This window comes from Mirounga angustirostris, unplaced genomic scaffold (assembly GCF_029215605.1).
Source record: "Mirounga angustirostris isolate CCGP_5_RB_7025 unplaced genomic scaffold, mMirAng1.0.hap1 SCAF_2, whole genome shotgun sequence".
Lineage (NCBI taxonomy): Eukaryota > Metazoa > Chordata > Mammalia > Carnivora > Phocidae > Mirounga > Mirounga angustirostris.
This window is the reverse complement of record NW_026991710.1, coordinates 79,338,929-79,894,428: the sequence shown is the minus strand read 5'-3', so window position 1 is coordinate 79,894,428 and position 555,500 is coordinate 79,338,929. Positions and strand designations below refer to the sequence as shown.

Sequence of the window (555,500 nt, the reverse complement as noted above, 5' to 3'; positions counted from 1 at the left end):
TAGCTCGTGGGCCTAAAAATAAGGAGCCCTTTATATTAACCAAAATGTGCCAATAATTAGAAAATTAATGTCACTTTAATTCTATATTTCCTTGCTAGTAAAATACGACATATTAGTTTTTATTACTGCTCTAACAAATTACCACAAACATACTGCTTAAAACAATATGAATTTATTATCTTGCAGTTCTGGAGGTCTAAGTCCAAAATGGGTCTCATTGGACTAAAATCTAGCATTGCTGTATTCCTTCTGGAGGCTCTGGAGGACATTTCCTTGCCTTTTCCATCCTCTAGAAGCTGCCTGCATTATTTGTGTAGTATAGGAGCATAGTATCTTCAAATCTCTCTCTGACTCTCCCTCTTCTACTTATAAGCATCCTCATGATTACACTGGGTCCACCTAGATAATGCAGGATAATTTCCACATCACAGGTTCATCTGATTAGCAGCCTTAATTCCATCTGCAACCTTAATTCCTCTTTACCATGTAACCTAATTTATTCACAGGTTCTGGGGATTAGGATGTGGCCATCTTTGGGGAATCATTTTGCCTACCACAGAAGGTATTATCATTTCAAGTCAGAAGGAAAAATTAGAGGGTATTGAAGTAAGTGGGCTTCTTGGAAAATCAGAAATAGGGCTATTGACTTTACTCTTAATGTAATCAGAATAGCTAAATCAAAGGCTTAAGTTTTATTAAACAAAATCACAAATGTATAAGAAAAAAATGAGTGACTGAGGTAGACATTTTAAAGAATATCATGAAAATTAGAAGTCACTAAATGAACAAATCTAAAGTTAATGTATAAGCATGTATTTGGAAAAATTATCTTAAATATAGTAAACAGTAGTAGAAAATAACTAGAAAAAATTTTGTGACACATTTGCTAAACAATGGTTCAGTCTCTAATATAAAAAGAGCCCTTAAATCAATGGGAAAAGGGCAACTGGCCCAAGAGAAAAATAGAAGTGGCAAATACATAGGAGAATCAAAGGAAATCTGAATGGATAGATACCAAACATATAATTTTTTTCTTATACTTTGAATATGTTTGATTTTATAATTCAGAAACAAATATTTTTAAAGATTTTATTTATTTATTTGAGAGAGAGAGAGAGAGAATGAGTGTAGGGTAGGGCAGAGGGAGAAAGAGAGAGAGAGAAACAGACTCCCTGCTGAGCAGGAAGCCTTAGGCATGGGGCTTGATCCCAGGACCTAGGGATCATGACCTGAGCCAAAGGTAGACGCTTGACCGGCTGAGCCACCCAAGCCCCCAGAAACAAATTTTTAATGTAGGTTTTACACTAGGTAACTTGTAAGAGTCCTTCCTGTTCTATCAAGGATTCTAAATTTTGTAAGTGTTCTGTGATATTGCTACTTGTATCAGAGCAAAACGATAGTATATAAGTACTAAATAATGCATAAGAAGCTTAACTACAAAAATGATCAGAAGTTTTTATATCTTGCCAAACTTACAGAACTTTTTTTTTCCATTGGATACATTAAAATATAAAAACAAATATCCCAGTGATTACTTTCCACTAGTAATTCAGAAGGTAGCCTCATTATCATATATTAACATTTTAAACTGTAAACCAAGATTACAGTGAGGATTTTTTTATACTTTTAGAAAATTACTTAAAATTAAAAAATAAGTTTTTTTCCCCCTGTTAGCTAGTCACTGAGAACATTACCACAATGGTTTGTTGGGTAGGTATTCAATAATTAAAATTTGGTGAAATATTTTTTAATTAAGTTCTCTCTACCTTATTTGCAATTTGCTTTGTTTTTTATGCAGTGGCAAAATGCAAATGTTTCCATGGGAACTTTCACATTCATAGTCATAAAAATATTCTCAAATCCTACGGGATTTATTAGTAACATCAAACTTGTCTTAATTTTACCAAGTTTGTGTGGCCAGTGGGAGCTATTTAAATAATTCCATGCTTTTGGGGGGGAGTTTATCATTTTATTACTTTTACCAAGTCAAATGCTCTCATAAAAGTAATGTCTTTTTTTTTTTTCAAGCCAAGATAGACAAAATAATTATAGCTTTCAGGTTTCAGATAAGGGATATATTCTTGAAGGTAATTACTACAGTTTCAAAACAGAGACTGATCTAAAATGGTAATGCAAGATAATTTTACTTTCATGATCCTGTATTGCTCTTTTAGCATTAACATTTTGGTTTAAATTCTTGAACATAATTCATTTGATATGCTTGTTTTGTAGATGTTTTTTTCCTTGGAGGATTTTTCAGAATATTGCATCAGCCTGTGTTTCCCAGTTCTCACGTCTGAATTTGAAAAGAGGCTCCCAAAGAGATTATAGCTAAGTGAAACCTCATTATTTATACATACTTAGTTTGAATATATGCCCTAGGATTTGAATCTATTTATCATCTTTTCTGACCCCAATTATCAAGATAGTTCAATATTTTCCACAGTCGTCATTTTTAGTAACTGAAAGAGAAATAATATATTTTTAAAGGCACACCTATCACTATCAGAAATGCAACTGATTCTATCTTCATTGAAACTGTAATTAGAAAAATAGTGACTTGTGCTTCTCTGTGTAATCACATATACACTGTGTTACATTTCTTGAAAATAGTTGGAGTATTTTAGTACACAATTTTTCACAATTTTCTAATTAGACATCAGCACAAGTGAATTACTCTTCTGTAGATGTTGCGTAGATCCTGTCTGCTTTACAAACAGATGTCTGTGTCTATTGTCTTCAAATTGTCAATGATAATAGTAAAATAGCATATTACAGATGCAAAACTGTCCTCTTTGCCTTTTGAAACACCCCTATTTAACTAATTAAGATTCCATAAACTTTCTAATCACCTAGGTTTTCTCAATGGATCTAACGTGTCGGGAGGATGGTCAGGGCTTTATGAATTCATGATCTTTTAGATCTGAGATATTTTAAAAATACAGATAGATGTTAAAATTTTTATTTTCACTGTAGCCTGGCTTATCATATTTTAGACTTGTTCTATTAAAAAAAGTGTGTGTGTGTGTGTGTGTGTGTTAGCTATGGTTTAGGTCTAGAGGCAAAATTCAGAAGTTCATACAAACACTGATTTTCCAAACTGTGAGTTACATGGTGGTAGTGACTTATTTATTAAAATTACATTTAAAGCAGCATTGCAGTCAGAACTACAAAATGGAAAATCTTTCACATTTACTCTGGCCAGTTCAATATCGAATGATTTGAAGATAGATGTTTAAATGTCAATTGGTCAGATTTTAAGGATAAGAAACTTATTTCATCTACAGTTTTATAGCTTACCAAACTCCACTTTATGTAACACCTGCCCCTTTTATTCTGATAATAACTAAAACTTTCTCTCACTTGAGAAATTGCTGCACCAGTTTTTCTTCACAAGGCGGTAGTGAGGAGGAATTCTCTTGGGACCAAGTCTCCTTTAGGGCATGGGGAATGTCAGGTAATCTTACTGTTCCCATGGGCTGCCACAGACACAAGAAACCTGGCTGAGGACCTGCTGATTTTGCTGGAACTGCTCTGCACTTTTGTTAGATTGGCTTTTTCCTTACTAGTCTCCTAAAGATTGTTGGTCTGAGACAATTTTTGAAAGAACCAGCTTTCTTGTAGGCTGCCATATGAATGAGGAAAGTAGAGGTGGAATTTTACGGAGGGAGTGGGAGAAGTGACACTGAAAGGCAGGTAGACATTTAGGTTTACCTGACAATTCTCTGGCATAGCGTCACAGGTATGAAGGTCCAGCTCCATGGATGTATATGACACTTCAAAAACATCAGTTGCTGTCACAACTGCACCAAGAGTTAGAGGCATTTGGTAAGAAAAAGTCTGTATAGGGAAAAATGATTTATTTTTTTCCCAATGAGTTCACTTTGCATCAGTGAAAGATGTAACAGCCCTGTTCTCACTTGGAAGCCATGATAGATAATAAGGTTGCAGGCCTGTCTCAGACACCACAAAAAGACAATGGCTGGGGAAATTGAACAATAGGTCATCTCAATGATTCTCAACCAGTGTCATATCCTAGCAATGCAGAGCAACGTAGGGAAGTATGGCTGAGAAACTGGTGGGCATAAGAGTTCCTGAAGTCTCTCAAGCAGTGGCCATCTTCTTACTGCCCAGACCAATTAGGTCAACTTTTCATTGGATGCCAAAGTCTTTATTGCATTTATCCTAACTGCACTAAAATTATAATTAGATAAAATATGTGTATAATCATTGGTTGAAATGTCTTTCTCTCTCATTAAATGGTAAATTCCTTGAGGGTAGAGAGTATGATTGTCTTACTGCTACAAACCCAGTGACAGGCAAATAGTTGATAGTCAATACATTCTTGTGGAACAAATTAATGGTAAAATGGGTAGAAGGAAAACTACCCTGCAGCTTCTCAAGTCTTTTTCATAAGATGGAATATAACTTATCTTCTACCCCCTTGTTCTTCAAATCTGCTCTTCTTATATTCATTAATACAGTGAATGACATTATCACTTCTCCCAAATTAGAAAGCTTAGAGCCATCCCTTATTCCTCTTTCTTCCCCAATCTATGTATAATTGACCTTCAAGTTTTTTCATTTTGTTTACATTGTGTCTAGATTCTGATTCTCCTCCCTTCATAATGCCATGATCTTGATCTAGGCTTTTATTATCTAGTATCTGAAATATTGCAATGGCCACTTAATGGAACTCTAAGCCACTGAATTCCACTCATTTCAATCTATACTATGCCATTGGTGGTATCTTCCAAAACACTGGTGTGTGAATACCTTTCTGCTTATAATTTTTCATTGGCTCTCTATTAATTAAAAAATAATCTTGTGTCACTTAAAGAGAGGTCCACAATGGGAGTGGACCTCCCTAAGAATATTTGCAAATTCATGGGTGCATTTTTGGTTGTCATGTGATTGGGAGTACTATTGACCTTTATTAGGCAGGGGTCAGGGAAGCTAAATGTCCTGCAATGCATGGACAGTCTTACTTAATGAAAAATTATTTCATATCTTGCACAATTTTTAAATGTCTCCAGAGAAATTCATGTAAGTGGAAAGCCTGTTTAAGCATCTAAACACCAGTTTTATAGGAATGCAAGTATTGTGTAAATCAAGGGAAGTATGTACTTAGTTTTGTTCAGAACTTTACAAAAGTTGTTTGTCATTTTGGAGAACCGTGTTATTGATGGCGGATGCTGTTTGGGTATTTGAGTTGCCAAAAACGCATCCACATTTCTGGCTGTCACATTTATGGTGAGTCTATAGATAGATGCAAGCTGCTGACTACTTCATGTTTTCTAGTGTAGTTGTGCCTGAGCCTTGACATACTGAAATACATATTATTTTATTCTAAATTCCTTTTCTTTCTCTTATATATATGACATTAAAATATTATATTGATTTTTTTGGAACCATGTATAGATCAATTTTATTATCCATGAGTTTCATTCAGGAGAGTGACAAGAAGAAATATTTGTTTATAGTAAGAATAATTTGGTTTAAAATCATATGTGAAGCAAGATCTCAGATTTATTCACACTATGCTCAGGTGATCAAAGAAAATGGTATTTCTTTATTTTCTTTAGGGCTGATTTGATAAGCCTTCACTTACTGTGTAGTGGGTAAAAGAAAATCTAAATTTAATCTTAACCTGTAAATGTAATCCAGCAAAATAATTTTAAACATCCCTTTGGATAAAATGTGTAGTGTTTTATAGGATGCTTAGTCTCTCAGATTTCTTCTCCCTCCACCATTACTCTCTGAGAGGATCTGGGCTGGGAAGAAAGGGTGGTGCAGCTCACAGGAACTTGTAGTGGTAAGAGGAGTTCCTTGCTCCCTATCTGGATGATCTCATCCTGTCCATTGGCTTTTAATACTATCTATATGCTACAGATAATCTGTAGACTGACCCTTCGTCTCCAACTCCATATTGTCCTGCTCTGAAAGTTCAGATGTATAGCCATCTCCCAACTTCATATCTCCACTTGCATGTCTACCTGGCATCTCAAATTTAACATTGCCAAGACAAGACTCTTGATTCTACCTCTCCCCAAATTCACTCATCTCCCACCAAATCCTCCCATGTCAGTAATGGTCGTGGTACCCCAGTTGCTCAAACCAATAGCCTCCATTCCTCTCTTTGCCTCACATCCTAGTCAGATTCATCAGCAAGGCTTATTGGCTCTACTTCCAAAATATATACCAAATCCAACACTGTTTACTATCTCTGCTGTTATAACTAAGCTTTTGTCATTTCTCACTTGAAATACTAAAACTGGTTCCTGACCAGTTGCCCTGTTTTCACTTTTGTCCCTTATAGTCCACACTTCATACAACACCCAGAATGATCTTTCTAATAGGTAAATCAGACCATGTCACTCCCCTTCATGCAACTCTTCAATGATTCCCCATTGTAATCAGAATAAAATCCAAACTCTGTACCATGGCCTGCAAGGTTCTGTATCTTCTCCCTCTGCCTCCCCTCTGACTTCATCTTCTGTCACTGTCCTCATTCACAGTGCTCTAGCTTACTTCAGATCCTCCCCAGATCTGTATGTGCTGTCTCCTTCTCACCATTTAGGGTTCAAGTCAAATATCTCTTCTTCAGAAAGTTCTGCCTGTCTTGTTTATCTCTGTATTCCCACATCAAACCATCTAGCTACTCAAAAAATATATGTCACTTGACTGCTGGGCTAACCTCTATGGTGAAAAGGCTGAATGAGTATTCTCCTTGGACTGGTGAGCACTGAGGTGCAACTTTTGGGAGGATGGGATTGCATCCACTACTGAAGCCTGGTCATTTGCTCTGGGCCTTTAAGTTTTCTCACAGAGTGTCCTTTCTGTGGTCCCAGGTTGGCTGGTTTACTGGTACTCTCAGCACGTTCAGGTTCCCTCTCAAAAGCATTCAGGATATTTTGAGGTTGCTGTAGGACATGCATAAGCCATGAGCAGCCAGGAGATATGCCTCAGTTTATTTATGTGGCCATCATCTATCCCCTATGCTGTGTTGTTGGACATTGCATTGAGTAAAGGGTGGGGTTCATCTAGGCCTGTGGCCTCCCCAACACTGCTCCTCAGGAGTGAGTCCCTAGATCTAATGCCCTTGGTCTTTATAATTTCTGTTTCAATGTTTCTAAATGATTTTCCTTCTCATGTTCTACCCTCCACCTGCAATCCCTCTGCTGTCTCAAAGCAGGAACTGGGAGGAACGAGGAAACACGCTCTGGTTTCACTCTTCCTGTCTCGTCTTTCTGTATAATGCACAAGACTCTTCCCACTTAACCTTCCTGTCTGGATTGCCTTTCCCTGACACAAACTGTATAGGCTAGCTTTTGAAATTTTGGGGAGAGAGATCAAGGAATTTAGTAAGTCCTTTTTTCTCTCTTATAAAACCTGACTCTTTCAATTACTACCTTCCTAAAGAAGTCAAAAAAGTCTGCTTTGAGGCTTAAACCTAATCAAAGGCCACTTTATCTTATGTTGTCTCCCAAATTATGGTATGATAAGCCTCAAGGCTTGACTTTGGAGGTGCAAGCATGCAAAGGAATATGCTTTAATGGAGACATTAAAATACATTGATTTAGTATTTGTAAAATATTATCCCTATTGAGGTTTCTAGAGGGGAAGAGAGTGGGGAGATGGGTTAGCCTGGTGATGGTTATTAAAGAGGGCACATACTGAATGGAGCACTGGGTGTTATACGCAAACAATGAATCATGGAACACTACATCAAAAACTAATGGTGTAATGTATGGTGATTAACATAACATAATAACATTTTAAAAAATGTTAAAAAAAAACAGGTAAATTCTCAATGACAAATTAAAAAAAAATATTATCCCTACTACATGGACAAAGCACATCATAACCTGATCTCAATCTGCTTTATGATCTTATCCTTGTTTCCTGCTATGTTCCATCTGTTACACAAACCCTATTCTTTAGACACAATAATTGTCTTTACATTTTCTGAACACAATACAACTCATGAATTGGCATAGCCATTTATTTTGTCTAGAGCATCCTTCTCCAACTTATTCTCTGCCTGGCAAAGTCTTTCTTATCCTTCCAGAATTAGCTCAAATGCCATCTCCCAGGGAAGCCTTTCCTGACCAACTTATCTCCTATAATGTCATAGCAATATGTAAATATCACCACTGTGGCATGCATCACATTATAATTATTTCTTTATCACTAGTTTGTTTAGCACTTCAATAGCAGGGGCAGAGTTTTACTCATCTTTTTATCATCAGCCCCTATAATTCTGACTAAACATATTTCTTCTCTTCTTATTTAATTCAGACAGGAGGACAAATTTAGTCTTACATAGGAAAAGTTTACTGAATTCCTACAATGATGTAATTCTTCCTTTAATTTGCTACATAAGAATGTGAAAGCAACAATGAATAAGTAAGAAGATAGTTTTATAAATCTAATATCTTTTCTCACATTACCTCTTTCCTATTTTTATGCAAATGATAAAGATTTCATGTTCAGAAAAAAACTGTGATGAATTTTTAAAAACCCACAATTTTATACAAACTTCAAAAAGAATTGCAAACTGATAGTTTAAAAAGTCCCACATATTCTATTCAATGTTAATAAACAATTAGAATGTTTTGGAAAAAATAAAGTATTCCAGTTGGGCTTCATTAGATGAATATGCTGAACTAGAGAAAGAAAGATCAAGATAGCAACGAATTGTACAATTTAAACATCAATTGACAAAATAAAAGGTTTTTATTACAGGAAAAGAAAGTCAGATAAGAAGCCTGTTGAATTATGTCCTATCTTCTTTCCTTCATTTCCTTCTTTCATAGTGAACAAAAGCAGAACGTGTCTGTCACAAGTAGGGAAAGGTATGCGTGTAAAAGTCAGCACTCAAGGGAAGGCTGTGCTCTCAAGGATTTAAAGCTGGAGCTTGGAGATGGTGCCTTTTCTTTAATGCCTTGTGTTGTTGTATTCAATCAAAACATTTTTGCTTTAACCCACTCCCAATGTAGCCTTGTGGCTTTTTCTCTTCTTACTTGAATTTAGAATCAGAACAGATTGCTTTTGTACCTTTGTGTAACTCAGCAACTGTAAAAATGCAACATTTTCTTTAAAAGATGTTAGAACAGGGGCGCCTGGGTGGCTCAGACGGTTAAGCGTCTGCCTTCAGCTCAGGTCATGATCCCGGGGTCCTGGGATCGAGCCCCGCATCAGGCTCCCTGCTCAGTGGGAAGCCTGCTTCTCCCTCTGACCCTCTCCCCTCTCATGCTGTTTCTCTCTCGCTCGCTCTCTAAAAAATAAATAAAATCTTTAAAAAAAAAAAAAATAAACAAAAAATAAAAGATGTTAGAACATGCCTGGGACATGTTTAGGTTTTTACCTAGGTGTCTGTAGTGGGTTAAACAGTGTTTCCCCCAAATTCATGTCCACCCAGAACCTCAGAATGTAACCTTATTCAGAGATAGGATCTTTGCAGGTGTAATTAATTAAGGTTCTTGAGATCAGGTCATATTAAAGTAGAGTAGGCCCTAAATCCAATGAGAGGTGTCCTAATAAGAAGAGATCAAAACACACAGATATATGGACAAAGCCAAGTGAAGACGGAAGCAGAGATTGGGAAGAAGCAGGACTACAAACCGAGGAACAGCAAGGATTGCCGGGGGTCACCAGAAGATGGTACAGGAAAACAAGGATCCTTCCCTAGAGCCTTCAGAGGGAGCACTACCCTATCCACTCCTTGATTTCAGTCTTCTGACCTCCAAAATAGTGAAAGAAAAAGTTACTGTTGTTTTAAGCCAGCAAGTTTGTGGTGATTTTTTTTTTTTTAACAGCAGCTCTAGAAAACTAATTGTATAGTAGACAATTCTTAGTCCCCACATTATCTAAAAAGCAGGGAGACCAGGGATTTGGAGGGGAGAAGAGTCCTTCCTCTGTGAACTTTCCTATTATGATTGGCAACAATGTAGTCCTCTTCTTTCTCATCATCCAATTGGTAGCCAATCTGTGGATGACTGTTGCCTTGTTGCCTCAGGAATTAAGGAATTGCAAAGCATCTCTGAAACCATTCTGAACTAGATAGTATCTGAGAACTGAGTAAACAGGTTTCCTCAAGTTTTGCTCAACTGCTTCCAAAGATTGTAGATGCTATAGTCACAGCCTCTGGCAGGTTGGCTTGTGCACTGCACACACCACCCTCCCCCGCCGGGTAGTATTCATCTCAACGTCAGTGTGCAGAAGAATCCAACAGTGCACAATGTGAACACACATATATGGCTATTGTGATTCATAAAATACAATTTCATCTAAAAACATTATGTGACTTAATGGCACTTGTTTGTTCTTATGTTTCTCTCTGTCATTGGATTTATTTATTTTTAAAGATTTTATTTATTTATTTGACAGAGAGACACAGCGAGAGAGGGAACACAAGCAGGGGGAGTGGGAGAGGGAGAAGCAGGCTTCCTGCTGAGCAGGGAGCCTAATGTGGGGCTCGATCCCAGGATCCTGGGATCATGACCTGAGTCGAAGGCTTGACGCTTAACCAACTGAGCCGCCCAGGCGCCCCTGTCATTGGATTTATTTAGCTATCTATTTATTTATTTTAAAGGTTTTATTTTTAAGTAATCTCTTTACCCAACATGGGGCTCTCAAAATCCTGAGATCGAGAGTTGCATGCTCTACCGACTGAGCCTGCCAGGCACCTCTGTCATTGGATTTTTAAATTAGAACTAGTACCCTGTAAGCGGCTATGATTTTCTTCAGATGTCCTTACATAAAAAATATTTAACTTTGCTGCATTAATAAGCCTGAGAGTCGCTTTTATCCTTCCCTCTCATTTGTTCCCTATACCAATTAGTCCCAAAGCTCTACCCATTTCTTCTTCACAATATTTCTTAAATACTATCTGCCTCTGCAGAAGAACTACTTCACTCTAGGTGGTCAGGACCTCTGACCAGAACAGATTCCTATATCATGCTGTTCCCTATCTCTTTTGACTCCTGTTAATTTGTTGCAGATTAATCTTTGCAAAGATAATTTTTATTATGTCAAAACCCTGATCAGGAAATTTCAGACTTCCTTTTACTTGTAGAATGAAATCCAAGTTTCCCAGCCTTTCATCCAAACCTCTGTTTACTTATTCTATCTGATCTCTTTTCTCACCACTTCCTATCTTTCTTCTTTTCAAGTTGGTACACTGACTTTAACAATACGATTAAATAGCTGCAGTGAAATTTCGATTTCTCTTTATTGCTTCCCTCTTCCATATTTTGGCCTGTCACCACTTCAAAGGAAGTTCTAGAAGGAGAATAAACATGAGGCATATAGAGGAAAAAGATCTGGGTCAAGATTATGTTTTTGCTTTTGTTTTGAGCTTTAGAGACCCCGTTTTATAAAGGTACCTGAAAAGAAAAAACTAAATGTAATATCATAATTGTAAGTAATTGTTCTTTGTCAGAGCTGAGAATACAGTATAACTATTCAATAAGTAAAAATTGATGAGTTACCTGTTTATTAGTCATCATCAGTTGTTATTATATATGATCATAAAATATACATGTTACAAAGCATGTAATTAAAATTAGTTTTCAAGAAACTTTCCATCCATATTGCAAATGCATGTATCTTAAAGTAAAGAACCTATATTTAAAACATTAAAAAATTCTGATTTCTCATATAATCCTATTTTTGAAAGACTTATACAACATTATTGTCAGTTCCCAATAATTATTATGATGGCAGGCAAAATTTCAGTTCTTTCTTTTTACATCTCAGGTAAAATAGATATTCACATAGCAGTCCTTTTGAGGCTGATTGAATATAAAGTTCTGTTGATTATATCTCATACTTTATATATACATACTCATACATATACTCATACATACTCATATTTTATACATTAGTAGTGAGGTTTATTATATATGAAATATTATTCAAACCAGATATCATTCATTACTCAATATGTTAAACTTAAAACATACAAAGTTGCTAAAATAGGGAACTAACACATTATTTGAAGTTAAAAAATTTTCCCAAGGAATATACCTTGTGGTAGTTGCCCATCTGTGTAGGTCCATAAGCACATTTTAAAAGCATCGGAGATGGGAGAATTTTATGTAGAATGTGGACGTACTCTGACAAAATAGAAATTCCTAAAGTTCTGTAATGGAAGGAAATAAAGAAAGGGTGGATCACCAAGGAGGGCAGGCACTGCTAAGATCTGTCCAGATGTCCAAAACCTGAACGCAAAAAGAACCGATCACTAGGTGCGATGATAATCCGGAGTGCTATGATCTGATGGTGGCCCCAAACCACAATAATGATCACCACAGCAATCTTTTCTTTCCCAAAAGCTTTTCACTCAGGCAATTGGAGAATGTGTTTTCCATGGTAATATCCCCATACTGTAATTAAAATATCAAATAGGATTTCATCAAATTAGCTTTTCAGACAGTTTAAAGAATCTCAGCTGTCCTTAAAGAGTGAGGTACTGGAATAATCATTTTAATACTGTCTCAATATAATTACTGGAGAAACAATCACTGTTTTTGGCTTCAATAAGCCACAGTATTAATCAGGACTGCAATAGCACTATTGGGATTGGCAGAGTAGAAAAAGAAGCATATGCTATTTACACTGGTTCTTAATATCTGCGCTTTTCCCCCTTCAGTGTTTATCCACTTGGAGCTGAAGAAAGTATAAAGGCCAGATGGGAATCTGACAGTTATTTCTCCGGAAGAAGTCAACAAATCAGGAAGTTTTTATCTAGAAAACTGTTCAGAAATAGATGTTAGAGACAAGGCAAAAATAAATAAATAAATAAATAAATAAATAAATAAATAAATAAATAAAGGTTAGAAAAAGCACGAAATAGGTTTGGACATAAAAAAAATGGACAGGTACACCTATGTACATTGTTTTATTCCCGGTGAAAATGTCAGGAATGCCATCGTTGATTATTGGCTACATGTTAACAACTCAGGGTAACCTGTCATAGTAGCAGAGATGAAAATAATTCAACCTGCATATGAGAGGTGGGAGTAATGGCCAGAAAGTGCTGCTTAAGAATGATGATGAGAGGAAACCAACCATGGGGTGAGGTGGGTAACAGACAGATAAGAAGTTCTCCCTTGCAAAGTACATAATGCCCCAAGGCAATCTGCAACAATATTCCTATGTATTCTCTGGCCTGTGTGGCACCAAAAAATGGGCCCGTTGAAGGCCAGTAAGAAAACAATCACCCAATTTTCTCTACTATTTTGTAATGGGTATGTTTGTATATGGTTTGAGTATATCTGAGCAAGGTATGCATCTCCTCACATAGCCCTAAACCATATACAATTCATTATAACCTATGATTTTATAATAAAAGCATGACAACAGCAACCAGTTTTTATCTTTACCTTGGATACAATATAGTTATTGAAGTCCATTTCTATTAAATATCACTATTTTTTTGCAATCACTTTTCCTAAGTGATAACATTGCTTGGACTCGGAAGTTTATGAAACTTTGGTCTGATCCACTTCCGTGGAAGACCAGTTGGTGCCAGTTAAGCAAGCAGTTACAGGTTAAATCACATGAGGTGGAGTGGTAAGAGGAATGGAAGCCAGACCAGATGCAAATGGAGGCAAAGAATTGAGCATAAAACCCAGGAAAACCAAATTTGTTATTATTTCCAAGAGGCAATCCTAGACCAGGAATGGGAGACAGGCCCAGAAGACAAGAGTTCAAAGGCACTGGTATAGAGACTGCTCATGGAATGGCACTAGTATTCTAGAAGATTTTATTCTTTTATTTAAATTTAAATTATTATTGATATTATTGAAAATACGAACTAGATAAAAACTTAAATGAGTACTTGGAGGTATAAAGTGAAATATAAAATTTCCTATTCCACCCGCTTCTGGTTCTACTCTCCAGAGATAATCATTGTTAACATTTCCTATGTATCTCTCCAAGAATATTTTCTATCCATATACTAGTTCATTAGATTTCTACTTTTAAAAGTATTATTATGTTTACTATGAAATTATATTAAAATATAAATGTAAGGAATGTAATACCTTATAAAAGCAGAGTTCCCCAATATAAATTTACAAAATAAAGTTCTAAAAATCAAGCATGCAAGCAGAAGGAACCATTCATTTGTTATCATCTTGTATTATGTTTAATCAAAAGTATAGGGAGCAAATCAGTTAATCAGAACCAGATATAAAGAAAATGAACATCTGTAAAGCAAAACACATATGCTTTTTTAATTCTTTTAAATAACAATGGAATTATGCTATAAGCTGCTTTTGTATTTAGCTTTATTTTTTAACAATATTTTGAAGATCTTTCCATATCAGCCTATATAGATTTACTTTAAACTTTTTGACTGCTGCACAGCTTCTATTATATGGATTTGCTGTAATTTATATAACCAGTCCAATGCTAGTGAACACTGAGCAAAATGCTGAATTCTTAGTATTTCAAACAATGCTGCACGAAATAATTTTATGTTTTTGCACATCTGTGAAGTACATCTATAAGTTAAATTTCTTTTTAATGCAGTTACTGCATCAATTTTAAAATTTAATAGGTATTGACATATTGTCCTCCAAAGAAGTTGTACCAATTTACATCCATTAAAAGCAGAGGAATTTGCCTGTTTCTGTAAAGATTCAGCATCACTGGATGTTTCAACTTTTTAATCTACGCTAATATCCTAGGTGAAAAAAAATGGTATATTAATTTTTTGAAGTCCTTTGAATTAATTACAACTGAAGTTGATTATTTTTTCATAAGATTCTAGCTATTTTTGCTCCTCTTTTTCTGTTAACATAAGATAGATCGTATCAGTCTTCTCTCAAAACTCTCCTGTGGTTTTCCATTTTATCCGAAGTAAAATTTGAAGTTCTTTCCAGGCTCTGCACTACCCTAAAAGATCTGGCTCTTGGCTTCCTCTGACATCATCTATCAATCCCTCTCTCTTTCACTCTGCTCCAGCTACTATGGCTTTCTCACTATTCCTCACCCATGCCAGGCATGCTCATGTTTCAGAGTTTTGGCTCTTGCTGTTCCCTCTGCTTGGAATCCTCCTTCCTCTGTAGCAGGATGGCTCACTCACTTTAAGTTGCTGCTCAAGTGTCATCTTTTCAGTGTTTACCTTACCACCCTACTGAAAGCAACACATACCTCCCTCCATTCTGTTTCTGCCCACCCATCTTTATTTTCCTTTATAACACTCTATGTGGCATATTATATGTCTTAGTGGCTGTCAACAGGGGGAGGGGCATTTGACAATGTCTAGAAACAGTTTTGATTTGCCTGAGGAGGAGGAGCTGCTACTACTGGCGTCTGGTGGGTAGAGGCCAGAGATGTTAAACCATCCTACAATGTACAGAACGGCCCCCAATATAAAGAACTATTCAGTTCAAAATACCAATAGTGCAGAGGCTAAGAAACTCTGGTATGCATTTTTATTGGTTTATTGTCTGTTAATCCTCTACTAGCAGGATGATATTTAAAATATTTAACAACTGGAAAGGGTATGGGCACTAACCAATCAGATTGGGCAAAAGTCATAATAGCAACTAGTATGGTTATACAGAAGTTTACCGTTTGATTATTAGGCCTGCCTACCAGTATTAAGAGTCATGAAGGAGACTCTGTTTTGTGCCTGCATCATTTATTTGTTAAAGAAAGTATTTTAAATTTATTTGCAAGTCTATATCCTATGTCAATTTTTGTCTATTTGGTTGCTTTTTTCTTATTGATTAGCAACTGTTATTTGTATGTTAAGGAAATTAGAACTTTATTGTCATTTGTTGCAAATAGTTTTTTCTCCAGTTGGTTGGTTATGTTTTATCTTCACTTGCATTATTTATTTTTGTCTTGTAGGAGCTCTTAGCTTTTGTCTAGTCATATGTATGAACCTACTATCTTAATGGCTTCTGGATTTTCAATCTTCCTATAAAAAGTCTCTTACTCTAAGATCGTAAAAAAAAGTCTCACCTTTTCTTTTAGTTCTTTTATGTTTTTGTTTTCACAATTAAATATTTACATATCTGGAATTTATTGTGAGATCTTTATTAAACAACTGCCAGCCCAGTTGTTCCAACATCATTTATTGAATAATCCCTTTCCCCCTCAGTGATTCAAAAAGATATATATATATATATATATATATATATATTTTTAAGATTTTATTTATTTATTGGAGAGAGAGAGTGAGAGAGAGCATGAGAGGGGAAAGGGTCAGAGGGAGAAGCAGACTCCCTGCCAAGCAGGAAGCCCGATGCGGGACTTGATCCAGGGACTCCAGGATCATGACCTGAGCCGAAGGCAGTCGCTTAACCGACTGAGCCACCCAGGCGCCCTCAAAAAGATATATTTACTATGCAGTAAATTCCTATATATTTGGGGATTTCTTTCTTTTTTAAAAAATATTTTATTTATTTATTTGACAGAGAGAGACAGTGAGAGAGGGAACACAAGCAGGGAGAGTGTGAAAGGGAGAAGCAGACTTCACCCCACCTCCCAAGCAGGGAGTCAGATGTGGGGCTCCATCCCAGGACCCTGGGATCATGACCTGAGCCGAAGGCAGATGCTTAACAACTGAGCCACCCAGGCACCCCTGGGAGTTTATTTCTGAATTCTCTTTTGTTTCACAAATTTGTCTGTTTTTTGGCTAGTAATAACATTCTTTAATATTGAAGATTTACATATATTGACATCTGGTAGGTATATTTCCTTCCTTCATATTAATCTCCTTTTTCAGAAATATTCTGGCTCTACACTCATACATTTATTTTTATAGGTGAATTCTAGTATTATTTTTGCAAGTCCAAAAAGAAAAAAGAAACCTTTTTGGAATTTCATTTGGGATGACATTGATTTAACCAATTAAACTTTGGAAGAATTTTCATATTTATATTATTGAGTCTTTCTATAAAAGTATATCTCTATTTCCCCAATTTTTTCCCAAGTAGATCTTATATTTTTCTGTTTAAGCCTATTACTAAGTATTTTATTTTTAAAATCTGATTTTATTTCTTTCATTGTTTTCTAACATATTTTTATCCAAAGGTTTATTTCTTTATTGGGTGTTAGCTATATAAGGAATGGAAGTGTGAATCAGGTTTAAAAGTACAGAGTTAAGACAAACAACTTCAATTTCTTGGCTTTATTTGCTCTTGTTTTTGTCTAGGTCTCCTACTTGCCACTTATCCCTTCTAAAACAGAATGGTCTTCTCTTATTATTCAATCAATCCTGTATCTCAGCATCTTTCTCAGTCAGCTCCCTACTGTTCACTTAAACACTTTGAGACTTGTAAAACAGGCTATTATAAGTCTATATATTGTTTCCTTGTTTTTTTAAAAATTTCTTAACATTTTAAGTCATGTTGATATTTAAAAAGTAAATTTATCAACTATGTTTTCTTGCTCAGTTATTATGCTCCCATAGAAAAAATAGAACTGTGATTTAAGTTTCACAATATTTGTAGCTTATACCGAAACACACAGAAATAGAGGGAAGCTTCAAAACTCTGAAAGTAAATAAAGCTGGAAACCACAACTGTTTATCAGATTGACATTTTCATTCTCATATTTGCAGAAATACCAATGTCTGCCTCCTTGTGATCTTCCCACAATAAACCATCCACAATGGTCAGTTCAGCTTTGAGAAAGAAGTGAGAAGAGAGAACCAAAAAGTCTATCAAGTCCTTTAATAGCAGAGGTGTTTTGCTTTTGTAGTTGGTATCTCTACTGATTACTTGTTCTGCACGGTCTCAGGAACACCTATCTGCTGCTATAATGATATCCTTCCTTAGCCAGATCTCTTGGTCTTGTACAGTCATTACCTAGTTAATTTTTGAAATTATATTTGCACCCATTCAGTCATTGATCCATGAAGCTGATAACAATTGCTAGGCCATTACCAGAAGCTACTAGAGTATTTTCATGCACCCCATATGTGCTTGTTTTAGATAGCTAGGTCTTGAATTGGCTGGGTCTTAAGCACAAATCACAGGGGGAGAGTTATACTTCAAAGTCTTTGGTGTTATTTTCCAATGAAAAATCTTGGACTGAACCACTGCAATGTCAGAAAATTTCTAACAATGTTAAACCTCAAAAAGGAAGTTGTTCAGATCTGGATTCATTTTTTTCCCAAATGGCTTCTTCATTAGTATGCAAATTTCCCTATACCTTACACTAAAAGCAAGCTCTGTATACCAAGAAGTCTTGAGGAAAAACATGAGGTTATGAGACTTGTCCCCAAGAGAATAGGTCCCTGGGGGCGCCTGGGTGGCTCAGTCGTTAAGAATCTGCCTTCTGCTCAGGTCATGATCCCAGGGTCCTGGGATCGAGCCCCACATCAGGCTCTCTGCTCCGCAGGAAGCTTGCTTCTCCCTCTCCCACTCCCCCTGCTTGTGTTCCCTCTCTCGCTGTGTCTCTCTCTGTCAAATAAATAAAATCTTAAAAAAAAAAAAAAAAAAAGAGAATAGGTCCCTGACCATCTTATGTAACTAAGAGCAGAACAGAGATCTTCAAGGGGACTGGCTACAGGTACCTAAACCAAGAAATGCTGCCAGTTTGTCAATGTTCTGAATTCAGCCCCAACTGGAACCCTGTTACACATGCAGGCTATCAAAAGCCAAAGCAGGCCAGAAGGAGGTATATGTTTTGGGAGAGAGAAATGTGAAAGTGTGGATGTAATTGCCTAAAAGTTTAGGTACTTTCAGTTTGTCTTTATGGCGTGTGGGTGGATCAGCCAGGTGTAAAAGACTAGAGACAGAAGGGACACTATATAAATGTAATGAGCCTAGTATGCAGTTGTTAAAACAGTCCACATAAGCTCTGTTATGATTAGAATACAAATGTTACATCTTTTCAACATTAACAGAATTCTATTCTATCCCCACACATTGCTTTAGGCATCTCATTTGCCAACACATTTGGACATCAGATAGGTATAAATTAAAGTATATAATTTATAGTGCATAAAAATCACAGAAATGCTTATTGATTCCTAAATTAGGATAATATATTTTAGCTGGTACAGTCTTTTATCAATAAATCTTAATTGAATTCTCAAGTTAGAGCCTGCAGGGGAAATGTGCTCTAGTTTTCTTTTTATGTTTCCAGAAACACTGAGCCCAAACACTGTGAATGTTCCCTGACTAAATGCAACTGGATCGCTTTGCAACAAAGATGAATCAATTCTCTTAATTTGTTCAAATGAAAATCACTCACATATTCTAGGCCTAAGGTTTTCAACTACTCTGTAAAAGTAATTAGATTTCTTGTAAAATACATTCCAACCAGTAGAATATTACTGAATATTAATCTTCTTTTTTTCTTCTTTTAAGTACATTCTCAAATTTCAGCACTATTTTCGGTGCAAATGTATATTAAGCCTTTTATTTGTGAGATAAACACAAAGATGACTCGATATATTAAAAAGACTATTCCCTTTCGGGAATTTTGCCAACATTTCTGTGGAAAATAATCTATACCAGATACATTAATGGCATAGAAAGTCATGGGAATCATCCCAAAATTTAAAAAATAAAATTCCATGTTTTAGCACTTTGACTTGAAGAAAACAATGGTTAAGGCACTCACTTTGGAATTTTAGTTTAAAGTGTCTCTTTTTATCTGAAATATTCAAATGTGCATTGTTTTCTTGGGATTGGGCTTCCATTAATGTTGTCTGTCTTCCTTGGGTTCCCTCAAAAGCTGACCCTGAAACAAGAGCTTGGGTGCAGATAGTATATTTGGGAGATAACCCTAAGTGGCAGGCAAATTAAGGAAGCCAAATTACGTGACAATGTATTTTTTTGTTTAATTATAACACCAACCTCTGAAGTAGATATATCAGCCATCACACTTAATTTCAAGCAACTGAAGCTAATTCCCTTTAGCTAATTAAGCAGAGGAGGGAGTTTATTAAAAGGATATTTGTTGGTTTACAGAATTGTTGGAAGGCCTAGAGAACTGGACTTGAACTTAACCTCCTAGAAACAGTTACAAAAACCGTATGGTACAGTTGGCCCAAAGAAGAAACCATTGCTTCTCTTGCTGTTATGCAGGGTGTTAGGGTAGGTGCTGCCAATTCCCAACTCCTCCCGCAACCCCCATGCCACTTCTGTGCCAGGAAGTTGATCATCAAATCACTGAGAAACTGCATATGCACTGTTGCTGATACCATCGAAAGAAGCAGCAAAAATGGATTCAGACTGGAAATGGCGTGTTGTTCACTTACTGGTCAAATTCTGGTGTGTGTGAGTCTGATTGGGGCAGCTGAGCCACTGTCATAGACCCAGGCCTAGCTGTAAGAGAGGCAGGGAATTTTGTTTTCTGCATTCTACTTTTTGGAAGAAGGGCTTTTAAGACTGGGGATATTCCACTTTGATAAGGATATTTTCAAATATGGTGGGTTGGAAACATGACGGATATCCATGCCCAATATAGTAAGCAGCTTTATTTTACCTGTGAGGAAACTGAAAATCAAGAAATTTCAGTAACTTGTCAAATGTTATATGGCCAAAAAGGGTAGAGTCAAACTATAAATTCAGGTTTGTCAAAATCTAAATCCCATGCCTTTATTCACTACTTTTTTTTGTTTGCTTGTTTAAATCCAAAACGTATAGACAAGTATACCATCTTACACATAGAATTTTTAAATAAGAACAGTTCTCCTGTTGTTACCAAAGAGTGAAATATGTAGTAGACATCTGTTGTGCTTTGTTTTTTCATTTTTGCCTACCTACCATCCCTCCTCCCATCTTCTGGTAATAGCAACACTTCTTTTGGGGAGCCATCCCTCTCCAAATTCCTATGAACCTAATGGGACCATGGTTACAACATTTTCATTCAATCCCTCAGGAGGAGTGGGCATGAAAATTAGGCTGGCCAATCCTTGACATCCCTTTGGCCATGATGATTAACTTAGGGATGGACATGTTGCCTAAGCTGGGCCAATAAGAGTTCTTCCTAGGACTTTTCTGCTAGAATTGGTGAACAAGATACCCTCTGTGGTTGGCTGAATAATGACCCTCCAAAGATGTTGACATTTAAAAACCTCCAGAACCTGTGAATATGTTATATAGTAAAAGAGATTTTGAATATATGATTAAGTTAATATTTTGAGATGAGCAGATTATTCTGGATTATCTGAATATTTCATTTTGGGTGGGCCTGATGTAATCACAGGAATCCTAATAAGAGGGAGGCAGGAGAACAGAGTGAGTATAAAGCAAAATGACCATGGAGGCAGAGAGTAGAGTGTTGTGGCCACAAACAAGGAATGTTGGCAGCTTCTAAAAGCTGGAGGAGGCAAGCGCATTTGTGGGTTCTCCAGAGAAACAGAAAAAAAGTATAAAGAGATTTATTATAAGGAATTGGTTCATGTGGTTACGGAGGCTGAGAAGCCTCAAGATCTTTAGTTAGCAAGCTAGGGAGACCTAGGAGAGCAGATGGTAAAGTTCTAGTTTGAATCTGAGTCTGAAGGCAGATGACTGATGTCTCATCTCCAAGATAAGCAGAGAGAGCAAGTTCTTCCTTACTTTGTATTTTTTGTTCTATCCAGATCTTCAAGGATTGGATGAGGCCCACCCATAATCTACTTTACTCAGCCTACAGATTCAAATGTTTGTCTCACCCCAGAACACCCTCATAGACATACCCAGAATAATATTTAAACCTAATATCTGGATACCATTTGGTCCAGCCAAGTTGACACATAAAATTAACCATCACAGCAGGGAAGAGATTCTTTCCTGGAACTTCTGGAGAGAATGATTCCTGCCCACACCTTGATTTTAGTCCTGCAAGACTTATTTTGGACTTCTGACTTTCAGAACTTTAAGAGAATAAATTTATTGGGGCACCTGGGTGGCTCAGTCGGTTAAGTGGCTGCCTTCGGCTCAGGTCATGATCCCAGGGTCCTGGGATCGAGCCCCGCATTGGGCTCCCAGCTCTGCGGGAAGCCTGCTTCTCCCTCTCCCACTCCCCCTGCTTGTGTTCCCTCTCTCGCTGTCTCTCTCTCTGTCAAATAAATAAATAAAATCTTTTAAAAAAAAAAAGAATAAATTTATCTTGTTTTATGCCATAAAGGTTGTGGAAATTTGTTAAAGCAGCAAAACAAGAAAACCAATACAAGTATTTTTCCAGAGAGATGAGAGAAGTAGAGGAAGAGACACACAGAGATCAATGAAGATGATAGTGAAGAACGTTGTGATGATGCAGTTGAAACCCTTGATTTGGGGTGCCTGGGTGGCTCAGTTGATTAAGCAACTGCCTTTGACTCAGGTCATGATCCTGGAGTCCCAAGATCGAGTCCCCAAACCGGGCTCCCTGCTCAGCAGGGAGCTCTCAACTCTGACCTTCCCCGATCTTATGTGCTCTTTCTCTCATTCTCTCTCTCTCAAATAAATAAATAAAATCTTAAAAAAAAAAAAGAAACCCTTGATTTGTTTCTGTCTAATCCAGCACCATCCCTGTGCATTGCAGTTACTTGGCCTACACATTTGTTTTGAATACCAGGTAATTTGTATTGTGTTTCTGCTACCTAAAACTGAAAGAGTCTTAAGAATACAATGTAGTTACCTCACTTTTTAAAATTTCTAATTTGTAAAATATAAGGAAAATGAGAGTATAGAGTAAACAAGTGTTTTCTCTGCCATGCACCCAGGTAAAGTGGATTTCATTAAGAAAGAAGAATGTTTTCTGAACACATTAGAACACACTAAGCACATTCAGGTGGAGACAGTATTGGAGGCAAAAAAAAAAAAAATGTTCACAAACACCTCTGAAGGCAAAAGAAAGTAAACTCAATGCTTCAGTAAATGCTGAATATAAATTTGCTTATTATCTTTGAATAAATAGCAAGCATTAACTTTTCAATCATTAAAATTTGTTGATTTCAAGAGTGAAGCTGTCATCTTGGCCAGATACAAATTTTGTTCTTGGTTTAGGAGAATTAATTCCACAGAAGTATTCTGGTCATGTGAAATTTTAACAGAAGCAGTATCTAGATCTTTTGACAGAATGATTGATTGAGTCCTAACATCTGATAAATATAGCATATACTTTTACATGAGTCAGTAACACTTTCCTCTAGTTTGGAAGGCATATATTATTATTACCTCCATTACATGTTTAAAGGCAGCTAAAACAAGGAATGTGACCATTCATATGCTTCAACAAAAAGATGGTCATTCCATGAGAATGAACTTCTATGGGAAGTTCATCTTTATTTTCATTTTAGGGAGTGACATAGGGACATAGGGAAAAAGGAAATATTCAAAGTTGAATTAGTTTCGGTAATCAAAGAGGTGAGAAACATTGCAATGAGAGTCCCCTGGCATTTAGATATGGGTAAAAGATGTTTTAAGATTGAATCCAACCGTGGTTTCAATGTTCATACCAATTTTACCTCTGTGTAATTTAGTTGGTCTGAAGTTATACATCTTTTCATATTCATGTGTAGTTTATTATATACCTGACACTGTGCTAAGCACTTTACACACATTATTTCATTTCATTGTCATAGCAACCCAATGGAATAGGTACTGCTATTATTTTCACTTTATCAACAAGAAAACCGAGGCTTTGAGAAACTGAGCATCTTTCCTAATGTCACACAACTAGTAAGTGGAAAAGTCAGGATACAGATTTGGCCATCAGATTTTACAACCTGTGATCTTCAGAGCCTATTCTCTAAACCAGTAATGCCAGATCAACTCCAGCTTGAATTTACACATGCTACCTTTATTTCATTTATATCCTTCTGATGTTTGTACCTTTTTCCAGATTCATAAATTTTTATGGAAATATGTAACAGTTTTCCTATGGACCTACTAAAATGTTAGTCCTGTTAATTTAGAACTGTACAAGGGAAGATTATAGAGGAAATAACATTGGGAAGATAAGATTTTTCACAGAAAAATTGAAAAAAAAAAAAGGATTGATGCTTCTTTGCTTGGATGACTGAACTGTTTTTGTATCTAATTAACTGATATTGATTCTAAATGGTTATTTATTTACCTCCTTTATCTTAAATATCTGGGTTTTCCAGGGTTATGTCTTTTCTTAAAAAAGGATTTTATTTATTTATTTGAAAGAGAGAGAGGTTGTGTGTGAGTACAGCGGGGGAAGGGAGTGGGGCAGAAGGAGAGGGACAAGCAGACTCCCCATTGAGCAGGGAGCCTGACATGGGACTTGATCCCAGGACCCTGAGGTCATGACCTGAGCCAAAGGCAAATGCTTAACCGACTGAGCCACCCAGGCACCACTCCACGGTTATGTCTTAAGCCTTGTTCACTTCTTCTGCATGTAGAACTCTATCTGCATAATTGCATCTGACCTCATAGTTTTAACCATCACTTATATTCAGATAATTTACACATTTATATCAATAGCCCAAACCTCTTTTCCCATATCCAGTTGCTTAGTGGTTATCTCTGTTTAACAGTTCCAAAAACACCTTAAACATAATCAAAGCAAAATTTATTATCTCTTCCTCTTTACCACATCCTTTTCCAGTGTGACCCCCTTAATCCAGTCTTATTTTGTGTGGCCTGCTCAGTTAGTGGCACTACTATCCATCATCTAAGCATCCTTAATTCTCTTCTTGTCTCTTTATCTTTTTTACACATCTGATCACTAAACTCTAGTAATTTTACCTTTTCAATATACCTTTTGTTTGTCTCTTTGTCTTTATTTCAAAGAAAAGAAAGTTCAGTACTTCAGATTTTTATTATCTTCCTGCTAATCTTTCTTCTCTGTTTTTTTTCTTCTCCCACAGACATACTCAACAAAGACAGATCTAGAGGATTTTTAATTCTGTCTAGATTACCCTCCTGCCAACAACAGTGTTAACAGAACTGAATAAAATTTTAAAAATGGGTTTGAAGCAACTAGGAAATAGAAACCTTGAGCCAAGATTTTGGAGAAAAGGTATATAAATTGAGATGATCCCAACAGTCTGTGCTCTTTGTCCCTTCTAGGTATGTTCTAATTGTGATTGGTGTAGAATGAGGGGATTAGAAATCAAATAGGAAGCAGTGGCCAAGGAGTTGATTAACTGCCCAGGGATTTCATCAGTCTCATGATGCTGGGGAGATAAAATTTTGAGTTCAGAGACCATTAAAGGAAAAAGGACCTGGTAAACACTCGAGACTTTCAGTTGAGACCCATAATAGATACATCCTAGAAATAGTACAAATAAAAAGGTATAAAGCTATCATAAAGACGGAAGGTCAGCCCCAGAGTGAGTTCAGGTGATTTATCCCTATTCTATCTACTAAAAAAAAAAAAAAAAAAAAAAAAGGGGAATCTCTGGAGAAAGAAAGCATCATCCAGAGCTTCAAGTTATCACTATAAATTTTCATACACAATGTCCAGCATGTCCAATATTTTGTGGAAGATTATAGATATTCTAGGACATGACCACAACATGAGTGAAAAAAAAAAAAGAGATGAAAGAAAGAAACCCATAGAGATCCATATATTGTATTTACTGCACATGAAATTTAAAATAACTGTCAATATAGTCAAGATAAAAGATGAAAAGATAAAAAATTTCAACAGAAATTTTGACCAATATTTTGAAAATCATAGAACTGAAAATTATGGTAACTCAAATAAAAACTTAATGAGCTTAAGAGCAGATTAGACATGACTGATAAACTAGAAAAAAAGATTAGAAAATATTATCCAGATTGATTGAAAAAAAGAGACAGGAAATGCAAAAAAAGAGCAGAAGAGAATTTGGGGGCATGATGACATATTCTAATGTACATGTAATTTCAGCTCTGGAAGGAGAGGAGACAGAATGAGCGAAGTAATATTTGAAGAGATGATGACCCAATTTTCTAAAACTTATGAAATATATCAAGTCACACACTGAAAAGTTTATGAACTCCAAGCAGGATAATTAAAAGAGAACCATATGTAGGCAAATTATTAGTCAAACTGCTAAAAGTGATTACAAAGAGAATATCTTATAAGCAGTCGGAAGGAAAAAAAACCTTCTCTTTAAAGAAGTTAACAGGGACGCCTGGGTGGCTCAGATGGTTAAGCGTCTGCCTTCAGCTCAGGTCATGATTCCAGGGTCCTGGGATCGAACCCCACATCAGGATCCTGGCTCAGCGGGGAGTCTGCTTCTCCCTCTCCCTCTGCCTCTCCCCCTACTCATGCTCTCTCTCTGTGTATATCTGTGTCTCAAATGAATAAAATCTTTAAAAAAAATTAAAGAAGTAACAATGAGGGACATCTGGGTGGCTCAGTCCATTAAGCAACTGACTTCAGCTCAGCTCATGATCCCAGGGTCCTGGGATTGAGTCCCACATCTGGCTCCTTGCTTAGCGGGGAGACTGCTTCTCCCTCTGCCGGTCGCTCCCCCTGCTTGTGTGCTGTCTCTCTCTTTCTGGCAAATAAATAAATAATATGGTTGATCTTTTTTAAAAAAATAAAAAAGTAACAATGAGACTTTTCAACAGAAATGATGGAAATAACAAACAATAGAATAGTTTCTGTAATCATATGAAAGCAAATGCCTTATAATTACAAAAAAAAAATTCCTTCAAAAGTTATAATACTTTAAGATGGATTGTAGAACTAAGTGTGAAAGTGAAATGATAAAACTTCTAGACTAAATAATAAGAAACTGTTTTGGAGGAGTCCAAGATGGCAGAGGAGTAGGAGACCTTAGTTTTGTCTGGTCTCAGGAATTCAGCTAGATAGCTATCAAATCATTCTGAATACCTGCAAACTCAACCAGAGATCTAAGAAAAGAATAGCTGCAACTCTACAAATAAAAAAGTGACCATTCTCTGCAATGTAGGAGGTGCAGAGAAGTGAATCTGAGGTGATATATGGGAAGATAAGCCACAGGAAGAGAGAGCCTCTGAAAGCCAGCACTGGAAATTGATATAGCAGCGGAGCACAAAATCAGAATGTTTAGAAGTCTGCTCTGGTGAGAAACATCTCTGCCTAAAATGTCCTCAGGTGGCTAAGTGGGGACAGAACCCTAGCAGGGACAGTGTGGTCTCAGGATCCTTGGGGTCATAGGAAGACCAGGGGTGCCTGACTGTGGCAGAGCTCCCAGGTATAAGAGCGGGGAAGCCAGCTGTAATCAGAGAGCCCAGGAGTGGGCTCTCAGCTCGGTGTTGCCATAAACCATGAACCCTACACAGTCAGGGGACTGCTCTCTGAGCAAGGGCTCAGCAAGCAGCCAAACTGAAGAGAGACCCCCCTTCTAGTTGTGGGTGTGGGTGGTGTGGTTGTGCACTGTAGGAGTCTGTAGAGTTTGGAGACTTGAAGTGGGGCTGTGTGCCTGAGATGGAAATGCTTGGTCACAGGCTGGGTGAGCATGGAGTGCCGCCAGAGACCAGAGTCTGGGAGACAGGAGTGATTGACTGCTTTTACCTGAGGGCGCATTGAGCTCTGGGGCTGGAGATTGGGAGGCTGCCATTTTCATTCTCATCCTCTAAGGCTGCATGGGAGACCTTCAGGGAACAAAAACCACATAGAGCAATCCTGAGCAGATTACTTAGCCTGGCCCCCGGGCAGGGTTGGTGCAATTCTGCCCAGGGGAAAGACACTTGAGAATCAACACAAAAGGCCCCTCCCCCAGAAGATCAGCAAGACGTCCAGCCAAGACCAAGTTTACCGATCACTGAGAACTGCAAAACTCCAGCAGTAGGGTAATATAGCATTTATAATTCATGTTTTTTTTTCCCCCCATGATTCTTTAGTCTTTCAATTTTAATTTTTTTCTCTTTTCTTTTTCAACCAATTTCTTATTTTATCAACTCTTTTTTTAAAAATCTTTTTTAATTTTTGTTTTTACACTTATATTCTATCCTTCTGTTGTATTTAATTTTATTTTTGTATATATATGTTTTTCTTTCTTAACAATTTTGGGATATAGTTTCTTCTAACAAACAGACCAAAATACACCAAGCATATAGTGTATTTCTGTGTTCTGTCCACCTATCTGATTATATTTCTTCTTTTTTTTGTCTTTTAATTTCATTTTTACAGTTACATTCTTTCCTTTCATTGTATTTAATTTTATTTTTGTACATATGTAAGTTTTTCTTTCCTTACAATTTTGGGATCTAGTTTTCTAACAAACAGACCAAAATACACACAGGATCCAGTGTATTGCTCTGTTCTGTTCACCCGTCAGATTACATTCTTTTTTTTTCCTTTTATTTAAAAAATTTTTTTTCAGTTTCAGTCTCTTCTGATTTGTTTAGTGTATATTTTTCTGGGGTCATTGTTACCATTTTAGCATTTTGTTCTCTCATTCATCTATTCTCTGGACAGACTGACAAGACTGAAAAACTTACCTCAAAAAAAGAGAAGAAGAGGCAGTACTGACTGTCAGGAACCTAATCAGTATGGACATAAGTAAGATGTCAGAACAAGAGTTCAAAATAATGATTATAAAGATACTAGGTGGGCTTAAAAAAAGCATAGAAGACACCAAAGAATCCCTTTCTGGAGAAATAAAAGAACTAATATCTAATCAAGTCAAAATCAAAAAGGTTATTAATGAGATGTAATAAAAAGTGGAGGCTGTAACTGCTAGGATAAATGAAGCAGAAGAGAGAATTAGTGATATAGAAGACAAAATGATGGAGAATAGAGAAAATGAGAAAAAGATAAACAACTACTGGATCACAAGGGGAGAATTCAAGAGATGAGTGATGCCATTAAGCTAAACAATGTTAAAATAATTGGGATCCCAGAAGAAGAGGAAAGAGGGGGAAGAAGGTATATTGGAGTAAATTATAGCAGAGAACTGCCCTAATTTGGGGAGGGAAACAGGCACTCAAGTCCAGGAGGCACAGAGAACCCCCCTCAAAATCAATAAAATAGGTCAACACCTCAACACATAATAGTGAAACTTGCAAATCTCAGAGACAAAGAGAAAATCCTGAAAGCAGTTTGGGACAAGAGGTATAACCTAAAAGGATAGAAACATTAGACTGACAGGAGGCCTATCCACAGAGACCTGGCAGGCCAGAAAGGACTGGCTAGGAATATTTTATCCAGCAAGCCTGTCATTCAAAATAGAAGGAGAGATAAAAATCCCTCAGGACAAACAGAAACGAAAAGAATTTGTGATCACTAAACCAACCCTGCAAGAAATATTAAAGGGGATCCTGTAAGTGAAGGGAGAGTCCAAAAGTAACATAGACCAGAAAGGAACAGAGACAGTCTACAAATACAGTGACTTTACAGGTAATACACTGGCACTAAATTCATATCTTTCAATAGTTACTCTGAATGTAAATGGGATAAATGCCCCAAACAAAAGATATGGGGTATAAGACTGCATAAAAAAGCAAGACCCATTGATATGCTGTCTGCAAGAGACTCATTTTAGACCCAAAGACACCTCCAGATTTAAAGTGAGGGGGTGGAAAACAATTTATCATCCCAATGGACATCAAAAGAAAGCTGGAGTAGCAATCTTTATATTAGACAAATTAGATCTTAAAACAAAGATTGTAATAAGTGTTGAGGAAGCACACCATATCACACTTCAAGTGTCTATCCAACAAGAAGATCTAACAGTTGTAAATATTTATGCCCCTAACACGGGAGCAGCCAATTATATAAGCCAATCAATAACAAAATTAAAGAAACACATTGATAATACAATAATAGGAGGGGACTTTAAAACCACACTCACTGTAATGGACAGATCATCTAAGCAGAAGATCAACAAGGAAACAAGGGCTTTGAATGACACAGTGGACCAGGTGGACTTCACAGATAAATTCAGAACATTCCATCCTAAAGCAACAGAATACACATTCTTCTTGAGTGCCCATGGAACATTCTCCAGAATAGATCACATACTGGGTCACAAATCAGGTCTCAACCGATACCAAAAGATGGGGATCATTCCCTGCATATTTTTGGACCACAGTGCTTTGAAACTAGAACTCAATCACAGAAGGAAATTTGGAAATAACTCAAATACATGGAGGCTAAAGAGCATCCTACTAAAGAATGAATGGGTCACCAGGAAATCGAAGAATTTTAAAAATTCATGGAAACAAAGGAAAATGAAAACACAACTGTGCAAAAACTTTGGGATGCAGCAAAAGTGGTCCTAGGAGGGAAGTATATACAATACAAGCCTCTCTCAAGAAACAGGAAATGTCTCAAATACACAACCTACACTTACACCTAAATGAGCTGGAGAAAGGACAGCAAATAAAACCTAAAACCAGCAGGAGAAGAGAAATAATAAAGATTAGAGCAGAAATCAGTGAAATAGAAACCAAAAGAACAGTAGAGCAGTTCAACAAAACTAGAAGCTGGTTCTTTGAATTAGTAAGATTGATAAACCCAGGGTCAGACATATCAAAAAGAAAAGAGAAAGGACCCAAATAAATAAAATCATGAATGAAAGAGGAGAGATCAAATCAACACTGAAGAAATAAAAACAATTATAAGAACATATTATGAGCAACTACATGCCAACAATTAGGCAATCTGGTAGAAATGGATGCATTCCTGGAAACTTATAAACTACTGAAACTGAAATAGGAAGAAATAGAAAACCTGAACAGACCCATAACCATCAAGGAAATTGAAGCAGTAATAAAAAATCTCCTAATGAACAAGAGTCCAGGGCCAGATGGCTTCCCAGGGGAATTCTACCAAACCTTTAAAGAAGAATTAATACCTATTCTTCTGAAGCTGTTTCAAGAAATAGAAAGGGAAGGAAATCTTCCAAACTCGTTCTATGAGGCCTTCATTACCTTGATCCCAAAACCAGACAAAGACCCCACCACAAAGAAGAATTACAGGCCAATATCCCTGATAAAAATGGATACAAAAATTCTCACCAAGATACTAGCCAATAGGATCCAACAGTACATTAAAAGGATTATTCACCAAGTGGGACTTATTCCTGGGCTGCAAGGGTGGTTCAACATCTGCATATCAATCAAAGTGATACACTACATTAATAAAAGAAAGAACAAGAACCATATGATCCTCTCAATAGATGCAGAAAAAGCATTTGACAAAGTACAGCATTCTTTCTTAATTAAAACTCTTCACAATGTAGGGATAGAGGGAACATACCTCAATATCATAAAAACCATATACAAAAAGTCCACAGAAAATATCATTCTCAATGAGGAAAAACTGAGAGCTTTTCCCCTAAGGTCAGGAAAACAACAGAGATGTTCACTATCACCACTGTTGTTCAACATAGTACTAGAAGTCCTACCTTCACCAATCAGACAAAAATAAATAAATAAAAATAAAAGGCATCTGAATCGGCAAAGAAGTCAAACTCTCACTCTTCGAAGATGACATGAAACAATATGTGGAAAACCCAAAAGACTCCACCCCAAAATTACTAGAACTCATACAGGAATTCAGCAAAGTGGCAGGATATAAAATCAATGCACAGAAATCACTTGCATTTCTATACACAAAGAGTGAGACTGAAGAGAGAGAGATTAAGGAGTAGATCCCATTTACAATTGTGCCAAAAATCATAAGATACCTACGAATAAACCTAACCAAAGAGGCAAAGGATCTGTACTCAGAAAACTATAGAACACTCATGAAAGAAATTGAGGAAGACACAAAGAAATGGAAAAATGTTCCATGCTCATGGATTGGAAGAACAAATATTGTTAAAATAGCTACCTAGAGCAATCTACACATTCAATGCAATCCCTATTAAAATACCATCAACTTTTTTCACAGAGCTGGAACAAATAATCCTAAAATTTGAATGGAACCAGAAACGACACTGAATAGCTAAAGGAATGTTGGAAAAGAAAACCAAAGCTGGTGGCATCGAAATCCTGGACTTCAAGCTCTATTAAAAACCTGTAATCATCAAGACAGTATGGTACCGGCCCCAAAACAGACACATGGATCAATGGAATAGAATAGAGAACTCAGAAATGGACCCTCAACTCTATGGTCAACTAATCTTCTGCAAAGCAGGAAAGAATATCCAAAGAAAAAAGACAGTCTTGGGACACCTGGGTGGCTCAGTCAGTTAAGCGTCTGCCTTCAGCTCTGGTCATGATCCCAGGGTCCTGGGATCGAGTCCCGCATCGGGCTCCCTGCTCCACGGGGAGCCTGCTTCTCCCTCTGCCTCTGCCTCTCTCTCTCTCTCTCTATCTCTCATGAATAAATAAATAAAATCCAGTCGCTGACATAAACCTTGAATGGTGTATATGTTTATTATGTTATGAATTCCCTTTTGCCAGTAATTTGTGTAGAAATGACAGTGTGAAGTAATTCTGGCCAATGAGACCTCAGAAGAAGTCTATTGTAGACATCTGGGAAAGATTTACCATCCTGAAAAGACACAAGTGAGAAGAAGATTTTTTTTTTCTTCTGTTACAATTTCTTCTGTTGAGATTCTTTTGTATGAAGACATAATGTTTACAGCTACAGCAACCATCTTGCTAAAATAAGGGGAGATATCCTTGGCACTTTGATGATGATAATGCAGAGAATCTCTGACGCTGACCAGGTTTTCCTATAACATAAACAATAAACGTCTTTATGCTATTGTTTTATTGTAAGCAAAAGCATTCTTAAATGTCACATTTATTCAACAAATATTTATTGTGCATATGTCAGCCACTACTTTTGCACTGAGAACAAAACAGATTTTTTTGCCTTCATAGAGCTGAGTTTCAAAGGGCCATATTAAATAAATAAATAAATAATATGGCAAGTTATATTGTATATTAAAAAGTAATAAGCATTATGGGGAACTTTATATGTCTTTTTGTTTAGTTGTGCTCATACATTTATAACAACAATATATGTGTAATTTTGTTTTAAATAAAACTCATTTTATTTCTCTTCTGTATTATAGAGAGGGCACTATATAGCCTTTTTGGGTCAAAATTATTTGTTGGTTGGTTATGCCACCAAATAATTACATTTGAGATGGTATAGTGGTTGTTTCAAAGTATTTGTTCTTAAGAGTGTTGAGTCTGATAGGCATAAAAACTACTGGTTTGAAGGAATGTTTTTCTTGTCTCCATCAAGAGTTCTTAACAGTATTCATAGTGTCAATTTTCAAGCTAGGATTACCGTATCACAGATGTAAGACTTCTTAAGAAATTTCCAATCTATTTGGGGAAGTAAAAGGAATACATGGAACATTAGAGAACAGTCAGGCACTCGTGATGAGATACTGACCAATACTTTCTTTGGTTTTGTTTTAAATACGTGGGCAGATGACCATGCAATATGAACAACAAATGTTGACTACCAAGATTTCAGAACTAAGCATCACAAGCACATAGAATTTGCAAAAGGTTTCCAAGACAGTGACACTTCATCTCCAGACACACTGAATCTACTGCTCCACACATAGCAATTCCCTCTGGAAGAAATCCATAAATTGGCTGAGTGACTCCTACACATTGGGTGAAGAAGAAAATACCCATATGGAAATGGATAGGAAAGGCTGAGACATACCCTTGCTATTAACCTCACCTGTAATAGCAGCATACAATCAGGAGGGAACTCACAACTCCCAGCTTCTCCCTGGGGAGTGAAGGGTTTTGACCCAACATCTAGTGCCCCAACTTTTAAAACTTCCATCTGGGTTACCATCCCCCAAAATACCTCACTCTGAAAGCTAGTGGGGCTGGTATCCATGCTACCTATGGGACTATAGCAAACAAAGAAACAGTTCTTGGCTTCCTCACAAGGACTCTCTCTGGCTATCTACCTAGGGTTCAGTGCAGAGGAACAGACAGAAATACCTATCTCCCCGATGGACTCTGAAAAACAAACAGGGTTCTAGAGGGGAGGGGGGTGGGAGAATGGGTTAGCCTGGTGGTGGGTATTGAGGAGGGCACATTCTGCATAGAGCACTGCGTGTTATGCACAAACAATGAATCATGGAACACTTCATCTAAAACTAATGATGTAATGTATGGGGATTAACATAAGAATAAAAAAAAAAAAATACCTATCTCCCAGTCTTTCCCTGTCCCTGAAAGAGGCTTTTTTTGTATACTTTAAAAGCTGTTGTCTGAGGGCCAGGCTTCTAATTTTGCATATATCTAGGGGTGACTGTGATTCTCTCCTGAGACCAGGGAGGCCTAAGGGTACTATCACAACATTCTCCCTCTGTCCTGTTCTATGTGATTGGTGTCTACCTGGAAGAAGTTTGTGCACACATGTGGTACCCTGGCTTTTGAGGATGCCACCCAGGGGACACATCCCTTGATCACCTGGCTCTGGTGGCTGGTGGGACTTATATTAGTGGATCCCTATAGGACTGTAGCAATCAAAGAAAAAGTTCTTAACTGGCTATCCTCCCAGGGCTGCACAGAGAGAGTAGACAAAAATATCCATCTCCCAGTTTTTCCCAAAAAGAGGCCTATTTGGATACTTTAAAGGATGCTACCTGAGGGTTTGGCTTCCAAACAGCCAGTGTCTAGGACTGAGGTCCTCCACTGTGGGACAACAACAGATCTTGGCACAAACCTTAGCTACTGGGAGTCATTAAGAACAAAGATGACTTGTATAATCAAAACAGTTTGAGAGACAACCAAGAGTTCAGGCTGAGCTGAACAAATATGTTCATCATTTATGTGAGAATACTCCATGAACACTGGGAGAGGTGGCTGTTTTATGTAATCCACAGAAGCCAATGCAGAGTCAAAGAAAAAAAAAAAAGGAATATGTTCCAAACAAAAAAACAAGATAAAACTCCAGAAACAGTTCTTAATGAAATGGACATGAGACTACTATCAACAATTGTATCTCAACAAATTGGATAACCTAGAAGGAATGGATAAATTCCTAGGAACATGCAACCTACAAGGACCAAATCATGAAGAAATAGAAAATCTGAATGGACCAATTACCAGTAAAGAGACTGAATCAGTAATCAAACACCTTCCAAAAAAGAAAAGCCCAGGACCAGATGGCTTCACTGATGAGTTCTACAAACACTGAAAGAAGAATTAATATCAGTCTTTCTCAAACTCTTCCAAAAAAACATAAGAGGAGGAAACACTTCCTAGCTCATTTTATGAGGCCAGCATTACCCTGATACAAAAACCAGACAAGGATAGCACAAGAAAGGAAAATTACAGGCCAATATCCCCCTTGAGGGGTGGGGAAAGTAGATGAAGGTGGTCAAAAGGTACAAACTTCCAGTTATAAGATGAATATAACATAAATACTGGGGAAGTAATATACAGCATGGTGACTATAGTTAGCAATATTGTAATGTGTATTTGAAAGTTGAAAAAATGATTTATAACCATGTGTGGTGATGGATGGTAACTAAACTATTTTTGTGATCATTTTACAATAATGTTGAGCCTTGAACAATGTGATCTCCCAAACCTTGCATAGTCAAAAATCTGCAGATAAATTTTGACTCCCCCCAAACTTAACTACTAATAGCTTACTTTTGACCAGAAGCCTTACTGATAACATAAACAGTTGATTAACACATATTTTATATAAGCATTATATACTGTATTCTTATAATAAAGTAAGCTAGAAAAAAGAAAATGTCATTAAGAAAATAAGAAAGAGAAAATACATTTACAGTGCTGTACTGTCATTTGTTGAAAAAATATCTGTGTATAAGTGGACTCCTGTAGTTCAAATTCATGTTGTTCAAGGGTCAACTATATATACATATATTGAATCACTATATTGTATACCTTAAACTTATACAATATTATGTGTTAGTTATATCTCAATAAAACTGGAAAAAAATTTTCAAAGTAAATTTGAATCATAATTAATGATAATGTATAATTGTTATTGTCCTGATTGATAATTAGGAATCTGCCTCAAACAATTCTTTTAATGAATATGGTTATATTACTGTTACAGAGCCAAACTATTTTCCCTTTTTAAAAATTAATTTTCTGAATTTTTGTAATAAAAATGATAAATGTTAAAATCTATTCTGATCCTATAGCAGTTTAAATTTTATCACACTCACGTTGACTGACTTGCACATATAAAACCCCAAGATCCTGGATTCCTACTTCACAGATTTACGGGATTAAATGGTTCAAGTTCATGTTGTTGAAGATGAATTGTATCCTTCAAACTTCTTTCCCTAATATCCAGTCAAGACTCAGGGCAGACAAGACCTCTTACCTATTTCCCCTGACCTGATTACAAGAAGAAAAGAAGCAGGGTGAACAAAGTGGATGATAGGACAGTTCTGAGAAATAATGCATTCAGGATTTTCATTCATTCCCTCGTTCACAAATATTTGGGTCCCATTCTTCGCACTAGTGTTCCAGCTTTTGGATAGCATGTCTGTTCTCTCTTTCCTTAAGGGCTTGCTTGAGAATACAAGATAGCACAGATGGGGCTCTGAAGCAGTGGATATATGCCCAGAGTTGGGAAATAAATCTTACTCAGCTTTTCACATAATGCAAGAGCTAGCTACTGTTTTTAGCTGCCAAGTACACCAGTCAGATTACTGGCCAAGTTCCATCATACCTTCTTCTAGTGGCAAAGCTTCTATCTCTAGGCATGTGGCTAAAACCAGGTCAGTCAGAATACTTCTCCCTCTGGTGAGATAAGTCATATGATCTGAGTCACAATTTTACATCAGGATTGTTCTAGATGGAGATAGCACAGAAAGCCTTGCTTTAGAGTTAAAAGTTTGTGAAAACATATGCCAGTGGCCCTGATTCTTGTCTTGGGGAGAATGCCTGTTTGCTGTAGGAGATAATGAAACCACTGGCGAGATAGCAGAGTTAGAGATGCAGAGAGAGGAGAGAGACAGAAAGAGACAGAGAAAGAGACAGAAAGAGAGAGAGAGACAGAGCGAGACCAAGAAGCACTGAATGTTGTTTCCAGGTCTGAGGTTCTAAAAGCTGACATTCCTCGTGGTGTTAGCTGATGAAAGATTCTGGGCAAAGGAGGCTGTCTCAACTCTGTATCACATTTCACCATCTGGAGCTGAGAGCAGCACTGTTCCTGCCCAGGGCTCAGAATATGTCTTATATAAACAGTTCCTTCAACCTCTGGCCCCCAGGTCCTTATCTTCTACCAATAGTGTCCTCAACTCACATATCTCAAGAAAAGCAACTCTTTTCAGGTATAAAGGAGTCTTAATCTCAGGGGAGACAGTCACTCAAGGGAATCAAATCTGGAAATTCAACTCTTGTCCACCAAGTGAATAAACAAAACCCTTCTTCTTCTTTTTTTAACTGTAGTCTTTGCTGTATATTTAAATAACAAAAAAATTCAAGAGGTTTAATCAGAACAAAGGGGTTGCTTATCCCAAATATGTTATCATGTTTTTGTGAACCAAAAAACTATTGGCAGCTTTGAAATGACAGTTTTTTTCAGTTCCTAGTCTTCTAAACCAAGGTGTCAAGATTCAGTCAGAGTTCTAGCTCAAGTTGCCCTGTGCCTTTCTTCTTCCTGGCAATCTGTCCAAGAAACTTTTCACAGCTTATGCCCTACAAATTAGAATTTAATCCAGAGGGATGGATTGTAGTGCAGGTGACTTTATTTTCTATTTTACTTCAGATATCACTGTAATGTTCTTGGGCACATTATGCCCATCTGAGTAGGGTTGTTCTGTGAATAGTTAGAAATGTAGAACTGAAATAAAGTGAAATGCCAAGGAAGGAAATATAAATTTTGGAGAAACTACAGTGGAGGTTCTTATTTGAATTACTCTGCAGGTGGTGGGTTCAGAGTACTGTGGCATATTCTTGGGGGCTGGAACAGAAGCTTTCAAAAGAGACCAGATTAAAGTATAATGTAGTTTAGAACATAATGTAGTCCTACCTACTACCTATTTGGGTGTAGTGCCTCTACCTTGTTGCCAAATAGCTGCAATCTTGATCAGTTCCTTTCAGCTTAAATTTTCACACTAACCCTCTCCTCAGTCTTGAAGTTTTTGTCATTTGAGTAGGTTCCTGACTGGGCCCGACTCCTCTTTCTGCTTTTGCTATTCATATTAATAGCATCTTCCCCCACCTCCTTTTTTAAAAAATTTAAATTCAATTAATTAACATACAGTGTATTATTAGTTTCAGAGGTAGAGTTTAGTGATTCATCAGTTGCATATAACACCCAGTGCTCATTACATCACATGCCCTCCTTAATTCCCATCACACAGTTACCCCAACCCCCCACCCACCTCCCTTCCTGCAACCCTCAGTTTGTTTCCTATAGTTAAGAGTCTCTTATCATTTTTCACCCTCTCTGATTTTTTCTTATTTTATTTTTCCCTCCCTTCCCTAGCTATGATGCTCTGATTTGTTTTTTAAGTTCCACATATGGGTGAAATTATATGATAATTGTCTTTCTCTGATTGACTTATTTCACTTAGCATAATACCTCTAGTTCCAACCACATCATTACAAATGGTAAGATTTCATTTTTTGATCACTGAGTAATATTCCATTGTGTGTGTGTGTGTGTATCTCACATCTTCTCTATCCATTATTAATAGCATCAAAGGAATTTTGACCTATATATGACATGAGTTATGACACAAGACAGATTTGGTATGATTTTCATTCTTATGAAAAAAAGGGATGGGCATTTAAAAGAAAGACCCACAATAACCACAAGTGGGATTGTGTTAGAAAATCTGAGCTGCAACAAGGGTCAGATTTCAACTGGCCTCATTCTTCCTTCAGCATCACCCTGATGTTCAACAAGAGGCTAGAAGCAGACACTGGGAAAGATTCAGACAGAGATTAGGAAAATCTAGGGTGTTGAGCTTCTGATAGGGATGGCTATATTAAATATTGTCATCTTAGAAACTTGGTGTGTCAGATATTATAGAATGATTGGCTCACGTAACACCCATTCCACCCACCTCCCTGTCTTTTTCTCATCTGACTCTATTACAGCAGCTGTAAAACCTAAAAACTCAAAATTCCACAGCCTCTATTGACACTAAAGTGGCCACATGACTTTGTTCTGGCCAGTGAAGTATAAGCATATGTGATCTGGTATCACTACTTCTCCTTTCTTTTTTTGGTCTGCTTTGTGGTTTTGAGGCCTGGAGGCACTGATACCATTTGGTACCATGAGGCAATAAGTAAGATGATAACATGGTAAGGATGGTAGACCAAGAAGGTAGAAAGAGCCTTGGGGTCCAATGGCTTTGTTGAACCACAGCACCAGCCTGGAACTGCCTCTCTCAGCACCTGTGTCAGGTGAGACAGTAAACCTCCATTCCTTTAAGCCAGAGCTTCCCATCCTTTTCCATGTCTTGGCACACAAGGAAATGATAACATCCATATGTTACATGAAGGTAGAGAGACAAAGCTACTTAGAACAGGAAACAATCTTTCACATCTTAAGTGCCCACTCCAAAGATTAAATGATCACTATTTCAGCTTACTTTTAAATATTTACAGCTCTCAAAGAATTCTGATTCAAGCCACTTTTAGTTGCACTTTCTGTTCCCTAAAGATGAACATGTCCCAGACACACTGGAGTTTGAAGAGAGTCTTGGGAGAAAAGGAGGTTCTTTTTGACAAAGAGAATGGTTAGGTAACTGAAAGTCATGATGAAGGTAAAAAGCAAGTTAACCTCTATAACGTGAAAATGGAAATGTGACATGCAAAAAATAAATTCTGTTACAAGAGAGGCATTTCTGATTTGAAGAATCTGAGGGTTCTCAGATTTTTGTGATGAGAAGATCAAAATAAAGTTTCTTTAACTGCCTGGCTGATGGGATGGAGATGGGAGGTCTACGGAGTCAAGAAAAAAAAAAGAAATATGGACTAAAGGAACTGAGTTGTTAAATTACCTTAGGATGTAGAGGAGATTGGTGTAGAGAGAAGGATGGATTGTTCTAGGCTGAAGGTGTTGAAGAAGGAAGAGGTCTCTGCTGGATGAGAGCTGTGATGCTGTAAGGTAGGGAAAGGGGATTTAGTCTGAGGATATACATTTCAAGTGATGAGATTGGAAGGGAATTGCTTATTCTATTGTCTAGAAGTAGGATTGGGAATCTAGGAGAATACCAGTTCTCTCAGCCTTGCTGATTCCCCCACACCTCCCCTCTTGACATTTTCCTGCACTTCTTCTAGGCACTTTAGGTCAGACTGCAGCAATACAATAAAATTTATAGATGAGATTTTTTTCCCAGACTCCTTTCCTGATGACAAAGATTGTTTTCCTTGACCAAACTCTACTCAGTCTTTGGAATTCTTTTTCAACTAGGCCTGACTTTTGGACTTCAGTGACTCTCTCAGCATCATCCAGTTTTAGGGAGAACCTTGATAAGTCAGTTTTACTAGAATCACCTATCTTCCATATCTGATCACCCTCAATATCTAATAGGGTTCCTCATCTGCCACCATCCCCCCAGGTGATGTCTGATCATCCTGGCCTGCCTTCAGCAAGAATCCTATAAGGTCAGTTTAGCCAGAATCCCATCCTACTCCTACTCTTACCCCTAATGTTTCCTCTTAGTAATGAGCCCCACCCTCCCCCTTGGCTATAAATTCTCAGTTGCCCATGCTATATTGGGAGTTGAGTCCAATCTCTCTCCCCTACTGCAAGACCCATTGCATTGTCCCTATACCACTGCAATGGTCCGCTTTGAATGAGGTGTGCCTTACTACCTTAAACAAGTGTCATGAATAATTTTTTTAACAATTTGAATAATATTTTTTCTCTAACATTGATTAGTAGTTAACAACAATTAAATACTAATAATAGTAATAGATAATATAGGTTTTACAGATAATACATTGTTGAACACATATGAGATTTCTTCCACAATTTAAAATGTTATACAGATTTTAAATCAAATGTAATTCTCATAAAAACCCAGTGAGCTTTCTGTTAAGGCAGCACGGAGCATTAAGATTTGGTGTGTAAAAGACAAAGTGCATCAACAGATGATTGCATATGGATAATTCTATTAGAGATAAAATTTATTAATGAGGAATGTCTCAAAGAAAAAGGAGGGACCTGGGGTTTTATAGCTGCAGGTAAACAAGTAAGTCATCTGCAATATGGGAGATATGAGGAAGAATGAAGACATCTTGGATGATGTGAGGCCAGGGTATGTTTTGAAGGACAGTTATTTTCAGGAACAAAAATGGCTACAAGGATTTCTTACCCATTGCTGCTCAAAACACAGCCTCAGGTAAAAGTTCAACACTGTCAGGTGAGGGAAGAATGAGAGAAGCATGTGAATGTAACAAATAATTTAATGACAACTTTCAAACTCTATGCCCCTAATTCAAACACTTTAACATGAATTAAAGGCAAAGCCTGTTATTCTAAATGTTATCTAAAATTATCTACTGTTAATTTAAGGGGAATGGAAAACTTAGGATCATCCTCAGTGCTATATTTTAAGAGAAGCCAATATATGATAGATAATTGGGAGGTGGTCATTTATGATACAAAACGATTATTTAAAGTTTTAATAAACTTCCCAGTGATCTATTTTTGGGAATAGTGAGAACAGTGAGAGGCCACCCAAGAACTTAACAATAAGAAAAGTAAGACTGCCCCCTGGGAAAACTACTATGGCATTTTTCAAAAAAATAGGAATAGTGTCTGTCTAGGTCATAGGTTATTCCCAGAACATCAGAAAGTGCTTGGCATAGAATAGGTATTCAAATATTTGCTTAAATTAGTGACTTTGTAGTAATAAACCTGGAGACTGTATAGAACTATAGAATGAAAGAGTTTGGGAATGCCTCCAATTCTAATAAAAATAACCTAGGTGTGGGGCACCTGGGTGGCTCAGTCGGTTAAGCTTCTGTCTTTGGCTCAGGTCTTGGGATGACCCCATGTCTGGCTCCCTGCTCAGTAGGGAGTCTGCTTCTCCCTCTCCCTCTGCTCCTCCCCCTGTTGCTCGTGCTCTCTCTCTCTCTCTCTCAAATAATAAAAATCTTAAAAATAACCTAGGTGCAATCTCGAGAAGCAAGTCTGGAATGTGATTAAAGTTTAATAAGTAAAACCCTAAGTAGTGGTATTATATCTTTTTTTTTTTTATCTTATTTAGAGAGATGATGTAAATGAAGGGGCTCAGAACATGCCTTCCCAAAATATGCTGACTTGGCATATTAACTATTTTGAGGTAAAGATACTTGAAAAACAATAGGTGCAAGTGGCACTATGACCTCCACTTTTCTTTCTGAAAACAGGAGAGAAAAATCCCATGTGAAAGATGCCCTTTCCTGCACCTGGAGGAAAATAATTCTTACCACCAGAGACAGGGTGGGAAAGGCTGAGAAGAATCTGTACAAACAAATCTTGTTAAAATAACCCTCATTTTCCCTTAGTTTCCCTATATATTTTAGATACTTTTCCACATCACTACACTTTGTTTAACCTAGTATGTAAGCACTTAGGCCTAACAGCTTTTAGGGTTTTAATTTTCCAGTGAAGACTAACTACCATGTACATATGAAAATAAAATCTTATGCTTTTCTTCTGTTAACTTGTCTTCTCTCAGTTTATGTCAGGTCCCGTTGGAGACCCTAAGAGGGTGGAGAAAAGGTTTTGCCTCCCCTTCATAAATAGAGAAGTAAGTTCTTTTTGGAGTACAGAATATGGAATCCCGAAATGAAAAGGCGCTAATATCCATATGAAGCACTGTCCAGGCAGAGAATGCTCCTACTGATGAAAATGGCTGGGGAGGTAAGAGCTCCAAGTTTTGTTTTGTTTTTTTAAAGATTTTATTTATTTATTTGACAGAGAGAGAGACAGCGAGAGAGGGAACACAAGCAGTAGGAGTGGGAGAGGGAGAAGCAGGCTTCCCCGTGGAGCAGTGAGCCCGATGCAGGGCTCGATCCCAGGACCCTGGGATCATGACCTGAGCTGAAGGCAGACGCTTAACGACTGAGCCACCCAGGCGCCCCAAGAGCTCCAAGTTTTTAAACCTGATTCCTTTAACTATTTGAATTGTACAACTCAGGTCCCTATTCTAATTCCATGCTTACGAGGCAAACCTAGTAATTCTAATTTGGCTTCCTGTGGCTGTCAGAGGAACAAATCTTAGACTTAAGTAAGTTTTTTATTATGTGTACTAACCATGGCAAAATTGAACTGCAACTGCACATTTAGCAATTTCTTTACAGATACTGTACATCATTAAATTCCACCTTGGAAACTGAGAAGCTGAGAAACACAGGCAATAATATGTTTAGAATTATATTTTAAATAGATTTCTCAGGCTGCCGTGTGGAGACTGGACTTAAGAAATGCAAGACTAGGATCAGGCAGGCAAGTTAAAAGGGAGCTATTGAGCTATTGTCCCGGTAGGAAATAATGAAGACCTGAATTAGGAGGTTGTAGAGATGTGGAACCAAAGTAGGAAATATTTCTTTGCAAAGTTGCTGGTACTGGGTATTATTTTCTAAATCTGCTCATTTAATAGGTGAGCAAAATTATTTCATTGTTGATTGGATTTCAATGACTTTCATTACTAATGAAGATGAAAATTTATCACTGGATTAATTTTTTGTTTAACTATTGTTTAATTTTTAAAATTTAATTTTTCTTTCATAAAAAGTTTTAGACCTAAAATGTACAAGAGATTCAAACTACCTAGAATTAAACAACAGTGGTAATAGGGACATTTAAACATACAAAACCAAATAGTACCAATTGAAATGCAAAGCAATCCTATTTTACTTTAATGTAATGCATTAATTTTGGTCTGACCTTCAGTTTTAATGTACACAAAGTTGCCTAGGAGACAGAATTTACTGACTCAACATAGACCAAAAGATTTGCATTGTAAAAAGAGTCCAAAAATTAATTCTAAGAAATGGAGTAAGTATACCCAGAATTCAATCCATTCCAAGGCTTAGGAAAATATTTTTTTTTAATGAGGCTAGAACAATTCATAAGCAAATTCCATTGAAGTATTTTTTTCTCTCCCTGATGTTTATTTATTGTAAAATAAACACGATAACAACAAATGACTTTTGTTAAAAGAAAGTGAAATCATACACAATCCCATCACCATAGCACATGTTTAATTTTAGTTTTTTTATTCTTTAGTTTTTATATCTATGTCGTTACTATGAGTTCGATGCCTCTGCAGTGTTTGGGAATTCCCTCAAATGAATTTCTCTGTTAAATGCCTTTATTCTAGAGAAGCTACTGGGTTTTATACAGCAATAACTAGACATAACTATTATTAGTATCTAATAGCTATTAGTACTATTGCAGTGGTGTATAGAACAATTTCTTTTCATGAACCATAAATTCTTACAACCATAACTCAAATTTGAAAGATGTGCAAAAAGTATTTAAAAATCACTTAATACATTATTTTGACTTTAGTCATTTCTTTTCTTCTGTTGTTCTCAAATGAATACTTGCTAATATAGAAGTAATACATAAGTACTGTAGCACTGTGAAAAGGATTCTAGATTCAGAACTGGGCTTTTATCTTGGCCTTGTAACTTATAAGTCACATATTTAATATCAATCTTTTTGCACTTTACTTTTCTCTTCTGTAAATAAAAACCTTACCTGATTCTTCTAAAGATTATATGGTGCCAAGTCATAGATTATACACTCTGTGACTGTTAATTCTCATCCTACAAGTTATTTTGAAATATAATGCTCCCTCATTCTGGATTATGAGTTGACTTTATGGGTGTGGTCAAAAAGATCAATGCAGAAAACCTGCTTATTTGAGCTTTCCTGAGCACATGTGAGGGTGTCCTTTGATTGATGGTTATAAACAATATCTGAAACACCTTTACCTTTTTAACCCCCAGCACTGCCTCCAGCTCTTAAGATTGCTTTATTAACTACAAGTTCTGAAAAACAAAACAAAACAAAAAACTTAAGCCTTATAACAAGCAATGAAAAATTTATGAAGTTACAAAACTTCTTTAAAACTATGAGTAATTGTAGGGGCACCTACACTGTAGGTGGCTCAGTTGTTAAGCATCTGCCTTCGGCTCAGGTCATGATCCCAGGGTCCTGGGAGTGAGCCCTGCGTGGGCTCCTTGCTCCGCGGGAAACCTGCTTCTCTCTCCCCCCCACCCCCCGCTTGTGTTCCCTCTCTCACTGTGTCTCTCTCTGTCAAATAAATAAATAAAATCTTAAAAAAAAAACCAAAAAACCCCCCCAAAAACAAAACTATGAGTAATTGTATCAAAAGTTTTAACCAGAGAAATTAGGCAAGAAAAAGTAATAAAAGGAATCCAAATTTAAAAAGAAGAAATAAAATTATCTCTGTTTGTGGATGATATGATCTTACATGTAGAAAACTAAAGATTCCATGAAAAAAACTGTTAGAACAAATAAATTCAACAAGGTATCAGGATATAATATCAACACACAAAAATAAGCTGCATTTCTATACATTGACAATGAATAATCTGAAAAGGAAATTATGAAAAACAATTCCATTTATTTTTATTTATTTTTATTTTTTAAAATATTTTATTAATTTATTTGACAGAGAGACACAGTGAGAGAGGGAACACAAGCAGGGGGAGTGGGAGAGGGAGAAGCAGGCTTCCCACGGAGCAGGGAGCTCAATGCAGGGCTCGATCTCAGGATCCTGGAATCATGACCTGAGCTGAAGGCAGATGCTTAACAACTGAGCATTCCAAATGCCCCAAAACAATTCCATTTATAAGAACATCAAAAAGAATAAAATATTTAGGAATTAACCGAGAATATGAAAGATTTGTACAATAACAACTATAAAACATTGCTGAAAGAAATTAAAGAAACATAAATAAATGGAAACACATCCCATGTTCATATATTGGAGAACTTATATTGTTAAGATGTCAATACCACCCGAAGAAATCTATAGATTCAATGCAATCCCTATCAAAACCCCAGCAATATTTTTTGCAGAAATAGAAAAGCCAATCCTAAAATTCATATGGAATCTCAAGGGACCCCAAGTAGCCAAAACAATCTTGAAAAAGGAGAACAAAGGGGCACCTGGTTGGTTCAGTGGGTTAAGCATCTGACTCTTGGTATCAGCTCAGGTTGTGATCTCAGGGTCATGAGACCAAGCCCCATGTCAGGCTCCATGCTCAGCACAGTCTGTTTGAGATTCTCTCTCCCTTTCTCTCTGCCCCTCCTGCTCATGCTCTCTCTCTCTCAAATAACAAATATTTAAAAAAAAAAAAAAAAGAAAAAGGAGAACGAAGCTAGAGGACCCACATTTCTTGATTTCAAAACTTATTATAAAGCAACAGTAATCCAAGCAGTGTAGTACTGGCATAAAGACAGACATAAATATCAATGAAATAGAATAGAAAGCCCAGAAATAAAACCTGTAAAATTGAAAACTAAAAATCTCTTAGAAGAAAACATAGGGCAAAAGCTTTACAGTATTGGATTTGGCAGTGATAAAATCACATGAAACAAAAGAAAAAATAGACAAATTGAACTTCATAAAATGTTTAAAAATTGTGCATCAAAAGGCAATATTAATAGAATAAAAAGGAAACCCACAGAATAGGAGAAAATATTTAGAAATTGGTATATCTGATAAGGGATTAATACCCAGACCACACAGAGAACTCCTGGAACTCAGTAATAACAAACCAAACAACCTAATTAAAAAATGAGCAAAGAATTGAATAGACATCTCTCCAAGAAAGATTACAAATGGACAATAAGCATATGAAAAGGTGCTCAACATCTCCAATCATTAGGGAAATGCAAATCAAAACTGCAATGAGATTGCATCTCAAATCCACTATTATGGCTGTTAAGATTTGAAGAAACTGGGACGTTCCTGGTTGGCTCAGTTGTTTAAGCATCTGGCTCTTAATTTTAGCTCAGGTCTTGAGCTAAGAGTTGTGAGTTCAAGCCCCACATTGGACTCCACACTGGGCATGGAGCCTACTTTAAACAAACAAAAAAAGATTTGAAGAAATTGGAACCCTGGTGCATTATTGGCAGAAGTGTAAAATGGGATAACTGCTGTGGAAACAGTATGATGGTCCTCAAAGAGTTAAAAATAGAATTCCTGTATGATCTAGCAATTTTGCTTCTTGGAATATACCCAAAAGAATTAGGAGCAGAATCTCGAAGACATAGTTGTATACCCATGTTCAGGGCAGCATTATTCACAATAGCTACAATGTGGAAGCAATCCATGTGTCCATCAACTGATGAATGGATAAGCAAAATGTGATATAATATACAATTAAATATTATTCAACCTTAAAAAGGAAGGAAATTCTGACACATGCTACAACATGGATTAACCTTGAGGACATTATGCTCAATAAAATAAGCCAGTCACAAGAAGGCAATAATATATGATTTTACTCACATGAGGTACTTATAGTAGCCAAAACCATAGATTCAGAAAGTAAAATGGTGATCTCTGGGAGCTAATGGAAGGAGCAAATGGAGAGTTGTTTTTCAATGGTCAGATTGACAAGATGAAAAGAGTTCTAGAGATAGATAGTGGTGATGGTTGGGCAACATTATGAATGTATCTAATAGCACTGAACTGTACACTTAAAAATGATTAATATGATAAATTTTATGTTATATGTATTTTACCACAATAAAAACAAATTGAAAAAATGTTGAGTAATAATTATCCATAAATTTTCTCCAAGTCTTTTCATTTGTGTCAATCCTTTATAGTTTTCTAGTACCATGCTTTGCCTAATGTACTGGGTATGACCTGAAGAACCCTGTAGGTGTGTTCTTTGCTGCCCATCTCATGGAGGGAAAGAGTAAAGAACATCCAACTCTATTTGCAAAACTAGGTTCTGGCAGCTTGAGATGGATTCTGGTTCCCACCACTGCAAGAACCAGTAGAATTCCTGGTCCCTTATAGATATTGAGGCGTACCCAAATATGCCACCATAAAATATACCTCTTTGGCATATGGATTATTTTGAAGTAAAGGCCATTGAAAACTAGCAGATGCAGATAAAGCCCTAAAAATAGGACACACGTTTTCTTGTTTTAAAGGAAATTACCTTTATAAAGGAAATTTTTTTTTCTTTTTTTTTTTTAAGTTTTTGTTCATTTTTTTGACAGAGAGAGATTGAGAGCCCAAGCAGCGGGGAGCAGCAGGCAGAGGGAGAAGGAGAAGCAGGCTCCCTGCTGAGCAAGGAGCCCGACACAGGACTTGATCCCAAGACCCTGGGATCATGACCTGAGCTGAAGGCAGACGCTTAACCTGTTGAGCCACCCAGGGCCCCCCTTTTTAAAGTTTTTATTTTAATTCTAGTTGGTTAACATACAGTGTTATATAAAGGAAATTTTCATTTCTAGAGATATCAAGTTGCTCCTACCATTAGAGGAAGACCTTTAACAATTGATCAATCCAGAAGGCACCAACTTAAATCTGCATAACAAATCTCACCAAACAATCCTTATTTACCATACTTTTCTTAGTCACTTTCACATAACTTGACTCCCCTTCTCAAAAACCCCAAACCCCTTTTTCTTTGTTGGTATTTAAACTCAGTTCCAACCAATCATTTGGGTTATTCATCACCGGGTACTCCCATGTGTATATGCACAGTGCACAGGTTAATAACCTCCTGTTTGTTTTTCTCTTATTAATCTGTCTTTGGCCAGTCTAATTTATAGGACCCCAGCTGGAGAAACTAAGATGGGTAGAAGAAAAGATTTTCCCTCACCTACAACATCTTCCTTTTCTTTCTGCGCACAAACCATGGATGAGACTCTTCTCAATTTGTGTTGAATTCATGCTGGCCCTATACCTGTGTCACTTTATTTTTTTTCTTTTTGATAAAGCTTAAGTCTAAGAGCATCTTTTTTTTAATTTTTATTTTTTTATTTATTTGAGAGAGAGAATGAGAGATAGCACGAGAGGGAAGAGGGTTAGAGGGAGAAGCAGACCCCCCGCGGAGCAGGGAGCCTGATGCGGGACTCGATCCCGGGACTCCAGGACCATGACCCGAGCCGAAGGCAGTCGCTTAACCAACTGAGCCACCCAGGCGCCCAAGTCTAAGAGCATCTTAAGTGGAATGTCTGGTCCTAACATTCCTTTCTGTTTTCTTTGATTTGCCTGAGAAATATCCACTAGCCAGGGATGTATATGTAAGTTTTTCTTTCAGGTAGAATTTAACTATTTAATGACTTATTCTAAACTAGTATGTGGGTCTTTTCTCATTAATGGCCATATAGCTATAATAGCAGCAGTTCTAACACATTTGAAATGTTTACTTCTTTTAAAGTCTCCAACTTAATTTTCATTTTTGGTCTGAAATGTACCTGAAGTTCTTAGCTCAACTGTCTGTCCGAGGCAGGTAATAGTATAAGTTTAAGGAGTCTCTGCCCATTGCCTTTTTGACTTATTCCTTTCCAATGGAAAGGCAAAAATCTATTATTAGGTGACAATTGATTCAGGTATGAATCACCAATGGTTACTAAAACTATCCCATTGATAAAGAATAGAATATCTACATGGTCTCAAAGTATCTAATAACAAATTACTAATTAATTACAAAAGGAAAACTAATGATTTTATAGTGGAGAAACTTGGCAAATATCACCTTAACTGAGCAATCAAAGTTAACATCACCAATAGTGGGAAAAGTCAACATCATATGCCTTGTGATGTGAAATGCTGATAAAAACACAGTATCACATTTATAGTATTCCTGTCAAAAATACATAACCTAAATCTAATCATCAGATGAATCTAAAGTGGGGACATATAACTGGCCTGTACTCTTCAAAAAATATCAATATAATGAAGACTAATGAATCATTTTAGATTAAAGGAGATAAAAGGAACATAAACACTAAATATAAAGTGTGACCCAGACTGGATCCTGCATCAGATTTTTTTTTTTTTTTGGCAATAAATGAAATAAGAACAACTGGTAAAATTTAAATTTAAATAATAATATTGTTCAATGTTAAATTTCCTGATTTTAAAAAACATTTGTTTATTTATTTGAGAGAGAGAGAGAGAGACCATGGAGGGGAGGGGCAGAGGAAGAGGGAGTCAGAGTTAAGCTCTGACTCTGCCCTGAGCATGGAGCCCGATGCAGGGCTCAATCTCATGACCCTGAGATCATGACCTGAGCCAAAACTAAGAGTCTGACCCTTAACTGATTGCACCACCCAGGCGCCCCTAAATTTCCTGATTTTGATCATTTTATTATGGTTATGTGAGCGAATTACCTTGTTCGGAAATATATACTGAAGCATTTAGGGGTAAAGGGGCATGATGTCTGCAACTTTTTTCAAATAGTTCAGAAAAATTGTAATATATATATATTCTTTTGAAGACTATATGGTTTCTTTTGCAACTATCCAACTCTGCTGTTGTAGCTGGAAAGCATTCATCAATAATATGAAAATGAATGAGAGTCGCTGTTACAATAAAACTTTATTTATAAAAACAGGCAGTGGACTGGGTATGGCCTGGGGGCTGTAGTTCATCTATCTGCCCTAGACTGGCATGTTCTTGACACTAAGGATTGTGTTCTTATGTCTCTGCTTCTCTAGTGCCCAAAACAAGACCTAGCATTCAGGAGGTCCTCAACAAATATTTGGTAAATGAAGATTGTCCTGTTCTACCTTTTTGCTGCGTCTTGATTTCACAGGTCATATAACTTTGACCTAATCATTTGCTACTTCTTTCCATGGCCTCGAGATCTCAGCTTTAGCAATAATGACATGCGCTGTGCCTACTTTGTAAGCCTGCTGTGGAAATCAGAAGTAAGAGCCATCCCTATTTCCCTTTTTGGTTGTTGCTTTTTAAAGTAATCTCTACATCCAATGTGGGTCTCAAGCTCAGGAACCTGAGATCAAGAGTTGCATGCTCTACTCACTGAGCCAGCCAGGTACCCCCAGAAGTAAGAGCTTTGATACTATTCCATATGAAGGCCAAGTTGACAGAAATTCCCATGGAGATCTTGGGAAAAGAGTATATTCTTCCTATTTGCTGGTAAACCTGTTGGGAGTTTAATTGTAATCCTGTTCTAGAGCAAGTGATGTTGAGAGTTTTTTGTTTGTTTGTTTTAATTATGATCTTACTATGAGTCCCTGACCAGAAAGAACTTGGTAACTTGGTTGAGAAAACAAAACACCTGGAAATGAAAAAATTATGGAACAGAAGCAAATTCTTCCATATACCTGACAACATTTATTTCATTCCTACCTGCCTCAGTGCTTAGATGTCATTGATCAATTAGAAGTAATCTCCTTTTCCTCTTAATTCCCATGGTACTCCATCAACAGGTTGAATTATAATAATTATTGTGCATATATTTTCTCTATTTGTTTTCCCACCAGGAATAGCCCTGCCAGCAGGACAAACATATTCATCCCTGTATTTGGGTGACTTTGCCTGGATAATGCCCTTTTTCTTTACTTCTATACCCAATCAGTATATTCCTTTCCTTTTTTATGGATACATTCTTTCATTAGCCATGCTAATATATTCATTAAGTACATCAGATCTTGCAGACTTGACAAGAGTTCTGTCTTTCAGGTGACTTTGCCTATAAATGGAATATATGTAAGTACAGAGTTTCATTCTTTGAGGACAATCTTATTTACCCAATATCCAAATTCTTTAGAGACCACCCCCAGTAGCACTCTGTACTGACATTTGCAGAAAGTAAATTAATGTTTTACTTATAGCTGCATTGAGGTTGGTATCATATTCTGGACATCAATATTCTGATTGTGTAAAATGGTGTTTAGGAAATCTCTTGAGCATTGTTCCTCCTTGTAATTATTTCACTTGAGTTTAGGTACCCTGCTGTTGTATTATTTCCATGTGTCTTCATTTGCATATTTCCATTGTGATAAACATCTGCATTCATCCTTATTTCTTTCCCTCCTGTCTCAGGAAATGGAGTGTCCCCCCCAACTGTTCAACTCACAGCAATCTGGCTTCTGCTATCCCCTACCTTCTTCTCCCCATGCCTGAGATTATCTTTACTGAAATAAATAATGCATTAAAAATGTCAAATTCAGCGGATCCATTTCATTCTTTATCTTACTGAATCTCTCTTACTTGCTTCTGATTGTTGGACAAACAGTTCTCAAAGCTCTATCCTCTATGCTCTTGGCTTTCCTGACATTATTTCTTCTGATTTTAATCACATATGCCTAAACAATTTTATTATTTTCCTTCACAGGATCCTCTTTTGCCTACAGGTCTTTAATCTTGGTTGTTTCTGAGGGTTCTTCCTATCTTCAGGCATTGTTTTTCTCTTTTTGTCTTCTTATGTTGGGTGGCCATTAACATGGTTTTAATTATCTCTCATATGCTGACTTTCAAATCTCTATCTCAATCCTGATCTTTCCTTTCATATTTAGATAACTAACTAGTATTAATTCCTGAGTATTGGCTATGTTTTGGTATTTCACAACATGATAATAAAGCATCACTTTTGTTGACCAAACTTTAAATTACTCAACAATATGTATAGATATTAGGTATAAATTTTTCATGTCATTACAGAAATATCTTCCATATAATCTTTATTTTTTTTTAAAGATTTTTTTGATTTATTTGAGAGAGAGAGAGAGCAAGCACAAGCAGGGGGAGAGGCAGAGGAGAGAGAAAGGGAGAAGCAGACTCTCTGCTAAGCAGGGAGCCCGATGCGGGACTTGATCCCAGGACCCCAGGATCATGACCTGAGCTGAAGGCAGATGATTAACCGACTGAGCCACCCACGTGCCCCATATAATCTTCTTTTGAATGTTTTTTATTTCATTAGATAGATGGATTAAAAAGGGGAGAAAGTTAAATACTTTCTTAAATGTATGAGAAATTAAGTAAGTATGCAACTACAGCTGGATATATGTTAAGTTTCTCATTTCAATGTCCTAACACTGGGTCTCTAGATGTAACTGGATGAGTTTTATATTAATAAGTCTATGAGAATATTTTATCTGTAACAAACACCCTCCCTCAAACTGGCTTAAACAACAAAGAAATTATCTCGCATATCAGTTATTCTAGAGCTAGGGTGGGCTCCAAGTTTAGTCTCTTCAGTAGCTTGAGGACCTAGGTTTACTCCATTTTCTAATATGCTTATGTCCTATACATTATTACCAGGTAAGTTTATCCTGTGACAGTAAGGGTGATTTAGTTTTAGGAATTTCAACAAAATAATTCTATATATCCACAAGTCAGTTCTAGCCATTAGGTCCAGACATAGGAACATTCAAAAAAAGAAGAGACACCATTTTGTCCTATGGCTCTTTCATAGAAGTACTACTTCCTCAGAATCATTAGCAGACTATATTTTGCAACCCTTTGGCCACTGGATTAGTTTTCTATTGCTGTCATAACAAATTACCACAAACTTAGTAGCTTATAAGCAACACTCATTTATTATCTCTGTAGGACAGTTCTGTAGGACAGAAGTCTGGGTAGGCTCTATGGGGCTCTCTGTTTAGAACCTCACAAGGCTGACGTCCAGTTGTAGGCTGGGCTGGGCTTCTTTCTGGAGGATTTGAGGAAAAAATTCACTGTCAAGCTCATTCAGATTGTTCACAAAATCCAGTTCCCTGTGGTTATAAGATTGAGGTCCTCATGTCCTTGCTCACTATTAGCTAGGGGTTGATCTGAGCAATTTGGGGCTGTCTGCATTCCTTATCAAGTGGTTCCCTTCAATCCTTCTCGTGCTTTGAATCTCTCTCTCTTTTTTGCCATCAGCTGAAGAAACCTTTCTGCTTTTTAGGGCTTGTATGATTAGATTTTAGGCCTACCTGGAATAATTTATCTTGAGACCAACTGTGCCAAATAACAGAACATAAGCATGAGAGTGACATCTCTTTGTATTCATAGGCTTCAGGGATTAGGGTAAGGCATCTTTAAGGGCCCATTTTAGAATTATGCCTATAGTAGTCACAGTTGGGTCACATGCCCTTTTCTGAACTAATCATCACCAAGGGGAATGAATTACCATAATTTGCTCAGATAGTTTTCTGGGGTGGAATGGATACGTTGGGGAATAAACCACAATGTACTCCACTATGTACTCACATTATAATGCTACTCTTGAGAACTACCAAATGGGCTTATATATTCTCTCTACAATATACATATTTTTCTTACAAAGAACAGTATATCCTGTTAGTACTCTATTTTTCTCCTTATTTATCCTAATGCATAGTACACATTGGTTAGGATATCAGTTAAACTATGATATTTATCCTAATATCATAGTACACATTGGTTAGGATATCAGGGGAGGAGAAAAAAAGAGTTTTTGAAGTGAAGCCTAGCATTTAAGAACAAAAAGAACAGAGTCTGTCTTTCCTATCCTATCATAGTAAACTATTTTTAAAAAAGATAGTTCATTAACCTGTTGGGCTGATGGATAGCAACAGTGTTATGGGTACAGATTTGGAATTTCTTTCAGGTCTTTATGTAAAACATGTAGTAGAATTTGGCAGATATAGTGCTGATATTTGTTAGGCCTTTATAAATAAATAACCTTTGATGTCTGGGAAAAACTTTCTGTAAGAAATCACTGTCCACTTAGCATTACTGTTGATGAGCTATTTATGGAATCATTAACTTTCAAGGATCTCCAGTATTGCTTTGAGAGCTCCTCTCTAGTAATTATCCAACTTCTTGTTTTCTCATTCCCTCAGCCCATCCACCACACTGCTCTGCCTAGTTTGTTGAAATGTAAGGACAAACTGGCTATATTTACTCTGTTAATGCACAGTATAGCCTAGGAGAATCTAGCTAACAATGTAGATGTCATTTTCCCTACCTCCCTTTTCATATGTGATCCTCCAGAGGCTGTTTCCTTTGCCCATGATGATGACTTTCCTCTAAAGAGGAAAACTTCTCATTAGGCAAGAGTAAGTAGAGACAGTTCCCTATTAGAGTGCTTATGTAAGGATTTACCACAGTTGATTGTACCATTTGGCAGAGGTATTCACTATGTAATTAGGCAAGACTTCTCCAAGACCCTGAGCCAGGGTTGGGAGATGGTCCAGGTGAGGTATACACTCTGCTTATTTGACTGATGTGCTGTCTTGTATGTCAAGATACAGCTCAAGAGCTGATAAACTTTGTGAAATATAAATAATTTTAGGAAATGAAGTGATAGTGAAAACATAGTTAGACCTGGGACTTTTGTTATAAATATGGTACTTTTAGCAAATAAAAGGTCAACTGGCTGCTAAATTAGGTAAGCCTTAGTCATTTTCTACTGTTTCTGGATGAATTTGTTCATTTTTAAGTATGAGGAAGCAAGGGTCCTAACTGGATATAATTAGCTTAAGGCAAGCAGTGAAGTAAGAAAAATTCACTAGCACCCGATTTTAAGTATTCAATGTCAGTGAAATCATTAGTCTACTTTATTATAGTGTTTTATTATATATTAGTAATACTATAAAAATGTACATTTGATAGACATTAATGTTTAACATACATAGTTTTTGATGTATTTTACTATAGAGAGATGAATATTTTCTCTGGGTTACTTAAATTATTCATCCAATGCTGGAATTCTGGTTACTGTGTTCATAAATAAGGCCATAAAACATGGTATATTGGAAACATTATATTGTCAGGAACTTTTCTCTTTATTGTTATATAGGTTTCCTGTTAAATTATTTAGATGTAACTATTTATAAAGCTAAATTATTTTATTTGTGAATTAATTAGAGGATGAATGACTATTAGCATAAATTGGTGAAATTGTGCCATCTAGTGCCTTTATTGAAAAAACCTTGTTCTTTTTTAAATTTATTTTTCAGTTTCCAGAATCTTAAATATACAGACTAAAAATGAGTCCAGAAATCTATTCTTCCAACCCCTAAATATTAGAGATAAAAAGTATGAGCATAAAAATTAAAATAAAGTCAGGACACATGTTACTGGAACAGTGCATTCCACGCACAGGAAGGAATTCTAGCGAATCCCTAGGAAGTAGTGTGGTCATTCCAAGCATTTCCTCAGATTTGTTTACTGCATCTAGTATAACATTCTCTGTGGACTGTATGTATTAGTGGAGAGTAGGAATAAGAAAAGACAGCACAAATAAAGAGATTCTTGGTGGTTGGTGGTGAAAGAAACAATCTTGAAGATTGGGGCTTAAAGATTCTTCTCCCCTTCCTTACCTTTCCCTTGTCTGATTTATTGCCACCTCAGGCCCTATCCTGAGAACTGGGGGAAGGCAGAGTTGTGTGTTTGTGCACTGGTGTGTGTTTTGATAAGAGGAGAAAAGAGGTGTCATCAGTTGTATTAGAATAAACAGGGGGAAAGGTGAGGGAGAAGGGAGAAAAAATGAAAGATTATATTTTAGTGTCCTGGTAGCTGAAATTAATTGACAGAAAGCTTTGGAGTCACATTTATTTGGGTTTGGGTTTGTGTGAGTTTGGAATTACCTGATTACTTTCAGAGACTTAATTTTCACATGTTAAAAAAAGGTAGGGGTAGAAGCAAAGAAAGGTAAATTCAGGAACCTTATAAAATAGCTGTAGAGAAACAATGACATAATGACTATCAATTCCTTTCAACTACAAATATGTTAGGAGAAATTTCTTGAACTACCCACCTGTACATGTGGGACATATGCAGAACACTTGTGTTGGTTACTATGCCTGTTCAATTAGGCTAAAGATTTCTTTTATCTAGTAACCTTCACTTAACTATTGATCATGTACCATCTCATGACTTCTATTATTTTCTTGACATTTTTTGGTATCTTGAATTGCCACTTTATTAATGTTTTTAGGACTTGCACCAACAACTGTGTCTATATCTATATCTATGTATCTACAAAAATATGTTGCATACCTCTCAATATCTTGTTCATAATTGGGAATTAATAAATACTTGTTTCCTTATTTACTGGGCTTGAATAGAATTTTCCTTCACCCGGGTAAAGACATGTTGTCAACAAATCTTTTATATTACAACCATGAGAAGAAAGTATATTTCATCAAACACATTTGAGATTTCACAAGCGCTCACGTAATTTAAGATCATTACCTTACTTTTTATTTGTCGTTGTGGTGAAAAAAAAACACATAAAATTTACCATCTTAACCATTTTTTTAAGTGTACAGCTCAGTAGTGTTAAGTATATTCATGTTGTTGTGCAAAGGATCTCCAGAACATTTTCATCTTTCCAAACAGATCTCTATATCCATAAACAACTCCCCATCTCCTCCTCCACCAGCCCCTGGCAGCCACCATTCTTCTTTGTTTCTATAAATTTGACTACTTCAGATACCTCATAAAAATGGCATCATATAGTGTTTGTTTTTTTGTGATTGGCTTATTTCACTTAGCATAATGTCTTCCAGTATCATCCATGTTATAGCACGTGACAGGACTTCCTTCCTTTTTAAGGCTGAGTAATATTCAGCCTTAAAAGGTAATTATTTTTAAAGTAGTGAGATTTTAGTCAGAAGATTTACTTAATGAATGAGAGCGGCAAATCAATTTAACATGGTCTGCATATATAAAGAAGAATATAGCTACATAAGTAAAACACTACACAGTGCTAAGATAGAATTCTAACAATGGAGAATCTTCTAAAACTATAAAAAGCTCCTTTGGGACCATTATGCAAGACAGCAGGTTTTTTAAAATGCCATGTAAATATATTCTTAAATTTTTTATTAACAATTTATAAGTTGAGCCATGTGAGATTTTGACCTCAATACCATGTAGTTTCCATTTTTAATGTACTGATTTTAAATGATGAGATGTGTCAAAATTTACTGATTTCTAATCTTTAAAATGCACACACCATAGTTTAAAAAGACTTCATTTAGTCTTTTTTTAGTCTTTTACTTTCTTAGAAGAAAAAGTTAAATACTTTACTTACAAGTTAAATACTTTAGAAGAAAAAGTTAAATACCTTACCATTTCATTCACACTATTTAAAACAAAAGTACTGCATTTGGTATTATTTGCCTTATTTTCACACCATAAAAGATATTATCAGTAAACTGTTCACTGGAACTATCCATTCTAGGAGGACTCAGGGTAACCCACCATAAGGACAGGGAGAGCAACCTAAGGATCAGGGGACAGCATCCGCCTCTATCTCAAACCCAATTTTCAGAGTATCAGAAGAATGAATAGTTGCCACCACTTTCCGGCAGATGATTTATTTTGCAGATTGATTTTGGTCAAGGTTAGTAATAGAAACATGTTATCTGTCCCTTCCTGAAAAACTCCTCCGGGTGGAAACTTCATTTAACTCATTTTTACATAATTTCCTCCATGACTCTACATTTTTGCAGGAAAACCTCTCCACCTGCCTCTCCACGTCTTCTCCCATGATGGACCTCACTAAACCACATACGGTTCTGCCTCCAGTCACCGTTTACCTCATCTGGCATTGGATTTTTCTCATCACTGTCATGTGAATCAGGTGGGATGATACATATTTCCCCAAGGAACCCAAGTATGCATGTGTGTTGCAACCTTTACTGCAAACACTACCTGATTTACCTCTTAATATGCTCTTGCTTTACCTCATTCATGGCATTAGAATACAAACATTTCACGGCTCTGCCTGCTTTCTTTCCCTGTTTTGTCTCTCTCAACCGAAGTTTCATACATTAAATTTTATCAAATAATCCTAAAGCATTTCCCTCATTTTATAAACAATAAATGTGATCATTATCTATTCCTTCCTCACTCTTCTCCTTCACCCACATTTTCTCCCCATTGTAGGTAATCTATTAATGCCCAAACACGCATCCTTTCATATTTTCTCCATGCTTATATAATCATATACATAAATATATATGCACATGTACATTTAATATGCAAAGAGGGGTTTTTGGGCGGGGGGTAATTCTTGGTTTTAGAAAAATGGTGTCTCGTATATTTTCTTAAATATTGTTCTTCTCAACAATACCTCATGGAAATCATGCCAAGTAACTGGGATGACTTTAATTCAATCTTTAAAATGTCTGCACAATATTTCATGGTGACATGATTTAGTTATTCCCCTTATTAATAGGCATTTTATTTATTTTTTGTTTTTGACATTTTATACAGTACAAAAATAAATTTGTTTAAATATATGGATATTTAAATATATTTATTTATATATATATAAATATAAATATTTATATTTAAATATATGGATATAAGTATGCATGTATGTATCATTTTATGATAGAGTATTTATTTATTAAAAGATTTTATTTATTTATTTGACAGAGAGAAAGTACAAGCAGGGGGAGCTGCAGGGAGCGGGAGAAGCAGGCTCCCGCTGAGCAGAGAGCCCGACGTGGGGCTCCATCCTAGAACCCTGGGATCATGACCTGAGCTGAAGGCAGACGCTTAACCACCTGAGCCACCCAGGTGCCCTATGATAGAATATTTAATTTTTATGGGATATCTATGGCATATTCACAGATAGCTTTACAAAAAGTGCTAATTCACATTTCCACCATCCATTATGAAATTATATTTTCTTGCATCCTCTCAGAAGATAGGTTTTATTGGTCTTTTACATTTTTGCCATTCTTGTGACTAAAAAGTGGTATTTCACTTCACTCTGATATACCTTTCCTCACATTTCCTTTGAAATTTTGATATTTTCATATAATGACTATCTTTTCTCTTAGTTTCTGTCTCTAGGGGTTAAGCTGTCCCTTGCCTACAAATATGATTTTTTTAGATTTCTACGCAGGAATTTGTTTCATTTTTTTACATTTATATCTTAAAACATCTGGAAATTATTTTTTTAAATGTGCATTATAGGGATAAATTTTATTTTCTTATAAAATGGGTAGTCCGGGGCACCTGGGTGGCTCAGTCATTAAGTGTCTGCCTTCGGCTCAGGTCATGATCCCAGGATCCTGGGATTGAGCCCTGCATCAGGCTCCCTACTCCGCGGGAAGCCTGCTTCTCCCTCTGCCACTCGCCCTGCTTGTGTCCCCTCTCTTGCTGTGTCTCTCTCTGTCAAATAAATAAATAAAATCTTTAAAAAAAAAATGGGTAGTCAGTTGTGTTAGCAGAATTTATTAGAGTTCATTTCTCACTTAAAATATATTTGTCTTATATTAAATGTCTACATATACTGGGAGAATTTTCTGGAAGTTTTCTTTAGTTCTCTTGATCTATTTGTCTGTTTCTAGGCCAATCGTACACTAATTATAGTAGTTTATAGCTACTATATCTTCTAATATTTGGTAATGGGAGTTATTCCTCACCATTCTCCTTCTATTATTCTCCATTCAGCCACATTTATTATATAAAAAAATCAACTCAGATTCTAATTAAAATTGTGTAAGATTACATAATAATTTTGGGAGAATTGATATTTTTATGATTTTTTTCCCATTTAACTTCGGTGTCTTTCCGTTTGTTTATATCTTCTTTATTTAGGTTTTATGCTTTTTCTATTGCATAATTCTATGTATATTTTTGTCATTATTGTAAATGAAATTGCTTTCAATTTCTGTTTTAGTTACTTGTTGGGATAGATAAAAAATTATTGGTTTTTATATATTTCACTTGAACCTGGCCACTTCACTTATTTCTCTTATTAATTCTAGGGTAAATTTAATACATTTTCCCATGCTATCTTGCTATCTGATCACATCAGAGGCAAAAAAAGGTATTTTTCTGTCTTGTTTTCCAATTTAATACCAGTTATTTTTTTTTATTGTATTCATTATTAAATAATAATTATGATAGAAGCATTTATTTTTTAATTTTAATTGAAATAGCTCTAGTGTTTTGCTGTTGAGGATAGTATTTTCTGTTTCTAATTTCTAAGAATACTGTTAATTATTCTTTATTATATTCAAATAGTATCCTTCAATTTCCATTACATGTACAATTTTTTTTAGGAACTGCTCTTTGATTTTGTCAAGTGCCTTTTCTGCATCTATTAATATGAACATATATTAATTTTGCTGATAATTTGTTAATGTGAAGAATTATGTTTCTGAAATTGAATCATCCATGCAGTCATAGAATTTACCTATTTGGTCTTAGTGTATTATCTTTTAAAAACATTGCTAGATTCTATTTGCTATCATTTCATTAAAATTTTTGCATATAGATTTATTATAGAGCTTAACTATTTGGTAGAATTTGGTAGAATCTTGAGCAACTTTTGGTATTAAAGTTATGCTGGTTTCATGAAGGAAAGTGAGAGGATTCTATCTTTATAATATGGAATATTTGAAATAATATTGTAATTGTCTTTTTTTAGGTTATATAAGACTTAGCTATGATTTTCAACTGGTATTCATGCCTGTTTTTATTTTCTTTTTAAGATTTATTTTAGAGAAAGAAAGAGCATGCACTCACACGCATGAGTAGGCGGAGGGGCAGAGGGAGAGGGTGAGGAGAGATTGGGGGTAGGGCAGAGGGAGAGGGAGAGATGAGAGAGAATCTCAAGCCAACTCCCCACTGAGCAAGGAGCCCTATGTGGGGTTGGATCCCACGATCATGAGATCGTGACCTGAGCCAAAATCAAGAGCAGGGCGCTCAACCAACTGATCCACCCAGGCACACCTCATGCCTGTTTTTAAATAAACTTCTATTTATTATTTATTTATTTATTTATTTATTTATTTATTTATTTATTTATTTATTTATTATTTAGTTTTTGTTTTTAAAGATTTTATTTATTTGACAGAGAGAGACACAGCGAGAGAGGGAACATAAGCAGGGGGAGTGGGAGAGGGAGAAGTAGGCTTCCCACTGAGCAGGGAGCCCGATGTGGGGCTCAATCCCAGGACCCTGGGATCATGACCTGAGCCGAAGGCAGACACCCAATGACTGAGCCACCCAAGCGCCCCTAAACTTTTTATTTTTTTATTTTTTTTTAAATTTTTTATTTTTTTAAAGATTTTATTTATTTATTTGAGAGAGAGAGAATGAGAGACAGATAGCAAGAGAGGGAAGAGGGTCAGAGGGAGAAGCAGACCCCCTGCTGAGCAGGGAGCCCGATGTGGGACTCGATCCCGGGACTCCAGGATCACGACCTGAGCCGAAGGCAGTCGCTTAACCAACTGAGCCACCCAGGCGCCCTAAACTTTTTATTTTTGAACAGTTTTAGATTTCCAGAAAAAGTGTGAAGTACAGAGATACCCTCTCTATATCCCACACCCAATTTCTCTTATTGACATCTTTCATTTGCATGATATATTTGCTATAATAATGAGCCAATATTGAAACATTGGTATGTACCAATCCACACTTTATTTGGATTACTTTTTTACATTTTTTAAAAAAAATTTATTATGTTATGTTAATCACCATACATTACATCATTAGTTTTTGATGTAGTGTTCCATGATTCATTGTTTGCATATAACACCCAATGCTCCATTCAGTATGTGCCCCCTTTAATACCCATCACCAGGCTAACCCAACCCCCCACCCCCTCCCCTCTTTAATTTTTACCTAGTATCCCTTATCTATTCCAGGATCTAATCTAGGATACTACATTGCACTTAGTTGTTGTGTCTCCTTAGGCTCCTTTTAGCTGTGACAGTTTCTTAGACTTTCCTTTTTTTGATGACAATGACAGTTTCGAGGAGTACTGGTCAGGGAATTTTGTAGAATTTCCCTCAATTGGCATTTGTCTGTTTTCCTCATAATGAGACCGTAGTTATGAGTTTTGGGGGAAGATCATAAGTGTACAGTGCTATTTTCAGCATGTCATATCAAAGGTACATACTGTCAACACAACTTATCACTGTTGATGTTAATTTTGATCTCCTGGCTGTGGTGGCATTCGTTGGTTTTTTCCACTGTAGTTATTCTATTTTCTTTGTTTCAAGACTTTCCGGGGCACCTGGGTGGCTCAGTTGGTTAAGCGACTGTCTTCGGCTCAGGTCATGATCCTGGAGTCCCAGGATGGAGTCCCACATCGGGCTCCCTGTTCGGTGGGGGGCCTGCTTCTCCTTCTGACCCTCCCCCCTCTCATGGTCTCTCTCTTTCTCTCTTTCAAATAAAATTATAAAAAAAAGACTTACCTTGTTATCCTTGTTTCTTTTTCCTTTGTTCTTCTTTAAGAGAAGTTGGTGTGTTAAGTTCAACATTTAAGGAATATTCCCTCTCCTTTAGGGAGGGAATATCTACATAAAATACTTGGCATTTCATGATAGCTTTGTATTTTAAAATTTGTTAAGGTTTCTTTGTGGTCAGATAGAAGATTTTGTATATCAAGTCTAATGATTTTTTTTTTAAGATTTTATTTATTTGACAGAGAGAGACAGTGAGAGAGGGAACACAATCAGGGGGAGTGGGAGAGGGAGAAGCAGGCTTCCTGCTGAGCAGGGAGCCTGATGCGGGGCTCGATCCCAGGACTCTGAGATCATGACCCGTACCCTGAAGGCAGATGCCCAATGACTGAGCCACCCAGGCGCCCCTCAAGTCTAATGATTTTATTTTTCACAACTTATTTTTCATCTATCCAATTCTGAAAGAGGTGCGTTGACATGTCCACTATTATTGTATTTTGATCAAGTTCTCCTTGTATTTCTAAGAGTTTTTGCTTTATGTAACAGCTGTAATATCTGATGCATATGGTTTTGCTACTGTTGTATTATCTTCATAAACTACCCCCCCCCAGTTTTATTGAGATAAAATTGACATGCAGCACTGTGTAAGTTTAAAGTGTACAGTATACATAAACTTGGTTTTTATCACTAGTTGGTATCTTAGTCTTGTTTGGTACTTTTAACCTTAAATCTCCCATAGTTGGTTATCTTACTTCAATACAGTCTGAATTTCCCTGGTATCTTCTCCTATTCCTTTATTGTCAGTGTGTTTTAGTGATTCTTGTAAATAGTAGCATCTATTTGAGATTTTTATTTATTTTTAATTAATTAATTTTTAAAAAAGATTTTATTTGTTTATTTGACAGAGACACAGCAAGAGAGGGAACACAAGCAGGGGGAGTGGGAGAGGGAGAAGCAGGTTTCCTGCTGAGCAGGGAGCCCGATGTGGGGCTCGATCCCAGGACCCTGGGATCATGACCTGAGCCGAAGGCAGACGCTTAACTGACTGAGCCACCCAGGCGCCCCTATCCCAGAGCTTTTAATTTTACTTCTGGATCAGCCCATTGGGAGTTGCTTCAGTGAGGCTGGGCTGTTTAGATAATCATGTGTATGTAGCCATGGCATCTTCTGCACAGGATAATAAAGCCTCCTATGTTGCCTGGGAACATAACACTCGCAACTTCTTGGTGGAGGCTAGGGGGGGCCCTTGCCAAAGCTGGCACCGAAGAAACAATCGTGTGTTTAGATACAGACCTGAAGAAGTTGGCTGAAATATGCCAGCAAATCCCCATTTTTAGCCAGAAATGATCAGACCTATATGCAGTGGAGGCAAGAATGCTCTAAGGTTTAGGTTTCTAACATGTCATCACTCCCTGCTGAATTCTTTAAAAGCGTTTTTAAATTTTTAAAAAATTTCAGCCTTTTCCCTTCCTGGGAACTCTCTACTGAGATGATGGAGCATCAGCACATCCTATCTTTCACATCACATTAAATAGTTAAAAAGGACCGCCTGTCACCGCCCCCCCACCCCCAAAAAAGAATAAAGCTGCTATAAACCTCAGTGTGTAGGTTTTTACGTGGACATTAATTTTCAACTCCTTTGGGGAAGTACCAAGGAGCATGATCGATGGATTGTATGATAAGGAGTATGTTTAATTTTGTAAGAAACTGCCAAACTGTCTTTCAAGGTGCTGTACCATTTTGCATTCTCACAAGCAACGGTCCTATTGCTCTTCATCCTTGTCAGCATTTGGTATTGTCAGTACTCTGGATTTTGGCCATTCTAATAGATGTGTAGTGATATATAATGGTTAATTTTTGTGCCAACTTGACAGGCCCAGAGAATGTTCAGAAAACTGGTAAAACATTATTTCTGGGTTTGTCTGTGGTGTGTTTCTAGAAGACATTAGCATTTGATTCAGTAGACTGAGTAAAGAAGATCTGTCCTCATCAATGTGGGCAGGCATCATCCAATCCATAGGGGGAATGAATGGAACAAAAGAGCAAAGGAAGGGTAAATTTTCTCTCTTCTTGAGCTGGGATAGCCATTTTCTCCTGCCCTTGGACATCTGAACCCCTTATTCATAGGCCTTCAGACTCTGGGACTTAACAGCAGTGGCCCCCAATTCTCAGAACTTTAACCTTGGACTGAGAGTTATACCATTGACTTCCCTGGTTCTCAGGCCTTTGGACTTGGACTGAATTATATCATCAGATTTCTTGGTTCTCCAACTTGCAGATGGCAGACTGTAGGACTTCTCAGCCTCCATAACGGCATGAGCCAATTCCTATAATAATTCTCATATATATATCTCATTGGCTTTGTTTCTCTGGAGAACCCAACATAAGTAGTATCTTATTGTTTTAATTTGCATTTCCCTGATGACATGTGATGTCAAACACCTTGCCATATGCTTATTTGCCATCTGCATATCTTCTTTGATGAGGTATTCAGGTCTCTTATCCATTTTTAAATTGGGTTGCTTGTTTTCTTACTGTTGAAAGAGTCTTTGCAAATTTTGAATAATAGTGCTTTATCAGATGTGTCTTTCACAAATATTTTCTCCTAGTCTGTGGCTTATCTTCTACTTCTCTTGATCTAGTATGTTTTCAGTTAGACATATGATCTTATATGTCTTCATATTAATAATCGGTACTTTAGTATAGATGTGCTTACTAGTATGGATATGCTTAATATACTCTAACAAGTAGAAAGCTCTGTGATTCTTGGTACTACCTCTGGAAAGCTGGCTCCTTTAATTACCAAACTTTTCCTCTTGGTCTCCTTCTATCTGATAGAACAATACTTTTAAGATTTTTATTTATTCACTTGAGAGCGAGAGAGCACAAGCAGGGGGAGTGGCAGAGGGAGAGGGAGAAGCAGGCTCCCCACTGAGCAAGGAGCCCGATGTGGGGCTTGATCCCAGGACCCTGGGATCATGACCTGACCTGAAGGCAGATGCTTAACTGACTGAGCCACCCAGGAGATCCTAGGAACAATACTTTTTTTTTTTTTTTTTAATTTTTAATTATTTATTTTTGTCAGAGAGAGAGAGAGCACAAGCAGGGGGAGCAACAGGCAGAGGGAGGGAGAGAAGCAGGCCCCCCTGCTGCGCAGAGAGCCCGATGTGGGGCTCATTCCCAGGACCCCAGGATCATGACCTGAGCAGAAGGCAGACACTTAACTGACTGAGCCACCCAGGTATGCCAGAACAATACTTTTTTAAAAAAAGATTTTATTTTTAAGTAATCTCTACACCCATCATGGGGCTCAAACCCATAACCATGAGATCAAGAACTGCATGCTCCAACGACAGCCAGCCAGGTGCCTCTAGAACAATACTTTTTAAAAAAGCAACAAAAACTATCAGCAAATGCGGATGTTTGTGAAAACCTTTAGGAGATGAATAATTACTATAAGCATGGTTCATTTTTTTTTTCTGAAGGAGAAGCCAGTACTCCTTTGTTATTTCATAAATTTACAAATTTTTAAAATTAAATTTACAAAATTCTCATTAAATTTAAAGTACTAACCTGGTATCAAAAGTAATATTGCTTTGCTGGTGTTTCATTTTATATTTTACTATCCTTTTAAAAAATTCAAAAAACATTAAAAATGTACTCTTTAAAATGTGCTATCTAAATGCTGTTATTAAAAAATGATGTTCCCTAGAGTTTAACATTCATAGATAATAAGTGAAGGAAGGGCATTTCCAGGCAGAGATAAAGTCTTGAACAAAAGCACAGAAATGAAAAGGGCAAGGTTTGTGTCAACATTATGTAACGTGTGTGGTTGGGGAGTGCTGGAAGATACAGAAATGGAAAGGTAGATTGGCTTGCTTGAAACACCCAGTGCCAAACTTACACAGTAGCAATAGGAGAATTTTTAGCATGGAGAGTGACATTTTCAAAACTGTACTTAGGAAGATTAACCTAACTGTAGTGTGTGGGATAACTTGTAACAGACAAGTTATTAAGGGATTCCAGTTGAGATGTTAGAATGCACCAAATCAGTAGGGTTGAGGGCATCAAAATGACAGCGAGAATGCGGTGAGGGGTGGATTTCAGAAAGATCACAGGTGGAAACAGTGGAACTGGCCGCTGTTTGGATGTGGGAGCACAAAGAGTGGAAGTAGTCTAAGAGGTTTTAAGCCTTATGTATGGAAAGATATTGCTCTTCTGAACAGAAATAGATTAGGAGTACGATCAGGCCTTCCAGAGAAAAAATGAATTAAAGTTTGAGAATATTTAATTTGAAGTGATGGTGGATCACTTATATTTAAATGTTGAGCAGACACTTGGAAATGCCTGAATCTCAAAGAGGATACATGGTTTGAGAATGAATGATTACCAAGGGAGAAAGAGCGAAGATGGGACAGAAAGAAAAATGAGAGAAAAAAACCCAAAAATTAGAGGAGAAAGTAGATGCTGTTAAGGGACAGTATAATGAGAACCTGGAAAGTACAGTACCTTGGACACCAAGGGAGGGAAAGGTTTCCCAAAAAGGCTATTGTGGAAAAAACTGAGAAGTGTTTCTCTTTACATGGACTCCCTTCTCCTTAGTGATAGAACCTGATACCCAGAGATAGGCTATGTTTCCCAGCCTCTTTTTCCTTTTTTTCCCCCAGCCTCTTTTATAGCTATATGTGCCTGTTGACATAGTTTGGGCCAATGAAATGTAAGCACATATTTTCTATGTGTTACTTCTGCGAAGTCTCCTTGAAAGGGAGGAGGGCATACTTTTATTTTACCTTCCTGCTGCTTATAACGGTTGGAACTCTAGCAGATAATTTTTAGACCATGAGCTCAGCTCAGACTGGGAGGCATATATCAGGATATGGAGCAGCATAATAGAGCATCCTGGTTCCCTGCCATCAAGGAGTCACCATATCACCCCTGAAAGACTACCTCCAGTCTTCCTTTTTTAGATGAATTAACTAACATATAGCCAATCTCAAAGAAGAACTGAGGAAAAAATTATTGGGTGTGAAAGTAGGGCACAGTTGGGAATATGTCCCTTATAATGTCCCTTATAATATGAGAACAGGTCTAGAGGGGTCCTGGTGACTCAGTCGATTAAGTGTTCGACTCTTGATATCAGCTCAGGTCTCAAGCTCGGGGTCATGAGTTCAAGCCCCACATTGGAGCATACTTAAAAAAAAAAAAAGAAGAAGAAGAAAACAGGTCTAGAGTCAAATTGACTAGCTTGAAATCCAGCTCTGTTATTCATTAACTATGTGATATTGGGTGAGAAATTTAATGGCTTTCAGCATACTAATAAAGATATTAATAGAACCTACCTCATGAGTTATATGAGAAATGATTTAGATTATTCATATAAGGTGCTTCACACAGTGCTAGCATATAATAGGCGCTCAAGGAATGTAAGTGAAAAAAATCAGGTGGTCACTGATAACATCGTATAATTTTTAAAATACATTTCATGAAATTCTGATATTTCAGAATCATATTAAGTCTGCAGTTTAGAGAAACAAATTTATGTTAAACAAAATACTGAACATAAAATATATTTTGTAAGCTTTGAATGATTATATAAGTATTTTTACCATTTTAACTTGAATGCATATCACTTTACAATGTGACCACTAATAACACTGACAAAGTACATTCTGTTGTATAATACATACCAAGTGATGTATTACTATTATTTGATTTTTATTTTTACAAAAAGCAAAACAATGGAAACCAAATCATAATGGGCTGAAGAAATTAGTTTTCAAAACCAATTGTTTTATAATATTTATAAGGTATTTAAAGCTATTGAAGGCAGAATTCCCACACCTCATGCAATACTGCAGATATCACCTGCTATCTACTTAATCCTCAGAATGTTATAAGGAAAAATTGGTGACTATGGAGTTCTTCACTGTAGCTAACATATTTGATAAAGAATCAATCTGATTTATTCAAACTTCATTTTAAAGTTTATTCTAGTGGTAGCCAACATGGAGGAATGGAAAGAACCCAAATTTTGTAGTCAAATAAATCTTAGCTCAAACATAGGTTCCATTTTTTACTAATACCATGGAAATAGTTGTATAAGGTGGTTAATTAGCATTAAGACTATTTTGCAGGAACTGAGAAATGCTGAACCAAATTCTTTATTTTGTCTTTATATGTAATTATAATTCTGTGTTAATGTATTTTTTTCTGCAGCACATTCATTCTAAACTATTCAGGAAATACTATAATGAGAGATAATGAAAAAGATTTACAGCTCTCATTTAAAAAGATTTTCCAATTCTGAAATATGGTGTATCATTCTTGTTATTGAATCATAAGAAGGAAATAATAGCTGGGAAAGGTGGAAAGAACAGCCACAGTGACCAAGGAAATAAAGGAAGGATTTTCACACTAAAAACTTTTTAAAGAAAGACTCTGTGTTAAGAATGGAGATTGTTAGAGACTCCAAGTATTAAAAAATTATAAAGATTGTAGAGGTTGTACCTTTGTTTAGATACAGAGGTGTGTTATTTAGATAGGATCTGGTCACAAGACCCAGCAACATTAGAGTTCTGCCATTCATCAGCTACCCTTCTGTGAGGTCCTTGAGAAAAGAACATGCACTGAGGAGGCAGGCAAGATAGAAAAACACTGTATTTGTAGCTGGTACAAAGGTATTAAGGTCACAAAGTCCTGCTTAGAGATCTGCAAATAAGCTAGGATAGACTCTATGAAGAACTCTTTCCGTCTAAATTAGGGTAGGCTCACTGGCCAAAAATAAAATCAAGACAAAAAGCAGATAAACTCTGCTTTATCACTTCCATTACCAATCTCAAACCCAAATCTACCCAAGGAAAGAGAAATCAAGGCCACAAGAGACATGAACAGCCAGAAGGAGGTTGTCAGTCCACACCAGTGTCTACTACAAAGATGGCCTAGACCTGAATTTGCTTTCTGGGTTTCTATTTTTGTTTGGGTCAAGGGAAAATGAAGTCCTTAAGGAATGTCCACCAATAGAAAGCTAATTTACAGCACCACTGGATCATCCTCCAAGGCATACAGATATTTCTCTTTTTGCCTCTGTGACTCTTTTCATACTGTATCATAAAATCTAGTTTTTAATCTGGTTTAGTTTAATCTAGTTTAAATCTGGTTCTAGATCTCAATGGGTATCTGTTGAAGCTTGGGAAACTAAAGTTTAAATAACTTTGAGAAAACTATGAGGCTTTCTGCAAGCATGCAAGGAGAAATGAAGTCAACGAGAAAGGATTACGGATCAGCATCTAGTTTCTTAGTAGGAAGAGGTGGGTTCCAAAGTCCTGCAGTAGTTTTTTTATTTTATACATCTCTCTTGTCACCTCATATTATGGCTAATACACATCTCTTTCCCCATTCCATAAAGAATGCCCGAGGCTGAACTTTGTTGTATCTTTGTATCCCCATAGCCTAGCAGCAGTCTATAATATATGCCCATATATATATATATATATAATTTGCCAATATGTGTTTTTTAAGTAAATAATTATTCAGCTAGCTACTGAGTAGGAAAAAGAAAAAGGCACTACAGATATATCCTTTAGAAGCAGATAGCTTTGTATGGAGAGCATTCTAACCTATATGGAACAATTGTCACAATAAATGACCCACAGAATTGGGTATCAAGTCATATTCTATAGAATATAAATACTATAAAAATTTGTAGTAGATACAAGTTAAAGTACTGTAGCTCATTTGGGGGTGAGGTATGGTCAAGGCAGTATTTATTTAAGCCTTTAAGGGTGATTAGACTGTGGAAGGGATTCTTGCTGAAAAAAACTGCCAGAGACCACTTTAAGGTGGATTCTGACATAGACTCCTTAAGACCTTTGCACAAGCCAGGTTCCTTCGGCCTAAGGTTAAGAGACCCATTGGTTCTGGGGGGTGGACTGGGCTTTCTCAAGCCCTTGCTTACAAACAGAGTGAGTCAGTGTTGCCGTTGCCTGGCATGAGACAACAAACACAGCTTTCTGTTACCTGCCCTTTGCGTTGCTTCGGTTGGTGAGCTTTTCCTCTCCTTCCTCGGGTTCTCTGTTTCTTGTCACCACCACTTCCTGAGATTCTCTTCGTAGTTTGGATTATCTGTACGATAGAGTCAGAGGCGTTTTCCTTTGAGGGTGCGAACGTGGTTGTAGTAGGAGTGGGTGCTGAGCTTGCAGAACCCAGGCTCTGCTTGGAGAGAATGGTTTTTTCTTTCACAGTTTTTGCTAGTGTCTTCCCTGCCGCTCTAACTGGTTTATAGCGGAAAGGGATCACGGTCAAGTGAGCTCTAACTCCTTCTAGCGTGTTTTCTAGAGCTTTTCCGACGAGCACAAGACTTAAAGCTGTGGGGGCCGCAAGAGGAACTCCCAGGTTCCCCGGCTCCTCTGTTCGGTACGCGGTGAGCGTAGGGCGGAAGGAGGCGGGACGTCCGCAGCCCCGCGCGCAAGTTCGGAGAGCTTGGCCACCAGGGAGGAGCACTTCGACCCCTCGCTCCTAGAGACTTCCGGGGCGGAGAGAAATGGGCGGAGGGAAGACCGGAAGTACAGGGACGGGCGCCTACTTTATAATCTCCTTTCGCGGCGGAGCACTTCACTCTCACCTGGGGAACAGATAGATGGTTGTGCGGGATATCTTATCCTGGTCGCGCTCCCTTTCACTTCACCACCGGGCTATAAATTGACCTAGGGAAAATCTGACCCCAATGAGCAGGTGGGAGATAGCCTCTATGGTAGTTGGTCCATTTATTCAAATTCTCCTCGACCTTCTTCAGACTGTCGTCAGCTTCCTTTTGCTCCACACCTCTCGTCACCTTGTTTTTACCCTTTTACAGCTGCGGTTCCTCCCGCCCTGTCCCACCCTCCCACAATTATGTATGATCGAGCTCCCCGCTTGCTCAGATTGGTTGAAGGTGGCAGCACTGAGGAGCATGTGGGTCCTGGAACTTACCAGGTACCTTTCCTGAAGGAGCAGGCAACAGGTAAGAGGTAGGGAAAGGCAAGCCTTCTGTGACAGGCACCTCACTTTCAGCCAGGCCCGCTTCTGTGTACTTGTTAAACATAATGCTACCACTTCATAAGTGTAACAAAACATAAAATAGGCAGGGAAAATACTCTCCTAATTTTACAGGTGATAAATGGTAAAATCATTTGTCGCATTTCACAAGGTCAGTAAGCGTATGGCTAGGACTTTTGATGCTACAATGGTTATCTCCATCCTACTTTCACTTGTACAGGTTAAATCTCGGATTTTGATTTCCTGGCTCTGATGACTATATGAGTCCCAAATCCTGTGTTATTTCTTACCGTCTGCTGTTTCTTTGTAGTCCTGTCTGCTTCACTCACACACCTTTGCTACCATTAACTAGAGACACGTCATTTACTAAAGTGTAACTTTTATATTTCTAGTTTGCAGTATGATTTAAAGATAGTCCCGTGTATTTTTTGATAGATGCTTCCTAACTGGCCATATCCATCTTCTTTTTGAACATACTAATGAGAGCCCACATTTGGGGGGGGGGGGGAGCTATACTTGAAGAGATGGAGTGGGAATGGATAATTTAAATAATTACTTGAAATAATTATTTTCTCTCATTTGCAGTTAGTGACTTAGGGGAAGCATTTAACAAATACTTATAATTTGCTTTCTGCTTTTTCTAATTTGATGATTTTGTGGAGCTTACTACCATCCAAATTATAGTTTTTCCCTTGTTAATCTGCATTTCCCCTATTGTTACACTCTATTTTTAAACAAATGCCATTACTGTGTTTACATGACTGATGACATTAGGATATTAGGTTGATTTAAGTTTCTTTGGGTGGAGTGCAGATTTGTCATTGTTTTAATTTTTGAATTTTACTGCTTTTCAGCATCTGATATCAATATCAGTGTTCTTGGAGCCTATGTCTGTATTTAATACAATTGAATTGTTAGAGACATTAACCTCCCTAACAATGTATTAACCACCGACCACCACCCAAAATACTTATACCTGTGATGCTTTTCAATCCTTATTTTATTTTGACACAGCTGACCACTGTCTTTAGAAATATTTCTTCCCCTGGTATTTATAACATCATCATTTTTTCCTGGTTCTTTTTCCTGTTATCGTCTTGCAACAGTGCCTGATGCATGGTTAGGACCTAATCATTAACATTTGTTAAACGTTGAATAAGGCAATCATTTTTCTCCTCGACAATCAATCCTTCATTGTCTTCATTGTCAGGTGATTATTTTTCTAAAGGTCTTTTAAATGTTTATATAGTGTGTTTTCTGTCCTTTGCTGGTTTCTTTTCTAGTGCACTTTCTTGTTCAAATCCATGACTTTGACTACTGTCCCTATTCTGATTCTGATTCATCCCAGAAGAAAGTCTTTAGAGATATAGGTGATTTATATCTCTAAGATGAACTTTCTCCTAATCTTAGGGCCTTCTTATTGCCATTACTTTTTTGAACATCTTTATTTGGGTAGTCTCTGACATCTGAAACTCCCAAGTGTCTGAGTTCATCATTTCCCCCATCATTACTAGCCCCTTTGAAAAATTCCCTATCAGTCAATTATAAATTTTAAACTTTGGAATTATTCTAGACTTCTCTGACTGACCACGCTCATTGATCATTAAGATCTATTGATTCTATCTTCTCATTGTCTCTTAAATTAGTTCCTTTTCTTCGTGTAACTTCCCTTGACTGTTCAGGGCTCATTATTTCTATTCTGAATTAAACCAATAAAATATTGCTGTTTTCCTCTATTTCAGTTTTCAACTTCTCTCTTATAGCTAAAGTGATCTTCCTAGGATATAATTATGTTATTTGTTTAAAAAAAATCCTTTTAACATTAAGGTTAAAATCTGAACTACTTAGCATAGTGAATAAGATTCTTCATGGTCTGATCCCTTACCTGGCCTCCCACATTCTCTCTCACCTATACCCAACACAGCCCCACATACATATCAGCAGTTTCAACTTTGCATTTTCTAGAAGTTCATGCTCACTCCCCTTCACGCTTTTGTAGCTGCTGATACTTTGCCTAGTGTGCTCTTCCTTCCTCATCTGGCTGAGTCCTACTTACTCTTTTAGACTCAGGAAAAGTGAAATTGTTCTTTGACTCTACTATTTCTCAAGTCTTTCTTTGACTTCTTAATGACACTTTTGTAGCACTTTGATACTATATCTTAATTATCTGTTAACTATCTGGCTGCCACACTAAATGTGATTCTCTTAGAGGCAATAGCCATGATCATTACTGCTGTTCTCAGTTTTTAGCTCAATACCATAACCCTTAGATGCTTAATTAAAAAAAAAAAAAAAACCAATGGTAATTCTTGGAATAAAATTTTTAAAAAGTCTAATGAGCTACACATAGAATTAAAAACTCACTTCATGACTTATGTGAACTCTGCTTAGAGAGCAGTAAGTGGGGTGTTGCAAGGCCCTTCTTTTACTGTTTTATAGAATTTTGCCTTGCTGAACTATGAAAGAAACTAGGAAATTCTATGCTTGGCCACTCAAAGCAGCTGTATCCTGTTGAGCCCTGTTTTAGCAATACTCAGTGACAACAGGCTGATAATTAATAGAAGGTACAAGTATCATTTCTTTACTGGATAATTTAAAAGTAGCTATTATCTCTTTCCTAGGTTCATTCTATTTTACCCCTCTTTAAGATCAGCAAACACTGGTTTGTGCAGAAATATACACAGTTATTTCAATTAAGGGTCAGGTAGATTTTATAGAGTATGATGTAGGAAGAATAGGTGTTGGGACTTTATATAACTTGTTACCTTGAACCACAGAAGAGCAGAGGACCTTAGAATCTTAGATCTTCAAGAGAAAGATGCAAATACTCGTTATTCCCAACTTTTCTCTTTCCTAATTACCACTCTCGTACTACTGTAGCCTGCTTGGTCAATCCTCCAGTGTATTATTTTCACATTTTCCTCAGGAAATTCTTTTCACCCCAGTCTGCAAACTTCATTGCCTCAGCCTTCAGCCATTTAATCAGAGAGACTCTTTTAACCCAGGATTTGCAGCCTAAAAAGAACAGGACTGAGCTGCTCTGATTTCATGAGTAGGAGAGAGAATGGATATTCCAATTCCAGATTATTGAGAACTATTCCTGACTTTCTCACATTTATCTAAGAAGGAAGGGTATTTTTTCTCATCAAAGCAAATTTTCTCCAGAGACAACCAGCCTAGTAAAATATAAAAACAGTCTGTTTAGTAATGTGACTTTTCCTGGCATATTGTGCTAAGGAGAATTTAATTGCTTTTTGAACTTGATTTACATAATAAATGGCACCCTACATCAGCTGTATATTGGTTATCTATATTGGTTCTGTATCAGTTATCTAAGCTGGGTAACACCAGCTCCTAAATATACTCTCTCCCAGATTTCTTCTTTGATGGAGGAGTGGTTAGCTTTACCTGCCACAGAAACATGAGCAGTCCATGGTCTTGCACTTGTGCCTATGAGCTTATGCCACCAATAATGATTTATCTTATTAGCCAGTCAGAATTTAGGGAGACAATCTCAGGAAATGGAATCTGTCTTTAAGTTTAAATAAACTATACATATGTGATTGCTGTATATGTTGATGTCCCTGAAGATGAGTATGTTTCAAAGGTCTAGTTATTGCTTTTATCTGAAGAATGACCTTTTTGTTTTGTGGCAGTAGCTGTGGCTATAGAACTTGCCCTTTAATCACATGCTGCCCACCTTCTTTCTCAGAATGGACTATCTTTTATTGCTTCATGCCAGTTCGATTTATCTTCTGCTGTTGGTGCCTCAAACTCAATATTTCCCAAACTGAACTTCTTTCTTTCTTTTCAAATATTTCCTTCTCCTGTATTCTTAATTTCTTCTTTCTACCTGACAGTTTGATTTATCATTCATAGTTGGCACTTTATATGCCAATATATCCATATGTCCCAAACCAAACCTTTTATCTCATACTCCACTAACCCTAATTCCCCAGAACCTTCTTCTTCTATATTTTATACCTTAATTATTGGCAGCACTGTTTGTAGTATAATTATTTATTTTTCTGGCTTTCCCACTATTGGAGGCCAGAGTTTTAACTTATTCGTTATTATACCCTCACTGCCTCTCTCCACACACAATAAAGCATTCACTATTGTTGAATGAATGACTAAAGGTGTAGTTTAGAATATCACCTATGAATTCTATATTTATTTACTAATATGCAGGGCACTATGATAGGGTGGCCAAACATCTTTTTTTTTTTTTTTTTAAAGATTTTATTTATTTGAGAGAGAGAGAATGAGAGACAGAGAGCATGAGAGGAAGGAGGGTCAGAGGGAGAAGCAGACTCCCTGCCAAGCAGGGAGCCCGATGTGGGACTCGATCCTGGGACTCCAGGATCATGACCTGAGCCGAAGGCAGTCACTTAACCAACTGAGCCACCCAGGCGCCCTAAACATCTTGATTTATATGGGAATGTCCTGGTTTTAGCACTAAAAGTTCTATGTCCTGAGCATGCTAGGACAGTTTGCCACTCTAAATGTAAACATTATGTATACAGTTATGAATAAAACAGACCAGTCCTTCTTTCATGGAGCTAATCAGTATAAACACTTTAATTTTCTTGTGGTTTTACTTGAGGTCAGTATTTCATATAAACTTTTAGCCTATTGGGGGGCCTGGGTGGCTCAGTTGTTAAGCGTCTGCCTTCGGCTCAGGTCATGATCCCAGGGTCCTGGGATTGAGCCCCGTATCAGGCTCCCTGCTCAGTGGGAAAGCCTGCTTCTCCCTCTCTCACTCCCCCTGCTTGTGTTCCCTTTCTTGCTGTGTCTCTCTCTGTTAAATAAATAAATAAAATCTTTAAAAAACCCCCCAAACTTTTAGCTTATTGATGAAAGATTCTATATAATTAATTTTGGAAAGCTTCAATGAAGATTTTATGAGTACTGGCTTTCTTGAATACATGGGGCTATTGTGTGTTTTTTTGTTTTTTCTTTTCCATTTTTCTATGAATTTCAGTATTTTGCAATTAATTTCACACTTGTTTAGGTAGATTCAGTTAGAATCTCTGCCATGGTGTTAGGACATCTGCCTAAGAACTAGTCTGAACTTAACTTTCTTAGTTTTCATATTTATCTCACATTACCTCATATTGTATGAACCTAAATTAAAAAACTCAAAAAACTTTTACTTGTAAGATTAAACACTTCATGTAGAAAATTGTATAAAAATTATGGCATCAAAAGTAAATACTCAAGAAATATAATATTGCCCAATTTCCCTTTCAATTATACCTTCTTTCCTCTCCCCTACAGGTAAGCACTGTAATGATTTTTATGGCAATTATTTCCTTGCTGATCTTTATTGATTATTAAATCCTGTTGATGAAATGACCCCTTTATCATAATGCAATGTCTCTCATCTCTAGTATTCGTTGTTCAAGATCTGCTTTGTCTGATTTTAATGTAGTCAGTTCAGCTTCCTTTGATTCATGGATGCACGGTATATCTTTTCCATCCTTTTATTTTTAACTTCTAGGTCTTTAGGGGCGCCTGGGTGGCTCAGTCGTTAAGTGTCTGCCTTCGGCTCAGGTCATGATCCCAGAGTCCTGGGATTGAGCCCTGCATCGGGCTCCCTGCTTGGTGGGAAGCCTGCTTCTCCCTCTCCCACTCCCCCTGCTTGTGTTCCCTCTCTTGCTGTCTCTCTCTCTCTCAAATAAATAAATAAAATCTTTAAAAAAAACCACACACAAAAAGAACACTTCTATGTCTTTATGTGTGATGAGGGTTTTCTGTCTATAGCATAAAGTTAGGTCTTACTTTTTTATCCAAATTGACATCCTCTGCCTTTTATATTGGGGTGTTTAGAACTTTTCTATTTAATTTAATTATCAATATTGTTGTGTTTAAATTTACTCTCTTGATATTTGTTTTCTATTTATCTCATCTCTTCTTTGTTTCTCTTTTCTCTTATCCCTACCTTTGTTGAATGAGTTTAGTTGTTTTTTTTTAATTTTTTTAAATGATTTTGTTTTTACCTCTGCTATTGCTTTACTAGCTATACTTCTTTATTTTTTAGTGGTTGTTCTGGGGTTTACAATATACATCTCTAACCTATCACAGTCTACCTTCAAATAATATTGTACCACTACTTCACATATAGTATATGAAGCTTACAAGAGTGTGCTTCCATTTCTCCCATCTCATCTTTTGTGCTATTGTGGTCAGATACTCTACTTCTATATATGCTATAATCTCACAATAATTTGAAATTATTTTTGCTTTAAATAGTTATTTTTCAAGAGATTAAGAATTGAAAAAAATATCTGTTATTAACTCACATAAAATTTGTCATTAACACTATCAGTGTATTTTTTTTAAAGTTTTTATTTAAGTAATTTTGATACCCACTGTGGGGCTTGAACTCATGACCCCCGATCAAAAGTCGCATGCCCTTCTGACTGAGCCAGCCAGGTGCCCCATACCAGTGTACTTTTCATTTCAGAAGTTTGATTCGGTATTTTTATATCTTCCCTTTATCTCCTCATCATGTTCATTTTTCTTCTACCTTGTTGAACATATGGAGAATATTTATAATAGATATTTTAGTGTTCTTTTTAAAAAAAATATTTATTTTTATTTAAATTTAATTAACATATAATGTATTATTGGTTTCAGAGGTAGAGGTCAGTGATTCATCAGTCTTATATAATACCCAGGGCTCATTACATAACATGCCCTCCTTAATGTCCATCACCCAGTTATCTCATCCCCCCACCTTTCTCTCCTCCAGCAACCCTATTTGTTTCCTATGCTTAAGAGTCTCTTATGGTTTGTCTCCCTCTCTGATTTCATCTTATTTTATTTTTCCCTCTCTTCCCCTATGATCCTCTTTTTGTTTCTTAAATTCCACATATCAGTGAGATCATATGATAATTGTCTTTCTCTGATTGACTTATTTCCCTTAGCATAATGCCTTCTAGTTCCATCCATGTTGTTGCACATGGCAAGATTTCTTTTTTTTTTTTTTTTTGATGGCTGGGTAGTATTCCATTGTATATAGATACCACATCTTCTTTATCCATTCATCTGTCGATGAACATCTGGGCTCTTTCCAGTTTAGCTATAGTGGACATTGCTGCTATAAACATTGGAATGTAGGAGCCCCTTCCATTCACTATATTTGTATCTTTGGGGTAAATACCCAGTAGTGGAATTGCTGGGGACCCTCCATACTGTTTTCCAGAGTGGCTGCACCAGCTTGCATTCCCACCAACAGTGCGGGAGGGTTCCCCTTTCTCCGCTCCCTCGCCAATATCTGTCATTTCCTGACTTGTTAATTTTAGCCATTCTGACTGGTGTGAGGTGGTCTCATTGTGGTTTTGATTTGTAGTTCCCTGATGCCGAGTGATGTTGAGCACTTTTTCATGTGTCTGTTGGCCATTTTGGATGTCCCTTTGGAAAAGTGTCTGTTCATGTCGTCTGCCCATTTCTTGATTGGATTATTGTTCTTTGGGTGTTGAGTTTGATAAGTTCTTTATAGATTTTAGATAGTAGCCCTTTATCTGTTATGTCATTTGCAGATATTTTCTCCTATTCTGTTGGTTGTCTTTTGGTTTTGTCGAATGTTTCCTTTGCTGTGCAAAAGCTTTTTATCTTGATGAAGTCCCAATAGTTCATTTTTGCCTGTTTCCCCAGCCTTTGGAGATGTGCCTAGCAAGAAGTTGCTGTGGCCAAGGTCGAAGAGGTTGCTGCCTGTGTTCTCCTCAAAGATTTTGATGGATTCCTGTCTCACATTGAGGTCTTTCATACATTTTGAGTCTATTTTTGTGTCTGGTGTAAGGAAATGGTCCAGTTTCATTCTTCTGCATGTGGCTGTCCAATTTTCCCAACAACATTTGTTGAAGAGACTGTCTTTTTTCTATTTGATATTCTTTCCTGCTTTGTGGAAGATTAGTTGACTATAGAGTTGAGGGTCCATTTCTGGGCTCTCTATTCTGTTCCATTGATCTATGTGTCTGTTTTTATGCCACTACCATACTGTCTTGATAATTATAGCTTTGTAATAGAGCTTGAAGTCCGGGGTTTTGATGCCACCAGCTTTGGTTTTCTTTTTCAACATTCCTTTGGCTATTCAGGGTCTTTTCTGGTTCCATACAAATTTTAGGATGATTTGTTCCAGCTCTGTGAAAAAAGTTGATGATATTTTGATAGGGATTGCATTGAATGTGTAGATTGCTCTAGGTAGCATAGACATTTTAACAATATTTGTTTTTCCAACCCATGAGCATGGAATGTCTTTCCATTTCTTTGTTTCATTTTCAATTTTCTTCGTCAATGTTTTATAGTCTTTGAAGTACAGGTCTTTCATTGCTTTCATTAAGTTTATTCCTAGGTATCTTATTATTTTTGATGTAGTTGCAAGCAGGATTGTTTTCTTGATTTCTCTGTCTGCTGCTTCATTATTGGTGTATAGAAATGCAATAGATTTCTATAGATTGATTTTGTATCCTGCAACTTGACTGAATATCATTTATCAGTTCTAGCAGTTTTTTGGTGGAGTTTTTAGGATTTTCTATACGTTGTATCAAATCGTCTGCAAATAGTGAAAGTTTTACTTCTTCCTTACCAATTTGGATGCCTTTTATTTCTTTGAATTGTCTGATTGCTGTGGCTAAGATTACAGTATATGTTGAATAAAAGTGGTGAGAGTGCACATCCTGTTTTGTTCCTGACATTAGAGGGAAAGATCTCAGTTTGTCCCCATTAAGGATGATTTTAGCTGTGAGTTTTTCATATATGGCCTCTACTATACTGAAGTATGTTCCCTCTAAATCTACTTTGTTGAGGGCTTTTATTACGAATGCGTATTGTACTTTGTCAAATACTTTTTTCTGCGTCTGTTGAAATGATCATATGGTTCTTATCCTTTCTCTTATTGGTATGATGTATCACGTTGATTAGTTTGTGAATACTGAACCATCCTTGTAACCTAGGAATAAATCCCACTTGTTCATGGTGAATGATTTTTTAAAATATATTGTTGGGGGCACCTGGGTGGCTCAGATGGTTAAGCGTCTGCCTTCGGCTCAGGTCATGATCCCAGGGTCCTGGGATTGAGTCCCACATCGGGCTCCCTGCTCCTTGGGAGCCTGCTTCTCCCTCTACCTCTCTCTCTCTGTTTCTGATGAATAAATAAATAAAATCTTAAAAAATATATATATATATTGTTGGATTCAGTTTGCTAGTGTTTTAAGGATTTTTACATCTATTTTCATCAGCGATATTGGCCTGTAGTTCTCTTTTTTTGTGGTGTCTTTATCTGATTTTGATATCAGGGTAATGCTGGCTTTATAGAATGAATTTGGAAGTTTTCTTATTGGAATAGTTTGAGAACAATAGGTATTAATTCTTCTTAAATGTTTGGTAGAATTCCCCTGTGAAGCCATCTGGTCTTGGACTTTTGTTTGTTTCGAGTTTTTGAATACTGACTCAATTTCTTTACTGGTTATCGGTCTGCTCAAATTTTCTATTTCTTTCTGTTTCAGTTTTTGTATTTATACGTTTCTAGGAATTTATCCATTTCTTCTAGGTTGTCTAATTTGTTGGCATATAGGTTTTCATAATATTCTCTTATAATTTTTTTTTAATTCTATGATGTTGGTTGTTATTTCTCCTAATTTGTGACTTTTTCTTGAGTCCTTTCTCTTTTTTTTCTTGATAAGTCTGGCTAGAAGTTTATCAATTTTATTGATTTTTTTTTTTCTCAAAGAACCAGCTCCTGGTTTTCATTGACCTGTTCTATTGTTTTATTCATTCTATATCATTTATTTCTGCTCTAATCTTTATTATTTCCTTCCTTTTGTTGGGTTTGGCTTTGTTTGTTCTTTTTCTAGCTCCTTTTGGTGTAAGGTTAGGTTATTTATTTGAGATTTTTCTTGCTTCTTGAGGTAGGCCTGTGTTGCTGTAAATTTCCTTCTTAAAACCACTTTTGCTGCATCCCAAAGACTTTGGACTATTTTGTTTTCATTTTCATGTAATTTTTGATTTCTTCTTTCATTTCTTGGTGGATCCATTCATTGTTTAATAGCACGTTATTTAACCTCCCTGTATTTGTGCTATTTCTAGATTTCTTATGGGTAATTTCTAATTTCATAGCATTGTGGTCAGAAAAAATGCATAGTATGACTTCAGTTTTTTTTTTTAAATACACTGAGATTTGTTTTGTGGCCTCATATGTGATCTATTCTGGAAAATGTTCCATGTGCATTTAAAAGAAATGTGTATTCTGCTGTTTTAGGATGGAATGTTCTGAATATATCTGTTAAATCCATCTGGTCCAGTGTGTCATTCAAGTCACTGTTTCCTTGTTGATTTTCTTTTTGGATGATTTGCCCATCAATGTAAGTGTGGTGTTAAAGTCCCCTACTATTATTGTGTTACTATCCATTATTTCCTTTATGCTTGTTATGAACTGTTTTATGTATTTGGGTGCTCCCATGTTGGGTGCATACAAATTTACAATTGTTATATTTTCTTGTTGGATTGTCCCTTTTATTATTATATAGTGTCGTTCTTGACACTGTATATATATTATCTGACACTATATATATATATATTATATATGACACTATATTATTTATAATCAAGAGATAATTCTTGATTTCAGTTGCATTTTAATAAATGTGGGCTTCAAAAGAAACACATTATTTTCTGTTTTAAAAATACTATCTTTTATTATTAGCCCAGATTAGCAAGATTTTAAACTATACTAATTATTGCCATATATTCTCACAGTAGTGTACATTTTCCTTTAGTGTATAAGATTCTCACAAATTTTGCATCCTCACTTTCATTCTTTTATTACCTGTTGAAGATAGTGGCTCTGTTCTCTCCCATATCTTCTGTGATATCTGTGTTGCTTAAAGTATATTCATTTTCTTGATACAGTTCTTGATATTTTTTATCAGTCTTTCAGAAGACTAAGTCTGTCTACTAATTTTTTTTTTAAGTTTTTATTTATTTAATCATGAGAGACAGAGAGAGAGAGGCCGAGGCAGAGGGAAAAGCAGGCTCCTCGCTGAGTAGTGAGCCCAATGCGGGACTCAATCCCAGGACCCCGGGATCATGACCTGAGTTGAAGGCAGACGCTTAGCCATCTGAGCCACCCAGGCACCCTATCTACTAAGTTTATTAACTTTGTCTAATTTTATGATAATTTGTTCCAAAGAAATTTGTATCTTAGATTTGTAAACCTTTGTTTGGGGTCAGGCAATTAAGAAATATTTACTGAGTACCAACTAGTACCAAAGCAAAGAGACATTATTAATTACTTGCTGTAAGCTCACTTTAAATTATTTCAGTCTAAGTTGTCTCTACAACTTTATATGTGCTATTCTCTATAAATAATAGATGTTGTTCCAAAATGTAAAACGCTGGGCTTCTGAGGATGAAAATATTTTATTAGCTAAACTTAATTGTTGTTTTCATTTCAACCAAATATTCTTAGAAGAAAAAAAAGGCTTTTGTTTTTTATTTCTTTAAGTATTTTTTCTGTTGTTCTGTAAGTTCTTTTACTTAATATATATTAATAAATGTTCTGCTGTTACATCAGAATTTTTAAAAAAGGAACAACTTCTGTGGCTAGCCATTAGTTCTGATAATATAGTCTCCACAGTTGAGGTTACTACATGATTTTATATATTTTGAATGCTTTTTCTCTGAAATCACTGGGACCCTATCTTATCTATCTTATATGATTTTCCTTTTATAGGTGGCTATGCACCATTCCTTTCTTTGGCTGCCAGAGAAAGTACTTTTACTGTTGCCTCTAACACTGAGAAAGCTGTTCCAGGGCCAGGACACTATAATGTTTCAGAAGCACAGGTAAATTTATAATAGTTTTTATAATTGTTGGAGTTAATAAGAATCATACTTTCTTACTCTCCTAGACTAATATGTCATTTGTCATATTTCATTTTCCCTTCATATCCTCTTTTTTCTCCTTTTAATCTATATTTTGTTATTAGAATATGAGAAAATAAAAGTGTTTATTGTTGATTGCCTGGTTGGATTTTCTCCGTTATTCTATCTATTCTATAAGACATAAAACATTGTTACATGCTTCATGGTTCTTGAGATTCTTGAATGGGAGAATAGGACTATTGAATGAATTACGGTGCATGAAAGTTGTGCAAATGATCAAGATATGTAGATGGAGGATGGCAATAGAGTGAAAATTAGTTTTTGTGCCATATTCTTAAGGTATGGCTACTCTCATTGTCTCATCTGGCTCCTATACAGTCTTGAGCGTCTATGACCAGAATATCTTTGATGATCCATTCATGTTCGGAAACAGTGGATGTAACTCCAATATCTTCATAATCATGAATATCATCTTTTACCCTTTTCTCATTAATTTTGCATTCATACATAATGACTCCTAATTGAACCTAGCAAATTTTTATTTCCTCTGTTGGAGATCCAGGGGTATTCATTGATGCCTTAATTGTTGCATTAGACTTTCTGAGTTGGTAATAGCAACCATTCTATCAGTTAGGAGTTTTTGCTTGGAAGCAATAAAATAGATTTTTAAGACAGATACTAGATTTACAATAATATTTATAGGAAAGGTATTTGGCTGGCTTATGGACTTGAAGCATTAATTGTATATTTAAGTCTTAAGGGCAGGACTAAGACAATTCCAGATATTTCAGTAGTAAGAACTGCAATCAGAACTGCCATTAGATAACTTAATTCTATAACTCCCTTACATTTTTTTTATGTGTGACTCCATTTAGGATTAAAATTCCTAGTAGGAAGAATCTGATTGGTCCATTCATTCCTGGGATAGGGAATCCTGTGTTTGGAAACTTCTGTAAAACCACAAAGTATAGGGGAGGTTTGATTGCCCCAATGGTGGTGAATATGCATGCTATTATGGGCAGATAATAGACAGGATGCTGGACAGATAAAAAACAATAGATTTCCATTACATTTTAACCCTTGACTGCCCAGTTCTATTCTCTCTCATGTGCACTACATTTACACATAATTCTTCTTCCCACATATACAATTTAAAAAATGCAATTATTTTATGTATAATTTTCAAGTATAACTTCCCTGAAGGAACCAAACTACTGCATTCAGAGATGATATTACAGTGTCACTACCAAATGGATCTTTAGATTAAGGCTGTTTCTGCTTTTGTTTTTTCACATCCCTGTTCCATTATTCTGCAGCCTGTAGATTAAATGGTAAGTAAATATAACACGAGATATTATAAAGAAGTGGTTAGTAGTATGGGCTCCTGAAGTAGACTACCTACATTTGAAATCTGTCTCTGCCACTTAACTAATTCAGACAGATTTCAAATGCAGGTTGACTTAATCTTTACTTAATCTCTTTGGGCTTTAGTTTCCTCATTTGTTAAATAGGCATACTAAGTTTGTAGGCTTTTTCTAAGAGTGAAATACATTAGTAAGCATTTTAGAATAGTGCTTGATTATAGGTAGCATCCAATAACTTTTATGCATTATTAGTGTTGCCATTTTACAATAGAAGAGGGAAAGAAAGAGAGGGGAAATGAAAGCAAGTGATGTAAGAAGCAAGGAAATGCAGAGGAGGCCCTGTTAGTTTTTGTAACTGCTCTGAAGCTATAGATAGTTTAAGACTTTTTCATTACTCATTCTGTGTTCCTTGTCTCTCTCTTTTATCTATCTATCTATCTATTTATTTATTTATTTATTTATAACTAGGGTTTTTTATTTCAAATAGAAGAGCACATTACAATTGAGAATATAAATGAAAATAAGAGAAAATAAATCTGTTAATCATTCTTCATTACTGCTGATACTGGATTATTCAGATTCAATAGGAATTTATAGATCTACCATATCCCTATCTCTTTAAAGGGACTTTATCTGGTGGAGTTTTCAACCTGATGTGGTGACCGGAATCTTTAGTTCTAAGGAGTCTGAGCTCTTCATTCGCAGGCTTCCTTCTCAAACCTTTAAATAAACTTGCCCTTACCATTTTCACTGGGCATTATAGTTCAAGGAAGCTCTGCAGGGTGTCTCGGTGTTCCATCCCACCGTGATGCTTGTGGCTATCCTTAGTCCTGTTTTTCAGTCCTGGTCAGGGTTAATCACCTCAGCCAATACACTCCTTATTTTACTTTCTAGCATACAGAGCCTGGGATGGCCAGTTGATGGTCTCAGCTTCCAACTCAGTGGAACGTTTATGGCTCTTCCCTGGGTTCTTAAAACTTCCAGCATACTAGTGCCTAGAGGGCAAAAAGCAAAAAATAGCAATGGGTCATTAGATGTCATCATTGGAAGTGTCACTCCTGCTTCCATGCCATGGCCAGTATATTATGGGCATATGGGCTTGCTAGCTCCACCAGTAGTTTTTTACTCAATTGCTGTTGACTTTTTTGGGTTGTTTTAGGCTAAATTCTTTTTTTTTTTTTAAGATTTTATTTATTTATTTGACAGAGGGAGACACAGCAAGAGAGGGAACACAAGCAGGGGGAGTGGATGAGAGAGAAGCAGGCTTCCCGCTGAGCAGGGAGCCCGATGTGGGGCTCCATCCTAGGACCCTGGGATCATGACCTGAGCCGAAGGCAGATGCCTAACGACTGAGCCACCCAGGCGCCCCTAGGCTAAATTCTTGTAGAACTTTTAGAATTTCAAGAAGTTTGAATTTATCACACTTTAAAAAATAAAGTCCATTATTATTTTATTTTTATTAATTTTTTTGTTTTTTTAATATAATTTAATTTTATTATGTTATGTAGTCACTGTACAAACATATTTCCTAATCCAGCCATTTAAAATAATAATGGATATATTTATAATGTGACATAGTTAGCATACTAATTCTGTAAATAATTAATATGCTGGATAATTAAAGGGATAATCTTATTGGAAATTAATGGAAGTATTTAACAATTTATTTATTTATTTATTTATTTATTTAAAATTTTTTTTTTTAAAGATTTTTATTTATTTATTTGAGAGAGAGAGAATGAGAGACAGAGAGCATGAGAGGGAGGAGAGTCAGAGGGAGAAGCAGACTCCCCGCCGAGCAGGGAGCCCGATGCGGGACTCGATCCCGGGACTCCAGGATCATGACCTGAGCCGAAGGCAGTCGCTTAACCAACTGAGCCACCCAGGTGCCCTAACAATTTATTTTTATACCTTTTTTTTGGAAGCATAGATTGAAATGTTCCTTTCTATTAGCAATTGCTTAGTAAATATTACCTGGAGACTTCAAATGAAATTTGAAAAGACTGAAAATGTGGTTGTAGTTGTGAGGGCCTGCCTCCACTGTATGTAATACTTGAAGCTCTTATAAAAGCAAAACATTTGGGAGTTGAAACTGTGTGCCCCAATTTAGTCTTCTCTATTTCTCTGTTTCTGTTATGGTTATCTAACTTTGTTTATGGTTGTCACCACTACTGCAATGTTGGGAGTGAGGATGGGAGTATTCTTTTTGCCTTTCCAGCTCTTGCCCAGTTATGGGCAAATTCACTTTTTCCTTTGTCTCCTCTAGCATATATGAAGCATGCTAATTTTTTTCAAAAGGAAGTTTTCTTAGAAAACAACATAAGGGAAATTAAGAAAATAGAAGACAGAAGAATGAAGTTTACAAAATGCAAGTTTATAATTCTCTGATAATTAGCTTATTTTTAAAAATTTTATTTATTTGAGATAGAGATAGTAAGAGAGAGAGCACGAGCAGGGAGGATAGGGAGAAGCAGACTCCCTGCAGAGCAGGGAGCCTGATGCGGGGCTCGGTCCCAGGACTCCAGGATCACGACTTGAGCCAAAGGCAGATGCCCAACCGACTGAGCCACTCAGGCACCCTAGATAATTAGCTTATTAAGTCACATACCTTATTTTGTTCATATCCTTTTTCCTAGAATGAATCCCCCTCTAAAGGGCCAGTTCAAATTTAATTTATGTTTTCTGGTTCTAATTCTCTTCTAGTTTGTGACCTGTCTCTGCTTGGGTGATACCATCTTGTTCCTTGCTATATAAGATTTAGATGTGGAGAGCTCCTCCCTGGTTCCAGCTAGACAGTTTTTTTCATATTTCTCACTAATGTCCAAATTAGGTTTTATTTTTGATCTGAGTGATACATTTCACTAGAGCTGTATGATGGGATATCATACCTGTTGCAGTGCATGGCCTCACCCTTCAGATGAGACTCTGCATTCTGTATTGTTGGGAGGTTGCTGGCAATATTCATCAAATAACCACAGCATATAGACAAAAGCACAGGACTCAAGAAGTAGGAAGGTTGTTTTCTCACAGGTTTTATATAAAATGTATAGTTACCTCATAATATAATTTTTGGGTCCTTTATCTGACACATTGTATTGTAGTTCTTTTTATAACCTCTTGTAAAATCAGTAGAATTGGTAATTATGAAATATGAATAATTGGAAAAGTCCTGGTTAATTTCTAATTTTACTTGGTTAAAAAATCAGATTAATTTTACTATCTTCTGTTGAAGTTCAATATAAATTCAAATTGCAGTGTGAAATGTAAGATCTTAGAGACTATAGGAATAGCTTTCAAAGAATCAGGATTTGAGGAGATATTCTCTTTTCACATGATTTTACTTTTTATCTAAATTGTAATGTTAATATTTTTGCAAAATCATTAAATTTTGTTATTGATCCAAACTCTTTAAACAGGAATTATGGTCTTATTTAAACAGTTATCAAGTAGTGGATTGGCTACCTAAGAATATAATTTTGACTCATTTTTTGAAAGATCTCTTTTGTGTATTTCTTAAAAGCTGAAAGCAGCTGAATAAGATGCAAAGTAGAGATAGACTCGGTTCATAGTGATCATGAACATCTGACATGTATATACCATGGGAAAAGTTCTGTTGGTAAATCAGTAACTTAAAAAATAATCTTATCTGGGGACACCTGGGTTAAGCATCTGCCTTCAGCTCAGGTCATGATCCTGGAGACCAGAGTCCTGGGACTGAGCCCTAGGTTGGGCTCCCTGCTCAGTGGGGAGTCTGCTTCTCCCTCTCCCTCCCCCTGCTCCTTTTTTCTCTCTCTCTCTCAAATAAAAAAAAAATGTTAAAAAAAAAAAACTTATCTGATCTATCAAATGCCAACCATTATTACTATGAATCATCTTTGAAATGATTACACTATGACTGTTAATTGAAACTAATAAGATGGAATTTTATCTGAATTTACTGGCTATTACCCTGTTGATAATTTTCTGATTCCAGAGAATCCAGATATGTGGCATGGAGAGCTATGGGAGATTCCTCCCAGTCCCTTCTCTGCATTAAACAATGTTTAAAATTAATCTGAGCATAAAACCAAGCTGTTAAAAAAAAATGAAGAATAAGCCAACCAACCAAATAAAAACCCATGCTGTTGCCAGTAAGCCTACATAAGCGTCCCTGGAAATGGCCAAAAAATAGTTCATGGGAATAATTAATCCTAAGCAAGCTTGGAAGGTTTGCTTTTTCCTTGCAGTGTGAGTACCAATATTTCTAGCTCATTTCAGAGGTACATATTCTCTTGAGGCCTGTAAGTGTATACTCTTTATTCTTGCTCTACAACTGGGGATTCCATTGTTTTGATTCCTGTTTTAAAACTGAGTTTTGCATTCTCTTAGAGTGTCCTAAGTACAGTAAGTTTTAGTTTGAGTTCAGAGTTAAAACTGATGACTATAATTGTCGTCCTCTCTTATTATCCCTTTATTAGAATGATGTCTTCAGTTAAGAGCCTTAACTTTCTCAGGTTGGGTTTTAAAACTTTCTTCATATTAATATATAATACTTACCAAATATGTATTAATTATAAAGTGCTTCTTTTAATTATTTCATATTTTTTCTCTCCAATTTAGTATAATATAAAAGGAGGTCATAGTCTACAAAACCGGGAGAAGCGTTTTAAGAAGTTTGTTTCAGATAGTCCAGGACCAGCAAGCTATGATCACTTTTATCCTGGAACATTAGATATCATGAATAGAAAAGCACTACAGGTTAAAGAGCATCTCCAATCAGTACGTTGGTATTTTAATTATGCTTCTGACATTTCTTTTAGTTAAAATAGAAAAGGTTTAATGTTTTATGTGGTGAGTACATTAAAAAAAACTTTACTATAAAAATTAGGTGTATTAGTATCCATATTGTAGTTTATAATTAAATGAATATTTGATGTTTATGAACTAGTTTTTTATTGTATTAACAACTGACTTCACTTTTGCTTTTAATAAATCTCCAATCACTTCCAATTTCTATGGTGAACAGAAAGGAAAGGAGATTTTAAAAACCACCTGAGTGGTCTACCTATATATATAGAGAAAACTCTGATACGTACTGTTAATAATACAGTGAAATTTAGGGGCGCCTGGGTGGCTCAGTCGTTAAGCGTCTGCCTTCAGCTCAGGTCATGATCCCAGGGTCATGGGATTGAGCCCTGCATCGGGCTCCCTGCTTGGCGGGAAGCCTGCTTCTCCCTCTCCCACTCTCCCTGCTTGTGTTCCCTCTCTCGCTGTGTCTCTCTCTGTCAAATAAATAAATAAAATCTTAAAAAAAAAAAATACAGTGAAATTTAAAACATGATTACTGAAATAAAAATTTTAAAATTTAGATGAGCGAGAGATATATAGATTGCTACTAATGCAAGATGAAATATGATAGGTGCCAAATGAATAACGATGTAATTAAATGCCATAGGAATTTTTAAATTAAATTAAATTAAATTTTTTTTAGAGAGAGCGAGGGGGGGACAAGGGAGAGGGAGAATCTCAAACAGGCTCCATGCCCAGCACAGAGCCCGAGGCAGGGCTCCATCCCATGACCCCAAGATCATGACTTGAGCCAAAATCAAGAGTTGGATGCTAAAGAGACTGAGCCACCCAAGCGCCCCAATGCCATAAGAATTTAAAGGAAGACTACTGTATCATGGCAAAGTATACTTTGTAGAGGATTTATAGAGGAGGTTGGCCTTGAAGAATAGGGTTGGAATATGCATTCCAGGCATGGAGAATTACATGAGTGAAGATAGCGAAGGAGGGTCCATGGAAGACAATGAGAAGATTATATTGACCCCAGTAAAAAATTTGTGTAGGAGACTAGCAGATGACATGTTTGGAAAGGAACATTTATGTTATATAATGAATGATTTTTATACCAAGGGCCTAGCCCTTTGAAATAAATAATCTGGAAGATTTTGGTCACAGTTTATTTAGAGTGGTTCTCTTTTCTTTTTCCATAACTCCTTCACATAGCTCATATTAATTACATTTTAATCAGCTTTGTTTAGGGGACATATTTTAGAGCTAAGTACTCAGTTGAATAATGTCAGTACAATGACAATGAAGTTAAGGTTTATAAGCGCATTTAAATATCAGCTATTTTGTGCGTGGGGATAAAGTAAATGTTCATTTATTTATGCAAGGATTTATCAGACTTTTTTTTAGAAGGAAACACTTGTTTTATTAGACATTAATCTTTTGCATTTTCTTAATGACACTGTGTGATATTTTCTTCTGAAAAGTAGTAAGTTATTGTTTTTTTTAAGACCTGTGAATGTTTTTTAATGGACACGTTAGGAATTTCTTCCTCCCCTTCTTCCCCTCCCCTCCCCTCATCCTTCCCTCATCCTTCCTTCCTTCCTTCCTTCCTTCCTTCCTTCCTTCCTTCCTTCCTTCCTTCCTTCCTTCCAGTTATAAAGTAAGTCATGGAGAGGAAAAGTACAGCATAGGGAATATAGTCAGTAACTTTGTATGGTGACAGATGGTAACTGCACTTGTTGTGGTGAGCATTGTGTAATGTATAGAATTGTCCATTTACTATGTTGTGCATTGGAAACTAATATCAGACATTTTTTCAGAGACACTTTATACTAGACATAATTCTAGGCACTGACAATACATAGAAAACAAATCACTGCTTCCCAGGATCTATAATTTTAATAGGGAAATTATGTAATTCAGTACAAAATAGTTGATGCAATGCTATTTTAATAAACATATATCATAATAAAATGTCTACTAGTAGCCCAAAGTAGAGAGTTTTTGGAGGGAATAGTGATATCACAATCAAACTGGATCTTAAAGAAGGATTCACTAAATAGTTAAAAAGAATGGGGAAAAACACTCCAGGCAGAGAAAACCATGTGAATAAAGACATTGAGGTATTTAATGTTATTGTATGTTTGGGGAAGAACAGAGTTCTTTAGAATATTTGGAGTATAGGATCTAAGGGAGGGTAGTAGGAATAGAGGGTGGAGAAGGAGGTAGGGACATATTTTGGAAAGTCTTGACATCATACAAATAATTTTTGAAAGTAGTGGGAGAAGCTATTCAGTACTTCTGCTTTAATTTGGTAATCACTATAATAAGTATCACTGAAACTACTTAATAGTGGTCTCTAATGATAAAAAAATAAAATTCTGCCAGTGATAGTATGTTTATAACATAATTGTCTATTGGGCATGCGTGCACTAAACTATAGCATTTATTTATTTATTCAGAAACAATAGAGGATCAATATATTCTTAAGTAATTTTCCAGATAACTAAATCATTTAAATGCCAGTATTTCATTTGCTAAATTTTGTACTAGTATTTCTACTATATGTTACTTCTTCTTGTTTTTATTTAAATTATAAAATATTTTATGCTAAAGGAAATTTTGAAAAAATGATAATCTCCCTAAAACTTCTGACTATAACTTGGATAATTCTGTTAATTTTTGCATAGCTTTTAAAAGTTCATTATTAAATCGTATATATATTACTATATATACTTATGTATAATTTCATATATCTTACTTATAGTCATAAATTCTATTTTATATTTCCATTTAGTATTATGTCATAGACATTTTTCTTGCTATCTAGTCAGCAATATTAGGATATTTATGTAGGGCACCAGTAATACGGAGATAAATCAGGAGCTGATTTAGCTGAAGGAATGAAGCCAGGAAATGTTACAGAAAAATATAAAGTTCATTTTTGCCTGGGAAATATTATGATAGCATAGCACAAGTAACCACTTTGAACTGGTGATTGATGATGTGACTATAGGAGTGAATGCCTGCTTTTAGCATCAGTAATACTTATTTACTAAGCAAAATAAATAACTGAGCCAATTGAGAGAGACTCTTTTCCTCTTAAGGTGGTTTTAACAGTAATACTGTATGTTATCTTAATTTATATGATTAGGTGAGACTTGAATTTACTCCTTTAGGGCGCCTGGGTGGCTCAGTTGGTTAAGCGAATTTACTCCTTTAAATTACTTTTATAGAATAAACATTTTTGGTTTATATTATGAAAGTCATTAAGTCAATATTTATAATTGCCTTTTAGTAAATTTTAACATTTCGTTCTTTATTCCTTTTCTTGTCTCCAAGTAAATGATATAAAATGTTTTCTTATAGAAAATTTCAAGGGCGCCACCTACAGTTTACAGAAGTGTTGATGTTCCTTCAATTCCTTCTTGTGGATGGTCATGTGGTTATGATATTAATGAGGATGGCAGTATTATAAAACATTCTCCACCTGCTAGTGACAGTACACTAGGTCCGGCATACTATAAACCTCAGTTTGTAAGTATATTGTATTTTCTGTTGACAGTTGGAAGATTATTTTGATTATGGGTGTTTTAATTAATGTAATACCAACTGTAGTGATAAATAGACCCCCAAATCTCAGTGGCTTAATACAACAGAAGTTCTTTTTTTCCTCATTCATATGGGTATTCCTTGTTGATAAGAGACTTTCCTCTGTGTAGAGATCCAGGGACACAGGCGTAGTCCATTCATGTTACTATCATCATCGAAGGGCTTCAGTTCATCTGTATCCAGCTGGCAAAGGGGAAAGAGGATGGAGGACTGCTAGGGGGAGGATTTTGTGGCCAAATCTGGGTGTTAAGCTTAATCACCTAGACACACGTAAGGGCCGAGGACGCTGGGAAATATAGTCTAACTACATCTAAGATGAAGAGGAAAAAGGTTTCACTTACTAGAAGTCTCTGCTACGATGTATAATCCTAATTAATACACAGATATTCTTTCCCTGAATTTGGAAGGGAAAAGAACATTTTTAATAAAGGAATTTGAATCTGATAATGTAAGCATTATTTATTTCACAAATGTTTATTAAAAAAGATAAGGAACTTCTCTTTAGTTAAAATATCAAACATATTATAGCAGATCCATCTCATGCAGCTTTTGGGGTTCAAACCTGACCAAAACTGAGCCAAAATTTCATCCAGCCAATTGAAATATATGAATTATCCATGAATATGGATGATTTGTCTGGTTTTACTTAATTACAAGACTGAAGTACATAGTGCTTTGAACTTATATATATATATATATATTTAAAGATTTTATTTATTTATTTGAGACAGAGAGAATGAGAGACAGAGAGCATGAGAGGGAGGAGGGTCAGAGGGAGAAGCAGACTCCCCGCCGAGCAGGGAGCCCGATGCGGGACTCGATCCTGGGACTCCAGGATCATGACCTGAGCCGAAGGCAGTCGCTCAACCAACTGAGCCACCCAGGCGCCCTGAACTTATATTTTTATACTTTTATGAGATCTGGAAGAGGTAATCTGCATGAGGAAAATGGCCAAAATTAAGCATGGACTTAAGGAGAGGCTGAAGAGAGACGAACTTTGGGCAGAGAATAGGTATTCTCAGATTTGGCTTGACCTTCACTCTCAGTACCCTATAAATTTTTGTTTGTACATGTCTCCATCTTTGGGCTTAGGCCCAAATATCTTTAGAAACCATTTGGTTTGTGGCTATACTAGGGCATTTTGAGGTCTTAGATCCTTTGGATTGTTAAAAGTTTTAAAAAATATATATCTACTGTAATTTATATAATTATACATAGAATAGTACAAACATCATAACAGATACCCATGAATGTAAACTGGTGCAGCCACTGTGGGGGTGCCTGGGTGGCTCAGTCAGTTAAGCGTCTGCCTTTGGCTCAGGTCATGATCCCAGGGTCCTGGGATCGAGTCCCACATTGGACTCCCTGCTCAGTGGGGAGTCTGCTTCTCCCTCTGCCTCTCCCCCGGCTTGTGCTCTCTCTCTTGCTTGCTTGCTCACTCTCTCTCTCAAATAAATAAATAAAATATTAATAACAACACAACAAAAAACTGGTGCAGGCACTGTGGAAAAGAGTATGGAGTCTCCCCATAAAGTTAAAAATAGAACCACCCTGTGATCCAGTAATTGCAGTACTGGGTATTTGCCCAAAAGTTACAAAACACTAATTCAAAGGACTACATGTACCCTTATGTTTATGGCAGCATTATTTACAGTAGCCAAATTATGGAAGCAGCCCAAGTGTCCTTTGATAGATGAATGGATAAAGAAGATGTGATATATATATGCACATATATATGCATATATAAATGTGCAATAGAATATTACTCAGCTATAAAAAAGAATGAAATCTTGCCATTTATGACCATATGGATGGATCTAGAGAGTATAATGCTAAGCAAAATAAGTCAGAGAAAGACAAATACCATATGATTTCACTCATATGTAGGAATTTAAGAAACAAAAAATGAGCAAAGGAAAAAATAAGAGAAAGGAAGATAAACCAAGAAACAGACTCTTAACTGTAGAGAACAAACTGGTGGTTACCAGAGGGGAGGACAATGGGGGGATGGGTGAAATAGGCAATAGAAATTAAGGAGCGAACTTGTCATGATGAGCACTGGGTGATGTATGGAATTGTTGAATCACTGTATTGTACACCTGAAACTCTTAACACAGTATGTTACCTATACTGGAATTAAAATAAAAAAAACAAACAAACAGATATCCATGGACCTACCATCACATATAGCACAGTAAAAATTTGTCACACTTGAATTAGCTGTGTTTTAAAATATATTATTAAAATTGTTACCTTCCCAAGTTTCCCTCCTTCCGTTCTTTTCCCTTTGCCAAAGTAAACACTAAATCTTTATTACATACATGAATAACAATATATATTGTGGTATGATTTTAAAAATTTTAAGTAAATGGTATCATCTGGTATTTAGGTTGCTTGCTATTTCACTTAATGTTATATTTTCTAGATTTAGCCATATAGTTATATTAGATCTAATTCATTCATTGTTCCCGGTTAGTACTTTTCTTTTTTTAAAATAATTTTAAATTTTAAAATAATTTCAGACTGGTAGAAAAGTTACAAGAATAATACAAAGACTTCCCATATAACTCGGTCAGAATCTGCAGTTAGCATTTTATCACATTTACTTTATCATTTTTTCTTCCTATGTATTTTTATATCATTTTTATAAAGGAATTCGAGAGTGTATTTCAGACATGATGACCCTTTACCCTTAAATATTTAAATATAAATTTCCTAGAGAATAACACATTCTCTTTTACCATAGTGCAATTATCAAAATCAGGAAATTTTTACTGACATAATACTAATATCTAATCTACAGATATTTAAAAAATGCTAATGATCTCAATGATATCTTAAAAAAAATTTTTGTTCTGGAGTGAATCTGGTATTACATTTTACAATTACTTGTCCCTTCAGATTCCTTTAATTTGGGACACCTGGGTGGCTCAGTCAGTTAAGTGTCTGCCTTTGGCTCAGGTCATGATCCCAGGGTCCTGGAATCGAGCCCCACAATGGGCTCCCTGCTCAAGAGGGAGCCTGCTTCTCCCTCTGCCACTTCCCCTGCTTGTGCTCACTCTCTTTCTCTCTGTCAAATAAATAAAATCTTAAAAAAAAAAAAAAGATTCCCTTAATTTGGAACGGTTCTTTAGTCTTTCTTTTTCTTTTGTAACCTTGACTTTTTGAAGAGTATAGCCTAGTTACTTTGTAGAGTATTTCTTAATTTTGGGTTTGTGTATATTTTATCATGATTAGAGTAAGTTTATATTTTTTGGCAGGAATACTCCAGAAATGATATGTCCTTCTCAGTGCATCACATAAAGAGGCACAGGATTATCTGCTTATCTAATGATTGGTGATGTTAACTTGAGGTGGTATCTTCCAGTTTTATCTACTGTAAAATTACTGTTTTTAAAAAATTTATAAATATTTTGTGGGAGTTACTTTAAGAATAAGTAGATATCTTTTTCTTCATCAAACTTACTAGTTTAATATCCTTTCATGATGCCTGATTCAATTTTACTGTGATCTTTATCAAGTGGTGGTTTTATGACGCCATCTTTCCTTTAACATTTATTTGTTGGCACTTTAAAGAAGAGCTTTCCTTATCTTTCTTCCCATTTATATCAGCATGGATTCATGAATTCCTCTTTTACTCAAAAAGTTACCATTTATTACTCATTATGTATTCTGAAGTTTAAATTACCTCAGATTTGATCCTTGGGAGTCCTTTTAAGCTGTGTCTAGTGTCTTTTTGACATGTCCTCATCAATCTTTGAGCATTTCTTTACCTTCTGGCACAGTAAGATGTTCCAGGTTCACCAAATTTTTTTTCACTGTCCCAGCCTTGGAAGCAGACATTTCTTTTTTTTTTTTTTTTAAAGATTTTATTTATTTGACAGAGAGAGACACAGCGAGAGAGGGAACACAAGTAGGGGGAGTGGGAGAGGGAGAAGCAGGCTTCCCGCAGAGCAGGGAGCCCGATGCGGGGCTTGATCCCAGGACCCCGGGATCATGACCTGAGCCGAAGGCAGACGCTTAACGGCTGAGCCACCCAGGTGCCCCAGAAGCAGACATTTCTTTAAGGAGCCCTACTTCCATTTAATGGAGAATGGTATTTCAAAACGAGATCAGTATACTACGTACATCCGTTGCTACTGGGGTGTCATTGCTTCAGGCTATCAATGGGCAGAATTAGAAATCCATACTTATTTCTTATCTATCTATTAAAAACTTTGAGTTTATGCTGATACCTGATTTTGACAATTATGTTGTGGTTATAAAAGAGAGTATCTTGTTCTTAAGAAATTCCAATCCAGTACCACAGGTTTGTTCTAGTCTTTCCTTTTCCATGAGAAACTTATTATTCCATTATTCTCAATATATTTACTTAACTTGCTTAGTCCTGTAAAACACAGAAAGGAATTTCATTGCTAATCCAGCCCTACAAAAACCAGACTTGACAAAGTACAAAGCTCTTACCTATAGGTGGTCTTGAGGTTCTACATTGGAAGTGTAGGCTAAGGTAGACTTATAAACTGCCTACTTGAACATTGAAGGTGTGCCCTAATAAATGCACAGAGCACCTCTGCAAAGGCTGGAGACTTATTAGTTCAAGGCATTTAAGGAAATGCCTTGTCCAACGTTTGTACAACCATTACCTGACCACTTAGCAAACCAGGCTATGACTTCAGTAGACACATATGACAAAGAATACAGAATCTAGAGATAGTCCAGGAAAATCACTAACAAAACAAGCACCAACAAACCCTTAGGTGGTGGGGGGAGATTCTGATTTTCAGATTTGCCACATTATATTATCTAAAATGTGTAATTTTCAACAAAAAAAATTATGAGAAATGTAAAGAACAAAAAAATGTGGCCCATATATAGGAAAAGCAACCAATAGAAACTGTTCTTGAAGAAGCCAGTATGTTGGACTTATTAGACAAAGTTGTTAAATCAGCTATTTTAAATATATTCAAAGAAGTAAAGGAAGCTATGTCTAAAGAACTAAAGAAAAATATAAGAACAGTGTCTCACCAAATAGAATGTATCAATAAAAATGTTAGAAATTATAGAAAGAAATCAAATAGAAATTCTGGAATTGAAAAGTAGTTATGGTCTTGAAAATTTACTAGAGGGATTCAGTAATGGATTTGAACTGGCAGAAGAAAGAATAAGGAAATTTGACAAAACAATTGATACTATGTAGTCTGACAAAAGAAAAAAGAATGAAGAAAAATAAACATAGCTTCAGAGACTTGTGGAACACCATCAAGCATACCAGCGTATGCATAATGGAAGTCCCAGAAGGAGAGAAGAAAAAGGGTCAGAGAGAATGTCTGAAGAAATAATGGCTAAAACACCCCATATTTGTTGAAAAACATTGATCTATGCATACAAGGAGCTCAATGAATTCCAAGCAGGATAAATGTTAAGGGATGCATACCTAGATACATTACAGTCAAACTGTTGAAAGACAAAGGCAAAGAGAGGTGTTAAAAGAGCAGGAGAAGTGACAAGGAATTCCCCAATAAGATTAACAGTTGACTTACCAGAAACCATGGAGGCCAGAAGGAATATTTTCAAAGTGCTGGAAAAGAAAAAAAAAAGACTGCCAATCAAGAATTCTGTTCTTTGAAAATGAAGGTGAAATTAAGACATTCCCCAGTAAACAGAAACTGATAGAATTTATCTCTAGTATTTCCTCTAAAAGAAATACTAGAGGCAGTCCTTCAGGCTGAAATGAAAGGTCATTAGATAGTAACTCAAATCTATACAAAGAAAGAACAATGATAATGGCAAATACATAAGCCAGTATTATTTTATTTTTAGCTTGTAACTCCTCTTTTTGATTTCTGTTGATTGTGGAACACAATAGAAATGATACCTTTTATGTTCAAGTACAGTTATTTTCATTATGTTCATTTAGCCAACATATAGTACATCGTTTTTGTTGTAGTGTTCAATAATTCATTAGTTGCATATAACACCCAGTGCTCATCCCAACATGTGCCCTCCTTAATACCCATCACCCGGTCACCCTATCCCTCCACCCCCCTCCCTTCTGTAACCCTCAGTTTGTTTCCCGGAGTCTAGAGTCTCTCATGGTTTGGATTGTTTTATGCTATAAAACTTAAGAACCAGGTTATCTCTGGAAATATGGAGAGGAAGGACATTGTAAGTTATAGATGTGTCTCCTATTCTCAGAGAATTCCCATTTCTTCTGACTATGGGGTCTTTTGTCCCATGAGTATTTTGCCCTCTCTTTCTATGCCATACCTGGTTTTCAGGCCTTGACTATCCCATTATCCTGTTAATAATCTCAAAATAATTAGTCGTCTTCAACAGACAGTGCCCATATCTTAGATATTTGAGGAAGATGCTTAGAAGAACAGTAGAGATAAATTATATAAAAAATTGCAGTGAAATTAATGGAAGTCCTATGGTCTAATATCAGTATATTCTGTTGAAGGTAAAGAAGAGTTAGGAGATGTAGTTGAATGGAGTATACCACCTGGGTTTGTTTCTTGGCTTCACCACTTAGTAGTTATTTGTCCTTGGCCAGGTTACTTAAGCTCTTTTTTCATGATAGTCCTAGATCTTTGGCCTTAGCTTGAACAATTCTCTGATTACTCTTACCTTAAATCTCAAAATGGTTATTCTTTCTTTAAAATTATACTTTTCATATATACTATGTCTTTGTTTTGGAATATTCTATCATCTATTCAAGGGCTTAGAACCATGCCAAGCTTACCTAGATGTACAAAACCTTTTTCACATATGAATAAACATTACTTTGACATATAAAATTTATTTTATTTTTCCTTCAGAAAAAAATACAGATTCCTATAGACTACTATGAAATTGATACTGTAGTAATGTTCATTTAGATCTTACCCAATTTCTGATAATTCAATGTATCTCTTTAGTTGCTTTTTGAGGTAATCTTATATGTGGGCTCAGTTTCTAGATGTGAGTATTAATAGAAGATTAAGAAAATAATCCAAGAGATGTGTAATACTTGTGCTTCTTCCCTGAACTGGTGAATAACATATGCTGGAGTTATTTTACATAGTTTGAAATAGAAAAGAAGCTCTGAAATTAAGAGTTGTGTAAGACTCTAGCCAACAAATGATAAGTTTTAGCTGTACTTAATCTATAAGGAAAAATTCTCTATATAAGTTACTTTGTATAACATTTGAATTATAAAATTTAGTGTCTCTCTCTCTCTCTCTCTCTTTTTCTTAAGAGCCCAGGTAACCATTAGAAGCCTACTTTTCAGAGATGGATTTCACAAGCAAATTTTGTGGTGGAATTATGACACTGACATTTGCTAATGATAACATGCTGGGAACTACCCATGTGCTGCCACACTGGAGAACAGTCCATTAGTGTTTGAATTGATAAACTTTGGGACTTCTAATTCTTCACAAATTCTATTTCCATACTTAATTATGGAAAAGACATGGTGGAAAAGTTGCAGAGCCCCTTCTTCATACATTTTATTGTCAATGGGAGTAGCAGTTAGTAATTCTTCTTCAAGTTATATTACAACATTCACTTAAAATAATGCAGCTCCATGCTGAGTTTGCTTCAATTAAGTCATATTTTATTTGCTAATGATTTTCCAAGTTGACAGTGACCTTGAAGTTGATATTGTCAACACTTCTTGACATAAAGAGAGTATGATTTAGGGCGCCTGGGTGGCTCAGTTGGTTAAGAGAGTATGATTTAGAGTTAAGAGTGCATCAATTTATTTCTCATTTTCTGTCTTACATTTTTAAGAGGCTTTTAAATTAAATTTCAGATTGAACATTTACCTGAGTAACCTCTGCAATCAGAGGTTAGTGAAATAAGTAGTTGTCAATTCATATGGTTTAGGTGCAATTAATTTTAGTGTATATATAGGAAAATGATTTTGCTAATGTCTTGAATGGTGTGTATGTATATTTATGCATGATCTTTCCTTCTACTGGATTATCTTAAGAATTGTTAAACAGTTGAACCACAAAATCACAACAGTGTAAATTAACCTGAAGAATGTTTCCTAGACCTAATTCTGCTCAAGGTCTTAAAATGCTGTGTTAAAAGAATTAATATAGAACTTTAACATGTATGTTTTAGGCTATAAAAATGTGATGTAAGAGATGATTTATCAAAATACTATCTTAAAATACTGCTTTTGTAAAAAAAAATCTATAGGCTATAGTAAATAAACATAGTAGATATGCTCCTGCCTGAAACATATAAAATATCTAACATATCTAACATGGTTATATTATATTAAAACAGAGTTCTACATTTGTGTGCTTCACTTCTTATTATGCCTAAAATCTGCACAATTATGAAATTTCACTTAATTTCTAGTAAAAGTAAAGTATAACACAAATTAAGAAATTTTGCTCTTTCTGTCCACAAAACTATATATGTGCTTTGAAATTTATGGCTATATTAGGTAATACCATTTAAAAGATGATCTAGAACACTTACTTTAGCAAAAGGAAGTGTTGTGTGGCTTGGCATTCTTTCTTTTCCTAAAGCTCTGTAGGGTGCAGCAATCTTTGGAGTTGCCACTGACCCAAAGGAACAGGCTGCTTTTCAGCTACTCTAGTGGATGCCACATTTCTTCCAGTATTCATCTACTACCACGTGTAGCTCTGTTGGACATGTCAGGCTGTCCCTTTTTTCTATACTGTTCTGCTAGGTGTTACATTTGTCTCTGTACCCCAGATTCAAAGCCTTTGGGTGATCTGACTCTTTTATTTCCTTTTGTGTTATACACTGGAGTGCCAAAGCAGTGTATACTCTATGTGCTATAGAGATTGGTGAGACAGCTCTTTCAATTTTTATTCATAGCTCTGTTCCTTCTAGTACTGACAAAGATCTGGGCTTGAGAATCATGTATCAACTAGACAACCTACTTATGATATTAATAGTAATAATATCATCTTTGATATAGTGATTTATAGTGTTATAGCTTCATAGTGTGTTAAAGCTGAACGTCTATAGTGAAGATAGGAAAATACCTCTCTGCTCTTTGCATTATAATTCATTAGAAGGGATCTGCATATTAATAATCTAAGTACATTGAGACCACTTATAGTGCTGGAAATATTCCTAGTGGAAATAAGGATTAATCCTTTTTATTTATATAACAAGTTTTCCCAGGCTTCATTGGATTATGGGTATTAAAGAGAGTCACAATTTTGTTAATAACTCAAATGTAACTTGTCTCCTCCTATTGATGTAGAGGTCTTCTAGCCTTCTGCAAACTTCTTCCCAGGTGTTTCTGGAAGTCCTCAGGGGTTGTCTTGACCATGCTCCTGAACAAGTCTATTTCCACTGAGACAGCTGCTGTTCTACCAGGCACTTCAGTCTCTTACCAGATGGTGCTCTCTGCTGGGCATTTCTGCCAATGTACTTGATCACAGCTAAAGCTGCATAATGAACTGGGGTGAAGTTGGGGGAATAATGTCTTTCTCTCTTTGTGTTATGTTGTATTATATGGGTCTAAAAGTAGCACTGAGTTTTAGTAGTGTTTAATGAAAGAGGTCTTTTAGATTTTTATCATAGCCTCTTTGTACCCTGTAGGTCACAGGCATAAATCCAGTGGGGAATGTTAGGGGGTGAATTCAGTCCACAGAAAATATTCAATATTTAGCATTGCTAAATGCTTTTTGGACAGTAAGATTTTCTTATGTCATTATGGATTATGGGTCATTATGATTAGCTGCTTTCCATAGAATTAGTTTTCACATTCACCTTCTGGTTGATTTGCCCTATTAGTTCACTAGACATTTCAAAACATGTCTGAATCTTACTTAGACATAATTAATAACTCCCTGTTTCTCTACCCTCAGCTCCAACCTCCTCTACCACCTCAAGCAGGGAGTAAATAAGGGAAATCAAACCAGGGGAAACCTGTAGAGAAACTGCAGTTCAATTTCTCTGTGAGATTGCATCTATAAAAAGAATCAACAAAGGTCCTATTTCACTTCATGGAAACATCAAAGTTCTGTCAGAGATTTTGTTGGCCCCTATTTAATTCTTTAAGATCAGGTGGGTGTAGAAGGGAAAGTTTAGTTTTACTATGTTGTATTCTATAACATCTGAGGGCTAGTTAATGGTAAGTTCTGGGAGTAAAAGACATTTTCACATATTAGGGAATTTTAGTGCTGTACCAGATTCTTTTTGGATTTTGTTGTGGCATCCCAAAGCTTTCTGGAGTGGTACCTCTCTAAATAGAGTTTGTCCTCATTAGGGGCCAATGGCAGAGCTTCCAATTTATTTCCAACTGTGCATGCCAAGAATAGAGTGGGTGTAATATTGTTTTTCATCAATTCATGTAATGGCTCTGGCACAAATCTCCAAGGGTATTAGTAGTTTTGAGAATTGCTCCCTACTTACCACCCAAGAGTCCATCCTTATCTCTAGTTTCTGTCTCATTGGGGTGATCAATAAGCTTCAGAGGAGGTTCTTTTCACATGCGGTGAGTTCTCTTTCTGGTTGTAGTCTCTGCTGTGCTATATTTTCCAGAAATTCTTTGAAGTTTTGGAACATGAATGATACCTTCTCTTAGTTTCTAGTAGTGATAATTTGTGTCTATTTTATAGAATTTTTTTGAAATTTTGGTAGGAGTCGGGCAGATATGGGTTTGATTCACTGTTTTGAATTGGAATTATACTTTATATTACTAATATTGCTATTTATTTCATTAATAATATAATGATAATTGAGAGAGGTTGGTTCCACTGTTCTAGAAGAGTAATACTCATCTGGGACAAGTGACACTGTTTTATGCAGTTAAGCTACAAGTTTGTTATGGGGATTTTATTTTTTATATATATATAAATTGGATTATTAATCCAAGCTTATTTTAAAACCATATTTTTATAAATGTGAATTAAAAAATAAGGTAAGTAGACCAGAGTTTACCTTTTACCATCAGTTAAAAAATGATTTTTAAAGAAATTTTTAAATGATTGCTCAATTTAGAATCTATTAGGTCTACAAAAGAGAATTTCTGTAAGAGAAGTTACTGTAAGAGTTACATTGTATTATTTTATTAATTTCTGATAAAACCACGTCCTTTAACTTCCCTAAAGTTAATTTTCAGGGTCATGCTTAAATTTTGACATTTATTATGGTGGATGCAAAGGAAACATGCTTGTTGATTTCTCATGTCACAAATAATTTAAAGGACGAATCTGGACCTCAAGCATTAATAGAACGAACTGGGGGTAGTGTTTAATTTGTCATAAATTTGTTGCTATTTGAAAACTTTATATGAATTTGTTATAGTTTTAAATACTAGGTAATTAGAAATTATCTAATATCTGTTGGTGATATTTGAATTTGAATTTGATTTCTGGAAATCAATTTAATTTCTATTTAATTAAGATCATTTTTAACAGACTTTCAATTCCCTAAATCATAAAGTTCTGCCCTGTCCTCCCTTGTTTAAATGAGGAGCTCATCTTAATTATACTTAAGGTCTTAGGTTGCTGAGTGTCCTGCCAAGGGAAGAGCTGTTCATATTGGTTGAGGATATGCTAAAAGTAGAGATAGGAATCCTGGCTGACTCAGGAGTAGGATAGGGCAAAGCAGTGTTAATTTAGATTGAGAGAAGACTTGAGCAATTGTTGGGGGAACCCCCTTGACTAACGCTGTCCTTACTTTAGATTTAGACTTAAATGAAGTTGTTTCATGATTTATTTAAACTATGTCTAATCTTCACTTTTTTTTTTTTTTAAAGGATTTTTCCAATGCAACTTTGAAATACAAGGGGATACATTTTGGCAACTCTTTAGGAAGACTTGAGTTACCTATAAAGTCAGGGCCTGGTCCTGGACAGTATGATATAGTCCAGTAAGTAAACAATAAAATAAATAAATAAATAAATAAATAAATAAATAAATAAATAAATATAGTATAGTATAGTATACCTTTAATGTAGTTCTTTACTAGAAAGTATTCTTTTTTTTTTTTTTTTTTTTTTAAAAGATTTTATTTATTCCTTTGAGACAGAGAGATACAGAGAGAGCATGAGTAGGGGGAGAGGCAGAGGGAGAGGAAGAAGCAGACCCCCTGCTGAGCCAGGAGCCCGATGTGGGTCTTGATCCCAGGACCCCAGGATCATGACCTGAGCCGAAGGCAGATGCTTAACCATCTGAGCCACCCAGGTACCCTAGAAAGTATTCTAATATATTCATTTGTGTCTGGCTCTGGTGTCCGTTCTTCTGACTAAATGATAGATTTAGAAGCCATTCTCAGTGTGGGGTTAGAGCCATAGCATCAATTTGGAGGTTATATTTATGAAGTTTAACTAGGAAATACATTTCTGGTAGAATAACTTGTTCTGTATTTTCTCCTACTCCTACAGTAAGGCCTTAGACATGGATCCATGGAAGACAAAATTGCATAACAAATACCATGTTGTTCTCAGAATCTATCACCTGTTTTCCTCATTAAAATTTTTAAACAAGATCCAGCTTATCTGCCTGATTCTTCTTCTCTCATAGAATGAGTTTTCTTATAAGAAGTCCCACGGTGATTACCTATCTAATTAGTTTCCTAGACAGATTCAAATACATCTATATACCAGTGGTGGCTGTAGCTGAGACTCTTTCTTAGACTCCCTTGCTAATATTCATTTACTGAACAAACATTGTTTGAATTCTTTCTGTGTGCTAGTACTACACATAGTAACTAGGAATAAAAAGAATAAAACATGATTCTTATTTTTGGGAATTTATACCCTATTCTCTTTTCTTTTTCATTTTTTTAACTCTCCTAATATGGGAGGTACTCCTTGTATTTTTATTCTTTTAGCAGAACACTAGAACTTTAATATATATATTTAGCTTAGTGGGGTCTAACTTAATATCTTTGTCATTCTTCCAAACAAAACAAAGTCTATGAAATATTCTAATTAACTCTGTTCATCCCCTTGACATATGTTTTTGTTATTCAGTATTCTAATTTTATCCTTTTTTCTTTCAGTTTGGCTGGTTTGCTTGTCTCTCTGTCTTTCTGTCTGCCTGCTTGCCTGCCTACCTGCTCATCAATTTTATTGAGGTTTAATTATAATAAGGCAAAAGTAACCTTTTTAAAAAAATTTTTAAAAAATTTTATTATGTTAATCACCATACATTACATCATTAGTTTTTGATGTAGTGTTCCATGATTCATTGTTTGCATATAACACCCAGTGCTCCATTCAATACGTGCCCTCTTTAATACCCATCACCGGGCTAACCCATCCCCCCACACCCTCCCCTCTAGAACCCTCAGTTTGTTTCTCAGAGTCCATAGTCTCTCATGGTTCGTCTCCTGCTCCAATTTCCCCCTCTTCATTTTTCCCTTCCTACTTTTTTTTTTTTTTTTAAACATATAATGTATTATTTGTTTCAGAGGTACAGGTCTTTGATTCATCAGTCTTACACAATTCACAGAGCTCACCATAGCACATACCCTCCCCAATGTCCATCACCCAGCTACCCCAACCCTCCCCCCGCTACTCCAGCAACCCTCAGTTTGTTTCCTGAGATTAAGAATTCCTCATATCAATGAGATCATATGATAAATGTCTTTCTGTGACTGACTTATTTCGCTCAGCATAATACCCTCTAGTTCCATTCATGTTGTTGCAAATGGCAAGATTTTGTTTTTGTTTTGTTTTGTTTTGATGGCTGCATAATATTCCATATATATATATTCCATAATATTATATATATAATATATATATATACACCACATCTTTATCCATTCATCTGTTGATGGACATCTTGGCTCTTTCCATAGTTTGGCTATTGTGGACATTGCTGCTGTAAACTCTGGGGTGCACGTACGCCTTTGGATCACTACATTTGTATCTTTGGGGTAAATACCCAGTAGTGCAATTGCTGGGTCATAGGGTAACTCTATTTTCAACTTTTTGAGGAACCTCCATACTGTTTTCCAGAGTGGCTGCACCAGCTTGCATTCCCACCAACAGTGCAGGAGGTTTCCCCTTTCTCTGCCTCCTCACCAACATCTGTCGTTTCCTGACTTGTTAATTTTAGCCATTCTGACTGGTGTGAGGGGGTATCTCATTGAGGTTTTGATTTGGATTTCCCTGATGCCGAGTGTTGAGCACTTTTTCATCTGTCTGTTGGCCATTTGGATGTCTTCTTTGAAAAAGTGTCTGCTCATGTCTTCTGCCCATTTCTTGATTGGATTAGTTGTTCTTTGGGTGTTGAGTTTCATAAGTTCTTTATAGATTTTGGATACTAGCCCTTTATTGGATATGTCATTTGCAAATGTCTTCTCCCATTCTGTCAGTTGTCTTTTGGTTTTGTTGACTGTTTCCTTTGCTGTGCAAAAGCTTTTTATCTTGATGAAGTCCCAATAGTTCATTTTTGTCCTTGCTTCCCTTGCCTTTGGCAATGTTTCTAGGAAGAAGTTGCTGTGGCTGAGGTTGAAGAGGTAGCTGCCTGTGTTCTCCTCTAGGATTTTGATGGATTCCTGTCTCACATTGAGGTCTTTCATCCATTTTGAGTCTATTTTTATGTGTGGTGTAAGGAAATGGTCCAGTTTCGTTCTTCTGCATGTGGCTGTCCAATTTTCCCAACACCATTTGTTGAAGAGACTGTCTTTTTTCTATTGGATATTCTTTCCTGCTCTGTGGAAGATTAATTAACCATAGAGTTGAGGGTCCATTTCTGGGCTCTCTATTCTGTTTCATTGATCTTTGTGTCTGTTTTTGTGCCAGTACCATACTGTCTTGATGGTTACAGCTTTGTAATAGAGCTTGAAGTCCGAAATTGTGCTGCCATCAGCTGTGGTTTTCTTTATCAACATTCCTCTGGCTATTTGGGGTCTTTTCTGGTTCCATACAAATTTTAGGATTATTTGTTCCATTTCTTTTTTTTTTTTTTAAAGATTTTATTTATTTATTTGACAGAGACAGAGAGAGCGAGAGCAGGAACACAAGCAGGGGGAGTGGGAGAGGGAGAAGCAGGCTTCCTGCTGAGCAGGGAGCCTGATGTGGGACTCAATCCCAGGACTCTGGGATCATGACCTGAGCCAAAGGCAGCTGCTTAACGACCGAGCCACCCAGGCGCCGTTCCATTTCTTTGAAAAAAGTTGATGGTATTTTGATAGGGACTGCATTAGATGTGTAGATTGCTCTAGGTAGAATTGACATCTTCATAATATTTATTCTTCCAATCCATGAGCATGGACTATTTTTCCATTTCTTTGTCTTTGTCGTCCTCAATTTCTTTCATGAGTATTCTATAGTTTTCTGAGTATAGATTCTTTGCATCTTTGGTTAGATTTATTCCTAGGTATCTTATGGTTTTGGATGCAATTGTAAATGGGATCGACTCCTTAATTTCTCTTTCTTCTGTCTTGTTGTTGGTGTATGGGAATGCCACTGATTTCTGTGCATTGATTTTATATCCTGCCACTTTACTGAATTCCTGTATGAGTTCTAGCAGTTTTGGGGTGGAGTCTTTTGGGTTTTCCACATAAAGTATCATATCATCTGCAAAGAGTGAGAGTTTGGCTTCTTCTTTGCTGATTCAGATGCCTTTTATTTCTTTTTGTCTGATTGTTGAAGCTAGGACTTCTAGTACTATGTTGAATAACAGTGGTGATAGTGGACATCCCTGCCATGTTCCTGAACTTAAGGGAAAAGCTCTCAGTTTTTCCCCATTGAGAATGATATTCACTGTGGGTTTTTCATAGATGGCTTTCACAATATTGATGTATGTACCCTCTATCCCTACACTCTGAAGAGTTTTAATCAAGAAAGGATGCTGTACTTTGTCAAATGCTTTTTCTGCATCTATTGAGAGGATCATATGGTTCTTGTTCTTTCTTTTACTAATGTATTGTATCACCTTGATTGATTTGTGGATGTTGAACCAACCTTGTAGCCCAGGAATAAATCTCACCTGGTCATGGTGAATAATCCTCTTAATGTACTGTTGGATCCTACTGGGTAGTACTTTGGTGAGAATTTTAGCATCCATGTTCATCAGGTATATTGGTCTGTAGTTCTCCTTTTTGATGCGGTCTTTGGTTTTGGAATCAAGGTAATGCTGGCCTCATAAAATGAGTTTGGAAGTTTTCCTTCCATTTCTATTTTTTGGAATAGTTTCAGAAGAATAGGTATTAATTCTTCTTTAAATGTTTGGTAGAATTCCCATGGGAAGCCATCTGGCCCTGGTCTCTTGTTTGTTGGGAGATTTTTGATTACTGCTTCAACCTTTTTTTAAGGTATGTAGTTCCTGATGATTGCTTTCCTTCCATTCCATTACACTTCTGACTAAATACCGCAGGCATAACCGCAACTCTTGTCTAACCTTGTTGCTCTGATTTTGCTTGGCAGTTTTTTGCTAACAGTCTCTTTTGTTTCTCCAACCCTATCCCACTCCCATTCTAATTCCTGGTTTTTAATGTTACTTTTTCTTTGAGCTTTTTTATTTCTTGTGTTTCTTCTATTTGCATTTTCACTTTTGCTTAGGAATGTATCTATATAGATTGCATTCCAGACTGCTTCATATATGTCACCATTTCCATAATTTGTCTGCTTTTTGATTTTGCTGCCTTCACCATATCTTTTATTTGGAGTTGTCTTGGTTCCATCTGGTACTTGACATTTTGTACCTTTTTATTTATTTGTTTATTTATTTATTTATTTACCTTTTGCTTTACTGATTGAGTCAGAATTATTCTGGGATATTTGATATAGTATAAAAGTGGAGATACTTGGTCATTGTAAATGGAAAGATAAGCTTCTAGGTCTCTTTTTGAGAAAGACATAGACCTAAATGATATGTGACCCTTCTGATCTCCCAAATATAAATTTGTTATCCACCATACTATTTGAAGTTTTGAAAACAAGTTCATTTGTTGAATTTTGTGTGAAAAAAATCAGCAAAGTCAGCATTCACCAGTGAACTGAGATGTTAAATGTGTATTTAAATCATAACAATATCAAAGAAAATATTTGCAATTATATAACTTAAGCATTTGTTTTTATGTTTTTCTATTACCTGTTTTTAAAAATGCTTATGTTCAATATAGTTCATTGGAAATGTTTAATATGAGGTTTTTTTTTTTTTTTTTTTGAAATGCTGTTTAAGAAATGGAAAAAATAGTATAGTCATATAGCCTATTTAAAAATAATTCTTGTAGGGGCACTTGGGTGGCACAGTTGGTTAAGTGTCCGACTCTTGATTTCGGAGCAGGTCATGATCTCAGGGTCATGAGACTGAGCCCCATATCAGGCTCTGTGCTCTGTGCAGAGTTTGCTTGAGAGTCTCTGTCCCTCTCCCTCTTCCCATCCTGCTCGTGCTCTTTCTCTAAAATAAATTAGTAAATCTTAAGAAAAAATTCTTGTAATAATATCTTTTGTTGTGTTCTTATGGACAATGTATGGCATTAAATGCTTCACCTATATTATCTACTGTAATCATTACAATCTTAAGAATTGGTTGTTACTATTTCCAGTCAGGCGAAGAATCTACTCTGAAGTTTAGAGAAGTAAGGTGATTTGTGTAAGGTCACACAGCTAGTAGGTAACAGTGCTAGGATTCATATCAGGCTGTCTGACTCTAATGCTTGGGCTGTTAATCACTTTAGTTTCTTATTCTTTCTTGAGGTTGTGTGAATTTCAGTGAAAATAAGCTTCTCTTTTATTTTTAAAGAACTTTCTGCCCCTTTTTTTGTTTTGTGATATAAATAGTTGAAATATCAAGGGATTTGAAATTTTAAAGATGTTTTATGTTAAATATAATGCACAGGAAACTTTTTTGGGTGGTTATTTATTTATTTATTTTAAAGATTTTATTTATTTATTTGACAGAGAGAGACACAGCGAGAGAGGGAACCCAAGCAGGGGGAGTGGAAGAGGAAGAAGCAGGCTTCCCATGGAGCAGGGAGCCCGACGCAGGGCTTGATCTCAGGACCCTGGAGTCATGACCTGAGCCTTAGGCAGACACTTAACGACTGAACCACCCAGGCACCCTGGTGGCTTTTTATTTAAACTAATATAAATCCCACATCCTATATTTTTTGGAGTCATTATTAGTATAGGTTTATTATAATGCTCTGAATTGGAAAATGCACAACTAACATAGATGAATACATTTTACAAAATTTAGAATATATTGGCTTAACATATCCAGATGGTCTTATTGCATACCTTTTAAGTAGACAGTGTTGGTGTAAAATATTCTCTTTGCTCATATAAACAATTATGTATTTGAAACTGAGAGCTCCTCAATTTTTCTGACTTTTCTAAAGGAAAAAGACACCTCATTATGAAAATATTAACATCAAGAAAGATAAACAACAAAATTATTGCTTAAATCTCCCACGATTTTATGAAGTAATAATATTGCAGGAGGAAAAAAAGGTAAGTTGAAATGTAGCTATTTCATCTACTTTCTATATTTTAAGATCACTGACTCTTATAATTACAAGGTTAGAGTACTCTTAGATCTACTCTGCCTGGTAGCTAGTTGTTATTCAGTGAATGTTATTGAAGGAACTATACTTAAAATCTCTATCAAGTGATCACCATCTCTGCTTGAACACCTCTTGTGATAAAGGACTCACTAGCCCTAAGGTTTATTGTTTCAGTAGTGGACAACTCTGTTTCTTATAATTTCCTTCTTAAACTGATCTAAATTTGCCTGCCTCCTGCCTACTTTTTCTCCCTTTTCCTGTGACTTCTTTTCAATCCCCTTTTCAGTCTTTTTCTAGTAAGGATAAATGCTCCAAATATTTTTGACATTGTTCTCATTATTTAAATTCATGATAACTTATTTTTCTTTGAAGTTATCTGCGGATCTTCTTTAATTTTTGAGTCTCCCTCTTTCTCTCTCTCTCTTTTTAATATGATACTAGAACTAAGCAATATTCTTGGTGTAGTCTGATTTGTACATAGTAGGATTTTCATTTTCCTTCTTCTGGATAGAATATATTCATTAATATAAAACCCAAGATTTCATTACATTTTTTAAAAAAATTTTATTATGTTAGTCACCATACAATCAATACAACATTAGTTTTTGATGTGGTGATCCATGATCCATTGTTTTCATATAAAACCCAGTGCTCCATGCAGTACATGCCCTCCTTAATACCCATCACTGGGCTAACCAATCCCCCCTCCCCCTTCCCCTCTAAAACCCTGTTTGTTTCTCAGAGTCCATAGTCTCTCATGGTTCATCTCTCCCTCCAATTCCACCCCCCCCATTTTTTCCCTTCCTTCTCCTAATATCCTCCATGCTATTCCTTATGTTCCACAAATAAGTGAAACCATATGATAATTGACTTTCTCTGCTTGACTTATTTCACTTAGCATAATCTCCTCCAGTCCCATCCATGTTGATGTAAAAGTTGGGTATTCATCCTTTCTGATGGCTGAGTAATATTCCATTGTATATATGGACCACATCTTCTTTATCCATTCATCTGCTGAAGGGCATCTCGGCTCTTTCCACAGTTTGGCTATTGTGGACATTGCTGTTATGAACATTGGGGTGAATATGGCCCTTCTTTTCACTATATCTGTGTCTTTGGGGTAAATACCCAGGAGTGCAATTGCTGGGTCATAGGGTAGCTCTATTTTTAAATTTTTGAGGCACCTCCACACTGTTTTCCAAAGTGGCTGTACCAACTTGCATTCCCACTAACAGTGTAAGAGGGTTCCCCTTTCTCCACAACCTCTCCAACATTTGTTGTTTCTTCCCCTGTCCATTTTTGCCATTCTAACTGGTGTAAGGTGGTATCTCAATGTGGTTTTGATTTGGATTTCCCTGATGGCTAATGATGATGAACATTTTTTCATGTGTCTGTTAGCCATTTGTATGTCTTCTTCAGAGAATTGTCTTTTCATATCTTCTGCCCACTTTTTGACTTATTTGTTTTTTGGGTGTTGAGTTTGAGAAGTTCTTTATAGATCTTGGATACCAGTCCTTTATCTGCAGTGTCATTTGCAAGTATCTTCTCTCATTCTGTGGGTTGCCTCTTTGTTTTGTTGACTGTTTCCTTTGCTGTGCAGAAGCTTTTTATCTTGACGAAGTCCCAAAAGTTCATTTTTGCTTTTGTTTCACTAGCTTTTGGAGATGTATCTTGAAAGAAGTTGCTGTGGCCGATGTCAAAGAGGTTACTGCCTATGTTCTCTTCTAGGATTTTGATGGATTCCTGTCTCACATTGAGGTCTTTCATCCACTTTGAGTTTATCTTTATGTATGGTGTTAGAGAATGATCGAGTTTCATCCTTCTGCATGTGGCTGTCCAATTTTCCCAGTACCATTTATTGAAGAGACTGTCTTTTTTCCATTGCATGTTTTTTCCTGCTTTGTCAAAGATTATTTGACCATAGAGTTGAGGGTCCATATCTGGGTTCTCTATTCTGTTCCATGGGTCTATATGTCTGTTTTTGTGCCAGTACCATGCTGTCTTGGTGATCACAGCTTTGTAATATAGCTTGAAATCGGGGAACGTGATGCCCCCAGCTTTGTTTTTCTTTTTCAACATTTCCTTGGTGATTCGGGATCTTTTCTGATTCCATACAAATTTTAGGATTGTTTGTTCCAGCACTTTGAAAAATGTCATTGGAATTTTGATCAGGATGGCATTGAAGGTATAGATTGCTCTGGGTGGCAGAGACATTTTAACAATGTTTATTCTTCCAATCCATGAGCATGGAATATTTTTCCATCTTTTTGTGTCTTCTTCAATTTCTTTTATGAGTGTTTTGTAGTTCCTAGAGTATAGATCCTTTACCTCTTTGGTTAGGCTTATTCCGAGGTATCTTATGGTTTTTGGTGCTATTGTAAATGGAATCGTTTCTCTAATTTCTCTTTCTACAGTTGCGTTGTTAGTGTATAAGAAAGCAACTGATTTCTGTGCATTGATTTTGTATCCTGCCACATTACTGAATTGCTGGATGAGTTCTAGTAATTTGGGGGTGGAGTCTTTTGGGTTTTCCACATAAGGTATCATGTCATCTGCGAAAAGAGAGAGTTTTAGTTCTTCTTTGCCAATTTGAATGCCTTTTATTTCTTTTTGTAGTCTGAATACTGTTGCTAGGATTCTAGTACTATGTTGAACAATAGTGGAAAGAGTGGGCATCCTTGTCGTATTCCTGATCTTAAGGGAAAGGCTCTTAGCTTTTCCCCATTGAGGATGATATTCCCTGTGGGTTTTTCATAGGTGGATTTTTGAACTTGAGGAATGTTCCCTCTATCCCTATACTCTGAAGAGTTTTAATCAGGAAAGGATGTTGTATTTTGTCAAATGCTTTTTCTGCATCAATTGAGAGGACCATACGGTTCTTCTCCCTCCTCTTATTATTGTGTTCTATCACATTGATTGATTTACGAACGTTGAACCACCCTTGCATCCTGGGGATAAATCCCACTTGGTCGTGGTGGATGATCCTTTTAATGTATTGTTGGATCCTACTAGCTAGGATTTTGTTGAGGATTTTGGAATCCATATTCATCAGGGATATCGGTCTGAAATTCTCCTTTTTGATGGGGTCTTTGCTTTGTTTGGGGATTAAGGTAATGCTGGCCTCATAGAATGAGTTTGGAAGTTTTCCTTCTGTTTCTATTTTTTGAAACAGCTTCAGTAGAATAGGTATTATTTCTTCTTTGACTTTTTGGTATAATTCCCCAGGGAATCCATCAGGCCCTGGACTCTTGTTTTTGGGGAGGTTTTTGCTCACTGCTTCAATCTCGTTACTGGTTATTGGCCTATTCAGGTTGTCAATTTCTTCCTGTTTCAGTCTTGGCAGCTTATAGGTTTCCAGGAAGGCCTCCATTTCATCCAGATTGCTCAGTTTATTGGCATATCGTTGTTGATAATAATTTCTAATAATTGTTTCTATTTCCTTGATGTTAGTTGTGATCTCTCCCCTTTCATTCATAATTTTATTAATTTGGGTCCTTTCTCTTTTCCTTTGGATAAGTCTGGCCAGTGGTTTATCGATCTTATTAATTCTTTCAAAGAACCAACTTCTAGTTTCGTTGATCTGATCTACTGTGTTTCTGGTTTCTAATGCATTGATTTCTGCTCTTATTTTAATTATTTCTCTTCTAATGCGTGGCTTAGGCATCGTTTGTTGCTTTTTCTCTACTTCTTTAAGGTGTAGAGTTAGTTGGTGAATTCGGGATTTTTTCTATTTTTTTGAGTGAGGCTTGGATGGCTACGTATCTCCCCCTTAGGACTGCCTTTGCCGTATCCCATATGTTTTGGACCGATGTGTTTTTGTTCTCATTGATTTCTATGAATTGTTTGAGTTCTTCTTTGATTTCCTGGTTGACCCAAACATTCTTGAGCAGAGTGGTCTTTAGCTTCCAAGTGTTTGAATTTCTGCCAAATTTTTTCTTTTGATGGAATTCCAGTTTTAAAGCATTGTGGTCTGAGAATATGCAGGGAATAATCTCAATCTTTTGGTATCGTTGAGACCTGATTTGTGACCCAGTATGTGGTCTATTCTGGAGAAAGTTCCATGTGCGCTTGAGAAGAATGAGTATTCTGTTGTTTTAGGGTGGAATGTTCTGTAAATAGCTATGAGGTCCGTCTGGTACAATGTATATTCAAAGCCCTTGTTTCCATGTTGATTTTCTGCTTAGATGATCTGTCCCTTGCTGAGAGTAGAGTATTGAGGTCTCCTACAGTTAATGTATTGTTATCAATATGAGTCTTTATTTTGGTTAACAGTTGGCTTATGTAGATGGCTGCTCCCATGTTGGGGGCATAGATATTTACAATTGTTAGATCTTCTTGTTGGATAGACCCTTTAAGAATGATACAGTGTCCTTCTGTGTCTCTAGTTACAGACTTTAGTTTAAAATCTAATTTGTCTGATATAAGAATTGCTACCCCAGCTTTCTTTTGAGGTCCGCTGGCATGGAAGATGGATCTCCATCCCTTCACTTTCAGTTTGGATGTATATTTGGGTTCAAAATGAGTCTCTTGTAGACAGCATATGGATGGATCCTGTCTTTTTATCCAATCTGCAACCCTGTGCCATTTTATGGGAGCATTTAGGCCATTCACGTTGAGAGTGATTATTGAAAGATATGAATTAATTGTCATCATGTTGCCTGTGAAGATGTTGTTTTTATAGATTGTCCCTGTAAATTTCTGTTGTATATCACTCTTGGGATCCTTCTCCTTTTATAGATCCCCCCTTAATATTTCTTGCAGGGCCGGCTTAGTGGTCACATATTCTTTCAATTTCTGCTGGTCTTGGAAGCTCTGCATCTCTCCATCCATTCTAAATGACAGCCTTGCCGGATACAGTATTCTTGGCTGCTTGTTCTTCTCATTTAGTACCCTGAATATGTCTTGCCAGGCCTTTCTGGCTTGCCAGGTCTCTGTGGAGAGGTCTGACATTATTCTGATGTTCCTCCCTCTGTGTGGAAGGAATCTCTTCCCCCTAACTGCCCTTAAGATGGTTTCCTTGGTTCTAAGATTTACAAGTTTTACTATTACATGCCAGGGTGTTGGCCTGTTTTCCTTCATCTTGGGAGGGGTCCTCTCTGCCTATAGGACATGAATGTTTGTTTCATTCCCCAGATTAGGGAAGTTCTCAGCTACGATTTGCTCAAATACATCTTCTAGTCCCCTCTCTCTCTCCACTCCCTCCGGGATTCCAATTATTCTGACATTGGAATGCTTCATGGTGTCACTTATTTCTCTGATTCTATTTTCATGGATTCTGAGTTGTTTTTCCCTGGCCTCCTCTTTTCCCTTTTTATCTATTATATTGTCTTCCAGGTCGCTTAATTGTTCTTCTCCCTCAGTTACCCTAGCTGTTAGATTATCTAGATTGGATTGGATCTCATTGATAGCCTTTTTAAGTTTTGCCAGTTCAGCTTTCATTTCTGCCGTTAGAGACTCTATGTTGCCATTAATTGATTTCTCCATTCTAGCCATTATCTTCACAATAGCTAGCCTGAATTCCATCTCTCACATCTTGGTTATATCTGCATCCATTTGTAAATCTGCAGCATAAGTCATAATCTCTGAGTCTTTTCTATTTTGGGGGCTCTTCCTCCTAGTCATTCTGTTGATGGGTGTTTGAGGGAATGTATAGAGTCCAAATTATTGACCGGAATCCAAACAAGATGCACCTGTTTTCTTGGAACCTTAGGGTTGCTGGCCTCTTGTTTTCCCAGCCTGTCTTCTGTGGGAGGGGCCTGTCGCACTGTTATTCAGGCAACCCTGTTTGGGCAGAGTTGCCCTGCCCCCCCGTGGCAGGGGATGGGCTCAGCAGGAATCAGTTTTTGAGGCTTTTGTTCTCTGGTGGCTTTCCGTGGTGGCTTTCTGCGTCTCTTCCACGAGTCAGAGCAGAAGATACCGTTTCCAACCCTCTGCCTCAGAGCAGAGAGACCGCAGTCTGTTCTTCAGTGAGCCCTCCAGGCCACACTGTCTCTGTTTCTGTCCGTGCTGCTATAAACTGCAGCGTCCTGGGTTGCGCACCCCTCCGCAGCACTCCCAGTCCTGCCTCCAGGTCGGAGCCCGTCTCTGCCCTTTGTGCTTCTAAAACCGCCAGCCGCCCCCAGTTTGCAGGTGCGACCCCGCCGCTCCGGGATTCCGCCCCGGGGGCTGCCCTAAAATCCTTTCCCCGCTGCTATCATTTTGCGAGTCTGTGCCCCGTCCGCAGCGCGTGAGGTTGTCACTCACTGGTGGTGCAGGATCCCCATGGCCAGGTACCCTTCCGCTGCTATTTATCCTCCGATATCTTCCTGAGGAATCACAGCTCCCTGCTTCGTACCTCGAAACCAACCACCTGCGATATTCTGTTTGTAGAGATCCAGATCTTCTTACATCTCAGGCTGGTTTTGTGGGTGTTCAGCGTGGTCTGGTAGATATCCAGCTCAATTCCAGAGACCAGTTGAAATAGGGTCCCCTACTCCTCTGCCATCTTTCCTTCCCTCCCTTCATTACATTTTTTTATAGGTGTGTTTCAGTTTAATCTTTTGGAACTTGTAGGCAAATAAAACCATAGACTTTTTTTCCCCTTCAATATATTATTATATTTAAACATGAGAACCTGAACAATGGAATATTAGACAACTATAAAAAAGGATGAAATTTTGCCTTTTGTAATAACATGGATGGACTCGGTATTATGCTAAGTGAATTAAATCAGAGAAAGATAAATACCATATGATTTTACTCATTTGTGAAATCTAAAAAATAGAACTTATGAATAGGTAAACAACCAAAAAGCAGAATCAGACCTAAAAATACATAGAACAAACTGATGATTACCAGAGGAAAGGAGTATAGGAGGTTGGGAAAAATGGGTGAAGAAGAATGGGAGATAAAGGCTTACAGTTATGGAATGAATAAATTAGAATAAAAGGGACAGCATGGGGAGTATAGTTAATGATATTGTCATGTTGTATGGTGACAGATGATAGCTACTCTATTAATGTATAGAGAAACTGAATCACTAGATGTACATCTGAAACTAATATAACATTGTGTTTTCACTATATTCAAGTAAATAAAAAACCTTTAAGATTATAGAATAAACATTTTAAAATGGATCACTTAGAAAAGGATAAATAATTCTCAGCTGAAAAATCAGTGACTATTCACTAAGAATTTTCTCTGCATTTGATTTCCTTGGTCTTCCCCTGAATATCAATCAGCAATGAGAAATATTGTTTCTAGAAATGAAGAGACGCAGTAACAGAATAATACAATAGAATTGATTTTATAGAATTACAATTACAAATCTCAGACAGTATAAAAAGTGTTAATTTAGAACCATGAGAGATATAGTCTGTAGTTTTCTCTTCTTGTAATGTTTTTATTTTGGTATTAGGCTTATGCTGGCTTCATTGAATGAGTTGGGGGTATTCCCTCTGCTTCTATCCTTTGAAAGAGTTTATAGAAATTGATATAATGTGTTCCTTAAATGTTTGATGAAATATACTGGTGAACCCACCTGGGCTTGGTACTTTCCTTTTTTAGAAGGTTATTAATTACTGATTCAATTTTTAAAATAGATATAGCCTATTTGGATCATTTGCTTTTTTCTTGTGTGAGTTTGGGAAGATTGAGTCGTTCAAGCAATTGGTCCAATTTATCTGACTTATCAAATGTATGGGCATAGAGTTCATAGTATTCCTTTATTATTCTTTTAATGTTTATGGGATCTGTAGTGATGTCCCCTCCTTCATTTCTGATATTAGTAATTGTGTCCTCTCTTTTTTTCTTAGTTTACCTGGCTAGAGACTTATAGATTTGCTTGATCTTTTCAAAGACCCAGTTTGGTTTCATTGATTTTCTCTATTCATTTTTATGAATTTTATTGATATCTGTATCAATTTTATTGATTTCTTCTCTAATTCTACTTTTTTTTTTTTTTTGCCTACTTTCAATTTAATTTGGTCTTCTTTTTTATTTTCCTAAGTTGGAAACTTAGATTTTCATATGTGCTTTTATTGCTATAAATAATATCAATTATATCTATTTGATTGATGGTGTTATTGATTCCAACTATGTCTTTACTGATTATATTGTATTATATTATTATTATATTTATTATTATATGCCTGCTAATCTGTCCATTTCTGAGAAAGGGGTGTTGAAGTCTTCAACTGTGATAGTGGATTCATTTATTTCTACTTGCAGTCCTATCAGTTTTCCTCATATAGTTTGCTGCTTTGTTGTTAAGCACATACACATTGAGAATTGTTATGTCTTCTTGGAGAACTGACCTCTTTATCATTATGTAATGATCTTCTTTAGCCCTGATAATCTTCTTTGCTTTGAAGTCTGTACTGTTTAAAATTAATATATCTACTCTTGCTTTGTTTTGATTAGTGTTAGCATGGTATGTTTTTCTCCACTTGCTTTCAATTTATATTTGTCTTTATATTTAAAGTGGTATTCTTATAGATAGCAAGACTACTATACAAATCTTTTATAGTGGGTCTTATTTGTTGATCCACTTTGACAATCTCTCTGTTTTATTGGTGAATTTAGACCATTGACATTCAAGGATTATTGATATAGTTGGATTAATATCTACCACATTTGTTACTGTTTTCTATCTGATGCCCTTGTTTTTTGCTCCTATTTTTATCATGCATTCTTTTTCTGCCTTTTGTGTGGTTCTCATCTGTTTTTGCCTTCTATTTTCTTTATTCATTGGAGCACTTAGTATATTAATCCTACTTGTTTTAAGTTCCCCATCTGATGATGGCACTCTCCCTGCCATGTTTGGCTCTGGTGCTTGCCCTGTTTCTTCTAATTTTTTGCTTTTTAATATTTGTTGTAATTTTCTCTTAATAACTGGATGTCTTAATTTGTTTAGGTTACTAGAACAGAATAGCATAGATTGGATGGCTTATAAATAAGAGAAATTTATTCCTTATAGCTCTGGAAGTGTGGGAAGTCCAAGATGAGGTGCCAGCAGATTCAGTTCTATTGAGGACTCACTTCCTGGTTCAGAGGTCATCTTTTTGCTGTGTCTTTACATGGTGGAAAGGGTAGGGAGCTATCTTGGATGCCTTTTTTTTTTTTTTTTTTAAATAAGGACACTAATCCCATTCATCAGAGCTCTGCACTCATGAGTTAATCACTTCCCAAAGGTGAAACCTCCAAAAACCATCATATTGGGAGAAAAGGTTTAACATGAATTTCAGGGGATATAAACATTCAGTCTATTAGGTAAAGGAACTGTTGTAAATACGCCTTTTATAATATGGTGGTAAGGTATGGGGAAGGGGAAGAGTTCTATAGTTCTATGATTAGCTCTCAGTGTCTTAGGGAGCCTGTGCCTCTGAACTGGACTCTGAACTTCAGAAGTGTTTCTCAGTTTTTCCTCTCTTAGCTGGGTTAGAATGGCCAGTGTGGGCTGGAGTTAGGTATTTCCTTTGTCTTATATATGGAAGGCTAGAGGTGCCTGGAACTGGGCATTTCACTTCCCTAGGTCTATTATGTACTGACAATTCTCTAGTAGGTTGGGCTCTGGTTAGTTTGATTTTCATGAGAGCTTGCTCTGGTATATTTCAAAAACGTTTCCTTTCCCTCTTCCCCTGCCAGATGCGTGAAAGGGTTTTTCTCCAGTATTTACTGTGAGAACCTAGTTGAGCTCCTGGAAGTAAATTAGAATTATGGAGTCCTCCCCTATGATGGGGCCCATGGAGTTTTTAACTCTTAGACTTGTCTGCACTGAGACTCCAGCAGTTCTTCAGTTATAGTTTTGGTATTCCTATACTGGCACTGGTTTCCACAGTGTTTTCTACTTTTAAATCTCTGCTATGGTAAGCTGTGATGACCTGTATTCACTTGTCTGTCTCTCCAATCTTGTGGGCTGTGGTTTGTCCTGTGTTTTTTGATCTCTCATGGATCTAAAAAGAGTTTGATTTTACATTCTATTCAGGTTTCTACTTGTTAGGGAGGAGTAGCAATATCCAAGTTCCTTATGTGTGGAACTGGAAACTGGAATTTAGGAAATTAGGTATTTTGTTTTTGTTTTTGTTTTAAACCAGAACATTTATTGTATGACTAATTGTTGAAATCCTTAAGATGAACTAGATGGTGCAACAGCTGCCTTCTTGGGTGTAGGTGTTGTTTCTTCACAAAATCCATGCCTGAATCTGTGGTATACAACTTTTGGGGACCTCGTTTGACCAGTCCTAGTGGTATTTCATCTTTTAGCCTTGGCACTCCAGTTATTCTCTCTCTTCTGCTTGGCAGGGTAGCAACATTTGCAACAGGTCTACTTCTGAAGATGTGGTAGGGCTGAGGGCCATAGTAGTGGAATAATGTGTACTTCTTATTGTGATGCTTTCCAAATGATGAGTCCCCTTTGTTATCTTGTTTCTATGGTTGAGACCAAAGAGTGGAAATGAATCTTTTAAACATAAAGTATTTTCTGGAAGTCACATCAATAAGATGGTGAAATAGGAGTCCCAACACTTATTTCCCTCCATAAAAAAATAGTAACAAACAATAAACAACTACATACTGATGAAAATAGCTCTGGGAGAGCTTAGAGTACAATAAAGAAGCTACAGAAACCCTTAGGAGCTCAAAACTCAGGATGGCCACATAGAAAAGTTTAAGAGGCATTTTACCTGCTTCACACCATCCCTCAGTCCATCATAGTTTGATGCCAAGAAGGATCCCAATGTGTAATTTCCCACCATGCATGAATGGAGAGGAGGAGGACACTAGCAGCCCTTGTCACCACTCTGGACATCTGAAACTTATGCTACTGAGGATACCTGTAGTCTTCACTGATGCTTAAGCCAGCCAATGGAGCTGCCTGGAGTCCATGCCATTGTGCCTCCCCCTGGAGAAGGAGGCATCACAGTTCCTCCATTCTTCCAGGGCTGGAGCTGCCACTCATGTCCCATAACTATGTACACACCCAAGACCCTGGCTCTGTGGCAGCTGTATGTGTACCCATCTTGGACACCAGCACCAACACTGCAGCAAGTATACTCCTGTACTGGACCCAGCTCCAAGAGTTGAATAAAATGTGAAGTTTAACAGAGATAGAAATCACAAAAAAAGAACTAAACAGAAATTCTGGAGCCGAAGAATACAATGAATGAAAAGAAAAATGCAATAGAGAGCTTCAATAGTAGACTCATTCAAGTAGAAGAAGGAATCTGTCAACTCAGAGAAAGTTCGTTTGCAATTATCCAATCAGAGGATAAAAAAGATGAGAGAATGAAAAAGAGTGAGGAAATCTTACACCATTTATAGGACATCATGAAAGAATCAACATATGCACTTTGGGAGTCTCAGAAGGAGAAGAGAGAGAAAGGAACAGAAAGAAATAATGTCTGAAAACTTCCCAAATCTTTGGAGGGAAGTGGTCATCAATATTCATGAAGCTCAAAGGTCCTGAAATAGGATCAACCCAAAGATTGCACTGACACATTATATTTAAATTGTGAAAAGTCAATGACAAAGAGAATTTTTAATGCAGTAAGAGAAAAGTGATTCATCACATCTAAGACTCTCCCCTCCCCAAACTGTTTCCCAAGAATATAAGTTGATTTCTCAGTAGAAAGCTTGCGTCCAGTAGAGGGTAGGAAGACGTATTCAAAATACTGAAAGAAACCACTTCCATATAAGAATACTATACTCAGAAATATTGTTCCTTAAAAATGGAGAGAAAATGTCTTTCCCAGACAAAGAATAACTGAGAATTTGTTACTCTTAGACCTGCCTTACAAGATATGCTTAATGGATTTCTTCAAATTAAAATGAAAACATGCTAAATATGAGCATGAAATCTCATAGGTAAAAGTAAATCTATAGGGGCACCTGGGTGGCTCAGTCATTAAGGTTCTGCCTTTGGCTCAGGTCATGATCCCAGGGTCATGGGATCGAGCCCTGCATTGGGCTCCCTGCTCCATGGGAAGCCTGCTTCTCCCTCTCCCCCTGCTTGTGTTCCCTCTCTCACTGTGTCTCTCTCTGTCAAATAAATAAAATCTTTAAAAAAAAGTAAATATATAAACATACATAGGTGAATGTAATAGTAAAGATGACTTGTAAATTGCTTTAACTTAATGTGAAAGTCAATAGGTAAAAATATTTTTTAATGGTACACAGTATAAAAAGAAACTGTCTACAAGAGTACAAACTGTATGTGTATATGGAAGTAATAAAAGATTAGTGTTTTTATATGTGGTTGAAGTTATCAAAATAAAATGGAAGGTCATAATTACAAGATATTTTAGGCAACTCTTGAGCTAATCATGAAAAAAAAATTGTAATAGGTACATAAAAGAGAAAGGGAAAAAAAACCAAAACAAATCAAATCAAGTAACAAAGTAACACAAGAGAAGAAAAGAAAGACTAAACAATTATAAGACACAAAACAATTTTTAACAATGGCAATAGTAAATTTCTCACTTATCAATAATTACCTTAAATGTAAATGCATTAAATTTGCCAATCAAAAGGCCTATAGTGCCTGAATGTATAAAAAAAAAAACAAAACAAGATCCAGTGATATTCTGTCTATAAGAGACACACTTTAGAATTAAAGACACACATAGGCCAAAAGTGAAGGGATGAGAAAAGGTGTTTCATGCAAACGATGATCAAAAGAAAGCTGGGTTGGCTATATGTATGTCAGAAATAATAGAATTTAAATTTAAAATGTCTCTTTTGGCAAAGGTCAATATATAATGATCAAAGGGTCACTTCAACAGAAAGATATAACAATTGTAAATGCATTCAGTATCAGTATACTTAAATATATAAAACAAATATTGACAGATCTTAAGGCAGAAATTGACAGCAATACAAAATAGTAAGGGTCTACAATATTCCACTTTTAATAATGGATAGAACATCCAGACAGAAAATCCATACAAAAATAGCTGACTTAAACAATATTATAGACCAAATGGATCTAACTGACCTATGCAGAAATTTCTACCCAAGAGCAGAATACACAGTCTACTCAAAGGTACACTGAATATTCTCCAGGATAGATCTCATGAAAGGTCATGAAACAAGTCTTAACAGATTTAAGAACATCAAAATCACTCCAAGTATCTTTTCTGATCACAGTGGAATAAAAATAGAAATCAGGAATGGCAAGAAAATGGGAAAATTTACAAATATGTAGAAACTAAACAATTCTCTTAAGAATCATTGGGTCAAACAAGTATCTATCAATAGATGAAAAAGAAATACAATACGTGCACGTGCATGCACATGCACACACACACACACACACTGGAATATTACTCAGCCATAAAAAGAATGAAATCTTGCCATTTGCAACAACATAGATGGACCTAGAGAGTTAAATGCTAAGTGAAATTAAGTCAGAGAAAGACAAATACCATATGATTTCATTCATATGTGGAATTTAAGAAACAAATTAAAAAAAGAAACAAAAACATAGACTCTTATAGACAGAGAACAAACTGGTGGTTGCCTGAGAGGAGGTGGGTGGGGGGATGGGTGAAATAGGTAAAAAGGGATTAAGAATATACTTGATGAGTGCTGAGAAATATATAGAATTGTTGAATTACATCATACACCTGAAAGTAATATAACACTGTATGTTAATTACACTTGAATGAAAAAAGTCCTTTAAAAATGAAAAAGAAAGTAAAAGGAAAAATCATTGAGTCAAAGAGGAAATCAAAAGGAAGTTTAAAAGGTATTTTGAAACAAACAAAAACAACATACCAAATCTATGGACTGCAGCAAAAGCTAAGAGGGAACTTTTAGTGAATAATGCTTATATTAAAGCAGAAGAAAGATATCAAACAAATTAACTTTACACCACAAGGAACTAAAAAACAAGAACAAACCAAGCCCAAATTAACCAAAGGGAGGAAATGATAAAGATTAGAGCAGAAGTGAGTCAAATGGAGAACAACAAAAAAGAATGAAACATTTGAATTGGTGTTTTAAAAGATAAAATTGACAAACTATAGACTAAGAAAAAGAGAGAAAAGACTCATAAATAAAATCAGATGAAAGAGTAAACATTTCACTGGATACCTCAGGAGGAAAAAAAGAGGATTGTAAGGGACTATTATGAACAACTATACCAACAAACTGGACAGCCTACAAGAAATGAATAAATTCCTGGAAACATACAACCTAGCAAAACAATTAGGAAGAAATAGAAAGCCTGAACAGACCAGTAACAAGGAGCCTGAATCAGTAATAAATCTCTTAACAAAGAAAAGCCCAGGACCTAATATCTTCATGGGTAAATTTTACCAAACATTCAAAGAAGTTTTAATACCAATCCTTAAATTCTTCTAGAAAGTAGAAGAGGGAATGCTTCCAAACTCATTTTATGTGGCTAGCATCACCCTGATACCATAACCAGGCAGACACTCCAAGAAAAGAAAACTGTAAGCCAATATTCCTGAAGAACATTGTTGTAAAAATCCTTAATAAAATGTTAACTGTTGAATAAAAAATCTAACAGTGCATTTAAAGGATCATACACCATGGCCAAGTGTGATTTATCCCAGGGATGCAAGGGTGGTTCTAACTTTATGTAGTTTGCCTCCTTTTCCTTTAAAAATCAACTCTGTGAAAACAGTTTTGATAAAGTAAGAATATATGAGGTATCAAAGAACATTTATAATGAAAGGAGATAATATGAACATGATATTTTCTTCATAGTATAATATAAAACTAATAAATGTTTTGTTCAAAGTGATTTTTTCCCACAACTTTTTCCATGAGACTATCCTGACCTACATAGTAATAATAAAATAATTTTTCATTTCTTTACCCTATAAATAGTATGAGGAATAAGGTCTTAAGATGAATGAACTAGTTGAATAGGATCTTAATTGTACATGGCATTTCTCAATGCTTTTTTGTCTCTTCAAATATCTGCTTCTAATATGGAGAAATTTTTAACTTACATTTTGAGGTAACAAGGGAAGATGGAGTTTTTTTCCATTTTTTAAAATCTAATTTTTTTGGCTTATATAATGCTAAATGGTAATTTCTCAATGATTGTTAGACTGGATTTGGAACATAACATTTTGTAGTCCCTCTCCCACAACTTAAGAGCAGTTGCAAGAAGTATGATTTGGGAAAGTTGATAAATTTGGTGTGGGATAGGCTGACTAGCTTCATTCCATTTTTTTGTTTCTTTAAATTCAGCTGATGCACTGACTCCTACAATAGATGGTACATAAAGATTAGTTATAGGTAGTGCTTCCTTAAAACTCTCTAGATTGCTCTTTACTTATATGGAGCCCATTGCTCTTTCTCTTGTTTCCCTCGATCTCACTCAGATTTCTGGCTTATATTTACACATTCATACTCCTCTTTTTGGCATATTAGGCTTTGGCTTCCCTCTATGGTTTTTATGTTTTCACATCTTTACAAAGTTCTTTCTCTGAACTCTCTAGGTCTGGCTAATCCAGGGCATTCCCTTCCCTTTACTTCTGTAGAAGGGGAAATTAACACATACCAGAAGAGAGGGTGTAGTCTTGTCAGATTTGTTTCTCAACATATACTTTTTTTCCTTGTCATTTAGAGTTTATTTCAAAATGCACTTATTTTTGATTTTGACTTGGTTAGATTTTAGTTCTTTTATTTCTCCAGAAAGGGTTTCTCTAATATCTTCCATGCTTTTTTCAAGCCCAGCTACTATCTTTAAAATCATCATTCTGAACTCTAGTTGCAACATCTTACTAATGTCCGTATTGATTAGGACCCTGGCAGTCGGTACTGCCTCTTGTCCTTTTTTTTGAGGTGATTTTTTCCATCTTGTCATTTTGTCCAGAGGAGAATAGAAGAATGAGAGAACAAAATGCTAACAGGGTAACAACGTCCCCAGAGAAATACACACTAAACAAATCAGAAGAGACCTGAAAACGGGGGAAAAGAAAGGGAAAGAAAAAAAAAAAAAGAAAAAAAAAGAAAAAGATAAAAACAAAAACAAACAAACAAACAAAAAACCCAGAATATGATCAAATATGATCAGGCTGGTGCACAGATCAGTGCCACACACTAGATTTTGGGCGTATTTTGGGAGGCACTTTCTTCTAACAGAAGAATTTTTTAAAACAGAAAACAGAATTTTTAAAAAAATTTTAAAGAAAGAAAAATTTACATATGTACAAAAATAAGGGTTAATACGATGAAGGGATGGAATATGACTGTAAAGATGAAAACTATAAAAGATTTTATAAAAGGAATTGATAAGTTGGTTGAAAAAAGAAAGAAGAGGATAAAAAAAAAAAAAGGAGAGAATGTGATCAGGCAGGAGACCAGAACAAAGCCATACGCTAGAGATTTAGGGTATATTTTGGTCTGTTAGAAGAAACTGTATCCCCAAATTTTAAAGAGAGAACAACTTATATATATATATATATATATATACCAAAAATAAGGTTAACTACTATGAAGGGATAGAATATGATTCTAAAAATGAAAAATAAAAAAGATTTTTTAAAAAAGGATTGATAAGATGTTGGTTGAAAAAGGAAAAAGAAAAATTCAAAAAAAAAAAAGTTAAAAAAAAAATTAACTTTGAAAGACTAAAGAATCATGGGAAAAAAGCCATGAATTCTACGTGCAGTATTCCCCTAGTGCTGGAGTTCTGCCATTCTCATTGATCAGTAAACTTGGTCTTGGCTGTTCTTGCTGATCTATTGGGGGAGGGGCCTGTTGCCATGGTTCCCAAATGTCTTTGCTGGAGGTGGAATTGCCCCGCCCTTGCGGTCTGAGCTAAGTAATATGCTCGGGTTTGTTCCCGGGAGCTTTTGTTCCTTGAAAGCTTTCCGTACAGCTTTGGAGGAGAGTGAAAATGGCGGCCTCCCAATCTCCGACCCGGAAGAGCCAAGAACTTGGGCCGCACTCCTCAGTGCGCCTCCAGAGAAAAGCAGTCAATCACTCCCATCTACCCGGTCTCTGGCTGCATTCCATGCTCACCCAGCCAGTTTGAATTTAGAAGTTTGCTTTGTTTTTTATATTTTTATTGTTATATTAATCACCATACATTACATCATAAGCTTTTGATGTAGTGTTCCATGATTCATTGTTTGCATATAACACCCAGTGCTCCATTCAGTACGTGCCCTCTTTAATACCCATCACCAGGCTAGCCCATCCCCCCACCCCCTCCCCTCTAGAACCCTCCATTTGTTTCGCAGAGTCCACAGTCTCCCATGGTTCCTCTCCCCCTCTGATTTCCCCCCCTTCATTTTTCCCTTCCTGCTATCTTCTTTTTTTTTTTTTTTTAACATATAATGTATTATTTGTTTCAGAGGTACAGGTCTGTAATTCAACAGTCTTACACAATTCACAGCACTCACCATGGCACTTCAGGGATCATTTCTATAGTTTGCTTTGTTTTTTAAAAACAGCTCTCTTGAGATACAGTTCTCATATCATAATTCATCCATTTAAAGTACATAATTGAATGGTTTAGAGTATTCACAGAGTTGTGCAACCATCACCACAATCAATTTTAGAGCAGTTAACTCACCCCGACTAGCAGTCACTCCTTTTTTATTCCAGTCCTGCCAATTGTAGGCAATCATTAATCTATTTCTGGCTCTGTAGACTTGCTTATCTGGACATTTGATATAAATGGAATCATGCAATATTTGTCCTTTTGTGACTGACTTCTTTTACTTGGCATCATTTTTTCCATGTTGTAGCATGTATAATATTTCATTTTTTTATAGCTCAATATTCCATTACATGGATATACCATATTTTGTTTATCCATTTTATCAGTTGATGGACATTTGGGTCGATTATACTTTTTGGTTAAGAATAAAAATAAGTATAATACTATGCTAAACGAAAGCATAAGAATGAGCATAAAAATAATTGTGCTATGAACATTCATATATAAGTCATTGCGTGGGTATATGTTTTCATTTCTCAGGGGTGTATACCTGAGAGTGGAATTGTTGGATAATACCATAAATCTTATGTTTTAACTTTTTGTGGAACTATTTTACAAGCAGCTGCACTATTTTACATTAGTGTAAAATGAAGGTTTCAATTTCTCCACATCTTTGCAATGCTTGCTATTGTTTATCTTTCTGATTATAGCCATCCTAGTTGCTGTGAAGTGGTATATCATTGTGGTTTTGATTTGCATTTCTCTAAAAACTATTGATATTGACTATTTTTTCATATACTTGTTGGCCCTTTGTATATTTTCTTCAGAGAAATGTCTAGTTAGACTCTTTGCCCTTTTTAAAATAGATTATCTTTTTTATTGTTGACTTGTAAAAGTTCTGCAAATTTGCTTTGCTTTTTTTTGATTTATGATTAATTTGAATAACATTATTTCTTATATATGGAATCTTTAAAAAAATGCTTATCTTATGTACGCAATTGAACCATTGTTTCTAAAGGATAGGAATCTTTCATTCTGCTTGTTTTTTGATATATCTATAGTTAGTGGAGTGAGGATAATGTTTATTAATGCTTTTTGAATAAATTGATTACAGATCTGAAAAATGGGCAGTTTTATTTTAAAAATTTGAATTTAGAGAAAGAATTCTTAGGTTTTTTTCTAAACTGCCTTAGAAGAATGTTTTAAAGCAGTAAAATAATTAAATAAGTAGTCTAGTGTCTTTGGATTTAAGCATTTTCTGATGATACAACAAAATATAATATGAATATAATATTTTAATGAACAATTGCAAGTTTTAAAAAATTTATCATATTCTTGAGATCTATCTAATTCTGTTGTATATGCAGTGTTGTTTCAGTACATCTTTTGAATATATTATGGTGCTCTACTGAGAACTTCTGTTAAAAAACACAAAATTAACTTTTATTCAACCTGAATATTTTCCACAGGAATTTTTCTTGCTTTTGACAATGGAAATTCTTTTTAGTATCTTCCTTAACACTAATGAAGTCCTTAATATACAAAGACATTTAACAATAGTTTCTGTTGAAGTTCTTTGATTTGGAAATACAAAATTTATGGAATTCCTATAATAGCTTCTTATCAGTTAAAAAACTGAGTAAAATTTCAGTAGGTGGCGCCAATATTTTGGATTTTTATGGACGTAAACTACTAATTCATTTCCCATATTCATTAAAACAAATGTTTAAAAATTATGTGGCAAGATTTGAAAATTTGCCTTGTAGTTCTTCTGAGTAAACCTAAAGTGGAAATTTTAATTTTTGTAAGTTCTGCTAAATGGAAATAACTTAGCAGTAGGTATATTAAAGTGTTATTTGAATTTGGGTTACAAAATAAGTTATAGAGCTGTCATTTCTCTTCATTTATTGATATAAATTTATGAAAGCTGTTAGAATTTTAAAAGTTACAATTGAAAGGTGTAACTTATAAACTAGGTTTTTCTCTGGATTAGTAGATTACCTAAAAATAATTTATTTATTGTAAGTAGATCATAAGTAGATCTAGCACTCGAGTAGAAAGGTGTAGTTTCAAGTAAGTAAAAATATGCTTATAAACATTAATAAGGACATAAGAGACAGAAACAATATATAGATTTGGTGATTATTTTTTGAAGCTTGTCAATATATCATTACTAATGGTTTTCTTTTATGGATGGATTGTTTCCTTATTTATGATGCAAAAATTTTACCTTTTCACTTATCATTGCTAGTCTTTAATATTTCTTAAATTACCTGATTGGTTGCCAGTATAACAAGTACTTGGCAATTTACTGCAGTTAGTAATATGTAGTGGTGGCCTCAAAGAACTTGAATTTGAGGATAAACAAAGATTTAGAAAGACTTACACACAAATGTGTTTTTCTCCCCCAAACACAAATTAGTTGTTTGCATAATGGCTACTGTACCTAAAAGTTGGAATGCTCACTTTTTTTATTTTCTAAGATAACTTTTCCGATTTTTAAATTATGGGTTTCAAAGAGGAAAGAAAATGTGTCAAAATGGGAGGAAAGGATTGAATTATTAAAAGACTAATGGACAAAATTACGTGTGGGAAAAGGAGTGAGTAACAGGTTTGGAAACATTTATTTATTGCTCAGTGATTATCTTTGGAAGAGCGTCTGATATTTTCAAGTCTAATTGTAAAATGGTTTGTACTATTATTAATGACTCTTATGTACTGAAGTCACTCATTTGTGGTAAATTTTTAAGAATTATATAAATAAATAAAGCATTCTTAGATTTATTACTGATTTAGTGGTGAAGAGTTCAGGCTTTAGAATCACACGGCAGTTTTTTGCTCCATCATATAGTAGTTGTGTGACCTTGGGCAAGTTATTTTGCCACTTTAAGCTTAAATATTTTTCCTTCTGGATTTCTAAAATATGAATAATATCTACAAAATGTTATTGTGAAAATCCAATGAGGTGTAATCATATATACACACATATAGCTTAACACTATCTGACATTTGTTAACACTCATTAAGTTATACATATTACTATTACTCTTTTAATGGATATTTATTGAATACTTACTCCATGTTGTGGGTAGAAAGATGATGAATACTACAGAGGTTTTTAAGGAGTTCACACTTTGATGGAAGATACAAAAATGTAAAAAATTTACAATATTCAAATCAGGTACAGTGGACTTCAGGAGAGAAACTCATTGTTTCTTCTTAGAGGATGGCAGAAGTCAGGAAAGGGTTTCAAAGTATGTTTGGGTTATGTTTTGAAGGATGGGTAGTTATTTGTCTGGATGGAATAGAACCTTGCAGGCAAAGAGAATGTGCAAAGCCATGAAAATTTGAGGAAAGCAGTTTTTATTTTTATCTGTAGGTGATGATGAACCAGTAAATATTTTAAGCAGGAAACAGCTTTGTGATTTTAGAAAAATAGGACAGTTAAGTATGAGTCAAATGTATGGGATGTGGGGAAAGGGAGAGAAGGAGTCATAAGGTGATGCGTAGTGATTCACATTGTGAATGCCTGTATTAAGATAGTGAAATGAGCCTAGAAATGAGGGGAAAATGACATATATTTGTATGTTAACATTGGTTTTATCTAGTGATTAATTTTATGTGGGAGGATGAGTGGGAAGGAAGTATTAAGGATGACTGCTGAATTTCTTACTTAGAGTACTATATGAATAGTAGAGTTGGAGAGAAGAGAGAGAATATAGAAAACATTCCTCTGTGTGTGTGTGTGTGTGTGTACGTGTACGTGCACACATGTGTGTGATGTGTAGTACTGGGAAATCAGATTATTTTAAGCATCTATTTGTTGTATAGGTGGAAATGTCTTGAAGGTAGTCAGAAAACAGAAAAATCTGAACTGAAGATTTAGCAATTAGTTAGGTTATGTAATCCATAAGGAGCAAGGATTGAACCTGAAGATAGACCATGTGTGATGAATAAGTGGAGGAAGGGGAATCTAAGAAACAAAGAAGGAGGATTAAAAACAGTATGAGTAGGTCATCAGGGAGAAAAACCATGAGAGACTCTTAACTATAGGAAACAAACTGAGGGTTGCTGGAGGCAAGGAGGGTGGCGGGGGGATGGGGTAATTGAGTGATGGGCATTAAGGAGGGCACGTGATGGGATGAGAACTGGGTGTTATATGCAACTGATGAATTATTGAACTCTGCATCTGAAACTAACGATATACTGTATGTTGGCTAATTGAATTTAAATAAAAACAAGGAAAAATCAATAATAAAAAAACCCCAGTATGAGTAAAATGGGGAAGGAGTGATCTCAAAGGAGTCAGAGGAAGATAGTTCCCACCTGTGTTACATACTTTGGATAGGTAAATAAAGATAAGAACTGAAAATGATCCACTGAACCTTGCAGAATTTTGAAATCAGTGGTTATTTTAGCAAAGCACTCTGATGGCCCAAGTTGCAGACAGCAGATGACAGTGGATTTAAGAATGGTTGGATGGTAAAGAAGAGGATCTCTGAATATAGGCTGCTGGGTCTTTCAGGAAGCTTACCTAAAATGGAATGCAGAGAGATAAGCTCTTATTGAATAGCTAGAGTTTTTGTTTTGTTTTTTCCTAAAGGAGAGACTTTATAGTTCTTGCCACTATAATTCTTTGCATGTGTTATTTATCTTTTGCTAATTTAGGATTATTGCCAAAATAAAAGCTAGGTTAATGATTTTAAATAACCTGATAATTATTTAATATTTCAATTCAAGAAACATTTCTTGAAGTGAGTAATGTATGATTAGCATTACACTAGTTGCCTTAGGACTTCAGATATTTAAAAAAAAACTTACTTGCCTTCTAATTGGAGACACAAATCACATATATGAAACAATTAGAGAAAATACATCATGTTTTCCCTAACATTTGCTGAATGAATGAATGAATGACATAAATCTGTGAGGGTTAAAAAATAGAGTATATGTGAAATAGAGGGATATACTGAATGAAATGGGCTTTAATACTTCTTATGACATACAAAGCTGTTATAATCTGACCCTAAACTTCTCCAAATGCACATTTCACAATTCTTCTCTATGTATCCTCTATTTTAGTCATATTGAACTATCTTCAGTTTTTTTTAGCTTACCATTCTTCCCACTCATTCCCTGCCTTTCTCCCTCTGCATAAGCTAGTCTTTCCCCTGGAATGCCCCGTTTTTCTTCATGTGGCTGATTTCCAGTCATTCTTTGAGATTCAACTCCTGGTACTTTACACATACCTCAATCATGGCATTTATCATTGCTGTATTATCATTATCTGTTTCTGCCACCAGACCATGCCATTCTTGAGGTCAGGGATTATGTCTTATTGATTTTAAATCCCTAACATATGGTAGATTAAAAGAATTATTGAATAAAAGAATAAAATTACATTGAGATAGCTCTTAAAGGAAATATTGGGCAACAGATTGATGGAGGGTAGCAAATGACATTTTGGGTTGAAGTAGAAAGCATAACATTTAAGTAGCTGGCAGAGTAACCTAGCTGGCCAGTGAGATTGTTTTAGTGAGTACTGAGAGAACCCTGAAGATGGAAATAATGGAGAGCTTTTAATGCAAGCTGGAAATGTCCAGATTCCGTATAAATTGTAGTAGTCATTTTTAAGCAGAAATATATGGAAAACATTTTCAAGTTGTTTATTTTGATAGTTGTTCATTTTATAGAACTCCTTCGTTTAAATCAATCCATTCCTAAATGTCCATCAACAGATGAATGGATAGAGAAGAGGTGGTATGTATATACAATGGAACACTACTCAGCCATAAAAAGGAATGAAATCTTGCCATTTGCAACAATGTGGATAGAGCTAGAGTGTATTATGCTAAGCGAAATAAGTCAGTCAGAGAAAGACAAATACCATATGATTTCACTCATATGTGGAATTTAAGAAACAAAACATGAACATAGGGGGAGGGGGAAAAAAGAAAAGGAGGCAAACCATAAAAGAATCTTAATAGAGAACAAACAGGGCGCCTGGGTGGCTCAGTTGGTTAGGCGACTGCCTTCGGCTCAGGTCATGATCCTGGAGTCCGAGGATCGAGTCCCGCATCGGGGTCCCTGCTCGGCGGGGGGTCTGCTTCTCCCTCTGACCCTCTTCCCTCTCATGCTCTCTGTCTTTCATTCTCTCTCTCAAATAAATAAATAAAATCTTAAAAAAAAAAGAAGAACAAACAGGGTTGCTGGAGGGGAGATGGGTGGGGGATGGGCTAAATGGGTGATGGGTATTAAGAAAGGCACTTGTGATGAGAAGTGGGTATTATATGTGAGTGATGAACCTAGTTATGTTAACTAACTAGAATTTAAATAAAAACTTAAACAAATCACAACCCCCACAAACCCAAAAACCAAAAAACACCTGAAATTATAAAATCACTCAATCACTCAATCAATCGAATCCATTCCTGAAAACATATTGGATAGCAAATTTTAGGTAGCAGCAACCTCTATTCTGTTAAGGACAAAAGATAATACATCCGGTTCATGCAAAATTCTACATCAGTTTCCCAAATAAAACACACTTAAACGTCTATGTACCAATCACACAAGGATTTCTGTAAGGCATTTAAAACAGCAGTTACTTAATTAAAAACAATATTTATTGAGCTCATTAATATGTTTGTGTGTAGTCAATAATAGTTCTGCTCTATATCACATATAACTTTTTATTTTACAAAAAATACGTTCTGTAATGTCAGTAAGCAGTGAAATAGTGTGTTATAGATACCAAAAATATCTAAATTGTCTGGGTTGATTATATCCTTAGCCATGGGGCAGAAGCAAAATCTGGGACCAGTGAAGTACTAAGGCTGGAGAGCATGGGAGGAGGTGGGAAGATAAAGTCATTGTACTTTAAACAAAACAGGAGTGATCTCATCAGCACAACAGCTAAGACTGTGGCCCATGCTAAATGCTGTGCCCAGATTTGTGCAGGGCATATTTTTGCCATATGCACCTGCATATTGATTATAGCAAGTTGCTATTTAAGTACTGAATTTTGGGTGAGGTGTTTGGCAAGTCATTATTTAAATATTTGGATTCAAAAAATGAGAGCTTGGATAGTGGTGCAGGTCTATATTTATATGTTCTTTTAAAAATGAAATATATTACCTTTTTTTTGCATTTTTTAAAAAAAGAATTATTATGTTAATCACCATACATTACATCATTAGTTTTTGATGTAGTGTTCCGTGATTCATTGTTTGCATATAACACCCAGTGCTCCGTTCAGGACGTGCCCTCTTTAATACGCATCACCAGGCTAACCCATCCCCCCACCCCCCTCCCCTCTAGAACCCTCAGTTTGTTTCTCAGAGTCCATAGTCTCTCAAGGTTCATCTCCCCCTCTGATTCTCCCCCTTCATTTTTCCCTTCCTACTATATTCTTTTTTTTTTTTTTTTAACATATAATGTATTATTTGTTTCAGAGGTACAGGTCTGTGATTCGTCAGTCTTACACAATTCACAGTGCTACTTTTATTGTGGACTTACAGGTTTTTTGATTTGTTAAATTCATCTTAATATTATATAAAAAAGCAGAGTTTTTCCTCGATACTGTATATTTTTAAAACATGCCTTTTCTGCCTCTACACTGAAAAACTATAGCATGGACTTTATGGAAGTCAGACTTAGGTTTGAGTCCTGCTCCAACATTGCTAGTTGTAGGCCCGTAAACAAATTATTTATTTCAAGGCTCTTCTTTAAAATGAGGAGTATCTTGTAGTTTGTTGTGAGAATTTCAACAGTACAGGAGATGTGCTTACTATAGTGTTTCTTATAATGATAAATACATGCTATTCAATAAATAATGTATTATTTTCTTTTATAAAAATATAACAAGTTTAAAGTCACAGTATGTGTAAAATTTTTCTTTTGGATTGTATCTGACTAATATACATTCATTTAAGTTAACTCAGTCAAATTGACATACTTCTAACAGTTTTTGAGTTTATTTCTATGTTCATTTAAGCCATTGCTTACCCTTGCCCCAAAATGATTTTGCCATTTTTTCAAATTATTTCATTTTTATACTGAAACAAAATATATTTAAAAGGAACATGAGAATTTTGATAACCGTTGATTATGATTGATCATGTGTTGATTTGGTAAGTTTAACACCCATGATGAACCCAAGGACAGAATCATTCTCTTATTTTCCCTTTTTCCTTTAATCTAATGAAATAAAATATTATGAGTGCCTACAACAAAGCTACTAGAACTAGTGAGTGTATCAAGATCACACAATACAGGGTCAATATACAAAAATAAATTGCATTTCAATATCCTAGCACATAAAAAATGAAAAATTTAGCAACTCCATGTCTAGATATTTGCATAATATAATTGAACACACACATTCAGATACTTATACACTTATTTTCATAGCAGATTTATTCATTATTATGAATATTCCCCAAACTGGAAACAACTCAGATGTTTACCAATAAATGAGTTGAATATAGGTGGATATTCATGTAATGTAATGCTATTCAGTGAAAGAAAGAACTACCCATAGAATGACTCATTCACAAAACCTCATGGTAAATCTCAAAAACATTCTTCTGAGCACAAGAAACCAGATATTTAAAAAAATACTATATGCTTCCATATATATAAAACTATAGAAAAGACAAATCCAATCTATAATAATAGAAAACAAGTTAGCTGTTGTCTATGGCCTGGATGGAAAGATGTTTGGAAAGTGGTACAAGGATATTTTGGGGGGTGATAGAAATACTTTCTGTCTTGATTATGGCTTTCTGGTTTAATGGTTATAGAATTAATGGATCTGTCAAAACTCATTGGAATGTACATTTAAAATGGGCATATTGTTTGTAAATTACACTATAGTATATATAAACTGGATGATTTATACCTTCCCGGAATGTAAGCTGTGAGAGGGCAAAGATTTTTGTTTTTATTGCTCACTGTGGTATCTCCACTTCTTGGAACACTGTATGTTTGATGAATGATTGAAAAATCTGATAGATATTTGAATTAAATATACTACAAACATTTGCTTTTCAGTATTATTTTCCCACCATCTTTTTCTACTTGTCAATGTTGGATATTTTCTTATTATAATAGAGTATTAGTTCATATTTTCTAAGAATTTCTATGAATAAAAGGATTAAACTCCACTAAAGATCTGCTTGGCCTGTTTACAGTAAAGGGAAATTTTTATCAATGTATATTTATATCAATGATTTGGAAAGGAACAATTCTGACATCCTTAAATGTTCTGTAATAGTTAATTCTAAAGTTATCTTTCCACTAGGATTTAAATTTTACAGATTTACTATTTTTCAATATTCAGTGTTCAAGAATCATTATTGCATGTGTGAGTTTTTTGAGATGGGAATGAGAAGGAGTTGAAAGAAGGCCACTGGGGCTGGAGTTCAGTGAGAAAGGAGAATGAATGGTATGACATGATATTTGAGAGGTAGGGAGAGGCCAGATCAGGTAGGGCTTTATAGGCCTTAGTAGGAAGTTCAGATTTTGTTCTTAGGGCAATAAAGCATTTTACATAGGGGAGTAATGTGATATTTCTGCTGAATGGATATTTCTCCATTTCTAGAATGGAGAGGGCAAGAATAGAAGATTATGGTAATTGTGGCAATAGAGATGGAATAGATTTATTCAGGGTACAGTTTGGATTGAGATAGAAGAATGACTTCGTAATGCCAGTCTACAAACTGTGCACTTTATTGTACAGGCAAAAAGAAGTCAATGAAGAGTTTATCAGGGAGTTATCTGATTAGATCAGTTATTTAGGAAATGTTTGTCAGTGGTAAGGGTGGACTTGCATAGGGGAGAGAGGGGCAGAAGGGAGACCAGGACAAGTTTCTTTAATATTCCAGATTAGAAATGCTGGAGCGCTGGGTCTGTAGTAGCAGTTTTCTGACCTTCCCTCTAAGGTAAATCAGATCTGGAGGCACTCCATCTGTATAGGAGTTATAAGATGGGGCAGGACTAAGTTGAGACTGAATCTGGCTTGATTGCTTATGATGGGGTGGGTGTACCTTTATATAGAAAGTCAATTCAAATTGGAGGGTAGGAAGTAGAAGCTGGAGAAATTCCCTGAGGCACTAGAGTACAAGGTAGTTGTAGGGATTTTACCTTAAGCTCAGTGGCCTCTTTGGTGGGTGGGAATATGCTGTTAAGGATAGCTGAATTGTCCTTATAATTTTCTCATAATCTTGTCTCCTCCTATTTGACAGTACCTCTCAATTCTTAATGCTTGACTTTCTTCCTGGGTAATGGCTTTTAGTACCTATGCTACTTAAACTCTTACCATGACCCCTGTTGAACTAAGCTATTTGCTGTGACCCCACTTGTCAGATCTTGAACTGAATTAATGAATAACTTCTTTTTGCTTCCTGTCCTAAGTCAATAAAGCACAAGGCATATATTTTTTTTTGTAAAATTTGAGTGTAGTTGACATACAATGTTACATTAGTTTCAGGTGTGTTGATTCTAGTTGAATACATGACCCTTGGTAAATGATGTGTTACTGTAATGATTTTTTTTTAAAGATTTTATTTATTTATTAGAGAGAGAATGAGAGATAGAGAGCATGAGAGGGAGGAGGGTCAGATGCGGGACTCGATCCGGGGACTCCAGGATCATGACCTGAGCCAAAGGCAGTCGCCTAACCAACTGAGCCACCAGGCGCCCAATGATGTGTTACTGTAAAACAAGATACATGTTATAGTGTAAATCAAATAGACCTTGCTTTCAGCTTTGAAGTATGGGAAAAAAAGACCATGGGGATTATGAATCAGAAAATATGAATTCTACAAGTTTATACATTATACTATACTCACCTCAAGTGTAGCTACCATCTGTCCCCATACAACGCTAAGGTAGTATCATTGACTATATTCCTTATGCTGTGCCTTTTATTCCCATGACTTATTTATTCCATAGCTGGAAGCCTGTATCTCCCTCTCCCCTTCACCCATTTTGCCCATCCCCCCACCCCATCCCCTCTGACAATGAATCAGATTCTCTGATTCTGTATAAACCCTAAGTTTTGATTCCTAGTCAGCCTCCCTTATTTTAATGTTACACATTAGAGGAGCTTGCAGCTTTCTAGCCATCCTCAAGATTGAAATATTTTCAAGGATTGAAAACATTGACTTCCAGACAAAGAATCTGGTTCTGCTAGAAAAGATGTAAGGAACTCAAGTCATGTCCCATGAACACACATCATACCCCTAGACAAGATTAAGTGTTTAGCCACATCTTTAGCTTTAGCTTTTAATAAAATGTGATACCTTGTCAGAATAATAGATCCTATGAAACTAAGTCAAGACTTTCCAGAAATTCTCATGGTTATTTCCAGTGCTTTATTCTGGGATTTTCATAAATGATAGTCTTCCTTTAGAGCTTTTATTTATTTATTTATGTATGTATGTATGTATGTATGTATGTATGTATGTATGTATGTATGTTATGTTACTCACCATACATTACATCATTAGTTTTTGGTGTAGTGTCCCATGATTCATTGTTTGCGTATAACACGCAGTGCTCCATTCAATACGTGCCCTCTTTAATACCCATCACCGGGCTAACCCATTCCCCCACTTTGTTTTTGAAGAAAGATTGATCAAGTTTTTTTTTTTTTTTTAAAGATTTTATTTATTTATTTGACAGAGAGAGAGATAGCGAGAGCAGGAACACAAGCAGGGGGAGTGGGAGAGGGAGAAGCAGGCTTCCCGCTGAGCAGGGAGCCCGATATGGGGCTTGATCCCAGGACCCTGGGATCATGACCTGAGCCGAAGGCAGATGCTTAACGACTGAGCCACCCAGGCGCCCCTCAAGTTTTTATAAGAGAACTTACTACCTTATATCTCTAATTTTCCTTTGCCTCATGCATATCTCAAGGAAGGGAAACTCAGTGAATGATAACGATCTCCTACTTCAAAGAAGGCTATATCTCTGGCTTTGAAGACGTTGTAATCCTGGGATCACTATTACAGAAAGGTTCAGCATATACTGATATTCAAAACTGACCCCACAGATAAATGTATCACTGTGAAACTTAGAATTTGATCAGTATGGTAATTCTTTTTGTTTTTAATTTAGTGCCTTTAGTTCTTAATTTGGAACCCCTGATTCCATATCAGCATCTTATCTCAGCAGCCAGAATACTGAGCTGAACACGGTTCACTTCCATACAGTCCCTGCTCTGAGGACTTTGCAACCACTTATATGGTCCTGCTCTCAGAGCTGAGCTGCTGCCTTGACAACCAGGGTAAAGGCATAAAAGTGGCCAAGGCAGCATCTGAAATGTAGATAAGGAGGGCAGGAAGGTTCAAAGCTAGCTGATTATCAGGTCTGAAGAGTGGGGTTAGATTTTAAGTAGGAAAGATAGGAAACAGTTCAGAATCTAGTAAGATCAATATTAGGTTGGTGAAGATAATAAGAGGCAGTTGAGGCAGAGTCAGAACAGAAATCATGAATAGTATGAACATGTTGAGGCCCATTTTTATACACTGCTGGCTGCATGTTTTGAAGAGGGCTGGACTAGGTAGCATTGTCTTTCAAGTTAAACTATGTATCATTCCACTGAACTTGCACTTCACCTCCTTCTTTTTGAAAAGCACAAACACTAGTGTATTTTGCAATGTTTCCAACTCCTGTTTATCATTTGGAAAGGACCTCCAGCATTGATAGCCTGCCATACATGCACTGTTATCTGTGTACACTCTTGTGCATAAAACCTCTGAGTCATGATACATCCCACCCTCTTCAGTGAGTAATTGGAAGATATTTAAGATACCCTGGGTCTTTTGAGATTGTAGATAGTCCTATATTTACAGAGTCACTGATTTATCTAGAAGTAATGTAGTTTATAATGACTTGGGATTTCTGTGCATCATTAGAAGGTTATCCTAGGAAAACAAAAGGTTTCAATTTTGTTCTGACATTATAGAAGCGAAATGAAAATTTCTGCAACTCTTCTCTGTCATTAAATGGCTTTCTATTGTCAGGTCCAAGAAAGTATACTTCCCTGGTCTGTAAATCCATCAAATAGTCTATTACCCTAAGTCTATTATAGCAGAAATAAACCAGAATATCTAATTGCAATTAAACAGGAATACCACATACATCAGGATGGACCTTCATTCCTGGTGTACTCTTGACATTGTGGGCCACATTCCATCACTAACCCTCATGTCTTACCCTAGTTAGAGAAGAGGGCAGAGGTTGGTGGTACAGAGGGCTGTGGTATCTTGTATTAGTAGGCACCTTGCAGGTATTACAGAGCAACAGCCAAGGCAAGTCTAAGTGGGCCATGCAAAGCCATTTTAGACCAGAGAGAGACTTTTGGCAAGATTAGATTGTTCTTAGATCTATTCCCTTTGTTCTGGTCTTCAAATGCCTTGAATGTTTCTGATACCATGCCCTCTCTATAGTTTCCACCCCTACAACACTCTCAACCCCACCAATTAGATCACACACTAAACCTGCCATTAAATGTGTGATTTTTAGGAGAGAGCCTGCAGTTTCCTGTTTTTTTTTTTTTTGGAAGGATTATATGTAGTTTAGACCACTAAAACATTGTTGGGTTAGGAAATAAAATATAAGAAAACAGAAGATGAATGAAGATTTCAAGTACTTGACTGTGAAGAAACCCCACAATCTTAATTTTTTGCCTATGGGATATTTCTTATACTTACCCATAGGTATCTTTTGCTTTTGTCTGATGTTTAGACTTTATTTCATGTATCCATTCTAGTTGACTACATGACCCTTGGTAAGTGATGTGTTACTGTAAAACAAGATACATGTTATAGTGTAAATCAAGTAGACCTTGCTTTCAGCTTTGAAGTATGGGGAAAAAAAGACCATGGGGATTATGAATCAGAAAATATGAATGTGAAATTATGCTCCATCTGTTATTATTAGGTGTGGATGTTAAAAAGTAACTTAATTTCTCTGAGCCTTTTTATTTATAAAATGGGAGTTATGATAATTCCTACTTTACAGTATTATATAAGAAATGAGATAATGCATGTGAAAACATTATCTTGCTGCATTTAAGATGTTACATGTATTAATGGTTGCTTTTTAAAGAAATCCATATTTACTTTTCTATGTAATACTCTAAGATTCTTTGAGTGAAGGAAGCAGCCGTGTATAATTCATCTTTGTATACTGTTTTTGAGGATAGAAATTGTGATAGCTATATTACTACCTTTATATGAATAAAACTGTTGTATTTTGTAATGTGATTATGCTGTTGCTGTATTTAGAATTATACTTTGACTTTGCCTAATTTTAAATAATTTGAATGGCCCTATTCTTTTTATTAAAAGAAATTCACATCGAATTTTTTACTGAATATTTTCAATTTGTCAGCCTAAAAGGAACACCTTTTCACTCTAAAAGGTTCTGACTCTAGTGAACTCATTTGCTGTAAGAGTAAGTAGTCCATTTGGGACTTAAGCAACAATAGATTGCTTTAAACATCTATATAGAAAATAAAACTTATAGTAATGTTTACAAACTGTAGAAACTCCTTCAAACTTAAATTTAAGCAATTACTTTACATTAAACAATATTTCTCATAGTTTTATTTATATAAAAATGTACATTTAAAAAATTGTATGCTTTCACTTTTCGATTGTATATCTTTACTTTTTATATGTAAATTTTTCTAAGAACCAAGTTATGCGAGTATTAGATTTTTAAAACATTAATTTTTTATTTTAGAATAGAATTAGATTTAGAAAAGAGTTGCAAGGATAGTATGGTTCCCCTCACCTAGTTCTCCTCACATTCCTATGTTGTTTTCAGAACATGTACTTTTGATCCTTTCTGTAAGTCTGTTTTCAGAATTTGTATCAGAGGATCATCTTTAACAGTTATTTTCTTTTAGTCTTTTTTTTAAAATTAAATGTTTTATTTTAATTCCAGTATAATTAACATACAGAGTTATGTTAGTTTCAGGTGTACAACATAGGTATTCAGTAATTCTATACATTACTCAGTGCTCATCAAAATAAGTGTACTCTTAATCCCCTTTACCTATTTCACCCATCCCTCTATCCACCTCCCCTCTGGTGACCATCAGTTTGTTCTCTATAGTTAAGAGTCTGTTTCTTGGCTTGTCTCTCTCTCTTTTTTTTCCTTTGCTCATGTGTTTCATTTCTTAAATTCCACATAGGAGTGAAATCATATGGTGTTTGTCTTGCTCTGACTGATTTCACTTAGCATTATACTCTGTAGCTCCATCCATGTCATTGCAAATGGCAAGATTTCATTCTTTTTTATGGCTGAGTAATATTCCATTATATATATACACACACATACTACATCTTCTTTATCCATTCATCTGTTGATGGACATTTGAGCTGTTTTCATAATTTAGCTATTGTAAATAATGCTGCAATAAACACAGAGGTGCATGCATCCCTTTAAGTTAGTGTTTTTGTATTTTTTGGGTAAATACCCAGTAGTGCAATTCCTGGATCACAGGGTGGTTCTATTTTTAACTTTTTGAGGAACCTCCATATTATTTTCTAGACTGACTGCACCAGTTTGTATTCCCACCAACGGTACATGAGGTTTCCTTTTTCTCCACATCCTCACCAACACCTGTGGTTTCTTGTGCTGTTGTTTTTGCCATTCTGACAGGTGGGAGGTGGTATCTCATTGCAGTTTTGATTTGCATTTCCCTGCTGATATGATGTTGAGCATCTTTTCATGTGTCTTTTGGCCATCTATATTTCTTCTTTGCTGAAATGTCTGTTCATGTCTTCTGCCCATTTTTAAATTGGATTATTTGTTTTTTGGGTGTTAAATATTAATTCTTTATATATTTTGGATATGAACCCCTTATCAGCTATGCCATTTGCAAATATCTTCTCCCATTCCATGGGTTGCATTTCAGTTTTGTTGATTGTTTCCTTCACTGTGCAGAAGATTTTTATTTTGATCTAGTCCCAATAGTTTATTTTTGCTTTTCTCCCCCTTGCCTCAGGAGACATATCTAGAAAAAGGTTGCTATGGCCAACGTCAGAGACATTACTGCCTGTGTTCTCTTCCAGGATTTTTATGGTTTCAGGTTCATATTTAGGTCTTTCATCCATTTTGAAATTGTTTTTGTATATGGTGTAAGAAAGTGATCCATTTCATTCTTTTGCAGATAGCTGTCCAGTTTTTCCAACACCATTTGTTGAAGAGACTTTTTCCCATTGCATATTCTATTCTGCTTTGTCAAAGATTAATTGACCATATAATTTTGGGTTTATTTCTGGGTTTTCTGTTCTGTTTTATTGATCTTTGTGTCTGTTTTTGTGCCAGTATTATACTGTTTTGATTACTACAGCTTTTTACAACTTGAAGTCTGGAATTGTGATACCTCCAGTTTTGTTTTTGTTTTTGTCTTTTTTTCAACATTGCTTTGGCTATCTGGGGTCTTTGTGGTCTTTTCCATACGAATTTAGGGTTGTTCATTCTAGTTCTGTGAAAAATGCTGCTTGTATTTTGATTGGGATTGCATTAAATATGTAGGTTGCTTTGGGTAGTATAGACATTTTAACAATATTTGTTCTTCCTATCCATGAGCATGGAATGTCTTTCCATTTCTTTGTGTCATCTTCAATTGCTTTCATCAGTATAGTTTTCAGAGTACAGGTCTTTTACCTCTTTGATTAAATTTATTCCTAGGTATCTTATTTTCTGGTATAATTGTAAATGGGACTGTTTCTTAATTTCCCTGTCTGCTGCTTCATCATTAGTGTATAGAAATGCAACAAATTTCTTTACATTGATTTTATATTCTGCGACTTTACTGAATTCATTGATCAGTTCTAGTAATTTTTTAGGTGGAGTTTTTAGGGTTTTCTATATAGAGTATTGTGTTATCTGCAAATTGTGAAAGTTTTACTTCTCTACTGATTTGGATGCCTTTTATTTCATTTGTAGTCTGATTGCTGTGGTTAGGATTTCCAGTACTATGTTGAATAAAAGTGGTGAGAGTGGACATTTTTGTCTTACTCCTGACTGTAGAGGAAAAGCTCTCAGTTTTTCCCCATTGAGTATGATGTTGTGGATTTTTCCTATAAGGCCTTTTTTATTATGTTGAGGCGTGTTCCCTCTAGACCTACTTTGTTGAGGGTTTTTTATCATGAATAGATGTTGTACTTTGTCAAATGGTTTTTCTGGATCTATTGAATTGATCATATATGGTTTTAATTCTTTCTCTTATTGATGTGAGGTATCATGTTGATTGATTTCTGAATATTGAACAACTCTTGCATCCTGGGAATGAATCCCACTTGATTGTGATGAATGATTTTTTTAAATATATTGTTGAATTCAGTTGGCTAATATTTTGTTGAGGATTTTTGCATTTGTGTTCATCAGAGATGTTAGCCTGTAGTTCTCTTTTTTTTGTGGTGTCTTTATCTGGTCTTGGTATCAGGGTAATACTGGCCTCGTAGAATGGCAGTGTTAAGTTTTATTTAAGAATTTAGGTATAATATAATACAAATTTTATTCTGAAAAACAATTGAATAATTATGATTTTTGAATTTCACACACAGCATCTTTAAGAAAATGAAATGCCATCTCTATATTTTTTACGGGTATATAAATATTTCAGGATTGGTCTCTATAAGTGAATATTCTTTTTGGAATCTGGAGTGAAATAATAATTCTGTTTCAGAGCAGATAATGACAGTAATATTTTTCAAAGTAACATTTTAGAGGGATTGACATTAATGATTAAGTTATATATAAATTTACTTAAAGAGTTTTATGGCATAGGAAAATACTTTTTGTTTCACATATATAGAATTGCTGTATCACAGTATGAAATTGATACCTTTTGATTTAGTTAGTAGAGAAATTTAGGAGGAATTAATTTCTCAAAAGTGCTAGCAAGGTTATTTTTAAAAAGTGGAGTCTAATAAATAGTAATAATATTTTCTAAGAATTGATGAAGGAAAGTAGTAAAGAGTGAGTATGTAAGACGAAGTGAAAGCCATGTCCTGATAAGACTAATGAGTATGTGAAATACTCATCTTTGCTTTTCAAACTAAACCTTCTGGGTCATCAATCAGTGAAGAGTGGCAGGTAGTGACCATTAGGTGGATTCATTAACACCCTGCAGCCTGCTTGTACAGGGTGACCCACATCTGTCTTCATTAGAAGTTTTCTAGTTGCCAGTAGTGAACAGATGGGTCATTATTGCAAACATTGCCCTCTGGGCCTACCTGGAGGACATGCAAAGTCATCCTATACAGGATACATATCTATATTTACGTAATAGGGTGTGAGCAAAATATTTTGACTAATGGTGATATATTAAGATATTTTTAACCAAAAAGCTGCTCATATTGATTCATATTTGTAAACAGTTTATGCAAAAATATTATTTTGGAGGAGAGGGAAATTATTTAAATGTATTTTTAAATGTAACTATTGTGAATATCTGTAAAAGCTAGGATATGATTGAATTGTAAAGTAGGCATAACTCGATATATTTTCATTCAGATTATTTGAATCTAATTGTATATGAAAGACTTTAGTAGAAACATAATATGTAATAGATATGGTTATTATTGATTGATGCTTTTATATTGAAGATTTCCTTCCATTTATCTGATAGAGTTCAAATAAAATTATACTTGATAACATATGATACTAAATTCCAATTTAAGATATTAAAAGCTTAGGAATTTATATATTTAATCCATCTACCTGATTTAAGTAACAGGAAAATAATGTCATAGTCTTAAAATGTGCAATTTTAGCGTTTAACGGAGAGTGTTTTCTTCAGTGGAAGCAAGCACTTTTGTAAGGGCAGATTAATTACATCTGTTGTAATATCCTGGGTGTAAATGATGGGAAGATATTGACTGTGCACATTTGTTTCTGCACTCCTGCTTCTCTTTTTATCTACTGAGATGCCTTTGTTCAGGGTCACTGCAAATGCAGGCTACCTGTATATACTTAGAACACTGAGTCAGGAAAACTATTTTATGAAATGGTTACTCTTAGAATCCTATGAAGCAGTATTTTAAATCTGGTGTTCTTTATTTAGAAATCTGGAAGCTAGGGATTTGGAATACTTAGCTATTCTAGGGATTAATTTTTCCCCTAAATCTGAACAGCTAGCTAGTGATGAATTGGGTTTCTTTTATGTAAGTTTCTAAGAGAAATATATTATGAGGGCTTCTAAATGATAGTAATAATAATAATAATTGTGGGCTAGTTCTCCCTTTAGAAGGAAATACTTAGATGATATTCTTGGCTTAGTGAGTCAAATGAGGATATACTTAGAAACACAGTGCTCCACTTTTTGTTAAGAATTATATGTTTTCGGGCGCCTGGGTGGCTCAGTTGGTTAAGCGACTGCCTTCGGCTCAGATCATGATCCTGGAGTCCCTGGATCGAGTCCCACATCGGGCTCCCTGCTCGCCAGGGAGTCTGCTTCTCCCTCTGACCCTCCCCCCTCTCCTGCTCTCTCTCTCTCATTCTCTCTCTCAAATAAATAAATAAAAAAAATCTTAAAAAAAAAAAAATTATATGTTTTCTTCATGACTTTTTTTTTTTTCCCCTCACAGTGATTAACTTGCTTTACAATTGGGGAGAGAAACAAAGATTTTTAAGGGTCATATTTGAGACCTTTAAGCTCTGCATCTGAGATGAAATTTATTTCAGGGAAACTGTCATATTAAGTTTCAAGTTTTGAAGGGAACAAAGAGAATAAAAGAATTAGGAATCTGTTGTGGTGTACTTAGACAATGTCTTTCTTCTGCCATTGTGATTCTTATTCTTCTGTCATTGTGATTCTTATTGAAATAGCTAAAGGTTTCAAAAGGTCACTAGAATAACATGAAAAGTTTTAGTCCTGTGTATTAGTTTGCTAGAGCTTCCAAAACAAAAAAGTAGAATGGATGGCTTAAACAGCAGAAATTTATTTTCTCACAGTTTTATAGGCTAGAAGTCCAAAATCAAGGATTAGCAGGCTTGGTGTCTTCTGAGAGCTCTATGCTTGGCTTACAGATGTTCACCTTCTTGCTGTGTCCTCACAGAATCTTTTTTTTGTGTATGTGCATCCCTGGTATCTCTTCCTCTTATAATAAGGACACCAGTCCTCTTGGATCAGGGCCCTATTCTTATGACCTTAATTACTTCTTTAAAGGCCCTATCTCTGAATATACTCACACTGGGTGTTAGGCTTTCAACAAATGAGATTTGGCAGGATATAGTTCATTCCATAGCATCCTGTGAGAGTAGGAATATTTGATATTGGTGAATTTTGCTTTTTGGATTTAGGTTTTATTGTATTTTATTGGTACTCTTCGACATTGAGGATTTATCAATACAACATACAAAATTATCTTTTTTACTATTTTTGTGTGATGTTTTAAAAAATAATTCTGTAGATAAAGCAACATTTTTTTGTTTGATTATTTTCTCTCTTAATTTATCATTTAGATTGTGGGGCACTGGTTCTCAAACCTATTGGCCTTAGGACCTCTACTGATGGATACTTGGATTGCTTCCATATCTTGGCTATTGTAAATAATGCTGCAATAAACATAGGGGCACATATATCTTTTTGAATTGGTATTTTCATTTTTTTTGGGGGGGTGCCAAATACCCAGCAGTAGAATTACTATATTGTATGGTATTTCTGTTTTCAAGGAACCTCTACATACTGTTTTTTACAGGGATTGCCCCAATATTCATGCTCAGCAATAGTACATGAAGGTTCCCTTTCTTTCACATCCTTAGCATCAGTTGTTATTTCTTGTCTTTTTGATAGCCATGCTGACTGGTATGAGGTGATACCTCATTGTGGTTTTGATTTGCATTTCCCTGATGATTAGTAATGTGGAGTATCTTTTCATGTGTCTGTTGGCCATCTGCATGTCTTCTTTGGAAAAATGTCTCTTTAGGTCCTCTGCCCATTTTTAAATTAGGTTGTTTGGGGGTTTTTTTTGGTCTGAGTTGTAGGAGTTCTTTATATATTTTGGATATTAAGTTACCTTATTTGATATATCATTTACAGATATTTTCTATCATTCACTAGGTTGCCTTTTCACTTTGTTGATGGTTTCCTTCTCTGTCTAAAAGCTTTCTAGTTTGGTGTAGTCCCAGTAGTTTATTTTTGCTTTTGTTTCCTTTGCCTTCTACGTTCAGAAGAAAGTTGCTATGGGTGATGTCCAAGAAATTACTGCCTATGTTTCCTTTTAGGGAGCCTTCCGCTTTCAGGTCTTACATATAGGTCTTTAATCCATTTTGAGTGTGTGTATTGTGCAAAAAGTGGTCCAGTTTCATTCTTTTGCATATGACTGTCCAGTTTTCCCAGCACCATTTGTTGAGCGGACTCTCTTTTCCCTGTTGATATTTTTGCCTTTTTTATTGTAGATTAATTGACTCTATAAGTGTGGTTTTATTTCTGGACTCTCTATTCTATGCTGTTGATCTATGCATCTATTTTTATGTTAGTACCATACTCTTTTGATTACTATAGCTTTGTAGTATATCTTGAAATCTGGAATTGTGCTACCTCCTGCTTTGTTCTACTTTCTCAGGATTGTTTTGAGTCTTTGTGGTTCCATACAAATTTTAGAGTTATTTGCTAAAGACCTTTTATTTAGATGGGCTATATTGATTGATACTTATTATATTAGAAATTAAACCTGAGGATTATTTAAAATACAAGCGTAGACAAGTGTTCACGAGAAAGTGAAAGTCAAGTAGGCAAATAACATCTTAGTATTTCTAGAGTGACTGTGTCTCCCCAAAAGTCAAGTTGATACCTAAATCCCCAATATGATAGTATTGAGATGTGAGGCCTTTGGAAGGTGATGAGGATATGAGGGTAGAGCCTTCATGAATGGGCTTAGAGCTCACAGACAGCTCCTTTATCCCATCCACCAAGTGTAAACACAGTGAAGTCGTCTATGAACTAGGAAGTGGACCTTTGCCATACCCCAAAAGGTGGACCTCACAGCCTCCATAACTGTGAGAAGTGCATTTCTGTGGTTTAAGCTTTCCTCCGTTTATGGTAATTTCTTATACTAGCCCAAAAGACTAAGACAGTATTACTATGAAAATAATTTTGATCTTGAGGATTCCCTGAAAGGATATCAGACTTCCCAGGGGCCACAGGAACAAACTGAGAACCTTAACTGTAGGGTCTTTGTTATATATAGCATTATTTTGTTTGTTGGTTAAATACCTAGGTTAGAGAGTTTTTAACATGTGAGTAAATGGTTAGTAGCAAAAATTCTATGACCATATATATTACAAAGTTGTATGTTTTAATGTATATGTAAATTTTAATAGAAAAAATTTTAGTTAATAAAGTACAGTTGTGTCCTTTCTTTAAACACACAGTGACATTGTAATTGGGAATGAGAATAGGTTTGTTAACAATACCTGTTAAAATTATAGTGACCTTTTGAGATAATACTGGCATTTGCAACTCTTATATCAAATGTCTTTCAACATTATACTGTCAGCAGTGAACATGAGGATTGACTAGTTTGAAATGGCAGGCTTAGGCAAAGCCATAAACTTTGAAATGCCCATAACTGCCTTTAATGTCAAAATCACACATAGTCAATGTCAACATTTGTCAGTGGATCTGAAATCTCTACAAATTTTTAAAATTACATTTAAGAAGCATCTTCTCACTTGAATTTGCCTCAGATGTTCATATGGAAACAAACATATTGACATTTTCAATTGTGATTAAAGATATGAGCCAGAAAACAGTAACTATGAGATTAAGGTTGTATAAGTTTTAAGAAAAATTTAAAAGACTTCTGTCTTACAGATTAAATTCTCTTTTGAGTTTTTTTGTTCTTTCAGTTTTTCATGATGTATTATTTGGATACTTTATAGTTCATTGGTTTCTTTAATATCTTTTAAAATCGTATGGTCTTTCTTCCTTGAAGATTTTAGTTGCTCTCAAGGGTTTCAAACTTTATAGTTAAACTCTCAAGAAAAATATAAAACTTTATGTGATGCTCTGAAGGATAGAGGGCCTTCTTTTCATAATCTACAGACTATATTCCTATTATTGAGCTTGGGTTTTATTATTACATGACTTATTTTTTCCTTCTCATTTAATATTATTCAGTTACATACTTCAGTATCTTAAAAAACACAGTGAAGATTTCTGTTTCTGGCTATACGGAGTAGCTTGTTATCAGCCCAAATACCCTGCTGAGAACACTTACAGACTAGATGAATTATATGATTGCCAAATAGCTGAAAGCAGCAGAGAACAACCAAAGGAGATGGGACTTAGGAGAGAGAAAGAGAAATGCATTGAGGTTAATCTGACGTTTTCTGGAACTTTTTCTATCAAGGCATCTTTTGATTTGTAAGTGGCATAGGAAGAAAGGCTGAGATATTAAGCAGAGATGGCTGGTACAAATCTTTCATCAGTCTCAAAGGTTGGGGAAATGAAAAATTGAAATTTAGGAATACCAAGGTAGTCAAGGCTTGAGAAGCCTAGAATACTGAGTAAAGGGAACTGCAGATAAGCAATCCTGGCATTCTGTGCTGCTTTTCTTTCTGAGGCATTTGTTGGTTTCTAAGATGTGTAGGCAGGAAGCCAAGAATCCACATAGGAAGCTAAAAATATAGCCTAGATTTTGGCATTTTCATGTGCTAGGGAGACAGAAAATAGCGATGAGGTATACTAAGAAGGAGTAGTAAGAGGGCCCTGGTAAATACTCCAGATTTTCAAGAATAAGGGCAAATAGGAAATCAGCTTCCCCTAAGATTTAAACTCAGCATCAAAAATCTCTCAATCCCTGATGGGCCCAAGATGATCTGCCTCTATTTAACTGCAAGACCCAAGAATAGTAAATCCTCTCTAGTGGAAGATAACATTATTCAATTTATACATTTTCCTGTAAATAATGATTAGCATTCAGTTACAATCCAAGAGGATATCAGACCCTTTAGTTGACCAAGATATTTGACTTTTCAGCCTTCAAAATAATTATGATTATTATGCTCAAGAATAAGGAATGAGCTGGAGATTTAACAGAGAACCAGGTTTATTAAAAAAATCAAATGGAGATTTTAGTACTAAACATAAAATGCATGAAATTCAGAACTCAATCAGTAGGTTTGACATTAGAACTAAGAGACCCTTTTGTTGTTTTACTAATCCTGAGCAGAAGAGAGGATTAGTAAACTTGGGGGCTAGTTCAGTAGAAAATATTCATACTGAAAAACAGAATGAAAGGATGGACTGAAAAACAGAATAAAAGGATGGAAGGTACAGAAAAGCGTACAAGAGACATATGAAACATATGTGTAATTGGTGTCCCAGGAGTGAAAAAGGAGAATGGGCAGACATTTTATATGAAAAGGTATTGGATGAGAATTTTCCAAAAGTGACAAGACATCAACCTATAAAGAATCTCTACAAACTTCAGGGAGAATAAACACAAAGTAACCACATCAAGACACTGTATTAAAATTGCTGAAAACTAAATACAGAAGAGGAGTTCTTAAAAGTGGTCAGAGAAAAAGACACAGTACTTTCAAAGGAGCAAACATAATCTGCAGATGATTAGTACAGAAATGATGGGAAGTTAGAGATAATGGAATGATATTTTTAAAATTACAAAGGAAAATAGCTGCCAACTTAGCATTTTATAACTACAGGAAATATCCTTCAAAAAATGAAGGTGAAGTAAAGATATTTTCATCATCAGTTACTTTTTTTTTTTTTTTTTACAGAGAAAGAGGGAGAGAGAAAGAGTGAGAGAATGTGTGTGAGGGTAGTGGCAGAGGGAGAGAAAGAATCTTTTTTTTAAAGATCTTATTATTGGGCGCCTGGGTGGCTCAGTTGGTTAAGCGACTGCCTTTGGCTCAGGTCATGATCCTGGAGTCCCGGGATTGAGTCCCGCATCGGGCTCCCTGCTCAGCAGGGAGTCTGCTTCTCCCTCTGACCCTCCTGCCTCTCATGCTCTCTGTCTCTCATTCTCTCTCTCTCAAATAAAAAAAAAATCTTAAAGATCTTATTATTTATTTATTTGACACAGAGAGAGAGAGAGACAGCGAGAGGGGGAATACAAGCAGGGGGAGTGTGAGAGGGAGAAGCAGGCTTCCTGCTGAGTAGGGAGCCTGATGCGGGGCTCAATCTCAGGATCCTAGGATCATGACCCGAGCTGAAGGCAGACGCCCAATGACTGAGCCACTCAGGTGCCTCGGGAGAAAAGAATCTTTAGCAGGCTCCACACCCAGCATGGAGCCCAATGCAGGGCTTGATTTCACAACCCTGAGATCATGACCTGAGCTGAAATCAAGAGCTGGTTGCTTAACTGACTGTGCGGACCAGGCACCCCTATCATCAATTACATTTTAATGCAATAATCTAAAAAGCTATAATAGGCAAAGCAATGTCAGTGAATAGGTTACCTTTTAGGTCAGTGGTTTTCAGTGGGAGATAGGATAAAAGAGCATATCAGAATACACATATAACTCCCAGCACCTGGAAAATAAAAATCAGAATTGTGTAGAGGAGTGTATACCTTAGGAGAGGGGATTTATATTGTTTGAAGGAGCTTTGTCATTGATTCTGATAGTCCTCTCCTTTGCCTCTCTTCTAGAAGTTGACATTCTCTGTTTTAGGCAGTGATTTATGTGGTCTGCCTCCAAATTTTATTTGAAATATATTTACAATATGCCTATAACAAAGGAAGAATGCTTTAAGCTATACATTGTCAAGACTGTTTTGTATTTTATTCTTAATTTCATTGTTATTTTTGTATCATCCAAGTTATTTTTTGGGTTATCAGTGTTAGGAACATTGCTAGAGTATTTTGAATGAATACTAAATATGCATTGATAGTATAAGAAAATTCTAGCATAATGACTGTCATGTATGTATATCCAATATATATAAGTTGAGTTAGAATCTGCATATTAGATACTATGAGTGCACTACAAAGAGGTATGAGAAATGATTTTTAAATATGTGTTCTATTTTTAATGTATAAGAAAACGCAAGTGGAAAAAATTCTAATACTCCTTGTACCCAATTGTATTAACTGTGGAACATAGTAAGAAATCTGGAAATAAGTATAAAATGTTTTTTACACAATATAAATAAGTGAATGAATGAATATGTAAATGTTAGTAATAATATCAATAGTAACCATCATATTTTTTTCAGGCATAGTAACTACCTGCTTTTCATATAGCATTCACTTCACAACAGTCTTTTGTAGTAATTATTATTATGTACATTTTACGATTGAGAGCACATGAGATAAAGAGAGATTAAGTAACTTGTCCAACATCACCATACTAGTAAGTAGTGGAACTAATGTCAAGTGATCAAGCAGTTTGTAAGCAGTGGTGTGGTGGCAGCTGCTAGGTTGCCTTGCTCCTCCTCCATAGACTCGGCCTCTAAGGAGACAACAGGTGAGTTTAATACTTACAGCAATGGTGACATCCTGGCTCTGGTCCCTCATCTCCTATCCCCATAGAGTAAAGCTAATAGGGCTAAGTACTGTCTGCACACACAGTGGGGATGCATTACCCTCCAAACGTCTGGAGAGAAACCCTGACATTAGTAGACTCTGATATTATATGAGAGCTGTTGGCAAAATTGCCCCATCCTTACTTTCAGAGAGAGATTATCTTCATTAACCTGCATTGTAGCAATTCTACCCCAGAAAGGGGAGGTAGGCATTTTTTTGTCTTTATTACCTTGACTGTCTTTAGAGAGGGGGGATGTTGTAAATAAATTTGCTCCAGAAGTCCCTGTCTTCATCTTTCCAGGGCTATCTGCTTATGCAAATCTTGAAAAGATAATCCTGGAGCAACTGATTGTTAATACCTAGTTGTATGAAAATGTGAGAGATTTATGGAGATTCTCCCAATAGCTAAAACTCAGACTCTGTTCTGATAAGCACCAAGTTTGTAGCCACTAAATTCATTGTGTTTGTTTGTTTGTTTGTTTGTTTGTTTTTGGCTAAGAGAGACCCTTAGAACTTACTGTTCTTACTTTAGGTATCTGTCCACAAACCTTTTGTTGTTTTACCCCAGCCCACAGCAAATTAAAAGAACTGGTTAGGGCAAACTAACCGAAGCAAGTCATGATGACAGATAAGAAGGCAAAACTTTATAAATAACATACACAAGAATTATAACTTCATAGAGCTATTTGTTGTGACAGAAACATTGAAATATCAGTTTCTGAGAGAATTACTAAATAACTAAAAAATACTTAAATTTAAAAAGAATATTATTTAATTATTTAAAGAATACTTTTCAGTTATTTAGAAAATTTATGTATGTAAAACACTAAATTCTATTAAGTATTATAACATAAGTATTTAAAAAATGGTGATTGATACACTTATATAGATGACCAATTACGGTAGAATGAACAAATGTTCATATCTTTATAGATATATTTTTAATATTTAAAAAAAGTTTTTAAATTTAAAAATGTTTGCTCCCTGCTCATATTCTGAAATGTAGTAGCCTGTAAAGGTTGTCTCTGTACTTAAACACTCCCACACACAACTTTTGGAACTCATTGTTGGAGTCTGGATCCGAAAAACACATACACATTTTTAAGGGAAAAATGGGTACTTTTCCTCACTTGACTTTGGTTCACCTTAATATTACCATGAAACTTAGGAGCCATTCAGATCACTGGCCATTTCCAAATCTTGTGCTTCATTTAATAATTTATTCAACATATGTTTAATAAGCTTCCATCGTATGCTGTCTATTTTGCTAACCTCTGGAGATAACAGTGGTAAACAAAAAAGTCCCTCTCCTTAGGGATTTTAGAGTCAATGTAGCAAAAACATCACAGAAACAAATGCTAGGGAGGAGCAGTATTCAGGATTTTCAGAGTTTAAATAAAGGAATTTGACCTAGTCATGGAGATCAGGAAGAAAAAGCTTTCTTTTAGAAATGAAGTTTGAGGTGAGATCTGCAGGAGAACATAAATTAGAGGGAGTGGGGAGAGAAGTACATTCTAGGCAAAAGGAGTATCAAAGGCCCTGTGGTGGCAAGGGCAGACAGAGGTTAGTCAAAGGAGCACAGCCTAGATATTTCTTGACATACATACATGCAAGGAAATGTACAAAAAATTATGAATTACTTTGTAAAATTAGCACCTTATTGTGGAATTAAGATAAGTTTAGACAACCCAAGTCTCTTTTAGAGAGAAGTGAAAATTGTAAAAACTGCTTTTGCTTTCTTATAACATCAATAATAAATGGCAGATGGGATTTTGGATGTTGATAGAAAAATATATATTATGGGCTTAGGAACAGGATTCTGTTTCTGTATTACCCAATAAAGCATAATATTAGTGAGGCTTCAACCTGGAAAACTAAGTACTAAGTACTTTAGTACTAAGTTGAGAGATACTAAACCTCTTTTGCTTCAGTGCTCATTGTTGAAAATCTTTAAAAAATGTATTCACCTTATCCCTCATCTCTTCTAGCTTTGTGCCTAAATGATGTAGTACAAATAATACAATATCTGGATATGGGTGCTTTCAAGATATAAAATAAGTTGTTGAATGTATTTTATTTTATATATTGATATTGTCCTCCTTTTTTGAAATGTCTTCCTTTCTTGCTCCAAAATCTTCATGAAGCAGCTGAACCTTCTTGATATTATTGGCTGAAAGACAATTTAAGACATTAACTTATTTTAATATCCAAAGTATAGGCTTTCTGGTTTTAGATGTGTAGTAATAAACAACACTATTCAAAGTTTAATAGCTAAATTACTGTGTTTAATCCAGTTACTCATTGGATTAAAAATTTCTTTAAAATTGAATATATAGGAACTACACCAGTAATTCTGCTATAAGTTTACTACAGGTCAAAGTAATTTCTTTAGTGTTTTCATTGTGGAATTCAGGCTTTATGAAGCACTTGTCTGAGCTATAGTTCCAAATTGCCTTCTGAAAAAAAAAAAAACAACTCATCCCTTTTTGTATGATAACCAAATAAACAATTTATTGTATAGCTGTTTTTATATGAGGAGAATGTTTGACTCCCTGAACTAGACCGATTGTTTAGATGCCTAAAATGGGAAGAGGTGAGAAGGAAACATTTCCGCAATGTGTTGCTATAATTGATGAGGGCATGTTTGAATCTTGAGCCTTCTGACATCTCGTGAATGCTAAACTGTTAAAAGAAGAATGTAATTTCTTCATGTTTCTGAATATATATTATACATTTAATAAAAAGAACCATAACTGATATTGATTGTCAGAAATAATAAACTTCTGAATAAATAAAGCAGTCACTTGTACAGTTATAGGTAGAAGAGAATGAATTAGGCAATTTGAGTACGTGTTATTCACTTAATAGTGAAGGTGATTTATGGATATTACATCTTCCTGACTCATGAATGGTAACATTAATAGTTGGTCTAGTAGAAAGGGGATATATTTCTTGCCATTTGTATTGTATTTTATCAATGTTCCTACAGATGAAGATATATTTCCTTTTTTAGAAATGAGTAAAGGAATGTGACATAAGCTCTTTTTCAAATAGGGTAAATATTAAAGTGTGGCTTTCTCTTTAAATTTTGACAAATAACTTCCCTATTAAGACATACTATATATCCATACTCAATTTGCCTTTTGTGAGAATCAGGTTGGATTACATTTTCCACCAAATTGTGTAATTTTGAAAAATAGTTAGCTGCTAAAGTCATTTAAATATTTACACAGGTGATGTTTGATTATATTATAAACACTATTTTTTATATATAAAACAAACTTTCTTTGGCTTTGATAGATATATTCAAATGCATACAGTCTTACTTCTAAGTAGCTGAAGACTCTGAGGCATCAAATTGTTGAGTTATGTTTTAGTCATAGCATAATCCAGTAGAAACATGAAATAAAATGAAAGATGTATCAACTTCTCTTTACTCATAAAACATACTATAGTACAATACTTTATAAACTGCAGATAGATATCCAAATTAAAACACTGTTACATGTATTTGTAAATTCACTCATACTGATAAAGTTGCAGCTATAAAAATGTACAACTTAAACATACTGTATAAGTCAATGTCATAACAGTGGTTTTCTGAGTGCATCTGTATTTATTTAGTTATTTATTTATGTTTTTGAGTGCGTCTGTATTTAAATTCTGTTGCCTTGTTGTGATTCAGTAGCAGAAATAGCCTAGATATTGGGGCAGTTATTTAGGCAAAGTAGCTCAGTGTTGTCAAAATGAAAGGTTGGTGATGAGGGAGTCTTGGCCTTATCTATATTGTTGGATGGAATTAGTCAAATATATATTTGTTTACTTTGCATACTCCTTATAGGTATATACTTTTCTTGGTAGGTGTATCAGTTGACAGTGAACTGAACTCAGTCTGTCTTAATTTAAATAGGAAGGGAATTGATTGGTACATTTTAGAATAGGTCTGTCTCAGGTACTATTTTAGGCTCCAGTAATGTCACCAGGACCTGGTTTTTCTCTCACTTCTGAGAACTTCTTCTGTACTTGTTTTGTTCACAGATAAAACTTTTACCAATAGTGGCAAGATGGCTATTGCACTAAATAGCTTCACAGTCTCTTGTTTAAGTATAGCGAGAAAAGAGTATCTCTGCTCCTGGATAATTCAAACAAAAGTCCATTTTGAATAATCTATTGGTTTGTGATGCTTATTTAACATGTATTAAATTCTTATATACATTTATGATCAGTTTCCAGGCTATTTAGATTGTTCACACAGGTAGTATAGGGCAGGAATATTGTGGAAAAATATTTTTTCTCTTATTATTAGAATTTCTAACTTTGAGAAGAGAGTTATTTCAGAGAATGGATATGATAGCTCTTTTGTAATATTATTAGAGAAATGTTTATAAGAACATGTAATAATGATGTTTATAAGTTATACCTTCTTGGTATGTAATAAATATATAATATATAATAAAGCAGTTTTGATTCAATTTTTTTTTAAGAACTGACTATAACTGGTATAAACAAAAGATTTTATTTAAAATAGTGATCTAGGGGTACCTGGGTGGGCTTGGTTATTTAAGTGTCTGACTCTTGATCTCAGCTCAGGTCTTGATCTCAGAGTCATGAGTTCAAGCCCTGCATTGGGCTCCACACTGGGCATGGGGTCTACTTAAAAAAAAAAAAATAAAAAAAAAATAAAAAAAATAAATAAAATAAAATAAAATAAAATGTGATCCAGTGACTAGACTCCTTACCAAACTTTTTTCCCCTTAATTCTAAGAGATTTTTAAATAATTCTCTTAGCTTTTCTATATGCATGATCTTGTCATCAAAATGGCAATTTGAGGGGCGCCTGAGTGGCTCAGTCATTAAGCGTCTGCCTTCGGCTCAGGTCATGATCCCAGGGTCCTGGGATCGAGCCCCGCATTGGGCTCCCTGCTCAATGGGAAGCCTGCTTCTCCCTCTCCCACTCCCTCTGCTTGTGTTCCCTCTCTAGCTGTCTCTCTCTCTGTCAAATAAATAAATAAAATCTTAAAAAAAAAATGGCAGTTTGGCTCACACCTTTGTCATCCTTATTTTTGATTTGCTATTTTGCTGCTTTGGAAAGAAATTACAGGGCAATATTAAATGGTAAGGATGGTATCTGGCATCCTATTCTGTTTTTAATGGGAATGCCTTTAGTTTTCTCCTTTTGCATGACACTGGCTTCTAGTTTAAAATGAATATTCTTTACCATTTAAAAAATCTTTATTCCTGGTTTTGTAATATTTTTCAATGTGGAAACTGTGTTTAGTGCTGTTTTTGTGATCTAGTGAGGTCATCATATGGTGAATCTCACTAAACCTACTGACATGATCAGTTGAGAGATTTTCTTATATAAAGCCACTCTTGAATTTTGAGTAGACAATTCCCTTAATATGCAGTTGAATCAATTTTGCAAGTATACAACCATCTCACAGAATATCTCCCTGGTTAATGTTTTCCCAGTAGAGACTATCTCTTGTTTATGCATATAGTAATGTTATAGAATACACATCCTTTAAACCCAATACAAAATTTATAACTAAGTGATGTTTAGGAAAAGTCTCTAGGCACATTAGAAATACAATTTTGGAAGAATATGAAATTTATCTGTCGATGTTTTGTGAAGTGCACTGAATTATCAGTGAAGGCATATTCATCTCCAATGTTGCTGGGCTGAGAGAGGCATCATGGTATTCAAATGTGCAAGGCAACTGTTTGTTAATAGCAATTCAATTTGTGAATTGTTTATCAGGAAATACGTTTTAACATTTTACATCTTAAACATCATTTGTTATGTATATAACCATTTTATAGGGTTTTAGTTACTACATAAAAATTGTTAGAGGTTTTAGGTTGATGTATAATGCATTGTAATTTATTCTAGCACAGAAAATTTTATTTTTAGGAAGAAGTGATGTTATACAGTTGATGCCCATGTTTTATTTGGGTTTTTGCACCTGTGAGGTTAGTCTGTAGTTGTGATCACAAATATGTCAGATTGTGATATTAGAATGATTTCTTTCATAAAACAAATTGGATGATTTAATCTTGACATTTTAAAGATCTTGTAGCAGAATTTCCTAGTCTGGATCATTTTTGAATTGTTAGTTTTTATAATTAAACTTTTATAATTTTTTTGTTTAATCAGATTTTTCTACTTATTTTGTATCCATTGGCTTGGGGTTTCTATTGTGGTTAGTGGGTGGGACTGGTTGCCACATGCAGATACGGTTTGAAACTTCTGATGGTATAAAGGAGAGAACACTCAGGCTTTCTTATCAGCTTGCCAGATGTGGGCAGAAGGGAAGACAGAAGGGTGAGGCTTTAAAAGCTGTCAGCTGTCAAATGTCAAAAAATGGAGTCAGACTCTTTATTTCATGGATATCACAAGAAAGGGTACAATAACAAATGATCAAATACTCTTTGCAATAGTTTTGCAGTTGAGGAATGAAGCAGATGATTTTGGGTGGTTTCCCTACAGAAGCCATAGTGATCCTCTGGCTCTTTATGATGTTGTGTCTGATTTGGAACATAGCGAGAGCCACAGCTACATTTCTACATGCTGGATAGATTATGATTCTTTGTTCCTGACAGGATGATTCCAACATATTGGGAATTTAATTTTTATAATTTCTCCAGAGAATGAAAATTTAAAGCCTATCATTGGATGGAAACTTCAACCACATTCCAAGTGAGGAAAAGGCCATTTTTTGCTATGGTACAAATTTGAATTGATTACAAATGGGAAATAGGTAACAATAAATTTATTCTATTATGGATACATTTATATGGTTTAAACCCTTCTATGAAAGGCAAAGACTTTGCATTATAATGAAAAAATAAAATTCTATTTATAAGAGGCACACATATATACAAATATATATAATGATTACAAGTGAAAGGATGAAGAAGGATGTGTCAGGCAAATGGAAGTAGAAAATACAATGTGAATTACAAAATTCATTTCCTACAAAGTAAAATTCAAGACAAAAATATTCAAGGTGGTATTGAAGCAGACGCCTTTCTCACTGGCTGAGTCAACAGTAGGGACACCAATTATAGAGATTTGAGATTATATTTGCAGGAGAAAATAGAACTACGTCTCTGTGGATAGCAGGATTTTTTCCCCCATATTGAAACATACCTCCTTTTGGTGTTTGGCTTATAATCAGTTAACTTGGTGGAAGGTTAGAAGGATTCAATTAGGTATATCCTGTAGATGAAGATAAAGAATGAGCTTTTTTTTTTTCAGATAAATATATACATTTGTTTGTTTTTTAAAAAATTGGAATCATTTCTCTGATTATCAAATTTAAGTTGTAAAATGGCATCTTTTTATTCTACCCATGAGTGAAGAAGAGAGTTTTATTGACAATATAAATGTATGGAGTTCATGTCAAATGGCAATTTCTAACACCTATATTTGAGAGGGATTTTAAAACATCTTTACTTGAAGGGACCTTTACATCTCAATATATAACATTCTGTATCCCTATAATTTACATTTTTTGATATTTGTCTCTCAATGGACAGGGAAAGAGATGTGTAATTGAGTGAAGAGAGATGAGATGGAGTATTGCTCTAGGTACCTCAAAAATTAGGAGAAGGAAGGGAAAAATGAAGGGGGGAAATTGGAGGGGGAGATGAACCATGAGAGACTATGGACTCTGAGAAACAAACTGAGGGTTCTAGAGGGGAGGGGGGTGGGGGGATGGGTTAGCCCGGTTACGGGTGTTTAGGAGGGCATGTACTGCATGGAGCACTGGGTTTTATACGAAAACAATGAATCATGGAACACTACATCAAAAACTAATGATGTACTGTATGGTGACTAACGTAACATAGTAAAATGAAATTAAATTAAAAAAAAAGTAGCAGACTCAGTAGGATTGATACCCACATTTTTGGCTCATGATTTTTTTTGCAAGGGAGGTATAATAAGGAAGTATTGAAGTCATCCTCTTATTTCTTTCAGGTTTGTTCCATATCTGTGCCTTGCAGCATGTGGAAATTCCTTATAGATTCTAATTATATAGTTTCTCTGAATTCTACTTTTAAAAAATTTATTTATTTATTTATTTATTTCCCAAGATTTTATTTGACAGAGAGAGAGTGAGCGGCACAAGCAGGGGGAGTGGGAGAGGGAGAAGCAGGCTCCCCACTGAGCAGGGAGCCCGATACGGGGCTGGATCCCAGGACTCTGGGATCATGACCCGAGCTGAAGGCCGGTGCTTAACTGAGCCACCCAGGCATCCCCCGCTTTCTTGTTTTTAAAGATTTTATTTAAATTCCAGATAGTTAATGTACAGTGTAATATTAGTTTCAGCTGTTCAATTTAGTGATTCATCACTTCCATACAACACCTGGTGCTCATCACAAGTGCACTCCTTAATCCCCATCACCTATTTAACCCGTCCTCCCACCCATGTCCCCTCATCAGTTCTCTATAGTTAAGAGTCTGTTTCTTGGTTTACTTCTCTTTTTTTCCCTTGTGATCATTTGTTTTGTTTCTTAAATTTCACATAAGAGTGAAATCATATGGTATTTGTCTTTGACTGACTTATTTCACTTAGTATAATACTCTCTAGCTCCATCCACACTGTTGCAAATTTCAAGATTTCATTCTTTTTATATGTATATATGTATATACCACATCTTCTTTACCCATTCATCAGTTGATGGACATTTGGGCTGTTTCCATAATTTGGCTACTGTAGATAATAATGCTATAAATATTGGGGTGTATGTATCCCTCCAAATTAGTACCTTTGTATTTTTTTTGGTAAATACCTAGTAGTGCAATTGCTGGATCATAGAGTGGTTCTATTTTTAGCTTTTTGAGGAACCTCCATTCTATTTTCCACAGGTGGCTGCACCAGTTTGCATTCCCACCAACAGTGTAAGATGGCTCCCCTTTCTCCACATCTTCGCCAACACCTGGTGTTTCCTATGTTGTTAATTTTAGCCATTCTGACATGTGTGAGGTGATCATCTCATTGTAGTTTTGATTTGTATTTCCCTAATGATGAGTGATGTTGAGCATCTTTTCATGTGTCTGGTTGACCATCTGTATCTCTTTGGAAAAATGTCTGTTCATGTCTTCTGCCCATTTTTTAATTGGGTTATTTGTTTTTTGGGTGTTGAGTTTGGTAAGTTCTTTATATATTTAGGATACTAACCTTTTATCAGATATGTCATTTGCGAATATCCTCTCCTTCCATAGGTTGCCTTTTAGTTTTGTTGATTGTTTCCTTTGCTGTGCAGAAGCTTTTTATTTTGACGAAGTCCCAATAGTTTATTTTTGCTTTTGTATTCCTAGCCTCAGGAGACATATCTAGTAAGAAGTTGCTATGACTGATGTCAAAGAGGTTACTGCCTATGTTCTTCTCTAAGATTTTAATGGTTTCCTGTTTCATATGAATCCTACTTCTTTTTTTTAAAGATTTTATTTATTTATTTGACAGAGAGAGAGAGACAGCGAGAAAGGGAACACCAGTAGGGGGAGGGGAGAGGGAGAAGCAGGCTTCCCACTGAGCAGGCATCCTGATCCTGGGTTCGATTCCAGGACCCTGGGATCATGACGTAAGCTGAAGGAAGATGCTTAATGACTGAGCCAACCAGGCACCCATGAATCCTACTTCTTGATGATTTTGTTTTTCCTTTTTTTTTTAAATGTGCCTTCAGAAGTATATTATTGTGATATTATTGGTAACTTTGTTAGGCAGACATCTTTTTTACCCTATGAAGTCTCTGCTTAAATTATGAAAATTATATGCCCATGGATACTTTTATAATGACTAATCAGTTTTTAAAGAAGGAGCAAGGTCATACCTTAATTCTGGTTACTCAAGACATGAAAAAAGACCCTTTTACCTCTGCTCGTTAGTTTTATTTCATTCATTCAAAAGAGAAGCAGATATATTTAACCTTTTTTATTAGGGGAGAGTTTTTCATAGAGGATTGACAGTAATAATTTCCCACATATGAAATTCTCACATGAACTGTTCCCTATTAAATAGAATATTCCATATGAGATTTAGGCTATTTGTTGTGAAAGTATTGCTTGAAGTCTGGAGGTGACTCTGAAGAATATACCTTGGAGCAGTTGTGATAGAAAGTAAGCCTGTGTTATATAAAATGGTTTGTTTTTTCCATCATTTGAATATTGTATACATTTTAGTCATTCCACATCTGGTGAGTTAAGGATCTTTATTGTATATCCTCCAAAGCCATTTCCATTTGGGATTTATTCTTTATGGAGAACTTTGTGGCCCCACAGTCTATCATATTTCTTAAGCAAGTAAAGGGGTGAAGCTAAGGTGATGCTGGTGATGATGGCATATACTGTTTAACCTAGCCTCTTGTGGTCTTTAGTGGGTGAAATCGGAGCCAGTGTCTATTCACCTCTACCATGGCACTGCCATAGTAGCTCATCTGAATCCCTTGAAATACTGTGATAAGCTGAGACATTTGGTAACTCTTGTATCTCTGCCATGTCTTGAAATATACGGAAATATATGAGATGTGTTAGCAATAAAACAGACTTAGAAGTTACAACATTAGAATTTTCTTAGATTTCTTTCCCATCAGAATTATGATTTTATTTTTGTTCTTTAGTATATGACCTAATAAAGATTATTTATTTACTTCTCTACCTTAGCCGATCTAGCCTTAGCCACTACTGCCCTATTATTTCCTTCCATAGCCTCTCCAAACAAAGGCCCTTATGTTGTATCCTAGTTTTGGAACATTCTCTTTTGGGCCCTTCTGATAGAAATCTGTTATTTGTATACCTCTTGAAGATTGATGGCCAGTCAGGGTAGTATCTTGGGCTTTGATTCAACTTCTTTAGTTCAACTATACATTTGGACTCCTAAAACTATATAAGCCATATTTGGAAAAGTCTTTTTAGAGGGATATAGGATAGGAGCCACAGCTTCCCTACCAAAAGTGTCAGGAATTCTTCTATAGGAGTCCTTTTAGTAATTAAACAGAACTATAGCTTACATGCAAGAAGATTTGATACATGTCAGGAGAGTATGGTATTTTCCTAGGATTAAAAGTCTTATACCCTACAGGAACCAGTATCTCTGGTAACTATTTCATAGACACAGCTTCCAGGATCCTCACAAGGGACATGCCAGCTACAAATGATAAAGCTATGGTGTCCCATCAGGTATTTATAGTTTTCCAGGTACAGATGTATCTTACCAATCAGAGGGCATTTTACTTTAAGTAATGTTGCCTAGCAACCCCGTAGACATATTCTCTTTTCAGGTTGTCAGGGGAACACAGCTAGTAAAGGCAAAATACTTTTATTAATCCTTTGCCCATGTCTGCTCCCTGTCCTTTGGTTAACAACATTCACATAGAAAAAGACAATCAGCACGTTTTATGACCACCAGTATTTGCATTATTCAATGAATGGGGCATTAACGTTTACTTTCTACTAGTTGATTGGAATAGAATTTTGGCCAATTAGTTTTATAGGACCCACCATATTTTTTAATGCTGTAAATCACAGGTAAATTTACAATAGGGAAAAAAAATGACAGTGTTTAGTAAACTGAACAGTACAGTGTTTTTAAAAATATCCTTTTTATCAAATATGTCTCTTTCATTTTTGATGGTGTGTTTAAAAAAATATCATTGGTAAATCAGGGGATCAGTGCAGTCTGAAATCATAGTCAAGTCAAGATTTTACTTTAGTCTCTGGTCTTGGGCTTTTAAAACACTCAGTTATTGTAGAAGTTTCTTTATTTTTATTGGTAATCATAACAAGGCAGCAGATGTTGGTCAAGTATTGACACCCTGTAGTCCTGCTTGTTTTTGCTGACTAACCCACACACAGACATTTCTTGAGTGTGACCACACCCCTTCATCAGAGTGGCAGGCTTGTGTGCCCACCTTTACTCCCTAGCCAGAGTTTAATTTGGCCAGTAGCCATCATGACTTCCTGCCCATTGGTGGCTGGGTTTCTGACTAGGTCCATTTCATGGACCACTGTGGGACGCTATGGGAGTGAGCAGTTTTTCCTCTTAGCACAAACCTGGATTTACTCTTACCTTTATTTGCTCCCACAAACAGAAGACATCTTCTATTATATGTCTTAGAACTTTGCTGTAGGACAAAATGTAAATAAGATCCCCTATCCAGGCATCAGTATCTTATTAGCATCTCCCTCTTCTTCTTCCCCCTTTTTTTAAAAAATCTCTTCTACCTCCCAATCCTTTATCTCTCATAGTTCCTTGGACACTTGGGTCAAAGGTCTGAAAGTCTAGCCTGTACTGTCATGCTTTAAATCAGTCTACTCAGAAAAATATAGGACAGAAACCTTAGCTTAGCAGCAGGGCAACATCAAACATTTGCCTTCTGAAGGAGTTGTGGCAGTTTCATAACAGTATAGTTCAGGTGCAGGAGAAGATTCACATTGTGTAGGTGTAGGATCCTCCCTGGCTTAAAATTTTGTCTCATGCCTCCCCTTTGGAGCTAATATCTCTTATAACAACTTCATAGCCATGGCTTCCAGAGTCTTTGCAAGAAATATACCAGTTACAAGAGTCATTTTATTCTGGGGAAGCTGGAAGCAATGGTATGACCATTAGGTATTTATAGTTCTCTCATTCCCGATACAGTGTACAATAAGGTGTCTTCTTTAACACAAAGAATGTAGCTTGCAACAGAGTTGGTCTACCCTCATCATGTTACCAGAGCAGTAGAGCCTGGCTTCTGCCATATTTGCACCCACCAACAACCCTATGGTATAGTTCACTTATTCTTATATTCCAGAACCTGTTACACTACCAGTCATAAAGTAAGTACCTTTTTCTTTGGTATAGAATTAAAATAAATTTTACTTATTTAAAACAATTTTTATTGAAGTATAGTTGACATAAAATATTAATTAATTTCAGGTGTACAGCATAGTGATTTGACATTTATATGCATTATGAAATGATCACCATTGTGTCTAGTTACCATTTGCCACCATTCAAAATCATTATAATATTATTGACTTTATTCCCTGTGTTGTACTTTACATCCTTGTGACTTAAAAATAAACTTTAAATTTAAAGAGGATTTCCTGGCTCATTCTGAATCACTGTAATCATTGTGTATCAAGTCACCATTTCTTTCCGCTCTTTTATCCATTCATACCTACTCTTCCCTTTCTATGCTCAGCTTACTTAGCTTTCCTCTGTACCTTTCCTCTGTACCTCTACATTTCTTAGCAAAGGTCTCATTTGGTTTCATGGCTTTAGACACCATTTGTGTGCTGATTATTTGCAAATTTCTATGTCAAGCCCTTCACCCATACTGTAGATGTTTTTATTTAACTGCATGTTCAATATCTCTACTTGGATAGTTGATAGGCATCTCAAATCACCCATGTGCAAAACAAGACTTTTGATTTGCCCCACTTGTCTTTCCCATTCAGTCCAGCTAGCCAGTCACTAAATAGTACCAATTTCTTTTACCAAAAAACTTAATTAAGAGTTTTAATCTCTCTTCATTATCTATAGTGCTCGCTTCGGCAGCACATATACATAATCTATCTATAATCTATTCCATATCAGTTAGAGATGTCTTTCTAAAATAAAGTCAGATTAGGTACTTCCCTTGCTCAAAACCCTCCATTGATTTCCACTACTTTAAGAATAAAATTCATACATTTAATCATAGTGTATAAGGTCTTTAATGCTAGAGACCCATCCTGCTGCTTCAATTTTATTTTCTGCCACTTTTCTCCTTACTTACTCTTATATATTCTACTATTCTTTTTCAGTTTCTTAGAACGTGCCAAACTGGTTCCTGTTTTCAACTATTTTGCATTCATTATTCCTTTTACCTAGAATGCCTTTGCTGTTGACAGGCTTTCCCCTCATTTCATTCACATTTCTGCTTCAATATCACCTCTTCAATGAGGTCTTCTCTCTCTTTTTTTAAGATTATATTTATTTATTTGAGAGAGAGAATAAGATATAGAGAGAGAGCATGAGAGGGGGGAGGGTCAGAAGGAGAAGCAGACTCCCTGCTGAGCAGGGAGCCCAATGCGGGACTCCAACCCGGGACTCCAGGATCATGACCTGAGCCAAAGGCAGTCGCTTACCAACTGAGTCACCCAGGAACCCCCAATGAGGTCTTCTCTTGACTACTCAGTCTAATCACCCACCCCCATGTAGAAATTTTCATTTTTCAACATTATATATGATATTATGCATTATATATGTATATATTTGGTTAAATTTTAAACTCCATGAGGGAAGACATTTTATTTTATTAAGTTTATCTGCAGCACTTAGGAAGTTGCCTGGAATATAGTAGATACTGAGTAAGCATTTGTTAAAAGAATCAAAGAATGATCAAGGATAGGGCGTTGAGATATACCACAAGATGCCCTGGAATCTTTATGCTATAGAAACTAATTTTACTGAATAATCTGGTGAGAGGAGTATGGTGGTAAGGGCATTCATGTAAATTTACATCCCAGAGGAATATGATTGGATTCTATTGGATATTCTAAAGGTAGAGCCATAGCAGATGACCCTTTGCTGCATTAACTGTTACCACATGAAAGCAGGCCTGCAGCTCTCACTTGTCCTTCTCAGTACTCTTGTCCTTCATAGACTTAGTCCTGTACTACTTAACCTAACTTGTTGCATGTAATGAACTCAGAGCTGGTCACTGCTTTTAGATCCTGATCTTGGCTCCAGGGTTCTCCCATTGGCTGTTTCAGGTTTCCATGATCCAGTTTTCTCCCAGATCCTTTGTGACCCAGACCAGTCCCAGCTTCCTCTACCCCAATATAGCTCCCAGGAACAACACTCTAGTTAGTCTTGTCCTAGCCCTAGATGCCAGGATTTTTTTACTGTAAGAAATTTTGTGCATAGTTATTATAGAAAATATTTATTAAACTTACGACTAAATTTATAGCATTATTGAAACATTGGGAAAATGCCACCAAAGGAAAATTGCAATAGAATCACCTAATGGTGTGCACAAAAGTGTCATTAATTATTTTCAGAGTTAATTATTTTGGTAATATTTTCAATAATTAATAGCTTATGGATAGACTCCAAAATGGATCTTAGTTTTAAGAATTTCATCTTATAGTAAATGTAAGATTTATTAAGATTAGTGAAAAGTTTTAGTAAAATTATTGAGTTAAAACTTTTCTTTTACCAGATAAAATAAAGATGATATACCGAAGAATTTTGGGCGCTACTCATCTAGTGAGATCACATTTAACGATATTTAATAAAATAAACCCTTATGCTGGTTAATTTTGCTTACCATTGTAATCCAAATTGTAATAATGCAAAAGTTTTTTTTTTCATATTCATGGTTGTTTAGGGTGTTCCTTTTGAAGAACAACTTTTCTCGTTTACATTTTGGTTCTTTAGAGTAAATTGTATAAAAATATGAAGTGCAAAGTTAAATATTATGTGGGTAATACCTGTGCTTTAAAAAAAAAAGATTATTTGAGAGAGAGAGAGTGTGAGTTAGCGGGGGAGGGGCAGAGGAAAAGGGAGAGAGAGAATCTCAAGCAGACTCTGCCCTCTGCCTGATATGGAGCTGGATCTCATGACCCTGAGATCATGACCTGAGCCGAAATCAAGAGTGCCTTGCTTAACCAACTGAGCCCCCAAGTGCCCATGCCTGTGCTTTTTATACCCCATCAAATGGGAGTATACATTTTGATTTGATTTCCTGCTGAATATCAACTGTTTTACATGAAATTTATGAAAACATAATGATCATGAAGGAATGATCATGAAGGAACGGTGAGAAGTAAAAATAGGAGCATTTTCATCTTAAAAAAATTATGTTCTGGGGGCAGCTGGGTGGTTCAGTCAGTTAAGCGTCTGCCTTCGGCTCAGGACACGATCCCAGAGTCCTGGGATCATACCCCAAGTCGGGCTCTCTTCTCAGGGGGAGCCTGCTTTTCCCTCTCCTCGCACACCACCCTCCCTGCTCTTGCTCTCTCTCTCTCTCGCAAATAAATAGAATCTTCAAAAAAGTTTATGTTATGGAACTGTGATCTTTAGTTTTTTAATAAGGAATACATTTATTTATAAGGAATATATCTCAAAGAGATTAGAGAAAGTATTTAGCTACAAGTTAGAGGCTTCAGGATAAACTAACCAAGTGGATAATACATTTTATCTGAAATTAACTATCTAAATTATTAGTGAGATTGTAAATCACAAAAATGAATGTGCACAATCATGATAAATGTTCAAAATTGAACTACGAAATTTAGGACTGATTAAAAAGTCTTCAGTAGTTTATGTATTGAAAGCATATCATTCAATAAATGAATTTTCAGATTAAAGAATATGAAAAACCAGATATATAACTATCCTGCTCACTTTGTAAAATAAGACATATACCTAGGATTTATATATCTTTACATTCAGAGAAATGAACAGTGTATTTATCATAAAATGTTGCCAAAAGAAACCAATCACTGCTTCCATGATTATGTCTTGACACAATCCATAAAATTCATGTGAAGGACAAAGATAAAATTATTGGTTGTTTCAACTGATGTGTAGAAGGAAATGAGAGGAGAAAGTACATTATGAAACAGGTATCCAATAAAAGTCAAAAGTCACTGAGGACTTGTTTTAATTTTACTCCAATTTAGATTTTGTAGTATTTGCTTTTGTAAATATGTTAAGGATTGATTCTTAGAGGTTTTATATAGCTCTAGTTAATGGTTCATGTAGAGTCAGGTCCCTGCTTAGAAGTGTCTATGGAAAACAGAATATATATATATTTTTCAATTTTATTTATTTGACAGAGAGATACAGTGAGAGAGGGAACACAAGCAGGGGGAGTGGGAGAGGGAGAAGCAGGCCTCCTGTGGAGCAGGGAGCCTGACACGGGGCTCGATCCCAGGAATCTGGGATCATGACCTGAGCTGAAGGCAGACGCTTAATGACTGAGCCACCCAGGTGCCCCTGGAAACCAGAATATTAATGGATATGGGATGTTGTGTATCTGTACTCTAAGGAGGGGATACTTGAAGTGTGATTATGCAGATGGATTCTCATGAAGGGTTAAGAGCTGATCTCCAATAGCATGTTCTCATTTGTTTCTCGTCAAAATCAATGCCATTTTTCGCAGCTATTCTGATGATATATATCAGATTAACAGAGAATAAGTCTTTTAATTCTACTAATATACCTGGATTTTAATACTACATTAATTATTTTTTTCCCAATTCTTTTTTATCAGTTTGTTACAAGAAATTGGGAATTTTTGGTGTAAGTGGGCCTCGTCTTTTCTCAGGAAAACTCACCAACTAACTAACTTTTGAGAACTGCTGTTTCATTAGTCCTTGTGTATATCTGAAACTTTGAAAGGTTGGGTATATGTTGGAATAATCTTTTTCTGAGAATAAGACTATGTTCCCTTCCTCAGTGAGGTTAGGGAGGGAAAAGATTGGATATAGTCACTAAATTTACTAGCTGTCTCTTAATAGGTGATGCTTATTTATGAGTGTATCAACATAATATGAAGATTCTTCTCCGTAACGTGTCCATCAGTTCATTGTCTGCTAAGTGAGAATCACTGTGTTAGATATTTTAAATATGTGATCTTATTTAGTTTTTTCTAGTTACCAAATATTTGTCTCTATTAATTCTCTTAGTAACCATGTAAGTATATATTGTTGGCCTTTCTTATTTTATTGCACTATATATATAGATCTGTATATATTAAAATGGAATGCTTGATGTCAAGAACATGTTATTGATTTTTAAAATGCATTACCAAAACAGCAAAACCCATTTAATTTAAAATTGTATTATGAATAGTATATGCTTGAGGTCCTAAAGAATGTTTACCAGAATGTTAACAGTGGTTAGTTATTACTGGGGCTAAAAAGAAGGAGGTGTGAGAATTCATGGGTACACAATATTTAAAAAAAAAAAAAAAAGCACAAAAGACTAAGGCCAGTGGACCTATCTTTGACTTGACAAGTTCAAGTATGTTTAAATTGCTTTCCCATCAAGAAATAAAGAAATAGGAACAATAAGAAGGTTCTTTTAAAAAAATATATCAAGCAATAAATTACATGCCTATCCAAAAAGAACGCCTCGGGGATGGAGGATCTCAGCCTCTATCGGATCCTCCTCTCCTACCTACAGAATTTCTGGGAAAGAATAATTTTATAGACCATTTTGCTGGTTAAATGTGAATGTGTTTCCCACTTCTATATGATAGCTTGAATTTCTGTACCTCTCTGATACTATCAAGCCTCCTATCCTTTCTTCTTTTCCTTGACAATCTGAATAACTTACAAGATCTTTTATCTAGAGGTGGTTTTCTACTGTGCCAGAAAAAATTTTTTTTCCGAAGAATGATAAGGTAGCACCAACAGGTGCTCTGGTTTTGACAGAATCAACTTTAACTTTGGCAGTTTAGGAAACTTCCTCCACATGACTAGCCAGGTGTCTTTGGTGGGGTGTTTTGTTGATTAGACAGAGACCCAAAAATGGTTCATCAGTTATTTCAATCTTCTAAGTAACTGCATACCTTTATTGTCCTTCTCTTTGAATTGATAAAGACCTACATTGGGCTTTGCAAAAAAGAGGACAATGGGCCAATGCTTTACACAGACCAAGAAATTCTTGGTCAGTAATGATTCTTAACATGATTTTAAAAAGATTTTTTTATTTTATTTATTTTAGAGAGAGAGAGTGCAGTTGGGGGAAGAGGGAGAGGGGAAGCAGACTCTCCACTGAGCACAGAGCCCAATGTGGGGCTTGATTTCACAACCCTGAGATCATGACCAGAGCTGAAACCAAGAGTCGGATGCTTAACCGACTGAGCCACCCAGGCGCCCCTACATTCTTTACATGAAGCAGTACAACTTATTGTACACTTGGCACTCACAGGGAAGTTTTGGTCCAGCCACTGGTGAGGCATGGCTAGCCTATCTTCCTCCTTAATGCACTTTTTCCCCATCAGTGCCTGTGTGGTCCGTTTGCTGTTATTGGTTGCTTGAACTGTGGGCTTTAAACTTAAATACTTCACAAGACAATCCTTAGGGGTTGGTGAATTATGGTCTTTGGACCTAACCATGGCCTATGGGACTGTTCTTTTTGTATGGGCTCTTGGGCTAACAGGGGGCTTTATATTTTTTATAGGGTTGTAAAATAAAACAAAAAAGAAGATGCAAAAGAGACCGTATATGGTCTACAAAACCTAAAATAATCCCTCTGGCCCTTTACAGAAAAATTTTGTCAACTACTGATCTGTGTGATGTGACCCTGGATTAAACCTTTGACACAAATTACAATATATTGACCTAGTATGTGAACAAGAATACCAATTATATATCACTGAGAAATTGTACATGTGGTACTGTGTAGGCTCAAAATAGTCTCCATTTTGAATGTTTTCTGATCTTTCAGTCTAGTCTCCCATTTCTTCTTTTCTGTTATTAGTACATGAGATGAGCTTTCTACATGGTGTTGGATTCAACCACGTGAGCATCTGTCGGATTCATCTCATCAGAAACTGTTGCCCTTGCAGTTTTTGCATATTACAGTACTAGTCTCTAAGGCTTAAAGTATGTCCCCCCCATTGAAAAAATGTTAGTATGGATTTTTCTGTTTCATTAGCATCACTTTTTGATGATTATCCTTTAGCAGATTTGGCCCAATATGGAAAGCTTGTAGATGAGCTTCTTCAGGAACCCAGGCTCTGCTTTGGACTCACTGTCCTTTAACTCCTCCGAGGGTGCTGGAGGCTGCAGTGAGCTCAGCAGAGGAGTACTTCCCTATTGGCAAGCAGCCTGGCTAGTGTGAGCAAGGCTTGCCAAGGAGGGAGGGGGAATAAATCTATGTTTTAATCTAAAAAGACTTAATATGAACAATTTAAAACGTACTCAAAAGTGGAGAGACTATGATAATGAGTTACCGTGTACTCACCACCCAGCTTCAATAATTTGCAGGTCACAGTCAATCATGTTTATCTCTTTATTCTCCCTCTCAAACTATTTTGTTGTAAATCCTAGATATTTTATATTTTAATCTGTAAACATTTTAGTATGTTTATCTAAAGCATAAGCATTATATTTACAAAATGAAAATAGTTTAATATCCTCAACCTGCCACTTTATGTTCAATTTTCCCAATTGTCTCATGTTTTAAAAAAAAATGTGTTTCAATAATAATCCAAATAAGATTCATACATTTGTATCAACCAACTGGTTGATATGGCTCTTAGCTTTCTTCTAATACATTAGGCTTTCTCTCCATCTCTTTATATATTATATTTATTGAAATGAACAGATTATTTTTCTCTTAAATTTCCCACAGTCTGGCTTTGCTGAGTATTTTCCAGTGGTGTCCTTTAATATGTTCCTTTGTCTTTTTTACTTTCTGCAAATTAGTATTTAGATCTAGAGGCTTATACTAGTAATTCATGGCATAAAGTGCCATTACAGTAAATTGAGCTATTACTTGTGGAGGGTTATGATGCAGTGCCAACTGAAGGAGGGGCCTTCAGAACTCCTTTTGAGGACACAGCAATATTGCCACATGTGTATCCTATAAATCCTTCTTTAAGCCTTGTACAGTGGGATCTGGGTCCAGTTACTTGAGTGCTCTAGGGAAAAGGAAATTGTGGGGAAGACTAGTTGCTAGCTTTGAGTTGATGCTATTTCTTGGGGGCTTAAAATGCTGTGTGGTCCAACAGTCAAACTGAGGGTTTTGGTGGTCAGTTGATAGATGAAGTCTTAACTGAAGTTAGACTCATAGAGGGCAGTTTGTTCATAGATTTATTTTGTGTTTATAACTCCAGTTTCTAAAAGTATAATTGGAATAGATATACTTAGAAACTGGCAGTATCCCCATAGTGGCCCTCTGACATACAGAATGTGGGCCATTACAGTAGAAAGAACTAAGTGGAAGCCCTTGAAAATTCTATTCCCTGCTGAGGTATTAAGCCTGATGCAATATTGAATTCCTAGGGAATTACAGACATTAGGGCCACTATCAAAGGATTTGAAAGATTGAGTAGTGGTGATATCTATTACGTTTCTATTTTTTTCTTTTTAAATTTTATTATGTTATGTTAATCACCATACATTACATCATTAGTTTTTGATGTAGTGTTCCATGATTCGTTGTTTTCGTATAAATACCCAGTGCTCCATTCAGTACATGCCCTCTTTAATTTCTATTAACTATCCGATTTGATTTGTGGAGAAGTCAGATTAATTTTAGGGAATAATCATGTATCATTATAAACTTAATCAGGTTGTGATGCAGATTGCAGCTGCTGTCCCAGATATAGTTTCTGTATTGGAGTAAAACAACATGGCCCACCATATTGATAGAATTAGCTTGATTAGATTTGATGAGCAGGAATTAGCAAGAACTTGACATGCCTTAGGAAGACATATACAAATCAGACAGGAGATAAACCCCATAAAATTTCAGGGGCCTTCTTTCTCAGTGAAGTTTCTGGGAGGTCTAGTGGTTTGGATTATGTCAAGATATCCCCTCCAAGGTGAAAGGCAAGTTGCTATTTCTTCCATATCCCTACCGTGAAAAAGAAGCAGAACTCTTGGCACATCTTTATGGTTTTTAGGGGGAAATGTATATCACATTTGAGTGTGTTACTTTGGCCCATCTACTGAGATATGGATAAGTCTGCCAGTTTTAACCAGAGCAAGAGAGGATTCTACAGCAAGTCAAGGCTGCATTTCAAGCTACTCTTTCACTTGGGCCTTATGATTCAGAATATTTAATCATACTTGAAGTATCTGTTGCAAATTGGAATGCTGTAGAAAACTTCTGGCAAGTACTAATATGAAAATAAGAGTATATACACCTCTAGGATTTTGGAGCACTTCTATGTCCTCTTCTGCAGATAACTATTTTCTTTAAGAAAAACAGCTCTGGCTTGCTACTGGACCTTGATAGAAACTCAGTACCTAATCGTGGCACATCAGATGACCCTATGGCCTAAGCTTGCCATCATGAACTGGGTGTTTTCTAACCAACTGGCCCATAAGGTTTGGAGTGTACAGCAATTATGTATAATGAAGTGGAAATGGCATAGAAGAGACCAGACTCAGGCAAGTCCAGAAGATACAAGTAATACAAGTGCCCAAACTCCTTTGACATTGACTCCTACTGTGCCAGAAATATAAAAACGTAAATCAATATGAATGATGTTTTAAAATTTTTATCTCTTTAAAAGATAATTGGTTGTCTAAAGCATAACTAATAATAATGTTTGGGGGTTTATGACAGATAGAAGCAAAATGTAAGATAACAATAACTCAAAGTAAGGAATGAAGAAAATTGAAGAATACTGTTGGAAAATTCTTACATTATACATGTGGTAGCATACTATTATTTGAAGCTAGACTGTGATGTTAAAGATGTCTAGAAGAGCCACTAAAAAGAAATTAAAGGGAAATTGCTAATAGTATAGCAGTGGAGATAAAACAGAACCATTAAAAAATATTCAACTAATCCAAAAGAAGGCAAGAAATGAGAAAAAAATACCAAAGGACAGATGGCACAAGTAGAGAGTATAGAAAAACTATGCATCTATCAATAAAATGCCAACATATCAATAATTATTTTAAATCCAAATTGTCTCATCACTTCAGTTAGAATGCAGAGATTGTCATATGGGTTTTAAAAGCAAGAGACAACTATGCTATCTCTAAGAAATACACTTGGAATATATAGATAAATATAGGTTAAAAGTAAAAGAATGGAAAATGACATACCATGCAAACACCAATAGAAAATGGTTATATCAGACAAAGTAGATTTGAGGACAAAGAATATTACCAGAGATAAAGAGGGACATTTCATAATAAAAATGAAAGAGGTCATCAAGGAGATACAGTAATCCTAAATGTATATGTATGTATAAATAGAGATTCAGAATACACGAAGCAAAAACTGGCAGAATAGACTGGAGAAATAGATTAACTCATAATTAAAGCTAGATATTCCACCACTCTGTTCTCAATAATTGATAGAATAAGGGAACAAAATACCATGCTTTTAAGCATTGAGGATATTTTCTCCCAATTTTTAAAGCCAGTGAAACTGCAATACAAATAGCTTGAGTCTGACATTTGGACTTTTTCCCAGCTCAATGTCTTTTTTAGTTTTTGGAGAAAGAAACTGATGACATATTATTTAACTAATATATAAAGCACATCCAAATGCTGCAACAGAGCATGAAGAAATAATTTACAGAACTGAAAACAAGAGTGGATTAGAAATACATTTACTGTTGTCTTCCAAGTTGAAACATCCAACCTTCCAGCTTTTGGCTGTAAAATGTTAGAATTTATCATCTATTAGAGTGCTGAAAGTAGTCTGCAGTGAGCCGTCTCTCCATAATTTCTGGGCCATTTGTGTTTAATATGAATATCCAGACTTATCTGGCAGCCACTAAACATTTGGTGACATTTACAGTGATCTATGATTGTGAATTTAAAATTTCTAATTTAGTAGAAGCTTGCATGAGAAATCAACTGCAAGTGTAACCTAAATTATAAATTAAGCTATCCACCATTGAGTTGTATGATGTTCCTTGGTAAAAGACTGTGAACAATATTATCCTTTCCATTGAAATAAAACATTTTATTGTTAATTTAAAAATATGGTTAATTATTTTATTATCAAGAGAAGTAAGAAACATATTTTTTAAAAATTACCCCAAATTGATGATCTTCATGTACACTGATTGCCCATTAAAGGGTATGTGGGTGCCAAACTATATAAACACTGCAATTGAAGATATAGTCAAAGAATCTCCTTCACCTTGGGTATTAAATGCCTTGTTTCAGTGCTCTTAGGTAATCACAAATATTCTCAATTTAGGGAATTGGAATTTCCCCATCGTCTTCTTGACCTTCCGATTCCTATGAAATCCATATTGACATTCCACCACACAGAGTCAGGGAAAGTTCTTATCCTGGTACTTTCATTACTTGATGACTTGATCTATAACCATATCTGTTCAGGGGGTCTATAAATCTGTCCAGCCAAGCCTACTTTCACACTTTATTTTTTGGTTGCCACCAACATCTCCCCATACACTTCTTAGAGGATTATGGAAACTTCTAGTTTATTGTGTTCACTAACATGGGAATGTAACAGGAAGTTAGATCATCTCTCTCATAACAATGAGAATTGTGAAGACAAAAGTCTCTTCATGGTGTCAGGCAGTGCCTTTGAGGGGCACAGTAATCTATTGAAAGTAAGTGTGAGTAATTGGGCCCTTTCCTACACAGCATTTCAGAGATAATACATCAGATGTAGGCAATCTTAGTTTCATAACTATCAGTGTGTGTAAAGATCGAGTCTCTACTAATCACTTGTAATTATGAACATTATAATTTTATCCTGATACTGCCAACAAGGCATGGGAAACTCTAACTCATTTATGAAACCTTTGATTTTGTGAGATTTCAAGGTATATGCAGTAATTTATATAAGGAGATATATTCTTTTTCTTTTTTTTTATTATGTTATGTTAATCACCATACATTACATCATTAGTTTTTGATGTAGTGTTCTATGATTCATTGCTTGCATAGAACACCCTGTGCTCCATTCAGTACGTGCCCTCTTTAATACCCATCACCAGGCTAGCCCATCCCCCCCTCCCCCCTCCCCTCTAGAACCCTCAGTTTGTTTCTCAGAGTCCATAGTCTCTCATGGTTCATCTCCCCCTCTGATATTCCCCCCCTTCATTTTTCCCTTCCTACTATCTTCTTTTTTTTAAACATATAATGTATTATTTGTTTCAGAGGTACGGGTCTGTGATTCAACAGTCTTATACAATTCATAGCACTCACCGTAGCACATACCCTCTCGCATGTCTATCACCCAGCCACCCCATCCCTCCCACTACTCCAAGCAACGCTCAGTTTGTTTCCTCAGATTAAGAATTCCTCATATCAGTGAGATCATATGATACATGTCTTTCTCTGATTGACTTATTTCGCTCAGCATAATACTCTCCAGTTCCATCCACATTGTTGCAAATGGCAAGATTTCATTCCTTTTGATGGCTGCATAATATTCCATTGTGTGTGTGTATATATATATATATATATATACACACACCACATCTTCTTTATCCATTCATCTGTTGATGGACATCTTGGCTCTTTCCGTAGTTTGGCTATTGTGGACATTGCTGCTATAAACATCGGGTGCACGTACCCTTTCGGATCACTACATTTGTATCTTTGGGGTAAATACCCAGTAGTGCAATTGCTGGGTCATATGGTGGCTCTGTTTTCAACGTTTTGAGGAATCTCCATACTGTTTTCCAGCTTGCATTCCCACCAACAGTGTAGGAGGGTTCCCCTTTCTCCGCATCCCCGCCAACATCTGTCCTTTCCTGACTTGTTAATTTAGCCATTCTGACTGGTGTGAGGTGTATCTCATTGAGGTTTTGATTTAGATTTCCCTGATGCCGAGTGATGTTGAGCACTTTTTCATGTGTCTGTTGGCCATTTGGATGTCTTCTTTGAAAAATGTCAGTTCATGTCTTCTGCCCATTTCTTGAATGGGTCATTTGTTCTTTGGGTGTTGAGTTTGATAAGTTCTTTATAGATTTTGGATACTAGCCCCTTATCTGATATGTCATTTGCAAATATCTTCTCCCATTCTGTCGGTTGTCTTTTGGTTGTGTTGACTGTTTCTTTTGCTGTGCAAAAGCTTTTATATTCTTAATATGTTTAGATTAAGATAGAATAAGCAGAGTGTGGAATCTAGCAGTCAGTGGGTTGAATTTAATCCACAAGTGGATTATGACCAATTTTTAGTTATAAAAAATGGAATTGCCAGCATTCATAACTTGTAGCATTTCATATAGAAATCAAAATTTTCAGCTTTTCTCAAAAACAAACCAAAAAAACCCACAAAAAACCAAAAAAAACCCAGCAACCAAAAATGAAAAACCAACCACCCATCCTAACAACAATCAATTGGAGCTGATTAAATTCTACTCCGGGAGTGAGGGTGAATGATCTCCAGTGTACCATTTTCCATGGAACTCTGGCTCCAGTAGACATTTGAATTCTTCATCCCTGTCAATGTAATATCAGTTAATCTTATGTGGGTCCTTTAGCTTCATTTAAGATTTATAACTTTTAACATTATTTCATTTGGATGTGTTCAATTGTCTGTATTATTCATTAAGTGTTATTGTTTCTTTTTCCTTTAAAAAGAGAATTTGGGTTTGCAAAGAGCAGGAAGAATACACTCATATTAAGTAACTATTCAGAAGTTCATGCTGCATTGCAGAGTAATAAATGTTAATGACTCTGAACATTTACTTGGCACTAATTTACCAAAACAGGCATTATAAATCTTGGCTGCTACAAGATAATCCACCATATAAGATACAGTAATTATGGGGAAACTATATAAACTATTTGTATATATTTTCTCTTGGTGAAAAATATTTAAGCACAAAACTCTTAAACAATTCTTGATCATTATGGTAAGATTTTTCAGGAGAATCACATTTACTCCTGTTTACTCTAGTTCAGAACTTGGCAGGGTAACTTCAGATTTACTGTATTTTGACTGAACTGAATTGCTAACACCAGTGTTGATATGCACTGTTATTTCAGCAGATATATTAAGGAATCTAAGTAGCTTTTCATCAGCCTTACTCAATTTCATGTCGGGTTGGTTGGGACTGCATAAAAGAACCCTCTACTCCAAAGCAACAATATACAGTCAAACCTAGCAGCTTGCATTTGAATTCTGCCTCTCTTGATATACTTGTTTAGATTTATGTGGGAAAACTACTTTTATTTTCTATTTCTGTTACTGAACATATGGTAAGCTAACTAGTTTATGATTTATCTACAAAGCATTTCCTGTCACTTACTTGATTTTCTAATTTCAGTGATGTATAACAGAATTGTTGTATCTGAGACCCAGTGACACTTGTAGTTCTCTTATTAATACAGAGTCACTTTTCATTTTTTTATTTTTTTAAAATTTTAAAAAAATTTTTATTTTATTATGTTATGTTAATCACCATACATTACATCATTAGTTTTTGATGTAGTGTTCCATGATTCATTGTTGCATATAACACCCAGTGCTCCATTCAATACATGCCCTCTTTAATACCCATCACCAGGCTAACCCATCCCCTCACCCCCCCTCCCCTCTAGAACCCTCAGTTTGTTTCTCAGAGTCCATAGTCTCTCATGGTTTGTTTCCCCCTCTGATTTCCCCCCCTTCATTTTTCCCTTCCTACTATATTATATATATATATTTTTTTAACATATAATGTATTATTTGTTTCAGAGGTACAGGTCTGTGATTCAACAGTCTTACACAATTCACAGCACTCACCATAGCACATACCCTCCCGCATGTCTATCACCCAGCCACCCCATCCCTCCCACCCCCTACCCCTCCCTACCACTCCAGCAACCTTACTTTACAAATCTATTTTGTTCACTTAGAGTTTTCCATGACATCTTAATTTGATTTGGTTCTGTTTAAATTTAATTAGTTCTTAAAAAAAATCATATACAGGGTGTTTGTTTCCTGAGATCAGAAAGAATGAATTACACTTTCTAAATGAACCAAAATTTATCTTGCAGTTATGAAAATGAACATAAGAAACACATGTTCTTTTCTACACTCTCAAGTAAAAGTTATATATTTCTCTGGCCAATCAGTCATTATGATGAGTCACTTAAAAAGTTAACTAAATCCAGGACATACTTATTTAATATATTTAATTTTAAATGAAAAGGCAATTTTCTTTTATTAAGAATATAGTGCCAAGGGGACGCCTTGGTGGCTCAGTGAGTTAAGCGTCTGCCTACGGCTCAGGTCATGATCCCAGAGTCCTGGGATCGAGTCCCACATCGGGCTCCTTGCTCAGCAAGGGGCCTGCTTCTCCCTCTGCCTGCCTCTGTCTCTCTGATAAATAAATAAAATCTAAAAAAAAAAAAATTAAAAAAAAGAATATAGTGCCAAGTATAATCAAATAGCAAAAATTATGTTGATATAAGCATGCTGAAAATTTTTAAGTTGCAAACTTTCCTTTTAAGTTGCTTATAAATTTGTTTCTCCTTATTGTATTATGTCCTTATTATATTATGTCCTTTTAAGTTGCTTTTAAATTTGTTTCTCCTTATTGTATTATATTTATATTACATAAATTTGTTTTTCCTATTAGAAAAAGGATGCTGAATATCATCTTGTTTTTAGGAATTAGAATACATATGTTAATTCAGCTCTGGAAAATGGAATAATCATCAGTGTTGCCAAAATATTCGGTCTAGATATTAGCTGAAGAGTATGGTAAATGATTGAAAAATTGTTAGAATAAGGTCTAGGATTAGAATGATTCATTAATTCATATGGGCCATTAAAAAATTAATGATATTAAGACGGATAAAATTAAAATAATAAAATATATAATATAATCTAAAAGAATCACATAAATCTTGCATAATATTCTAAGCCCTTTCTTTATATAATTTTCCCAGAAACCACATTTAGTTTCATGGCTTTAGGTACCACCTATTTGTACTGATCATTTCCAAATTTGCAGATTGCTTCCAGTATGTATTGACACCCTGAACTCTCCACTGAGCTCCAGTCTTCTATGAATTACTGTCCATATGACATCTCTACCTTGATGTTTTATAACAACTACAAAACCAGCATTTCAAAATTGAACTTTTCTTTCTGTCAGTCCTGCTCTAACTTCTATTTTCTCTATCAGACAAGCGCTTATATTCATTAGCCAGAACTATGTCACATGGCCACCCCTCTCTGGCAGAAGGTAGTGGAAAGGGAGGGTGGAAATTGCGATTGTGGTAGCAACCAGTAGTATCTATCTCATCTGCTCACAAGCTCTGTTGCTTTTGGAAGTAATTTCTTTGTGGCCCAGTTTTCTTGTCTTGAACTGAAGTAATGCCTGACAAATAGTAGGTGCTTAGTAAATATCAGTTGTTGTTTCTGTCATCTTTTGCTGCATAACCAGTCACCCTAAAATGTAATGTCTAAAACAACAACAATATAACAACAAAAGAACAATTTGTTATTTTTCATGATTGCACTAATAGTGGCACATAGGGCTGGATTGCCAAAGGAGACTCGGCCCAAAAGGACAATCCTTAAATGTAAGTTTATTGCAGAAAAAAAACCCCAAAACACAAATAGCAACATCTTTAAAGTAAGAATATTCTTTGTTTTTAAAGGCTACAAGGGTTCCAGAGAGATTAGAGTGAGCTCTAATTGTCTTCCTTCTCTAAGACCACGCCAAGGCATGCATTATGCATTATGCATTATGTCTTGATAATAGACACGTGCATGAACAGCTCAGAATCTGGGAGCGCAAATGGAGTCTTTCCACAGTTTCTTGTACTCTGCTGGCCACATAGGATATTTTGCTGCATAACCAGTACCAACAGTAAAGCCCTCCAGGAGTCTCACCGAGGCCAGGTGTAAATCATCAATGTCCTTGTTATCAATGAAAAAAGCTAACAAGCTGATACAAACCACTCTGAAACTCATGGGAGCCATAATTGCAAAGCAAGACTATTAGTCAGTTTCATACCTTGACCAGGGATCAGTGCCTTATAGATACTTTAGTAAAACAATTTATACTAATTCCAGGCCTACTGGAATTAACCTTCACAAGTACAATGATTCTCTGGTTTTGCTGGGCTCAGTTGCCTAGTTTTTCTAATCCATATGATATTAGCTGGAGTCACTATTCTGGCTGCATTCCAGAATATATAAAGTAGGGCATGTTCCTATAATAGGTTAATACATATTTTTTCTATCATTTTTGTCATGATGTCTGCAATACTGATCTTTTGTAATACTCCTCGGGAAAAAAAAAAAAAAAGAGGGCCTTTGTAGTTACTCGGAACTTCGTTTAGTTTTTGCCCCTACTAGTTGTGTTTAAAGCTAAGTTATTAAATCTCTGTGGATCTTATTTTCCCTATGGGGCAAACTTGAGTAATGTTGTCCATCTTGCAGGATTTTTAAGGATTAAAGATAACCTAAGAATATATCAAGTATAGTGCCTGCCACACAGTGGTGCTCAGTAAATATAGGGAATTAATGTTTCTTCATTTTGTTTGGAAGAAGGATCAAAGATAGGAGAACAAAAAGCACTACCTAAGAAAGTATTGATTGCAGAAGTGAGAGTTTTATAGACTAAGAAATGCCTCTAAACTACAATAAAACCTTTCTGTGATACCTAGATGTATGCTAGTAAAAAGACCTTAAGTACCTCCCCATCCCCTCATACACCCTTTGTGCAATGTCCTAGCATTATAGCATGGATATATGTGGATAAACTTTAGAACAAGGCCACTTCCAAAATTATACTGGCAGAACAGGTAACAATTAAATTAGATGTGAAACTAAAGTATAGAAACAAATGAAAACCTTAAAATCTTAACATTAGACTTCTCTGTGGATCTTATTACACCAAACCTTATTTGATAACCATTATAATTTTGTCATTTTTAGTATTTTTTGAGTTCTATATTGGAATAATCAGTTTTAATTCCATGGCATAGTTTCAGGTACTATATGCATACTATTATGTTCTGTGCAAATATGAGAGAGCTTGCAAACTATCTTCAGTATTTCAAAGAGAGATGCAGAAATATCAAGAGTTACGGGTGGTATTCATCAGTCTATCTTTATAATCCCATCTATTCAGTTAGTGTTATTGAACTGTTATTTGTCAGAGGTGTAAAGTTGATTTTTTCCTTCTCAAAATTACCATCAGCACAACTCTTATTAGACTTGGTGGGTACCATTGTTATATTTTCTGCTACATTTCTATCTTCATAAAATATATTTTTTAGTTTTGTAGAATGGGATAGACAGACTTCTGTTTGAACAAGGTAGATTGAATCTGTGCTTATATCTTAGGTTCCTCCCTCCATTAGTTTGCTAGGAATGTTATAACTGAGTACCACAGACTGGGAGGCATAAACAGAAGAAATTTATTTTCTCATAGTTCTGGAGGCTAGAAGTCTGAGATCATGGTGTTGGCAGTGATTTCTTCTGAGACCTCTGTCCTTGGCTTGTAAATGGCTATCTTCTTTTTGTGTCTTCACATGGCCTTTCCTCTGTGGACACTCATGTCTATGTTCAAAATTCCTTTTCTTATGAAGACACCAGTCATACAGAATTAGGGCCCACCCTAAAAACTTTATTTTAACTTAATTATATCTTTAAAGACTTTATCTCCAAATACAATTATATTCTGAAGTACTGGGGGTTAAGACTTCAAAATATGAATCTTGGAGAGATACAGTTTGGCCCATAACACTCCCAAAGCCCCACTAAATTAATAAGTAAAAGAATAAGGAAGGTGCAATACTACAAACACAAAAAGAATGGGAGAAGAGATGATAATAGATAAAAGATGTCTTCAGTTTTCAAATATGGAAAGCTGACGGGTAAATGTGAAATAGTAGAATAGAGAAAGCTGTTAAGTAAATATCTTCAGAGAGGAATGCCGACAAGAAATCTAGTTCATCTTACAGTACCTTCAAAAAGCCCAGGAATATCAATTACTTTGGAGGTGGCAGGTGGGACTGAAAACAGCAGGACTGGTGATAATCTGGATAGGAAGCACAATCTCTTATAGCTAGGTGACTTCCTCATCCCCACTCCAGGAGAAGATGTGAGGTCTGTTGGTGGAGAAATCCAATGAGATAGTCTCTGGACTTACGAACACTGAGAGAAGAGAGGAAAGGGATGAGATGATGTAACAAAAATGGAGGGTATTCCTAGATTCCAGATAAAAAGAATTACAGCTCCTTGGAGAAATGCCTAATTCTAGGTCTGGAGCAGGAATTATATCTGAAGAACCTGAAGAATCTTGTCATACCAGAAAGTAGGGAGCTATGAAAGGCTACTGGGGGTCATGTCAAAAGGACATAGGGGCTCATTTAAATAAGTTCCCACCAGCTGAAGATGGGATAATTTCAGTATCAAAGAATAATACAAATATATTTAATCCATGAGTTTAAAATTAGAATTTTAAAAACTCATTGATTGGTATTGGAAGATGCAAGAATCTGCTTGGTATTTTGAAACTGGTAAAAAAAAAGAGGAAAAAAACCCTAAGTATTTATCTTGCTTTTCCTATGTGAACACCTTGGGTAACTAAACAATTGTTGAGAGAAGTCTCTCTTTATAGAAGCATTTCAGTTACAGAAGTATTTCAGGCAACAAATAAAAAGGAACTGTGGAATTATATTATCATTTTGGAACCCCTACTAAATTACTGCATCTAGTCAGTAATCATTAATGACTGCTAATGTTGCAGAATGGAAAGAACCAGCTATTATATATGCCTCCTGGTGGAAGTATACAGCACCACCTATGAAGTAATCTTGACAAAAAATTGAATTAGAATCTACCCCTTATATCAAACTGCTGGTTTACAGAAGTATGAGGGACAGGAGACATAGATATTTAGTCACGAAAATACAAACTGTGGGAAATGCTCAAAAATTGGACAAAAACTTAGCTTTTTCATCAAATAAAATGAAAGAAAAAAATAAAGTGATAGAGAAGAAAACTATAGATTATAAGAGACTTAAAAACATTGACCCCTGCTAAGTATGGGCTTTAATTGGGTTCTGATTCAGATAAACATATAGAAAAATATATATGTATATTTATCACATAAATTTATGAGGCAGTCACAAAAATTAGAACAGAGTAAATAAGGAACCAAATCATTGTTGATTTTTTTTAAGATAGAAAAATGGTTTTGTGTTTATGTTAAAGAGTCCCTTATTTTTTGGAAATACATGCAGAATGAAGTATGTATTGATAAAATTATGATATTTTGGATTTGCCTCTACATCATTGGAGTGAGAATTGGGGAAGTTGGGAGGATTAGGAAACAAATTTGGACATGAGTTGAGAATTATTTATTTATTTATTTTTTCCCCAAGATTTTATTTACTTATTAGAGAGCGAGCGAGAGAGAAACAGCAGGAGAGGGGGGAGGGTCAGAGGGAGAAGCAGGCTCCCTGCTGAGCCGGGAGCCCGATGTGGGACTCGATCCCAGGACCCGGGATCATGACCTGAACCGAAGGCAGTCGCTTAACCAACTGAGCCACCCAGGCACCCATGAGTTGAGAATTATTATCCCTGGGTGATGGGTATAGGGGAATTTCTTACACTATTCTCTATGTTTTTTTGCATGTTTTTAATTTTTCATAATTAAAAATAAGTCAAGAAGAAAATGGAGGGTGTAAGTGAAAGTTTATACATAGAATGGAGGAGAGTTCCAGGTACCTTTCCCCACTCACCTAACTTGTCAGCCAGACTTGAGAAAAAGACTGACATTTTGGGGCCTACTAATGCAAAGGCTGAATTATGATTCCATCACAGCATAATGAAGTCCAATAGGTTTCAAGTCAAATCTATCCATATATGGATTTTTCAACCAACTCTTTTAGTGGCTTACTCTTAAATCTGAATGGGGAGAAAGAAATCACCAGACATTTGAGGAAATCTTCCAATGAGAAACACAGAGAAAGACAAACAAAAAACCCCTAATCAATAAAACTCCAAGAAAAAAAGACAATAAAGAGAACAGAATTATAAATAAAATTATAATTAATATCCTTGGAAAGATGGAGGATAATGCAAGTGTGAATAAAGATTTAGAGAATTAGAAAATTAAAAATATGGTTGCAGAAGTTAAAATTATAGAATGTGAGCTGAAAGATATACCTGGTAACCTGGTCTCACTGTAGTCCTTATTTACATGAAGGGGACTCTCAAACCCTAGGAAACAATGGTGGTTACAAAACTTTTGGAAAGTGATTGCACTTGGATGAGGCCTAGCAATGTGAGTTTTAAACCAATTTAGGTCTCCATCCTGACTGCACGTTAGAATCAATTTTTTTTTTAAATTAAAAAAAAAGGGGGGCGCCTGGGTGGCTCAGTCGTTAAGCGTCTGCCTTCGGCTCAGTCATGATCCCAGGGTCCTGGGATCGAGTCCCACATCGGGCTCTCTGCTCAGCGGGAAGCCTGCTTCTCCCTCTCCCACTCCCCCTGCTTATGTTCCCTCTCTCGCTGTGTCTCTCTCTGTCAAATAAATAAATAAAATCTTTAAAAAAAAAAAAAAGCACCTGGGTCTCATTTCCATGGCTTTAATTTGGATATGGTGGAATGAGTCATTGTTATTTTTATAAGTTCCTCAGAGGATTGTCATGTACAGCTTGGGTTTAGAACCACTAATCTAGTGTCAACTTCTCAAAAGCAGACCCCATGCTTTATTTATTACTATATACCAGTGCTTTGCACATAGTAAACTTTTAGTATTTTTAATGAAAAAAATAATCATCATTGATGGTGACTCCAAGGTAGAGGAGTGAAGGTAAAATCGTGTGGCTTCCCCTAGTCCTCCTAATGCTTGTATGCCATCTGATCATCAAATGGATAATTATACCCCAGTTTTTATTTGAAGCAAGAAGCCCATTTTATTAGGTTACACATGAAAAGATGCCATAAACAACCTGCTCCAGTAATCTTTAACCTCTGTTCCCAGTGCAGAATACTCCTAAGGTCTAGGCCTTCTTCCTTGGGATGTATGTGTTTAGCAGAAGATGCTGTAATAGTGACCTCTTTTGGACTGAGCTGTGGTTCTTTATTATGCATGAGAATCATCTGTGAGGCCTGTTAAAAGTGTAGATTCCTCTACCCAACAAAATTCTGATCCACTAGATCTCAAATGAGACACTCTGGGGGAGGGGGCTATGTATTTAATAGGTGGATACTAATGCAGGTGGTCTGTTGATAACAATTTGAAAAAGCAGAATAAACATTGTAGCATTTTCAGCCTGTGCCTAGGGTTTGGTCTTCTCAAAGTCTTTCCACCTTTATATTGTCATAAATGGAGGCTTGTCTTGAGTGGTCATTGTCTTCTATTTTAAAAAATTTTTAATTGGCTTACTATATCCTAAGCTTAACTTTTTAGAAGCCTAATTGTACTGTTATATCTTATTTTAGTGAAAAAAAAGTTCAGTAACATTAGGAACTTTTTGAAAAAACAGTAAAAAAGGAAAAAGAAGTACTCATTAAAGAGGTCAAGATTTCATTTCTCCTTTAATGCAAAATAGTTCCCAAGACTAGATTCACTTATCTAATTATTCACAGTCTTTTCCCTGTGATCCATAGTAATGGCCACTTATACTACTGTTTATAACAGTAGGAAGGTTATCTCAGTGTGTCAGTAGCTGAGTATTTTTTATCAAGCCTGCCTATATGGAGAAGATGGATATAGCATACCTGTAAAGTTCAAGAAAATAGATTAATATTGTGTATCTGAAGCTATGCTCTCTATATTTCTATATTTGATTTGTATCTCATAGGTTTTTATAAACACAGAATTCTGTAGAAGTTTCTTTAATTCTAAACCTAACTTATTTCAAGTTCATAGATTTAAAAACAATCTTACATGCCACAGCCAAAGTGCATCTATTCTACCAACCACCAAATAATGGCATAGATTTGTTCATTTGAGACAAGATAACATGGACCTTTGCATAAAATTTTAGAATCAAACCTATTAATACGAAAAGGTTCTTATGTATAAGAATTGCTCCTAAATAAAAATTTCCTAAGTATTATTATTATTATTGTAATTAAATATAAATTAAATATGTGGGCTTTAAGATATTTTACTATTATTAGAAGTGGCTAATGTTCTTATCTGAAGCCACATTATTTCCCAGAGGAACATATCTCCAAATCCATTAGATGATCAGTGAAAATGTAGGATTCAGTGCATGCATTCATGCATTCATGCATCCATCCATATTTTTTTGGCAAATATTTACTGAGCATCTGCTATGCTCCCTATACTCCTCTGTACTCTAAAGATACAGCAGCAAATAAAACAATAACTGCCCTGTTGGAGCTTACAAATTAGCAGAAAATTATATTTTGGATAGTAAAAAATGATAAGGTTAAAAAATAGGTAGGAAAGCAGGTGGGAATTATTTGGAGGAGGCAGTTAAATTTTAGATTGGGTGGCTTGGAAGTAGTCATGACTAATTAATAAGGTAACACTGAATAGTGACATGACTGAAATGAAGGAGTGAGCTGTGGAGCTATTTAGGAGAACATCCCAGACAGAGTGCAAAGGTCCTCAGGTTGATATATGCCTGATCTTTGCGATAAATGGAGTGAATGGAAATGTGAGAGTAATAGGAGATTAGGTTAGAGTGGTGATAATGTGTCTGGGGGTGAAATTCATATCATATTAAGGACTTTGATTTTTGTTCACAGTGAGATTGCAAGGTATTGGATGGATTTGAGAAGGCAAGTGGTGCAGTCTAGCTGGATCCATCACTAGCTGCTATGTTGAAAATAGACTGAAGGAGGACAAGGGTGGAAGCAGGGGGGCGGTCAGGAAGATTTCACAGTGATCCTGGTGAAAGATGGAGGCTTGGATCAGAGTGGTGTATGTGAAGGTGGAGAGAAATGGTTGGTTTTGGACATATAATAATGATAGGGATGACAGAATTTGCTGAGGGAATTTTACTATACACCCAAGTATGTAATTCATAAATTAAGGAATAATTCTTTTAACTATAGAACTAGAGGAGGTATAGATGAAACAGAAGATTTGAAACTTTTTTATACTATAAAAGATACTCTATCAAGGTAATTAAAGTATTTGGTGATTAATATATAGCACTTCTTGGTATATTTTTAAATAGCACTTCTTGTATATATTTGATAAATATATATAATACATGTGTTTAAATTCTTGATATATATTTATACATATAAAGTTATGTATGTTTAACTAAGATAATAAAAGTCAATCCCAGTATTTACTGAATTAATTTTTATCTATTGTAAAGTATCTGGTTAAAACTTAATGTCACATTTTTTAACATTTTATTTGAAATAAAATATATCCTGAAGCTTATTTGTTGGAAACAAAGTAGCCTATTGACTAACAGAAATTTGAAAAGACAGTGAAATATTTTCTTAGAGAAGATTTGGTTGTATACATTTAAATAGAAGAAATACAGAAGCCACCTTTATTCGTTGTAATGTTTAATTATGGGAAGTAGATAATTTTTTCTGTGCTCTATCAGTAGAGGGCAGCAAAGTTTCAGGTAGTGTGTTTTCAGGTTCCTAGGAAGCTTTGCTAAGGGAAATTTTTTTGTTGTTTCTCTTAAGAAGTTTGTTCTGGCTTGCCTTTTACTGAAGTGCTTTGGTAATATCATATAGGAATTTGCTTAAAAATCCTGTAGTTTTGGTTCATATATTTAGCCAACTGTTCCCTTAGGTACTATAGATGCTTTCTTAATGAGCACATGTATTTTTCCTTTCTGTAATTTAGGGAGTCCCAGGGCCTGGAAAATATGACATTAAAAGTCAATTTCAGAAGGCTGAAAGTATGATACCAAGTGTAAATGATGCATCACCTGCTTTTCTTTCTCAATCCCAGGTAATAATGTTCTACAGTCATTTTCATGCATAAAGCATAAGAGATACAATGTGAAGCCAGCAACAAATCTGATGGTGTTTAGGGAGATCATAAAAAAAAAGGGATATGTAAGCAAATTGGAAATAGACATGGATGGGGCCAATCATATTGCCAAAAAATTGGCTAAAATGAAATGAAATAAGATTATAATATTAACAAGCAAAGGTGAATATTTGAATTGAAACCATCTATTAAACATTTTAAATTTGTATATGTGAATGTTCAGTTTACCTTATAAGAGATTTAGTCTGAGTTTTAAAATATACTCTGCCAATGAATAGGTAGAGTATTAACATGTAATCTTTACGGGCATGCATATTTTTCAGAGAAGGTTCTGAAGACTCTCTGTGGAGGGTGGGGATAGATCATATCTACAACTGCAACTAGGCTCTTTATTTGTGATGCAAGAGTCTATTTCACAGTAATTGTATCACATTCTCCAGGGTATACACCAAGGCAACTTGAAGGTATCTAAGATATTTCCATGGCAGTTTAATACCAGCAAACTTTTATAATGTGGCAGCTTCTAGATCAAAGTAGTTGCAGTATTTATCCAACTGTAGTACATACAGCTCTGATTAATTTATCTTAACTCAGGAAGGTTATTAACTTTCAGATGACTACAGGTTACTACTTTGGTTTCATTGTACTTAAGAGGCACCACCTTGGAGACAAGGAGATGGATTGCAGGTATATTTTTGGAGACATAATTAACATGACTTTTTAATGGGTTAGATGCTGGGCTGAGGGACCGGGAAGAATCAAGAATGAATACCAGGTGTCTGCCTTGAGCGACTTGATAGTACTTAAGGTACTACACAAAACAGATGTGTGAGAACAGGATGTTGTGTGTGTGTCCTTGATTTTTTAAAAAATATCATTTTTTATAACCAGAACCCTCACTTCTTATGCTGTTTCTATTCCTCTAACACGTAGTCCTTATTTGATATCACTTGGCACCAATTACAAAATTTTAAATATATTTTCAGAAATGGAAAAGAATATGATATCAATTTTGTTTAAAGGGATGATGAAGAAAACAATAATGAGCCTGGGGTGAAAGATATGGAAGAATTAAAACCAACAGGACCACCTGCTAGGGGTAGTGTTAGTGGTTGGTTGAATATGAATGTATATATTTAATGACTGATAGAAAAAGCAATAATGCAATTAACAAGGTAGATTTAGAACACATAATTTTTGGTTTATAGAAACAGATATTTTTCTGGGATACTTATTTTAGTTATTGATTTAAGGAGTTACTTGGTATTTTATCTAAATGCATTGAATTTCCTTAGATCTTCAACTGTTATTTTTTATTTTTTATTTTATTTTTTTATTTTATTTTTTGCTTCTTTTCTTTTTTTATTGTTATGTTAATCACCATACATTACATCATTAGTTTTTGATGTAGTGTTCCATGATTCATTGTTTGCATATAACACCCAGTGCTCCATTCAGTACGTGCCCTCTTTAATACCCATCACCAGGCTAACCCGTCCCCCCACCCCCCTCCCCTCTAGAACCCTCAGTTTGTTTCTCAGAGTCCATAGTCTCTCATGGTTCATCTCCCCCTCCGATTTCCCCCTCATTAGTTTTTAAAACATAAGACTTCTTTTACAACAATGGTACTCAATCTTGCTGTGTATTAGAAACACCTGGGGAATTTTACCACATTTTGATACTCAGGTGCCTTCTTTTCTCTTTTCCAGAGACTGATTCAATTCATCCAGAACAGGGCCCAGGAATCAGTATTCCTTTTGTATAAGAAAGAAAGGAAAGTGAGAAACATGCATATAATGCTGCAATAAGTAGAAGGGTGCATATATCTTTTCAAGTTAGTGTCTTTATTTTCCCTGGGTAAATACCCAGTAGTGGAATTGCTGGATCATATGGCTAATTTTATTTTTAATTTTTTGAGGAACCTCCACACTGTTTTCTACAGTGGCTGCACCAATTTACATTCCCACCAATAGTGCACAAGGATTCCTTTTTTCTCCACATCCTCACCAACACATTATTTCTTGTCTTTTTTATTCTAGCCATTCTGGTGGGTGTAAGTTTGTGATTTTTGATTTGCATTTCCCTGATGATTAGTGATGTTGAACATCTTTACTTGTGTCTGTTTGGCATTTGTCTTTGGAAAAATGTCTATTTGGGAATTTTTATTGCAGCATTATTTGCAATAGCCAAGATATGGAGGCAACCCAAGTGTCCATCAATAGATGAATGAATAAAGAAGTGGTATGTGTGTGTATACACACACACAGACACACATAAGCATACAGACACACACACCACACTGGACTATTACTCAGCCATAAAAAAGAATGAGATCTTGCCATTTGCAATGACATGAATGGACATAGAGGGTGTAATGCTAAGAGAAATAAGTCAGACAAAGACAATACCATATGATTTCATTCATATGTGGAATTTAAGAAACAAAACAAATGAACTAACAATGAAAAAAAGAGACAAACAACAACCTCCCCTGCCCCCAGACTCTTAAATATGGAGAATAAGCTTGTGGTTGCTAGAGGGGAGGTGGGTGGGAGGATGGATGAAATAAAGGAGATTAAGAATATACTTATCATGATGAGCACTGAGTAATATATAGAATTATACAACCCTTATATTGTATGCCTGAAACTAATATAACACTGTATGTTAATTAAACTTCAATAACAAAATGGAAAAGAAAAAAATAAAACATACACATAACTACTTATTTTTATTTAAACACATAAAAGATAAACCAGAAAACAATGAAGTTGATTACCTACAAGGGATAGTAAAGAGATGGAATGGAAGTGCTGGTATGCTGCATTTCTATTGGCTTGCAGGAACCAACTGTTAATTTTTCCAGTTTTGTATGTTGGTTGATGTTATAATGGTAGCATGAGATTAGCCACATGATAGTGTGACTAATAATTTCTATACCATGAAAATAAGCAAATGTTTCAAATTTGGACTATTTTCCTCTGGTGGTACAGCATCCATGAAGTGGAAGGGAAATGAAGGGAGTAGCATGTCTTTGAGTATACTTTTTTTAAAAAAAAATTTTATTTTATTAAGATATGTCAGTCACCATACAATACATCATTAGTTTTTGATGTGGTGACCATGATTCATTATTTTCATCTAACACCCAGTACTCCATGCAGTACGTGCCCTCCTTAATACCCATCACTGGGCTAACCCATCCCCCACTCCCCTCCCCTCTAAAACCTTCAGTTTCTTTCTCAGAGTCCATAGTCTCTCATGGTTCATCTCTCCCTCCGATCTCCCTCCCTTCATTTCCCCCTTCCTTTTCCTAATGTCCTCCATGCTATTCCTTATGTTCCACAAATAAGTGAAACCATATGATAATTGACTTTCTCTGCTTGACTTATTTCACTTAGCATAATCTCCTCCAGTCCCATCCATGTTGATGTAAAAGTTGGGTATTCATCCTTTCTGATGGCTGAGTAATATTCCATTGTATATATGGACCACATCTTCTTTATCCATTCATCTGTTGAAGGGCATCTTGGCTCTTTCCACAGTTTGGCTATTGAGGACATTGCTACTATGAACATCGGGGTGCACATGGCCCTTCTTTTCACTGTATCTATGTCTTTGTGGTAAATACCTAAGAGTGCAATTGCTGGGTCATAGGGTAGCTCCATTTTTAATTTTTTGAGGAAACTCCACACTGTTTTCCAAGGTAGCTGTACCAACTGCATTCCCACCAACAAGGTAAGAAGCTTCCCCTTTCTCCACAACCTCTCCAACATTTGTTGTTTCTTCCCCTGTCCATTTTTGCCATTCTAACTGGTATAAGGTGGTATCTCAATGTGGTTTTGATTTGGATTTCCCTGATGGCTAATGATGATGAACATTTTTCCATGTCTCTGTTAGCCATTTGTATGTCTTCTTCAGAGAACTGTCTGTTCATGTCTTCTGCCCATTTTTGACTTGATTGTTTTTTGGGTTTTGAGTTTGAAAATTTCTTTATAGATCTTGGATACCAGCCCTTTATCTGTAGTGTCATTTGCAAATATCTTCTCCCATTCTGTGGGTTGCCGCTTTGTTTTGTTGACTGTTTCCTTTGCTGTGCAGAAGCTTTTTATCTTGATGAAGTCCCAAAAGTTCATTTTTGCTTTTGTTTCACTAGTTTTTGGAGATGTATCTTGAAAGAAGTTGCTGTGGCCGATGTCAAAGAGGTTACTGCCTATATTCTCTTCTAGGATTTTGATGGATTCCTGTCTCACATTGAGGTCTTTCATCCACTTTGAGTTTATCTTTGTGTATGGTTTCTGCCGGTCTTGGAAGCTCTGCATCTCTCCATCCATTCTAAATGAAAGCCTTGCTGGATAAAGTATTCTTGGCTGCATGTTCTTCTCGTTTAGTACCCTGAATATGTCTTGCCAGGCCTTTCTGGCTTGCCAGTCTCTGGAGAGGTCTGACGTTATTCTGATGTTCCTCCCTCTGTGTGGAAGGAATCTCTTCCCCCTAACTGCCCTTAAGATTGTTTCCTTGGTTCTAAGATTTGCGAGTTTTACTATTACATGCCAGGGTGTTGGCCTGTTTTCCTTGATCTTGGGAGGGGTCCTCTCTGCCTCTAGGACACGAATGTTTGTTTCATTCTCCAGGTGAGGGAAGCTCTCAGCTACGATTTGCTCAAATATATCTTCTAGTCCTCTCTCTCTCTCCACCCTCTGTGGGATCCCAATAATTCTGACATTGGAACGCTTCATGGTGTCACTTATTTCTCTGATTCTTTTTTCATGGATTCTGAGTTGTTTTTCCCTGGCCTCCTCTTTTCCCTTTTTATCTATTAAATGGTCTCCTAGGTCACTAATTCATTCTTCTGCCTCACTTACCCTAGCTGTTAGATTATCTAGATTGGATTGGATCTCACTGATGGCATTTTTAAGTTCTGCCAATTCAGCTTTCATTTCTGCCCTTAGAGACTCTATGTTGCCATTAATTGATTTCTCCATTCTAGCTATTATCTTCACAATTGCTAGCCTGAACTCCATCTCCAACATCTTGGTTATATCTGAATCTATTTGTAAATCTGTGGCATAAGTCATAACCTCTGAGTCTTTCCTATTTTGGGGGTTCCTCCTCCTAGTCATTCTATTGATGGGTAGTTGAGGGAATGTACAGAGTCCAAATTATTGACCACAACCCAAGCAAGATGCACCTGTTTTCTAGGGACCTTAGGGTTGCTGGCCTCTTGTTTTCCCAGCCTGTCTTCTGGGGGAGGGGCCTGCCATGCTGTCACTCAGGCAACCCTGTTGGGGCAGAGTTGCGCTGCCCCCTGTGGTGGGGGATGGGCTCAGTGGAAACCAGTTTTTTGGGGCTTTTGTTCTCTGGTGGCTTTCCCTGGCGGCTTTCCGTGTCTTTCCGCAGAAGAGACCATTTCCAACCGTCTGCCTCAGAGCAGAGAGATCGCAGTCTGTTCTTCAATGAGCTCTCTAGGCCACACTCTCTCCTTTTTTGTCTGTGCTGCTATAAACTGCAGCATCCTGGGTTGTGCACCCCTCAGCAGTGCTCCCAGTCCTCGCCTCCAGGTCGGGGCTTGTCTCTGCCCTTTGTGCTTCTAAAACCTCCAGCCACTCCCAGTTCACACGCGTGGCCCCACTGCTCTGGTTTCCATGGGGGAGGGGCTGCCCTAAAGTCCTTTCCCCGCCGCTACTGATCTGTGAGTCTGTGCCCCATTCCCAGCAGGGGAGGCTATCACTTACCAGCGGTGTAGGATGCCCACGGCCAGGGTCCCTCCTGCTGCTGTTTGTCCTCTGATATCTGCCTGCAGAATCACAGCTCCCTGCTTCGTACTTTGAAACCAACCACCTGTGAAATTCTGTTTGTAGAGATCCAGATCTTTGTACATCTCAGGCTGATTTCATGGGTGTTCAGAGTGGTCTGGTAGATATCCAGCTCAATTCTGGGGACCAGTTGGAATAGGGTCCCCTACTCCTCTGCCATCTTTTCCTCGAAAGCCTTTGAGTGTACTTTTTAAAATACATATTTGTCTTTTAGAAACATGTCAATGTTCCATATATTCAAAAATAAAAATAAATAGAAAAGAATGGAAAGGCTTAAAAGAAACCCCTAAAACTGAAAGTGAATAGAAACAAATGTACCACTGTATTTTAAGTGAATACGTTTAGCCATGTTGAAGGGGGGAAAAAGAATAATCCATGTGACCACAGTATTTGACTACATCAGTCTTGGATAGGAAGGAGTTGGAGGGGATAGTGAGTGCAAGAATTACAAACAAATTTTGAATTCTTTTTAAGAGGTTGGTTTAGTATAATGGTATGGGTGAAGCAATAATGAGACTATTTTAGATGTATTACACTGAGCAAAAAAGCCAATGTTGTAAACTAGGGTTTTCACTTGGAAGAGGGTACATACAAATATGGATTAGAGGAGTTGAAAAAGGACCTTGTATGATAGATTTGAATTGAAAGTTTGATGTGAATTCATGATTCCTAAAATATGTATGTGTATTTGTCTTTATTAATATGTGTGTGTATAGATATAGGTGTAGGTATAGGTGTAGATAGTATAGATATATATCCCAGCTTGCTAAATAAGCCAAGAGGTGGGGACTGGGCAAAGTAGGTGGAAGATGAACCTGTAACATATTGTTATGTCACAAAATAAGAAAAGTCTCAAAAAAAAAAAAAGATGATGGCATATCATAGGGACATATGAATCAACTTAAAGGGCTTCCTACTGGTAAAACAACAATAACAACAACAAAAAAACCCCACAGTAATTAATTAAAAATAGTTAAAAATGGTATTTGTATTTCCATATGGTTTGGATATACATAAATATGTAGATAAATAATGAAATGAATAATTGGGGGAGAAAAGAGGGCTCTTGCTTACAGTAGAATGTTGAGTGCTTACTAATAAATGTAGAGGGAATATTCAATTTTATAAAATTAAAATGACCACTGAGGTTCAAAGACATCATGTACCTCTACATATGATACTCTGAGAAAGCTACATCACCTATTTAGTATGCTGTCCAGGAATGCATAACCTGAATATAATCATGAGGAAGCATCAGAGAAGTCCCAACTAACAATGGTTTTATTATACAAAAATGGGGTGCCATATTCTTCCAAAGTCACAGAACACAAAGGAAGGTTGTAGAAATGTTCCCATATTAAAGGAGGCTAAAAGCAATATCTGAACCTAGACTAAATTATATGCTTGAAGGGGAAAAATGCAATAGAGGCATTAGTAGATCAACTGACAGATTTGGAAGATGAATAGTTGATTAGATAAAAATATTATATCATTGATACATTTACTGAAGTTGATAACTGTGCTTCAGATATGTAAAAAAAAAATCCATATTTTTAGTAAATACACACCAAAATATTAAGTGATAAAGGGCCATGACATATACAACTTTCCATTAAATGGTTCTATATATATGCTGCATGCTTGTGTGTGTATGTGTGTGTGTGTGTGTGTGTGTGTGAATCTGGGTAAACATTATATAATGCATGTATTTTCTTAATTATTTTTATTCATGCAAATTTTTTCTGTAAATTTAAAATTAATTCCAAATAAAAAGTTAAAAAAATATACAGTGCTATACTTCATGAGTTCAGTTACATATATATGTATATATATATTTAATATTAAGTTAAATATTTATAAATTTATAATAAACATAAATGTATAAGTTTAATATTATAAGCTAAACCAGATTTATATATCTCTTGAATCTAAGATTTTTTCTTAAGATATTTAACGATATTGTTGAGTTAATTGAATATATATATCAAGGAACTTTGTCAATTTGTATTAATTTTATTACATAAAAGAAGCCATGTTACATCATATAGTTTTTTATTATCTTAACTTGCAGAATAATTTAAATGTGAAGATTGTCCATACATTATCATCTAGAATCTCATCTTGAGATAATTTCCTTCAAAATGTCTATTTGGCTTAGTAAAGTACATAATGCATTACTGTATTAATATATATATGTTTTTACTAAAAACTATATATTTTATGTTTTGATAGGTATAAGATCTTAATTCGTCTGTATTTTTTCACTCCATTAAGAAATAAATTAAACTCCAGATGTTATATTAAGTAAGAAGGCAGCTTTTAACTCATGAAATATCAAAATGTACTATGTAGTACATTTCTCATTGGCATATTTTCTTGTTCTTTACCAGAGATTTGTACCTATGAAATCAATCACTCCAGCTCCTGGCACATATAATGAATCTCGAACTGCTTTCAATTCCTTGAAGAAAACACCGATACTGAAAAGTACTCCTTTTGGTCAAAGTGCTGCTCGATTCACACAGGACTTCAGGACAGAGGAAATGCCAGGTTAGTAATTAATTCATGTAGTTATATAACTTAATATTCTTGACAAGATGGATGTACCAAAAAGTACAATTCTTTTTGTTCTGTGGTTTGTGTTGTCATTTTAAGTCACATTTTAAAAGTATTGACTATACACTAAACACAGATTAATAATAATGTATAATTTTAGTAAGATTTCAATTTAACAGGTCATATATCTTAATGGTAATTTTCTATTGTTTTCCTTTATTCAGTAAATTTCCTAATTTCTCTTTATGGGTGAACATATATATCAACTATGTGGTCACTGCCAGTATTTTAACTTATAAAATGCACTCTTGTTAAAATTTTATTTTGGAGATATCCTAAAACATATTCTAGTATTCTCACTGGATATTTTAGTATACAGAACTAAGAATTGAGCACAAAAATAACTTATATGAATGTTAACGTATTGTTATGTGTTGCTGCATAACAAACTTGGTGGCTTAAAAACACAGAGTTTTCTTTTGTATCTTACTATTTTGTGGGATGGCTGGAAGGCAGAGCTCAGATAAGACTGTCATTCAGAGTGCATGCATAGCTTCAGCATTGCTGTTCCAGGGTAGTTGGTCTTTTAATTTGGTAGCTCAGGACTCTATAGGACCTGGCAGGATGGTACAAGGCTTATTTCCTAATGTCAGAAATCCCACATTCTGTTTGTTAATCAGGTTACTCAGGGCAGCACATGTTAGAAGAGCATGACACTTCATCTCTCAATGACACGGATAGCAAAGAATTTTTGGCCATCTTTAATTTACTATAGACTACCCTCTGCCCACAAAACATTTACAGTTGTCCTACATGCCTTCTCCAGGCCTCCAAAGTCTCATGTAATTATGGTGTAATCTTGAAGTCCAGTATTTTCTTATCTAAGACCTATATTGCTATAGGTGAGAATTCTTGGGTGTGATACTTTAGATTAGCTTCTTGAGTATGACTTCTCTCTGTCAGAAGAGCTATGAACTAAAGACACACATTATCTGCCTCACATATCCCAAAACACAGCAATGGGAGAAAGATAGGATAATCATACTAGATGCTCCTATTCAGAAAAGAGAAAACTAGAGACCCATAACAGTCATAGGCCTATAAGAACTATGAAATCCAACCAGGCACATTTTGTAATTTCCTTGATTAGTGCCCAGTTGGGTTCCCTTGGAATGATTTTCCAAGGTCCTTTGTTCTGCCTTTGAGCTCTTGGTTCCATCTTTTGAATCATCCTTCCTTTTCTATAAGAAATAGGCTGTGTTTCTGGCTGCCTAACTTGTTTACACCAAGCTCCACCCTATGTGCTTCAGCAGGACTGCCCTTCTCTGTCAAGCTTATTTCAGTCCCAGCACAACAGGCCCCTCCCCCAGAAGGTCAGGCTCCTCCCCCCAGAAGCCCCTGTTCACACAATATTTCCTGACTAGAGAGTTCTGCAGGGCTTCATTTCTGGCAGAGTTGGTGTCAGGTCTCATTTCACAAGCAGACTAGAGTGTACCTAGTTAAAACTCACCACATTCAGTCCAGGGACCAAACACTGCCCACAGCAGGAAGGGAGAGCCTCTACAGACAACTGGCCTAAAGATAGAGCAGCCAAAACACAATAGCAGGGTGCACACAGCATGACTGGAGACATTCCATGAAGCACTATACCCTGGGCACTACATGACCTCTTCTTCATAAGGCTACTACTTTCAGGAGCAGGAGACATAACTGGCTTTTCTAATGGAGAAGAAGGCAGAGACTTAGACAAAATGCTAAGACAGAGGAATTTATTCCAAATGAAAGAACGAGATAAGGACACAGCTAGAAATCTAAGCAAAACAGATACAAGTAACATGCCTGATGGAGAATTTAAAGCAACAATCATAATGATACTCACTGGGCTTGAGAAAAGAATAGAAGATATTAGTGAGACCCTTACCACAGAGATAAAAGAGTTAAGAAAGAATCAATCAGAGATGAAGAATACAATAAACGAGATTAGAAATGGGTTTGATGCAATTAACAGTAGGCCAGAAGAAGCAGAGGAATGAATTAGTGACCTAGAAGACAAAATAATGGAAAATAATGAAGTTGAAGAAAAAGAGAGAAACAATAATTATGGGACATAAGAGTAGACTTAGGGAACTCATGACTCCAACAGATGTAATAATATTCATATTATAGAAATCCCAGAAGAAGGAGAGAGAAAAGGGAGCAGAAAATTTATTTCAGGAAATAATAGAAGACTTCCCCAATCTGAGAAAGGAAACAGATATCCAGATCCAGGAGGCACAGAGAATTCCAATCAAAATCAACAAAAGCGGGTCCACACCAAGACATATTGTAATTAAATTTGCAAAATATAGTGATAAAGACACAATCTTAAGAGCAGCAAGACAAAGGAAGTTCTTAATTTACAAGGGAAGACGTTTAAGGCTAGCTGGAGATTTCTCAACAAAACCTTGTGGAGAAACATTTATCATGCAAATGGATGTCAAAAGGAAGCCAGAGTGGCAATACTTATATTGGATAAACTATATTTTATTTACTTATTTTAAAGATTTATTTATTCATTTGAGAGAGAGAGAACGAGAGCATGGGGAGGAGGAGCAGAGGGAAAGGAAGAGAGAAACTCAAGCAGATTCCATGCTGATTGTGGAGCCCAACATGGGACTCAATCTCACGACCCTGAGATCACGACCTAAGCCAAAGCCTGGAGTTGGACGCTTAACCAACTGTGCAACCCAGGTGCCCCCAACCTAGACTTTAAAATAAATACTTTAAAAAGAGAAAGAAAGGCATTATATAACCACAATGGGTTGATACAACAAGATATAACAATTGTAAATATTTATGTACCCAACATGGGAGCACCCAAATATATAAAATAATAACAAACATAAAGGAACTAATTGATAATATAATAATAGTAGGGGACTTTAACACCCCACTGACATCAATAGACAAATCATCTAAATAGAAAGTAACAAGGACACAATGGCTTTGAATGACACACTGGACCAGATGCACTTAACAAATATATTCAGAACATTCCATCCTGAAACAGCAGAATACATATTCTTTTCAAGTGTACATGGAAGATTCTCCAGAATAGATCACATATTAGGTCATAAAAGAGGCCTCAACAAATACAAAAAGATTGAATTCATACCATGTACCTTTTATGACCACAACAGTATGAAACTAGAAGTCAACCATAAGAAAAAATTTGGAAAGACCAAAAATACAAGGAGGTTAAACAACATGCTACTAAACATTGAATGGGTCAACCAGGAAATCAAAGAAGAAATCAAAAAAGACATGGAAACAAATGAAAATGAAAGCACAATGGTCCAAAACCTTTGGAATACAGCAAAAGTGGTCCTAAGAGGGAAGTATATAGCAATGCAGGATTACCTCAAGAAGCAAGAAAAAAATCTCAAAGTAGGCTGTGTTTGCAGTTGGAGTTTTCTCCTATAGAAGATGAGGGGCCTACAGCCTATAGAAGATGAGGGATCTATAGCCACTTTTCATTTTGCACTGTTGTCTCTTTCTTTCCAGGTTTGTATAATTCCCTCTCAAAACTACTTTGTAAGTATCTTATTGTAATGACTTAGAATCAAATACACTGCACAAAACCCACACTAAAATGTACTTCTTAGGAAAATCTTTGTCTACTTTGGGTCACCTTTGGCGCCACTGTGTTTTGATACTCTTAGATTCTTAGGAGCATTATTATTATTATATCCAAGAGGGTCTATGACATATGGCCTTAAAATTCTTAGAAGCCTTTTCTTTAACTGAAAGATTCTATGGTGTACCATCTTAAATCTTTCTGAGGTCTTAACAAAGGGTCTTACAGTCATACCCTGGATTTGGTCTTTGATCTCAGGCCATTTCTTGCTTTGAGAGCTTTTTGCTATATGTAGAGATGGAATGAAGAAAAGTTTTACTTTCAATCCCAGAAAATTTTGATTTCTTTCATTTCTTATAAATTCTTGAAAACAACTGTTTGAACTCATCTCTTTCTTTCCATACCTTCACACTCGGCTAAAAACAACTAATTGGTACTTTTGATATTCAGCCTGGAAACTTTCTTAGCTAGAAACTACTTATTTATTATTTTCTTCATTATCTCAAGCATTAGTTTTGTTAAAATCTCTGCCATTACATTATATCTCCAGCCTCCAATAACATTTTCCTCCTGTCCTTTAAGCTATCACCAACTGTCCTCTCGTGTCCCTTTCTCTAAGTCTTGAGTTGTTCCAGCTTCTGACCCATTGCCTGATCTCAAACAATTGCTATAAGTTTTGTTATGGTAATTTGTTATGGTAAGTCTATACTGGTACAAAATTATTTACTACTCATGCCATTGAGAAGTTGAGTCTTTTTCTTCTCCATTCCAATCTTGGTTAGTCTGGTATCTTTTCTGACCAATAGCATGCAGTGGAAGTGATATTTTAGCACTTCTTAGGCAAAGTCATGAGCTTTATAGTATATACCTGGGCCTGTTGAAACAGTTGGTCTTGGAGTCCTGAGCCTCTGTGAAGTCTAAGTATTCTAAGACTGCAATTCTGGAGAGGTCATGTGTAGGTGCTTGCCACTACCCCAGCTGAGCCTAGCTGAGTACTGTTTCTCATGAATCTGAAGTCCAAAGTATTTAGGTCTTAGGATTAGGTTTTATTTTCAATTTTGTGGTCTATTGTATTATGAATAAGGTATTATAAATTCCCCAAAGGTTTATTTGTGAAGGATACAGTTAAATTATGATGACACCTCCAATCTAATCCTGAATCTTACATATTTTAAGAGTTAGTGAGAATGGCCTCATGGAACTTCAATTTTTTTTCTGTGTAGATATTAGTATGCAGTAATAAATTGGACCCATCAATCAGTTCTAGAACATACTTACAGGTTGCTTTTAGAAGGTCACCCTAAACTGTCTAGTTCTGGGGTTCCTGGGCATTTCTATACTTACTGATTAGAAAAATTAATGTGAAAAACCTCTAATGTGAGTGAATTACATAATCAGGATGGCTTTTCGAATCAGATGCTTAACAAAGTACTACATGTGATGTATATACTTTTGAGTGAGGTCCCTATATTTAAGCACTTAAGCTGTAATGTGTTCTGTTGTCTTCTCCTACCTGAAGAGAGACAGATCTCAAATGCTTGTCTTTTAAGTACCTTAAATGGTGGTCAAAATAGTTTTTATTACACTTTCTACTTACCTTTTTTTCTAAACTTTACCAGTGGAGGAATGTTTGAAGATTGCTGAAATAAGACATTAGCATTTAGGTTTCTAAGAGTTGGCACAAGAGAATTTTTGATAGAGATTTTTGAGAAATAGATATTAGAACTGGAATATTTGAAGAATTGGAAAGAGTTATGGGTAGCTTCTTTGGGAAAAACCTTCTACTTGACTGTGTATGATGATTTGATCACTTTTAATCCAGAAAGCACCTAAAATATCTCTAGCCTCATACTACTCAAAATGCCCATTTGTCAACTGTTTGTTTCCTGCCTACAACGAGAAAGAAGATTGTACCAAAATGTAAATCAACACAATCCTTCCTTTATGGAGAAAGACTAGTTACAAAATGCTTAGTGAGGGGGGAGGAGCAAGATGGGGGAGGAGTAGGAGGCCTAAATTTCATCTGGTCCCAGGAATTCAGCTAGATAGTTATCAAACCATTCTGAACACCTACAAACTCAACAGGAGATCGAAGAAAAGAATAGGAGCAATCCTATGAACAGAGAAGCGACCACTTTCTGGAAGGTAGGACATGTGGAGAAGTGCATCTGAGGTGATATTTAGGAAGACAGACCGCAGGCGGAGGGAACCTCTGTCAGCCAGCTACCGGCAAGTGATAGAGCAGCAGAGCACAAAATCAGAACTTTTAGAAGTCTGCTCTGCTGAGGGACGTTGCTCCAGTGGCTAAGCGGGGGGTGGAACCCTCGCTGGGACAGTGTGGTCTCAGGACCCTGGGGTCACAGGAAGATCAAGGGTGCCTGAGTGTGGCAGAACTCCCAGGTATCAGAGTGGGGAACCTGGCAGCAAAGATGGAGCCAAGGAATGGGCTCTCAGCTCAGGGTTGCCATAAACTGTGATCTGCGGCACAGTCGGGCCACTGCTCTTCAAGCAGGGACCCAACAAGTGGCAGATCCAGGGAAACTCCCCTTCCTCCCCCAGGAGGAGCGGCATGGGAGCTCACCACAGGAATCTGCTGGGTTTGGAATCTAAAAACGGGGTTGTGTGCCAGAGATAGAAATGCTCGGTCACAGGCCACTGAGCATGGAGTCTGCCAGAGACAAGGGAGACAAGAGTGATTGACTGCTTTTCTCTGAGGTCACACTGAGGTGTGGGGCCCTGAGTTTTTGGCTCCTCTGGGGCCGGAGATTGGGAGGCCGCCATTTTCATTCTCATCCTCTATGGCTGTACAGAAAGTTTTCAGGGAACAAAAGCTCCCAAGAACAAACCCAAGCAGATTACTTAGCGTGGCTCCTGGCAAGGGTGGTGCAATTCTGCCTCAGGAAAAGACATTTGAGGATCACTGCAACAGGCCCCTCTCCCAGAAGATCAGCAAGAACAGCCAGCCAAGACCAAGTTTACCAATCAATGAGAACGGTGAAACCCAGTGCTAGGGGAATACAGAACATAGAATTCATGGCTTTTCCCCCATGATTCTTTAGTCTTTCAAAGTTAATTTTTTAAATTTTCTTTATTTTTCTTTTTCCATTTTTTAGTTGAGTTTTTCTTTACTTTTTCAACCAACATCTTATCAATTCCTTTTTTAAAATCTTTTTTAATTTTTCATTTTTACATTCATATTCTATCTCTTCATTGTATTTAACCTTATTTTTTGTATATATATAAGTTTTTCTTTCTTTAAAAGTTTGGGATAGAGTTTCTACTAACAGACCAAAATATACCCTAAATCTAGTGTATGACATTGTCCTAGTCTCCCCCCGATCACATTCTCTCTCTTTTTAAAATTTTTTTCATTCTTTTTTCAGTCAACTTATCAATTCCTTTTTATAAGTCCTTTTTAATTTTCATCTGTACAGTCTTATTCCATTTTCTTTCTTTAAAATTTTGGAAGGTGATTTCTTCTAACAGACCAAAATACACCCAAAATCTAGTGTGTGGCTCTGCTCTATTCACCAGGCTGATTATATTCTACTTTTTTTCCCCTTTTCTCCCCCCCCCCCCCTTTTGGGTCTCTTCTTATTTGTTTAGTGTATATTTTTCTGGGGTCATTGTTACCCTTTAGGATTTTTTTTAGCATTTTGTTCTCTCATTCATCTATTCTCCTCTGGACAAAATGACAAGATGGAAAAACTCACCTCAAAAAAAAAGAACAAGAGGCAGTACTGACTGCCAGGGACCTAATCAATACAGACATTAGTAAGATGACAGGACTACAGTTTAGAATGATGATTATGAAGATACTAGCGGGGCTTGAAAAAGTATAGAAGATACTAAAGAATCCCTTTCTGGAGAAATAAAAGAACTAAAATCTAACCAAGTTGAAATAAAAAAGCCTATTAATGAGGTGCAATAAAAAATGGAGGCTCTAAATGAGGCAGAAGAGAAAATTAGTGATATAGAAGACCAAATGATGGAGAATAAAGAAGCTGAAAAAAAGAGATAAAATACTGGATCATGAGAGGAGAATTCGAGATATAAGTGATCCCATAAGATGAAACAATATTAGAATAATTGGGATCCCAGAAGAAGAAGAAAGAGAGAGAGGGGCAGAAGGTATATTGGAACAAATTATAGCAGTGATCTTCCCTAATTTGGGGAAGGAAACAGGCATCAAAATCCAGGAGGCACAGAGAACACCCCTCAAAATCAATAAAAATAGGTCAACACGACAACATCTAATAATAAAACTTACAAATCTCGAGACAAAGAGAAAATTCTGAAAGCAGCTCGGGTCAAGAGGTCTGTAACCTACAATGGTAGAAACGTGAGAATGGCAGCAGACCTATCCACAGAGACCTGGCAGGCCAGAAATGACTGGCATGATATATTCAGGGCACTAAACAAGAAATATATGCAGCCAAGAATACTATATCCAGCTAGGCTGTTATTGAAAATAGAAGGAGAGAGAAAAAACTTCCAGAACAAACAAAAACTAAAAGAATTTGTGAATACCAAACCAGCCCTTCAAGAAATATTGAAAGGGGTCCTCTAAGCAAAGAAAGAGCCTAAAAGTAACATCGACCAGAAAGGAACAGAGACAATATATAGTAACAGTCACCTTGCAGGCAATACAATAGCAGTAAATTCATATCTTTCAATAGTTACCCTGAATGTAAATGGGCTAAATGCCCCAATCAAAAGACACAGGGTATTAGATTGGATAAAAAAAAAAAAAAGACCCATCAATATGCTGTTTGCAAGAGACTCATTTTAGACCAAAAGTCACCTCCAGATTGAAAGTGAGGGGGTGGAAAACCATTTACCATGCTAATGGACATCAAAAGAAAGCTGGGGTGGCAATCCTTATGTCAGACAAATTAGATTTTAAACCAAAGACTGTAATAAGAGATGAGGAAGGACATTATATCCTACTTAAAGGGTCTATCCAACAAGAAATCTAACATTTGTAAATATCTATGCCCCTAACATGGGAGCAGCCAATTATATAAGCCAGTTAATAACAAAATCAAAGAAACACATCAACAACAATACAATAATAGTAGGGGACTTTAACACCCCCCTTATGGAAATGGACAGATCATTTAAGCAAAAGATCAACAAGGTAATAAAGGCTTTAAATGACAGTGGACCAGATGGACTTCACAGATATATTCAGAACATTCCATCCCAAAGCAACAGAATACACATTCTTCTCTAGAGCCCATGGAACATTCTCCAGAATAGATCACATACTGGGTCACAAATCAGCTCTTAACTGGTACCAAAAGATGGGGATCATCCCCTGCATATTGTTGGACCACAATGCTTTGAAACTAGAACTCAATCACAAGAGGAAAGTTGGAAAGAACTCAAATACATGGAGGCTAAAGAGCATCCTACTAAAGAATGAATGGGTCAACCAGGAAATTAAAGAAGAATTTAAAAAATTGATGGAAACAAATGAAATTGAAAACACAACTGTTCAAAATCTTTGGGATGCAGCAAAGGTGGTCCTAAGAGGGAAGCATATAGCAATACAAGCCTTTCTCAAGAAACAAGAAATGTCTCAAATACACAACCTAATGCTACACCTAAATGAGCTGGAGAAAGAAAAGCAAATAAAGCCTAAGCCCAGCAGGAGAAGAGAAATAATAAAGATCAGAGCAGAAATCAATGAAATAGAAACCAAAAGAACAGTAGAACAGATCAACGAAACTAGGAGCTGGTTCTTTGAAAGAATTAATAAGATTGATACCCCCCTGGCCAGACTTATGAAAAAGAAAAGGGAAAGGACCCAAATAAATAAAATCATGAATGAAGGAGGAGAGATCACAACCAACACCAAAGAAATACAAACAATCATAAGAGCATATTGTGCACAACTATATGCCAGCAAATTAGACAATCTGGAAGAAATGGATGCATCCCTAGAGATGTATAACTTACCAAAACTGAACCAGGAAGAAGTAGAACACCTGAACAGACCCATAACCACTAAGGAAATTAAAGCAGTAATCAAAAATCTCCCAACAAACAAGAGCCCAGGGCCAGATGGCTTCCCATGGGAATTCTACCAAACATTTAAAGAAAATTAATACCTATTCCTCTGAAACTGTTCTAAAAAATAGAAATGGAAGGAAAACTTCCAAACTCATTTTATGAGGCCAGCATTACCTTGATCCCAAAACCAAAGACCTCATCCAAAAGGAGAACTACAGACCAATATCCCTGATGAATATGGATGCAAAAATTCTCACCAAAATACTACCCAGTAGGATCCAACAGTACATTAAGAGGATTATTCACCCCAACCAAGTGGGAATTATTCCTGGACTGCAAGGTCGGTTCAACATCCACAAATCAATCAATGTGATACAATACATTAATAAAAGAAAGAACAAGAACCATATGATCCTCTCAATAGATACAGAAAAAGCATTTGACAAAGTAAAGCATTCTTTCTTGATTAAAACTCTTCAGAGTGTAGGGATAGAGGGTACATACCTCAATATCATAAAAGCCATCTATGAAAAACCCACGGGGAATATCATTTTCAATGGGTAAAAACAGAGCTTTTCCACTAAGGTCAGGAACATGGCAGGGAGGTCCACTATCACCACTGCTGTTCAACATAGTACTAGAAGTCCTAGCCTTAGCAGTCAGACAAAAAAAGAAATAAAAGGCAGCTGAATTGGCAAAGAAGAAGTCAAACATTCACTCTTTGCAGATGATATGGTACTTTATGTGGAAAACCCAAAAGACTCCACCCCCAAACTGCTAGAACTCATACAGGAATTCAGTAAAGTGGCAGGATATAAAATCAATGCCCAGAAATACACCAACAATGGGACAGAAGAAAGAGAAATTAAGGAGTTGATCCCATTTACAATTGCACCCAAAACCGTAAGATACCCAGGAATAAATCTAACCAAAGAGGCAAAGCATCTGTACTCAGAAAACTATAGAATACTCATGAAAGAAATTGAGGAAGACAGAAAGAAATGTAAAAATGTTCCATGCTCATTGATTGGAAGAACAAATATTGTGAAAATGTCTATGCTACCTAGAGCAATCCACACATTTAATGCAATCCCTATCAAAATACCACCAACTTTTTTCAAAGAAATGGAATAAATAAGACTAAAATTTGTATGGAACCAGAAAAGACCACAAATAGCCAGAGAAATGTTGAAAAAGAAAACCAAAGCTGGTGGCATCAGAATTCTAGCCTTCAAGTCATATCACAAAGCTGTAATCATCAAGACAGTATGGTCCTGGCACAAAAACAGACACATAGATCAATGGAACAGAATAGAGAGCCCAGAAATGGACCCTCAACTCTATGGTCAACTAATCTTCAACAAAGCAAGAAAGAATGTCCAATGGAAAAAAGACAATCTCTTCAATAAATGGTGTTGGGAAAATTGGACAACCACATGCAGAAGAATGAAACTGGACCATTTCCTTTCACTACACACAAAAATAGACTCAAAATGGATGAATGACCTAAATGTGAGACTGGAATCCATCAAAATTCTTCAGGAGAACACAGGCAGCAACCTCTTTGACCTTAGCCACAGCAACTTCTTCCTAGAAACATCGCCAAAGGCAAGGGAAGCAAGGGCAAAAATGAACTATTGGGACTTCATCAAGATAAAAGGCTAAAATTAACAAGTCAGGAAATGACAGATGTTGGCGGGGCTGCAGAGAAAGGGAAACCCTCCTACACTGTTGGTGGGAATGGAAGCTGGTGCAGCCAGTCTGGAAAACAGTATGGGGGGATGGGTTAGCCTCGTGATGGGTATTAAAGAAGGCACATACTGAATGGAGCACTGGGTGTTATGCAACAATGAATCATGGAACACTACATCAAAAACTAATGATGTAATATATGGTGATAAGCATAACATAATTTAAAAAAAAGAAAAAAAAAAGAAAAAAGCTTTTGCCCAGCAAAGCATACAGGCATACAGTCAACAAAACCAAAACACAACCGACAGCATGGGAGAAGATATTTGCAGATGACATATCAGATAAAGGGCTAGTATCCAAAATCTATAAAGAACTTATCAAACTCAACACCTGAAGAACAAAGAATCCAATCAAGAAATTGGTAGAAGACATGAACAGACATTTCTACAAAGAAGACATCCAAATGGCACAGACATATGAAAAAGTGCTCAACATCACTCGGCATCAGGGAAATCCAAATCACAACCTCAATGAGATATCACCTCACGCCAGTCAGAATGGCTAAAATTAACAAGTCAGGAAACGACAGATGTTGGTGAGGATGTGGAGAAAGGGGAACCCTCTTACACTGTTGGTGGGAATGCAAGCTGGTGCAGCCACTCTGGAAACAGTTTGGAGGTTCCTCAGAAAGTTGAAAATGGAGCTAATGCATGACCCAGCAATTGCACTACTGGGTATATACCCCAAAGATACAAATGTAGTGATCCGAAGGGGCACATGCACCACAATGTTTATAGCAGAATGTCCACAATAGCCAAACTATGGAAAGAGCTGAGATTCCCTTCCATAAATGAATAAAAAAAGGAAATAAAGCCTTTAAATGACACACTGGACCATAAAAAATATGTAGTATATATATACAATGGAATACTATGCAGCCATCACAAAATACAAAATCTTGCCATTTGCAATGATGTGGTTGGAACTAGAAGGTGTTATGCTAAGCGAAATAAGTCAATCAGAGAAGGACAATTATCATATGGTCTCACTCATATGAAGAATTTGAGAAACAAGTCAGGATCAAGGAGAAGGGAGGGAAAAATGAAACAAGATGAAACTGGAGAGGGAGACAAACCATAAGAGACTCTTAACCTCAGGAAACAAACTGAGGGTTGCTGGAGTGGAGGGGAGTGATGGGGTGGCTGGGTTATGGACATTGGGGAGCGTATGTGCTGTGGTGAGCGCTGTGAATTGTGTAAGGCTGATGAATCACAGACCTGTACCCCTGAAACAAATATTACATTATATGTTAATAAAAAAAGTGCTTAGTGAAATAGTCAATTTACATTTAATTGTAAACTTCTTTTCTTGTGGATTGTTCTTGGACAAGCAACAGCTCACAGACCACATTTTGAGTAGCCTGATCTTAGTCAATTTCTGTATCTTCAGACATGGAACTTGCAGCCCAGAAAAACAAATGAGATTGAACTTATGTTTTATAACTATTTAGTTGTAGAGCTAATTTAGTACAGTTAGTAGATAACTTGAGTATAACCAAGTTAAGTGTTCTCTCAAATATATATTACATTTTATGGATGGATATTGCTGCTCACCAGAACTGATTTTTTAATATTACTGATTTATAAAACATATGTACAAATATAAAAATATACAAAATATAAAATTTGTTTCAAATATTCACTCAGATTGCCACTGTAGAAAATATTCTGGGTTATAAATATGTCCTGAAAGGTAAAAGGCAAAAATAAAGTAACTGCTGTGATAGGAATATTGGATGATAGGTGATTTTTTTCCCAAATTGATTTTTTTAAACTCAGTACTCTTATTTACTATATTTCTCTTAGAATATGCTATCTATGATATTTATAAACTTCAATAAATGTGCTTAGAGAGCTATATAAATAAGATTTTAATAATTTCTAAAAGTTAATTTGGTTCAGTTTTCTATATAAGTTTTAGTTCAATTCTTATAATTGTAAGCAAAAACTTTCCACATTTTTCAAAATCTTTTTTTTTTTTTTTTTTTTAGTTTAGGATTCATTCCATTGCCAAATTAATTTTTAATGTTGCTACATCAACTCTTTAATACTTTTTGGCATCAAGAATTTCTTCCTTCCTTTCTTTTCCTTTCTTTCTCTTTCTTTCTTTCTTTCTTTCTTTCTTTCTTTCTTTCTTTCTTTCTTTCTTTCTTTCTTTCTTTCTTTCTTTCTTTCTTTCTTTCTGCTTTATTGAGGTATAATTTACAGAATAAAATAATTCATTTAAGTGTACAGTTTAATGAGTTTTGGTAAATGGATGTTGTCAGGTAACCACCACTAAAATTAAATTTTGGCAATTTCCATCATTTTAGAAATGCTCTCTCATTCCACTCTGCAGTTAGTCTCCACCCATTCCAGGCTACTGTCTCTGTCACTATGATATTGCATTTTCTGGAATTTCATATAAATAGAATCATATGTTTTTCAGGATTTTTTCTATCTTCTTTCACTTGGTATCATGTTTTTGAGGTTGATTCATATTATTGCATTTAAATTTCCTTTTTATTGCTGAGTAGTATTCTACTGTTTGGGTATAGCATTTTTTTTTTTTTTAATTCACCAGCTTATGGACATTTAGTTTTTTTTTTTCATTTTTCTTGGGAAAATACCTAGGAGTAGAATTTCTGGGTCATATAATAAGTATGTTTAACTTTATAAGAATTTGACAAATTGTTTCTCTAAATGTCATACCATTTTACATTCCTGCCAGCAATATATGAGAGTTCTTTCTAAAAAAAATTACTTAAAGTTACTCAATTTAAAAAAATTAAAAACATGTTTATTCTTACCTATGGCATTCCTCATGACTTCAGGTCCTGGGTTTTATAATATCCTAAACAATACTATAATCGACAACTTTAGCAATACCTGCTTGATGAAACAAAAGAAAAGTGCATTTGGTTCTTCTGTTCCTCGGACTATCTTCCTGGTTCAGAAAGAAGGTTTTACTGCTCCTGGTCCTGCTGATTATCAGGTAATTTGTGAATACTAAAATAATATTCTTTATATCTAATACCAAGGCATAGGGCTTAAAAATTACATGTAGCATATATGCCTCATTATTTTAAGCCATACTATTATTATTATTTTTTTAAGATTTTACTTATTTATTTGAGAGAGAGAGAGAGATAGACCGAGAGAGAGCATGGGAAGGAGCACAGGCAGAGGGACAAGCAGACTCTGTCCTGAGTGCAGAGCCCAACATGAGGCTCAGTCTCATGACCCTGAGGTCAGGACCTGAGCTAAAACTAAGAGTCAGATGCTTAACCAAGTGAGCCACCCAGGCATTCCAAGCCATACTACTATTATAGAAATAATTTTATGTGGTAATTTATGGCATAAGAACAAACATTAATTTGGTTCTCAACTATGTTTGTAATTTCTTTTCGAAAGATGGATCTTATTTATTTCTTTGAGGATCTCATATTATTTCTTTAAATACATATCTTCATTTTGAAATTGCTCCACTAAAAAAAATAAAATAAAATTGCTCCACTATTTTCTGAGAGTAATTTAGGTCTCCTTTAAATGCTTTTTGTGGTTTTATAATTTTTGTGTAGAGGTCTTATACATCTTTATTAGATTTATTCCTTGGTATTTAGTATTTCATGTTTTTTAGTTCTAATGGTACCTTTTAAATATTTTCATTGTTTAGCTTTCTGCTATTGGAATAAAAAAATATAATAGTCTTTATTAAAGATTTGCTTTACCAATGATCCGTACTTCTTGCTAAATTAAATGATTAATTCTATTAATTTATTATTAGTTTTAAAAAAATTTCCTCAAGCACAATTATGCCACCTGTGAATGACAGTTTATATTTTTTTCTCCAGGTGTTTCATCTTTTATATATTTTTTTGCTTTACTAGACTTCTGTGTCTCAGAACAAATCTCAATAATATTCATAGGAATTAAAAAATATCCAGTATTCAAGAAGATAAAATTCACAGTGTGATATCCATTAAAAAAAAAATTAGTAGGTATGCAAGGAAGCAGGAAAATATAACCTAGAATCAGGAAAATAAAAACAATCAATAGAAAAAGCCCAGAAATTACAGAGATGATAGAATTAGTAGATAAAGACATTAAGCAGTTATTATAACTATATTCCACATGTTTAAGAAGTTAGGGGAAAGATTGAACATATTGAGTAGAGAAATGGCACAAATAAAAAGACACAAATTGAAGTTCTAGAGATAGCAAATATAATATTTTTAAAAAAGTACACTGTCATTAACAACAGATTAGAAAGTTCAGAAGAAAAGATTAGCGAACCCTAAGACACTGGTAGAAACTATCTGAAATGAAACAGTGAGAAAAAGGACAAAAATAGTGAATAAAGTATCAATGAACTCTAAGTCAATTTGAAGTGGCCTAATATGTGTGTTGTTAGCATCCTTGAAGGAAGAGAAAAAGTGCAGGGGCATAAAAAATATTTTAAGAAATAATGAAAATTTCCAAACTTTGATAAGAACTAAATACCCATTTATCCATGAAGCTCAACAAGACTGCAACACAAAAGATGTTAAAGAAACTATGCCAAGGCATATTATAAACAAATTGACTAGAATGGTTAAAAAAAATTCTTAAAAGCACAGAGGAAAAGGATACATAGCATTGAGGAACAAAGTTAAAAATGACAATATATTTCTTGTTGGAAATGATGTAAGTCAGAAGACAGCAGTGCAACATTTTTAAGTATTAAAAGAAAACAGTTGTCAACCTGTAATTCTATGATAGGCTAAAATATCTTTCAAAATGGAGAATAAAATGAAGACCTTTATATATATATAAAAGCTGAAATATTCATCCCTTAAAGACCTGCATTAAGAGAAATGTTAAAGGAAGTCTTCCAGGCAGAGGAAAATGTTACCAGATGGAATCTGGATCTATTTAAAGTAATACAGAGTATCAAAGATGATAACTATGTGGGTAGATAATAAAAGCTTTTGTTGGATTTCTCATTTTATTGAAAGCAGAATGTCGTACATGTTTTTGATTTACTGATAATTTACTTTCACAAAAGGTAGAGGAAGCTATGGGAGGAACTCATGTCTTAGCTTAATTTTGACTAAATAAAGGAGAACTAATGAAATAGAAGGGAAGAATCGTTTGCAAATAGTGATAATGTTATTTTACAGTTTAGAATTGTCAAAGAAGAGATTCTGGACATGGTTAGATATGTATAAGGAACTTAGATAATTCCTATTTCAAAATGATCAGCAGATAACAAGAAATGTCCTTAAGATCAGAGACTCTAACAGTGAAACTAACCTAAAAGTGTTGACAAGAAAATAACTCATGAGTAAAATTTTGAAAATGCAGTTTTGCTACACATTAAACTTTTTAGAAGATATTTTTAAAAGGACATTGTAATATATGTGTATGTATTTATTATTCTTTCTCCTACAGAATTTGAGAAAGTTTAAAAGAATGTACATATGGAAAAGTAAAAGTAGCTAACAATAACAATAAAAAAATATAGATGGAACAGATAGATATTTTATAGGTAGAATATAAATAGAAGTTAAACATTGGGGAAGCTTGAACATAGTTGTCAAATCATAAAAGAACATGTACAAAACAGTGGAAACATGGTATCTGTCCTATAGTAGACACTAAGGAAATTATAACTGAATAAATGAGTATGAGAGAGAAGCATAGAACTGTACTCCAGGAAGCTTAAAGAGAAGGAAAATTTATTGTAAAAAATACTACAGAAAATTAAAATTAGTTTGTGTAAGTTTGGTTTGACAAAAAAAAAGTAGCTAAAAAGAACTCTGTAGGGGTGGGGTAGATGAAATGGGGATAGTAGAGCCACTGAAATGCTGAATTGGATTTGTCTTTCCTATCAGAGAAAATTATTTTCAACCCAGAAAGTGGAACACACATGGTTTATAGGAAGTTGAATCCTAAGATGTTTATGGTGGTAATGTAAGAATACCCTAGTGCAATGAAGTTAAATTTACAAGTCATTTTTTCGCAGGGTGCTAATCTTCTCTGTGTTGTTCCAGTTTTAGTATATGTGCTGCCAAAGTTATCACTCTAGTGCTTTAAATTAGTTAAAAACTTCAGATATAGCTGAAATAGATCTCATTGTAATGAAAGAACAGCTGTAAATCATTATCTGTAATCTCTGGGAGTTGCTTAAGGTTTGTAGGCATAAAAGAAAAATGGAGTAAATAAAGGCTTTCCTTATTTAAACAAAAATTAAAATTTCACTGTGAGATTTTTATGAAACTCTTACAAAATATTTTATTTATATATATTCTAATGTAAAAACTATACCATTAAATTTACCATCTTAATCATGTTTAAGTGCTGATATAAGTATATTTGAAATGCATCACTCTCGCCACTATTGTTCAACAGTACTAGAAGTCCTAGCAACAGCAATCAGACAACAAAAGGAAAGAAAATATATTCAAATTGGCAAAGAAGTCAAACTCTCTTTTCGCAGATGACATGATACTTTATGTGGAAAACCCAAAAGACTCCACCCCCAAATTACTAGAACTCATACAGCAATTCAATAATGTGGCAGGATACAAAATCAATGCACAGAAATCAGTTGTTTTCTTATACACTATCAATGTAACTGTAGAAAGAGAAATTAGAAAATAGATTCCATTTACAATAGCACCAAAAACCATAAGATACCTCAGAATAAACCTAACTAAAGAGGTAAAGGATCTATACTCTAGGAACTACAGAACACTCATGAAAGAAATTGAAGAAGACACAAAAAGATGGAAAAACATTCCATGCTCATGCATTGGAAAAATAAACATTGTTAAAATGTCTGTGCTGCCCAGAGCAATCTATACTTTCAACACCATCCCAATGAAAATTCCAATGATATTTTTCAAAGTGCTGGAACAAACAATCCTAAAATTTGTATGGAATCAGAAAAGATCCCAAATCGCCAAGGAAATGTTGAAAAAGAAAAACAAAGCTGGGGGCATCACGTTGCCTGATTACAAGCTATATTACAAAGCAGTGATCACCAAGACAGCATGATATTGGAACAAAAACAGACACATAGACCAATGGAACAGAATAGAGAGCCCAGATAGAGACCCTCAACTCTGTGGTCAAATAATCTTTGACAAAGCAGGAAAAAATATACAATGAAAAAAAGACAGTCTCTTCAATAAATGGTGCTGGGAAAATTAGACAGCTATATACAGAAGAATTAAACTTGACCATTCTCTAACACCATACACAAAGATAAACTCAAAATGGATGATAGACCTCAATGTGAAACAGGAATCCATCAAAATCCTGGAAGAGAACATAGGCAGTAACCTCTTTGACATCGGCCACAGCAACTTCTTTCATGATACATCTCCAAAAGCTAGTGAAACAAAAGCAAAAATGAACTTTTGGGACTTCATCAAGATAAGAAGCTTCTGCACAGCAAAGGAAACAGTCAACAAAACAAAGAGGCAACCCACAGAATGAGAGAAGATATTTGCAAATGACACTACAGATAAAGGGCTGGTATCCACGATCTATAAAGAACTTCTTAAACTCAACACCCAAAAAACAAATAATCAAGTCAAAAAATGGGCAGAAGACATGAACAGACAGTTCTCTGAAGAAGATATACAAATGACTAACAGAGACATGGAAAAATGTTCATCATCATTAGCCATCAGGGAAATCCAAATCAAAACCACATTGAGATAACACCTTATACCTGTTGGAATGGCAAAAATGACAAGGCAAGAAACATTAAATGTTGGAGAGGTTGTGGAGAAAGGGGAACCCTCTTACACTGTTGGTGGGAATGCAAATTGGTACAGCCACTTTGGAAAACAGTGTGAAGGTGCCTCAAAAAATTAAATATAGAACTACCCTATGACCCAGCAATTGCACTACTGGGTATTTACCCCAAAGACACAGATATAGTGAAAAGAAGGGCCATATGCACCCCAATGTTCATAGCAGCAATGTCCACAATAGCCAAATTGTGGAAAGAGCTGAGATGCTCTTCAGTAGACAAATGGATAAAGAAGGTGTGATCCATATATACAATGGAATATTACTCAGCCATCAGAAAGGATGAATCCCCAACTTTTGCATCAACATGGATAGGACTGGAGGAGATTATGCTAAGTGAAATAAGTCAAACAGAGAAAGTCATTTATCAGGGTGCCTGGGTGGCTTAGTTGTTAAGCGTCTGCCTTCAGCTCAGGTCATGATCCCAGGGTCCTGGGATTGAGCCCCGCATCAGGCTCCCTGCTCAGCAGGAAGCCTGCTTCTCCCTCTCCCACTACCTCTGCTTGTGTTCCTGCTTTTGCTATCTCTCTCTCTGTCAAATAAATACATAAAATTAAAAAAAATGTCAATTATCATATGGTTTCACTTATTTGTGGAACATAAGGAATAGCATGGAGGACATTAGGAGAAGGAAGGGAAAAATTAAGGGGGGAAGATCAGAGGGGGAGACATGAACCATGAAAGAGTCTGAAAAACTAAGGGTTTTAGAGGGGAGGGTGGTGGCGGGATGTGTTAGCGTGGTGATGGGTATTAAAGAGGGCACGTACTGCATGGAGCACTGGGTGTTATATGCAAACAATGAATCATGGAACACTACATCAAAAACTAATGATGTACTGTATGGTGAGTAATGTAACATAATAGAAAAAAATAAAAAAAAACAAAAATAAATAAATTTAAATTTAAATTAATCTAATAAATTTTAAAATCTAATAAAATTTAAATATAATTAAAAGAAATGCATCATGAACGTTAGTCGTTTTTAGAATATTTTTGTTGTATTTTGCTTAAAATGTACTAGAAGTTAATTATTCTAAGTAACCCGACATTTAAATTTAGAAGAATTATTAGAATTATAACTTGCAAGAATTCTTTATAAAACCCTCATTATAATCTTTATTCTCCTTTGCAGATAATGAGACAGTATAGCATAGTGATTATTAGCATGATCTCTGATGTCAGAGTACTTGAGCATATTTTCTTGCTCTGTCACTGACCTTGTGTAAGTTATTTAACCTCTTTATGCCTTAGTAAGATAGAGATCATTATAGTACATACTACGAAGCATTATTGTGAATACTAAATGAATCAATACATGTAAAATACTTAAGCTTCTGGCACATAGCAAAAACTTAATAACTTTTGTTACTATTATTAGTATTATTTTTTAAGATTTTATTTATTTGACAGAGAGAGACACAACGAGAGGGAACACAAACAGGGGGAGTGGGAGAGGGAGAAGCAGGTTCCCGCAGAGCAGGGAGCCCGACGTGGGGCTTGATCCCAGCACCCTGGGATCATGACCTGAGCCGAAGGCAGACACTTAATGACTGAGCCACCCAGGCGCCCCTTTTGTTACTATTATTAATAATTAAAAATTACCCATAGGATTAACACAGACTCTTTTTGTTTATGTAAAATTTGACAAACTACAATCAAGAGTGAAAGATATACACTAAACATGTCTAAGTTTTAAAAATGCAGTCTGATAAACTGTTGAACTGCAGTATTAATCCATTTATATTTAATGTGATTACTGATACATTTGTGTGTATAGAAGCCATATTGTTGCATATATTCTATTGGCTTGCTTGTTTTAGCATTTTTTCTTACCTCACCTTTTTTTTGACTTAGTAAAATATTTTATATTTTTCTATTTCATCTATTTTTATAACATTTTTAGTTATGTATTATTTTATAGTCTTTTAGTGCTGGCCACCAAAATTATAATATGTATCCTTTACTTTTGCAGTTTAATAAAAAGAATTACTTTTACCACTTCTCAATATGCTAACTTAAAACATTTTAGCTCCATTTTCTACCTCCTATTTTGTTAATTTTTGTCATACAGCATAAGTTTATGTATATTTTGAGCCCTTTGAATATTACTGTTTTATACAATCAATATTTATTCATATTTACCAAAATATTTACCTTCTCTTTTGTGTTTTGTTTCTTTCTGCATTTCTGGTTTCTGTATCAAATCATTTTTCTTCTGCCTGAAAAACTCCTTTTAGTGCTTCTTTTGTTTAAGGTCTGTTGATGATGAATTATTGTAATTTTGTCTGAAAATGTCTTTGTCATTTTTATTTTGGGGGGATTGGATTTGTAGGGTGGGAGTTATTCTATTGTTTTAGGCCTTTTGTCATTTCCATTGAGAAGTACATTGTTAAGTTTATTGTTACTCCTTTGAAAGCAACTTTTTTTTTTTGGTATGTTTCTTCAATGTGTCAAAACTGTGGTTCTCTTTATATTTATTTGCCTGAGGTTTGTAGAGCCTCTGGGTTGATGTCTTTCATCAGTTTTAAGTAACTTTTACTATTATTGTGTATTTGAGACCTTTCTTGTTTCTTGAGAAAGGCTTGTATTGCTATATGCTTCCCTCTTAGGACCACCTTTGCTGCATCCCAAAGATTTTGAACAGTTGTGTTTTCAATTTCATTTGTTTCCACAAATTTTTTAAATTCTTTAATTTCCTGGTTGACCCATTCACTCTTTAGTAGGGTGCTGTTTAGCCTCCATGTATTTGAGTTCTTTCCGACTTTCCTCTTGTGATTCATTTCTCATTTTGAAACATTGTGGCCTGAAAATATGCCGGGAATGATCCTTATCTTTTGGTATCAGTTGAGACCTGATTTGTGACCCAATATGTGATCTATTTGGAGAATGTTCCATGTGCACTTGAGGAGAATGTGTATTCTGTTACTTTAGGATGGAATGTTCTGAATAAATCTGTGATGTCCATCTGGTCCAATGTGTCATTCAAAGCCCTTGTTTCCTTTTTGATCTGCTTAGATGATCTGTCCATTGTAGTGAGTGGGGAGTTAAAGTCCTCTGCTATTATTATATTATTATCACTGTGTTTCTTTGATTTTGTTATTAATTGGCTGCTCCCATGTTAGGGGCATAGATAATTACAATTGTTAGATCTTCTTGTTCAGTAGACCCTTTAATAGTGATATAGTGTCCTTCCTCATCTCTTATTACAGTCTTTGGTTTAAAATCTAATTTGTCTGATATAAGGATTGCCACCCCAGCTTTCTTTTGATGTCCATTATGGTGATAAATGGTTTTCCACTCCCTTACTTTAAATCTGGAAGTGTCTTTGGGTATAAAATGAATCTCCTGCAGGCAGCATATCTATGGGGCTTGCTTTTTCATCCAATCTGATACCCTGTGTCTTTTGATTGGGGCATTTAGTATATTTACAGAGTAAATACTGAAATATATGAATTTAATGCCATTGTATTTCCTGTAAAGTCCCTGTTACTTTTGTTGTCTCTGTTCCTTTCTGGTCTATGTTACTCTTGGGCTCTCTCTTTCCTTAAAGGATCCTTTTCAATATTTCTTGTAGGGCTGGTTTGGTGATCCAAATTCTTTTAGTTTCTGTTTGTCCTGGAAGCTTTTTCTCTCCTATTTTAATGATATCCTAGCATGATAAAGTATTCTTGGCTGCATATTTTTCTCATTTAGCATCCTGAATATATCGTGCTCATCCTCTCTGGTCTGTCAGGTCTCTGTGTATAGGTCTCCTGACAGTCTAATGTTTCTACCCTTATAGGTTAGGTACCTCTTGTCTCAAGCTGCTTTCAGGGTTTTCTGTTTGTCTCTGAGATTTGCAAGTTTCACTATTATATGCTGAGGTGTTGACCTATTTTTATTGATTTTGAGGGCAGTTTTCTGTTCCTCCTGGACTTGAATGCCTGTTTCCCTCTCCAGATTAGGAGTTCTCTGCTCTCATTTGCTCCAATATACCTTCTGCCCCTCTCTGTCTCCTTCTTCTTCTGGGATCCCAATTATTCTAATATTGTTTTGTCTTATGGTATCACTTATCTCTCAAATTCTCCCCCTGTGATCCAGTAGTTGTTTATCTCTCTTTTTCTCAGCTTCTTTATTTTCCATCATTGGTCTTCTATATCACTAATTCTCTCTTCTGTCTCATTTATCCTAGCAGTTAGAGCCTCCATTTTTGATTGCACCTCATTAATAGCCTTTTTGATTTTGACTTGGTTAGATTTTAGTTTCTCCAGAAAGGGATTCTCTAGTATCTTCTATGCTTTTTCAAGCCCAGCTTCTATCTTTATAATCATTATTCTGAACTTTAGTTCCAACATCTTACTTATTTACATACTGATTATGTCCTTGGCAGTCAGTACTGCCTTTTGTTCTCTTTTCTGAGGTGAGCTTTTCCATCTTGTCATTATGTCCAGAGAAGAATAGATGAATGAGAGAACAAAATACTAAAATGGCAACCACAACCCTAGAGAAATACACACTAAACAAATCAGAAGAGACCAAAACAGAAAAAAAAAAAAATTAAAAGAAAGAAAAAGAGAGAATATAATCAGAGAGGTGAACAGAACAGTGCAGTACACTGGATCCTGTGTGTTTTTTGATCTGTTTGTTAGAAAACTAGATCCCAAAGTTGTAAAGAAAGAAAAACTTATATATGTACAAGAATAAATTTAAATACTATGAAAAGATAGAATGTAAGTGTAAAAATGAAAATTATAAGACAAAAAAAAAAAAAAAAAGGAGGAATATAAACAGACAGGTGGACAGAACAGAGCAATACACTATATCCTGAGTGTATTTTGGTTGGTTTGTTAAAAGAAACTACATCTCAAAATTGTAAGGAAAGAAAAACTTGTATTTATGCAAAAGTAAAATGAAATACGTTGAAACATTAGATTGTAACTGTAAAGGTGAAAATTTAAAAAGACTGTAACAAAACAAAACAGAAGAAGAGAAAAAGAGAGAATATGATGAGAGAGGTGAAATGAACAGAGACATACACTAGATTCTGGGTGTATTTTGGTCTGTTAGAAGAAATTGTGTCCCAAAATCATAAAGAAAGAAAAACTTATATATATACAAAAATAAGATTAAATATAATGAAAGGATAGAATGTAACTGTAAAAATGAAAATTAGATTAATAAAAAAAGTGGATAAAATAAGAAAATGGTTGAAAAAGGAAAGAGGGAAAAAATTAAAAGTGAAGACTATAGAATTATAGCAAATAAACCATGAATTCTTTATGCTATATTTCTGTGGTGCTAGAGTTTTGCAATTCTCAATGATTGGCAAACTTGTTCTTTGCTGGATGTTCATGCTAATATGCTGGGGAGGGGCCTGTTGCATTGATTCACAAGTCTCTTTTCTCTAGTCGGAATTACACCACTCTTGCTAGGGGCCAGGCTAAGTAATTGGCTCTAGATTGCTCTGTGTGGCTTTTGTTCCCTGAAGGCTTTCTGTGCTGCTTTAGAGGATGAGAATGAAAATGGCACCCTCCCAGTCTCCAGCCCCAGAGCCAAAAGCTCTGGGTCCCACCTCAGTGCACCCTCCAGGGAAAGCAGTTATAACATCACTCCTGTCTCCCTGGTCTCCATCTGCTCTCTGTGCTCATCCAGCCTGTGACTGAATGTTTGTATCTCAGGCACGAGACCCTGCTTTGAGTCTCCAAGCTCTGTAGACTCCTGTGGCATGCATCTGAGCTGCTCTTCCTGGGGGAGGAAGGGGCATCTTGCTGGTTCTATGGCTTGTTGGGCCCCTGCTCGGAGAGCAGTTGCCCAACTGTGCCACAGTTCTTATTGCAACCCCAAGTCAGAGCCCACTCCTGGGCTTGCTGATTACCGCTGGCTTCCCTCCTCTGATGCCTGGGAACTCTGCCACACTCAGGCCTCCCTGGTTTTCCAGTGACGCCAAGCATCCTGAGACCACAATATCCCACCTAGGATTCCACCTCTCTTTGCCACTTGACCATCTGTTAGGCAGGGATGTCCCTCATTGGAGCAGACTTCTAAAAGTTCTGATTTTATGCTCCACTGCTATATCACTTTCCGGTAGGTGGCTCCCATAGGCTCCCTCCCCCTGAAGTTTATCTTCCCATATATAGCCTTGGATTCACTTCTCCACACCTCCCACCTTGCAGAAAGTGGTCGCTTTTCTATTTGTAGAGTCACAGCTGTTTTTTCCTAGATCTCTGGTTGAGTTCACAGGTGTTTGGAATGATTTGATGGCTATCTAGCTGAATTCCTGGGACCAGGCAGAACTAAGTTCCCCTACTCCTCTGCCATCTTGGACTCTCTCTTTGCTTTTGTTTAGATATTTTCTTCAAACATATCTTTCAATTAACTAATATTTTTTTTAAAAACTGTGTTTCAATTGCTATTACACTGACCTAAGTTTTTAATTTCAGATTATTCTATTTTTCAGTTGTAGAATGAATTCTATTTAAGTCTTTCCAAAGATTTCACTTCTTAGGAGAAATTCTCCATGTTTTTAACTCTCTTTTTTCATTTTTTTCTTGAACACATTAATTATACTTATTTTAAAGTTCTGTGTACTAACTGCAATATCTGGATCACCTATTAGCCTGTTGTTATTTTCTGTTATTTTTTTTCTTGAGTTTTGATCATGCATGTCTATCTTTCAGCATGCCCCCTAATTTTTAATAAAATGCCAGATATTGCATGCAATATAGAGACTTTAAATGGTGTTACCTTCTACTAGAGAGATTTTATACTTTCCTTTGCAAGGTGGATAGAAGTCAGAGATCACCTTAATCCAATCATGAATTACAGTGATTATATTTTTTCTAGGGCTTAATTTACCTCTGGCTTGTTCATTTTCTTAAGTGTAGTCCTCTAGGGATTTCAGCTCCAAGCCTGATGTGTTCAAGACCCCTTTCTGTCAGCTTCTGAACTTCAATCTTTAATGCATCTGTGTTTTGGTTTAGATTTTTAGCATCACCCCATCTCTCATCCTCTGGCAAATGGGGAAACAGATCATGTGTTTTGAGGCTCCTCAAACCTGCAATTTTGCCATTTTTAATGGCAAAGCTTAATAAGACCACAATAAGCTTTTTCTCAGTTCTTTAACAGCAACTTCTGCCAGGTCTAAACCCAAATTCTTTCTCTGTTGCCTGTATGAGCAAATGCCACTAGGGAAAAAGCACCTACAGAGTGATAGCTTACCTTTCAGAAGTTCTACCCTCTTTAGAATCTTAGCCCCTCTTGTCTATGCTGACAACTCAACGTTAGAAGCATCCATAACTGTATGAGGCCTTTAAAAATAAGATTTTCTTATATTTTATCTGGATTTCAATTATTTTTGGTAAAAATGTGATCTTCTGCAAACGTATCCCCTCTAAAGCCAAAGTCATCCAATGACTGGTACATTTTCTGAACTTCTACCCATAAACAGTAAAAATTGCAAAATGTGGGTGCCTACATGGCTCAGTTGGTTTAGTGTCTGCCTTCGGCTCAAGTCATGATCTCAGGGTCCTGGGATTGTGCCCTGCATCCAGCTCCCTGCTTGGTGGAGAGTTTCTTTCTCCCTCTGCCCCTCCCCACTACTTGAGTGTGCGCTCTCTCTCTCAAATAAATAAATAAAATCTTTTTAAAAGTTGCAAAGTGCTTTTGAATTTCTCTTTTCTATAATTTCTAGTACCACGTACATGATAATAATAAAATTTATTATAAAAGTAAATTATTTTTTCAGCATCAGTAAATATAAAACCACACAAAATAATACTGCTGGCTCAGATGTTCTATATTTGAAGGCTTTCATAAGATGTGACTGATTTTTCTGTTTTTGAAAGTGATAAAATCTGTTTTTCTTTTGAATGACTAGGTAGGAATAATATTAGGAGAAGAGTCGAGAAGCACCAACTTCAGCATTTAGGTTAGAGAGGCATATAGTTTTAAAGATATAGTATGTGAGGGATGGATTTTTTAGTAGATTAATTTTCCTCATAAAGTGAACAAAGAAAGAGATATCTAATTATTTTACTAGGTATTGCATTCTGAATTATTAAATATGAATGTCAAATTCTGAAATAAAAACAGTGAAGTATATAAAAATGGAAAAATAAATTCTTATCCTTTCTGTATACACAGAGAATGTTACTACTGGTTATAGAGTTTGAAATATTAAATGAATGCAAATGAGTAAATTGTATGATGAATCAGAGTATAATATCACAAGGATTAATTAATTGCTAATTAAAATTTTACATTACCAGCTTGATGTAGCCTATTAATTTGCATCCTCAATACATATAAGGAATTACAATATTCAGGAGAGTGTGGATCATTCTGCTTAGAAAATTTATTAATCAAGGATTTCCACATAATCAATTTAAATAGTTACTGTTAATATATATTTATTTTATGTATTAGTAATTAAATACTAACAAGTAATACTATATGGCTAAATATCTCATATGTTATGAAACAACAAAAATTGATGTCTGAATTTGACATCACAGTATAGGTAATAACTCACTCTTAATGTGTTTAAATAATGTATGTAGATCCTACTTTTCTAGAGTTCCATATAACTAACTCTTTTTTCATTTTTATATCACATTGACTTAAAGTCTTTTACTCCTATATCCCATTTAAAATTTTTAATGAATATGTCTATCTCTATTTAATGATAAAGCAACATTGATGTACTTTCTTGCACATTTATTACTTATTGTGCCACTTGAATTGATAAATAGAAAGGATATACTCTTTTTATCGCTTCTTTCAATATGCTTTTTGGAACTCACAGGTTGGTGGAATTTCTGATGAACTACCTAACTTGACTAACCGCTATGCTGCTTTCTTGTCAAGAACACAAAGATCTACTAAACTGTCAGATATGGTAAGAAGACTCCTCTATAGCCAAACTTATTTGTAATCTAGAAATCATGGAGGAGACTGTATAACATGAACAGTGTATTAGGATCTGAGAGACGTACCTGGTAGGCTGTTGTAACATCTTTGGTGAGCATGATACTTCCATATTTTTTAAAGTTCAGCCAAAATTCTTGAAGCTAAGTAGAAGTTCAGCATTGCTCTGTGAGAGACTATTATATGGAATATCTCCTGTAGGGTTAGAGAACATTTATTTTTAGGACATATAGGAAATCATAATCATTTTGGATATGAAGTGAAAGATTTACTTTAGGTTCACCTCAGTTTATTCATAAGTGTAAATTTTTTCTTTTCAATTTGAATCTGTCTTGCAACCTAAGACTCTTCATTCAGGGCTTTTCTTTAATCCATGTTAATCTGTATTTTAAACTGTTGCTATGAATTTTTCTAACTAAATTTCCATTTTTTATAAATACCTAATATTGAATAAGTTGAAATAAGTAAAGCAGATGAAATTTAAAAATGAATATTTATTCATTCAGAATAAATTTACTAAAAGATCGATTTGAAATTTACAGTTAAAAAGTTAGACTTCCATGTACAGGAATTGTTAAAATGAATTTTTATAGACATTGGGCTGAAATTAATAAGAGATTAATAATAAGATATTATTAATAACCTATTATCAAAACAAGCTCATCAATCAGGTTTTAAAGTGTAGCCATCAACTTGAGAAGTAGCACTGCTTACTGAAATAAAATTCTAGTAGGTGCACAATGCCAAGAGTTCATTTATAATGTTTTCAGTGGTGAAGTAACTGGTACAAAATTAGGAAGAACTAGTTTAAAGAAAGGACAAATGCAAAGCTAGTTAAATTAATATAGCTGTGAATGTCTAAGAAATCATAGGGATTAATTTGGTGAGAGTCATCAGAAATGGGCTTATTTTTTTCTGAGATATCAGTTTATTGAATCTTATTTTTTTTTGAAGACATTGGTTGAGGGGGTCAGAATTAGCATCAGGTTTTATGATTTTTTTTGTAGCTATAAGTTCAAAGACAGTTAAAATCATCCAGCAGTGTTCTTGACATGTAAGAGATTCTCATAATTGTAAAATAAATGTTTTTTTAAAATGCCTTATTTTAATAGATATTTATCTTGAGGAGTTTTATGGTTGTGTTGTGTTTCTCAAGTGAGTCATTATATACATTAGGATCCACTGTGAAGTATGTCAGAGGTAATTTATTACTAGTATAAAGCCTTTAAGCCTAAGAATATTTAGTGGATTCATAGTTATTTCTATCATGATATTATAGCTACTAGAAAAAATGCAAATCTCTGAAGGTACCCATAGGAATGCATATGTATGTGCTAAATGTTTGTAGAGAAACAAGATGGTGATGTGCTCTAAAGAAAGATGAGTTACTATACCAATTGCTTTTACTTAATTTACATTTTTCTCTTTTAACTTGGTCTTTCACTGGATCTGGAAACTCCTGTTTTAGTATTGTTGTTTTTTGACATGAAACACTTGGAATTTAAAGTATTGGGTGGGACTTTGCTTATCCAAGAAGCAAAATAGTTTAATTACATAGAATACTTTGGTTTTAGAAACTCTTCTGCATATAAAATACCCTTCAAATATGTAGGTGTATAATATATATCTCATGAAAAATCCAAACTATTGATCCCAGATCAAAATTGATCTCAAACTTATAAAGTAATGGAATTAATTTTGTAATTTTCACTTACAGTAAAAATATTAGAAAATTTGCTGCCTACATTTTAAAGGGTATAAATTTGATTTTCAACATTTTATATGTTTCACATAAAAATATTTAAAAACTCAAGCTTCTGGTTTCATATGAAAGACATATACGTACATCTCTCTTCCTTTTACATGGTCCCAATGAAATAGATTTTTTTTTAAACTATAACATAGCATTAGTTTAATATAAAAAGACAAAGAGATTGAAAATATGATAAATGGAGGCTAGAAACAAGCCAAACATCTGTTTATTAGGCATAGTAGTTAGGAGCATTTGATATAAAAAACAGTAAATTATCCTGAAATGAATAAAGACAGAAGTCTTCAATTAGAAGAACTCAACATAATACCAAGGAGGATGAATTTTAAAAGACATACATCCCTTTCACATTGCTTTGCATTTTCAGAAGACTAGCATTAAAATACCCTTGAAGCTTCCACAGAGAAAAGTAACTGGGTCACCTACAGAGGAATGAGAAACATACTGATATCCAACACTTTCCCAGCAGCATTGGCAACATTTCAGAGTTAGGAGATGATGGAATAACACTTTCTTGAATTTCCAAGAGGAAATAAATTTGGATATAGAATTCTGCCTTTATACAATATAAATCCAATTAAATGAGTCAAGAGAATAATTTTCTGGTATGCAAGAGCTCGGAAAGTTTAGTACTTCTACATTTCCATGTATAAAGATGCTCCAGCAAAATATAAAAAGGGAAATGAGAGACAGATGATATACCCCTAGAGAACAGAAACTGAGCATTTCCTGGATGAAGTAAAATGAAAACAAATTAATAAAGAAGGCATTTTTAGCTCACTCATGGGCCATTCTTGAGGAGTCATGGATTTGGTGGCAGAATTTCATTTACTTCTCTATGTGTTTGGCCACACGAGTTGGTTTGATAAGGAATAACCATGATATTCAAATTTCTATTTTAATACTGAGTGGTTTTAGATCAATCTATACAAATTGCAGAGGACTTAGTTATAATATAAAAATATAAATATTAGAAAACTTAGTATCAATAAAACAAAAGCAAGAAGTGAAAGGTTGGGATGGAGTAAAACGTGCCAAATTTCTTATAGTACACAGAGTCAAGAGATGTCAAAAATTGACAAATCACAGTGTAAGTTCTTATATTGTTTGTAATGGTAAATAAAAAAAAAAAACCCTCTAAGAAACCCAATTACTGTTCAAATAAATTATTTCTGGAAATGGAACTAGAGAGAGGTCAAAGAAGACAATTTTACTGTTCATTTTAGACTCATATATGATTTGATTTTTGTTTATACTGTGAACATATTATTTTAAAATAAAAATAAAAATAGTACTCATGAGTTAATGATGAGTATGTATTTGGAATGGCATGATCTCCTGGTACCTGGACTGACCCATTCTCTGCAAACAACCAAAATTCTAGATAAAATAGAAACAAATATATTCATGAGTGCTTCCAAGAATCAGGAAGAAATTAAGAGTACACAGGCTAAAGACTAAATTAAGGAGGGGCCCCAGAGTGGCAGAGCACTGAAGTTCACTTCTACCCTAAGGACATTTGCCAAACCATATGACATTGAATTTTAATTTTTATAGCCTCCAAGCCCTCCAGGGAATGAAACAAAGCCTTAGACCTCTCATAGTGGGTAGTCTCAAAGAAGATTCATTAATACAGTTAAAACTCCAAAGGGCAAGCTGTACAGGTTAAAAGTGAAATGCAAATAAATCTACCTTTCACACCTACCAGAGGATTTGAGAGAAGTTACTGGTGTTGGGCACTTTGGTTTTGAATGTATATTAGAGGAATTACCCCTGAGAATCTGTTACATTTTGTATTCATTTAATGATGTGAATTGTTAAAAAACACAAAACATCTGTCACAGATATTAACAAAATTAATTTAATTTAATTATTATTATGTTTTAAAGATTTTATTTATTTGACACAGAGAGAGAGACAGCTAGAGAGGGAACACAAGCAGGGGGAGCGGGAGACGGAGAAGCAGGCTTCCCACTGAGCAGGGAGCCCGATGTGGGGCTTGATCCTAGGACCCTGGAATCATGACCTGAGCCGAAGGCAGATGCTTCACAACTGAGTCACAACAAAATTAACTTTATTAATAAAAATAAGAGCTAATGCTTATATAGTGCTTGTTTTAAACCAGGCACCATTCCAAATGTATAGTAACTCATTTGAATACTACAATTATGATCATTTTTAAAAATGAGGAAACTGGGGAGCACCTCAGTTGGTTAAGTGGTTAACTCTTTCTTTCGCCTTTGGCTCAGGTCATGGTCTTGGGGTCCTGGGTTGGAGTCCTATGTCAGTGGGGAGTCCCTGCTCAGTGGGGAGTCTGCCTTTCCCTCTCTCTGATCCTCTCCCACCCCCATGCTCTTTCTCTCTCTCAAATAAATAAAATCTTAAAAAAAAAGAGAAAGTTATAGTGGTATATTTAGGCAGAGAGGGCCTATATCAGTCAGGGTCTAGTCAGGACATAGAACTGCACTAGTTATTTTGAGACAGATAATATAAGGGATCATGTATATTGGAGAACTGAAAAGGCAAAGAGGAAACACTAAAGTATCTTGGAAATAGTAACACAGGCAATCAGTGCCACCATTTTTAGGCCTTGGGGAATAAAGGGACTCAGTGGAATTATTAAAACTTGAAAGATTGGAGAGATGTTTTGTTGCTGGGATTCAACCCTCTGAAGAGGAGGCACAGCTCAGCTGGTGCTAGTGTCTCAGAAGCTCAAAAGTAAGATCAGACCCTTGGGACCCTGAAGATAGTAAAAATATATTGGAAATGGGTTTCAGCTGAACTATTTCACAAGAATCAAAGTTATTCTGACTAAACTATATTGCCCTCAATATTTTTTATAATTTCTCACTGGAACATATATAGAAAGTGCTTTGATTTTTGCATAGTTTTTGGAGTTTATTTTGTTGGTTGGTTAGTTTGCTTGTTGGCATCATATCATTCACCAACCATTGGTGAGGGAGAGCACATTAAAATGAATTTTCTGAATATAGGCCCATTAATGCAAGTGAAGGATTTAGGCCAATGATTTCTGACACACTGGAGAGTGATTTGGTCACAGTGCACTTAGATACTTTGTGTATTTCCATTACATTTTGAAGTCTATATACATTTTCATATAATTGACTTCATTAGTTCAGAAAATGGGTTTGATATGCAAGCAGCAAGAATAGGTGCTGTTGGATACCATCTTCATCAGAGCAGAGAAAGAATAGTGAAGGCAACTTCTGAGCCAGATACATTGGAATAAGCCAGATTCTAAGAGCTTGCATTCTGATTGGGTGCTGTCAGTACTTACACAGATGGTGAGAAGAATGCTATTCTACAGTTTTAGCTATTTTTGATTGCCCCACATAGGTCTCAGAAGTAAATAATAACTTCATGATGAAATGATTTTATCTTTACTCTTCAGTTGCTAAAAAAATTTTGCACTCTCCATGTGTTTTGAGAATGAAATCTGTCCTGACTTTGAAGGTGTCATGATTATTTAAAACGAACAACAGCAAAATGACTCATATTCTAGATAATCTCTGAGGTTTAAATTTTGCTATATTTGTGGCATCATCCGAAACCGATTCCTACATTCTATCAACCAGTCATTATGTTGTAGCTTATGGGGTGATAAAAAAAGAGAAAATATGTTACAAGTGACATGGAAATGACTAGACTATAACTCCATCATTTAAATCCTTGAAGCCAACATGACTACATGTGCAACCCTACATATGGTATAAAAATGATATCATTAATGCCATTAAAACCTCTTTATAATAAATTCATGACTAAGGAAACATGACATTTAGAAATCGACTTAAAATGTCTAATTATCTTACTTAGGATGCATATATTCATGAGGAGTAAACCTTGTGTCACTGCATTTAAATGTTTGAGAATTCATATCTCTTTTCAAAATTGCCTCCACTGATGAAGAGGAGGTAGACTGGATTCATTTATAGAAATCTCACTGACACAGTTAACACAGACATCTTTTGACCAATTCACAACATTAAACTTTTGAGGACCTGGTCATCATTATATACAAAAGTATGTACTAATGGTCCTTATGTTGGCATTTTTACAGACAAACAATAGTCCCATTGTATTATTACAAATGTCTAAGGGAAAAGGTGTTTTTCCATCACATAAATTTAAAATGTAGTTACTAAGTAACATTATATTAGTATCATCCTCACAAGTACATAGGGAGCAAATATGGAAAACTATCAGCTTCATGTCAGTTAAAATGACATTGATAGAAAAATATAAAAAAAGGGGAAGGGAAAAGGTCAGAGATATGAGGAGTATAAAGAAGAGAGATAATGGGAAGAAGTATTTATGTTGTAATATTTGAGGGGGTACAGAGTGACATAAGGAAAACTAAAGCAGAATCATGTTGGAAAAATTGTTTTCCAAATTCGTTTGCTACTATGGGAAAGAATTGCTGCTTTTCAGTTAAGAAGCAAATACATAGGTCATATGATACATGTCTTTCTCTGTTTGACTTATTTCGCTCAGCATAATACCCTCCAGTTCCATCCACGTCGTTGCAAATGGCAAGATCTCATTCCTTTTGATGGCTGCATAATATTCCATTGTATATATATACCACATCTTCTTTATCCATTCATCTGTCGATGGACATCTTGGCTCTATAGACACTGGGGAGGGTATGTGCTTTGGTAAGCGCTGTGAATTGTGCAAGACTGTTGAATCTCAGATCTGTACCTCTGAAACAATGCAATATATGTTAAGAAAAAAAAAAGAAGGTAGCAGGAGGGGAAGAATGAAGGGGGGGAAATCGGAGGGGTAGACGAACCATGAGAGAGGATGGACTCTGAAAAACAAACTGAGGGTTCTAGAGGGGAGGGGGGTGGGAGGATGGGTTAGCCTGGTGATGGGTATTGAGGAGGGCACATTCTGCATGGAGCACTGGGTGTTATGCACAAACAATGAATCATGGAACACTACATCTAAAACTAATGATGTAATGTATGGGGATTAACATAACAATAAAAAAATTAAAAAAAAAAAAGAAGCAAATACATAGGAAGAAATCCCTTTATTCACCAGCCTTTCCAGTACCCTCTAGTATCTCCTGTTGGCTGAACCCAACAGAGAGCCATCTGACAAATACAGTTTGAAGATTCCCAGGTTTGGAGCTGGGACCATAAATAGCTGAAAATCTGGTACATTTCACTCCCTTGACCACTTGGTATTCATATGCATCTTTTTACTCACATTTGAATTTCCACATAATATTCCAAACAACTCTATGTTTCTGCCTAATATGATACAACTATCTTTTATATAACAAAAGTTTTTTCATTCTCCTAAATGAGGAGATACAAGTTTCCAACAGTGATTGTCTTCATCTCTGGCCACATTTAGTCATAGCCTATCTAAATATTTTGTTATCTAAATACTGTCATAAATTGTTAATGTATGGTTTTTAATTGTTACCTAAATACTGAATCATACTTTGTTAACTTCTTTTTTTCTTTTTAAAAAATATTTATTTATTTATTTGAGAGAGAGAGAGAGCATGCTCATGAGTTGGGGGGAGGGGGAGGTGTCAGGGTTGGGAGAGAGGGAGATGGAGAGACTCTCCAGCAGGCTCTCTGCTGAGTGTGGAGTCCAATGTGGGCTCACTCTCACAACCCTGACATGACTTGAGCTGAAATCAAGAGTCGGTAGCTTAACTGACTGAGCCACCCAGGTGGCTTCTTTGCTTTTTTTTTTTTTTAATTTTTATTTATTTATTTGACAGAGAGAGACACAGCAAAAGAGGGAACACAAGCAGGGGGAGAGGGAGAGGGAGAAGCAGACTCCCAGCTGAGCAGGGAGCCCGATGTGGGGCTTGATCCCAGGATCCTGGGATCATGACCTGAGCTGAAGGCAGACGCTTAACGACTGAGCCACCCAGGCGCCCCACACCCAGGTGCCTTCTTATAAAACTTTTAGAAAATAAGAAGGAGAGGGAGAAGAAGGAAGATGAAAATAGTTAACACACACACACACACACACACGGAGAGAGAAGGAAATTTATATGAATAGCTGCCACGGCTGTAGACGATATTTCTGACTTCTTTCTTCTGCCACCCTCTCCATGTTTCCTTTGCCCTCAATCAGTGTGTCAGTTGTTGAGGGTTCTTTACCTAATGGAAGACCAAATCTTCATTTTTGAAGGATATGAACACTTAATGATTCTTCCTTTTTTTGGTTGATGTGATTTTCTAAAAATCTTCTGTTGGGGATAGAAAGATTAAGAGGAATTTCGAAGAATGCCCTGATAAAGTTTTTCCTGCCTTCACTGTGTATCAGCAATTCAGATTTCACCTGTTAATTGTGACAAATCACCGCAGTCAGTAGAGTAACCTCGACTTTGTTTCAGTAGCATCAGTAGCCCAAAATGCTAGTTGACACTGAACTTTCAAATCTGTAGAATCAGAGTTGTGTCTCTAAGTAGAAGCATTCCTCTGTTGGTAATCAAGACTTATAAATAAGTAGAGCTCAAAGTTATGGAGACAGCAGGCAAACATTGTGTGTGTTACTGGTGAAATAATGGCAAGGGGTACTTGATATATATTGCATATGGAGCACCATGTATGCTTAAACCCTGTCCTCCCAAGGCCTTGTCTCGCAACTGGCACCTTAATTGAGTTTTCAGCAAGCCCTTCTGTTGTTCTTTTAGATCGGCTGCTTTTAACTGATGATGGTATGTTAGACCTAGTGAATTCTGTGAGCACAAGCCCGATGCTACATTTCTTTTACTGTGAAATAAGTTCTTTGATCAGGTGTAATGTCTAGAATACTGTAACAGTAAATAAGCCATTCTCTAAGTCCAAGGAGGGCAGTACTGGTGATAGAATTATTGGCAGGGAAGACAGATGAGGTCCTTTCTTGTAATGACCTTTTTAAGGTTTTGAAGTCAGGGTTATACTCTGTCCTTAAAAGAGAGTAAAGTGTTCTTTTTCCTCCTATTCACTCAGTTTATTTATTTTTTGCAAGATTGATTTATTCTTCCTTAAATGTTTGTAAGGATTCACTGTTAAAGTCTAGAGCTGAGATTTTACTTGTGGGAGGGTTTTAAAGAAAGGATTCAATACCCTTATCTATGAAATGTGTGTTTCTGATGATTTGGCATCTGGGGTCTTGTTGACCTTGGAGAGACTGCCCCTTCCAGGATCAGCCAATTACTGGAGATAGCAAATGTCTCTCCTGCAAGTGTTCCTTTCTTATGCAAACTACCAATCCAGAGCTCACCATCAACCACCTACTCTATGGGGTTCTTACACTAGGAGCCTTTATTCGCTGACTTTAATCATCCCAAGGACAGGTAACCAGACAAGGAACAGCCCACTATGCTGAAGAGCCTGCTGAAAGTACTCAAATTAGCCAATCCTAAACCTGCATACCCTGCCTCACTGTTCTTCCTGTGGAAACCACAGTAAAGGCTCTCATCCATATTTTCCCCTTTCTGCCTCCCCACCAATCTTGGTGCTTTTCTGTGTGACCCCCTATGACACTGGGATCTGTGAGTGTAACAGACTTTTAACAAACTTTGTTTTCAAAGAGTCATCTCTCAATCTGTTCACCTTGACATACCTAAATAATAATAAAACCTGTTTTTATACACCTTAATAGATATTGGACTATTTATATTTTGTATTTTTTCTTTTGTCTGCTTTTATTACTTCAACTTTTAGAGAAATATATCCACTTCTTCCAAATTGGCAAATATATTTGTTTAATCATAATATTCCTGTCTTTTTTGTCTGTAAGATTTATAGTGATGCCCCTCTTTTCCCCGATATTGGTAATTTGTGTTTTCTCCTCCCTCCCTTCCTTCCTTTTTTCTGTAATCAATCTTACTAGAAGTTTATCAGTATTTATAATCTTTTTTTAAAGAAAACTTTTAACTTTGTTGGTTTTCTATGTTCTATATTTTCTATTTTATTGATTTTCTTTATAATTTTTCTTTGTGCTTTTCCTAGGTTTGATTTGTTTTTCTTTTGTTTTCTTTTTCTAGTGTCTTGAAATCAAAGCTCAATCAATGATTTTTGACTTCTTTTTGATTATATGTATTTTTAAAGCAATAAATTTCCTTCATATACTGCTTAGCTGTATTCCTCACATTTTATGTTGTTTTTAATTTTCACTTAGCTTAAAGTATTAATTCACATTTTTATTTGACCAATTTAGAAGAGTACTATTTAAATTTTATTATTAAATTTGGCTATTATTATTAAAGTTGGCTTTTTTTTTGAATTGTCATTCTTTCAAGCTTGCTTCCATTATGAAAAATAGAATTCAATTATTTTAATGTATTAAAAATTTAGTCTTTCTTTATGGATCAGCATGTGATCAACTTTTTGTGTGTGTATGTGGAAGGAGTGCCCCATCGTCACTTTGTGATATCTGTAGAGTTTTCCTTAATGCATTAAAATATTCTTAATAATACACACCATTTTATCTGCAGGCTCTTTCAATATCAGGAGATAGAATTTATCAGATGTTGCAGATTCAGTTTTATTTGGAACATCCTCATTATTTGCAACAATTACTTCCAAGTGTTTTGAAATGTATTTTTATGAACCAATATATGAATTTTTAGTGTCAGTAGGAAAGTTACTTTTTGAAAGAAAAGATGGCATTAAATGGGAGGTTAGTAATTTTTTTCTCAATCTTCTAATGAGCCTTTTATGAATATCATCATTCAAGAATGTCCTTTTAAAATCTTAATTTTACCTTGGACCACTGTCACACATTTAAGACCATTGCTTTGAAGTTGATTTTAATTTGTCTTAACTTTACACAGATTATTTATTTCTTAAAGGTAGATATTCTGTTTTCATTGTTGTTCTTTCTGGTTTGTATCATACTAGGTACATACTAGGTTCTCAGCATATAGTTCGACATTTAAGGAAGAATATAAATCAGAAGATTCTCTTTTTTCTTATAAGCAGTATTTACCTTAAAGGAAGAATAATGTAATTATGAAATATTTAATGAGCCTAGAAAGGAGATGAAATCCTTGTCAAATTGATATATAGTCTAAAAGGAACACTTGCTATTATCTACATAAGAGTTGAAAAAAAGCTGAGAAAATAGATTTATCTTTTATAACTTGCATGTAGTCTAGTTGTGGTGTTTTTGTGCCTATATTTTCTGAAATCGAAGGCTGTTTGAGGGTATTTTTATCCTCTGTATCAATATAACTTGTTGGATGTATCTTTACATGAATATGAATATACCTTTTACTTTATTTTTTTTAAGTTTTATTAAAAAATTTTTTTTTTAAAGTAGGCTTCATGACCAATGTGGGACTTGAACTCACAACCCTTAGACCAAGAGTCTCATGCCTTAACAATTGAGCCAGCCAGTTGTCCCTGAATATACTTTTTAAATATTAAAATTATTTTACTTATTTTCAAATGCTACCATGTATCTAAACTTTTTTCATTATGTTTTGAATTTTTCTTAGCTGGGTAAGATTGATGTGGAAAACAAAGGCAAAAAAAAAAAAAAATGTCCTTACAACTTACAGCCTGTTGATAAGCTCTTGAGATAGGCAGAGTGACCTTCCTGGAGAAACTCAACTGTCTTAATGTTAATACTTTGCTAAGGGCAAAAGGCAATTTTAGCTTAATATTAGCCCACCTCCAGGATCCTGTAAATTTCCTTTAACATACAAAAATTCCTTTGGGATCTTTCTTTATTTCTATCTTCTCCCTCTCCCCAAGATACATGTCGGCAATCATCCCCCAAGCATATGGCCCACTGATATACATCTGAAGGGTCCCATGACTAAGGTTTTATTAGACAGTAATAAATGACCTTTTCCCAACAATAGCTAGCTCCCTCAAGGTCTGGAAACCTTGCTTCCAAATTCCTTAGAGACTTAAACTATCCCTAACCCCTTCCCAACTTGAAAGTATATAATCAGTCAACCCTCACAACCCCAGTGCAACTCTTTCTGCCCACGGGTCCTATCCCCATGCTTTAATAAAACCACCTTTTTGCATCGAAGACATCTCAAGAATTATTTCTTGACCATTCGCTCTGAACCCCAACATTTTCACATGAAGATAAGTCAAGCCTACATAAAAATAGAAAAATATGAAAGTCATTTATTGTTTGCCAGTGTTCATTGTGTGTTCAGATTTTCTCAATTTGTTCTATTTCCAAAATTCTTTACTGACCTAGCACTTTATTTTCTTGGTAACCTATTCCATTTATTTTTTAAGTTAGTTCAGTATGCTAATTCTTTTTCATAGTGGTGGTGAGCCACCATTACAGTGGTTCTAACTGGGCTTCATAGAATTATCAGTTTAGTTGTGTTTGCCCTAAACATAATTTCCAGGACTATATGATAAGCATCAATTTAACTTGAGATAAGAGTTTGCTCTCAGATAGAGATTACTGTGAAAATAACTGTAGAGGTTTTTTTGCTTGTTGGTATCAGGTATTGTATATATCCAATTTAGATAAATCATTTCAAAGAATTGATTATCTTTCATGTGTTGATCTGATCTTATACTGTTACAAATTTTGGAGAATTTATTTTTAGTACCTGTTCTAAAGTATAGCTGATTTGAGCTTCAATATTCTCAGGATTTTCAATGATAATTTTGTTATTTTTGATTAAAATAAACACTGCAAAACAGGAAACAAACCTAAAAATTACATTATTGTAAATGTTAAAATTTGTGTTCAACTTGTTCATTTAAATTGCTTATTAAATTTAAAATAGTCACAGTTAAATTTCAAATTTAGCATGAGATTGTGTAGAAAATTTGGGTTTTATGTATGCATTAGAAGTTTTAAAATTTGAAACCCATTGATTCTGTGTGATATTTATTACATTTAAAAACTATACCCCTATATTGAATGAGGATTTTTTATTATTTAATCCATCATGTGTAGGTATATGGTGCAATATTAATGATGTTTGGGAACAGTAAACACTTGGAATTACCTATTATCATCCACTGTAATCTTAATTGAGAGTTTAAAACTATACTCCCATCATTACACCATCAAGTAGTAGAAGCTGTTCTATAATTCAAGGACACAGTGGGTCACTTATATCTATAGCCCATCCTCTCTCTTGATCTCATATAAATGTACAGTTGCCTCTCTGACATTTCCACTTGGATTTCTAATTGCTATTTTTCATTTTAATGCAGCCAAATCCAATTAATTCTTGTAACTTCTTTATTTGCTCTAATTCCAGACAAATAGCATATAAGTATTGTAAAACACAACTCAAGTGATAAAGTTAGGCAGATAAAGTTTTGAAGGAAGTAAACTTTCAGCTGGCTCTTAAAGTTAATTTAGTGGATTGAGAAAGATGAAAAAAAAAAAAAAAAAGACATATTTTTAACTTCCCGGGGCAGCTATTTATTCTCTTTCATTTCTTGTTTCTGTTTTTGTCATGAGTATCTGGATTTTCTTTTTTTCTTTTCTTTCTTTCTTTGAAAGAGAGAGAGAGAGAGAGAGAGAGAAAGAGAGCATGCACGTGTGAGCTTGTGAGCGGGAGCAGGGGGAGGGGCAATGGAGAGAGAGAGAGAATCTTAAGCAGGCTCCAGGATCAGCGTGAACCTGACTCGGGGCTACATCTCAAGACCCTGAGATCATGACCTGAGCTGAAATCAAGACTCGGATGCTTAACTGACTGAGCCACCCAGGTGCCCCTATCTTGATTTTCTTTGAAGCTTAAATTGCTCAAATTCCCTTTGGGATGGAGGTTATTTTTAACATCATTGTAAAATATCTGTTGTGTCGTCAATATTCTTAGAAGGTACATATAGTGTGAGTTTATTTTGCTAAAAGATTTTGCTTCAAGCTTCATCATAAAGGTATCCCTTTCCTCTTTAGAACGGTATTATTGGATCATTATTATAACTAGATTTTGCCATTTGCTAGTAGATCCAGAATTATATAAGTAAAATCAGTGTTTCTCAGTCCTGGCTTGGAAAGCTTCTTAGAATCAGCTAGAGAACTTGAAAAAATGCCAGTGTCAAGTCCCCACCCCTAGATATTATGAATTAATTATTGTGGAGTGGGGCCCAAGTATCTATATTTTTTGAAGCTCTCAGACTATATTAAGACAAGTGCATGTTGGAAACTGAGTTAGAATATACTATAATTGGGGCACCTGGGTGGCTCAGTCAGTTAAATGTCTGCCTTTAGCTCAGGTCATGGTCCCAGGGTCCTGGGATCGAGCCCTGAATTAGATTCCCTGCTCAGCAGGGAGCCTGCTTCTCCTTCTCCCTCTGCCACTCCCCCTGCTTGTGCTCTCTCTCACTTACTCTCTCTTTCTCAAATAAATAATTAAAATTTTAAAAAAAGAATATACTGTAATTTATACTAAGTTTCACACAATGTTATGTCTCCCTTACTTTCTAATTAGTTTAATTTTAAGCCCTTATCCAATTATTCATTCATGCATTCATTCAGCATATATTTATTGAGGGTTTAGCATGAGCAACTCTAGGTATTTAGGAACATAGACGTGGACAAGACATATAAGATCTTTGCCTTCATGGAAAAAATATTTTAGTGCAGAGAGGGAAAGGAGGGCATAAGTAAAAATATTAAATAAACGTGACTTTTTTCTGTTGGGTGTAATGAGTCAGGAAGAAAATATACAGGATTCTGTGAAAGAGAGGAATGACAGAAATATGGGACAGGTTGATACTCCCAGAAGTTTTCTCTGATAAAATAGCATTGAGTTAAGATCTAAATGAGAAGAAGCCAATGGTGAAAAGAGGCTAAGGAAGATTGTTCCAGACAGAAGGAGCTTATAGCACCAGAGCCCCAGGGAGAAAAAAACTTGACATATTTGAGGAACAGAAGGAAAATTAGATGGGTGGCTTTCAGATGAGAAAAATCAGTTATTTGAATTGATGTTCCCCCAAAGGTAATTTATCATTTCTCTCTGATTGATTTCAAGATTTTTTTTTTTTGTCTTTAGTTTTCAGCAATTTGATTATGATGCCTGTGGGTATAGATTTACTTAGGTTTATCTTGTTTGAGGTTCTTGAATCTGTGGGTTTATATCTTTTGTCAAATTTGGGAATTTTTATCCATTATTCCTTCAAATATATATACATATTTGATATATATATATAAAATAATATATAAATAATATGTATTATATAAATAAAAATATAAATATATTTATATATATTTATCCCTGCACTCTTTCTTCTCTCCTTTTGAGTCTCTGACACAAATGTTAGACCTTTTGATATTTTCCCACAGATCCATAAGGCTCTGTTAATTCTTTAAAATCTACTTAAAAATCTACTTTCTCTTTGTTGTTCTGATTTGGGTAATTTCTACTGATCTATCTTTAAGTTGAATGACTCTTTCCTTTATATCTCCATTTGGCCACTTAGCTCATCCAGTGAGATTTTAAAAATTTGTTAATTGTATTTCCCATTCTAAAATTGTCATTTAGTTTTTCTTTGTATACTCTAGATTCTTACTAAGAGTTTTTAATTTTCCATTTATTTCAAGGATGTTATAATTGCTCCTTGGTACTTTTGTATGATATTTGCTTTAAGCTCCTTGTCAGATAATTCCAGCATCTGTTTCATTTTGTTGGTGTCATCTCTTGATTATTTTTTCTCATTTGAGTTGAGTTTTTCCATTTCCTTCATATGATGAGTAATGTTGGATTGTGTCCCAGACATTTTCAGTACTATGTTAAGAAATTCTGGTTCCTACTTAAATCAGTTTTAGCAGATAGTCAATTTATTTGGGTTTAGGGCACACATCCTGGACCATTTTTGTGAGCTGTAGTTTAGATGTCAATTTAGTATTTAAAATCTTTGCATTGCTATTTTGTTCTAACTTGTTTGTGTGATACCCAGGGGCCAATTTGAGATTTGGACAGTATTTTACATGACATTTCAGTTCTCAGAGCTTTTACTTTGTTGATTTGATTCTGTTTTCACCCATCAGCCACTTGGGGGTATACCAAGGACTTCATATACAGATTTAATTAATTCCTTTCTCCAGCTTTCTCTTTTCTATAATCCACTCCTCTCCTGCCACTCTCTAGCTTGAAGGAGGTAAGGTGCTGTCTTTTTGTTGTCATACTTAGTACAGAGTGGAGTTGGGTGACAAGGCTCTGCCCTGTAATTTCTGCAACATCAGGTGGGGAGCAGGAGAGTGCACTTCATTAGCGCAGCACATAAATGGTTATTAGGGTTCTGCTCCTCAGGCTCCACAGCACCTGGTGGAGGGGCAGGGTGCAGACTTTTTGGCAGTATTTCTGTGGAGAAAGAGTGAGTGTAGTCAAAAGTGCTACAGGGATTTCTTCTAACTGGTTCTTTGGCTAGACAGAACAGGACAGGCTTTTCTTGAGGCTGTTTCTTTCTTTTTTTTTTTTTCCCCCTGTGTCAGTTGATATTTCCAGGTTGTGGGCTACTCGTGTGTCTAACCTAGGATGTATAGGAGGGAAAAGGAAAACCAATTTAGGGAATTAATTGAATTAACTGTCAGCTCTTCCCTTGAGTCCTGAGGGTTTTAGTCTACTTTATATTCTCTGCTCCTCAGGGACTTCTGATAACTATATTTGATCCAGGATTTTAGTTGTAATTTACAGGATTAGGGTGGGATGTGCTTATTCCATTTTGTCTGGAACTGAAAGCCCCCTATTTAATTTTCAAGCTTTTAGTTAGTTGCTCTCTGTATTCCATCTAGGGAATTTAGATGGATTCAGTGGGAGAGGCAAGATGGATTATGTTTATTCCATTTTAACTGGAACTAAAATTTCCTGTATTTGATTTTTTAGTGCTCAAATATAACTATCTTTTTAAAAAATTATTTTCCAATTATTTGTTATAGTATTTAGAAATACATACTGCATACTGACCTTATATCCACTGATCTTGAGAAATTCACTTATTTTTTCTAATAGTTTATATGTAGTATACTTTAGATTATTTGCATACAAAGCCATATAATCTATGGAAAATGACTTTGCCATCCCTATGCCTTTTATAATGGTGATGATGAAGATGATTATCATGTTTTAGTGTACTGGCACTGGCACCAGCACAATGTTGAATAAAACTCATGAGAATGAACATCTTTATTTAGTTTCTGGGAGAACATTTCAATATTTCACTATATTGCATAATATGAACAGTAATTAAAAATAATCTTTATCATTAAAAGAAGTCCTCTTCTATTTCTGTTTTGCTAAGAGTTTATTTTGGGAATATGTATTACACATTAATTTTTTTTACATTATTGGGGATAGTTATGATTTTTCTTCTTCATTCTCTTATTTAGTAAATTACACTGATTGCTTTTTTGAATATGAATTCATTTTTTGCATATATTGAATAGTCCCATCTGTTCATGATGTAATATCCTTTTTATATGTTATAACAATTTACTTGCTAATATTTTATTTAGGACTTATGCTTCTGTATCCATGGGATAGATTGTTCTTTAATTTTTCTTTTTAGTAATTTCATTGTCAGGCTTTGATATCATGGTTATGGTTACCTCCTAAATTAAGTTGGTAACTGTTGCCTCTTTTCTTCTTTTCTGGAGGAATTTGTGTGGGATTGGTGTTTTTCCTTAAATGCTTCTTAGAACTCACTGGTGAAACCATCTGAGACTAAAATTTTTTGAGGTAGTTTTAATAACATTAAATTCCTGTAGTAGATTTAGGGACTATTTTTTAACTTTTTTCTTGTGCCAGTTTTCTTTCTATTATATTTGTTGGTCAGTCTTGCTAGATTTTTAAAATCAATTTTATAGATCTTTTCAAATAACCATTTTGTGGCTTTGTTGATTGTCTATTTTCTATTTATTGCTCTTGCTGTCTTTAAAAAAAACTTTCCACTTTATTTAGGTTTAATTAACTGTTTTTCTAGATTTTTAATTGGATGCTTAGATATTTGATTTTGATTATTCCTCTCCATAAATTTCCCTCTAAGCCCCATGTTAGCTGCATTCCACACATTTTGATACATCATATTTTCATTATCATTAACTTTAAAATATTTTATTACTTCCATTATAATTTGTTCTTTGGCCTGTCAACTTGAAAATAATGAGCCACAAAGAAAGGCAAAGGAATGTTTATTTGGGATTAAAGAATTAGAATTTGGGGAGCACTGATTCAGTAAGAAACCCAAATAGTATTTCAACTTGTAGGGTGAAAGCAAGAGGTTTTTATGAGAAAAAGGAAGGGGGCAATTACATAATTTGAAAATATGGAAAAAAAGTTTTTCTGTGGGTGTTAAGAAGCTAAACGACTCTGGATTATACCTTCATTGACTACTGGTTCTATCTTCACATAGTCCACAACTATTAGGACTATAATCAGGATGTCCATTCTCCTGCTGACTTGTCAGGCAATTGCTTATAACAGCTGATGTTTTGCCCAGTCATTTTGGCCCAGTTCAAACAGAGATGGGTAAGGCAGTTTCTCTGCAGTAGGTGCTCTGGCTCCATTTTAAAATGGCTCCAGTCATGTCAATTTTTCACATATCCAGTGTAGTATTAGTATTGTACTGTTTAATTTCCAAACACTTGTGAGTTTACTATGTATTATCTTTTTCTGGATTCCTGGCTTATTTCACTGTAGTCAGAAATACAATCTATATGATTTAAATCCTGCAAAAATTTATTGAGACTTGTTTTATAGATTATCATATGGCATCTATACTTGAAAAAAAAAAAACATATTCTGCAGTTATTTGGTGCAGTGACCTAAATATGTCAATCATCTCAAATTTGTAATTGTGCTATTTGGCTCTTCCATATTCTTAAGTTTTATCTGCTTGTTCTGTATCTGCTTGTTTAAAACAAAGACAGTTGTTTTAAAATCTTGAACTTGCAATGTGAATTTATTTAGTTTTCCTTTTAATATTACCTGTTTTTGCAGAATCAAAATAAAATGAGGAAGTTTGATTATTAACTCTTATCTTTTAAAAAATAGTTCTCTTCTTTCCTCTTATTTCCCATTAGACAAATAATGTGTAAAAATGTAATTCAGTTATAAAGATGCCAGCTTTTGCTCACTATTTCTCTCTTGCCCCATAACTTTCCTGAACTTTAAAATTTCCATTTATCTGCATTTTGATAAGTAAATGATGCTATCATTGCATTCAAGTTGTTTGCAACTAAATAATTGAAGAATTTAAATAACAAAGTAGGTAATCTCATGAAAAACTAAATGCCTTGCCATGGAAATTCTTTTCTTTTCTTTTCTTTTCTTTTTTTTTTAAGATTTATTTATTTATTTGAGAGAGAGAGAATGAGAGACAGAGAGCATGAGAGGGAGGAGGGTCAGAGGGAGAAGCAGACTCCCCGCCGAGCAGGGAGCCCGATGCGGGACTCAATCCCGGGACTCCAGGATCATGACCTGAGCCGAAGGCAGTCGCCCAACCAACTGAGCCACCCAGGCGCCCCCCATGGAAATTATTTTCAACAAGGGATAAATGATGGCTTTTTCTCCCTACCTAGTTAGGTAATTCTTTTTGCAAATCAAACATATGTGGTAGTTAACTTATCTGAAAGCATATCAGTTACTGGCATTTTATATGTTTTGTAAACTTTAGAATACCATACCATTGACATTTACCCACAGAACATTCACAATGATTTAGTGATTAAACATTCAATTTTTGAAAAGAAAAACCTAGAAGTTTAATTTTAGAATGAAGTGAAGGATTTTTAAAAAGTTTTTATTTCTCAGTATTTCTACTAATTCTGTAATTGAGACAACTTACTGGTCTATTAAAATTTTTATTTCTTTTTTTTTAAAGATTTTATTTATTTATTTGAGAGAGAGAATGAGAGAGAGAGAGAGAGAGAGCACGAGAGGGGGGAGGGTCAGAGGGAGAAGCAGACTCCCCGCCGAGCAGGGAGCCCGATGCGGGACTCGATCCCGGGACTCCAAGATCATGACCTGAGCTGAAGGCAGTCGCTCAACCAACTGAGCCACCCAGGCACCCTTTTATTTCTTATTTATAAAAGTAATACATAATTGAAAATTTTCTAGACAAAGGAGAAAGAACAAAAGAAGTTTATACAGTCTACCATCTAAAATTAAATAGCAGCTGTTAATGGTTTGGTGAATTTTTCTTTCATTTTTATAATAGTAAAAATGCTTTTTTGTAGTTTTATTCAAGACTGTATTATAGGAGGAGCAAGATGGCGGAGGAGTAGGAGACCTACATTTCATCTGGTCCCAAGAATTCAGCTAGATAGTTAATCAAATCATTCATAACACCTACAAACTCAACAGGAGATCAAAGAAAAGAATAGCAGCAATCCTGTGAACAGAAAAGTGACCACTTTTTGGAAAGTAGGATGTGTGGAGAAGTGGATCCAAGGCGATATTTGGGAAGATAGACCGTGGGGGAGGGAGCCTCCTCAGCTGGCTACCGTCAAGTGATAGAGCAACGGAGCACAAAATTGGAACTTTTAGAAGTTGTCTCCGCTGAGGGACATCCCACCAGTGGCTAAGCGGGGGGTGGAACCCTCGTGTGACAGTGTGGTCTCAGGACCTTCGGGGTCACAGAAAGACTGGGGGTGCCTGAGGGTGGCAGAGCTCCCGGGTACCGGAGCAGGGAAACCAGCTACAAAGACGGAGCTGAGGAGTGGGCTCTCAGCTGGGGGTTGCCATAAAACATGATCCGTGGCACAGTTGGGCCACTGCTCTTCGATCAGGGACCCAACAAGTGGCAGATCTGGGGAGACATCCCTTCTTCCCCCAGGAGGAGTGGCGCGGGAGCCCACAGTAGGAATCTGCTGGGTTTGGAGCCTCCAAATGGGGTCATGTGCCAGAGATAGAAACACTTGGTCACAGACCAGGTGAGCATGGAGTGTGGCCAGAGAATGGGGAGACAGGAATGATTGACTGCTTTTCTTTGGGGGCTGACTGAGGATTGGGGCCCCGAGCTCTCAGCTCTTCTAGGGCAGAGATTGGGAGGCTGCCATGTTCATTCTTGTCCTCCAAAGCTGTACGGAAAGCCTTCAGGGAACAAAAGCTACTGAGAGCCAACCTGAATAGATTACTTAGCCTGGCCTCTGACAAGGGTAGTGCAATTCCGCCTGGGGCAAAGACATTTGAGAATCACTGAAACAGGCACCTCCCCCAGAAGATCAGCAAGAACATCCAGCCAAGACCAAGTTTACCAATCAATGAGAACAGCAAAACCCTACCACTACGGGAATATATCACATAGAATTCATGGCTTTTTTTCCCATGATTCTTTAGTCTTTCAAAGTTAATTTTTTAAATTTTCTTTATTTTTCTTTTTCCATTTTTTTTAGTTGAGTTTTTCTTCTTTACTTTATCAACCAACATCTTATCAATTCCTTTTTTAAAATCTTATTTAATTTTTCATTTTTACATTCATATTCTATCTCTTCATTGTATTTAACCTTATTTTTTGTATATATATATAAGTTTTTCTTTCTTTTAAGTTTGGGATAGAGTTTCTTCTAACAGACCAAAATATACCCTAAATCTAGTGTATGACATTGTCCTAGTCTCCCCCCGATCACATTCTCTCTCTTTTTAAAATTTTTTTCACTCTTTTTTCAGCCAACTTATCAATTCCTTTTTATAAATCCTTTTTAATTTGCATCTTTACAGTCATATTCTGTCCCTTCATCGTATTCACCCTTATTTTTGTATATATATGTTTTTCTTTCTTTAAAATTTTGGGAGGTGATTTCTTCTAACAGACCAAAATACACCCAAAATCTAGTGTGTGGCTCTATTCTATTCACCAGACTGATTATATTCTTTTTTTTCCCCCTTTCTCTCCCCCCCCCCCCCGTTTTGGGGCTCTTCTTATTTGTTTAGTGTATATTTTTCTGGGGTCATTGTTACCCTTTTAGCATTTTGCTCTCTCATTCATCTATTCTCCTCTGGACAAAATTACAAGATGGAAAAACTCACCTCAAAAAAAAAAAAAGAACAAGAGGCAGTACCGACTGCCAGGGACCTAATCAATACAGACATTAGTAAGATGTCAGAACTAGAGTTTAGAATGACAATTATGAAGATACTAGCGGGGCTTGAAAAAGTATAGAAGATACTAGAGAATCCCTTTCTGGAGAAATAAAAGAACTAAAATCTAACCAAGTTGAAATCAAAAAGGCTATTAATGAGGTGCAATCAAAAATGCAGGCTCTAACTGCTAGGATAAATGAGGCAGAAGAGAGAATTCATGATATAGAAGACCAAATGATGGAGAATAAAGAAGCTGAGAAAAAGAAATAAACAACTACTGGATCACAAGGGGAGAATTCCAGAGGTAGGTCATACCATAAAGTGAAGCAACATTAGAATAATTGGGATCCCAGAAGAAGAAGAGAGAGAGGGGCAGAAGGTATATTGGAGCAAATTATAGCAGTGATCTTACCTAATTTGGGGAAGGAAACAGGCATCAAAATCCAGGAAGCACAGAGAACCCCCCTCAAAATCAATAAATAAGTCAACACCCCGACATCTAATAGTAAAACTCACAAGTCTCAGAGACAAAGAGAAAATCCTGAAAGCAGCTTGGGACAAGAGGTCTGTAACCTACAATGGTAGAAACATTAGATTGGCAGCAGACCTATGCACAGAGACCTGGCAGGCCAGAAAGGACTGCCATGATAAGTTCAGGGCACTAAACAAGAAAAATATGCAGCCAAGAATACTATATCCAGCTAGGCTGTTATTGAAAATAGAAGGAGAGAGAAAAAACTTCCAGAACAAATGAAAACTAAAAGAATTTGTGAACACCAAACCAGCCCTACAAGAAATATTGAAAGGGGTCCTCTAAGCAAAAAGAGAGCCTCAGAGTAACATAGACCAGGAGGGAACAGAGACAATATATAGTAACAGTCACCTTGCAGATAATACAATAGCAGTAAATTCATATCTTTCAATAGTTACCCTGAATGTAAATGGCCAAAATGCCCCAATCAAAAAACACAGGGTATCAGATTGGATTAAAAAAAAAAAAAGGCCCATCGATATGCTGTCTGCAAGAGACTCATTTTAGGCCAAAAGTCACCTCCAGATTGAAAGTGAGGGGGTGGAAAACCATGCTAATGGACATCAAAAGAAAGCTGGGGTGGCAATCCTTATGTCAGACAAATTAGATTTTAAACCAAAGACTATAATAAGAGATGAAGAAGGACATTACATCATACTTAAAGGGTCTATCCAACAAGAAGATCTAACAATTGTAAATATCTATGCCCCTAACATGGGAGCAGCCAATTATATAAGCCAGTTAATAACAAAATCAAAGAAACACATCAACAACAAACAATAATAGTAGGGGACTTTAACACCCCCCTTATGGAAATGGACAGATTATCTAAGCAAAAGATCAACAAGGTAATAAAGGCTTTAAATGACAGTGGACCAGATGGACTTCACAGATATATTCAGAACATTCCATCCCAAAGCAACAGAATACACATTCTTCTCTAGAGCCCATGAAACATTCTCCAGAATAGATCACATACTGGGTCACAAATCAGCTCTCAACTGGTACCAAAAGATGGGGATCATCCCCTGCATATTGTTGGACCACAATGCTTTGAAACTAGAACTCAATCACAAGAGGAAAGTTGGAAAGAACTCAAATACATGGAGGCTAAAGAGCATCCTACTAAAGAATGAATGGGTCAACCAGGAAATTAAAGAAGAATTTAAAAAATTGATGGAAACAAATGAAATTGAAAACACAACTGTTCAAAATCTTTGGGATGCAGCAAAGGTGGTCCTAAGAGGGAAGCATATAGCAATACAAGCCTTTCTCAAGAAACAAGAAATGTCTCAAATACACAACCTAATGCTACACCTAAATGAGCTGGAGAAAGAAAAGCAAATAAAGCCTAAGCCCAGCAGGAGAAGAGAAATAATAAAGATCAGAGCAGAAATCAATGAAATAGAAACCAAAAGAACAGTAGAACAGATCAACGAAACTAGGAGCTGGTTCTTTGAAAGAATTAATAAGATTGATAACCCCCTGGCCAGACTTATGAAAAAGAAAAGGGAAAGGACCCAAATAAATAAAATCATGAATGAAGGAGGAGAGATCACAACCAACACCAAAGAAATACAAACAATCATAAGAACATATTATGAACAACTATATGCCAGCAAATTAGACAATCTGGAAAAAATGGATGCGTTCCTAGAGATGTATAAACTACCAAAACTGAACCAGGAAGAAATAGAACACCTGAACAGACCCATAACCACTAAGGAAATTAAAGCAGTAATCAAAAATCTCCCAACAAACAAGAGCCCAGGGCCAGATGGCTTCCCAGGGGCATTCTACCAAACATTTAAAGAAGAATTAATACCTATTCCTCTGAAACTGTTCCAAAAAATAGAAATTGAAGGAAAACTTCCAAACTCATTTTATGAGGCCAGCATTACCTTGATTCCAAAACCAAAGACCGCATCAAAAAGGAGAACTACAGACCAATATACCTGATGAACATGGATGCTAAAATTCTCACCAAAGTACTACCCAGTAGGATCCAACAGTACATTAAGAGGATTATTCACCATGACCAGGTGAGATTTATTCCTGGGCTACAAGGTTGGTTCAACATCCACAAATCAATCAATGTGATACAATAGATTAATAAAAGAAAGAACGAGAACCGTATGATCCTCTCAATAGATGCAGAAAAAGCATTTGACAAAGTACAGCATCCTTTCTTGATTAAAACTCTTCAGAGTGTAAGGATAGAGGGTACATACCTCAATATCATAAAAGCCATCTATGAAAACCCCACAGTGAATATCATACTCAATGGGGAAAAACTGAGAGCTTTTCCACTAAGTTCAGGAACATGGCAGGGAGGTCCACTATCACCACTGCTATTCAACATAGTACTCAAAGTCCTAGCCTCAGCAGTCAGACAACAAAAAGAAATAAAAAGCATCCAAATAGGCAAAGAAGTGAAACTCTCACTCTTTGCAGATGATATGATACTTTATGTGGAAAACTGATAAGACTCCATCCTCAAAACTGCTAGAACTCATACCGGAATTCAGTAAAGTGGTAGGATATAAAATCAATGCACAGAAATCAGTTGCGTTTCTATACACCAGCAACAAGACAGAAGAAAGAGAAATTAAGGAGTTGGTCCCATCTATAATTGCACCCAAAACCATAAGATACCTAGGAATAAATCTAACCAAAGAGGCAAAGGATTTGTACTTAGAAAACTATAGAATACTCATGAAAGAAATTGAGGAAGACACAAAGAAATGGAAAGATGTTCCATGCTCATGGATTGGAAGAACAAATATTGTGAAAATGTCTATGCTACCTAGAGCAATCTACACATTTAATTCAATTCCTATCAAAATACCATCAACTTTTTTAAAGAAATGGAACAAATAATCCTAAAATTTGTATGGAACCAGAAAAGACCCTGAATAGCCAAATGAATGTTGAAAAAGAAAACCACAGCTGGTGGCATCACAATTCTAGACTTCAAGCTCTATTACATAGCTGTAATCAAGACAGTATGGTACTGGCACAGAAACATAGATCAGTGGAACAGAATAGAGAGCCCAGAAATAGACCCTCAACTCTATGGTCAACTAATCTTCAACAAAGCAGGAAAGAATGTCCAAAGGAAAAAAGACAATCTTTTAACAAATGGTGTTGGGAAAATTGGACAGTCACGTGCAGAAGAATGAAACTGGACCGTTTCCTTACACCACACATAAAAATAGATTCAAAATGGATGAAAGACCTCAATGTGAGATGGGAATCCATCAAAATCCTTGAGGAAAACACAGGGAGCAACCTCTTTGACCTCAGCCGCAGCAACTTCCTCCTGGAAACATTGCCAAAGGCAGGGATGCAAGGGCAAAAATGAACTATTAGGACTTCATGAAGATAAAAAGCTTTTGCACAGCATAGGAAACAGTCAACAAAACCAAAAGACAACCGACAGAATGGGAGAAGATATTTGCAAATGACATATCAGATAAAGAGCTAGTATCCAAAATATATAAAGAACTTATCAAACTCAACACCCAAAGAACAAAGTAACCAATCAAGAAATGAGCAGAAGACATGAACAGACATTTCTACAAAGAAGGTATCCAAATGGTACAGGCACATGAAAAAGTGCTCAACAACAGTCGGCATCAGGGAAATTCAAATCACAACCTCAATGCGAGATACCACCTCACACCAGTCAGAATGGCTAAAATTAACAAGTCAGGAAACGACAGATGTTGGTGAGGATGTGGAGAAAGGGGAACCCTCCTACACTGTTGGTGGGAATGCAAGCTGGTGCAGCCACTCTGGAAAACAGTTTGGAGGTTCCTCAAAAAGTTGAAAATAGAACTACCATATGACCCAGCAATTGCACTACTGGGTATTTACCCCAAAGATATAAATGTAGTGATCTGAAGGGGCACATGCACCGCAATGTTTATAGCAGCAATGTCCACAATAGCCAAAGTATGGAAAGAGCCTAGATGTCCATCAACAGATGAATGGATAAAGAAGATATAGTATATATATATAATGGAATATTATGCAGCCATCAAAAAAATGAAATCTTGCTATTTGCAATGACGTGGATCAAACTAGAGGGTATTATGTTAAGCAAAATAAGTCAATCAGAGAAAAGCAAGTATCATATCATCTCACTGATATGAGGAATTTGAGAAACGACACATAGGATCATAGGGGAAGGTTGGAAAAAATGATACCAGATGAAACTGGAGAGGGAGACAAACCATAAGAGACTCTTAATCTCAGGAAACAAACTGAGGGTTGCTGATGTGGAGGGGGGTGGGAGGGAGGGGTGGTTGGGTGGTGGACATTGGGGAGGGTATGTGCGATGGTGAGTGCTGTGAATTGTGTAAGGCTGATGAATCACAGACCTGTACCCTGGAAAGAAATAATACATTATATGTTAATAAAAAATTTTAAAAAGACTATTATAAATATTTTATGATTTAAAGCATTTTGACCATCATTATTTCATGAATATAAAATACAGAATCTTTCACTTGTTGTGAGGAATGCATTACTAAAGATGTCCTATAATTCAAGTCTCAAATTAATGAGTTTCTCATAGGAATAAATATAAAGTTAAGGGTACATATTCAGTGACCATCCATTGTAACTTAAGAACAGATTAAGGGTCCTGATTTCGTAGCCATATCACACACAGGTGGGTTTTTTTTGTTTTTTGTTTTTTTAATTTTCCGTTATCCTTACCTAGTTTTGTAATTCTTTTTGCAAATCAAACATTTGCAGCATTTGTCCTTGTTTGTTTTTGACAGTATTTACTTGTGATTTTTTTTCATTTTCCATGTGTGTTCTGAGTTATATAGACATTTGTGGGGGGATATCAACACTTTTTCTTCAGTTAGAATGTTATAGCTTTCATTAATTTTATGTTGCTTGATTTAAGTTAATTATGATAATTTGTGTAATTCTCTCTTTTACCACAGTGATTGTTTCAGGTGGGAATAGGTACTAAGATGGAAAAGAGAATAGCCTAGAATTATGTTCTTGGTTGAAGCAAAAAGCTTTCTCTCCTTCTGGGTTGTATAACAGATGGATATAAGGCTGCAGCCATTATTCTATCATGAAGAGAGCCTGCCTACAGAAGGAATTGACACATGGTGAAGAATACAGCTTAGAGAATCAAAGAGAAGTAGAATTGAAATCCTATTTAAGTGACATCTGAAACCCACCTTTCTTCTAAAACAGTGATAGTTAACCCTGTGCATACATTGGAAGTTATCTGAGAACCTGTTAAAATATGTATGTGTACTTATGAAGGTCCCAAGACCATTCAAAGCATTATCTCTGGAGAGAGGGAGCATTGGGATCTGGGCAAGAATATTTCTTTAAAAACCTCACTAGGTGGTTCTAAAGTACAGACATGGTTGAGAAACATTGCTCTAGACTTTTCAGTAATGTGAGCCCATAATTTGCTATATTATTTAAGCTCATTTGTGTTTCTTTTTCTATTATATGCAACTAAAAACAACCTCACTGATAAACAAGGAAAGATTTCATTAGAAAAATTTAGGAAGGAAACTTAGCATCATTTTCATTAGAAAAATTTAGGAAGGAAACTTAGCATGATAAACATCAGTATAGAACTTCTATACCAGCATCCCAGAGTCTAGGCCTAACACTTACTAAAACAATTTAACAACTATTAATTCCAGTTTGTTAGGATAACTGGGAAAAAAGGGAATTGTGCAAACCATTGCAGTGAGATAAGAATATGTTAAGCCATACTAAGAAGATATATAATTATGGCCTTATAAAAACACTCTATTTCATATTGGATAGTTAATAGAGTATAATACAGAGCCAGACATACATGTTCCAAGATCTTTTCACTTGGGTAGGAAGGGATACTCTGTCATAAACTTGACTATACCTTTTGAAAGATTATGTAATCTTAGGCTCTTGATTTTTGTGTTTTCTTTCTACATTATAAACATTGCTCTTTTATTTCCTTTCGAGCATTTTAAGTGTAAATTAGGCACTTTCCAGGAGATATTTTAGTAACAAATCCTCATTCATCTTTTACTGGCAGAATAGTACAGTATCTTACTTGTTCCTGAGTCATCATCATCAAGCTTATTTCATTTGCTTGACCGTGTATTAAAACTGCATTTTCTTTTGGGGTTATACCTTGAGCCCAATATTAATCTGATTTTGAAATAAATAATATATTCTTATTTTCTGTTTGAGTTGTAGGATTTCCTTATTTAGCATTTGGTTGCATATATTTAAAAAATTTCACAAGATGGCTGAAAAATGTAAAATTGAGAATCAAGATTAGGAGTGCAAATGACATCAAATATTCTTAATCACTTTTTGGAATTTTTTCTTGGCAACTGAACTGCAATAATTTTTTAAAATTATTATTTTTTTCTTTTTGACAATTTGGAGATCTATTTCTTACTCTTTCTCTGAGCTACTTTTGTTCACCAGCCCCAGGCTGATGGTTACTGTTGAGATGCAGGCCTCTGAACAGGAATAACAATATTGGAAAATCTATGCAAGTTTCCTGAACTGGTTTCCTGATCAAGGAAGACTTCAATTCAGAAATGTAAACTAGTAGGCATAGAGATGACTGAGGATCACACTGAGCATTACTTAATGTGGGCTGGCAGCTGAAGAGTAAGGTTAAGACTTTGGGTAGAGCAGTTAACTGGGAATCCTGTGGTAAATGATCTCAGGAAGGAAATGCTGAACCCTTTGGAGATGATCATAAGAAAAGAGGTTCTGGAAGGCAAAGTTATAGCCAAAGTAGGCAGGAGGTAATTCTTCCCTTAGGAAGTAAATTATTTTAGAAAACAAATTTTATTCTATTTTTGAAACTAGGAACCAGAAGCAGTTTCTTTGGTTTGAATGGCCTGTTTTCTAAGTAGTACAATGAGCAATTGTACTACATTTTATTAACTCTATATGGATGAGCGTTCTGAGAGAAAATGATAACATTTTTATGAAGGAATTTACCACTTTAAATTCCTTTTTGAGACAAGGTGACATAAATACTATAGCACGTAATTTGTGAATCATATATATTACAGTAAAAATATATGGAAAGGAAATTTAAAAATCAAATAATATTTAGAACTGGATTTATTTATAAAATAAACCTAATATGTGCTTCATCTTTTATAATTACATTGGCAGAACTTTTAGGAATTCTCAGTTGTCTGCACTGATCTATTTTCCTCATATTTATTTAGATTACCCACACTTTATCCAATTATATAAATCATTTCTACTTTATCTTATTTCCACTCTAGCCATAGTCTTGCTGCTATGGCCTTACACTGGGATCTTGTTTGCTTATGTCTTCAGACACTTCTGTTTTGTTGGAGATAAACTTATAATCCTTGCCTTCTCATAACTTTCCCTCTTTAGCTCTTCAGAGATGACATATTTCCCAATAAAAATTTCATTGGCTATCTCATATCCTGATCTTCCCTTTCATGGTCCTAATATTCCTGGTCCTTTGGGATTACTTTCATTTCTAGATCTTTGCTTCTTCACTCTCCTTTTACTTTAGGAAAGAAACTCTTGTCCTCTTGAAATCATTGTTAACCCTATCTTTAACTTTTTCTTCTAACCCTCCAAGAAAATGCTTTTTATATCTAAGACGTATTGTATAGACTTCAGTTGCTGACAGTAAGAAACTACTTTAACTATTTTAAGCAAAAATGGCTTTATTATCAGGTAGAGTAAGTGTCTGAAAAACTACTGGAGGGACTGGAGAAATCACAGTGAGATGCAACTACCCACCTATTAAGTTGGCTAAAATGAAAAATATTGACTATGCCAAGTCGTGGGGATGTGGAGGAACTGGAAATTGATATGCTGCTGGTCAGAATGCAAAACTGTACAACCACTTTGGAAAACAGTTTTGGAGTTTATTAAAAAATTTTAACATATAGCTACCATATGATCCAACGGCCTACTATCTGAATATTTACCCAAGAGAAAAGAAAGCATCTATCCATACAAAGACTTGTACATGAATGTTTATATCAATGTTACTTAAAATAGTCAAAACTTGTAAGCAAACTGAATGTGTATCAATTGGTAAATGGATAAAAACGTTGTGGTATATTTATATGATGGAAACAGAAATACAGATGTAATTTTCCTCAGCAGTAGGAAGGAATGAATTGATACATAAATCAAAATGGATGAATACAATATTTATGCTGAGTGAAATAATATGCTGAGTGAAAGAATCCAGACCAAAAAATAGTATGTATTGTACTCTTTATACTGTTTGATTCCATTATATAAAATTCTAGAAAATGCAAATTAATCTATAATGACAGAAAGCAGATCAGTGGTTGCCCATAGATGAAGACAGTGAGGAAGGATAGGAGGCAGGGATTACAAAGGACACAACACAACTTGTGCAAGTGGTGGTTATATTTGTTATCTTGATTATTATGATGGTTTCATGAGTGTATACATATGTCAGAATTATCAAGTTGTATTTTTTAAATATGTGCAATTACTGTATGTCAATTATATACCTCAGTACAATTGTGAAAGCAGAAAAGAATAATGCCTGTAAATGAGGTTTCTTTACTTATTCTAAAACTATCCCTGAAGTCATGTCTGTTTTATCACCTTGTTTTACTCTATCTGATTACCTAAGAGAGACCTGTTTTTTCTCAAAATGTTTGTTATTTTCTTCCATGGGGACTCAATCCTTTTCTAAAAAGAAAAAGAGATTATGTGATCTAAGTCAGTAAGCCTAGCTCCAGGTTTTATATGTGGTTAAGGTTAATATTTTTTATTTACCTTAATCTTATTTTATCCCCCTTAAATTTTTTTTTTTGTTGATTCTCAGTTTTTCCTTAATTGTGTAAAGTATCAAAGTTGTACTATATAGAGGCAAACTATTAAAAAAATTACTGGTGTCTAACAGTTATATATATATTTTTTTTTATTATGCTATTCTTTTTAAAATCAGGTTACTCTAAAAACTACTCTGTTTAAAATGAGAAATTTATGGGGCGCCTGAGTGGCTCAGTTGTTAAGCGTCTACCTTTGGCTCAGGTCATGATCCCAGGGTCCTGGGGTGGAGCCCTGCATGGGGCTCCCTGCTCGGTGGGAAGCCTGCTTCTCCCTCTCCAACTCCCCCTGCTTGTGTTCCCTCTCTAGCTGTGTCTCTCTCTGTCAAATAAATAAAATCTTTAAAAAAATAAAATAAAATAAAATGAGAAATTTATATTCCTTTAATATTGACTAATTTTACAGGAGAAAATACATATTATTGACCCTCCACTGTCTTTTGAATATAGTTGAGTTGCGTGAGAGAATTTAAAAGAAATTGGGAAGACACAAAATTATCTTATTTTAGCTTTTTACTTTTTATTTTATTTTTTGAGAGAGAGAGATAGAGAGCACGAGTGGGGGGGAGGGGCAGAGGGAGAGGGAGAGAGAATTATTTTAGTTTTTTAAAACAACTTAAGTTTTAAATAATTTTAAAATGTTCTTTAGAAGTAAGAATTAGTTTTGCCTGTTAATCTTATAGTAGGCCCTTAGTTTAGGGTAGAGTTGAGATATAAACTAGTCACAGGCTTTCTAATTTCTTTTCTCAGGATTAGAAAGGGGAAATGTTGGGGTTACCATCCTTCCCCCAAATTGCTGCTATAACTCTCTCAATGCTTCATAAAATATCCTAAAGTTTGCATGCACTGGTCTTTTTAAAAATACATGAACTGTTGCTATCAGTGCTACCCCACCTGTTTCAGGGTGTTGCTACTCCAATCACATATTTCCTATACCCCAGCTGAGGAGCTGAAACAGCCTGTTTACTGTCCAAACACTCATGTTGCAACTACCAAGGTCAAGCCATTGTTTGCTCATTTTGGTGATGACTTTTCCAGTGTACCCCATTGTTATTTTTGAACAAAGAAGTCTGTATTTGGTCAAGGAGTAGTTATTGGGATGTCTTGGTACCTGAATACCAGTTCTGCTTTTGTGACTCCATTCTTTTTATTCACATGAGGAAATACATTCCCAGTGAATTTATTCAATACCTGGACCCAAGATTCTGCTTCCTCCTACCACTCACTTCTGTTGAGTAACTTTTTTCTAAGTTCCTCCAGCAGGATCCATCTCTTATTTTATGCCTCTATTCTGTGCTTTTTCTATAATATGCTTGGTAAAAGGATATTTTGAGCTTAAAAGTGCTCATCAAATTATTAAATTAATTTAAGCAGCTAAAGCTTTTAATCAGAATTTTTATAGATTTGATCCAGTTTCCTTAAAATACAAGTTATTAACATGCCCATTCCTTCATTCATTCATTCATTCATTTTAGGAAAACTAGTGATGGTAGTAGTTCTATTACATTAAATCAATTTCCCAGACAGAAACTATTTGTATAATAGTGAGTATGAAGTTTTAATTTGTTACAATTCACAATATTTAGGTATTTCTTTCATATTGGAAAGAACGATAATGTACAAAAAGCTGCAATTTTATAGCTGAAAGAAGTTGCAGTAAAGAGTTGTATGAAATGTAAATCAACTGAAATAAAAGATATGTGAAAAAAATTTGTAGTTTGGAATCTAATTGTACTGCACAATTTTCTGTACAGTGTAAAACTACTTTTTATGGATTGTTCCATCATTTTATATACTTATAAAAATATATAACAATATACATACTGTGATTCTAGGTGGTAGGGTACATTCATGAGATTGAGTGTTAACTTAGTTTTTTTTTTTTGCTCTTACTGATGCTGTTTTCATTTGAAGTGTGAAAGCATTCTGAACTGAGCTCTTGTTATCATGATTAGTTTACTTTCTCTCTTTTAGGCTGGCAATATAAAATGTAGCGAAATTTACTGCTTCCAAAGGATTATCTTTTCACATAGAATGTAAGACAATTACCCTTTTAACAGCTTTAGTTACTTTGTATTAGGATCCAGAGGAGACTTGAGGACTCACAAAGTTTATCAGTCCACAGAAGCAGACAAGAAAATAGTATAACACAATGACAAATCTTGGGAATCTTGGATTTGTAAATTTGTGATCATGCTTAACTTATTTAGCCTCCTATATTCTAATCTTGTAATGTTCAAATTGTGATCAGCAAAGTATGTGTTTTTGCTAGTCGAGTTTTGTTACTAACGCAAAAATTCAGGTATGCCACAAGAAGAGGGACAGAGTATATACAATCTGAGTTTTTGAAATGAGAAATTTGGAAACCTGATTTTTACTTTTATCTGATATTCTGTCATGTTATTTAAATATGATACCATGCCAATAACAATAACAATAATAATCATAATAAATGTGAAATCCAGAACATTTATACTATGTGAAAAGTAATGTAGTGAGGATTGGGTGAGGGGAAACATGGTGGAGGAGTAGGGGACCCTATTTCAACTGGTCCCGGAATTGAGCTGGATATCTACCAGACCACTCTGAGCACCCACGAAACCAGCCTGAGATGGAAGAAGATCTGGATCTCCACAAACAGAATATCGCAGGCAGTTGGTTTTGAGGTATGAAGTGGAGAGCTGTGATTCTGCGGGCAGATATCGGAGGATAAATGGCAGCGGGAGGGTGCCTGACCATGGGGATCCTACACCGCTGGTGAGTGACAGCCTCACGCGCTGCGGACGGGCACAGACTCGCAGACCGGTAGCGCCGGGGAAAGGACTTTAGGGCAGCCCCCCCGGGTGGAAACCCAGAGCGGCAGGGTCGCGCGCACGTGAACTGCAGCCCCCGGGGACATAAAGCCGGAGGGGCGGAGTCGCACGTTCACGAAATGGGAGCTGTTGGCGATTTTAGAAGCACAAAGGGCAGAGCCGTGCCCCAACCTGGAGGCAGGACTGGGAGCGCTGCGGAGGGGCGCACAACCCAGGATGCTACAGTTTATAGCAGCATGGACAGAAATGGAGACAGTGTGGCGTGGAGGGCTCACTGAAGAACAGACTGCGATCTCTCTGCTCTGAGGCAGAGGATTGGAAACGGTCTCTTCTGCTCTGACTAGTGGAAGAGATGCGGAAAGCCGCCAGGGAAAGCCGCCAGAGAACAAAAGCCCCCAAAACTGATTCCCGCTGAGCCCATCCCCCGCCACAGGGGGGCAGGGCAACTCTGCCCAAACAGGGTTGTCTGAGTAACAGCGCTGCAGGCCCGTCCCACAGAAGACAGGCTGGGAAAACAAGAGGCCAGCAAACCTAAGTCCCTAGAAAACAGGTGCATCTTGCTTGGGTTGTGGTCAATAATTTGGACTCTATACATTCCCTCAAACACCCATCAACAGAATGACTAGGAGGAGGAGCCGCCAAAACAGAAAAGACTCAGAGATTATGACTTATGCTGCAGATTTACAAATGGATGCAGGTATAACCAAGATGTCGGAGATGGAATTCAGGCTAGCAATTGTGAAGACAATGGCTAGAATGGAGAAATCAATTAATGGCAACATAGAGTCTCTAAGGGCAGAAATAAAAGGGGAATTGGCAGAACTTAAAAATGCTATCAATGAGATCCAATTCAATCTAGATAATCTAACAGCTAGGGTAACTCAGGCAGAAGAGAGAATAAGCGACCTGGAAGACAATATAATAGATAAGAAGGGAAAAGAGGAGGCCAGGGAAAAACAACTCAGAATCCATGAAAATAGAATCAGAGAAATAAGTGACACCATGAAGCATTCCAATGTCAGAATAATTGGAATCCCAGAGGGAGTGGAGAGAGAGAGAGGACTAGAAGATGTATTTGAACAAGTCATAGCTGATAACTTCCCTAATTTGGGGAATGAAACAAACATTCAAGTCTTAGAGGCAGAGAGGACCCCTCCTAAGATCAAGGAAAGCAGGCCAACACCCCAGCATGTAATAGTAAAACTTGCAAATCTTAGAACCAAGGAAACCATCTTAAGGGCAGTTCGGGGGAAGAGATTCCTTACGTACAGAGGGAGGAACATCAGAATAATGTCAGACCTATCCACAGAGACTTGGCAAGCCAGAGAGGCCTGGCAGGACATATTCAGGGTACTAAATGAGAAGAACAAGCAGCCGAGAATACTTTATCCATCAAGGCTTTCATTTAGAATGGATGGAGAGATGCAGAGCTTCCACAACCAGCAGAAGCTGAAAGAATATGTGACCACTAAGCCGGCCCTGCAAGAAATATTAAGGGGGGTTCTATAAAAGGAGAAGGACCCCAAGAGTGATATACAACAGAAATTTACAGGGACAATCTATAAAAACAATGTCTTCACAGGCAACATGATGACAATTAATTCATATCTTTCAATAATCACTCTCAACGTGAATGGCCTAAATGCTCCCATAAAATGGCACAAGGTTGCAGATTAGATAAAAAGACAGGACCCATCCATATGCTGTCTACAAAAGACTCATTTTGAACCCAAAGATACATCCAGACTGAAAGTGAAGGGATGGAGATCCATCTTCCATGCCAGCGGACCTCAAAAGAAAGCTGGGGTAGCAATTCTTATATCAGACAAATTAGATTTTAAACTAAAGTCTGTAACTAGAGACACAGAAGGACACTGTATCATTCTTAAAGGGTCTATCCAACAAGAAGATCTAACAATTGTAAATATCTATGCCCCCAACATGGGAGCAGCCATCTACATAAGCCAACTGTTAACCAAAATAAAGACTCATATTGATAACAATACGTTAATTGTAGGAGACTTCAATACTCCACTCTCAGCAATGGACAGATCATCTAAGCAGAAAATCAACATGGAAACAAGGGCTTTGAATGATACATTGGACCAGACGGACCTCATAGCTATTTACAGAACATTCCACCCTAAAACAACAGAATACTCATTCTTCTCAAGCGCACATGGAACTTTCTCCAGAATAGACCACATACTGGGTCACAAATCAGGTCTCAAACGATACCAAAAGATTGAGATTATTCCCTGCATATTCTCAGACCACAATGCTTTAAAACTGGAACTCAATCACAATAAAAAATTTGGCAGAAATTCAAACACTTGGAAGCTAAAGACCACTCTGCTCAAGAATGTTTGGGTCAACCAGGAAATCAAAGAAGAACTCAAACAATTCATAGAAATCAATGAGAACAAAAACACATTGGTCCAAAACCTATGGGATACTGCAAAGGCAGTCCTAAGGGGGAGATACGTAGCCATCCAAGCCTCACTCAAAAAAATAGAAAAATCCTGAATTCACCAACTAACTCTACACCTTAAAGAAGTAGAGAAAAAGCAACAAACGATGCCTAAGCCACGCATTAGAAGAGAAATAATTAAAATAAGAGCAGAAATCAATGCATTAGAAACCAGAAACACAGTAGATCAGATCAACGAAACTAGAAGTTGGTTCTTTGAAAGAATTAATAAGATCGATAAACCACTGGCCAGACTTATCCAAAGGAAAAGAGAAAGGACCCAAATTAATAAAATTATGAATGAAAGGGGAGAGATCACAACTAACATCAAGGAAATAGAAACAATTATTAGAAATTATTATCAACAATGATATGCCAATAAACTGAGCAATCTGGATGAAATGGAGGCCTTCCTGGAAACCTATAAGCTGCCAAGACTGAAACAGGAAGAAATTGACAACCTGAATAGGCCAATAACCAGTAACGAGATTGAAGCAGTGAGCAAAAACCTCCCCAAAAACAAGAGTCCAGGGCCTGATGGATTCCCTGGGGAATTCTACCAAACAGTCAAAGAAGAAATAATACCTATTCTACTGAAGCTGTTTCAAAAAATAGAAACAGAAGGAAAACTTCCAAACTAATTCTATGAGGCCAGCATTACCTTAATCCCCAAACCAGGCAAAGACCCCATCAAAAAGGAGAATTTCAGACTGATATCCCTGATGAATATGGATTCTGAAATCCTCAACAAAATCCTAGCTAGTAGGATCCAACAATACATTAAAAGGATCATCCACTGCGACCAAGTGGGATTTATCCCTGGGATGAAAGGGTGGTTCAACATTTGCACATCAATCAATTTGATAGAACACATTAATAAGAGGAGGGAGAAGAACCATATAGTCCTCTCAATTGATACAGAAAAAGCATTTGACAAAATACAACATCCTTTCCTGATTAAAACTCTTCAGAGTATAAAGATAGAGGGAACATTCCTCAAGTTCATAAAATCCATCTATGAAAAACCCACAGTGAATATCATCCTCAGTTGGGAAAAGCTGAGAACTTTTCCCTTAAGATCAGTAACACGTCAAGGGTGCCCACTTTCACCACTGTTGTTCAACATAGTACTAGAATCCTAGCAACAGCAATCAGACAACAAAAAGATATAAAAGGTATTCAAATTGGAAAAGAAGAAGTCAAACTCTCTCTTTTCCCAGACGACATGATACTTTATGTGGAAAACCCAAAAGACTCCACCCCCAAATTACTAGAACTTATCAAGCAATTCAGTAATGTGGCAGGATACAAAATCAATGCACAGAAATCAGTTGCTTTCTTATACACTAACAACGCAACTGTAGAAAGAGAAATTAGAGAAACGATTCCATTTACAATAGCACCAAAAACCATAAGATACCTCAGAATAAGCCTAACCAAAGAGGTAAAGGATCTATACTCTAGGAACTACAAAACACTTATGAAAGAAATTGAAGAAGACACAAAAAGATGGAAAAATATTCCATGCTCATGGATCGGAAGAATAAACATTGTTAAAATGTCTCTGCCACCCAGAGCAATCTATACCTTCAATGCCATCCTGATCAAAATTCCAATGACATTTTTCAAAGTGCTGGAACAAACAATCCTAAAATTTGTATGGAATCAGAAAAGACCCTGAATCACCAAGGAAATGTTGAAAAAGAAAAACAAAGCTGGGGGCATCACGTTGCCCGATTTCAAGCTATATTACAAAGCTGTGATCACCAAGACAGCACGGTACTGGCACAAAAACAGACACATAGACCCATGGAACAGAATAGAGAACCCAGATATGGACCTTCAACTCTATGGTCAAATAATCTTTGACAAAGCAGGAAAAAACATGCAATGGAAAAAAGACAGTCTCTTCAATAAATGGTGCTGGCAAAATTGGATAGCCACCTGCAGAAGAATGAAACTCGACCATTCACTAACACCATTCACAAAGATAAATTCAAAGTGGATGAAAGACTTCAATGTGAGACAGGAATCCATCAAAATCCTAGAGGAGAACATAGGCAGTAACCTCTTTGACATTGGCCACAGCAACTTCTTTCAAGATACCTCTCCAAAAGCTAGTGAAACAAAAGCAAAAATGAACTTTTGGGACTTCGTCAAGATAAGAAGCTTCTGCACAGCAAAGGAAACAGTCAACAAAACAAAGAGGCAACCCACAGAATGAGAGAAGATATTTGCAAATGACACTACAGATAAAGGGCTGGTATCCAAGATCTATAAAAAGTTTCTCAAACTCAACACCCAAAAAACAAATAATCAAGTCAAAAAATGGGCAGAAGATATGAAAAGACACTTCTCTGAAGAAGACATACAAATGGCTAACAGAGACATGGAAAAATGTTCATCGTCATTAGCCATCAGGGAAATCCAAATCAAAACCACATTGAGATACCACCTTACACCAGTTAGAATGACAAAAGTGGACAGGGAAAGGAACAACAAATGTTGGAGAGGTTGTGGAGAAAGGGGGACCCTCTTACACTGTTGGTGGGAATGCAAGTTGGTACAGCCACTTTGGAAAACAGTGTGGAGGTTCCTCAAAAATTTAAAAATAGAGCTACCCTATGACCCAGGCATTGCACTACTGGGTATTTACCACAAAGACACAGATATAGTGAAAAGAAGGGCCATATGCACCCCAATGTTCATAGCAGCAATGTCCGCAATAGCCAAACTGTGGAAAGAGCCGAGATGCCCTTCAACAGATGAATGGATAAAGAAGATGTGGTCCATATATACAATGGAATATTACTCAGCCATCAGAAAGGATGAATACCCAACTTTTACATCAACATGGATGGGACTGGAGGAGATTATGCTAAGTGAAATAAGTCAAGCAGAGAAAGTCAATTATCATATGGTTTCACTTATTTGTGGAACATAAGGTATAGCATGGAGGACATTAGGAGAAGGAAGGGAAAAATGGGGGGTGGGGAATTGGAGGGAGAGATGAACCATGAGAGACTATGGACCTGAGAAACAAACAGAGTTTTAGAGGGGGGGGGGATTGGTTAGCCCAGTGATGGGTATTAAGGAGGGCACGTACTGCATGGAGCACTGGGTGTTATACGAAAACAATGGATTGTGGATCACTACATCAAAAACTAATGATGTAGTGTATGGTGACTAACATAACATAATAAAATTAAAAAAAAAAAAGAAAAGTAATGTAGCATGCAAAAAAAGGTATTGTGTTGTTATTGTTATTATTATTACTGTTATTTGCAGCAACTTGTATAGAACTTTTTTGAGTTAATGTATTGCTTTCAATAACACCTGGTTATAGTTGTTACCACTCCTTTCATAGGCTGCCTCCAATGGCCTTAGGTCTTTTGAAGTGTTGTTGTGTTGTTGATTATATTAGTTAGATGTGTGCAGTATTAAATAAGTGAAAAACTCTCAGTTCTAAATATTTCCCCAGAATGACTACCACTATTACCACCTGCTTTACAGCTTTATTTGCCTTTGTTCATACTAAGCTTTTGAGTCTGTCTCATATATTACAGGGTACTGAGTAGGTGCCAACCTCTCTCCAAGTAATGTCACAAAGGTTGCAAGGAATCCTCCATGTCATATAATTATGATTTCCACGTGGAGCATTTGATCTCTGGCTATAGTTCCAGAAGTACGATATTTGCAGAGGTCAAAAGAGCTGGCATTGTATGGGGAAGGATGTCTTTCTCCATAAAGCTAGGGATTGGTTTTGACAATATTATAGGGCCAATCTATGTTAAAGTAGGCAACAATTAGCCAAACCAATTGAAATAACTTTGAAATTCATTGTTTGACCCAGGAGACCTTTCACCTACAAACCATAACATCTTGTCTAGCATCTAGGCTCCCTTGTTCAGAGAAAATATAGCCCAAGAATTCCAAACAAACTCAAAATATATTTGCCATCATTGCCTTGGACCCAGAGCCAGTGCTGCAACTGGAAATTGAGGACTACCTGGAGTTGGGATTGTGTAAAGTCAGGTTGGGGCAGTAGATTATTAATTTACCCATGAAACCACAACCTCTCAGGCTAGAAGGTCAGAAAAAATGCTGTCATGTGCACTTGATGGAAATTAAAATGTTTCTCAGGCTAAATGGCATCAGCATGTACTTAAATTGGTCCTTATTTAGATGACTGTCTTCTATTCATTACCTTCTTGGTAGAGGCTAAGTTTGCAAATCCTACAGGTATAATTTTGTAAAGTGCCAACTAAATAATTTAGTTTATAAAATATTGTTTTTTCTTTTTCAACTTGTGTTCAAACCAGTGTTTATCTTTTATTAGAACCAGTGTGGATATCAGGTAACCAATCTCCACATTAATTTAGAAAGTCTTTTAGGGCTACTCATAAGAAATTGAAATGTCTCACAATTTGAAAGATGGATAATAGTTTTAACAGATATCAACTCGTATCTGAATTACGTTTAGCAGCATTAATAGAAACTTTGTCCAAGTAGTTTTTAAGTTTTGCTGCCTTATTTTAGTCTCCTGAGTCCTCTCAACCAGTTTAATATCTGTAAACTTAGTAAAGATGAAACAATATTCTTCATAAATTAGAAAATTATGGGAATTTGGGAGTTTAGAAGATGTTGGGATCCATTGTATAATACAGATTAAGAAATTTGACTTCTATAGACTTATTTTTGAGTTATCAATACAATCTTTTGTTTATGTGATTAATGCACTTTAAAAATATCTTTTATTTGTAATATTTGTTAAACTATAATTTTCTATTTTATGTAATACCTTGAAGTTCAAGTATATTTAATGAAAGTATCTGTTTATCGTTTAGGCATGAACATTTGAAAAGCACTATTTTGTACTGGAATCACTGGCTGACTTTAATTATCTAGACTTTGGTTAGTGCCAGTATTAAAAAATAAAAATTAAACATAATGTCTATAAATAGAAAAATCTTTTCAGTCATATGGTTTGAAAGTAGTTTAATATGTCCATGCTGGGCACCCTTTTGCCAAATTTAATGAAATCAGCATGATAATTAGCAGTTAATGTTTGAATTCTGCTATTAGCTTCATGAGTACTGAAATGACAGATTCAAATAGCAACTAACAAGCTAGTCTTATCTAGATTACATTCCTCATGTGAATCAGAAACTGGCATGGGCCTTTAGTAAAAGTTCTCTCTCCTTTGAAGGTGACTTTGTTTTCTGTTTCTGTGAGAGTGTATTGGATTAGAATTGCTAACTAACAGTTTAGTAGCCTTCTTCCCAATTCAGTGAATATTCAATTCAGTGAATATTAGCATATGGTATTGTTCTGAGAGATTCAAGGCAGAACTCTGTGATTTGACTGCAGCTTTCTGTGATGAATCCATGAAGGAGATATGCCTATATCAATTTTTTTTTTAAAGATCTTATTTATTTATTTGACAGAGAGAGAGAGAGAGCAAGAGCAGGAACACAAGCAGGGGGAGTGGGAGAGGGAGAAGCAGGCTTCCTGCCGAGCAGGGAGCCCGACGCGGGGCTGGATCCCAGGACCCTGGGATCATGACCTGAGCTGAAGGCAGACGCTTAATGACTGAGCCACCCAGGCACTCCTATATCAATGTTTTTATTCATTGATTTCCATGAACACAATGAAGGCAGAGCAATATTATTTAGTTTTCTTATATTTGTATATCATTTGTCTTTTAAGCTAATTTTTATCATTCCTGTTTTGGATTTCTTTATGATATTTAGAGTCAAATATTTTTACTAGCACGGTGTTTCACAAGTTTTGGCTTCCAAGAGAATCATAAGAACTTTATCTTTTGCTAACATACTTTTTACTTTTTTAAAAAATAATATATTTTGGGGGGCACCTGGGTGGCTCAGTCATTAAGCGTCTGCCTTCAGCTCTGGTCATGATCCTAGGGTCCTGGGATCGAGCCCCGCATCGGGCTCCCTGCTCCGCGGGAAGCCTGCTTCTCCCTCTCCCACTCCCCCTGCTTGTGTTCCTTCTCTTCGCTGTGTCTCTGTCAAATAAATAAATAAACTCTTTTAAAAAATAAATAAAGATAAAAAAATAATATATTTTTAAAATTTAGTGTGACTAATCTTGTGAATGGTAACACTCTATATTGTTCTCTCAATTTCAAATATGATAGCATTTTTACAGTCCCTTTTGCAATGCCTTCACCCGTTAATCACTCTCTGCAGTCTTGTCATAGCAGTCATGATGGACCTTATCTTTGTCATGGTGGGAAACATTTGGAGTTACCATGGTGACTCACTGGGAGCACTGTGACAGGTTCTTGGGTTGAAAGGCTTTAGAAAAAAAGTTAGCTAGAAACAGACTACTCTTTTGAGGAAACTGAAGTGAGATCACAAATTTGGTATTTTTGTACTTAGAAAATAATGCCTAACCAAAAAATGATACATATTTTCTCAGAGATACTCCTAAGGGAAAGCATTTTGAAGTAAATTCAAAATAATTTCAAATGACTAAAAATATGCTATTCTTAAATTTTATAAAGGCAGAAGAAATTATACCACCAATCTAGAAAAATTAAGATTCCATTAATAGTTGCTAATTTATTACTTTAACTTTCCTCTTTTAATCTATTTCAAATCAGTAGATTCTTTAAAATTCTACCTTCCATTTTTTTTTCATGACAAGCATTACTTGAATTACTTTGAAGAATAAAACACCAAATCTCCTATTCCATATCTTGAAGGTTGGTGGGGGAAACTGAAAAATATAAGCAATTTTGTGATAAATAATGATGGAACTCTGACAGGGGTAAATATAGGCAGACTACTTAACTGAGTCGGAGGGGTTGGATATTACTGAGGAGGTTTAGTGATATTAATCTGAGTTCTGCAGGCTAAGAGAGCTGAATGAAAAGAGGGTCTTCTATGTAGTGTTCAGCATGTACAAAGGCTCTTTGCTTTGCAATTTTTAGGAACAAAAATAACAGAATATTTAAAGCATAGTGTGAGGAGATTATGATGAGTGAATAAGCTGGAGGAGTAAACAGATACTATATCAAACAAGGTTTTTGTATGGTCATGCACAGGAGTTAGAACTTTATTTAGAAGGCAATGAGGTTTAAGTGGTGGTTTTAAGCAGATGCATGGTAAAAATAGATTTAATTTTAGAAAGATTACACTGGCAGTCACTAGAGAATGAATTGGAATGGGATACACAGGAATCAACACAACCAGTAAAGAAATGTATTCGCTTTCTATAACCGCTATAACAAACTGCCTCAAATTTTGCAGTGTAGAACAACATCCATTTATGATCTCACAGTTTCTGTGGGTGAGAAGTCCAGCAGCAGTTTATCTCAACTGGTTCTTTGCTTAGGGTCTCATAAGGCCCAAATCAGGATGTTGGCAGAGTCATGTTCCTTTAGGAGGTTCTGGGGAAGAATCTGTTTCATATTCATTCAGGTTGTTGACAGAATTCAGTTCCTTGAAGGTGTAGGGTGAAGTCCCTGTTTCCTTGCTGACTAGCAGCCGGGAGAGCCTCTCACAGCTACTTAAGATCAGCTACATTCCTTCTCATGTACCCTACTCCATCTTTAAATCTGCTATAGCATGTTGAATCCTTCTCACGTTTCAAATCTCTTTGACTTCTGACACCACCCAGAGAAGGTTCTCTGCTTCTAACGGTTCATGTTATTAAATGAGCCCACTCAATAATTCAGGATAATCTCCCTATTTTAAGGTACATAACCTTGATTAAATCTGCAGAGTCTTTTTGCTATGTAACGTGACATATTCACAAATTCCAGGATATCTTTTAAACACAAATTAGGGCCTGGATATTTTGGGAAACAATTCTGCTTACACTAAGAGGTCATTTCTCTAATCCAAGAAAATGATGATTGTGACCTAAACCAAATTGTTGGCAGTGAAGGAGGAGAAAAGTAATTAGACCCAAGAATCATATCAATAAGATTTATTAAGTAGTTAGATGTGGAGAATAAAGAAGGAAGTATAATCTCTCCACTAAAATTATCTTTTAGTCTTCCTTCTTCCAAGAGTATACATTTACAAGTCTCCACCTGTCCATATGTCAATGTCTCTCCAATCATTTTGGCTTTTTGAAGCTCATTTTTCAATAGATTCATCAGGAAGTGCTCATGGGAACATTACACCCTCAGTTTTTGCATGTTGATAACAAATCTTATGTTACCTTTATACTTGACAATTGCTTTGGCTGCATTTAAAATCTTTGACTCACAGGTTGTTTGCTTGACTGTCTTAAATATGTTACTGTTTTCTGTTGGCATAAAACACTACTGTTGAAAAGTCTGATAAAAGTCTTATTTTCATTCCCCTTAAAGGGCTGTGGTTTTTTGCCTGAGTGCCTAAGATATAAGTGTGTGTGTGTGTGTGTGTGTGTGTGTGTGTGTGAGATAGATATTGGGGAGGGTATGTGTTGTGAGCATGGTGTTTTGTATAAGACTGATGAATCACAGAACTGTACCCCTGAAACAAATAATACAAAAAAATTAAAATGACATTAAGCCTTAAAAAATAAATAAAATTTAGTAATTTTACTTGAATACACTTTGATTTTGTCCACTCTGGAAAATGTTTTCCCAGGTAAGTACTGTGCTTTTCATATATGTAGTTTTAATTTTTTTTTCCTAAGAAGGTTTTCTTGAATTATAGGCACTGGTGTGTATTCTCTTCCACTTCCTTGATTGTTTTCTTCATATAAGCACATTGATCTTTGACTATTCTAAATTTTTGTCATTTTGCCTTGGATACTTTTCTTCATTTCTTTTTAATTTTTAAAAATAAACCTTATTTTCATCTTAAGACATTATATATGGTATTTATTCTCCTGTTCATTCAAATTTATTCTTCAATTCTGAAATAGCTTTTGATTCATTTCTATGCTTTCCTGAGTTCTATCATTTTATTTATATAATTCATATCCTTATTTAACATCATAACATTTCCTTAATTTTTAGCTTGAAATACTGGTTGTTCTGGATTGCATGTGGTCAACTGAGTACCACCAATACTTTCTATTCTCTGTATAGCTCCAGGTTAGAGTTTGACAGTAGGGAATCTCACATGATATTTGGAATGTAGAATACAATAGAAGTCATTATTTTGGGGATGTCATGATGCCCATTTGTAGTAGTTTTAGAGATCTTTCCACAAATTCCTATTTTATAGTTGTGGTCACTGGATCCTCAGACTTTTCTGTGAGTGCTGACTTCTTTGCCAACTCCAGTGTTCTAGGCTACCATTGTGATTCTATCTTCAATTCTCTGACTAGAGCCTTCCAGCTCTCTGACTAGACCACCCACATTGATATAAGCCTTAATTTTCTCATTAAACTTTGTATTTCTGTAATAGTTTTCATAGCTCTGTTTTCTTGACCAACCCAGATAGATATATACTAGGTTACAGTTTTTAATTATTTTGTACACATGTCTTTCTGAGAGTGCCATCTTGCCTGTAGGGATAGTTTTCTGCATCTTGTTTTCTTTTATAATATCTTTGTGTAGGTTTCTCTGTGTGTGTGTGTATGTGTGTGTGTTTGCATGTAAGTATCACAGACTTTTTCTTGGTCATTTATTAATATCAATATCAAATTATTTTCTTGAACTTTTAAAAGGGAGAGATGGATCTGGAGAGCTTTGATTTTGGGGCTTCCCTAATGTTCCAGTTCAGACCCTGAACTAGAAATCAGGAATCCTGATTCTTTTCTCAAGGCTTTATTTCCTATACTGTGCTGCTCACAGATGAAATAAATCTTGCCAGTTTTGCTGATATATCAAGAGAATCTTCTTTCATCTGTGTTATTTCCTATTTGGGCATACTTTCTCTGTCTTACTAGTTTCTCATTTGCCATCTTTTCTTTCTTTCCTTCTCTTTTTAACTATAGCTACAGAAATAGAAACTTTCAATGAATCTGATGCCATTGCTACAAAATGTAGAAGATCTTTTATGGAAACATTTCATTCAAATGCTGCTGTGTTCTACTCCACAGTTTTTCTGTTCTCTCTTGCTTATTTCCAGACTAAGAGAGCATAGGAATCTCTTTGCAGGAAGCAAATACATTTGTAATTCTCATCTATATAAAATGCAAACTTTTATGAAATATTATTTAATTAGTAATAATTGAAAGGAAAAATGAGATTTTATGCATTTTATTGTTTTATCTTTTCTTAAAAAATCTTTCAAAACTTAAAAAAAATTACATGTAAGTTAAAAATAACTTTCATACAGTAAGGTATCATTAATTTTTAAATATATGTAATGTTTAGTATGGAAAAGATGTTCAAAGAAAAGTAAAACAGTTCCCTACACAGTAGAAAACAAAGGAAGCAGCATGTAATTTAATGATAAATATCTCTGAGGACTTTCTAATTACTTTCTAATATGGCATTTATATTTAGAAAATTAATTTACCTATTTTTATGGTCCCACATCCAATTCTAGAAATATGCTTTTAAGACATTATTGCTTAATTATAAAAGAAGCATTAACAGAGTAGATTTTTAAAACCAGAATTTGCACATTTGAGTATTTCACTAGGGTTTAAGACCTTTCCTAGACCTTTGATTTGCTGTATATAAAGAAAAAAATTACATATTAAACATTTGCCAACAATTTCCTAATGTACATTGTAAATACATGATTACATCTGTTTCTTCATATGAGTCTCATAGTGCACACTTAGGGGGCTTTTCTTCTGCTGGAATTCAGTTGATTTAATTAAGCAAGTCCCACTAGTGTGCTAATTGGAAGACAGACTTTTTAGCATTCGCCTGAGATTAGATTGCATTCACGGAATCATAATTATTTTGATGGCTTGCCACAGTGAAATAGATGAACTGTGTACCAGCTAAATTTTTAATGAAGTTAACTTTTACTTTTATTCTTATGTAATTTCTCTCTTTATCTTGTATACAAGGTAATTTCTCTAAGTGTCTTTTGTTTTATTTATTTTTTTCAGTTGTTACTATCTTTCTAATATGCCACATCTCGAATATTTTAATAACTTTTTTGTATATTTACAAGACTGAAATGAAAGAGGCAAAACAATGTTGATTTGAAAACCTAATGCAAGAGAATAACAGTATGAAAAATTATATATTAGAGCCCATTTGTGGCATGAAATATTTTACTTTAAGTTTTTAATATTTCACATACTATTATAATTTCTGTTCATTTTTCTCCTATATTAGATCATCTAAGTTCATGGTTCTGATTCTAATAAACCACTATTATGACCTTGCTATTTTCCAACCACTGTGATAGCATTTGGGATACAAAGAGAACTGTGACTTCCCTCTGGAAGAATTTCATCCAAAAGTAGAATTAATGAATTTACAGAAAAGTTCTGAGGCACAAAAGTTTTAATATACTGTTTGGGATGGTTCCTTTTTCCATTTATATGTACATTCGACCTGTAATTTAATGTCATGATGAATTCCCAATATTTTTTCTTTTCTTTTTTCCTTAGAAGTCATTAGGTTCTGATCTTTTTTTCTTAATCAGGTATTTTAGAGATTTTTGACCATTTAGAGAAAAGTATATAAAAAGATTGATATAGGGGTGGAGTTAAGATGGAGGAATAGTAGGGGTCCCCGAACTTGCCTCCTCCTTCAAACACAGCTAGATCAACATCCAACTATTTTGAACAACTAGGAATATGATCTGAGGATTAAGAAAACCATCTGCACAGTTGGAGGGAGAGAACATGGGAGATGCGAGGTTCAGTAGCTATGAATTGTGGGGGAGGAAAGCCAGGTGGCTGCAAATGTGAGGGAAACCTTTCACTGAGTAAAGTCAGGGAGAGGAAGAGAGTGGGAGAGGGAGAGAGCATAGTGGGTAGGGATCACACAGTAAGCCCCAGTGAGGAGCTCCCCTGCATTGCTCAGGGAGAGATGGCTCCCCTTCCCAGAGTGCATTTGGAAGAGCATGTTTTGCCTCTCCAAGGACAAAAGGCCAGCCGGGAGCCAGTGAGTGGTGCTCAACAACAGGGACAGAGGTGTGCACAGAGGGCAGAAAACCTGATAGGAGCTTTTTACTGTGAGCCACAATAGGCTTAAACCACCGTGTGCACACCGAGCAGCTGCTTTTCTGGGACAGAACTGAGCAGAGAGCAGAGAGCAGAGACACGGGCGGACTGTGGATAACCAGGCTGCTGCCTTTCGCTGTCTGCCGCAATAGGCTCAAGCTTTTCTGGGACAGAACAGGGTAGGGGACTGAGTCACCCACAGATGGCAGATAACCTGGTTCCAGCTTTCCACTGAGCCTCACAATAAACTCTAGCCTCTGCCCGCACACTGTGTGACTGCTTTTCAGGGACAGGACAGTGGTGGGCTCGCTCTGAGCCTCTTCTGAGGACAGCAGTGGGCCCGTACCTTACCAGGCCCTTTAACACTTGGAGTTTTGAATCCCAGACACTGGCCAGAGATAAAATACAGGAGATCTGTGGCTCCGGGTGAGCCGATGGCCCAGGCACAGACAGGTTAGTGCACGGAACTAACAAAAGCCAGGGACACAGGAGATTGTTCGATTTTCTAAGAGGGCCTCCTGAACAGCAGTGGCCAGGAGTTCCCCTCCCCAGGGACAAGAGGGTGGGGTAAAGCCATATTCTTCCTCCCCTTGCCCTCTCACCAAACAGCTGGACTTCAGAAAGAAACACAGTACCTCCAGTGGAGGCTGGGGTCCCCTACGCTAAATCCCACCCTCCTGCACCTGGCAGGGGCATCTTACAAGGGCAACTTGGTAGATGCGGGGACCTCTGTTGGTTTCTGAGGGAGAGGAACAAACAGGCCTCTCCCTCAGAAACCCAACAGAGGTCCCCGCATCTACCAAGTCTACTGATTAAAGAATGCTCCCAAACATCAGGTTCCAGTGGAAATAGGAGCAGGCTTGCTTCTTCTTTTTTTTTCTTTATTTTTCCTCCTCTTTTCTTAATTTTAAAAAATTTTAAAGTTCTTTTTCTATTTCTTATTTTTATTTATCTTTTATTTTGTGTATATATATATTTATTTCTTTTTTTTTCCTTTTCTCTTTAACCTTTTTTTTTTGGTATCAGGTTTATAATTTTTTTGTTCATTTGTTGGTTTGTTTCCTTCTCTTGTTTTTTTGGATCAGGCTTCTTTTTTTTTTTTTTTCTTCTTTCCCTACCTTTTTTTCATTCTCTCTTTCTTATTTTTTTAGGATCAGGCTTTTAGATTTTTATTTGTCTGTTTGTTTGCAGTTTTGTTCCTTTTCCTTTTCTCTTGTCTTGGATCAGGTTGTTTTTGTTTATTGGTTTTTGTTCTCTTTTTTCTTTTACAGGCTTATCTTGACAAACAAATCAAAGCATACTTACTTAAACTTCCAAACACTCCCCACTACAAGCAAGGAGGAACTCTGTAGAGGAAGAACTAGTGGGAAAGAGTAGCCAAAACCCAACAGCAGAGTGTGCACAACATACACCAGAAACACTTCCTGCAGTTTTGTTGTTGTTGTTGTTGTTGTTGTTGTTTTTTCTATTTCTTCCTTTCTTTTCTGGACAAAATGACGAGATTGAGAAATTCACCCCAAAAGAAAGAGCAGGAGGTAGTACTCACTGCCAGGGATTTAATCAATATGGCTCTAAGTAAGATGTCTGAACTAGAATTTAAGATGATTATAAAGTTGGCTGGGCTTGAAAAAAACATAGAAGACACTAGAGAATCCCTTAATGTAGAAATAAAAGAACAAAAATCTAGTCAGGCTGAAATTAAAAATGCTTTTATTGAGATGCAGTCCCAAATGGAGGCTATAAAAACGACAATGAACAAGGCAGAAGGGTCAGTGAAATAGAAGATAAAATGATGGAAAATAAGGAAGCTGAAAAGAAGAGAGAAAGAAAACTATGGGCCACAAAAGGAGACTTAGAGAACTCAGCGATTCTATAAAGCAAAATAATATCCCGATAATAGGGGTCCCAGAAGATGAAGTATGGGAGAGAAGGGCAGAGGTTTATTTGAACAAATTATAGCTGAGAATTTCCCTAATCTAGGGAAAGAAACAGGCATTTAAGTACAGGAGGCACAGAGAAATCCCCTCAAAAGCAATAAAAATAGGTCAACACCTTGACATATAATAGTGAAGCTTGCAAATTCCAAAGATAAAGAGAAAATCTGGAAAGCAGCTTGGACAAGAGGTCCTTAACCTACAATTGTAGAAACATAAGGGGGCAGCAGACCTGTGCACAAAGACCTGGCAGGCCAGAAAGGACTGGCATGATATATTCAACATGTTAAATGGGAAAAATACGAAACCAAGAATACTTTATCCAGCAAGGCTGTCATTCAGAATAGAAGGAGAGATAAAGAGTTTCCAGGAGAAACGAAAACTAAAGGAATTTGTGAACACTAAACCAGCCCTGCAAGAAATATTAAAGGGAATCTTTGAGGGGAGAGAGAGCCCAAAAGTAACAAAGACCAGAAAGGAACAGAGACAGTCTACAGGAACAGCAACTTTACAGGTGATACAGTGGCACTAAATTCATATCTTTCAATAATTACTCTGAATGTAAATGGACTAAATGCTCCAATCAAAAGACATAGGGTATCACAATGGATAAAAAAACAAGACCCATCAATATGCTGTTTACAAAAGACTCACTTTAGACCCACTTCCAGATTGAAAGTGAGGGAGGGGAAAACCATTTATCATGCCAGTAGACATCAAAAGAAAGCGGGTGTAGCAATCTTTGTATCAGATAAATAGATTTTGTTTGTTTATTTTCATTTTTTAAAAGATTTTTATTTATTTATTTGAGAGAGAGTGAAAATGAGAGAGATCACAGAGAGAGAGGGAGAAGCAGATCCCCGCTAAGCAGGGAGCCCAATGTGGGATTCAATCCCAGGACCTTGAGATCATGACCTGAGGCTGAAGGCAGACACTTAACTGACTGAGCCACCCAGGTGCCCCAGACAAACTAGATTTTAAAACAAAGACTGTATTAAGAGATGAAGAAGGACACTATATCATAATAAAAGAGTCTATCCAACTAGAAGATCTAACAATTGTAAATATTTATGCCCCTAACTTGGGAGCAGCCAAATATATAAACCAATTAATAACAAAATTAATGAAACTCATTGATAATAATACAATAATAGTAGGAGACTTTAACATTCTCCAAACAGATCACATACTGGGTCACAAATTAGGTCTCAATCAGTACCAAAAGACTGAGATTATGCCATGCATATTTTCAGACCACAGTAGTTTAAAACTTGAAGTCAACCACAAGAAAAAATTTGGAAGGACCACAAATATATGGAGGTTAAAGAGCATCCTATTCAAGAAAGAATGGGTCAACCAGGAAATTAAAGAAGAATTAAAAAAATACATGGAAGCAAATGAAAATGAAACACAACAGTTCAGAACCTTTCAGATGCAGCAAAGGAAGTCCTAAGAGGGAAGTATATAGCAATACAAGCGGTTCTCAAGAAACAAGAAAGGTCTCAAATACACAACCTAACCTTACACGTAAAGGAGCTGGAGAAAGGACAGCAAATAAAACCTAAACAAAGCAAGAGAAGAGAAGTAATAAAGATTAGAGCAGAAATCAATGATATAGAAATAATAATAATAAAAAAACCCAGTAAGAACAGATAAAAAAAACTAGGAGCTGGTGTTTTGAAAGAATTAATAAGATTGATAAACCCCTGGCCAGATTTATCAAAAAGAAGAGAAAGGACCCAAATAAATAAAATCATGAATGAAAGAGGAGAGATCACTACCACCATGAAGGAAATACAAACAATTTTAAGAACATATTATGAGCAACTATGTGCCAACAAATTAGACAATCTGAAATAAATGGATGCATTCCTAGAAACATATAAACTACCAAAACTGAAACAGGAAGAAATAGATAACCTGAACAGACCCTAACCAGCAAGATATTGAATCAGTAATCAAAAGTCTCCCAAGAAACAAGAGTCCAGAGCCAGATGGCTTTTCTGCAGAATTCTACCAAACATTTAAAGAATTAATACCTATTCTTCTGAAACTATTCTAAAAAATAGAAATGGAAGGAAAATTTCCAAACTCATTTTATGAGGCCAGCATTACCTTGATCCCAAAATTGGACAAAGACCCCACTAAAAAGGAGAATTACAGACCAATGTCCCTGATGAACATGGGTGCAAAAATTCTAGCCAGTAGGATTCAACAGTACATTAATAGGATTATTGACCACGACCAAGTGGGATTTATTCCTGGGCTGCCAGGGTGGTTCAACATCTTTAAATCAATGTGTTATGCCACATTAATAAAAGAAATGACAAGAACCATATGATCTCAGTAGATCAAAAAGGCATTTGACAAAATACAGCTTCCTTTCTTGATAAAAGCACTCTGCCCCTCATGTAGGGATAGAGGGAACATACCTCAATATCATAAAAGCCATAGATGAAAAACCCATTGCTAATATCATCCTCATCAGGGAAAAACTGAGATCTTTCCCTTAAGGTCAGGAAAATGACAGGGATGTCCACTCTCACCACTGCTGTTCAACATAGTACTGGAAGTCCTAGCCTCAGCAATCAGACAACAAAAAGGAATAAAAGGCATCCAAATTGGCAAAAAAAGTCAAACTTTAACTCTTTGCAAATGACATGATACTCTATGTAGAAAACCCAAAAGACTCCACCCCCAAATTGCTAGAACTGATACAGGAATTCAGCAAAGTGACAGGATATAAAATCAATGCACAGAAGTCAGTTGCATTTCTATATACTAACAATGAGACAGAAGAAAGAGAAATCAAGGAGTTGGATCCCATTTACAATTGCACCCAAAACTATAAGATACCTAGGAGTAAACCTAACCAGAGAGGTAAAGGATCTTTCCTCTATAAACTATAGAACACTTATGAAAGAAATTGAGGAAGACAAAAAGAAATGGAAAAACATTCCATTCTCAAGGATTGGAAGAACAAATATTGTTAAAATGTGTATGCTACCTAGAGCAATCTACACATTCAATGCAATCCCTCTCAAAATACCATCAACATTTTTCACAGAGCTGGAACAAACAATCCTAAAGTTTGTGTGGAACCAAAAAGGCCCTGAATAGCCAAACGAATGTTGAAAAAGAAAACCAAAGCTGGTGGCATCACAATTCTGCACCTCAAGCTCTATTACAAAGCTGTAATCATCAAGATAGTATGGTACTGGCACAAAAACAGACATATAGATGAATGGAACTGAATAGAGAACCCAGAAATGGACCCTCAACTCTATGGTCAACTAATCTTTGACTAAGCAGGAAAAAATATCCAATGGAAAAAAGTCTCTTCAACAAATGGTGTTGGAAAAATTGGATACCACATGCAGAAGAATGAAACTGGACCACTTTCTTACATCATACACAAAAATAAACTCATAATGAATTAAAGAGCTAAATTTGAGTCAGGAATTCATCGAAATCCTAGAGAAGAAACAGGCAGCAACATTTTTGGCCTTGGCTGCAGCAACTTCTTGCTAGACATGTCTCCAAAGGCAAGAGAAACAAAAGCAAAAATGAACTATTGGACTTCATCAAGATAAAAAGCTCTTGCACAGCAAAGGAAACAGTCACAAAACTAAAAGGTAACCTATGGAATGGGAGAAGATATTTGCAAATGTCTTACCAGATAAAGGGCTGGTATCCAAAATCTATAAAGAACTCATCAAACTCAACACCCAAAACCCAAAAAATCCAGTCAAGAAATGGGCAGAAGACATGAACAGACATTTCTCCAAAGAAGACATCCAAATGGCCAACAGAGACATGAAAAAATGCTCAACATCACTTGGCATCAGGGAAATACATTTCAAAACCACAATGAGGGCCCACCTCACACCAATCAGAATGACTAAAATTAAGTCAGGAAATGACAGATGTTGGCAAGGATGCAGAGAATGGGGAACCCTCTTACACTGTTGGTGGGAATGCAAACTGGTGCAGTCACTCTGGAAAACAGTATGGAGGCTCCTCAGAAAGTTAAAAATAGAACTACCTTACAGCCCAGCAATTTATCCAAAGGTTAATTATCCAAAGGATACAAACATAGTGATCTGAAGCACCATAATGTTTTTAGCAGCAATGTCCAGAATAGCCAGACTATGGAAAGAGCCCAGATGTCTATAAATGGATGAATGGATAAAAAAGATGTGGTATAAAAATACAATGGAATATTACTCAGCCATCAGAAAGGATGAATACTTACCATTTACATCCACGTGGATGGAACTAGAGGGTATTATGCTAAGCAAAATAAGTCAGTCAGAGAAAGACAAATACCATATGATTTCACTCAGATGTGGAATTTAAGAAACAAAACAGATGAACATAGGGTAAGGGAAGAAAAAATAAAATAAGATGAAAATAGGGAGGCAAACCATAAGAAACTCTTTGACAATAGAGAATAAACAGTGGGTTGCTGGAGGGGAAGTGGGTGGGAGGATGGGATAATTGGGTGATGGGCATTAAGGAGGGCACTTGATATAATGAGCACAGAGTGTTATATGCAACTGATGAATCACTAAATTCTGCCCCTGAAACTAATAGTATAATATATTTTAACTACATTGAATTTAAATAAAGAATTAAAGATTGATGTAGTTGCAATATCAATAGGTATGTAAAGAGAGAAGCATGTACAACCACTTTGGAATGTGGTTTTTGCAGTTTCTTCAAACGTTCAGAAGTTTAAAATTCACCTTTGGTCCAGACATTGAACTCCTAGGTATTTATTCAAGAGAAATGAAGGTAGATATATGAATGTTTATGACAGTATTATTAATCAAAACTGTTATTATTAACCCCAAACTGGAAGCAACCCAAATGTTCATCAGCCAGTGAGTAATTAACAAAGTAGTATATCCTAACACAATAGAATATTACTCAGCAATTAAATGAAATACAGATATACTCAGTATGGTGAATCTCAAAATTATTGTGTTGAGTGAACAAAGCTAGAAACAACATATTGCATAATACATGATTTCATTTACGTAAAACTTTAGAATGTGGCAACTAGTGTGTCATTGCAGAAAGATCAGTATTTACATGTGAAAGTGGGTGGAAGGTGCGATGGCTTAAAAAGAACACAAAAAAATTTGAGGGAGTGAAAAAAATGTTATCTTGATTGTTATGATTGTCTCATGCAGGTGACATATCAAAACTTATCAAATTGTATACTTTAAATATGTGAAGTTTACTGTATGTCAAGTATACATTACAAAGTTGCAAAAAAGTTACTTGGAATAAGATGAATTTATATATATGTCATAAAAATACAGAGAACAGCACAGTAATGACAAAAATAAGCCATTAAGATGATCATTGCATGAATTGGTAACCCCAGGGAATAATGGGTTTCATAAAGTGTTTCCAATGGAGTTTTAAATAACTACTTTCATTTTAATGTTCAAAATTTTAAAATGATCCCTTTATTTTGATTGATGAGAGAATAGAGTTTACTTTTAATATCTGCTTTTACTGTTTATGAGGTAAATTTCTTTGCTGCAAAAGAGGTTGACTATTTTAATATTTAAACCTTTTATTATCTACATTTCTGATCATTATTTCATTTAATTATATAATTAGAGAAGAATAATTTATGAAAAATAGTTTATTATTAGTTTATTATTATTATTAGTAGTAGGATTTTCTTGGCCTGCTGCAGTGATAGAAACTTTCAGAGGCACTGTGAACTTAGTAGAGCTTGAGGCTATTTTTAGACTCAGAGGCTCAATGTATGTTATGGAATTAATGTGTTAAGTTAGTAACTGGAAGTTTAATTTTGTTAGAGATGAAAATGTCTCTAATTCAAACATGTAAGGGTGCTAGAATTGAATGATATTGTTTCTGTTTTTGTCCTTGGGAAAAGAAATTGGATATAAGGATATAAGAATATAAAAATCTTGGTAGTAGGGTAATTTTGAGCAGGTTGAAATGAAAGAAGAGGCATGATATACTGTTCCTTTTATGTGATATATTTTTGTGGTGTTGTATAATATTACTCCTTAAAAAGAGAATACATATGAGAAAAGTCTTTCATGTTCAGTAGTGTGTTTGCTGTTGTTAATTTCCTTGCTATTTAAAAAATATTATTATTAGTAATCCAAGTAAGTTTTGAACATAATACTTTCAGACTAAAGGCAAAAACAACTATATACAAATTCTGAACTGTAATTTAGTAGGTATGGTTTTCACAGTGGTGTAGGTTAACAATTTTAAAACTTTTTATGTGATCTAGGAGTAAATGAATCAATAAATATATTGAGAATAATGAGAACTATGTTTTTTACTGATAGAGAATGGTTATAAATATGGAATGGAGAGAGACCAGAATGTACATTGTAGAATTAAGTTGGAATTGAAGATATCATTATGAGCCCATTATTTTTGTGCATTTATGGGTATAAACATAGAGGTATTTGTGTATGTATGTGTATCTCTGTCTGCTAAATGGGCTCTTATAGCGATGGACACACTTTGTTCTCAGATCTTGGTTTCTCAGAACCATTCTTCACTTAAAGGTTCCAGACATCCCTAGAGAAATTCCAGTGCAGGAGCGGAATATCTTGCTATGTTAAAAGTTAATGCATGCCAAAAAAATTATTGGAACCTGTCAAAAGGACACAGGAGCCAGCTTGAAGGTGCTCCCACTGGCTAAATCTGGCAAAATTTGAGCATCAAAATAAATAATAATGATAATGAATCATAACCCATAACAGGAATTCATTAATTAACATGTCTGAACTGTCTTGAACTGACCATGGTATTACTGTCTCATCATTAGCGTGCTTTTATCTATTTATTCTCATGTCTCCTGTAGTTTTTGTTTTATAATTGTAGTTGCTATTTTATTTGGTGCATGGGTAGTCATGAATTTTATATCTTCAAAGTGAATGTGTCTTTCAGGATTGAAAGTGTTCATTACAATTAATATTTTTGGCTGGAATTCTGATTTATCAGATATTATGATCATAACCTCTTTTGTTATTTACCTTTTTTTTTTTAGACTTTTTGAATTACTATGTTTTGTGTTTGTACAAAGCATATAGTTGTTAGTTGGTTGTCATTGTTACCCAATTTGAAAATTGTTTTATTTTGATAAGTGAGTTAAGTCCTTTCACATGTATTGTTATGAGTAATATATGTGGTCTCTACTGTACCATAATATTTTGTTTTACTACATATTATAGTACATTTTATTGTATTTCTTAACATTTTTCCCTTTGGTCTTTCATGATGTCAATTTATTTATTTAGGAATATTTGTATTTTTGCTATAGTTGTTACTTTTGTACTTAGACTTTTTGAAAACTCCCTTAATCCCATTTCCTTATTTGTCCTTCTACTGTCTAGTTTGTTAGTTTTTAATGGCATCCTTTGATTACCATATATAACCTACATAGCAAAAGAACTTTTAAATTTTTGCTTGTTCCTCTCTCTTCTTCTGCCATTATTCAATTGCATTACTTCTACTTTGTTTTATCTTAGATCTATTAACACATATGCTAAATATGTTTATAAGTCATTTTGTTAAAGTTTTACCTGTCATATCTTGGTTAAATGACACCCTTCTTTGTATCGATTTCTCATAAGTATAGTACTACCTGAATTCCTGTGCGTTTGAATTCTTTTTCCTAAAGTCTTGATAATTTTAAGAGTGGTTTGGCTGTATTTATTGTCCTTGGTTGATATTTTCTTTGTGTGTATGTGTTTATTAAAAATAATAGTCCTGTACATGTAAAAATGCTCAACATCACTCATCATCAGGGAGATACAAATCAAAACCACAAGATACTACCTCACACTGCTCAGGATGGCTAAAAGCAATAACTCAGGAAACAACAGATGTTGGTGAGGATGAGGAGAAAGGGGTACCCTCTTACACTGTTGGTGGGAATGCAAACTGGAGCAGCCACTCTGGAAATCAGTATGGAGTTTCCTCAGAAAGTTAAAAATAGAATTACTCTACAATCCAGCAATTGCACTACTAGGTATTTATCCAAAGGTTACAAATATAGTGATTCGAAGGGGCACCTTCACCATAATGTTTATAGCAGCAGTGTCCACTGAAGCCAAACTATGGAGAGAGCACAGATGTCTATAGATGAATGAATGGATAAAGATGTGGTATATATATATATATATATATATATATATATATATATATATATACACACACAATAGAATATTACTCAGCCATCAAAAAGAATAAAATCTTGCCATTTACAATGACATAGTTGGAGCTAGAGTGTATTATGCTAAGTGAAATAAGTGAGTCAGAGAAAGACAGATACCATAAATACCATGAAATAACCATGATTTCCCTCATATGTAGAATTTAAGAAACAAAACAGATGAACATACGGTAAGGGAAGTAAAAATAGAATAAGATAATAACAGAGAGAAAGGCAAACCATAAGAAACTCTTGACAATAGGAACAGAGGGTTGCTGGAGGGGAGGTGGGTGGGTGATGGGCATTAAGGAGGGCACTTGATATAATGAGCAACTCATGAATCACTAAATTCTACCCCTGAAACTAATAATATACTTAGTTATATGCAACTCATGAATCACTAAATTCTACCCCTGAAACTAATAATATACTATATGTTAACTAATTTGAATTTAAATTAAAAAAATAATAGTCTTGTTATATTTTTGAGAAGTCTGCAGCCTGCCTAATTTTATTGCCTTTGTAAGTTTTTTTTATCTTTTGCTTAGAGGTCTTGAATATTTAACAAAAATTAAATTCCAATAGATTTACTGGCATATTTCCAGAATTGAACATTTCAGTTTCAGTTTTCCTACATATAAATTGGTTTCTTTCAATATGTATATTCAAATAGATTTTTTTAACTTACAAAAATTTGTCCTTCATTATTGCTTTAAATATTAGTTCATTCTATTAAAGTTAAATACAAAATAGAAACTGTATTTAAGAATTCCCTGAGTAGAAAAAATTCTTTAAGCCATGTAAACAAATTAAATCTATCTTATTTCATGAATATAAGTGAAACTTAACTTAGGTTATTTCTTGTAATTACCTATGACAATCATAAAAGAAACTGAAGTAATATTCCTGAAAATGGTATGAGATAATCACTTTTAACCCATTCCCTGCCTTCTAGAAATCTGCATTGTATTACCAATCATTGTAAAGGTTAACAGCTTCCTCATTTTCACTTTATAAGCATCCTGTAACATCATGCCTCTGAGCCTTATTTCAGTTTTTATTGTTGGAGGCACCCAGTTTGCAACTGTTTTTATATGTCTTAAACTCTTACTAATACTATTCCTTGATTTAGTGGTTTTAATTTTGCTGTTTCTGGATTTTTGACAGTTCCATTGATTTTTTAATCTTTAGGGACACCATTTATACATACATTCGATCTCCTCTGCCTGTCTTCCATTTCAAACCACTTTTTCTCTGACTCTTCACTTCTTTATCTTATATTCTTATTCTTTGTTTTCCTTGATTTTTGCCAATACTTCTTATGAAATTTTTTTTTTGTTGTTGTTCCAATTTGTCTTTTTATTATAACATGAGCTAAATTTAAGAAATTAGTCTTTGGACTTTATTTCCCAGAGTTGTTAGAAGATCTAAATGACAATATAACTCATTATGAAAATATACTGAAAAGTACAAGAGTTGATGTAAAATGGTAAATCAAGATTCCAGGTATCGGGCGCCTGGGTGGTTCAGTTGGTTAAGCGACTGCCTTCAGCTCAGGTCATGATCCCGGAGTCCTGGGATCAAGTCCCACATCGGGCTCCTGGCTCGGGGGGGAGCCTGCTTCTCCCTCTGACCCTATCCCCTCTCATGCTGTTTCTCTCTCTCAAATAAATAAATAAAATATTAAAAAAAAAAAAAAGATTCCAGGTATCAAGGGATTAGAGTAAGTGAAGAATGAAACCAGTCAGGCTACAGCCTGACAGACTCAGATGAGCTGGTTTAGCAAGGTGCCATCAAGGAATACGAAGACCATCAAATGTGTGGTGATAAGTCACAGTGTGAGAAACATCTCCCATCGGGCAGCTTCCTACCCTTTTTTGTTTGGTAAATTGAGTTTTTCTTCATTTAATAACAGGATTCTCTTAAACTAACATCTCAAAATTAAAATAATTCATCAAACAGGAGTCATTTTTATAGGTAAGGTAAATCACAGGATAATGTATTAGGAAAATTTTGTTCCTTTTTAAATCAAAAAGCCTTCAAATGGTCAGGGATTGATGGAGTGGGGATGACAAATGTACATTTCAGATTTTCATCACCAATGAAAAAATAAAGATTTTCATAGACTTAAAACTGTCAGTGCATTTAGATTTCAGTGAAGGAAAAATTTAAAATACCTCTATAATAATACGATGTTAATAGAAATTGGCCAGGTACTGAGGTCATTTTAGTGAACTACCATCATGTAAATATAAGAAAAGTAATTTCTTGGTCCAAATCTGTGAAACTTTAAAAAAGATTGTCTCCAGAGAACATTTTTTTTGAGAACAATGCTTTTTCAGACACATTCTGATATTCAAGTTCACTTTATAACACAATTATAGATTAACCTTTTAATTACATTTTTCTTAAAAAGCTGTGAGATTTCCATTTCTTCGGGAGATATTTTCACCACTGTGTTGTTCAGTTCCACAGGTTAAACTTTCTTCATTATTATTAAGAACTTCATACATGTTAGAGAGATTGCCATTCATTGCTTTTTCGTCTTTTCGAAAAGACACAGGGAGACTTGCCAGACTAAAGCTGACGTCTTTAAAGGCATGCAACAAGATATTCCCACAATGATTGTAAAGAAGCCACTCAAAGTACCAATGACATCATCAACAGGCATATCTTGCCACTCCTTAAAAAGAATAGCTGAACAAGTTAAAACTGATGTTGTAAAGAATACATAATATATTGGACTCACAATGAAGTGTTGAATATATCCAGGGCCCTGTTCAGGCAATTAATCTGTGTGCACACACAGACTATAAGGCTCAGCAGCAGAATCCAGGCCAGGGGATATCCCAGCAGAGGCTTTCCAGCAAACAGCTCTTTGATAGCAATGCCCAGGCCCTTAACACAGGAGACTGAAAACGCTCCAATTACAGAGCAGATTGTTATGTACGCAAGAATGTTTGTCTGTCCATGGCGAGGTCCCACCACGAAGATTAGTATCAATGAGACAATGACCACAAGTGTTGCAAAGACCACAAAACCTGGATCTCCTAGCTTGTGGGACATTTCATTTAAAGTCTCAATTTCCTCTTCTTTTGGAGCATGAAGGACCATAACTGTAGATCCTAGAATACTTAGCAAACATCCAATTTTCCCATGAAGATTAAGTCTCTCATTTAGGAGGTATGAAGAAAGAATGGCACTTCCTAGGACGCTGAGAACTCCTAATGGAGTCACTAGGGTGGCAGCAAAGTTGGCCACCTCACCTGCTCCCAATGATAGCAATCCAGCCCACCACAACCATTCTTTAAGATATGCATGGCCACCTTGACCTGCTCTCATGGAGCTTCCTGGCAAGTCGCAGAAGACCTTTTTTTTTCAAAATGAAACTCCCGCCAATGAAAATGCTGGAGCTCATAGCCAATCCCAGACCAATGTGAAAGTCCTATTTTCCACGCCCCTGGATCGTTTCATTTGTTACTGAATAAGTTCTTGTGAGTCCCACTGATCACAAAACAGAGAAACCACTGGTGCTGCAGGCAGGATTATGCAATCTTCAAATATGTAAGTTTAATATGGTCTCTCTTATGAAAAAAAGTCTGGAAGCAGTTAGAGATGACTTACTCACTTTCATTTCCTTGTAAATACTCTTTACTCTCATTTAAAGTTTTAAACCCTGGCAGAGTAGCTCCAGCCCCAGTTGGAGGCCGGCCGTGCGGCTTCCCCTTCACTATCTGGCCCTGGTCACCTCCGCTTACACGCCCGCACAGGCCGCGCGGGCCGCCGCCTCTTGAGCTCGCGCGGCCAGCGCCTTCGTCGCCGTACAGAAGGAGGTGAGAGCACCCGGGTCTGCGGCCGTGAGCGCCGCCTCCTCCATGCGGGAGCGCCGAGGAGAACCTGCCCCGGACGACCTGCGACCCGCGCCGCGGCCGGGACCAAGGGCCGTCCTTCGTATGAAATTTTACGTGAACTTTTTCTTCCCTGGTCACCTTGTAGCTTGGTCTTATATCTTGGATGGTTTTGAAGATTTTTTTTATTGTAAGTCAAATCAACTTTTATTTCTTTTATTTTTTGTTCATTTCTGTTATTTTAAAACTGTATTCTATAATTTTTTTTTAATCTCCAAAAGCTTTATTGAGGATATTTAATTTGGTTTGCAGTTTTGTGTTATAGTTTTCGTGTGTGTGTGTGTGTGTGTGTGTTTGGCTGGGGGGAGCATTTATTAGCTATTGCTTTGGTGTTTTTCTCTTCTCTTTTTAGAGATATAGACTGAATGTATATATATATATACACACTAAACCACAACATATATATATATATATGTATATATGTGGTTCCACACATTTTGATTTAGATCTCCCTTAAGCTATGAACATTTAATCAAGAACATACATAGTAGTCAGTTTTCTGGGGAAAGTTATTTTAATCCTCTAGGATATGATGATCATAAGAGAACATGTGACAGAAGATCTTATATTTGATGATATAATAAATCAGATCACCATGATAATGTAAGTTTGCATAATGAGAAGGAATTATTTTATTCTGGTTGGTTGAGAGAATTTTTTTTTTTTTAAAAGATTTTATTTATTCATTTGAGACACACACACACACACACACACAGAGCATGAGCAGGGGAGAGGCAGAGAGAGAGGGAGAGGGAGAAGCAGGCTCCCCGCTGAGTCAGGAGCCCGATGTGGGGCTCCATCCCAGGACCCTGGGATCATGACCTGAGCGGAATGCAGACGCTTAACCATCTGAGCCACCCTGGTGCCCCGGTTGAGAGAACTTTTAAATGATTGAGGAAGGCTTTTAAATTATTGAGGAAGTTGTGGTTTATAGAGCACTGAATTGTAAGTGAAAGATCTGGGTTCTTGTCCTGACTCTGTAAGTGATAAGCAGCAATGTGAAACAAAGTCATCTTGTTTATGGGCAGGATGACCTACAATTTAGAGATCAATATTGCAGGGCTTTGAACTATTATTAGAAATGAAAAGAAACTAAAAACTCTATTTATCTGAAATCCTCTGAGGAAATTACTGAATATTGGGTGATTATCTTTTTGGTGTTGGAGAGCAGGTCAATACTTCTAAGGGTTATGCTTCTAATAATAGATGATGACAAAATTGCTTTCTAATGTGGCAGGGACTGATTAAATATAAGAATTTGGCCTCTAAGTGGAGTTTTGTAAATTTAGAGCCATAGACAAGACATTCTAGATGAAAAAAAAAAAGGCTGAACTGCTAATCAATAGTTGCCCGTTCTAGTCATCTCACATACTGTGTTCAAACCCTAATCTGAATAAATCTTCAATATATCTAAATACTTTAAAAAAATCTATTTAAATGCCTTAAAATATCTACAGCTTGTCTGTTTAAAAATGCATCAAATTGTTTGTCTTCCTGGATCACTAAATAATTAGTTTACCTGGGCTCTACACAACTCCCTGGAATTTGTGGATATGATGAATTATCACTCCCATGATTAAATTATGATATATGACACAGCTGTGCTTAAAATAGGGAGATTCTTCTGAATTATCTAGGTAGACCCAATGTAATCACATGAGCCCTTAAGTGTGGAGAACTTTGTCTATCTGGGAGCAGGAGAAGCCAGAGAAACTAGAATTGGAGAGAGACTGAATAGGTCGTTGCTGCTTTGAAGATAGCCATAGTCACATGAAAAGAATGTGGATAGTCTTTAGGAGCAGAGAGAAGCCCCCAGCTATTAGGCTGCATGGAAGTAGGGAATTCAGACAGACCTACAGCTGCAAGGTACGGGAATTTGCTAACAACCTGCATTTTCTTGGTACTAGATTCTTCTCCTGACCTTCCAGGTTAAGAGCTCAGCTTGGCTGACACCTCGGTTTTGGGCTTGTGATACCCTGAGAATAGAATCCAGCCATATCTACTCCAGACTTCTGACCTATAGAACTGTAAGCTAATAAGTAGGTATTGTTTTAAGACCCTAGGCTTGTTGCAATTTGTTATGTGGCATTAGAAAACATTAGTCCACAAAGTGAGACCCTAACTTTTTTCATACTAAATTTACTTGATGGCCCTAAGAAATAATTTGATTAATCTGTTCAAATTAATAAATGTTTTAAATGTAAGAGAGAGAATGAGGAGCATGTATTTTGATTCCAATTCATGCTTAATATTTCCCTGATTATCTAAAATGTAATTTGATTTTCTTCTGCTTTTCATATATGAATAGAAACACTGTACATTTATATTATGAAAATTTTTGATGCTTAGGAACATTATTAAGTAATGATGTAATCATTGATTAATGCGACAACACCATTTGCACTAGATGAGTGCTGAAAATGCAGAAATGATAATGAAATGCAGATACTGAGAAGAAAATGTATTTAATTTTATTGATTTAAAAAATCAAAGCAGGGACAATTTTTCATACTTAATTAAACAGAGAATAAAGCACATTCATAAAATCAAGAGTAGGAAATAGTGTGTATTAATAGATTTTTTTAGCAACATTGTAGGTACTATTTAAGAATGTCACATTGTGCTATTGTTTGATTAGAACTTTCTTGCATTTTTAAGTGGCACTGTACATCAACTTTAATTTGTATTGTCTACATTTTAATGGTATACATTAAAAATGATTAGTATGAAAACATTATTTAATTTGCCTCAAATAATCAAATTTCCATAGATCTTAGATAATAATATATTGTTTGGCCTAAAAGCCTTTCAGAGCGCAATATGTTTTGTAATATTAGATTAAATATGTTGCTTGGAAAAAGGGAAAGGCAAAGACAGTTTTTACTGACTTTTGGAAGAAAGGGGGAGAAGAGTAAAGAAGTAATGTGGATATTAAGAGTATTAAAAATTGAGCACCTTCCTTTCATTCTGAAAAAGAAATCACATTAGTATGCCAAAATGAAGGCTTTAGAAATGTTTTGAAAACATATTCTGTAAATCCAATGTATGGTTTATAAATATTTTAGTTTTAATTAAATACCGGTTGGAATCAGACTTATACTCAAAGATTTTTAAAGTTCATATTTTATTTTTAATAATGAAATCTGATAATAGAATGGCCAGGAGTTTCAAAATACACAATTTCTATTTTGAGTGATATTAAAACAATAATTTAAAAAAACAATTCACCTCAATTTTTAGTGTTATATAACAAAATAAAGAATGCAAAATAATGTTTTGTACCCTCACATCCACAGAAGTATGTTTATACTAGCAACTTGGAGTGGGCTGGAGGGAGAAGGCAGGAGTGGTACTCACTGTCTTCCCTGTTTTTGGAGGAAGAATCACAGCCAGCCCCTAATGCCTGCTAAATTAGAAGCTTAGTCCAATAAACCTCTCTCATGAAAAGACTGGGAGATAGGCAATTTTGCCCTACTCCCTCTTTGGTGAGCCCTTGATGATTAGATGTGGTCCAGAGTTTGAGACCGCTGTTAAGAATTTCTTTGTTTGCTATAGTCTTATGGACCTTGTGGGCACAAGCCTGGCGGCTTTTAGAGCTAGGTGTTTTGGGAGCTCTTTCTTCTGGTGAGATTTTAACATTTGGGCTGCTACATGTGGAGTTCCAAGCCTTTCATTCCTCAGGGAGTAGCTAGGAGTTGGGGGTTTCCTTCCTGATTGTTTGATGCTGTGTTAGGAGTGGGGTTTAGGGTGAAAATGTGTTTCAGCCTTTCCTCACCATTTTGATGTGGGTCTTTTCTCATTCATCCAGTGTGTAGGAGTCGCTCAGCTAGTTTCTGGACCTTGTTAAAGGATGAGAGGGAATTGCTCCGTTTGTAGTTTTATGTTTAGTGCATTTGTGGGAGGAGAGCTCAAGATCCTTCCATGTTGCCCTGTTGGCTGATTCCCAGTAAATATTCAGTTTTCATTATTTTGATTATGAATTAATTATTGATATTTATTGACAAATTTTATTTATTCATTTGAAAATCAACCAATCATGTCTTGTTTTCCGTTTTGTGTTGTAAAATTTGTATTTTTCTTATTACTTTCTAAGATATTCATGTATTACAGAGAAGAACCCATTAACAATAATAACTATACTACTACTACTAGTTAATTACTAATGGAATTTATTGTTTTCTTTAAATTTTTTTTGCAATAATCTTTACATTTAACTTTTACTGTTCTTTTCCTTTGGGTTTATTCTTTGTTTTGTTTTTGCTTTGCCGTTATAAGGCCCTTATCATCTTGAAACTAGCTAAATAAATAAATTTATATTAGTTCTTGTTATTTTTTTTCTCGTATGCCATTTAAATTTTTGGTTTAGGAAATATTTCAAAAATATGGAAAACGATAGAGAATAACACAACAAAGATTTTCACATTCATCATCCTGTTCTATAAAACTCACGTGCTGCCATACAGTTTAAACATGCTCAAATCACAATAAAGCTATCTAAACCCAGTATATGCCTAGTATATGTCAACATTTAGTATTTGTGGCTTTCTTTTTAACCCTACTCACTATTGAATTGAGTGATAGTTTATCATCTAATCTACAGCTGCCTTTGAAGTTGATTTGCACATATCTTTGATCAGTTTTCAATATCTAGTAGGCTTTCACCTAAAGCAGTTCTGCTGGATTAAATCCTGCCATCTTCCACCACCCCCTAAGTTTATTTTTCAGTACTTTAAACCTATGGAGTAAATGGAAAAGTACAGTACTAAGTACTACTAGCAGAGTATTAGAGTATTTTCTCTCTATCCCTGACTATAATGTTTTGCTTTTATGATGGGTCTTTCTACAATGCTGTGTTCTGTGACGAGTTCTATTCTCTACTGGTAACCTTTATCCTCTGACAGTGACAAGCTTTAAGTAGTTACAGAAATATAAGTTGATTATTTTTTCTATAAAACAAATTTAAATTGATTAAATATTTAAATGTTAAAGAAAAATTTGGATTAAAAAAATCTTTGATTCCAGAGGATTTTTGGAACAAAGTATAAAACAGAGGAACTGTAAAGGAAACATCAGAAAAATGTGACTTCAAAAAGTTTAACACTTTTCTATAGGAAAACTAAATAAAAATTACTATAAAACACCTTACTAGAAAAACAAAACTGAAAATTTCCAAACCATAAGACAAATGTCATATATGAAGGTGGAGGACAAATTATAAACTGGGAATAATATTTTAAATGCATATGAAGGCCAAGACTATTACCTAAATATACATGAAGAGTTTACAAAACAAGAAAGAAGGAAGATGAGGAACTCAATGAGCCATAGAAATTGAATAAACACATGAAAAGATGCTTAAATTCATTTGAAATTAAAGAAATACAGATTTTTATTTTTATTTTATTTTATTTTTTTGAAATACAGATTTTTAAATAAGAAAATGTTTTCTCATTTAGGAGATTTTAAAAAGATAATATTCAGTGTTGGCAAAGGTAGGGGAAATAGATATGCAATTGACTCTTGAACAATTCAAGGTTGGGGACATCAGCACCCTACACAGTTGAAAATCTGTGTATAGCTTTTGACTCAACAAAAACTTAACTGCTGATAGCTTACTATTGACTGGGAGCCTTACTGATAACATAAGCAGTCAATTAACACATATTTTGTGTGTTATATGTATTCTATACTGTATTTCTATAGCTAGAGGAAAGAAAATGTTAAGAAACCCATAAGGAAGAAAAAATGCATATCAGACCTGTACTATATTTATTGATACTGAAAGTTTATGTTGTCTGTTTACAAAAATGAATTGTCAGTGCCTACATCAATATTGTCTTATATGATACAAAATACTATAGGTATTATATGTATTATTAACACTAAATATCAAAAATGAAAAGATAATGTGAAAAGGAAATTTTTATTTATTTACAGGTTTGATGACTCATGCATTAATAATGAAGAAGCAGCAATATGATTGCTTTATGGTAGCCTAGTCACTAATGAATGGTTATAAAATTTTCATGGCATACAGTATTACAATAATTTTCTTAATACAGTATTGGGCACAGGGCGCCTGGGTGGCTCAGTTGGTTAAGCGACTGTCTTCGGCTCAGGTCATGATCCTGGAGTCCCTGGATCGAGTCCCGCATCGGGCTCCCTGCTCGGCAGGGAGTCTGCTTCTCCCTCTGGCCCTCCCCCCTCTCATGCTGTTTCTCTCTCTCTGTCAAATAAATAAATAAAGTCTTAAAAAAAAATACAGTATTGGGCACATAGTTACTTTTTAAAAAAGCCACTTACCTGTGATAATATGCTGATACACAGTTTCTCCAATGATGAGAGAGGCATACTGTACAGTGATAAAATTCTTTGAAAGCAAAGTTATAAAACAGTAAGAAAACTAATATCTTACTAATTACATATTAAATATCACTCACTTTATGCCTATGTAAGGATAAACTATCCACTTCCATACAGGTCTTGTATATGATGTTCTACACGGTGAACACTTAGCCACTGATGATGATGATGGTGACACAAAAACATTTCATCCAGTTCTTGCAGTTTTTATATTTTCACACAAGGACACACACATGCACAACAGATAAGTTTGTTGACTATATGTCATAATGATTATTTACTATTCATTAAGTGGAAGTGGATCATCAGAAAGGTCTTCATCCTCATCATTTTCATGTTGAGTAGGCTAAGGAGGAGGAGGAAGTGGAGGTGTTGGTCTTGCTGTCTTAGGGGTGGCAGAGGTAGAAGAAATGGAGGAGGTGGAAGGAGAGGCAGGCACTCTTGGTGTAACTTTATGGAAATACCCGTAATTTCTCTCTGACATTTTTGCTTTTTCCATTTTTCTAAAAATGTTGCTATATGGTACCAATCAGTCCTTCTTCCACCATTTGCTTTAGTTTCAGTGCTGATATCATAGAAGGGTCCATGTTATAAGTGAATTCAAAAGCAGTCTTCAGTAATCAGAACCCTTCTGCCACATTGTCTAATGTCAGTTTGTTTTCTGGCACTGCTTCTTCTGTGTCTTCTTCCTGATTTAGAGGCTGAATTAGAGATGTGTTTGGAAGCAAGTAGACCTCATGGGGTGGATGGGGGCATTGTCCAATATCAAAAGATGGATGTGTTTGTTTTCCCTTTGGAGTGCTGAAATCAAACTGAAAAAAATGGCTCTTTGAATGTAGTTTTAATTGCTTTCTACATTTTTTTAAAGATTTTATTTATTTGTCATACAGAGAGCGAGCGAGAGAGCGCACAAGCAGGGGGATCAGCAGGCATAGGGAGACGCAGGCTCCCACTGAGCAAGGAGCCCAATGTAGGACTTGATCCTAGGACCTTGGGATCATGATCTGAGCCGAAAGCAGACACTTAACCAACTGAGCCACCCAGGCATCTCTGCTTTCTACAGTTTTTTAATTTGGTTTGTGGGCCATTGTAATTGTAATTTTTAATTGCCTTCAAAGAATGAAGATTTAAAATAAATGTCTCACTGAACAGGTTAGATATCTCAGTTGCTTTTGGGTCACTGGTTTATAGACTTTCACACATGTACACACACCACACACACACACACAAATTTCTTATTAGATTTTGGACTTCTTAATTCAGCTGATTATGCTTAATGCCCAAGATTCATACTACTGTACTACAGACTTTTATTCAGAGCAATACATCATCAGTTCATTATGATGCCACTCAAAAAAAGACCTGCAGAAATGATTTATTATTTGGAGATGATACATTTGATGGTTTTTTGGAAAACTTTTTTTCACTCCATAGTCAGATATGTTTTATTGTCAAGTGCATATTTAGATTAGGTTCTTGAATTGTAATGGTGATCTGCTGCCTTTATTTTTAAAATAAAATTTGACTGAAAATGTTTGTCATTTTTTAATGTTAGCCAAAGAAATGCAGCTACTATTCCATATTAAGCCTGCATTTCTTCCTTAAATTCCACTTAGGTTAAATTGGTTTTCTTTTTCTCTGATTTTTAATACCACAAAATAACTTCAGAACCGATTACAGGTTAAGTGTAACAATTAATGCTTTAATTTCATAGATCTCACTGTGACATTTTTCCTGATAAAGTAAAGCAGTCCATTGGCAAAAGTGCATGTATTTTTCTTTCCTTCTTATTTGTGAGATTCTATTCAGTGATACTCTTTTCTTTGATTATCAAAGACTCTCACTGCAGACAGTGCTATTGCTTGTGCCAAAGAATATTTCTGCAAGTTGCATCACTAATGCTACTTGCCAAGTTGAGTGTGTAGAGTTTCTCATCTCCTATTCATGTTAATCAATATCAAGCACCTGTGGTTGCTTTAGGATGAGACTGTAGTGCAGAATACATGAATTTTGTCCTCAGGAAATTTGCAGTGAAGCAGGTGCTGGATGGATCCCTGCTCCCCCCACCCGCCCCCGGCCCCGGGAGCTCTGTTAATTCTACCTTCAGTAGGCCTGATGTTTGAATAAACCAGATGTCTAATAAATTATTTTCATGCACAGAATTTCAGCTTTGTGTACCCTAGTATAGCTTGGTCTTATTCCTTACTGTAAGAAAGTTTAATGGCAATGTGATTTACGGTTTTGTTTTGCTTTTTAAGAGGGGAATATGAGTGATTTAATTCATGGGTACTTTTAGAACCTGATAGATAATTCTACTGCTTTTGTTTTTCTAATTAAAGAATTCCTAAGTACCTTGGGAGAAAAAAAAAAAAGGCAGTGCCTTACCAGCAAGGTACTGCCTGACTGTAGAGACAAAGCACCAATAAAACCAATCCAGAAAAAGGATTCTTGTCCAAGCTTTCTTGTTGTACAGCCACAAGACTGGCTGCTCGTGTTTATTTTCTCCCTTCAAGGTTTGGGGTAGCAACGTTATAGATAAGGGCAGTCCTGATCATAAACCTGACTGCACTGGCACAAAATAGAGTTAGCCTATCTCTTCCTGCCTTAAATCCTGGTGCTTGTTTCATTTACTAATAATGTCCTTTACCATTTTTTGTTTTCAGAATAGGGCACTTCCATTTGCATTTAAAACCTATCCAGGCAGATATCCTTTCCCTTCAACGATTTTCTTAATGGTGTCTGGGAACTCATCCTCTGCCTCTTGGTTGGCAGAAGCTGCTTCTCCTATTATCTTGACATTTTCTAAGCCAAACCTCTCTCTAAAATAGTCAAATCATCCTTTGCTGGCATTAACTTCTCCAGCTTTAGTGCCTTTACCTTCCTTTTGGCTGAAATTGTCATATAATGACTTTAGTTTTCCTTGAATCATATTAGAGTCTGTAGGTATGCCATGCGTATAGCAGTCCCGCACCCACAATAAAAGCTGCATTCTCAAGACAAGATACGAAATCACTTCACAAAGGGTGCGAGGTTTTCGCGTCTGCTGGTGTGGCTGCCGCGGTGGTCTTCTCTTCGTTTACACTGGCCCTTAACTCCGGGGGCATTTATCTTGAAACGGTGGGCTGCAGACCTCAGTCTGTGCTACATGTCAAGCAATTCAACTTCTTCTTGTAACGCCGTGACTCTTCTCTGCTCTTTAGCAGCGCTTCCAGCCTCACTAGAGGCACTTTGAGTGGGCCCCATGGGGTTAGTCCGGGTTTATGGTATTGCACTAAACATCGTAAGAAATATGTGAGAACCACAAGAGATCACGTTTTGCTGTGGTATGCAATTCGCTGGAGAGAGAAACCGTTCATGTGGGGGAATTAGTGTCACCCAGTGTTTTAGGCGGATAGTCACAGCACTTGAGCTCACTGCAACAGCAACAGAAGGTGACCGCCACAGCGGTACCGTATGTGCTAAAGTTAATTTTATGCAGTTTTGATTTAATACTGCGTCTTCACGTTTGCTTTCTTTTCCGGCATCTGCAAATGGTGCCATGTACTGTCTGTATGTTTGGGTACATTTTAACTTTTCATAATAGATTTGTGTATACTTTATTGTAGCAAATGGTAAAATAGATTTGTGTATATTTTATTGTAGTAAATGATAAAATCTACATATATTCTATGCACTCACGACATACCTTTTTCTTAAATTTTTCCATATTTCCAGGCTATGCGGTTCATCTGTGAGTTTTTCAAATTGTTGCGAATCACCAAAACATTTTCCAATATACTTAATTGAAAAAAATTCTGTGTGTAAGTGGACCCATGTAGTCCAACTCATCTTTTTCCAGGGCCTGTGTACTATTGGGGGAGTTTACATTGCTAAAACCTTTCTGAGGTTACTTGATAATTTCAACCGAAAGTTAATTTGCACATATCCTTGCCTTAACAATTCAGTTTTTAAGGAATTTATCTTGGCATTTGCCCGAAAGTGCATAAACATATATTTATATGTTTTCCCTTATTATGTCATTGTTTATAACAATGCAAAAATGGAAATGAGTTAAATGTTCACTGGTGAAGGCTGATTAAAGTAATAGAGTAGAATAATAGGCTTTCCTTTTTACTTTGTATTTCAATTTTTTACAATGAGAATGTAGTGTAGTGATGGGAAGAGAAAATAGAACAATACCTGATTACATCAAAGATGATCTATACTGGCCCTTTGGATTTGTTAGCTTTTTTTGTTCATTTCATTTTGCTCTGTGTGTGTGTGTGTGTGTGTGTGTTCCTTTTTAATTTTTCCTATGAGTTCTCTGGCAAATTTGGAGTGTCTTCATGAGAGATATGAATTAGGTGCTTTTCTAAACTGAAACCATGAGGTTTCTTTTTTCCTTCTCTTACGCTTGTCTTTTTTTTTTACATGCTTTTGTGCATGTTTACCCGAATTTCTCTTTTATTGTGCAGACATTAATGTGGACTGTCTTTATAAATCAGAAATTCACTTTTCTCAGGGTAGTTGTATCTTTAAGGTATTGGAAGTATCTGTGTTCTATAAAACCAGAACCTGGGACTAGAAAATTTATATTTTGTTTAATATATTGAAATGTAGATTTCCAAAAACTCTAACAAAGACATTTAAAATTGTTCAATAAATAATACTTTTTGAAAAGAATTGATTCATCTCCCTGAAATGCATGAGGAAAAGAGTTTCTTTTTTTTAAGCATGACATTTCTTTAATAATGTCAGTAAATAATAGAGGACTCTATTCTGAGTTTTATTTTTTTCATGTCTAATAAAGGTACTTGTTAAATTATATTTAGCTCATGATCAAGTTACAATTTTATGTCAGTCTTTATGCTTTTCTCGTTTGAAACAGATATAATGATATTTTTTTAAGCTGCATGTTCTAAGATTAATTTATTTCTGACATTGAAAAATAAATTACTTTCAAATAGTACTTGTAGTAGCTATTTGGGGAAAAACCAAGTATCCTCCAAATATCTGATATATTAGGAACTCAATATTTATAATGAGGTATAGTAATAACTAAGATTTACATAGCACCCACCTGTGTACCTAGCACTCTGTGTTGCACATATATTAACTCATTTAATCCTAACGACTAGCCCAGGAGGTAGGAATTATTATTATTCCCATTTTACAGATGAGGAAAATTGAGACATAAGATTTACCCATGGCCATATGATTAGCAAAATGATGAGCCAGGGCTTGAACCCAGGCAACATGGCTTCAGAGTCCATAATCTTCCCTAAGGATGGACACTAGTGCCCGTGCTTAGTAAAGAGTCAGTAAATTTTTGTTAGACTGGAACTAAAATAGTGCAGCATTTAAAAACAGTATCACTTAAGTAGGCTTTTGTTTATAGTACAGGGGAAACAATAAAGCAAAGTTTTCAAAAGAAAGGAAAGGAAGAAATAAGGATATTAGCATTATTTTAGATGATTGTTTTTTTGATTCCCCATGAAATTAAGATATTTTTTAGATGTTTTTAGATGGCTTTAACCTTTGTATGTATGACTCTTGGAAACAGTGATAGGATCCTCGAAGCTTTTTCATCTAATATTTTATTCTGCTTGTTTTGTTTCTTTATCTGTTCAATCAAGAAACATTTAGTGTCACTAAAAAATGTGCTATTAAATTTGACACCAAATATAAACTAACTTGAACAATTCTTTAGTGCTATATAAGAAGTATAAATAAGGAACGAGATGGGATCTTTAAAATATATTTCATTTTTCAGAAAAGGTATTTATAGGAACATCAGGGGAGAATAATTTGGTTTCCTTCATTTCAAATACACAATTTACCTTTTGCTATTGAGATGTATAAACCCTGTTCCATAACATGGAAAACAGTTATTTTTGTGTATGGGTAACATTACCAGAACTCTTTATCTCTCTGTGTAGACAATGTTCAATTCCTGTCATTGCATACCTACTTTGTCATAATTACCTTGCTTTCTCTCCTCTCTTTTTCATAGTTTATTCCTCTCTGTCATCGCCTCTACTCTGCTCCGTCTACATATAATCATAATTATTTTTTGATGTAGGTAATGGAATGCTAAGATATTTATAGTTTACAGAAGGAAAGCCTAGATCATTCTGCTTTCTCTTAAAACTTACTGTGGGAGAGGCAACTTCCAAATATGAATAGTTCTATGACTCATCTCACTGTTAATCTCATAGGAAGAAGAGAAGGGAGAAACACATCTCCTGCATAGAGACTCACTAAATATTTCTGAACATGACCTTCAGCATACATCATGGTGAGAGGGAGTTAGATGAGTGAGTAAGGTTCTTCAAGGCCTGCTTGAGGCTAAAAACAAGGCTGTGAATATAACCCAGCAATTCTGACTTAAAGTTTTGTGGTATTTCAGGAGTACTACCTTAAAATGATCCTTCTTTTTATGTAAGGGATAATTCTTGCCATACTGAACATAATAGATGACACTATTTCAAAAAGTTTGAACATAACAAATTGATTAGAATTTTACTTGTGTGGGGCCTGGGTGGCTCAGTCATTAAGCGTCTGCCTTAGGCTCAGGTCATGATCCTAGGGTCCTGGGATGGAGCCCTGCATGGGGCTCCCCCTATTTGTGTTTCCTCTCTCGCTCTCTCTCTGTCAAATAAATAAAATCTTAAAAAAAAGAATTTTACTTGTAGACATTTCTCTAGGGCTAATGAAAAATTTTGCAACTCTGCTATTCACATTCACACATCCTTCACAAATCACATTCAAAATTTACCTCTTTTAAGTTTTCTAAGTTTATCAAGATAATTTTTAATGCCTTATCCAAATCTGTCTGGCCAGGTCTAGGAACAATTGTGTTCTTTTTAAAAAATCACTTACATTAACTTTCTTTTCACATTCAACTTACAGAAGAATTAACTTCTGGATTTGTATTGAGTTGATAAAATCTGAAGAAATGATATCATGTCAATTAGAGCTATTATAACTGGCAATAATCTTATTTTTTTTTTCCTATCTCAGTAGAATTAGCATTTACAGGAAAAGAAAGGTTACATAGGCCATTTCTGTTCATGTGTTTTACTCTAATCTGCTGAGATATACATTTTTTCCTATAAAACCAATGTCAAAGGTGATCATGAGAAGCTCAGGCATCAAAAGTAAAAGTCTACTTTTTGGATAGCAAAGAGAAGGAAATGCATCTCACATAAAATAGTAATCAAATTTAACTACCTAATGATTTTATGAAAGTTCGTCCTTGATTAGTATGAATGGATATATCCATACTTCTACATCATTGCCGAGATTGTAAGTTGACAGAATTGAATAAAATCACAAAGTATGTGAAATGGTTTTTCCAAAACATAAATGGGGCGACCTGCTTTCCTTTGAGGCTGGTTAAAACTAGTGATTTTTTCTTTTTAAACTGCCTGGAATACTGTCTTCCTGTGATTCTCAACAACTTAACTACCTTTCATTGTTGTTGTTGTTTGTTTAGGGCTTAAAATACTAGAAGCTTTCCTTTTAAAGAGCCAGTTGACATCTCTCCAGGCAAGGAAGATATCACTGAGGGTTACACGTAGTTTCACACCTAATAGAAATAACACCAGTTCTTGTTATACATCTGATACCATTCTAATAATTTTACATACATCAATTATTTTAATTCTATGATTATGTCATTTTTTGATAGGGCCTGGGTTTTCCAGTGAAATGAGGACACCTTAGATTTACCTTTAATTTGCATTGAGGCATAGCTTTTATTTCATCAGACATTTTATCACATTTTCCCTCAGTTTCTACTTGCTCTTTTTGCCTCTGGGAGCTGGACATAGCTTCTAGCCCTGCCAGCCCCTCACTAGAATGGAATTTTTAATGCTCTGTGTTTCTTTGAATAACTGGCTGCCAGTTCAAAGGCTGTCATTTAAGCCTATGACCTAGATTCATGTTCTAGCTAAAAAATTAGACCCGGAGGATGCGAATCAGGCATTTTTAGTTTTTGTGGCAGGACTCAGATTCTGCTGCGAAGTATGTGGAATTTTCTAAACACAGGATAAGGATCAAATAACTAAGTTTAAAAAAAAAAGGCATGAGAAATATCTATCATATCCACTCATCATGTGCCTTTCCTATTTTCTGTGATGTATAAAGGATCACCCACAGAGATTTGATGATCTTACCTCTACATACAATTTTTTCCTGAAATGGTGTTTAGGGTGCCATCTATAGGTGTTGTTTAAATTATTGCTCTTAAACAGTATTTCAGATTTGTCTTAATAACCATTGGCCTAGGAAATTGAGTTGAAATATCAGTCTCTTGGTCAGACAAAATAAGAATTGAAGATGAGTAGGAAGAGCTTAGAAGCATTGATAAAGGACAAAAGCAGGGACTATGTTTTCAGAGAAGCATGGCTATGCTATAGGAAGAGATGATCATGAACAAGGGTAGTATATCTTTACTTGGTAGAGGACACAGTGAATCTATTGAAATTTAGGATAACTAGTTTGATGAATTTTCCTTGGTGGGAACACTATTTTTTAAGAAAACCGATCACTGATGAAGTTTCTTATCTTTGCTTCAAGGCATTAAAAAAAAAAAAAAGGTTTCTGTGTGGCAGTAGCCAAAGCCATCAATCATATATAGGCTAAGCACTGGAAAAAGGAATAGGTGGTGACACCAGGCAGGGTGTTAAGGAGGCAGTAACTATAATAGCTTCAGATAAGAAAATTAAAATGTGTAGTAGGTACAGTCAAGATCTTTGCCAAGCTTTCCTAAACACTCTGAGTATATTGTGTGTACTCAAGATTTCTTCATGCTTTGGCACTCTCTCCCACTTTCCTTTCACATACCACAGAAGTAGCCCCAAAAGATTCAGAAGTCATCTATGCAGCTACTACTGTTACTGCTTATCTTCAGCCGACCGTTCCTAAATATTCTGTTGATGTGGGCAAGAAGAAAACAACTGCTGACATTTATTAGTTGACTTACCGAGTATGGCATTTGGTGTTTGGCACAGCACTTAAACCAGAAATGTGGGGTTTCATGTAAGAATCTCCTCCCCTAGTACCCATACCATATTAATGATTCTTTGGAAGTAGACGATAATGTTGTTGTCATATGCTTGAAGGAGATAATAAGGGCATGAGAAACAAGAGAAGGTGTGTTTTATAAAGTATGGCTCCTCAATGGACTTTAAAAGTATGATTTTTCAGTATCCAAATTTGTTTGACTTACTCGAAACATTAAAATATTTCCTTATTAGCCCAAACCCTGAAGTTCAGTATTGTTTTTTTGCATTGATATTAACTTTTGTGGAATAGTAAGATTATCTAATGCTTTTATGGAATTAGGTATCGTTCTAAGTATTTTACTTGTTTTAACTAATTTGATTATCATAACAACCCTTATGAGATATGATATAAAGACTAGTATTTTCTCCACTTACAAATGAGGAAACTAAGAATCACGGAGGTTAAGTGGCTTGCCTAGGGTCCCTAAAAAGTAAGGAGCAGATATTTGAAACCCAAGAAGTCTAGAGCTAGAGTCTACACCATTAGCCACAGGAGTGTCCTGCCTACTAGAAAAACATTAAAACTTGAAAAGTTTGGTTTTTATACATAATAGAGATGAAAAGATATGTTACATAGAATATGTTATATTTTAAAATAATTTGAGGAGAATGAGTTAAAATTTTTTTCATTGAAATAATTAGCTAATGGTTTACAGGCATTGATCGTGCAACAAATATATGATATTTTATATTTAATTGAGTTTAGAATTATTATTATGGTTATTAATTTCCATGTGGTTTCTGTTGATTAAAAATGTTAATATAACTGTAGAGCATATAAACAGCCATAAATGATAAAAGGGGAAGCCTTTCAACTTAATTGGAATCTATTAAAAATGAAATAAGCAGCCTCATTTGTAGAATAAGTAAAGTGTGCTCACATAGAACAGTATAGCAGGGATAGTTTTGCTTCTTATGAAAACAAATAATTATTCTCATTCCTGTATGAAATTTGATTTTCATTATGAAGTTTGAAAATGAAAGTTTGATCTATAATACAAAAGCTACTTTTTTTAAGAATATGGACCTAAATTTCATAATTCTGTTTATTTTACCTTAAATTTTGACATGCAAATTTACAGTCCTATAAGGAGGGTATAAATTTAGGGATAGTCTTTTAATTTCTTTTTTTAATGATTAAGAGAATTTTCATATTTTTCCACTTATGCCATTGCTTAGTGTGAACATCTATACCACATGGTTTTAGATATTTTCCATGTAAGACATGTTAATGCTCATCCACTGAAATTCTTTTCAGGATATTCCAGCACCTGGCAGCTATGATGTTCAAAAATCATATGAGATGTCCCAAGTTCAACATAAATACATGCCACCTCGTAGTTTTGTGGCTAAACTGAAACATGCCTCCTTTCTTAGTACAACTCCTCGGCGTCTGGAGAAAATGACTGATGGACCAGGTAAGTACAGACTGTTGTTTTAAAGCTATGAGAAAAAAAATCTAAGGCTTCTGTTATAAAAATAAACAATTTTAAACATACCTTTATATTTACCATGCCTCTTTTAAATGTACAGGATGAAAAAGATATCTGTTCATTCAGTGAAAGATTTTAGATTTTTTTTTTTCAACTGTAAGATTTGTTTGGAGTTTTATGTCTCTTAATTTTAACAAAGACCATCTTACCAGTTTTAACTTAAAGCTAGTAAAGTCATTTTCTATCAGGGAAAACCCCCAAATTCTTAATATGCTAGAGTCATTAAAGGAGAAAGGCAATTTACTATGATTTGTAAGATCAATCATATACAAAACACACATCGTGTTATTCTCATGAAATTATTTTAATTTTTCTCAAGTATCAAGAAAACATCCATGCAAAAAGATAAACATTTATTGGGGGGGGTTAAAATTCCAAAAGCAATTTTGATTTTTAAAATTGGGATTAATTCAGCTACTAGTAATAGTGTTCTTAGACTAAAGAATGAATGCAATAGCTTTCCTTAGTAATGAGGATAAATCAGTTAAATGTGTTATTTCACACAGGAAAACTAGATAGAAAACAGGAACGATAGTTTTCAACAGTAATTTTGAAACGTATTGCTAGTAAACAACCAAACTGTTGTAATGACTCTATGAGAATATGAAGAGAAAAACAAATGAAACAGAATGGAGAAACTCGTTCAAGAGTTTCTGATGAAAAACTCGTCAGCAAATGAGAATACTGAGAGCCTGTGATCCATACAGGCTTGCTTTGTTTTTCATTGCCTTTCAATAATCAAGTATATTGCCCAGTTAAAGGTCTGTTATAAGTCAAAATGTAACTTTTCTTCTTTTCTTTTTCTTCTCTTGAGTTACTATACTCTTGCTGATTTTGTCAGGTTTTAGCTTTGTTATGAAATAGAATGCACACACCTTTAGTGTATCCCTGACCACACTCAATATGTGGTCACCCAGAAGGGGTGCAGGGAAATTAGTTGTTTCAAGTTCTGGTACTATCATGGTCACCATCACCAAGCACAATCAAATAATAAATAAATATCCATTTCAGGGTCTCTTGAAGTAAATTATGTTGAACTTCATATTTTCTGAAGAATATTTTTTTTCTCTCTGGCTTTACTGTTCTCTCCATAAAAATTACTGTGGTTGGAAGGCATAGGAGTTTCTGTTAGGTGCGAGGATTGGCACCGCAACTTTTCATCATTTCAGTACTTGGCCTAAGGCGGTAAATTCACTAATTGTTATATTAGTTTCTATTTTACAAAATTCAGAAAATATTTGCCACCTACTTGGCTCTCATGAGAATATTAAAGATTAATAAGACTGTATTTCAAAGTCATTTTCAAAAGCTCTGAAGCTCCTTAGAAGTATAAAATCTTATTATAATATGAAACACATTTCTTCTTCTTGTCAGGCCAACACTAGCTTCTGAAAGAATTTGGGAGAGGAATATCTTCATTATGAAGAGAGTTACTATTTGGAAGTCAAAGACATAGTGATTGTCAAAGTCACTGCACAACTGTGGAGTAGCCAGCTTGCTAAGCAAAAAGAGTTTATTACACTGGTTGAACTAATAAGCCATGGTTTGCCATCCTGCATCTTAAAAGTAGCATATAATTCAAAGAAATGATAGCAGAAATCCCACATGCGTCTATAATAAATACATTAGAAAAAAGTGGATTTCTGAAGGTACTACCTGATACTCTGAGGTATAAAATTTGATTTCCTCTGACATGTGCAGATATCGTAGTAATTAGAATTGTTCATATTTTTAAATTTAATCTACTATTTAAGGTATACCATCCAAAACATGTCTTGAATATAGATTCAGTAGGTGACCAGGGCCAATTCAATTAATATCTGTGCTTCATTCTGGTAATTGAAAATTGACTTCCATTTGTCCTAATTCTCTTACACTGATCCAATCAAAGAAAAGATATTCAGGTGTGATATTATCAACTCTAAACAGATTCCTCATTTTTTATTGATTTTTACTTAGGCTAGGTTTTTTACTAATGAATATGACAAAGAATTCTTGATTCTTTTTAGTATATACATAGTAATATGGTTTTCTGTTCTAAAGTGGGAATAGCACATTTCTGTTTATAATTCTTAATACCGTCTAACTTTTGCTGGGAATATCATCTAACTTAGTATGTTAAGTCTTGTGATTTTTTTAAAAAAAAAATCATTGTTATATAATCAAAAGATACAGGGATAATAGTTCTGTTGGTTATATGCTTTGTGTCAATTTTTATCCTATGAATGATATCCTTTCATATCCTATCTTAGAATTAAATTAAGAGAGAAGTGTTTTTTTCAAGAAACAACAGGTGTTGGTGACGATATGGAGAAAGGGAAACCCTCTTACACTATTAATGGGAATGCAGACTGATGCAGCCATTCTGGAAAATAGCATGGAGATTCCTCAAAAAGTCAAAAACATAACTACCCTACAATCCAGCAATTGCATTACTAGGTATTTACCCAAAGAATACAAAAACGCTAATTCAAAGGGATACATGCACCCGATGTTTATAGCAATGTTATTTATAGTTGCCAAATTATGGAAAGAGTCCAAATGTCCATTGACTGATGAATGGATAAAGAAACTGTGTACACACACACACACACACACAGTGGAATATTAGCCATAAAAAAGAATGAAATCTTGCCATTTGCCATGGATGTGGATGGAGCTAGAGTATTATGCTAAGTGAAATGAGCCAGTCAGAGAAAGGCAAATACCATATGATTTCACTCATATGTGGAGTTTAAGAAACAATCATAGGGGGTGCCTGGGTGGCTCAGTCGGTTAAGCGACTGCCTTCAGCTCAGGTCGTGATCTCAGGGTCCTGGGATCGAGCCCCGTGTTGGGCTCCCTGCTCTGTAGGAAGCCTGCTTTTCCCTCTCCCCCTCCCCCTGCTTGTGTTCCCTCTCTCGCTATCTCTCTTTCTGTCAAATAAATAAATAAAATCTTTAAAAAAAAAAAAAGAAACAATCATAGGGGAAAAAAAGAAGGATGAAAACCAAGGAACATACTCTTAACCATAGAGAGCAAATTGATGGTTACCAGAGGGAAGATGGGTGGGGAATGGGTTAAATAGGTGTTGGGGATTAAGGAGAGCACCTGTCAGTGATGAGCTTCAGGTGATGTATGTAAGTGTTGAATCACTAAATTGTACACCTAAAACTAATATTATATTGTATGCTAACTAACTTGAATTTAAATAAAAACTTTAAAAAAAGATTTTTAATCATATTATTAGTCATTTAAACATTGGTAATTTTATTTTACCTTAATACTAGTGGGAAGGACCTTTTTGGGTTGTACATCAAATATTTTATAAGTCAGATAAAATTATTTTGTGTTGTTATGTGTGTATATACATATACATACAAATAAAACTATAAAATGGAATCAATTTATACAGCATGATAGGCATATTTCATTCCTTGAGTCATGACATTACTAAAAATTCAGTAGTTTGCCTTATAGAACTTAATGTATATTTTTATCTTTCTACCTATAAATAGAATAATTGGAAAATTAAAATTGATTACTGGATATTTTACATTTGTAGTTAAAGTGTTAAGAAATGAGGTTATAAATGATATATTATGAGTTATGAGTTTGGTTGATAAATGAATAATAGTCTTACGGGATTTATCAGCTTATAGGGCATTCATTCAATTGATCAACATTTTATGGTGATATATTTGTTTCAAAATATTTTAGAACTTTTATTAACAGCATGGAAGTAGTTTTGTTTTATTCATAAATGAAGTCTTTTCTTTGCATATATTTAAGAAAGATAAAATTCATTTTCATTAGTCTAAATTAAAGAGGGAAATAGTATATTTGCAGTCAGTATAGCTTAGACCATTAAATGTTGCGTAGCCAGTGAAAACACATTAGAAAAATTTAATGAAGAGATTATTAAATGAGGTGCATCACATTATAAAGCAATATACTCTTACTGCACCAAGTTTTAATTCACAGATACGTAAATGATTTTGTGATTGATCCAGCTCAGGTAAAGTAAAATTTTTGTTAAGTGGAAGAGGGCTTAAACATTACTTTATTGCTCATATTGACCTGGTTTTAGACATTGAGAGGAGGGAAATACTCAGCAAATTTAAAAAGAAAGTGAATGAAAATATCGAGTGTAGAAAACCAAGGGCTCTCATACAATGTGGTGGAAATATAAGTTGATATCAGTGATTCTCAAGGGCAGGCTGGCAGAATGTTTCAAATATATATGCCATTTAACCCCAAAATCCTACTTCTGGGATTACCCTAGGGAAATAATTAACGCTATGCCCCAAATTTAAGCATTAAGGAAATTTGCCAAAGAACACTAGTAATGAAAACTTTAAAATGTCCTAAATGAAAGAAAAATGTGGTCTAGTTAATTCTCATACATCAGATGGATAGAGTCCTATGAAAATTTTTAACATGGTATATATATTTAAATCTGGTAAAAAGATAAGATTCATTTGATTAATCATTTAACAAATATTCACTGAGGGTCATTTAACAAATATGCACTGAGTGTCTCTTTTGTATTCACCACTATTCCAGGGCCTTGAACAAAATATAAACGTTGTTTCATAGAGCTTAATTTGAGGTATAAGAGACATTTAATGGATTAGACATTTAATAGAAGAAATATATCAATAGATTGATACATGAAAGAAAGCAAAGAAAAAATAGAGAAAAGAAGAAAAAAGAATGAATACCAGGTGGTTATAAATGCTATGAAGAAAAATAAGAGAGAGAAGGAAGACTGGGAGTTCAGAATGGGTTGCACATAGTTTCAAAGAATGTTATTAGAGAAGGCCTCATTGAAAAAACAATATATAAGTATAAATCCTTCGATTTGTTAAAGATTTTGTTTTGCTTTTCAGTTTTTTAATTGTTTTCTCTAAATGAATGTACATTGCTTTATAGTAAGTAAAAATTATTTTAAGATTTTTAAATGAAGAAAAACAATTGAATTTTAAAGCATCATTTTTACTAAAATCAAATATTGAAATGAATGGAAATGCCACAACATGTGTGGCATATAAGACAATATTTGAAGGCTGAACATAAGAGGTACTGAGACTTACTTTATGTAGAAAGTATAGATCACTTCTCATGAAAATAACATTGTGATTTCTGCATCACATTCCCACAGGAATTTATTTCAGGAAACAAATATAATTTATCTTGGAAGTTAATTGAACATATACCATGTAGGTAGTTTTGTTCACTTTTTCAATAAACATAAGTAATACCTTTGATATAAAATCAGTATAGTGTGAAAACTAATTATTTATTCTATTTTCTCAGTGGCTTGTAATATTATAGCCTCAGAAGTGCTATAGAGTTTATCAAAATGGAGTTTATCTCTCTTGCTGGATACTGTTAACCTAGTGCAGTAAATACATAATTTTTGTTGTTTTTCTATAGCTTACAGAAATGCTTTTGGTATGTTAAAATGCAAGGTAATTTTGAGTATAGGCAAAAATAGATCAGATCAGTTTTGAGGATTTGTTGATTCTATATCTTTATTAAAAATGATGGATGAGTGGTTCAGTCAGTTGACTGACCTTAGTCGGGTTCCATGCTGAGTGTGGGGCCTGCTTGAAATTCTCTCTCTCCCTCTCCCCCCTGCCCTCCCCCCCAAAAATGATGGAAATGTTATTATTGAAAATGAACAAATTTTATTAGTTTCAATCTCAATTTCATTTTATTGGGTACTTTATATACATTTCAAGTAAATTCTCCTTATTTATACATAATTTGCAAATGATCATATTTATTTTGAAGATTTTATTTATTTATTTATTTATTTGGGAGAGAGAGAGAGAGAGAGAGAGCTCTGAGCAGGGAGCCTGACTGGGGGCTCAATCCCAGGACCCTGAGTTCATGACTTGAGCTAAAGGCAGAGGCTTAGCTGACTGAGCCACCCAGGTGCCCCTCATAATTATTAATAGGCATATATTAAAGGCAGAATTATCCTATGCATAGTACATTGAGTTTTTGGAGTTATTCACTTTTTGAATACTAAAGAATCTTGAAGACTATGGGAAAAATTTCATTTGAGAAGGAGAGAATAAGTATGCAGGGGGCAGGGGTAGGAAAGAACTGGTACACAATATTGTAGAACATAAAGGATAATAGAATCAAAATCTGATGTAGAGTTATAGCCTTAGAGTAGCAAATGGTGTAAAGGTGTAAAGAGTTGATGATATATGTATTTTACATAGACAAGGAGAGCTTATCTCAAACATTTTGTGGGTATAACTTTATATAATGGAGTGAGTTATAAATTGATAAAACAAAGAGGCCACACATTTAAAAAATAATTATATTAGCTTGGATCTAAGAGGGATAGACACAGTATATAAAATAAAAAGAGGTTTTTGGACTTTCAAATTTCTATAGGTAGGAAGTTGGCTGAAAAACCACCTACTTGCAAACATGGGCTACTTTTCATGGAAAAAGAATGACTTAAGAGAATAGAACTAGAAACCCACAGAATGGAGTCATGAAACATACTGAATAACTCCTAGGAATTAGGACTGGACCCTTATCTAGGAACTGGCAACATGTACTCTACTGAATTTGAAATGCCATGAGCCTATGACTGCTATGTCCTTCCTATTTTTCTCCCTTTGGATAGCTGTGTTGATAGCCTTTATCTTATGTCTGTTCTACCATTAGTCTATAGGATATCTGTGGGGCAGTAAGTTGTCTCTTTAGTTCAGGGCCTTTAGATCAAGAATGGTATTCAAAGAGTTGTACAGAGGAATTAAATCAGAGGAGTCTCATCCCATTTGAACCAGAATTCGATGACAAGATTCTGAACTTCAAGTTAATGCCATAATGGGATGAAATTTGGGAGCCTTCACAGTAGGGTTGCTTGTATTTTACATAAGGGAGATGTGAAATATAGCCAGAGAATGGACTATGGAAGTTAGTGTTTTCCAAAGTTTTTGCCACAATATATTTAATCCTGTATGTTCTTCACACAGTGCAGAATTAACACTGTTCTCACTGAGTACTTGAAGTTTATTTCTAGTTCCTTGGTGGACCTTTGGTATTGCTTCTATAAAGTGTAGCAAAAGAGTTGCTATGTGACTGTTGAGGCTAAATCGTAAAAACTTCATGCACTTTTGGATGGTCCTCTCAGAATGCCTACTCTTGAAACTAGCCGTTCTACCAGTGCACAAACCAAGCAGCCCAGGAGAGGTCCGTAAGAGGAAGTGAGGCTCCTAGGCCTAGCTGCCAGCCAACATCCAGCATGGACTAACCAGTCTTATAAGTGAGTGGGAGTGGAAGCAGAACCTCCGGTCCCCAGTCAGGCTGCCCCAGCTGACACCCTGTACTGATGAGATGAGCCTTTTCTTCTGAGTCATGCCTAAAATGTAGATTTTTGAGCAAAATAAATAATTAGTGTTGTTTGAAGCCACTGGTATTGAGGGGTAGATTTTTACGCAGCATTAGATAATTAGAACAATTTCTAAGCAGAGAAAGACAAATGAAGGCAGATAAAGTTAGTGCTAAGTAAAATATGGAATAATTGGACTGGTTGGCAAGACAAGGCTTCAGTATAGGTCTCAAAGGTGATGTGATCCAAGAATAGGAAGTTGATATTCTATGTAATTATTAAGTTGAAGATGTATTCATTCCTATAATTGAAGTTGAATCAAGAGTAAGGTTAAGTCCAGGATTAGAAAGGCTATTAACAATAATATTAAGCTATCTAAGAAATATTTGATAGGGTAATGTCATAAGATGATCCATGTTCTGAAATCATATAAGAAGGTGGAAGAGAACATTAGAGTTGGGTAGATAATAGCCAGACAGAGGAAAATTGCTCAATTTAGATAAATTAATGATTAAAATCTACGTGTTGTATTTGAGTGAAAGTTTTAAGTTTTCAAAGCATTTCACATACATTACCAGATTATCACAACTAGCTTATGAGTTAATGATCACTGTCTTTATAAGGAAGAAAATGGAAAGTCAGGTAACTAAAAAGAAAAAAAGATTTGCTCATATTAATACAGATTGAAAATAGTAAACAGGAATAAGACCCAGATGGTTCATTTTTTTGTTCATTCATTCATTCTTTATAAAAAATACTTTTTGAGCACATACGATGTTTCAGGCACTGCTACTCAATCCTTGTCATCAAATATCTTATATCTAGCAAGGGAGAAAAATGTCCACTGATAATTATAATAAAAATCAATTATTAGTGTCTCCTACATTACAACGGTTTCCAAAATCATGTATAAATTTATTGGCAAGTGGATGAATTAATGTTATTTGAGAGTGAAAGTCCAAGGTTGGTAAAAATTTGAATTATATTATTTTCTTCAAATTAAATCAATGGAAGGAAATAAAAAGCTAAGTACAGTAATATCTGTATTGTAGAAAGACATTGGAAATAAACTGTCTGCTAATGATAGACTATTTGAAATAATACACAGAAGTCAATGGAATATTATTTGATGATGAAGAATCATAGCATTTTCTACTGCAGTGCATGTTCCTTTAGTGTGAATTAGCTCATATAATATTTTATAAGAATAGGGCAAAGAAATCAGTAAAACTCAGAAATTGTCTTGGCTCAAATGCAGTTATGTTTTGAGGCAACAAATATCAAACTTTCTTATAATTAAAGAGAAAGACTTAACTATATATGAAGAACTTAGAGAAAATAAGCCGAAAATTACATAATTGTGCCTTCTTAGTGTTGATTGTTACTGATCTGTTGCACTTTTCATCATGTTAAGATTTTGAGGAAGCTAAAAGAACAGATAAAGAGGTTGCAAAGACATTTCTCTTTGTATTAAAAAACGAAACCAACCATGTACCCCCTCACAAAACAAAACAAAACGAACAAAAAACCCCCAAACAAAACAAAGCCTCACAACAAAAATCCTTGATTCATGAAGTCTTCATCTCAGGTCAGATTTTTATTATATTTTTTTCAGACTTTTGTTATTGATGAAACTTGTTTTTATTAGGAGTGAATGCCCTCAAGGACCTAGTCCTTGCGAAATAAAGAAGCCTAATCTCTAAAGGCTGCAAAGAATGGGATGGCACTGATGCCAAATGTAGATTTAACTTTACTCTTTTTTATTTTTAAAGATTTTATTTATTTATTTGAGAGATAGCAGAGTGAGAGAGAGCACAAGCAGGGGGAGGGGCAGAGGGAGAGGGAGAAGCAGACTCCCCACTGAGCAGGGAGTCTGAGAGGCTCAATCCCAGGACCCTGAGATCATGACCTGAGCCAAGGGCTCGGAAAACTGTTAGTGCACAGGTTTCTAAGTTCTTTTTGTGTGTGATAAAATACACATAACATAAAATCGATCATCTTAACAATTTTTAAAATTTTATTTATTTATTATTTATTTATTTATTTATCTTTAAGATTTTATTTATTCATTTTAAGAGGAGAGAGCACATGAGCAGGGGGAGGGCCAGAGGGAGAAGCAGACTCCGTACTGAGTGTGGAGCCCGACCTGGGGCTCAATCTCAGGACCCTGAGATCATGACTGGAATCCAAACCAAGAGTCCGACACTTAACCAACTGATGAACCCAGGTGCCTCATTAACCATTTAAAAAAAATATTTATTTATTGGGGCGCCTGGGTGGCTCAGTCGTTAAGCATCTGCCTTTGGCTCAGGTCATGGTCCCAGGGTCCTGGGATCGAGTCCTGCATCAGGCTCCCTGCTTTGCAGGAGTCTACTTCTGTTTCTCCCACTTCCCGCTGCTTATGTTCCTTCTCTCGCTGTGTCTCTCTCTGTCAAATAAATAAATAAAATCTTTAAAAAATATATTTATTTATTTGAGAAGATAGCATGAGTGGAAGGGGCAAAGGGAGAGGGAGAGAGAATTTTAAGCAGATTCCATGCGAAACACAGAGCCAGATGGGGGGCTTTATCCCACAACCCTGAGATCATGACCTGAGCTGAAACCAAGAGTTTGAGGATTAACTGGCTGTGCCACCCAGGTACCCTGATCATCTTAACCATTGTTAAATGTGCAGTTCAGTGGTATTAAATACATTCATAATGTTCTGCAACCATTACCACCATCCATACTCAGAACTCTTTTCATCTTGTAAAATTTAAACATGAAAAATATGTTTCTGTCAGATATAATATTCTTTTCAAGCAAGCCATGTCTACTTTTGTAGAACCAGTCCTCTTTGGAAATGCTACACAACTGTTCCAAATTAAATTAGAATTCAGACACTTGGAACACAGAAAAACAACTCTTTTTGTAGTAGAAAATATAATAAAAGTTTTTAAATAGTTCAGTGTAGGATTATTATATAGTTATATAAAATGTATCTAGACAATGCTATAAATTTATTAAAAGTCAACACTATGTTATGATAGTTTTATATGGTAGCTTTACAGAAAGATTATATTATCCAATTTGTTATACTTATACCTGCATTTCAATTAAAACACTTAACAATTTCCTTTTTCTTTTTGAAATATTTTGAAACCCATTAGTGTGTCAGTGACTTGGATTGCTCTCTAATTGCAAGATATCAAGTGATAAAAATTGATTTTTTTGTGCCTTACTTTGAAGAGTCAGCATTGGTTACCTGAATACATTACAATTCCTTTAAAACATTATTCTCATGTTTTTAAATGTTTTAATTTCTGAGTTTAAGATTATATGTGCAGTTTTTTCTTCACTACAGAATGATTTGCATTTTGAGAAAATGTAATGAAATGTGGAATTCTAAGAAATGTTACAATATTAAAAATACATTTTAAAAGTCTACTTTTTATACATAAAGCTAAATTATACCAACATAGGTTCAGTGTGTCCATCTCTACCCATTTTGGGTATCATGTAATTTTGATTATAAATATATTACAAAGCAATAATGGAAATAACAAATTTATATTTCCAGGAGACAATGAAAACTTGTAGCCTTACCTACTAATAAAAAATTATTACATTAAAAATATTATAGAAAAGTACACAAATTATTAGTTTATATCTCAGTACATTTTCATAAATTGAACTGCCCATGTAAACATTATTAAATGAAGAAACAGAACATTACAAGCATCCTTAACCCCTCCCCTAACTCTGTCCTAGTCACTAACCATTATTCTGGCTTCTGTCATCTTTGCTGTATTTTCACTATTTTCAATAGCGAGGTGTATTATGTGTATGGCTTCTTTCACTCAACCTTATAATTTGTGGCCTATAAACAATGTTGTTTCAGGTGGCAATCATTAGTTTATTCTCAACATAAGAATGTGTCACAGGGGCACCTGGCTGGCTCAGTCAGTTAAGTGTCTGAGTCTTGGTTTCAGCTCAGGTCATGGTCTCATTGGTCATGGGATGGAGCCCCAAGTCAGGCTCTATGCTCAGCAGGGAATCTGCTTGAGATTCTCTCCTTCTTCCTCTGCCCCTCCTCCACTCTTATGTTCCCTCTTTCTCTCTCTCTAAAAATAAATATAAAAAAAAAAGAATGTATCACAATTTCTTTATCCATATTATCGTACTACTGATGGAAATTTGGGTTGTTTCCAATTTAGTGCTTTTATGAGTACTGTTAATAGTGAATGTTGTACATATATTTTTGGTGCATATAAATATACATTTCTCTTGATTTATATGCCTAGGAGTGGAGTGTCTGGGTCATAGAGTCTGGTGGATTTTCAGTTTTATTAGATCTTGCCCAACAGTTTTTCCAAGTGGCTGGAGTGACTTATATTCCCACCAGTAATGTGTGAGATTTGCAATTGCTCCACTATCTCACCAACGTATGGTGTTGTCAGTCTTTTTCATTTTAGCCATTCTGGTTTAGGAGTATTTCATTGAGGTTTTATTATGCATTTTCCTGATGACTAATGAAGTTTAATACTTTTTCATATGTTCTTTGGTCATTTGGATATTTTTTTTGAGAGTCCCTTTTCATGTCTCTTTTCTATTCATCTATTAGATTATTTTTATTATTGATTAGTAGTTCTTAATATATTATGGTTATATTTGGTAGTTATACATACTGTAAATACTATCTCCTCTGTGATTAATTTTCAGTTTCTTAATGATTTCTATTAATAAACATAACTTCTCAATTTTAATATTGAATTTATTAATCATTTCCTTAAAGTCACTGCTTTTACATCTTGTTTAAGAATTATATCCCTATCATAGTTCTTAAATAATTTTGTAGACATTTTATTGCTTTGTTTTTCACAATTAGATCTATAATATTATCTCAACGATTGTTCCAGTTCCACATCACATATATTTGTGAATGAGGTTATCCTGTAATAATCCATCCTTGAATTTTCCTCGTCAGTCATTGTTGCCAGATTTTGTTTGTTCCATCTAGCTTCAAGAAAAAAGATTTGGAAAGTTTTTAATTAGGTATTGCTCTATTTGTAAATAGATAGTTTCAAAATCTCACTGGCTTATAGCAATAGCATTTATTTATTTTTTGCCTCTTCCTTTTGCTTACAGTATTTTCAGTATCATTCAGTTCTAAATTTATAGTAACTTACATTATCATATGTACTTTGACCTATGTTATTTAAAACTATATTTAAATTTTTCAAATGTTTATAACCTTACTAAAATAGTTTTTTAAAATAATTATTAACTAAGTTGTAAATTTTGTAGTCAAGAAATGTTAATTACATACTGTCCAGTTTTTGAAATCTCTTAAGACTTGTTTTATAGCCTAAAACATAGTATTTTAGTAAATATTTCTCTTACACTTGAAATGTGTATTTGTCAGTATTTGCATATAATGCTATAGATGTCAGCTAGATCAAGCTTATTAATTGACTTTTTCATATCTTCTCTATCTTGCTTAATATATTAATTACTTTGAGTGGTATGTCAAAAAACCCCACTATAATGATGTATTTTACAATTACTCCTCATGGTCTGTTTAATTTTAACTTAATAATTTTTGAACAATACTGTTATAGGTGACTACATATTAGAGCTTTCTGTTGAACTGAACATTTTATCATATTAGAATGCCCCTTTTTATCTCTACTAATACTTCTTAGCTATATCAGCCTTTTGTTGTTGTTAGAATTTGTCATTCTTCATCCTTTTACTTTCAACTATTCTCTCTGACTATATGTTTTTAGTGGGTCCCCTTTGTTACTAACATATTCAGGAATAGGTGGATTTTGTTTTTATAACCAGGTTACAAAATCTCTATTTTCTGTTGTTCTCTACTTTTCTGTATTTCTTTATTTCTTGCCTTTTTTAAAAAAATGACTCAGGGCCTCCCCACCATCCTCTACCACCACCCGCTTTCATCTGTTTGCTCTACTGGTTTGGAATCTATATACTCTTATTTTTGCTTTTATAGTAAATACCCTAGGTGTTGCCACATGCACACTTAATAATGTTTATATTTAATCAAGATCTTTGTTTTCCTGAACAATGCTTTAGCTTTGTTTTCTTTAACCTTACAAATTGTCTTCTGCAATAAATTGCTATTTAGATTCACCCATATCTATTATTTTTTTCATTTCCTTTCTAAAGTTCAGACATTCCTCCTAGGGTCATTTTTCTTCTTCTTGAAGTGTATCTTTTAGAAATTCCTTTAGTTACAGACTTTAGTGATGAATACTTTCATTTATTCATTCAAGTCAGTATATACTGTATACTGGACATAAAATAAAATATACAAAAATCCCTGCTTTCATAGAACTAAAATTCTAGGAAGACAGGGAATAAGCATGATAAAACATAAAATACATAGTTATATTCTATCTTACATTTTGTAGCAGAAAAAATAAAGCAGAAAAATGTGATATAAAATTTTAGATAGGGTAAAGGAAGTCTTACTGGGAATGTAACTTTTAAGGCAAGACCAGAAGGAACTGAGGGAACATGAAGGTATCTAATGAAAATGCATTGCAGACAAAGGGAACAGATTCTACAAGAGGGCCTGGCAAGTTCAAGATACAGCAAGCAGGCCAGTAAGGCTATTGCAGAAAGAATTATTTGGAGATTAGTAGATGTGCCCAGAGATGTAATGTATATCCAGATGATACATGGCTTGGTAAGTCATGCTTCATGGTGAGATGGAAGGCTATTAGAGGGTTTTGAATGGATAGGATTTGTTTTAACAAGTTTACTCTGTACATTATAGACTGGAGGGGAGCAAGAGAAGAAGCAATTAATAGGCTATTGCTATATCAGTGAGAGATGATGGTGGCTTGGAGCAGAGTGCTGGCTGTCAGGGTGGTGATAAGTGTTACAGTTCAGGTATTTTTTTGAAGGCAAAGCTGATAAGATATGCCATTGTTTCTGATGTAGGCTGTGAGACAAAGAGAAGCCGAAGACGGCTTAGAGGTTTGGGTCCAAGCAACTATCAGGAGAGATTTGCCATTAACTTAGATGGAGACAAATCTAAGAGGTGATGATTTTGGAGAGACCATCAGGAGCTTAATTTTGAACAAATTAATTAAAAAAAATATAAAATGTCTTAATGTCATCCTTATTCTTGCAATACAAAGTATTGCAGTGGCCTTTACTGGCTGTATCATTCTATTTGATATTTAATTTCCTTAGCACTTTAAAGAGTCATACTACTGACCTCCATGGTCACTGTTGATGATTCAGTCCTCAAATTGTCAATGTCTTTTTAGGTAATCTGTCTTCTCTACCTGTTTCTGAGATTTCCTTGTTTTTCATGATATTTAGTGGTCTTCTTGTATCTCACTCATACTGGTACTGAGCATTCTTTTGTCATTGTAATTTTTTCCCTTTTGCTGCAATCATTCAGGAATTCTTTTTGTCTTTAATTTTCATTAGCTTGGATAGATATGAAAGTTTTATTTGTTTGCTTGTTTGTTTTATTTGTTCTGCTTGGATCAAGCTGAACCCTCTCAGCCCGAGCTCATATGCTTTTCTCTCATTCTCAGAAACTCCCAGTAATTATTTCTTCTCATATTGTCTCCTCAGCCTTCTTTATATTTTATTTTTTTGCTAGCTCACGTTGGAACTTCTAGCCTCTAGATCACTTTTTATTTTAGTATCTTCTCTCTATGTCTTTGTTTTGAGTTCTTGGAGTATAATTTGACCCATTTTCCAGCCACCCATCTGCAAAAGCTTTCATTCTGCTATTCAAGCCTTGTATTTATATTTTTGTTCTTCAATCTGAGAAGTGATTTCTGTATTTACTTGCATTTTTCATAAATGTCTGTTTTTATTATATCCCACATTTTCTAGCATTTTATATGTGTTAGCTTACCTGTTTTAAGACATTAAATATTCTGATTTAAAACTATGATTCTGAGTGATCCTTTATTTTGTTTCTTTGGTTATGAGGTTTTAAAAAAAGTATCTTAATTGAGTTGTCTTTCCTTAAATGTATGTCAGTACTTGATTTTTGTGCTCATCTTTGTAATTGAGATTCCTTGCTAGATAGTTTATAAGATGTATCATGCAAATTTGGCTGCTGTTTTCAAAATAAATGCTAAATTGAATTGGGACATGAGAATTATAGGCATAGACCAAGGTCCTGGGAAACCAGAACACATAGTCACACAGTTACTAGACTCTAGAATGTCTGTGTTGGTATATCCCACCAGGGCCAGGGGAAGGAGCTGTTGCTGTTAGGGCTTGCTCTCTGGACTGTTTTCAGTAACAAGAAAATATAGCTAAAATGTAACAATAAATGGGGGTACTTTAACATTTGGTCTTCTCATACTGTGTTTCACTAACCATCTGAGACACTTCCCTTATGCTCTGTCCCTGCTTTTCCACTTATTCTCTCTGTTCCAGCCACCTTTCCACACCTGTCCCTGGCTGAACATAAGACAGAGACTTATGTGGCTTCTTGGGAGAGGTAAGTGGTAGTGCTTAATTGTTCTTGCCCAGGTACCTCAGATAACAACTCTTGTCGGTTCCTCCCTCCCCCCCGCCCTCCCCCCCCCAGTTCTGTCCTGCATACTTATTGCTCCTTCAGTGCTGCCCTGGACTGAAGTTTTATTCAATCTTACCTACTTTCATTCTCTCAGAAATTTTTTATGCTCATAAAAGTATATAGAGACGATCCCTGACTTATGATGGCTTGACTTATGATTTTTTGACTTTACAATGTATGAAAATGATACAGATTTGATAGAAGCCATATTCTGAATTTTGAATTTTGCTCTTTTCCTGGGCTAACGATATGCCTTAGGAAACTCTCTCCTGCTGCCCGGCAGTGGCAAAGCCTCAGCTCCCAGTCAGCTATGAGATCACAAGGGTAAACGACTGATATTCTTACAACCATTTTGTTCCCTTGCAGCCATTCTGTTTTTGCTTTCAGTACAGTATTCAATAAATTACATGAGATAATCAACGCTTCTATAAAATAAGCTTTGTGTGAGATGATTTTACCCAACTGTAGGCTAATGAAAGTGTTCTGAGCACATTTAAGTTAGGCGAGGCTAAGCTTTGATGTCCATAGGCTAGTTTTATTAAATGCATTTGCAAATTAAACAATATTTTCAACTTAGATGGGTTGATTAAGATATAAACCCATTGTAAGTCAAGGAAGATCTGTATATATACTTTTCATTTCTAGAGTTTGCATATTAAACCTGACAGTCACTGAATTCTTGTTATTGTTGTTTAGGAGATATTTCCAGCTGTTTAGTAATGCTATCAGTTTTAGAGTTGATACTCTATCCTTACTCACTATGGTAGTACAGTAGTTTCCGCCTCCCATCTGTGGTTTTCCTTTCCATGATTTCAGTTACCTTCTGTCAACTGTGGTTGGGAAACAGATGGTCCTCTTTCTGACATATAGTCAGAAGGTCAGTAGTAACCTAATGTTAATGTCATGATGCACATCATTCACCTTACTTTATCTCATCACATTGGCATTTTATCATCTTACATCATCACAAGAAGAATTAGGGTGAGTACAGTACAATTATATATATATGTGTGTTTTTATTTAAATTCCAGTTAACATACAGTGTAATATTAGTTTCAGGTGTACAATTTAGTGGTTCAACACTTACATACAACACCTGGTGCTCATCATGACTAGTGCCCTCCTTAATCCTCATCATCTAGTTAACCTATCCCCCCAAAACATCTCCCCTCTCTTAACCACCAGTTTGTTCTCTATGGTTAAAAGTCTGCTTCTTGATTTTCCTCTCTCTTTAATATATTCTGAAAGAGAGAGAGAGAGGGAGAGAGAGAGATTACATTAACTTTTACTAAGTATATTTTTCTATTTTACTATTAGTTATTATTGTTAATCTCTTACTATTCCTAATTTATAAATTAAACTTTATCATATGTATGTATGTATAGGAAAAACATCATATATATAAGGCTTGGTACTATCTGCGGTTTCAGGCATCCACTGGGGGTCTTGGAATGTACCCCCCCACAGATAAGTGGAGGGACTACTATATTGTGAGCTACTCATTACTGCTATAATGTTTCTAGACTAGTTGAATTTTATGATATGCACATTTCACACAATTAGCGAAGTAATCTTTCTAGAAATGGGCAGTATGAATTTAGTTTTCTTTTTAAAGATTAGTATTGATAAAGTTGTAGATTTGGTATGCATGTCTATATTTTAAAAAAGAATTCACACAAGTATTTATAAGGTGCATCATAATATGTATATTTGCCAAAAAAGACAACAGGTTGCTCTATATTGAAGTCACCTTGCAAAAATACTTTTTTATATGATTACTATCTTGATAACATCACAACAGTTCTATTTATGTGATTCATAATCTTGATAATTGTAGAGGCATTGAAGTTTGACTAATCTTTCTTAATTGACTATAATAAGAAAAAAATAAGATTTCATATTTGTAAAAAATTAGAAGGAAAACTATCAACTTGAGATTCAATGAGATATAAACTATATTTCATAGAGATTATTTGTATTCTAAAGTATTTTTGACTCTGACAACTTCAAAATTGCATTCAGTACTAGGCAGAAAAATGGAGTTACATAAAATCATAACATCAGTGTAGTGTATGAAGTAGAGATAATAGTTGTACTCTTAGCCATTTTATTTTGCTATAAATGAAATTCATTGTTCAGCATGGCCTTCTGAACCGTGTTTTCCAGTCAAGTTATTTGTAAAGATTAAATTAAATTCATTGCAGGGTACATGCTTTCAGAGACTATAACAATTCCTATCTGTTTGAACTATACTGTGAATTATTTTTTTAGTGTAGGAGAAAGTTCAGAAAGACAGTTTTCCGTCTCACTGCACTTTTCCAGAATCGTTCTCATATCTCAAACACAGGTTTTATTAAATACAAATTGAAGTGAACTTATGTCAGTAAGAAATGATGAAAACACACCTTCAGTGGTCTTCTTTGCTTTTTCAGAGTACAAGCGTAAATTGTACTTCAGATTACTTAGAGATGATGCAAAAGTTTGGTAGAATTTGAGTAACTGTTATATTTAGAATATGATGAATGATGAACAGCTAATTTTCATAAATTATAGATTTGGTAGACAGAATAATGCCTTCCCACCCTGCCCCCCTTCAGGATGCCTGTGCCTTAATCTCCAGAGCCTGTGAATATATGTTAATGTTACATGGTAAAGGGATTTTACAGATGGAATTAAATGCTGTTCATCAGGTGACCTTAAATTAGGGAGATTATCTTGTATTAATTCCAGTGGGCCTGATCTAACCACATTGGCCCTTGAAATCGGAAAAAGAATGCAGAAGAGTTGGTGAGAGATGCAGCAGAAGAAAGAGGAAGAAGAGTGAGTTAAAATGTGAGAGGATTCTACTTTTCCCTGCTGGCACTGAAGATGGAGAAGGGGGGCTTTGAGTGAAGCAATACTGCAGGTTTAGGAAGCTGAGAATGACCCCTAGACACCAGCCAGCAAGGAAATGGGGGCTCTTACATCTGTATGCAACTGATTTCTGGCAAAAATCTGAACGTTTTTTGAAACACATTCTCCTCTAGAGACTTCAGAAAGGAATGTATCTCTGCAGACACTTTCATTTTGGCCTTGTGAGATAGAAGTAGGGAAATAATCCAAGCCCACCAGACTTCTGATTTAAAGAACTCTGAAATAGTATTTTTGTATTATTTTAAGCCACCAAATTTGTGGTAACTTCTTCAGCAATAGAAAAATAATACAGTTGGCAATATTTTTATTCTAAAATAAGAGACGTCTTATAGAAATCTCATCATATAAAATAAATTGAAATTATAGGGGAAAATATCTTACTTACTCTTTCTGAATTTTATCCCCACATCCCTTTCTATTTCCTTACATCCATTATGTTTGTAACTTTATCTTTCTTTCTTAAAACAATGACTGTGGTGGAAAAAGGTGCACAGTTGGATGTGTGGTGAACTTGTAAGTACTGAGAACTCTATTTAAAAAATTAAATTAAGGATTATCCAAAAAAGAAATCAAGAAAACAATCTCATTTACAATAGCATAGATAATAATAAAATACTTAGGAATTAATTTAACTAAGGAGGTGAAAAATATGTACACTGAAAGCTATGAGACATTGATGAAAGAAATTGAAGAAAATACAAATAAGTGGAAGATATGATGTGTTCCTGGATTCTAAGAATTAATATTTAAAAATGTCCATAGTACCCAAAGGTAATATAGAGATAGTGTAATTATAGTATGATCTATAATTTATTGCAACCTCTATCAAAAGTTCAATGGCCGTTGAACACTACATAAAAAACTAATGATGTATTATTGTTGGCTAATTGAACATAATAAAAAAGAGTTCAATGGCATTTTCACAGAAATAGAGAAAAACAATTTTAAAATTCATCTGGAGCCCCCCTCCCCGCCAAAAGACCCTGAATAGCCAAAGCACTCTTGAGAAAGAACAAAACTGGAGGCATCACACTTCCTGGTCTCATAATTTTACAAAGCTATAGTAATTAAAAGAGTATGGTACTGGCATAAAAACAGACAAAAAATGTAATGGAACAGAATAGAGGGCCCAGAAATAAGCCCACACATAAATAGTTACCTAATCTATGACAAGGGTGCCAAGAATACACAATGGAGAAAACACAGTCTCCAGTAGATGGTGCTGGGAAAATTGGATGTCCACATGCAAAAGAATGAAGCTGGATTACTATCTTACACCATACACAGAAATTAACTCAGAATGGATTAAAGACTTGATTGTAAAACCTAAAGCTATAAAATCCTAGAAGAAAACGTAGGTAAAAATTTCCTTGACATTCGTCTTGGCAATGAGTTTTTGGATTTACACCAAAAGCACAGGCAACAAAACCAAAAATAAACAAGTTGGGACTATGTCAAACGAAAATGCTTCACCACAGCAAAAATCAATTCACAAAATGAAAAGGCAGGCTACAGAATGGGAGAAAATATTTGTGAACAATATATCTGATGAGGGGTTAATATTTAAAGCATATAAGGAACTTTTTCTCTATAACTCAACAGCAAAAACCTAATAACCCAATTTAAAAATGGGCAAAGAACCTGAATAGACATTTTTACGAAGAGGACATACATATGGCTAACAGGTACATGAAAACATGCTCAACGTCACTAATCACCAGGGAAAGGCAAATCAAATTCACAATGAGATACCATCTCACACCTGTTAGGATGGTTTTTATCAAAACGACAAGATAACAAATGTTGACAAGGGTGCAGAGGAAAGAGAACCCTGTTCACTGTTCGTGGGACTGTAAATTTAGCCATTATGGAAAAATAGTATAGAGGTTTCTAAAAAAATTAAAAATAGACCTGTAATAACATTCAGCAATCTCACTGCTGGATATGTATCTAAAGGAAATGAAATTAGTGTCTCGGGGCACCTGGGTGGCTCAGTCGGTTAAGCGTCTGCCTTCGGCTCAGGTCATGATCCCAGCGTCCTGGGATCGAGCCCCACATCGGGCTCCCTGCTTGGCGGGAAGCCTGCTTCTCCCTCTCCCTCTGCCGCTCTGCCTACTTGTGCTCTCTCTCTCTCTCTCTCTGTTAAATAAAAAAAAAAAAAAAAGAAAGAAATTAGTGTCTCAAAGAGATACCTATACTCCCACGTCATTGCAGCATTATTCACAATAGCAACATATGGAAGCAACCTAAGTGTCCATTGACAGATGAATGGATAAAAAAAATGTGGTGTACATATGCAATGGAATATTATTCAGCTATAAAAAAAAAGAAATAAATCCTGATATTTGCAACAGTGTGGATGAAACTTGAGGACATTATGCTAAGTGAAATAAGCCAGACAGTGAAAGACAATTACTATATGATGTCACTTACATGTGAAATCCTAAAAAGTCAAACTCATATAACCAGATTATAGAATAATGGTTGTTAGGGGCTGGGGTGGGCAAAATGGGAGAGGTTGGTCAAAGGGTATAAACTTTTTTTTTTTTAAAGATTTTATTTATTTATTTGAGAGAGAGAGAATGAGAGAGAGCACATGAGAGGGGGGAGGGTCAGAGGGAGAAGCAGGGAGCCCGATGCGGGACTCGATCCAGGGACTCCAGGATCATGACCTGAGCCGAAGGCAGTCGCTTAACCAACTGAGCCACCCAGGTGCCCAGGGTATAAACTTTTAGTTATAAGATGATTAAGTTCTGGGGATCTAACATACAGCATGGTGACTATATTGTATACTTGAAATTTGCTAAGAGTAAATCTTACGTGTTCTCATCACATAAAAAAAAAAGTAACTATATGAGGTGTTGATGAGCTTGATTATGGTAGTCATTTCACAATGCATATGTTTATCTAACCATCATGTTGTATCTTAAATATATACAATTTTTATTTGTTGATTATACCTCAGTAAAGCAAAAAAAAATTAGATAATACAATTTCTGCAGCAATAAGCTTGGGGGAATCTAACTGCTTAGGAAATCTAGCACATTTGGTTAAACTCTGGTGTTAATGAGCCCCAAATCACTTGCTAAATTCCTTTGAAGTTCAGTTCCTTTTTTCATAGATGAAAATTCAGTTACTTGAACACAACAGATCCTACTTCTGCCTCCACTTAAGTTCTTTGGATACAAACAGTTGAGTCACAAGGGGGATTGGGATGGATCTGGGGAAGGCAATGTAAACCATCATTTTTTGAATCCCAGCAAAAAATATACCCTACTTTGGATATTTACTGACTCTTACCTAAGTGAAGCGTAAATGGGCATAAGCACTATGGAGTGCCACACAATAGCATAGAACGTATTTACAAATATATGTTGAAACAAAAGCAAACTTGGAAGCTTTAATTCATTAAGAATCTTAATTCCCTAATGTCTTGGTTCACTTTGTCACTTCAATTTTTATGCTGTGCAAATAAAAATTGGCAGCCTTAATCTCCAAAATTTGAGTTGAAAACATCCTCTGTAACTCCAGCTATGTTATGTCATGCTATCCATCAGGAGTGTCAGAGAGAGAAGTTTACTTAATCTAATAGCTAGTTACATACCACCCTGCATCTTGACACCTGCATCTCTGAGGATCTCCAGTAGTCAGTCCTCTTTGTGTATTTCTGTAATTATCTGTCCTAAATGCTTTGCTGTGGAACAGTTTACACACCTAGGCAGAAAACTGTAGGAGTTAGAGATAAGAAAACAAAAAATAGTATCTTTTTATTGCTTCTGTTGTATCATAAGACTCTCTTATTAACTTGATATTTTGTCAAAGTTTGCAGAGTAGCTTAGTTAATCAAACTACCTGGATGATAAATTCTATGTTTTCTCATTTTATTTATTTATTTATTTATTTATTTATTCATTCATTCATTCATTCATTCATTCATTCATTCATTTATTTATGCAGAGACTTCTCAGTTTCCCTGGAAAAAAGTGAATTTAAAGGAAATTTCACTTTTTTTCTCCCATAACTGCTTATATTTAGGGGAGAGGGAGAGAGAGAAAGATACTCATTAATATTAGTTAATTAATCAATTCATTTATTTATCCTACATATGCATTGAACACTTTGTTCTTGGTATGCTGTATTAGGTGCTAGATTATAATGACAAGCAAAAGTAGACAAGATTCTTGCCTACATGGGGTTTACAGTGTAGTGGGAGTGATAAACAAAGAGTCAAAGAAATAAATGTAAAGTCATAAATTACTATAAAGGCTGACAACTGTTTTTTTTTTTTTTTTTAATTTTCTTTTTGAAATTTTTACCTAAGCCTGACTTTCATGGTTAGAGTTCTGTTACTTAAGTGGGTAATCACTCCTTTCTTAGAGGTCTGAAATTCTTACATATATGGCGATGAGAGAAGACTAACAAGAAGAAAACTGGAAGAAATCAGTTTGAAAAAAATAGCCTGCTGTCCTTGAAAAGTCCAGTATCTTAGTGTAATGGGCATAGCCCTCGCCTGTTTCATCCAGTAGTCCTAGAGTGGCTAACATTTTATGCATTAATCTTTTTTAGTAGCAGTTTAAAAGGCAAACACATTTGGGAACTATCACAGTTAAAAATCCATTGAAACATTTTATAAAAACTTTTATTAATTTACTAGATAATTATGAGAGTTAGTTTTATTTTTGTATTGTAGTTCTTATGTAATTATCCATATTTTGAGAATTTGAAAAGTAATCAAATTTGAATATGGTGAGTATTTGATCCTAACAGATGTAATGATGGTGTAGAATGTGGATTAAATAAAAGAGTATAACAATTGTATATGATTTTAACTAGTTAATGGAAACCAAATAGTCTTGAAAAAGGAGACTGAAATTATCCTTAATTTTTTTAATGTTCAGCTTTGGAAAATTTTATGCTCTGGTTGATGAAACACTTATATATTGTGAATGCTATATGAGTTAGGATATCTTTTTCATTGTTTTAATTACTATAAGAATTCAGATAACTGATACATGAATATTTCAGCTTAAGATGTGACATATTTTATTTGAATGCCATAATCAAAATAAGAAGTTGGGCATGCCTCTTATCTCTTTTAATTCTCTCCCTTACTCTGTGATACAGGTGTCATTTTCTCCATTTTACTAATAAAGTAAGAAAATAGTAATGTAGCTAGTAACTAGCAGCATCAAAATTAGAACCCAGGTCTCTCTTGACTACAAAATCAGTGATTTTTCTCATATACTGTACTGTAGTGATCTGTTTTTAATGTTTATATTAGAAAAGAAACTTTGAAACTTAATAAAACAAAATATAGATAATGAATAATGAAACAAAAGACTAGTTATTTTTTAAAAAGTTAATAAGATTGGAAAACCATTAAGTAGGCTAAGATACAAGGGATATGTACAACAAAATCTAACCATATTTCTATATACTTGCAATAAAATTTTTTAATTGAATTAACAAAAAACCCTGTGTAACATCAGATATTAAAAAGTGGACATCTTACATATTCTCTGCACATTAAAAGAATAATAATAAAATATTATGAAAAGTTTTGTGCCAAAGAATTTGACAATATAGATTAAATGGACAAATTTCTTAAAAGACATAAATTACCAAAATTGTCTCAAGAAGAAAGACAAAATCTGAATAGTTTATTCTGTGTTTACTAAAGAAATTGAATTCTTAATTAAATATCTTCTGACAAGAAAATATCAGGCACAAACATTTAAGGAACAAAAAATAGTGATCCTACAGAAACTTTCCTAGAAAATGGAAAAGATGGGAATATTATTTATCTTTTTGATGAAGCCCACATATCCTGGATAGGAAAGACATATAGATACATTTCAATATAAGAAAACTACCGATTAGTATCCCTCATGAATACAAAGAAATCTTTAAGGAAATATTATTGAATTGAATTTTGCTGTGTGTTTTACTCTCTTTGTAAGTTATGCCCCTTGACTTTTATCTTTTCAACTCCAAGCAGTTAGTCAAGGTATTTTTCTAATCTAAAACATTTCTCTTCCTAAGAGAAGTCTGGTGCCAGGTGTGGGAAAACAGTTTTTGTTGTTTTTGTTTTGCTCTTGGGTTTTATTTTTTCTTAACCCTGATGCATATATTTTACTTTTGCTCTTCTCCCATTTTCTCCTTCACATTTATCTTTCTGTCATAACCACTGTTAACATCTGAACACAGACCTTTAAAAAGAGGTCCATTTTCTTATTCCAGTTATCAACTATTCATTTGAATGAACAAAAACCCATAAAAAAGAATATTTATTATAAATTATAGTATAACTTGAAATGGAAAATGCTTGGAAAAACTTACACAGTGACTTAACATCATTTTTTCAATATTGGTAAGAGTACTCTGTAGTAGTACACTTTAAGGAGAAGTACTCATAGAAATAGACTTACATGGTACTCTGATGTGTTAAATTTTTATACTGTAATAAAAAAATGGCTTAGAATTGTCTTTCACAATACCTTTTGTTTAGGGTACTATATACTTCTAGATGAACAATTTTCAAATATATGCTAAGCTTTGTTTTTATCTAATTACCATTGGATAAAAAAAACCTTGGAAAATACATAATTTAACACAACAATTACAATCTACTTTAAAGACTAGTAAAATTATGCTGCTTGTATTTATTTTAAAAGATATATATTTTTTTCTGTCCCAGGTTTCAGCACACACACAAAAGAAAGTAGGAAAGAAAAGCTATATATTTTTGTTATCTAGGGCAGTTACAGCAGAATACAAGATCTTTGTAGTGCCTTTATTTTTTCACATGCAAAATATTTTTTTAATCTTTGATCAGAAAATTCAAAAGCATCTCAGGCAGAGTTCATTGGAAAACATTTTTATAGAAGATTGTCCTTTTGAAGCAATACAAAAGATTACATTAGAATAATTTTGTCAGATTTTATAGATGTAATTCAGATAAGACTTATTCATATCCCCTTTGTTGTTTAGCAGTGATATTTATGGTTTTAAAAAGTAACATATTATTCTCCATCATAATGTTATCTTACATTTTAGTAGTTTTTGTAACTGATTGCATGAAATGACATAATAAAGAGCACAATTTCCCTATCTTTTGTATCTCTCTTTGCTATTTATAAAGATTAATATTATAAATATCATCATTGAGCTATCTTAGTTGTTCTCTGTGATAGAGAGTAAACTCTATGAGCATCTAGGGGGAAGAAAGTTAATCATTCATATTTTGGAATGAGTGATAGCTTGGCTGAATGCATTCCTTCAAATGTGTTATTAGAAATATTTATAAAATTAGTTCACATACTATAGTACAATATTTGTAAGGCCCATATATATTATTAGGATTAAAATGATAAACAGATGGGGTGGAATGAACTATAACAAAATTTTCATTCATGAGCACTTCATGATAGTTAAGAATGTAAGTGGTGAACTGTTAAATCAGAAGTTGTATTTGATAGGCATCTAGGTCACAGTTGATGGAATGCCTTGTCATGAAGAAGAATTGAACAAATTGCTTTTATCAGTTTTAGTCACCTTTGATCCAAGTGAGAGAAAAAGAGAGCTGATTCTTGTGAATTTTATCTATGCAGGGTAAAGGCTTTGGACACATTTTGAAATTATATTTCATGGAATTGTAGAATCTTTAAGGTAGACAGGACTTTATATATCATCTGATCCAATCTCTGCTTACAAATCAGGAATGTGAAAACCCAAGAGTTAAGGGATGTTCAATCATTACATAGCTGGTGAGAGAAAGAGCCAAGACTGAAATCTAGGTTTCTCAATATTTAGATTAATGGCATTTCTCTTTACTATGGACTTTCTGGAAAAAAAATATTATATATATGTTAATATATATATTTTCTTTTTCTCAGCAGCTGTATTATGGCTATAGATACAAACAATATAACAGGATATATAATTATTCAATTTTTTCTTTAAGGCAATATAGTTAAATAAGTATATTCATAAAGTAACTAACAAGGGTACCTTTATAGATTATTTAACTCATTGTACAGTTCTCTTTAATTACTGTCAATTGATTATATAAGTCCAAATTACTTGAACTATAGAAAACATTATTTCCCATGTTATTTTTTAGTATTTTTTCTTTATCACATCATAATAAATATTAAATAACATAAATCATTGAATAATAAGACTAGAAGAGATTGCAGAGCCAAGATTTTGCTATATTCCTACTGATTCAATATAGAACTGCATTTAAATTATTTATAGTTGGCTTTTTTGGGACAGAAAAATACTCAGTGATGATGAATGAAAACTTTATTGGCTAGCATTTTGATGTCTTAATTTTCTACTGATTTTTTTCTGATATTCAATATCACAACATCCCTATAGCAACATAAACATCATTATTTAAATCGCTGGTAGTGAAATGTTATTATCATACATAATTGGCAAAGGCAATTTAATAGTGAATCAAGAAAATTTGATTCAGAAAAGTAGCAGATAGTCCTTTAGTAAAGAAGGGATTTCTGACACATAAAAAATTACCCAAACTATTTTATGTAATTAAAATTTCATTTTACAAGTAAGGATAGGCCATAGAGAGAGCACATAATCCTCATCTTTGGCTGATAGCTTCTTCTTCTTTTTTTTTTTTTAAAGATTTTATTTATTTATTTGAGAGAGAGAATGAGAGAGAGCACATGAGAGGGGGAAGGGTCAGAGGGAGAAGCAGACTCCCTGCCGAGCAGGGAGCCTGATGCGGGACTCGATCCCGGGACTCCAGGATCATGACCTGAGCCGAAGGCAGTCGCTTAACCAATTGAGCCACCCAGGCGCCCTGACTGATAGCTTCTAAAGGCAGAAAATTGATAGACTGAGGTTGAATATCAGAGGCATATGAGAAATAAAGGAGAATGGTTAATCCACTATGAATAATAACTGAAAGAGAGATCATTTCTATTCTATTTAAAGCAAGTATTAGGGCCAATAGTATTTTAAAATAATGAAAGGTAGGTAGAGAAGTTAACTAATACCTTTTTAGTTAACAAGAAAATAGGGTTTGGGGCGCCTGGGTGGCTCAGTCGTTAAGCATCTGCCTTCGGCTCAGGTCATGATCCCAGGGTCCTGGGATAGAGCCCCACATCAGGCTCCCTGCCCAGCTTGCTTCTCCCTCTCCCACACCACCTGCTTGTGTTCTCTCTCTTGCTGTGTCTCTCTCTGTCAAATAAATAAATAAAATCTTAAAAAAAAAAAGAAAAGAAGGGTTAACAATACATTTTACATTTGATTGTAAAAACAACCAAGGAGTAGCTCTTCTGTGCAGAAAGTAAGAAACTGAAAACTATTGATTTTACAATCCTTTCTGTGGTCCCTAGAATTTACAGCACCTGGTATAGCAACATGGCTGGGAAAAACTTGTGCAGGACCAGGAAAAGCATTGTTTTACTAACAGCAGGGTCCATATGGGAGATCCCTGATAGAAACTGGGATTTTTTGACTCTGTTTTTTTGCTACCCAGGAGACATCATTAAATTGCCCCTGGGCTGGGTTTTTTTTAAGTAGGATCCTAACTGGGACCTTTCAGTTTGATTTAAAAGAAGAGACTATTTTGTGGTATAATTTTGGCTAAAAATTGACAGGGAGAAAACTGACAAACCTGGATAGGCAGTTGTTGCAATTTAACTGTAAACTGGAAGGGTCAACAGTACTTCCTCTTTGACTAAATGGGAATGTTTATTTCTGCATTTCTGTGGCGTTATTCCTGGATCAGTTCTCCAGTGTGAAGTGCGTTGTGATCATCCTCTAACCTTTATTTACTGAGCTCTTGGATAATGATGGTGATTAAGCATAATGAGCTAACCTTTTATTTGTAAGAGTACTTAGTTTTCAAAGCTCTGGGAGAAAGGCCCTTTTAATTCTTAAAATAAACTTGTGAGATAGCCATAGATTGGACATTATTCTTCTATTATTCTGAAAATTAATAAATGGAAGAACCAGCACCATATTCTAGGAGTTTTTGGCAGGCACTCCAGTACTTTTTTAGTCTCACTTTGTTGCCTCTCCAAATCCCACTAGAGTGAAAAATAACGGAAATAATAAAGAACACTTATCTTTTGGAGATATTTCAGAGATCATCTTTTTTTTTTTTAATTTTTTTTAAGATTTTATTTATTTGCGAGAGAAAGAATGAGAGTTAGAGAGCATGAGAGGGAGGAGGGTCAGAGGGAGAAGAAGACTCCCTGCTGAGCAGGGAGCCCGATGCGGGACTCGATCCCGGGACTCCAGGATCATGACCTGAGCCGAAGGCAGTCGCTTAACCAACTGAGCCACCCAGGCACCCTCAGAGATCATCTTTTTATATTTGATTGATCTATTTAATTTTATTAAAATAGTGGATATTAATAACAGGCAAATAAATAAATGATTGCCTTTTGTTTTTATCCTGTTTTCTTCCCTTCATCTCTGTCAATTTCTCTTTACACCAAAATGCTGTTCTCCAAGGACCGTATTTACTTTTTCTCTTTTTGTTCCCAGTAATTCTTCCATTTTTTTTTCTCTCATATGCTTTATATCCTTTCTAGTTATCAACCTTTCTATTATAAGGTGGTAGATAGGATGGACTAGTTACATTTCAGTATTCCATGGAATCTAATTCAATCCAGAGCAGTAATGTATCCAGATAAAAGACTACAAACCTAGTAGTCCATTCCAGCTAGGTGTAACCATTGTCTAAGTTTGGACATCATTGTGTGGGACATGTGGGAAGACTGCTTCAAGTGGAGACAGACTGATGATGCTCTTTGCCCCTTCCATTTCATCTTCTCCCCTCAGAGCTCTGGGCCACTTTTTCCCTGGAGCAATATGTGACTTTGAGGTGAAAAGATAGGTTCCATGTCCCGTGGGAGAGGAAGAAAGAAGGAGCTGGGTTCCTCACTAGTGTTGAGTCAACACTCTGGTGATAGTCTTGGTGATTTCTTCTCTTTTTTTTTTTTTTTTTTGTGGAAAGAGATAAAACTCACATTTCTTTTGGGTTTTTGGTGTATTTGAGAATTCCCAAGTAGAATTTTTTTCTTTCAGGCTTATGGCCTAAGTGAAATTAAATGACTGTAAAATAAATATATGCTGAAAGGTTTATTTTATTGAATGTATGGAGCTAATATATCAAATATTTTACAAAAAATTATCATTATGATATGTTAATACACAAGTACTCTTTTTTGATGATTTATTTAAATTTCTGTAAGCATTTATTGTTAAAAAGGAATATATTTTTCCTAAAGTTATCTAGCTAACAAGCTCTCTGATAACAGGGATGTTGACTGTCAGTCTATTCACTATTTATTTAAATAGTTGAGAATTATTAACAATCGTTTTATATGGCCATGATCACAAGTACCACAAATAATGCCCACATGCAATATATTCACTTTATTCCAAAGTTGAATAACAGAATTTATCTCTAAACCCAAACCTAAAGCTGAACTTTAGGGCACTCCTACTGTTATCATTAAACATTTCTCTCCTGAACACCATCTAAACTTGTATATCCAAGTGCCTATTAAACATTTCTACTGGGACGGTTAACAGACCCCCTTAAAAACAAATTAAAACACACAAAAAAATAATCTTGCCCGAAACCAAATGCTCAATCCATCCCACCCCTATCTCCTGCACCCTGATCTTTAACTGTCCTCCCAATCTCAAGAAAGGCAGTTCCATTTTCATGTTTCTTAGACTAGAATTTTATCCTTGATACTTCTGGTGCTCTCAATTCCAAATCCAGTCCATCAGCAAATTTTATAGGCTCCATCTTCAAAATATATCCAGATTCCAACAACTTTTCATCTCCTTTAATGCTAACACTGGTCCAAGCTGCTGTCTTAGACCAGGAATTGATGGAACTAACATTTGCAGGAATTTCCTAACTAATCTTCTTGCTTCTTCCTTTGCCCATGCAGTCTATTCTCATGTTACTCCTCTATTAAGAATTTCTAATAGCTTCCAGTATTAATTAGGATAAAAACCAAAGTTCTTGGGGTGCCTGGGTTCAGTCTCTTGAGCGAGCCTGTGTTGGACTCTGTGCTCAGCACAGAGTCTGCTTGAAATTCTCCCTCTCCCTCTGCCACTCCTGCTTTTGTTCTGTCTCTCAAATGAATAAATAAATCTTTAAAAAACAAAAACAAAGTCCTTATCATGGCCCATAAGGACCTGTAGAATCTAGCTCCCCTCTGCCTCTCTGAACTCATCTTCTCTTTCCCTTGCTAACTTGTGCTCTAGGCACAGGGCAAGTTTTTTTGAACTTACCAAATGAGCTCCATCCTAAAATGTTCTTCCTCCCAACACCCACATGGCTCACTTCTTCACCTCCTTCTGGTCTCTGTTCAGATTTCAACTTACGATAAAATCTTCCTTGACAACCCATACTCAGTACTCACAGTCCTGTTTACCTCATTTTATTTTATCTGTGGTACCTTTTTCATGTCACAAGTTTAATATTTACATATTCATTGCTTATTATCAGTTTGCTACCCCAAAACATCAACTCTGTAATGACAACAGTTAGTTTACTGCCGTATCCTAGCACCTAAAATGGTGCCTGGCATATGGTAGATGCTTAGTAACTATTTGTTGAACAAATGAACCAATGAAATAATTAATGAATAGATTGGTTTCCTACAATAGTTCATTCAAGACTCAGTATTAATTTTATGGTATAATATCAAATCCCACTTTACAGAGAAAAACTGGAGCACAAAAAATTTAAATTATTTTCCCATAACAATAATAAACAGCTAATAATAATAATAATAATAATAATAATAAATAGTAATAAATGGTGGAGACAGGATTTAAATTCAAGCTAATCTGTAATCAAAGCCCATGCATCATTTTCATGTTATTTCTCAGAATTTCTAATATGTATACAAATGGATATGCTCAAACGTTATATTAGGTTTATTTTATTCTAGTTAGGGTACCAATTGCCAGAATATCCAAAATTTGCACCTAATAATTACAAACTATCTGGTATTATTATTTTTTTAGTTATACTATGTAGAAAGGACCCTAAAGTTGGGGGGCAACTGTTACTGCTCCAGGGACAGCTAGGGTTGACAAGGAGGCTCAACTTATCTTGGCTGGGCTTGTTTGCTATATGTCTGGTAGTCAGGTGATTATTGACTTGATCAAGACTGGCCATTGTTGGGGCAACTGGAGCAACTTAGATGTGCTCCATGTGGCTCTCATTCTCCAGCAGGTTGATCTAGGCATGTTCTGTCATTGGCAAAGGTGGAAGAGAGCAAGCCTCACTGTGCACACCCACCCATTTCAAGCCCTTGTTTGCATTGTGTCTTTAAAATTGTCATTGTTTTACCAAGTCATTTGTATGTGCCTGGAATCAAAGGGTTGCTTCTATTTTTTCCTTCATTATTTCTGATTTTCTCTTCTCACCACCTGACTCTTTCTTAACCTCTTAAATTTCAATCATTTTTTGTTTTCTCTAAAATGCCAGTATTCTAGGAAAAGGCCAAATCAAACTAGCTCTTTTATGGATATATTATAATATGAAAAATATGAGTATTAAGTAAAGCCACCTCTTAATTTTGTAGACGAAGCAGATTTTTTGGGGGGGAAATTGCTTCAAAAATTGCAATTTTATAAATGTTAAATATGAATAACAAACTACATGGAAACAAATTCTGTAAGATTTATTTCCTTTTGTAATTAAGCATAGCAAATACTATGAAATTCAAATTCTGATAGAAGCTACAGTTTATTATTGAAACATGATGTCATGTTTGTCAGAGATACTCAGAATCTTCTAAAATTTTTTTACTACCAAATGAATCACCGAGAATAGAGAATAGATAAAACTTAAAAAAATAACTAGGAGAAGGGAAAATGAAACCAAACTTTGCCTGCTTCATTGCACTCCTTTGTGGGTTTTTTATAGGTTAAAAAATGGAAAAACCAATGAAAAGAAGGCACTGCACTTAGTTTTTAGTCAAAATTTTAATAGAAGAAAAAGACAAATGTAATTGGTAATGGAATAAACACTTTAACGTCTCTTTCTCAGATTATCAACAGCTGAGTTTCATTTACATCACTGAGCTTCTAAATTTGAGGCCAAAAGAAAATTTTGTGTGTCTAAAATGTGTTATAGTTACTAATGTTGAATATTTTGAGTTTTCAGATGTGACAGTGAGATATTTTTCATACTGTTACGATATTGATTTTTATAGTTATTTTGTATTATTGAAATTTAATTAATATTAAGTGACTGTGTAGTACCTATTTGAAAAAAATTACAATGTGTGATAAAATTGAAGATTAGCCTATGATAAATAAAATTAAATATGAAAAACTAATTAGAAGAGATAGAAGAAACAGGTGTTGGAAGCCATAATTTAACATGTTAATTATTTAAGATGGCATTGACTTTATTTGTATGACAAAAATAAGTACCAAAGAAGAACTTATTTGATAGTTATTTTTCTTACAAAAGCAAGCATGAACCTTCTTCTGAAGATGTAATTCATTGATTTTTAAATAAGAGTTTGTTCATTTTGATATTAAATTCTTTAATTCAACAAATTCTATATTGGATGGGAAAATTAAAATCATCAAATGTCCTATTAGTTGTCATAGTAATGCTTATAAATACACCCTGGACTCATAAGTGAAGTAGAAATCATATTCTGCATAGAGCAAATGGAGAACATTTTACAAATCTCTTTGAATTCATTTGTGAGACTTTTATTTTTGAATAATATTTAGGAACAAAACAAAAGCAATTTTGTATTTGTGATTTCCTATTTTAATTTAAAATTCAAATACTTTATTTTAAATATTTAGTCTAAATCTTATGAATGGTATCACTTTCTCATATTTGACTGCTATACACCACCTTAGACTGTTAATTTTGGAAGCATATCACTTATTTAAAAGAAATATTTCTTTCTTTACCAATTAGTGTTTATAATGATTAAACAAGAACAGAATGAGGGGAAGAAGGCCAACATATAATGGACAATGAGTCTTTGGAGAAAAGTGGGTTCAAGTCTCTGGTATTTTGTTATAAATTTTGCATTTTGTTTTATAAAGAGGCTATATAGCCTATGAAGTCAACCAACATTTGAATTCTTTTAAAATAACCCAACTAAATGTATTGAGCTATTTGAACTTGCCAATGTCAGGACACAAGCATTCTAAAACTGCAAATTTCATTTTTGACCACCTATGCAAGTAGCAAATTCTAATACTGAGCTGAAATGGTTTTCCCTAAAGCTCCCAGTTATTGATCCTAATTTGATCCAGTAAGAATACTCAAACCAGTTCTGCTACTCTCATATTTGACCACTCATTAAATGTCTAGATGGCTACAATGTCCCTCTACATTTGTTTTCTTCAACAAATGGAACATTTCAGTGTCTTCAGCTATTCCTAATATGAAATGGTCTCAAAGTTGTTGTTTTTTTTTAAAGATTTATTTATTTATTTATTTGACAGAGAGATAGCAAGGGAGGGAACACAAGCAGGGGGAGTGGGAGAAGGAGAAGAAGGCTTCCTGCTGAGCAGGGAGCCTGATGTGGCTCGATGCCAGGACCCTGGGAGCATGACCTGAGTCGAAGGCAGATGCTTAACGACTGAGCCACCCAGGCACCCCTGGTCTCAAAGTTTTTAATTATTCAGGTTGCCTGACACTATTAGTTAATGTTCTCTAGGCTTTGGTGTGGTAATAAACAACTCTATAATTTTAGTGGTTACAACAATAAATGTTTATTTCTCGCTCACATAATATATCAGTTCTGAATTTGCTAAAGTTCTTCTCCACATATCTTCATTTTAGAACTTTGGGTGAAGGAGCAGCCTCTAAGTTATGCCAATCTTTTAATAGAGGAAAAGGTGTAAAATTTGCTCAGAAGTGGCATATATCTTTTATTCATATTTTACACATATATTTTACTTAGAGTCTTTTTTTTTTTTTTTTTTTTTTTTTTTTTTTTTAGCTAAAGCAAGTCACACATCCAAATGTAACTTAGATGGGGTAGGAAAATTTAAATCTCTCACCGGGATGCACTCTAAGTCACATAGCAAAGGGCAGGGATCTACAAACCTCTTACAGGAAGGACAACAAACAATTAAGAACGGTAATACAATCTTGAACAGCGTCAACATGTCCTGTCTTTCTCAGTATGTCATTTAAAGTGAAGTTCCCAAGATTTGACAGTATACCAGGAGTGTTCTGAGCAGTTTTTTTTTTTTTTAAAGATTTTATTATTTATTCATGAGAGACAGAGAGAGAGAGAGGCAGAGGGAGAATAGGCTCCCAAGGAGCAGGGAGCCTGATGTGGGACTCGATCCCAGGACCCTGGGATCATGACCTGAGCCGAAGGCAGACGCTTAACCATCTGAGCCACCCAGGCGCCCCCTGAGCAGTTTTGAATAGTCCTATTGTTCTTGTTCTAGATTCTACATTGTTAATTCAGTCTAAGATTGCAGTATCTGTTTAGCAATCATATTGAATAGACTTCTGTTATTTATTGATCATGGCTAGTCCTTATAACTGTTCTTAAAAATTCCTGGGCTATGTACCATTTATTACATGTTAGCTATATTCTCCATGCTAGTTCAATTCAACACAAGCATAGGATGAAATCTGAGAATTATAACAGAGTATCAGCACTTAAAATAATAAAACTAATTTGGAGACTGTGACAAGGCCCTGAATAGTCTTAGAACTGGAAGATAGATGATATATTTAAATTTACCACTTACTGTCTAGCACCCCTGGGTCTGGATGTAGTTTACCTTTCTGGTTTGCCAAGATTATTTTGGGCACTAATTCTCTCCTTTAACATATTCTCTATCTTTCCAGCCTTGTATCCTTTAATCTACAAAAAACCCAATTATTTACAGTGTATTTGCTCTGTATTAGGCCACTGTGCTGAATGTGGCAGATACAGTACTGTGCAAAATTCGTACAGCCTAGTGTGTCTTATAGTCTGGAGGGGGCAAGTTGGGCTTGAAGGGTATCCTAGGCAGAGATACCACTATGTTCTATGACTGAGCATAGCACATTCAAAGAACTGAAAAAAAAGGAAGTGTGGCTAAAAGGGAGAGTAGGGAAGGGTGGTACAAAACAAGGATGAATAAGTGGGCTTGGGCCAGATCATGCAGGCCTTGCACACCATCTTAAAAATGTTTAAACTCAATATATTAGGCAATGAAAAATGTGACTTCAGTATCATCATCTAAGATAAAGATAAAAACATGTTGAACACAGTTTCAAGAAAATCAACAGAAATATCCACACTGATTGATGCTGATAATTGATCAGTGACATTTGCATAATATCCTATGGAGCACATTCCCCGTCCTGGTGGTTGGTCTTGGGTTCACTCCATGAGCCTGGAGGTTGAAGAGGGAGTGCCTCTCTCTAGAATGCTAGAAATAACTGTTAGGGGAAACAAGACCCTGAAATGAATTTTGAGGCTGAGTTAAAAAAGCAATAAAAGCAAAGATCAAATGAGCTTAAAGAAATATTCATTCCTGAGAGCATTAAAAACAAACAAACAAACAAACAAACAAACAACAACTGAGGTCAGAATGAGGGCTGAATGTTGAATGTAACCTGACTTTGTCTAAGTAATTGCCTGGAATAATATGCTTTTGTCTGGGTTGATTTTTATGAGAGTACAGTGTAGTATATAGAATAGCCAAATGTGAAGTAAGTACATTCAGAGAAAAAAATCTACTTTTTGTGTGTTGATACAATGAAAGATATTATTTAAATACCTTGATAAAGTCTAGATAGGCTATATTTGTGGCTCACTGTTCCACAGATTAGCAAACTGAAGAGTGCTGATTTGTTGTTTATAGAATTTACCCTCTTCCAATTAGAAAAAATAATTGGAATCGCTTTAAACCATTTCCTCTTCCTCCAACTCTCACATTCTTTACATTTCCTCATAAATCCAGTAATGCTCCCATAACCTACACTTCAAGTTGCCTCACTTTCTTATGCTATACTACATCCAAACCAGTAGACTTGAATTTCTTAAATTTGGATTTCCAAGCATATTATCATTTGGATTTCTTTTTTATTTTCTTTTAAATTTACTTATTTATTTATTTTAGAGAAAGAGATTGGAGGAGAGGAGCAGAGGAAGAGGGAGAGAGAGTCTTAAGCATTTTCCATGCTGAATGTGGAGCCTGACGTGGGGCTTGATCTCACGACCCTGAGTCACAACCTGAGCTGAAACCAAGAGTGGATGCTTAACTGACTATGCCATCCAGGTCCCCCTACCATTTGGATTTTTATTCCCCTTATTTTCAATCTTTTCTTGCCCTTTTCAGTTAATTGAAATATCCCAAGCTGAGATAAGAAAGCTAGCTTAGAGTTGGAGCCAACTTACTGGGGAGGGCTCTGCTACCAGTTAGTTCTGATATATTATCAATAAATTACTAGATGTAAATAATGTGTTTATCTTATGTACATATTTTTTATTTTTTAAATTATAAATGTAACTTAAAACGTCTAAAGTATAACTTTAGAAGGTAATTTCAGGCTTAGCCATCTTGATTTAATTCTTTTCAATAGAGTGACTATGTAAAAGGCCTTTGAGAGTGAAAGGGGCTCTTTTTTTTTTTTTCTTTCTTTCTTCCTTTTTTTTTGGTATGCAGCTACATGGAATACCTGATTTTTATTTTGTATTTTTAAATTTTAATTCCAGTGTAATTAACATATAGTATTATATTAGTTTCAGATGTATAATACAGCAATTCAACAATTCCATATTATTTGGTACTCATCACAAGAGCACTCCTTAATCCCCATCACCTATTTCACCCAACCACCTACTCACCTCTCCTCTGATAACCTTCTGTTTGTTCTCTATAGTTAAGATTCTGTTTTTTGGTTTGTCTCTCTATTTTTTCCTTTGTTCATTTGTTTTCTTTCTTAAATTCTACATATGAATAAAATCATATAGTATTTGTCTTTCTCTGACTGGCTTATTTTGCTTAGTATTATACTCTCTAGATCCATACATGTCATTATAAATGGCAGGATTACATTCTTTGTTATGGCTGAATAATATTCCATTGTGTGTGTGTGTGTATATATATATACATATATATATATATACCACATCTTCTTTATCCATTCATCTATTGATGGACACTCAGTTTGCTTTCATAATTTGGCTATTGTAAATAATGCTGAAATAAACATGGGGTACATATATCTTTGCAAATTAGTATTTTTGTATCCTTTGGGTAAATACCCAGTAGTGGAATTACTTGATCATATGGTAATTCTATTTTTAATTTTTTGAGAAACCTTCATACTGTTTTCCATAGTGGCTGTACCAGTTTGCATTCCCACCAACAGTGCACAAGGGTTCCTTTTTTTCCACATCCTTGCCAACACTTTTCACTTGATTTTGACTTTAGCCATTCTGACAGGTGTGAGGTGATAATCTCATTGTAGTTTTGATTTGTATTTCCCTGATGATGAGTGATGTTAAGCATCTTTTCATGTGCCTTTTGGCCATATGTATGTCTTCTTTGGAAAAATGTCTATTCATATCTCCTGCCCATTTTTTACTTGGATTGTTTGTTATTTGGGTGTTGAGTTGAATCAGTTCTTTATATACTCTGGATACTAACCCTTTATCAGATATTGCAAATATCTTCTCCCATTTAGTAGGTTGTCTTTTAGTTTTTTTGTTTGTTTCCTTCACTTTGCAGAAGCTTCTTATTTTGATATAGTCCCAATAGTTTATTTTTGCTTTTGTTTCCCTTGTCTTAAGAGACATATCTAGAAAAACATTACTACGGTGATACCAGAGACATTACTGCCAATGTTCTCTTCTAGTGTATTTATGGTTTCAGGTCTTATATTTAGGTCCTTAATCCATTTTTTAAAAGATTTTATTTATTTATTAGAGAGAGAGCGAGCGAGCGAGAGAGAGCATGAGTAGGGGGGAAGGATAGAGGGAGAGGGAGAAGCAGACTCCCCACTGAGCAGGGAGCCCACTGCGGGGCTCGATCCCACGACCCTGGGATCATGACCTGAACCGAAGGCAGAACCTGAACAGAAGCCACCCAGGTACCATGGTCCTTAATCTATTTTGAGTTTATTTTTTGAGTATGGTATAGGAAAGTATTCTAGTGTCATTCTTTTGCATGTAGTTGTCCAGTTTTCTCAACACTATTTGTTGAAGAGACTCTCTTTTTCCCCTTGCATATTCTTGCCTTCTTTATTGAAGATTAATTGACCATATAATTATGGGTTTATTTCTGGGCTTTCTATCCTATCCCATTGATCTTTGTATCTATTTTTGTGCCAGTACCATACTATTTTTATTACTACAGCTTTGTAATGTAACTTGAAGTCTGGAATTGAGGTACCTCCAGTTTTGTTTTTCTTTTTCAAGATTGCTTTGGCTATTTTGGGTCTCTTATGGTTCCATACAAATTTTAGGATTGTTTTTTCTAGTTCTGTGAAGAATGCTGATGATATTTTGATAAAGACTGCATTAAGTGTAGATTTCTTTGGGTCATATAGAAATTTTAACAATATGTTCTTCCAGTCTATGAGCATAGAATATCTTTCCATTTGTTTGTGTCATCTTCAATTTCTTTCATCGGTGTTTTATAGTTTTTAGAATACAAGTCTTTCCTATCTATAGTTAAGTTTATTCCTAGGTATTTTATTATTTTTGGTGCAGTTAGAAATGGGATTGTCTTCTTAATTTCTTTTTCTCCTGCTTCATTTTTAGTGTATAGAAATGTAACAGATTTCTGTACATTGATTTGTATCCTGTGATGAAAGAGGTTCTATTAAAAAAGTTCAGACAACAGCCATAAGATAAGATTGTACTGGTCAAACTGGGACATTTGGTCAGCCTATTTATAGGTTCCCTATTTGTCTTTAGTTACATGCCATCTCATAAAGCTTTTGCCTGAAATCAAGAAATAGAAATATGTAGAATTAATTGACGTTTAAATATACTCAAAAACTTTATTTTAAAATCCTTGCCATTGAATTTAAATAATTCTTTGCTTTACAGAATTGTAGCCTAGTATTAGTCTCTTGCCTTTTAAAATCCAAGATTCAGGTAATTTAAGGCAGCATGTTTAAATTTACCACTTACCACCTATATGCTATACAAGTAACTAACAGTATATAGATAACTACATGCCGGTCTTTATTTCGTTCTTGGGATAGAGGGCTCTTATTATTTTCTAGTATTAAGATTTTTGTCCAGTTTTTCTTTTTGAAAATATTACATAGATTATTATATTTATAGTTAGGTCCTCTGAGAATCAGGATTGAGAGAACATTAGCAAGATTTAATAAGGGTGCTTTGAATATGAGAGAAAAGAAATTATTAACATTTATGCAAAAGCTGGAATGCATTGTTGTCTTTTAGCCATATGATTTTAGGAATAATATCTTTTCAGAATCTAATAATGTTAGCTAAGGAAATGAAAATATTTCACAAGAAATTGAAGAGTTCTTGAATGACTTGTTCTGTTTTTGTTTTTTTGTCTTCAGGTACATTTTGTTTTTAATTTGGAATACTTTAAATATGTATTTGGTCTTGTATTTAATGTAAAATATTTTTCAAATAAGATGGTATCTTTGATTTTCTTTTCCATTGCTATTGTAATATAAGATTTTCTCTCTATACTTTTTCTCCCCCCTCAGGCATTTTAGCTACATGCTCCTCACAATTGAATTAAGTGTTCATATCTGGTAATGGTGTGCAGATCTGTAAGGCAAATGAAATTCCTTTTCTGAGGAGAAAGCTTCCTATTAGGCGAAAAGCTCTCATTCTTTTACCTGTCCCCATTCACATTCTCCTGTTCCCTGCCCCCCTCCCCCGCCCTGCCCATTATCAGCCTCCAGTTCTATGGGCAGAATAGGTCTGAACCTGATGTTCCTATAAAGATTGGTCACTAGGGAACAGCACAGAATGTGCCTTATCTCAAAAGACAAATCCTACTCTATTAAGTAGAAAGATAAATCTGACAGAATGAAAAAATGCAAAATGAGTCATTTTGCTTTTGTAAGGTTAAAAGATCTTTGGAAGTATATAAATTTCCAATATATATATATATTTATATACTTAAAAATTTTTAAAAAGGAATGAAATCTTGTAACCCTTAAAAGGGTTGTTAAACACTAGCCGTGCTGAATACAGATTTAAATGTCTTTAAAAGCTCCAAAGCTTCTGCATAACAAACGGTGAAAAGCCAACCTATGGAATAGGGAGAAATATTTGCAAAGCATATATCTAATAAAGTATTAGTCTCAAATATATAAGGAATTCTTACAACTCAATAGCATTAATAGATAAATGAATAAATGGCCTGATTAAAAATGGGCTAAGGACTTGAATAGATATTGCCCCAAAGAAGACATGCAAATGGCCAATTGGTATATGAAAAAATGCTTAGCATCACTGATCAACAAAGAAATACAAATCAAAACCATAATGAGATACCAACTCACACCTGCCAGGATGGCTATTATCAAAAAAACAAAGACAACAAATGTTGGTGAGGATGTGGCAAAATTAGAACTCTTGTACACTGATGGTGGGAACACAAAGTGGTGCAGCTGCTATTGAAAATAATATGGAGGTTTCTCAAATAATTAAAAATAGAACTACCCTGGGAGCCAGTAATTCCACTTCTAAGTATTTATCTAAAAAAATTAAAATCAGAGTCTTGAAGAGATATTAGCACTTCCATGTTTATTGCATAACTATTCAAAATAGCCAAAATGTGGAATCAAACTAAATGTTCAATGACAGAGGAATGGATAATGAAAATGTAGTTATACATACAATGGAATACTATTTAGCCTTAAGAAATAAATTCTGCAATGTGAGACAACATGGATGAAACTTGTTGGCATTATATGAAGTGAAATAAACCATCACAGAAAGATATGTACTGAATGTTCTCATTTATACAAGTGTCTCAAATAGCCAAATTCATAGGATCAACATGGAATGGTGGTTTCCAGGGACTGAGGGGAGGGAAAATGGGGAAAATACTAATCAGTGGCATAAAATTTCGGTTGAACAAGATGAATAAATTATAGGGATCTGCTATACAACATTGTACCTGCAGTCAACAATGAACACTTAAAAAATATTGTTAAGAGAGTTGATCTCATGTTAAGTGTTCTTACCACAATAAAGTAAAATTTAAAAAATAACCTCTAAAAATTTATAGCAGAAATTTTTTCTCCTTTTTATAATACTGAAGGACACTGAGCAGGTAGATTTTTTTCCCCAGTCTGTTTAGGCTCTGTCATAGTGACTAGTCTATGTTTGGGCTTCTCATTTTTTAGTTAAATTATATGTTTTCCTAAACTGAACTTAGAATAGCCATATATATTAAGTAAGCACTTAATTCACTTAGTATTAAAATCAGTAGAAAAAGCAGCGATTAAAAATTGCTGCTGAGTGATCTGTAATTCCTTTTTTACCTAAGATTTTATTTATTTATTTGAGAGAGAGAATGAGATAGAGAGAGAGAGCATGAGAGGGGGGAGGGTCAGCGGGAGAAGCAGACTCCCCACTGAGCAGGGAGCCCGATGCAGGACTCGATCCTGAGACTCCAGGATCATGACCTGAGCCGAAGGCAGTTGCCTAACCAACTGAGCCACCTAGGCGCCCGTGATCTGTAATTCTTAATAGAAGTTCCAAGTAGATAAAAGCCCTCAGGATACTGTGTAAAATAGAAGGAAATAAAGATGATCATTTCCATTTTTCCAAAAAGAGATTTATCTAATTTTTTCTTAATTAGAGGGCAAATGTCTTCTATTTTTTATCATTTCCACATTGACTGTGGTAGACAGAATAATGTCCCCATGAAGATGTCCATGTCCTAATTCTCATGTCCTAATGTTCTTTTACATGGTATATTAGTTTGCTAGGGCTGCCATAACAAATTACCCCAAACTGGATGGCTTAAAACAACAGAAAATGTTTCACAGCTATGGAGACAAGACGTTCCTATGAAGGTTTCAGCAGGGGGCCATGTTCCATTGGAAACCTGAAGAAGAGAATCCTGTGTTGCCTCGTCTAGCTTCTGGTGTTTACTGGCAATACTTAGCATTCCTTGGCTTGTAGATGTATCACTCCAATCTCTGCCTATATCATCACATGGCCATTTTCCTCCTGTGTGTCTGTCTCCTTTTATTTATAGGAACACCAGTCATATTGGATTAAGAGCCCACAGTACTCCAAAATGAACTCATTTTATGTAATCTGCAACAACCCTATTTCCAAATAAGGTCACATTGTGAAATATTAGGAGTTGAAACCTCAACACATCTTTTGGGGGACACAATTCAACCCATAACATATGGCAGGGATAATTAAGGTTAAGGTTGCTAACCAACTGATTTTGAGATAAACCAACTGATTTTGAGATAAGGAGACTATTCTGGATTTTTAAAGAGGGTTCAGTGTAATCAGAAGCATCCTTAGATAAGTGAAAGAGGAAAACAGAGTCAGAATGATATATTATGAGAAAGACTCAACCTGCCATTGCTGACTTTGAAGATTGAAGAGGTGGTGAGTCAGGGAATGTGGGTGACCGCAAGAAGATAGAAAAGGCAAGAGAATGTGTTCTTCCCTCATGCTTCCAGAGAGGAATGCAGCTTTGCACACACCTTGGTTTTAGACCAGTGAGACCCAGTTTAGTTTCTGACCTCCAGAGCTATAAGATAATAAATTTGTATTATTTTAAGCCACTATATTTGTGATGTTACAATAGTAATAGGAAACTAATACACTGACTCTTGCTAATGAGGCATATATAGAGACAGTGAGGACCTGGGTTAGAGTATTTTTGCTTCCAATATGACCATCTTTAGATATTTAGTACTATATTTTCTTTCTGAATCTCTTTTATTTCCACTCTTAACATATTAACCATAAAACTGTTTACTCACAAGGTTGTAAGAAAATTTGAAGACCCTATAGTTCGACCCACTGTTTCAAGCTTATGTCCTCTTTCTATCATCCTTGAAATGTCATCATATTTTGCCACGTGTACCATGTAAAATTCACCACCTCCCAAATAAGACATATATTTAGACATGGACTTGGCTCTGGCTGATTTACTTACCAGGGTAGAGATACTTATAGCACGTTGGGCATTAATTTAAAAACATTTATTGAACACCCCTATAGAGCTAGGGTCTGGGCAGGGTATATAGTATGGGGTGGGTACATAACACCCAAACCTTAGTTCCTGCCCTTGCACTTTTATCATGGTCTGGACTTCAGTAGCTAAGACTTTATTGTGTTAAATTCTCTAATAGAATACATTAGAAACAAAGACTTAGGAATAATCAATTATGTTTAGATATATGAAGATCAATAGATGAACATGAAAGCAAGTAATATAATGTGGCTGGTGGTGGTGAGAGTAGTGAATTTGAGAATATAACTATGTTGAGTTAAATCATGAACAATCTTGGTATGCTGTCAGAAGCTGTTAAATAGGGAAGTAATACATCAGATTCATCCTTGAGAAAACTTGTGCTAGTGTTGAGAATGGATTGAAAAGAACAGTGGAAGCAGACTGACAAGTTAGGAGGCTCTTGCAATAGTTCAGATATCTATAATCCCTAGAGTATCTGGCATCTCCCAAAACTCTCTGGCTTATTACCTGGATAGATAAAGGAATACAGCATCCCTTCTTGTGATACATCTTTAGACCTTATCTGAAACTCCAGGAAACAAGTTCCCGAAACTTCAGCAAACAAGTTTTTGCTGGCAATATTAAATATTTTTATATTTCGTTATGGGCACCTTATTTTTCTGGTTTTATTTGAATAGCCCAAATATTAATCAGGAAATCCTCCAATCTTATTACATACATTAAAAATACAACCCCTTACTCCCTGACCATGCAGTAGTGCTGAAGATTCTTGGTGACTTCCTTCTCACCACCTCTTGTTTTAATTTCCTTCTGCCACTCAATCATTGATCACCACTTTATATCTCACCACCTGTATTCTTTTCTTACCTCTACTCCATCTAAAACAAAATTCAACTCTCTTTCATGCCTTGAAAGAAAAGTACTATACACAGTAAACTTTACTAAAGGTAGGTGGTAAAAAAAGGATGATTATTTCAGAGAATAGTGACAATTTTGACCTTTTTTTCTTTTTTTTTTTTTAGTCCTATTATTCTGAGTAAGCAGTGAAGATTAAGAAATCCTTCACGCATTCGTGTTCTGGGTAAAGGCTAATGGCAAAGGACCACCCTGCCCTCATATCCTCTGATAAAAGACTAACCTCCATCCTTTCTCATGACTCCCTTAAAACTAGTAAATGACTCTGGTTTACCTATGGCTAGGCCATAAAACTTCAGGCCCCCTTCCTTTTCTTTGAGACATTTCTCATATGACATCCTCTTTGCAATAGCCTGAATAAAATATCTCTTTCACCGTCCAGTGTATTTTGTTTTTCTCATCAGCAAACAGTTTAAATGTAAATATAACAACCATTTTTCCTAAATCTTTTACAATGTCCCTTGTAGGTATATTATTCCCAGCTTTCTGCCATCTTGCTAAATCCTTTTTCTGTTTTCCCATCTATGATTTCCTTGTCCCCTTAATTTGTTGGGTTCTTCATCTCTTTCCTGTCTAGAAAGCCAGAGCAAAATAAAACCAAACACCTTTCATTTTCTCATAGAGTCTTTTATCTCCTTTTTAAAAAAAATACTTTCCTTGCAGATAGCCCTCCAGAGCCTCCCTATTCTCACACAAATGGCTTTCTAAGATGCTTTGATAAACTAAAACCATTCTTCCCTGAAATATATGCTATACCTTTTAATATACCATTTTACTTCTCATTAAAAAGACGGAAGGCCAGTAATTCCAAACCCCTAAAGTCTAGACTGACAGCCAACAAATAACATATGAAAATAATGACTGTAATAATTTTAATTAAAATTATTTAAATATTTGTAGGGCTGGTCTCGTGTCATTTATCTCATTTAGCAACATTTACCAACAACTTGTAGATTTTTTTTCTTCACTGAAGTTATCAGAGAAATTAAGTTCCTTGCTCTTAATTTCATATGGTAAATTGGGCTGGTATAAGACCAATGATGTAGTTGTTAATCTCATAACTTATTAAACTTATTGACCTCTGTCTGTACCCCTATTGAATATGTACAAGAAAGTGGCAAGGAAAACACAACACACTCCACTGAGACAGGATGAACTCACTGACCACTAATAATGCATGAATACATTTGTTTGGAAATTTGATATTTTTGAACTAATGGAAGGTTTAGTCTCAGTGTATGTATTATTAATACTAATCAGAAGGACATCTATTGTTTTGTATTAGGGATCTATCTATTTATCTATCTATCATCTATCTATCTATCTATCTATCATCTATCATCTACCTATCTATCTATCATCTATCTATCTATCTATCTATCTATCTATCTATCTATCTATCTATCTACCATCTATCTATCAAGTTTAGGAGCAAAAATAGAAAGGATTAACTCACTGAATTCTGGAAGGTGTTGACTATCACAAAGGATATTTTCAGAAAAACTTACTTTGCAAAGGGTTAACTTTCTTGTAACTACAAACCTGAGTTAAATCCATATTACACTTGGGAGTCCATCTCATGGAGCAGAGCATTCACCTAATTGTCAACCAGAGGACCTTATCCTAGTGTTAGTGATTATGAGAAAATGCATTTGTGGTTAGAGTAAGCTTAATTAGGAGAAGAGCTGCTTGTGATATAATTAACTTCATTTTAGGGGGAGGTCAGGGAGTTTTCAAAGGATCTTTTTTATGAAGAAAAGATGAAAGTATGAGATAATGAAGAGGTGGATTTGAATTATAAATAAAAGCCTGCATCGAGTATTCAACTTCATGGATACTACAGGTGCGATGGCTGCAGTCAGTGTAAATAAAGAATATCTGTGAAGTCATGTTCTCACATCTTTTATTTGGTGTTTTCACTTTTTGGAGGAAGGTCCAGGGGCTTTGAAATGGTAGGGTACATTTTTATAGTGGCTCTTACAAATTACTGGTTTGGGTTACAGTCAATAGTAATAAGCTTGATGCCTTGATTATTTTCTAGCCCTTTGCAAGAGCAAAGCGGAGTGCATCTACCTAAAGAGGATAGGATAATAGGATTGAGGGGCAATATGATAAGCACATCGAAATGTAGCCATATATATGTAAAATTAAAAACATATTTTTCACTTTTTTCTGGTCTACAGTTTTATTCTACTGAACTTAAAAGGAGGAAAACAGAAATAGTGGATATGCTCCTATGCTTCTTGGACTGAGTGGAGGGAACAAGGAATTGCAGGAATTCTTTCTAAGAATTTCTCCTCAAAATATAAGGCAAAATCATTTTCTGAAAGGTACAGGGAACTAGAACAATCTATAAAGAATGCAGAAGGGAATACTTCTTGTACTTTTTATAATTTTGTCTATCTAATGATTTCTTAATTTAAAACATCACAATATGCCAAAGCAGAACATGACATCATGTAATTCATTCAAGTCTTCAACAAGTGGGGAGATTTGAAATAACTCTTGTGGGGAGAGCAGAAAGAGAGAGATATTTTTTTAAAAATAAAAAAAAAAACAAGAGAGATTGAAGAGGAGAAAGAGAAAAAATTATGATTAGAAAAATCAGAAATATACTCAGACAATGTTGGTTGGTCCAATTGGAACCACAAATTTGAAGGACAAACTCATGTCATGGTTGAAGTTTTTTATTGGTCATGTGAATTCTACACCAGGTGTCATGAATATTTATTTTACATCTGTAGAGCACCTCTCACCAGGCTCTGTTTCCTAAGACTTTTATCCAAGGGCTTTATAACATTTAAAGCCAAAGAACATGGCATGGAATTGAGATAGGAACCTATAAAAATAGGATGGATTTCATACATCTTTCATGGAGAATCATTTTCTAAGAATACAAACATAGAGTTTTTGACCAGTCTGCAGTATATTCAGGGAGCCCAGTAAATATAAATAAAGTTTTAGCTGATCTCATTGTTTAAGAAAGTATTGGTCAAATTTAGATACACATACAGTACCAGTATATTCTTAAAAAGCCAAATATTTTATGAATGTAGAAAATAAAGATGAAGAGAAATGAAGGCAATATAAAGCATATTATTTTTTTAAGGAAGTAGACAATTTATAATACTAGGGAAAAGAAAAGGCAGTATGTCCATGGAAAATAGGCTTATTTCAGAGTAAATAAAGATTACTCAGTTGTAGAGAAGATACTGATAAATCCTTACAATAGAAAAGAATACTAGAGTATGCAGTATGAGCACAATTTTCTCCCTTTGAACTATTATGCTGCTTTCCACAAACCAGTAATTCAGGTAGAATGTATTTCAGGGTTTTATACATTAAACTGATTGCAGTTATAAGTATATTGTTAGAGGACATGCTTGAATTACTAATAGACATGGTGTACCATTCTCTGTTAAATTTTAAAAATTATAGGAGCACCTGGGTGGCTTAGTCCATTAAACGTCTGACTCTTGGTTTGGGCCCAGGTCATGATCTCATGGGTTGTGGGATTGAGCCCCTCATGGGACTCCATGCTCAATGTGGGGGTCTGCTTAAAGATTCTCTCCTTCTTTCTCTCTCCCAACTTGAGTGCACATGCTCTCTCTCTTTCTCTCTCTTTAAAACAAATAAATAAATCTTCAAAAAATTAAAAAATAAAAATTTGTTATATATAAGTAAAGACTCATATTTGTTAAGTATTTATTAGATAAATAAAAATAAAAGAAGTGGAAGAGTATACCCTTTCTCCCCAGAACTCGCCACAAAAAAAGATAGTTGAATTTTGAAGATAAGCAGAAACCTTTAATTAACCTCCCCTCCTTTTTAAAAATAGTTTTTTTATTTGACCTCCCTAGCAGTTTGGATCTATGATAACAGTCAGGGGAGAATAGGATGTATATGCAAGTTGCTGGTAAACTGGGCAGATAGTAATGGGGGTCAGTGGAAATCTCTGCCTTATTTTCTCAGTGAGATGTAGAAAGTACTCTAATTGGCAGAAAGTGAAGATTTACTGAGTGACTGAAAAGAGAAGTTGTGAAATAGTCATTTAGGAGTGGGAGACTACATAGATCAGACAGAAATAGTATTACTGAGTGGCAGCATTAAGAGTCCATAGAGGTGGGAATTATATACATGAGTCTGGGGATTGGGAGAGAAATTGGGGTAGATACATAAATTTGGGGGTTAAGAACCCATCTGATGGGGAGTGAAGTCAGGGAAGGTAGTGGAATAGAAAGTGTCAGGAATTTGTCTCTCCACCTAGAAAACAGTTGTACTGGCACAAACTGAAGTGCATTTTTTGGAACTCTGGAGTCTATTTGAACACTGCACCACCTAGTGGAAAGCTTGGCTGGTGAGTTGTTAATATCTGCCCATTTCAGCCTTCAGTGTAGTGACTACCCAACCCTCCACCCCGCCCCATGGCAGGCAGCTGTGGAAATGAAAACCCATATTTCTGGCTTGGCTTGCTGGAGCCAGGGTGGGCAATAAGGACCTTGTATTTCCAATACTGGGGCTCTGTGTTCTGATTGTATATTGCTGTTCCTGATCATTTTGGGGCAAAAGGCAAGTCACAATTGTTTTAATCTCTACTGGCTAAAGCAGCTTGCAGGATATTTAAAAGGACAGTACCTGGTTATCTTTTGGATATTCAAAAATAGCCACACATACAGGGGATTTAGTATGTCACTGGGCATGCCCAGAGAAAGATTCTGGATCAGAAAAGACCTGAGAAGACCTTAAACTTTCACCTGTGTTCATGAATAGGAAGGCTTAATATTGTTAAGATGTCAATGCTATTAAAAATGATCTACAGACTTAACACAATCCGTATCAAAATTCTAACAGCTTCTTTTGCAGAAATGGTAAAGCCAGTTCTCAATTCAGAAGGAATTGCACGGGGCCCCAAATAGCCATTATATCATTATATCAGATTTGATAATGATGTCATGGATATGACACCAAAAGCACAGATAACAACAAAAAGAATAGAGATGGACTTCATTAAAATTAAGAGCTTTTGGGGACACCTTGGTGGCTCAGTCGGCTAGGTGTCTGCCTTCGGGTCAGGTCACGATCTCAGGGTCCTGGGATTATGCCCGCATTGGGCTCCCTCCTCAGTGGAGAGTCTGCTTCTCCTTCTCCCTCACACTCTGCCCCTCCCCCCACTCATGTTTTTTTCCTCTCTCTCTGTCACTGTCTCTCTCTCTCTCAAATAAATAAAATCTTTACAAAAACTAGAACTTTTGCACATCAAAGGATATTATTAAGATGGCAAAAAGCCTACTGAATGGAAGAAAATATTTATAAATCATATATATATATTTGCAAATCATTTATTTTTATATATAATTTTAAGACTCAACAAAAAATAAACAAGCCAATTTAAAAAATGGGCAAAGTTCTTGGGGTGCCTGGATGGTGCAGATGGTTGAGTGTCCAACTCTTAGTTTCAGTTCAGGTCATGATCTCAGGGTTGTGAGACTGAGCCCTGCATTGGGCTCAGCGCTCAACGCAGAGTCTGCTTGGGATTCTCTCTCCCTCTGCCCCTGCCTCCCCCCTCACCCACTCTGTCTCTCTCCAAAAATAAATAAAATCTTTTAAAGAGTGGGCAAAGTTCTTTAATAGACATTTCTCCAATATAGATATATAAATGGCCATAAGCATAAGAAAAGATGCTCAGGATCATTTGTAGGAGGGAAATGAAAATCAAAATCATGATGAAATACCCCTTCATACCTTCTAGCATGGCTATAATCTAAAAAAGAGCAAATGACAAAGATGTGCAGAAATTGGAACCCTGTGTATCAAATGGTAGGAATATAAAACAGTGCAGCTGCTGTGGAAAACAGGTTGGTGGTTTTTCAAATGATTAGACACAAAACTAATGTATGACTCAGCAATTTCACTCTTAGGCATATATCCAGAAGAATTGAATACAGAGACATGAACAGATATTTGTACACCAATGTTCATAGCCAAAAAGGTAGAAACAATCCAAGTGTCTATCAATAGATGAATAAACAGAATGTGTTATATATGTACAATTAAATATTATTCAGCCACAAAAGGGACTGAAATATTGATATATGGAACAACATGAATGGATCTTGAAAACATTATGCTTTATAAAAAATAAGCCAGACACAGAGGGACAAATACTATACAGTTTCACTTTTATGAAGTACTTAGAATATGCAAGTTCATAAAAAGTAGAATAGAGATTACTAGAGTTGGGGATATGGGGGAAGGGAGAATTATTATTTAATGGATGCAGAGTTTTGTTGGGAATGCTAAAAAGTTCCGGGCATATATAGTGGTGATGGTTATACAAAATTGTGAATGTATTTAGTGATACTGAATTGTGCTTTTGACTGGTTAAGATTATTAATATTATGCTACGTATACTTTACTACAATACAACTTTTTGAAAAAAGGAATCCATCTGAAGTTTGCATTCATGAATTTAAAGCAAGTCCAGTCAGTATAGTTGAGTATTTTTCTTTAGCATTGCCAGGGTGATTGACATGCCAATGAATAATTGAGATAATTTACATCTAATAGGAAGACACTCTACTATGCATATAAAAATAATTTAGAGGACTAAAAAATTAGAGTAAATTAGAGTGGTTTGAAAAGATTTTGTAAAGGATACAGGATTTGAATAGAGCCTTGAAGGATTTTAGTATTTGGATATATGAGAGAAAAGAAAATTAAATCTTGCTGAAGGAAACAGGGTCCATAAGTCTTGGACTCTGTAATCGGCATGCTGTATTCTGGGGTAACAATACAGGCTAAATTTGAGCAGATGATTGAGTTAAAGTGGTTTTGGATAGGATGGAAGGTGTTCTAAAGCTAGATTTTAAATGGTCTTGAAACTAGGGTGAGAATTTGTTTTTCTCTGTGGAGTTGGGAGCCAATGCTGTAAAGCAGGGGCTGATATGATTCAGTCAGTATTTGAGGAAGATTAAATGAGCAGCACTATGTTGGGCAGATTAAAGTGAAGTCAGAAAATATTAAACAAGAAATCTGGAGAAAAATTTTTTTTCATCCTAAATCTAATGTGACTACCTCTGTGATTTTGGAGAAGTCACTTAACCTCTCAAAGCTTCAGATTTCTCATCTGAAAATGAAAGGATTGATGGTTTCATTATGATGGAATATGATAAAGTTGTTTAAAGGATATATTTTTAAAGCAAACAGGATCTGCTGATAAGATGCTTTTAGTAAAATATCAATTGAAAAAGATTATATAAAAATTTCTGTAGAATATGATCTCATTAAAAAAATTAGAACTGTGTGTGTTAACAATGAATATTATTTACTTTAAAAAGAATGGAAATAAATGCAGCAAAATAATAGGTTTTGTATAAGAAGTGATTTATTCATTATTTTATATATTTTTTTACTTTGTAAATATAATGAGAGCATGCCCTGCTTTTTAATTAAAAACAAATAATAAAAGAGTTTTGATTCTAGATTAGAACTTTTGGACTTCTGGTGTATTGAAGTATTACTGGTAAGGTGTTAGGGACCCAACATGGGAAGATGCAAAATGCACACATAGAAAGAGATCTGAAAGAAAATCTGAGGGCAATTGGCAGGATTTGGTAATTGAGAATTCAAAGTCATTCTCATGATGTTTTCCTTTTCTTTGTTTTTTTGTTTTGTTTTGTTGTTGTTTTACCAAAGAGGACCTCTGGAATAAATTTCCTTTATTGCGCATGTGTGACCCACTCCAAACTGATGATCATAAATGCAATTAAGTCTTGACTGCTCTTTGGCATTTCAGTTGATTTGTCTATTTGACTCAATGAGTACTCTGCACGGTGGCCGTTCAAAGTTTGACTCTCCCCTCAAGTTATCTAATTCCCTATTGAATTTTTTTCTCTGTTTTCACTTATGATGAAAAGTTCTTAATAGAAATGTGCGTGGGGCACCTAGGTAGTTCAGTTAGTTAGGTGTCTGCCTTCGGCTCATGTCATGATCCTAGGGTCCTGGGATCGAGCCCCACGTTGGGCTCCCTATTCACTGGGGAGTCTGCTTCTTCCTCTCTGTCTGCTCCCCCCCCACTCATGTGCACTCTCTCTCAAATAAATAAATACAATCTTTAAAAAAATGCTTGATTTGACCCACATCCTTCATCTTGCACTGTGTGTAGCTGTTAATAGTGCCTTGTTCACTCTGAAAAGTATACCCATTTGGAAAATGAGCTGCATGGTCATCATAACTTTAAGAAATATATGAGACTATTTTGTAGTTGTATTAGAGATCCTTGAGATCACTCACAGTGTTGATGACTCACTAGAAGAACTCCCAAGAATCAGAAAAACTGTTATACACACAATTACTATTTATTACAATGAAACAATACAGAATAAAGTCAGAAAAGGCAAGGGAACATGAGATGGAGTCCAGGAGAAACTAGGCACAAGGTTTCAGGTATCCTATCCCAGTGGAATTGCATGGAAGCACCTAATTTCCCCCCAGTTGGGTATGACAGCATGTGAAAAAATGTGGTCAGCCAAGGAAACTCACCTGAGCATTGGTGTCCAGAGTTTTTAGTTGGGGTCATTTACATAAGACAGGCATTTCTTGGAAATGTGCAGGTTTGAGCAACTAAGGCCTGCTGAGTTAATCCTTTCCTGCATGGTAGTTTATATCTGAGAATTCTATTTTATAAAGTTCTTGCCTTACAGCATCTTGCAGTATAATATTCTCATGGAAGTAGGGAAAGGACTAGAGAAAGTAACTATGATTATTATTTGGAGTCTACAGAGCACCATGCTTAGAATTTACATAAATTATTTAATCTGTACAATAATTTCATTAATGAAGTATCTCTTGCCTTAGGAGGCTACTCTGTGTCTCTATTTTCAGCTAATTTCTTCAAATAATAAGGTTTATATTTTTAAGGTGGCAGCACCTGAAATGCTGCTCTGAACTTACAATTTTAAGTTCCTAGCAGTCTTTTATATAAAGGTGATGTTCTTTTTCTTATGTTTCATCTTTCTTATGTTGTTATATCTGTTGACTGATCAGGTCTTTCTTGAAAATCTCTCCCCCATTTACTGTGTTTACTCTTTAATTTTCTTACTATCTCTTCAACTTATCCTTTGCTAGTTTTACTCTTTTCTTCCCCACTTGCCATTCTGTTTGGTTTCTAGAAATATGGTAGATTAGATGGTTTGAAAATCCTCACACTGTAAAATGCTAAGATATCACAAACATGCTTTAAAACGTAGTTCTGAGCTTCAAGAACTCAAGAGCTTTCAAGAGATAGCATCTCTTGAGTAATAAGCAGTTATTAATGCTTTGACTCCCTTGTAGAAGGTGGGGAGTTAGCATTTTGTTAACTACATAAAGGAAAGGATTTAGGTTCAGAACTAGTGAGTAGAAACTTATACACAAAGCCAGGATTTTCTTTTCTTTTTTCTTTCTTAAAGATTTTATTTATTTGAGAGAAGACAAAGGGAGAGAACGAGCTGGGAAGAGGGGCAGAAGCAAAGGGAGAAGCAGACTCCCCACTGAACAGGGAGTGCAATGCAGGGCTCAATCCCAGGAACCTGAGATCTTCCTGAGCCGAAGGCAGATGTTTAATGGACTGAGCCACCCAGGTGTTCCAAACCAGGATTTTCTAAGGGCTACACTATCAGTTGAAGGATGGGCTAGGAAAAAAATATAGTAGCAAAACAACAAACAAAAAACCTGTAGGAAAACATTTTGTTGGGACGCCTCAGTGGATCAGTTGGTTAAGGGTCTGCCTTCAGCTCAGGTCATGATCCCAGTGCTCCTGGCTTAGAGGGTAGTCTGCTTCTTCCTCTCTGTCTGCCCCTCCCCTCTGGCTTGTGCTCACTTACTCTCTCTCTCAAATAAATAAATAAAATTTTAAAAAAAGAAGAAAGCATTTTGTTTTGGCCTGAATTTAAGAAGTTCTTCCCTGAGAATTCATAATCATAAATCTGTACTCACTTAAGTTTAGCATTTGCATGATACAACTTTCATGATTTTGGAAGACCTCAACCTGAGATAGTAACATATAAAAAGTAGTGTTATGGAGGTACCATCCATAGGGTGGTTGGCAGAAGCAAAAATCTCTATCCTAGTCCTCACAAGATTCTCAGAAATAAATCCTGCTGAACATGAGTTCACAATCCACAATTAAAAATTACACAAATAAATATCATTTTTGAAGAAGAAATAAACATCAGAATTAGACCTCTTCCAAGAACTTTTGAAAATAGAATTATCAGATATAGACTACAAAACAGGTTTATGTGTTTCCTAAAGTTATAGAAACCATATAATTTATTTTCCACATGGATATACTTTTCAGAATGAAATAGGCCACTATGAATAATTACACACAGGACAAATGTACTAATCTGGCACGGTGCTAATCTGACACTGTTCTAGGCTAACTGAGATGTATGGTCATGCTGTCTAAAATAAATCACCCTAAAGGTTTTTTACTTTGGCTTACCTATACATCAGTGAAATAATAAAATACATTTATATAAATTTAAGTGGTAAATTCTTATGATATTGCTATTACTCCTTTGATATAGATATTTCTACTACTATGTTAGTTTGCAAAAGACACATAATAAAATGATGAATAATGGATGAATAGGAACCACTCATGTAGTGATATTGAATAAGAAGAAATAGTGGGAATTTGTATTATGTAACCAGTATAATAAATAAATACATAAAGGGTAAAGTGCTTATCTCTCCAGCATTATTATGGCCTAAACCTTCCAAATTTTTAGGTTTGAGTAAAGCAGGAAAAAATTAGTAGTGGTAAAAAGTATGGAACATTCTTGATTTTTTTTTTCATGTGATTATGTGAATCATTTTATTTTTCTGTTCATAGATATTGTTTGATGTACACATTGATTTGAAATCCCTTGTAAGCAATCTTCTGGCAGCTAATTGGGAACTGCTTCTTTTTTTAAAATTTAAATTCAATTAGCCAACATATAGTACATCATTAGTTTCAGATGTAGTGTTCAATAATTTATCAGTTGCATATAACACCTAGTGCTCATCAGATCACATGCCCTCTTTAATATAAGATACTTCCCTGGAGAACAGAAGAGACACCCAAAATAGAATTTCCCAAAGCCCTGGGGATATATGGAATTAGACTTGCTTTTGTGTTAGTGAGGGAGTAGAAACAAATTAGACTATTAGAATTCTTTTTTTTTTTTTTTGACAGAGAGAGAGACAGCGAGAGAAGGAACACAAGCAGGGGGAGTGGGAGAGGGAGAAGCAGGCTTCCTGCTGAGCAGAAAGCCAGATGCGGGGCTCAATCCCAGGACCCCGGGATCATGACCTGAGCCGAAGGCAGACACTTAACAACTGAGCCACCCAGGCACCCCTAGACTATTAGAATTCTTTTTCTTACTTCAGGGTTTGGCAAACTAAGGCCTACAAATGAAATCCAGCTATTTTTGTATGGCCATGAGCTTAAAGTCATTTTGCATTTTTAGATATTTGAAAAAGAAAAAAAAAGTCAAAATAAGAACACTATTTTGTGCCAAATTATATGAAATTCAAATCTCAGTTTACATAAATAAAACTTTTATTGGAACACAGTCATCCTCATTTGTTTACAAATTGTCTATGGCTGCTTTTTTTTTTTTTAAAGATTTTATTTATTTATTTGACAGAGAGAGATAGTGAGAGCAGGAACGCGAGCAGGGGGAGCGGGAGAGGGAAAAGCAGGCTTCCCACAGAGCAGGGAGGTCTATGGCTGCTTTTATGTTGCAATGGCTGAGTTGACTAGCTGCAACAGAGATTATTAATTAATCTCGAGCCTTTTACAAAAAAAAGCTTGTTGACCCTTGATCTATGTGATCAGGAAAATAATATATCCTTCCCCCATCCCTCCTTTTTGTTTTCTGACTTTTATAATGAGAATTTTTCACAAATTAGTCTTGTAAGGAAAGCTTTAGTTAGTATTATAAGTCACTGAGCAATTCAATTTCCTTTCAATGCACCCAAAAAACAGATAATCCAGTTAAGAAATGGGCAGAAGACATGAACAGATGTTTTTCCAAAGAAGACATCCAATCCAGATGGCCAACAGACACATGAAAAGATGCTCAACATCACTTATCATCAGGGAAATGCAAATCAAAACTACAATGAGATATCACCTCACAACTGTCAGAATGGCTAAAGTTAAAAACTCAGGAAACAGCAGATGTTGGCAAGGATGCTGAAAAAGGGAGAACCCTCTTAACACTGTTGGTGGATAGGGAAACTGACGCAGCCACTGTGGAAATCATTATGGAGGTTCCTCCAAAAGTTAAAAATAGTATGACCCAGCAGTTATACTACTTAGGTATTTACCCAAAGGATACAAAAAATACTGATTTGAAGGGATACATGCACCCCGATGTTTACAGTAGCATTATCAACAATAGCTGAACTATGGAAAGAGCCCAAGTATATACTGGCTGATTAATGGATGAAGATGTGGTATATATACACAATAGAATATTACTCAGCCCATCAAAAAGAGTGCAGTCTTGCCATTTGCGACAACACGGATGGAGCTAGAGTGTATTATACTAAGTGAAATGAGTCAGTTAGAGGAAGACAGATACCATATGGTTTCACATATATATGGAATTTAAGAAACAAAACAGATGAACATAGGGGAAGGGGAAAGAAAAAGAGAGGAAGGCAAAACATTAGAGACTTTTAACTATAGAGAACAAACAGGGTTGCTGGAGGGGAGGTGGGCGAGGGATGGACTAAATGGGTGATGGGTATTAAGAAGGGCACTTGTGTTGAACAGTGGATATTATATGTAAGTGATGAATCACTGAATTCTGCTCCTGAAACTAATATTACACTATTATGTTAACTAATTGAAATTTAAATAAAAACTTGAAACTACAAAAAAAAAAAAGAGAGAGAGAGAGAGATAGTTAGGGATTTGGCAGCATGGATTAAAACTCCAGCATTGCCACTCTTAATAGCTGTGGGACCTTGAGCAAGTAGCTTAATAATCTTTTGAATTACTCATTCGATAAATGGATATAATAAAAGTACCTACTTTGAGGTTTTGAAGCTTAGCTGAAATGATGTATTACAGTGCATGGGAGGCTGTTGGTTGGCTAACATCACACCTCATTCCCACTCCCATCCCCCTTATCTTTTTCTCTGTCCAGGAAAAGCTAACCACTCTCTTTTCCATCCTTTCTTTCAGCTATGGTTGATTATGTAATCCTGTTTGGACAATGAAACTAAGAAGTTTTTTGGGGGTATTTCTGTAAAAGGTTTTGGTTTTTATACAAAAACAGATTGTTCATGCTATCTTTTCCCCATTTTTACTGACTTAAAAATAAATTCATTCTTGTATTAACATGTATTTGTTGAGTGCCTACTGTGAGACAGATACTGTTCTAGGTACAGGGGACATATCAGTGTATAAAACATATAAAAAGCCCTTGGGGTGCCTGAGTGGCTCAGTCGTTAAGTGTCTGCCTTCCACTCAGGTCATGATCCCAGGGTCCTGGGATCGAACCCTGCATTGAGCTCCCTGCTCCTCGGGAAACCTGCTTCTCCCTCTCCCACTCCCCCACGTGTGTTCCCTCTCTCACTGTGTCTCTCTCTGTCAAATAAATAAATAAAATCTTAAAACAACAACAACAACAACAAAAACATATAAAAAGCCCTTATCTCGGGTGCCTTGGTGGCTCAGTCGTTAAGCGGCTGCCTTCGGCTCAGGTCATGATCCTAGAGTCCTGGGATCGAGTCCCACGTCGGGCTCCCTGCTCAGCGGGAAGCCTGCTTCTCCCTCTCCCACTCCCCCTGCTTGTGTTCCTGCTCTCGCTGTCTCTGTCTCTGTCAAATAAATAAATAAAATCTTTAAAAAAAAAAAAAAGCCCTTATCTCATAGAACTTGCTGGGGAGAGAAACATTAAAAAATAAATATATAGCCTCAGAAGATGGTAAATGCTATAAGAAATAAGAAGGTAAAAGCACGGAGAATGCTGGAGGTCAGTGGGTACAAATATTAAGTGATCAGGATAGGCTTTGCTGAGTCACTTTCAAGCAGAAGTCTGAAAGAAGTAAGGACAATGTGAATAAGGAGGGAAAGAGTATTCCAGCAGAGGGAGCAGCCAGTGCAGAGACCCTGGCATGGGAATGTGCCAAATAAAGAGGTCAGTTATGACTGAAATGAGTGAGGGGAAGAGAGGGGAAGGATGAAATGAGAGATAGATGCGAGAACTAAGGGTGGCAGCTCTCTTACCAGCATGAGAGAAGAACTGATCGAATCATTTACACACCTACTCTGATCTTGTTGAGCAGTTGAACCATCACTGGAAGCCATCTGACTTAAGGCTTCTTATTATGTAAAAGAAATAATTATACATTTGTTTAAGCCACTAGATGAGTTTTTCTGTTACTTGTGGACAAAATCATTCCTAATTGACAAAAATCCTTAGTTTAATGGCTGGCATATGCAAGTGCCCAAAGCATGCTGGCAAATATAGTTATGTGTGTGTCTTAAGACCAGGCAATCTCATACAGTTAGAGTTAAGTGGTTGTTTAAAATAACAGTGATAAAAGTTCCAGTAGACACAGTAAACAGAAAATGAAATAGGGTATTTTAGGAGCTTATGAGTTCTCTATTACTGCGATAATTTGTGAGATATCTTAGAAGGGCACAAAGAGTTGAGTCTGCTGTGCCCTGTGCCACACTAGGTAAACAAAAGTTAAAAAAAGAGTGGCACCAATGCTGTCAGTATAATTTGTTTAAGCTCTTTAAAACCTTTCTTTTATCCCACCACTAGTCATTGATAGCTTTAAAATTTAGCTGACTATATTTTGAGTGTGATTTTTATCTTACCATATTATCCACTATCTGCTAAATCCTAGCACAAACATGAGCCAGCACTTTGGTCTTTTGTATGTGCTAGAGGTTGAAATAAAGCTACTTCCCAGTAGTTTTCTTTATGGATAAAGTTTTGTTCCTTCTGTTTCTGTCAATAAGAACTTGCTGGAGAAGTTCAGCTAAGTTGGATAGTCACATTGCAGGTATATTGCAGAAGGAATTCCATTGGGTAAAGCCTGAAACAAATAATTTTTTAGTACTTTTAGCTTTAAAATCTATGGATTAAAGTATAAATATCATTTCAGCCAAGTTATTATAGCATTGCTTGAAAACTTATTTTATGGTGGCCTTTAATTTAGTAAGCTAGAGATACAAATTGATATGGTTTTATGTGTATACATTGTAACAATATATTGAAAGCTCAACAATAAATTTTTGGTACTGTCTGTAATTCTCATGAGTGTATCTGTTTCATAACTTTTTATTCAACCACACTTCATCTGTCATTATCAAATGACCATCTTTATAAAGAAAACTAAACCTGATGTATAGGTTAAAACATTATGTAGATATGGACCACTGGAACATCCAAGAACTTTTAGAGAAAAAGATGAGGTACATAAACCCAAAAGATAAATGATCTCAAATGACTGTCATCTTCTCATACTACATTTTCTATAGAGGATTAGAAATCCAGATGTTAAGATTAACTCTTTATTTTTCAAACAAGTATTGAATTGCAATGTAATTTTGAGAAACTTCATTTTGTTACTCTTAACTGCTATTTAATTGACTCAGAAATATTTTGTAAAGGTAAAATCATAAGCACATACAGTATGAGCTTTTCCCAAGTTTTCATAGCTGCTTTTAATCTAGGTTCACTGAACAATATAGTTCTGTATAAATCAGCATAAAACATTTTATTCATTCAAGTTTTTGCTAAGTTCTAATAGAAGACATTGTGTTTGGGGTGCCTGGGTGGCTCAGTAGTTAAGCGTCTGCCTTCGGCTCAGGTCATGATCCCAGGGTCCTGGGATCGAGTCCCACATCGGGCTCCCTGCTCGGCGGGAAGCCTGCTTCTCCCTCTCCCACTCCCCCTGCTTGTGTTCCCTCTCTCGCTGTGTCTCTCTCTGTCAAATAAATAAATAAAAAATCTTAAAAAAAAAAAAGGAGACATTGTGTTTTCCCATAGATATTAAGATAACAGCTTTTCTGACATTTTATTTATGACAATCTTAATTTTACTAAAAATCTTTCATGGTAAAAGTGTTTAATGAGATATATCAAGCTATGATATTTGTAATTGTAGCATAGTTTAATGGCCTTGTGAATATATGAGGTGGTTTTATGAAATCAATTGACTAAAGGGAAAATGAAGAAGAAAAAAAACTTTACTTTTTAAAATATCTTTTGTACAGAGATTAACACATAATTTTATAGATTGATTTAAAAAGGAATAAAATTAAATATGCCATAATTGCTCTTTATTGATGTGAATTTGATGTATTGGGCCAATTAAAGACACTTTTTTTTTTTTAAGATTTTATTTATTTATTTGAGAGAGAGAGAGACAGCGAGAGAGGGAACACAAGCAAGGGGAATGGGAGAGGGAGAAGCAGGCTCTCCGCTGAGTAGGAAGCCCGATGTGGGGCTCGATCCCAGGACCCTGAGATCATGACCTGAGCCGAAGGCAGACGCTTAACGACTGAGCCATCCAGGCGCCCTAAAGACACTTTTCTATACAATTTTATTCTTATTTTTGTGCAGAGGGCTCTGAAAGATCAGGTAAGGATGACTTAAATTTGACTGAAAGCAGTTCTGGCATAGGCCCTAGTTCTGAAGTGTCAATATAAGTTCACAAATCATACCATATTGTAGGTACATTTCTTAAACCTGTTCTTATTTATTTATTTATTTATTTATTTATTTATTTATTTATTTATTTTTAAAGATTTATTTATTTATTTGACAGAGAGAGAGATAGTTAGAGGAGGAACACAAGCAGGGGGAGTGGGAGAGGGAGAAGCAGACTCCCCGCCGAACAGGGAGCCCGATGCGGGGCTCAATCCCAGGACCCTGGAATCATGACCTGAGCCGAAGGCAGATGCTTAACAACTGAGCCACCCAGGCACCCCTTAAACCTGTTCTTAAACCATTTCTTGGTAGCTTGTTTTTAGATTAAGTGAATAGGTGATTTTATAAGGAACTATTTCTACAAGTATCAACTCAGCATTACCTAAGAAAAATAGAAATTTCATTGGTAATTGGAGTAACACTTTTAAAAGTACTATATTGCTCTTTTATGTGAAGAACAGATGGTAAAGTAGAAAAAGGAATTTATTGGAGTCTTCTATTTGAACCTTACAATTTTATTTAATTTTCTGAACATAGTAATAATCAGCTCAAACAAGAAAACTGTTATTAAAATTTAAAAATGAACTATTTTGGTAAATGTTTAATAAAGTTAAAAAAATATTTGTGGAAATTTAATATACATGAATAAGGAGATAATATTGCTCTCTCTACTCCACTCCCCCATCCTCCAACAATTAAAGAACTATCTGATATCAAGATAAGGCTACACAGTAATTACCTAGGGGCTTATTCTACTCCATTTGGAATAGTACATACTATATATCCTGAGTAGAATAGATAAGTTGTTTAGTATACTGTATAGGAAATAATGTTGTAGAAAAAGAAAAAAAAAGAATACCATCTAAGAAGTCATTTTCATTATTCTTGTATATATGGGAAGATGAGTGGTTCAAAGGTCTTCTGAAACACAGTTCTGGTCCTACCATTTCCAAGCTTACCAACATTTCATGGCTACCTGTTGACTATTATATAAGTGCAAAGACTTCAACTTACATATTTTGGCCTTGAACTTTCCATTCTAATCTTCTCCATTCTCCACTCCCCCTCTTAAAGTCTTCTATTGTATCATCTAATGAATTACACTATTCAATTTCCAAACCATACCTCATGATCTGTTATATAAAGAAATTGTGTATGTTGTTTCCTTCACCTGGGAATAGTTTGTACCTGCTTAACAAAATTCTGCTCATTTTCTAGGCCTATCTCAAATGTCTTCTTTTATGAAATCTTTTCTGATTCTGCCACACAGATGAAATTTTCTCTTTTAGAGCCCCATAGAACTAATAGTACTAATCTTATTCTATCTTACAGTATAGGCATATATGCATTTGTCTCATCTCCCCTTTCCACTCTACTGGTATTTCCTTGAGGTAGGGCTTTGTTATTTTTCCTCTTTGTATCCCCTGTAGCACCAAGATGCTAAATGAATTAGGACCGTATTGAACAGAAGATGTAAGATAATGAGAGTCTTCCTTAACTTTGGTTTCTACAGATTAGCCTTCCACAATATAGAATCAAAGATCAACTATTAATAAGTGATTCAAGCTCTGAGTAGTTTGGAAACAAATGATCATATCTTTCGTTTATCATAGTCTTCCAAAATAATGATTTAAAATTTAGATTTCCTTGGTTGTATAAATGAGATTAAGTCAATGTAAACAAGCCAATAGTCAAGATGTAAACATTTGTCCAAAGCATGGAACTGAGTGTATTTCATCTGATCTCAAAAATAACCACTTTGTGCAGTTGCGCAATTCTAGGTGGAGGATAATAAGTAACCTTTTGGGCAACATCAATCTAAAAGAATGGTTATTGTTCATAATGCAATCAAAATGTAGTTTTTAGCTCTTGATTCTCTGTGCTTCATACCTTAAAAAGAAACAAAACAATACTCTACTTTTATCAAAAAAAATTGGGTAGCTTTTCTTACTATCTCTCTTTCAATTTATGCCTGAAACAAAAAGCTACTTTAAAACAAATCGACTGTATGAGGGATATGTTTCTGGACATTTGTGATGAATCTTATCAGTCTTGTCTGGTTTCTTTAGTATTTTTCCTGTGGCCTTTTACCTAAATTCCTTCTCTGCTCTACACCTTAAGAGGGTTTATTATGTTGGAGGCAGCCTGGTTTTGAGTCTTCCATCTGTGGGCTAGTTGCAGTTCACCTCACACACCTTGTTCAGTGTTTCAAGCTCCTGGTTATATAGGAAAGGAAAGGACTTCCCCCCCCCCCAAATTGGAGTTTGCGAAGTCACAGTATTATCACACAGAACATATCTAATATCAGTTTCTGACACATTTCTACTTCAATAATGGTTGACAAAATTAATCTAATACTGAAGTTCCAGCTGAATCACCCATCTAGGTAGCTTCATCAAAATAAAAGGAGCTATAATGACACAAGTTATATCCCATTCTCCAACTTTGAAAAGTAATCGAAGTCATATAATATATTCTTCCCCATCATCTACCAGCATCCATCAGATCTTCCTCTGACTCTTGATAACAGGTGCTTTCTTTCCAGAAATTAAAGGCACAAGCCCTTAGAAATTAAATGAAGATTTTAAGACCTAAAGTTATGTACTATTTTCTCTTTCCTCAGTTGGGCCTAAGAATTCTGTCTTCTGTCTCTCTTTTTCTGACACACACACACACACACACACACACACACCCCTCAACTTACAGGGATAAAGTATTTTGTCTTTTCTTGGTTATATTTTGGATATTTTTCTGTTGCCTAACTGTGCTGTAATCTTTCCATAGGGTCTGCTGAGAAATTTGCTCAGGTTGTATAATTCCAACTGAGCTTTTCTCTCATGCAGCTTTCCCCCCCCCCTCAGTTCTGGGTGGCTGCGTCAACAGGTATGCTCAGATTTTAAAGTGACTCTGTTTCCTGGGCCAAGTAAGCCTTTCACCAAGGTTAGATCCTGACTTTTGCTCTGAGAGGATCATGAATAAATTATTCTGGCCATATATGAGAGGAACTGAATAAATTGTCAAGATAATAGCAACTCGGAAGGTTACTTCTACACGTAGATTTCTTGAACCTAAAAGCAAACAATTTCTACCTCCTGTTTCAGTGAGATTTTTTTTCTTCCTATGAAAATTAAAAAATACTAATTAAAGATATCATTGATGGAATGGAAGGCCATTTTTAAACCAATATTTATAAATAAATTAACTTCTTAACCTCAAAGTAGCTCATTTTTCTCAGTATTCATCTTTGGTTTTGCTATACCATATAATAATTCTATTGTACAAATTTCAGATAGACTAGAGCTATTATCTAATTTTTTTTTGATTAGAGAATAGAGAGATTGAAGAGAATATAAATGAGTAAGTTTCTTGCAGCTGTGGCCAATTATAGAGAATACCATTCACTACTGATGGAATTCTTTGGTTCATACTCTGTGGTTATCTGAAGATATTACATGCTGAAACTGATGACGTTATTGTCTGGTTAGATAATACTATGCATTGTTAAAGATGACTGATTATGCAAACTGAGGAATACAGTTCCATAATATCCAAAACTAAAGATGATATAAATGGCTTTTAAATGTGAGCTATTTAACCATAATTTACTTTGAATTTTTAATAACAATAGAAAAAAATGTCTTACTGTAATTTTGTCTCTGCTTTCATTTGTGCTTTTAACCAACACTATAGCTAAGATTTAAATTACAGTTTCAGAATTAGTACATTGAAAATGATGCTAGAAATTGGGGGACCAAGGTGCCTTCCTAGAAATTAAAATTTTTCTAAATATGTTTTGCAAACATTAGCTCTATAAGAAAATTGTGGAAAGAAAAGGGAAGTCATGAGCAAACATATGTGATGGAAAATGCACACATTGTATTGATCTTTTGTTATGTATGAATTAGAATATTACAGGCTCTGTCATGACCTGCAATAAAGAAAACTTTTAACTTCGTTCAATTCAAGTTACTTCAAATTTATTTGACCAGGGAACACTTTATATGTGTGCTAGCAAGTAAAATTCATTCATATGTGAAGATATCAACACACTTAATATATGCCTAATATATTTATTTATACAATTTTACCTTTCAATGGTATTTTACTGTAGAAACCAAGGTATAGATAATTATGTATTTTTCATATGTATCTTTTCCTTCTGATGACTTGGTGAATTTTAAATATAAAAACTCAGATATTTCAGTCTGAAGTGTATCTCCCTTCTTTTCAGAATTTTGTTTCTACGCTGAAAAACATAGTTCTAGAAACAAAAGCTACAGAAGCCATGTGTATGTGTATGTATATACACACTTGATATGTATAATACATGCACATGATAGCAAAGTTATATAGAAAAGCTTAGAGAAAAGCAAATAGATTTTGACTCATTCTTTCCCTTTACCAGAGACAAACTTTTAGGTTTAGAACCTATATAAAGTTAAAGACTTTACTTGTATTGATAGTCTTCTAAGTTTTTGTTTTTTAAGCACAAATAGAAAAATTTAATTAAGATAGTAATTCTTCAGCTCTCTATTAAAGTACTTTTTAAACACTACAGTACACAAAGTGAAAACTCCTTAGAATGCACTGCTTCCAAAACTCTTCTTGTCTGTTCCCTGTTCATTTATCTTTGCAATGCTCTGCCCATCACCCTCTACTTTTTAAATTACTCAACAGTGAAACAAGTGAAATGCAAGGATTAATTTTCTTTCTGTGGTTCCAATGCCATGATCGTTAGGCTTTTCAAACTGGATATTCTTCTCATAAAAGTAATATGGAGTCTCTCTTTTACATTCCATTAGTTGTTTAAATTTTTCCACATTTTAATTAGCTTCATATTTTATACTATAGCTTTCTTATATAGTTATCTGAAATTATCTTTTAAAAAATTGTGGTGAAATACACATAACATAAAATTTACCATTGTAACCATTTTTAAGTGTACAGTTCAGTGGTATTAAGTGCATTTACATTGTTGTGCAGCCAGCACCACCATCCATCCACACAACTCTTTTCATCTTGCAAAACTCATAACTCCCTGCATTAAACAACAGCTTCCCCTCCAGCTCCTGGCAACCACCATTTTACTTTCTTTCCCTATGAATTTGACTACTCTGGGTAGCTCAGATAAATGGAATCATACAAATTATCTTTCTTTTTTTCTTGTGTTGGTTATTATTTTATCCAAAGTTGCAATCACACTTTTTTTCTTTCTTTTTTTTTTTTAATCTGTGGCCCTCTTTATTTTAGCTCTATTGATCTCTTTTTTTGCGTGCATTGGTTTTCCTAAAAGACTGGTGTATATTAGTCCTGGACTTTCATTTTATTGAAATGGTGGCAGGACTTTATATTTCAAAACATCTTCAATTTTTTCATACATTGTCTTATTTTGCTTCATTGTCTTCTAACATCCAGTTTTGTTGATGCAAATAAAGTAAGATAGCATTTCGAATTTTTTTTTTCCCTTTGTAGGGGGACTTGCCTTCTGTCTTCTTTTCTGTTGAAACATTTAGGATTTGTTTTTTTATTTTTTTATCTCCAGTGTTTTCTATTTTCTCTTTCTGGAAACTCTGGATTTGGACCTACCAGATTTTTTTTTTAAATGTCTCTTTACTTTTCTATCATATTCTCTCTCTCTTTCTCCTTTTGCTTTATCTTCTGCAAAGTGTTTTTCCCCCCCTTTGGCTATTTTTCTCATCTAATTAAGTTTTCTATAGTAATAGTTATGTGCTCTTAGAATACATTCTTGTTCTCTGATTGTTTTTTGTTTTATAGATGCAATATTATTATAAATGTATTTTATATTATTTATTTAATTTTTAAAGTTATATTTTTTCCCTAAAGAATCTCTTTCTCCTCTAGGGTCAGCTTTTAAATTTATTTTGGTCTTTGTCTTTCATGTTGCTAGCTCCTGTCATATGTCTGGTGGACTTCGCAGTCTGTTCATACATGTAAAACAAACAAAAAAAGACTATCTATTTTGAGTACTCTTTGGATGCACCAATATAAGTAGTACTATTCTCTTCTCTTTTTTAACAACATTTCTGATTTGAAACTTTGTCTTGTTTGTTGAGGGCAGCAATATGTTGAATAGTGGGCTTTGCTTTAGGATGAATAAATAGAACAGCTTACTTCCCTCTCTCAAGAGTACCTCACCCTCACTTCCGTGTGTTCTTTTCTCTTAAATGCCAGCATGAGGCATGGAAGAGGGTGATGGGCAGAACACTGCATCTTAAACTGCTTAGCCATCTAATAGCAAAGGTAAATCAAAAAGGCCAGAGATAAGAAGAGTTTTGGTAGCAGTGCATTCCAAGGTGTTTCCATTTTTCTGTACTATACCATTTAAAAAACACTTTATGGGCACCTAGGTGGCTCAGTGGGTTAAGCATCTGCCTTTGATTCAGGTCATGATCCCAGCGTCCTGGGATGGAGCCGCACTTGGGTCTCCCTGCTCAGTGGGGAGTCTGCTTCCTCCTCTCCCTCTGACCCCCCCACTTGTGCTCTCTCTCTCTCAAATAAATAAATAAATACAATCTTTAAAAAAATTTAAAAATACTTTAATAAAGAGCTATAGAAATAATACCTATTTGTGCTTAAAAAACAAAAACTCAGAAAACTATCAAAACAAGTAAGTAATTTGATAAAGGTTATACAATTAAAACCCACAGTAAATGTTATTATTATTATTTTTTTTTTAGTAAATGTTATTTTTAAAGGAAGGAAGGAAGGAAGGAAGGCAAGGATACCCACTATTACCATACTTTCTTAACAAAGTAGGTGGTTCATGCCAATACCTAAGGACAGAAGAACTACAAGGATTAAAGGAGATAAAATTATCTGTAATGTATGGTGATTAACATAACATAATAAAATAAAAAAAATAATAAAATAAATCAGCAGCTAAAAAAAATTATCTTTAATTTCAGATTATAGCAACATATAGCAAAACAACTTTTGAAAATCCAGGAACTACTAAAACTAATAAGAAATTTTAGCATATTTGCTAGATATAAGAATGACATACAGGGGCGCCTGGGTGGCTCAGTTGGTTAAGCGACTGCCTTCGGCTCGGGTCATGATCCTGGAGTCCCGGGATCGAGTCCCACATCAGGCTCCCTGCTCAGCGGGGGGTCTGCTTCTCCCTCTGACCCGTTTCCCTCTCGTGCTCTCTGTCTCTCATTCTCTCTCTCAAATAAATAAATAAAATATTAAAAAAAAAAAAAAGAATGACATACAGAGGGGCGCCTGGGTGGCTCAGTCATTAAGCGTCTGCCTTTGGCTCAGGTCATGGTCCCGGGGTCCTGGGATCAAGCCCCGCATCGGGCTCCCTGCTCAGCGGGAAGCCTACTTCTCTCTCTCCCACTTACCCTGCTTGTGTTCTCTCTCCTTGGCTGTCTCTCTCTGTCAAATAAATAAATAAAATCTTAAAAAAAAAAAAAAAGAATGACATACAGAATCTGTAACATTTCTCTATACTAGCAGTGATCATGTATAAAAAAATAATAAAAGTAAGTACAACTCCCAAAAGGAACAAAAGCTTTCCATAAAGAGAACTTTTAAATTCTAATAATGGACAGAGATAATGGTCTGAATAAATGAGGAACTAATTTTAGGCTCTTGAGTGGGATGATTTTATATAAGGAAGATACCAGTTTTCCCTATTTTAATCTATTAATGTAATATCACTTAATATTCCAGTTGGACTTTTTGAAGAAATTGATAAACACAGTAAAGTTTATGTAAAAAAATAAACAAAACAAGAAACCCAAAGAGAAAATGGGCAAAGCATATGAAATTATTTTGTAGTCAGCATTGATTATTGCTTATTTTATTCTTCTCTATAGAAATTCAACCTATTCCAGAAAGACTCATATTCCTCCTTCTTAAAACTCATTTATTTTTATGTTACTACCATAAGAGTATAAAAATGAATGTTAATGTTTTTAAATTTCAGGGAATAACAATTATCATAACAGAGCAAAAATAAACTCCCCTAAAAAGTCTGGCAATTATATGACAAAAACATAGGACTCTGACTTCAATGATAAAGTTCTCTTAAAAAGACTCATTGGAGTTACAATTATCAAGTCATTTCTAAGGAAAGAATAAATGCATTTTACAAAACAAATTGGCATGGGAAATAATCAGGTATCAGGTTTCGTCTAAGTGTAGAACTCACTATTTCCCCTCAAGGCTTAAACAAATATTACATGAATGAGGGCTCTTATAAAATGTTATGTTTTGAAATAGATTTCATTAATGGTTTCTAGTGATAATTTATTTCTCCCTTTATGCACAAGTCTCTTCTCATACTAATAATGGATAGCTTATTTGCATATAAATAGATTTCAGTATTTGCAGAAGCAGAGACCAAATATGTTTCTTTTTCTCCCTCTGGACATTGTTAAACAGATAAAAAAAGAAAAAAAGAAGAAGAAGAGGGGATGAGGATACTGCAATAATTAGCAATGAGGAATTATAATAATTTTCTTGCCCCCAAATTTTTGCAGGCAACTTTCTTTGGTGTTTTTATTGGTATACTTCATTTTGAAGGTTTAGACCTCTATTAAAATAATAAAAAAAAAGAATCTGCAGTTTTCTCAGTGATGCTCTTTGGTATACCTATGGCTCAGATGAAAACAACAAAGCAGCTTGATATTGGTTATTGAAATGTTTACTATGGCCCTCTGGGTATCTTCTTCTAATTAGTTTTTACTGTTTCTGATGAGGGAATATGTTCCATTCTAGATAAGGTAAATGCCACTTCTGTGACAATATTGCTTAATTAAATAAATCCTTTGTTTTTGAGATAACAAGTTGCATGCTTGTGATTAAGAGAATATTTTGTTCCTTTCAGTTAAAAAATGTACAGATGCCAATTTTTCAGTTATCATATGGTTAAAAGTACCAAATCTTCAAAAAAAATTCATTATAGAACATATGTCCTCCCTAAATATAATAAGAAAGTCTTTTAAGCCTACTTTCATTATAACTCACGGTAGACATTAGTAAAGAAAGAACAATTAAATCAGTGCTTTTTAAAGATATCCACTTGATATTTAGCTCCTTGACTTTCAGTGTTTGAAATAGGATATGTTTCTGTATTATGGTTCTTTAAGTGAGTAAGGGGCATCGTCTTATGGTACACTTGGTGTTTTTAAGTAATTCCTTCAGGAAATTAAGATAACAGCTGCTTTCTGGTAGGTTCAATATCTATTAATAAGTGTGTCTTTCTGACCAGCAGAGGTCACTCAGTGTAAAGTGAATAATGACTTTAGCTTTCAAAAAAGACTGTAAACGTGACCATTCTATTTGAGCAATTTTATTTTACTTGATTTCTGTTTCTTGCATAAATCCTATTTTCATCCCTTGTTATACATGCTTGCTTAGGTGAGTGAGGCAGTTCCTCGGGGTCCAAGACCTTTCCAAACCTGAAGCCAAAAACATTCTGAAAGAAATAGTAAAGATGCTGTATTTAAATGTGTCATTTTGAATATTATACAGATCTTTTCTACCAGTTAAAAAAATAAGAGAGAACAAGTCCTTCAGAGAACATGACACATTGTATTCCGCCACAGAGAGGCAGCCTTCACCAAAAGATGGGACTTAGGGCTGTTTGGTTTCTAGGAAAACAGCATTTAACTCTCGATTTTTAAAAAATCGTTGTTTGTAACAGGTTTCGAAAGTAGCAGGATGTGGCATCCTTGACAGCTAGTGATGTGACAATATGGAGATTTGAAGACAATTTGATTTTTAGAATTGTGGTATTTTTGTTTTCCTTAAATGTGTATGTACTTATAAATTTAAAAATATAGGTATAAAATCAAAATTACATCCTTATGGTATACTAATGAATTAATAATCCAAGAACAAAATCCCTAAATTTATCATATAGACCCCAATTTATTCCATCTTCTAGACCTTATTCACCTTTTATAGAAATGTCATGTTCACGTGAAAGCATAACATTCTCATTTAATTAAGATAATATTTGTTTGGCCAATTTGATATTTATGGAAAATGCTAGAGATAGCTAAAGATTAAGAAGGCAGTGTGAAGTAGAAAAGAGTTGTTAAAATCATAGAGCCAGTCACAGCTTAGCTATTAACTCAGTTCCCTGGAAAATTTAAATGGTCTTATTTTCCTTTCTTTGAGGGAAGTTCCAAGGATGTAAAGTGGTTGAATGATGTGTCCTTACTCACTGTGTGGCTTTGAGGAACTCTTCTGGGCCATTTTGTCCTCCTTTCCACAGGAGAAAACAAAAACTTAACAAGTTTTAGAGAATTTATAAAGGTCACATGGCTAGTATACAGAAATCTTGAATTTAAATTTTGGTTTAAGATTTATTCTGGGGGTGCCTGGGTGGCTCAGTAGGCTAAGCATCCAACTCTTGGTTTCGGCTCAGGTCATGATCCCAGGGTTCTGGGATTGAGTCCCACGTCGGGCTGCCTGCTCTGCAGGGAGTCTGCTTCTCCCTCTCCCCCTCGCCCTACTCGTTCTCTAAATCTCTCTCTCTCTCTCAAATAAATAAATAAAATCTTTAAAAAATTATTTATTCTGGAAAACAGTAGACTAAAATAAAATAGAGATGTGAATATACTTATACTTCACAAAATTTCATCTTCCATGATCATGAAATAAGTTTTGCACCTTTGGCCCAAAATTGAAATAGTGTGACATGGCCATAACAGAATTCATAATGTGTTAAAAGATATACATTAAAAAAGTAAATCTCTGGGGGCACCTGGGTGGCTCAGTCAGTTAAGCGGCTGCCTTCTGCTCAGGTCATGATCCTGGGGTCCTGGGATCAAGTCCCAGGAGTGGCTCCCCGCTCGGTGGAGAGCCTGCTTCTCCCTCTCCCTCTGCCTGCCACTCTGCCTACTTGTGCTCTCTCTCTATCTCTCTGTCAAATAAATAAATAAAATCTTTTAAAAAAAAAGTAAGTCTCTGGTGATGGGTGTTAAAGAGGGCATGTACTGAATGGAGCACTGGGTGTTATAGGCAAACAATGAGTCGTGGAACACTACATCCAAAACTAATGATGTAATGTATGGTAATTAACATAATAAAATAAAAGAAAATAAAAATAAAAATAAAGATGATTCCAGTGCAAAAAAAAAATAAAATAAAAAGTAAGTCTCGGGGCGCCTGGGTGGCTCAGTCGTTAAGCATCTGCCTTCGGCTCAGGTCATGATCCCAGGGTCCTGGGATCGAGTCTCACATCGGGCTCCCTGCTCGGCAGGAAGCCTGCTTCTCCCTCTCCCAATCCCCCTGCTTGTGTTCCTGCTCTCTCTATCTCTCTCTCTGTCAAATAAATAAATAAAAATCTTAAAAAAAAAAAAAAATTAAGTCTCTTTCCTAACACTACCAGTCTCCTACTAATCTCTCAGGCAATGATTATTCTAAATAATTTACAGACATTTATGTGATATATCATCTAAATATCATTTTCACATTGTAAATAAAAATAAGACCTTAAGGTATCCATTTTTTGCATAGACAATTACTGGGAAAGAAAGTAAAATGAAAAGAAAATAATTAAAATGCTTAAGGTCACAAGAATAGATTCTAGTTGACTCAAAAACAGACTCTTCTTTCTTTGGTTTGGCTTAGTTCAGCTCAGTAGGCATTGATGGAAGCTCTACAATAAGCATGCCCTGAGGCATAAGAGATTCAGATATATTCTGGAGAAATGATAGTCTCATCCATAATTTCATAAGGTTTTTTTCCTCTGGATAACTAATTCTTGAGATTATTTGAGAAAAAAAAATTTGATGTTTAGATATATTTGCTAATTGCTACATATTAAATTGTAGTTTAGAGGTCTAAAGCAATGGGATTTGTTAAAATTTTGTTCTCTTGGTTCCACTTTCAGAGAATATGATTTATTATTTTGGCATGAATCCAAGGAATCTACAATCTGACACTAATCTGGGTGATTCTGATGGCCATGGTCCATGCACTACACTTTGGGAAAGATTAATTTAAATTATATGGTGCTGAATATAATCCTCTTTGTTTTTTAGTCATGATATTTCAAGCCATAGAACAAGTTCAGCCAGAGGCCAGGGGACAAACACGTCCACAGCTATGGAAGGGCTATGAATAGGCTCCGTGGGTCGTGGGTATTAAAGCTGGTTGAGGAAACCATTTACTATTTGGAAATAAACACTGTTAATATAAACAAATCCCACTGTTATTTGTCTTGGTTAAAATTAACTAGTGGTAGTTGATGGGAAGGCTTGCAAGGGAAGAATTCTGCTGAATTCTAGTAGCCTGCTATTATTCCATGAAGTTATGGCAATAGAGTTAGAGAATATTTGTATTACATGATCACTGGAGCAGAGTGAGCAGAGAACCTGTAAGGTGAAGGAAAAAATCTTGTCTAGATTTAAATCTTGGTCTAGATTTAAGTTTACTGAAAAAGAGCAAGAAGCTTTCTAAGATATTCGATGGTTAACCTAATAGTTTTTGTTTAATCTCTGGTGAATGTAAGTAAAACATTTGCACATCAAAGCACAAAACCCATTTTTATCTTTTACTTAATCTATAAAATGTTTGTTTTAAGGTACAGAAATTTATTCATTTAAGTTGCAAATAAACATCTTAACCTTTGTTTAACTGGCTTGTCACTATATTTATCATGTAGGCTCCTCTTCCAGAAAACTCTAAACTCTGTGAGTCTAGCTTTATTATAGCAGAGCTATTCAGAGAAAAATTCAAATCTAAACACAATTAGGAGCCTAACAATTTTTAGTAAATTAAAGCAAATGGCAAATAGTTACATTTTAAAGTGGTAAAAATTAGCCATTTGAATATTTTTGAAAAAGATCATTTATTTTCTATCTTTCTTAAAGAATTTAGCTTGCTTAATATTAATCAAATGTTCAAAATAAATTTGGTGTTTATATTTAAAGAACTCCAATCACTTAATCTATGACCTGCTGTGCTTTACAAAGATATAGCATTGTCGTGATTTTTACATATAATATTCAGAGATAAGTGCCAGTTTTAGACGGAATACCTTACTAATTCAGCTTTAATTGAATGTTAAAATAATGATGGGGATGTAAGAGGACTTGGAATATATGCTGAGACTTACTCTAGTTTTTTGCTTAGATCATTTTCTTGGCATTCTAGCTCCAAATATTTAAATAGGAACAGCGGGATGTAAAAACCAAAATTCAGTTATGAAAGGAAAATTTGCTACTCTGCCAGGCCAGTTGTGAGGTATTTTATTTACCTTGAAAACAACTTTATATTTCATTGATTATTTGATTACTTTGTTCACTCATCAATAAAAATCACTCATGTGTTACATATTTATATACTACCTACTCAAAGTAGGAGTAGGTGAAAAATGATCATCCTCCCTTCCAGCTGGTTCCTAAATTTATACAGAAAGTGTATTATACCTCTCGATTTACAAGACTAATGAAAGTCATTCAAATTTGCATAATGTACTTATCAGAGCAGGATCAGTTCAAAGACTTCATTTGATAGGACTTATGGATGTACATTTTGTTAAGAATTTCATTAGAATGTATTTAGAAGTACATGGATAAACAGACATTGCTGTCTGAAGATATATTTTAGTCAAGCCAAATCTATCTGATTTTGTATTTCCACGTCATAACAGTGATGGCCCTATTCCTTAGTCAATGCTAGGAACACATGTTTTAACAGGTGGATGATTTAGGTAGACTCCAACTCATGCAATTCTCAATTTACTTAGGTTGGAGTGCATTATAATAGACCATGTCTTAGGGACTGAGTTGGCAATAATTCTTAGATACTCTATAGTAATTTTAAGATATCAACCTCAAGTGTTTAAGATCTTAAAACATGTAATTCCCATTTTGTTTTTGATCAGAAACGTTAACAGGATGGTAAAACACACATGGAATTTTGGTTAAAATTTTATGCATTATTGAGACTCTTGTCTGGTTTTTCTCATCACCTATAAGCTCAATTTATAGTTGTTTGGTCATAGTCTGAATTGCCATTTCATTACCTCACATCTTAGAAGCAGGAGAAGAGCATTAAACCTAAATGTGGCTTTGACATTGATGATAATAGTTCCTTGTGTACTAATATTTTGTCTTAGCTATTATTTCATCTGTAGAGCTGAAGAATAAAATCAGCATGAGAAAATGTGTTCCATAAAAACTCAACTCTCTAAATGACACTTTACAGCCATGTGGTCCATTTTAATGAACAATTTCCTAGATGCTTTTTAATTCCTAAAGATATGCTCACACATGGGATGTTTACTTTTCAGTAGTCTTCTTTCAGCTTCACATGAAAAAAAAATGATTTGGTATTCATAAGCAAAATTCACTACATAATTTATAAATTTAAGCTCGTTATGAAGACAGCCATTTTTTAATCTGAGGTTTTGTAGCTTTATTTATAGAAATAGTTATTTCTGAGTCCACTCTAATGTACCAACATGATTTTTATTTTAAATTATTCATTATTCCTGTTCTCTCCCATTTTTGCCCTAGAGCATTGGTTGACATTTCATAGAGAGTTGGTTGGCATAGGCTGGAAAATATGTAATGATAAGAATCACCTGCTCTTGAATTCCCATTATATAATAGTCGTGATTCAGGCAGACTTTCCATAAGCGTTTGATTTGGAATGAGAAGTTTTCTTCTTCCATGACCTGTGATTAAAATGTAGCATTTTGGTAAATAAATAGAAGATAATTTCTGCATAATCTCTCCGTGAATCACACCTGGTGAAGCAATGTAAATTTTTGACCTGTATTATATAAGCAGTAACATATGTAATTGGAAATATATTTTAAGATCAAGTACAATAAACTTTTTTTTAATGCTTTGTAGCTTAAAGTAAACTAAATGCTAACATGAAACAAGATGCATATTGAGAATTTTGCTTTACTTAATGCTCCTCGAAGGAATTCCAATAAAAGGAAATCCACTAAAACTACATTTGAATATTTTCTTTTAATGAGTTATCATCATGAAGGTAAATATTTATCAGTTGCTGTAGCATGATAGTAAGGACAGGGAATAGACTGTATTTCATTTCATAGTTGAAAATGAAATTTACTGATACAATAGTGTTTGGTTAATAGCCTTACCTGTTGCATTAACCTTTATACATCTTTATGGTTAAAGTTACAATTTTTAATTAATTGACTGTGGAATCATGTACCCAGTTCCTGATGATAAGTTTGTGTTCTTTTCTACATACTGCAGTAACTGATACATTTTCCCATGTGTAGTTTAGTTTGTAAATACATACATATCTATTTGTAAAGATATGTACGTATATGTACATTGTTTCTCTGCACTATGAATAGAAATTATATTATTCCAAAGTCATGCATGCAAGATGGCATTTGCTACAACACTTTGTCTTTTAGTAGATCAAGACAGTTGAGCTTCTTAGTCCATTCTGACTGCTATAACAAAAATGCTATAGACGGGGTAGCTTAAATAGTGTAAGTTTATTTCTCACAGTTACTGGAGTCTGGGAAATCCAAGGTCAAGATGCCCAAAGTGACATTTGAATTAGAGAGGGCCTTCCTCCTGACTTGCAGATAAACATCTGTATACACAGCAGAGAAAGAATGAGAATGAAAATAAATTCTCTCATGTCTCTTTTTGTAAGGGTGATAATCCCATCATGAGGGGCTCCACTCTTTGACCTGATTACCTTTTTTTTTTTTAAGATTTTATTTATTTATTTGAGAGAGAACCAGAAAGAGAACAGAGAGGGGAGGGGCAGAGGAAGAAGCAGGCTCCCCACTGAGCAGGGAGCCTGATGCAGGGCTTGATCCCGTGACCCTGGGATCATGACCTGAGCCAAAGGCAGCTGTCTTAATGGACTGAGCCACCTACGTGCCTCCCCCAATTACCTTCTGAAGCCCTCATCTCCAAATATGATGATCACATTGGTGATTAGGGTTTTAATATATGAATTTGGTGGGGGGAGGCACAAACATTCAGTTCATAGCAGCTTCCCACAAGGACTTTATAATTTTGGATATCTATCCTATTAATTGAATTGATGTTAGAAGGATTGAAATAGAGCCAAATCTCATCTTTTATTGTAAAATTTGAAGTATCTTATGTTAATGAAGCTAAATCCTTAAAAATGTTTCATGTGAATTTATCAATTCTAATATATTTTAGTTTTGAAAACATCTTCAGGGATCTGTTCTTCAAAGTGGTAGTTTTTATTTGCATGTATACTAGGGAGATGGAGGCATAATTTTTGTATTTTGCTAACATCTTTATATCTACTATTTCACCGTTTTTGTCCATTGTCAATATTCTGTCTCATGTTGTTCCTTCCTCTCTCCACACTTCTTCTCTCCACACTCTCTCTCCTTCCTCTCTCCCTCTAATTTAGTTTCATTCATCATCACTGTTCCACACACTCCACGGTGACCTGTCTGTGATGTCTCCTCTTGCAACATTTGATATAGTAAGACCTCTAAGCACTCTCTGGAAATAAAGGCTTGGCATGTGACAGATACTCAACAAATATTGGTTAATATGTGAATGGAGAAAAGAAAAAACACTCTCCCTATTTTCTCTCTTTGATGTTGTACTAGCCGTATTCTACTCACTAGACTATTTCCTTCTTTGACTCTCCCTCTCCCTTCCTATGTGCAGCACCTCCAAGTTTCAGTCCTCAGTTATTAAATTTTCTCTGCCCATGTTCTTTCGCTTAAAGAAACTTCAACTATCACCTCTATGTGAATAACTCCTTTCCTTTTCCCCAGAACAAATTTCTCATGAGCTTCAATTATGTATTTCCAGCTGTCTTCTGAACATTTCTATTTGGATATGCTGCCATCTTTTCAGACAAAACTGGTTCAAAACCAAACACACGATGTTCCTCTTCAATGATATCTCTTCTGTGTTTTCTTATTTTTGTCACAATATTGCCTTTTTATTGGCCATTATTCATTTTTATTTTCTTCCAGTCACTATACATATTAAATATTTATTTCAACTCAGAAAATATTCTGAGTTGTTCTTCCTTTCCCTTAGCAATGTTAGTAAACTCCTTATTAGTGTCCCTAAAATAAACCATCAAGTCATCCCATCCTATAATGTACTGCCAAAGTTTATTTCATAAACTACCTCTTTCTTCATGAATCTCCTTTAGTGTAAAACCTTCAGGAGCTACCCACTACCAGTGGAATTAGTTTCCAAAAGCTTTTTTGTTATTTATTTATTTATTTATTTATTTATTTATTTATTTATTTATTTATTTATTTTTAAAGATTTATTTATTTTAGAGAGAGCACACATGCGTGCAAGAGTCGGGGGATGGGCAGAGGGAGAGAATCTCAAGCAGACTACCTGCCCCTGCTGGACTCCATCCCAGGACCCATGAGATCATGACCTAAACCAAAACCAAGAGTCAGATGCTTAACCTACTGAGCCACTCAGGTGCCCCTCCAAAAGCTTTAAAAAAATTATTAGACAATTTTAGTTAAAAAAATGTATATAGGACCCAAACAAAGAAGAGTAAATCTAAAGCTGTTTTGAATGAAAATAATTCAGGCTCCTATTTGGGCTTTACCTATACATTTTTCCCTAGGCACTTCTGTGGAATTCTGGGACACTTTAGAATACAATTTGAAACCTATTGGCTCTAATACAAAATCCTTATTTAGGGTTAGGCCCTAGTCCATTCAACCAGTTTGTTCATTACATCCAATCGTTCCATGTGAATTCCATCTTTTTACCTTGGCTTCTATCATGTTTAGCACCCAGAATGCTATTCAACTACTTTTTTGCTTCTTAAGTCTTATTCATATTTCCAAATGCATTTCAAGCACTACATCTTTGCTGAATTTATGAATGCCTTTTTAGGAAATAAAAGATTTGGTTGTCTTTTTTCATGATGTATATGTATCTTGGGAGGGTAGTGTTTTCTTTTTTGGGAAAATACTTCTGTATTACATTTAATTATTAGATAGACAAATGTCACTTTTTTGTGCTTATTATATTTCAAAACCCTAATCTGAATGATTTTAAGCATTCAAAAAAAATGGGTCCAAGATTGTTTGATGCTAAAATTATACATTAAGAGCACAAATCTAAGAATATGACCCAAATCAATAATTTTAACATACTTTATTATTTTCTACATTTGTTTTCTTTTAGGGCCTGCAACATATGATCCTGTTTTAAGGAAATCTTGCTCCATACCCTTATTTGTTAAAGCATCAAAGCGTTTTAAAGATTCCAAAGAGATTACTCCTGGTCCTGCGACATATGAGGTTTGTCAATAATATATCTCTTTTATCAGTAACAAAAGAATAGAATAATTTCCAGAAAGTACTGAAAATGTCTACATTTTTTATAGTCTACATGTTTTATTCATATTTGACTAATCAAAATCTTTTGGCTATGGAAGGCATTTTTAAAAAATTATTTATTTGTTGAGCAAGAGAGAGCATGAGCTGAGGGGAGGGGCAGAGGGAGAGGGAGAGAGAGAATCTTAAGCAGGCTCCACACCCAGCATGATCCTGAATTGGGGCTTGATCTCCCTGAGATCAAGACCTGGGCTGAAATCAAGAGTCTGACACTTAACTGACTGAGCCACCCAGGTGCCCCAGAAAGGCATTTTTGAATACATTCTGACATTTTTTTTAAAGATTGATTTATGAATTATTTAATTTATCAATTTATCTATAAATGTCTACTACAGCATTGATATAGATATATATATATATATATATTTACACCCCTGCAACTTTAAAAACTTAGTTGTTTACATACACAACTGGAAATTTTCAAGTATTTATTGCAATTATGAATTTATTAGAGGGCTCAGAAGGTAGAGTATTGGTCCAGTAAAATCATATATTGATCTTTTAACTTCTTTTAATAAGTATAGATGCTGTAGCTTAGATTCATAATAAATAAAGGACTCTTTTAAGCTCTGGGCCTTCTGATTATAAGGAGGCTTAAGTAAATCTGCAGGTTTTAAAAATTGTGTTCACAATTGACCTTAATTCCTCATCTAGGATGAATAAGTCCCCCATTCCCACTCTACTAATTATTAAAAGTGAAATATTTTATAGTGGCCTATAGCAAGTAATTTAAGAATTAATACTCAGTGCAAACCACAGTGAATATTGTTTTTTGGGTTAGTTAATGACAAGTTCATTTTTCTTGAATGTATGCTTTCTACTTATTTAAAATGTCATAATCTAAATAATTCTTCAGCATTCTGCCAAAGCAAATTCATAATATAACATCCGGAAAAAAAGAAAAAGAAAATAAAATGAATGATAAAAGAGTTGTTATTTTACTTGTGGGTTGTTGATTCCCTCAAAAGACCACTGCTAATTTCTACTGATTAAGCAATGCTAATTTTATTTACTTCAGAAAGGAGAATCTGCTAGACAGTCTTAATAGTTTTTCAGAAGGTGCAAGTCAAGGGACTTGTGATGTTTTAGGACCTGGGCTGTGTGATGTAAGACAGGTCTCACAAATGGGGATTTGGTTGGGGTTGGGCAAAGTTTATGACTTGTTTACTTTGAGTTATTGGGCGCAGCGAGGGAGTGTCCTGAAGCAAGTCTTGATCAGTAAGCTATCAGTCTTCATAAGTTAGGTGGTATAGCTGTTCATAGTCTGATCATATTATCATATTAAATCATTAGCTGAACCCTTCTCCCCTACTTTTTAAAACTGATTTTAGTGGTATTTACAGATAATAAAGTCAGTAAATCTAATGTTATCCTTTTATTTTGTGATACATTTATCATTGAAGATGTTTTTACTAATCTTCTAGTATTTAAAGATGTTCTTTTTATTTCATAAGATTTTATAATTATATTTATACTTCCTCATACTCATTTACTAGAGCAAATTATTTTTTATGTCAAAGGAAAACATTTATGGGGTTAGTAATGATGTTTATTCAGGTGTTGCCTGAAATTTCAAACTAATATATCCTATATATATACTGCACTGCAAGGTAACTTTCTTGTTGAGAAATGAGTAATATTTTTTGCCTTCCAACACCATTTGTTTTTCTTTAATATTTGAAAACTTTTTTGAACAGGTAATTTTCCTTAAAAATTTTCCTTCTTATAAGAAAAAGTTATTTTTAATCAGATAGGCCAATAAGTTACTAGGTCCTTTTATTATAACTTGCTCTTATTTTTTAGTTTGATACTTTTTTCTCTATTGACTTTAGTAAGTTTAAGTTGGTAACTCTTGAGAAGATATTTGCCTAAAAATTTTACTTTTTTTTTTTAACAGAAAAAGATGATTCTAGAAATTTAGAACATTGTTTTCAGACTGCAATATTATGTTCTACTTAAAAAGTGCTTAAATTTGTAGGACTTGTGCCATCATTGGTTATAGGTTTTCAGTGTCACATATGCATACTGGATCCAACTTATCCAATGTGGGTGGTACTTACAATAATATCTATAATAGCTCTCTTAAGTTACACAACCACTTTTGCAAAGTCTGCTTGCCATTTTTATTCTTGTGTGAATAATCTTTTGAGTTTCCCAGGCAGAATTAGTGTTTCCCCCCCCCCTTTTTTTTTTCTTTCTTGGTGTGTGTGTTGGGGGAGGTGGTCAGAGTTGTCAATGGAACATTATTCACTATCTTTCAATTACAAGCTAATCTGTTTGTCTCTTGCTCCTTCTCGTTGTTGATATTTATTGGTTCACTATCACTGACCCTTTTGAAGATATAATGAAAGCTAGGGGCTCTTTACTTAGGGAGAAAATTTTGCATGTATGCTTATAACAAAAACCTGTGTATACAATTTTAGATGGTTTATTAATCTACAAAAGCTCACTTATGGCTTCAATCAAGAACTCCCAATAGTAGATTCTGAACTCCATGAGAGCAAGACTTATTTACTTTTATTTTATTAGGTCTTCAACCACAGAATCTGGCATATAGTAGCATATAAATGCTTATAGTATAAAGCAACAAAATGGTTAATGCTAGGATTTTCTTCCCAGGACTAAATCACTAATCTTTACCTATGAATAAAGATTTACTTACTAACTTAATTCTCAGTGAGACGAGTATGTATATGTCCTTTTAAAACAGCAGCAGGTTTTACTGACTAATTCACATTCTCTTGTTGAGTAAGTCTTCTCACTAAATGCCAACTTTTTATGGTTTACATGAGGTACTACATTATTTTCTGGAATTTAAAATTGACAGTTATTGTATGAGAATATTTTAAAAACTAGATAGAAGAAATTTCAATGAATTTAACTTTAAAAAATCCTCATTTAAATATATAGAAAAATTTAAATACACCTCTCTTTAAAACAAACTCTACAGAAATTAATTGAAATTTAATAATACAAGTATTTTAAAATATTTTTCCTACTCTTTGAGATATAATTGACATATGTATGTATTATAAATTGTTGCCACAATGAGGTCATAATAAATGATGCCATCACCTTGCATAGTTACCATTTTTTTTGTGTGTGTGGTGATAACAGTTAATACCTACTCTTAAAGGTTAAGACCTATTACCTTGAAGTAATAACAGTATTGTTAAGTATAGTCACCACCATGCAGTATATAAGATCTCCAGAATTTATTCATTTTCTAATAGAAGGTTTATACCTTTTACCCAATTTCTTTCTATTTCTTCTTTTTCCTAGTCCCAGGCAACCACCATTTTACTATATCTCAATCAGTTCAACTGTTACATACAAGTGAGAACATACAATATTTATCTTTCTCTGTCTAACCTATTTCACTTAGTATAATGACTTCAAGATCCATCCATGTTGTCACAAATGGCAGGATTTTTTTAAATGGTGGAATAATATTCCATTGTTATTCACACACACCACAACTTCTTTATCCATTCATCCATTAATGGATACTTAGGTTATCCTATATCTTTACTACTTTGAATAATGCTACAGTGACAGGGGAGTATAGATGTCTCTTCAAGATAATAATTCATTTCCTTCAGATATATACCCAGAAGTGGAACTGCTGGATATAGTAGTCCTATTTTTAATTTTTGAGGAATTTCCATACTGTTTTCCATAGTGGCTGCACCAATTTACACCCCCACCAACAGTGCACAATAGTTCCCTTTTATCTACATTCTTACCAACATTTGTTATCTCTTGTCTTTTTGATGTTAACCATTCTAACAGATGTGAGGTGATATCTCATTGTGTTTTTGACTTCCCTGATGATGAGTGATGTTGACACCTTTTCATGTACCTGTTGACCATTTGTATATCTTCTTTGGAAAAATATTTATTCAGTTCCTCTGCCCATTTTTTAGTTTTTTTTCTTCTACTGAGTTGTATGAGTTCCTCATATATTTTTTATATTATCCCCTCATCAGATAGATCGTTTGCACATATTTTCTCCCATTCCATGGGTTGCCTTTTCATTTTTTTACTGTTTCTTTTGCTGAACAGAAACTCTTCAGTTTGATGTAGTCCTGCTTGTTTATTTTAGTTACACTTGGTATCATATCTAAAAGAATCATTGCAAAGACTAATGTCAAGGAGCTTCTTCCCTATGTTTTAGGAGTTTCATGGTTTAGGTGTTAGATTTAAGTCTTTAATTCAATTTTTTTTGTGAGTAGTGTAAGTTAAGGGTGCAATTTTATTCTTTTGCAGGTGGCTATCCAGTTTTCCTAAAACCATTATTACAAGAGACTATCCTTTACCCATTGTGTATTGTTGGTGTCCTTATCAAGGATTAGTTGATCATACATACAAAAGTTAATTTCTGGGCTCTCAATTCTATTGTCTTTGTATATATGTCTGTTTTTAGGCTGGTACTATACTGTTTTGATTACTATAGCTTTGTAATATATTTTGAAATTAGAAAGTGTTATGCCTCTAGCTTTGTTGTTCTTTCTCAGGATTGCTTTGGCTGCTTGGGGTCTTCTGTGGTTTCATACAAATTTTAGGACTGTTTTTTTCTATTTCTGTGAAAATTGCCTTTGGGATTTTGATAGAGATTGCATTGAATGCACATTTTAACATTGGTAATTTTTCTAGTTCATGGACATGGGATATATTGCTATTTATTTGTGTCTTCTTCAAGTTTTTTCATCATTGTTCTATAATTTTCAGTGTAAAGATCTTTAACTTTATCCCTAAGTATTTTATTATTTTTGATGCTATTATAAATGGGATCATTTAAAAAATATTTTTGGATAGTTTGTTGTTAGTGTATAGAAATGTAACTGATTTTTTGTATTTATTTTGTATCCTGTAACTTCACTGAATTCATTTATTATTTCTAACAATTTATTTGTGGCATCTTTAGGATTTTTCTATATATAAGATTATGTCATCTGCAAACAGATAATTTCACTTCTTTCTTTCTAATCTGGATGACATTTATTTCTTTTTCTTGCCTAACTGCTCTTGGTAGGACTTCTAGTGCCAAGTTAAATAGGCATGGGTAGAGTGAGCACCTTGTCTTGGTCTTGATTTTATCAAAAAAGCTTTCAACATTTTACTACTGAATATAATATTACCTGTGGGCATGTTATATGTGATCTTTATTATACTGAGGTATGTTCATTCTATATCCAATTTGTTGAGGGTTTTTATCATGAAAGGATGCTGGATTTTGTTAAATATGTTTTTTTGCATGTATTGAGATGATCATATGATTTTTATCTTTTATTCTGTTAATGTGTTACATCACATGTATTGATTTGTGCATGTTGAACCATCCTTGCATCCCAGAGATAAATCTCACTTGATCATGATATAAGATCCTTTTAAGGTGCTGTTGAATTCAGGGTGGTAGTATTTTGTTGAGAAATTACATCATCAGGTATTAATGGCCTGTAATTTTCTCTTCCTGTAGTATCCTTATGTAGCTTTGCTATCAGGGAAATGCTGGCCTTGTTAAATGAGTTTGAGAGTGTTATCAGTTCATCAAATTTTTGGAAGAGTTTGAGAATGATTGGCATTGATTCTTTAAAACTTAAGTAGAAACTATCTGATCCTGGGCTTTTCTTTGTTGGGAGGTTTTTGATTACTGATTTAATCTTCTTTCTAGTTGTAGGTCTATTCAGATTTTCTATTTTTTTCATAATTTAGTGTTGGTAGGTTGTATGTTATAGGAATTTATCCATTTCTTCTAGGTTATTCAATTTCTTGGTGAATAATTGTTCATAAGAGTTTCTTATGATACTTTTTGTTTCTGTGGTGTCAGGTGTAATGTCTCCTCTTTGATTGATGATTTTGTCTTCTCTTTTTTCCTTAGTCTAGCTAAAGGTTTGTCAATTTTCTTTTTTTTTTAAGGTTTTATTTATTTATTTGAGAGAGAGAGTGAGAAAAAGAGAGCATGAGCAGGGGGAGGAGCAGAGGGAGAAACAGACTCCCTACTGAGTGGGGAGTCTGATGCATGTGATCCCGGAACTCTGAGATCGTGACCTGAGCTGAAGGCAGTTGCTTAACCAACTGAGCCACCCAGGTGCCCCAGGTCTGTCAATTTTCTTTCTTCCTTTTTCTTTAAAAAAAAAAGCGGACTTTTTGTTTCATTCATCTTTTGTATTTTTTTTCTGATCTGTATTTCATGTACTTCTGTTCTGATCTTTGTTGTCTCCTTCCTTCTGCTAACTTTGGACTTAATTTGTTCTTTTTCTAGTTTCCTAAGATGTAAAGTTAGGTTTTTTTTTTTTTATTTGTGATCGTTTTTGTTTCTTCTTAATGTAGGTATTTAATGCTATAAACTTTCCTTTCAGAACTGCTTCTACTACATCTCATAAATTTTGGTATGTTGTGTTTCCATTTTCATTTGTTTCAAAATATTTTTTGACTTCTCATTTGATTTCTTCTTTGACCCATTGGTTGTTCAAGACAGTGTTGTTTAATTTCTACATATTTGTGAGTTTTTCAGTTTTTTCCCTTTTACTGATTTCTAATTTCATACCATTGGGGTTGGAAAAATATATTTGTTATATTTCAATCTCCTTACATTTGCTAAGGCTTGTTTTGTGGCCTAACACAATCTGTCTTGGAAACTGTTTCTTGTGCATTTGAAAATAATACATTCTTTTGCTATTGCATAGAATAATCCATATATGTCCATTAGGTCCTTCTGGTCTAAGGTGTAGTTCAAGTCCAATATTTTCTTTTTTTTTTTTAATTTATTTATTTTTTTTAATTTATTTGCGAGAGAGAGAATGAGAGACAGAGAGCATGAGAGGGAGGAGGGTCAGAGGGAGAAGCAGGCTCCCCGCCAAGCAAGGAGCCTGACGCAGGACTCGATCCCGGGACTCCAGGATCATGACCTGAGCCGAAGGCAGTCGCTTAACCAACTGAGCCACCCAGGCGCCCCAAGTCCAATATTTTCTTATTGATTTTTTATCTGGGTAATCTATCCATTTTTGAAAGTGATGATTGAAGTCCTCTACTCTTACTGTATTGTCTGTTTCTCCCTTCAGATCTATTAGTGTTTGCTTAATACATTTAAGTACTCTGTTGTTGGGTGCATATATATTTACAATTGTTATATCCTCTTGATGAATTGACTGCTTTGTGATTATATAATGACTTTGTCTCCTTTTATAATTTTTTACTTAAAGTCTATTTTTTATGATATAAGTATAGCTACCCTTGCTCTCTTATTTCCTACTTGCATAGAATATCTTTTTCTGTCCCTTCACTTTCAATCTATGTGTATCCTTAAACCTGAAATACCCATATAGTTGTGTATTTTTTTAAAATCCATGTAGACACTCTATGTCTATGATAGGTAAGGACTTAACTCATGCCACTTTATTATTTTATAGCTGTTTTATCTTGTACTTGTACAGCTGCAGAAGCCAAAGCTGGCTATGGTCGTGTCCCCTAGGGTTTGACATGGGCAGGGAGGGACTCAAGTGGCTGGTATCTTACACTTGTTGAGCCACAGATACCTTGGATGAATGCCACTGTGGTCCCAGATTCTGGCAGGGGTGGTTGGGGGAGTGGAGGGAGTGAGAAGGGACTCATGTGGCTGGCATCAGTGAATTCAAATACTTGTGAGGGGAAAGCTAGTGAAATCTACTGGGGGTCTGCAACAGCTGTGCTGGCCTTAGGCTTTGTCAGTGGTGAAATCTGAATTTGTCTGCATAGTAGGTCTCTGTGAACTGTAATTGCTTATGATGCATGTATGCTAATAATAGCCTCTGTTTTTCTTTCTTGTTTCTAGCCAGCTCTAGATGTCTTGGTTTTGTTGGTCTGGGTAGGGTGAAACCAAAGCAGGACTTTCCTACAGTACCCCAACAAGCTGGAGAAGCTGGTCACTTGCTCTGCTCTTATTTTGTTGGTGAGTGAAACTCTTTCATGCTGGGAAGTTGCTTCTTGGCTTTGAAAAATGCCACTTGGAGCATGGAAAACCAGGCAAAATTGAGTTGTCTTCTTTCTCTTTTTGTGCTATTTTTCTCAGGTTTTTGGTTACAATAGTGTGCTGTTAAAATTTCCTAACTGAACTCTAGACGTCTCCCAGAGCTGTTTTTGTTCATGGGTAGCTGTCCAATCATTGATCTTTGTGAGAAAACAGGGAATCTGTGTTCTCCTACATCACCATTTTTTTTTTCACTGAAATATCAGTAATTTTTTCTCCCAGCACTTTGAATTTATCATCCCACTTTCTTCTGTCCTCCAAGGTTTCTGCTGAAAAATACATAGACAGTTTTGTGAGGGTTCGCTTGTATGTGTGACAAGTCACTTTTCTCTTACTGCTTTCAAAATTCTCTTTGTGTTTGACTTCTAACAAGTTGATTATAATGTATCTTGCAGATGTTTTGGATCCATTTCTCGGAGGGATATTTTGGGCTTCCTTAATCTGATTTCCATTTCCTTCCCCAGGTCTGGGACATTTTTAGCTACTCTTTCTTTGAAAAAATTATCTGGTCCTTTCTCTGTGTCTTCTCATTATGGAACTCCTGTAATGCCTATATTGATTCATTTGCAGATGTTTTTATGAGGCCCTTAAGGTTTCTTCATTATTTTTCCTTTTTCTTTTTGCTCCTCTGACTGAATAATTGCCAATGATCTGTCTTTGTGTTTGTATTCTTATCTTCTGCTTGATCTAGTATGATATTGAAATCCTCTAATGAATTTTTCAGTTCGGTTGTACCTTCAACTGCATGATTTCTGTTTGCCACTTTTTAATATTTTCTCTTTGTTGAAATTTTCACTTTGTTGATGCATTGTTCTGACCTTGATGAGCATCTTTATATTGGTTATTTTGAATAGTCTGACAAGTAAATCATATGTCTCCATTTCACTAGGGTCAGTTTCTAGAGATTTATCTTGTTCCTTTACTTGAAACATATTTCTCTGTTTCTTCATTTTCCTTGATTCTCTGTTTTGGTGCCTGTGCATTAAATAAAACAGCCACCTTTTCTAGTCTTCATGACTGACCTCATACAGGAGAAGACCCTTACCAATAAGTGCAACCAGAGATTCTGAAGACATCTCAACCTTTGTGCTAGTTCAACCTCCTTCCTTTCTTCTTAGTAGCCTGCAAACATCTAGAGTATGTTGGATCCCATCAGTGCATGGAGATAAATGAGACAGATGCAAGTTCCTCAGGCAGTCACCAGAGAAGTTGAATCATTAGATGTTCTTTCTAAATCTTTCCTTCTTCAGTGATAAATTGGGATCTGAGTTTTTTAGCCTGTTTGCTCTGCACTGATCTGGGATGAGAGGCTCTGACAACTAGTTGTGTTCCAGATTAAATGTTGTCTTTGTTTTCACTAGCTCCTAGGCTTTATATATTTTAGTGCATTTTTTGTTTTGCTTTGTTTCATTTTGTTTTTATTTACTAATGTAATAAAGAAGAACAGTTCTTTGGATTTCTCAAAAGGAGTATAAGTACATTGGAAGGGAGAGAAATTTACCAGGTGAGTCTCATAATTGCAAATTCAACTAGAAGAGATGAGATTTGAGGAGAGAGAAAATATCTCCAAGTCATTGGATTTTGTTCATTATTACTTGACAAAATGTATGTTAGATATCAATGGTTAGTCTCAGATGAGGCTCCGTTCAGCTTGATATTAGTGTATTTTTGTCTCAGATTCTGACAAATGAAGCTTTTATTATGAGAAGTTTCTTAAGTTTTGGTGGGACTTTGTAGATATTATAGAAGAGAGTTGAGAATAATTGCTTTAGATACCATGGTCCAGATCATTTTTTAATATAGAAAATTACCTATACATAATCTTGACAGTAACTAAAATGGAATAGGTAGTATAAGATCAGAAATATTGAGAACAAATTTTCTGGAGTGTAAGAGTGTCTATATTGGTTCCAAAGGGCCACTTACAACAGATAAAATGATTCTAAGTATATAAGTACCTAGACTTCCATTATCTGCTTCAACTGGAGTGACTCCATTTTATATGCTTCATATATTACACATTTGCATAAAATTACATTAGAGAAAGAGTTCACTACCTAAGTTAAAAAGAAAATTTAAAGTCTCAGTTGTAGAAAAAATATAAGTTCATTGCATTAAGAGAAAACTTGTTCTAAATCTCACTTCAATCATTTAATAACTCAGATAGAAGGATAAAAATCTACTACAAATACAGTACAAAAAATATGCCAAAAAAGTATTTTGTTTTTCTTTTCTTTTCTTTTTCTTTACTTCTTTCTTTCTTTCTTTTTTTTTTTTTTGCAGTACTTGACAAACAGTTGGATCCATACGTTGTAGTTATTGTTACTATTACTTTTATTTTATGGCTATACTCATTTATTTTTAGTTTACAAATATGAATCCAGTCTGGTGTAGGCTCTGAGAATCCAAAAATTAGAAAAAAAATCTTTGTTCTCAAATATGTAGCAATCTGTTAAGGAGAAAAATATGTAACTATTTTAATTACAATAAAATTATTATATTGAGTAAGTGAAAAGTACCAAAATGTGGAGTAAAAATCTGTAAGTCAACCAAATCAGGCAATCTTCAGAAGGCTTTTTATATGAAATTTGAGAATAATGGGAATTTTCTGCTTGGACAAGCCAGGGGAACATATTCTAGGCCAAAGGATAATATATTCAAACTCCAAGAGACACTAGAGAATAAAATATCCTTGGCAAGATTTTATTAAGTCAGAACTGCTATAATGTAAAAATGAATGGCATGACATTAGACATGTAGACAATGTTAGATCACAAAGTATGTTAAATGATGTGCAGAGTTTTTGTTTTCTCAATTATGGGGTAGATACTAAAGATTCTGAGTAGAGTTATACTATTATATATTAATATAAAATAAGCAAAATCCAGTTTTTAATTTTTTAGTATTTTAAAATATTATTTTTTCCCTTATTTTTTTTCTGGATAAATTGCTAATAAAGGATGATAAGGGTTGATTTAAATTATATAGTTTTTTGGATGAAGGTTAATTCATAAGTTTATTTCCAAATGCTCATATTATTTTTGCAGAAAACATTTGGTTGTAGTTATAAATTATATTTATTTTATACTTCTACTTTTAAAAACCCCCGTTTATACTTCAGTTTCAAAGTTTGTGGGACCGTATTTCATATCCTTTGGAAATGTGATTTAAATTTTTGCTTTTAGAAATCAGTTTTGCACTTCAATTCTGAAGGTCATGGCACATTACTTAAAACCCCAAAATGAATGTTTAAAAGCTACCTGTCATTTGTCATTCCTTATAAAAGTTCTCTGACTCTCCATGGACTTCATCCTTAGTTTAATTTTCTCCTTTCATTTCTGCTTACAGAGCTCTTGATATTCCTTGGAACTTCCTAAGTTACTAAGTTTGGGGAGACTTGTTAAGGTCTCTACTGGAAAATCTTTTTTCAGCTTATTAGGCCTTGAGATGCCTGTCAGAGGTATGGTCTGCTCTATGATATCCTGAGAGGATTCTAGGTTACTCAAGTTACTAGTTACTGCATTGGGATAAGGATGAATCTTTGGACTTCAAGGACTGGTTTCAACCTAGAAAGTTTGTCTTGGTGATTATATATTATGAATCCTTTTCATGGAGTCCATAAACCCTTTTAAAGAAGTAGAATATTGTGTGCTCATACATTTGTGTAATTTTCTGTGGATAGTTTCCATAATATTCTCAAAAGAAACTAACTCCCCTCCATCCCCACCAAAAATAAAAAGTTTAAGAATCACTGCTTTTTTACCAAAAGAATATCTTTAGCTAATAATAATTCAGAGAAAGAACAGATAATCACAGTTCCCACATGAGGTGATGCTGTCAAGAAAAGAATCAAGCTCTGGCCATGCTAATCACCATAACTGCAAATCTCTTTAGGTACTAAGTCATTGCTTTCTGTGTATGTATATTTGATTTAACACAGAGATTATTTTTAGAATTACCTATCTAAAATGTTTTTATTTTATTTTTATTTATTTATTTATTTATTTATTTATTTATTTATTTATTTATTTATTTTTAAAGATTTTATTTATTTATTTGAGAGAGAGAATGAGAGACAGAGAGCATGAGAGGGAGGAGAGTCAGAGGGAGAAGCAGACTCCCCGCCGAGCAGGGAGCCCGATGCGGGACTCGATCCTGGGACTCCAGGATCATGACCTGAGCCAAAGGCAGTCGCTTAACCAACTGAGCCACCCAGGCACCCCTAAAATGTTTTTAAAATTGGGAAGGTTACATGTGATATTTTACATAGAGAATGGAGTACTATGGTTAAAAAGATGAGTGAAATATATGATTTTTGCAATGGCATTGGATGATGATTTGAATGTACAATATAAAAAATAGAGTGGAAAGAAACCAGTTTCATATCCATTTCACCTATTTTTAACTTGAAATAGTGTTATCTTAATGGGTTACACTGAAATATATTCATTTTTTTGATGTGTCTCAATATGCTAAAAATTATCTAAGCCATCACTATTTTTATTACCAAAAAGTACTTTTGCCTGAGACATAATTTGAGTTTGATCTAGGAAGGCAGGAAAAACTCTTACCAAAATGAAAGTTATGTATTTTTCTACTCTGCTGTTCTGATTACAATGTAGAATTTTTATTATTTATTCAAAGTAGTATTTCAACTTTAACTTCTTTATAATTAACCATGTTTGTAGCCAAGGAAAGGATATTTTATAAATAGCCACCAAATTTTTATCTCTGGCTATCATAATAAATCATATTTTTATTTTCATCTTTTCCTAAAATATAAACATTGGTTTACCAGGCCATAGCATCTCGTTTATAAGTTGAGGTTTAGTTGTGGATTAGAATCATTGTTAGAGGAGAATCAGTAAATTAGTAAGGAAAGTAGACTTTGCTTTGAATTCTCAACAATAAAATCATTAGAGATATCAACTATTTTTTTCTCCAAGAAAGAAAGAGATAAGTCTCATATTCTCTTTGACGGTCAAAAGAATAATTTATTGACAAATGCCAAAAAATACACCCTCTGGCCCTCTTTTTCTCCTGATACCACTCAGTTCCAAGGGTGATGCCCCTCAAGGCTTAGTGTGTTCCTACCCTTGGCCTTGCTGCACTAATTACAGTCTGACTGGATATTGGCACTTGGTGCAGTAATGTTTTATCTTCACTCATTCTGTCATTGATGTTGACCTAGTCATTCCTGAGGCAATTGATATTGACCTGTTTATGCTCATGTTCAATAGCTTTACTCTTGAAAAACAGAGGGTATGGCTACAAAAATATATATCTTTTATTCACAGTTTTTTAGAGTTCCAAGTTACGTTATTTTCTTTTTCTTTCTTAGCACCTTTTTTTCTTAGTTCTAGAAGTTGGAAGAATGAAATATTAAAGGAATCATATAAATTAATAGCCACATGTATAAACTAATGCCACCTATGTTTAGCCAGGGTTGCTTAAACAAGCTAGGCTACCCTAAAATCTCTTCCTCCAGTGTGAGTTCTCTGCTCACCAGATATTTTATGGAGAGAGATGTTGAATGATTGGTTTCCTCACATTGATTAAGAATGTTGGAATAGACCATTCATATCAGTTTGTCTATTAATTACACATCAAGAATCAAGAATGGTCTTTGATTTTTATATAAATAGGACCACCTATTGACTATTCTTGGTGCATCTTAGATAGTTCTGACTTGCCCAAATTGATTCATATTTTTGCCTTGAGGACTAGAATAGGCCACTTCCTGGCTATTTTCTGTATTAATGCTCTTAAAATCACTTTGTGTCCTAGAAAACATTAATTTCTTTATAGTTGAAACTGATATGATAGCTCAAACTTAATTATCATGAGTCTGAAATATATTTCATCCTGAGAAGCTGTTGTCAGTAAAATGTAAAAAAAAAAAATTACTCTAATTTACTAGGGAAAAAGGGGATGATAGTATTCACCTTGTGAAAGTAAAATGCTATTTTTGTATTCTTTATTATTGGAAGCTATATTTAAAAAATGCAATTCAGTACTATTGCTTCAGAAACTGCTTTATTGAAAAGAAAAATTGAAAATTTCTTCTGTGTATTATTTTAACATATTTTCACGAAAACTGAAGAATTCCTAAGTAAAAAAGAGAATTCAGATTGCCAACTTCAATACCCTGAAATTTCATATGGAGAGAAAATTCTAGTACTATGTATTCTTCTTTCCCCATAATTTTTTAATTTATTTTTTATTTTTTAAAAAATATTTTATTTATTTATTTGACAGAGAGGGACATAGCGAGAGCAGGAACACAAGCAGGGGGAGTGGGAGAGGGAGAAACAGGATTCCCGCCGAGCAGGGAGCCAAATGCTGGGCTCGATCCCAGAATCCTGGGATCATGACCTGAGCCGAAGGCTGACGCTTAACGACTGAGCCACCCAGGCGCCTTTCCCCATAATTTTTTTATTTTGCATAAAATAATACCCAGAAAAAATGTTCAACTTTTCTTGTCTGTTATTGTGACTTATATTATTAGATTTTCATTTTTTGTTCTAAAAGGGAAAAAAAAAGTATTCCTAAACTTTTCTAGCAAGTGCACTGTTTATTATTCATATCAACTATTTACTTTTCTGTTTGAAAGCTACTAATTGTTTTTGTATATAAAATCACAAGTATCACAACCACTCTCAATTATTGCAGCATTTTCCCCTTGCAATAATAAACATTTAACACTTGAGAGAGAGGAGGGGAGAAAGAAGTAAATGTCCTATGTGTACGTTTTCATATATAAATGATAGTTTTAAATAGCATCTTTTTCTATGTGAGACACATACTGCTTTATATTTGGTCAAAATATTTATCAGTTCCTTGATGATAAGAAGGAAGATGGGGATGTAGCTTTTTATGAATACAAAAGTTTCATGTCATTTATTTTAAATCCTCAGATGCTATGCTCTCAATCTTGCATTATTTCCTTTGTGGTGGCCGAAATGTTGACTAGGAAAGTAAAACCAACATCAGACAGCATATTCAGTTGCATGTGAAAGCTATTTAATTTAGCTCCTTTTGTGAGTATAGTCTTCAGTGCTGGATGAATAAACAGTCAAGCTTTAAAATAATGTTTTATTTCTATAGCAGAAAATAGATGAGTTGATAAGATTGATTTCTTTTTCATCAGTCTCTAGAAATCATCTGTATATGATTTTTGATCTCTGTTCAGAGTGAAAGATCTTAGATTTCCTAGTGTATAATACTTAATAATTATTTGTCAAATTAGTAAATGTGGTTCCAATTTATCCTGTAATATTAAGTCCTTACTATTTTTACTAATCTGTAAGAATATTACTACCTTCATTTCCATATATTTAATAATTTCAGTTGACTGCCAAAAGATCAGGGAGATATGTGGCCTGCTTTTTTTAGATAATCTGATTTATTAGACATACATAAGTCTTATTTTGTCTTATTAAAAACCTTGGCATCATTGTCATTTTCAAGAAACTCTGAATTGTTTTATTTTAGAAATATAGCATTTTTCTATTTATATATTTCTTCTCTTTTTTTAAAACGCATTACCAATGATTTTAGTTATCTCTTGTACTTGCACATTTTAAACTCTCAAAAATATCTGCTGATTGACTAATTGACTACTTCTTTTTATCTGTAAATGGCCTTTTAAATAATAATTTAGTGAAAATACAGTTTTGCATAGAATTGTTCCTTTTTTTTCAAGTTTTATTTAAATTCTAGTTAGTTAACATATAGTGTAATATTAGTTTCAGGAGTAGAATTTAGTGATTCATCACTTACATATAACAACTAGTGATCATCACAAGTGCACTCCTTAATCTCCATCTCCCATTTAGCCCATCCCCCACTCACTTCCCTCTATCAACCATCAGTTTGTTCTCTATAGTTAAGAGTCTCTTATGGTTTGCTTCCCTCTCTTTTTTTCTCCCTTTCCCTTTATTCATCTGTTTTGCTTCTTAAATTTCACATATGAGTGAAGTCATATGGTATTTGTCTTTCTCTGACTTATTTTACTTATTTCATTTAGCATAATGCACTGTAGCTCCATCCACATCATCACAAATGGCAAGATTTCATTCTTTTTGATGCCTGAGTAATATTCTGTTGTTTATATATACAACATCTTCTTTATCCATTCATCAGTTGATGGACACTTGGGCTCTTTCCATAGTTTGGCTATTGTTGATAATGCTGATATAAACATCGGGGTGCATGTGCTCCTTCGAATCTGTATTTTTGTATCACTTGGGTAAATACCTAGTAGTACAGTTGCTGGGTCATAGGGTAGTTTTATTTTTAACTTTTTGAGAAACCTCCATACTATTTTCCAGAGTAACTGCACCAGTTTGCATTCCCACCAACAGTATAAAAGAGTTCCCCTTTCTTCACATCCTCACCAACATCTGTTGTTTCATGTGTCATTAATTTTAGCCATTCTGACAGGTGTGAGGTGGTATCTCATTGTAGTTTTGATTTGTATTTCCCTGATGATGAGTGATGTTGAGCATCTTTTCATGTGTCTGTTAGCCATCTGTATGTCCTCTTTGGAGAAATGTCTGTTCATGTCTTCTGCCCATTTCTTAACTGGATTATTTATTTTTTGGGTGTTGAGTTTGATAAGTTCGTTATAGATATTGGATACTAACCCTTTATCAGATATGACATTTGCAAATATCTTCTACCATTCCATTGGTTCCTTTTAGTATTTTTGATTGTTTCCTTCTCTGTGCAGAAGCTTTTTATTTTGATGAAGTCTCAATAGTTCATTTTTGCTTTTGTTTCCCTTGTCTCTAGGGACTTGTCTAGTAAGAAGTTGCTGTGGCTGATGTCAAACAGGTTGTTGCTTGTGTTCTCCTCTAGGATTTTGATGGATTCCTGTCTCATACTTAGGTCTTTCATCCATTTTGAATTTATTTTTATGTATGGTATAAGAAAGTGGTCCCGTTTCATTCCTTTGTATGTCACTGTCCAGTTTTCCCAACACCCATTTGTGAAAGAGACTTTTTTTCCATTGGATATTTTTTCCTGCTTTGTCAAAGATTGTTGACCATATAGTTGTGGGTCCATTTCTAGGTTTTCTATAATGTTCTGTTGATCTGTGTGTCTGTTTTTGTGCCAATACCAGAACTGTGATGCTTCCAGCTTTGCTTTTCTTTTTCAGGATTGCTTTGGCTGTATGGGGTCTTTTGTGGTTCCATACAAATTTTAGGATAGTTTTTCTAGGTCTGTGAAAAAGGCTGGTGATATTTTGATAAGGATTGCATTAAATATGTAGATTGCTTTGGTAGTATAGACATTTTAACAATGTTCTTTCAATCCATGAGCATGGAATGTTTTTCCATTTCTTTTTGTCCTCTTTAATTTCTTTCATAAGTGTTCTATAGTTTTCAGAGTACAGATCTTTTACCTCCTTGGTTAGTTTTATTCCTAGGTATCTTATGGTTTTTGATGTAGTTGTAAATGGGTTTGATTCCTTGATTTCTTTTTCTGCTGCTTCATTATTGGTGTATAGAAATGCAACCGATTTCTGTACATTGATTTTATATCCTGTGACTTTGCTGAATTCATGCATTACTTCTAGCAATTTTTTGGTTGGGTCTTTCATGTTTTCTACATAGAGTATTATGTTGTTTGCAAATAGTAAAAACTTGACTTCTTTCTTGCCAATTTGGATGCCTTTTATTTCTTTTTTTTTGTTTGATTGCTGAGGCAAGGACTTCCAGTACTATGCTAAATAACAATGGTGAAAATGGACATCCCTGTCTTCTTCCTGACTGTAGAGGAAAAGCTCTCTGTTTTTCCCCTTTGGGGATGATATTAGCTTTCATATATGGCCTTTATGATGTTGAGATATGTTCCCTCTAGCCCTACTTCATTGAGTGTTTTCATCAAGAATGGATACTGTACTTTGTCAAATGTTAGAGGATCATATGGTTCTCATCTTTCTTTTATTAATGTGGTATATCACATTTATTGATTTGTGAATATTGAGCTACCCCTGCAGCCCAGGAATAAATCCCACTTGATCATGGTGGATAATTCTTTTAATGTACTGTTGGATTTGGTTTGCTAGTATCTTGTTGAGAATTTTTGTATCCATGTTCATCAGGGATATTGACTTGTAGTTCTCCTTTTTAGTGGAGTCTTTATTTGGTTTTGGTATCAGGGTAACACTGGTTTAATAGAATGAATTTGGAAGTTTTCCTTCCTTTTTTGAGGGGAGACTAGTTTGAACAGAATAGGTATTAACTCTTCTTTAAATGTTTGGTAGAGTTCACCTATGAAGCCATCTTGTCCTGGACTTTTTGTTTGTTGGGACTTTTTTGATTAGTGATTCAAATTCGTTGCTGGTTATAGATCTATTCAAATTTTCTATTTCTTCCTGTTTCAGTTTTGGTATTTTATATGTTTCTAGAAATGTGTCCATTTCTTCTAGGTTGTCCAATTTGTTGCCAGATAGTTTTTCATAATATTCTCTTACAATTGTATTTCTGTGGTGTTGGTTGTTATTTCTCCTCTCTCATTTGTGATTTTATTTATTTGGGTCCTTTCTCTTTTCTTTTTGGTAAGTCTGGCTAGGGGTTTATCAATTTTATTAATTCTTCTAAAGAACCAGCTCTTAGTTTTGTTAATCTAGTCTATTGGTTTTTTGTTTGTTTGTTTCTGTATAATTTATTTCTGCGCTAATCTTTATTATTTCCCTTATTCTGCTGGCTTTAAGCTTTATTTGCTATTCCTTTTCTAGCTCTTGCTTCTTGAGGTAGGCCTGCATTGTTGTATACTTCCAACTTATGACCACCTTTGCTGCATCCCAAAGGTTCTAGACTGTCTTGTTTTCATTTTCATTTGCTTCCATCTATATTTTTTATTTCTTCTTTAATTTCCTGGTTAGCCCATTCATTCTTTAGTAGAATGTTCTTTAGCCTCCATGTATTTGTGGTCTTTCCAAAATTTTTCTTGTGGTTGACTTTAAGTTTCAAAGTATTGTGGTCTGAAAATATGCATGGTATGATCTAAATCTTTTGTACTTGTTGTACTTGTTGAGGTGATTTGTGACCCCGTATGTGATCTATTCAGAGAATGTTCATGTGTACTCAAAAAGAATGTGTATTCTGCTGCTTTATGATGAAATGTCCTGAATATATCTGTTAAGTCCATCTGGTCCAGTGTGTCTTTCAAAGCCATTGTTTCCTTGCTGATCTTCTACTTAGATGATCTGTCCATTGCTGTAAGTTGGGTGTTAAAATCCCCTACTATTGTATTATTATCAATGAGTTTCTTTATGTTTGTTGTTATTTGAGTTATATATTTGGGTGCTCCCAAGTTGGGGGCATAATATTTACAATTGTTCAATCTTCTTGATGGATAAACCTCTTTATGATATAGTGCCTTATTCATCTCTTGTTATAGTCTTTGGTTTATAATCTAGTTTGTCTTATATAAGTATGGCTACTCTCACTTTCCTTTGATATCCTTTAGCATGATAGGTGGTTCTCCATCCCCTCACTTTCAATCTGAAGGTGTCCTTAGTTCTTAACTGAGTCTCTTGAAGGCAGCATATAAATGGATCTTTTTGTTTTTAATCCATTCTGATCCCCCATGTCTTTCAATTGGAGCATTTAGCCCATTTACATTCAGAGTGATTATTGATAGATACGAATTTAGTGCCCTTGTGTTACCTGTAAAGTTGGTGTTTCTGGTGATGTTCTCTGGTCCTTCCTAGTCTTTGTTGCTTTTGGTCTTTCTTTCCCACTCAAACAGTCCCCTTTAATATTTCTTGCAAGGCTGGTTTAGTGGTCATGGACTCCTTTAGTTTTTGTTTGTTGGGAAACTCTTTATCTCTCCTTCTATTCTGAATCATAGCCTTGCTGGATAAAGTATTCCGGGCTGCATATTTTTCCCATTCAGCATATTGAATATATCATGCCACTATCTTCTGGCCTGCCAATGTTTTGTGGACAGATCTGCTGCAAACTTGATCTGTCTTCCCTTGTAGGTTAAAGACTTTTTTTTCCCTTGCTGCTTTCAGGATTCTTTCCTTGTATGTGTATTTTGTGAATTTGACTATGATTTGTCTTGGCATTGGCTAGCTTTTGTTGATTTTGATGGGAGTTCTCTGTGCCTCTTGGATTTTTATGTCCATTTCCTCCCCCAGATTAGGGAAGTTTTCAGCTATAGTTTGCTCAAATAAACCTCTATCCCTTTATCCCTCTCTTCTTCTGGGACTCCTATGACACAAATGTTATTATGCTTTATGGAGTCACTGAGTTCCCCAAGTCTACATTCATAATCCAGTAGTTTTCTTTCCCTCTTCTTTTCAGCTTCATTATTGTCCATAATTTTATCTTCTATATCAGTGATTCATTCCTTGTTGTCAATACATCTAATCAGTTTTGCATCTTGGTTACAGCACTTTTTATTTCAGTTTTTAGGCTTCTTAACTCTGCATTAAGGGTCTCTTAGGTTTCTTCTATGCTTTTTTCAAGCCTACTAGTATCCTTATGATTGTTGTTTTACATTCTTGGGCAGACATATTAATTATATTTGTTTTGATTAGATCCCTGGATGTGACCTCTTCCAGTTCTTTCTTTTGGGATGAAATCCTCCATCTTGGCATTTTGCCTAGACTTCTGTCTATGTGTTAGGAAAACCTGTTATGTTTCTTGCTCTTGAGAGTAATGCCTATATTAAGAAGAGGTCATATACCTCTGGTGCTTCTGGAAGTTTTTTTGGTATATGCTGTGTGCACTCCGCTGTTGTGTTTTGGTTGCGCTTTCCCTCAGATCAGTCCTCTGCAGAGTTTCTCCTTGCCTGCATTGTGGAGTACTTGGACCTGGTCTAGTGCGTGGCGAGTTTTAACTAGGTGTGTGTGTTTTGGTCTGCTTGATAGAAAAGGCTAGATCTTATCTCTCTTAGAGCTGAAGTTTTGCAGCACTCTATGATCAGTAGACTTCGTGCATGTAAGGGGTTTGTGCTGTTCTTCTGGGGAAAGGGCCTGTTGCACTGGTTCTCAAGGCAGACTTGCCCTTGTAAAGAGCCACCTGTAGGGCGTAGTGGGGTGGGTTTGGTGTAAGTAGCACCAGCTTCCACTAGGGGCACTGTGTTTCTCACTGAAGTCTGTCCATGTTGATGGGCTGCAGGAAAATGGCATCACACTGCACTCTCATCCCTGGCAAGGGGAGTTTGTGCCTGCCACTATTCAGGAAGCCCTCTCAGTGGAGCAAACAATCTCCCTTCTTGTGTCCCAGGCTTCTGTCAGAACCCTGTGTTCACCCTGCGTCTGAGCCATCTGTCTGTCTGGTGGCATAGTACTCCTGTGTTTTATCTCAGCACACAGCTGGGTTTCAAAGCTCCAGATTTTAGGATTGGGCATGGCACAGACCCATATTGATCTTCTGGGGGAGGGTCTTGCTGCACTGTAGCTGGTGTTGGTTTGTCACAGAAAAGCAGTCACACAACCATGGGGGAGTTTATGGTAAAGTGCAGCCAAAAGCTGACTTCCAGATTAATGCCTTCAGCAGGTGCCTCTGCTGCTATGCTAATTAATGGGGTCACTCAATGATGCCCATCTTTTCTTTTGTCCCCTAAGAGGCATGCCACCTCTCCCAAATGTACTCCAAGAAGAGTTCTCCCCATGCAACCCAGGGAATCCTCAGACCATGCTGTCTGCTTCCAGGCCTCTGCTTTCTTTCCCCACAGGAGCACCACTAAGCCCACCAGGCACAACCCCAGGGATGGTGCAGACTTCTAAAATTTTAGACTTTGAGCTCTGCTGCTTATAAAAACTTGCAGTAGTCAGCCCCTCTCCTTTTCCCAGTCAATGGTTTTGGGGAAGAGTTTTTCTTGTGCAATCCCCTGTGTGCTGCTTTCATTCTTTCTCTCTCTCTCTTTCTGTCTTGTCCTTTCTCTGGGATTAGGGCTCCCTCTCCTCCAAAGCACCTGCAATTCTTTTCTCCCCCAAATCAACTCTCTGCAGCTCCTACCTTCCAAAATTTGGCTGTTCTTTTCCCTCCACCTGTGCAGTTTGTTCTCTCAGTCCTCAGATTGATTTCTTCGGTGTTCAGAATGATTTGATATTTATCTGGATGTGTTCAACAAGCGTAAAGTCCCCCTACTGCTCTGCCATCTTAACTCCTCCTCCTCCATTTATTTTCTTAATGTGCACTTGCCCTAATTGGACTTAATTATATTTAAGATCTTTGATGACTATTATAATTCCAATTATATTTTATATAATCTACTGAATAACTTGGTACAAGTAGCAGATAAGCAAGCAGATTTTCAAAGTTTATAATTCCATAATTTAGTTAAACTAACATTTAGAAATTTATTAAAATTTTTCTTCATTTGGGTCTTAAATGAATATTTGTTCAAATTATATCCTAATATTTGAGTAAAGATTGCAAGTTAAACCCAGAAGGAGTAGACTACTAACTTGAAAAACCTCATGGTTATGTACATATCATATGAAGATTGCTTTTAGATCATAGAATTTGAGACTTGAAGGGTACTGGAACATTCTCATTTAATTCTTGAATATGCTCTATTATTTTATTCTTTCATTGAACATCTATAGTGTACAAATAAGCTACATATTGTGAAGGATATGCATGTAGATTAGTCTCCAGGTGTTGACAACTGAATTGAGGGATTAAAAAATACAAGTGTATAATTAAAAAGACAGTGGTTTAATAAAAAATAATTTCAGAACATATGCCAAATTCTTTTTTTTGTGTGATGAACACATGCTATAGCATATTCAAAAATATGCAACTAATGAATCGTTGAACACTACAACAAAACTTATGATGTATTATATGTTGGCTAACTGAACATAATGAAAAATTTTTTTAAAAATCCCCCTTTTCCAGTTTTATTGAGAAATAATTGACATATATCAGTGCAGTGTGTAAGTTTAAGTTGTACAATGTGATGGTTTGATTTACATATATTGTGAAGTCATTACCACAATAAGTTTAGTTAACATCCATCATTCAAAAAATCCCTTTTCAATTCTGACTTTGTCATTATTGATATTTTCAGAAGCAGTTTCATCCCCAAATCCCTCTCCCATTCCACATAGGCAGGCAGAAGGAAAAGGCCAGGATCTTAAGACTTTAAATATATGCTTTCATTTGTTCTCTTTATTCTGGACTTAAATTAGAACACATATTAAAATGTCGAGTATGTAATTTGAGGGAAAATGGAAATTTCCATTTGGAAAATTAGTCACATAAAATAATTTTAGAGAAAAAGTAAATATCAATTTATAAAACTAAGTGCAATGCATTTACCACTTGATGTGTTTCATCTAATGGAGAAAAAAGTTAACTAAAAAGTGATTTAAAATTATGATTTAAAATTCATCAAAGAAATAAAAATATTTTTGCCAACCAGTGGATTTAACACCAAAAATAAAAGTGGAGGAGTTATGTACAAAAAAATGGGGTAGGAGTCAGTTACTGTTTACTGCATCTTGAGACTACCAGGCTTCTGCCAGCTTAGTTCTTAGTTGGTATCCAGGTGTCTAACTTCCAGGCAGGAGAATGTAAGATTTTTCTCTGAAGAATAGATTAATTGTGAAGAAAAATGAAAAACAAAAGCAACTTAAAAGTACTGACATCAAAGTTTTCCTATTGAAATGTCTGAGCCACATTGTCCTGGATATAAGATTAGGTTGACAAGCCCAGCTATGCTCAGAGAACTTCTAATCAACTTTTAGTGTCCTATGCAGTGGGCAAAAAAGTGAATGGGACACAAAAATCAATGACATTTGAGTTCAATGTTCTTGATAAGATAAAGGCAAAAAATAAAAAATAAAGGAGAAAGCATTTTTGAGGACACACAAATATTACAAGGAGAAGAAAACTTAAAATAATCCAGTTTAATGATATTTAGAAAAGACACTATATGCGTGGCATGAGAGCACTCAGTGGACTTTTATTTATAAGGAGTGCTTATGTACTGGCTATTGTTACTTGAAATAAATATGCTTTTCTCTTTCATTCTTTTTCTCAAACAGTCCTCATGATCTGACCTCATCTATAATTCAGGTTGAACCATATAAAATTATGAATTTTGTAAGTCAACGATGGTTAAATATTGGTAATTTCATATGGTTTGATCTAATACTGTTTTAAGTTTTGTATGTTTTGCACTGTATCAGCCAGAGCATTGTTCCTTGTCTTTTAAAAAAATAGATTTTTTTTTTAGAGCAGGTTTAAGTTTACAGAAAATTGTGCTGAAATTACAGAGAGTTCCCATATATCCTCCTCCATCGCACATTGTTTTTGCTGTTATTAACATCTTGCAGATGTGGTACATATGTTATAACTTACATATTATAAATTACATATAAATATTAATACATTATTATTAACTAAAGTCCATAGTTTACATCAGTGTTCTGTTATACATGTCTGTGGGTTTTTACAAATGCATAGTGTCCTGTACTACATTATGATATTGTGCAGAATAGTTTTACTGCCTTATAAAATTCCTGTGCTCCACCTATTCATCCCTCCCTCTCTTCCTTTGATTCCCTGGCATTCACTGATCTTTTTATCGTCTCCATAGTTTTACCTTTTTGGTTATGTCATATAGTTGGAGTCACACTGTGTGTAGCTTTTCAGATCGGCTTCTTTCACTTAATAATATACATGTTAGATTCCTCCATTTCTCTTCATAGCTTGATAGCTCATTTATTTTTATCACTGAATAATACTTCATCTTTATTGTATGGATGTTCCACAGTATATCCATTCTCCTATTAAAGGATATCTTGGTTACTTTCTTTTGGCTTTTTTGGACAGGTATGAATGAAGTTGCTATAAACATTTTGTGTAGGTTTTGGGTGGACACGTTTCAATTCATTTGGGTAAATAGAAGTATGATTGTTGGATCATAAGGCAAGACTATATTTAGCTTTGTAAAAAACTGCCAGACTGACTTCTAAAGTGGCTGTACTATTTTTCATTCCCACCAGCAATGAATGTATTCCTGTTCCTCCACATTCTTGTCAGCATTTGGTTTTGTCATTGTTTTGGCTTTCAGCCATTTTAATAGGTGTGTAGTGGTATCCCATTGTTGTTTGAATTTGCAATTTACTAATGACATGATTTTGAGTATCCTTTCATATGCTTATTTCCCATCTGTATCTCTTTGGTGAAGTATCTGTCCAGATCTTTGGCCCATTTTGTAATTTTTAAAAATTTTGGGGCTTCTTTGTATATTTTGGATATGAGTCCTTTATAAGATGTGTTTTACAAATATTTTCTCCCAGTCTGTGCTTGTCTTTTCATTCTCCTAACAGTAGCTTTCACAAAGCAGAATTTTAAAATTTTTATGAAGTCCAATTTACCAGGCTTTTTTCATGAATTGTGCCATTGATGTTGTATCTAAAATCATTGCCAGGGGTGCCTGGGTGGCTCAGTTGGTTAAGCGGCTGCCTTCGGCTCGGGTCATGATCCCAGGGTTCTGGGATCGAGCCCCACATCGGGCTCCTTGCTCAGCAGGGAGCCTGCTTCTCCCCTGCCTGCCATTCCCCCTGCTTGTGCTTGCTCTGTCTCTCTCTCTCTCTGGTTCTGTGTCAAATAAATAAATAAAATCTTAAAAAATAATAAAAATAAAAAATAAATAAATAAAATCATTGCCAAATACAAGGTCACTTTAGATTTTTCTCCTGTATTATCTTCTAGAAGTTGTTAGGTTTTGTGTTTTTCATTGAAGTGTGAGATCCACTTTGAGTTAGTTTTTGTACAAGGTGTAAGGCCTCTGTCTCTCTCTATACGCATATATATTTTGATATATAAATGTATATTTATATACTATATATTTATTATATACATATGATAAATATGTATCTATTTTTCGCATGTTGCTATTTGTTTCATTATGACTTGGATTGTCTTCGCTCTTGCCAAAGATCAGTAGACTATATTTGTCTATTTTGGGGCTCTGTATTCTGGTCCGTTGATGTATTTGTTCTTTTGCCAATATCATATTGTTTTGATTACTGTAGCATTATATTTAGTCTTGAAGTCAGGTAGTGATAGTCCTACGATTTTGTTCTTCAGTATGCTATTCTTGGTCTTTTACCTTTACATATAAACTTTTCAGTTTTTTGATATCCACAGAATAACTGTCTGAGATTTTGATTGAGGATGCATTGAATCTATAAATCATTTTGGAAGAATTGACATTTTAATAACATCAGGGCTTTCTGTTCACTAACTTGGAATATTTCTTCATTTACTTATATTATTTTTTATTTCTGTCATCAGAATTTTGTAGTTTTCTTTGTATAGATCTTAAACATATTTGTTGGATTTATACCTATTTCATATTTTGGGGTGCTTATATAAAAAGGATTGTGTTTTTAATTTTTAATTCCAATTGTTCACCCTTTGTATATAGGAAAGCAATTGATTTTTGTATACAAATTTTTTTATCTTGCAACTTTGCTATAATCATTTAATTATTTTCAAAAGATTTTTGTTGATTCTTTTGGATTTCCTACATAGACAATTATATTATGTTCCAACAAAGACAACGTTATTTCTTCCTTGTGAATCAGTATATTTTTACTTACTTTTCTTTTTTATTGCATTAGCTATGACTTCCAGTACAATAATGAGTAAGAGTGGTGAGTGGGGACATTCATGAATCTCTTATTTCTGATCTTAAGAAAAAAGCATCTCATTTCTCACCATTAAGTAATGATGTTGGCTCTAGTTTTTTTTGTAGACATTCATTATCAAGTTGAGGAATTTCCTGTTATTCTTAGTTTGTTGAGAGTTTTTTTTATCATGAATGGATGTTAAAATTTGGTAAATGCTTTTTTTGCATCTGTTAATTATGATCATAAGATTTTTGTTCTGGTCAAATCTCCTTATAAGCTTGTTAATAATAAACATTGCAGTCACAGTAGTGGTATTTACCAGTGGCAGAGTCCTTATCTATGGAATGCTTTTATAGTAGGATGTACCCTGTCTTTCGAGGTTGCTAATTGCAAATAAGTCTGAAATTTATTGATTTATGAGACACAATTCTCTGGAAAATGTCACTTAATCTGTGCAATTATAGGAGTATAAAATGGAGATCTTTAGTGACTGAATAGCTTCCTTTAGTGTAAATAATGTTTTGTATGCATCATTTAGAAAGCACACCTGTTAAATCTGGACCAAAACCCATCCTGATGTGACCAGGAAGGAGAATTGACACAAATATACTAATGATCATGCTGCTTGCTATGCTTGAGTAACAAAGTTCTTTATTTCTGACCCTGAAATCGCATTGTTTTTGCTAACAGGGTGAAATAGTAACTGACTAAGTTATTAGCCTGTAAGTCAGGTAACATGAAATCCCAATCCAACCCATTTCTTTATGGCAACAGTTGGCTGGAGTTACTTAGCAGCTGCCCCTTTCAATGAATCTTGTTTTCTTCAGTTTGCCATGGTCCCCACTACTGTGGCCACTGTCCACTGCATCTTTTTGAGTGTTTTTTTTTTTCCTTATTGTAAGTTTAAGGGATATTACAGAGTCATGATTATCACCAAGGACTCAGACTATGATTGCTGAATGCAAATCTGAATATTTCACTACATAAACCTATATGGCTTTAGGCAAGTTAAAGTTTCTGTGCTTCTGTTTCCCCATTGGATAATGATGATGGAGACAATAATAATGCTGTCTCTGTGTTTGTTGTGAAGATTTACTGATGTAGTTACTAAATTCTGCAAGCTTAGTTTACTGAGTTAATATGCTTTAAGTACTTAGAATCATGCTGAACATATAGCAAGTGTTAGTGTTACTATTAAAAACCATGTCCCTACTAAAAGTGAGAAAGTAAAGGAGAGATATTTTGGTAAAAAATCTGAGAATAAGATATTATTTGTGTATTTTTCTGTGTGCTTATGCAAAGTGTTTCTGTATTGGACAATTAGTTTAGTAATATTATAGGTGAATATTATAGGAAGCTGGAAACATAACATTACATGGTTGTCTTTGTGATCTAATTTTTGTAATCATTTTTGTTTTATGGAATTTTGCATTAGAAATTTTAAATTTGGAAGAAACTTAAAGGAAACTTAAATAAAATCTCAACAATGAGAAAGAAGCATCTTACAGAACATTCTAAGCTTTCTTTGTATAAAAGAGTATCTCTAAATATTATCAGAACATCTAGTGATAATTAAGTAGTATAAGAATAGTAACAATGCTCAATTTATTCAATTCAGAGTTCAAAATGGAAAATCTAGGTATTGTTTGATATTTCTTCGTGAATAAATGATGCTCAAGATAGTTCCATCTGTCAATTCATGGTGATAATAGAGGTGGATTAATCATTCAGTTTTTGAGATTGTAATTTTGAATCTCTTGGCCACACACTTTTACAAATGATGTATTTTTGAAGTTACAGCTCTTTTGGATGCCTGGTAGAGAGCTTACTATGATATATAATTGATGAAATGTGGTAAAATGAACTTTCTGCATTTAACCCTAACCTATAGGAAAAAATCCATTAAGCAGACAAATATTTACATTATAAACATATGGGGGATTTGATCCTGAACATTTTCTGTAATAGTGTATGAACACGCCTTTTGTTATTAGTGGTCATTTAGAGCAATAATATTTGACTCAAGTGGTTCTTGACCCAGTAGTTTCTTGGTTCAAATTAGAAAGTTGATTATATTAGTGTAACCAACACTGTCTGTAAATGCTTAATTGGTCTAAATTATTAAGGTGCTGATGATTACTATGAGATTGTATTGTTATATCACAAAAGAAATTAAATAGGGATGTAAACAAAACAAATACATTCAATAAGAAATATTAGAGCAACTCTACCATACCTAGATTCTCTTTTGAATCATTCTCATATAAGTCCATTTCAACACATAAGTTGATTTTCTAAAATGAAGTTGATAACTAGTAAAGGTCTGGCTTCTGATTTGATTTAAAAAAAAGCTATGCCTTTTGTAAAGTGCTGAATTGCTTACACAGTCAGTTCCGATTCACTAGCATCAGGGGAAAGAGATATGTGCTATCATTTTCCATAAAAAGAGACTAAAAAAATTTTTTTTAAAGATTTCATTTATTTATTTGAGAGAGAGAGAATGAGAGAAAGCACATGAGAGGGGGGAGGGTCAGAGGGAGAAGCAGACTCCCCGCCGAGCAGGGAGCCAGATGCGGGACTCGATCCCGGGACTCCAGGATCATGACCTGAGCTGAAGGCAGTCGCTTAACCAACTGAGCCACCCAGGCGCCCAGAGACTAAAAATTTAATGCTAAACATAGAATGCCAATTTATGAATATCCAGAGAAACTAGTGGTATCAGTCATTTCATTCAAGAAAACAAAATTTACTGTATTCCAGGAAGCTAAAATGGATATAAAATCAAGCTTCACTGATTCCTAACATAGCATATAATTTCTCTCATAAATGCTATTTTTGCATTGGCTAGAATACTTCCTGAAACATTGTAATAAATTTCCTTTTCTTGTTTCTCCATAAAACATAAAATAAACCTATTCACATAAGAGATCAGAATCATTGCTCGATTCAACATTCTGCATATTATCTAAAATTATATTTTCAGTTAAGAACAATTATGTTTTAGACATTGTCACTTCCTCTTTACTTCCATCAGCATTCATGGGTTTCTCTTGGAGTCTATACTTATCCAGGAAATACAATTATAATAGTTACTGTGTTACTGCACGTGCAGAGGCAAATAGAAATAACCAGTTTGAACTGAAATGCAGATGCCAAAATCCTAATAATGAGTAATGCAAATATATGTTTGAGCAAAATCACAAATCATAGATTTTTACAAATTCTTAAAGTAATTGGAACTTTATATGGTAAATTCATTAAAGCCACATTTCTATTATAGTTTTGATTACAGTTACTATTTATTAGCTAAAAGCAAGGTGATCTTGGAGGTGAGGAAGGCATAAAGGAGAAACTGTATATATCTTGTTATTGTTGAGATCTTTGTAGGTAGTTATTAGGAGTTCACTTTTCTGGCAAGACAGACATAAGAGCTCCACTGGCTCATCCACCCTCTCCCTATTTCACTCATATCCAGATAATTTGAGAACTGAGCCACAGATTCATCTTTAAAATGTGGATGATAGTAAGATCTATTTGATAGGATATTTAAGGGTTATGAAAAAAGTATGCATGCTGCCTGGTACACAGTAAATGCTGATTACATTATTTATACTTAAAAAACTTATTAGTAGGTACCATTAAAAAATAAGATATTTTAAATGTATGACCTAACCTATTAGTAGATATTTAGTTTGAATTCTTTTTTTACTTGCATAAAAATCATTTAAAAATGTCTGTGTTGACTTTATTCCTCGTAAGGGGATTTTTCTTTAGTTTTTTCATCTATATGTTAGTAGACAAATCTTTAGTGTACAGTTGTTAATTAGCTCTATATGTTTATTACTGGCATGATTTCATAGTGGTTCCAGTTAGAAAATTGATAAAAAGTAACTCACTCTAAGTATGAGGTCCGAATTATATGTTAAAAATGTATGATGAAAATGAACTTGGGATATTTTTGTTGAGGTATATAGTTCCTGCAGTATCTTGCATTTCAATTTACTATTTTTTTCTCAGTATATCTGCACATAAATCATAACATCCACAAAAAATTAAAAGAAACAGTTATATAATTTTTTCCCCAAGAAACAATATCTAATGGCATATGTATATTGATTTTTCATGATTCTTTAAGAAACCTATGTACAATCTTAATGAGAACTAAAACAACCTCCTAACTTTAAAAATACCTATTTTGATTAGGCATAGGCTCAGCTGCATATAAAAGAGAACTCAAAATGACCATAGAAATTTCTTCTCTCTTATATAAGAGATAGGCAATCTAGATCTCATGTAGAGGCTCCATTAAATCACCAGGAACATGAGCTTCATCGAACTCACCCTTAGCAATCCTTGGCCATCTCGTCTTTATTCTCTGGTTCAAGACAGCTATTCCAGATATTACATCTAAGGTCCAGATACCAGAGGGAGGAAAAAGAAAGAGTATCCCTTCTCCTTTTGAAGGAATTACCCCCCATATTTGACACAAAAGTTACTTTTGTAATCAGATAACAATTCTCTTTACTTGTTAATAGCCAATACTTATAGATACATGACCATATCCCCAGTGAGGGACCCAGGTAAAAATTGGGATATTAAAACCAATTAACAGTCTCTGCCACATTATCTCTGAAGACTACAGGCATACACTTAAAAATATTAAAGACAACTATTAAGTATAGCTCTGTAAACTGCAGAAAATTGGTCAGGCTATTACAACCTAGTCATCATTTGTTTTTTCATAATTAAATTGTTATAATAGCTACACTTGGTTCTGCATCATCTGCTAAGAAAATGGTAGAGTTATTAAAAAACAGTAAGTGTCACGTCAGACTACTCAACTCTGCAATGCATCAACCATTTAGAGTTCCTTTAAAACATTTTTACTAAGTGTAGGTAACAATCTTCAGTTGTGAAGTGCATTTTATGGTTTATGAGCAGATAGTGCCTGACTGACTGTGAGGAATATTGCTTTAGGACAATATTTATATTGACTAAAATGCTTCAGTAATTGACTTCTAGGGGAAAAAAAAATTTACTTCATACTTTTAATTTTGAAAAAAAATCTAGAAAACTACTAACCTAAATTTGTTAAGAATTTAAGTTGAAATAGCTAATTCAGAAAGTTGCTCATATGAGTAACTATCTCTGTTCAAAGTAGCACTGCCTGTTCTTGCTTTCTGAGGAAACTACTAAGATATGAGAGAAGTCATCAGAGAATTAAAAAAAATGTAGGTTCTTCTCTGTCCTGGTTATAAGGGAAGCAAGTCATTTGCTTTAGGAGTCAAGATCTTTATGGCAACACAGAAACTGACTTAACTTTAATTAATTTATCAAGGCATAGAATTTTAGAATTTGTGAAAACCTTTTGAGAATATGCTGTCATTTTATAGTTGAGGCACTAAGGTTTGGAAAGTCTAAGGTCACTCTAATGAGCTAGTGGCAGTGCTGAAACCAGGACTAGGGTTTTACTGCTTTTTAATCTAGTGCATTCTATCCCCCTTTCCCTTCTCCCCCCTCCCTCCATCTCTTCTTTACTTCCTTCCTTTGTCTACTTTCTATATTTTATTAGTATTAGCATTAAAATATTTGTATATCATACCAGGTTCAGATGTACAAAAAGGAAATAAATTTGTTCTGGCAAAAAATAGTTCGATACAGAAAATAAAACTCAGAAAATCTGAGTTTCCAGAAATAATTACAGAACACCATGGTACAATCCACCCAGAGATGCTGAGACTGCTGCCATACGTTTCTCTCCACATCCATAAAACTAGCGACCGGAATCTGGAATGCTGGTAGGTAAGCTGCACTAACTCCATAACTGCCACTTACCTTACATAAAGTTACTGAGTGGGTCTTGGAATATTGCAGCAGAAAACTTCCTATATTAACTGTGTTGGGCAGCAAAGCTAAGGACAAAATAATGGCCTCCACTTCGATATACCTACCATCTCACATGTGTACTTTTAATTGCTAGGACCTAATTTATATCTAGAACCCCATTGTAAAGAAGTCTGATCAGTGTTGTCTTTTAAGTTTGCAGCCTTGATAGTCTAAAGAAGATACCCCAGAGAGAGTACTTAGAAGGAAACTGGAGGGGATCTATCTATCATCTATTTATCATCTATCTATCTATCTATCTATCTATCTATCTATCATCTGTCTATCATCTATCTATCATCTACACAAACATAAAACAAGAAAATCTTGCTGTGGCGTCAGTTAGAGAGCCTTCTCTTATTCATGGAACACTCAAGGAGCTAGCCTTATAAGCCATGTAGGGAAGCACATTCAAATGTAGAATATGTTGTTCCAAAGTCCAAAGAGGCCCACCAGGAACTGTATGTATCTCTTTCTTAATGGTAAGGAGTGCAGAGTTTTTAAACTTTTCTTTGATTGTACCAGATCAGTGGAGCCTTAGAACTTTTATAAAGGTGGCAGGCCTTGAATTTTCATCAAGTTCTCCTGGGCTTATAAATATAATTAATACATAAAATCATAGAAACAGATTTCATAGACCTTGGAGAATGTAGACTTCATTGCTATTAATATATGGTTGGAGCAGTTGAGGTCAAAGAGATTGAGTGACTTTGCCTTAGGTCATAATGCTTGGTGCCAGTGCTGAGAGTAAAACTAAAATTTCTTCTATTGCACCCTATTTCCCCTAAATGTGTTATTACTATTAATATATCAAAAATTTTATTTTAAGTAACATTTTAATTTCAGGATTTAGATTAGAATTATTGGAAAAATATCTTTTAAATACAAGAGTGAATGGATACCTGATTTGGTTAATCTCCCCAAATGCACCCCAGTGTTTATAGCAGCAATGTCCACAATAGCCAAAATAGGGAAAGAGCCCAGATGTCCATCGATAGATGAATGGATAAAGAAGATGTGGTATATATAATACAATGGAATATGACTCAGCCATCAAAAAGAATGAAATCTTGCCATTTGCAACGACATGGATGGAACTAGAGGATATTATGCTGAGTGAAATAGGTCAGTCAGAGAAAGACAAATACCATATGATTTCACTCATAGGTGGAATTTAAGAAACAAAACAGATAAAAGATAGGGGAGGGGAAGGAAAAGTAAAATAAGATGAAAACAGAGAGGGAGGCAAACCATAAGAGACTTTTTTTTTTTTTTAAAGATTTTATTTATTTATTTGAGACAGAGAGAATGAGATACAGAGAGCATGAGAGGAAGGAGGGTCAGAGGGAGAAGAAGACTCCCTGCTGAGCAGGGAGCCCGATGCGGGACTCGATCCCGGGACTCCAGGACCATGACCTGAGCCGAAGGCAGTCGCTTAACCAACTGAGCCACCCAGGCGCCCCATAAGAGACTCTTAAATCTAGGAAACAAACAGAGGGTTGCTGGAGAAGAGGTGGGTGGAGGGGATGGGGTAACTGGGTGACAGGCATTAAGGAGGACACTTGATGTTATGAGCACTGGGTGTTATATGCAACTGATAAATCAGTAAATTCTACCCTTAAACTAATTAAAAAAAAACCAACACTGGCAATAACGTCATTAATAACAATGTAGTGCTTTGCAGTTTAAAGCAGACTGTGTTAAAAGAAGAGAAATGATCAGTTGAAGTTAGGGGAAACTGAGTGTTCACTTGTTCTAGAACTTGGACATGTTTAAGGGATTAATTGCAGAGGATTCAGCACCATCCTTTTCATTATGCTACTCTGTTTAAAGTGTGAAAATCTCAGTTGGGCTCCGGAAAATTGTATGTGGAATAAACATACCCGAGTAAAATATGACTACTGCTTTAGCAGTTTGAGCTATTTTGACCAATTTGCTGCTATATTATAATCAGCTCTCTAAAATAACCAACTAGAGTCCTAGTTTCCCATCTTCTAAATATTATGAATCGCATTTTGAATTTTCAAATCCCAATAATAATACAGTTCCTAAATTTCTGCTTCTGCCCCTTCCCTTCAGCTCCTCTTTCTTTTTCTTTTTCTTTTTTTTCATTATCATCATTTCTTAAAAATAACATTTCTTGGGACACCTGGGTGGCTCAGTCAGTTAAGTGTCTGCCTTCATCTCGGGTCATGATCCCAGGGTCCTGGGATGGAGTCCCACATCGGGCTCCTTGCTCAGCAGGGAGCCTGCTTCTCCCTCTGCCTGCCATTCCCACTGCTTGTGCTCTCTCTCTCTCTATGACAAATAAATAAATTAAACAAAACAAAACAAAATAACATTTCTTTATCTCTGTTTTGTGAATGACCTATCTACAACTGAGGATATGAAAAAGTACAGCACTTTTGCCCTCAAAGGACTCACAGTCTGGTTAGAGGGACAGAACCTTTCCTAGTAAGGACTAGTTCACATTAAAGAAAAAAAAATGACATGAATGATAAGTATTAGAGAAGTATTAGAGAAGATGAGGGAAGGGAATGATCGGAGTCCATGGCTAACTCAATTAAGAGAAACTTCAGACAGAAATATCTATTTTCACCTAGACTTGAAGATTTAATCAGGACACATCACAATATGGATAAATTGTGCTAAACCCTTTGGGCCAATGTTAGATCCTGATGGATATTTTAAGTAAATTTGTGATAAATGACTTGACATTTTTAATTTATGATGAATTAAATCATCTTTCCAAGCAAATTTAAATTTCAAACACAAAATGAGAAATTTCATTCAGATGATAAGCCAATTGCAAAAATATACACCTATATATGTGTGTGTGTGTGTGTGTGTGTGTATTACAAAATGCCAGAAATGTTTTATACACTATAGCAAAGAGATAGAATATGATAGAAAAATCATATATGTTCTTGCACTTTAATTCTTTTCATACTTAGTTATGGGACCCTGCCAATGTGGAAAGAAAACAGTCTAAAGCCTCATATTCTTTAATTGAATCCTGGTAGCAAATATAACCGAAGCCAGAGGCTACAAGCCTAAGTTGACAGTTTAATGAAGACTCGTGAAAGAATGGGAGACTCCGGTTACTTTAAGACAAGCCCTGAGCGAGTCATCTATATAGACAAAGAAAAGATTAGTGAATATTTATATATATTTAAATTAAATATATGTTTATTTTTTCTAGTTACCATAAATTTGAATTTTTTCTTTAAACCTATTGGTTGTGAAGGCCAAAAATCTTTCCAGTAATAGTGAATCATTTATTTCTAAAGTCCCAAGGGCTGTTGACTTATAACTGTGAAGCTATAAATATTCATTATAGAAGACTACGTGTTAAAATGTTTGTGCTGAAATACCTGCCTTTTCATTTAATATTGTAAATTCTATTGTTTATTGGAAGCTGATTTTACCCAACCACACTTGTAAAATCAACTGTGAAATCGCTGACTTTTTTTCCTATAACTTTCCTATGTAAATGACTTGAGTGTGCTTGTTAGATAGAATGCACCAGGGTTTTTTTTCCCTCAAAGGCTCACTTACAATAAACCTAGTGACTCTAATCCACTTATTTCTGAAAAGCATCACAAGTGTGAGTTTTTTCTCAGACATTCGGGTGTATTTGTACACAGTTTAGGGTTTTGTTCAGGTTCACGTTCACAGTCTGCTGCAAATATACAGGTAATTAGTGACGTTCAAAAAGGCAGTGATTTCCTGGATTCAAACACCAGCATATAGAACTCTGTAACAAACTGCCTTGCCCATCGCCACCAGTGGATTTTAACATGAATTTTACAGCTTTTTGATGTCTTACACCATTATGTCTGACTGCAGAAGACAACTCTCTTCATGCTCTAGTTGGTCTAAGTACATACTGATCTTGAATAAATGCAGCTATGTTCTCATGAGATCCACCACTGAAATTCCTTTCTTTTTACTCTACATATCTTTATACCCCTCTTGAAACTTTCATTAAAGTACTACTTTGTGTCATAGCTATTTGTAGACATAATTTATATTGCTTACTCCCTTTACTGTATTATAACGTTCTTACTTGTTAGAAACAGGTTGTATTAATTTTTATGTACCCTAGTGTTCCTAATACTGATGTAAAGAGAAGACTTGAGAAGTGCTAGTTGTGCAAAGAATTTCACTTCTTTGAGACTCAGGTTCTTACTCTGTAATATGGGCCATAACAACAACCTACTACTGTTTTGTGGAAATTAAAATATTCAAGAGGACCTTACAGTGCGTGCGAGTCACTATAGAAGTAGTGGCAATGAGAGGAGTAGTAGGACCAGCCGCAATAACTGCCGGAGAGTTTTTCTTTTTCTGTGTTATAGTTCCTTTTTCACTTCTGTTGTTGTTTAAAAACATTATTGCTTTAATGTTGGGAAGCATTGGGAAGCTGCGGTTCAGAATAAAAAGTGTTACTGGTAACTACAAGGCCTGTGTATCTACATTTGTAAGTGTATAGAGAGTGTACTTACCATATACTGCTGCTGTCTAATGCACACAAGAAATTCAGTCTCATGACTTCTTAGTCACATTTCCTGTCTAAATATTGGTAGATATATATGACATTAAGCGGAGGAGCAAATTAAGTGAGATGGTATGGAAATATTTGCCTTTCCAATGCAATCTTCTTGATCCTTCTTTGTCTCACTTGAGCCCATTTTCAGAGAAGCTGAAAATAAGAGCTTGGGGGTATGGTGTCTATTGTTTGGTGTTATTACAGTCATTAACTGCAGTCAAGGTGCCTTTCAGGAGGAAAGGATGATAGATAGGCGGCACTCTCGCGACCACATTCACTGTCGTGGAGAACAAAAGTCAGGGAGGCGGGAGGTAGCAGAAGACAGAGTGCAGTGGGATACAGGTGCGCCTTTTCCAGAGAAGAACAAGATGAATGTTCCCATTGTCACTGCTCCCTGCATTTCCTTAGTCATTAGTGTGACAGGTCGATAATTGATGACATGACATGGGACCTGTTGTGAAGCTTCTTTCCCCACCTTTGAAACTACTTCTGTGTCCTTTAAACAGTATATGGTTATCTAATGTGTCAATGCAGCTGCCTTTATATCTCAATCTAAGCCATTTCGGTAATGACAGAAAATCACACCACTTGTAACAAAGGAAGATGATATTAAAGTTTCATAGCTATGTTAACTGCAGTTCTCAGCAGTGGTTTCTTATGTAATAATAGGCAAGGTCAAGAATAAATTTATCAGAGTAAGAGAAAATAGCATAATGTGAGCTCTCAATCTGCTGCCAAAGAATGCATTGTGGTCTGAAGCTCATTGTTTTACTTACATGCTTTCTCTAGTTGCACTTTTTAGATAAGAAAGCGTTTCAAAGTTCTGTTACAAGAACTATTACATTAAATGGATCATTTGAATGAAGTATTTAAATTAAATACTTGAACAAAATAACAATTTTACAAATCATGATTAACCATCTTGATTCCTTTTTAATATTTGTTTGAAAAATATTGAATCAGCAACTGCTGGGAAGTAGATTTGATTTTAATCATATATTTAGGCCTATTTTATAATTACTTATTAATTAATCGGTATTGTCCATCGGGGAATTTATTGAGGAAATCACTGTAAGAAAACCACAAAGGTGGAACATATGTGTCACTGTAATAAATACATGTTAAACATTTTCTAAAATGATGAATCCTTAAGATCAGAACTTTATTATTCATCAAAAATGTTACCAACAGGGCACCTGGGTGGCTCAGTTGGTTGGGCGACTGCCTTCGGCTCAGGTCATGATCCTGGAGTCCCGGGATCGAGTCCCGCATCGGGCTCCCTGCTCGGCAGGGAGTCTGCTTCTCCCTCTGACCCTCCCCCCTCTCATGTGCTCTCTCTCTCCTCTCATCCTCTCTCTCAAATAAATAAATAAAATCTTTAAAAAAAATGTTACCAACAATTTAATGAAGTTTGTTTTTCTTAGGGCTTGTTTTTTAATATTATAAAAGATATCCTTTTCCCTCTAATTTTGTAGGAATACAACAATAATAAAAAATGTACTTTTCATAGCAGTCATCTATAGTGAGTAGCCCTCCATGTTGGGAATAAATCTAATTTTTTATATATTAAATTTGGCTACTGCACATGTAGAGTTGCTTTATTATAACCCTTTTAATATGCATTACCTTATTAACATTATAATGACAAGCTTTTAAAGGAAAAGTTACAGTGAAAATTAGAACATCAGTGATGGTACAAAACCATTTTGTCAGTACATTTCTGGTTTCCTTATTATTCTCCAAACTATATTACATGTCTGATTCTACAAGATAATATCTTTAAGAAAGCATTATTTGTCCTTTTAATTCATCGCACATGAGACCATAGCCTATGACATCCTCGTGACCTTTAAGAGTTCATGAACCAACATACATATATATATTTTTGTTGACTAGTTAGATCAGAATTTGTGAGGTATTTTCTTAAAGAAAAATCTACTTAGATAGCCATCAGAATGTTCAGAGAGATCCTTAAGATACATTTAGCAAATCTCTTTTATATTTAGCAAACACACATTTCCTTCCCTTTGTTTCTGAATCAAGACATCCTCCTGGTTGCCTTTCACCTACGTGATCTTGCTTTCTGTCCTCCATGGTGTTTCTTCATCCTTTGCCTGTTGCTAAAATGTCAGTCTACAGATGTTTGCGAGAGTTCTGTCCTATCCTGTTTTCTTCTCAGCTACATAACTTCATTCTCAAATTTATAGCACTTAATCTAATTTTTATAATCCTTTATCTCCTGTGAGCATCAGATATGTTCTAGTCTTCTACTGAGATCGGCTCCTGAAAGATCTTCTGATAATGCAAACACTGCTTCCCCCATCAAATCCCACCCATTATTTCAAAGTAGAAATATTGCTGTTATCTTTAATCTTCTTTCTTCCTCTCTCATTCTTCAGTTCTGTGAACTTGTAAGCCTGTGAATTTGATCTCCACAACTGCCCTTAAATTCATGCCATTCTCTCTCTTCTCAGAGAGTCACTTACTATCTTTTATCTACATTATTATGACAGGCTCCTAATTCTGTTACCAGTCTCTTCATCTGATAGTCACAGTTATTTTCCTAAAGCATAGGTCTGATCATTTCACCCTCTCATTAACTCACTTTTCTGGCCCTCCATTTCTAACATGGCAAGTCCAAATTCCTTAGCAAAGCCATAAGAATGTTTCAAGGTCTGGCCACTGTATATCTTTCTAGCCTCATTTCCTGATGATTTCTTATGGAGGACTGCTGTCTATTTCCAGAATATGGCACCTATCTTGTGTCTCTCTTCCTTTACTTTGGTTTTGACCACTGTCTTGAATGCCTTACTCACTTTTTTCTCTTGATACTCTCTTCCTTATTCTTAAATTCAGTCCCCAAGTACCCGTTATATAGTGCTCCTTTATATATTTAATTTTGTACATAAATTGACTCATACTATGTATAAATGTTTGCAGCTGACTTTTTTTTTTTAAAGATTTTATTTATTTATTTGACAGAGAGACACAGTGAGAGAGGGAACACAAGCAGGGGGAGTGGGAGAGGGAGATGCAGGCTTCCCACCGAACAGGGAGCCCGATGAGGGGCTCAATCCCATGACTCTGGGATCATGACCTGAGCGGAAGGCAGAAGCTCAACGACTGAGCCACTCAGGCTCCCCTGCCCCTGACTCTTTTGACTCAAAATTTTTTTGAGATGTATCAATGTCAAAATATGTAGATTTTGTTCATTACTTCTACTTGCTGATAACGTTTTGTTGTGTGAATAAACTACTCTTTTCTATTCTTTTAGTAAGGGACGAATAGGTTGTTTTTATGTTTTTTCCCCTTTGCATAAAAAAAATGTTACAGTGAATAGTCTTGCCATTGTATCTTTGAACATATGTGCACAATTCATTAAGTAATTAATGAATTAGTTTCAAATGGCTAATCTGGGGACCTGTGGAGAGTAATGAGAGGATGGTGAAATGTAGACACCTGCCATCATTTTCCAAATATTCTTTACTTGAAATGTCCTTGTATGAAGTATGATAGTGTCAAAATTCCCATGTTATGCTTGGTTTGGCATGTAGTTATATGATGCAAATAAATGTAAGGAATGGAAGGTTTAAAAAAATCTACTAATCCAAGTGTTTTTTCTGTGCCATGTCAAAGTGTGCTCTCTCATTAACAGGCCTTAACTGCAGGTGCAAATACAAAATTTTGAAAGTGAATTTATATTGCATTGCTTTCTTTTTCCTAAATTATGGAAACATGTCAGTACTTTGGCAATCATTTATTCCTTATAAACCTAATTGTTTTTTATACTGGAGTCTTACTGTATATTTGCTTGAAAATTGTACTAGGTCATTGTGTACTGTACCAAATGCCACAAAATACAAAAGGGGAAGCAACTGTATCTATACTAAAAATATTATCTCATTTACCCTTCTATTTATGTTTTCATAGCTTTAAAATGTTTGGTGAACTATTTCAATAATTGTAATACATCTATATAAATGGAAGCACCATTGCATATTATAGTGGTCATTCATTTCACTTTGTGTAAGAATTGCCTGGGAAAGTGTTAGTATATATTTTTAGTTTCCACTATGGAAGATTCCGGTTCAGTAGATTTGGGCTATATATTTTGAATTTTAACTCTCTGTCCTTATCACAAATACCACCACTCCACTTGTCCTCTAGAAATTGACTTTCTCAGAAATATAGGTTGGGCAAAAGATGGTGTGGTGGTCATGGTGATGGTCGTGGTGATGGCATTTTTTTTTTTTCAATTTGCAAGAAAGCGAGCATTTAATTTCAAGAATCAAAAGTTAATGTTAGTTAAATTTATTCTTTTGTTGTTGTTGGGCTGGGGAAGTTGAAAAGAAGTGACCAGGAAAAATGGAAAGATTGAATGCTATCAGGGGACTTTTCCTTTAAAAAGGAGGAAAAGGTGCCTCGATCTAGCTCTCTTTCTTGTCTGTATTTGTATTAGGCAATTACACTGTCTTTTGATACAAAGATGGTTTCTTTTTTGTTTGCCAGCAAATGGCAGCCATTGGATGAATTCCTCCAACTTCTCTTTTTCCTTCTGGCACTTCCCGCCATGGTCTTTCTCCACTCTTCTGTTTTCTCTTTGTTCCCCCAAGGCTTGATAACATTAAAAAAAAATCTTGCATATCAGTTCAGAAGAAAATGAGTTCAATGTGGGGAATCCGAGTGCTAGTGCTAATGATGGTAGTAGTAGTTAGTGATGGTGGTGGTGATATTGGAGGTGGCAGTTGTGCTAGGGGTGATAGAATGGAGCTGGCATAGCCTTTGGAATCAGTAGTCCTCAGTTTGAATCCCAGCTCTAATACTTACTATTTTTATCATCTTGGTCAGATTAGTTAACCTCTCTGAACCTCAGAGTCCTCATCTATAAAACGGAGATAATAATTTATCTAATTCATAACTCGGTGATAGTTATTACACTGTATGTTAACTAATTGGAATTTAAATAAAACTTAAAAAAAAGAAAAACAAATAATAATTTACCTAATTCACAAGGCTTAGCACAATGCCTGGCCTGTAGTAAGTACATAATAAATGCCAAGTGTTATGTATTCCTAAAGTGGCTTTGTTTCTTTTCTGATTTTGTAAATAACATTGTAAGGGTAGATTTTCAATGAAGAACAGAATTATATCTAAAATTCAAGATCTCAGATTTATAAACCAAAAGCCAAGGAATATTTGGATATCCTATTATTCTCATTTCTGTAAATATTGCTTAATGACATTTTTAACATCAGAAAAGTTAAAAGACATTTCCTCAGGAGATATAATTTAAGTATCTATTTTTTGTCCTGAATAAGAATCAATAAAAGGGTCACATGTTAACACTGCATGTTTTGGAGACTAAAAAAAAATTTTTTTTGCCATTCTATGAATATCTCATTTTCTCATAGGAGATACCAAGTGTGAAAAACTAGAACACTCTCAGAAACACACATACATACATACATTTACACACGAATTCTAGAGCAATTCACAGGGGAACTTGTTAAAAGTGCCTTGCTACAGATGTATCAAATCTTTATCTCTGGAACTAAAGCTCCAGAATCTAACTTTTAAAATAGCATTTGGTGACTTCGATATGGGTGGTCCATAGAACATACTTTGAGAAACACTGGAATGTAGGGAAAGAACTCTGGTACTTTAACACTTAAAAGTAATTTAACCTCTGTGAATGTCTTCATCTGTAAAAATGAGAAAATATATGAAGTGCCTGGCGCATCTTGGATTGTCATTAATTTCCTTCTCCTTGTGGTAGGCGACATGGTTAGTGCTTAAAAGCATATGAGTTTTGGAATCAGACTTCAGGCTTAAATCCTAGTTCTTCCACTGCTTTAGCTGAGTGACTTTAAACCAATACTTAAGCTTCGTACATGCAGGTTTCTTATTTGTGAAATGGCAATAATTTTAGCTACATTTTAGGTTTTTTTTTTTTTTAAAGATTTTATTTATTTATTTGACAGAGAAAGAAAGAGTTCACAAGGAGGGGGAGAGGCAGAGGAAGAGGGAGAAGCAGACTTCCCGCTGAGCAGGGAGCCCGATGTGGGGCTCGATCCCAGGACCCTGGGATCATGACCTGAGCCGAAGGCAGCTGCTTAACCAGCTGAGCCACCCAGGCGCCCCCATTTTAGGGTTTTTCATGAGGATTAAATGAGATAAAGGATGAAAAACAGTTGGAAAAATGACTGCTATAAAGTAGTGCTTAGTAAGTTATATATATATGTAATAATAATTACAATTATTTTTCATTTTCCCACCTGAATATACTAAGCCATATGTATATTTACTTTCACATCAAGTACACTTACACTTATTTATACCATCTTATATACTATTTTAATGACATCAGGAAATTTTACATGCAAATACATTATCAGTAATTTAAATTAAGTAATAACATAATGATTTGATTATTAACTTTGGAATTACTGGCAAATTTTAAGAGTACAAATTTACCATATTTCAAATATTTTCTTACTGTTTCAGTTTTATCTCTTTTGGCTGCTGTTTGGAATAGTATCAGATGATACATTCCAGGAATCAGCACGTTTCTGGGTAAGAAGACTAACACCACTCAGATATAATGAATAGCTTCCAGAAAAGGGCCAATAATACAGAACTGTCTTTGGCATTGACAGAATTTGTATTTTCTTAATGGTGATTATTTTCAATATTAGAGTTAAAGACTTCTTAAGCTTTTCAATATACTTTTCTGGAGTTTTTATTCAGCTATAAGAGATCATTTGTAATGGTTGAAGAAAGAAAGACCTTCTATGTAAGAAAAAGTTTACTCTTCTCATAAAAATGTAATATTTAAAATAGTGACACCATTGTTTGCTATTCCTTCTTATGAAAAACTTAAGGATATATTTGTTGATTGAATTAATGATTTTAAACTACAGTATTTTAGTTTATTGATATCTGTAATGATTTCTATTTTAAAATTTGTTTACTTTTGTTGATTTTCTATTTCTTTCTCTGGTATGCTATCTCTGATTTTAAAGCCTGGGTCTATACTTCCAGCACAAACTCATGGTAATAATAATGATTATGATAATGAGCAACATATACTGAGTGTTAAATATTCTTAGGCATTAAGGTAAAGACTTCACCTACCTACTCGGCTTATCCTCCCAATAATACTATGAGAGAGACACATTTATGATCCATTTGCTGTGATTTACAATGACAGCACGTTTATATGAATGCATTATAAAAATATGACCATGAAAAGTTAGTAAAACATAATAGGTTCATTTTTCTGAAGATTTATTTGCACACTAGTTTTTTTTAGTATTTAAAATCTAAATACCATTCCACTGAAAACAAAGTAACAATTCAGAAATTTGAAAGTTAAATCATCTTTGAACTTATACAAAGAAAATATAAATTCATCAGGAATTCTTTTCTTTTTTTATTTTATTATGTTATGTTAATCACATACATTACACCATTAGTTTTTGATGTAGTTTTCCATGATTCATTGTTTGCGTATAACACCCAGTGCTCCATTCAATACGTGCCCTCTTTAATACCCATCACCAGACTAACCCATCCTCCCACCCCCCTCCCCTCTAGAACCCTCAGTAAGTATCAGGAATTCTTAATCAGTGATCTGTGAACTTTTAGGAGTCCAAGAAATTAAACATGAAGTGTTATATATTTGAATGCATATTTAGCTTTTATCAAGCTCTAAAATAAACCTATGGACTCAAAATTATTAGATGTTATTAAAGTAGTGAGTAAAACTATTTTCCTCAGAGCTGATATTTTGTGAAATGAAAACGAAGAAGATCCATTATTCTAATATTGTTATCAGTTTGTTCTTATTGCCTATCCTATAAGATGATTTTCATTCATTTTTGCAGGTATAATAATTTAAAATAGATTTTTCTTTTTTGTTCATTATTTAGTTTCTCCTCAGTTATACTGCCTTCTGAAGTTATATTTAGAAATTTGAATGTGGGATAGCTATTTCTTTATTCCTGGATAATTATTTTCTTCATGTTTTAAATGGTTACTTTCTAATAAAACTAGGCTGTGAAGTTCTGGAAACCAAGTATTAAGACCTATTTGTGAAGGAATGCTCAACAATTAGAGAAGTCCCTACAATAGGACTGTATAGAACTTGAGTTTTGAAAGCACAGTGTGAGGACTCATGCTGGTGTATGAACTCACTTTATTACCAGCCCATGACTAAATGGGAACAGAATTCTAGAGCAATTATTTAGAAAGTTTAATAGAAATTTGGCATTGCTTTGAAATCCAAGGACATGATCACTTTTCTATTAATTCACTTCATTATTTTGTAAGAATTTTAGTCTGCAAAATGTACTGGGAATTTTAAAATATGGCCCTTCAACCACTGATTGAGGAAAGTGGTATAGACTTCTTGGTTCACAAGCTTCATTTGTCCAGTTATAGCATTTAATAGAAGAACAGAAGAGAAATCATAATTTTCTTCCAGAATTAAACTAGGGATGATGTTTTATATTTTCTCACATATTTTGAACCGTTGGAATGTTTTGCTAGGCAAATTTAGGATACTATTAAATTACCATGTTTAAATATGGAAAATATTCTATTTTTTTCATTCTAAAAAAATATATAAATATGTATATTTATATATATAAATTAAGAGCGTTAACTTCTATGAAGCATTTTACAGAGAGATAGAGTTGTGACTTGGAGGTGGTAGTTGGTGCTCTGAAAATGAATGGGAACATAAGAGAAGGAAAGGAGAGCCGACAGTTCAGTCTTAGTACAAGTCTTATCAAGTCCACTAGAGTAAGAATGGGGGAAGTTAGAAGGTCAGCTGGGAAATTTAGGAATTCAATAGAATAATTAAAATATTATTTAAATATTCTTTATTAATTATAACTAAAATAATAATTAAATATTATATTAATATGTATTAATGGAATGATGAGGAGGGAAGTACTTATAAAATGATAGGATAGTGATCAAAGTCCTCAGTGTAGTTCCTTCCCTAGGTGAGAATGTAGTAGAAGTTAATAGAAGCACCAAGGCCAATCAAGGTAGAGAACATATAAAGATGACAGAAAAATGGGGTTAAAATCCTAAATTACCTCAGGGAAAATAATAGTTTCCTGAGAAAAAGTAGAAAACCAGCACATCTGGAAGTAATGGCTACTTCTTTCATGATTATAATAGTGCTTTAGATGTTGTGGAAATTAAGAATTGCCACAAATTCTTTCACATTTATTCAATTGGACAGTGGCATCTATGTGCTCTTCCCAATTTGATGGGTTTACACATCATTTATGGCCAATAGAATATGGCAGAAACAATGGTGCATTACTTCAAAGAGGCCAAGTCCTCAAAGGTGACCCAGTTTCTACTTTGTTTTCTGGAATATTTGTGTTTGGAATCCAAAGATTCCATGTAAGAAGTTTGACTACCTTGAGGTCAACATTGTAGGAGGAAGCCAAGTCACATGAAGGAACTATATATTGGTGCTCCAGTGGGCAGTCCTAATTTTTGAGTTATTCCTGTCCAGGCACCAGATATGCAAATGAGATTTTAGATGATTCCACCCACCAGCTGACAAATGAGCCCCAGCTTCAAATTTAACTAGTTGAGATATAATAGAGACAAATCATCCTGGCCTGTATTTTGGATCCATTGAATATAGGCATTGAATATATATTAAATCCCTAAATTTGTGGTTAATTTGTTACATAGTATTAGAAACTGGAGTAGATGTTAAGTTACATTGGGTCTAAATTTTGAGCTAAAGTTAGAGTGAGTTTTAGAGAGAGTACTTATAATTTATATATTTTAAAATATACATTATTAATATACATTATATATAATTTAAAACAATATTAGGTAGAGGGTACTATGGAATCAACTTGTATGGCTATATAGAGAGCATTTTAATATAATACATTTACATGAGCATTTAATGCATTAGACTTTGTTTTTATTTATGTATTCAGTTTAGGTTTTATTCATGCCTCATATTTATCAGCTTTTAAGAAATATCTACCTTAGATGGATAAGAATTTCTTAGAATGACAAGGAAACCATGTATTCTGTTTCAAATTCCTAAAATTTTCCTGTTTTTAGTTCTGCATGTCTTGAATCTTCTTCCTTCTACTTTTTGCAGTTTTTGTTTTGAGATGGTAGGAGGAGAGTCAGAGGGAGAGGAAGAAAGAAAATCTTAAGCAGGCTCTGTGCCCAATAGGGAGCCTGACATGGGGCTCGATCTCACTGCCCTGAAATCCTGACCTGTGCTGAGAAAGCAAGAGTCAGACGCTTAACCAACTGAGCCACGCAGGTGGCCCACTTCCCTCTACTTTTTCAAAGCTTTATTTTTTAGAGCAGTTTTAGGTTCACAGCATAATTGTGCAGAAAGTTGTTATATTTTCCATAGATCCATAGATCGTCCCCACACATGAATAGCCTCACCCATTATCAACATACCCCACCAAAGTGAAACATTTTTTAATAATTGATGGACTTAAATTCCCATCATTATCACCTGGGCCCATAATTTGCATTAGGGTTCACACCTGGTGCTGTACATTCTATGGGTTTGAACAAGTTTATAATCACATGTACCCACCATTATAGAATCATACAGAGTAGTTTCACTGCCATAAAAATCCTCTGTGGTCTGCCTATTCATTCCTCCTTCCCTCCTAACTCCTGTCAACTACTGATCTTTTTACTGTTTCTAGAGTTTTGCTTTCTCCAGTATGTCAAATGGTTGGAATCATATGTTATAGCCTTTTCAGATTCCCTCTACATTTTTTTTGGCAACTTCTCATTCACAGTTCTCAAATTAAATATAAGTCCTTTCCTCAAAAAAAGCCTTCCTCAATTTACAATCTAAATCAGATTTTATGTTAATTTTTCACATTGAAGCTTTAATTTTCCTTTGCAGAACTTATCATAGTTTATATAATTAATATCTATCCCCATGAAATGTGAATTATTTAATCATTGATACCATTCTTGTAGCTAGCTTAGTGTCTGGTATATTTAGGTACTCAGCAACCATTTGTAAAATTTTTGAAATAAATTAATGAAACTTAGTTGCTATATACCAAAATGCATTAAGCATATGAATATAAACTAACGAAGCTGATTCTATAAGGTATAATATAAATTCAAATTTCAGTTTCATTGGTTTATCACACTTTGTACTTGTATAGGTGGTCTAACAATACATAGTTTTGGCTTATATTTTATTTTGAATCTAATATAGTTTATTGTATTTTATTTTAAAACTACCTAAAAATTATTATGAACAAGAGGGTTTGATTTCTATATGCTAAATGATAGACTTGTTCGTGGAGCATATTTTGGTACTCCCTTCAAATGTTTCACAAACCACCTTTTACTTAATTCCTACTGAAGACTGTTTGGTGACAGTTACTAAAATTTGAAGTATATAGTTTTTGGATTTCATTTCTGGTAGAGACTGTAGAATTAGTGCAAATAGTCCAAACACTCATAAAAGAAGAATCATCTCAAAATCCATTGATTTGTCTGGGATTACAGAACTACTCAGGACTGGAACCTTTTTAATCAACCCTGAATTCAAGGTTTTATAGTCCCCTACTCTGGGCCACTGCTTCTAAAACTCTTTCTTGGTAGATCAGGGCTAAAAAAAAGAAAAAAAAAATTAGGCTTGAGAAAAACAAAGCCTGGAGCATATACCTAGAATTCAGAAGTTTGATTTTTTTCCTTTCTTATCCGTGGTCTTTTTTATCCCCCATTAATATATTTTTTTTTTCACTAAAAGGACATATTATACATAGCATTTCTCTTTTAGGTTATTAGGACTATAAGCGATACAGAGAACTTAGCCTTCACTCCTTTATCTCCATTTTAAAGAACATTTTATAGCAGGTACTCTGTGTGTTCTAATTCAGTATTCTCAAATTATTGAAATCCTGGCTTTTTATTATCCTTTCATACAAACTTTCAGATCCAGACAGCAAATGCATTATTTTGATATAATTTACTCTAGAAAAATGATATGATGGAAGACTCACCATGTCACAATGGCCTTTACCATACCATTCAGGTACTGGGATCCTCATTTTATTGATGAGGAAAGTAGCTCAGAGGGGTTAGGTAACTTGCTCAAATTTACACAGGTCATAAGCAGCAAAGCCAGGTATATCTAGTCTAAAGCCTATATTTCTGTTTGTTTTGCTTTGCTTTCACTATATTGAACTCCATCTATTATTATAAATTGTTTTTCTAATTTGTCAAGGATGAATCCATATTAACAATGGAATCATTGATGTATTTGTGCTAGTTATAAGTGGATTTCATCTAGGATTTCTTTTATCATTTTAACAATATTAGTTATTTTTGCCTCAATGGAAATATTTTGTGATATTTTGTGCATATCACTTTCAGAGAATAATCTTACCATCCAAATGCATATGTTTTTATTTTAAGTAGCTTGGCCAATTGTGCTTCATAGGTCTTACCAGGAATGTGAACCCCTAATCCAAACAAATCTCACTAGTTGGAATACAGCAGATGAATTAATATGTATATTGGTACAGCTTCTTCCATTTACAAACTTTGTGATTTAGGGAATTTATTTAACCTTTTTGAACTTCCCATTTCCTCTTTATAAAATTGGGATGATGACAGTAACCCCCTTATAAGGTTTTTCTGGGGACCACATGAGAAAATGCACACAAAACACTTGGCACCAGGCTGGACCCTGAATAAGTGGACAATAAACCTTTTAACCAGATATTACTTGTCCTGTCTGCAGACTGAACAATTATAGTAATCTCCCCAGGTCTGGGAATGTTGCCATTATTTAGTAGATATATTTCATGAGAGAAGTATGAATAAAGCACACAGTTTTTCTTCCATGCTGGGAGGTGTTTAAGAAATCCCTAACACCACGTGTCACATTCCTCTTTCACCCCGATAAGACTGTGGCCATATTCTAGTTCTGGTAGTTGTATGTGATGAAGTACACAGAAGCTCTTGTCAGGGTGTGTGCACCGGGGGTAGAAGGTGGAATCTCAGTAGCTCAATTGCTCAATAGCTACAAGGCAAAACCTAATTTAACAGATCCATCAATATAATATGAAGCCTCATCTACAAATGTTCCTCTCCCATAGGAGGATCATGTCCAAATTACTGGTCAGAGGCCTAAAGGAACCATATTATGATGAATTGTTGTTGGAATATGATAGATGTGTTCTGTCTCGAGTTAGCGGAACATGCACAGGTTTACTATAGCTTACTTTTCCAATTGTTTTAGGTGTGTCCACAAGTTTCAATAAGGTTTAGCAATTTTCCCCTGACTTACTATTTATTATGTAACAAAAAGGGGGCATGTCTAGTACAGTAGGTAAACTGTTCAGAAGCCCCAGAGAGTCATTACTATATCGTTGAACTGGCATTGAAACCTATAAGGACATGTACTGGGCCAAAGCACTTTTCTTTTTTTCTTCTTTCTGTGCAGATGAAGCTTTGTCTGAAATAGCTACTTCAAAAATAAAAAGGTCATTCATTCCCAAGCTTTCCAGCAAGCTTCACGAGCTGACATAAGCCCGAGAATGTGTAAGAACTCACTGCCATGTGAGAGTCATCATCTAAAAGGCAACTTTGCTGCTTTTTGTGTAGTGATCCCTCTGTAGGGATCTAAAGTCTACCTTTGTAAATGAAGTAATAAAATCCTTGTATTAAGCTATAATTCTGTCCTTAAATGGTTTGCAATAGTTAGTTCCGAGCTTGCAGATGTTCAATCCAAACTAAATAACAATTAACTGTCACACATATATTGAAGTTATTTTGTTGTTTGTTACGCACAGATAAATGGTTTGTGAATTTACAATTTTTGAAGGGAGGTCTCTAACAGGCCCTTTTCAGTTCTACCTAAGTAGAAATGTGGAACCAACTTGGTTCCTTGCTGTGATTCTCAAACATTTTGCTCACAGAACCACTTTACATGCTCTTAAAAGCTATTGAGGACATAAGAGAGCTTTTTGTGTGTGTGTGGGTTTTATCTCTCAATATTTACTGGAAAAATTGAAACAGATAATCTTTTTCAGTATTTGTTAATTCATTGTGTTTTCACTGGCTTATTCCTCCCTAAGAAACACAGTATGTCTAGTCAAATGAGTAGGAGAAGAGCACATGGAACAGAAGAGGATTATAGGGGCAGAAAACTCTAGGGTTTATATTTTTAAAATGATAATTTCTGCAGCATATGTATTTATTTGTGGATGTTTGGATATATTCCTTAATACTTCCATTGGCTACAATAGTCCCTGTTATTTTAAAATTTAAATGTAGTACATATTTCCATATATATGTATGTTTATTCAATAATATCTGGTCTTATGATTTAGAAAAAAAAATTGATTTCTTAGGAAAAGCAGTTTCTACACAGTCTACTGGTCAAGCTCTCCTTGTAATACAAAGTGTCCCACTGATGTCCATCTTCTCTCAGTCAAGCATGGTACCCAGTCTCTGTTGGCATCTCTCTCCTTATCCAGGAAATACAACCACTGCTGAGATAACCATTACTATTTCATGTCCCTATAAAAAGACTAAACTTCCTTTTAATAAAACAGCTGGTACAGTTAGTCTACAAATTACTCTGCCATGAAAGATGGCTCAGGAGCCTATTTCCAGGTACTTGTCCTTCTACCTCTGCCCTATTTCCTTGCAGTTTACCGGGCCATGCTGTGTCTTTACTAACATATGATATACTATTTTTGGCATATAGGCACAAGCATGGACGATTCTGCTTGAACTTGCTTCTCTCAGTACTTTTCAGTTCAACTTAATATATATGGAGCTAGTGTTGTAAAATTATTAATGATTCATATACTTGAAAACAACAGGTGAAATTTATTATGAATTTTTCCTTAAAAACAAATCCCAAATTTAACTGTTGCAAGCATAGATCATATTTAGTATTGACACAACAATCAAAGCACATTATAGCAGATATCTTCTGTTATCATCTCAAAATATTGGCATTCTGGGCACCTGGGTGGCTCAGTTGGTTGGGCGACTGCCTTTGGCTCAGGTCATGATCCTGGAGTCCCGGGATCGAGTCCCGCATCGGGCTCCCCCTGCTCGGGGGGGAGTCTGCTTCTCCCTCTGACCCTCCTCCCTCTCATGCTCTCTGTCTCTCATTCTCTCTGTCTCAAATAAATAAATAAAATCTTAAAAAAAAAAATATTGGCATTCTGATGGTTGAAAAGCATGTTTGAGAAATGTGATAAAATCTGAACATTTTAGAATGAAAGGTTCCTCATGATAGAGTTATTCATCTTGGAATGGGAAAAATAAACTATATATGTTCTTCCTGTGGAATTTCATCATTTTGTGCCAATCACATCTGACGAACAAGCAGGTGTGACCACATCTCTCCCATAATATGCAGTGGTTTACATGATGCCTCTTTGCTCTGCTACACAAACACAAACTGAAAACACAAACTGATGTTCATAGATGGGGTTTCCATTATTTTAGTTAGTTTGCTTTTGAAGTTGTGTATTTAAATAATAATCCCCTTATAAGTGCTCTAGGTGACAAGTTTTAGGTACAACTCAGCTCTCATGGAATATCATGAAAAAGTGAATGTAAACTGGATTGACTGAAGTAACACTTTGAGTTTACATATAACAATGTTGTAAAGCTAAAATCTGTGAGTAAGCCATTTGAATGATCTATTAGTTGGTGATTAGATACAGGTTGACTCTGGAGCAAACATAGAATGAGATGAAGCTGAAGGGGGTTTACCACCTGGGACCACCTCAAGGTAGACCTAGGGCAATACTACAAACGGAAACCCACATTCTTTATTTCCGAATATTTTAAAGTTAAACATCAGGCTAATAAACTTTTAAATACAACATGTTCTATTATCCCGCCTTAAAAGATGTACCTTTATAAAAATAAAAAATGAAGACAAGAATGTGTAAAGCTTATGGTGTTATATTTTGGAGTTGGCCTATGTCAAAGATGACTGAACTTCATTTCATCGCTGTGCCTATCTGATGAACTGATGATTGGCCCACAGAGTTTGCATGACTAATAAACCACACATGTAATTCAAAATCATTACACCCCTATTCCATTAAACTTATTTTTCTTGTTTTCATTTCAGCAGAATTACTAATTAGGTTGTTATAATCAAGATCTTACACATAATTTTGTTCTGTTGAGAATAATGATTTAAATTAGGATTATAAAATAAATAGTAACTGCATCAAAAAGCATACCAACATTTTTTCAAAATTTTAAATTAAGTGTAAAATGATTAAAATTACATTACTTTTTACATTTTCAAAAAAGTTGTTTCTCTTCTAAAATTTTTAAGTTGTTAAAATTAACAAATTGTCTTTCTTAGAAAAATTTATAGCATTTATTAAAATTAAAGGGCAAATACAATATAACTAGTGAATATCAAAATTTTAAATTTAATATGTAAAGCTAAAATTTTTATGTGATAATCTAAAAGTCCAAATAAACATTTTAAAGTATTTTTAGCAAAATGAAACTATAGGGGCACCTGCGTGGCTCAGTCAGTTGAGCTTCCGAATCTTGATTTTGGCTCAGGTCATGATCTCGAGGTCATGAGATGGAGCCCTACATCGGACTCCATGCTCGGCCCGGAGTTGGCTTGAGATTCTCTCTCTCCCTCTGCCCTCCCCCCATTCACATGTATGCTCTCTATATAAATAAAGAAATACGTAAATAAAATCTTTAAAAAAATGAAACTATATGATTCTAGCATTCGGTGTCCACCTAGTTGCCAATATGAAGAAATAATTTCATGCTTGATAGGCACAGTAATTAAGTTCAGCCATCTTTGACATATGCCAACTCCAAAATAAAAAACCATAAGCTTTACACATACTTTTCTTAATTTTATGGTTATAAAGGTACATCTTTTAAGGTAGGATAGTAGAACATATTGTATTTAAAACTTAATTAGCCTGATGTATACTTTAAAGTATTCGGAAATCAGGAATGTGGGCTTCCATTTGTAGTATTGCCCTATGTCCACCTTGAGGGTGGTCCCAGGTGGTAAACCCCCTTCAGCTTCATCTCATTCTGTGTTTGCTCCTTTGCTCCAGGCAAAATATGTCTGTGGCCAATGTTGATAGGGGTACATATCACACACCTTCATGACATTTGGATGGAGTCACTTTTTATTTTTGAGGACATAGGAAAAGAGATATGAAATATTTCCCTGGGGTAAATGGTGTTAGGTCATAAAAGTGGATTTGTAACATTATGGGTTATAGTATGCCTGTACTGAGCACTGCATGGCCAGTGACCAGGACATCCATTCATTCTTCAGTGCGTTTATCGTGTGAGTCTGTGATATGCAGGGCTTTGAGACATAGGGCTTCAGTCAGAAGCCCTTCTTGCTGATTCTATAGGTAGTCCTAAGGATTTGTAATACATGGTTAATCAAATAAGTCATCTTAAAAATATAACAATAATTGTTACTTAATAACTAGAGAAAAGTCTGTACCCTAAATTAAGTTCTAGCTTTGCATCACTACTTGGTCTTAAAGGTATATTTTTTAGGGCACCTGGGTGGCTCGGTTGGTTAGGTGACTGCCTTTGGCTCAGGTCATGATGCCAGAGTCCCAGGATCGAGTCCCGCATCAGGCTCCCTGCTTGGCGGGGAGTCTGCTTCTCCCTCTGACCCTACCCCCTCTTGTGCTCTCTCTCAAATAAATAAATTAAATTAAATCTTTTTTAAAAAAGTATATTTTTAAACTTATTTTTTTTAAAAAAACATGACAGGAGGCACCTGGGTGGCTCAGTTGGTTAAGTGTCTGCCTTTGGCTCAGGTCATGATCCTGGGGTCTTGGAATCAAGCCAAGAATCAGGCTCCCTGCTGAGCAGGGACCTGCTTCTCCCTCTCCACTGCCCCCCCTCCCCGTTTGTGCTCTCTCTCTCAAATAATAAATAAAATCTTTAAAAAAAACAAAAAACCCGGCGCCTGGGTGTCTCAGTTGGTTAAGCGACTGCCTTCGGCTCAGGTCATGATCCTGGAGTCCCTGGATCAAGTCCCGCATCGGGCTTCCTGCTCGGCAGGGAGTCTGCTTCTCCCTCTGACCCTCCCCTCTCTCATGTGCTCTCTCTCATTCTCTCTCTCTCAAATAAATAAATAAATAAAATCTTTAAAAAAACAAAAACAAAAACAAAAAACCCCGCAAATGACAAGATATTAGGAGACTACATTTACATGAAAAATAGCATAAGTTCTGTTCTTTTTTAAAAAAACTAGTTTGCAGTATTACAGCAACATCAGTGATTGATATGCTGTTAAAACTGAAGTAGGAAATAAATAATTCTGTCAGCTGTTTCAAATGAATACCTAAAATCTTTTGTTTGGTGCTCTACGCATTATTAAAATATAGTTATAGGGGGTTTTATACATTTTTGATCTTGATAAACAAACAAAAATGGAAATGTCTTCTTCTCTTGAGATTTTATTTTCTCCACTGCATACAAAATATTAATGTAAGAAGTTGACATTAGCATGAATCAAGACACTAACTTAAGTGAAAAGTTATGTTTTGGTTTAATAGTTCTATCACATCCTCGGAAAGGTAAAAGAAAACTTTAATTTAGTGTTTTTTTTTCTACAAAAACACCCATAAATAGATCCCATTAGAGAGCTTGACTTAGGAAAACTAGTTTAGTCCTCATGTTCAACTCTGCAACTCTACAATACAAGTCCAGGTTACATAAAGAATTCACAAGTTATTATCATAAAATAATATGCAAAAAGGTTTTGGTCATTTTTAAATGTTTGTTCAATGTTTGGTCAATTCATGACACTGAAAAAGTTAAAGAGGCCACCCTGTAGCCACTATAGACCTTCTATGTTAGGTTCAGTATGTTTCACAATAAAAATAGATTTATAACTCATTATAAACACATACTATATAAAATTCATGGTAGAAAATATTGGAAATCACCTGTACATAGTGAATCAACTTTGAATTCCATCAACCAGAGATAACCAGAGTTTTTATGTATATTACTCCAGATTAGATTTACACTAAAAATATATATTTAGCCAAAATTGAGTCATACTGAATATGCTGTTTCATAAACTGCTTTTTTAACTTAATGATGTTTAATGCCTATTTTTTCATGTCAAAATATGTAGATGCATATTATCATATTTAATCCATGTATGTGTATATTATATAAAAAGCACCTTCTTTTGGTCATTATATTTTTCTGTTTTTTTCACTATTATAAAACAACATTGAGGGGGCACCTGGGTGGCTCAGCCAATTAAGTGTCTGCCTTAGGCTCAGGTCATGATCCTGGGCTCCCAGCTTAGTGGGGAGTCTGCTTCTCCCTCTCCTTTTGCCCAGCTTGTGCTGTCTCTCTCTCAAATAAATGAATAAAATCTTAAAAAAAAAAAACCAACACTGAGATAAACTTTATTTGAATGTATTTGTGATCAGTTTTTCTATTGTTGTTTAATAATATACTTATGGAAAATCATTCATTCAACAAATTTTACTGGCTATCTATTAAGTGCTGGCCACTCTTCTCAAGTCTAGGTGGCAATGAGTAAGGCAGACAAAGTCCTGGGCCTCATGTGGTGTATAGTCTAGTGAAGGTAACAAATTATAAAGATAAATTAATAAGTAAAAAATGTAGTTATTAGTTGGTGATAATGTACTATGGAGAAAAGAAAACATGGACATGTTGAAGTGTCAAAAGATAGAGTTGCAGTTATAAATAGAATGGTCAGGATGTGAACTCTTGGATCAGTGTACATCATATTGGCTTATTATGTGTCATAAACCTTTTGTCAATTAATTGCATTCCCACCAACATATGAGAGAGTATTTTTCTCACATTATTTTAAAAAATCAATCTTTTATTTTTTATTTTTAAAGATTTTATTTACTTATTTGACAGAGAGAGAGAGACAGCAAGAGCAGGAACACAAGCAGGGGGAGTGTACAGCATAATGGCTTGACTTACATAAAAATCTAATTTTAATATACAAAATCCAAATATTTTAAAATTTGCATTATTTGATTACTAATGCAATATATCTTTCTCATGACTGTCAAACATTTTTGTATTTTAAATGTAAACTACCAGTTCATTTTACTGATCGAGTAATGACTATTATTTGCTTCTTGTAGCAGAGGCTGTATAATGTCTGCTCTTTCTCTTGAGACTAACCATTTCAGTGAGTGCCAGCCAACTCCCAGCTGCCAGTATCTGCATCTGTTTCCTTCAGGGAGTTCTCCAAAGTCACAGAGGCCACTCTGACCTCCAACATCTCAACTACAAGTGCCAGAGAATGAACACTCTTTAGGGCAGCTTTTCATCGATGGCTGGCAGGAGTTCTGGTAAATAACTCACCTCCCTCACCTCTTCTCTTTATCACTGTGAGACCTGTGTCCTACCCTGTTTCCCCAAGTTTCACTGTAGTTTTAAACAATTGTCACACACAGTGGTAGCTGCTACGCTACTGTTCCTTTACTAGCTGTCTTCTCTTGCCGAGCTCCCTTTCCCTGTCCCGAGCCATTGCGTCCAGCATCTCCCACGTAACTTACTCATACGTGGCTTCTATTCTTAAGATCAGCTTGGGGGATACCAAATACCCTTCCCAGACAAAAGTTGTTTTATCCTTAATAGCTATAGGCTTTTTAATTATTAATATAAGCCTTTGTCAGTTACATAGCTTATAGACATTTTTTTCTAGTTTGTAGTTTTTTTGATAGTGTTTTTTCTCAGAAGTTTTGTAATTTTGTTAGATGAGACGTATCCAATTGTTTCCTTTGTAATCTCTGGCTTTAGAGCTATATTTCCTTTTTTTTTTTTTACCTAACTCCAAAATGTAAAACAAAACGAATAAACCAAAAAACCCAACCAAAACTCTTGATGCTTTGTTAGCACTCTTAATTAATGAATTAATTAATGTTTTGGTTTTCACTTGGAATTTTTATGGAATATGAGAGAGCTGGAGATTCAAAGTTATTTTTTTCATATCAGTAACTATTTTTCCAGTACTGTTCATCGAGACATTATTTGAAATCAAAACTTGCCTTTAGCTATGTTGTTAAATAACAAAATTAGATCCTCAGACTTTATTTTCTTTTCCCATTCTGTGCTGCTGTGTGGTTCCCTAATGCCTGAGTCAAAACCTGCATTTAGGAGTGAATCTGATATTAAAATAAATATATATATATATTTATTTTATACACACACACATAAACACACACACACACACCACATTGCGATTTCAAGGTACTATATTACCAAGGTCGCCACTTTTGTTTATGTATTTAAATTTAACTCTTACTGTGAAAAAATTTCGGTCTTCTACTAAAGGTATATGAGGTATTGTATTACATTTGGACAAAAAGTCTTCCCTTAGCACCCAATAAATTATAGCAAGTGATGATCATTTTAGTCCCTCTTGGTTTAAGGGCAGCCTTAGTAACATCAATAAAAGGAGTTGTTGAATATTCTACTTAGTTATGGTTGATCACATCTTTGATAATTTTCTTTGCTTTTAAAGTTCTCATGCTCTTATGAAACTTCATTTATTGTCTGTATATAAGTTCATTGAAGTTTTAATGATAGAATAATTTGTACTGTTATATTTTATTATTTTATATGTGCATGCATTATCTCTCCCATACCTTTCTACTATCCTTTAAGGCATAAATTTAATTTTATTTCTGATTATCTCCCCAATGTACAGAGTTGAGAATGAGGTAGGGAAATTAATCTATAATTTTTGTATACAAGATGTAAATTTAAGAGATTTGAAAGCATTGTTTCATTTTACAAAATATCATACATTCTAATATAATTAGCTTATGGAGAAGTAAAACTGTCGATTTTTTTTTTCCTGTAAGAATCTGTATTACCAATTTCCAGTACTTTTCTCTTTATTTTTTTAATCTTTTAGTGGTCAGACAAGTAAAGCTGATGCCAGACTTGAACTCTGTAAGGAAAAAGGCATGCTTTATTTTGTTTATAGTTTCATCAAATTTTTTTTCTCCTTACAAGTTAGAAAATAATTACAAAATGGAATAAGAAAGCTCTACATCTTTTTCTTTTTTCAATTTAACTGTAATTCTATCAGTAAGAGACTGATAAATCCATGTGCTTATAGGACATGGTAAAGGACATGCTAGCAATTTTAAGTTTTTTCTATACTTCATTTTCTTCATTACAATGTGTAAATGGAAATATTTGTCATAAACCCCATAAAATTTTATCATAAATGATATGTCAAGGCCTTTAGATAAAAACTCATTTGAGCTTGTGCAAATTTGTGACAGTAATTACCATCAGAGTATCCATTTATCTGTTCAAGATTATATACTTGTTTTTATTATATATCAGGCAATGTAATTCATATTAATAAGCATTATCAAAAATTTCATTTGATATTTTTAGCATAACTATATTCATAAAATGTGAGTCCTTTCATATGGCAAGAATAATTTCCTATGAACTTACTAGGAGTTAGTGAAGAAACTTACGTGTTCCATATTATGTAATGGCCAATGTTTTTAAAAATGTGGAAAATTCTTTTCAATAACTTGGGCCTATTTTTAATTTCTTTATTTACTTTTCAGATTCAGACTACTCTTTCTTAGTTCATGCAGCATTATCAATTTTCTTCTAATTATATCTCATCCTTCACTGTTTTATCACCGATCTTCCTTACTTTCAAGAATTACCTATAAAATAATAAAAGAGAGGAAACTGCTTTTTTTTTTGCTCATAAGAAAATAAGGAACTCACTACATAATTTAAAATATAATTTATCTGATCAAAATGTATTATCGTTCTAATGTTTAAATGTTCTTTTTCATACATTTTTGTACATCATTAGGAATCTATATTCAATTCAAATTTTACATTGATGACTTTAAGTGTTCCAGGTAGCCTAATGATATAAATTATAGCAACATATTTCGTGAAAATTTTCCTCATGATATTGTTTGGATCTCTTTTATACACAAGGTTGATTTTATAATAGTGATTTAACATGTTAATACTCTGATGCTGAGCACTTATAATAATGCATTCTTTTTCACTGATGAGTTTTTTTCACATTTTTAGATTTGGAAATCTTTTGTTTTATGAATAAGGAGATTTAAACAATGATTTCTGCTCTGTATTGGGAAACTATACTTGTCCAACAGGAACCACACATATACAAGAAAGTTATTGACATATGCAGAATTTAAAAATTGGAGTGGTTTTAAGGGCTCTGGAACTTTACTTTCATTCTTAGGAGGAAATGACGTGAGCATCTCATGCTTTATTAAGTTTTTTATATACACGCACCACACATGGTATTTTATTTTCCTTGGTTCTCTAGAAAGAGCAAATGACACTGGGATATAACTGAACTGTGCTTTTACAATCATTTGTAATTTCAAATGGTTACCTTGACATCTCATGGGAAGATCTGAATGTGTCTTTCACATTATGTACTGAAATATCTGCATTAAGCTTCTTCACCTCACATTGGTAGCCCATTTATCTGTACGCAAAGTCCTGTGACTTGCTTCCAGCTCCTACTGGCTAGAAACTAACCTTCCTTCCTTGGGCTGATTTTTAGCCAATACACATTGGGAAGGCTTTAACTGTTGTTGAAATATGTCTCTACCTGTTGATAAATAGTCTTTATCTCAAACTCTTCCCTGTCCCAGGGCATTTGCCATCCAGCTGCTCTAGCTCTCTCTTGGGACCATTTCAGACCTCCCCAGAAACTAAACTATTAAGGTCGGTTTTAAGGGGGAGCCTTTAGGACTTTGCTTCTTCTCTAAGGCTGGCAGCTGGGCCAATTCTGGCCAAACGATCAGATCCGCCCTTTGGCAACAATATGGGCTCCCCACCTAGTCATGCCCAAGGGTCTTCTTTTATCCCATGTCCATCCTATGTCCCATGTTACAAGGGCCTCAAGGTATGCACAATTGAGAACCACCCTGGCCCCAGCCAGTCAGCTAGACTGCCACATGGCTCATGTCACTTACGGTAGTTCTTGAACTGGCCCATCTATTCCTGTTTCCTTCTGCCCAGAAATACCAAATACTAAAAAGTAAAGGTGGCATCCTTAGAAGCGGTGCTATCATCTTGGAGGACAAATGCTTTAAGTCCACCTGTCCCCATGAGGTTGTAGCCACCCAACACTGGGTCCTACCCCAGCCATTGCCAAATAGTGCTTAGGTGGACTGTAGCCTCTGTAGGACTTTGAGAAAGAGGACAGAGACGGAGAGAGTTGATAAGTAGGGAGTAATCGGGGGCAGCCTCAGGCAAAGACCAGGGGCTGCTGACTCTTCTAGCAGAGTGGGGATTTTTGCGAAGGAGGAAGAAGCAGAAGATGGACAGAGCCTGTGGGAGTAATATGGGGTGCCAGGAGTGCAAATCTTTGTGTTCAACCTTCTCAGTTAAATATCATCTCTATTTAATTCACTTCAGGAGAGCTAGTCATAAACATTATTATCAATATTAACAATAAATTAGGGCCAGACACCACTGCAACATAATTGAGTCTTTCTCATTCAATAGGCAAGGAAACTGAGGCACTAAGAGGTTATTTAAAACTTAAACAGCAGTGCCAGGATTTTAACTTGAGCAGCCTGGCAACATGCCTGTGCTCTTAACTACCACTTTATGCCACCTCTCATTTGACCTGAAAGATCAGTTTAATCCTATTAAATATGAAATTCAGATTTATTGTTGTCATGTGTTGGTTGATAATAGAAAACTGAATCTCTAAGTGTCTCAGACATGGGATAGAAGGTATTTAAGTACATTTACTACTAATTTAACAGAAACTGAGTGAAGAGTTAGCACTATAAACAATGCTGATCTAAAGAGAAAGTCTCTTTAGACACCTAATACATATTGAGACAACTAATAACTGTCAATTAAAGGGAGGAAATCATTAGAAAAGTATTTAGTGTAGTTCTCTATGCCAAATCATTAGATAAAAGCATTACTTAGTGATAGTAATGTCAAACAAGATTGCACCAAACATTTCTAAAATTCAACAAGTGATTTTGAAATTATTATTTATACTATAATTTATGTCACTTATTAAAGAGTTTTATAATGTATATAATTCTGTTAACTTAGAGAATAAAAATGAATATATTTTAAACACTATATGCATATATTGATTTACATAAAACATTCAAGCTTTTGGAATCTGTGAGTGCTTAGGGTGGAAAGATTAGGAAATGCTGATATAAATTGAAATTATGGAGGTATATAGGACATTTCCACAGGTCCTTATGGTTCTCGTTTCCATCATGGAGCTATGTTTACTTGATTTTGATGTGTAATTAAAGTTTTATATAGAAGACTAATTTTTCAAGCTAATAGAATATATTACATTATCAATTCCCCCCATAGAATAAGACAAAATATATCAAAGTGATCCTTTTGGAACCTTACTGAGATTGCTAACAAAAAGATAACATTAGACTTCATTGAGATACAAATGGTAGGTAGAGAGCTAAATTTTGTTATAATAAATCTGACTCCTGCCTGCATATAGCCTTGCAGTGTGTGCAAATAAAATTTGTTTCTCAGCAAAATTAAAAATTGTTACTTGTCATAGAACTTCAAGGGCTCTCACAAATCTTCAAACCATGCATTTTAATTTGTGAAAACCAAGCAAGGGTCTTCTTCAAGCAGCATAAAGTTTGTGATTGATTACACATAGGAAGACCCACAGAACCATGGATTTTCCAGTGAGAAAGGATCAGATCATTCAGTCCAGTGTCTTATTACAAAGATGAATCAACTGAGACTAAGGGAGAGTGAAATACATCCCTGGTTTCAAGAAGTGTTTGTGGCAGGGCTGGGACGGGAATTTACGTAAAATGGAAACACTTTTTCCAGTATCCTATGTTGCCTCCTATCTAAGCTAAATATAAGAGAAAAAAAGTAAATTATTTATAGTAATAATTTTAACTCAATGAAGTTTTAGACAAAAAGTCTAGAAGCATTCTATGTACCTCTAGTAAATTGAGTAAAACTGTAACTAATTGAACTTCTGCAGGAGTCATGAAGTTGGCCAAAAAGGATTTGAAAGTATCCTAAAAAGGATGTCTTCCACATAACAGTTTGGTAGTAGGACATAGCATCTGGCCAGTTTCTCAGAGCCTGGAATGAAAGCAACAAAGGGTTGCCAACTCCCCATGATCAGAAATGAGAGTCTCTGACAATGCCTATTAATTATGTCTTAAAACTAACTTAACAAGCCATATTCACATGCCACATGGCAGAGGTTAAAATGCAGCTAGTGAAGCCTAAGAATTCCAGAGTATTTGAAACTTGGATAGCTGCAGCCTGGTTGGAAATCAATAGCAAAATAAAAAGGCTTCTTGATATTATTTCATAAACTGTCTTTAAAACCCAAGTTTCACGTCCTTCGTCTGAAGAAGACTATAGAACTGAGCTATTTACATTTTTTTGTATGCGTTTCTTTGTTTTTCTAGCAAGATGCTTTCTGCTCACTCTATTCAACAGCTGCCATCTAGCAGACGCTTTTTCTTCTGAGTGGGGATTTTTTTTTAAACCATGGCTATATAAAACAATAGGCCACATTCAGTTCTCCATCTGTCTTTTATGTCCTTCTGGATTGTTTAAAGAGGCAACAGTTTATTTATAAGCCCCACATTATACTCAAAATAATATTTAATGAATGCTCGGTTTTGAAGTTATCAGAGAAGTTACATAATTGTACCTTTAGGGTATGAAAAAAGCACCAATGCAGTTCCTTGTAACTTTCCTGACCCTGCTGAGCCATGGGCTTTGCCTGTACACTTTATCCAATTTTGAACATGACATGTGGGGAACAAAAGATGACAGCACTTCATCCAAAATCTAGTGTTGTCACTGACAAAAGCCTTGATACATCTAAATCTGTGCTTGAGAGGAGGGAAACAAAGTAAATTTACCTATCTTGACCAAAGGTTCAAAATGAAGAGGCTCTAGAAAACTAGAATACTAAGAAATATATTGCCGATCTGTTAATTGTGCCCTGGTAAATCACTTTGGTGGCTCTTCAAGTGAGAGAGTATTGAACATCGCTGCCCTCCTCCAAGTGAGATCTGCTTAGTTGAAACATAGATCATATTATACTCAGGGTCCCTAACCTAAGTGTCACATTTAACCTAGAATGTCTCATGATTAGAACCATTTGATGTTTGCTTTCTTTCTGATTCTCTCAACTTGGTTTTAAAAGGTGGGTCATATAAAATAATACACATTCCTGCAGCACAGTGTCCAGACAATTCATCAGAGAAGACCATTTGTGGAATGTCCATTTGTTCCTTTCAAGGTGCTTATTTGCTTGGCTGGGGACTAACCAAAGGTAATTCTTTTGTCAAAAGCAGTAATGCAGGACAGCTAGAATGCTTATTCATGAGTTCTTGTGACAATTTGTGTTTTATTTTGTTTGAAAGGGAAAGAAACTAATGTATCTTGATGCTTTGTGTGTTCTAGAAGCGTTAAAAACATTTTCTCATTTTATTGTCAAGAAAATTATGAGGCAAGTAGTTTTCTTAAATAATATATACATACACATGCCATATTAAAATGAAAGATTTTGCTAAAGTTGTATTTCAAAGGTTTTAGAAAGTCAAAAGATCAGAGGTCACATCAAGTAACCCTTACATCTTCTTTATATTTCCTTCTCTTAAGTTATAGGATGGCAGGACATGAACTTTGGCATACTGGTTCGAATCTAGATTTTCAGATTTTAAAATTCTTTGCAAAAGATCGAAAAACACTCTTTAAAGATATTCACCTACAATGTTTGTGGTTAATTCAACATATCTCATTTCCTGGTGAGTCCCAGTTTGTATGCCCCAGTTTTCAGCCTACAAGTATTGTGAGAAAAGTAAATATGACTGAAAATAAGGTGAGTTTTACCAAAATTATCTTTGAAATGGAGGAATTCATATCAGATTCTCTTATACTTTAGACACTCTTGAAATAAAGTCCCTTTAGAAAAGACACATTAATCTAATACAACTTTAATCACTGCTAGATATGTGTGCTCATAGAAGTCAACTGAAAGAGTTTCATAAGAGAAAAGAGGCAAAGAAATTATACGTTTACTTAATAAATATATCTGGGTATACAGCCGCACAACTGTGTATAATGTTGTTGCAAAAAAGCCATTTAAAGTAAATTAAAGAACAAAACAGTTAAATGGTTATATTGCTGAAATTACTTTTGTGAAATGCAGAATGAAAAAAGAAAACACTACCATTATGCTATGATATACAGATAAGTATTTGTGGCTCCAGATAAAAATTGCCATGACAGTATCAAAATTTATTTCAAAAATTGCTGTATTTTAAATTACTTAAATGGAAGTGAGGATAATATGCTCCAGGAAACTGTATGTGACTAAAAAACGTGGCTCTGCGATGAGAAAGCTATTAATGTCTAAAATGCATGTAAAGAGTTTTAATAAAACTATTTCATAAAATGTGAGAGCAGAACCAAAGAAATTCTCCATTAATAATTTAAATAACCTCAATAGAGAATTGATACAATTTTTGCAGCGTCTTTTTAGGGTTGTATTAAAATCAAACTTCCTCTTTTAAAATTGTGTCATTAAAATTTTTACTAGACTCTAAGTTCCAGGACATCGCATAAATGTATTTTTGGTATGTAACAGGTATTCAGTAAACATTTGTTGCACAATGAATGATTTGACTGATTCATTCATTAAATATGCATCACTACACTGGTCGAGGCGTTTTTTAAAGTAGTGATAATATTGCCTTGATTCTGAAAAGTTCTGTTGTTGTTCAGCCCTTTTGAATTTATTTGGCAACTATCCTCAGAGGTTTAATTTCCTCTTCCCTTGTTTTGATTATTCTGTTCTTTTCTATAATTTCAATTAAATTATTACAGTATGACCCAGGATATAAATGTATATCATAGGAAGAAAGATTCATACATAACATTAATTTTCTTATATTTTATTTATTGTCTGATATTTTCATTTTTAAGTTAAGCAGTTCAGAAATAGAGAATTAACATTATGGCTATATTCCTTTTTATTAACTGATCACAAGTAAAATAATTTCATACCATTCAGTACATCACTTCAGATTTGCAATGATCTCCATGAAAACCAGTTACATATTTTTTTGATTTTTCTAGAAAATGTTTTAACATTAAAATGGGCATAAAATATTTTTCACATCTTCAATTCTGAGAAGTTGATAAAATAATTTAATATGTCTATGCATTTTGCTATAATACTATTTATGGATCAAAAATTATCACAGGTATATCAAAATAATATCAAAAGTATATTTTATATCTTATATACTTTACCAAATGCTAGTTTCATAAATTCGGTCAATATTTCCTAAATAATAAATATATTAATATATTTATCACAAAATATATGATATTAAAGATATTAATATATTTTTAATTTTATAACTATTTTTGATGATATATCTTAGATATTCAATATATGAATTACCAGGGATTAATGTATTACATTAAAGCATCCCATCCTTATTTTTATATGAATTGCAGTTTACATTTTTCTAAAAATATTCTACAAGCAGATACCAATTTAAAATCAATGGATCTATTTATGATGCATAGTAAAAGTCACAGGCACATCACATTCATTTGTCAATATTGCCAATAAAATAATTTGGAGAGAAAACAGGATTATGGCTTATTGACTGTAACATAAATAAGTTCAATGCTAAATAAAATCTCTTTAAGTTAAATACTAAATAAAACCAAAGAGAAAGAAGAATACATATTATTATTTTACAAACATAATCATGCTTTGTTTTAAAAGACTATACCTATAACTTTCCTGTGTCATATTAACTCCTACAATAAGGAAAGTGAATTATAACTAAAAATTTAAAGGGAAAGATATGTACTAGTCATCATTTCATCCTTTAACAAACATTGCTGATTTATGAGGAAAATAAGAAATTAAGCAATATGATGAATTGTTTTGATGTCAGTGAGTTTCTTTTGTTATTATGGTACTGTAGGATATGTGTATGTGTTCAAAATCTTTTCCTTTTTTTTTTTTTCATTTGGACATATAAAAGAAAGAAGTGAGCTTTAGATTTTAAAAAATCTCTTTATATACCCATTTTGCTGTCATGGTCTATGATAATGTGAAATGGGTAATAGTAAAAGTTATAATGAATTAGAAAATTAGCTAAAATTATTTCCTATGTCTTCATATTAGTTCTAAGATGCTCTGTTCTAGATACATAGTAGAAATACTAAAATAGAACTGACAGAAAATGAATTTATCTGAGTATTCATATGTGTCTGTGTGTATATACATATATATAAAAACACTCATGCTATGATGCATCATGAATATTGAAAAATTGTTTCACATAATTAATGTCAATTAGGAGTAGAATTATTTTATTTTTAATTCCTTTCTGATAATATATGGAAATCTTACTAAATTAACTTATTGGTTCTAGAAGTTGCCTTGTATATTCCTGAGATTTTTTTTTAAATTTTTTTTTTTTAAGATTTTTTTTATTTATTTATTTGAGACAGAGAGAATGAGAGAGAGAGCACATGAGGGGGGGAGGGTCAGAGGGAGAAGCAGACTCCCTGCCGAGCAGGGAGCCCGATGCGGGACTCAATCCCGGGACTCCAGGACCATGACCTGAGCCGAAGGCAGTCGCCCAACCAACTGAGCCACCCAGGCGCCCCTATTCCTGAGATTTTTATACATTGATAATAATGTTTGCTTTAAAGAGAAGTATTACTTCTCACTTTGAATACATAACTATGCCTTTTATTTCTTTTTTCTTCCATTATTACATTAGTTATCACCTCCAGTATAATATTAAATAGAATGGTGAGAGCTAACATTCTTGTCTTTCCCCAAATTTAGAGGGAAGGATGTCGTTTCACTTTATGTATGTAGTTCACTTTCTTTATGATGTAGGTGTTCATAGATGTTATATATTTATTATAGGATTACCTCTTTTACAAAACTGAGCTCCTTTGTACCTCATAATGTTTCTTGCACTGCATGCTACTTAATCTGATATTTACCCTTATCTTTGTTTTTAAACTATTCTTTTGGCTATATTTCTGCCCAACTTTTACTGTTTATTCTCCCTGTTATTTGATCTACATTTGATCATTTTAATAGATGCAGGAAAAGCATTTGATGAAATTCAACAAACTTTCATGATAAAACTCTTAGCAAACTAGGTATAGAAGGAATGTACCTCAACATAATAAAGGCTATATATGATAAGCCTACAGCGAACATCATACTCAGTTGAAAATCTGAATACTTTTTCTCTGTGTCTTGGTTTGCAGATGACATGGTATTATACAGAGAAAACCCAAAAGACTTCACAAAAAACTGTTAGAACTAATAAACAAATTCAGTAGAGTTGCAAGATACAAAATAAAAAATCAGATATATTTCTATACACTAACAATTTACCCTTCAACAAGAAATTAGGAAAATAATCCCATTTGCAGTAGCATCAGAAAGAATAAAACACTGAGGAATAAACTTAACCAAGGAAGTGAAAAACCTGTATACTAAAAACTGTAAGACATTGGTGAAAGAAACTGAAGCAGGCACATATAGATGGAAAGATATTCTGTGTTTATGGGTCAGAAGAATTAACATTATTACAATGTCCATAAGACCCAAAGTGACCTATAGATTCAATGCAATTCCTATCAAAATCCCAATGGCATTTGTAATAGAAATAGAGAAAACAAGCTTAAATTTTGTTTGGATCTACAAAAGACCCCAAATAGCCAAAGCAATCTTGAGAAGGAGGAACAAAGCTTCAGGCATCAAACTACCTGAATTCAAAATATACTACAAAACTATAGCAACAAAATAGTGTGGTACTGGCATAAGAAGAGATACATAGACGGATAGAACAGAATTGACAGCCCAGAAATAAACTCCCTTATAGGTCAACTAATCTTTGAGAAGGGGGTCAAGAATACACAACAGGGGAGAGAAGGAAAGATGGTGGAGGAGTAGGGGACCCTATTTCAACTGGTCGCCGGAATTAAGCTGGATATCTACCAGACCACACTGAGCACCCACAAAACCAGCCTGAGATGTAAGAAGATCTGGATCACTACAAACAGAATATCGCAGGCGGTTGGTTTTGAAGTATGAAGCGGGGAGCCCTGATTCCCGGGCAGATATCAGAGGATAAACGGCAGCAGGAGGGAGCCTGGCTGTGGGGATCCTACACCGCCGGTGAGCGACAGCCTCCTGCACTGGGGACGGGGCACAGACTCGCAGACTGGTATCGGCAGGGAAAGGACTTTAGGGCAGCCCCTGGGGTGGAAACCCGGAGTGGCGGGGTCACATGTGTGAACAGGGAGCGGCTGGTGGTTTTAGAAGCACAAAGGGCAGAGACGTGCCCCGACTGGGAGGCAGGACTGGGGGCGCTGCAGAGGGGCGCACAACCCAGGATGCTGCAGTTTATAGCAGCACGGAAAGAAATGGAGATGGTGTGGCCTGGGGAGCTCACTGAAGAACAGAGTGCAATCTCTCTGCTCTGAGGCAGAGGGTTGGAAATGGTCTCTTCTGCTCTGACTAGTGGAAGATATGCAGAAAGCCGCCAGAGAACAAAAGTCCCAAAAACTGATTCCCGCTGAGCCCATCCCCCGACACAGGGGGGCAGGGGAACTCCATCCAAACAGGGTTGCCTGAGCAACAGCACTGCAGGCCCCTCCTCCAGAAGACAGGCTGGGAAAACAAGAGGCCAGCAACCCTAAGGTCCCAAGAAAACAGGTGCATCTTGCTTGGGTTCTGCTCAATAATTTGGACTCTATACATTCCTTCAAACACCCATCAATAGAATGACTAGGAGGAGGAGCCGTCAAAACAGAAAAGACTCAGAGATTATGACTTATGCTGCAGATTTACAAATGGATGCAGGTATAACCAAGATGTCGGAGATGGAGTTCAGGCTAGCAATTGTGAAGACAATGGTTAGAATGGAGAAATCAATTAATGGCAACATAGAGTCTCTAAGGGCAGAAATAAAAGGTGAATTGGCAGAACTTAAAAATGCTATCAATGAGATCCAATCCAATCTAGATAATCTAACAGCTAGGGTAACTCAGGCAGAAGAGAGAATAAGCGACCTGGAAGACAATATAATAGATAAGAAGGGAAAAGAGGAGGCCAGGGAAAAACAACTCAGAACACATGAAAATAGAATCAGAGAAATAAGTGACACCATGAAGCGTTCCAATGTCAGAATAATTGGAATCCCAGAGGGAGTGGAGAGAGAGAGAGGACTAGAAGATGTATTTGAGCAAATCGTAGCTAAGAACTTCCCTAATCTGGGGAATGAAACAAACATTCGAGTCCTAGAGGCAGAGAGGACCCCTCCTAAGATCAAGGAAAGCAGGCCAACACCCCAGCATGTAATAGTAAAACTTGCAAATCTTAGAACCAAGGAAACCATCTTAAGGGCAGTTCGGGGGAAGAGATTCCTTACGTACAGAGGGAGGAACATCAGAATAACGTCAGACCTATCCACAGAGACCTGGCAAGCCAGAAAGGCCTGGCAAGACATATTCAGGGTACTAAATGAGAAGAACATGCAGCAAAGAATACTGTATCCGGCAAGGCTGTCATTTAGAATGGATGGGGAGATGCTGAGCTTCCACGACTGGCAGAAACTGAAAGAATATGTGACCACTAAGCCAGCCCTGAAAGAAATATTAAGCGGGGTTCTATAAAAGGAGAAAGACCCCCCAAGAGTCATATACAACAGAAATTTACAGGGACAATCTATAAAAACAATGTCTTCACAGGCAACATGATGACAATTAATTCATATCTTTCAGTAATCACTCTTAACGTGAATGGCCTAAACACTCCCATAAAATGGCACAGGGTTGCAGATTGGATAAAAAGACAGGACCCATCCATATGCTGTCTACACGAGACTCATTTTGAACCGAAAGATACATCCAGACTGAAAGTGAAGGGATGGAGATCCATCTTCCATGCCAGTGGACCTCAAAAGAAAGCTGGGGTAGCAATTCTTATATCAGACAAATTAGATTTTAAACTAAAGTCTGTAATTAGAGACACAGAAGGACATTATATCATTCTTTTATTTATTTATTTATTTTTAAAGATTTTATTTATTAATTTGAGAGAGGGAGAATGAGAGAGAACACATGAGAGGGGATAGGGTCAGAGGGCAAAGCAGACTCCCCGCCGAGCAGGGAGCCCGATGCGGGACTCAATCCAGGGACTCCAGGATCATGACCTGAGCCAAAGGCAGTCGCTTTACCAACTGAACCACCCACGCGCCCGACATTATATCATTCTTAAAGGGTCTATCCAACAAGAAGATCTAATAATTGTAAATATCTATGCCCTCAACATGGGAGCAGCCATCTACATAAGCCAACTGTTAACCAAAATAAAGAGTCATATTGATAACAATACGTTAATTGTAGGAGGCCTCAATACTCCACTCTCAGCAATGGACAGATCATCTAAGCAGAAAATCAACAAGGAAACAAGAGCTTTGAATAATACACTGGACCAGATGGACCTCATAGATATTTATAGAACATTCCACCCTAAAACAACAGAATACTCATTCTTCTCGAGCGCACATGGAACTTTCTCCAGAATAGACCACATACTGGGTCACAAATCAGGTCTCAACCGATACCAAAAGATTGAGATTATTCCCTGCATATTCTCAGACCACAATGCTTTAAAACTGGAACTCAATCACAAGAAAAAATTTGGAAGAAATTCAAACACTTGGAAGCTAAAGACCACTCTGCTCAAGAATGTTTGGGTCAACCAAGAAATCAAAGAAGAACTTAAACAATTCATGGAAATCAATGAGAACAAAAACACATTGGTCCAAAACCTATGGAATACTGCAAAGGCGGTCCTAAGGGGGAAATACATAGCCATCCAAGCCTCACTCAAAAAAATAGAAAAATCCCGAATTCACCCACTAACTCTACACCTTAAAGAACTAAAGAAAAATAACAAATGTTGCCTAAGCCACGCATTAGAAGAGAAATAATTAAAATTAGAGCAGAAATCAATGCATTAGAAACCAGAAACACAGTAGATCAGATCAACGAAACTAGAAGTTGGTTCTTTGAAAGAATTAATAAGATCGATAAACCACTGGCCAGACTTATCCAAAAGAAAAGAGAAAGGACCCAAATTAATAAAATTATGAATGAAAGGGGAGAGATCATGACTAACACCAAGGAAATAGAAGCAATTATTAGAAATCATTATCAACAACTATATGCCAATAAACTGAGCAATCTGGATGAAATGGAGGCCTTCCTGGAAACCTATAAGCTGCCAAGACTGAAAAAGGAAGAAATTGACAACCTGAATAGGCCAATAACCAGTAATGAGATTGAAGCAGTGATCAAACACCTCTCCAAAAACAAGAGTCCAGGGCCTGATGGATTCCCTGGAGAATTCAACCAAACATTCAAAGAAGAAATAATACCTATTCTACTGAAGTTGTTTCAAAAAATAGAAACAGAAGGAAAACTTCCAAACTCATTCTATGAGGCCAGCATTACCTTAATCTCCACACCAGGTAGATACCCCATCAAAAAGGAGAGTTTCAGACCGATATCCCTGATGAATATGGATTCCAAAATCCTCAACAAAATCCTAGCAAGTAGGATCCAACAATACATTAAAAGGATCATCCATCACGACCAAGTGGATTTATCCCCGGGATGCAAGGGTGGTTCAACATTCGCAAATCAATCAATGTGATAGAACAAATTAATATGAGGAGGCAGAAGAACCATATGGTCCTCTCAATTGATGCAGAAAAAGCATTTGACAAAATACAACATCCTTTCCTGATTAAAACTCTCCAGAGTATAGGGATAGAGGGAACATTCCTCAAGTTCATAAAATCCATCTCTGAAAAACCCACAGTGAATATCATCCTCAATGGGGAAAAGCTGAGAGCCTTTCCCTTAAGATCAGGAACTCAAGGATGCCCACTCTCACCACTATTGTTCAACATAGTACTAGAAGTCCTAGCAACAGCAATCAGACAACAACAACAACAAAATAAAAGGTATTCAAATTGGCAAAGAAGAAATCAAACTCTCTCTTTTCACAGATGACATAATACTTTATGTGGAAAACCCAGAAGACTCCACCCCCAAATTACTAGAACTCATCCAGCAATTCAGTAGTGTGGCAGGATACAAAATCAATGCACAGAAATCAGTTACTTTCTTATACACTAACAACGCAACTGTAGAAAGAGAAATTAGAGAAACGATTCCATTTACAATAGCATCAAAAACCATAAGATACCTTGGAATAAACCTAACCAAAGAGGTAAAGGATCTATACTCTAGGAACTACAGAACACTCCTGAAAGAAATTGAAGAAGACACAAAAAGATGGAAAAATATTCCATGCTCATGGATCGGAAGAATAAACATTGTTAAAATGTCTCTGCCACCCAGAGCAATCTATACCTTCAATGCCATCCTGATCAAAATTCCAATGACATTTTTCAAAGTGCTGGAACAAACAATCCTAAAATTTTTATGGAATCAAAAAAGACCCCGAATTGCCAAGGAAATGTTGAAAAAGAAAAACAAAGCTGGGGGCATCACGTTGCCCGATTTCAAGCTATATTACAAAGCTGTGATCACCAAGACAGCATGGTACTGGCACAAAAACAGACATATAGACCCATGGAACAGAATAGAGAACCCAGATATGGACCCTCAACTCTATGGTCAAATAACCTTTGACAAAGCAGGAAAAAACATGCAATGGAAAAAAGACAGTCTCTTCAATAAATGGTGCTGGGAAAATTGGACAGCCACATGCAGAAGAATGAAACTCAACCATTCTGTAACACCATTCACAAAGATAAACTCAAAGTGGATGAAAGACCTCAATGTGAGACAGGAATCCATCAAAATCCTAGAGGAGAACATAGGCAGTAACCTCTTTGACATCACCCACAGCAACTTCTTTCAAGATACCTCTCCAAAAGCTAGTGAAACAAAAGCAAAAATGTGCTTTTGGGACTTCATCAAGATAAGAAGCTTCTGCACAGCAAAGGAAACAGTCAACAAAACAAAGAGGCAACCCACAGAATGGGAGAAGATATTTGCAATTGACACTACAGATAAAGGGCTGGTATCCAAAATCTATAAAGAACTTCTCAAACTCAACACCCCAAAAACAAATAATCAAGTCAAAAAGTGGACAGAAGACATGAAAAGACACTTCTCTGAAGAAGACATACAAATGGCTAACAGACACATGAAAAGTGTTCTTCATCATTAGCCATCAGGGAAATCCAAATCAAAACCACATTGAGATACCACCTTACAGCAGTTAGAATGGCAAAAATGGACAGGGCAAGAAACAACAAATGTTGGAAAGGTTGTGGAGAAAGGGGAACCCTCTTACACTGTTGGTGGGAATGCAAGTTGGTACAGCCACTTTGGAAAACAGTGTGGAGGTGCCTCAAAAATTTAAAAATAGAGCTACCCTATGACCCAGCAATTGCACTTCTGCGTATTTATCCCAAAGACACAGATGTAGTGAAAAGAAGGGCCATATGCACCCCAATGTTCATAGCAGCAATGTCTGCGATAGCCAAACTGTGGAAAGAGCCGAGATGCCCTTCAGCAGACGAATGGATAAAGAAGATGTGGTCCATATATACAATGGAATATTACTCAGCCATCAGAAAGGATGAATACCCAACTTTTACATCAACATGGATGGGACTGGAGGAGATTATGCTAAGTGAAATAAGTCAAGCAGAGAAAGTCAATTATCATATGGTTTCACTTATTTGTGGAACATAAGGAATAGCATGGAGGACATTAGGAGAAGGAAGGGAAAAATGGGGGGGGGGAATTGGAGGGAGAGATGAACCATGAGAGACTATGGACTCTGAGAAACAAACAGGGTTTTAGAGGGGGGGCGGAGAAGGGGGATTGGTTAGCCCGGTGATGCGTATTAAGGAGGGCACATACTGCATGGAGCACTGGGTGTTATATGAAAACAGTGGATTGTGGATTACCACATCAAAAACTAATGATGTATTGTTTGGTGACTAACATAACATAATAAAATTTAAAAAAACAGTTAAAATCTATAGTCTTGAATTCAAATATGTTCATTTTCAATGTTTACTCTAAATGTTGTACCTCATATGTTTCATCAGAAAATTAAAAGGAAACTTTAAAAGTGAAAAAAAAAAAAAAAAGAACACAATAGGGATAGGATAGGCTCTTCAATAAATGCTTTTGGGAGAATGCAACATTCACATGCAAAAGAATGAAATTGGACCCTTATGTTATACCATAAACAAAAATTAACTCAAATTGGTTAAAGACTTAAATATAAGACTTGAAACTAAAACTCCTGGAAGAAAACAGGGATAAAGCTTCTTGACATTGACCTTAGCAATGAGTTTTTGAATATGACACCAAAAGCATAGGCAAGAAAAGCAAAAATAAATAAAAGGGACTACATCAAACTCAAAAGCTTCTACACAACAAAGGAAACAATCAACAAAAAGAAAAGGCAACATACAGAATGGGAGAAATATTTGCGGACCATATATCTGATGTGAGGTTAATATTCAAAATACGTGAGGATCTCCCACGATGCAATAGCAAAAAACCAAATGACCCAATTTAAAAGTTGGCAAAGGACTTGATGAGACGTTTTTCCAAAGAAGACATATAAATGGCTAACAGATCTATGATAACATACTCAATATCACCAGTTACCAGAGAGATGGAAAACCACAAAGAGATAACACCTCACACGTGTTACATGGCTTTTATCAAAAGACAAGAGTTAACAAGTGCTGGCAAGGATGTGGAGAAAAGGGAACTCTTGTACATTTTTGGTGGGCATGTAAAATGGTATAGCCATTATGTAATAATAAAAATAGAACTATTACATGATCCAGCAGTCCGACTTCTGGGTACTTACTGAAAGAAAATGAAATCAGGATCTTGGGGCGCCTGGGTGGCTCAGTCGTTAAGCGTCTGCCTTCGGCTCAGGTCATGATCCCAGGGTCCTGGGATGGAGCCCTGCATCGGGCTCTCTGCTCTGCCGGGGGCCTGCTTCTCCCTCTCCCACTCCCCCTGCTTGTGTTCCCTCTCTCTCTGTGTCTCTCTCTGTCAAATAAATAAATAAAATCTTAAAAAAAAAAGAAATCAGGATCTTGAAAATGTATTTGTACACCCGTGCAACATTCATTGGGTTCATTGCAGCATTTTTCACAATATGCAAGATATGGCAACAGCCTAAAATGTCTATCAACAAATGAATGGATAAAGAAAATGTGAGACACACACACACCAGAATTTTTTCAGCCTTAAAAAGTAAATCCTGCCATTTTCCACATGGGTGAGCCTGGAGAATATTATGCAAAATAAGCCAAACACAAAATAACAATTACATGTGGAATGAAAAAAGTCAGGCTCACAGAAGCAGAGAGTAGAATGGTGGTTGCCAGGGTTTGGAGGGTGGAGAAAATGGGGAGAGGTTGATCAAAGTGTACAAACAATATTCAGGTATAAGATGAATAAGTTTTGGGGATCTAATATACAACATGGTGACTATAGTTAGAAATACTGTATTATATACTTAAGATTTGCTGAGAGTAGATCTTAAGTGTTCTTATCACCTACACAAAAAGTTAAGCTATGTGAGGCAATGGATGTGTTAATTAGCTTTTTTGTGCTAATCATTTCACAATGTTCATGTATCTGATTACCACATTGTGCACCATAAATAAGTACAATTTTTATTTGCCATTTATGCCTCAATTAACTGGGGTGGGGAATAAAGAAAAAAAAAAGAGAAAGTTTTAAGAAACAAATATCATCATGTATTGTGAGGAACCTATAGGGAAAAAGCAGCACGATTTCCCTCAGATATAAATTAGAAAGTTAAGTAGCTGTGTTGGAGTATAAGCAGTCTCTAAATTTTAACACTGATGATTATCCTTAAAATCATACACTGACATTCCATAATTAAAATTCTCAATGTGATAACTAGGTAAATCTAGAAAAGTGATAATAACACAAACCTTGAAATCTTCTATCATCTATCTATCTATCTATCTATCTATCTATCTATCTATCTATCTATCATCTTTCTATCTATCTCTTTTAAATATACTTAAAGCAGTGGCTGGTACAGAGTAAACGTTCAAAAAATTATTGTTGAATGAATAATTGATAATTCCTCCTTATCACTCTGGCATTTTAGCACTATATTATTGATACAGGCATTGATCCTATTTCCACATTCCTTCCTAGACTTGGGCACAGTGAGCATAAGCTCTGTATCTCTGCATCTTTATATTGCCATTCTTTAGCACAGTGACCAATACAGCATTTTTTATTGGCTCCTATTAGTTATAATATGACTTTATAAAAGATACTGGTTTCTATGAGTCAATAAATACATAACATTCTGTCCTTGAAAACTGAATTTTTTTGTGTATGCATTGCATTTCAGAGCAAGGACTCAGGATCATAAAAATGTCATTTTATTGACACATGTAAGTAAGGCATTGAGTCATATTAGGTAATTTTACTTTACCCTTAAATTATGAGTAAATATCAATACTAGTTTATGATTTTATTAGATTTTTTTTACTCTTATTATGAACATTAACTGCTATTTAGCCTTTATTATATCTTGGTAGTTCATCTTTCCAGTGTGGCCATCATCTATCTATTTTACTTTTCCCATGCCTGTGGGAAGCCCAGGAATAAAAAACAATAAGATATCAAACTTTCTGTGAAATTTTCGTAAGCCTAAAAACCAAAATATGCTATTATTGTTTGCATATTTTAAGCTTAATAGTGATTTTAAGTGGCGCCTGGGTGGCTCAGTCTTTAAGCGTCTGCCTTCGGCTCAGGTCATGATCCCAGGGTCCTGGGATCAAGCCCCGCATCGGGCTCCCTTCTTGGCGGGAGGCCTGCTTCTCCCTCTGCCTTTCCCCCTGCTTGTGTTCCTTCTCTCGCTGTGTCTCTCTCTGTCAAATAAATAAATAAATAATCTTAAAAAAAACAGTGATTTTAACAATGTAATGGGATTTATTGTCATAAAAATGGTGACTTGGTTTTAATTAACTTTTTTTGATAGGTGTTACAAGTCCTTTATGTCAATAAGGAAAGATGGATTTTGTTGTTCTTAAACGGCTAGAATAAAATAGGGACAGAGAAAGACATGTATCATATGACCTCACTGATATGAGGAATTCTTAATCACAGGAAACAAACTGAGGTTGCTGGAGTGGGGGGTGGGGTGGGAGGGAGGGGGTGACTGGGTAATAGACACTGGGGAGGGTATGTGCTCTGGTAAGCACTGTGAATTGTGCAAGACTGTTGAATCTCAGATCTGTACCTCTGAAACAAATAATGCAATATATGTTAAGAAAAAAAAGAAGAAGAAGGTAGCAGGAGGGGAAGAATGAAGGGGGGAAATTGGAGGGGTAGACGAACCATGAGAGACGATGGACTCTGAAAAACAAACTGAGGGTTCTAGAGGGGAGGGGGGTGGGAGGATGGGTTAGCCTGGTGATGGGTATTGAGGAGGGCACATTCTGCATGGAGCACTGGGTGTTATGCACAAACAATGAATCATGGAACACTACATCTAAAACTAATGATGTAATGTATGGGGATTAACATAAGAATAAAAAAATTAAAAAAAAAAAGAATCTGTGAGGAGAGAAGGATGAATAGTCAGAGTCCAGGGGCTTTCTAGTGAAATTATTCTGTATGATACTATCATGATGGATATGTTTCATTACACATTTATCAAAACCCATAGACTTATAATATCAAGAATAAACTCTAGTGTAAACTGTGGACTTTGGGTGATAATGATGTGTAAATATAGGTTCATCAGATGTAACAAATATATTACTCTGGTGTCGGATGCTTGCAGTTGGAAGCGGTTGTGCGTGGTTATGTGGGGGCAGCAGGTAGATGGGAAATTTCTGTACTTTTCACCCAATTTTTCTGTGAACCTAAAACTGCTCTAAAAAATAAAGTTCATTGCTTAAGAAAAAAAAAATAGGGACTATTCTAACGTTTATCTCCTTGGACAATGTGATATATTTATGTGATGTATTTGTTAATATATTCTGATTTGAGGATGTGCTTTTACATATAATGGAAAGTATCTATTCAAGATAGCCTTTTGCTGATGTTTCTGTCTTTCATGAAAACATTTCATCTATCTTTTCTTATTTCTATTATAAATTGAGGAACAGCAAAGAAAAAATAGTCTACTTTTCTCGTAGCACATAGCCTTGCACTGTCAGAAATGTCACAGGTTAATGGTACAGCTCAGCTCCATTTATCTTATGCTGACAACTCAACCAACCTAGCACAATCTAGCAAATACATTCTTCTTAGACCGGGTGACATTCTCGGCCTTTGTTCCTTTAATATGGTGGCCGTGAGAGCATTTAGTGTGCAATAACTTTGTACAAAAACTTTTTGCCTTACATTTCTTCAGTATTTTCAATAGACAAGAATTTTTAGAATTTAAAAATCATTTCTTAAATACAAATATAGAATACTCTTACTTTCAACTAACCTGAAGATTATCTGCAAACTATAGAGATTTTCAAAATTTTTATCATTTGAAAGCTGTAAAAAAACCCCCACAATACATTTTTAATTTTATAACTTATTGATTGCATAAACTTCATTATCTTTTAATGCTAAAAAGCCAAATTTAACATCAAGATTGCTAGGAGGTCTTGTTAGCATTGCCCAGGTAACTTGGTAAATGAGTGAGTATCTCTGAGGAATTCTCACTGTGTTGTCAAATTTCTATCAGAAATTTAAACAATTTATGACACCTGAATATTTCTAAACCTATTTCTTTGTTATGAATTTGATATCGAATAATATCCTACCTCTCTGTCAATGTAATAATCATATTAAATAGCGACTCTGTAATACTTTAGTTTTGATTGCTTGGTTTTAATCAGATATATTTTCCCCCCGTAATAGAAAATCAATTTTTAAAAAAGGGCAAGGAATATTTTGGTTTAGGAACAATATAAAATAGATATGTGTGTGTATATGTTGCTGTCACTTTCAGGGTAGTTTTTACATTTTTAAATAAATTAAGAATGTAGTCCAAAATGTCTGTCTCTTACCTGATCACAGAACCATAAATACTTGTCACATTCTGCCTTCATTGTTTTTATATAGTCAATATTTTAAGTTTTCTTCTTTAATTTTTCATACTGATCATGTAGTCTGTTAACTCTGAAGGCCCTGAATTTCCTAAAATCAATTTCATAATTTTTTTTGTATTTTGTAAGATATTTTAGGATTAATAAGGCAGAAATGATTAGCCATCTTTAATTTTGAATAAGATAAGACCTCCTCTGATAGAGCATTCTCTCATAACTGTAACATTTTTATACTGTACTTAACTATTTTTACATTTTTATGGTAATTTATGTCATTAAAAAAAAAATTGAACTGGTTTTGTCCTTACTAAATTGTAGCTAATGGTGCTTTAACACAATGGGAGTTGTATGGAGTCACTAATGTTGCTTCAGATATTCTCTTGAGACAGATTGTTGTACAGTAAAATAACCCCAATTATTTTATTTCAGGATTAATAGTAACTCTAAGATGAATCAAGTCAAATAGAGCTTCTTCTGGGCTTTTTCTGTTTTTGGTGAATGTAAGCATTATTTTGTAGTTCTGCAGCAAAATTTCCATATCACACTGCATCATCATTTTTTGTTTTTGGAATTAACCAATGAATTTCATAACTATTTTGCATTGATAAATTGAATTGGTTTTGTCTGGAAAATGTATGCATATTTATATGGTTTATAGACTAACAGCTGGTGCTTAACATGTAGAGAATTATTAACTTATTTCATAACAACTCAGTTAATGTCAGGGAAGATTGATTCATTGTCTGATTAACAGTTTGATATTGTCTATGGATTAATAGGCACATCAGCTCCACATAGAGCTTTTCAAAGTTTCTGTGCTTTTACAAATTCTATTTCACTTACAAAATTTCCTTTTATTTTGGCCACGTTAATGATTATTTCCATCTTGTTTATTTGGCAATCCTAATTCCTTTCATTCTATTACTCCTGTCATATTTCAAAATGTTGATGCTACTCTCAGATTTTACAATGAATTTGTATTATTTTGTATCCAGATGTATCTGTATTCTTTTCAAGATTACTGCTTCTTGTACCCTTTCTACTTTTTCAGACATTCATTCAACCAAAATTTATGGAGTTTCTACTTGGTGCAAATTAATGTGCTCATGAATTCACTGTATTGGCTTAAATCATTCTTGAAAATTTTTTCTGTTGTTAACATTCTTAAAGTGTAAGTTCAAGATTTACAGTTAGGTGCTGGAACAAAGCCACTTTTTCCTATTATCTTTATTTTGTTTTTCTTCTCAAGGACTCTGTTGAACTTTCTATAGCATGTGGGTTTTTTTAATCCAGTTTTTTATCTCAACAATTGCCAGCAATATATACGAATAGCAAAAATGGTAAAACAAAACAAAACAACCCCCAAACTTTCCTTTTTACATTATTAATGAGAGTCATTGATTCTATGTGCCCTTTGCTCATATTTATTACTGATGCTACCTTCATAAGGTAGTTTGCTTCCTTATACAAAATTTGGATTTTAAATAATTACCTGGCTCTTTCAATACTACATGTTATTGATGACTTTCAAGGCTTATTATTATTGTTATTGTTGTTATTACTCTTACTGCTATGACCCTCTGACTCTAAATTTATTTTTTTAATCCCTTTGCACTTTATGCTGTACATGGTTAATGTACTGAATTAACATTTATGCATAAATGCGGGAGATCAAAATCAGATAATATCATGATACTTGAAGATATAAATGTCTAGTTAGAGACAAAATATTTCGAAAGTTTTTGCTTTGGATGAGCAGTTAGGAATGCTATCTATCAGGATACAGTACAGATTCTGGTTTTCAGCAAAAAAAAATTAATCTAACTTTTTTTTAAGATTTTTAAAATTTTTAAATTTATTTTAGAGAGAGGGAGGGGTAAAGGGAGAGGGAGAGAGAGAGAATCTTGAGCAGACTTCCCACTGAGCACAGAGCCCAACACAGGGCTTGATCCCATGCCCCTGAGATCATGACCTGAGCCAGAATCAAGAGTTGTTGCTTAACCGACTGAGCCACCCGCACGCCCCCAGCAAAAATTTAATCTAGAGGCAACTTGGCCATTAGTGAGAATACTGTACAATGCACTAATATTTTATGTACTAAGAACAGAAAATATACTACCAGTTTCCCTATGGTCCTTCGATGATTTGTTGACTGAGAGATTTTAATTATCCAGACATGCCACTGGGAATAACAGCCAAGTTCACATATGCACATATGGTCATAACTGAATCCTGATACCTGTTTGTCTAACAGTTGTTGTAAAATAAATCCATATTTCAGAGATATTAAAATGTGAAAAATATGTTTCTTAGAATAGATGAAATACAATAATGCATATGAAATGCTAAGCACAGTGTCTGGGCCAACATTTAATAAAACATTAGAGTATTATTATTTTTTTAAATTTTTTATTATTATGTTATGTTAATCACCATACAATACATCATTAGTTTTTGATGTAGTGTTCCATGATTCATTGTTTGCATATAACACCCAGTGCTCCATGCAGTACGTGCCCTCTTTAATGCCCATCACCAGGCTAACCGATCTCCCCATCCCCCTCCCCTCTAGAACCCTCAGTTTGTTTGTCTCAGAGTCCATAGTCTCTCATGGTTCGTCTCCCCCTCCGATTTCCCCCCCTTCGTTATTGAAAAATAGGAAACACAAATTGGACGTATATCTGACTTTTCTTGTAAACTTTAAATTTAGGTTTTGGTAATATTTACTAAAAATGTTTGCAAAAATCTAGGCTTGTCAACCAGAACTATGTAGTTTAAGTTATTCATCCTGGCACAGCTTTATTTTTGGGTTGCTAGAATGGTTGGTGAAAAATAGACCCATGCATGCAATTTATCATCCAGCTTAAAGAGGAGATTTTAAAATGTCTTATTGAACCTCACCAGATAAAGAGTTCTCAAAGAATGGTGTTTCTCTGACTATACTATACACTGTGGAAAACAAAATTGATATGTGTATAAATAGTTCTGTCCTTTAAACATTTTACTGTGTAACATAAAAAGAGAGAGGAAACCTATTTTTGTAAATATTTGGCTAATTACAGAATGTCAGTATGTATGTACTGAAAACGTTTCAAGATACTTTATATTATGTTCTATACTCTGTCTTACCTAAGAGTTTCAGAAATGCACAATCCTCCTCACAGCAATACTTTTCTTTCTGATTTAACTTAAGTAGGTTAAGCACCCTCGTTTAAATAAATGGGTTAGCATAGAAAAATTACTTTCCAATTCCATTTTTAAAAATAATTCTGGTACACTAGATGCCTTACTAAAATAAATATTTTTCATATTTTTAGAATTCCATATTGAACAGAGCTGTGCAATGAATCTCAAGGGGATGAAACTTTAACACCTAGAATATTGAGTGGTTCCCTTATATGTTTTGACTCAGTAGTGGATGCTTTCCTGTGTTCTTAAGTTCCTCAAATATAGGCTTTTGAATTTAGCAGATACTCATATTTTTACCTTTATAAATGTGATGAATTTAAAGCTATGAAGTGAAATAAAATGAAAAAAGGAGGAGAGGAGAAAAAAGAGGAGGAGGTACCCAGCATCTTTGATTAAAAATAAATAAATACATTTGGAAATGTTGGGACCTTCACTGGATATTATAATATTTTAGGAAATTCCAAATTCCACAATGAATGAGATAGATCTTGCCCTGGAGAAGGTCAGAGTTAAAAAAGAGACATCCATGTCCTGACTACTCACTAGTATAAATTATGACATGGCAGAGGTGTGTACAAAGCAGTGATGAGTGCCCAGATTTAGAAGATACCAATTCTGTTTTGTTAAGAGCAACAAGAGTTAAGGAAGACTCCGCAAGGAGGTAATAGTTTCTGAACCTTGAAGAATAAGTAGGAGTTTGTGATACTGATAGATAAAGAGGGAGAGTATATTTCAGATAGGAATAGCAAGCATAAAGTATGAAAGAGCATGGCACATGTTGTTGTTTAATAATAGGACTAGATGGGCCCAGGGTCGTTATGGCATATCTGGGTCCATTTTTACTTAAAGATTTTTGGAAAAAAAATTATATTACGTTTTCTGATAGTAATTGAAAACATTATTTCATGTCAAGCCAAACATAAATATATCATGGAGTGGAGAATAGCATTTATGAGATTTCAAATATATTGTGCATTTGAGAATGACCACTTTGCCCATATTGATTAACCTCAGACCCTGCAAGTGAAGTTGAACTTTTCTCAACAGTTATGGATACTTTGCCATCAGACTTTAAGAATGTAAGTATAGTGTTAAGAAGTCACTTTCTGGGGCACCTGGGTGGCTCCGTTGGTTGGGCATCTGCCTTCGGCTTGGGTCATGATCTCAGGGTCCTGGGATCGAGTCCTGCATTGGGCTCTCTGCTCAGCGGGGAGTCTCTTTCTCTCCCTCCTTCTGCCCCTCCACCCTGCTTGTGCTCTCTCTCACTCTATCTCAAATAAATAAAATCTTTTTTAAAAAAGGAGTCATTTTTCAAGTATTATAAAAATCATTGTTTTACCCAGGACCAGGAATATCTGGGGGAAACATTTTGGAGAAGGGTATCTAGAGGGTGTCTGCAAATGGCTTAAAGGGCCATGTTTCAGGATACTTATACGCTTGCTCCATGAAGCCACAGAGGGTCATTACTCTAGTCATCTTCATTCCAGCTAGATGGAAGGGGAGGAGGAATCCAGAACCAGAGACTCCTTTTTGCACACATCTTGGCCACTTATCTTTCATCTGAGAGAATGTAACATGTGGACCACATTTAGCCACAAGACAGATTGGGAAATGCAGTCACAGCTTTGTGCTCAAAAAGAAAGGAAGAACAGATCTGGGTGGATAACTTACATGCATTCAGTTCTAAATGGTGCAATGACAATGACCATTGTCAATGACAATGAAAATGATTCTCGATTGGAATAATTTTATCTTAATCATAAAAACCCCTATTTAGTATAACCAAATTCACTTAAGTATACCTGCCAGTATATCATTTTCCCTAGTAAAATATATCGAGCTGCATTTTCTAAGGTGTCTATTATATTAGTTTGCTCAGGCTATGATAACAAAATACCACATGACTTAAATAACAGAAATTTATTTCTCAGAGTCCTGGAGGCTAGAAGTCCAAAATCAGGGTTCCAGACAATTTGGATACTGGTGAGAGCTCTCTTTGTGCTTTGCAGATGGCCACCTTCTCACTATGTCCTCACGTGCCCTTTTCCTCATGTGTGCATACTCAGATAAAGGGAGTGATCTCTCTCTTCCTCTTATAAAAATGTCAATCCTATGATTTAGTGCCCACCCTTATGTCTTCACCTAATCTTAGTTACCGCCTAAGGACCCTATATCCAAATACAGTCGCCTTAGGTGTTAGGGCTTCAAAATAGGAATTGGAAGAGGGCACAATTCAGTCCGTAGAAACTATATTTCATTGTCTTTACTGATCTAGAATGTACTTCTTTCCCCTATTTCCCCATAACTACTCTAATAATTGTATTTTCAACTCCATCTTTAGTGGGAAAAATACCTGCACTTATATTAGCCGCTCTAAGTAATTCTTGAGAATAGAAAGGGCATCTTTTAAGTCTTATGGTGAACCAGCTAAATAAAGAGAAGCTTTCTGGAAATAAAATGAGAAATCAAAACATTGGGGCATTGTCTTTTCTCATTAAGTTTTTATAGCACTGCATAATTATAGATTAGTACTTAAAAATAATTCCTTTGAAAATTCAGCCACACATATCATAAAGAAGGGAATTTTCCTGCAACTCTTCTTTCAATAAATATTTTTTAAGGCTTTTTGGTATGCCAATTAGCATCCTAAGTAGTGAGAATACAACTTTAAAACCTGCCTTCACAGAGCTTGAAGTCTAGTGGGTGAAATGGAATGTGAACAGGAAATTACAACCATGTGATGAAGACTGATGTAAAAAGTACAAGGCACTTTTGTAGTACTTAGGAAGGACAAAAGAGCAGAACTTGAGGGGGTCATGAAAGACTTCTTGGAATGGTTGGCAGCTCCTGTAGGAGATGTAGTTAGCCTGGAACTTATAAATGCATGTGTAGGAGGGTGCATTTTGTGTGCTGGGAAGACGATGGTGTGGTAACACTGTTCCAGCCAGAGAAACAGTATATGGCAGTGTCCTGGGAGTGAGAAGAAGCATGGGAATCATGTCAAAATATCATCTTCCTGTCAGTCCTCAAGCCAAAACATGGAATTGCCCTCTGGTGACTATCACATTACGTATAAATTCTTCAAAACTTGAAAACTTTCTGTAATCTTAAGACCTGTGAACAGTTTGGTATTTTTTTCTATGGCAAAGCTAACAAGTTAGCCTGCTGCTGTTCACGGATGCTGGCAGAAGATAGGGAACGCCTGCGTCTGAGACATAGACCTTTTTCTTACTCGCAGATAGCAGTAGCGAGAGGATCAGCTTTTGCATCCTTTCCCCAAGACCCAATTCCTTTAGGTTGTATGAAGAAGACCAGGTGAGACCTGCACATACAGTGTATAGGATTACATGAGAAGAATATGAAATTTAGGGAATTTGAATATAAGGTGCAGTAAGCCTGCCTGAACTTTGCACAAGACCGAAACATTATCTTTATTTCACTGAACAATAAACAACCTTGCCCTTTGCTCTGGAAGGATATACTGTCTGCTTCAAAACTGTTCACTCTACAAACATCCTTGAAAAGTTAGTTAAAAACAAGGAGTACCTCTACATGTGAGAAATGCAATGGACCCATAGATAATTGTTTCTCAGTAATTTTAAGGCCTTCTATACCCTTTTCTTAAAAATATGCAACTTTATTTTTTTTTATTCTCCCAAAAGTGTTCTGTTTTGGCTCAATTTCCCTGCCTAGAACACCCCCTGCTTTCCTTCTGCTTAGCTATAAACTAATAAAATGAACAGATCCAAACAAAGCTCCCCTTCTCTGTGTCAGGAACTGCGCAGAATCTGGATCTTCCATAATTGCAGAGTACTGTGTTAGCCTGTTACTGTATCGTGGGTGCAGGGAAAAGACATGAGACTCCTGCATCAGTGACAAAGGACCTTATTACTCCCAGCAAAAGCAAAAGCAGTAGCCAGAGCTTCATATTCATTTTTATTTGTTCTCATGTTTCCCATGTAGCATGGAGATAGGCTTGCCAAATTTAGCAAACAAAAAATATAGATTACCCAATTAAATCTGAATTTTAGTTAAATATGTTTTTCATTGTACATATGTCATGCAATATTTGAGTCACACTTACATGAAACAAAATATCCATCATTTATCCAAAATTCAAATTTAACTGGACATTCTATTTTATCTGGCAATCATACTTGGGGGCCAGAGAGGGCCCATGATGGACACCTGTATCTCCAGTGGGCTGTGTTACAGGAGAGAAAGCCAGAGCTTGGGAGAAAACTGGTTTGCTTTCATACTGAATGGCAGCAAGGCTGTTCTTTGGGAAGAGATATATCATTCCTTAACATTAATCCCTGTAAAAAAACAAACCAAAACAAAACAAACTTGGAAAATGGACCAGGTAAAGAGTGATCAAGGCCTTGAATTCTTTGTCCACTCAGCAAGAGTGTGCAGGAATCCTCAGGGCCCACGGTGGATTGTCTCCCTCAATGTTTGGAATGCTGTAACTGAAACTAGCCTTATTTCCCATCTAAAAGACTACTTGGAAAAAGCACTGTAACTTTTTGTATTTATATCTTTAGTATTTAGTCCAACCTAACTTTGTCTTTTGATTTGCTTTGTGATCTTAGTGAGGTCAGAGACATGTCCTACTTTTCTTTAGTATTTCACAGCATCTTTTATAATGTTCATAAATAGATGCTACTTACCAAGGTCTTTTCAGATAATTGAAGATAACATCCCTTTGGGATGAATAGCTTTTAGCTTTTACATTTTTAGGGATAACAGCAAACAAGGAATAAATTCTTTGGGAAAATATTTATCTGAACCTATGTGGAAAAAGTGGCTTTTAGCCAAAAGCACATTGTCTCAATCTATACACAAATTTCTCTTTTGCTCTCCTGTACTTCTAATTACCTAATATCTTTTGGTATTATCCTTTTATATATCTTGGCATGTGCAAATAAGCAAGCTTTCTCATATCTAAGGTTGTATAACTTTATGAACTTTGGCAGGTTACCATAATGTTAAAGCCTCTAGATAGAATTTCAAAATGGTGTCCAGGCATTGCTTCTCTGTATTTCCTCTTAGACAAAATGAGAGGGTTTTCCATTTGAATTTTGAGATAATGAGATGCTATTTGATCCTTAGATCAAATACACATGTAAACACACACACACACACACACACACACTTTCATTTTTTCCTTATCCCATCACTGACCACTATTTAAAGGATATAGCAGTGAGGTAATCAGTACTTTTTTATCCTGACTAGAAGGGATATGTGCAGTTTGGGGGCACATGAGAAGGATTATCTGTGGTCAAGGGAAGAAATAAGAAAATAAGAACAGATGGCTCCCTAGTTATGTCCTATGTCAAGTTATGTGCCTTATTTCAAGTGATTATTGTAAATAACTTAGTAATGAATCATTATGCTATGTTCTCTACCTCTCATGTATGAAAATAGAAATTTTGGCCCCACTTCCACATATCTAACACCACTCTGTGGATGGATGTCAGATAAGAACTCATAATAATGAAAAGCTTATCAGTAATGAGTGCCATGGCTGCCTTCCCACTTACCTAACAACAAATGGGAATGTGGAATACACAGGAAAACAGCCACCACAGCACGAGTCCTCAAATTGATTTGAGCAAGAAAGCTCCTTGTGGTGAATGCAAACCACTTGATTAACAAGAAAATAGCATTTTACTGAAAAAACAGTGCATTCTGTAATCATGTGTTTATACTCAGGTCACCCATTTGGATGATATTAAAATTTTATGGTTGAGCTGTTCTCTGAACGAGCTGGTACCCTGAAAGCACTCATTTATTCAAGGTTTCTCATACCCTGAAATATTTTACATTCTTAATGTATTAAAAGCACTCTGTTCCTGTATGTCTCACCTATTGATATGTATTGAAGGACTCAAATGTTTAATGGCTTAAAACAAATTTTTTTTTTTTTATCTCTAATGATTTCATGGGTTGACTGGGTTTGGCTGGGTAGTTCTGGGTTGGGGTCTCTCATTAAGATGAAATAAGACGTGAACTGGAGCTGGCATCAGCTAGGGCTTGACTGTGCTGGATGCCAATGAAGGATCCCTCTCCTGACTGGAAATTGTTGCCGCTTCTCCCAGTGGCAGTTGGGTTTCCAGAGGGAGCTTCCCAAAAAGCATTCTAAGAGATACAGGCAGAAGCTGTAAACATATGACCTAGCTAGCTTTGGAAATCCCAAAATATCCCTTCTGCCACATTGTCTTGGTAAGGCAAGTCACAAATCCCAGTCTAGGTTCAAGGGCCAGGGGAATTAGACTTCAACTCTTGACAGAGGCATAGCAAGGTTCGGTGCAGAAGAGTGTGTTAGATACTCTTTGGAAAATATTTTCTCCTCTAGTTCCTTAGAGGGATAGTTACCTTGGCTTTGAGCTTGGTAAGCAAGTCTGGATTTTTATACTAAAAATTACTTTAGCAATACTAATTAGACAAAACCGAATAATAATAAAGACCTATCTAAGCACCATTCTTGTCAACTATGATGCAGTATCATCATAGTCTAATATAGATTTTCACAGTTTCCAGAATGCTCGTTGCTACACTGGTACTCTTTCTTAATACTATCTTACTATATCCACTGTTGGTATCTAATTCACCCTTCCCCTTTCTGAGGCCAACTTGCTAGGGTATCACTTTCTTTCTTTTTTTTTTTTTTTAAAGATTTTATTTATTTATTTGACGGAGAGAGAGACATAGAGAGGGAACTCAAGCAGGGGGAATGGGAGAGGGAGAAGCAGGCTTCCCGCTGAGCAGGGAGCCCGATGCGGGGCTCCATCCCAGGACCCTGGGATCATGACCTGAGCCGAAGGCAGATGCTTAACAGCTGAGCCACCCAGGCGCCCCACTACTGTATCATTTTCTTTAAAGCGTAAAGGGATTTCCATGGAATGGAAGGGAACAGTCTGTGTATTTTGTTATTCCTATCAATATGGCATATCCTCACTCTGTCTGGTTCTCCAGTTAAAGAAAAAGAGAGTTAAGCGCAAAAGAGATTTTGGTTACAGTGGGGAGGATTATCTCTGCTTTACCCCTAAATAATCTCCATCAGACCTATTAAAGCCAATTATCTTAAACATAATTTAATAAAAAGTTTGCAATGCAAATGAATCTTCCAGAAAAGTACCCTTCAATTTCGAATACTAATCCCTTTTATGTATCATGAAGATATCACAGATTCTAATTCCTAATGTTGAACTTGGCCACAAGAATAAATCATTTTCAATCTGAACCTCATGTTTTTCATATGAGATCAGAAGTCAGAAACTTAAATCATAATCATAAATCAATTAATAAATATGCACTTTATTTTTTTTTGAGGTGGGGATAATGATGCTTCTTTCTACATTTGTATACCAATTTAATGCCAGATGTTGGGAATACAGCTTTGAACAAAATGGACAAAAATCTTTGCCTTCATGAATCTTACATTCTAAAAGAGGAGTTAAGTTTAAGTTAATTATATTATATATTATTGTATATCTATCTATCTATCTGTATGTCTATCATCTATCTATGTATTAAGTTAAATGGAACCTCACTTAGTAAGGAAAGGAATGGGATCAATCTCACTAAAAGGATATAAGGAATATATCTGGAGTTTTTCCAAAAACAAAATATTAAATGGACATTTTAATCATCATGACTTTTTAAGATACCTTCATATTTATCTATGGTTTTTAAGTTAAATACACACACACACACACACACACAGTGCATACATTTTATCTTAATAATCTCTCTATCCTTCACAGTCTGTTACAATGTAAATATGAAATAATTTTCTAGTAAGCTTTATAAACCAAAATATTAAAACAATATAATATTTAAAGTTTTTTTGTAAATCTGAGGAAATTTGGTAGGATTTATTAACTGTATTTATAACATTTTCAAGCTTCATACACTTAAAGTAGTATGCCTCTTCTTCCCTGAAAACAAGTCATTCTTACCTATTGCTCATTTTATAATTTAATAAGTCTTCAGATGGCACATATCAATTGACATAAACTGGTCAACCTTTTGCTATGAAATAATTCTTTAAAAAGTTACCTTTGTTATTGTACAGATTTAAAGTCTTTTTTTTTTTAAAAGGGAATTGAGCAGTAACACATAGTTGAGCCTGTTAGGAAATGCTATTCCCCAAGCCTCGCTGATACCACCACCAGTGATGTTTTTGACAAACAACAAATTAAACAATCAGTCCTCATGCAGCTGTGTTCAGGAATAAATGGAGTAGAAACAAATCAATAATGCCATATAGAAAAAGACAAAAGCAATAATAAAATAAAATGATTTCCTAGTCTCCAAGAAAATGTTACAGATAATGGAAACGAAACTTAAAAGTATGATTTAAGGCCTTCTTTTGCTAGATAGGGGGAAAATCATGTTATTTCTCAAAATTTGTTATGGATAGTTACTGTTCTATTGCTACGTTGCCTGTGAAAACAGGACTATAAAAATAGGTGATGGGGATTAAGCAGTGCACTCGTGATGAGCACAGGGTGATGTGTGGAAGCACTGAATCACTATATTGTACACCGGAAACTAATACTACACTGTATGTTAACTAACTGGAATTTAAATAAAAGCTTAAAAAAATCCAGAACCTCAGTAAGAAGAGAAAATAAAAAGTCAGACAGGGAAGTATTGATTCCATTCCATTCCATTCATTTCCTTGCTAATTGAGTTTACATTACTTATTTTTTCTTTCTGTTTTCATTAAAAGGATATGAGAAGTAATATGGAATTTTTGAATGAGTATTTTAATCAGCATGACTCTTTAAGGTACCTTCATATTTCTCTATGGTTTTCCAAAAGTTCTCATCTTTATATCATCTTCTGGCAAAACTGCACATAAAATGGGCTGATTTTATGTTACTCTTGAGGGATGTTAAATATCTTTTTTTTTGGCCACCTCAATGGTACAAAGTATGTCATTATGTAACTCACTAGGTATTCCAGCATTTCCTCAATATCTAGCCACAAACAATTGAGATATCAGTAAAAAATATATTTTATCTACTACATGGTGTACCATTGTAAGGTTAGGGATTTGAAAGATATGATGATTAAAACAATGAGCAAGAAAGAATCGTAAATAAGACAATTTTATTATACCCAAAGAATTACCAATATATTGTCAAATCAAAGATTAATCCTTTACATATATAAATATATACACACACACACACCATTCATTCATTTTACACTAATTTACTCTCTTTGATGTTGCATTTGATATCACTATGATTACCAGCAATAAGCATTTATTAATTGTAGTAAATGCAGTCAGGCCAGGACCCAGATCTTGGTTTCTGAATATCATTTTTCAATAAAATAAACCGGAGCTCCTTAGAAAAATGAGTGATTCTAATAATGGGCAATGAAAATACAATGTGAGTCTAGAACACCTTATGTACCAGTACCAGAAAGTAAGAAATTGCTGAAAAAAATAAGAGTAGGGATATCCCAAAGTTGGATTAATTTGAGCAATAAAATAAATAACATAGTATTTGGTTATAAGTCAAAGTATAAAATGAATATGCATGAGTCCAGACTGACAAATATTAATAATTGAATAAATGAGGAGGAAGGGACAAATCTTCCCTAAATTTTTTTTTTAATAATCAAGGTAGTTATTCTCCACCACACATACACAAGAGGTGGAATATAATTACCCTATCCCCCCCACTCCCCAAGACACATACACACTTACTTGAGGGGTGGCTGGACTTGATGACTCACTTTTAAAGAATAAAGTATAGAAAGGGAAAAAATAGTAAATTTATAGTATGGAAACCTTGCTTAACCGAGTGACCAAAGTTAGTATTTCCAGTGGTAAGTTTTGTTCGTTGATATCTTGTACTTTCTGATATGATGTGATGAGAAGGGCATTTCACCTTTTGGCATCCTTCTCCCAAACCCATAACCCCAGCCTAATCATGAGAACAATATCACACAATCACATATTCAAGGACATTTTACAGAGTATATAACCAGTATTTTTCAAACTGTCGAGGACATGAAAAATAAAGATACTTATAAGGATCACAAAACAATTGACCATTGTTAATTCATAGTTTCTGTTCCTCACTATTATTTGTCAGTTTGTTTCTTTATCTATTTGGATCTAGTTGCATCTATTTTTGACTAGTCATAATTGGGAAAGATGGTGTGGCAGATATTCATTTGTGTTAACTGAAACCCATTAGATTTTTGTTTCCTTCACCTGGGCACACCCAGAGTCGTATTCCACAGCCTGCCTTTTGGTTAGATGTGGCCACAGGCCTGACTTCCGGCCAGTGTATTACGGTAGGAGGTAGGAGGTAATGGGATGCTACCTTCAGACCAACACAATAAAAACTTCCCTACTTGTGCCATCAGTCTTTGCCCAGCCACTGGCTGAAGAGAGAGGGCACCAAGATTCACAACTGCTTGCTTCCTCACTACAGCTTGATTTGAGAATTATAGTGCTAACAGCCTGAGCATTTACAAAGTGAATTTACAGATATTGCTAAATTATTTTCTAGAATGGTTATATACCAGTTACATTCTGTCCAGCAGAGAATGAATTGCTCCATTTCACAGAATTCTCATGTTGAAAATTCTGTTTTCCTCTTTGTTTCTTGTCATTTTGATAGGCAAAGGAAATGTCTTTTTTATAGCCTATCAAATATGATAGTGATGATGATTATATTCTTAAATATTTATTAGGCAATATTATTTTTGTGTGTAAACTGTGTAGCTGTGAATTAATGCCATTTGTAAATTGGTATCTCATGGTTATTCTTTTCTTGCTTTTAAAGACCTTCAGGTATATTAAGCATATTACACCATTTCCTGCCATGTATTTTGCAAAAATTTTATCATAACTTGTTATTTGCATCTTATGTTGGTTTGTAGTATATGATGTACATAATTTCATACATTTATTCTTCCTCTTTGTGGGTGCTTCTTCAACTTTTGTTCTTACAAAGAACATAAACTGAAATTCAATACATAGTCTTTTGTGTTTTCTTCCATTTTTAGTATTCATTTTTTACATTTAACTGTAATCCATCTAAAATTTTTTTGTTTTCTATTGTGAGGTAGATTTAACTTTCTTTTTGATAATAAATAACTTAATTAATAGTTTCATAACTAATTATTGACTAATTCTTTCCTCACTGAGGGAAAATCTTAACTTTATTGTATACTATGTTAGATTTATTCTATTTTTTGAAATGCTCAGTTTTTACATTATTACTTTTTTGACACCTTATCTTCTGAAAATTCTAGAGAAATTTAGAAAATTATATGGTTTTAGGTATTTAATTTTGCCAAATGTAATTTGGTTATCTAACTAAACACATGGTTTTCCATTTTTGACCTAATTATTTAATATATTTTAAAATATTATATCAAAACTTTAATATTGGAGTAAGCCAAATTTGCTTATTGCATAGTCTTTTTTTTTTTTTAAGAATTTATTTATTTATTTGAGAGAGCGAGAATGAGAGACAGAGAGCATGAGAGGAAGGAGGGTCAGAGGGCGAAGCAGGCTCCCCGCTGAGCAGGGAGCCCGATGCGGGACTCGATCCCAGGACTCCAGGATCATGACCTGAGCCAAAGGCAGTCGCTTAACCAACTGAGCCACCCAGGTGCCCCGTTATTGCATAGTCTTTTAATATAAAAACCTAGATATTGTTTGCTAGTGTTTTCTTTCTTAATTTATCATCTGAGTTTATAGATGAGTTTTATCTGTGTGTGTGTGTGTTAGTATCATCAGGTTTTTATATCATGGTTATATAAGTGAAGGAATTTAAAGTTTCCTGTTTTTTTCTGTGCTCTGGATCTATGGTTTCTCTACACACTGTATTGTAAGCTCCATGAGGACAGGGACCATGATTTTCTTGCCCACTGCTTTATTCTTAGTGCCTAGCATCTATCAGCACATAATAGGTAATTTTGGCTAAATAAATCTACTGAACTTATACTTTTCCTATTATTTGAAAGATTAAAAACATTCATGGTTAAAACTTTTCTGAGCTAAGAGCCTTTTAAAGGCAGAAATTCTATGGCAATTTTTTAAAAATTCCTTCATGAGTTTTAAAATTTTGTCTAGCAATTTGATCACTTTTCCCTAGATAATATTCTATTTAATTCAAGTTTTAAAGTGTATTAATATAGATTTATAAATAGTATTATCTTATAAATGTAGACAAATTTCACCTGATTTCTGAAATTTACCTTTATTTGCTATATTTCATAGTATTCAAGAAGAATATTTTTATTCCTACAACCCAGCTGCATTGTTCTCCTTTTTTGTACAGTTGACATGTTACTGTTCTTGTGTTCACCATTTAATGAAAAGAGTCATACTTGACTATCCGTCTTGCTCTACTTCACTAATACCTGGCATTAGAATCTTTCTGCCAGGTCTACAATTAAAAGGCTCATTGCTATTCAGTCATTAATTAATTAATTAATTAATTTTTTAAAAAAGATTTTATTTATCTTTGACAGAGAGAGAGAGTGTACAAGCGGGGGAGGCAGCAGGCAGAGGGAGAAGCAGGCTCCCCGCTGAGCAGGGAGCCCGATGTGGGGCTCAAACCCAGGACCCCAGGATCATGACCCGAGCTGAAGGCAGAGGCTTAACCATCTGAGCCACCCAGGTGCCTCAATTTAGTCATTAATTTAGTAAGCTATGCTGAACTGGGACTCCTACTTTCACTGCATGGTCAGCTATGTCATTATAAGAATTAATTTTAGGATCATTTGAAGCAATCATAAAGACTATATGGCCCAGAGAGTATGTACTTTTCCCGTGGTTGTTCTTGCTTTCATCTCCCTCTGCTACAGACTTCTTTCAGAGGTGTGATTTGTTATTTCTAGTCCAATTTTGTCTTGGGATCTGCTGATTATTAGATTTGTAGTCCTGGGTGTAGTATTGGAAGGCAACAGAGAATGGCTTTGGGTTGCTTAGAAAACTGTTCCTACTCAGTAAAATAATGACTTTTTTTGCTTTACTCATTTATGATCCCATGTCTCTGAGGTAAGAATATGAATTAAGTTTTGATGGACATAATTTATTACCTTGTCCTAAATAATTTTGCTTAATGGCTCCATCTAACTTTTAGTTATCAGAAATTCTCTCTGGACTTAAGCAGATGCCTGGCCATTTATCCTGATTCTTACTGTTTTGGTGGTTTGTCTTCTTTCTTAGTTTTAGTATCTTTCTGTGGGAAAATTAGGGAATAAAAATAAGGACCTGCTAGCTAGCCAGCATTTTAACCTGAATATCATCAGGAAATTATTTTTCTCACTTGATTTTTCTCACCAATTTTCTTGGTGATCTGTAAGAAGTCCTACTATATGCATGTATATATATATATATATATATATATATATGTTTTGCATAGACATTTTCCAGTGATGATAAATCAAGATGGGAAAAAATTATTTATGAACTTTAATGTAAACTCACTTAGGGACAGAAGACAAATATTTGGTTATGAAATTAATTCATGGTATATGTAAGACTAATTCAAATATAAATTCTAACATGATATAATCTGAATTATGATTTTAATCCCATAAATTCTGAGATCCCTTGATAGTTGAGAATATTTTAATTTGGGAAAATACGGAAATTATAAGTAATTCTTTTTTTAGAGAGAGAGAGAAAGAACATGCAGGTGGGGGTAGGCAGAGGGAGAGGGAGAGGGAGAATCTCAAGCAGCCTCCACGCTCAGTGCAGAGCCCTATGTGGGGCTCGATCTCACGATCCTAAGATCATGACCTGAGCCGAAATCAAGAGTCAGATGCTTAATCAACTGAACCACCTGGGCGCCCCAGGAAATTATAAGTAATTCTATTAAGTGTCCTTTTATAAGTCATTAGAAACATTTCACTAGATAGATGCCATGTAGAAGAGCACAGGAGCAGGGTATAATAATGTCCTTTCTTTCATGTGCTTTACTGTAGGACTTTTGAGCATCTAGTTACTCCAGATATTATGATGATACTTATTCTCATTGACATTTGCTGTTTTGTTGTCTTTCACTTCTTCCACCTTTCTTACGGCAACAGAGCATTTTTTTCCCTGAGTAAATGGGAAATTGACCCATGTCCGGTCAGAGTAATACCTTGGCCAGACTGATTGATTAAGGGATAACCAAAATGACTCAGAAGGGCCTAACATACTACCCTGGGGATTTTTCTATCTAAGATATTAAGGAATACTACCTATTTTTACTGGCTAGTAGGTAAAGTAAGATATACATGTAACTGATATGCTAAGTAAGCATAGTGTGTGGATTTTGCTTTTTACCATCCCTTTAAACTTTAATCAGGGGCAACATTCCCTTAGCTTTGGGTTAAAAACTCAAGCAGGCTCATGACTTCTCTGCTCATCTTTATAAAAAAGGCAGAATGCTATACAATAGTCACTTTATCCTGAAACAAGTCTCAAATTAGAAATTATAAACCCCAAACTGTGAAATTATAATCCCCAAACTGTGAAATTCACTTGGTTGCAATTGTTTTGCCTTCTTTTCTCCAGCTTGAACCTACATTGTAAAAGAGGCAATTGTGTGGTTGACATCTCTTTTCCTTTGACTTGAGCTTCTCTTTCCTTCTTCTCTCCCTACCTTCTAGCTGTGGTTTTGAACTTCCCAGGGATGGAAATATGGAGAAGAACAGGTAGAATTAGAAAAGTCTTAACTGAACTGGATAGTAAGTTGGTTTCAAACCCTCTAAACTGACAGGTGTATAAAGCTGAATCTAATTTATACTTCTGTGGGATCTAGTTCTCTTCTGGATATCTCTCTCTATTTTCTTGATCTCAGCAGATACATATCTATTCTAGGTGGTCTGCTGACTCTCCTTCTGCAGCCACTGGGTAACATTTTAGACTCTTTCTGTTGATGTTCCCTTGGCTTTATTGGACAGGGCTCAATACAATTTCAATCTGGTTTTCCTCCCCTCTAACACAAACTTGATTTATGAGAAAAACTCATGTATTTCTAGTCCCTTCAAAGTCTAGCAGTATAGGTTGATCCCAATATCCCTAAGTAGATGTTGAACTAGTTCAGAGAACACATTTCAAAAATCTGAGTTGGTTTTTTTTTTTAAGATTTTATTTATTTATTTGAGAGAGAGAGAGAGAGAGTGAGTAAGCACAGGGCAGGGGGAGAGGCAGAGGGAGAGGCAGAGGGAGAAGCAGACTCCCCGCTGAGCAGGGAGCCTGATGAGGGGCTTGATCCCAGGACCCTGAGATCATGACCTGAGCAGAAGGCAGATGCTTGACCAACTGAGCCACGCAGGCGCCCCTCTGAATGTTTTTTTTTTTAATGCCCCCTTTCTAGACTTGTTAATAGAACATGCCCTAACCACCCACCCACTCCCAAATGGGTGGCATGAGGAATTCACAGCACAGTGACAACTCTTGCTATCAATTTTCTCTCCTTCTGTGATACCTTCTTGATTCGGGTGGTGAATCCAAGAGTCATGGAACAAATCCTTCATCACTGGTTTTGCAAATTCTTCTACAATATAATGCCAGGAAGAGCCCCTCCTTATATAATCTGGACTGCTAGGGAGAGAACAAGAGAGAGGAGAGACAGACAGAGAGAGACAGACAGGGAAGGAAGGGAGGTAGAGAGAAGGAGTGGAACATGCTATGGTAAAGTGTTTTGAGGTACTGGATTTCGGAGCTCCAGTAGCAGCAGTAACTGATCTTACCATTGCTGCTGTTACTGGTGCTGATCCTATCACAGTAGCTGATAGACATTTTTAAAATATGTGTATCAGGGCACCTGAGTCGCTCAGTGTGTTAAGCATCCGACTCTTGATTTCAGCTCAGGTCGTGATCTTGGGGTTATGGGATTGAGCCCTGCATCAGGTTCTGTGCTCAGCATGGAGTCTGCTTCTCTCTCTCCCTCTCCCTTTGCCCCTCCCCCTGCTCACGAGTGCACTCACACCCTCTCTCTCTCTCTCAAATAAATAAATAAATCTTTAAAAAATAAAATAAAATGTGTATCAAATTGTGGGCAAAATCAATACTTTGCAAATCTCAAGTTATTCAGTGAAAATTCCTTTCTATTGGAAGCAAAACCAATGTCCATAACTTTTTTTGTTGCTATAATTACTCCTATGTTTTATTCTTATTATTTTATCATATAGAAGGGAGTTATTAACTGCAGTTCTGTATTATTATTTGGAATATGAGTTTTAGCCCGTAAGTGCCAGTACTCTTGACATTTTATTTTAAAAGTGTGTTAACAGTTTTATATTTTTCTTAAAACTATCTTTGTAAACTTTATTTCTGGAATTATGGGCATAAAAAAGGGATGGAAGCATCTAATAAAATGCAATTACTTAAAAACATTTTCAGAAGTGAAAGACAGTATGAGGACTTTTAAAGTATCACAATATTTAATCATTAATTTGAATTCAATATCATATTGTAAATAATAAAATTTGATTTCAATTAATAATTTCAAATAATGAAAAATAATTTCAAATAATAAAATTTGATTGTGATTTCAAGAATAAATTTCACAAAAAAAGAATAAATTTTACAAAAATTGCTCTGCTACAAATAAAATCAGCCAGTGGATGAATCAAACATCTATTACATTTAATTAGTTCTCTTATTGAAGCACATTTACAAGAGAAAATAACCAAAGAATTTGTATGTAATTTCTGAACTTGACCTATATGTCATTATGTGTTTTGCCTTCTCCCAGTACGATATTTTTATACTTGCCCTATTTGGGACACAGAGAAAAATTTCCTTGGTAGAGAGTCTGACTTTCAGTATTTGCAGAAAATGTGCAGACTAGAGAGCAGAGATCCTAAGTGCCCACTGGCTACATTCATATATCAGTAAGGGTATCAGTTAAGAACTAAAAAGAAACAAAGCTAACTTAAAAATAAGGATATTTAACAATATTGAGAGAATAGTGTCCATCTTGAAAGCAGTGCTGCTCTAAAGAACACATACCATGATGTGGTCAAAGGTCATTGCACTAACATCACAGAATACCCTAATGCCTCATATGATGGAATGAGCAAACATCTTAAAATAGATACCATCAACATCCTGTATTCTTGGACGTCTTAGACCATTTTGAATCATTGTGAAGAAGGTGAACAGAGCTGAGCTGCTGTTTGAAAGTAATTTGTCTTTCAGTTCATATCTAGGAATGAAAATTAGGTCTAAAAATTCCATAGCATGGGGCTTTATGACACATATAAAACACAGCAATGAAATTGCCACAGCTTTGAAGTTGTTTTTTAAGTGATTCTTTGTGGAATGTTTTGAGATGAGATTGAATAATTTACACTGGAGTCTGTCTTTCTTTTTTCTTTCTTTTTAAAATGAACTTTCATTTTGTTTTTTGTAATAATATAACACCTGATTATAGTATAGAATCTTGATGATTCTATTTTATGTACACATACTGTGGTTGCTTAATTTTCATATTATCATCAGAAATGTACTGGAAAAAAACGGTTCCTCTATACAACACTTCCGAATCATAGCTCATTTCCAAAATATTAATTTAATTGTTAACAATAAGTGGCAATATATTTATGCAATACAAAAAGTGTAGGTTTTGGAATCATGAACTTAGTCTTAGTCCCAGGGCCACTTATTGGTATTTCTGCAACTTTGCAAACCTGGCATAACATGAACTCTTTAGGCCTCTGATATTTACTTCTTAAAATGTTTCATGGAGATATCTGCATTGAAGGAGAGTGTGTTTATCAAATATATATCCTAAATTCTAATTGAAACACTTTCAGCACTGCCAGGTAAATTGTATATCAAAGGACTATATGTAGATTTTTCACTGGGTTGACATTTTTTTTTATGATTTTGAAAATTCTTTATTTTAAAAAAGCGTATCCGATGTAGAAGTTCAGCTCCCTGTGTCTTTTCAGTAGTAGAATCTAAAAAGGTAATGAAATATTATAGGTTGGAGCTGATGATTTATATCTGTGTATATCATGAAAGATAGGAAGTAAATGGGTATAATTGCTGAACTAAGTAAATAACCAATGCATACATCATACATATTTAAATATCTGTTCAGACATATATTCTCTTAAATGCCAATTGTTGAGTCCTCAATCAGTTCAATGTGTATGTTCTACGAAAGATTTTTGATATGTTATTTTCCTCTGGTGAGATTTCTCCCACAAACTCAGAGGACTTGCAAGATATGGAACTATCCTTTCAGAATATGGATTAGGAGATTACCATTTAAAATATGAAACTACTGTTAGTGTAAAATCGAGTCCAAAAATCAGTGTAAGAACATAACCAGATTCTCAGCTTCAGCACTGGATCTTTTCTACTATGACAAAGATTTTCCCATGTAAAGTATTCAGAAATCGATAGTATCGTTTAAGATTAATTTTTAAAGTTCTTAGTTGTGGTAAAATATACACAACATAAAATTTATCATCTTAGCCATTTTCATGTGTAGAATTCTGTAGTGTTAAGTATATTCACATTGTTGTGGAACGAATCTCCAGAACTCTTTCCATCTTGTAAAACTCATTAAACAACTCACAATTTTCCCTCCCCTCAGCCCAATCACCATTGTACACTCTGTCTCTATGAACTCGACTAGTCTAAGCACCTCATATATGTGGATTCATATAGTATTTGTTTTATTTTTTCATGACCGGTGTATTCACTTAGCATAATATTCTCAAAATAGCATGTGTCACAATTTCCTTTTTAAGGCTGAATAATAATCCATTGAATACATATAACACATTTTATTTATCCATTATCCATTAATGGACCATGGGTTGCCTACACCTTTTGGTTATTCTGAGTATGCTATAATCATGGGTCTCTTCAAGATCCTGTTTCCAATTCTTTTGGGTATATACCCAGAGGTGGAATTAGTGGATCATATGGTAATTGTACTTTTAATTTTTTTAGGAACCACCATACTGTTTTCCATAGTGATTACACCATCTATATTCCTACTACACTGGTGTTCCAATTTTCCATATCCTTGTCAACATTTGTCATTTTCTATTTTTAAATAATAGCTATTCTCTTGGGTGTGACATATGTCATTCTGGTTTTAATGTGCATTTCCCTAATGATTAGCAATGCTGAATATCTTTTCATGTGCCTGTTGGTCTCTGTATATCGTCTTTGGAGAAATTCAAGTTCTTTGCTTTTTTTTAAAAAAAAAATCCAGTTCTTTGTTTTTTTCTTGTTGAATTACAGAAGTTCTGTTATGGTCTAGATATTAATCTCTTATCAGATATATGATTTGCAAATATTTTCTTCCATTCCATAGGTAGCATTTGTTTTGAATAATTTAATTTTTAGAGCAGTTTTAAGTTCACAGCAATATTGAGCAGAAGATACGTGGGTTTCATATATATCCTCAGTCCCCACCCATACATAGCCTTTCTCATTATCAACATCCCCAACCAGGGTGGTACATTTGTTAACAATGATAAACCTATGTTGACACATATTACCCAAAGTTCATAGTCTACCTTAAGGTTCACTCATGGTGGTGTACATTCTATGGGCTTAGATAAATGAATAATGACATATATTCCTCATTATAATATCATACAGAGTATTTTCACTGCCCTAAAAAATCCTTTGTGCTCTGCCTATTTATCCCTTTCCCTCCTGTCACCCCTGGCAACCATGATCTCCATAGTTTTGCCTTTTCCAGAATTTCATGTAGTTGAAATCATACAGTATGTAGCCTTTTCACTAACAGTATGTCATAAACATTTTTTTCCTAATATTTCATAACTGCATACTAGTAACATATATGTACAGATATATATATTCCATAGGTATATGAGAATAGATAAGTCTCAATATATTCAATCATTTCCTTATTTTGGATCATTCAGATTGCCTTTATATTTTTGTTATTGGTAATGACAACAAAGACTTTGGTTGTACCAAGAACACCTAATTTGCATGCTGGAGTTTAATCTTAATGGATTAGTTTCCAAAAGTGGGACAATTGGCTGAGTGTATGCACATTTTTAATTTCAATAGAGATGGCTACATCACTTTCTAATCAATGGTATGAATTTATATATCCACCAAAAATGTATGAACATGCCCATTTCCCCACAATAATGCCAACATTAGATATTATCAATTTTTAAATTTTGTCCAATCAAGTAAAAAGAGGAAACTCTTTGCTTTAATTTCCACTTTTCTGAACTTTTGTATCTTTTCTGTTACCTATTTGTATTTCTTCTTCTACAAAGTTACATGAAATCTTTGCCCATTTTTATTTCTTTGTTTCTGACTATACAAATGATAAAAAGCTTATTATATGGTAGAGATACATAACATTTATTTTTAAGACTGCATTTTGACTAATTCTTGTCTTCCTTGTTTGTTTATGGTGTCTTTTGCATTCATAAACTTTGTAATTTTAGGGGTGCCTGGGTGGCTCAGTCGTTAAGCGTCTGCCTTCAGCTCAGGTCATGATCCCAGGGTCCTGGGATCAGAGCCCCACATCGGGCTCCCTGCTCCTCGGGAAGCCTGCTTCTCTCTCTCTCCCACTCCCCCTGCTTGTGTCCCCTCTCTCGCTGTGTCTCTCTCTGTCAAATAAATAAAATCTTAAAAAAAAATTAATTTTGTATATTTGAATCTAGTTATCTATTACTTCATAGTTCCTGGGGTTTTTTTTTGTTTAAGAAGGCCCCTTTGGCCACCCACTGACCTCATGTTTCTCTTTAGGTTTCCACCAAAAGAGGAACTCAAATCTGTCTATCCACCCAAGTCACCCAGTGCCCCTCTAATAATGCGTCTTGCAGAGGAAGGGCTCAAAGTTGTCTGATTTCCCACACAGTCAAGTAACAAGGATACCTCCTCATTCCTCACCTTGCTTACAGCCTAGGGCAGGCCCCCATCTGTCCACCTACTCCAGCCCGTCACTGGCCCTCACGCACACCCCACTCCTGCTTATTCCATGTGATGTGCAATGGACGCAGGCTCGCATAAGAAAGGGCTGATGGGGAGACACAGGGATATAGACAGAGGCTGGGGGCCCAGACCCAGGCCGAGGCCTGCCCATGCTGCAAGGAGAAGCTGAGGTCCCCACAATGAGCCCTGAGGGCAGAATCCTGTGCTTCTGAATTAGGAGGTTTGTCACTCTCTTCTCTCCTGGCACAACAGGGAACATGGCGGGGGAGGAAGGGTCTCTGGCTGGGTTCCCCACCTCACCATCGGTCCAGCAGCCCCTCTGTCCAGGCTTGGGCCGAGAGCCACGCCCCGGGAGCCGCCAGAGGTGGCAGAGACTAAATGCTATGAGGAGCCGGGCTGAACCCTGTTGGGGAGTCATCACTCGAGGTCTGCTGCTGTCACATTAAACCCGCCACAGGGGACTGACCCCTGCGAGGTACGGGAATCCAGTCCTGTAGCTGAGAGCGCACCATCACTGGGGCTTAGCGCCTCAGCCCAGACTCAGAGCCGGGTGTGCGGAGCAGCCAGGCAGCTCCGCGTCGCCAGGGAGCCGGGCGCGGAAACGGGCCCACTCACTCCCCCAGCCCCGCCCCGCCCCGCCCCTCCCCGCCCCGCCGCTGCCGCTGATGCCCTCGCTTAGAGGAACCTTGTGGAGGGGTGGAGGACACCCGGTCTTCCGCCCAGTTGTCTGGGGCTCTGTGCCAGCTCTGAGCTGAAACAGTGGGGTAGAGCCGAGAAGAGGGGCCCGGGGCCCAGGAAGACTCTTGTTTATCCTTCCTTCCTTCCTTCCTTCCTTCCTTTTTCTTCCTTCCTTCCTTCCTTCCTTTTCTTTTCTTTCTTTTTTTTTTCTTTTCTTTTCTTTTCTTTTCTTTTCTTTTCTTTTCTTTTCTTTCTTTCTTTCTTTCTTTCTCTTTCTTTCTTTCTTTCTTTCTTTCTTTCTTTCTTTCTTTCTTTCTTTCTTTCTTTCTTTCTCTTTCTTTCTCTTTCTTTCTTTCTTTCTTTCTTTCTTTCTTTCTTTCTCTTTCTTTCTTCTTTCTTTCTTTCTTTCTTTCTTTCTTTCTTTCTTTCTTTCTTTCTTTCTTTCTTTCTTTCTTTCTTTCTTTCTTTCTTTCTTTCTTTCTTTCTTTCTTTCTTTCTTTCTTTCTTTCTTCTTCTTTCTTCTTTCTTCTATCTTAACATTTCTTTATTGTGAAATATGCACACCAACAGAAGGGTGTAAAATATAAATGTCCAGTTTGGCAAATAATTATAAAGAAAACACTCCTGTAACCACCAGTAAGGACCCCAGAAGCCTCCACGTGCCTTTTCAGATCATAACTCAAACATCGCCCCCCAACCCCTTCCTCCAGAGTTAACCACAATCTGCTTTTGTGATCGCCACCTCCTTGCTTTACAATTTACCTATATATGCATCACCTATTAGTATAGCTTAATTTCATGTTTTTAAACCTTGTATAAACAGAATCATACCGTATGTTTTTTTTTAAGGCCCTTTTCATTCCAAAGGTATAAAAATATTTTATTTTTTTAAAATAGCAGATTGTTGTTATATCTTTGCTTTATAGGAAGATAATTTGTGTGTGTGTGTAGATTGAGATGAAAATATTTTACTTTTGGGCTATATAGATAATTATGCCAAGAACATTATTAAACAGCCACTCCCCATTTTTCTTATTATATAATTATTATATTTAATGTAATCAATTTTTGCAATCTATTTTGTGTCACCAGGTTATTTCTAGATCTATGTCAAAGTTCACTTAGATCTTCTCTTCCATTACTCAAGTTTTTTTTTTTTGAGTAGAAATGCCATCAAAGTTTGACATTGCTCAAAGAATAGATTATAATTTTAACCTTCCCTTATTCAAAATGTGAAAATAAAAGAGAAGGAAGGAAGGAACAGACACACACACACACACACACAGATGAAGAAGAGGGAGAAAAAATACTTCAACTTATTTTCCCTAACTTATCCTCTGGCTTTTCAGATCTTGTAGTATATGCCCTAATAAAAAGAGTAAACACATGTCGTTCTTCCTTTCATACACCTCAGCGAGTACGAAGGATGAGTTTTTTGGGAAGTTTAATGAAAAAAGAAAAAAAAGTCCTGAGACCCTTTTCCTTTTTTTCCCATTTGTCCTTTGCTTGTTCATTTATGTGTCAGTTTTGTTTCTTTGTCCCTCGTGTGTAGTAATTCCTGTTACAAAATGAAAATATCGTCTTGATACCCAATTTATCTGCTATACAAGAACTTTTTATGTAGTACCAGTAACTAGGACTCCTATAAAGAGATTTATGGATACTATAAATGGATAGTCCATATATTATGGATACTTAAATAACTTGGCTGCTGCTGTATATTTTATATATTGAGGGTAGAAGATTGTTTTTGTATTCAAGTTTTGATATTTAAATCAGCCACTCTAATGTCCTTAGGTTAGAATTCTTACTCTTTAGTAGTCAAGAAGCATCCCTTCTCTCTAAGCTTTTTAAACATTAGAGCAAACCACATGGCTGGCTTTAAATTTTTCCAGGTTATAGAAAAACTTTGGTTCTGCTTTGATCAATTTAACACAATGAACCTCCTATCCTAAGAATTAAATGGGAATGATTATTTCATCATCCAAAACACATAAGCTTTCTTAAGATCCATTACTTGTGCTATAGTTGACTTTGTTTTCAAATTCCCTTTGTCTTTATTTTCAGATTTTCATCTTTATTTTCAGATTTGTATTTTTTCTATTTTTTAAAATTCTAGACCAACATATAAATCAAAATTCACCAAAAAAATCATTTTCTATTACTTTACTCTATTTTCATTCTTGTGGTCAGATAATTTATGGAATTTCAAAGTCATTGCTAAGATACTTGAAGTTTTGTTAAGCATTCTTAGAAGCTATTTCTTATAGGCAATATATATAACAGAAGAATATTTGCCATTTCATGGTCAAGAGTTGACTCATTTTTAATATATGGTAAGTTTAATAGGTTATGGATAGCCCAGTATAAAATTATGATTTTTTTTCCATCTAATAATGCTGTAATAACATATCAGTCATCATCAGTGGTTGTTAGAGTGGACTAACTCACTATATTTATTTAACAATTTTAAAGATAAGGGTGATCTCATCAGCCTTTTTATTTATTATTTATTTATTTATTTTTAAAGATTTTATTTATTTATTTGAGAGCGACAGAGAGAGAGAATGAGAGAGAGAACACGAGAGGGGGTAGGGTCAGAGGGAGAAGCAGACTCCTTGCTGAGCGGGGAGCCTGATGTGGGACTTGATCCTGGGACTCCAGGATCATGACCTGAGCCAAAGGCGGTCGCTTAACCAACTGAGGCACCCAGGCGCCCCTCATCGGCCCTTTTAAATGGCTAGCTTTTTCAAACACTTTCTAATAAAGTGCCTTCCCAGGCACTAATATGGTCATTTGACACACATAATAGTTAACATTTATGTATTAAATTATGTTGATTCACATAAAAACTTAAAATGTGTATGTTCTTTCACCCTGAAATATAACATGGGTTTGCTTACTGCTCTGTAAGACATATTTTTTAAAGTTTATTTTATAATTAAACAATAATATTCACTTCTTATGGATTTTTTCAGGAACACAATAATACAGGAAAAAACAAATAATAGAGTTATTATCACTCAGAGGCAGGGAGTGCTATATTTCAGTGTATATTCTTCTTTTCCCTTTTTTCACATTTTTTATAAAATTAACATAGTGTTTATTAAAATTTCCAGCTGTTTTAAATTTTAAAAATATAGTGTATATGGATAGATAGATAGATAGATAGATGTTAAAAATATACCTTTCTCTGTATAGTTAATGGCTTCATGATATAAGGAAACATTTTTTTCTCTTTCAATTGAATAGGCTCAACCATTATTAAACAAGCTACACTATTCAATATTTCTTGTATTATTTGATTTGCTACCTGCATTTTACCTTCTATTAATGTTAAACATTTAAATTGTCACCAGTATTTGATACCTCTAATAACACTGCATTGAACATCTTTGTGCATAAATCTTTTTCTATCATTAATTGATTCCTTTGCTTGATTTTAGGATTTCAGTGAATGGCTTAGACATTTATTGCCAAATAGACATTCAGAAAGGTTATGTGAGTTTATATTTCTACTCATAATGTATGAGGTACTACATTATCAATATATCTTCTGTTTAAAAAATAATATTTTCTATTTGATAGTTTAAAAATCCCATTTTTAACAATTATTTTACTAATGTTCATTTTTTAAAATAGGGTCCTTATCATTTAATAAATATTAACCCTGACTTTCTGGTTGAAAATGGCAAATCAAAACATGCACTCAACTTATCTCCCTTCCAAAATTCCACTAAACAATAAAGGAATAAAAATCATCCCTATATGCACTAAGATTATGGAGAATTAGAAAATACATTAATGTAATTAATATGTTAGCATGTAAAAGGAGAAAACCATAGGATGATATCATTAGAGGCAAAACAAATTAACAATAACAAAACGCATTCCATAAAACTCAACACCCATTGTGATATTATGACATAATAAAAATATATATATATTTGGTCTCTCACTCTTTTCTTGACACAGGCTCCTAAAACGCTTGGAATTTTCCTAAGTAATGAGAGCCAAAAAGGAATCTTTTGTTATGCTAATGGATGACTTTTGGAAAAAAACTAAGGGGGCTGATTGCCTGGAGAATTAACCCTGTGATTAGAGGGTTGGAACTTTCAGTCCCACTCCCAGACTTCTGGGGAAGGGTGAGGGACTGGAGATTGAGTTCAGTCACCAGTGACCAATGACTTAGTCAATTGTGCCTTTGTAACAAAGCCTCCATAAAAATCCCAAAGGACAGAGTTTGGAGAGCTTCCAGGTTGATGAACACATGGAGATTTGAGGAGAGTGGAATGCAAAAAGAGAACATGGAAGCTCCATGTCCTTTTCTCATTTTTTCCATCTGGCTGTTCATGAGTTATATCCTTTTATAATAAACTGATAATCTAGTGAGTAAAATGTTTCTGAGTTCTCTGAGTTGCTCTAGTGAATTAATTAAATCCAAGGAGGTATCACTGGAACCTCCAATCTATCCCCAGTCAGTGAGAAGCACAGGTGACAACACTGACTTGCATTTGGCATCTGAAGTGTGTGGAGGGCAGTCTTGTAGAACTGAGCGCTTAACCTGTGGGATCTAACATTATCTCCAGATAGATAGTGTCAGAATTGAATTGTAGGACACTCAGCTGGTATTGGAGAATTGCTTGGATAGTTAGGGAAAAAACCCACACGTTGGAATTGGGTGCAGATTCTTACCCATCAATAAAAACTGCTAGTAACCTAACAATAGTAGGAAATTTCATTAATCTAATTAAGAGTATTTACTCAAAACATAGGACAAACATTACATTCATTGTTACAATCTTAGAAGAATTTCATTCAAATTCAGGGAAAAGACAAGGATATTTCCACTCTTATTAAGGGCATAATAGTAGCAAAAGGAAAAAAATGTAGATAATGGAATGGATTCATAAAGATTGGGGCAGGAGGATGGATGGAATTTTAAAGAACAAAAACTATGATGATAAAGCTATCAGGTGCATTTTTAAATTTGAAAACTGATGTCATTAGGCATTGGATTTGATGGAACAAGTGGGAAACATTAGTGATAGATACATAGAAAATTAATAAAATGAAAAGAAATGTCAACAACTGGCATTATTTGATAATACATACAAAAAATAAAGTTTATAGGCAAATAATAAAATTCATAATAGATTTTGACTGCCTCCAGTTGTAAGATCATTATATAAAAGTGATTGCATTTCTACATGCCAGCAGTGACTAGAAAATGTAAAATTGTATATGTTAATACATAAGTAGCAATAAAATATGAGATACATAGAGATAAATCTAACAAAAGAAATATAAATAAAAGCATATGGAAAGTCATTACAATAATTTAAATAAATGGAGAAATGTACTATATTCATGAATAGGAAGCTTCTCAAGTCTGAATTTTCCCAACTTGATCTTTAAATTCAATGACTTTTTAAAAAATATTTCTCAAGGAACTTGACGAGATTGTTTAAAATGTATTTGAAATAGTAAAGAATATGTACGACACTCTTAAGGAAGAACATTGCAGGGGAATTCCTATACCACATAAGAAGATTTTATAGTGCAATAATAATTAAATCAGTATGATATCAGTGTAGGGATAAATGCAGAAATCAATAGATTAGAATGGAATAGCTCAAGATACACTTAAGTACATATGGAAACTTGATATAGGAGAGAGATGGCTTGATGACCATTAGGGAAAAGATGGATTTTTTGAGACGTGTTTAGGAAAAAATTAATCATCGATATGGGGAAAAAATGGATCTTTACAGTACACTGATGCAAAACTCAATTCTGGGTAGATTATTTGTTTTGAAAAGTGCAATTTAAAAGCTTTTAGAAGAAAACATAGAAGCTATCTTTGTAAGAACTTTTACTTTTAAAAATTCACAAAAAGCACATAGTATAAGGAAATCTGGGAGACCAAATATCTAACTAACAAGAATTTCAGAAAGAGAGAACAGAGCAAAATAAGGTAAGAAATTTACCAAAATATGAAAATTTCTCCCTGGATTTGAAGACATGAATCTCCAGATTGAAAAGGCCTACTAATGTCCTGGTACAATGAGAGCAAAAACAAATAAAAAATGCACAAAGAAACAAAGGCATATTCTTTTGAAATTCCAAGAGCAACTAGAATAACGATACCACCAAAAATCTTAAGGTCAATTTTGGCTTCATCTCATCAGTTGCATGCCCATCCCTAACTAACTTAGCAGTCGCTAAGTGTTCTAGATTCTACTTTTTTTTTTTTTTAAGATTTTATTTATTTATTTTGACAGAGAGAGATAGCGAGAGAGCGAATACAAGCAGGGGAGTGGGAGAGGGAGAAGCAGGCTTCCCGCCGAGCAGGGAGCCCGATGTGGGGCTCGATCCCAGGACCCTGGGATCATGACCTGAGCCGTAGGGAGACGCTTAACGACTGAGCCACCCAGGCGCACCTGTTCTAGATTCTACTTTAACCACATTTCTCACATCACTCTTTCCATTTCTTCTACTACCATGTAGTTCAGGTCATTATCCTCACTTTTTAAGATTATTTTAATAACCTCCAAATTAATGTTTGCCTAAAATCTCTCTACATTCTAATCTATGCATCTAGACATTCAGATTGTGTTCAAAATTACTTCCTGATTTCTATTCTCCTTAAACTAAGTCCAGATTCCTCATCTTGGGTTTTAAGGATAGGTATGAAAATACTACAGCCCTAATTTTTTTAAAGATTTATTTATTTATTTATTTATTTATTTATTTATTTGAGAGAGCGAGAATGAGAGAGAGAGAGAGAGTGTACATGAGAGGGGGGAGGGTCAGAGGGAGAAGCAGATTCCCCACTGAACAGGGAGCCCGATGCGGGACTTGATCCTGGGATTCCAAGATCATGACCTGAGCTGAAGGCAGTCGCTTAACCAACTGAGCCACCTAGGTGCCCCTACAACCCTAACTTTTGGATTTTTCCTCACTATGCATATGTATACCGCACACTTTAGCTTTTGTGTGTGTGTATATGCATGAATATATCTTCTAGTCACTGCTTCATCACTTTATTTGCTCATACTGTGTCATCCACATAGTGTCCTCTCTATACATCTCCTTCTGTAGAAATCCCATCTGGTCTACAAAACCCAATTCAAATGCTACCTCCTTTATAAATCCTTACCCCCCCAACAAATGTGAAATAAGCATTTATTTCATTGAAGATCCATATTTACTTGAACAATTTCAAAATATTTGCTTTTTTTGCTTTACATTATAACTATTTGTATGCTGATTTTATAGTATTTAATTTTAAGCCCTTTGAAGAAAGGACTTCATTTTATACATGTTTATATTCCAATATCTAGCATGTACCTTGCACATAGGGAGCATTTAATAAAAATTTATGTTGTATTGAACTTAATTCTTAACTTTGTTCAATTAGTATACACTTTTAGTATCAAAAAGAGAAAGGTCTGATTAAAAATTCCAAATTATGTTCACAATAAAAGTAAACTTTAGGAGAGCCTGGGTGGCTCAGTCAGTTAAGCGTCTGACTTGGGCTCAGGTCATGATCTCAGGGTCTAGGGATAGAGTGTTGCATCAGGCTCCTTGCTCAGCAGGGAGCCTGCTTCTCCCTCTTCCTTTGCCCCTCTCCCTGCTCATGCTCTCTGTCAAATAAATAAATAAAATTTTAAAAAAATAAAATAAAATAAGTAAACTTTATATGTGTGAATTAGTTACTTGAGCTTGATGAATTGAAACCTTGTAAAAATATTTTGGCATGGACCTATGTATAAAAACATGTGTATATAATAATTTTATTATTCTATTAAGTAATTAACTTTAATAAAACAAAGCTCTAAACAAGCATTCTAATATTTTGTTTTTTCATTCGTTAGATTTTAGAAGTGGATAAATATATTCTCCTAGTTAATAAATCAAAAAGAACTACTGATATTAATTTGGGTTCTCAGGTCCCAATATGGTAATTTAAAATTTTTAACCATTTTTTAATGTTATCATTTAAGGATTAATTATACTTATTAGAATGATTATTTTTTCCTATTGCCCTGTCTGATTATTATTTCTTCTAAAGTTTGTCAATGCAATTTATTTATTAGAAGGATGTATTTTAAGGCATTTCCTTTCTATACAAATCACATGTTTGAGTTTTTGATATTTAATCACAAAAAATAATTTAAAGACACTCAGGTATTTCTCTAAATTTTTATCAAAGGAATACTATACTTAAGGAATTACTGAAAAGTACAAGTATATATCATCTAGCTAAAAACAAATTTAAGAGCATTTCTTATTACTTATAACAAATTATGCTCTGGAAATATTAATGTACATCTTATGAGAAGGCAACATGCATTAACTATCAACATTCTGACTGATGACATTCACAGGATTAATGGGAAGGTTAGTTTATGCCTTCTGAGGGAACCATGATTTGGATATTGATACAGAAAGAGAAAACCAATTTGGTTGCAGTGAACCATGGCAGACTGGGGTACAACATGTGCTTGAAAGAAATAAAAGGTACATTGTTCAGAATTTTATTCCCTTATCTCTTATTTCACATCATTTTTCATCTTCAAGTGTGATGATCTGTGGAAGAATCAGGTTATCCAAAAAGTGTACCATTTATTTATAACTACAAAATTTTTCCAAGCTGCTAAAACTTTCCTTCCTTTTATTTTAAAAATTGAGCAAGTCAGCCTATGGGCTGACTCACATGGGGAGAAGATTATATAGCTTGTGTTTCATTATTATGTAAACTAATTAACGTTAGAGAAAATGGAGCAGCAAATCTTCATCCTTTGCTGCCACATTTATACCCCTTCTGTTCTGTATTTCTGGTCTAATTCCAAATTCCAGGGTTTGTTAGTGAAATTTGATTTGTAAAATATAGACGTTACAATTTCATTTAAATTCTTTTAAAATATTCTAATAAATGGATCAGCTCTCTAGTTTTAAGTTCCTTCATTGTCATAAAATTATTAGTTGCATATTTAGCATTTCATCAATTGAAATCAGTTTCTTCATCTCTGAGCTATTTTTAATGCTGTCCTATGAACAGCTTATAGTGTTATTCTGTATGTTTCTGATACTGAAGTATGCACCTAAAACATGTACTCTAGATACCGACTCAATGTAATTGTGTAGTGAAGAATTTTACCTGGTTTTCATTAAGTGATATCTTGTACTCATCCCAAAATAGCAATGGCCTATTTTCTTGATGCATATTAATGTAAATCCAGATAGCAATTAATTTGCTTTTCAGTGCATTCTCTGCTTTCTTTATTCAAAATCTGAGAATAAAGCTGCATCATGTTTTCTCCTCTAAGTTTGTATCTTTTAGTAACATATTTGGTATCACTCAAGTATATAATCATTAATATTATAAATTTTTACATCATTCCATGATATTACATCTGCATCTTATAGGTGAGTCAGGTATAACCTCTTTGTTGGTTCTTTCACTGTATATGTATGCGTGCTATTAGGCATATATGAATTATGTGTATGTTTATTTATTGTAAGTATACATGTTTATGGTATTTGTAAGCTAAAGACACCTAGATAGACTAAATATAGTCACCTAGAGCAGAAGCTGGCCAACTATAGTCTATGGGCCAATCTGGTCTGATACATGTTTTTGTAAATGAAATTTTATTAAAACACAACCATAGTAATTTTTTATATACATTGCCTATTGTACATTTGCAGTACAAAGGGAGAGCTGAGTTGTTGTGCCAGGAAGGGGAGTCTCAGGCTCACAGGGTCAAAGAGGCTTTCTGTGGTGGGCTCCTTGTAGTGGCAAGATTCCTCTCACGGGTACTATTCCAACTATTGTATTTTTCTCTGGCTGAGATGAATCTCACTCCTGGTGTAAGGAGAGCACTTCCTCTGGTTGCTTAATGTTAGTGGGACTCTTGATTGATCTTCTCAATGATGTTCACTACCCTCTGTGTCTCAGAAGGAGAAGAGTTTCAGGCCCTCAGCAACAAAGGGGCTTCCTGGTCTGACCTGAACCAGTCTGGTCTACGTGGTTGGTTCATTCTAGCTGGTTCTACCTGCCCACTCTGGTGTCAGTGGGTGGAAGAGGAGGAGTCGGGCCCACAGGGAAAAAGGCTTTTACTATTGAGTTTTGAGAGTTTCTTACATATTCTGGATAAGAGTAGTTTATCAGATCTGTTTTGTGAATTTTTTTTTTTTTACAGTCTGTGTCCCCTTGTCTTTTTAATTTCTTAATAATGACTTTCAAAGAGAAGTTCTTAATTATGTTGAAATCTAATTTGTCCATATATATATATATTTTTTTTTTTTTACAGACTGTACTTTCGGTGTCATGTCTAAGAAATGTTTGTTTAATCCAAGGACACAAAAATGTTCCTCTGTGTTGTCTTCTAGGACTTTTATAGTTTTAGGTTTTACATTTATTTTAAGATACTGTTTAACTTATTTTTTTTAATATGCTGTGAGCTTTGAGCTGAAGTTCATTGAATTTTTATGGTTATTCAATTATTCCAGTACCATGTATCAAAAGACTGTCCTTTCTCCACTGAACTGCCTTTTCATCTTTGACAAAATCATTTGTCTGTTTCCAGACTCACTGTAGCCATTCTTTTTTTTTAATTCTCATATAATTAACATACAGTGTTATATTAGTTTCATGTGTACAATATAGTGATCGAACAATTTTTTTTTTTTTAAGATTTTATTTATTTATTTGAGACAGAATGAGAGAGAGAGAGCACATGAGAGGGGGGAGGGTCAGAGGGAGAAGCAGACTCCCTGCCGAGCAGGGAGCCTGATGCGGGACTCTATCCAGGGACTCCGGGATCATGACCTGAGCCGAAGGCAGTCGCTTAACCGACTGAGCCACCCAGGCGCCCATTGATCGAACAATTCTATACATTATTCTGTTCTTCTGATGTGTTTGACTATGTGTAGTCCGTGCAACACTATCCTAATTATTGTAGCTTTATGATAAATTTTGAAGTCAAGTAGTTCTCCAAATTTTTTCACTATTTTAAATATTTCGCATCCCATGTAAATTTTAAAATCAGCTTCTCAATTCTGTTTTTTTTTTTTAATCTCTGCTTTTTTTTTTTTAAATTCAGATGGTATTGAATCTATAGTTCTATTTGGGAAGAATTACCATCTTAACAATTTTGCTTCTTTCAAGTGATGAACATGTGACTCCACTATTTATGTTTTCTCTAATTTCTCTCAATAGCGTTTTGCAAAACATTATAGTTTACAGATATTGCACATTTTTTGTCATAGTTCTCCCTAATTATTTCATAGTTTTGTGAATAGCACTTAAAAATTAATTTCTGATAGTTCATTGCTCATATATAAAAAGGCAATTGATTTTTGTATATTGATCCTGCAGTTCTACTAAACTCACTTATTCTTTCTAGTAGCTTTTCTTATAGGTGTCACAAAATTTTCTACATACATGATAATGCCTTCTGTGAATAAAGAAAGTTTTATTTATTACTTTCCATTATGGATGACATTTATTTCTTTTTCTAGCCTCAGTGCATTAGCTAAATTTTGTCCATTGTTTTTAATTGGCTTGCTTGTTTTGCTTAAGCAAAACACTTTACAAATTTGTAAAATGAAGGGTTACTGTTGTTTTTTTAAAAAACGGTATTATCAACTTAATCTCTGTTAATACTTGCATTATGACTAGACTAGTTCTGTACTTTAGCATTATAAAGGGCCTGCCAACTGACCAATAATATATAGTTACTATTCTTTCAGCTTGTTCTGAATGACCCTAGATAGACTTTTTTCTCTTGCTACTTTAAAATTTGTGTAGCTGCTGATAGAGTGGAGCAGATAGCTGGCCACTATGAAACTGGTATTCAGGACACTGAATTTCTTCTTCTCGTGGAAGAAATTCCCTGTAACTCTGTTTGTAGTCTTGGCAAGAAACCATGATAGCATAGATCATCAAATCTATATTTGTTTATAAATTGGCGAATGATAAAGGCTTAAAAAAGTACTATCACAGTAAGAACGCAAGGGAATTTTCATCAGTAATGTCAAGAATTGTATGTTTATGCAAAAAATATATCCCCAGGGATGTTTCACTGATAAATGTACTATATTGTCTAGAAACATCAGGAGATTGTCACATTCTTGATAATATTTGACACTTTGTAGACCTTCTTTTCTCCCAGTTTACGACAGCAGTTTGCATAGCACTGACCTCATTTATCTCTGTGCTGCAGGGTAAATAATACAGAGCTTCTTAGTGATCCAGTTAACCTAAAATTTATATTTGGACAGCTTTTAGGGTTATTACTGGCATTTGGATGCATTCAGTAAATACAACAGTTAAAATGATAATTGTGCAATCAATTTATCATTCTAAAATATATCTTCTACTCAGCTATAAATACTGTGTTTTGATTTGGGCTTTTTCTTTCCTAAAATGGTTCAAAAACATTCTTTCTTGAGAAATCAGATTTAATTTTTGTTAGCAAAATAGATCTATTGATAGTTGATGAAAATATAAATTAATGACAGAGAAAAAACAATGATAAGTGTAATTAGCAGATAAAAGAAACATTAAATGGTATAAGCAAGAGAATTTTTATTGTAATAGTAAACAATGTCTTTATTTATTACTGGATTGGTTCACTTTTGTCTTCATTCCCTATCGTTTGCCATGAAATCTGTAACTGAAACAAAATTGTTTGTGTTACATTCTGATGTTTACTATTTTTCAAGCTTATTTATACACTAAATTGATTTTCTAATCCACTAAACTGATTCAATTAACAATTTGAAAAGTGCACTGAGTAGGTTTGTGCACATTCTATAGGTCTTAGTAACTTATGGTTCAGGCAACATTTGGAGAAGAGTTGGTTCTAAAGTCAGTGTCTGATTTCCTACACAATGGACAACCCTGGGGCAGAAATAAGAGATGGGGTTGGCACAGAGGTTATGGCTCCAGGAGTCAGTGATGATTATAGCTACAGATCCTAGGCAAATTACTTTATGGTATAAAGTTCTACTTAGAAACAGCTAGTTTTGGCCAAATAATAAGGTCAAAAAAGAAATAATCATAAATGATGCACTTATCTTCCCGTTATGATATATGGAAAGTCTCCTAGAGCTTCTAGATCTAGGGAGTGGGCACTCCTGGCTAGACTAGAAAGATAATGTGAAGAATTCCAGATCAGATCAACCACAATACATAGTTCCTTGGAACTTTGGCTTTCCCCAAATATTCTTATTTTAGAAAATAGTCCTATTTTCTGAAAAATTTTTTAGCACATTAGAGTGATTTTTAAAAGAATTGCAAAGATCTGCTTTCAGGGCATACAGTTGTCCTTTCCTGAAATAGATAATGTGTGTATCCTCACATAATTTGTATGTTGAAACCCTAATCTCCAATTTGATGGTACTTGGAGATGGGGCCTTTGGAAGGCAGTTAGGACATGAGGGTAGAATCCTTATGAATGGGATTAGTGTCCTTTTAAAAGTGGATGTGGGGATACAGCAGGAAGGTGTTTCTTCTACACACCAGGAAAAGGACTCTCAACATGAACCAAAATTTTGACTGATGCCTTGATCTTATACGCCCTAGCCTTCAGAACTATAAGAAATACATGTTTGTTGTTTAAGGCACCCAGTAGATGGTATTTTTGTTATAGCATCCCAAACTGACTAAGACATTTCCCATTTGTCTTTGACCATAATTTTACAACTGTCATTTTCCACTTGGTCAACTGAAGAATGAAATTAATTAGTCAATCCATGAGTTAAATTACAGTGTTTTAGTAAAGTGCTAGATATTTAGACTTTATAACATAATTAATTCCATATTATTTTTGAAAGTAGGCTGAGTCCAGACTCACATGAAGCTATCATTCTTATTAGTTAAGTTTTAATTAATCTATGTTTATGTTGCCTGATTAGCTTTTTAAAAAATGTCTGCAGTGTTCTCTATAGTTAGGGAGTTGGGCCAAATATAATTTTTATATAACTGCCTGTCATACTCTACATTTATAAATTGTGCTAAAACTGTATTGTTGACCTGAGTATCTTTGGTTGCCAAATGCCTAGTGCAGTGGGAAAAACAGAGATTCTAGAGATAGGCCTGGGTTTGGTTTGAATGTTGGTTATATCACTTAAGAGTGCTGATGGGAAAAAAAAAAAAAAAAGAGTACTGGTCACCTAAACCCATGATCTTTCATTTTGGGTAGTACTTCTAGGGCAGCACTGCTCAAAAGAACTCTCTGAGATAATGCGAATGTTCCATGTCATCTGTTAATTGATCAGTTAAAGTGTGGTTAGTATGACTGAGGAAATGAATTTTTAATTTTATTAAATTTAAATTTAAATAGCTACATGTGGCTAGTGTTTACACTATTGGAAAACACAGCTCTGGCAACATAAGAGTAACAAATTAAACACCATTGCAATCATACCCTAATTAAACAAATAAAATGAAGAATGAGAAAAGCTTAGCTTTCAATCATTAACAGTTTTTAATGAAAACTGCTTATGATTTTATTTTTTCTGATTTGAAATTAACAATGATATTTACTCCTAGGCAAATGCTAAGGAAATCACATTTTTACAATGTAGGCATGAAAATGATCTTTTGATTCTTATTTGAAATAGCCATATTGCCATGAAAATCCAATTGTATTTCACATAATGAATTGGACACTCCACCAGCATATCTAAAGAAGTAGGGAGAATAAAGTATTAACTGGCCCAACCCACATCAAATTATGATTTTCTTTTTTTTCTTTTTTTTTTTTAAAGATTTTATTTATTTATTTGAGAGAGAGAGAATGAGAGACAGAGAGCACGAGGGAAGAGGGCAGAGGGAGAAGCAGACCCCCCGCTGAGCAGGGAGCCCGATGTGGGACTCGATCCCGGGACTCCAGGATCATGACCTGAGCCGAAGGCAGTCGCTTAACCAACTGAGCCACCCAGGCGCCCCAAATTATGATTTTCTTACACTTAAGTATTTAACCTAATATGGAGTCGGGTTACATTCATAAACTTTGCTTTTCCTCTAAGGATGTTTGTAGTTATCTGGAAGTTGGAAGCACTTATACTTGATTAGTAATTAAAATAGAACTTCTTAAGGAATTTAAATGACTCTGTGTTTGTGTGTGTGTGTGTGTGTGTGTGTGTGAGAGAGAGAGAGAGAGAGAGAAAGGGAGACAGAAACAGAGAGACACACAGAGGAAAACATACAGAGAAAGAGATTTTTATCGTGGCTTCTAATTATCTGTGTAGGAAATCAGTGACTGGTCCTTAAACTGTTAAGTAAATAGAAGAATATTGTAAATTTCTCTTAGTGATAAGTACACAATATCTATTCTAAGTAATGGTCTATCAGGTAATCTTTATAGCTTTTCTGCAGCAGTGATTACATTAATTATATATATTGATCATATTAGATAATCATATAGCTTGTACTATGTAAATTACATTTGTGTGTCTCCTAGAGATTCTACTAGGGTGGCTTCTAAAATGAATGAGTAAATATTGTCTTGTGACTTTACTGCAGACCAGATATAGGTGATGAGTGTCTTCATTTGATAGCTGCTGAACACTTACACAATTTTTCTATGATTTTATAGGGTAATAATTTGCTATGTGTAACAGTATTATTTTGACTTTAGTTATTCATGTAGTTTGTTATGCCCCAGTGAACTAAATACCCATTGAAAAGTTAATATGCTTACTACAGTGATAAAAGTCATGAATGGGCAGTCCATCCAAACTTTCTTTCACTATATCTATTTGCTCAGTCTAACTGACTGAACATTTATAATAGATGGTAGATAAATAAAGCATTCATATATAATACTCAATTTTGATGACTGCATAAGTGTAAATCTACAGTGATTATGGGGAATAGTGGTTTCAATAAAAAACTTGGTCCATTATAAAATATAATTGGCTTTTTAATTAGGCAGTTTATCCCAATTAGTCTGCAAAATCGTGTAAATCTGATTAAATAAGAGAAAATCAAGCTCCGTTATTGAAGACCAACGCACAAGCTTAATGACTATAGATCTCCTTAGTGTGGTACACTTGAAAGCACAGCCAAAGAGTGATCTATACAAGTAAATAGATGAGCTAAAGTAAATTAAAAGTTTGTTTCTTTTATAAAGGCAGCAGCAGTTAAGTCCCAACTTCCTACTAAGTAGATGAAAGGACATAATTTTGAGTTTTTCCAGAAATACTCAACTTTAATCCTTTCTTAAACTTGTAATTACTTTAAAATGGAGTTGAAATAAAAGTGGAACTTATAAAATGAAGTAAGTCATTTAGCAGCACAAAAATCTTTCAGAGAAAAGAAAAAGAAAAGAAAAACATTTTATTTACCCCCAAACTCCTATTTGGACATATTTCAAATCCTAGGATTCAATCCTTTCTAAGGTGTTAGGATTGAACCTTTTTTACCCTAATTACAATATTTTACTTTGAATTTTCAAGAGCCATATCTTAGTACCTAAAAGAAAAAAATGTATTAGTTGGTATTGTTTTCCTAAATAGGATAGTTACTAAAAATAGTTAATGTTTCTGAGTGTGTATATATGTGTATGTATTTATGTATGTAATATGTAACTCTTCAGTATCTTAGTATATACTTTACAATTAATAGGAAAGCAGTGTTGGACACATTCAAATACCATTTAATAACCATAACTAACAATCTTTACTATAACTTATTAAAAATGCATGAAAGTTCTTTGCAGAAGTAGATAACTTTTTTGTCTAGAGGACAGATTCAGTTTGAAGATTATATAGTAATTATTTATTATAGATATTCTCTCATTTTCTCCCTTAATCCTGAGTACTTGGCCAAAACAGATGGATATTTTACTTCTTTGATGACGCAGATACTGTTCATTTGATGCTAAATGAATAGGAAACCTCTAAATCCTTAAATCTTACCAACTTCTCTTTCCTCAAGTTTTTCATATTCAGTTCCTAGTTAGCGGAGACCATAGCTACGTCATAGCTAGGAACCTCGTACCTAAGTAGTTCGGTGCTTAATAAAGGTAAGTTCCATTTTTGTATTGCTGTAGGGAAAAGGGCTGCTTTCATTATTAGACTTTCTGGTTAAGTAAATACTTTCTGGAAACTCTTTTTTGCTGGGGGGCGGGGATTGTTCTGTTTTGTTCTAGCCTTTGTTGAAAATTAAAGGAAATTGGCTTTCTATTATGTGGGGAAACTGGGAGCTGAGATACGGGTGCACAGATGAGGATGTGGCTTTTCTGATGATGAATTTGATTCACATTTTAGAAGAGTCTGAGGTTTCGCTTATAGAAAATATTTTATATAAGAGTGAGGGAAAAGGGACGCCTGGGTGGCTCAGTCGGTTAGGCGTCTACCTTCGGCTCAGGTCATGATCCCAGGGTCCTGGGATCGAGTCCCGCATTGGGCTCTCTGCTCCGCGGGGAGCCTGCTTCTGCCTCTGCCTCTGCTCTCTCTCTCTCTATCTCTCATGAATAAATAAATAAAATCTTTAAAAAAAAAAAGAGTGAGGGAATGAGATTTAGGCTAGTTTTTTATCTTTCAGGTTTTTATCTTTGCAGAGTCACCAAGCAACTTTGAGCCTAAGAGAATAGAGACTAAGGGAATGCCTTGCTGAAGTAGGCTGGATCTCTTGGCCCCATATAATCACCTCGCTTGCTCTAAATACCCTTTCTTTGACGAACTAACTTGAGGGATTAATCTAATTAACAGGAGATGTGATATATCCATGATATTTCTTGCCAATCTTAATTCTAATGAATTACTACAAAATTTACACATATCTATAGTTGTACACATATCTTTTTTGAGGGTTTTTAACATCTTTTGCATCATGATTTTGAATATTCATAATTATTGTTGAGCAGGTATCATAGACGATTTTTGTTGAAACAATTAAGATATTGTAGTTAAGCACTTCACAATTGGTGTTAAGAGAAAATCTTCCCAAATTAATGTGAAAATATATATATAAAGATCATTAAGCAAAAATTTTTAAATACTTTGAAGACTTTTTAAAATTTTAAAAATACCAATGTATACTTTGATTTTTTTTTTCAAAGATTTTGTTTATTTGACAGAGAGAGAGATTGAGAGCACAGGCAGGGTAAGCCACAGAGGGAGAGGGAGAAGCAGGCTCCTGGTTGAGCAGGGAGCCTGATGAGGGGCTTGATCCCAGGACCCCAGGATCATGACCTGAGCTGAAGGCAGACACTTAACCGACTGAGACACCCAGGCACTCCTACTTTGGTATTTTTAATAGAAAATTTCACAATCTTATTGACCATGTAATTCTTCATTCTTCAAGATTAATAATTATAGTTCTATACTGCAGTTCCATGAAATACCATGTGATCAGCAGAATAATGGTCCCTCATAAGTGTCCATGTCCTAATCTCCCCAAATTGTGAATATGTTACCTTACACACCAAAATAATTAAAGTTGAAGGTCTTGAGGTGGAGTGATTACTCTGCATTATTTGGGTGGGTCCAAAATAATCACATGGCTTTTTAAAAACAGAAAAATTTTCCCAGATTTGGTCAGATATAGAGATATGAAGAAGAAGAGAAATTTAACATTAATGGCTTTGAAGATGGAGAAAGGGGGCCATGAGCCAAGGGATACAGGCAGTCTCTAGGAGCTTGAGAATACAAGGAAACAGATTTTCCCATAGAGCCTCCAGAGATGAACACATCCATGCTGACACCTTAGTTTTAGTCCAGTGAGACCTATGTTGGACTTTGGACCTACAAAACTGTAAGATAAATTGTGTTGTTTACAGCGACTAAATTTGTAGTAATTTGGGAAAGATGGTTTAATACTAACTTATTTTATTTATGAAAAAAATGAGGTCTAGTGATGTTTAAGATGTTTGACAGGCTCAAAAACATTTATGGATCTTCTTCAACTTATGATAGGGTTACATCCCAATCAGCCCATTGTAAGTTGAAAATATCATGTCAAAAATTCATTTAATACCCCTAACCTACTGAACATCATAGCTTAGCCTAGCCTACCTTAAATGTGCTTGGAACACTTTCAGTAGCTTACAGTTGGGCAAAACTATCTAACCCAAAGCCTATTTCATAATAAAGTGTTGAGTATCTCATGTAGTTTATTGAATCCTCCTATACTGAAAGTGAAAAACAGAATGGTTGTAAGTGCCTTGGTTGTTTACCCTCATGGTCGCGTGGCCCATGGGAACTGTGGTTCGCTGCCACTGCCCAGCATCACAAGAGAGTATCCTACCACATATCATTAGCCCAGGAAGTGAGCAAAATACAAAATTCAAAGTATAGTTTGAGGACCTTGGAATGCATATTTCTTTTGCACCATCATAAACCTGAAAAGTCATAAGTTGAACCATTATAAGTTAGGGACCTTCTTTCTGGACTTATACAGGGGAGGCAAAATTTTTTCTTTATCCTCTTAGGGTCATCAGCTAGACCTGAGTATTAGGTTGACATAAAACAGATTAACAGGAGAAAAGCATACAAATTTTATTTAATATTTTTTACATGTACATGGGAATCATCACAGAAAAATTAAGACCCAAAAAGCAGTTAGGTCTAGGTGCTTATGTTGAACATGGAGTAGTAATTGTGTAAAAGTAACTAAAATATATAGGGAGACTAAAGGAAGATAGGGGTTATTTTAATAAAGTTTGTACAGTTTTCTCCTGGCCTTAATTTCCCATCTTTGGTGATAACAATGTTCTTTTTCTCCTGGTAGGACATCTTTCACATGGGAGCTTATCTCCTGCTTTTAGGAAGAATAGAAGAGGTTAGAGTGCCCTCCTTGAACCTGTTGCTCTCCAAATGCCTTTAGCTCAAAATAAGTACAAGTACATATACTTGTAGAATGAGCCAAAAGATACTTCCTCTTCTACCAGCTTCAAGTGAAAGCTATCATTTATTGTTTTATATATGTGCAGTAACAAAACCCACAGCTGATATTAGTAAGAAATTATGGTCCCTGCACTATTATGTCAAACTTTTAATAAATAATACTATTACTCTTGGTAATAAAATTGTAAAATAGTTCAATTTGTTTTAATTACATTTCAAATATATTCTACCACTGTAGATGTACATTTTATGTTGTTGATATGTGATTTTGGCCTCAGCTATAATTTTAATGTCATAATGAATTTTTTAACCTTTTATCTTGAACTATTTCTATACTTACAGTAAAATTACAACAATAGTACAGGATTTTCTGTTATATGTACAAAGTCATACATCATGCCTGCCCTTAGTCCTTATAAGTTTAGTGTGAATTTCCAAAGCATACGGATATTATTTATAGAACCCAGTATAGCTATCAAATTTAGACATTTTGATAAATACAAACTTAGAAATTAGATACAATAACTTTATCTAGTTAATAATCCACATCTTATTTTTGCCTGTTATCCCAATAATATCCTTTGTAACATTTTTGGGAGATACAGAATCCAATACAGGATCACGTTTGACATTTAGTTGTCACGTGTATCTTGTCTTTAATCTGGAATAGGCTTTGTGTTTCATGGTGGGTGATATTTTTGAAGAAATTGAGGAATTCCCCTCAATTTGGGCTTTTCTAGTGTTTCCTCATGATTAAGGATCAGATTTTGCATTTCTAGTCAGAGTGCTACATATGTGATATCTGTATTTTTCAGGGCATCACATTTAGGGGCAGAGAGTGACTATTTGTCCCTTCTCGGTAAGGTCATTTGGTTATAGTTTTGTCCATTTTCTTCAGTATATAGATACTGTATTTTTTTTGTAATTAGTATGTAATTTATAGGGAGATACTTTGAGACTACGTAAATATTGTTTTTCATCATCCTTCTCTTCTTGAATACAGCATCAGTTGATGATTCTCAGCTTTATTAATTAATGGAATATAAATATTTGTTGAAGTCACCTGTACTCATACCAGGGAATGACAGCACATATGACACGGTATGGATTTTGTCATATGACAACCTCAGGCACAAATATACGTAGCCACTCTAAAATATACTATAAAGTTCTAACGCAAAGTGACAATTGTTCCTTTCTAAGAAAATGTAAGAAAGGCTTAGTTTGATTTAGGAAGTAATCTGTATTCTGCTTTAGTCTAGAGTCTTCTTTTGTGTATGTCACTTTGTTCTTGTTTCTATGCCTTTCTTCCTTGGTGTTGATATCTCTTATTTCAGGATCCTTATTCTATTTGCAAGAAATTCTCAGTCCCTGCTAATGCAATTGCTCAAAGGTCACTTTAAGTACAGTCTTTATAAATTGATTTCTACAGAGTCTTTGCTTCCTTTGCTCCAAAATGCCCTGCAAAATGCTTTCTGCCTGTTAGTTGTTAACCTCAGGAATGACTTGTGTGTATTTTTTTGGCCCTGCAGCTCTTTTTCTTGCCTGAGAAATCTGTGTCTGCCCTTGTGTCTTTTCTGCCATCTTATTTCTCTCTCTGATGCTGAGGTTAAGGTGATGTTTTATATATTCTATTCCCTTTGGCAAGATGAGTCAGGTTTTGGGTGTCTAAGTTGAAATGTGATCCTGCTATGTTTGCAGTACCATGACATCAGAAGAATCTCAGGAGTAATCATCTTTACAGAGTTTTATTGTCACTGTTTTATGTGCCACATCAGATGATGAAAAGATAGAAATGATAGCCACTCTGTTCATCTCATTTGACAAGTTCTGAAAACTCGTGTTGTTTATCATAATTCCAAATATCAAGTGCTTCATTTATTTCGACCTCCTCCCACCCCTCTCTCTGATAGCTGACTAGGGAAGTACAAATCAGGAGGCCTTCCTTATAAGATTAGTTTTCTAAATGAATAACTTTATCCAGTTTATATAATTTAGTTTTATACTGGCACAGACCTAATAAAGTATGAGTGTATTTTTAAAAGGGAAATTGATGTACTCTATTGATATATAGATCTTTTATCTTTGGTTCTTTTATTCAGTAACCTTTGATTCAATAGAGTATGAACATTAATAAAATACCCATATTTTTTCAGTCCCTGTTTTGACCTTTTATTCTCTCAGTTTTACAAAAAAATAATAACTCTAGAGACAAGAAGAGACCTGTAATTTTATTCCAAAAGTGGGAGAGAAATGATTACAGTGTTTTCATAGTTACTGTTTGTTTCTCAAATAGGGCTAGATGTCTTATCTTTCTGTTTTAGTTTAATACCGTAAAATCTTCAAGTTAGTGTTCTGGCTTATTAAAGATTTGGTATTTTGTTGAGAGAACTGCATAAAAATATGTAGATTGTGTGAATTCAGGTGTGTGATGTTTTCAACAGCCTACAAATCATAAAATGCAATTTTCTCCTTTTAGTGCCAAGTTCATGATACTAAATGGCTTAGAAAATTGTATTAGGTAATTTTCTCTAGTGCATTTGATGCAAATTACACTAATATTGTGACGTGCCTTTGTTTAACACATTTTCTTATAAGTTAGATAAATTAAAATTTCTGAAGGATGGAATTAGATCAAGATGATTATGATTAGGGAGATGACTTATTCCTCTCCAATAACATTAAATATGGTTAATTCCATGCATTACTGATGTGAACCTAAGTAACTTCACCATTTACTCTAATGACCACTTTCTTGCTTATCTTTCAGTAGATGAGAGTGCTTTGTCTAATAGTTGTGCAATATAATCTCTGTACTTCTGCAGATGTATGCAGGAGATGTTACCAGTTGACATAAATGTATTTTAATCACTCAAAGTAGCTATTTTTCAGAGGCACCTAAGAATGACTAGCTCATTTTAGGGGTTTTTAAAAATCATACTGGAATTTGAAGCAAGATAAGACTCTAGCATGCTTTATAATGCTCAGGAAAAGGATGTGTGTTATGTGAAAAAATATGGAACCATAAAGACCTTTGTGGAATGATAAAATAGACTCAGCTGATGGAGTGACACAGGCAGGTAAGAATGACTTACCCAGAGCAAGAGTTTGTCTTTGTTGTCTCCCATCTTTAATGTTAAGTTTCTGTCTCACCCATCCATTTCTAGGAGACTGTTTTTTTTCATGCTGCTCCTAATCTGTCCTGTACTACCTGTTCTGGGGTAAGAAATTAGATATAGACCTTAGAACTATTAGGAAGTAGGGAGTTGAGGTTGAACTTGAATATATGAACTGTCTTGTACCACAGGTTCTCAATTACCTAAGCCTTACAGTTGGGATGAAGAAATGGAGCCAGTACTGAGGAAATGGTATATTATGGCCATGAGGCTTGGTTTGCAAATGCTGTTAAATGGACTATCTCAAAGAGAGAATTGACCAGATTCAAGAGAGGGAGTGTATGCCCACAGTTGATCAGAGAGGAGCCTGCTATTGGCCAGGGCGACTTGGGGCTGAGATGAGAGATTCAAGAGGGTTAGAGCGATTTTCCAAAGATATCACAAAACTTGAGTAGCAGATTAGATATGAAACCAGCTATCTGATACCCAGTCTAATGTTCTTTAAAATATACCCAGAATCCTTTTTACCCAAAATATAAGTAAATACTGAGGATTTGTAATTGAAGAGGTGTTCTAGCAATAGCATTTAAATGAAAGAGGTCCTAGTATGAATTAACAATTTGAATAGTTTACAACCTACATTCATAAAACTATATAGCTTATATCTCAGTGTCACATGAAGAAATTTAGTAATATTTGATAATGATGAGAAAGGGATAACTTGGACAAATCACTGCATCTACACTAGCCTGGTGATTGTTTTCTCTGGTGATTGTTTTCCTAAGCATTTGCAGCAATATATTATTTGGTAACAAAAAATGAAATGGCCATGATACCCTAATACAACAGAAAGTAGTAAGAGACAAAAACAATTTCATTTTCTGCCATGATTTGGAATGTTTCCAACAAAACCACTCATTTAGGATTTAGTCACTTATCTCACAGATCCTTGCTATTAACATTCACGTCATAAAGAAAGAGAAAATAAGCCATTAACTGCTTCCACAATGGAGAAAATTAGAGATGTACTTGAGAACTATAAAAAGGAACATTGTCATCTACTTCTTTAATGGAGGTAGATTATTCAGAAAAAGGCTCCATGGAAAAGAGCCTTATGATTGCAAGTTATTACTCTAATGGAAAGTGATTAAGAGTTAAGAGTATCGGTCTGGTTTGATTCGCTTTAAAACATTACTCAGCATGGCTTGAACTTTTATAAGACTCAGGGTCCTGATATTAGTTATAGTGAATAAAATGATTTCACTTTCATGGAAAGCAACTGCTAGCATGCTTTTAAGAACTTGCAAAAAAGTGTGTTCTCATATTTGCTCCAATGTTAGTATTAATATCTGAAACTCAATATATTTCATTTTTCTTCTTTATATTACAGTTTTTCTCTCAATGTACAATGTTTCTTCATATAGTTTTCATGGATTTTTAAAGCTTAAATGTAAAAATATTCCAAATATTAACAGATATTTTATGTTTATTTTCTAGTTTATATCTTAATTTTATAGGGTTGCTTCTTTTAAAAAGAACTCAGTAGCAGAAAAATCACATTTTGATAACTTAAAAATTAGTTTTTCCTTTGATATGACACCCAGTCAAAGAAAGACAGGATTACAGAAGAGCAGGAAGTAAAAATCAGAGCTGGCCAAAACTGAACAAGGAAGGGATGAAGTAAACACCAGTTCACTAGGAAAATTACTGGCCCATCAATTTCCAGACCCATCATGATTTTAATTGCTAATATGTTTCCTTAGCTTGTAAATACTTTTTAGTTCTTATTCTATGCAAGAACTAATCTAAGTGCTTCTCATATATTTGTTCACTTCTTGTAATAACTCTGTGTGGTAAGTGCTTTTATTATGGGTATTTTACAGATAAAGAAACTGAAACCAAGAGAGGTGAAGTAATTTGCTCCAGTTTACCCTGATTTCTGAACTATGCAAATAGAATGGAATCGATATTAGTCTTGATTTGAATACTGGCTGTACAATATGTTTCTTTTATATATATGGACTAAGTTTAGATTCTCTTTCTTGTAGTCCCATTACATTCTTGGCTCCAGTAGGGCTTGTAGACAGTCTCCAAATCTTTTTGACACACATTAAACTAATTTATATATTTATTATGTTCTATTTGTATTCTTAAAAACATGTATTTGTATTTATCCCCATTGAATTTTACATTGTTTATATCCTCTCATCATCCTAGTTATTAAGAGATACTAAGAATCTAGATAATATCATGTAACACTGATTAGGCCTTTAAGCTTTCAGTCATCTCTTAAATTCATTCCCAGTAAGAGTTACCTCAATCTCTGATTGGTGGTGGAAGTACCCATAAGCAAGTAATTATGAGGGACCCACCAAACCTTTGTAACAGCTTGAATGCTTCCCTGAACTTATTATCTACATACTTGACATCTGCCAAAGACAGCTAGAAAAAGAATTTTTGTAGTAATAATAAGTGTTATTTTATCTAGGTACATGAGTAGGAGCTCCTCATTTTGAAATTGTAATTTACATATTAATAACTATAGTCACACAGCTATTAATGAGAGAGCAGAGACTAGAATTTAGATCTCCTATGGAGATATTCAATAGAGATTGAAATTTGTTTTGTTCTAATGCAAACTGAAAAAATCAACAGCAGCTGTTGATCAAAAGTGATTATGAAACCACATTCTAAGAAGAAATTATAAGTGAAAAAGTCTCAGAAATGGCAGTGTTGTATTTAGTTGTGTGGATGGTCTGAGCAAATTGAAAGCCTATTACATGTAGATAGAGCTCAGCACAACTGATTCTATTTAAAAATAGCTCCATTCACTACTTTTATTCTATAATCATAGAACATTTAGAGTTTTATTAATTTTAAAGTGAACTGACTTCCCTTCTAGAAATCATAGGTACACATAATTCTTCTCTATATTCATTACAGTGAGTAGCATTAACAACATAGACAATAATTATTAGTGTTATAATGTTTCACATATGGTGGTAAATATAGAGCTAGCTTAAGATTTTCCTAAACTAGGCTATTCCATATTATAAACCACTCTCCTCTGTAAGCTTTTTTCTTTTAATTTATTTATAATAATTTTATTAGCTTTTTTGGTTCATTTTGTTTCTAATACATTTTATTTTTTAGAGACGTTTTAGTTTCATAGCACTCTTGGGCAGAAGGTACAGAGATTTCCCGAATATTTACCTGCCCCCACACATGCATAGCTTCTCCCATTATCAATATCCCCACCAGAGTGGTACATTTGTTACCAAAGATGAACTTACATTGACACAACATGATGATCCGAAGTCCACAGTTTACATTACAGTATACTCTTGATGTTGTAAATTCTATAGGTTTAGATAAATTTGTAATGACAGGGATCCATCATTATAATATCAAAATAAGTAGTTTCACTGCCCTAAAAATCCTCTGTGCTCCACTATTCATTTCTCTCTTCCTTCTAATCCCTGGCAACCACTGATTGTTTTATTGTCTCCATAGTTTTGCCTTTCCCAGAATGTCATATGGTTGGAATCATACAGTATGTAACCTTTTCAGATTGGCTTCTTTCATGTATTAATATGCATTGAAGTTTTCTCCATTTTTTTTTTTTATGTCTTAATAGTTTATTTCTTTAGTGTTGAATGATATTTCATTGTCTGGATACCACAGTTTATTCATCTATTCACCTACCGAAGGACATCTTGGTTGCTCTGTATTCTTCTTTGCTCCATGTATGCCACTGGTTTTATTTTTAAGATTAAACTTTTCATGTTTTTTATTCTTTTTCTTTACTTATTTCTTAGGCATATGATATCATTTCCCCACTAGATGATAAAGATTAGATATACCATTCTTTCTTCTTTCTTCTTTTTTTTTTAACATCCTTCAAGACAAAACATTTATTAAAAACCTCATTGACAGATTAAAAAACATAATAAGCATTTAGGCATCAGTAGTACTTCATAGTTTAAAAATACTTTCATGTTTACATCTTTAGTTTAATCAACACAGCAACCCTATGTGACAGGGTATAATTGTACTATTTTATTGAGTAGGAAATAGAAGTTCATAGAGGTTATACCATTTGTTCAAAGCCAGAAATACACTGTATTAGTTTTCAAGGGCTGCCATAATAAATTGCCACATACTTGATGGCTTAAAACAACAGAAATTTATTTTTTCACAGTTCTAGAGACCAAAACTCTGAAATTAAGATGTCAGTAGGACCATCCTTTCTCTGAGAACCCTAGATCAGAATCTTTCCTTGTCTCTTCTCGCCTCTGGTAGCTCCAGGAGCATAACTCCAATGTCTGCCCCCATCTTCACACAACCCTCTCGTTTCTACATTGACTTCTCTTATAAGGACGCTTATCATTGGATTTAGGGTCACCCTAATCCAGGATGGTCTCATCTCAGTACCTTTAACTTAATTATATCAGGAAAGATCTTTTTCCCAAATAAGGTCACATTCACAGGTTCTGGGTGGTCATATCTTTTTAGGGGGGGATAGGGAGCACAATTCAACCCACAACATCTACATATACTCATAAGAGATATGTTAGGACTTGAACCTAGGTATTCACACTCCAAATCCAATTTCATCTTTATTTCCAGACCTCAAAAGCTATTTATGAAAAAATAAATCAGGATAGTTTAAAGTGACTTTCATTCACTTAGACATAGTGAAATTAAATTTGAGCAAGTCAGATAAAAATTACATTGCCATTCTCAGCTTTTAGGTTTTACTAGGTCTAGGCATTTATAATTTATAAAATAATTTATAATTTAGGCATTTATAATTTATAAATTTATAAAATAATATTTCATTTAATTCCTACAACAATGGTGCGAGGTGTGCCTTTGTAGAGACTTTACTTAACTACGCTAACTAATATGCCAGGGCCACAAACTGGTAAAAAGAGTGGTGATCTGTTCTGGCCTGTTCACTACAAAAGTTATTCCTAATACCATATCAGAACTCATTTTATCCTAGTTCATATATTGAGTATAGTCATATGTTAGATGTCTAATAAGCTCACAAAGCCAATTTGTCCAGAGTTATAATTCTCTTTAAACTAACTCAGTGTCTTCTAGTGGTTCCTAGCTTACCTTTCTTCCCTCCATCCTCTTGTTTTCTACACTCCATCCACACAAGTTCTCTGTCAGTTTCTTTAAACACATTATGTTCCCTCTTGCCACAGACCCTTTTCAACATGCTTATTCATCAAGCTGACTCTTTTGTATGCTGTTTCTAGAAGAAGTAGAGGTTTTTCAGAATATGGCAATAGAGGTGGAGTACTATACTAGTACCTCATTCAACATTTAGTGGTGGACATATTACAACTGCAGTAACATCTCACGATCAAAAAGACAAGTTTTTTTTTTTTTTTAAGACTTTTTATTTATTTGACAGAGAGAGACACAGTGAGAGAGGGAACACAAGCAGGGGGAGTGGGAGAGGGAGAAGCAGGCTTTCCGCCGAGCAGGGAGCCCGAGGCGGGGCTTGATCCCAGGACCCTGGGATCATGACCCGACCCGAAGGCAGACGCTTAACGACTGAGCCACCCAGGCGCCCAGGAAAAAAAGACAAGTTTTAAATTGAAGTACTGTTTATAATCTGGCATAGTAGGGAAATTTTAATACGTGATTTTCAATAAAATTGTTAATATTTATGTACAGCATAATCTCAGATATTATAAATAAAAAAGAATGATGAAATGATATCGAACATGTCTTGTGTTTCTTTAATATCATCAAATTTCTGAACTATTTTTTTCCTATTTAGAAACAAAAACTGTCTTCAAATTCTAAACAAATGCATACATCATTTTCTTTTGTAAAAGTTTCGCTACTATCATCCCCCATTCAGTCACTTAGAAACTTGTTGATTCTACCCACTAATTTGTCTGCTTCTATTCATTCTCAGTATCGATACCTTACCCATAATCATCTACTCCATAGAAACTATAAACTCTGAGGCTTCAGTCTTTCTCCCCATCCCTGACCCCCAGTCTGTGCTCCACACTGCAGTTGGAGTACTTTCTTAAGTGAAGTTATAATTATATATTTCTACTGCTTTAAAAACACTCAAGAGTTTCTCAGCTCTCTCAGGATAAAGTGCGGACTCTTATCATGGTATGCATAACCAGGCCTTCGTTTATCTCACTAGCCTCTTTTCCCGCCTCATTTTTAGCTTGGATATATTGAACTCCTTTCATTTGCAAAAATTTACCATGTAATTGATTATATTGATCAAGCTAACCCTGCTGCCTTTTACTTGAATAACATCTTTCAGCGCCCCATATCGGGAATCAAGTATTTTAGAAAGCTTTATCTGATGCCCTAAATTTGGATTATGTGTCTATTCTATATGTTCCTATATCATCATATACTCATAAATTTCCTCTCTTATACCACTTCTCACACTGAAGTATGACTAACTGCCTGCAGGGTTTGCTTGATGAAATCAGGGACAGTCTTTCATGTTCATCAGTTTATTTCAAGCATATAGCACAATTACTGGCACATATAGGTATTATTTAATGAATAAGTGATTATAATCTCTTAGGTTTTTTTTCAATGACATCTACTTTATTTTAAATGTATTTCTTTTAAGAATTAATACATGAGTTTTTTAAAGTTGTGTTTTTTTTGAATCACTAAATGCAAATAATTAGACCCACCTTGCTTATCAGGTTGAAACAGGAATTTTTTTTAATTCCATTTTTTTTCCTTTTCTATACTGCAAAGTATAGGAATAGTCAAAGGAAAAATTACCTTTCTACTTCTAACTGGTTATGTTATTGAGTATACTACATATCACCTGCAGATATAGTTATAATCCATTATTTTTAAACAATGTCTCCTAATCTTTTTCTGTCATCTTATTTACCTAGATAATACAATACCTTTTACAATGGATTTTTCATAGAAGGACATTGTTAAGAATTAATATACCCTTTCTTGGTAATATTTGTCTACCTTCTAATAAAATTGGATTATATTTTTTCTATCACTAGCAAATGGTCTTTGGAAATATAGATAAATTAGAGTGCTCAATTGGTTTTGCCATTAGTATTCATTATTTTATATACTATTACATATCCTTTTAATTTTCCCTTTCTCAACTAAATGTATCCTTTAATCTTTTATGATAAAGAGTGCCTCATTTTCCTTGTAAGTATAATAATTTCTCATTGCTTTCTGGTTCTTTATTTTTTTTCATATAGCCTCCTAAAGATGATGTGACTAAGATGACTACTATAGCCCTATAGTTAAGATAAAGAGATATTATTGATTCATAAATTGAAGTATTATAATATGTGTGTCCTATTTCTGGCCTCTTTTAATATGGTTTAATACCTCATTCCATTTTTATTGCCTCTAGGTAGTGAACAAATGTCTTCATTGAATTGCACAAAGAGATACATAAATCTTATTCCTGAGAAAATTACATTTAGTTCAGAGCTCATCAATGTGTATGAGTAATTTGAATTTATTTTTAAAATGTGCTTTGCCTTTACATATTTTAAATGGATTTTATCAACCTTTCTGTTTCTTAATTACCTTATATTGTTAGGTCATTTGGAATTCAACCAATTGCCTTAGTCTCAAGAAAATTAAAATAAATTTTTTCTGCAAATTTTAAAATTTCACCTTCTTTTCCAGATCATTAACAAAAGTATTGAATAGAGAAACAGCTCTGGATCCAAGACTAACCTTGCTAATTAACCTCTTTGCTTCCTGAGGGTTTAGAACTTATTTCCACTCAATTTCTACCACTTAACTTGTTTTTAATGGTTTAGGGCCATACCCAGCGGGGTAGAGGGCCCTGAGCAAATCATTTTGCAATCTCATTGCTTAACATTTTTATTCTTATGATATCCTGTGAAAGTTAACATCAAGGACATCCTTAAAGTGTAAAGCTCCTGGGAGCTAAGTATAAAGAAAGCTATTGTTTATATGTAGCAAACCCATTTCCAAATCCACTTCCAGCTCTTTTTATGCCTCTCAAATTTTAGAATTCAAAGACAATCACATGGGGGATATTATTAAAAATGTAGATTTCTATGACTTTCCTTGGATATGCTGAATCAGAATCTGGCATGGTTTGGGTGACTCACTTACCCTCTTAAGAAAAAAGCCTGGATGAATCCCAGTTGTCTATGCTTTGCTTCTCAAAGTCTTATCCAAGGATTAGAGGAATCAGCATCACTTGGGAATTTGTTAGAAATGCAGAATTGGGGCACCTGGGTGGCTCAGTTGGTTGAGCGTCTGACTCTTGATTTCGGCTCAGGTCATAATCTCAGGGTCCTGAGATGGAGCCCACCATCAGGCTCCACACTTGTCCCTCTCCCTTGGCTCCTCTCCCCACTCAAGTGTGCTCTCTCTCAAATAAATAAATAAATAAAATCTTTAGGAAGAAAGAAAGAAAGAAAGAAAAAGAAAGAAAGAAAGAAAGAAAGAAAGAAAGAAAGAAAGAAAGAAAGAAAGAAAGAAAAGAAAGAAAGAAAGAAAGAAAGAAAGAAAGGAAAGAAAAGAAAGAAAGAAAGAAAGAAAGAAAGAAAGAAAGAAAGAAAGAAAGAAAGAAAGAAAGAAAGAAAGAAAGAAAGAAAGAAAAAGAAAGGGAGGGATGGGGTGGCTGAGTGATAGATATTGGTAGGGTATGTGCTATGGTGAGCGCTGTGAATTGTGCAAGACTGTTGAATCACAGATCTGTACCTCTGAAGCAAATAATACATCATATGTTAAAAAAAAAAGAAGATAGCAGGAGGGGAAGAATGAAGGGGTGAAATCAGAGGGGGAGACGAACCATGAGAGATGACGGACTCTGAAAAACAAACTGAGGGTTCTGGAGGGGATGGGGGGTGGAAGGATGGGTTAGCCTGATGGGTATTAAAGAGGGCACGTTCTGCATGGAGCACTGGGTGTTATACGCAAACAATGAATGATGGAACGCTACATCAAAAACTGATGATGTAATGTATGGTGATTAACATAACATAAAAAAAAAGAAAGGGAGGGAGGGAGGGAGGAAGGAAGAGAGGGAGGGAGGGAGGGAGGGAGGGAGGAAGGAAGGAAGGAAGAAATGCAGACCTTTCCCCAGGACACTGAATCTGAACTTTTTTTTTTTTTTTTTTTTTTTAGTATAGTTGACACACAATGTTACATTAGTTTCAGGTGTACAACATAGTGACTGAACAAGTTTGTACATTATGTTATGTGCACTGCAAGTGTAGCTACCATCTGTCCCCATGCATCCCTATTAAAATATCATTGACTATATTCTTTATGCTGTGCCTTTTATTCCTGTGACTTATTCATTCCATAACTGGAAGCCTGTTTCTCTCACTCCCTTTTACCCATTTTGCCCAACCCACCATCCTTCTCCCATCTGGCAGCCATCAGTTTGTTTCCTGTATTTGTAGTCTAATTCTGCTTTTTGTTTGCTTATTTTTTTTTTTTTTGGTTTTCTTTTATATTCCACTTATGAGTGAAAGCATATAGTATTTATTCGTCTTTCTCAGTCTGACTTATTTCACTTAGTATAATACCCTCTGGGTCCATCCATGTTGTCTCAAATGGCATGATCTCATGGTCTTTCATTTGTTTTTGGCTGCATAATATTCCATTGTGTATACCACATTTTCCTTATTCATTAGTCTGTTGATAGACACTTCGGTTGTGTCCATGTTTTGGCTATTGTAAATCATGCTGCAGTAAACATAGAGCTGCATATCGCTTTTTGAATGAGTGTTTTTGTTCAAATCTGAATTTTTAACAGTACTCTTAGATGTTATTTGCCCATTAAAATTTGAGAAGCACTCTATAGACCACACTTTGAGAAACACTGCAGCATAAGAAAACAGTCACTTGTCATTTATAGTCCCAGCTATAGATTTCATTTCCTCCTCAATCCTCTTCTCTCTAGTAGTGACAAGTTTACCTCCATCTAGGCCTTGTGGTATCTATGGTGAATCTGATTTTTTTACTGGATACTAAACTATATGCTATATAAATTATTCTTGCCAGAACTTGCTATCTAGGGCATTATGTTTAACTTCTCATTATAATTTTTAGAAAGATGTAAGTAAAGATTAGGTACTATGTCTCCTTTATCCTAGTGTATTAAAGAAAAAAATAATTATTCATAACTGTTGTTAAAGATGGTAAAGAAGCGTTTATTCATTCATTACTGTTGAACAGTATGTTCGTTCATTACTGTTGTTAAAGATGGTAAAGAAGAGTTAATGGGTTTGCTACATATAAACTCTTCTTTACCATCTTTAACAACAGTAATGAATGAACATAAGCCTACACTTAACTAGAGATGTGTTGATATGAAAAATGATTAAATATTTTTAAAAAGTGAACTTAACATTTAATACATACCATAATTAGGCTTGTAAGTGAAAAAAAATAATAGAATGAAGCAGGATAAGGTATTTGCTACCGTTTTACAATACGGGAGAAAGATTGAGCTCAGTTACACACAGAACAAGGACAAATAGAGATTTATAGCCAAGGAAAAGAATAAGGGTCAGTGGATGGAAAATGACTAGGAGGAAACATAGCTAGGGGAATTTCTCCTAGCCCAACTCAGTAAGATTCTTGCTGAAAGCAGGCTGCAAAGATAAGATATTGAGGGTGGTGGATGAGGAATTTGATCAGCTATCCAGAGTGATAATATACCAAGGTAGGATGTTTAACTAAACTGACTCAGCAGCTTTCTTGCTAACACTGAACTTAGGGCTAAGGACAGAGCCCAAGGTTGGGGCCAGGTCGAAAATATGACTCAGAGGAACTTGACTCAACTTTGGCCAAGGAAGGAGTCTTTGACAGATGTTGCATATGTGTTTTATAGCCTTTAATAATATGTTGGTGAATTTTAAAAGCCATGCTAATTTCCTGTTTTCATAATATTCTGACTTCTTGGAAATTCCCTGGTCTTCATTTTTCTTATAAATATTTTTTAGAACAGCTTAGGTCTTTTTGGTTTGTTTTTGTTTTTGTTTTAGAACAGCTTAGTTTTAACCTTTATTGTAGAAAAACTCAGATTAAAAGTATTATCTTTATAATTAACAAATTTTAAATTGAGATTGTGATTCCATAATATATAAGATGACCATTTTCCCCGCTGTAAAATTAATATATGTACGTAAGTGTTTTTAATCATGTCCTATACATTTTAGTTAGTAAATTTATTAGCAATTCCTATTTATATTGTGTAGTTTATTGTCTATCTCAAAAGTACTGTTGGGGAAGAAATATTTTACTTTACCTTCAGTAGTTCTTTTCACTGGTCTAAGAATTGACATGAGACACATTAACAGGAGAAAATTAATTACCTACACACAGGGAATCCACATAAACATGAGATTCTAAAGATAGTCAGGCAAAACGAGGTAAATTGTCATCCTGAGCTAAGGAGGAGTGGGTGGTAGCCTGGGACTTCAAAAGAAAGGAAAGCAATTCACAGGAAGGTGAAAATGAAAAAGAGTAAATATTTGGTAAACAAATGTTTGCTGGGCCATACAGAAACAATGGAACATAGAGAGGAATTTTAATGAACAGACTTTGCTAAATTCCTCCCTGTATATCAGAGCTAGTTTATATTATGCTATATTTATCTATGGTGATAGCTCCCTTCCTGGAACAGGTCCTTTGTCTATATTTTTTAGGTAGTTAGTGGGAATGTCAAAGGTTTTTCTTGAGCCTCCTGTTTCTTAAAAATAATCAGCCTAAAATAATCCACATGCCAAAGAGACACATATGGGTTTGGCAAATTTAGCTTCCCTATAATACCAATCCAAACGAGTATGTAGATTTTGATTTAATACTAAAAGCTTAAGTGGAAGCCTATACTTAACTAGAGATGTGTTGATACGAAAAATGATTAAATATTTTTAAAAAGTGAACTTACATTTAATACATACCATAATTAGGCTTATAAATGAAAAAAAATAATAGAGTGAAGCAGGATAAGGTATTTGCTAATTTACAAGTTACCCTGAGGATTTTTGAGTACAGAGTCATTCTGTGTTCAATAGCTTTTCATACACATCAGAATGATACTAAATAATAATTTGGAGGATGCAACATCAAGGGAATTAGAATTTTGCTAAGTAGTTTATCACTAAAATCCAAAAACACATATAGAGTTCTAAGTAGATGGAAGGAGAGATTCAAGCCTGAGACATTTTTAGAAGCTGCTGAGAAGGATGGAAAGAAAGAGGCATGGAAACTGAGAGTAAAGAGGGATTTTCTGGGGGAGAGGAGAAATATCATTAATTATCATTAAATTGTTTGCTCTATACTAGGTAATGTACCTTCTCTTTTATAACTCTATGAAAATATTCAGTGAAAACTGCATCGCTGCCTCTTAATGCTTTGTAGAGATTTGTATTTGGAAATGTGAGGATGTGTTGAGTTCTGTTTTAAGATACATATTTGCGAGTACATGGGCCTTCCTTAGCTAGATATTCTTCCTTCCATAAGGAAGGAAATGGGTTTTGCCCATGTAAGTTTTTAAAAATATGGCTATAAAATTCAGTTCTCCTTTAATCTAAAGAGTTGTCTATTATTTTTATATTGCTACTTTGCAAAGAATACCACTCTATTTTTTGCTATATTCTTTAATTTTATTGGGTGAAAACCGTCATGAAATCATGGATTCGAAAGGGAAAATGAGGGCCATCATATATAACATCGGCCTAGGTCAGGAACCCCTCTCCTGATAGCTGTACTCCACCCTCTGTTTAATTCCCGATATTTCACTGGATGGCTCTACTTGCTGCAGGCTGTTTATATTCACTGTTCGGTTTTTCTAGTTCTCTTCAGTGGTTTATCTGGCTGCTGTGTTTCCTTTATGAATGTCCTTTGAATGTTTGAAGATAACTCTAGCAATCCTGTTGTCCTTTTAAAAATTACTTAATCTATTTATCCTGGCTGTCTTTCAATCTGTGAATCCCATAATAAAGCACAATAATATATAGATAGGATCTGAAAAGCTCTACTACTCAGTGGTACTGTTTATCTGAATCTGAGTTGTGTGCTTTTTATGGATATCTTTGTAGATTCCATTAACTTTGAGATCCCACATTCTGAGATGCTCATAATGTAATTCATGGGAACTGTATCTTTGTAATTTTATATGCATAGAGTTCTGTTTGTTAATTTATTTTCTGGTGAAGTATATTTGCTTAGTTAGATTTGTTAGGATGTTATTTTACAAATATGTTTAATTTTAAGTTGAACTTCCTGTGACCTCTTTAACAGAGTGCTTGTTAGATCAAATTTTGTTGTGATTGGGGGAAAAATGATTTTTTAGGTTTTGTCTCTTTTGGAAATGTTTCTCATAAATGAATACGTAGACAGTAGATCACGTGTCAAGAACACTGCTAATCACGTAAATACGCAAGTCCTACCAGGATCTACTGAACCAACCACCAATCTTCTCAGCATATTTAGCAAGCCTTTACATAATCTGGCTCCTACCTAATTTTGGGCTACTCTCTTTTTCACTTACTGTTTCAGCCACTCTGGAATAGCTTTCTTCTAGCTATTACTGATCCTCCATATGCTAACCTAAGAGCTTTGCAGATTGGCTCCTTCATGTTTTTTTTTTTTAACTTCCCTACTTTTCTCCACTCCCCACCCCCCCATTTTATAGAGACATAATTGACATAAAACACTGTGTGAGTGAAAGGTGTGAAATGTATTGATTTGATACATTTATATATTGCAGAATGACTGACTACCTCCATAGCAGTAGCTAACACCTCCATCATGCCACATAATTACTATTTCTTTTTTGTGGTGAAAACATTTAAGATCTACTCTCTTAGCAACTTTCAAGTATATAATACAGTATTACTATAATCACCCTGCTATACATTAGATACCCAGAATTTATTCAACTTACAACTGTAAGATTGTACTCTTTGATCCATGTCTCCCCATTGCCTCCACCCTCACCTCCTGGTAACAACCATTCTAGTCTCTGTTTCTAGGAGTTCAGCTGTTTTAAATTCCATATTTAAATGATATCATACAGTATTTGTCTTTCTCAGTTTGTCTTATTTCACTTAGCATCAGGCCTTCAAGGTCCAGCTCTGTTTACATGAGTGTCAGGATGCCCATCTTTCTCATAGCGGAATAATAATATTCCATTTTGTATAAACACCACATTTTCTTTATCCTTTTATCCAATGATGGCTACTTAGGTTGTTTCCATGTCTTGGCTATTGTAAATAATGCTGCTATGAACATGGGGGTGTAGATATCTCATCTGCGTAGTATTTTTATTTCCTTTAGGTATATTCCCAGAAGCGAAATTCCTGGATCATATGGTAATTCTATTTTTAATTTTTTGAGGAAACTCCATACTGTTCCATAGTGATTGTACCAATTTATAATTCCACCAACAGTGTACAAGGGTTCCCTTTTCTCAACATTCTTATGAGTATTTGTTAGCTTTTGTCTTTTTGGTGATAGCCATCCTAACCAGTGTGGGATAATATCTCACTGTGGTTTTGATTTGCATTTCCCTAATGATTTTGAGCACCTTTTCATGTACATGTTGGCCATTCATATATTTTCTTTGGAAAAATGCCTATTCAGATCCTTTGCCCATTTTTTTAAGCAGATTTTTTTTTTCTATTCAAGTTGTATGAGTTCTTCATATATTTTGAATATTAATCCCTTATCAAATATATGATATGAGGGGTGCCTGGATGGCTCAGTCTGTTAAGCATCTGCCTTCAGCTCAGGTCTGATCTCAGGGTCCTGGGATCAAGTCCCGTGTAGGGCTCCCAGCTCAGTGGGGAGTCTGCTTCTCCTTCTCCCTCTGCCTCTCTCCACCTCCGCTCCTTGTGCTCTCTTTCAAATAAATAAATCTTTAAATATATATAAAATATGAAAATATTTTCTCCCATTCTGTAGGTTGCCTTTTCATTTTTTTGATGGTTGTGCAGAGTTTTTTGTTTGATGTAGTCCCACTTACTCATTTTTGCTTTTCTTGTCTTTGCTTTTGGTGTCAAATTCAAAAATTCATTACCAAGACCAATGTCACAGAGCTTATCTCCTATGTGTTCTTTTTGGAATTTTATGGTTTCAGGTCTTACATTAAAGACTTTAACCCATGTTGAGTTGAATTTTTGTGTACAGTGTAAGATGGGGGCCCAGTTTCTGTCTTTTGCATGTGGCAGTCCAGATGATCCCAACACCATTTATTGAATAAACTATCCTTTTTTCATTATCTATTTTTGGTCCCTTTGCTGTAAATTAATTGACCATATATATATGGATTTATTTCTGGATCCTCTATTGTGTTTCATTGATCTGTGTATCTGTTTTTATGCCAATACCATACTGTTTTGATCACTATAACTTTGTAATAAAGATTAAAATCAGCAAATATAATGCCTCCAGCTTTGTTCTTTATCAAGATTGCTTTGGCTTTTTGAGATCTTTTGTGGTATATACAAAAGGATCTGGATATCTGTTTCTTTCCCCAAGTTAGGGATGTTTTCAGCCATTATTTCTCTGAGTAAGCTTTCTGCCTCCTTTTCTTTCTTTTCTCATTCTGGGATCCCTATCATGCATATAATGACAGTTTCCAAGAAGTCCCTTAGGCCATCACTCTTTTTCATTCTTTTTAGTTTTTGCTTCTCTGATTGGTTGAATTTCCCTGCTCTGTATTTGAGTTTGTTGATCCTTTTCTCTGCTTCTGCTTCATATAGTCCATATAGCCTAAAAATTAGATTTTTAGGTTTACTTATTGAATTCTTTAGTTCTGTGATTTGTGTTTGATGCTTTTTAATATTTTATATCTCTTTGTTGAAATTCTCACTTTGTTCATGCATTCTTCTTCTGACCTTGGTGAACATCTTTGTTTGGAACATATTTCTCTGTTTCTTCATAGTCCTTGATTTTTTGTGTTGGTTTCTGTGTATTAAATGAGACAGCCACTTTTCCCAGTCTTGAGGGAGTGATCTCGTGTAGGAGATAAACCTTGTCAATCAGCACAGCTCTGGTTGTCTCTCAATCCATCTTCTTTGATCCTACTGGCTCTCAGTAGTTTTAGGGTGTGCCAAGAGCTGTCAGTGACCCAAAAGAGTGGATTGCACTCAATACATATGAAGGTCAACTGGAATCTGTATCCTCAGGCAACAGCTGGGTAAGTATGTTGTTGGGCCTCTTCTTGAGGTAAACTGGAAGGTGAGTATTTTTGCCTTCTCCCACTATTCTGGGCTTGGGTGTATAGCTGTTTGTGTGAGGGTGAAGAAGTATGCTCCTGGGTCCATCAAGAACTTCTTCTTTGTTTACTACAGTCCTGTGGGACTCCTGAACAGAAGCCCTGCTGGCCATCAGAACCAGACCATTTGGGGACCCCTACTTTGGGCAGCAACTGTTAAAGCTGGATGCAGAAGTGTGTATAATCTTCTTCCAGGGAGATACTGGTGACTTGGGGCAGGCAGAAGAGAGAGAGAGAGTGAGGGAGATGTCCACCAACCTCCCTGTTCTCAGTTGAGGCTCACAGTCAGCCACTGATGCATGCTAAAATAGAAGCCTGACCTTCTGGTAATAGCTTTTAAACTATGAAGATAGACCTTATTTAGGGAGAGACTGGAAATTGGGCATTTTTTGCCTGCTCCCTCTGTACTGAGCTCTGGGGTGACAGCTGCAGAGAGGATTTCCGCCTGTTAACCACTTCTTTATTTGCTATGGTTTTATGGACTTAAGCCCCATTGACTTTCACAGCTAGATGTTTTAGGGGCCTGTTCTTCAAATGAAAATCTTTAAAGTTGGGGTGCTAGATGTGGGGTCCAGACCCTTCACTCTTCAGTGAGAAGCTAGGAGTTGGGAGTTCCCTTCCAATTGTATGGTGCTACGCTGTGGATAAGGTTTATGGCAAGAATGTGTCTCAGCCTTTCCTACCCTTTTCAATGTGGTATTTTTTCATTCACCTGATCTGTAGGAGTTACTCAGCTAATTTCTGGATATCTTTCAGAGGGAATTGCGTCATGTATAACTATTCATTTAGTGTGCTCATAGAGGAGGGAAACTCAGGAACTCCTTCTATCACCATCTTTGAATACTGCTGTCTTTTGTTTCTTTAATGTCTCTTCTCAACTCTGAATTCTTCAGAGAGACTTTTCCTTTGAACTCAGTCTAAGGTAGTTTCTATTGTGTCACCTTATATTATTTTATTCATGGCATTAATTACTATAATAATTGTTTTACTTATTTGTTTTATTAATTAATTAATTTATTTTCTTTCTCACTCTACCAGTACTTAAAATTTATGAGAAAAAGTACATATTATATATATAACATATACATATGTATTTAATATGTACTTTTATAATATATAAGCTCAATGAGTGACTCACTTTCTCCATCCACCAATTTGAGTTTTTATATATATATATGTAAATGTGTGTTTGTGGTGTGTCTCTCGATAGATAGATAGATAGGTAGATAGGGAGTGTAGAATAATTTCATGTAACCTATGACCTGAAAATTCAGCATTATAGTTAAATAGGCTTTTGGATTATTTTAATCCAGTACTAATAATGAGATTACTTTATCCAATAGAAATATGTTCAGTGATTTTAGTGGGTTGAAATGACATGGTGCAAACATATATTTTTAGATATTGTCAGATTTCTTAAATTTGTAGCATATCTATATTTACAGTTAAAATTTTTATATAGCCCACAAAACAATTGGAAATGCATTAATTTTATTTTACTACCAACTTAAATCAGCATTACAATTCCTTTTAGTTTAAAGAAATTTTTTCTTGTATTTTTTAAATATCATGACTGTATTTCTTTCAAAAAAATAAAGCAGAATTTTTTTTCTCCATTTGATGATTTAAAGCAGTATTCAAAAGGAAATGAAATGAACTGCTTTGTTACCAGACGCATAACCAAAATAAGTTTGCTTTCATCAAATTAAGAAAACTAAGTGGAGAGAAGGTCTTGAAAGATATGTTGAAATATAATATAGATTAATTGTACTCATTTTAGTGTAGGAGGAAATGAAACATACCTTTAAGGAATGATAGAAATGATTTGTTATGGGTGCCTGGGTGGCTCAGTTGGTTAAGAAATGATTTGATATACAAAAAGTGTGCTCATACTAGGTTAGATTTGATTGGATATGCTTATATTACTAAAACAATGGATAAGAAAATAAATTCAATTTTCATTAAAAAAAATATACATTTAAGTATGCATTATAATAGTGAAAACAAATGTAGGACAATGTTCAATAACTGAATTTTTTTATAACTACCCATCTTACTGAGCATATTTTCTTATAGAATTTAGCAATATAGATAATCACATAGACAGTCAGAAAAATGCATATTAGGGACGCAAAACACTATTCATAGAAAGAATAAATAAAATAATTAGTGGTAGAATAAGCTAGTATTTCAGTTTATTATCTATACTGTCTTAGAATATTGATTTTTTTGTGAATGGAAATATATTTCTTAATTTATCAAATTATATTTTTTCTGTGTTATCTCTATTATTTTAAAATCAATTTTATTGAGGTATAATTTATATATAATAAAAAGCATTTTAAATACACAGTGTGATAAATTTGACATATGTAGACATGTAACCACCATTCTAATCAAGATACAAAGCATTTCCTTCATGCCAAAATATTCCTTATGTTCCTTTGCAGTCTTTTCCCCTGCTTGCTCCAAGCACAGGAAACCTCTGATACTTGATATTGTAAAGATGCAGTTTCATGATCTCTAACTTGTATTTTTTCTTTTCTGAAGTTGGTACTTTTTCTGATGTATACAATATGGCCTTTTTTTCTCTGATCTCAGATATTTTCTTATATTGTTTACAATTATTATTATAAACCTTGGTGATGTTTGATATTTATCTTGCTTTAGATTTGTTGAACTTTTTAGGTCTTAACATTTATATTTTGTGAAAATTGGAAAAATTCAGCTTTTATTTATTCAAATATTTTTATGTTCCTCTCTACTTTTCCAACTGAGATTACACTTACACATATGTTAGACTATTAGATATTGCTATAGATGTCACTGGGGAACTGTTATTTTTCTTTTCTTTTTTCCTGCTCTTTGGGCTTTATTTGAATAATTTTATAGCCCTATCTTCAATGTCACCAATCTCTTCTTTTGCAGTAATCTTTGTATTGAGCTTGCTTATAATTTCTAGAGTTCTTTTTATCTGAAAGTTTATATTTTATAGTTTTAAAATAAAATTAGGGGGAAATTGACTATTAACTATTTAAATGTTGTATCACTTTTCTTTCTCTTGGATTCCTCATTATCTTTATATTTTCATTAAACCCTTGAACATACTTAGAATAGCTCTTTATATTTGTGTGCCAAATTCATCAGCTTAGATATTTCTAGGTTCATTTCTATTGGCTGCTTTTTTCCCCTGCGTGATAGATCACATTTTCTTCCTTATTCACATGTATAGTAATTTTTGTTTGGATACTGAACATTTTGACTATTATGTTGTTTAATACCTTGATATTATTGTTTTTCTTCAGAAAGTTATTGAGGCTTATTTGGGCAAGCATTTAATTTACTTGTGGTTTCAGCTAGATTTTTTTTTTTTTTTGAGGATGTTTAAAGCCCTTTTTAGGTTAGAATAGCCTTTAAAGTTACTATTCCTACTACTGAAGCACAACATTTATGTATTCTACCAAATGCCCAGGTGTTCAACAAAGTCTCTACACTCTGGTTTGTCTGAACTTAAAAAACTTCTCTTAGTCCTGTGTGACCTTTGGGAACTATTCAGGCTATAGCACCGCAGCAATTCTTCATTTCTTCTTTGTACATGTTTATGGAGTTCTACTACATGCATGCACAGATTACTATTTAGACAAAGACAAAATCCTTTGCAGAATTTTGGAGTTTTACTCTCCACAGGTTTCTCCTCTTCAACTCTCTGACTCTCAAATTCTAGCTGCCTCAGACTCTCTAACTGCATTGCCATATTCTAATTGGATTTTTCCTCCTTGTGCTGGAGTTCAGTATATGCCTAGAGATAGAAAGCCAGGCACTTACAAGGTTAAATTTGTTTGTCTCCCATCTCTCAAGTATCACAATACTGTTTTGGCTGTTTCCCAATGTATGTAAACAGTAATTTGATATTTTTTGGTTCTTTACTTCAGTAGAACTAGTCTGTTACCAGTTGGTAGCTATTCACTTTATTTTTATTGAAGTATGTTCATACAAAAACTTTGAAGTTTTATTGTTTTGTATATTTTTATCATAAATCAAATATTAGGTTTATAATTAATTTTAAAATTCACAGTCACAAAAATGTATACATTATTTTTAGGACAACTGTGCTTAAATATACCCACTTTATTGCAAGAGAAAATAATTATAGATAAGTTGGCTGTTGAAAACTGCCAACTTTTAAATGCCTATTATAACTCTTCCAGTAGATGTGATAATCCTTTGACCTAAAATACTTTCAATGTTTAAATTTTATTGAAAATGGAAATTTTGAAAAAACAGGGAAAATAGATAGATATATTCAAGTGGCAGTAAATTATATTAAAAATAATAAATATTTCATATGCATAAATGAAGTTAATGTTCTAAAGCATATCACAATACAATCAGTGCAAAGTGGTACTGTAAATAATATCTTCAAAGAATCACTCTGGTAATTTAGAGAGAAATGGATCATTTCAATAATGTTGTTTTAGAAAATATAAAAAGATCCCTGATGAAATATAGTTTGTTTTAATTTTTATAGTTAATTTTTATATAATGTTCATGTTCTATATAAAGACAGCTCTATAATTTGAAAGTCAACTTGCTGTTCCACTCAGCTTTTTAGTGACTGAAGTTTAATTCTTAAAAAGGAAAGACATGAACAGAGGCCTCTATTTAAGAAGAACAAAAACATTCTCAGTGTGAAGATTCAGTTCGTGATTCTCAGAATGTTGGCTTGCCTCAGCTCAGATGTTCAGTGATTGGTTGTACAAAATTTTTCCGGAAAGAAACTCAGAAGTGGAAACAAGATGACCCTTACTAGGAAGTATCTCAGAAGATAATGCTCCAAAAGAGAGGGTGCTGTTGGATGAGGGACACGTTAGTTAGTCCTCCCATTAAAAAAAAAAAAAAGTGATAATGGACTAGCTTTTTTGAATCCCATTAAAATAAGATGCTTAGGAAAAAAGCATCGCCGATCTTTTGAGTTTCAACAAAACAGTGATTGAGAAGTAAGGTATCATTAATGTGAACATAAGGCAATAATAAATTAAGGAAGACTAAACAAGAGGCTGCCTGTAAATTGAGAAAAAGAATCACACCAATACAACACCAAATGGATCTTGCTCATCAAAGAAATTTTGAAATTTGCTCTCAAGAAAATTAGGTAACACTATAAAAAGGTGAAGATCTGTTTACTCAGTGTTCTAAAATTAAGACTACCAACCAAAAGGAACAAGTCTGCCACAACTGTAGTGAAAAGTTGAGGGATTTATTGAAATAATTTTACTAGAGAGAAATGATACTTGGCACATTCAACAGTTTGTAGCCAAGTTTATCTTAATTTTCTTTGTTTCACATTTTGATAGTTTTTATAGTATAAAAAATAGATCTATTACATATTTTGCTATATTCAACTTTTCTAGTATGCTGTGCTGTTTACCTGGAATCTCCACTGTCTACTCCTGTCACCAAAACTTTGTTACTTTGTTGGATGCAGGATCAGTAAAGACTTAATTCAGAAATCTTCCCTGTCCCCTGAACCCAAGTCTGACTCTTCCTTTGGAGACTGAGATGTCTTATCTGAGTTTAATTATGTACTTATTATGTGATTGTTTTAATCTTGTTCATCTCCCTCATTTTATTGTAAGTCCCATGCCCTCAGGATCTGTATCTGTATTTGTTTGTCACTGTATTGTCAACACCTAGTGCAGTCACTAGTGTTGAATGAATGACCATAATTTGTTATTGGATGAAATAAGAGAATTACCTCAGCTAAGAAAGGACACACTCACTGGCCAATAATTTTTTTTCTCTTATGTTAAACAATATTTTCTCAACCTCTCCAGTTTTACAATGGGATCTTGTGTAAAATCAAATAATTGCATAGTAAACTATATTGTTACCTAATAATATACATTTTTCTAATAAATAATCATTCCTTTGAAGACCATCAAGTCTAATAAACAATTTTTTGACTGTCCATTCACCATTTACTATTACTAATTTGCTTAAAATCAGTTATATTTTACATAGCACCTTCTTGAAAGGATATGGGAAGTATATTAAAATAAAATAACTCCTATTTATTGAGCATCTATCATGTACTTTCTAGGCTTTATATAGTAATTATTTTAACTTAATCTTTATAATTACCCTAGGAAGTATATAGATATGACCTCCATTTTCATAGATGATGAAAATGAAACTAAGTGTTTAAAACATTTATCCAGCTGCTAAGTAGCAGAGTCTATACTATAATCCAAATCTATCTTATACCAAAGCTCCTGCATACTCTTTCCACTCTTCTAGAATATTGAACTAAATTTTTTGTTCTAAAAATTTAAAATTATGTATTTGAAGCCATAAAATAGTAGGAAAATGTCAAATACCATGTGCTATTTATACAGTGGATAAAAATGTTTTGCATTACATTAAAATTGTAACTTTAAAGCAGTGTGACATTTTAAATTGTTTGACTAGCTGGCTTCTTTAAGGAGTTACTTCACTATAGTGGAGGAAACTCTTCCACTCACATGTGACAAACATCTTAGGTGGTATAAGAGTATATAGTATTTCAAGAAATTAGCATTGTAATATCATAGCTGAAAGAACTTATGAATGATTATTCTTTCCAAGCTTCTGTCTTGCGTTGTAAAATTGTTTAAATTATTCAGTATAGATGGGTCAACAGCTGTCCTTAAACTTAAAACTCCTACAGGCCATACCAGTATTTCATTTATTCTTCAACTTGTCCAACCAAAATTTCTGCTAATATAATTTATATTTAAATCTTTAATTTAAATCTTTTTATTATCCATATGTAGTAGAAGTCACTAGCATCTCCATGTGTGTTTAAATCATCCCTCTTCTCTGAGCTGATGTTACTTAAGGTAAGACAAAGACTGCACAGCATCTACAGGATGGTTTGTCAAGTTTCTCTATTAAAATTTATGTCATTATAAATGATTCAAGTCTCAGTAGTGACCCCTAAGGTAAGTATATATTAATAGCTTTTTTGGTAACATATTGAATTCAAATAGCTAAATAATACTACCTGCATAGAGAAAAAAATTATTTCCAACAAAGTTTTCTGCACAACTGTTTGATTTTCCACCAGATTCCATTGTAAAACTGGAGGCTGTGAAAAATGTTTAGCTACTTGAAATTATAAAAGTTTGAAAACCTATAAAAGAAATATCCTAAAAAATAAATTGTATACTTAACAAAAAACTAGTAATGTTCATGCCAAAGTAGCAACATTTTCTTTTTTTTCAATGCAAGAAAAACATGGAAATATAATTATAGTACTAGCTATTCTGTACATGTTTTAACACTGATATTCTTCTTATTTTAGTAGTGCATCAAATTATTTAATGAGTCCAATGTATCAAACTAATTGTGTAAACGCTACTCAATTAATTAGATATTCACAATTACTAGGTTTTACTATTTTACCCCCCATGCATGTAGGAAGAGTCAGATTTAAAAAAAAAAATCATATATATATTTGTAGGGTGGGGCAGAAGGGGAGGGAGAGAGAGACTCTCAAGCAGATTCCATGCACAGCATGAAGCCTGATGTGGGGCTTGATCTCACAACCCCAAGACCATGACCCCAGCCCAAATCAAGAGTCAGACACTCAATTGACAGAGCCATCCAGGAGGCATCCCCCAAATCATATATTTTTATCACAAGAAATAGCAAAGTTCAGGCTTTAGAGGGTAACTAACTCCCATGTTTACTATTACTGGTAGATATTTCAACAAACATTTTTAATAAGATATACTTAGATTAGATATTCTATTTTGACTTACTTTTTTTAAATAACAAATTAAATCTGAACATGGAAAATTTTTAAAAGTGAGTATAGATGCATTCTGATTTTAACTTTAGGATTTTTTTCTAGCCTACTTATGCATGCATGTTAATATTAGTTCAATTTTTAAATGCAATCTTTGGTGTACATTATTTATGAACAAATTAGATCATATGTATATTTCTGTTGAAGATAAAATTTTAATTTTTCAAGAGCCTTTCCAAAGATATTGAAATAACATAAAATAATAGGTCCTTGTTATTGTTGTTAATACCAGTTTCACTGTCATGTTCATCTCATGTCTTGTGTCCAAAGTGCATTTCTGAGTATTGATTTCTCATTTGTTAGTTTGTATAATGATCCTGAGTGGTATGACGTAGGAGCATTGGGAAGCTTTGCTTTTAATCCTAGTTTTGTCTGTAATGGGACTAAACTGGACAATTTACTTAACAGTATGTGGTTGGTTTCCAATAAATTAAATTAGGAGATTGGCCTAGCCAACTTCTCAGCTTTCTTTAATCCCTAAAATTCTTTGACACACCTGTTGATTTGTTGGTCCTATGGTAAGTCGTCCATTATTTCTATAAGCAAAAATTAATGATCATCTAGAGATGAAAAAGACTATTTCAGACTGCCCAGTGGTTAGGAAATACATTGGGGGAATAATATATTTAGTTTCATTCTTTTCAATATACTGTTTAATAATGCACAGTAGTAACAAAGAGTAGACTAACTATATGTTTCTTTATTAGAATGTAAATATTGAAGTATCACATATGAAATATTATAAAAAAATTTTAACAACATAAATCTCAAAATTCTGGAATTATTTTTTAGAAATCCTAACTGGTTCTTTGTTATAAATAAAAATTTGACCCACACTTATCTGTCTATTCAGACCAAGATCAATTTCATTATTTCCATTATTTCATATTTGCACATACTCTTAAAAACTTTTTAAAAAACTCTGTTATTTGAAATAAAAGTTTGCCCTTTAAATTTAAATATGGCTGATTTATTATTGGCATTTTAATCTCTGTATAAGATAAATACTTAGACAAAAAAGTAACAATTTTGTGCTTCTTATAAGTAGCCATAAAGATTAATTACACTTTATGATAGATTTGTGAAGTAGAAATGTAGTCACTTTTTCTGAAATACTGTCCTCTTCAGAGCACAAAGCTAAAACTGTCTTGGAGAGTTAGGTAGCATTCTTTAAAATGCTAGACCAAGAACTTAAAAATATTCTGTAACCAGTATACACATAGAGGAAATTTTTAAGAGTCTAACTTAGTAACAGATAAATAAATGTTATGGTAAAATCTCAACATTTTTTTTAATTCCTATAAGATGATTAATGCATGCTTAGAACTGAATTTTTCTGACTTGCAAAACTTAATCATAAAGAGTTCACAAATAGAGATTGGAACAACGAATTATACTATTGACTTGGGGACTAGTCAAGACTAGTCCATTGTGTACAATTATTAGGGGTACTTTAAATACTCCTATAAATGGAAAAAATGTTGTTCAAAATATTCAAAATATTCCTCTCATTTTTCTTTTTCTTTTCTCTCTTTTTAGTTTATGGAAGTCACAGCATTTGGGGATAAATGATTTTCTTCCCTTTTTTTTTTTTATAAAGATTTTATTTATTTATTTGACTGAGAGAGATACAGCAAGAGAGGGAACACAAGCAGGGGGAGTGGGAGAGGGAGAAGCAGGCTTCCCGCCGAACAGGGAGCTCGATGCGGGGCTCGATGCCGGGACCCCAGGATCATGCCCTGAGACGAAGGCAGATGCTTAACGACTGAGTCACCCAGGTGCCCCAGGGGTAAATGATTTTCAAAGCAGTATCTTTTTTCTGTGTTTATTTTTTTCTGATTTATATTTCTAATGATAAATTCCTTTTAATTTTCAATGTCACTATTCTTGTCAACATTCTTAGCAACTTATTTGGGGAAAATATGTGCATCTTCTGTCATCCTTCCTTCTTTAAACTTATCTCTTATTTTCAATCTAACTTTGCAAGACTACTCTTCCAAAATCTAGTGTCTTATATGTAAATCCTCCTTTTAATAAGACCTTCATTGACTCCCCACTGTCTATTTGTTCATACGTTGATCACATACATACTTATACTAGACCTTTTTGCATGTAGAACACACTAGACCCAGGTCAGTGTTCTGTTCTTTTATACTTAGTTCCTATCTAGTGTACTCCATACCCAGGTTCTTTGCCTTTCTATGCAATTATTCTACTTTATCCAATTGTCTTTTATTATTACCTGGACATGCCATAATCATTTTATTGTTTTTTGCGAGAATTGCTTAAACACTTTATCATTTTAAGCTCTTCATATGTAATTTATTAATTGATTCACTTATTTTATACCATCTCTATGAGGTGTAGGTACTATTGTTATCTCTATTTTACAGGTAAGGACACTGTGACACAGAAAAATTAGGTAGCTTCTCCAGGTTATACAGAAAGTAAGTTAGAACTGGGATAGAACTCTGACATTCTTACTCAAGTCTGATTTCTTAACTAGTTTATTACAAGATTTACCTGTCCCTCTACCTTTCTCCTCTTTCTTCCTTTCTCTGCCTCTTGTTCCACCTTCCTTCTCCCCCCTTTTCCCTTTTTGTCTTTTCTCATTCTTTCTGGAATAATATAAGTTTATAGTTGTGTAGTGTCCTGGCTAGAGATGCAAACTGAAATTTGCCTTAATGACATCTTCTGTTCTGAGCTATCATCTTCTGTGTTAGCAAAAACGTGCCTGGGATCACCCCTCTATGCTGGCATTTGTAGAGCTGTGTGCATCTCTATTTGATCCCACTTTCCCTGCATCATCCTTTAGTATGATCACAAGGGCCCAGCAGTGTATGCTGGTTTCTTTTTTTTTTTTTCTCTTTTTAATCTTTCTCACAATAGGGGAAATTTGATGACCCTCTAGACCTCGCTGGCATTCTGGGAGTGCCAATGGGGATTTTTTACACCAGTCTCTTTACAGAGCTATTTCAATTCTGTTTGACTTTGACATGGATTTCTGGGGAAACTTCTGGACCTTGATACCTTCCAGGACAAGCAAGGGAAGAGAGCAATTATGTCCTCTATTCTAGATCTTGTTGTAAACCTTTCATTTCTCCATCTCTACCTTGTAATTTCTTATCTCTTCTGTATTGACAGCTCTGAACTTCGTATGATTTTTAATCCTTCTGTCTAAAGCCTGAATCGCCATTTTTATTTACGTGTTGGTTTTAATGTTTAAAAGTCAAGAACTTGATATCTTGATTTTTGATTCTGCTGTCCCTTGGAGCACAAAATTTCTTCACATAGCTGGGCCATTCACTGGACAAGAAGAAAGTGAGGATGAAAAGCAATTCTATTAAAAGATTTTGATGTCATTCCCTAACATTAGCATCATATTGGAGGTAAAAAGTAATGTTGCTGAGAATGAGCTGGTAAGGAGCTAGGATAGTGACAATTTTGTTTTGTGATAAGATAAACAGGAAGCCATTTAATATTTTTGAAGGAAGTAATATAACAGCAGTGTTATGGAGGAATGGTATGGAGGAAGGGTGTGGAGGAATTTTGTTCTTTTAGCCTGAGAAATGATAAAAGGAAGAGGGAGACTACAAAAGGCCGATTATTAAGTACTTTAGTACCTGTAGCCAAGTTTTTCCTCCTGAGTGTATCATATTTACTAATTTGTATTAATGCTTTTTTTCCATGAAATAAGGTTGTCTACTTTCCCACTAAAGGTGAAATGATTTTTGATGACAATTGCATTTTTACTATATTACATGCTCCTTAACTGTATACTCATTTAAAAAGAACTACCAATAACTCATAGGGTTTTAATGTGATTTGTGTTATCATGTCGTAACTTTTAACCTTGTTTTATAAAAAGAAAATGAATACTTAAATGTACCTGCTGTCATTTCTAAGTGACTGTCTCTTTTATTCATGGTTTGTTTCCTCTGATGAGGTTCTCAGCAGACAGTTCCTATCTTGCTGTTTTTATAGTTTCTTAATTATTCACTGTCATTTTTAAATGAATGCTCCAGGAATACTTGAGTATTTACATACTCTTTGTCACCTTGCTTAACTTTGCATGTCTCATAGAAGAGTCTTGATAATTATTGTAATAGAACTTGAGAGAAGTTATGTCAGCTTGCACATACCATTAGTACATTAATGTGTCAAAATAGCAGTGAATGACACAGCTCTAGGCAGTCTTAAAAGCTACTAATGGCAATCCAACTCTAAGGAATTGATTTGTAAGCAACACTGAAGCTATAAAACTTGCTCCTTGATATATAGTTTCAGAAAGCCTTGTTCTAGTTTTCCCTTCATTTTTAGTAAATGAGTAATAGCTATTTGAATAAGAGAACAATCTATAAAGACTACATGGTTGATATTCTTTTTGTTGAAGTAGCAATAGAAAAGCTCAAATAGGAAAACTAACAATGTAACAGCATGTTAAAATTAATTCAGTTATTAACATTTAAACTATAGTTTAATCACGGGTTGGATCTTGTAATAGAAATGGATGTGGTAATGTGACTTGTCTAACTAATAGCTTTTTGACACCTAGAAGTGTGTCAAAAAGCTATTAGAAGAGAAATTTGAAAAGTGATATAAATAGAAATTTATGAGAAATAATGTAATAAATATAAATATAGTTATGTTTTGGTTTTAAAAACTGAAAAAATATATTTTAAAACTAAGCATATACAGAGTTCCAAGGCTAAATGAGCTGGTATATTTTATGTTGAGTTTTTAGATAAAAAATGTATTTGTATTGTTCTCCATAGAGCAGTCAGAGATCCTTATAGCACTCTATTGTTGTTTGGGCCAAGTGTGTCTCTCTCTTAGGGAGCTCCATTAGAACAGGGGCCATCCCCATCATGCAGATCACTGTAGCTTCCAGGACTAAGCCCAATATATAGCACAAATTCAGAGCCTGATTAATACTGTTATACAAAAGACTGTGTGCTCTTGCAAGGGCCAAACCATACAATTTTGATATGAGGAAGTTTTTTAGAAGTGTCATAAGAATGGCACAAACGATAATCCAAGTAAGATGGCCATATTCCTCCGATCTCCTAAAACTTGCTCCCTTCGGACAGCCACTGGAGGGAAAACAAAAACCAAACAGTGTATTATGGTATACTGCATTGGAACTGACATCCAAATTTGCACATAAAACAAATGAGTTTGATTAATGTATTTGAAAGTTTCCATTTAACCCTAAAGTTTGTGACGGTGATTCAGGTCCAAGTTCATGGCTACGCCACAGAGAAGCAACTGTAAATAGATAGCTATTTTGAATGAATCCAGAAATACCTTTTTCAGAGGAGAATGAGCTCACCTCAGAAATAGGCAGCTTCATAGCTCATGAATTTTATTCCATTGTGAATGACAAGGAAGAGGGAGTATCAGGGAGACCCTAAAGAGCTATGAAATTTCCGAGGGTGCACTTGGGGACAGTGCTGGGAAAAAAAGATGACTTGCTTCAGTTACATTTTCTTTCTTTTCCCCAGTCTTCATTCCATCTTCATGTGTTCATTGTTTCCATTAAGTAGTTCAACCTGATTAAAGATTCTTTAATCAGGTTGAACATACAAAATTACAGTATTAGGGTAAGATATAAGAAATACTCAATGTAAGTTTTAAAGTTAGGTTTCAACAAAAATTTTGTATATATATAAAATATTTGCCTCTATAAGGGAAAGAAAACTGTTTTTCTAACATATAATTACAGGCTAAATTCATAGGGAATTTTATACTCAGTATTACAGTACATTTTTTAGAAGTATGTGAAAAAAACAGTATGGCATAGTTCCAAAATTTCTTCATACATTAAAATTACTTTCAAATTCCTTACTCCAACTTTACAATATTTTAACTTTACAAACTGTGCATTCTATCCTAGCTTCCTGTTTCAAATTGCTCCCTCAACTTATAATTTACTACTCTAGAGACAGTGCTTGACTTTTTATGGGGTGATTATTTTCCAGTTGTTTCTTCTTTCAATTCCCTTTTCTTCTTTTCCCCTCTAAGCACCCACAAACACATGTACGTGTCTTTACTCATTTACTTGATATGTGGTCTTTACAATGAGGCTGTCTTTCTGTGAAAATGAAATTTTATATCTTGTTAAAAATTCCAGAATGCTGTGTCCCAAATGGGTATACAATTCTGAATACAAGATCCTAAATCTGAAAAACCAGAAGGAAAAATGACTTGCTTGTAATATCCATAACTACTTATAATAATACAACCTTATAGATTTACTAAGGCCATGATTTACAGTCATGCACATTCCAATAAGTAAGGTTTTCATCTCTGAAAGTGTTCTACACCACAACAGGACAGATTTGTAGTTCACTTAATTATAACTGTATATCTTCATAACACTTATTAGTTATGCCTCACATTCACCTGAGGGAGATACTGTTCCAGATACATTTTTGATTTTGACCAAAAGCCTAATTATTTTGCACTGAGTTTGATTTCACTGAGACTTCGGTCTTAAAGACCCATGCAGGTTTTAAAAACATCATCCTCAGTGTTTCTATTCATAACATTTATAAACTTTCAGATAAGATATTCCAGTTAGGGACCACATTCCCCAGCCTTGCTCCATCCCCAGTCATCTGATTGAAAAAGAACACATTGGTTGAGATGAATATAGGTAATTATATATATGTAAGTATATATTATATTTATATATTATATTTATATATATTTATATATAATTATATCTATAAATTATATATATAAGTATATTATATCATTATACTTAATATTTTACGTATAATGTCTCTTAAATGAGACCTTACAAGGTAATGATATGTTCAGGAAGGGGAAGCTACAAGTAAAGAAATTCACACTTGATTGTATGTATAACTTTTGGTAATAATAAAGAATATGAAATACAAGGTAATTAGGAGCTTAAAAGTTTTCAAGTCAACTGGCACAAGGAACTGGAACTTTAACTTGTATTTAAATATCTCCGAATAGTATTTTTCAAGCATATAAAAGCCTGTACCTTGAAGCTGAGAAAGCATAAGAGAAATATGAATGATTCAGTTTCATTTACTATTGAAGTTATACTGAATCATATGCTATATGAAAAATATTTTTATGACTAATAAATTCAACTCACTTTTCTCTCTTCCATAAGAAAATAGAAGTCTCAGAAAGAAGTTCAGTTCCTTCCTTTGTAGACACTTGAACATCCAATTTCTTAGTGGAAAGAAAATCCCTCCTTGGATTTGAGGACAACTTTCACCTCAGTCCTCTTGTCATGATCCCCCAGGGCTCTCACACTTTCGTCAGTCCCCTCTGGGCCCTGTTCCTTCAGACTGTTCTCTCATTCAGTTATCTTCTTTCTCTTACTCCTTTAACTTCTCCAGCGGTGGCTACACTTCCTTCAGCATACAATATATTCATGACTCTAGGATATTTGGAACAAAAACAAAACCTCTGTCCATGACACATTAGCTACTCTCAATCTTTCTTTCTTCATGACCAGGCTCTAAAGAAGAGTCCAGAGTCCAGATTTATATTGTCTTTGTCTGTCTACCTTCTATGAATGCCTCTCCCTATTGTAGTCTATCTTCTACCACTCAGTGGCAACTGTTTTTGCCAAAAGCATCAGTGAACTCTTGAAAGCAAAATCCAAAGAACATGTTTTGAAACACTGTCACTTATATTTTTTGTTCATTTTGTTTTTGTGGCAGGGGCCAATTGTGACCACTTCCTCGGTGTTCAGACTCTTCCTACTTTGATTTAGCTTTGTGACATAGACTAGGGATGAAGCAGGAAGGAAGGGAGGCTTGAGAGACAAGTTGACCAAAGTAAAGTCATTTTGGTTTTTAAGCTGACCTTTAACCTAAATGTCAACAGGTCATAAAAAGAGTCACAAGATCTGACTCATGAAAGACCTCAAGACCCCACTCCCTCTGGCAGTAAAAGTAATAAAGGCTGGACATTCTTAAAATTGCTCCCGGTGGGTAATTCCACAGCCCTAAGACAATGGAAAAACTAACCGCCCTATATAAATGATAAATCCAAAGTTAAAGAGTAAGCCCCTCCCTATATGGTTAGCTAATTTTTAAAAACTTGCAAGGCATGACTGGGTGCCTCAGTTGATTAAACATCAGCCTTCCGCTCACGTCATGATCTCAGGGTCCTGGGATCGAGCCCCGGGTCAGGCTCCCTGCTCAGTGAGGAGCCTGCTTCTCCCTCTGCCTCTGTGCGTGCGCTCTCTCTCTCTCTATCAAATAAATAAATAAAATCTTTAAAGAAAATAAGATAAAAACTTCTAAAATCCTTTGTTAGAGGAAAAGGGGAACCCTCTTCCCATGTGGGAGGAGAGACCGCTACTTTGTCTATAAAGACAAAGCATCTTCCTTAATAAATCTTTGTCCCTTTCTCTAAATGGCTTACACTTGAATTCTACATGCTAGGACAGAGATTATTAAAAGTTTAAGGTCTTATGTTTCACACTTTACTCCTTTCAGTCTTTGTGGTTCCAATACAAGCCCTTGTCAATAGTTGCCTGAAATATATATATTTTTTTTATTCATGAGAGTCACAGAGAGAGAGGCAGAGGGAGAAGCAGGTTCCCCAATGAGCAGGGAGCCCAATGCGAGACTCGATCTCAGGACTCTGGGATCATGACCCAAGCCGAAGGCAGACGCTTAACCATCTGAGCCACCCAGGCACCGCAGTTGCCTGAAATATTTTAAATAGCTTGTTTAAAGGATTCCAGGATCCACATTCTCTCTCTCCCAATACATAATTTAGTGCTAAAGATGCAATTTTGACCCTGACAAGAGTTTCTCAGGTTACTCTGCTAACTATAACACTTCTACTTTGTGTCTATTATAGGGCTCAGAAGAGTGCTTTGGTCTTAGTAGATACTTAATATTCTATGTAAAGCTATTGCTATGGCTTCAATGCTCTTAAATTTTCAAAAATTATGTCTACTAACCAATCAGATAAAATTTGTTACCTGGAGTACACTATTATGATGTCATTTGTAATTCTAAAGCACAAACTACCATTTTCCCTCTTCAGAGTGAATGCCTTCTCTCATATCTTTAATGTGTAGCAAAAGTGGGGAAAACAAAGTATAAAAGCAGAATTTTATATTTTATTTGGCCTTATATTACATAATGTTAAAAGTGCAGATTTATCTTGGTTTAAAATCAAATACTATGAGTAACTTTCTAGTGTTAACACCTAAATAAGGCTTTGTTTTTAGATTTTTTTTTCATATTGTATGACACAAATCCTCATCAAGTTATTTGTTATCACACTTTTCTTTCTCATTTAGAAATTCTCTATGATTCCCTTAACAATGTGCTAATGAAACTTCACTGTTCTTTACAGTTTATTTTAAGGCAAGGCACTATTACAATTTCTTCTCAGATTTTTTGGAACCTAATTAAAATTTAGTGCATCAATTCTAATTTTTATAGATTGGATGTCTAAGGCTCATAAAGAGGAATAAAGTTTCTTCTTCTTAAAAACATAAATGGAAACTGCTGCTGCATTATGTAAATTTGCATCTGAAGCTTCTTAAAATTTTCTCATGAATTGGAATTAATTGGTGGATTTCTTTTAGCTTCATATCCTTCATGTAGTCAAATTATACTTACCGAACTTTTTTCTACTAAAACCCTTTTGTTAATTTAAATAACAAAACTCCTCACTGGTTATTTAGGAAAAGAAAACTAATCAGAGGGGGTTAGTGAGTAGTAATGTGACATTACAAATATATCAGAAGTCAGGTTCCAGGACTTTCTGTAAATCTTCCTACTTTCTTGTAATCCCAGTATTATCTGAAATAATTTGTAATAGCTTTTAAATTTGGTTTTAAATTTTTAAATAGGTAGAATTTTAAATAGGTAGAATTTTTAAATATTAAATGAAAAACACAAGTTAACAAAATGGAAAACAGCAAACTGTTTTGAATAGCACAATAATACTGAGTTGAGTTTTTATTGATATGCTATATTGTTATTATTCAATTCAAACTGTTATCTAATATGCATTTTGATTTTTTTGACCCATGGATTACTTAAAAATTTATTGCCTATTTTTATAGTTTCTATTTTTCTGGTGAAATTCACCATCTTGTCATTTTTTTCTTGAACATATTAAGCATCATTATTTTAAAGTTTCTTTTTTTTTTTTTTTTAAAGATTTTATTTATTTGACAGAGAGAGACACAGCGAGAGAGGGAACACAAGCAGGGGGAGTGGGAGAGGGAGAAGCAGGGTTCCCGCAGAGCAGGGAGTCCGATGCAGGGCTTGATCCCAGGACCCTGGGATCATGACCTGAGCTGAAGGCAGATGCTTAATGACTGAGCCACCCAGGCCCCTTATTTTAAAGTTTCTGTCTGATAACCTCCATGTCCTGATCAGCTATAAGTCTGTCTTTATTGTATCTTTTTTACTATTGGTCCTGTTTCTTGATCTACCTAGTAACTTTTGATTAATCCCAGATTTGCTCATAAACGGTTGTAGAGTCTCTGGATAAAAATGTTCTTTCTCCAGAGAAAACGCACTCTATCCTAATGCAGTCACAAAATAGGGCAGATTACTTCAACTGGATCAGTGACGGAGCTGTCTTGAGATGAGATTGCCGTCTGTAAATATAAGGCTATTTTGGGTCCACACTCCTACATTTCCACAGATCCTAATAGAGAGCAAACTCTTTTCTAGGTCTCCTTGTCTTGCTGAACCTGAAATCTTGCCGGGCCTCAGAATTTGAGACAGCTAAAACTCTTCTCTGTGTTAGGGCTCTTCTCCATCTAGCTCCTAACTCATTTTTCTCAACAGCTTTCAAATTTATTAATTGCCACACAGCAAAACTGTCAAACATTGGGCTAACTTTTTGTGCCTCTGTTCTCTCGGGAATCTTGGCTCTTCAACACTGGCTATCTTTCTAACCCCACTTTCTATTTTGTCTTCAGCTCTTTGAGATTGCTGAAAGCTGTCTGGCTTCTGGCCTCTTAGCAGCTATCAGCTGCCTGCCTTCTAAGTCTCTTTGCACTAAGAATGAGCAAGTGTTTTCAAAGGGAAAAGCAGTCAGGAAAATGTTGGGCTCACTTCAGTTAGCTTCTCTGTCTTGGGATATTGTGCCATCAGATCTTTGGTGCCTCAGCAGCTCTTTATTAAATTATCTGCCTTTTCTAGTTGTTTTCTGTGGAAGTTTCGATATGCAATAAGCCATTCCATCATGGCAGAAAACAGAAAGCTGAGTGTTTAGATTAAAAGAAATACCATATTTGATATTTTTCAGGAACAAGCTTTCTTCACTTAATATTTTTAGGAATCTTTTTATGACTAAATCTGGATGGATATACTGGTAGATAAATAACTTCCTTATTCTGGTTTAATTATGAAATAGTATAGTTATAGTATAATGAATTTAGTCATTTGCCTATTGTTAGAGGTTTAGGTTATTCCAGTTGTGTGTGTGTGTGTGTGTGTGTGTATACAATTGTAAATGATGCTTTGTGAAACATGAATATTGTGTATATAAGATAATTAGAGATGACATTACTAGGCTACGTATGCACATTTGAAATTTTTGTTGGATACAACCAAATTATTTTCTACAAATTGTTTAGTATTTTACCAGTTTTGCCACATCCAGTCAATATGAAATATTAATACATTTAGCTTTCCAAATGAGAAAAATATGGCATCTATTATTTTTTTGTTCAGCATTTCCCTAATTACCAGTGAAGTTGAATATGTATTTACATGTTTATTAGTCATTTATATTTCTTCTTTCAAGAATACCCCTTATGACACCACAGCAATAAAAAAAGTATAAGAATCATGTAATCATTTCAATAGATGCAGAAAAACATTTGACAAAGTACAACATCCATTCATGATAAAAAACCCTAAACAAAGTAGGTTTAGAAGGAACATACTTGAACATAATACAGGCCATACATGAAAAACCCCAGGTAATATCATCCTCAATGGGGAAAACAGAGAACTTTTCCTCTACAGTCAGGAACAAGACAAGGGATTTTGACTCTCACTGCTGTTATTTAATGTAGTACCAGAAGCCCTAGCCTTGGCAATCAGACAACAAAGAGAAAAAAAAAAGGCATCCAAATCAGCAAGGAAGAAGTCAGACTTTCACTATTTGCAGATGATATGATACTCTATGCAGAAAATCCAAAAGACCCCACCAAAAAATTGCTAGAAATGATACATGAATTCAGTGAAGTTGCAGGATACAAAATCAACGTACAGAAATCTGTTGCATATCTCTACACCAATAATGAAGCAGCAGAAACAGAAATCAAGGAATCAATCCCATTTACAATTGCACCAAAAACCATAAGATGCCTAGGAATAAACCTAACCAAAGAGGTAAAAGATCTGTACTCTGAAAACTATAGAACTCTTATGAAAGAAATTGAAGAGGACACAGAGAAATGGAAAAACATTCCATGCTCATGGATTGGAAGAACAAATATTGTTAAAATGTCTATACTATAACCCAAAGCAATCTACACACTTAATGCAATCCCTATCAAAATACCACCAACATTTTTCACAGAGCTAGAACACACAATCCTAAAATTTTCATGGAACCACAAAATACCCCTAATAGCCAAAGCAATCTTAAAGAAAAGCAAAGCTGGAGGCATTACAATTCCAGACTTCAAGTTATATTACACAGCTGTAGTAATCAAAACAGGATGGTACTGACACAAAAACAGACACATGGATCAATAGAACAGAATAAAAAACCAGGAAATGGACCCACAACTATATGATCAACTAATCTTTGACAAAGCAGGAAAGAATATCCAGTGGAAAAAAAGTCTCCTCAACAAATGGTGTTGGGAAAACTGGACAGCAACATGCAAGAGAATGAAACTAAACTACTTTCTTATACCATATACAAAAATAAATTCAAAATGGATGAAAGACCTAAATGTGAGACAGGGAACCATCAAAATCCTAGAGGAGAACACAGGCAACAACCTCTTTGAAAACACTGGCCATAGCTACTTCTTACTAGACATGTCTCCAGAGGCAAGGGAAACAAAAGCAAAAATGAACTATTGGAACTTCATCAAGATGGAAATCTTCTGCACAGCGAAGAAAACAATCAACAATACTAAAAGGCAGCCTACAGAATGGGAGAAGTTATTTGCAAATGACATATGTGATAAAGGGCTAGTATCCAAAATATATAAAGGACTTATAAAACTCAACACTCCCAAAACAAATAATCCAATTAAAAAATGGGCAGAACACATAAACAGACATTTTTCCAAAGAAGACACCCAGATGGCTAACAGACACATGAAAAGATGCTCAACATCAATCATCATCAGGGAAATACAAATCAAAACTACAATGTGATATCACCTCACACCTGTCAAGAATAGCTAAAATCAACAACACAGGAAACAACAGGTGTTGGCGAGGATGTGGAGAAAGAAGAACCCTCTTGCACTGTTGGTAGTAATGCAAACCGGTACAGCCACTTTGGAACAGTATGGAGGGTCCTCAAAAAGTTAAAAATAGAACTACCCTAGGATCCAGCAATTCACTACTAGGTATTTACCCAAAGGATACAAAAAAATACTGATTTAGAAGGATACATGCACCCTGATGTTTATAGCAGCATTATCAGTAATAGCCAAATTATGGAAATTATGGAAAGAGCCCAAATGTCCATCGACTGATGAATGGATAAAGAAGCTGTGGGGTGTGT

The 555,500-nt window shown here is 35.1% G+C and overlaps 1 protein-coding gene, 1 non-coding gene and 2 pseudogenes across 2 annotated transcripts; 1 reads left to right on the top strand and 3 right to left on the bottom strand.

Moving 5' to 3' along the window:
- The first annotated feature begins 71,769 nt into the window (after positions 1-71,769).
- Positions 71,770-397,348, top strand: STPG2 (sperm tail PG-rich repeat containing 2). The gene is made up of 11 exons (XM_064582835.1): positions 71,770-71,887; positions 83,660-83,772; positions 93,318-93,485; positions 105,304-105,416; positions 111,846-111,957; positions 201,718-201,877; positions 216,082-216,242; positions 229,818-229,928; positions 309,201-309,360; positions 389,235-389,350; positions 397,260-397,348. Exons 1-11 carry the CDS (start codon positions 71,779-71,781, stop codon positions 397,299-397,301), a joined length of 1,365 nt encoding a protein of 454 aa, XP_064438905.1. The 5' UTR covers positions 71,770-71,778; the 3' UTR covers positions 397,302-397,348.
- On the bottom strand, positions 122,116-175,040 carry LOC123848888 (large ribosomal subunit protein eL37-like; annotated as a pseudogene).
- Positions 219,208-219,312, bottom strand: LOC123849143 (U6 spliceosomal RNA). The gene has a single exon (XR_006791974.1). It is a non-coding gene; the product is annotated as a U6 spliceosomal RNA (small nuclear RNA).
- LOC123848381 (magnesium transporter NIPA2-like) lies at positions 290,590-292,559 on the bottom strand (annotated as a pseudogene).
- Positions 397,349-555,500: the final 158,152 nt, after the last annotated feature.

Coding starts and splice junctions, on each gene's coding strand:
- STPG2 (XM_064582835.1), top strand. CDS start 71,779: ATGTATGATCGAGCTCCCCGCTTGCTCAGATTGGTTGAAGGTGGCAGC. Junction 93,486..105,303: donor CATACTATAAACCTCAGTTT/GTAAGTATATTG, acceptor TTTTTTTTAAAG/GATTTTTCCAATGCAACTTT. Junction 201,878..216,081: donor CAGGACAGAGGAAATGCCAG/GTTAGTAATTAA, acceptor TCATGACTTCAG/GTCCTGGGTTTTATAATATC.